General features: G+C 48.2%; 1 protein-coding gene and 2 long non-coding RNA genes across 12 annotated transcripts; all 3 read right to left on the reverse strand.

The window, feature by feature from the left end:
• Positions 1-22,698: 22,698 nt before the first annotated feature.
• Agap1 (ArfGAP with GTPase domain, ankyrin repeat and PH domain 1) lies at positions 22,699-475,008 on the reverse strand. 10 transcript variants are annotated; one of them, XM_040753059.1, is made up of 20 exons: positions 474,446-475,008; positions 321,055-321,113; positions 315,612-315,699; positions 314,907-314,918; positions 296,794-296,879; positions 293,545-293,686; positions 289,812-289,946; positions 261,103-261,230; positions 259,342-259,497; positions 253,292-253,384; positions 192,830-192,934; positions 174,989-175,157; positions 153,156-153,314; positions 127,083-127,244; positions 98,434-98,511; positions 87,653-87,807; positions 84,721-84,811; positions 78,859-79,081; positions 32,157-32,412; positions 22,699-29,050 (listed from the first exon to the last, which is right to left on the reverse strand). In XM_040753059.1, the coding sequence occupies exons 1-20, from the start codon at positions 474,606-474,608 to the stop codon at positions 28,847-28,849; spliced, it is 2,664 nt and encodes an 887-aa protein (XP_040608993.1). In that variant the 5' UTR covers positions 474,609-475,008; the 3' UTR covers positions 22,699-28,846. The 10 variants fall into 10 exon arrangements, with proteins under 10 accessions (XP_040608993.1, XP_040608989.1, XP_040608994.1 ...); XM_040753055.1 differs by lacking the exon at positions 474,446-475,008 and adding an exon at positions 343,755-345,181; XM_040753060.1 differs by lacking the exon at positions 314,907-314,918 and having other exon boundaries at positions 474,446-475,007.
• On the reverse strand, positions 422,678-427,582 carry LOC110343130. The gene is made up of 3 exons (XR_002385323.2): positions 426,155-427,582; positions 423,981-424,057; positions 422,678-423,306 (listed from the first exon to the last, which is right to left on the reverse strand). It is a non-coding gene; the product is annotated as an uncharacterized LOC110343130 (long non-coding RNA).
• A 30,908-nt stretch (positions 475,009-505,916) lies between the features above and the next one.
• LOC121142613 lies at positions 505,917-507,606 on the reverse strand. The gene is made up of 3 exons (XR_005879637.1): positions 507,473-507,606; positions 507,038-507,168; positions 505,917-506,470 (listed from the first exon to the last, which is right to left on the reverse strand). It is a non-coding gene; the product is annotated as an uncharacterized LOC121142613 (long non-coding RNA).
• Positions 507,607-576,716: the final 69,110 nt, after the last annotated feature.

Raw genomic sequence — 576,716 nt, forward strand, 5'->3', positions numbered from 1 at the left:
CATGATGTGTAAAGTCAAGTGTTACCATCCCAGCTGAGCCACCTAGCAGCCTGCTTGGGACCCAGGTTCTCAGACCCCTCCTTGGGCAGCTAACCCTCAGAGCCTCAGGTCTCCATTAGCACCCGCTGGACTGATGCAAGCAAGAGTGAGCAGAAGGGACGTATGGTGAGGTTTGCCAGCAATGGGCAGTGCTTCTACGTTATCTTCACAAGGACTGGAGACGGAGAAGAAACCAGAGCGTGATGGGACATTTCTCCCTGGCCACTTCCTGCCCCCCCCAATTCTGTCCCTTGTGGAGATGAACTGGCTGGTCCTCTTCACTCACCTGGTGGCAGATCTCAGGTCCTGTCCCTGATACTTTAATAGGTGGGATGGTGACTTACCTCTTCAACCCACAAAATCACCTCAGCTTGGGCTTTCCTTGTAAAACAAGCTCATTTGCCCACACATTCTGTCTCACCCATTCTGTATAGACAGTCTGAACTCATTTAGGGGTCCCTGAAGCCAACAAGGTATGGGGACGGGAGCTAGTCTGTTGGCAGCTCTCAGCAAACGTGTAACTCCAGTGTGTGAGATAGAGACCTCATCTCAGAAAAGCCTCATCACACCTAATGTTTGCACAATTCCACAGACTTTCTTGTCTCCCTGCAGAGCTGTCTGGTGGGTTACTGAGAGAGCCGGCAGGAACCCAAGCATGGTGAAAATGAAGATAGGAACTTAAACCTTGTGCTGTCACCATCTTCAGTCACAGAGTCTTCAAATCAGGCAAAATCCAGGCAGTCAAATCATTTGTTTTTTTTTTTTTCCAGTGCCACTAGAGCACTGTGCCACTTAGATCAGTATGTCCACACATTTGTGTGTGCAATGGTTATATTTGCATTTCAGGTGCTGGGCCATTTCAAACGTTTATAAATGTGTTATAGATAATAGATTTCCATTTTTCATGACTATGGCTAGAACTTCTCCCAAATATTTTCATATTTCATAATACTGAAGGCTATAAATTTCCAGAAAAGAGAGACTGATAACTGCCCATCTTTAAATGAGAAATTGTTAAGTTGGGGTTTATAAAGGGCCTTCCTCAATGGGCAGCTGTGGTGATAGATTTGCCTTCCTGCCTCATTTTGTACAGTCACATTTTGATAGTCAGGGGAGTTCTACGAGGGGGCAGAGGTTGCCCTGGGACCAGGTTGATACACTGTGGTAACACCCTTGTCTTCTGGGATTGGGAGGATGGTGGCTTTTCTGGAAGCTCTGTTCTGATTATGCTAGTGCCAACAACATGCAGACTTTTTCTACCTGAGTTGATGATCTTGGGGACAGGACAGATTTTATGGCATAGGAATGTTCATTCATGCCAGAAATATACTGCAGTCATGTGACAGGTCAAAGTGTCCCCAGCAGGGCAAACATCTACTACTGACATCAGAGACCTACCAGTGCCCAGAAAAGGCAGTGAATAATGAATTCTAGTGTTTGAGGAGTAGTATGGCCTACGGTCTGTGGAAAGATTCTCCATGTCCTCAATGTTTGGAAACTAGTGTTGCCTAAGTCCCATGGAAAGACCCTCCATGTCCCCAACCAGTAAGAGCAAGCAGCATGAATTGCAGGTCTGCTCTGAATAAGGCCAAGGATGAGCAGCATTAATCCCACCAAGCACAAAGCCTTTTCCATCAGTTTCCATGGAAGACTGGCAGAAGTGGCTCCACAACCCTGTGGCTTTAGGTCAATACAGCAAGGTGTGTATCCAGTCTCCACTCACTCAGATAGAGGCTCAGTGCCTCTGACCACTGGCATCCTGCCCTCAGGGGTTCACAGCTTCCCCTACAAACTGCTCCCCATACCCCTCACCCTGTTAGCCATGGGAACAATCTCATTACCTCAGCAATCACACTCCACTAGAGAGATGCCTTGAGGAGGGTCCAGACCCTGGAGTGTGCCCATGCTTCAGTGTTGACCCTGGACATGGGGCAGTTCCTTGGGGCCAAGTCTGCCTCGGTCCATTTCAGGGGCACCCTTCTTTTCCTGGGTCACTCCCCCTGCAAAGGCTAGGAATTTTACAAGTGGTTCAAGGTCTCAAAGCCTTGGGTTTATGGCCTCTGGCCTTCCTAGGAGTAGGGTGCTTCCCTGGTGGCAGCTAGAACTTTTGAGGAGTCTGGGCTGGCCAAGATTTCCAGCTGTCCTTTTAAACTTAGGAAGATCTTCTCAAAAGAAATGAATGAGCCATTGGGATTGATTATTGTTGTTCCCTCTCCAACATATACATATTCCCAGGCCCTAGTCACATGACGGCTAGGAGAGGGAGGGGCCTTCCAGTCCAACTTGGAGATTAGCACTGTGCAGGTATTTCAGTCCATTGAGCCTGCCAGTGCCCTCTCGATTCCACTCCAACAGCATCAGGAATTCACTTTCTGAATATTTCCTCCCTGGGTTGACTTCTGTTTGCAGGGCTGTCTGTGTCCTGAGACATGATTTAGTAGGGGCAGCCCCTTGCTCCTGGGTCCCACCCTCTTGGCACAAGCTGGGATCTGTTCCTCCTCCTCATTCTCCCTCACAAGCCGACTAACCCAACTGTGCTGGGTCCTCGGAGGAGGCTGTTGGCAAAGAGAACTCAAGTGTGCTTGACTGGGACAATGAACATGTCGGAATTCCAGTGACCCTCTGAGACTTGACTGAACAGATCGAAAGTCCACCAGGAAGAAGCAGAGATGACAGGACCGGGAGAGTTTTTAGAAAGGAGGCACTCACTTTCACAGAGCAAATGTTGACCTGAGGGTAACAGCCACTCTCCTGGACACTTGACACTTAACTAATTAATGGAATCGTAACACAAGCTTAAGAGGGGGTATTACATTTAACAACCCAAAGTTAATGTTTTTGATGATTTGGGGCCCTATAATATTATAGTTGTGAGCCCGCATGATGGCTCCGCAGGTAGAGGCGCTTGCTTCGAAGGCTGAAGACCTGAGTTAAAATCCCAGAGTCCACAGGATAGAATGAGAAAACTGACTCCCACAAGTTGTCCTCTGACTTCACACACATGTGCTGTGGCATAGGCACACCTACCCTCACACACACACAAAATAAATAAATAATACGTGTAAGAAATAAAATAGCATTTTCACATCTTATTTGTATCGTATGGGGTTGGCCATTGGTAGACCTATGATTTAAATCTAGTCAGGCCAAGGACCAGGAAGACTCCCATCTTTAATCCCAGTGCTCGGGAGGCAGAGGCAGGTAGATCCCAGTTAGTTTGAGGCCAGCCTTGTCTATGTAACAGAGTTCAGGCCAGCCAGAGATACACAGTCAGACATGCCTCAATCTGTCCGTCCATCCATCCATCCATCCATCCATCCATCCATCCATCCATCCATCCATCCACCCATCTAGTCAAATTGAAAGCTGCAGAGCCTATGCCTTGAGACTGAAATCCATAGCTGACCCCTACATTACTCAGTAGCAATCTCTCACCTATATGAAAGTGACATCTATGACACCTTGTGGAAAAGGAAGAAATCTGTGGTTTGGAAAACTGACTAATTGGGAGAAGGACAGAAAAGATCACCCTCCTCTGCCTGCCAAATATCAATTACAGATGGATTAAAGAGTTCAGTGGTATAAAATGCACGCCCAGGATTAGCTTAGTCATTATCCACCGGTTGGGGGCACCGGAAAAGATGAGGTGAAAAGCTGTCCACCTGGAAACTGAAGCTTCTGGTCATTAAAAATTCATAAGAATAACTGGGGAAACACTTGTTGGGGTCATCAGTGGATGCACTAGTATTCATTTATAGAGACCATAAAGAAAAACAAAAGAATGCCCGGGAAAAGAGGTGGACAGGGGACTCACGGGGCACTTAATACCTGACAGACATTGCTGTGGTCTTGGGGATGAACCAGGCCCTATGTAGATGGAGCAAGAATGGCATAAACAGATGAGCAAATAAATGACATGTGTCATTTGGCCACTGAGTGATAGGAAGGACAATAAGGCAGAGGGAAGAGGGAGTGTGAGTTGTGACCCTCTCTTGCAGGAGGAGAGGGTATAAGAAGTTCACAGATCTGGGGGAAGATTTCCCATCCTAAGTATGGGCAAGAAGAGTGGGACCAAGGGTTCACAGAGACAGCCAGGCACTCAACCTTGGAGAGGAGGGCTGTGAATTTAGTTTCAAATGATACAGGAAGCCAGGAGAGACTTAGGGCAGTTGAGTGAATTTTTTATTGCCAATAAATAAGTAAAGCATTCAGACTAAAGAGGTACAAAATGAAAACGAAGTAAATTTGGAGAGCCACATAGACACTAATGAGGTTCAGGTAGATGGACACAAGCAAACATAGCTGGAAAGTTTACCTCCTCAATGAAGATCCTCAGGGCAACAACCACTAGCCAGACTATCTTTGAGATACTAGAGGCAGCAGTGAGGGAAGGACAGAGGGATCCGTGCATGGAGAAGTACAATAAATATTTGTTTATCAGCTTGTTGTATATTTGTTAAACAAGAGCTGTAAATTGTACTATCAAAAACAAGAACAGGAAAAGCAACATCAGCACTGCAATTAAAGACTCAGCAGTAAGACAGGAAAAATAAATACGTAAAAGGCATAATGATGAAGAGGGTCAACATCAAACTGTCAGCCTTGAAAGCACACACATATGCAACATGACATGGATGGAGTAGGCTGTATTTAGGAATGTGTGTGTATACACACATATATGCATGTAACAACAATTAATGAAAAAAGGGGCTGTGAACTTGAAAGGGAGCAAAGAGAGCTATATGAGAGGGCTTGACGAGGGGAAAGAAAAGGGGGAAATGATGTAATTGTATATTAATCTTAAAAATAAAAGAAATGCTTTTTTTAAAGAAGAAAGATGCATTAAAAGCAAAGCTATGCAGCTAGAAAGATGGCACTTGCTCTTTCAGAGGACCCAGTAACTGCAGTTCCAGGGGAACTGCCGGCCTCTGCATGCACCAGGCAGGCACATGGTTCACAGATGCACACGAAGCGGTCAAAACTCTCAGACACATAACATAAATTTGAAAGGAAAGTTTTGCAAAAATTCTGTATGACTCTAATCAATATGTCGTCATGGTATTTGATAATTGGGGTTAGAACTGTCTTTGACATAGGTGAAGAGGGAGTGACAGGAAGGACCAGCATATCCTATAGATATATAGGAGCGATCCTATAGATCAGCCTTGTAAGTTCTCAAACTAAAGGGCACCGAACAATGAAGTAAAAGGAAACCGAGGACAACACCATTAGACATGGACACCTGCTATATGACAGAAACTTGGGTTCCCTTTCCAGAGAAAACAGAGAAGAACTATATATCGCCTCCACACACACCACAACACAAATGTAAAGGCAAATAAATTAATAAATTACAAATATTAATAAATAATTGACACATAAATTACAAATATTAATATAAACATTTTAAAAGAACTTTGCAAGAAAATGTGGATGAATATATTTTCCAGGGCAAACGACTTCTTTCTTTCATTTATGTCTTTTTGAGGTCTCTCTATTGTGCACCTTTGGCTGACTTAGAACTCTCTATGTAGACCAGGCTGGCCTTGAACTTACAGAGATCCACCTGCCTCAGCCTCCCGAGTTCTGTGATTAATGGCGTTTGCCACCACATCTGGCTCTGGGCCAAGGACTTCATTACGTATCATCCTAGGATAGATAGGAAGCAAAGGAAGGATGAGGAGAAGTGTGAGTGAACAAGTCTAGCCCTCCAAGGACACACCCTCTGACCAACTACCTCCAATAAGACACTAGCTTCTAAAGCTTCCGGAACATCCCCAAAGCAGTCCAAGGACCTAGAGACCAAACTGAAAACATGTGAACCAGGGAATATTTTATATTGCAACCTTAGTGGGTAGGTATTCCACACAGTGGGTACCAACACAAGTGTATGTGATGTCTTTCTGAGGAGTTTTGAGAAGGTGTCTGTCCCTCTGCTGAATTTCTCCAACCTCTTCCTGTTCACAAGTCTCTTTATCCTCTTCTCCCTTCCCCACATGAAGCCTTTTTATTGACACATCACACAGGATGTAGAAAGTCCAGGCTGACCCACACAGACACAATAGGATACCAACCTGAAGGTGGAAGAGTGTATGGCTGGCCGTTGCCTCATAAATCAGCAAGTTGAGCAGTTTCCAATGGCACCGAATAACTAACTGATGAAGTTATCATTAGGCCGGTCATTAAAAACAATTTTAGGATTTAGAGAAATGAGGACACAGGAAGTTAAGATAAATTAAAAAATCATACCGGACACATTTTCCATTGCAGAGAACTATAGCCAGGTGATCAATGAATGGTTCTCACTTGTCTTAAAATTCTTTGATGGTTCTGTGCATGCATGTGCATTATTTTCACCTCCCAGTGCCCTCTCTCATCGCCCTGCCATGCCTGCTGAACTCTTCCTCCTCAGCAAGAACCCTTCCTACTTTATGTCTTTATTTGGATTGGTTTTGTAACCCACTGAACTTGGTCATAGTAGCTTTTATGAGCAAGGGTAGGTAGTTTACTGGAACGCAGGCAACTATTATTGGCTATACTACTGAAGAAAATAACTACCCCACCCCCACACACATACAACTATTAACTGCCAGCAGCTCCTAAGCAGGGGTGGGGTCTCCCAATCCCCTCCCCCATGCTTAAATGGGAAGTTGACTGGTCCCGTCCTGTGCAGATGGCCACAGCTGCTGTGAGTTCATGAGTGCCATGGCTGTGCATACCCAGAGAGTAGCATTTCTCAGCTCTCTTCCCCCATCCTCTAGCCTTTAGATTCTTCCTACTCTCTCTCTTCCATAAAGTTCCCTGAGCTTTGAGGGGGTGACAGAGATGTCCCATTTAGGACTGAGCGTGCAATGAACCCTCATTCTCAGCACTTTTACCAGTTCTAAGTCTCTGCACTAACCCTGCGACAGAAGCCTCTTTGGCTAGCACTATTATGCTTGATGATGACTATGACGATGATGACGATGATGATGAATTTGGCTGATGATGATGATGGTGATGATGGTGACGATGATGATGATGGTGATGATGGTGACGATGATGATGATGGTGATGATTTGACTGTCTTGTGTTCCTCGTCTGCTGCTGGGAGTTCCTAATTGGCTTATTTTTGGTTTCAGTAAGGTTCTTTTTGTTTGCTTACTATTTTAGACACCTAGATTGGTCTTGAAGTTGCTGCACAGCTAAGCCTCTCTGACTCTACCTCCCAAGTACTGGGATTGCAGTACACAGGCAGCTCCATGCCTGGATATGTGGATAAAATGTGGGGAGGAGGGAACGAAAGGACAAGCTCAAGGGGAAATGGGTGCTGAATGACACCAGGGATGTCAGGATCTTATGTGGGTCTGATGTTGTTGCATTACCACTCTGAACATCTCTTTTTGTGGGGGGGTTGTTTGTTTGGCTCTTCTTTTGTTTTTTTTGAGAGAGGTTAACAGTCCTGACTGTCCTAGAATTTGCTTTGTAGACCAGGCTGGTCTTAAACTCACAGAGCCTGTGCTGGGATTAAAGGTGTGTGCTGCCACAGCCACCACCCAGTCGTTGAAAGTCTTAAAGGGAAACATTCATCTTTTTGTTGTTTGTTTTTGTTTTGATTGGTTGGTTTTTGTTTGTTTGTTTAGAGACAGGTTTTCTCTGTAACTTTGGAGCCTGTCCTGGAACTCGCTCTGTGGATTCATCTTGACTCTGGGTTTCAAGGTTTACATCTGTGGACAACCTGTTTGGATGTCGTGGGATTGGTTTGCCCCTGGAGTCCAGGAAGCAGGGCTGGGAAGGTGCTGGGATCTAAGTATGATCCCAATGAACACATTGTATGACAGGCTTTCCTTGAGGAGATACAACACATGCTTACCCCAGATAGAAAGCCCAAGACAGACAAAAAGAAAAAGATACCACCAAAGTCCCATTTGATGAACCAATGAGTCTTAATGGGGTTACATACAGGGATATGGGCAAGGGGTTATTTACAGAAGCAGAAATGACTCAAAGACAGCTGTGTCTCTAAATCCCACCCCATCATGGGTGACAGATCACAAAAACTGAGGACCTGGAATACATTGTACAACCCACAGGCAGCTCAACAGGTTGGAGAGTGTCCTTTCCCAGTGATTCGGTTGGTGTAAACCTCTTTTAGGAAGCTTGGTTGGTCTCTGTCTCTTCCAGGCAGCTTGCTGGTCTCAGTCTTCTTCGAATTGTGGCTTGTCTGAGAGGGGCTGGTGGCATTCTCTACTGTTTATATAGTCTCATGGCTGGGGGGGATGACGACAACGACACACACACACACACACACATACACGCACACACACAGGGACAGGAGGGACCTAGAGAATCTGGTCAGTTTCAGGGGCTTCTTGAAACCGGTTTGAGTTGTTTGGCTTATAGAGCATCCTGCAGGATGGAATATTTAATCAAGGAGACAACTACTGCAGTTGTGACAGAAACAGTGACAGCGGTGGCCAGTGACTTGTTTCCTTCAGCTGAGCCCACCCGCTGAGTAGTGAAACACTTACCTAACATGTTCAGGACCTTATTGCCTCAAATATGTGTGTGTATGTGTGTGCATGATAAGCACATACATGTATATATAAAGACACATACTTATTTGCTACTAACCATTAGATTCAATTATACTTTACATACTTGACAACATTGCCTGCTTGGTATCCCTTATAAACTGGAAGGAACACATGGAACACAGTGAAATGAAATCTCAACAAAGGAAACCTACAACATGCCATTATTTTACTTTTCAGTGCTCATGTTTACAGTGTGTCAGAATTACATCCTGTCTACTTACTGAACTTACAAGATAAAAAACTTCAACTTGGTTTTGTATACATTGAATCCATTAATTACTGTGTGTGTGTTTGTTGCACACACGTGCACACCGTGGCCGGGACGTGGAGGTCAGAGGACGGCTTGTGGAAGTTGGTCCTCTCCTCGCAATGTGTGGGATCCAGGGCTCCATCCAGGTTGTCAGGCTTGGCAGCAGGCACCTCCCATGAATGTTCAACTTTAAAGTATGCAAGGGGATCCGGGTTTCCCCCGCTCTTCTAGGGAACACAAGAGGAAAAGGCTCAAGCCCGGGGAAGCTTTTACACAGTGTAGAAATGGGGGAGGAGTTTCTTCTCGATTCCTCTTTTTCTTGTTGTTGTTTGGTTTCTCTGTGTAGCCCTGGCTGTCCTGGAACTTGCTTTATAGACCACGCTGGCCTTGAACTCAGAGATCTGCTTCTCTCTGCCTCCTGAGTGTTGGGATAACAGGCGTGCGGTACCACTGCTACCACCACCCAGCTAGGTGAGAAGTTTAATCGCAGCCTGATGATAGCAAAGAGGGGGACTGGGAGAGGAGAACAGATTAATTGTGGTCCATTCCAGAGCCAAGTAAATGAGTGGACCCTGGTAGCATGATGTGGACAAGTCTTAGGAAAATCTGTTGCGAGGAGAAAAGATGACTTCAGTTTTAGAAAGTTCAGAAGCAAGCAAACCTGTTATGCAACTGGACTTGTTGAGGTGGGGCAGGTCTGGGCAGGATCAAACCGTCAAACTCACTATGTAGTTGAGAATGATCTTGAACTTCTGATCCTGAGTTGCTGAGCTAACAACTGTGTGTGTCACCTGGTCCAGTTTGTGTGGTGCAGGGGATCAAGCCCCGTGCATGTTAGGCCACACCCTCAGCCCTGTAACTATTTTTTGGGGTGGGGAGGGGGTAAAATAAATTGCAACAATTACCCCTGAGGGACAGTTACTCTGGGATGTTGGTGATTTCTGGCTCAGAATTGGCCTGGTGACTAGTTCACCAGTCACAATTACAGCCTACACAGGTACAGGTTGCATTGCATCCTGCCCAGTCCAACCTAGTCCCAATTTCTTACTTAGAAACATTTCAAGGTCCTAGAAAAGTTAAAACCACAGCAAATGAACCTTCTCTGCCTACATTTTTTAGCTCTTAATACCAGGTCTCATTGTTGGTCATATACCTGTGTGCATTTATTTTATTTTATTTATTCTTTGTCTGTGTGCACATGTGGGTGAGGGCACACATGCGGAGGTCACAGTGCAACTCCATGTAGTCAGTTGTCTCCTTCTGCCTTTATGTGGGGACCTCTCCAGTCCCAGGGCTTCGGCAGAAGGGGTTTGTCTGCACCCACTGAGCCGTCTAGCAGGCCTGTGTCTGTGTATTTTGAGGCTAAAGCCAGTAGACTTTATTATTTTGTGACTGTTATCTACCTAAGAGAATAAACGGTTATTCTGAAACAGATTTCATATTCAGGCTACATTACAGAATTTCCACATTTATCCCAAATTTTTACAGTTTCAGAAAATGCCAGCATTCAATCGAGGTTCATGAGTTGTCTCTTGGCGATGATGAATGTCTAGAACAATGACCCTTTCATGACATTGACTTTCTGGAGGCTGGGCATCACTGTTCATGCTTGCTCTGTGGAGCTGGGGTGGGACTCGGAGCCTTTTGCATTGCCACAGAATTGGGTGCTGGCCTCCCATCTGTGGTCTTGCAAATGGCCTCCCGACCACACAGAGCAGCTCTCTCTGCTTCCACCTTCCCGTGTCCTGCTGGCGATGCCAGGCTTGATCTCTTGATTAAAGTGCTGAGGGGGAAACAGCCTGTGAGGGAAGACAAGTGATGCATTTTATTGTGTAATTTTTATGGAGTTGAATCTGTCCATTTTTCTAAGCTTTTGATTTTTATGTCTTGATGAGGTAAGCTTTTTTCTGTCCATTATTATAAAAATATTCATTGATTCCTAATACCTTTCTTCTTTTTGTTTTACATTGTGTTTTAATTTGTTGGGGTTTATTTTAATCTATATAGGTTTGTTCTAGTTTCTTCTCTCTTGGTGTGGTAAAAAAAAAAAACACCTTTAAAAAAGCACATAGCTCAGGACTACCAGCCTAGGAATGGCACCACCCACAGTGGGCGTGGCTCTCTTACAATTAATAAGACAGTATCCACAGACATGCCTTCAGGCCAACTTGACCTGGGCAATCCCTCAGTTGAGACTGCCTTCTCAGATGACACTAGGCTGTGTCAAGTTGACAGTTAAAACTAAGTAGAGTTGGTTAATGGTGGTGCACTCCTTTAATTTCAGCACTAAGGAGGCAGAGGCAGAGGCAGAGGCAGAGGCAGAGGCAGAGGCAGAGGCAATAGGGACACTTCATCACAGACTGAAGCCTTTAAAACAGTAATTCAAAATAAACCCTTTCTCTTTATCAGCTAACCTTCTTGGGCAATACCTTTGAATAAATGGCAAACATGGGGGACTTCTTTTTGCTTTTTAATCTATAGTCACCTTGGGTTTAAGTCTACAACTCTATACACAGACATGTCCCCAAGCCAAGGCTTGACACTCTCCTGGGGGCAGCTAATAATATCCTAAAGTGTGTTCAGACCTAGACTAAAATCCAAATTTTGCCTTTATAAGGTTGTCTAGCCTCGGGAAGTTTCCCCACCTGTCAAGGGCTTACCCAGCTGTTCTGCAGGAGATAGGGGCACGAGCCTTTCCACGAGGAGAGCTCTAAGAGCAGCAGGCGTGTCTGTGCTGTGCCTCTGCCTCATCTTTACGGGGCACGTGCTGAGCTTGAGAGCATCGCCCCCTCCCGGAGCGTGGGAAAGGAGACCAGTTCACTAAAGGACTAGCTGCTGCAGTCATAACATGTTGGCTTTCCAGGCTCCACTCATGGCTCAACTGTGCCTGATGGTGAACTCTCTTGTTCCTGAGACCCAGGGTCCTGGACAAAGCTGCCGGATCCCCAGTCCATTGTCACAGTGCATGCTTGAAGAGGAACTCAATACATTGCTAAGGTGACTCACTGAGGAGGCTTCTGTATACATATGTTACCACAAGGCCTTGTGGGATGAAGGCTACATGGAGCGGGTGTGTTGAGAAGGGCTTAAAGGTGGAAAAATGCTGATTTGTGGTGTGTGCCAATTTATGTCTTCCTTCGTTTCTTTTTCAGAGTCTTATGTCCCAGGCTAGCCTCAAACTTGTTATGTAGTTGAGGATGACCTTGAACTCCTGATCCTCCTGACTTTACCTCCCAGGTGCGGGGATTTCAGGCATGCATCACCATGACTGGTGTGCTTAGAAGCATCCATGGCATCAATATGCAACTCATGGCCATCTTTCAGGCAATACAGTTGACCTAGCACCAGGGAGACTCTTGGGATCCTTTCTGTCCCCAGCTTGTGACTGCTCAGGTAACCGAAGTCTCACTGTGTACAGTACAGGCTACAGGATCGTGTTTCCCTCTGTTGGTATATATAAAGGGATACACGACATGTTAGCTATGTGCTATGTTTTACACTGGCAAAATGATACCATTCTCCACCCCGACTTGGTGTAGTTAATATCTTCTTGGTCTCTCTCTATCATCAGATCCCATGGAAAGGCTTGTGTTGTGTGGACAGCTGTCACGGTTATTATGCTGGGGGATTGTCTGCCTGGTCCAGGTGATTTTTAACCAGTTCCCTGCTGTTGTATGTTGTAGTGATTTCCAGCCTGGACTAACCAGGCCCGTAGGAAATAACTTTGCTCTCTCCGGATTCCTTCTGAAGACTCACTCAAGGTGGTAGGCTCCTCCCTCTTGCTCTTCTACCAAGGACATCTGCAGTGAGGCTGTGGATGAACTTTCTCTGGGTGTTAATGCAGAGTAATGAGCTGCAAGGTGCCCTATGCTGAGCCATTGGTGCTGCCACCCTCCCTCCCATCCCCCACCCCCCACCCCCCGGCACACACCTTCTGTGAGACCCAAGTGCTGCCAAGATGCCATCCACAGCTGGTCCCCAGGAACAACAGCGTGGACCTTCCCAGAGGATCCATGCTTGGAGGAAGGAGGGCAAGAGAGTGGGAATGAGGGCTGGGGTCTTCTACAAAGCTATGATACAGAGGAGGATGCCCATGACTTCCCTTGACTGTCATACAGGAGGGAAATGACAGGTGAGCAGGATAGGTGTGGGTACAGCAGGCGCAAGTGTAGTACCAGCCTTTTCAACCCCCCTTGATTTGGTTTGTTGAGTGAACAAATGATGGACAGCAAACCAGTGTTCCCGAGTAGATAGATACAGGCATGGAAATGTGGTATCCTGAACTTGGAAAGGATGTGATGGTAGAATCCACCAAGGTCCCCAGGATCTACCTTTCCAGGATCAAACTGCTTAGTTAAGAGAAAGACTGCAGGCAAGAGTGTGACCACACAACCAGCCTCCTTTGCGGGCAGGCTCTAAACAGTTTAAGGTTACTGGTGTGTCTTGCAGAGTCTGGGGACCCCGCAACTTTTGCCTCTTCTTCATCTCTTATTCCTCAGTTTGCTGTGCATTAGTCCCCAAGAATAAGGGTCACACTCTCCTGATGGGGACACTAGGTCTAAAGGCACTTGGAGTCTTGAGGCTGGTCCAGGATGGCTGGGCTCTGGATTCCTAACATGTGTCACATGATATATAATAAAAGCTGCATCTAAATTCCATTCGGGTGGTGGTTTTCTTCCCATTTCTGCATCCTATCTGAAACTTAACGAAGAAGCCCGCGAAGGATCCTGTTTCTCCCTGTGTTAAGAGAAGCTTTTTCTTTGCTAGCCGCTTTGGTTTATCCCCCGCCAGCCGCCTGGGCTCTGCCACATTGTAGTCCCCAAATAAACACACAAGAGGCTATATTAATTATGAAGCTGTTGGCCATGCTTGTTTCTTACTGGCTAGCTCTGACTTAAGTAGTTACCCCATAATTGTTGTTAATCTAAGTATGTCTCTTACTGGAGAGGTTTCCGGGCTTCCTACCCCAATGGCGTTACATCTCGAACTCTCTTCGTGTTTCTCTTTCCCAGAATCCTCCTGGACTCCTAGTCCCACCTATCTAGATTTCTATTGGCTCAACAGTACTTTATTGACAAATAACAGGCAAATAACAGGACTTCCCCAACATCCCTGCACCCGGCTGCACAGGGAAAAAAACCATGAACATTATCAAGGATCCTCTGGAAACCACAAAATAGGAATATTAGGAATGGGCCCTGCATTGGATTCCTCCAAAGGCTCCCCTGTGAATGCAGTGGGCAGCTGCAGTTGGGAATGAGCTGTCTGTAGAAGCAGGTTCTTGGGATAGCAGGCCATACTGGGAGAGAGATCTCTGCTTGGGAAAGACACCCTTGAGATGGCTTTAGACACCAGGGCTTTGAGGCCTGAGCACCCTGACACCAGCCCTCAGCCTTCTTTTTCCTTTCCACCCACAGCACGGAGGCTGGAAGAGATGGACGCTTGCTTCTACAGACTCCTGTGGGTAATTCGCCCACAGGACCAAGTCACCGGGTTAAAGTGTGCTTGAGAGTGGCAGAAAAAGTTGCTTGAATTTATATAATCTATATAAATATTGTAATTATTGATATTAAAATGCTCACACACGTGTGCAGGACACACACACACACACACACACACACCACATACCATGCTGTATGTGGAAGTCAGAGGATAACTTTTGGGAATTGGTTCTCTGCTTTCACTGTGTGGGCTCTGAGGTTCAAGAGGGCTGGGGGAGGGCGGGGCAGGACTTGGTGGCAAGTGCCTTTACCTTCTGCACCTGTCTTGATGGCTCCGTCTACAGTCCTCTCATAGGAAGAAAGGCTAGGCCAATGCTGGGCTGTTATCCCACAATTCATGTCTAGGGTAGGAATTCACTGTCTGGAGGTGAGGCAGTCCCTCTTTAGACTTTGAGGTGACAGAACTGCTTGTTAATGACAGTGGAGCAATATGAAGTTCTTGAAAGCATTAGCACTAGTGACTCATGGACCAGCTCTGGACTGCAGCCTATTAAATACATTGTTATGTGTCAGATGGTGGTGACGCACACCTTTAATCCCAATACTTGGGAGGCAGGGCAAGACAGATCTCTGAGTTCGAGGCCAGCCTGGTCTACGGAGTGAGTCCCAGGACAGGCTCCAAAGCTACACATAGAAACCCTGTCTCAGAAAAACATAAGCAGAACAAACAAAAACCAAAAAACACCCCCAAAACAACAACTTAAAAACGTGTTATGTGATATAATTACAGTGTTTTTTGTTTGTTTGTTTGTTTTTGAGACAGGGTTTCTCTGTACTGTTTTGGAGGCTGTCCTGGAACTCACTCTGTAGACCAGGCTGGCCTCAAACTCACAGAGATTCGCCTGCCTCTGCTTCCCAAGTGCTGGGAGTAAGGGCGTGTGCCACCAACGCCTAGCTATAATTATGTTTTTAAAGACAGATTCTGTATTCTGTTGTTCGCAACTTGAAGCATTCCTACTGCACGGCAATACCTACTTTTGTGGATTTGAGAGTGTAGAATACAGCGAGGCCTAAGGCAAGAAACATGACTGGGGAAGTCAAAGGCTAATGCGGAAATCCTTGTGAGCTGAGTTTACCCACCAAAACCTGCGCACAGGAGAGACAGTAGGGGGACTGAGTCCTCGGATGGGTGCAGCGAGTCAAACGAGGAAGAATGGTCGGAAGGGGCTGGAGGGGACAGCAGAACGTGCTGTGTCTGTGTCTGAGTATGCAGCCTGTGATGTGGGGATCGTGGATGGTATGTGTACAGGCTTTTCTGTAACTTGAACTTTCTACTTAACAGTGTATGGCAGATATCTTCCTGGACCAGCACACATGACAGGTCACACGATCCTTCTTAATGAAAACTACTAGTCTGTTGTCTGGGACAGTCTATAATTGATGGGTGACACATTGAAACATGCTTCTGGGCCAGATGCAGTGGCACGCACCTTTAATCCTAGGAGGGAGGCAGAGGCTGGTGGATCTCTGAGTCAAAGGTCATCCTGGTCTACAGAGTGAGTTCCAGGAAAGTCAGGACTACACTAACCTGTCTCCCCTCCCTCCCCCAAAAAAGAATAGAGAGAAAAGAGAAAAGGAAGAAAGAAAAGAAAAGTGCTTCTGGAGCTGGAGGGATGGCTCGAAGGTCAACTGGCTGCTTTCGAAAAGGACTTGCGTTTTGTCCTCAGCACCCACTTGGTGCCTCACAACTGAAACCCCAGTTCCAGTGAGATCTGACGCCCTCTTCTGGCCACTGTGGCGCCAGGCACACATGTAGTATGCAGATATATATATATATATATATATGCAGTCAAAACATACATGAGCTTTAAAGAGAAAGGAAATCACTTTCAGTAGGAATGAGAATGCCCACCATAGGCTCATATACTTGACTATCTGATGCCCAGCTGGTCAGACTGCTTGGGAAGGATTAGCAGATGTGACTCTGTTGGAGGAGGTGTGGCACTGGGGGTAGGCTTGGAGGTTTCAAAAGACTCCTGACATTTCTAGTTAGTGTATCTCAGCCCCATGGTTGCTGTTTCAAGATGTCAGCTCTCAGCTACTGCCTCAGTGCCATGCCTGCTGTCGTACTCATCATCATTACGGCCATGAACTCTGACCCTCTGGAAACGTGAGCCCCAAATTAGACACTTTCTTTTATAAGTTGCCTTGGACATGATGGCTCATGAAAGCAATAGAAAAGTAACCAAGACACTACTTATTGTTCTTCTGGTGCAATTAGCTATTTAGAAAATAAACGGACAAGGATTGAAGGCTATAACAAAGTACCCAGAAATGACAGAAGACAGAAGTGCCCTAGAGAAACTTATTTTGCACAATCTTGGAAAAGAAGAACATTTGAGGCTTGTCAGTGAAGGCAAGAGCCAGGTGGACAGAGACTTATTAAGCACAAGCCGGGCTGTGGTTAAGTGGAGGAACTCAGCATGAACAAAGCCCTGTGTTCAACCCCACTAATGGAAAGAAAGAAAGAAAGAGGGAGGGAGGGAGGGAGGGAGGGAGGGAGAGAGGGAGGGAGGGAGGGAGAGAGAGAGAGAGAGAGAGAGAGAGAGAGAGAGAGAGAGAGAGAGAGAGAGAGATTGACTTGAGGACAAAGGGCAAGAAAGAATGGATTGAAAAAGGAGAGATGGCTAAGAAGTCAAGAGAATACACTGTTTTTGCAGAGGCCTAGAGTTCAGTTTCCAGCATGAATCAGGCTATCCACATCTCCATCAGGGGATCTGTCGCCCTCTTCTGGCTGGCTTCACACACACACACACACACACACACACACACACACACACACACACACACACACTAGTTTAAAAAATAAAAATAAAAAAATAAAGTAGAGTTACCAGTGGTGGTGCATGCCTTTAATCAAAGCACTTGGGAGGCAGAGGCAGGCCGATCTCTGTGAGTTCAAGGTCAGCCTGGTCTATAGAGTGAGTGCCAGGACAGGCTCCAAAGCTACACAGAGAAACCCTGTCTCGAAAAACCAAAAAAGAAAAACAAGGTAGATCTTAAAAAAGAAATACTAGCAGGTTCAGAGGAAAGGGAAGCATGGAACAAGGCTCACAGCACATTGTGACTCGGAAGGGTAACTGCCATCTGAGTTATACACCCGTAAGAACAAGGAAGAAAGCCCAGAAGAATAGTGAGTGAGGAGTCAATACACTCCAGGCTGCCTTTGACTGAACCATTGCAAAAATCAGAATCTGCTCCCTGCGGATGAGTGTTCAGTTAGCTTTGTTGTCACTTGTCATGTTTGTGGGGGCCAGAAAGATGGGCCAGTGGCTAAGAGCACTTGCTGCTCTTGAAGAAGTTTAGATCCCAGCCCCATCAGATGGCTTGCAACCATGGGAGTCAACAAAGCATGGCATATAAAGTTGAGGCAGGACTAAGCTCCTCCCCCTTGCATCAAGGCTGGGCAAGGCATCCCAACACAGGAATAGGTTCCTAAGAGCCAGCTCACGAGTCAGGCACAGGTCCTGGTCCCACTGCTAGGGACCCCACAGAAGACCAAGCTACACAACTGTCATCCGGATACAGAAGGCCTATGTGGGTCCCATGCTGGCTCCCAAGCTGTCCATGAGCTCCCATAAACTCAGGTCAGCTGTCTGGGTGGGTTTCTCCATCATTATCCTGACTCCTCCCTCCTCTGTTCCTATAATCCCTTCTCCCTCTCTTCACCTGGACTCCGCCCAGTGCTTGGCTGTGGATCTCTGCATCTTCTTCCATCAGTTACTGGAATGTTCTGCAGATGGGACAAGGAGTTATGGTCTGAGAGGCAGCTTGTCAAGGCCAAGGTGTTATATTTTCCAGCCCACATCACACACGGGCTGCCATCTGGGCAACTCTGTCTTCCCAGCTACTTCTGCATCCTGAGAACAGACTGACCATTGCAGGGGCCTGTGCAGTCACGACGTTGAGAGGCAAGCTTGGGAGGGCCCTGTTCACAAGTCGAGTCACTGGCTCCCTTGGCCAGTCCCATTGTGCCGGCTAGTATGCACTCTTGTGTACGTGTGATGGCAGTCCGTTTCCGGTGCAGCAAATGAGGGTTTTCTTCCCCCTCCAGGGTTTAAAATAAACAGATCTTGTGAGCTAGTTGCCAAGATCGGTCAATACCATATGCAAATAAATAAATGCTAATTGCCGGCAGTGTCTTTGGGTGTCAGGTGCGGTTACTGGACCACATTTATGGGCCAATTAGGCGCCTTACTGGACTTCAGTGGTGATAAATTGTGGCTCAGCGGCTGCTTGGAACGTGCTGCAGACAGCGGGCTGAGTGTAACTCTTTCCACTCTTGTTGGTTCAAACTGTGAAGCTTTCGTCTAGGGGCAACTGTGCAGTGATCTGTGAGGCTACAGGGCACACCAGACAGGGCAGGCTGGGTGTGGGTGACAGCGGGACCCTGGGGGGGCAGACACCCATGTGGATGGGTAGATGAGACCCAGGAGTCTTGTATATCAACAATGCTGACTTGGCATGGTTGGTAGGCTGAAGAGCTGAGGGTCACGGGGTAGGGAGTAGTGGGAATGGCGGCAGAATTCTCCTGGGTCCAGGGCAGCAGGCTCTTGTCGTCATCTTGAGGGGCTGCCTCCAGACCAGTTTCCTTCTCAGTCCTGCCAGTCACACTGAAGGTGGGGTTCCTGAAATGACCTACATGGAGGTGTGTCTGTGACTGGAAGCTCACCATGACCATGTTGCAAGGGAGACAGACCCCATGTTTGGCTCTGCACTCATTCACATGGAGACAGGATGGGCCCTGGTTCCCAGAATGACCCTGACAGACTGGCTTCCTGGAGCTCACAGGAGGTGCCACAGGGGACTTAAGTCCTTGTGCGGACCTGCAGTGGCAGCTCCAGAGCTCCGTGGAGCTCAGATCACTAAATGTGACCTTTGAGGAAGAGCCATTTTATCTGACACCCCCCCCCCCCACACACACACACAGAGAAAGGTAAGGAACTGGCTGGTAACAGTGGGGCCTTCCAGGGTAGAGGAAATGGTGGGCAAAGTGTCCTAAGAGCAGAGACAGGGTGTGGGGGGGCGTGGCAGGGAGAGGAGGCAGCTCTGAGCAGGTGGGTGGAGCTTGCAGTGTCGAGACTTTCAGACAGAATCCTTGAATAACGGAACCATGAAGGAGTTTCAAATAAGGAGAAACCAGGTTACATGCTCAGGACAAGAGGCATTAGTTATGGAGTAGAGGCTATGAGGGACAAGGGTGGGCCAGGGCAGAGCATTCAGAGCCAGCCTTGGGTGCTGAGGGAGACGAGGAGCTGGAGTAGGGAAACATATCCGTGCACTTCTTCCAGGCCCAGGGATTAAGGAGGTCTCCAGCAGGCCCATGGGGCCTAGATGGTTCTGGCCACAAGCTGAGGGCACTGTGGAGGCCAGATGGAGTCTCAGCCCTTGGGGCTCTCTGTTAAGCTTTGCCCCTTATTACCCTAATGCCTCCTAATTCCTAATCAATTTGTTTCTGTAACAAAAGGAACTTATTAATCAATTAGCCAATTGGTTCACCAACCTCAGCGTGAGTGAACAATATATTAATAAATAGCTCAAACCGCTTTCTCATTGCCAGGGGGAACCAAGAGCTTTGGCCTTTAAAGGAAAGGATACAGGAAAGAACCCAGATTCAGAACTCCATCAGCATCTGGAATCTCCTAATACAGTAAAAGATTACTTACGGAGGTCAGTCTTAAATTATTTGAGTGACAAATACATTTCAAAACAGGATCCCATGTAGCTCAAGTGGGCTTCAAGCTTGAATGTGGCTTAAGATGATCTTGAACTTCATCTCTCTCTCTCTCTCTCTTGCACGTGTGCATGCGCTCTCCCTTTTTTTTTTTTTTTTTTTTTTTTTTGGTTTCTTGAGACAGGGTTTCTCTGTACTGTTTTGGAGGCTGTCCTGGAACTCGCTCTGTAGACCAGGCTGGCCTAGAACTCACAGAGATCCGCCTGCCTCTGCCTCCCGAGTGCAGGGATTAAAGGCATGCGCCACCAACGCCCTGCCTTCATCTCTCTTCTATTCATCTCTGGAGTGCATGGGATTACTGGAATTTGACACCTATAACTGGGGTTCAAACCCAGGGCCTCATGCATGCTAAGCAAGCGATCTATAGACCGAGTTACACCTTCAGCCCCAAGTGCTCTAATTACTGTCTCTCTCTCCTTTCCCTATTTTTTGGGGGGGGGTGGTAGGTGGCGGTGGCACTAGGATTGAATCCAGGGTCTCATTCACACTAGGCAAGCATTGTACATCTATATCCCAGGCTCCCAGCCCCTAGTAACAGGGTCATCACCATCCCTCCCTTTGTATGTTGGCCTGAGATTTTTTTCCAGTTTTGTTGTAAAGAGCACAGTGATGGGCATCACTCACCCAGGATTCCCAAGTGGTAGATTTTCTCAGCTCTTCTGCATGCTCTCATCTGGATGCACAGTGACAAACTGTGTCACCTGGATCTTCAGTTAAGGGGAGAGCTGGGGTACTGTCACATTCTCCACAGAGTCTCTCTCTATTTGTACAGTTGTTTGCACAAGGGCATGTCACCCTGGCCAGCACTGAGCAATCACACTGAAAACCTTCAGTGCCAGCCAGATACCAGGAACCCAAGAAAAAAACCCATGGAGGTGGTGATCGGCCTCTGTAGTCCCAGCTCCTGCTGTAAGACAGAGATGGGGCATTGCTTGGAAGCTCTCAGTTAGCCTGGATCAGATCTTTGTGCACTAGGGGCAAGAAACAAGAGGGGTCATGACTCAGCAAGGTGGATGGAGAGAAGGACCTCCAGTATTCCCACACACCCTACGGAATGAGGGTCTCAATGTACAGATAGGCTGGGCCGTGACTCATAGTCCAGCACTTGCCTAGCATGTGTGGGGCTCAGGACCTGATCCCTACAACAAAATAACAAACAAACAGAAACGGCTTGCCTCAAGATCTAAACACTAAGTTTGTTTCCAACCCAAGAGTTACTTCCCAGAGCACTGTACTGGAAACAGGATTCAGGGCCCACCTGTGGGGCCCTGGAGAAGCTGAGTCCTCCTGGGAAGGAGACCTCTCTAAGGCTGACCTAGAACTCTAGAGACAATAGGGACAAAGCCACTGGGGACAGACAGGTGGGAGAGCTGGGAGCTGGTGCCTGCTCACATGGCCTCTTTTTTTTTTGTTTTTTGTTTTTGTTTTTTTACGAGACAGGGTTTCTCTGTATTGTTTTGGAGGCTGTCGGTCCAGCCCAGCCTCGAACTCACAGAGATCTGCCTGCCTCTGCCTCCCGAGTGCTGGGATTAAAGGCATGTGTCACCACCGCCCGGCCACGTGGCCTCTCTAGAAGTGTACTGTTCCAACCACGGGGGTGTGTGTGTGCTGGCCGAGACCATGGGCTGCTGCTTCCCGCACTCTCTAGACTCTACCAAGCACACACCGTACCCTCTGTGTGGTCCTGAGTGACCAGTGGTATGAACACAGCCACGAGGGAATGGTTTCCATTGTCTCTCCCCCCACCATCCTTCCATCTGGAATGCACCCAGGAGGACAGCAGTTTAGACACTGGGGTAACAGTACCAAATGTTTGGGGGAGACCAGGCCCAGAGCACACCTGAACTGTCTTACCTGTGAGGAAGAGTTTATTCACACTGCTTTGTAAATCCCTCACAAAAGAAAACCCCAGCACGTGCTGGAACACCTCCTGAATGTCTCTTTAACTGTCTTCCAGAGGACACGCTGCCTGGGTATGTATGTGGTCAGTTGTGCTGAGTGACATGTGGCCCTCGGTATGGAGTCACACTCTTATGGCTGTGATGGTCCACGTAGAACGTGCACACTGCGGGCAATTAAATTGCACCATGGGAAAGGGTCCAAAGATAGGATTCTCACGGGAGCACCTGTGGGCATTCCTTACCTGGAACACTGTGCCAATGGGCGGGGTGGGTGTGTCAGGGGTGGTATAATGTATGTATTTGTTCGAGAAAGCTGTAATAATATTTTTGACAGTAGCCACATTGACAGCGCAGGTCCGGTGAGTTTCATCTTTAGCTGTCCACTGCATCCCTGTCAGTCACGTGGGGAAGGGCAATACTGAGACACAAAAAGCACCAGGAACTGCCAAATCCACCCTCTTGAGCATCCCATACCTGCGACTGATGGAGGAGACATCTATCCAGCTTCCTGGGTCCCAACTGCCTGGGTCTCTGCTGCAGGCTGAGGGGGTTGGTTCCCTCACATATGGGTGGCCTGTCTCTAGGACAAGCTTCCCTTGGGCAGTCAAAGCCCCTCTTGTCTGATTTACCTTCCTGGGAGTGGAAACCAATTAATTGTGACAAATTGCTATCAAGAAGACACTCCACAGAAGCCGTATATACATATTTTCATTTATTAGAAAGAGGTCTCTACACTATAGCCACCTCTCTCCATTACTTTACACACTTTTCCTTTTCTTTTCCCCTTAGAATACTGTACACCTGACACAAAATCCCAAGGCAGGAAAATACAAACCAGCATATTTAACCCGAACAAGGTCGCATGAACGAACAAGCAAAGCGAAATATCTGTGGATGGTTTAATTACAGGACAAACAGCATAAATAAAGCATCAGCCGTTGGGAAACACAAAGTTATGGAATGAGGTAATATCAAAATGCCCCAGACGGACCACCCACCTCTGGAGAAGCCCCTGTGCTTCTACCTTCTATGTGTCTAGGCGGTTGACATGGCATTCTTTGCCCCGCCCGGAAACCTGCCAGCTGCACCCCTACTTTGCCCTGGGTTTCCTTTGCAAAGAAGCGCCTATGGCAAGATGAGGACTCAGTGTGGAGCTGGAGACGAGGATGAGAAGCTGGCAAGAGAGGATTCTGGGGGCTCCGTCCCCTGCGGGTCCAGGCTCAGCCACTGTAAGGGGCCAGCTACCTCCTGTGCCTTCCTGGGGCTCAACACCCTTTCACTTCCTGGGGCTCAGAGCTGGAGGACCGGTTCTCATCTTGAGAACAGATGTATTTTAGAAGAAAACTACCACCCCCTCAAAAAAATAAAGACATAAAACCCCACAACGTGGGGAGGAAGGGAACAGGTTTACATAGAAGAGAAGGGTGATTTCTAACAGGAAGGTGCAGATGTCTGTCCTCTCTGGTCACAGAGACCACTTGAAGGTGTCTTTTGCCTGTCCACCACACAGGAGCCCTGGGTACCCTCAGTACCACCCTGGTAGGAAAACCGCACGGTCTGGAAGGTGAGCAAAATGGGCATGCAAGAGCAGGAACCGGAAGCCACATTTGGACTGCACAGCACCCTGGGTCCCTTTTCTGCCTGCCCTGATGAGCCAGGCAGGTCAGGTAGCTTTGGAGTCCCTCAGCTATGGATAGAGGGCTGTTTACAATTCTGTTTTGGGCTACATAGGTCTTTCTACTCAAAGCCCTCAGACAGTCCACACTAAGTTCTTTTTGCAAGCATTTGAAAACCCTCTCTAACATCCACACTAGTATCTGGGCTCCTGTGGATGCAGTCCTGAACCTGGACATTGGGGCACAATGGCAGCAGTGTGCCAAGGGTCTCTCCTCTGGGCCTAATCCCAGCCCCCACCCATTCACACCTCTTAGTTCCTTCATTTCACCCGAAACAAGACAAAGGCTATGTAATTCCCTGCACACAGAACTCCAGATCAATCCTCCCTTATGGTGGGAGAGTCCATCATATGGCTTGATTCATGACCCCCAGGGGTCCCCTGCAGATGCCAGGCGCCCACCAAAATGAAGACAAGCCCTGAGCTGATCCCTCTCTCACTCACCAAGGCCACTTACTTGGACCCAGCAGCTGCCAGTGCTGGGTGCCCACACCTACCTGAGGCTCACTATGGGAGAGGCCTCAGTTAAAAACGCTTTGACCAGTCAGGAGCAAACCCCAGAACTAAATACTGCTCTTCTATAGGAAAATTGGCCTCTTGAAGATGAGGGACAGGAGGCCAGCTTCTCCATGGACCCTCGCTGTGCACTGCCTTGGGCAGGGAGTCGCCTGGCTAATGGCACGTAAACACACCTGACCCGGGTCTGTGAAAACGGAAGGATACAAAGCTTTGTCGGCTGTCTAGACTCATCTACGATGAAAGGTTTTCCCTCTTCAACTCTGACCCAGGGTGCAAAGCAATGCTGAAAAAGTAGCCGAAACTAAACAGAAATCTTAGCCTCTGAGAAAGCTAGGAGCAGGGAGAGACTCTGTGTCCTGAAACACTAAGGCCTCAGATGGTCAGCCATCTCTTTGAGGAAAGAGACGAGCCCTGACTTTGGGCACTGGCTGCTCTAAGCTGAGGAGGCTGCTGCTTGGTGCCAGAGTGAGAATAAAACCCTGAGGACCAAGTGTGTGTGTGCACCAGGAGAGTAGCTGGCCCCTTCTCCTGCCCTTCTCTCCTCTCATGAAGGAATATTACATTTTGGCTAAAAACCCATTCACATCAGCTGTTTTAAAGAGAAGGCCTCCAAATAGGCCAGACACAGATAGCTGGGTCATGTGGCTTTCCTGGTCCTACTGTGTGCTAGCCAGGGCTGGCAGGGGTGGGGCTGTTTAGAATCCAAGAGACAGTGGAAGAGAAGATTGCACATGGGACACCAATGGCCCTGACAGCTTTCATGTGAGTGACAGGAGCGAAATCACCTCCAGCTGTGCCTTCACAACAGAAGCCGTGGGGGATAAATTCTGTTTTGTTATTTTTTTTTTTTTTAAGGAAAGATGTTCATTGGTGTCACATTTCTTCAAATTCTTTCCTGACTGCTTTTCAATTTGTTTGCTTCAAAGTCATAAATACAGCCCTGACACAGCTCTAGCAAACCCTCAGGAACCTTGGAGGGTGTGAATGATGGAGATAGGAGACCTGAGGAGAGCCCACCAGAAGGCATGGCCTTGCTTCTCAAAAACCTCAGCCTCCTGGTAGCGTGGGAGGCCCTGATCACACTCCTCCTAGCTGTGCTGTTGTGTCCCCAGGAGGGCTAGAGACTGCCCATCTCGGCCAGAAAATAGGGAAGAATGGTGGCCACCTTGGCAACTCAGAGCACAACTTAGGCTCAGGGCCTGCAGGTCCCTGGTTCACCGGGATCCGACACAGACTCAGTGTGGGTCTTCACAGAAGGGAGATACCAGCTGCAGGGTGCTCTGACCAGGCTCTTCTGGGGTAACCGGGGCAGTGGAGCCCAAGGCCTGGGTGTTGTGACCCTCAAAGCTAATGGGAGCAGGGCAAGGACAGCCTGCATGTACTGTGCCCCAGCAGCCACACCGGAGATTTGATGAGCCAAGAGCAGAGGCCCAAGGCTGGAGGAGGGGCGTCATCTTAGCCTTCAGGGACACTTGGGGATGGTAGGAGAGCAGTGCTTAGCTCCTCTCTGTAAGCCTTCCCAGCAGTGGGGACAATAAGGAGGGCGTGGCTTTCCACCCAACACCGACACTGTTCACCTGAGGACAACAGGAGCTCAGCACAGGTAGCTGCAGGCTAGACTGCCCCCTCACCCCACCCCAGGACACTTGATGGACAAGTCACAGGCCGGCCTCAGCTGCCTGCTTCTCAGTAAGAGAGGAAAATGCACCTGAACACAAAGTCTGCACGGGCTTGCAGTGGGCTGGCTCGCACATCTGTCACCTGGGCCCTGACGGAACCGTGGTCTCTGAACTTACATGCCACTTCCCGGCTAACCTGCTTCTCTGACTTTCCCCACTTCCCTTCTTGACTTCAGTAAGTCCACGCCCCACTATCTTATTCTGACACGCTCCTTACAGATGTGGGCCACACTAAAGGGAGTGCTTAGTGTGCGAGAGTTCTCCATCAAACCCCAACGCCCTTCCCTACAACCCTGGTCCTGGTTTCACTCTTCCTTGGCGTCAGCTTGAACAAAGAGGAGAAAGCAGGTTGTCGCTGAGGGGAGGACTCGGCCCTGAAGGTGAAATGTAAGCACAGGTGAGGCTGCTTCTCGCCCTTGTCTGCATAGAAAACCCACTGGCACCATTCCATCTGTTGCCAAAACTCAAGGAAAAGTGGGCTACCCCTTGGACAGTTCCAGCAAAGCGAAAATTGGTAGGGGAGGGGGCCATGTGTTTTGAGGAAGAATTGGTGATGTCAGAGTGCCCTAGAGAGGGAGGGAGGGAGGGAGGGAGTCAGAGCGAGCAACTGAGCATTCAGGCAGTGGAGGGCGATGTGAAACAAGGAGTCATTCGGGAAAATATTCTATTATAAACACATAGTTCTATGTACACACTCATATACACCCCAAAGAGAGGCCTTGCAAGGGATCCCACTTCCTCTCTGAAGCAGGCTCCCCTATGATAAAAGCACTCCTCTAGTGGGAATTAACCACACGGAAATAATTTAACAATTTAATCTGTGTTCTCTATAGAAGTCTATGGTAAAGGCTACGTGGAGGCGAACGCGGGTTGCAGGGCTGGGTGCTAATGCATTCTTCAAAAATAGGCCATGACAGCTTGTTTTCTCTATTCACATTTAAAGTGACGACACAGGGATGGACAGCAGGATGAACAACCCAGCCTGGGGTTTGTGGCACTGAGCGCAGCAGTCTCAAACTGGCTTTCGCACCTGTGACATTTCTGGACACTGGTCGGCCCCAGCTGTGTTGAGACTGGAGATCTCCACGAGCACTCACCCACATATAAACGCTGTCTAAAGCTCGACTTTTGTTCCCATCTACTTTAGATTTTTTTTTTAAAAAGTGAAAGAAGAGGAAAAAACTCTTACAAAATATAAAGTTCAATATATGAGAGCAAGGAGCTTCTCCACAGGATGCCGGGTGGTGGCTTTGCCCAGTGTCCTGTCTTCCAGTGTGATGGCCTTCTCCCTGCCACAATGACACAAGGGCCCTCTCTGGCAAGGCTGCCCCTCATTTTGTTTTAACTAAACAGTGTCACGGTTTAGTGTTCTTGACCACCGTGCTGAAGTCTGATGCACCCTGTGGCCCATGATGGCAAATCAGTCTAACAGACAGGATGGACAGTACACAGTCTAGGGGCTCCCAGGAGCCAGCTGTGCCAGGACGGTTAGCAGCTGCTCACAGGGTGCCTTTGTGGGTCTGGCGTTCTGAAAATCACCCCTTCTCGCCATGGCCCCTGGTTTTTGGTTGGCAAGAGTGGCCTGGGCTCTACATCTTGCTTTTGGGATGATGACTCCCAGGCTCCTTCCTCCTCTCTACTTCCCTCCTTCCCTTCCCCCCACCCCTTCCTGGTTTTAATAAGCAAATTGTACCACCATCTTATTCTGATATGCACCTTTTAAAAAGCTGTTTATCACATTAATGGAAGTGTTTACTGCTGGGAGTACTTCCCATGTACAATGATCTGTAACCCTCTGATCTCAACTAGTTGCACGTTATTAGTTCCCATCCAGCTCAATTTATAAATTAACAGAGGTGCCATTTGTCTGCACAAAAATCAATGCATATTTATGAACTTCTTTTATTCAAATAGATTTTCACACATCTTCTCTACGACAGAAACCTGGGTAACTCAGACCTTGTGGATTAGGAGTGACTGAGGCCTGACACATCCATTGTGGCCACAGGACAGAAAAATCTCTCTTAGGAAAAAAATAGCATTTTACGTATTTACTTAATTTTGGAGCATAGTTGAGAAGCTATTTTTCAGCTGGATTCATGATTTCTTTCTGAATTTCCAAGCTATTCTTATTTATTTTTTTCCATTTTGTTTTTGCACCAAGGAAGGAGATTGCAGTCAAATAATACCCGGCAACTGGTTTCCTCTCTTTGGACTGAAAAATTAAACAGATACTAAATTATGACAGTGAATTTAGAAAGGAGGGCTCCAAGGGCTGGAGAGACATGTCTGGGATAATATGATGCTTCTAAGCGCACTGCAATCACATCGTGGCAATCACCGGAGCGTGCCGTGTAACTACCTCCTCGGCTAATATGCCTTCTTCCCGGTGATGACTAATCACGTTCTATTAAACAGCGGTAATGCTGGAGGAACTCGACTATACAAGTGTAATGAAGCCAGTATTCTCCCTGGACAGATTAGCTACAAATGATTTGACACCTACCATCATAGGGGCTTCAGACCTGACAAACTGTGCTCGCTTCTGATTTATGCCGTCAAGCTCCCCAGAGAAGACGTGGAATCCAAGCCTCCTTTTGGTCGAGGTGAAATGTACTGATGTGCTTAACTGCCAGTTAGGGGAAGATGCCCCTTCTCCTCGCTACCCCTCCCCCCGTGCTCCAGGTCATTGGAACAGGGGTCCCCGTCGATCGTGTGCTATCCTCAAAGCCGGGAGGTTGTCGGTCCCTCCTGCGTGGCTTCCGGAGTGTGGGAAAAAGAGTTCGGTTCTGTGGCCTCCAGTCTCCTCTTCTCCCCTTGAGGGTGTCCAGGTTTGGAGATTTCTTGTGGAGTGTGTGAGTGGTAGGTGGGTGAAGTGACCCCCAGGAAGAGGGAGGGAGCTGAGGGACTCACGTGCTGTGGCTTCTGGAGGGAGCAGGTGGGCGTGGCCCCAGGTGCAGAGTTGGCCGACCTCAGATGATGCTGGGCGCCCTCCCGCTACTGTTGTTCCTGCTGTTGCTCTTCCTGGACAGGTTGGGGGTCGCCATGAGCACAAAGCGCTCATCGGGGCAGCCATACTGCAGCAGCACATCAATACACTCCTGGCTGGAGGCCTGCCGGGCATAGGCCAGTGCTGTGTTCCCGTGGGCGTCTCGAGCCATGACGTCCACCCCGTACTGTAGAAGCAACGGAGAGCAAGTTAGTGTCCACGAGGACCCGAGGGCAGACCGTTGAGGTCACACCCTCAACTCCTACAGGTGGACTGAGCTGAGATGGAGACCCCCGAGACCCAGGGACCGCAAACCCAGCGTTCTTCTGTTGTTTAGAGCAGGCTCTGTAACTGCTCTGTTAGGGAAGGCAACCCGACAAACAGGTCAAAGAGGGCTTCAACTCTGATCTTCGTTTTTACCTTTCCAGTTGTATACACACGGGGAAGGGCAGAAGGACCGCTCGGAGGGCAAGGGTCCTTGTCAAGACTGAGATCTGAGTTTGATCCACCGAACTTACATTGTGGAGAATCCACTTCTGCAAGCTGCCCTCTGTGCCACACACGTACACACATACACACACACACACACAGACACACACACGCACACACACAAGATAAAGGCAAGTATTTTAAAAAGTAATGTTTAAAAAAATCCCAGCGGTATCTCAGTTTCTTTGTAGAAAATATGTAAGAAACACATCTGAGCACAAGAGAAAAAAATTGCTGCCAAGAGTCTGTTGTTTCTGTGTGTTTCCCCTCCTTAGTACTGGAGGCCGAAGGCTTGGCACGTGCTAAGTGAGGATATACCACTAAGCTACGCTCCTAGACTTTTCTAATGAGTCTTCTTTGACTCAAACAGAGATAGAACCAAATAGTTTGCTGAACTAGACTTTGAGCATTTTCTTACATTATCAAAACTTATTCAAAAGCCTGGCTCCTAACAGCCGTGTACCATCAAAACACAAAACCCTATTTCAGTTACTCCGCCCTTGGCTATAGCATATTTTGTTCAGAAGTTGTCACTGGCAGAGCTAGTGACGGAGGAGAGGTTTATCTTTATGTAGTCTTTCTCAGGAGCCCAGGGAAGCCCATGCTCACACTGAAGATTAGCCGGGGATAGTACACTTAGCCCTATAGTACACAATATGGGGCTCAGGGCTGTAGTCCTAGCCCACTATTCACAAGCTGTGGGTTCCATCCTCACTTTGCAGAAATAAACCAACGGACTGGAGAGATGACACAGTGGTTAAGAGTTGCTGCTCTTGTACAGAACCTGAGCTGAGTTCCTGGCACTCACGCTGGGTGGCTTACAACTGTAACTCAAGCTCCAGGGAATCTGGTACCCATTTCTGGCCCTTATAGGTACCTGAACACACCTAAAAACAAAATAAAGTAACTTCTGAAGAGATGGCTCAGCAGTCAAGAGCATCTACTGCTGCTCCAGAGGTGTGAATTTGGACCCTGGCACTCAGGCTGGATGGCTCAACACCTACCTGTCGCTACAGCTATAGGGAACCTGGCACCCATTTATTTCAGGTCCTCAGGGGACACTGGCAGATACCTACATATATATGAATGGAAAAAGGGAATAAATCCTGAAAAAGTTAAAAAACAACCTGTAAGCACATCACACACGCACGCGCACAGGCAAACGCACTCACATACTTTTAAGTTTCTTGCTCGTGATAAGGGATGGCTCACACATGCTTGTGTAACTCAGTGTATGGGGCGGTTTCAGACACTCGAGTAACATGGAACACTGCAATGGGGAGCTCTGGCCCGCGTCAGAAGGAAATGTGTGCAGACAGGTTATGTCCCTCAAATTACAATGCTCAAGTCTTAAATGGCCCCCGGTACTTTAGACCGGAACTCCATCTGCTGGAGCTGAGCAGTCCGGTGTCCTGAAGGAACGAGACACTGGGAGACACCGGGATGCATGCTCACAGAAGTGACCACCTGGGGCCACAGCAAGGTCCTATCTGCTAGCCGAGGAGCACAGCCTTGTGGCAAAGGAGCCCCTTTAGCTTCCAGAGCTGTGAGAGCACAGTATTTGTGCTCTGTAGTTTTGTTACTGTGGCCCAAGCAAACCAAACACAACTGTCATTTAATGACCAGAGAGGGGGAGGATGAACCGTGAATTACCCTGACTTAGCATCTGCATCTAACCAAATTCTCCCATTGTGTTCTTCAAAGTGAATTAAAACCATGAAGAAACTGGGGCAAGATATCTCAGTCAGTAAAATGGTTCATCTCCCAATTTAGAGAACTTGAGTTTGATTCCTTAGAACCATATTGAAAAGAACGATCTGAGTGTGGTGGTGCAGGCTAGTAATCCCAATTGCTGGGAAGGCAGAGACAGGTGGGTCCTGTCTACTAGACCAGCCTAGTCTACTTGGACTGCTCTAGGCAATGAGATATGCTGTCTCAACAAGTGAACACCAACAAAACAATCTAAAGTGGGTAACAAAGAACAACACTTGAGGTAGTTTTCTGATAAGTGTGCATGCATTCGTGTACATACACACACACACACACACACACACACACACACACACACACACACACAGAGAAATACATTAGTTTTCAGCTGTGTTGGATCCCTGTCACCAGAAGAGAGGCTGAGAAGAGGCCCCAGGGTATGTATAAGTGGCAGATGTCCCTGAGTGATGTTTAGGAAGTCGCCTGGGGACATGGTATTACAGCATCTCAGCTCAGCCCACACAGGCAGGGCCTCTCTAAGCAACCACTTTATCCAATTTCAGTTTCTTACGAAGTTCAAATTCAAATTTCAATGAATAGCATTTTCCCCCCTGAGTAGAAAGTCATTAAAACAGTACAAGAGAGGCTTGGTGACAAACTCACACCTATCAGACCTCGGTGCCTAGGGCCAGTACTTTTGTGTTATGAGAATAAAATTCACAGGTTTGGCAAGGGGACTCCTAGGAGCCATTCAAGTTATTCACACCCCTACCCTCACCCGCAAAGAGGATGACATTGAGAAACACGTCCCAACCTCTCCCTGCAGGATGCTTGATGGAGAGGTCATCAGAAAGACACCGAAACTAGCAAGTGAGCTCCTGTCTCACTCCGGCTCTGTACCCAGAGGTCCTCTGTGTTCTAAACCCTCATGCAGGTAAGTCCAGATATAAACCTCAAATCCCATTATGGTCAGCTCTCAGGCACAGTGGCCTTCTCTGTGAAATGAAACAGGAGAAGCCAATAGGGTAACACACTCTGACCCCGCAGTGGCCCCTCCCTCCACTGGGCGTGTGGTGGGCACCCAAGCCACCTACCCAGATTAGCAGCTGAGCCAGGACCACGTTGCCCTTGCGGCAGGCCAGATGTAGTGCTGTGCGGCCGTCTCCTTCCCCACAGGTCTCATTCACCTCGTCCCGGGACCCGTGCGCCAGGAGCAGGATGACGGTCCGCAGGTCTTCCTCGGCGGTGGCACGCAGCAGTTGCTGGCCCAGGGAGAACTCTGCACATGGCAGTGGGGCCAGGAAGAGTTTCTGTTCATACTTGGCCCGGATCCATCGTTCCTTTTCTTCCCTACAAAAGTCACCAGACAGGCACAGTCAGGACTGGACTTTAGAACTGAGGCCGGAAGCCCTGCTCAGGCAGCCACCATGGTTAGGAGGCACGGGAACGAAACAGAATAGTCTCCTTTTGGGATAAAGCCCCCTTGGGGGGTGCTCTGTTCATAGTTCCGGAAGTGCTGTCCTTGTGTCTGCAGGATCCACTGATTTCAGAGTCATAACCTCTGGGGTATGTGTTGCAGGCCACTGCTGGGACCCTGAGACCTCTGAGATGTAAGAACAGTCCATGGCCTGGGGGCCTGCATTAGTGCAAGACAAACATGGGCTCCATAGTTCAAAGGCTTGTGCTTTCCGTGAGCAAGGAAGGAGGGGCCCCCACCCCCAGCAAGATGTGCTTATATTGACCTAAAAGAAAGGCCCCAGGTGAGCTGCTCCTATGCTCTAGGGCTGGCAAGTGTCAGGAGACTAGAGCTGGGACAGCAGAGTCATCATCTGAGGGGAGTAGGCTCTCTGCTCTTAACTCCCCCCAACCCCCCACCCCCGGATGAGGACACGTGTGAGTCCCCAAGGGTCTCCTGACACTTCCAGCTGAAGGAAACACTGAAGATTCACACAGGAATCTGTCATGTCTTTGGAAACTTGTGAAAGGTTTAAGGAGGGGGCGCAGGGTGTTGATTTCTGGGGCAAAGTGTCCCAGGGCCCAGCCTCAGGGAGAAAAAGTGGGGCATTTCTGAGGCAACAGCAAAGCTAGGGACAGAGGGCAGGGTAAAACTGGAAGGATTTGGGCTCTGCAGTGTGGCAAGCTCTGAGGATGTGATGGAAACAAAGGGGTCTTGTCCGTAACTCCCAGCACAACTGGAGTCCAGGAGATTCAGGGACATGGCTCCCACTCCCAGGGTCCATCACCTGGGGGGCACTATAGAGATAAGGAGGGAGGAAAGAAAACCTCCTAGATGCTGAGTTTATACTGATCAAGAAGGAGGGTTGTTGGGCATGGTGGTGCAAGCCTTTAATTCCAGCATGCAGGAATCAGAGGCAGGTGGATCTGTGAGTTCAAGGCCGGCCTCCTGGTCAACATACCCAGTTCCAGACCAGTCACAGATAGGTACCCAGTGAGAGGCTCCCATCTGGCTGCTTTTAAGAGTGAGCTGCTCTGGGATAGTGAGACATGGATGCTGGTTTCTCAAAACCAAAACAAGACAAAAACCAAAAACACTAGAGAGGAAGGATGAGACATCGAATTCCACAGTCTTTCTGACTCAGCTCATTGCTAGGAAAAGGGCAGGGTGTGTGTGTGTGTGTGTGTGTGTGTGTGTGTGTGTGTGTGTGTGTGTGTGTGTTTGTGTGTGTGTGTGAAAGAGGATCTGAGATTTCATGAGTAGTCCTCAGAATTTTCCCAGCAGCCTGTGGTGTGTTCCTGAGGCCCGAGTATGGCGTTTTCATGAGGATGATGAAGAGAGCAAACCCTACACAGAGAGACTGTAATTATTTCAGATTCGGTAAGGCACTGACTCACAATGCCTTCTAAAACCCAGAGCCTCTCACTGCAATAATCAGAGCACACAGCTAGCAGCCGCGTGGAGGAATCAAGGGCCTTCCCCAACCCTCCAAAAGAAAACTCATTACATTTCTGCTTCCAGGGCCCAGAAGAAAGGCCTCGTTTACACCTCCACACAGTGTTTACATTGCGCCTGGTGACCTAGTGTCAGGTTAGCCCTAATCTGTTTTTAAATACTTAGGCAAACAGATTCTTCCAGGACTAAATCTGGATTAGTTTTGCTTCACTTCCTGGTACATGTGAGTGACCCCCAAGTGACCCCTGACTCTTCATTCAGAGATTTCCAGGACAAACACTTGGCTTCAGGCGAGAAGAACTGGCTCCCAGAACCGCAGCAAGGGGCCCCCATCCTTACTTAGGCAGAGAGGTGGGGGATGCCCAGGATATGCAAGACCCAAACCCCCGTGGTTCTGAGTCTACTTGAGAAGCTTGTTTGTAATATGTTACACGTTTGTTGATGTAGTTCATAAATCACGAAGGAGAAGGAGCAAGACGTGAATTAAATGAGAAGGGCTAATGGTGTAGGAGACGTCCAGACCTCTAGTTTCCAATCTGCTAACTCTCATTTTTGGGTAGGCATTAAAATCAGACTGTCTTATTCTGCTCCAGTTGGTTTTAAAAGTCATTGCCAGATCATCCAGGGGTAACGGGGGAACTTCACATCAGAACTCTGGTCTTAACTGCAATGATTAAAATTTCATTTTAATATTCAAATACCCAGCCAAAGACGGAGCACAGATGCCTGCCTCCACCAAGGACAAGCCCTAGACCAGCTCTTGGTGTGGTTTTTAGCATCAGATGGAAACAGCTCTTTACCGGATCTTCGTACTTCTAAAACACAGAAGCCTGCAATGCCTACTGGGGACCCCTGGCTTTGAACTCAACAGAAATCTAGGTGAGGCTGCACCAGATTCTTTTTTTTTCCCTGAAATCCATTTAGTATAGAAACAGGGCCTGGCTCAGGGCAATGGAGGTTTATGGGTGTGAATTCAGTTGTTCCCATCAACTCCCAAGTTCTCCGTGCTGTTCAGAATCTGTCTTCTGTGGCCTCTGCCTACCTAACAAGAGCACCCCAACATGGGCTTGGTAAGCTTTTCCAATGGCTACAGGGAGGGAGGGTAAAGGAACCCCATGGACACTGGGCTGTGAGGCTGCGTTCTCACCTTCGCAGAGAGCTTAGGGTCTCAGCACCCGCTCTTCTCATCTTCCCCTCCTTGGGCACTGTCATCTGTAAAATGGTCCTGGCGACACTTATTGAAGTCAGGGATGTCCAGACCTAAGATCACGTATGTGGTCTACTCACTGACCACAGCCACCCTTTTGCAGCAGCAAACTGGAGAAAACCTATCTTTAACCACTCAGGCTCAGTTACGGTCAGACCCATAGCATGCACCAGTGTGCTGTCACGTGATGGATAAACAAAGATGCCTGTGGTGTGTTGGGGGTTTCTAGTCTATGGCTGCCTGTCACTGTGAGAGCCCCAGAACTCACCATGTGGAACATAGGGATGTGAGCAGCTCTTGTCCAGGGGTTTAGTGAGTCCCTTGAGGGTATGGAGGCCCTGGACATCAAGGGCAAAGGGTCTTGGCTAGTTCAAACGATTCCATGGTTGTCAGTGTTGCAGGGGCTAAGTATGGAGCGTGTGTATGCACGGGCCTAAGAGGCCTAAGTCGTCTTCTTGTCATGGGCCAAACTGGTTGACTTCAAGTTCACGTGTTGAAGTTTTATCCACCAGTGTGGCTTTACTGGGAGGCAAGGTGTTCAGGGAGTAGATCATGTTAAATGGGGCCCTTGAGATGGATCTCCAACCCACTACAGCTGGGGCCCATAAAAAGCAAGAGTTGCTAGCCACCCCGCTTCTCCCTCCATGCACAGCAGAAGGGATATGCGAGCCAGGAAGGCAGGCCTCCCAAGACAACCACAGTACGTTGATCTTGTACCACACGCTTCCAGTCCCTGAAGCCTGCATATGATACTTTGCCGTCCTTCTCCACAGCTCTCTCTAGTGCAGAGAGAGGACACTGATAATAGTTTCTGTTCCATTCTGTCAACATCGCCACCCTTAGGAGACCACAGTGCCAAGGCACAGTGACTCCAGTTATTATTCTCAGATCCCCTGGCCATGCGCTTCATTGTCCCCAAGGAAGGCCAGTTCAAGAGCAGCGGAGCTGGCAGTAGATCACCTCGCCTCATTCCAATGCCCTGGAGGATCACTGCTCACAGTCTCTGTTAGCTAATGAGCTAAAAAATGAATTATTGGCACGGCTGCCATCAGCAGGGAGGAGGGGCCAGCTCCTCATCAGGTCTTGGTGCTGACACACCTTTAAATAAATCAACTGCAGAGAGGGAAGGAGGGGGCAGTAATCTGTCAGAAGACAGACAGTGACCCCATCCCTAAAAACACAAAGAACATACGTTTTCCGGAGATGCCTTCTCCTCCCTGAAATGGAGCCTGTTGGGAGTGGTCTCTGCTTCCCTCTGGATATGACCATGAATTGCCTGGTGTTCAACCCATAGGCTAGCAGTGACTAAACAAACCTAGAGAATGGGTAGGATTGAGTGGCAGAGCTGGAAGCCCTGCACATATCTCAGTGTCTGCTGACCTTAGCCCAGGATGCTCTGATACTATAGCTTGACGGATGGACACAGCTACTCCTGATCTTAAGGAGTGATGACCTGACTAAATGCCCAGCTGCCTAGTGTCCTGGCTAGTTTTATGACAACTTGACACAAGCTAAAGCCATCAGAGAGGGAGCCTCATGAAAACATGTCTACATAAGATGGGCTATAGGGTATTTTCTTAACCAGTGATTGACACGGAGTGGGGGAGGGGCTCAGCCTATTGTGGGTGGAGCCACTCCTGGGCTGGTGGTCCTGGGTTCTATAAGAAAGCAGGTTAAGCAAGCCATGTGAGAAAGCCAGTACGTCGCATCTCTTCAAGCCCTCTGCATCAACTCCAGCCTCCAGGTTACTGCCCTGTTTGAGATCTTGCCATGGCTTCCTTCAATGACGGACTATAATGTTGAAGTATAAGCCAAATAAGCCCTTTCCTCCCCACGCTGCTTTGGTCACAGTGTTTCATCATAACAATAGTAACCCTGACTAATACACCTGGGTCATGTCTTACTTGAGGTCTGTCAGTCAAAATTGGCAGCTGCTAACATGGAAAGGCAAGCGATTCCCAAGTTAAAAGGGGTGGGGTGGGGTGGAGGAGATAATATGTGTGACTTCATGGACCACAGCCTTCTGTGAGTAGAAGTCAGAGGTCATGTAGATATAGGTCCACTGACCCTGCGGCACCAGAACTGAGGTGAAATCCATCAGATCTCAGGATGGGGACTGAGACGGATAGAATCACCGCCATGTGTGTGGGAAGTCACACCATGTAGAGCACTTCACCGCTTCTGTGGAGGCCTGGGCCAGGGGCTCCTCAGTGTGTGCAGGGTGCACCATGCTCCATGCTGGACCCTTGGGGTCTAGTCTTCCCATGAGTCCCCTGTGGTTAGAGCTGGAAGACCCCAGCAGGAGCATTCACAGCAGGACTTCTTACCAGGGCAAAGGCAGCCAAGTGACGACACCACTGACGGCTAGGATGGTAATGACCGTGACTTATCTGTCCTCAAGTGATTGAAGGTATGTCCAGGGATGCACATACTCCCAGAATTTCCAGCGGCCCAACACCGGTATTTCAGTTTTATTGCCTTCTCAGCAAGTGGAAACTTGATAGCAGCTTCCTTTTGTGAGCTCACCAGGACACTGTCTCAACAACGCTATGTGACCAGTATGCCCTATGAGTACATGTCTTGAACCCATGGACTCCTTGGTTGAAGCCTCAAGCCCCGAGACAATGGCCTTATGGTTGGGTTTTGGGGAGGTGTCTAAGTTTGAGGGCAGATGATTGGTGTCTTATCTAAGATGCCCCAAGGAGCTGGCTTCCTCCTTCCATTGTGTGAGGACACAGAACCGAGAATCATCTTGAACCTGAACTTCTCATCTTCTAACCCTGTACATTTCTAATGTTTTACAAATTGTTCAGTCCAGCTAGGAGTATAATTTGATAGCTAGAATGTGGGAGACCCTGGGCCTTGCCCCCAGTCGCCACACTCCCCTCCCCAAATAAATTCCTCAGTCTAAGGTATTTGTGACAACCATCTACTAAGACTAAGGCCTAACCCTCTGTATCATCTCCTCACTTTATTTATAACTGAATGAGCCAAGTGGTGGGGATGGGTCATCAGTACATGGACGGATGTTGGAACCAGATGACAGAGGGTCTCAGGACCGGGTGGGGTGGAGTGTGACTATGATCACCATAGGTGTACTCTGTTAGACAGCCTAGGCACAGGGTAGGAAGGCCTCTAACCAGCCCACATGGAGGACACCACAGATCTAGAGCGTCTCTGTCACTGCAGAGGACAATCAGCTCAGAAATTATTTCACAATAATTAAGAACAATGATTTGCAGGAAAGGTATAAAGAGAACAGAAACTACAGCTGTGTGGGGGGTGGGGAGGATGGAGGCCATGAAGTCACTGTCTGGGACTGAAATCCAATGAGTGCTCAGATAGAAGTTTCCATGCAAGGACTGTCATTTGAGCACTGGCAACTCCTTGGCCCCAGAGAAGAGAAATGTGTAGGGTGAGACCCTGGGTGGGGGAAGAGGGAGGTCTGGGAGAGGCAGAGGTCATACTGTGCATGGGACACCTTACTTACAGAAGGGGTCCTTTCTGTCTTCAGTTTTTGCCAGACCGAGGTTCATGTAGCCCAAGTTAGCTTGACTCCCTGAGTGCTGGGATGACAGGTGTGCACCACCACGTTTGGTTTTATGTAGTTCCAGGGGGCGGAACCCAGAGCATCATGGATGCAAGGCAAACGCTGTAATAAGCGAGTTTCACCCCCAGCCTGAGAGTCTTAATGCAATGGCCTCTCTCCACTCCTGCTGAAGATGCCCCCTCTCAGTCCCTACCACAGAGACTGGAGCCCTGCTAACTGTCGCCAGCTGTGTTTTGGGTCTGGCGGGGAGGGCTCAGCACACTGCCAAAGGGTAAGAAGGTTAATGGGTTGATTCCCAGAAAGAAAAAGTTCTTTGCGGAGCTTCTGACTGGCTTTCAGCACTGTCCTGTGGATGTCTAGGAGATGCATCACTAAAACACAGACATGGGGGTGGGTGGCCAGACAACCCTTGGTCCTCCAGGGAGCCTGCTGTCCTGGCTGGTGATAGTGATATTGGACTGGTGTGATGACTGTCTCTCAGCAGTACAGTCCTCAGCTGTCAGACCTCAAAAGCAGAGGTTTCAGAGCACCCAGGGCTTTTCCCAGAAGTCTCCTCACGGTGACATCCTAGGAGCTTGTGCTTATTTGAGACTTCCCCACCCCACGGACGGTAAAGGAGCAAGAAGTCATTTTGCATGTGCACACACGTCACTTATTGCATTGCTCCTTCTGGAAACATCTTTTCTTCCTAAAGCAAGCAAGGGGATTTTTCAGCAGTGATTTTTATAGGCCAACCTGGAGGAATGAGTGCCCTTGGGGTGGCGACGTGAAACTGGAGGACTCACACATGGCCCTGACCTGGTGACAGATGAGGAGAGCAGGGACAGAGAGGGAGAAGAGAAAAGAAAGGGCTAGCAGCAAGGAATTTGCAAAGTGCTTCCTGCCTCAAGCCAAACAGGAACTGGGAGAGGAGGCATGGAAGACAGGGCTGGAACAATATGTTTGGGGGAAGAGGGGGGCTCCCTCCCTGCGGGGCAAGCCCAGGCCCAGTGCTAGCTGCTCACATGCATGCCTTCTCCGGAGCTATGGAGCTGCGTTGCTAGGGGGTCAGGCCACAGCCCCGAGGATGGCCAACAAAGACGATGGATATTTATTCCTTAATTACTGAAAGCTTTTAAAAAAGTGGCCACTGTAAATCCCACATGCGGGGAGCAGAAGACAACAGACAGGAATTTATACTCAAGGAGCGAAGACAAAATAAATATCTGGCCTGACTTCCGATCAATATTATGAGTGTTTTTTGCCAACCTGCAGGGTATTTTATGAGCATGGGGGAACAGAACAGGGTCATTATTAATTAAATAAAGTCAACCGTATTAGGCTTATTACTTCAGCGAGTCACAGTTAACTGCGCTGGGCCACGGGGCTGGGCAGATCTGCAGGCGGGTGCAGGTCCAGGCATTGCAAGGTGCTAACTGCCCGCCCCGTATTTGAGGAGGTCATCAGTATTACACTGCCTGGTACAGCCCATGTCGCCCAGAGGGTACCCAGAGGGCTGAGTATGGTCTCAGCCTGTGCTCTGGTCTAGGATAAGGCAGACACCTTGAGCCCCTCACAGTCATGCTGTCCTGAGTGCCAGGCTCCTGTCCACATTTGCCCCTTAGTAGCCTGCTGGAGCTGCTGCAATTTAATACTAGCAAAGGCCCAAAGAAGTCTCCAGGTCATGGTTTAGAAGGCAGACAGGCAGACAGGCAGGCAGGCAGGCAGGCAGGCAGGCAGGCAGGCAGACAGGCAGACAGACAGACAGACAGACAGACATTTCTGGAGTTTCCTTGTAAGCTGCCAGACCTAAGACCCTTCTGCAGCTCCAGTCACGGTGATCACCAGTATGTGTTTCACCACTGGAAAGCAGGCAGTGGGCAGCCTGTGAGCAGCAGGAAAACAGCAGCCTGTGCCCAGCACACAGGGGGCTGGGGAGAAGCAGGGGCAGCTACAGTGGGAAGTACAGACATGGGGGTGGGTACGCTGCATCCTCCTCAGATTCCACCATGAAGCCCTAGCTCTGAAAATGCACATTTCAGGAGGGGTTCTTGGGGACTGAAAGGGTCAGGAAGGTGGCGTGAGACAGAGGGACACATCAGAGACAACTGACCTCCCAGACAGCATACAGCAAGAAGCTGTGTAGAAGCTGGGAACAGCCCCATTCCCAAAGCCAGTGCCATCTGGATTCCGTCAGATTTCTGAAGCACAGGGGATGTATTTTCACAGCATAAACCTACCTGGCCCAGCAGCAGCAATGGACAAAGATAAGGAGCAATGCCATCACTGAGCCCACCTGCTGTCCTTGGTCATCCCTGCCCCATCCCTCTTGTCCCTCCTTCCCCTTGAGACAGGGTTTCTCTGTGTAGCTTTGGAGCCTTTCCTGGAACTCACTCAGTAGAACCGGCTGGCCTCGAACTCACAGAGCACCTGTCTCTGGCTCCTCAATGCTGAGATAAAGGCACGCGCCACCACCCCCTAGCCTGATTCTTCTTTTAATCCCTATCTGGTTATATTGTTTAAACTGATGTTAGTTCAAGAACACTTGCATTCTTAAAATCGGGGAGAGCCTGGATGTGTGGGTCATGTCTATAATCCCTACACTCAGGAAGCAGATGCTATGGGTTTGAGAATGGGCCGTGTTACACAGTGAATTCTAGGCTGACTGACAGACTTCAGAGTGTGTGCTGAGCATATGCTGTCTGCTCCGCAAGTCTCCAGACACAATGGCTGTCACTGTTGCTTACTTGAAGGAGGGCCCTAAGTCTAGCAGTTTACAAGGAAACCCCAGCCAGGGCTGCAGAGTGAGACCTCTCTCCCAAAATCACAACAACCAAAAAACCAGGGAGGTATGATGTGTTCTATCTCTCCATTCCGAGGAATTGGTCACTCTGAATCTAAGTGCTTTCCTTAGCGGTGGCCTTGGTGGAGGATGCTCTCCTGCTGGCCCCGGGCTGGGTAGGTCAGCCATGTCTTCCCTTGTGAAGCCAGCAGAGCACATCCATCTGGATGCAAAGATGAACCGAGATTGCTAGACCTGAGCAGAGCAGCAAGGACAGGGTAAGAGGGCGGGACCTCCTGGCCGGCTCTGCTTCTAACCAAGGCAACTCCACTGCAGTACATCAGGCTTTGTCACTGAGTCCTATGCATTAAGTGGCCAAGTACTGCCATTTCAGATGAGGTGAGGCCTGTCTCCCTAGGCACCAGAGAAGGACACAGTGTCTACGAGTGTGAGAGGCAGATGCTCTGGGTACTGGCTTAGGAAGAACCTCCTAGGAGGCTGCAGGAATGAGGTCTCTGTCCGGGAACTCAGCTTGGTTCCTCTGAGTCCTGACCCCAGGAGTTATGTCTGGATCCAGTCCCTTGACAGACAGCCTTTTTTCTAAGTCCTGGGCACAGGACCCCTGGAGCAGACTAGCAGCTGAAGGTCTTAGATTTCCTCAGTCCTGGGTTTGAATTCTCTCTTAGACTCTGTAGAGTGGTATCAGGTTCCTTTACCTGAAGAAATGGGATACAAACCTCCATACTGTGAAAATGGAGAGGTTATGTATAGTGTGTGTGGTGGGGTACAGAGGCAGAGACTGGGTGGTAGGGCATCTGGTGAGGAAAGAGAGGAGACTAGCTGAGGCCAGGGAAGCTCCAGCAGGAAGAGGCAGACAAGACTGACCCTGTCTCAGGTGACAGGAAGGAGATGATGCCGAGCACGGAGGACATGCTTACTTAGGGCTGACAGGCACTGCACTAGGAGTTCAGGGTAACTGATAGGTAGCTGGGACACACTATGGAATTTGGCACTTGGGGCAAAAGGGCAGTAAGTGGCTGCTGTGGATGACATTTGTCCTTTTTTTGGGAGGCCATGGGGAGCCAGGAACAGGAAATGACAGAATCCCCATTGGAGCTAAAGAAGAGGAATCCCTCCATAAAGATGGGACAAAAGAGGCACACGGGACGGGACATGGACACGGGACACCACATCAAAAACCATTTAGAAAACTAATTTCCAAGCAAAGGCCTTGAGAAGCTGCCACGCTGTTAGAGGAAGGAAAAACCCATTTTGTCCCAGAATCAGCCAAGATATAAGATCACCATTTCCTCTGTTTTCTATCCTACTGTAAAATAACATAACAAAACACAAAGCATTTAAAGGACTCCAACCACAGTTCCACCTGTTTAAGCACAATTTCTCTAGGTGTCTCTCAGTCCCTGTGTGTTTACATAGGACGGGCTCTCAGCTAAACCAGCCACACGCACAGCAGATGCATCTGAGCCTTGACACTGGTAAGAAATGAAAATGTTTTAAGGGATAAATCCAGGAAATCTGTGCCAGACGAGAGCGAGCCTGGGCAAGTGGAGCGCGGCAGATCTAGATTCCGTGTAATGTGGCATGAAACGCGGCTAGACCTCGGTGGCCCTCCCGGCTGCCCTGGCGGTGGAGCTCCCATCACAGCGAATTAAGTCCGCCATAACAGTGGCTGATGTGATGGGCTCTGGAATATACCGCATCATAAACAGATAAGGAAAGAGAAATGGCCCTTTTCCTCCACCCGGGAAAATGTGAGATGGATGCCATCCCTCCCCTGGCGTGCACCATTGCCCTTTAAACACCAGGGAGAGGGAAGCCCAAGGCCCCATTCCGCAGGGAAAAGCCAGAAGCAAGAGCCACAAAAGAACCACAAAGCAGGGGCTCCACCCACGGCTTCTGGAAGTGGCCCTCAAAACAGGGAAGGTCCCAGGTTGCTAAGCTGCAGCCCATTTAGCAAAGCCATAGGAAGTCCTGACCAATTTTCTGCCATAAACTGCCAACTGCCTTTAAGAACATAACCCTCAGTAACACTATTTTAAAAAGACGTAAGACTATTGATTGTGAACAATACAGTATCTTCTTAGTGTAGCTTTTTTTTCTTTGAATCTAAGGGTGGGAGGAGACTCCATAGTCACAGCTACCAACCATAACAATAGGACACAGGCTTTCCAGGAGGGGAGGCATTGAGAGTATGCAAATGCCTAGACACTTAAGGGTAATTTGCATTTTAACTTTTTCCAAAGTAGGGAAACTTGGAAAGGGCTGAGGACATGAATTGGATTGGTTGTCTGGGACCTGCTGGTTCCAGTGGGGACCACTGACATGGTCCCTAGTGACCTTTGAGCAGCCATTCCCACTAGCGGTGATGGGCTCTATTCCAATTTACAACAATCAAAATGTTCTGGGGACCAGATAATGCATTTTAGAGGAAACCTTACAAATGAACAACCGCCGGTTTTTCTTCCTCAACTAATGGACTGATGTTATAAACACAAGGTTCGTGGCTGGGGAGACAGCTCAGGTAGTAGGACTGTAAGACAAGAAGACACGTTTGGGCTCCCAGCACCTACACAAAACACCAGCAGTGCATGCCTATAATTTCAGCACTGGGGTGGCAGAGACAGGAGGATCCCTGAGGCTTGCTGGTTACATGCATGCACCCGTGTACGTACACTCAAATCCATATATCCACTAGGCAATTTTCCCCAAATGTAGCTCTGTTGGAGTGGACCTGGCCACAGAACAAATCATCTTAAGGTTATCTCTATGCAGAAAAAAAACATTACGATTCAATAAGGGTCAGTGAACCTTTTTCATTAAAGCCACCAAATCTCTAACTAATGGAATCAGGAGGCAGAAACTGGTCAGATATTTTATTTTCCACAATGGTGGAATCTAACCTACCACTGGAATTTACCTGTATGTCACTGACTCTGGGGGCTGCGGCAGCTCCTGGCACTGGGCATGGCAAGGTGGCACAGGGAAGCCTGGCATCAGGAGAGCCATCACTTTGTTAAGACTTTGCTGTCCCTGCCAGAATTTGACAGCTACTGCTCAGGGTCCCAGGGGTGCTCCAGACAGTCCTGAACAGTTCAGCTGATTGAGTATTGGCTGGTGGTGGCAGAGCTGTGGCCAGTCGACCGAGAAACAGCAAAGTTTAAACCAGAAGATGAAGACTTTGTAAGCAGATTCTGAACCCACTCACCCCACCCTCTCTCTGCAGAGAAGTCCCTAACTGAGACATATAATTGCTGAGTGCTGAGCTGGTCACAGCCTGTTTCTGCTGGAGCCAGGGTCCATCTTCATTGAAAGCCTTTTATAAAGGCTTCTAGGAAAAAAAAAATCATTGAGACAGTTAATGTCAGAAATCCAAAATCTGCCATCCAGAAACAGTATGGCAGTTGTCTGAATGGTTAAAAACAGAATTACTATGTGCCCCAGCCTGTGGGTACTTGCAAGAACCGCCACGAGGGACTGGAACAGATCTGTGGATATCCTGGCCCATGGAGGCATTACTCACATGAGGAAGCAGTTTAAGGGTTCCTTTTGAGATGCACGGGTGAAGAAGTTATACCAAATATATCCAGTGGAATGCTACTCACTGCTATTAGAAAGGAAGGAGATATGGACATGAACTACAATGTAGATAAACTCTGAGGACAATACTCTACATGAAATGAGCCAAACACAAAGGATAAGGCTTTGACTCTATGTACAGGAGGGCCCCAGGAGTCAGGTTCACAGGAAGAGACTACAGGCGCCTGGTTGCCAGAGGCTAGGTGGGGAGGGAGGAACTTGTATTAAGAGATAGTTTTAGAGACTGCAGACATGGCTCAGCACTGACTGCTCTTTCAGAGGACCTGGGTTCAATTCCCAGCACCGATTAAGTCAAGCTGCAGGGTATCTAACACCCTCCTCTAGCCTCTGTAAGCACCAAGCATGGGTGTGGCTCACAGATATAAACATGCAGGCAAAACATCCATATACATGAAATAATGATAAAACAATAGTGATGATGATGACAAAAGACAGTCTCTCCAATAAAACGTGCCTATGGCTGTATAGCCATACTTGGTGCTAATAATGTGAACTTTAAAAGAGTTAAGATGGTACATTCTGGATTATGTATATTTATACCACACCCCCCACCACCTAAGACAGAGCCTCACACAGCCCATGCTGGCCTTGGATTTCTTATATAGCCAAGGATGACCTTGAACTTCTCATCCTCCTGCTTCCATTACAGGTGCCATCATGCCCGTTTTACATGGTGCTAGAGACTGGACCCATGGCTTCAGGCATGCTAGGCAAAGACTCTATCAACTGAGCCATCCCTTAGTGTTTTCAGTTTGAGTTACTGTCTTAAGTTACTTGTCTATTGCTGTGGCTGAGGGAACTTATAAAAGCAAGGGTTTAATTGGGGCTGCAGCTTCAGAGAGTTAGAGTCCAAGATGGAACAGCTGAGAACTTACACTCTGTCTATACACAGGAAGCAGAGAGAGAACATTGGGAATGGAGCAGGTCTTCTGCAACCTCAAAGCCCGTCCCTTAGGAACATACTTCCTCCAAGGCCACACCTCCTAATCCTTGTCACACAGTTCCACCAACTGGGGCCCAAGTATTGAACACATGAGCCTATGGGGCCATTCTCACTCACACCATGCAGTTATTGTGAGTGAAGCTGTCATGAAAGTTTTATGCATTTTTTTGTGTGTCTAATTTTTAATTTTCTAGCCAAAATGTCCAAGAGTAGTAAGTATTAAGTCATATAGAAAATATAAGTCACAGAGGAAATATGAACATATCCATCAGACTGTTCTCCGGACTAGAAATGATTAGCACAATTTTTAAAGTACCATTTGATAAGAACCAAACACTAAGATGATAAAGACATATGTTTTAGAGGAAGTGGCATCCCTGTATCAGTGTGCTATACACTCAGTCCAAGGTGGCCGCCACCAAGTCCCTCCAGAAGGCAGAACTCTCACAGCCACAGTTATGCCAAAGTATTTTAGAAAAAAACAAAAAGCGAAAAACAAAAACACCAAAAAAACCCAAAAAACCCTAATAAAACCCCCAAGCAAAAATACTACCAAAGGAGAAGATGACATGTAGGTGTTAGGTGACATACTTGTAAATATGTTTAAAGGATTTGTAAATGAGCTTAGGGGGATCAAATTTATAAGGTTTTCAATAACAAGTGTGAGACACCGATATCTGCTGACTTTCAGCAGAAAAAGGCCTATAAGAAAGGCAAAGATCTGAGCCATTGGAAGTGTCCAAGACAGGGCAGGGCCTCAGTACCGCCAAGGTCCCGGCCACTGGGCGGCTCAGTCAACTGCCTGCTTTCCCAAGCTTTTCTCCGGTCTCTTTGTAGTCTCCTTGGGGCACATTTGGAAATTATTGAAAACGATAAAATGACTCTAATCTGTTACCAATTAGAAGAAACTCGAATATTATTTTCTAATTTGTGACTCTTGAGTGTATGTCTTAGAACCCCAAGAGAAGTAACTGGAATAACCACACCCACTGCTGAGTATTTCTATTATGCTCTTGAAATGAGAGGGTGACTCTGTTCTTTCAGAGTCATGTGTCTGGGGGTTGAAGGTATTTATAAGACATCAAGCCCTGGCTGGGAGTCACCATTGCTATCCAGGCTGTGTGGTGGGCCCTGTGCAGCTGGCATCCTGCTCTGGGCAGGGGGCAGGGGCAGGAGCTGGGCGAGAGGAGCCGTAATCTCTGGAAAAGACAGGCTCCTCCCTGCGATGCCACCCACCCCAAACTTCCCCACCCTGGGGACTCATTTGTAGCTGGAAAACCTCTGTCTAGGCATGAGCCTGATTTATGAGAGGAGAATGTGGTCCTCCCGCTTCCAAACCTAGTTATCCTGCGACTTGAGTGACTACCCCCTGAAAACGGATAATTTCTTGGTACTCAACAGTAGCGGGTCCACCAATGAGGAGTGTGGCATGCTAATAAATTTATAGGGCGCTATAGCCAATTAGAGCGCACCAGCCATTCGACGCCAATCAACTTACCATTCCGCAAACGCACTCTTTATGGCCCGCTCTTGCGGTTCCATCCCTCATTTATATGTTTGAAAAGCAGCACATTAATGCTGACGGTACAGGAATCAGGAATTTGTAGCAGGCCTTCTGGGGAAGCAACCTCCGTTCTCCTCAGGGCAAACTTCTCTTTGTTCTTTGGTGGAAGGTTGGACTTTGAAATGGGTAAGGCATCTATATGGGATGACAGTCACTCAAGACTGGGTATTACCCACGAGAGTGGGCCATTTGGGGGCCTTCCTGCTGATGTCAGGGAGGTTTCACTGGGCAGAGACGCAGAGTGAACTGGAAATGGACAGGCTGGGGAAGTCACCGGGAATGATGGGGAAACAGGAAGTATGTAAGTCCAGTTTTTGCATAAGGCTTTGACTGGGATGTTTTATTATTTCTCTGAGAGGGTGTGGGGGTAGGGTGTGGGGGGGCGGGGAGCTGTCCCTATGGATTTGTGCCCAATGGCTTGGGTACTGCTGCCGATGTGAGCAGTCTGGCTCGACCTTTCCCTTTGGACACTGCGGGTGTCCCTTCTTCCTCTGAGTTGTGACACCGATGTTTTCAGGGAGAGCCTTCCTTCCTCTCTGCAGCAATGAGCTCTCTGACTTGCACCGTCTGTCTTTCTAGTGCTTACCCATGTTGTCCATGTTGCTTAAAGGATACCAGCTGGACACTCTCAGCCTTGTGTGAGGCTCTGGAACAAGTGGATGGAGGCAGGCAGAGAGACAAACGTGTCGTGATAAGAGTAACATTGATGACAACAAGGACTGTGATTTGTGGGAGTAAATCCAATCAGGAGAATCCGTGTTCTCTTAGTTTCTAATATTCAGATTGCCTGGAATTAATTTACAAACTAAAACCCAGGTCAAGAATTAACACTGCTCCCTTCAGCTTAGGAAGATAAGAGACACCAGCAACAATCAGGACATCGGCACACTGACCCAGGCCACCAACACACACTGGTGCTCACGGAGGTTCCCTCTGTGTACCCAGCCTTTACCAGCCAAACACTCAGTAAAGTGTTTCTTAATTCACCACAGTAGCCTGCAGAGTGGCAGCCAACAGTGAACCCCAAGATTCCTTATTTTCTATCAGAGCTGGGGTTGCATTACTCTCCTTTGGGATACAGATGAACCCCTTAACCTTTGCTCATTTCCAAATAAAAACATACCGATGGCTTCTCTCAGCAAGCACCGGGGGTTACTCTCTGACTAGGCCATGACAGGGAGGAGCAAGGCCAGGTGCCTGAGGTCTGGCTGGTTACTTCAAAGTGAAATGCACACCAGCAAAGGCCTTTGCGTTTTTGGAAATGAACTTTATGAAGAACGAGGGTCTTTGTTGCTCCAGAGTGGGTCTTGTCCAGAGTGTATGTTAATATACTGGCCCTTCCCCCTAGGGTTGGGGATTCTGAGCCGGCTTTACCGGGTGTCTCTGTTGGAGCTGTGCTGGAGGCTGCTGTTAACCCAACCAGCCTGGCCTTCACCGTCTCCATGCTTCCAAGTCGACACAGAGAGAGAACAGTGGGAGCCCCCTTTGCCACCCAAACATCTTTGGACTGTCATTTCCCACCAGGACCCACCCTAGAGCCTCATGGTAGGAGTTAGTGAATTAAGTTTCAAAGACATCAACTTCTTCCTTGATGGGCAGAGAAAGCATCCAGTTGCCATCTGGCAGAAGTCACAATACCACATCTAAATACAGAAAGCTAGCGGAGGACCCGGTCATGACGCCCGTAGGACTGTGCTCTCAGCACCACAGGTGGGAAGATTCTACCACCTCCTTCCTATGCTGCACCCATCATTTCAGCAGGGGCTGTGGGTCAGGGACAGGCATGTCATGGCAGGGTCACGACAAATGGATGGTCATAATATGCGAGGCAAATGGCCCTGGGAGAGCAGTGGCTCCTCTATAGGAAGGGGTTGGGGGACTCTTTCAGGAGTGAACACAGAGCACACAGAATGCCGTCCCCACCCCTACCCCCACCCGGAGCTTCAGCTTCCTCTCATTCCCATCTCACCCCCTAAACAGCACTGGAATGCCCTGTCCCCTGATGGGATCCATAATGAGAAGTACTGTCAATCACAGCTCCATTAGCCTGGACAGACTTTCAGTTCCTGAAACAATTTATTGGATTCCCAGAAGCAAATGGGCCTTCTTCCTTTTCAGCTCTGTTTTTAGGGAGCTATTCAGAGGGAGTGTGTGTCCCTTCTGTCCCTGCTGGGCCGCCTTTGTTCCCTCCATCTACTCATGAAAACAGTTTCCTGAGTCTACCTTCCTCCTCTGTCCTGGGTTTCCCCAGTGTTTGCCAAAGCGTCTTCCCTCCACTGTTCAGCTGCCACACAAACCCACCAGCTGTTTCCAGCTACTGAACCAGGGAGGCAGCAGTGAATTCTGTTTGCAGATTTTTGGAGGGAACCAGAGCAGGGGGGGTGGGGGAAGGGAAGAGGCATCCATGTGAAATTAAACTGATGCACAGAAAGAACAAGATAATGAGTGAATGGGAGAGGGCTCCCATCTTGACCATAGTTCCTAGCTCCCTACCCTGCCTTTCCCCACCAGGAATTTAACAAACTCCATAAAGAATAGGTAAAGATGCAGCTGCCAACACTTTATCCCACAAGCATATAATTTTCCTAGCCTTGAGACAGGATGTACTGCTACTATGTAGTAGCCCAGGCTGGCCTCAAAACTCTTGATCACAGCCTCCAGGGTACTGGGATTACATGCACATACCATGGTGCCTGGCTAGTAATGCTCGATGCTCACAACATTTTTAAGATCTATGTTGATGATGGTTAAAGTCATGGTCTGATAAAAATTTTCAAGTACTTAAAAAAATTCAATTCAGTAACCTATACTTAAGGTTGCCATACCTTTTGGCTTCTGAATAGAAGAGGAGGATAGAGAATTGCATATGATAACATTTCTCTTCCCTGCTCTTCTTGAAGAATGACACACACTGTGTCACTGCACCTGAGCAGGAAGGAGCTGCCTCTTAGGTATAAATCACTTTAACTTTTAGCCTGGGAAAACAGGCTGCAGAAGCAGAGGGCTATGTCTTGCCTTCCGAGCTCTCAAGTCAATAGTAAATTGGGGGCTACCATTGTGCCACGAAGATCCAATCAGGATAAAATTATGCAGTCATGTACGAAATAATATCTATTAGGCTAATTTAATCACCGAATACTTTACAGATGAATTAGAATTTAGAATCCAATTATTTCCAACATTCGGACTGTCAGAGCCTGCTTCTAGGCAGAAGGAAGAAAAAGAAAAAAGAGGGAGAGGATGGTTAGGGCAGCTTTTAAAAATGTAGCCAGCAAGGCTGGGATAGCAAGGAGGAGTGTTGGATCTGATCAGGTTTTGCCATCACACCACCCTGCCCCACCCTGCTGGGCCCAGGACACACAGATTCGGTTAGCACTGATGGACATCCTTTGTCCTGACCAGGAACCATACAATCCCCAAGGGAGCCCTCCTCCTCAGGGCTGGCACTTCTCAAAGGCAGCTGGCTGGGCCATATCCTGGGGTAGCCAATGCTGCAGACCAGGCAATACTGGGCCTGGGAGTCTGCAGTATGCCCCAGGGGCCACCGTAGGAGCCATGGTCACCTCCTGGCGACCCTGCCTACCTGCTCCCAAGCCCCACCCTCTCTAGGACTGCATTGCCCTTCATGGTAGTAAGGTTGTCTGGAGTCTGGGAGAAACTGAGAACACAGAAGAGACCAGGGGCCTTAGAACCTCTAGGATGGGAGCTTGTTATGACACATGAGAGGCTGTTTACTCCCCTGTGGGGGAAACTGAGGCCTATGGAGTGGTTGGCACTAGGGACTAGGCTTATCTTTAAAAAATTAAAACTGACTCAACATTCTTTATTCATGTTTATTCATTCTTTATTCATGAGAGGTGTGTGGAGGGCAGACGAAAACTGGCAGGAGTCAGGTCTCTCCTACCTGTGAGTTCTGGGGCTTGAACTCAGGTCTTCAGGCTTGGCAACAAGCACCTTAAACTTCTGAGCCATCTTGCTAGCCCAGCTGGGTGCTCATCACTGCAAGAACGAAACTAACCTGGAGACTGTCCCTCATCCCAACAGAGAACATACTGATGTGGGAGTTGATGTTGAGACTGCCTGTTACTTCAGAAAGCACCAAGGTGGTGGCTTTTCTTCCTGTTTTTTTTTTTTTAATATTTACTAAATTTATTTTATGTGTGTTGGTGTGAAGGTGTCAGATCTCCTGGAACTCGAGTTACAGACAGTTGTGAGCTGCCATGTGGGTGCTGGGAATTGAACCAGGGTCCTCTGGAAGAACAGCCAGTGCTCTTAACTCCTGAGCTAAGTCTCCAGCCCTTGTCTTCCTATTTTTATATGTTAGTTCAGGCAGCAACTATTTAAAAAACTCAACACTTGAGTTAATACTTGAGTTATAAATAGGAATATTTATTTCATGGTTTCAATTACTTAAATCCCAACAGAAAGAAAATGTCTGAAGCACAAATTTTTTTAATGCTACATTTTCTTTGGGGAGCAGAAGTATGCAGAGGCCTCTGCATCCTGGCTATTTTGCAATTCACAGGAATCTCCCACATTTCCAACAGTGGAGCAGGAATGTTAGGGAAAACCCGCCACTTAATAACTCCTTCCAGAATGATCCTTACAGCCTGAAATGGACAAACGCACTATATATTCAGATTTTAACATGCCAGCAGGTTATGGGACTATTGTAAGACCGAATACATTTGTTTACGTTTAAGGTGGCCATGGAGACCCTTCTTTAGGAAGGCACAGACACAGCCTCCTTGCCAAAGCCACTGTCCAAGGGCCTCCCCCGCCCACTGGAAGGGGGTGGGTCCTTGATGTCTGCTGGCCTCAGGGGGTTTATGATGGGGGCTTCCTGCCTGGCTGAACAGAAAGCCTGACCCTATAGACTTTGTGGGTCCTCCTGCTCATTCTCTTCCTCCTGGCACAAAAGGTGTCCTTATTATCCCTTTAATTACTGAGCTGGGTACTCTGCTGGGCTCTGCCCCCTGTCCTCAGGGACTTTTGTGTGTGTTCCTGGGTGGGTGCACGTGTGTTCACATCTGCCTCTTTATTCATGTGATTGAGGGCAAGGCTCTGGGTGGGATCTCTGAGGAGGCAGGCCTTGTTTTAGGACGGTTTATTGCACCTTTTAATAACACCCGTCCAGGGGCTGGAGAGTTGGCTCAGCCGTTAAAAGCACTGGCTGTTCTTGCAGAGGACCTGGGTTCATTTCCCAGCACCTACATGGAGGCTCACAACCATCCCAAATTCCAGTTCCAGGGGATCCAATGCCTCCTTCTGACCTTTGTGGACACCAGGCATGCAAGTGGTGCATAGGCATCCACACATGCAAAAAACTCACACTCACAATGTGTACAAAAAGGAATCTCAAAACAAAAAACACTTGTCAGTTTATCCTCTCAGAAGTAAAAATCAAACTTTGTGTTCAGTTTCCTAACATTTTTTCTTATGTAATTATTAAGAAAGAGCCTAGGCATGTAGCTCAATGGCAGAGTGCTTTCTAAGCATGCACAGGGTCCTGAGTTCAAACCCCAGCATGGCAACTACAAACCTACCAAGCAACAAAACAAAAACAAAAAAGAAAAACCTCATTCTTGTAACAATAGAAACTTGGCTGGATGTGGTGGCACATGCCTTTAATCCAGCACTTAGAGGCAGAAGCAGAGGGCGCTCTAATAGTCGGAGGCCAGCCTGGTCTACAAAGAGGAGCTCCAGGCTAGCCAGGGCTACATAGTGAGATTCTTTGACTAGAAGTAAACTCTACTTAGAATAATTTTAAAGGGACAGTGAGACAGTTGACTGGATAAAGGCATTTGCCACTGAGTCTGATTATGTAAGCTTAACTCCTGGGACCTATGAGGAAGATGGGGGGAGTTGACTCCTGCACACCCCATAGTGTACCTGCACCTCCACAACAATTAAATGTAATAAAAAATTTAAAAAGAATATTCATATAAGATCTGTCCCAATTTTGGGTTGGATCCCCTGAATCTAGAGGTGCATTGCATTCTGTGGATTTCTGATGAAGGTCCTTTAGCCGCTGGGTAGTAAGAAGAGGTGGTGATTGCCTGAGAAGTAAAATGGCCATCATTTTACTTAAAGTCTGTGTAGGGAGGGGGACTGCATGCAGCATTTCAATATCAGTTCAGACAAAAACCAAACCAAGCCACAACAAAACGCCGCTTCCTTATGGCAAAAGGAAAAAAAATACTTCTTCTTTCCTTTGGAAAGTTACATGGTCAGCCTTCCATGAGGCCTTGAGGAAGATGGCTCCTGAGTATCAGACACTGACCTAGGTACTGGCTGTGCCGCACACGTGACATGCTCACCTGAAAATCCCAAGACCAAAGCTGAGGTGAGCCACACTACTACCTCTTTGGCAAGCTCACCCAACCAATTTAAGTGGACATTGAAGCCTCTTTAACTAGTGAGCTTCACAAGCTGGCTGCCTCTGCAGGTAGGGTGTTTGCTCCTCAGTAGCCTTTAGGGCCACACCTTTCTCTCTGGAGTGACAGAGGAGTGGCCCTGTCTCCCTGTGACCCAGTGGGCAGCAGACGCTTGGCAGGACCTGGTCCTCAGCTCCCACCACATGCCTAATTAATGACCCTGCTGGTCGCAGCTGGAAGAGCCGAGCTGGGGGTGATTAATTAAATTAGCTGGCAGAGGAAATTACAGTGGAAAAGCCAAAGTTTGATTGCTCCATAATTAACCGCAGTGCAAATAATATCTGCATCTATAACTTCCAGCCATGAGATCAGAAGCCGGCTGAATCTGGCGCTGATTGAAGCTGTAAATATCCTGCGGTGAGAAATGATAGGTTTGTTCTAGAGGGAAAACTCACAGGAATGGACTGCTAGCAAATGGGATCGGGGAGGAAAGGGCAGCGGAGGAAGCCGCAGGGAGGAAGCCTCACCTTTCATACTGCCTTTGGACAACATTAAAACAAGTCTTTTCATATTTCCTTTGGATTGGTGGCAAGGCACGCCAGCCTACATGCCCCAGCTTCACGCTTCCGATCTGACTTCCCACATGCGGAACCTATGCTGGGGTTCCATCCCCACCTTCATTCTAGGGATTAAAACCCAATTCTAAAATAATTTCATAGGCTAATAGAAGGGAATACTTTCATCTCCCCAAGAAGAAGAGAGTGCTGTATTTGGGCCACCAAATGTGCACACCGTGGCTGCTCTTCTAGGTAATGGCAATTCGTCTTTGCGGCAATTTCACGTCCAAAATATGGTTTCATTAGCAATAGGATTCTACTTAAAAGAAAAAAAAAGTGTTTCATACAGATAATTGCCTTGGGAGGAAAAAAAACCCCACAGAACTTTTACCAGACAAAAGCGTTACTTTTTTGACCGCCCATGTATTTGCACCAGCAAATCATTTCAAGGCTAAAGTAACCGAATCAAGGAGGCTCTCAAAGTGATGATGGGTGGCTCTAGGCCATGAATTCTGGCTTCTGCCTGCTCAAGAACAATTGCCCCAATACTGATGCCCAAGAAGCACTCCATCCAGTGGAAGAAAACGCCATGGTCAGTAAAATGGAATGCTGTTCCCATGATTCCCACACAGCACACACATGTCTGGGTGTCTCACCACAGAGCTTCACAACCAGCAGTGGGCAGATCTCTCTGACCCTCATGAAAGCTGAGGCTCTGGGTATGAATGACATGGCAGGAAAGGGCCCAGTATCCTCAAGTCAGCCCAGACATTCCTCTGGGTACCATACAGTATTGCTTACAAGTGAGGGCTGCTCCTTCCGCACTTTCCTCTGAGATGGCCCATAAGGACGATGAATCTGGATGCAAAGAAGTTGACTGGACAGAGGCCCAACCTCTGTGTGTGTGTGTGTGTGTGGGGTGGTGGTGCTGGGGGGGGGGGTTTGAAGACATGGCCTAGGCCCATAGATGATGGCATGAGCCAGTTTCCAGAGGAGACAGAACAATGTAGCAGACCCAACAGTGGCTCCCAAAGATGTCTAAGTCCTAATTTTCAGAACTTGTAAGTATGTGAAGGGACATCACCACTTAATGGAGATGTGACAAGGTCAAGGTCCTGAGGAAGAGTTGTATGAGAATATTTAGGTGGTCCACATAGTCACAAGGGTTCACGTGACAGGGAGGCAAGAGGATCAAAATGATGAGGTCAGGGTCCAAAGTAAGTGTGCACCTCTAGAAGCCGGGAAGGCGGGAATGGCAAGGTTCCCAGAGGGCTACATCGACTTTGGACTTCTCATCTCCAGGACCATGAGAGGGTAAACCTATATTGAACACAGGTAGATGACACACTTTGGACTTCTCATCTCCACGAACATGAGAGAGTAAACCTATGTGCCTTCTAAACACAAATGTGTGGCCATCTCCTCTGTGTCACATATCCACTGTGTCCCGAGCAAAGGACTGAGAAGGTAAAAGCTGAAGTGGGCAGAATATCTGATGCGGCAAGGGCTGACTTTGGTGGCATCCACCAGACTCAACACCTGGCAGCATCAGCCCTTCTTGCTCTCTGTGCAATCCCTACCCTTGGCACTGAAATCACAAAGACCTCCACACTTGCCAGGCCACAAGCCCAAGACAGCTTGAGGAGGGCTGTGGAGGCTAGACACTGCTTCTGTGAGACAATGCCTGGTCCTTGTCCTTACCCTCATGGAGGGGCTGCTCTCCGGGGACTCTTCGTTGTTTCCAGACCCTTCCAGCACGGGCTATGAATGCTGTGTTCTTAACATCCTTCCAAGCATAGGCACAGCGGCACAGCTTTCTCCATGGCTCAGGGCAGCAGTGAAAGCCGTGGGAGATGGTTGGGCTGCTAACGTGCTGGATTTGCACACATGGGGACTCTAGCTCAACCCCCAGAACTATGTAAAAGAAGCCTGAGGGTGATGGCATATGAGTGTTCGTAATCCCCGTGCTGGAAAGGAAGGGAGAGGAAGACTCCTGGGCCTCCCTGGTCTGTTAGACTAGCCTTCATGGAAAGTTCCAGGCCAGTGTGAAACCATGTCTTAATAATAAATGTGGCCAGCCCCTGAGGAATGATACCAGACGCTGCCCTTTGGTTGGCATGTGTGCCTGTACACTCATGCACACCTTTATACACACGTAATGAAAACTTTGGCCCCTGGACCAGGCTCCTCTTTTACCACGGGACCTACTGGCCCCTGGACTCATCTCAATGAGGGGACAGGGACTGACTTTCTGGCCACTGCTTTTGTCTGACATATTTGCCTTCATTCCCCAGGAGGGGCGTGTGCCAAGCAGCCAACATCGACAGTGGGGTACAATTTCACACTTTCTCCCTCCCTTCCAATCTCACCCGGAGGAGTAGTCTATAGCGGCAGTGAAACGCACCTGGCTGAGCTGGGCTAGGGCCATCTCTGTATGGCTGTCCCACTGTCTGGGCTCCTGGGTGACTTTCACAGCTTCCTTCGTTCCACTCCAGCCCCCTGCTCCTCTACCTCGCCACACTGCAGTGTTTGCACGGGCCATTCTATTCAGTGATTCTCCTGGCGTACATCTCTTTCTCTTTCCAGGCCTTCCTGAGTGCAGGTCACACACAGGACTGAGGCCGGCCAGAGAGATTCTGCTGCAGTTTGTGTAGACACAGCCTAAGAAGGGGCTTACGTTCTTAGCTTACGGCCTGGCTGAGGTCAGGGCTGCGCTTACTGCATAGGTCCTTCTACTGGGGTGAAGGGCAGAGCTGGACATGAGAAAGCAAGAAGGCAGTAGGTGTGACCACGCAAGTACCAAGAGGGGGTGGGAGACTGGAGAGTTAGTCTAGGACCAGCTTAGGGTTTCCTAAAAGGAAAGGAACTATCAAGCCACCTGCTCAGAAGTGTGTGTGTGTGTGTGTGTGTGTGTGTGTGTGTGTGTGTGTGTGTGTGTGGTTGGTCACACCTGTCTAGGAAGGAAACTCTTTGAATGGCAGAGCTCTCAACAGGGTCTGCTAGAATGGGGTTCTCTGGATGGTTGAAACCACCGTGGGTGAGAGGGTCAATCTCACAAGTCCATGTGGCCAGGCGTTAGGTAGCTGTGAGGCATGCCACCTGGGCCGTAGAGTTCAAGCGAAGGCTATGGCTTTAATAACAACGGGGGTTGGGGGTTGGGGGTTGGGGGTGGGCTCACCAAGTCAGCTGAGGGTTCTAAGGACACGCTGAAGTCCTGGCTCAGCCTATTGCATTAACTCCATCCCGTGGTCTGCCCTCCCCTTCTCTCCTCTCCTTGGTCTGTCCTCTGGAGCAGGGGTGGGGTAGGGGGAGTGGCACAGGACCCAGTAGGTCAAAGCGTCAAAATCAGAAGCCTGTGTGATCTGGGATGGGCTCTAAGGACAAACAGATGTGGGGATGCTGGAGCCATGCTGATCAAAGACCCCGCAGCCCTCACCCTCTGACGACTAGCTGGCCTCTTCTTAGGAACCTATCTTTACAAAACAATTAGCAGGCCCACAAGGTGTACACACAGGCCTGCCCATCCCAGCACTGCCAAATCTCAATCTCACCAATTCAAAGTGTTCGACGCACAGAGGTGAGTGATTAGACACCCCCCCCAAGTTATGACGCCACTGAAAAGAACAGTGCCGGCGCTCAAACCCACAGCCTCGTACACACTGGGCAAGCGCTTCAGGCCGAGTTACAGCAGCAGCCTTCACTGCAGGGTCTCGGAAGACATCTACAGTGATGACACAGATGATCTCAGGAGCTTGAGAAAGACAAATCTCAAAAAAGAGATTATTGTTTTGTTTTGCCTGTACGGAGGTGTGTGTACCAACGTGTGCCTGGTACCTGAGGAGGTCAGAAGAGGGTGCCAGATGTCCCAAACTGTAATTACAGGCAGATGTGAATTACCATATGATTACTGGGAACGGAACCTGGATCCTCTGAAAGAGCAGGAAGTGCTCTTAGCAGCCGAGTCAACTCTCCAGTCCTCTCAACATTTTTATTAGTTACAGTTTTTGAGGGACAGACTTTATACAGTCTAAGGTGGCCTAGAACTTACTAGGTAGCCCTAGAGTGGCCTTGAACTTGAGATCCTGATACCTCAGCTTCTCTACTGGAGGAAATGTGCATCCCGAGGCTCAAATCTCACAATTGTTTTAAAAATCAGTGTTTAAGCCGGGTGGTGGTGGCGCATGCCTTTAATCCCAGCACTCGGGAGGCAGAGGCAGGCGAATCTCTGTGAGTTCGAGGCCAGGTTGGACCGACAGCCTCCAAAACAATACAGAGAAACCCTGTCTCGTAAAACCAAAAAAAAAAAAATCAGTGTTTAAGAGAAATCCCTGGCAGAATCACTCCCCCATACACACAGTCGCCCTCATTGGTCACAAGTAGCCCTTAGGAAGGGTCTTCTCCTTTGCTAAATCTGTCTGGGAAAGGTTGCCAGGCTGCTGTACTCAGCAGTAGGGTTGCCCTTGACCACCCAGAAGCTACACATGCCAGAAAGGTCCCTCTTTCCTTTATTGCCCTCTCAATTTCTAGAAATGTCTATTACCACTGGCTGGGACTAAAATTCACAGGGATGTATTTTGGTTCTGGAAACCCTATCTTGTGCTGGGCATCCTGGTTCATGTGCTGACATGATCAAGATGGCTTCAGGAGTTGGGGAATCTGTCTTCCAACCAAGTTCATCTCCAGACTCCAGCTGTCTGGGAAGTCCGCATTCTACGAAGGGCCCTGCAGGCAAGGATGGCCATGGCAAGGATCAGAGTTGCCTGTTGGCTCAGGTCTGGGCTCACAGGCTTCTGGTCCCTCTAGAGCACACTTCTTTTGAGATCAACCTCAGATCCAAGCCACTTTCTTGAACACAGGTTTCAGACCTAGAATTGACGGTGGTGGGCCTGGTGTGTGTGTGTGTGTGTGTGTGTGTGTGTGTGTGTGTGTGTGTGTGTGTGAGAGAGAGAGAGAGAGAGAGAGAGAGAGAGAGAGACTCTCCTATAGAACAGGCAGGGCATATGGGAAGGAACGGAAGCTTCCCACAGGAGGACACCCCTTACCATCCACTAAATACTTGCCAAGCATCCTCTGATATTTCCAGGATTGAAGTCCAGAAGACTTTGAAACACTAGGAAACCAGGGCTGGGGCCAGAAGCCCTGTCCTCTGCGACTGGCCTTCAGCTCACCATTATGGTGACAAGGGGCCGAGTGGGCCCTTTGTGCCCCCACCCTTGTGCTGCTGTTTTGTTTTGCCCTTTTTTTGGCTCTCTTAGTAAACTGCCACTGGGGGTGGCAAGGCTGAGTCTTTTTCTTCCCCAACAGCTGTATTGAGGTATAATTTATACACCATAAAATTCACCTGTTTTGGATATACAATACAGCGTTTTTTGTTTTTGTTTTTTATTTTTATTAAGTCCACAGGGCTGTGCAAGCATCTCCCGAATATGATCCTAGCTTGTTCCTATCATTCCAGAGGATTCCTTGCATCAGCTGGGACTACTGATCCCACACTAGGCAGCTCCTGGGTTGTCTGTACAGATCTGCCTTCTTTGGCTATCCCACATGGGGGAACCACACAGTACACGCGTGAGCCTTCTGTGTTCAGCTCCATCGCCATGCTCAGCCTTAACATTCAGCACATACACGGCAAATAAAGGAAAAAGGGAACTGGAAATAAAAACCCATCTTCAAGTGCTTTGCCAAGAAGGAGCTTCTGGTGCCTGTTAAGTCACTTCTGTGAATGGCTTATGGGAACTTACACTTCTATTTAGGTTTGGCGTGGATCAGAAACACCTGCTATGTTAGGTGCTAGGTTTTATGTGGACCATTATTTACTAAGTCTTTAGTAAGAATAAACTAGAAATTGATGAACTTAAACCTAGGAGAATTGAGAGCCTGTGCCAGGCCAGATAAAAAGAGCATTAACTTGCAGGCACTGTAGCATGCTCCCACCCAGCTTCTCTGTTGGGCGGCTGAGGCAGCCCTCCCATTCTAGAGATGCTGGTGGACAGAAAGCAGGAGACGGTCCCCTTAGGCAACTTTTCATCTGCATCCAGCCTAACTCATACCAAAGACGCGTCTACACCTTCCATAACTGGTTATGTGGTCTGTGGCAGTGTCAATGAAGGAACGTGCAGGCTGCTACAAGGTTTCCCACACTTGAAGGGGCTCCTGGTTTTCTTGAATGACCTAAGTGGCCTAGAAGTCAAAAAATGTCACTGGGGCTATTTGTGAAGTGGCGCCCTCCGGTGGCTGGGATGCACAATGTAGGCCTGGAGAGGCCTTTGGGAAAACTCCAAGAAGAAACCAGTGGTTGTTTTTTCTTAATTTTAATTTTTTAATGAGGGGCCTGCTATTATACAGGGCCGTCTGGAAGTCAGAAGTCCTGGGCTATGTTCCTGGAAGCCATCCCCTGGAAGCTATCCCCTCATCTTCTGCCCTTTCAGCAGCCGCTCTGACTTCTGTAGAAGTGAATACGCTTTCTGCAACACACGTGCTCTGGAATAAAGGGCCTGGAGACCAAGGCAGCCCTGGGAAATTTATGTATACGGCTCCAGGGCTGCCTTATAGAACCGGGCCTGGATAATAGGCTTGGGGACACCAAGCTGGTGGCTGCAGGTGGCACAATAAAAAAGGTTTCAATGGCCACACACAGGCCTGGTACTGCAGCTTCACTGACACAAAAGGTCTCAGGATAGACTTTGACACTGGTCATGTCCAAAGTTGAGGGTCAAAGATGACATATCTGAAGAGCAGCTGGCAGGTCTGGGGGAAAAATCCAGGGCTTGAAGAAGCAGGACCCAAGGTACGGGAAAGGCGATCAAGGCATAATCCATTTGCTGCAGTCTGGATGAAGACTGTTCCCTAAAGAGGTCTGACTTTCAGGGGGTGACACAGGGTCATGAGGCATGGCCCTTCTGGATGAGCTCACATATTTCTCTCCAGACTGGATTAGCTATTGCCAGACTGGGCTATTATGAGGGGGGTGATACAAACATGTCCTAATGGGATACTCTAATCCCACAGCTCTACTGCAAGTTGGCTGGGCAAGTGGTATTGTCATGACACAGTGCTCAGACCCATGATGTCCAAATGCTAGTGTTTACTGGACACCTGAAGTGCAGCTAGTTCCACTTAAGATAGACATGTATCTAAATATAAATATAACATATATAAATATAAAGTATATAAATACAACAAACATATTGTTAACAGAGACTCAGTTCAAAAGTTCAAAAGAATTTAAAGGGCTCACCAATACTTTAAGTTTGTCTATTTACTATTTATTGTGCACCACGGCATGTGTGGGGAGCTCCAGCCAGTGCAGGGACAAGTGTGTGCGCCCTTGGGTGCTACTCACCTGCTCACATTTGGTGAGAGGCACAGGCATATCACTCATGTTGGAGATGGCCCCTGTCCCTCTAAGACTTTTATCTCACGTACATCTTATACAAATATAATGCCAATTAACAATTTACAGTACATTTCAATTTATAAGAACTTTTGACTTTGTATACTGTGGCCATCTGTCTGTTACTAAATTTCTAGTACCACTGTATATAATGGCTAAAATGACATACTGTTTATGCTAAAGCATTATCATATGGAAATAATTCATGTGTTATGTGCTAAAATGTATGACTAAGTAATTGCAAGTATTACAATATACTATGTGAATACATGGCATCTATGCATTATATACATAACTATGTACAACAACTACACTTAGATATGCCATTTCATAGAATGGGGCACATACAATATTTGACACGAAATTATGATATATACAGGTCTGGTAAGGTAGTCCAGTGGGTAAAGGCACCTGAGTTTGACCCCTAGGACCCACGTGGTGGAAGAAGAGGACTTTGGAACGTTGTCCTCTAACCTCCAAGTGTGCTCTGACATGTTCCCCCAACTCCTGTCAAATAAATACATGCAAAAAATTAAAGCAAGATAATGCATATACTTCCGTTTACCTATTTTGGATTTTTGCTTTCTTTAAAAGCTTGGACTTGCAAATGCAGTACCGCAGCAGGATGTCCCTGCAGATGTCTTCCTGCGCAAATCTCTCAGTGCTCCGGGGAAGCGTTAGAAGGCTCCCTGGGTCAGAAGCCACGTCACCGCAAAGGCTGTGGATTACATTGCCAAGCTTCTTCCAGGAAGGCTCTCAGTTTCTACTTTTACCATCAGTGTTGGGAAAGGCAGACTGGGATATGGGCACGTTTCCATGAAACCTTGGCCACACTAGGGATCTCTGCTTTGTTTTTTAAATGAAAGCATGCTTGTCCACTGGATGGTCACACTGGACTGCAGCTAATCATCTGATATCAGTGAGCGTCCTTCTTGTTACAGGAATGCAAGACTCGCCTTCCTCCTGCCCACTGAGATGGGTGCAGGACCTGTGGGGTGGTCTTGAAAGTCCACAAGAGCTGTCCCTTGGGAAATGGTTAGAGTACACCATGGGGAACAGTCACTGATCCCAAGTTTCCTTGAGTCACACGAGAACCACTTGCCACGGCTGGGTCTCACACCCTATAGACCCAATAGGCTGGCCGAGAGGCCGTATTTCTATTTAGAATGAGGAAACAAACCCTCTTTCATTACTTCAGGAACAGGTAACCCTTGGTCTCAGCCCACAGTTCAGAGCGTATACTATTTCACACTATTCATTGACAAAGTTATTAGCTTCTCCCTCCCAAAGGGATTGGCTCAATATTAGCTGTTGCTGTGGACAGTGATGAAGTGTGCTGATCATTTGATGTAGGGAAGCGTAGTAAAGGAGACATAGTCACATGACCACTTTCCCCCTATTCTGATTATTTATTAGTTTGATGTGCATGGTGCTTTGTCTGCATATATGTTTGTGCGGCACACGCATGCAGTGCCTGAGGTCCAGAGGAGGGAGTTGGGTGTCTGTGACAGGGGTTACGGGTGGTTTTAAGTTGTCTTGCAGATGCTGGGAATCAAAGAGAGGTCCTCTGGAAGAGCAGTCAGTGCTCTCAACAGGTCAGCCTTCTCTCTAGCCCTTTCTCGGAGATTTCTGGGTAACAGTCACCTATCGTGGGTATGTGCTCTACTACTGAAATACAACACCATCATCCTCACTGAAACACCTTCCCAACATGCCCTGCACTGTATCTTTAAGCTATGTCTCTGGACTTTCCCCAAAGTATCTGACTCTTAAAAGCCCCCACCCCCTTTAAAAAGCATCTTGATTTTTCTTTGAAAACAGACTAGTTACATTGAATTTATAGCTTCATTTGGAAAATTAGTTATAGCAACAAGTTGCATACGCTGTTAATTTAATTCTGAGCATCATTCTAGCAATGATGGCAGTAGACAAGGCCTGAATTTTACAGAGCGGGGCAGTGAGTCACAGAAAGGTCAAACAGCCAGCCTATTCCAGTACGTCATAGTGGTAAGCATGAGAGTCAACCCTTTTGGCCTGAGCTGAGGTGGAACAATTTACCACGACTTTAGAACCAGACCTACACTGGGCTTTGGGATGGTGAATGGCTAGATACTGGACACTCCCGTGCACTCCTTTGTAAGAATATACAAAATGCACCTCTTGCAGATGCACACTCCAACTATACTTTAAAAAACATAATTCTTTATTGTTTCTTGGGAAATTTCATGTCATGCACCCAATCCTGCTCACCACCCAGTCCCTCCATATCTGCCCCTCACCCCTGCAGCATGTCCCACCAAATTAAAAACAAACATACGAACAACAACAACAAAAAAAACCTCGCTGGGCGGTGGTGGCGCACGCCTTTAATCCCAGCACTCAGGAGGCAGAGGCAGGCAGATCTCTGTGAGGTCGAGGCTGGGCTGGACCGATAGCCTCCAAGACAATACAGAGAAACCCTGCCTTGTAAAAACAAAACAAAACAAAAAACAAAACAAAACAAAAAAAACTCATCTCACTCCTCCATCATGCCAACACTTCATTCACTGCAGTGGCATTGGGAACTGCAGTGTCTTATGCAGTATACCCTCTTTTTCCAATCAGTCCCACCAGTAAAATGTTCACTGCAGTGAGTCACTGGTCTGGCTCAAGGCCTCTGGCACACCATCATCACTAGGACCTCATCAAAACTCCTCTCCAATATTCTGTCCAGCTATCCTCTTTAAGTTATGGAAGCCAGGCACAGAAATACTGCTATTCCTGATTGACAGCTTGGATGAAGAAATGTCTTGGGGCTGGGCTGGGATGATAGCTCAGAGGATAAAGTACTTGCTATGCAAGCATGAGGACTTGAGTTTGGCTCCTCAGTATCCATGCAAAAAGTTGGGCAGGGCAGCATGTGTTTGTAACTCCTGAGCTGGGGAGGAATTTTCAGAAGGATCCTTGGAGCTTGCTGGTGAGCCAGTCTAGACAAACTGGTGAGTTCCAGGGTCAGTGAGAGACCTTGTTTCAAAAATAAGGTGGAAGTTGGTGAGATGCTCAGAGGTTAGGAGCACCTTCAGAGGACCCAAGTTCCATTCCCAGCACCCAGGTCTCGTGGCCCTCAACTGCCTGGAAGTCCAGCTCCAGGTAATCTGGTGTCTCCAGCCTTGTCAGGGACTTGCACAAATGCGTATATACTAACACACAGATAGGTGTGCACACATAATTAAAAGTAAAACAATTCTTTAAAAAGGAGAGCAACTCAGGAAGACATGAGGTGTTGACCCCAGGCTTCCACAAGCACACGTGACACACACATTGCATATAAAACATTTAGGGGTGTCTAACCCATGGGCTGCATACAACCCAGGACGGCTCTCCGTGCTACAATATTACACAAACCAAAGCTATGTATGGTTTTGCAAACTGTGAATAACAGGTTGGACACCCCTGCATTTGATGTGTGGTTCAAGATAATTCATCTTCATCCAATGTGGTCCCTCTAGAGGAGCAAAAATACGGGACACCCCAGAGCCTAGGGCACCAGTGAGGCATGCTTCCAGAGAGTGTGAGTGGAAGATCTGTCCTAAATTTAGTTGGCATCACCCATGGGCTGAGGTCCTCAAGTAAATCAAACTGGAAGGGAAGACAGAGCCAAGCACTGGTCCTCCAGTCTGTTTGCTAATCTGCTGAGATGCGAGCAGGAAGCTTCTGCATGCTGCCACTGCCAGGGTGCCCAACGCCAGCCATGTCTTCCCTGCCATGACGGACAGTGTTCCTTCAAACTGTAAGCTAAAGAAGCCCTCCCCTTCTTAAGTTCTTCCATCATATCAAGAAGAAAACAATGCATGCCACATGATTTCATTTATAGGAATTTTTTAAAATAAGAAACCAAACTAACCTGTGCTAATAAACATCAGATCTGAAGCTGCCATGAACAAGGAGGGCAAGGAGAAGGAAACTTCTGGGGGGGGGGTGATGGAACTACCACAAATAGGTACATGAATGCAGTTGTCCAAACTGACTTGGTAACACACCTAAGCTGTGTGCAATGCACATGCAAAGCTGACCAAATTTTTAAATTTCTAGCATGTTTATGTGGGTCTATGTGTGGGTATGTACATATGTGAGTACAGGTGTCTATGCAGTCCACGAGAGGACATGGGACCCCACAGGGCTGGATTTATAGGAGAGGACATTGGACCCCACAGGGCTGGATTTATAGGAGAGGACATGGGACCCCACAGGGCTGGATTTATAGGAGAGGACATTGGACCCCACAGGGCTGGATTTATAGGAGAGGACATGGGACCCCACAGGGCTGGATTTATAGGTAGTTGTGAGACACCCGAAGTACGTGCTGGGAACTGAACTACAGTCCTCCCTTAAGAGCAGCATGCTCTCTTAACTACTGAGCTACTTTTTCAGCCCCCACAATGTAACTTTTTATAAGATCAATACAGCCAGGCACAGTGACGCATACATGTCTTAAATCCCAGCAATCAGGAAGCAGAAGCAGGTGGGTCTCTTCTCTGTGAGTTTGAGGCCAGCTCGGTCTACACAGAGTTCCAAGATAGCCAGGACCACATAGAAAAATCCTATCTTAAACACAAACAAACAAACAAACAAACAAAAACAGCAGAGACAAAACTAACAGAATGTTCTAGCTGCCCTCAGTCATCCAGTTGTTCACAACTCATTTCAACAACAAGGGTGGCATTCTATTTGGATATTTCAAGTAAGGCATTTATATTTCAGGTAATCTTGGCATATCCACTCCAGCTGGCTGGTCAGTGAGCCATGTTTTAACAAGCAGAACTGTGTGGGGGATCAACTGGGCTAAGGATATGTTCTGACGAGATGTGGCAACCTAGGCTCCTATGCCTATCCTACACTGTTAGCACATCCTACAGGGTTAACAATGGACCTAATGCTACAGACACATGCTGGCCACCATGGAGACACTTCCTGAAATCACAGATGAAACTCTGAGGGGAAAGCCACACTTATTGTAAACTTATTATTTCCCCAAAAGACGAGGAATGCGATGCATTGTGGGATTTCAAGGGTGGGGCATTCCTCCTCCGCCTTTCATGTAGAAAGCAGAGGTCTGTAACTCTATGTGAGGCAATCAACAAAGAGCCCTGTTTTTAAATGGACGGTTCCAGCCAACAAGTGGACCCTTCATCCTTGCCTTTGAAAACAGGATTTCACTGTTACTATGGGTGGAAAAGCACTGCTCCTCCTCCTAGGCGTTCTTAGCCCGAGCCCACCTCCTCATTGACCGTGGCCTGGCTAAACGCAGGTCATTGATGGAAGTCAAACGAAGAATTGTGCTCCTTGTGTGTGGCACCTACCTCCCCTGGGATGATTGTGTTGAAACTGCAAATGGGAACGTTGTTTACAGGGACTGTGCGGCGTAGTCCTGAAGCTGGTGGCTTCCGTACGCTGTCGTGGAGTAGGAATGGCGGCTTCTGGCCTGTGAGGGTTGTGTCTGCACCTGCCTTACCTGCACCACAGGGCAAGAAGGGGATGTGTGTGTGTGTGTGTGGGGGGGACTGGGCTTTTTACTGTCTCTCTATGCTGCTAACCAGGTTCTTCATGCTCTTTGAAGGCTGTTGGAATCAACACAGCTGTTTTCCTATGTGGGCCCTCTGTGATGGACTCGTGTGGAGGGTGCCGGGTGACGATACCAGCCATAGTGTCTGGGGGGACCTGGGTTCAGGAACTGATTCCAGAAAGCCAGTTAAGGGTGGACGCCAACAAAGTGACCACACCTGCTCTGTCAATGGCTGCAATCTGTAGCTGTTCCCGGAAGGAAGCTCGGAGTCCAGGCAGAAGATGTCTGGATTGATGTAGCTCTGTGCAGGCCTCTGGCCACAGCATGAGGCTTTCTGCTGGACTGTGAGGGAGTTCTAGAGGAGAAAGTTAGGGACCTCAGAGGCGTCTTGGCAGTGTGGTTCCTGTTACGGTGTGGCTGATGCCCAAGAAGGCAGATGGAAGATAGAAAACGTGCAGGCAAAGAGCAACTTTGCCTTCCTGAGGTCTCCCTTTGGTCCAGCTTCATCCACACCAGTACCATGGGCTCCTCTCCGGCTCTCCTGGTTACTGTGGAGTGGGACTCTCCTCCCCTGGGCCTCCTGGCATTCCCCAGACCCTAAATGCAGTTTAAATCACCTGATGTGGATGTTGGGAACTAGAAGAGGATCGGGTGCTCCTGACGGCTGAGCCATCCCCCTGGCCCACCTAAAGCCCTTTAAACAAGCTCTGGGTTACAAGGCAGGAAGCAGCTTGTGCAGGTGCTGATGGCCTGTTCTGGGATTCACCATATTCTAAACAGTCTTCTGCAAGACAGATAGTTTGTAGAACCACTTAGGGGTCACCTTAACCACGTGTCATGGTCCAAATTTAGTTTGTGTTTTTGGGGGGCAGAATTCCAATACAGAGTAACATAATCTCTCAGCTACTAGGTAGGCATTTATCATGTTCTTCTAGAATGCTATAGAATGTGTGCCTACTTTTGACTTCATTTACCATTATTTAGGGAGTTATACTTTAGCAATTTATAGTACAAATATACTTATCTTTCTCAGTTCATTCATTCCACACCTGCCTAGAAGAGTTACAATGTTCCTACAGGGCCTTGGGAAAACTATCTGAAGGACACTATGGTGGTTTTAATGAGAAATGCCTCCCGTAGTACTGGGTATTTGAACACTAGGTCCCAGTTGGTACTATTTAGGGAGGTTTAGGAGATGTAGCTTTGCTGGAGGAAACATCACTGGTGGTGGGCTTTGAGGTTAAAAGCCTAGTTTCATTTTCAGTTTGTTCTCTTTGAGTATGTGTGTAAGAATGTGAACTGTAAGCTTCTTCACCTGGCCACCATGTCTGCTGCTATGCTACTCTTACCCCTTCCGGAACTATAAGCTCCAATCAATTCTTTCTACTATAAGTTGCTGCTGGTCATAGTGTTTTATCATAGCCATAGGAAAGTAACTAATGTAGAGTCAACCATCTTCAGAGAGGTAGACTCTAGATGGCTCTACAGCCACTCAGGTTAGTTTTCTTGTGGGCTCCTTCTATGGCCCGTAATAAGGGCTCCAAAGCCATTTCTTACTGTTTAGAACTGCCCAGGGCCTCAGCAGTGTCTGTTGACAACTGATGGAGTTCAGTAGCACAAGCATTTGTAATTCCAGATGTGTGAGGAATACATTTAGACTGTCTGAGGACCCTCTGGTGGTTTAAGTCTGCAAGCTAACTTAGGACTGCTCCAAATTATGAGTTAGGTTACAGGCAACTCAATTTCCCCATCAGGGTATTCATCACCCGATTTTCAACAGATATGTGCACGTTCAGTAAGATAACACAAAGCAGTATGTGAACACTGTGGCTCCCCTTGGCGGCCCTTGAGAGACTCCAGGCCAGCGTGATGGCAATGCATTCATCAGTAGGGGTCACCAGCATTCATCAGGGAGGCTTCAGATGCTTTTGGACCACTGGGCCTCTAAGAGTGAGTGACACGTACTGGTCTTTTGGATTCCAGAATAACACTGTTTTTGTAAGATCATCTATTTGGTCAGTTTTACAGTCTCTCACATTTCTAGATCAGTTATATTTCTCTATCAACTTGTCCATTTTTTGTTTTGATGAAAAGATAAAAAAGGCAGCTATGACTGTGGGAAGGACGTGTTGGATTCATACATCAATTTGGGGGATCTGCCAACCAAACAATATTAATGTTCCAAACCACAGCCTGTCTCCTGACAGTTAGCTCTCCTCTGACCTCTAACAATTACACTTTGTAGTTTTCTATGCACAGCTTCAGTCTTTTTAAATGTGTTTTATTCGTAAATGGAATTGTTTCCTTACTTTTATTTTGGTTATTTACTGCTAGTTTGAAAAAATACGATGTAGTTCTGTACAATGATCTCTTGTCCTTCAATCTTGCTAACCCTGTTTGTTACTTGTCAGGGTCTTGTGATGATTCTCTAGGATTTTCAACATAAACATTAAGTCATGCATGCAGGTAGAGCTGTCTTACTTTTTCTTTCCTCATCTGGATGCATCTGGTTTCTTTCTCCTGACAAATTCCCTGGCTTGAACTTCAAGTACAATGTTGAAAAGAAGCGGGGATATTTCTGTCTTATTCTTAAGTTTAGATAAAAGTTGCCAGTACTGCTGGCGAAGGTTGAGCACGCTTTTAATCCTTGCACTTGGGAGGCAGAAGCAGGTGGAGCTCAGTGTGTTTGAAAACAGACTGGTCTACAAAACGAGTTCCAGGACAGCCAGGACTATTATACAGAGAAAACCTGTCTTGAAAAAATGAAAAACAACAACACAAAAGTTGCTAGTACCTTACCGTCTAAGAATGAGAAGACCTTGTGGTTTTTCATAGATGACCTTAATCAGACATTTCCCTTTTGCTCTTTTTATAAAGGCTGCTGGGTACTGGGATCACAAAAAGGTATTGTCAGAAGTATTTGCTGTATTTGCTGAGATGATTATTGTGGTATATTATGCAGGTGTGTGAGTACACTTGCGTTTGTTGAACCAACCTTGCATTCCTGGGGAAATGCCACTTGAACATAGTATGTGAATCCTGTTCTAGGGGGCAAAGGGATGCTCTGTGGCTGTAACTCTTGCTGGGATGACATTCTGGACACACCAGGCAAGACAGATGTGGCAAAGGCTGACAGCTGGCTTGGGTCTCAAGGACCATAGAAGGCTGTCTGGAGGCCTGTGCTGAGACAGAAGTCCATAGGCGGCATTACCGATGTTCTGATTATGGAAACAAAAGCTTCCTGGACTCCAGCATGTTTTAGAATCGCATCACAGCACTTTACCCCTGGGATGCCAGTTGCTGAGGTTTGGGGTGGGTCTTGAGGATGTATGATTTTAAGTGGTACCAATGCTGCATACAGATACAGAGAACAAACACTGACAACATTTCCCATGCACTCAGGGGAGAGTGCATAGGCCACCTGTCCCTCTTACTGGCAGCACGCAGGGCCCAGGAACAAAGTGAGGGTACTTTCTAGATAAGAAGGGGCCGAGGAAATTTCATAAATATTATTTTCTTTTAGCATTAACTCCACATGATTAAGTGGGTAGGTATAACGACTAGTTTCATTTTACAAAGGATCAAACGCCCTTGCTTTGAAAACCAGAATCACAGAAGGTGCTGAACTACCGATCCTGTGGCCTGGCCCCACATTTCATCACGCAGACACAAAGTGACAGGCAAAGCACAGCTTCAACCTTTTCTTTTGGCAAACGGAAGTGGGGAGTTGGGTCGGGGACACAAGCGGAGCCAGGCCAGGTCAGGAATAGGGTGCAGGGGTGTGTAAAGCCTGGCCGCCAGCACCTGGTTGGCTGATCAATTGTTCAAGGTTCTCAGTGCCATTTTCCATGTGAGTACTTAATATCAGCACCAGCTGCAGAGAATGAGACTCTTTACTCCTGAGCAGAGTATGAGCAGGCCACACGAAAGCTAACAGAAACAAAGGGTACCTCACTGTCCTTTCAGCCTTCACCTAGTGAGGCTTCAACAGCTTACTAGTGAGAAGACACCATGGACATAATCCTATATACAAAGAGCTTACACTAATGCCCACACCCAGACATAGGGCGGATAAGGACAGAGAGACTGAGTACAAGCTGGGCTGGCCACTGCCAACATCGCAGTTTCTCCTGCTGTTGTGCGGATGTGATCTTTCCTGAGCTACACAGCCAAGAAGGAACGGTACACCAGGAGCAATGACGATGTCAGGAGTCAGATTCCAGTTCAGGCGATCAGTGTGAGCCCAAGCAGAAGATGCCATGCCTGCCTTTCCTCATTTTCAAAACACAGATAATCTCTCCATGCTCAGGAAAAGCACACAGGGCACTGAGGACCCCAGGCATATTTATCCTCCTTCCCTTTCATGATGGGGACAGAGAGGGGAACATTTCTCATATGGAACCCCAAAACTGCGAAAGACAAAAGCCTCTGGAAGATGTCACAAGAATCAAGAGAAAGCATTTGTTGGCTCGTGCTATAATTCAAGCCTAAAACAGTTCACAAGCTCTCCCCAATGGACAGAGGCTCACCTGGCTGAGGAGCCTGAGAGACATCCTTTGGGCATGATGAGAAATCTGAGCATCCACAAGCTCTTCAACTGTCTCCATGGATACATTTCAGAGAGTCGACAACAGTTCCACCCGTGGATTGTTTTCTGGCAGGGAGAAAGGCTTCCAGCTCACATTGGCTTCCTACAGCCATCAGATAAATAACCAGGCTCCTGGGTAGCAGGCGTCATGAGAAACCCTGCACACCATCCTGTGCCCAGGCAAACGCAAGTACAGGCATCCTTTGCAAACCGAGGGCCTTTATGGTTAAGCTTAGGAAGATTCTTCTTCAAACCACCCTTCTCATGACGAGAGCCCGTCTGTTAGGGCTTAATTTGAAGCTCCCTGCCTGAGCACAGATTCCCACCAAGCTCCCTGGCCTCGGCTTATGTGAGGAAGTGCTCTGTTTCTTGTCGCTGTAATCTATAGTATTATTTTTAAAGCAGTGCTAATGTACTCCTCATCTGTACATTTTCCTAATTGGCTTAATATTTATAGTAGAATATTTGGGATCTGGGCCCAGCGCTCTAGTAAACTCAAGCGTATTTAGCAATGTGCTAATGAGGCCCATCCAGACAGGAAGGGCTGCACGTGAGTTATGGCACTCTGGGTCAGATTCTAACTCGGCTGCTAAGAGAAGTTGCTAAATATCTTAAGTAAAAGCGGAGGTCCCCAAGCAGCTGTTGGGTTTGTAGAGCCGTGGATGTATAAACTTTATTGGCAGTAAATGTCACTCCTGCAAGTAGACAGCGCGCCCGCAAAGCCTTGGTTTCTCAGGAGTTTGCCACTGCCGGGCTTGTGCTGGACACAGAGGGGCCGGGGAGGGTGGCCTTACTCTGTGGCTGTGGCTGGGGCATGGCCGCCGATAGGCATGCCATGGTGACAGAAATTCACTTTGAGTTGCAATTAGTGGCACTGTCATTTTTGGGGGGCTCCTGCCAATTAATTAAGGCTGTCAAACAGGAAAACCACAGCGTTCACATGGTAATTTATATTGGAAGAGACAGGCCTCAGAAGCACAGCGGCTTCCTCTGCAAACAGCTTTCTCCCTCAGAGCGCTGGAATAAACACGGCAAAATAAGCGAGATAAAAGCTTTGCGTGTGTGCACGCGTGTGAGGGGGTCTGCGTGGGCCAAGAAGAAAAGTTAAACTGCCCTTGTTATAACTGTTAACTCTGGTCGCCAGAGAAGAAGACAGGCTGATTAAAACTCCAAACGAGCCCCCAGCTCCCTGAACCCTCTGCGTCCAGGATGATAGAATCAGAAGAGTTTATTCATGCCATTAAGCCCCAGAGAACTTAATTGAAAGAAGAGCACAGCCCGGACCTTGACAAGCGGGAGGTCACAGTAATTGCTGCCGGACATATTTAACATTAAGATAATCAGGCCATTAATTACCCTTCGGATCATTAAATCAGCCAGTTGCAAAATGAAATTTCTGCCTCTATTACTCACTTGAGAGACCACAGGGGTGGCCTTTAATTTATCAGGGAGCTTGAGCTACAAAGGCTGGGGCTGGGGGAGGGCAGCCGGGGAGGGGGCCTCCCCCACACGAATGCTGTGGCGGCAGTGGCCGGGCAGGCATCAATCCGCCATGCTTGGTGATCGTGGCAAATTAACTAGGTAAGATAACCTCCTCGTGCAAAGGCAGAAGCTGGGGGTATGTAAATAGATGAGGGCAGACAGGGAGCTCAGAGTGTGCACACCACTTAGCAAGATAATAAAGGGAATCATCCTTGATTATCAGTGCTAATTTGGACACTGCCGGTAGCTTGTTATGCGTGTTCTGAGTAGCATTTAATTAATTCAATTGCTTGTTAATGAGGGAAGTGACATGTGGGGAGCAGATGCCACCCAACTGCAGATGGACTCTGGTCAGCCCGGCAAAGGCCCTTTTTTCTGTCTCCTACTTCTCCCCCTCCCCATTTTTTTTTTTTAAGGAAGAGAATAGAGAAAGGTGTCCAGCATAGAAAACACTCAAAAGACACAAAACATTGACCCCAGCAGGCCAAGAACTGTTGAAAAATAATCAGAGGAGACAATCCCGGGGCCGTGTGGGCAGTCATGTCCCTGAGGCCACATTTAGAACAGCGCATCTTTATGCCAGAAATTTGAGCCTGAGATTACTATATTGTGATCTTATGATCAAACCTAACAAGACAAAGACATGGCCAAGTGGGGCTGCTTTTAATATCTCAGAGTCAGCTGCGGGGATCCAATTATTTTCAGTTTGGATACATTTCCCCTTTATCAATATCTCCGTGTGCATAAATAAGATGAAAGCGGCCCTGCAGAATCAAAGAGAAGGGGCACTCCTCTTGCCGGGCAGACTGGTTGGGTCTGGAAGTGTGTGTCCAGTCTTCTCCCACGCAGCTTTCTGATGTGGCCAGAGACAAGAAGGGAGTTTAGGCAGGGAGATGAAGTTACAAATAGTGAAAGAGGGGTAGGGAGGGAGGATGCCCAAAACAGGAAGAGGGTGTGTATCAAACCCGCCAATGTTCCCTTCCAAGCGGCATCAAAGTGCTAATAGGTGATTTTGCCTGTGCTCAGAGTTTCTCTCATGAGCTGTTGCTGGAATTGAAAACACAGTTTGGCGTTCCAGCTTCCTTTGATTTCCCAGCCCAAGCCACCAGGTGCCAAGCACTGCATAAATAGGCTACCTGCATTAAAACGTAAATAGCATGGTCCCCACTGACCCTCCCAGGCCAGATGCCATCAGGGAGGCAAGTGGGGACAGCTACACCACCAAGCTTCCCCCCCCCCACCGCATCTGCCCAGAGGGCTCTCTGCCTTGCTCCAATAGGAAGTCACCTTCACCGAAGGGGGACAGGTCAGTATGGTGCAGACAGGCCCGGGGACAGGAGCCACGGGGGCTTGCTGCACCAGCCTTGCTGTACTGCAGACTCCCAAGTCTTACTTCATTAATGGGAGGAGCCAGGTGGTGTGGATGCAACACCTGACACCTGGGTGCCAGGTGACCCTGCTGTGTGTTGTGCATGGCATAAGCAGTCACCTGACTCATAACGTCTTTACACTAAAGGCTATTTTCCTTTCATCACAAAGGGTCACCGATGATCTTGGCACTCCCTCCAGCGACAGTTAATTAGTCTCTTCGCATTGGAACCCAGAGCCCCGAGCACCTGGTGGCTCCAGACTCAGCTGTTCCAACTGTTTACTACAAAGCGTGACACACTCTCTCTCTCTCTCTCTCTCTCTCTCTCTGAGGGTCATAAAGCACCCAATTCCAGATAACTGTCCCCCATCGCTGCCTCTACGAACACCCCGACATCGCCATTTACAGTCAATATTTTAAGTGTGTCCTTAAATGGTATCAATAGCAACGTGCAGCGGGGCGGGGTCCTGATTCCAGCCCAGATGTAGTTAATTGTTGCCACATCGATCTCCCCTCTAACATGATTCTTTCTCCAAATCAAACCCCCATTATAGAGAGGTGGAGGGCATCTTCTCCCCTCCTGCAACAATAAATTTAATATCGAATATACTGGGAAAAAAATGGCAGCTGTTGCAGAATCCATCCAAAAAGATTTTTTTTTGCTTCCTGGGAGTAATTAAAAGATGCTTTCCCTGACTAATGATCCCCCTGTTTAGGAACGGGAAGTCAATACCGCTTCAGCTGTCGTCAGCTCCGATTGATCACGATGCTGCTCAAGTTTGAACGGCAGTTCTCAGGGTGGCTGAGGATCGCTGGAACCAATTATAGGCCATCCAGAGCTGCCCTAATAGGGGTGTGGGGACAACAGGCAGAAGGCCAGCCAGCTGTGCCAGGCGCCTGTTCTCCCAACCTGCCTGCAGTCCTGGATGATGCCAATGCATGGTTGTTTCAGGGGACTGGCTGTTTCTTTGCAGAAAGATATGCTGTGTGTGTGTGTGTGTGTGTGCGTGTGTGTGTGTCTGAGAACGAGAGTGTGTGCATGCAAGCATGTCTATGCACATGTGTGTATATGTGTTTGTGTGTTGAAATGTGTTTATGTGTACAAGTGTGTGTATATGTATATATATGTGTGTGTGTTGGGATGTATATACATATGTATATGTGTTTATGTGTTGGTGTGTGTGTGTATGTATATACATGTCTGTATACGAGCAGAACATTTTTAATTACATTCTGTAGTCAGAATGACTCTGAATCACGCTGAAACCGACCCAAGTTCCCTGGGAAAACATTTGGGCCCTTGTTTCTAAGAGTAACATTTGGTTTTTCCTTGAACTAACATCACAATTTATGGAACTATTTTTTTAAGGATTAGTTTCAGGCCCCTAAATGCTTCTACTAACTGCCCTCAATTCCTCATGGAGAAGGGAGGAAACCTGGGTTGGGGTGGGGGAGAGATAGGGCAGCTTGGACAGGCAGTACCTAGACCAGGTATCAACTCTCTTGGGGTGAGTTCCAGACTGATTCTAGTCCAGACTTCCAGGCTTTTGTTTCTGTTTGGGGAAAGGGTGGGGGGGGCGATGAAAGTGGAAGGTGGTAAGATCTCTACTATGGATGGGCTTTGGTACTTCTCATTTATGCTGGTGTCTCTAAGGCTGGCAACCTTCTAGGTGGCCTTTGGCTTGGTCTGTCTTGGTCCTTTCCAATGACCCTGCTGTTGACTTCAGTGTTCCCAGGAACAGATGGAATGCGGTCAAACAAACACAATCATAGACCATTCATGCTACCCAAATACCTCTGGTATCAGCCACTCCAGCTCAAGAGCTTTCCAGAGAAAACTCATCCTTGCTTCTTGTTCTGAGGAGGCCCAGCCCTGCAGGAGGCATGCTGCTGGACATGCACATTGCAGGCAGAACCTGCCTGCCTCTGCTTAGGCTGCCCCATCCTCCCATACCTCTCTCCTGCAAACCAGCCATGGCTGTGAACTTCTGGGACCTGGCTTCCTCAGCTCATCCCAAGAGGGTCCACCTGTCACAAGAATCACCCTTTGCTCACCCTTCCCTCTCTTCTTCTGAGTGTTTGGTAAATATTTACTGAATTTAACCAGACAGAAAACTTCCTGGGATAATTTTACCAGAGACAAGTAAGCCCCCCAAGTCTCATGCCTGTCTGAAAATTCAGAAATTCCAAGGTCACTTTGGGAGATGCCATGGTCATCACGCCACATCACTGCCTCAGAGGGGCTCTTGAGAATATCCACGGTGACCAGAGGCGAGAGGTTCAACCACGGTCACCGTGCCTGTGGGGGGACGGCTCCTCCCACCTGTGTCTAAGCTGTAAAGGGTGACATGTGAAGTGCTGGGCAGAGCTGAAAGCTACAGTCCCAGAGCTCAGCGCAAAGAGCCGCCACTCACTGCTGGGTGCGTTAAGACAACCACACACCCACTTCTAGTTGCTCTACATTCTAAGGGAGCAGCAAGCACTCTTAATTCATGGCATTAAACATAGTCCATATGTTGCTTTTAAACCTAAATGGTCAAGATGCACAAAGTTAATTTTTTTCTAACTCATTTCAATGTTTTTCTTCATAGATCAAACAATGTAACTTCCAATCACCTTTTCATTTTCAGATTGATATTCAACCGCTCTATGAAAAAAAAATAGATACTACAGAACAAATGACTGTTTTATAATAGAGTGAAGAGCCCAGCTGACTTCCATGTTGAGTGTTATGTCAGGAAAGACAATAGTTTCTCAAAGGGTAGTGTATCTTCAATTTGTGACAAAACCACCCCTAACTGTATTGCACAGACTAACTCATACCAGGAGGAGTTGCCACAGCAAACCTACAGGTTTTAACGAGCACTTTAAGCACCTTGCTGGCCTCCCTTCCTAGTTCCCTCCCACCCTGACTAACACAAACAGGACTGATGTATGCCATCTTGTTCTTGATGCCCATCAGAGGGGGTGCCAAGCGTTCTGCAGTTAGTGAAATAAACCCAGCCAGCAGGTCTCAGGAGATCACTGGCCAGGATCCTGGAGGTGCAGCCTAACCTCTGGTTTATAGTCACTCGGGCTCTGACTGTATCATCACCAGCAAAACAAACAAACTTCAGATGCTGAGCACAACAAATTCCCCTTCCTCCTGTTACCCTGAGAAGGGCAGCAGAAGCAGCTTCAAGCCCGTGTCAGGGGGAGGGGCAGTGGGGACATAGAACACCCAGCACCTGAGTACCTTGGATGTCCGTGGTTAGATCAACCAGATGAGCTGATCTCTCTGCTACTATGGAATGGGACTTCTTTGAAAATGGGCCATTACAGCCACCTCTTGGGGGAATTAAATATGAATGCATATCCTCAAAAGTGGTTTATAAGCGCTGTAAATGAAAAATGAGAAACTAAATGGCCTCAAAATAAATGCGTTTTTATCCTGGGTAACAATTAGCATTAATGAGGAGTCTCCATACATTATGCTTAACTGTACTTAATTAAATGTGTTAGAAGTATATTTTAGTAAATAAAACACATTTTTTAAATAATAGACTCACTTGTTGGCAGGGGCAGGTGAGGGGGTTGGTTACCCACAAGAGGCTTACCAAGGGTGTACAAAAGAATACAAAACCAAAAAATCAAAAATGTATAATTAGTGTTAGCACAGCTTGTGCCTATTAGAAATATATTAATTAAAGTAATATATTCATAAGACTAGAAGCCTAATACATTTCCAAGAGGGTAGAGGAATCCCCAAGGCCTAAAAATAAACATAAAAAATTAAGGAGTTTGAATCATCCAGTCTGCTCCAGACCTATTTCAAATATGATGCTTTCAGACTAGGCTGATCGATGTTCCTATAGGTTAGCAGGGCCACCACTGCAGCTTTCTCTGGGGTTATGCCCGGTGTGTAGCTGCTGGCGGAGCACCTGCACATTCCTACCTTGTGGAGTCCAATGAGGGCTTTGTCCGTCCCTGGCTGCTTTCTTCCCACACGCTGTTGGCCAACTCATTCCCGATGGATGACATCACTTTGATCAGCTCCATGGGCCAGTCATCAAGATCTAGAGACCTGACCCGAGAGAGATGCGTGCCAAGATTCCGGTGGATCCCTGAGCACTCGATGCACATGAGGGCTCCCAAGTTCAAACTGGCCCAGTTAGGGTCTATAGGAAGAGAAAGAGGAGTTAATTTCAGTCAGACCGCCACCATTCATTCTCAATGCTCCTGGACTCTCAGGGACACCTGACCAGGCAGTCAGTCCCCACAGTCACATGACTTAGGCTTGGTCTTGGTGTCAGGGAAAACATGGTGTGCTGCTGGCAGCTGGTGCAAACCCACAGTTTCCCTCAACTGCTGTCCATTTGGACAGAGATACCTCTTCTAATACTTCAGCAGCATCGTTCAGAGCTGGTGCACATCAGAAAAAGAAGTTATGTGTGATGAGATGTCCACTGTGGCCCACTGATGATGGAGCGAGGTGCACCAAGGACCTGGTCATGCCTGGAGGCTGCATTGGCCTCATAACCCCCTCTGCTAGTGTTAGAGCGGCTTGGTTGGGTTAGCAAATTTCAGAGATGCAAGAGGCACACTCCTTTGAGAAGGTATGGTCTTACTTAAGGGCACCCATTGCAGCAACCCACTGGGTTCCACTGGCTACTGACAGGTGAGTGGGCAGGTAATACAGTTACATCAGGACCCAGTTCCCTCGACCCCTTGACTGTGGGTTGAGCAGCGTATGTTTTAAGCTGGGCTAACAGGACAAGGATACAGTTCTGTGTGATGATGGGTTTGTGTAGAGAATGGCTTTGGGGGCCCTGGGACACCTGTCATTGTGTGATGATATGATCAGAAGATCCGGAACTTGGTGCCAAGGCTGGCTTTGAGTTTACAATCTCTAGGTGTTTTGCAAAGGCAGGCCAACCTTGATGAGCACGACTTCTCATGGCTCTCAGAAAGAGAGGCTAAATTTACACAGCTAGAACGGGAACTGGCATCTATTCAAGTCTACCAGAAGAGCCAGATAAAACTGAGCTGACCCACTGGGGAGATTTCCTGGCCTCTCCAAAGGGCAAACGACCATTGCAGGTTGCATGATGGCTAATCAGATGTCAGCAGGTCACTTATTACAACTCAAGAAGGAGGCTGATTGATATCCCAGAGGAGGCCCTGGAAGACAGGCTTGTGATCTCAGAGATGTTCTGATGGGGTAGGTAAAACATGGGCCTCAAACAGAAGCACAGAACAGGATGCAGAAATCTACAGTCTCCATGTGAAGACAAGAAAGGATTACGTTAGGCAGCAGAAGGTGACCGTGTTTGGATGTGAAATGTCTCCCTCAGGCTCACATGCTTGAACACTTGGTCTCTGCCAGGTGGAGCTGCTTTGGGTGGATGTGAAACCTTCCGTAGGCGGGGCCAAGGAGGAAGAAGTGTATCTCTAGTGGGACAAGCTTTGAGGTTTGGAGCTTAGCCCTATTTCCTGTTGTCTGTGTATCCTGGTTCATGGAGACATGAACAAACAGTTGGCCCAGCAGAGGACCCCCACCCCCATCACATGACAGAGTGTAACTCCTCAAACTAAAGTCACAATGGACCTCCTTCCTACAGTTGCTTCTTTTCAGGTGTCTAGTGGTCCCAGAGATGACAAAAGCAATGAGTGGGGACAGCCAGGAAGGCAGCATGGACGCAGGCTGGACTCAGCCCGTGAAGAGCTCATGTACTCTCTTCAGCAAGGCTCTCACCTGGTGTCGGCAACTCTCAGAGCTTGGCTGCTGCTCTGCTGCCCCAATCAGCCCCGTCCACTAGACAGGGCTGTCATAGCTGCTGGCCACCTCCATGGCTACAACCATTCAGCCCATTGCTGACCTCTTGTCCATTGCCCATTTCCTGATGCTGAACGCAGAGTGGTTGAAAACATCTCTTTGGGATTTTCTTCCTGGTTTTAGCCTTTTCTCCAGCATTTGCCCCTTGTATTGGCCCTCACCTTGGCTCCTGTAATCTCTTCTCTTCTGATGTCATTCTCTCTTCCTGGCAAACCCAGGGAGAGACCCTGGCTTTTGTGACAACCAAACTATAACAACTGTCAACAGCTCTTACTCTTCCTTGCTTACCAGCTGGAACATTTTGTACAGACCTCCCTGACATCAGTTGCCCGGATGATGGTTTCTTCTATCAGGGTTCTTACTATCTCTCAACATCACCAATGTTCTCCCGGGACCTGGGGAGTCAACTTCATTTTTTCATCGTACCCGTAGATAACTCTCTCCAATTCAACCCTGTCTTCTTGATCTGAGGCCTCATTCCTGTCCTTACTATCTCCACACACCATGGTGGGACTGACGAAGCTCAAGTCTGTATGTTCACATCCCGATCCTAGTAGGACACCGCCCAGCAGCAGCCATGAAAGGTGGCAGGCCCAATCATGTAACCTGGGGACTCAAAACCTGCTACGGCTACCCCCTGCCTCTGGGATCAAGTCCACAGTCTTTGCAGACAGGATTAGAACTGAGCCCCACCCACCTGTGTACAACACTTCCAGCTCTGCCTGGAATGCTCTTTCCTTTCGGTCTCAGCTGGAATTACCTTCCCGAGGACAGTTCCCATGGCCACCTACCTGCCCCACCCCCAGTGTAGTAAGGTGGCATCACAGAACCTATTCTCTGCTTTGAGCAGAGGTTGGTGTGTCCACGCTTCCTGTCGGCTATGGTCAGTAGAGGCTGTGATAACATATTACATCTGGGTGAATACAGAGCAGCCTCACCGTAGCAGAGTCTGTATCTAAGGGACTGAGGGATGGTAGAAGGCAAGGCGGGTGGGTAAGACAAGATCTACTAGGAACCAACAGGGCTCTAGCCTGATTCTATGGGCAGCCCTGGCAATGACAGAGCTTCAGGAACCAGGAATCAGAGGCTGCTGGGCTGCTTCTCACTTGTGTGTTGGAACATCTGTCATACTGCCGAGGACTGTGCATGGATACATGCATGTGTGCATGGGTGCGTGCGATCGTGCATGGGTGTGTCCAACCTCTGGGATTCCCTAGGTCCTTTTCTGGGTAACTAACAGGTAACCCTAACAGAGATTTCAACTGTCAGTGGATTCTTGAAAGAGCTGGGCTGGGCAAGGCTGCAAGCTCCCTCTAGGGCAAAATTCTCATATAGTGATGGGCCTTGACCTCAGAGGTGAACACCACTGACTTTTCCAAATTCACTGGACTACAGCCAAGGTGGCCCTGTGTCCTCTTTGGGAACTATGTCCTGGGATGGGCTGAATGTGCAGAGGAGACACTTGGTGACCTGCAGCAATTGTGGCCTCAGATTCCACATTGTACTAAAGTCCACAGGCCATATCCTCAAGCCCCACAGAGTGAGCACATGTAGTGGTGGGCCAGTGAGACTCTCTAGGTGGGGTTTTGTTGGGGAAGTTCTGTTATTTGTTATTTGTCAATAAAGTACTGTTGAGCCAATAGAAATCTAGATGGGAGGAACTAGGAGTCCAGGAGGATTCTGGGAAGGAGAAACACTGGAGAGTCAACATGTAACGCCATTGGGGTAGGAGCCCGGAACTATTCTCCGGTAAGAGACATACTTAGATTAACAATTATGGGGTAATTACTTAAAGCAGAGCTAGCCAGTAAGAGACAAGCAAGGCCAACAGCTTCATAGTTAATACAGCGTCTTGTGTGTTATTTGGTGACTACATCGCGGCAGAGCCCAGGTGACTGGCGGGAGATAAACCGAAGCTGCTGGCAAGGAAAAGCTGCCCTTTACAGGGTTTTATCTGGAGTCACGCTGTCTGTTGCTCCACCAATAGACGTCACCGGTATCTCCCTTTAGGTGTGGGGTGGCTCTGATTTTAGTCCACAGTCCTGGAGTGGGTCATCTTTAAAGCTGGTGTCTGTGCCTTTCCTGCCCAGACCTCCTTCCTTCCCACTGGGATCTTTCCTAAGGGGAACTGCTACATTCAGAGGTACATGGCCATCACAGGCGCTTACTCACACTGCCTTAGCACGCTGTGACCACGCTCACATCTCACTGACAGGGTGGGCCACGTGAATCTGCTTCCTGGCATTTGCACCCAAACTGGATGTTTATACTTAAAATTCCTCCCTGCTCCCTCATGCACTTCACATCAGTCTCCAAGCATATTAAGGCCTCCCAGGAAGCGACAGGTCGGTGACGTGTGTGGGTTGAATCACACAATAGTGCTTGCTACCTCTGTAACCTGGACAAACTGCTGTGGTCCCCGACTCTTCCTTCCCTGTCCTGTCAATGGGCCCATGACAATACTAACTGTCACTCTTGGTAATTCAAGAAGACAACCCATGTGTGGACTGGATACAGCATACTTGGTGAATGGCCTCCAAACCCCCTTTTCTGAAGCTTCCAGTTCTGCTTTACCATCCCCGCCCCATCTGCTCCTGTGGCTTTGTCTGGTCTCACGGCCTCCCCCTCCTGCCCACCCCCAGCATGCATATGCCCACCTCCTCTCAAAAAGGACCTGTGACCTCCAATTTGCCACATGCCACAATTCCTGTAAAGCCATAGACTGGTTCCCTTTTGAGGAATCCCTAGGTGCATGCTGGAAACAATTACAGACATCAATCTCTCGATTTAAAAAAAAAAACATGTCTCAGGTTTTATGCTTAAAAAAAAGTCTGCTTTAAGGAAAGTTTTGGATAAAAAAACACACTTCAAATACATGTTCTTTTTTCCCCATCTCACGTTTTGAAAGTAAAATGTAAAAATGCAAACAAAGAGAGAGACTTTAAAGCAGTGCCCAGCGGAGTCAGCGGAAGAGCTTGCCCTTCTTGCCCAGAGGACGGGATCCTGCTGGGCTATGGTCATCCAGGACGCCTGGACAACCTGCTGGCCAGGGCCCTCCGTGTCTCCTGAGGTGATGCTCACGATCCACCTGCAGGTCTTTGACCCACTCCGCTGTTCTCTTCTTAGATAGTTGGTGCGGTCAGGCAGTCCTCCCCCACAAAACATCTCAGAGTCTGTGCCTGCTGTGAGATGTGGGCAGTTCACCCCCACCCCCCAGATGCATAAAGACCTCACCCCCGCAAGTATCTCCATCAACTCCATCCAGTTCCAGCCTGAGCTGCCACTCACTTTCTCGGCTCCCCTGGGGGGGCCTCCCCTGAGGCTGCAGCTTCCAGTCACATCACTTCCTCACCCTCCACTCTTCCTCAGAGCCCTTCTGACAAGTCAACTCAGGAGGGAAGCTTGCTTTGAGGCTGAAGATGGCAAAGACCCAGGTACCTTTGCTCCTTCCCCAATGCTGGAGACCATGTGTCACGGGTGGGGCTTATGCCTTGCCCACTGGGCTGTGACCAATAACACAGGTGTGTTCAGTTCCCAGATATCCCTCACCTGAGACAGCAGCTCCCGTTTGAACTGCATTCCCCCACTCCCTTCAATACCCTGTGTAACAATATAAATGGGCAAGGTTTACACAACATAGCCTCTGAGGGTGCAGACTGACAGTAAGACTTTACCCTACCCCCCAGATACAAGAAGGAAACTTCACTCTCAAGGGGAATATTACCTTTTACACAGAGAAAGTGTGACATGTTGGGGTAACTCCAAGGGAGGCAGTAATTACAGTTTCAGTCCTTCACCCATTGTGATGCCTGGGGCTTAAGCAGGGCACACAGCAGTCCAGTGTGTAAGAAATGGCACACCTCCACCAGTGAGGCTGTGTGAAGGACACCATGTTCAAACAAAACTCAAACTCAGATATGTCAGGCTCTCAGTGCCATAGCCGATACAGCTCTAGGGGCACGGCCAGCCCCGTGTACTTACTTTGGACGTCACAGTCCACACAGTGGGAGTTTCCTCTCATGTTACGGATGGACTGAAGTGCCATGGCCTCGCTCTGGCTGGTTAGTCGGGACTAGGCACAAAGAAGACAGAAAATTCAAGATATGAGCAGCCAGGAGAAATCTACACATCTAACGATGTCAGAGAAAAACCAAACAGATTATGCACAGGTGCAGCTGTGTGCAATTTCCAAACAATGGCTCCCTTTCTGATGTCTTAGGCAAGTTCGTGAGGGAGAGTGACAGATCGTATGTCAGGATTATTGGCTGAGACGAACTCTGCCCAAAATGAGTCAAGTGGTCAGACCTCCATCATTTGTGAATGAACCAGAGACTGCTCCTCAGAGAATGTCACTGGCTAATACACCTTCATGGGCATATAGCTACTTGGTATGAAGATTAAAGAGTGAGAAAAAATAATCTGTGTATCAGCCAAGGGTCAGGCCTTAATCAGCATACACAGGGCTGCCTCCTGGTTCTTCATCAGAAAACCCCAACCACACCACACATCACAGCCAGCAGAATCTCTCCCTCATGTGAGGGTCCCTCAGTTGCTACATAATCAGTCACTCACTGGAAACAGGCAGGGGCATTCATTCTTAAGCATACTTTATGGTCCTCAGAAGAGATTTTTTTTAAAGGTTACCTATTGCAGCAATGTTAGAACATATGGGAAAAGACATGAACATTTATAAACTAGGATTTGGTCACTCAGAGACCCTCTGGCTGTTTTTCTGTGCACATCTGTACACACAGGCACTGCAGGAAGATATATACTGCCTTGGAGCTTGCCTTCCCTGCCTAGTAATATCATTATGTCAACAGAGCCTCCAACTTCATCATTTAAGTGCATGCATAGAAGTTCCCTTAGTGAGTACATAGCAAGTTCCTTAGCTATGTATTTGGACTGCTCTAGGCGTCCTCAACCCTGGACAGTGCTGCAAAGAACATGTTTCCTGTATGTCTCTACACACATTCCTGACTATGTAGCAAGGATGAAATCCCAGAAGCAAAGGAAAGGATATTCGTGTTTCAAAAGGTTTATTTATTCAACAAGCATTTGATATTACAGTTAAAGCAAAAGTTGATCAGTTTCAGAACTTAGAAAAATTTCTGTTTTGTGTTCAAATTCTTTACAAATTGAGGTATCTCACACTCAATAGATGGATGTGAAGCAATTTATTGACTGCTACTTTATAATAGTAAGTTATCATTTATTTATTGCTATTGTTTAATCGGCATTATGTACTACTGTGTTTTTATTTCCTTTAGGAATCAGAAAACACTTAAGAACTTGAGCTGGCGTCTGGGGGTGTCACTGGCGTCTGGGGGTGTCACACACACACACACAGAGGTCTAACTATCTCCCCGTTTCTTTCCTCATATATCTGTACAGGTCTGGGGCTCCTTCTATGTCTTTCTGGGTCAGCTCTGAGTTATCCAACAGGAACTGAAATACTAGCTACTTCTCTAACAGCAGCTGCCCAGGTGTGTGTCCGGTGTCCTTTAGTTGCTCAAGGGAATCTCCTTCCAGGGGAAGTCATGACCACGAGTGTGTTTGCCCATGAATACAGAGGACAGCTTTGGTGGGCTGGCATTGGCCTATGGTCCATGACATCTTACTGTCTGGATTCAGAGTAATAAACAGGAACGAGGCTCTCAAGGAGAAGCCAACATTGGCCAGAGCTTCTGGAATAAAGAAGGGGTGTGGCTTCAGTTGGGGTGTGTGAGACTAATTTCTCCATAAATACCAGGTATGTGCTTGTCTGGCCAGCAGCATGTGTCCCCTTCCCTGTTCTGAAATTAGAATTCCAAGCCTGTGGATGGCAGGTGTCATTGTGCCCATGGGTGAGGTGGGGAGACACATCATGGCTGGACAGGGATATGACCTGAGAACCCAGGGAGCTCAGAATAAAAGACAGTGGTTCTTCCCAGTTGGGTATCAGCTGTCTTCCAAGAGAGAAGCAAATTGCATAATAATAATAATGGCTGTGGTCTGGCTTACCCTGGCTCAAGAGGGTAATAAAATAACACACCCCGTCTCTCTGAAAAACAGACTCCCTTCTTAATGACAAAGCTGGCCACACATCACGGGCAGAGCTTTCTTTAAATGCTTATAAATGAAACTGCAGGTGATGGCAATGTCTTTCTTCGGTTTCCAGCCGATCACAGTTTGAAAAATCAAAATGCTCACCAAGAATCTCAATGGGTCAGCAAAGGGCTCTGCGTATCTAAGGGTTCAAAGACTGAGATGGACAGAACCCGGCTGGGAAAGACAGGGCCAGCATAAGGAAGATCGCCGAGCAGTGGCCCAGAAAATGCACTGAACACACTTTTATTTCTGGCCAAACAACTGCTGGAGAACTCTTTTTAATTACTGAATGAAACATACGCCAGACTTTAAAAAAAACAGAAAATCTACCTTGCCCAAACTCCCTCTATCTCCTTTGCGTTTCGTTTGTATCCCTGTGACATTTGAGACATTTATGAGGGCAGAATAGGGCATCTTTTAAGTCTGTGTGTCTTTTTCTGATTCATTCTGCCTCAAACAATAACAACAAAAAATAAGTATGGACGCATAAGCAGGCAGAGTCCAAAAGGCTCCATCACCTACAGAGAGAGGCGAAAGCTTCCCACGTAGCACTGGCTGCCACAGCAAAGGCTTCATGTTGTACAGCCTGCCACACACAGACGGCCAAGCCAGGACACCAACACATGCATGGTGTTTGTAGATACAAAGTGGTTTTATCTTTTCAATTACTTAGTTTTTTTCTCCTCACAAAGCATACCTGGGTCTTGTCATCCACACAAGCCATCTGATGTCCCTGTCCCCCCACCTGGGGCTCCACTTGGGCCTTCTTTTCCATTTAATGATCGGCAGCCTTGATTTTGGGGCAGCCTGCTGAGGGCCTTACCTTATTCTTGCTGCTCTCGCAGGACTGGAGGCTGGCTAGGATCTGGCTCTCGATGGCTTGGACCCATGCGTCTCGTTCCTCGTATGTGGTGGCTTCAAAGTGCCATGTCTGGCCAGTGAGGGACACAATGATAAACTCAAAGTTTTCTTCTTGCTCTGGAACAGAGAGAGAGGTGGGATGAAGAGCTCACTTTCATGAGACAGCAGCGCCCGAGCCCATCCTGTCACAAGTGCCTCTGGATTCAATGGCACCGGCATGGGGCTGACAGCAGACACAGGATGGAAACGCTGAGATCTGATCCACACCCCCGCCAACACTCAAGACTGGCTTCGAAAAGCCAGCAGCGGTAACTAGGTTCCAATCAGTGCTTAGGGGGACAGGGAGAAAGGAGAGACAGCGTGGGATGTTAGGGTCTCTGTGTGGGTGCAGACCAAGCAACTTAGGAAAATAAGTTTGCAACTTACTGCTGGCCCTTGGATCTGCGGGAGAAAAATGGAGTTAGTTCTGTTAGGCGTGAAACCAGACTATGGAAGCATTAAGTATGGGTCTGGGTGAACAGCACTGGGGACACCAAGGTGGACGTCCTTCCAGGGCCGAGCAAACAGCAACGGGAGCTTTAATTCTCATGGTGCTAAGACTTGGGCAACTTGACTCCAGGCAACTCAGAGGGCTTTAGTGCACACGGGCCTGACTGTGGACACAGGGAGATACCTGTTTTGAAAGGGAAAGGGAAGAGAGGTTTGCCCACACCCTGTGAGACTACTTGCCTTTAGCTAAGTTCTATTCCCAAGGCTCATTTCGTCCCCTGTGGATTGGGCACAGGCAGTTTCTACTGAGTTTATCAGCTCTTTATTAGATCATTCAGGTATTTTAAGACAGGCAGAGTAACACAGTTTCACAAAGTCAAACAAATGCAACATAAAAGAATGCAGCACATCTTTGTATCATTTACCGAAGCACAAGCAAGTGTAACACATCGTTTTTGGACTCTTAGTACTCAAGAACCACAGAGATCATGAAAGAACTCTGGAAACCCACAGGCCCAGTGTTAAGCAAGCTAACAGCTTCCCTGGGCCACCTGCATGTCCTGTTGAGCTCAGGCCCTGACACAAGCTCAACGTCAGTGCAGACACCCACAAGGGCTGACATGCCAGAGCCATGTCTGTTAAGTCCCGGCCTGGCCCCACTCGCTGAACCGCCAATAGCGAGGCAGGAGAAAGGATAGGTGGGGCTGGCAGGCAGAGAGGATAAATAGAAGGAGAAATCTTGGAAAAAGAAGAGGGGCAAGGAGCAAGAAAAGGAGGAGAGGAAGACACCAGGGGCCAGCCATGGAGTAAGAAAACAAGAAAGAGATATGGAATAAAGGAAGGTAGAAAGCCCAGAGAAAAAACATAGTTAAAGAGAAATGGGATAATTTAAGTTAGAAGAGTTGGCTAGAAAAAAGCCAAGCTAAGGTCGGGCATTCTTTTTTTTTTTTTTTTTAAGACAGTTTCTCTGTGGCTTTGGAGCCTGTCCTGGAACTAGGTCTTGTAGATCAGGCTGGTCTAGAACTCACAGAGATCTGCCTGCCTCTGCCTCCCAAGTGCTGGGATTAAAGGTGTGCACCACCACCACCTGGCTTTTTTTTTGTTTTTGTTTGTTTGTTTTGGTTTTTACGAGACAGGGTTTCTCTGTATTGTTTTGGAGGCTGTCGGTCCAGCCCGGCCTCGAACTCAGAGATCCGCCTGCCTCTGCCTCCCGAGTGCTGGGATTAAAGGCGTGTGCCACCACTGCCCGGCTTTTGTTTGTTTTTAAGGCCGGGCATTCTTAAGTAAGAATAAGTCTCTGTGTATTTATTTGGGAGTTTGGTAGCAGATCCCCAAAGAGGAAAAAGAAAAAAATAACCAAACCAAACCAAACCAACAAAAAACCCCAAACCAACTACAGGTGCTGGCCAGGTATGGTACTCAAATGAGACCCACATTTGTGTAGAAGCAGAACAAGTCCACCTACTGTGTGGAGGGTGGCTGAGGAGGAAGCCCTAAGGTCTTTGCACATGGGGACTAGTTGAGTTTTTCATTAAAATAAAATAAGACTACATAGCAACTTCAGACAGGTTTCTTCACAGCTAGCCTGCAACCACACCCTGCAATTACCAGTAGAGCAGCGGCATCTATGGGCTTGAAAAGACCCGTTCTCTTGATCCATGAGCTTCTATGTTATACTCTTCATTACACCTTTTACCGCACAGAGGTCTGCGCCACAGCACCCGATTTAGTGCCTAAAATTCCCAGTGAAGGGAGAGGTAGGGCAGGGACAGGGTATGTAATTCATGGGTGGAACTCAAGGACACTTGGTCATTCTTGGGTGGATGTGAATACTGTTCCTTACATCTGTGAAACTCAAGGATGGTAAGCCATTGCCTGGACAAGGACAGTGTTCCGCCCCCTCCCCCCACTGATACTGAGATGCCATCATGTCCAGCGAAGAAATGACCACCATGAGCCTCAGTTAGACCTCTGTACACTGTTCTCAGAGGATTTCTGCCCACGTTTCTAGCCTGAATAATGAGCTGCAGTGTGAGCTAAAAGGCAAAACACGATCTGGCTTGACTGAGGTGCGGGCTTGGTGTCCCAGGGCTCTAGGTTACCTCCTTCAAGTCTTGGGGGTCTGCGGAGGCAGAGGGTGGTCTTTGAAGGATCCCACTTAGCAGGGACATGCACAGCCACACATGTGGATGACAGAACACAAAATGATAAAAATGGCTGGGTATCCAGGTCAAATGCTACAAGGATGTATCACCAAGCTTTTGGCCCCATTTTGATGCCAGCTTGAGTAGCTGTGCTGTTCAGATGAAGCTGTGGAGGTGCAGTCTGGCTCTGTCTTGTCCTGGGAGCCATGCGCCTCTCTCTGCATAAGTACCTGAAGGGGCAGAATTCACAGGAACACCAGGGTTCCGTCACGTTGTCACAGTTTTCTTTCCAATGGACAGGCTCCCCTCTGCAGCTTGTGTGTGGTTAGACCTTCCTCCTTCCTTTCTGTTCCTGATGTCTTCCGGTTACATTTCTCTGCTTTCCTTATGGCTACCTCTCCTATCTTCCTGGGGACCTAGATTTTGTCAGGATTTCCTCACTCTATTCAAAGCTCCAAGAGTCTCTCTCTAATGTGCTGACCTACCATGTAGGGTGTCTGTCCTGCAGACAGACACCTTTCCACTCCACATAGTGTGCCGCCTCACACTTGATGGCACAGCCTGCAGAGCAGCCATCTTTGTGCTCAGCCCTCTGCTCACTCCCTCAGGAACATGACTGTTGTCTTCCCTCTGATGCCTTACTTCCAAGCCTGTGAATGAGAGCCCGGTCAGGCCGTGGCTCTTGTCAGTCTTCTTTCCCCTCAACCCCATCTCTCCGGAACAGCCGGCACTATCCAACACATGTACTGGCTTCTGAGTGTTCTGCTATGCTGAATGCACTCGGATGGGAGGAAGGTGTGTGACTGGGTGAGTAAAAGGGAGCCTAGACAAGTTACACTGAGTATGACTCGCTGGAGGCTTCCTCGGAGCATACCTCCAGTTCTTAAAGCCGGAAGCCGCCTGAGGGGCCACCCCGGCAGCCTGTATCATTGTTTTGCCTGCCTGTGTTTTTATTGGGATCTTGAGTGAAGCCTGCTCATTGCATTTAGAAAAAGAGGAGTTTTGGGGAGGACAGCAAAGGTCAGAGTTAATGTACTGTGTGAGGCCATGAAGCAATCTGAAAACTCAAGAGCAAAACTGTTCTGAAACCCAAAACTTTCTGAGTCTTGAAGTAACACTCACATGCTTAATTCCAGAAAGAAACAGATGTTAACCCACAAAACCTAAGCATGCTGCATATCCAAGGGGTGTGGTCCTGCCCTCTCCTCTGGGGAGGTCACTGAGTGCCACCACCAAAACTGTGCCAAGAAGCAGAGCACCTTCCAGGGCCCAAGCCCAGACGCTCCTCTAGTCAGCTGCTCTCCCTGCCCCACAGCTGGTTATGTGGGGGTGTTTTACTGTCTTTATGGCCTTCCCCCTTTAAAAGGGCTTCTGTCACTTGCAACACGTTCTGATAAAGCCCATGTAAGGGTACTGGCAGGGCCTGCCAGACGACAGTCAGTGCTTACTGACGGCCCCTCGGAGGCCTCCTGACTTGATCCACGCTAGCACTTGGACAGTGTGACAGCCACTGAGACAACAGGCAACCCAATGCAACACGCTCCTTTCTCTTAACACTCAGACATGTCACTAGGTGACATCGCGCCATCAATTTCCCAATGGTTAGAAGGCTGTGCTACTTTATAAAGTGACAGCTGACGACACTAGAGTTTTCTAGCAAACAGATTTAAAAACAAACCAAACAAAACTGGCAGTCAGAAAGTGGGCACATCTGCAATCCTCTATTTACTAGACATTGGGTCTCACTGTGTAGCCCTGACTGGTCTCAAACACATGATCTCCTGCCTCACCTTTGCCTCCCAAGCCAAGAGATGGCAGCTGCCCCCCCCCCCGCCCCCAAATGACAAATGCTTAAATAGTGCGAGGGGCCAGTTTTGGTGTTTTATTCTCTGGTGTCATTTGCAGATACAAACCAGCTTACTAGTGACAGGCATAGTAGGTTACTCAGAGTTCACTAAGAGACTCAGGCTGTAGAAGACACTGATAGCATATACATTAGAAGCACATCTCAGTTCCAGACAGACACACAAGCACAGAGTTATTCCCCACCCTGAGGGGAAGCCACCTCACCCCAGCCGGAAGCTCCAGGCTATACACAGTCCTGGTCCCCAGCTCACTACCACAGTGATTGGGCTCCCGAGGGCTTAAACAGTTTTCTGTGTTTAACGGTTGGCTGTGGAAAGGTCCACTATAATAGTATTTTAGAGCCATGAACCTGTCGAAACCAACCTGCCCAATTATTCCCAATGACATTAATAACACCGGATATCGCACTAATTGTGTCCAGTTTCTATGCAGACGAGGCCCCGGGGGGGCTAATTTTGCCTCCTCAGGGGCGAGCATCTCAGCCATCAGACTGACTTCACAGGGAATCCCTCCTCATTACACAAGTCTGGGCTGTCAAACTTTTTTTCCCTTAAAGGTTAATGGGCCAATCAGTCATCAATTATTTTTGTGGAATTGTAGCAGACAAAGGGTTAAAGGGCTACAGACAGCTGAAAATAGTTCAAACATGTGGCGGCTGTTTTTTAACAGGAGACACCTGATGAAGATGAATACGGGGGGGGGGGATGGAGGGAAGAGCTGGACACTTGCAGATACTGGCCTCACAGAGGGGATGGGAAAGAGGGATTCCACCAAGGCCAAGACCAAGGCCGTTGAATCATTGTCCTCAAGGCTGCGCGCCACAGTGGTGTGACCAGCAGAGCAAGGGTGCTGAGTGGGTTTGTTTTCCAAGTTATAAGGACGAATGGGCTGCAGGGGTCACTTCCATCAGCTCCTCCCTGGCCACATGTGAAGCCCATCCTGGAGGGAGAAGGTGGTCTCCCAGGCTTCCTGGAACCCAGGCTCCTGACCTGAGGTTCACCCAGGATTCAGCCCGCTTCCTGCCACACTGACTGACTGACACTTGCCAAGAGTGACATGTGCTTTTGGCGTTGCTCAGAGAGGACTGTTCAGATGGAGACTGTTAGTATCCACATAGGTATGGCTGACGTCAATGCTGAGTCGAGTGAGCCCAGAGGTATACAGACGGGCGCCACTGAGCACGGTTGAAGATAAAACAGCCAAGGCCTCCAGGGAGGAGGGTGCCCTGTCCTTAGCTTCTGTCACAGAAGGATGGGTCTTTGGTAGGGCACACCATACCTCTGTTCAACACACAGACATGGACTATGCCTGCAGCTATGCCTTTATTCATCAGTCTTAGCAAGGGGGTTTCTCAAATGGGGCATCTACTTGATGGAGAGTGGTTTGTCTTACGCCATGTTTAATGGGTGCCTGCGAGCAGGTCACTCCACTTTTTTACGACTGGTGCCTGTGAGTGCGGGCACTCAGAGAGACCAGAAGGAAATTCTGTATTGCCTGGAGCTGGAGGTACAGAGAGCTAGGAGCTGTATAATGTGGGTGCTGGGAACCGAACTTGGGTCCTCTGCAAGAGCAACATGTATTCAAAATTTACCCACCGAGCCATCATCTCTCCACCTTTTTGTTCTTCAGCACATGAGCGCTAGCTGACTAGGTATCACCACAGCATGCTGTCCCCACCTTCCTTTGCAAGGGAAGACATCCCCGTGATCTAAAGAGGCCAGTGCCCACTGTCCTTGATGTGAATTGTGAACAAATGGAGAATGTTCACAGTGTCAATTTCCAGGTCTCCCTGGCCTAAGGGACCATGTGAGGCAATGTTATACTCAGCCTCAGGCTTCCATGTTAATTTTTTTGAGCAGTGCATTTTGTAAAATGTTTCAGTGTGTCTCTTTTAGAAGCAACTGGCATGCGGTTTAGGTATTTTACCTGATGGTGGGAAACACGTGTTTCAGATGTCTGCTCAAATCTACTGTAGCATAAAGGTGAGCTTCATGCTCACACTTCCTCCCTTTTTAAGGGAAAAGATGGATGTGACAAATTTGATGGTCACGCAGGGCTCTGCATATTTACTGTTGGGGTGTTGTCTATGTTGTCAATATCCAGAGCCCCCTGGGCTCCCAGCTGTAGGAAAAAATGACTTAGCTGTGCTGGGAGGTCCAGGTCTGTCCATGACTATCAACAGACCTTTCTGTTTGTCTGGGCGTGCCAAGTTGCCCACCATGGCCAGCTTTCCTTATCTCTCCATGAAGCCAATTGTGGGACCAATCTCACTTTAGCTCCTATGGTGGTGTTAATGAGAATGGCCCCCATAAGTTCATATGTTTGAACAGGTGGAACTATTTGGGAAGGATTAGAAGGTGTGGCCTCACTGGAGGAAGGTGTGTCACTGGGGGTGGGCTTTGAGGTTCCAAAAAGCCCACACCATTCCCAGCTAGCTCTTGCTGCCGCTCTCTGCCTCATGCTTGTGTCTCAAGATGAGAGCTGTCAGCTACTGCTCCAGCACCAGCCTGCCCCCTCCCCCCCTCCCGCTGCCATGCTTCCCACCATAATGGTCATGGACTCACCCTCTGAAATTGTCAGCCCCATAGCCTCTTTCTTCTATAAGCTGGCTTGGGCATGGTGTCTTGTCACAGCAGTAGTTAGGACAGCTGCATTAACACACTTAGTAGTTACGCACGTTTCCTTCTGCCAATTTGTCCCTCTACTGACAAGTGACTTTTCCGTGGAGTCTTTAGGTTGAATTTTAGTGACTGAATCAGAACTCCGCAGACCAGATTCTGCTTGAGAGGCCTATGGGACACAGTGATGACCCACTGTGGGTTTCCTCTGCCTGTCTCTAGATAGGTTCCAAACCCAAAGAAATAGACCATTGCAGACAAGAGTAGGATTCCGGGCCACTTCTGAGTCTGGCCAACCCTTGGGTACAAGGGTTACCTGCAGTGAGAGGTGGGCTATATTCAGGTACTCTGTTGACTGTGACAGAGTGGGTAGGCTCTGCACACAAAGCAGTGCTCTTTGCTCCCAACCCCTCTTCCCTTTACCACACCCCTTTATCCACACATCAGAAGTTCTTCTCTACGTCATAAAGCTGCCAGCTGCCAGAGCATCCCTCTGCTCTCTCAACTGGTGAGTTCACCACACTAACATGGAAGGATACTGTCACGCAGGACCTGTGTTGTTGTTTTTCCTAAGTTTCCTGGCTCCTAGGCACTTTCTCAGAAACAACTGCTACAGAGCCAAACACTGGAGGTGAGCTCCACTTGCTTGACATCCAGACCTTTTCTACTTGGGCTAGAAAATGGTCTGGCTGGAGAATCACACCACTAACAGGCCCTGGCCCCTGCTCCACAGGGTTCTGAGAAGCTGAAGATGCCATTCCTGCTGAAAGGCATTCACTTTTAGCATCCCTGGGCCAGCATTTAATTGTGAAAAAGCTTTAACCCCTGGTGTTACAGGATGTCCAAGGGTCTACCTGGCTTTAAGGGTAAGCAGCCATGATGGGCAAGGGACCCACCTGTGTTTCCTCTCCAACCCCATGCCTGTTCTTTTAATAATCCATTTTCACACAGTCTGGGCTCATCCACCATTGCCCCTCCCATATGATCTCTGAGTGGAGGTCCTGGAGCAGACAGCTCAACACATGGTCTGTGGAACTTATCACAGCCTCAATTTTCTGAGTGTAACACAATACCTACCCGGCAGGGGCACCGTGAGGCTCAAATGAGACAATGTCGTCCAGGGGCCAGAAAAGCACGTGTGCCAAAGAAAGGAGCTGCAGGGATGTCACTGGGCTTCAGGCACAGCCTAGTCTGTCTTACAATGTGTGTCCCCAGGAGGGTCCCACAACTTCTGAGCCATACTCAGGTTCCTACCAAAAACTGGATTTATTCATTGGTCCCCCTTCCAATTAATAACCTAATTTTTGTGTCTGGTGCCAACTTTGTTTTGGTTATTTTCTGGGAATCCTGAATAAACCTGTGAAGAGGGGCATTTTAAGAAACACTCCATTTCAAGATGGATACCTTTCAAATTATCTGACAAAAGATTGAGTCTTTAGCATACACATTTTCATGAAGGGCCAGTTTACAGCCAGTGGTCATGCAATAATATCATACATTAAAAGCCTGGCATCAGAAAAATATTTTGATAATTTATGGAATGATATGAATTCTGTAACAAATCATTGAAAGTTGTATGGAATGAGTTGTATGTATACACACATTAGTGAGGAAGACCATGTTGCTCAACTGAAATAAATGTAGCCATACATTGAACAGCTTACTGTGGCTAGAAATATGGGAGAAACCGAAGTGTGTTCACTGCTGCACCCAAACCCTTATGGCTACCGTGTCTCAATCCCCAAGGCTGCCTGCACCCCAACCTCCACGGCTACCTCACTCATGTGCAGGGACCCCAAGCTACTGAGGCCTCAGAGAGGAGTGGACTTCATCGGGTCATATTATGCCCTCTATCACCCCTAAGTGGCCTCCTGTTCTGAAGCTCTGACTGCCTTGGATGTCAAGTCCCGTTACCTAAGCAGAGAAGACTGAGAAGCCAGCCTTCCCGGGACTCCTTAAACATATAGTGTCACGCCAGCCCACCAATGTCTCCTGGGAGCCCCTCTAGCAGGTGGTGGGTAGGAAGGTTTTAGCCTCGAGGCTAATAAGAGAACTGTATGCCTTCTCATTGCTCTCCAATTTTGTATTCAATAACATTTAAAACCAATGTCACAGTTTTCTTTAGTTTTTAAGGCAAGAAGTCATCAATAAACCTATAAACTACACCATATAAAAGAAAGACACCCTTGGTAGAGACACAGGGCAGAGAGAGGATATGTACCCCAAAGAGAAAAAAGAAAAAAAACCCAACATCTAAAAAACAGTGAGGGAGCACTCAACAGAAAATCTTAGCTGATGAGATGATTCCTTGAGTACCCGCTCTGCCCTCTCTCATTTCCCTTTTCTGAATGCTTTGAAGGGAGATGTGGCCAGGCCAGGATACACCAGGATCTGGACCAGTAGCCTCCTCTCAAAGAGCACAAACAACACTGTGATTACAGAGTGGCTCTTTAACAAGCTGATGTGCCCGTGTGGCTTTGGTTTCTGCAGTCATTCCTGCTTGAGAGAGGGCTTTTGGTGGTGAAGCAGGAGTAATTGTGAAGGGATGAGAGAGAGGACGGGGATATAAATCAGGAAAGGTTAATGACTGGGATGTGAAGAAGGGACTTGTTTACAGAAATAGTGTGCAATTTAAAATTTACAGGAGATTTAATGCCACTACTTGGCAATCGCTAAAATCAACAGCCCAGAAAACAGTGACATTAAGAAAAATATTACAGTTATAATCATCCCCAAATAAGTCAATTAGTGTTAGGGCGCGAGCTCGCCATTACTTGACCCATTGGGCTTGCACTTAAGTGAAAAAGAAATCCCCCCTATTATACCAAGCTCGCTGGGTTGTGACCTGCTTTGCATCATGTATTACCCGCCAGCCTCCTTTCGTATACCTGGGTGGATGGCGCTGGTTTTCCCTTGCCTGGCATCAAAATAATTCTGACCCTTGACATTTGTAATCATAAAAAAAAGGCAATTTATAATTGTGTTGTTCAAATGAAAGCGTGGGGGGGAATTCAATCTGCTATTATACAAAAGCAATGACGGCTGTCTTCGGTGAAAAAAGCAACCCAAGTCAATTTGTGAACTTTGGCACCAGACGACCTTTAGAAACAAAACAATATACGGAATTTACAAGCAATAGCAGCCCATGCAAATGGCCCGGGCCTGCCTGCCTCTGGATTAGAGCTGCAGAGAGCATTATGGAGAATGCTTCCACAAAACAAATTAAGACTGTTACTTAAATGTCACGGCACACTATTGTATTTGGCTACAGATCATTACACCTGATACTAACACTTTTAAAAACTGTAATAACTTGGGAAATATTACATTGAGTGCCCACATGTATAAAGGAATAGGGGGGAAAAGAGGAGAAAATAGGTTTCCAAAGTAATTTAAACATCACTACCCTACGACGGAAGGGAAAGGTCAAAATTTAAGTAAGCTGAAAGGAACATGAATGGTAAAATAGAACATACAAACAAAAGGATGGAAAGACCACAGGGCCGAGCGCAAACACAACACAGGGGCATGCAGCTGCGGGCGGGCGGGTGCATTTCCATGTCTGCATGGGGAGAAAGGCAGGGAGGCAGGGAGGCAGGAGCCGGGTGCAGGCGGGGTGCAGTTACCTTCAGTGTTGGTGCTGCTGCTGCTGTATATGTTTCGCAGGCTACCAACACGGTTTAGTTTCCATGCTTTGCGTTTGGCTGCATCCCGAGAGCAGAGAGGGCAGGGGGGAAAAGAGACAACAAAAAGGAAAAGAAAACAAATGAAAAAGGGAGAAAAGAAATGTCAAAGTAGCGTGTGAAGTCACCTCTGAGTGCGCAGCAGGTGCGTAGCACCAAGGGGCTCCTCCGCTGGCCCTCTGCTCCCCCCAGGACAGCACAGAGGTGAGAAGGATAGAGGTGAGCCAGCATCGTTAGTGGAGTGCTCCCAAAGTCAAAGACATTCCCAAGCAAACGTGCGACACCCTTGGCTGAGGCCAAGGCTACTTGCTGGCAAATGCTGGCCTTTGCACTGTTGTGGGCTATGGTCCAGAAGCTAGTCCAAGTGACCCTGGTGGTAAGCAGGTTAGGCCTGTATGTTTCAGAGGCAGGCCTTTAAAAACCAGAGCATTTTTGTCAACTCTTCCTCAACCCCATTTGTGAGATGTACACTGGTCTACAGAATCAGAACCCTAGGACCAGGTGGGCTCCCCCACAATAGATGCCTCCTCCAACAAGTTAGAAAGGACAGACACCAAGTCGCTGCTGGTGGAATGCTGCAGTAAGGAGTAAAATTCTGAGCCAAGTGGACACAGCGCAGCTGTATACGCTGTCCCGTAGGCATGTGGTGAGACACTCCAGGGACACGGAGTTGACAAGATGGCTCCTGGGAGCCCGAGACACAGCCATGTCTGTCTTAGCTAGGCCTGCCACTATAGGCAGATAGCAAAATATTCAGCAGGGGTTGAAAGTTGCCATGTTCCTGAAGAAGGGCACCATGGGCCATCTGTTTCTCAACTCCACAGTCAGGAAGAGAACCTGCTGGAAGGTTCCATTAGGTGATGTGGCACAGGTGAAAGGCCAGGCTGATGGTCTGACTCCGAAGGCATGTGCTGGATAATGGTCAGCTCTGATGCTGAGGCATCCGGGACTCAGGATACGTTAACCATTCCCATCTGCTCTGGAGTTCACTCAGCTGTAGACAGTGTGGGGTCAGGCCCCGGGTAGGCTGTGTGAACACTGGATCTCTGATGGGCAGAGAGTGACCTCGGGAGATACCTAGGCGAGTTCAGTTGCTGGTCACTCTAGTTGCCCTTCTATGTAAAGATCACCAAAATACACGTGTAGAATCTGAGTTGTCAAGGAAGCTAAGCCAGTTCTGAAATATAGCCTTACATATTTAGAATGCAAAGCTTAGTCACGTGGACAAACATCTGAGTTCCCTGTCTACTGATTTCAAATGATTTTAGCTCTACAATGAAACACCTGGGGCTCACTTTGTAGTGTTACCAACAAGTAATTTGGTAAGAAATGTAATCCCTAACCAGTAAATACCGGAGTCTTCTGCCTATTGTATATGGATAGCAATTTAACTCTTCACAGTGTGTGTGTGTGTGTGTGTGTGTGTGTGTGGTGGGGGGGAAGGTGAAGAGGTTTTGCTCATCTCTGTATCTTTAAGGTCTTATGTTGTTCATCCCAGGAAACAATGCACTTGGAAGGGTTGTTCAGATACTAGCCAGTACTGGTGTCAGCTATGAGCAGTGAAGGAAATCCAACCGTTCACAGTTTTCAAGAACGGTCAAAGGATTGGTGCCCCACTCCCAGCACACACAAGTTACACTGTGCTCTTACAACTGGACATGTGCTTCATTTTTTACTAGTGGATGCTCCCAGAGTCTTGGGGCATATTTCACAAGTTCCGGAAAGAAATGGTTACTACAAAGCTTCCTGGGGAAGTCGACCTCCTTCTCGAACATTTACATATAAATAGGCAGACTCCAGGCTGAGCTAGCAGAAGGGGTAAAGCTCAGCCTGGAAACCTCTTCCTGGTTGCTTTGCACTCTGCATTTTTCATGCTCTGTTCTCCCATTACGGTTGGGATGTATAACCAGGAAGTGAACTTACAGCCCGGATTTCTATTAACCTATTGATGAAATAATCAATTTCAACGTATAAAGTGTCATGGCTTTTTCTTCCTTGTAAACAAATGGCTGTTTTCTGGCTGATACCAAGGTCCCGATTTGAGCATTTGTCTCTTGGGGCATTGATTACTTAAGTCGCCCTGTTTAGGCACTTTTCAACAAGAACTACAATCAGGACCCTGGGTAACGTTTCAGGGGAAACAGCCACATGGTACCAAATGGAGACCCCAGTACTCCAGCCCAATGTGGTGGGCTGACCATTACCTACTATACCATCCCCTGGTCTCAGACCTGGCAAGGGGCATAATAGGCCACCATGCTCAAGAGATGATGTTTTCTGTGCAACCCTTATCTATTCTTCCTGAGAGGGTCATACCATACCCAGGCAGGTCTCAAACCCCTCCCACCTCAGTGTCAGGCCACAGACGTGCAACATTATACCCCACTTGGGCAGTATCTAAAATTTGAGGGTCATGTGGGAAGTCCCACATGCTGCAAATATGTGTTGCTTTTATTGGTTGATGCATAAAGCTGTTTATTTGGGTGTTCATGGACTTTGTTTAACCCACCCACATTAGAGTTTTCAAAAACTTTATTTTTTTTTGAAACACAGGCTAACATTTAGATTTTTTTGCTACTAATGTCACGTGTCATAATTTCATGTACACTTAGACAAAAGGCTTCGTGGGGAAAGCATGTGGTGGTTCTTTCCACCCTATGTCTCTGCTTATGGGATAAGCCCAGGTTTTCATTTGGATTAGAGCAGGTACCCAATGAGGCTGCAGCATGGTCTCCCATGTCAGACATCTGCATGGCCATGACATCCCAGAAGATACGATGTCCCGGGTGTGATCTCTCCCTTCCCATTTCACTTTACAAATGAACCTAAGTGTAACACACAGCTGTGAGTACAAAGGACCACGGTCACCCTCATAGCAACAACCAACATGCACAGTGGCCTCAGTTACACAGGGCCTTGCTATGGGACAGCAAAAGCAAGGGGTCAAAGAAGCAAACAAGGTTGACGGCTAAGCACAGTATCTAGGGGGAGGGTTAAACGGATCATCACTGCATTGGACAGTCAATACCTTTCTTATTGCTGTGGCGAAATATCTGGAGTACAATGTAATGAAGGGGTTCTTTTGGCTTACAGTTGGAGGGCACAGTTCATCACGACGGGGAAGACATCGGGGCAGGCACTTGAGGCAGCTGGCCATGTCATATTCAGTCAGGAAGCAGAGAGGATGGATGCTGGTGCTGCACTCCCTTCCTCCTCTTTACCCAGCGCTGGACCAACCGCAGTCCATGACTGGTGCTACCCACAGCCAGGGAGTGTCCTCCTTCCTCAGCTAAGCATGTCCTGAAACCACTACAGATGCCCCCAGCTGTCTGTCTCCAGGGCGATTCTATATCACATCAAGTTGATGATCAAGATCACCCGAGACAAGGTCCACTGGCTGCAAAGGTTTTCTTCTGAGAATTAAAAGAACTGAAAATTTCAAAAACTCAGGCTAAAAGTGTAGAGACACAGTTGGCGACCATGTGATCCAACAATGATACCATTGATTTTTCTTTTAAATATACACTGCTTATGAACACTAAGCTAGATTGCTAGGGTGATTCTTGGGGACTAGGAGATGCCCCACTGGGAATCTGGGGAAGTCAAAACATCAGAAAGGGTGAGAGTACTGACACCCACGCTCAGCTGTTGAGTCATTTCTATACAGTAGTGGCCACCAGGTTGGCAATGGGGTGGATGTCACGCGGCACATTCAGATCTATAGAGCCACATGTCTGAGTCAGGCTGCTAGCATGAATGACAGGCATAAGCCCCCCCCCCATCACAGTGCGTTTGTAAAGTGCCTGCGAATGGAGAGCTCGGGGTCCACATGAGCAAATGAGGTATGGCATATTACTCTTGACTCTTGGTAATCACTAACAGACAGCTTCGGTCTTTTCAAAGACAGAGACGAGAAAAATGTGTAAATGATGGCTTTCTATGAAGTTAGAGTGACTGGAATCACTTAGCATCCACAATTCTCGGTTGTTACACACCACTGTATTCTTGGAAGCTAGTTTTCATATGGACTTTTATGACCCCGAGGGACTCAGAACTTCATTTGAAAGTTTCTATTATTCTGTTTTTCTGAGTAAAACAATCACTTCATTTTATCATAGCATGAAAAAGAAACAGAAAGCAGATTTCTGGTACTGAGACTTCTAACCAGCTCTTTATAAATAGAATAAAAATACTCCTTAGTCTGCTGGCATACTCAAGTCACCAAGGTTTTACCTGAAACTTCCTCCATCTCTGCACCAGGAAAACAGACTTATTAATACCAACTCTGCTCTGCTTCCGACAGTTGTCTTTGTTGATTAGATAACTATTCCCCAGACAGCTGACTAAAACATGACATAGCCACGAAGAGGTTGTGTCCAGGCTTGTAGGCCATGCTGGATGTTCCGGTGTACATGAATTACATCCTGGGCACATGCAGAATGGTCGATGGGATGAGGCTCTGCAGCCCTCAGAGTCAATTATGAGAACTAGCGGGGTCTTTGTACTTACAGGGAGGAGGGGGTTGGGACACTCACTTCTAACAATGTCTCATCTCAGAAGGAAATGAATAGCCCTCTTGCTTATACAAGGGAGTGTAAACTTATGTCTTTAAGAGAACTCCCGCCATCACCTTGTCAGACAGAGTAATTTCTTGTCTACATTGGACATGTATAAATCTAAAGATGGTATCGGTATAAATCCCATCAGTGCAGAGGACAGCACCTTTGCTCCTTAGTCTGTGGGCTGATTGTGTCACCAGGGCCTTTATGTGACGATCATCTATCTCCCAGGGGCCTCTGCAGGCAGCAAGTAGATGACACTGTGGTTTTCTGTCACTTCCAGTGTCGTCTGACCCATATCCCATGATTTTTTTTTTGTCTGTGTCAATTGTGTCTGGACATTAGGGGTGAATCAAAATAAATTAGGAATATCTTTTGTCAGACTGGGTGATTGATCATTCACTTGCTCAGTCAGATTGTGTAAATATTTACTTCTTTTATAAACAAGACAGTGACTCCCCTCACAGAATGCAACCCAGAAGATTCTTAGATTAGGAACTCTGCACAATGGCTGCTTCCCAGACAAGTCTTGCTGAAACACTACTTAAAAGGGACTTTGAGAGGACTAAACAAAATCCAAGGCCAAGCAGACGGATGCAGCAGGTCCATGTTTAGGAGACAAAATACCTTCAGTGCTGGCAGCATCCAGTGAGACCCAGTCACTTCCCAACTCCAAACCACAGGCAATACAATACTCCCCCACAAAGGAAATTGCTGGAACAAGCCATAGATCCTTAATTAGATAGTTTCAATTTAATTTCTAATAACTAAGAATGCTTTCTTTACCACAGATACAATTTTATCTAGAGCACACTGGGCTTGAAAACTGCCAAGGGCTTTTACACAGTGGGCTGGTGCAGGTACTCTGGGAAATGTCACTAAACCTGGCAGAAAGCGAGAATAAGATCAATGCAAAAATCCCTTGATTTACTAGAAAACTGGGAGCTCCCAGGAAGGAGAGGTGGGACTCTTTCTGGTCCAGGGATGTGTTGAGCTGCAGAGAAAGAGCTCAAAGGGAGCTATAATCATCGGGCATCCTTAGTCTCAGGCTAGAGTACAATTGTGATCTGGGATACCTGTTAGACGCAAGCATAAACAAGCATTGTCTCCATGATGTATTTACAATGTAGATTTTATGGCGTGGCCCATTCTCAGACAAACTGTCAACTCAAGGGAAGAAACCAAAACTGGGAGTCCCATGGCCTCTTGGCTTCCGTGCTCACCTGGTAGCCTGGAAAGAGTGGGAGACAGGAGCCTGGAACTGTGATGAACTTTGCCAAAGTTGTGCCACTGCATACTGAAGGGCTGACACCTGGTATGCAGCCTGTGACATACACTGTTACACATGTGCACACACATGCCATGCACACATGCACAAAGAGCAAACTCACTTCTCAGTTGATGAGGGCTTACCAGTTTCCAGACCTGAACGGGGTGTGGAAAGAAACCCTATAGGCAGTAGCAGGGCCTGAGAGCGGTCAAAGACCCCTGTCTTATTTAACTTCGCCCTCAGAACGACTGTCTTACCATTCTGTGGAGTCAGACAAGATGGGGGCTAAGGAGTGGGATATGGTACTGGGGGGCTTCAGTGCTTCCAAGTACGATGGAGGCAAAATGGGAAACAGCCATTTTCCCACCCCTTCCCTTTCTTCTCATCTTGTCCCCTCTTCTGTTTCTTTCTTTTCTTTCTCAATTTCCTCCAACAAAAATATATTGCTGATTTTTTTTCTTAAACACAAAATCTTTTTAGACAATTCCAGGCAAAATTGTTTTTTAATAAAACTCCAAATTGTGTTATCATATTTCAAAGCAATGACCAGTTAAAGTCACTAATCAAAGGCATAATTATTTAATGACTACTGCTCATGCTTGCACAGGGCTGTAATTGAGTGACTGTGATCACTGGACCACCAGCCTCAATGGCAGCAAACAAGGGCCCCTCTGCATTTGATCTGCTATTTCTGTGGCCGCGTTCTGAGGGTGGGGTGAAACACTCCACTCTGGGACTCCCTCACATGTGGCATATGAACCTGAGAAGACTTGCTATCAGATCAAGCAGAGACAGGTTTGCTGTTTCCATTTGGGGCCAGCTGCAGAAACCTCCAAGACTGTGCAGATATGTGGTTTCAGAAACTTCAGAATCCAGAAGACACACGTGCAAGTCAGTGTGAAAAGACCAGAGAGGAAGAAAAGTGTAAACTCATTCTTCCTGCTCGTACAGACATTTATTTCTTTACACACTAACAATTTCTTCCCATAAAACTGCTCTGACCATAACATCAGGGCTTCTTTAGCATGCTCCTTAGTCAATTGTGAATGATCAAACAAGGTCATTACCATCCAAGGAAGGCCTGGGAGAAGTGCCGCAGTGCTGAGCCATCAGAAGAATAAAACGTCTGCTTTCTTTCATTAGAAGTTAAACACACCAATCTCATCCAGGTTTAACCAAGAATGCCACTTTTCCTTTAGAGGGACTCCTGTTGGAAGTGCTGTGCTGATGTAGGTATTAGTGCCTTTCAAACAAAAGGTGCTGGATAAGGCAGCTACTCAAGCATCCCTTTATCATACAGACCATTTCTAAGGCCTTGGGTTCATTTTCTAGGACCACCAAGGAGGGAGAGGGGGAAGGAAAATGAAGGGGAAGTAGGTAGGTGGGTCAATGTTATAATGTTCCCTCTTCTATGCTATGTATGTACCGTAGTTTATTTCATATAGAAACATGGGATCACATATTGAAACATTTACGATGCTGAGTTTACCCAGTACACTGGCCACAGATACACTTCTTTTTGCCTTGCTGCAAAGACATCCAGTAGCAAGAAGCGATCGCAGACAGACGTCAGTTTCTTACGCCGTTTTCATATAGAAGGAACCAGTAATAGAGAAATGGCTGGCTCTCAGATGTGCTGGAAAACTACAAGGTGAGCCTGGATATCTTATGGTGCCAGAATTTGGTGAAAAAAGCATAAAAACAGAACACTCCACCCCCACTACTGATAGGGCTGCATTCCAAAGGTCACAGAGTCATTGTTAGGGCCTCTGACTATCACAGCTGGGATGCTTCAAGGAGCCAGGTTGGGTTACAAACTAAAATATCAAATAATCATGGTTTCCATACATGATAAATGATTGAATATATTAATAGTAATGAGTTAGGAAGAGATGAATATTATCTGTAGAAGGATTACAAATATTTCTGTAGATACTCTGCCCTCAGTGTAGCGTGGGCATAGTGACTTCCCTCCAAGCAGTTCAGGATGGAGGTAAGGACAGAACAATTCAGACTGGGGACCTAGTGTGACATCCACAGGTCCCAAGAACAAGGACAATGTTGGCCTCAGCAGACAGAAGCCACACAGACAGTATAGGGGATGCATGGCAATGGTGCTTCATCTGGGGCCTCCTCTGCATCAGGCTTAAAGGCCTGCTGGTCTGAGAAAAACACCAAATAAATTCCAGTAGTGGCCTCCATCAGAATCCCCCTGTGACTGACAGCTTCCCTATAGGTAAAGCTCATTAACAAGGAAGTCAGAAAAAATGTCCCAAGCAAGAGAAGTCTAAGGCAATTTGGATCCTGGAACAGAAAAATGCACTAGATAAAAACAAAGAGATCTCAATAGACTATGGACTTCAGTCACAAGGTATCAGCACAGGTTCTTCAGCTATAACAAATGTCATGTTAATGAAAGGCTTAGAGAGGAAACCGTGTGTGTGTGTGTGTGTGTGTGTGTGTGTGTGTGTGTACGAGCACATGGAATTGTCTCTATTTCATCTTTTTTTATTTTTAAAAACAATCTTTTTATTTCATATCAATCCCAGTTCCCCCACCTTCCCTCCGTTTCATCTTTTTCAACAGGGTATTTGTATGGTTCATTTTTTGAACAAAATCATTTTACTATAATCACACAGCTAGTATAAGAAGTCACTTGAGGAAAAAGCTCTGTCCACTTCCCTTCTTCTGATGTTTCTCCGAGGAGGCAGTTCTACCTGTCCCCGCCTCTGTCTCTCCTTTTCTCTCTTTTCTTCTCTTATTTTCTTACCTCTCTCCCAATAAACTTTCAATATAAAAAAAAGAAGCTGCCTGAACATGTGCCCATTCCTAAGTTCTTGTACATCTCATTAAACTTCTACATAGTAACAAAGTTTATGACTAAAACTTTTTTTCTAGAAAATAAGATCTATTAAAATACTCTGATGAGCATATTGGATAGGTACATGATATTTCTTTCTCCCACATATACTGGTTCTACAGAACAAAATGTTGATGGTAATGCTGCTAAATTCAAGGCTAGCAATACCTATGGTTTCAAATATACACAACATTCCATTTCTTCTATTCACCAAATTTTGCAAATTGAAGTCAACTTTATATCTCACTGTGGTATATGCAATAGTGTCACTGAACCAATGGGATGATGCTGTAGGTCTGGGCAGCCATGTCACACATCTGCACATGTGCATTACTGGGAGGTCCTCATGTATTCTTTCTTCACTGTAAAGTGTTTTTATAGAAAGCTTAGGTCTGCAAGCTTCCGAGAGAAGGGAGCAGGGTAGCAATACGTGAGGCCCAGAGACCTGAGGGTGGGCAGGTGAGTTTCCCATTGGGAAAAACGACCACCTTGGATCAGCGTGGTGGGGTCTATGACATCTACTATGGGAGTTGTCACAAGTCTGTATTATTTTATAATTGGAAAGATAAAAATAAGAATGTAACATGTGGCTGTCCAATGATCCAGAGACAAAGACTAGCCCAGAGGGATGTGTACCCTGACAGATGCTGTAAATCTACAGCTGTAAACAAACTTTGGAAGGGTGCAGCAAGCAGGAAGACACTGACAATTGGCCTTAAGGTCTTACTTCTGACAGTAATTATGATCAGGATCGATTGGCTGTTAGACTACTGCTAATTTACGGCTATAAAGCTCCATTGTTGGTGTAGAAGGTATACATTTGGGTACCCCAAAATGATTAAGTCATTACATATAGCTTAGACCCCCCCCCCACTACACACACATTTAAGGAAGAACAAAGGTACAGACTCTAGACAACCTCGGCTCTCTAACTACTTATCACCAGCCACCGATGTCATAATGACAACAGACCATGATGGCTGCTGTGAAACCGACAGCATTCCTGCCACCAGGGTCATAACCACTTCTGCTATCATTGCCTCCATGGTCACCGTCAAAGCCACCGGTGACTACAGCTCTCATCACCACTTCCATCTCTATCATCACCATCATCATCACCACCCACACCACCATCCTTCCAACATCACCATCAGCAGCAACAGTAACGTCCTTACCTCCACCACCCTCCTCACAATCATCACCATCATCACTAACTTGTGCTAAGCTGAGCACAATGCTGAGAACTTACTACAGCTGCCTCTCAGTCGATCTCCACAGTGAAGCGGTCTCCTATCCTCCAGGGTTGAAAGAACCAGCTGAAGCCCCCCAGCTCACCTATAGTGATGTGGCTCAGCCAGACTCCAGAGATACGGCTCAGCTCCTCTATGCCCGTGTCCTCACTACTCAGGAGATGTCTACAGGGCCTGAGACAGTCTCCAGCCCGCCCCCGCCCCCCCCCCCCCGTCTCTCCATGCACTTCCTAAGCCCTCATCCCAAATGAAGCTCTACCATCCACATCAGAGGGCTGTGACTCGAGGCAGTGCAAGTTATCAGCTTTATTAGCCAGAGCGGCTGTTCTTTCTCTCCTGACTGAGCTGGCAGTCTCTTCTAAAGAAATGAAGGTGATGGACGGTGGCTGTGATAGGTCACACTAAACTTCCCTGTCTGGCCTATCATAGGCCAGTCCTCCAACCTGTCAACACTCAGTTCCTGAGACTGAACCTGGGTGCTCTCTTTGCAGGTACAATTCCTCCATGAGAGGCTGAGATAGAATTAAATTCTATTTGAGATGACTTCGAGTTTTGCAGTCACCAATAGTATAGATTTGTTACCATATCTGGAAATTGTATGTCCTGGGGTGTTTAGGTGGCTTGGAAGCTATGAAGATCATCTTTTCTTAAATAGTAAAGCTGATGCCTTAACAGAGGTTGGCCTAATAATAATAAGCCAGTTACCACACACTTGATCTTCAGGAACCAACAGCCAGAGACACAGGCAGAGCCCTCAGAGTGTCAACCAAGCTGAAGAGATCCTGAAGACACATCTGAGGGCAGCATATAGATGTCTTTGGAAGTATTAGAAACACAATTCATAGTAATTTTAAAAACTGTGTCATGCTATTTCACAATCTACACATTATAGTAAAGACAGTAGCTTTCTCTCCCTTTGGGGGCTGCATTCAAGGACATGTCAATGATAATAAACTGTGTATGTATGTGCTGCTTCTTCCTGTACACAAACACAAATGATAAAGATGAATTTTTTTTTTTGGGTTTTTTGAGACAGGGTTTCTCTGTATTGTTTTGGAGGCTGTCCTGGAACTCGCTTTGTAGACCTGGCTGGCCTGGAACTCACAGAGATCCGCCTGCCTCTGCCTCCCAAGTGCTGGGATTAAAGGCATGCGCCACCAACGCCCGGCTGATAAAGATGAATTTGTGAATGAAACAATGCTAACACTAGTAATAAACTAAATGCACTGTAATAGAACGGTGGTAATCACCACTCCTGTATTTGAGGCTACTACTACAAAAAACAAAGGCGATGCGGACACAAAGCACCCGGACCTGGTGGCAATGTATGTGACAACTGCAACAGCCTTCGAGTGACTACAGGGCAGGCAGCATGTGGGATGAGGATCTGCTGTGCACAGAGTCATGCATGTTCGGGTGGATGAAAGAGGGTTTTAATCATGCTGCTAGAAAAGGGGCGTAACTTAAAACTTGTAAGCTCATTACACACGTTCCATTTCAGTATTTTCAATATGAAAAGAGATCAGATATAGGACACCTTAACACAAACACACATTCATTTCAAAATGATCCAGGCCTCCGCTATTCCTTCTCATCTCCCATCTTCAGTTAGCAGCAGCATTTTTTTTCATCAACTACAATTTCTTTTTGAAAAGGCAAAAGTTAACAACCAGCGACTCAGTAGTTCCAAATAAAAAAATGCAGATGTCCAGTGATGGCCACATTTCAGTAACAGTCAGTCTGAAATGACTGCTTCCTGGTGAATCAGTGTATGAACATATGCTTACTTCCAGCTACACTAAGGAATCCTGGACTAGTCTTACTCTGCTTTTGTTGCTGTGATAAAACACCATAACTAAAAGCGATGCGGAGAGGAAAGGGTTAATTTGCTTTTCACTTCCACATCGCAGTTCATCATTGAGCTAAGTCAAGGCGGGAACTCAAGCAGGAACCTCAAGTCCACAGCTGATGCAGAGGTCATGGAGGAACTCTTCTTACTGGCCTGCTTTCCTTTATCGTCTAGGCCCATGGACTCAGTGGCATTGCCCCAGTGGGCTGGACCTTCTGACATCAACCTTCATCAAGAAAATGACCAATAGACTCACCCACAGGCAATTTGATGAAAGCTTTTTCTCAACAGAGTTTCTTCTTCCTAGATAACTCTAACTTAGCCAAGTTGACAAACAGACAAACAAAACCTAGCTAGGACATCTCTGGAGGTCTACCACTTGTAGGGGAGCCCTATTATTGTCCTCCTTCATCCTTCAGACGCAAAGGGCTCCGTGAGGAACAGCAGGGCCTGGCCACCACCAGCTGATGCTGACGCCGATGCTAGGATCAAGAGTGGACATCTCCAGTCAAGATGGTTGGCATTTAAATCAAAGGGCAAAAATGTTAGGCGGTCCAAGGAGATACATGAAAACTTCCCACCCATTTGTTCTTCTCAGAGCTAGAGCAGAGTGAGCTAGGTGTGGTGGTGCTCACATGTAACCCCATCACTCAGGAGGCTGAGGCAGGAGGATAGTGAGTTGGAGGACAATCTGCATGACACAGTGAGACCCTGGCTCAAAACATCACACACACCAACTACAGCAGCAACCAACTATGTCAGAGCCAACTTTAAGGACTCAAAACATGCCTGTTAATCCCTCACTCTGGTCTGCAGTGCTAGTGGCAGCAGGTGGTGAGGTCAGACGGTTCTGTGGGAGAGGAGGGCAGAGGCCACTGCAGCTCATGTTCAGGTGCGATGCACCACCCAGCCATCAGCAGCACACAACTGTTAACCATGGATGACTAAGTGGAAATGCTCCTACTAATCATTTATTGAATAATGAAAACGACACAACCGATAAAAGGTTTCAATTTTGAGAAAAATGATTTATCATCTTTCCAGTTTACTGGCATGGCTATTTGTGTGACAAACGGCTGGAGAGCCCCCAGTTAATCTCTGTGCATCTCCAAGCCCGCTGCGGAGACTTCGGTGCGTACAACCAAACAATCAGGAATGGCTAATGATACCGCTCTGAGGCTGGGAGGGCTGAAGCTGGTCTTTCATCAAGGCTGATCTCCAAATCAATTTGCACAATGGATTTTTGGGGACCGGGTTGAGAGAAAAGAGAAGGAGCCACAGCCCCAAAGGCAGAGAAACAGAAGCATCGTTAGAATCAGAGTGGAGGTGACTTCCGGTCTGTTCTGTCGGGCTCACCCATCTCTGTGGTAAAATCCGACCGGCAGTGTCAAAGTGACTGTTAGTGCTGTCTGTCCCAATGGAAGGCAGAACTGCTGGGCACTGTAAAATGCCGTCACAACCCCTTTTCTTATTATGGTAAGGTGACGGTCTACTTTAACGGAAGGCTTAAATGGCTAACAATACTCCAAACACCACACTTCTTATACTGTGCATGATACATCTTGTTCTAGTGTTAGAAAAAAGAATACATTCATCATGATCTTCTGAGAAATTCATGGGACATGAACTTCTTGCTCTCTTGCCTCTGTGTGGTGCCTGAATATCACGATGAGAGAAGATGGGACTCAGTGGGGGCAATGTCAGGACATGGTCAAGTGCTGGCTAGCCAGAGAGAAAACTCATTGTACAGTGCCTTCAACGGCGATGAGGAAGAGCAGGTTTCTGTCTACATATATCATGTCACTCAGGTGTCACTCACGAGAACCAGCACCAAAGGCTTCACCTACATGACAAGAATGAATCCCAAGGTATGCGTTACAAACCACACATGATCTCAACGTGCTGCATAAGGATAGCAGGGAACACCCATGTGTGTTGCCAACTTGAAGGAATGCAGGAAAACACATTGAGTATGATAGACTCCAACCAAAGCAGACTTGGGCACACTAGGAATGTGTTGTCTTGTTGAAAGAAGGAAATAAAACCACATGGTTATTTCAAAGAACATAAGTGGAAGCATGTTTTGTAACTTGGTGTGACAGATAAAAGAAGCTTGAGCCCAGAGTCTTAGTAGAGCAGAAGGTGGGGGCACAGCCAGCTGGTGTGCTGCAGAGGTCTACTGTGTCCCACTGTGCTCTCTAGTGCTGTGATAAACACCAGGGCCAAGAACAACCTGGGAGGAAGGGTTTATTTATTTCAGCTTACAGTCCATTGTGAAGGGAAGTCAGGGCAGGAACTCAAGTCAGAAACCTGGAGGCAGGAACTGAAGCAGAGAAGGCCATGGAGGACTGCTGCTTACTGACTTGCTGCTCCCCATGGCCTGCACAGCCATCTTTCTTATATAACCTGGGACAATCTGCCAAGGGATAGTAATGCCCATGGTGGGCTGGCTCTTCTTCTCATATCAGTCATTAATCAAGAAAAAGAATGCCCAGAAAGATTTGCCTATAGGCCAATCTGAAGGCATTTCTCAATTGAAGTTGCCTCTTCCCAGATGACTCTAGGCTTGTGTCAGGTTGACAAGGACTAACCAGGACACAGGGGAGACACAAGGTCTTCACAGCATCCCAATATCAGAAAGTGGCTCACCAGCCATCCCACATGGGAAATGAGGTCTCCACCCCTCCCCCATGCTGTGGGACTAAGCAACAGAAAGTGTAGTCTTCAGCTGCCCCAGCATTTCTTAAGTGTGTCTCAGCACCCAGCTCCTGGGGACTGAAGGAACCAGAATGGAGACCATGGCCTCTTAATAGGGCTTAAGTCTGATGACTTAAGATTTCAAAAGGTAAACAGACTATTATTCCCTGAGAAAACTTTTTATTTCAAGTCTTGCTGGATTTTGTGTTTGACTTATGTCACTGAAATCCTTATTATAGAGAAGAAATATGTTAGAAATCAATTAAGCTTCTTGGGGAGGACCTGGGGAGCTGCCCTTCTTCCTCTAAGAGCTGGCATTTGCCAAGAATGCCAAGAAGCACAAGGCTAGTCTGTTTCTTCAGCTTATCTTTCCCTTCTTTCTTTTTTAAAAATGGTGTTTGAATCAAGCTCTCATGCAGCATGGGCTGCCTTGAGCTTCCTACGTAGCTGCGGATGACCCTGAACTCCTGGTTCCCTCCACCTCTCTCCCCAAGTGCTAGGAATACACATCGTATCACTATCTCTGGCTATTTTCAGCGTTTCAGTTTCATAAACGGATGAGACTGACTGCCACATACACAACACAAGGCTGTCCCCACAGAGTGACTGTCACCCATACTGTGCGGTCCAATGTGAGACTCAGAGAAGATTGCTGTGCCGGGTATTAACTAACCATATGCCTGCTGACTGTGGGTGTCCTTTATAACTCTCAGGTGCCTTTTAGTGATTGCACTCCCTGTATTTGAACATGCTTCGCGGCTAAACTTATTTTCAGGCTATACATACTGGGAGGAGGCGCTTTAGAGGGAAGAGCCACCTCTTCAGGGAAACAGCCACATTTTTTGTCTCCTGTGTCACGGGTATCTGGCCTCAGGCTGGGACACTGTGGGGAATGTGTGAGGTGTCCTAAAAAGTATCAGCCGATGCTATTGTAGTGTATGCTAACCCACAAACCTTTCTTGGCCAGTAAGATCTGCGTGCATACTTGGAGAAACCTGGCCAGCGACCTCTCCAGGCAGTGGAGCAGGGCTCCTGACTGAGACTCCCAGCCACCCCCTGAAAACATCCAAGTCATTGTTGCCGTTGCCCTGATCTTATATGGCTACCTGCCTGTTTACATAGGCTGGATCCTCTAGGAAAAGAGTACAGCTGCTGAGCAGACTCAATGGTACCTAAAGGATAACAGAAAAATCTGGATACTTCCCAATGCTGGCTGATTTACAGTTCAAAGCTGACATTACCGGAGACATCCAGAGGCCAAGCATTTTCCAAAGCCAGGGCAAAGGGAAAAGATAAAAACCTGTACAGGACATAGAGTAGCAAAAGAGAAATTTCTTCTTCAGCAGCCTAAGGGATTGCAGACTGTGATGTCTTAATTGCCCAGGAAACAAGATAACCTTGTGTAATGGTAGGTTTCATCTTCCTAGTACTGAGATAGACAATGACCGGCAGAAGATGTTCCCTACTTTTCCAATTGTTGGAAGACTCTGACCTCATTTCCCAAGCTCCAAACACTAGTCCATGTGCAATAAAATTGCTGAAAAACTTTTCTGCACTGTCTTCTTTATCTGAAACTCTCCGAGCGAGACCATGTACTCCTTGGGCAACCCTGTGCACAGGGTTCTTTGCATCACTTTCTTAAAACTACATGACCTTCCGTCTTCTCATGCTGTTGGGACATCATAAATCCCAAGTGAGTAGCAGCATGTAGCTGAAGATCATGAAGGAGGCAGAGGGTACTGAAAATGTTTTTATGCTGCCCCCCCCTTAAATAAGGATGGAGAAATAAGAAAGGCACACATTCTTTAAAAACATGTTACCAAAAAATAAAAATGAAAACAGAAACATGCTTCCTGTTACATCCCCAGAGGATGCTCACAACATTGACGTGTGATTAACCTTAACCTTGGCTGTCAACCTATGGAGTTAGAACCACTCAGGACATACATCTTCTTTGTGAGTCTATGAGGATGTTTCTGGTAGGTGCTTCTAGGGTGCTAGTTTTTTTTTTTTTTTTTTTTTTGTCTATTGGACACAGCTAGAGTTATCTGAGAAGAGGGACCCTCAACTGAGGAAAATGCCTCCCTCAGATTGGCCCACAGGCAAGGCTATGGGTGCATTTTCTTGATTAATGATTGACGTGGGGAACTCAGACCACTGTGGGCAGTGTCACCCCTAGGCAGGCGGTCCTAGGTGGTACAAGAAAAGGAGTTGAACAAGCCTTGGGGAAGAACCTAGGAAGGTGGTAGTCCTCCATGGCCTCTGCTTTAATCCTGCCTCTATGTTCCTGTTCTGACTTCCTTGGATGATGGACTGTAAGATATAAACTGAAAAAAAAAAAACCTCTCTCTCCGTAAGTTGTTTTTGGTCATGGTTTTTATCACAGCAACAGAAACCTACCTAGGACAGGCGAGGCAACGAACCCTGACTGTGCTGGGACCACTGCACGAGCTGAAATCAAAGGGCACAACGATGGCTTAGGGGTTAAGAGCACTAGCTAGTATCGCAGAAGACCAAACTTTGGTTTCCAGTGTCCACTCACAGAGAGAGGAGGAAGAGGGGACGGGAAAGGAGGGAGGGGAGGCTTTGACTACAAACACCTGGGAGTTTGCTTCTGGCCTGTTGTTACCTGGGGTCAGGGTGTGGTACATTTGTTACATATTTAAGACATGAATGTTTGCAATTCATAGGAAGCCTGCTCTCAAGAGCGTCTGCAGTTCCACACTACAGATAATAAATAAACAAACAAATAAAATAAAGCCAGACTGATATCAAGAACAGAAAGAATTGGGCAGTCCCTCAAAAACTAAACAGAATTACCACGTGACTTGCCAGTTCTGCTCCTAGGTATTCAGTTGTAAACCCTGAAACCAGTGACTCACAGGTGTCTGTCCAGGGCGCTCACCACGGCATCACATACAACAGCCAAAGGTGGGAGCAAGCTGAGGATCCGTCAAAGGTGAGAAATGGACGCAACACACTCCTGAAACCGAATCCAGCTCAGATGTTCGAAGACGGAACTGTGGAAAAGAGGCTCTAAAGAGGGTGTGTGTGTGGGAACAAGTGACCGGAATACATCACACACATCTATGACACCGTCAATCAATAAAAAGAAAAGAAAAGGCACTCACATGTGATAATATCAAACACACTATGGTATGAGTCCGCTCTCAGGAAACACCTAAAGCAGGCGAATCCCCCAAAGCAATGGGTAAGAAGGGGCTGTCCCAGCTGGAGGGGGTAAGGCAGTGAGTGAGGAGCCAAGGCTCAGGGCTCCATGGTTTCTTCCAGGCCAATGAGGCACAGTGACACCACAGTACTGTGAATGGGACCAGCATCAGGGAGCTGCACACGGTGACTAGCCTCAGTGGCACTCTGTGGAACTGCACACTCCACACTTTGCCATGAGCCACAGGCTTGTAAAGGAAAAGCACTGCACGTGGGGAACATGGGGTCAGCTCCAAACAGGATGCTGGACTCAAATGCTGGAGTCAGAGGATGTAGCCAGCCATGTGTCTTCGAGTCTGAGCCTACCCGACAGAGGCCCTGCTGGTGCTGCCTAGTGATGGAGTTTCTCTCCAGCTGTGGAGGGCCGGCCCTCACACTAAGCCCTCCCCTTTTCCTACCCAGAACCTCCTCTTCCCCAGGGGCTCCTCCCAACACCAGCATCCTGGATGGTTTCCTATGATCTGGCTAATCACTACAGTAGTCTGTCTCTGTCCCTCAGCTAACAGTGTCTCTGCAGACCTTGGAAGGGGTACAGAAAGTAACCTCCAGTAAGGTTCTACAACGCATTCATGGGTTCTGATAGGGAGGAGAAATCAAAGTATTTTTCCTAGTACTTTGAAATAAAAGCAGGAATTAGATCTGGCCTAAAAATTCATGCCTTTCAACTTGTCTTCAACTCTTCTGACAGAAGAGCCTGGAAGAGGCCCCGCCCGGAGCAAACTCACAGATACAGTAACTGTCACTCCCATGTTGGAAGAAACCTAGTTACCCGTTAAAGACAGACTGGAGCCAATCATGAGGAGATGGCTCCTGTCACATGATGGTGGGGTTGGCTGTTTTTTCCCTTCCAAGAACTAGGATGAATATTCCATGCCATTTCCTGACAAACATGGGTAAACAAACTCCGTGTCCCATCGCTGAGCCTGGGATAGCAAGAGAAGAAAGAAGCTGGGCACATCTATCTTCAGTCCTCCCCACCCACCAGCAAGGACAGCCAAACACATGCAGGCATTCAGGAAAACCGATGGCCACCAGACTGCAGTGGGGACTTCCTGCAACCCATGTGCAAGGCCAGGCTTCCCGCAGCCAGGCGTGTCCTTTACACAAGTCTTCCAGCTCAGATCACATCACGAGTAGTCCCTGAAAGACTCACACAACGCTAAGAGGGGCCAAGAAAATAGCTACCAGATCTCAAACCATGTGACTTGGGTCACGGGAATTCTGAGATTGTTGTAAGCTGTTCGGCACTCACTCAGTAACCTGTTCCCTAGGGTCTACCAGTTCTAATTCACTTTAGTTCTGGGAAACTGGATTCACCCACTGAGGTCAAATAACCCACATTTTGTCCATCTGCTGATACACAGTCACTGGTCAAATTACATTTTTGAGAGGTTGGCTATTAACTTATTAAAATGGAGGAGAAACATCCTTTTGATCATCCTTTCACTGGTATGAACTGAATCCACAGGAGTGTTAGGTAAGGCAAGATCTGAAGGGAAGGGGCAAACGTGGCCTTCCCAAGAAGGGGAGGTCACCGTGGAGGCAGCTGGAAGTGGTAAGCAGCAGAGCACTGGTGCGTTCGGCATGTGGTCCCACGTGGATCTGAGGGGCCGCTTGCTATGTCTGTGGCCTTGAGCAAGTTAGTTAAAGTTTACGACCCTCAGTTTCCTCAGCTATAAAAACAGGCATAAAGGCACCTACCTCGAAGGCTCCCAGGGATTATGACAGGATACACGGTACTTATTTAACAGCGGTGCCTGGCACACAGCAAAGCAACTATCTGCAACCCTACCACTAACAGACTGTCAACAGACTTCTCATTTTGTCACTTCTTTTCTCTGTTAAAGGGGCATCAGCAAATTGAAATTCTGATAGGACATTATTTTACTTTTTCTGGTGGTTTCTTTCAGGGCAGGCTTGGGAGCTGTGCCTAGAGTACACCATGGCTTTTGTGGTGCTGACTGAGGAGGAAAGCAATTCTCACCTGCAGATATCATAAAAGACCCAAATGAAAATCAAGTAAAAGAACAAAGCTGCCAATTTATCTCATTAGGAAGAGTCAAATCAAGTTATTGAAATACCCAGTGGAGCAAGCCAGGGCTCTGAGTTCACACATCAGCTTGGTGACTGGAGGCTCCCAGACACCATGCTTTTGGTGACTTCAAAATATTTTCCAGAATAAGCTACACTGATCACTTACTCAGTGGTCACACACACACACACACACAAACATTAAAAGTAACTTTGAAATTCTCTTGCCTGACAGTTCTAGAATTATCCATAAGCCAAGAATCAGATGTAAGAATCTGACAGGAGGACATAAAATTCTTGGCTTCTGAGTCTCCTAGATGTGTGATTTGTGTTAGTTGCATGGTCTTCACACCAGGCAACATAGTGTACTTGTAGGAAAACATTCCAAGCTTTCAAACACTCCTGGACCCTGAGATGAAGCCAGATAGACCACAATCCTTTAGGGCAAGAAGCAGCAAAACACATCTCAAACGAGAAATAACAACATCTTCTTTTGCCATCCCCCAAAGGGTAGACAACCCCAGCAAGGAGAATTTACTCCCACTTTCCCACAGTCAAAAGCATTTTTGGGTTACTTGTAGAAGGCAGACACTGGTCCACAGATCACCTCAAAGCTGAGATCTGTCTGAAGGCCTGAGAGAGGTGGCCATGTGATCAATCCTATCCAGCATGCTCAACACGCATGCTTGGAGGCAAACACGGCGAGGTGTCCCACATATTAGCAAACATGACATCATTAAGCAGAAATTAGATGGAAACGAAGGGAGCCTAAAAATTGACTAGGAGTTCGGAATCTCTAAATGGCTAATATGGCCATTTTTCACCTGAAGCCCTCTCCAAATGCAGTTTTGCTATTAAGCAAAACCCAAAGAAAGGTAATCAATTCCAACTAAAAAGCACTTATCCTGAAGACGGGGTGTGCAAGGCACTTCAAACTCCTGGCTGCCTGCCAAAGCCAGACAACAGCCATCAATGTTCCTGCCTATCCGAGGAGCACAGGGGCCATGCATAATTGACTAGAAGATGGGCTAAAACTGTGCCCAATCAGTGTGTGATCAAAAACGCGTGGAATATTCAGCACCACTTGATTACACGAGCCTCCGTCCTTTCACTCTCCTCGCGAAATCTCTTCAAGGTCCACAGTGCTGTAATAAGATCATTACTGTCAAGCGGTACGAATCGTGGGCAATGAGTCTTGGGATGGGGAGTCATACTTCACAAGCTCCCCTGGTTTCTCTCTCTCTCTCTTTTTGTATTTTACTGCATGCAGAGGCAGCAGGGCGACGAGGTGGCAGATAATGATCACATCACTGTGTGGTAACTAGAAAGGCACTTTTAAGAAGAAGCAGAGAGAAATCAGCTTAAGAGAAACTAAAACATTTCCCTTTGCTTTTTCCCCCCTTAAAAAATTAAATAGAATTAAACTGTGTGCAGTAGGCGCTCTTCATGAACTCTGATATAAAGTCATTGAATGTAACCATTTGATAGATTTTCATATTGCACAAAGCCCATTACCCCACAGACAAATGGCCAATTTTCTCCGTATCCTGCATACTGAAGAAGCCCCAGTTAAGCTGTGTGTGTGTGCATGGCAATGCCTACTGCTGAAGTTTTGACTGTCCTCCCTTCTTTCACGGGAGATACACCTATGGCATCATACCTGGTGCTTATTGTTTGAGAAAAGAGAGTAGTGAGTTGAAAGGCAGGAAAATAGTTGCAAAGTGTGCCAAACTAACTTATGGCTCACTCTGAACCATGCTTTCTCTAAAGCACAAGTAAGACATCTCAATGAAACAGGAGGAGGTCATCATGATCAGACGTGGAGTAGGGCACCCAGGTCTCTGATAAATACCTGAATCAGCAAAGCAAGACTCCTATGAATGGCAGAGGGCCCAAACAATCACTCCCTGCCTTCTGCTAACTTCCAATTGACCTTGAAATGCTCACTCCCTTCACCCAAAACAACAAAAAGAACAAGGATTATCCCGAACACAAAAACTGGTTTTGTTTCCGAAGAAACTGCAAGAGAGAATACCCCCATAAGTCAGTTGGTGTCTAATCCTGTAGGTTCTAACTGCCTGCAAAGTAGCTGGGCAGTGAACTGGGCCTTTACTTTGACCATATCTGAGAGGGCAAACACATATGAGAAAGAGAAATGTTTGCACACAAGCCAGGAAGAGACCCATTTCCTAGTCGCAAGAGCAAGTCAAGAGCAGAGAGGGTAGGGCCCTACTGAGCTTGGCTGTGCTGCCAAGAAACCCAAGCAGATAGGATGGTGGGGTGGTGGGGTGGGGGTGTACCTCTAGGGCAGAGGTTCTCAACCTATGGGTTGCTAACCCCTTTGGGGTTCAAATGACACTTTCACAGGGGTTGCCTAAGACCTCAGATATTTACATTACACAAATAATTACATTGATTCATAACAGCAAAATTACAGTTACGAAAATAATTTATGGTTGGGGGTCACTACAACATGACCAACTGTATTTTGCAGCATTAGGAAGGTTGAGAACCACTACTCTAAGGTCTATGCCCAAATGAATAACCAGGTACAAAGCCAACCATAGCCTATCCTGATCCAGGGACCTAACAGAGCCTCGGACACAGCCTCCATTTGTGTCTGAGGCTCATCACTGCGGTACTGAACCTCTGTCTGCATCTGTAGAACAGAAGGACCCCCTCATCCCTGACTACCCACAGAGATGATATGGCTCAGGGCAGCAGTAGCCCTTCTGTGGCTTTGTTGGTATCTGAGGATGTATCTTGACAAAAAGTCCCATGACTTGGGAAGGGGCCATCACGAACTGTTCAAACATCGCTGACCTGGGCGAAGAGCTTATGAAGCAGGGCAAGATGCGGTGCAGAAAGTAGGTGACAAATTAGACTAGGGAGAAAGTGGTAAGCAGAGGGGTACCATCATGGGGACCAGCACTGCTTCTCCCCTCGATGTGACCATGGTCACTGAATGAAGTGACAGCCACAGCACTTGAGGACTGTGGAATGTCAGCAGACCCAGGGGCACCCAGCTGGGCAGAGGAAAATGTATTATCACTGGTTCTTTAGACGGATGTGGGGCTGTCTCTCAGAGAGGAAGAGCACTTCCAAGTACAGGCAACGGCTAGGTGTGGAGGTCTGTTGTATATCTGGATTCCAAAGTGGAGTCTTGCAACTTGTGTTTGTCAAGGATGAGTTTATTCTTTTGTACAGCTGGGACAGGGAGCTTGAACTGACCACTTGCCCTGTCATACTGCAGTCTTCCGAGGACACTGGAAGGGCTCTAAGCCACCTCACCATAGGACTGGTCTCATTTTCACTTAATAGAATTCCCCTACATTTACGCCTTAGGAGAGCAGACATTCCATACTCCATCAAAGGCGATGGGGATACTGTGTCCCTTTGGAGTCTCCCAGGCAACCAGGATGTTTGGGTATCAGTAGCACAGCAGCCCTTGCCTTCTACTGTCTCCATCACTGTTCCCCTCATCTCGTTTCCCGTTCAGTATCAAGCACAGCACTTGGCATCCAGTAGGTGCTCAATGCACTTTCATGGTCCTGAAGCTAACCCTGTTAGTTTGTGCGGACTTACAAAAGGACCAAAAAACCCCTTTCCTATTGGCAGGTTTGTCATGGTGGGAATCCTCTATTCTGGCTTCCCCTGCTGTAATCGATTCATCATTGTTTACTTCCAACCTGCTGACTTCCACAAAGGATCTGAGAGCACTTACAGCTTGTGTGTGTTTGTGATGGCCAGACTGTACCCCGCAGGATGGCTTTTGAGTCAACTGTGTCCAATGTCCAATGTCAATGTCTAGAGCAAGCTCAGCCCTACTCAGTTTCAGCGGTTTGTTCTCTGGGAAGCTGGAGTGACTGCCAGAGGACTCTTTGAAAAGCCAGTCCTGTGTGTGGGTATCAAGTCCGTCAGGGCCCTTGGTCTCTCCTAGAACCCACAGCTTAAGAGTGGTGAGACTCTGGCACCTTCTGGCAGCCTTGGGCAGAGAGTCAAAACCACTATACTTCTTTCTGTGTTATCTTTGGGAGGATGGGATCCTTGGTTTTTGACATTTTCTGTACAACTCAATGACTCAGGATCTGACCTTCTGCCTCATCTCCACAATAGGGAAAGTTCTGGGTTCCAGGCAAGAAAATGACTGCTGATTATGCGATCTCCACGCTGTTGATGATGCTGACATCACAATCTCTTTCCTTTCAGGCATGCTGCCAAAATTAGAACAAGTAGACATACAGAGGGCTGGTGAAGTGTTCACAAGGGTCAGAGAAAGGAAACTGAGTGACAAATGACAGCATGCAAGACCTGCATGGTCACCTCTCATGAATACCCCTACCCTCTCCCCTCCTGGCACTTTTAAATGACCAAAATTAAGTATGAAAGCATAGGGAGAGAGGGATGACGTCATATGCACAAGAGACCCTGAGTCCTGACTGCTGTCAGTCATGTGTGTGTCATGCACATCACTGTAATAAGACATCCACAAGCTTGTTACACTCTCATAACACAAGTGACTACCTGATCATGATAGGTAGGACCGCCAGCTTACCCCTGACTCCCAGAGCATGGCAATCACCACAGTCAAAATGGCCAGAGACTACCTAAGAGCTGTCCTGTGCCTAAAGGCTACTTGCTGATAATCATAAAGAGGGAAGGCAACCGCATACCATCCATGCTCTCTGCAAAGCGCCTTCTAAAGCTCCAAGATGACCAAGCTGAAGTATGTAGGAAGGAGTGGTTTCTTTCCAAGCTCTATTAACAGCCATAGTGTACTAAATCCAACACTAAGTTCTACATAGGCCAAGTGAGCTTTCCTTCACACTTAACCTAGGCATGTGGCTATGCCTCTAACTGTCCACACCATTCCTGAGCGTTGCTCTGCCACCCTAGGGACGTGCCATTTATAGTACATGTTTGTGATATACTAAGTTTCTGAACTCCTGGGGGAGAAAGCAGACCTGGGTTTTAATTCGCAGTGTTTCTAATGGTGCCAAATTCATTGTATTTCCCCATAGTGGTGGCTTAATACTTGATGGGGGATAAAAGAGACATGATTCATAATTTCAGGGACTTCTCTGAGTGAATGAAGGAAAACCAAGCTGAAGGTGACTTTTGCAACTTTAGAGTTAATGGGATTTGTCAACATCTTGGGCCTCACCTGCTTGCTTGGTGAGAAGCAGCTGGGATGAGCAATTCATTTCCTACTGTAGCAGAGAGGCCTGTGAGTGACTTACCTTGTCTAGGATAATCCTTTAGTAGCCACTCAAGATCAACCACTCAGTGGTTCAGTAAAGACCCAGAAGGCATGGAAGGAACGAGATGAGAAGGATGAAATAAATCCTTGGTCACACAAAGCACTGTGAACTTGGGGGAGGTTGTGGGGGCAACACCAGGAATTCTGCAGACCCTCTTGTATAATAAGATTGGGTACATTGAGACGGGTCCTGCATTTTTTAAAAAAGATCTTTGCCACACAACTTCTAGATGTTCAGACCTATATGAAAGCCAGTGTCTTTCTGGGGGAATTGGAGAAATTCAAGGAGGCTTTTCAGTATGCTCCACTCCTAGATTCAAAAGCTGTTTCACATACCTCAAAGCCTTGCTTTCCGCCTGGTGGAAAGAGTCTAAGGCAGAGAATCAAGAGACAGTTCTGTCAGCTACCAGCCATCTGACCCTAGACAAGAGAGCCACTTAACCTCTCTACTTCAGCCTCTTCGCTGGGGAAACAGGGAAATTAGCACTTAATGCAAACGTGCACCAGCGTTGTAAAACTAAGGAGAACACCAGACTTGGGGCCACAAAGCAGGGCTCCCGGGCTGCGGCTCCCTTTCATCGGGGATACATGATCTCCCCGTTTGTTGGACGTCAGTTAGGAAGGAATCCAGAAGGTGTCGAAATTCAAAGACAATGCCCATGGTTAAGTGGCTAGAGACCTAGAGAATCCACAGTGCCCCAAGCTTTCCCAGATACACACCTGTGTCTGGGAACAGTACTAGCACTCTTTCAGAAACCATAGTCCTTAACTGTGGCCTGACCAACCCTGCGCCTCACTGCAGTGTCTTCCGTCTCTTAGCTTCCTTCTAACTCAAAGTCATCTCCTTGAGGATTCCATGCACTGACACTGTCTCTACTAGTCAGGGCCACCTAGCACTAGTCCTCCTCCATCAACTGTGCATGCCCTATTCCTATTCTCTAGGTTACCAGGGGTCCATGGCAAGGTTCAGTTCCATTCCCACCCTTCTAGGCTCCTCATTGGTCCACGAATACCAGATCTAAATGATACAACCAATTTTCTCAGTGCAGTCCTTGCCAACAAGGTGATGATCTAGACCACCACTGGTGTCTGGAGTTGGTGTTGGTGCTGGTGCAGGTGCAGAGAATGAAGCCATGTGAACTTGAGTGGGAAGTTGAGTGTTAAGGAGAAAGGATGGTGGCTTCGATTGTGCTACCTACGGCAAATGTCCTTTTACCCAATGCTTTAGTCAACATAAATAATTTTAAAAAAATCTCTAAGTGGTTTTGAACAAGAAACCGTAAGAAACAGTCACCACAAAAGACCCTGCCTGTATTTCCTCCTGACAGGATGCTAACTTTCTGAGGAAGAGTATCTAAGATTTGTGAGTGAGTATGTGTGTGTGTGTGTGTGTGAGAGAGAGAGAGAGAGAGAGAGAGAGAGAGAGAGAGAGAGAGAGAGAGAGAGAGAGAGAGAGAGAGAGAGAGAGAGAGAGAGGGGTTTACAGGAGCCATGTAGGTGACAAGAACAAATCCAAGCTGTGGGAGATTCCTGACATGTGGATGCTGTCCAAGCCCAATGGCAGCACTTACGCTCCTGGGCTCCTGTCTGCTGGAGTGGCCATGCCAGGTAGGCTCAGGTCTAGGGTATAGAGACATTTGGATATGTGCTCACCATTCTCAGGGACATGTGTTAAAGGAATCGGCACTCGATGGGACAGGATGAGTCCATTGTCTGGACTTTGGACAAGTCTTCACAGAGCAGGGTGGGGGATGGGGAGGGTACTACATAATCTCCATACTTTAGGATTACTTTGATGTCCATAGGTACTCCAGAGCCTAGGGAGGGGATTCCTCTCCCAAAATCCACTGTTAATCCCTAGATACGATTGCCAAATTACCATGCTGGAGCCCCAAATACAAATATATTTTTTTAAAGTTACAGTTGCTGCTTCTGTAGTTTATTATACTTATTTGATTAATTTCATTATTGAATTTTAGGTTGCCATACAATCAACAGGTTTCAACACAGCATCTGCACACGCATGTGTCAGTATTAAATTCATAACAGCTGTTTTACTTAGGCATGGCAAGGCATCTTCTGTCGCGTGGTGTAGACTGCACTGGTGTTCATCCCCAAGGAAGACAAGCCCAAGGGAGCCAGCGTGGTTGTTTCTGCCACACTAAGCTGTCATTCAGGCACTATTTCTGAAGCTGAAGCAATGCAAACACTGACACAGACTTTCAGTCTGCATTTCGGATTGCAGAAATTGCAGAGGGAAACATCCCAGGAAGTTTACAGAGCAGCTCTTGTCATGGCATCCAGAGAGTCCTGGGGCTCAATTCATATGGACAACCTATCCCTTAGCTCTCCGAGGCTTCTGGTTTGTGGCACTTGTGACAGAGGACTATGGGCTGCCTTCTTCAGGGCTGTGCAAGAGGCCCCTAGAGCAGACATGCAAGGTCAGCAGCTCTGGGGCTCAGTACACTTATACTGAGGACAGGGTGGAGGAGATGAGGAGGGTAAGGGACTCCCTTGACTTCTGGCTACCATGGTTGAACTAACACCTGTCCCTCTAGGATTTATGCAAAGTGGCATTCCCAGCTCTGATGATAATAAAAATCAAAATATCTATGAAGTCTGAAAAATGCTAAAGATGCTCTGTGTCTTGTGGTATCTGACACCCAGACAAGATTTAATTCCTTACAAAAATAGAGAAGCATCTATCCCATGGGCATGCAGATATGCTCTTGTCTCCTAAAAATGCGTGTGTGTGTGTGTGTGTGTGTGTGTGTGTGTGTACATGCTATGCATATGCAGTGCCCTTGGAGGCCAGAAGAGGGCACTGGAGTCCTTGGAGCTGGTGTGGCAGGTGGTTGTTAGTCATCTAACATGGGTGTTGGGAACAGAACTCTGGTCCTCAGAGCAGCAAGTGCTAAGAGCAACTAAGCCATCACTCCAGCCCCACTTCTGTCTTTAATAAATGGTGAAAAATATACGTATGCAAAAGAAGTTTTTAAATATACTATCATTTACTATTTATAGATCTGAATATTCTATATATCTTTATACATGGAGCCTCCTCACAAATGTTGGGACACCTTACTGAGCCCCACTGGTCCTCGTTGCTTCTATGTGCTGTGGGTTCACAAATTCTTTCTCTATTGGGAGTTAGCACCTTGCAATCCACAGTTGTGGACAAACCAGGAGAATGTTCAAAAAAAAGCTTGGCAGACGAGGAAAGAGAAAGCAGTTGAAGAACAGGGCAGTCTCTGGGAGTGGAAACATCTGCTCCAGAGAGAACTCTGCTATCTCACTAACAAAACTTGGTGTTAATACAACAGTGTTTGAAGTTTTGGTTTTGAGATTTCTGAAGTTTAGCTGCATACCTCCCATATTGTGTGTGTGTGTGTGTGTGCTCGCACGCGCGCGCATATGTGTATGTATGCACATATCTCCACATGCATGAATGGAATAAAAACATCTACATTTAATTGCAGGAGCCACTTCAGAAAGTCCACATCTGGCCATCAGGCAAACAGCGGACTTGGAAAAGCAAGGCCATTTCCACAGTATAGACACTCACCCTGGGAGCCTGGGGACCCTTACCTTCAGCAGTGCCCGAGAGCCCGTCAGCCTTGAAGTTGCTGGTACTTTTCTTCCTCCGGTGCTTCTTTCTGTTGGCGTGGGGGGAGGGGGGTGGGTCAAGCTTGGGGCTGGTGCTGCTGGAGATACTTGGGCTGGAACACACCGAGTCACCCAGCCCCGTGTCTGCAACCGAACCAGAAAAGGCAAAAGAAAGCAAAGGTGAGCTCACAGCACAGAGCACTGAAAAGGAGGCAAAGCCCACTCAAACAATGTCCTCCAGCAGTGACACATGAGATCATCCCGCCATCTTTCCCGAGACGCCTGTGCACAAGGCGGCTGGGTACGAGGCCCAGGGCTTCGCCAGGGAACAGATCTAGGCACATTTGCCATGTGCACCTCCCAGCCCACAGCAGGCGCTGGAAGTCCTCTGTTTCCAGCTCTTAGAGCCTCAGGCTCACACACATGACATCAGGGATAGCAGGATAGTGAACTTTAGATCCTGGAGGTCCCCTTTTATTCCCTTACTGACCCTGATGTACCAGGGACAAGATACTGACACGTACAAACCACAAGGAAAGACTTGTTCTGAGTGGGTGTGAAGCTGCACACGGAGGGTGAACGCTCCCTGACCACCTTCTCCTGGCAGTGCTCCACAGGGCTGTGACTTCACCTGGGATCGGCCAGAGGTGGTAGGTACAACAGGCCACAACTCTCAGCAGCAGCCTGCAGGAGTGTCTCCAGTCAATACGGTATAGCAGCAGGCTGACGAGTCCCTCAGGCTCTGCAGAGAGGCTTCAGGGCCAATAGACAGTGTTTTGCTTTAAATAAAACTCAATTGATTATTTCCTTTGTCTTCAACAAAAAGACTGGGAAGAATCAGATTAGTACACTGTGCGGGGGACAGAGGAGCATGGGTGGTGCACCTCCCCACTCCCTGAGTTTTTAGAGTCCCTTTGTCGTGAATCGGGAGTCTTGTAATTGACTCGTATCTGCGTGGCTCCTGCTTTCCGAATACTGCCACCCCAAAAGCTGGGGATCCGTCATGGGCAAACCACCCTGAGATCCGTGCTGACGACGGGTACCCACCACCTTCTGTCCATCACTTCTCCCAGGCTCCAGGATTTCCAGCTCATGCAGCTGATTACTCTCCCAAGGGGATCGGTACCACAGGGAGAGCCAGCAGCCCTGAGTCCCACTCCAGCTTGTGGTTTGGCAGGCTGGCTCCAGGGGTGGTGGTGAGGGTAATGGTTTAAATGAAAACAGTGGTCCCTGGCTGGGCACAGTGGCACACACTATTATCCCAGCACTTAGGAGGCAGAGGTAGGAGTATCTGAGAGTTCTAGAACTACATAGTAAGACCCAGTCTTGCTAAAACAACAAAACCCAACCAACCACCCAACCACCCAACCAACAAAACATCACCACCAAAACCAAGAAACCAACAAAACAAAACAAGACAACTCTTAAACAGTCTGTTTCCCCAAAGTCCTCATCTAGTCTAGACGGGTACCAGACTCCAAGATGGTCATCATCCTGGAGTTTCCCTTCTGAATGCTATCTAGTGCTGACGGTGAGCACTTTTGCTCTTAAGTATTTCAAGTCCAGATTTCAAATGATGTACCCTGCCCCTGCCCAGTGCCAGGCCCACTGACAGTGGCCCATGACTGCCCTGTCCTCCACTGGAGTGCTCACTCATCAGACAGGGAGGCAAAGCCACCCACTGAACCTACTTGACCACATTCCCGGGCAATAAGCCTGAGTGTCCCACTGTCCTGCTGCTCCAGTTCTATGGCCTCTGTGACTGTGTCAGGAATCCTTTTTCCTAAGCTTCCAAGGCAATCTCCACTCCGGGGTCTGACACGGGACACTCTTCACTAGGCTGTTAGTGGTATAACGCTAACTACAGCTTCTTCAGGGCAGTTGTGGCTTCTCTCCCCCAGTGCCCTGTAATGCTCAATGGGGGTGTGTGTGGGAATTGTTATTAAACTACTCTCTACCACCCAACATATGCCAGCATCTGTCTGAGACACTTACAGCACATGCATGAACTACACAGAGAATGGGACAGACTTCCACACATGTGTATCGACCTCATCATCCTCTCTTGTCTGTGCGTTCTCAGCACACAGACCATCTTGAGTGCTGTCTGTGGATCTGGAAGCTTCCCTCGTTGTTGTTATTTACAACTTTCTTACAGGTCTACGTTGTTTGGAACACAAACCTCTATGTCCACAGCTGAGTTGATGAAAATGGTTCTGAGCAGGGTGGGGTTGGGACAGAGGTTCATGTGGTCACTGTCACCTGTCCACACATGGAGGCCTTTAAGAAACAACACTGAACTCAGGCAAGGCATTTACCTCTGTAGACTAGCCACAGGCTGTAAGGAATAATGGAACAGTTGTACGAACAATTGTCCTGCAACTTTGAACTTGCCAAGGAGCAAGGGGAGCAAGGTGACATACACCTACAATTCCAGAACCCAGGAGGCTGCGGCAGGAGGAACACTGAGTTTAGGTCACCCTAGGCCAGACAGCTGTTACCAGGCTAGTGAAGCCTACCTCATAAGACACAGCCTCAGAAATGAAACAAAACGAAATGGAAACGAAGACAATAAACTATTTTTCCAGGTAACACCTCAAAGGCCAGAGGTACCCAACTTACAGTTTTGATAATCAAGAAAAACTAAAGGGGCACAAAATTCAGTTTTTCTTTTTAGTGAACTGTCCCTATTCAAATAACTCACTGTTTTCTGTGTGCATGCAAATACCTTTTTGAAAATCTTCCCATTCTACTTGGGCAGGCCTCGAACTCACTGGCATATGGGTCAGGATTCACCTTTCTTGGGATGACAATCCAATGTATCTGTCTCCAGGAAACTCCTTCCCTTCCTACCACAGACAGCCTTTTCTAAACTAACAGGAGGGAGCACACCATCTCATCTCCAGGTGTCTCAGTGTCTACGGACTGCCATTATTCTGGCAGAAACTCTTGACTTTCATGGAGAAGTGGCAAGTGACAATCTTGAGAGGGTGACAATACTGGCAAGAAATGCCACTCACCTTCTTCCCCTGAGAGCCCAGTAGGCCAGGGCACTGATTTGCCCTGCACCGTCCCTCTCCCCAGCATCCTTCAGGATGGTGCTTCTGTTCTGTTTCTAGAATCTCTGCTGGCCTATCTAGTTCCTTCTCAATCAGAAGTACTTCCCAGGCCCACGTGACAATGACTGGAGACAGATGTGAATACCACAGCAAGCAGGGTTGTGGTCCTACAGATACCCAACATCCAGATATTGGGAAGTGGCCTATAAGCCCAGGGCACCCCAACTCATGGGACCCTCGTCAGTTCTGTCCCTCTTCCTTTGGACATCCTGTCTTACAGGGCACCATCTTCTTGGAAAGCTCATTCCACTCTGTGCACCCTGGAAGCCAGCTCTCTTGGAGATATACCTACCATGCTACTGGGTTCTGACTCCCACCCTTCACACTCCAACAAAAGTTGAGGCTCCTTTTTTATCCTGGCCCCTTGGAAGCTATGCCGTTGCAGAATATTCTGCTCTACAGATCCTGGGTCAGGGATTTTCCATTTCCACAACAGCTCTTCTGTCTTCTTGTTAAGTCACTCCACCAGGTGAAGTCTGGTCCCCATTCCTCCCCCTGCCAGACCTTTTCTTTCCTGATGCCTCAGCAGCCTTCATTCCCTGGTGTCTTCAGGGTCTTGCAAGCTACTCCTCCCCCCCAACTCCCTCCACTCCAGGAGCTCATCCAGCGATCTCTCACCTTCAAGGTCCAATCTTTGCTGCAGGTCCAAACATTGTTAACTACTGGAAACATCTTTGAAAACTCAATTTCCCAAGTTTCCCTCCATCTTTCCTCACAGGAAGCCTAACTTCATCTAATTTTCTTTTAAGGTCATGGAGGCAGCATCATGATGACTCTGCCTGGGTCCCTTATGTACCAGAACCCCTGCTGCCCTGAGCTTCTCACACTTCAGTTAGAAGTCTATTCACCACTCTCCTAGATGTTCATCAATGGCTCCTCCTGTCACCCCCCACCTCCCGGCATCCCTCACCTCACTCCAATCCCCACCATCTAACTGACTGAACCAACACACACACTCTCTCAGACACAAGAACCCCACTACTCCCTGAGGCCTGGCAGGCTCTGGCACTCCTCACCCTGTGAGGTGGGTCCCACTCTAGCCTAGACAGTGACTTTGGTCCCAGAATTTCACCCTTCCTCTTACCAAGCGCCTCCCTTGCCCACTCTCCCTTGTTACGACTTGACTTCTGTTGCTCTCTGAAGCAAAGTTCACTAAAGCATTCCTCCTCACTGCTGGCCACAGCTGTCTACACCAGTGCCCCTGACAGGGACCACTTCAGTGCACAGGCCTCCAGGGGCAGCATCTGTTTCTCCTGCCTCTGCTGTGGCTTGTCCCTCCATGGGAAGCCACAGTGAGGTCTGCATGGGAAGGCAGGGAGGAAACCACACAGCAAAGGAGGGTGCCTGTGAGAGGCGGCCCACAGTCTGCACAAACCACTGTCCCTCCCTGCCTCACTGACTTGGCTCTCTCCACATGGTGACAAGTGTCTGTCACAGGAGCATCACTGGCTGGCTCTGATCTGTGTTCTCCCTCTTCACCAGGATGACAGCTATGGGTGAATGCTACCTGCACTTGCCAGTTTTACTGAAGAACCGACTGCCTGAGGTGCGGGCCCAGGTGGGAGGGGACGTGTGGTCTCTGGTGGAACAGCAGAGTGCAAACAACTCTGCCATGTCCTTAAAAACTCACCACAAGCATGCTTTTGTGCCCACCACTGCCCTGCAAGTTTCCAACCGTCCGGAAGCTATTTTTAGGTGAACGACTACAGCCATGAATGGAATCTATTGACAGTGAGAGTCTCCCTTACACTCAGCCTATACTTATTGAGCATGCTCTCTGAGCTAGCAGCTGTCAAAGAATAAAGGGCAGAACCCCTGTCCCCATGGAGCCGATTTCTAAAGCCTGGAAAGAATGCCTATCTAATTTCTTGCTTGATGCCTTCAATAGAAGACTGTTTTCCTTGGGCCTTGCCAATGGAGCACAGAATGCTGAAGGGGCCCCCATCTGCAGCAGGCATGCCTACCCCACAGATAAACAGACAGAGGAGTAAGAGAGGACTCATCCACAGATAGACTGTGATTCTGTGGCCTGTGGAGGGGGCCTTCAGGGCCCAGGGATTGAGACTAATGGGAAGACAGGGGGGCCGCTGTGTCATGGGGAGAAACGTGTAAGAGTTGTCTCATACTATGGAAGACATGGAAGCGTTTCCGGGTCTAACCAGTGAGGCAGAAAGGAACCTGGACATTTTCTTTATGTTCACTCTTGCTGTGTGCCCTAGGATGCACAGGGCACAAGACCCCAAGGGGAGAGAACATTCTTGCTCATGTAGAGACCGAGGCAGGAGATAACTCTGGCTACAGGAGAGGACCAGGTCCTACCATCTTTCCATCTGCATCTTCCACATATGCCAATGTCCAAACACACCATGGCTCAGGGAAATGGAATCTACCCGCATCGAGCTTTCCTTTCCTACCAGTGGGGCAGGCATGGATGTGGTACCCTCTAGGAGTCTGGCCTCTTCACCAGGCTAAGGGGAGAGTAAGACACACAGATACTGGAGGGACCAAATGCTAGGCCAGGCGTTCTGGGGCAGAAAACAGACCTGCAGCTGCCAGGCGTCAGCATACGACTGTGGCCTATGTGAGACTTACACAAGGCTGATGTAATCAGGCACTGGGAAGATGACAGTGATGGGCATCAAAAGGGGGCAAATCCCTTGGTCACAGGAGACAGGAGGAGGAAGGGAAAGTGACCTTGGCTTGAGATCTGAGTGGGCTAGACAGGCAGCCGCCTCAGACATGGTGATGGCTTTCCAGTTTCTAGGCACCTGCAATATAAGTATTTATGCCCTGACTCCCAGATCTTGAGAATCCCCAGGAACTGTTTTAATATCCCCCTGCCCCCAATCTAAAATACGAGCAGTCATAGTGTGTGAGGCTTCCACACTGAGCTACCTCACTCTCCATTGCTCCTCCAGCCTGACAAGATGTCCCTCAGCCCCACCCTCAGGGTCCACCACTCCTCCTGACTGCCTATGAGGAATGCATTTCATTCTGTATCAATTACCAGGCAGTAAGACAAGAGACTACTGTCCGTGGCATTAAATACAGGAGAGGAGCAAGGTGAAGCAGGCAATCAAATTAAGAAAAAAGTCCAGTACTACTTCATTACTCCATGTTTGAATCTGCTTTGGTGTAGGGATCCCCCAGATATGGGTTGTTGAACCAGGAAGGGCTGTCCCATCCTATGCGTTCAATGTTGGCTATTAGTTCTTCCCAATCGGGCATCAATGTTCAACACATACCCCCCAAAATATATAACATGAGCAATAATGATCACAATCTGCAGTCTCTCCGAGCTCCGGCATGTGAAGTATGAGTCAAAGAAGCAGTTTCACTTTTCACTCGGGGAGCTGACAAGCATGACCAGAGGGAGAATAAAATAACATTCCACTCGCATAAATATCAAGCAGCCTGCTCGAGACTGATGGGCCAGGAATGTATTCTTAGCTATCATTCCGGCAGACAGGCCCAAGGACACTCATAACTTATTTTACAATCATTTAGTTTCAGCTCAAGTGGAAAACGTGACAACTTATCTCTGCCGACAAGATGCTATATCGAACCTCACAATTAACTCTCCTCCGATTATCTGCCCAGCCAATCATTAGCTGAGCCCATCTCAATGGACTGTTGTGGGGGGCTCATCTCAGGAAGTGCCTCTGCCAGGTATACAGAGGGTTTCTAATATCCAGGGGCATTTCCATAGACAGGGCATTTCTACAGACAGCTCCTCAATCCTATAGCCCGTTGCTTCTGTGGGCAGGGAGCCAGGATGTGTCTTCGGGAACACCTCAACTCAAGAATCACACTTGCCACTTTCTCAAGTATTGAGTCCCAGGTCATACCCTGGGTCTTCCAAAGCCCTGGAAGTTGACATTTCAGACAGTATGGGGGATATGGAGGGCTTCCTGAGGGATTTCTCTACCTACTATTCCTCAGGGTGTGGTTGGGAGACAGGATGATGCAAACTTGCTCCCAAGAGCCACTATAATGCAGATGAGCGGTTGGCGAGATGGCTGGCCATCACCCACAAGTACACAATTGCTTTAAACCATGTGTGCCTAAGAACCACATGTTTCCACGGACAGAAAAGAAAACCACAGACAAGAGGAGAGAAAGGACCAAGGGTGTCACATACACGGCAGGTGCTGACAGCGCTCTGGGGTCCACAGGTACCCTCACTCACTTCCATGGCTGCGTTAGGTGCAACACATCACCAAAAGCTTTTTTCCCCCTCCCTGTATTAAAAGAATTCAGAATTTTCAAAGACAGAGCCATTTGGCACTGCCAGGGGGAAATCTGCCGAGGGCTAAGGCCTTCCATAAACTCAACAGCAAGTCATTGTGGGAAGTAGAAAATTAAAGGCCACTTGCTTTGATCCAGGGTCAACGATGGGAGACTCATTTGGATCTTTAATAGGGCTTCTGTCCCTTCTGAGGCTCAGAGGGATGTGTCGGCTGGTAAATAAAGAAGCCGCCACCTTTGCCATTGGAGGAAATCACAACATCCCGGGTCCCTGTGAAAAGGTGAGTGTGAAGTTCAAACCCTCGCCCGGAGCTTTGACGGAGCTTTCAGCAGGAGGAGGCTGACTTCACTCCCATCTCTGAAGATGTTTCAGAGACTGCCATTATTGTGTGCTTCCTTTGGCAGCGCACGCAGGGGTACACAATGTCAGAAGGGGCAGCGGGACACGGCGGGGGGCGAGGAAGATGACAGGTGTTGGGGGAAAGCAAAAGACAACACAGTGTCAGATGGAGTTACAAAAACGGGGAGGGAAGGCGCACAATAGGAGGCGCCAGCGCGGAGAGAGGGTCCAGGGGAGAAGAATTCCTTCCCCGGCCACTTTCAATTACACCTCGGGTTCTGCAGAGGACGTGGGATTTAAGAGCGCTGATGGCCAGCTAGACGAAGCTCTCTCTACAAATATGTTTATAAAGCCTCTTAAAAGAGCACAAAGCGGCTTCACTATTTAGGGTCCAGGGTTTCTCTTCTCAGGTAATGAAAATGTCCTGCAGTTGACCTGGGAACGGTTACAGAGATCTGTGGTGGTGTTAGGAACTATTAAGTTATACTTCAAATGAGGCAAGTAAGTTATATGAATTTCACCTACAAAGAAGAGAAAAGGGAAAGGCCATTGTGCTAAACACTACAAAGGAATTAAGTAAGAAATGCAAACAAAAAAAAATCTACTTTGCAGTCTAGGGAGATGGGGGAAGACATGTGTGCTGGGAGTCCCCAAGTGGTCTGGGGGCCCTTAGGAACAGAAGGCAAAGTACAGCACCAAACTTGGGTCTTAAGTCTGGGTTTAGGTAGAGAGGGAAGTAGCTGCCCCGTCTGGGACCACGTGCCACAGATGAGGCAGACGGATGAGTATTTCTGCTGGTGCAGCCAGCGTGAGTTCCTTCAGTCCCCGGCTTCCCTGTGTCACATACAGCTTCACCAGACCTCACTGTTTCCTTGCACACTGTGGGTTCCTAGGTTTCTCTGGGTTCTTGTTCATAACCAGAAGCTTTGGGGAATGCACCCTCAAGACGAGGATGTATGGGCACCAAACAACATTCCCCGATTTCAGAGGACCATACAGTGATCATGGAGGCAGAAGGCCAGAGGAAGCTGGGGTAAGTCTGTTCCATGGAGGAAAGCAATTGGCTATGCCAGTCAGGATTTGATATTTAAGGGTCAAAAATCAAACTGTTCTCTAGTTGATTTTTAGCTGAATGCAAGCTGCACAAAGTTTAAATTAATCTAGTGTACTTGGGAAGACGTAAAGGCAGGCTGAGCAGGGCTGGGAGGTGGAAATGAAATCATTTCAAGAGATTCCCATTCCCTTCCAGCCTCATCTCTTTTTACATAATCAGCCACAACCATTTTTCAAGTTTGGTGCTTACAGCTGCTAAATTACAAAGAGTCTGTTTCCCATGGAGGACTGCCCTGGCTGAATAGGCTGGGGAGAGACCCGGCATGTCTACTAGGAGAAAACCCCATAAGTTAATTAGATGTATGATTGCTCTTTGATAGCATGATTCCGCTCCCTTTCTGAAACTTAGCTGTTTTTGTAAAAGTTACCAGGAATAAAGAAATGATGCCCCAGCTGCTACTGAAGGCAGCCTGCTTTCAGCTGGCCAGAACCCGAATGTCTCTGTCCAGGGTCCTGAAGATGTCCAGTTTCTAGTACAGTGCAGAATTCACAAGTAATTTGCAGAAGACGCAAATAGGTCGAAGTAGGTGATTCCTTGGAAGCCTGCCTCTTCACCTGCCACCTTCTGATGGTGCGATCTGATATGCAGAAACCCAGGTTTGAAAAGGAGTAAAACTGGTTTTGACATTTCATCCCAACAATTCAGGGTTAAATGTCATAAACCTGTAAGCGATCAGATTCATTCTCTATTTTTCAGAACATAAGGCCTTGGTTGGCATGATTATTTCCCACTGCTTGGATGGGCTTCAGACAGTTTTTTTTAAGTCATGATTCAACACTTTTGTATATTTAAACATCAGGGCAGTCTTTAAGACATGAGTCCAAGAAAATACAGGGCATTGGATGCACACCACTAAACTGTTTCTTGAAGTTGAGAGCTTTTCCAACCAGCGATCTTTAGGGACAGTTAGGCTGTTACATGACATGGTTCCAAAATAAGGGCAGTAAGAGGAGGTTCAAAACCAGCCTGGACCCTGGCTATGCTGCTGTGGTTACAACACACAGTTTAATTTCTTCCCATGTGAAACAGGTGATCCTCAACTCTGCTCTGGACCTGCCTCACTGCCACCTGTTCAATTTCCGCTGGGGCCAGGACCCCTGCCTGCACACAAGTAGTAACACATGAACCTTCCGCCATGTGACCAGTGAGGTACCAGATGGATGGATGGATGGATGAGCAGACAGACTCACTCTCTCACCAGTCAGTCTCTGCAAGAGGCTGTATCATCCATAGCAAATACAATAAGAGCTCTAACCTGCAGTCCAGATGTTCTGCAGAGTGGTTTAATCCATACACTTAGAGCCTACATTAGAGGGATAGCAATGACTGCTGAAGCTTGGGGTTGGGGAGACCTGGGGTGGGTGGTTAGGAGTGACAACAGTACAGTGCAGCCCCCCTTAGTCCTGAAGGCTATGACTGCTTTCCCCAACCATCGCCACCCTGCATAGTTAACTTCGAGATGTCCCAACCAGAGCTGTAACAAAAACAAGACATTTCTTGTGCTAAAGAGCGACTATTTCATAGGGAAAGTTTTGGCAACCACTAGAGAGGTTTTTGAGTAATTTAATTTTAGAACTGTCACAATTAAAGCTGTGTGAACCACAGTGAGACCACAGGCAGCCTCTCAGTTCCGGTAGCCATGGGGTTGGGAGGCACTCTCCTTCAATTCTGCCTTGGTCTCAGTCTTCTGTTGCTGTCTTATGTATTGGTGCTTCCCTGCCCTCGTTATGTATTCATATCAATATATGTGTATGCGTGTTTTATCTGTATGTGTGCCCGGTGCCAGAGAAGGTCAAAAAAAGAGCATCAGATTCCCTGGAGCAGGAGTTATAGTTGGCTGTGAGTTGCCATGTGGGTGCTGGGAACTGAGCCTGTATTCTCTGGAAGAGCAACCAGTGCTCTTAACCACTGAGCGATTACTTCAGATGCCCTCCTTTTACTTTAAAACTTCTTTTAATGTGACATGTGGTACAGAAGGCATTCAGCACCAAACAGGTGTTTAATAGAAAAATAAGAAAGAAACAAAATACCAGGAGCTGTTGAGATGACTCAATCAATAAAGTATCTGCCTTGCAAGCACGAGGACCTGAGTTCAGATCCCCAAACCCATGCAAGCTGAGTGTGACGGTACATGTCTATAACCTCAGCACTGTTCAGAGACAGGAGGATTACAAGAGCTCATGGGCCAGCCAGTTGATCCAAATTGGCCAGCTCCAGGGCCAGTGAGAGACCTTGTCTTGAAATATAAAAAAGAGAATGATGAAGGAACCCAACTTTGATCCCTGGCCTTCACATGTGTGCATACACACACACACACACACACACACACACACACACACACACACACACACACACTGCAAAACAGCAGTGTAAAGAATGAAATCAAGTCTTTGAATTGCAGGAGAAACAATGATACTCAGTACGCCTATGCAGTAGACTCACAGGTGAACATAAGACCATAAAACCCAGGGCTTCTAACTACCAGTTGATAAATCTTCATGTCTTCATAACCAGAGAAATGTGGAGAATAAACTGCCAACATATTATGATGATTAATTAGAATTTATTTCCCCTTGGGGGTTACATGTAAACTTTTGTTATGTTTAAAGCTAAGTGTGGAAAACACCATGGTAGTTTTTCTTTTTTAAATGAAATCAAATGCTACTTGTCCGTACTCAAGAAGGAAATATCACCTTGCCAGTACTCAAGGAAATATCACCTTGTAAACATCTATGATGTGGTCTGAAAATCTCCTGTGTCATTCTTAAACAGGAAGGAAGTGGGTGGGTCATGAAGAGGGAGCCACATGGTGTTCCCTAGCCTTTGTTGAGTGGCATACTGCAGCTAGAGAAGACAGAGATAACATCATGGTGTCCAGTGCCTCAAAAGGAAGGTCTGGTCACTTGAAAGAGAGCCTCCACTCCCCAGCCTGTCTGCCACACCTGGGCTTTGACAATTGCCCCAGTCAAGGGCTGGAGGCTGCCCAGTGGGACCGGATACCCCTGCCCTTCAATCTCTGCTCGTGGGGAATGCTTTGAAGGCTTTGCTTCCTCTGAGAATTCATCTACAGTGACCCTGAACAGACAGCCCTATAGCTGCAGAAACAGGGGTGGGTGATGGGTCGGGGACAAGGCAGGTGAGGCTCCGCTTGGAGGACCACAGTATCAATGACACCCAGGAAGGACACGTGTGGGAACAACAGAGAAAAGCTGACACAGCAGGGACAACCCTGTGTTACCCCTTCCCCCAGTGTGTGAGCACACACATGTGCAGGGCAGCTCCATCTCGGGACTGGCAAAGCTAGTGGAACAAATCCAAATGACATTACAGGTTACATACAAAAACAAAACAAGAAACTGGATGGGCTGGCATGCGCCTGCAATCTCCATACGCTGGAAGCTGAGTCAGGAGGATGGTGAGTTCCAGCCTGGGCCACAGCGAGACCCAGTCTACACAAATAAATGAAGTACTCTGTAATGTTAAGCCCTCACAGTCTAACACAATCCCACTTTTCACTGTGACGGACGGATGCTCTTTAAAGGATCCTTGTTTAAGTAGGTTGGGGAGTGGTTGGTGATGCACGCGTTTAATCCCAGCACTCGGGAGGCAGACGCAGGTGGATCTCTGTGAGTTCGAGGCCAGCCTGGTCTACAGATCGAGTTCCAGGACAGGCTCCAAAGCTACACAGAGAAACCCTGTCTCAAAAAACAAAAACAAAACAAAGTATCGTTGCTTATGTCACTTGTCAAGGTACCCGCTTTCAACATGTACGATCTTTGGATGGCCTAAACAGTTTTTTTTTTTTATTCTTGAGGGATATTTTATTTTTGTCAACATTCAGTACTGGTAAACACTTAGAAGCACAGTGTTTTATTTCAAATATAGCATGTACACATCTAATCAATTAGAATTTCTTTTTTTTTTAAATTTTATTTTCCAGTTTAAATTTAGATAAGAAACAAGGTTGCTTCACAAGTCAGTTCCAGGTCCCTCTCCCATTCCCTCCCTTCCTCCCGTGCCCCCCCCCGTTATCCCCTCATTTCTCCAGGGAGGGTGAGGCCCTCCATGGGGGTGTGCATAGTGTGTCATTTCATATAGGGCAGGGCCTAGACCCTTCCCCAAGAGTTCAGGGTGAGTGTGCACCTCACATTGTTCTATGGGAGTCCAAAGTCCGTGTGTATACTTGGGATGGGTACTGATCTGCTGCCCAAGGCTCAATAGATTCCCTAGGCCTCTTCACTGACACCCAGATTCAGGGGGTCTTGATCAGTCCCATGCTGGCTTCCCAGGCTAATGCCTGGGATTCAAGAGTTAACCTTTGTCTGGTCAGCTGTTTCTGGGGGTTAAACCAGCCCAGTCTTAATCCCTTTGATCATCAGTCCTCCCTCTCTGTTACTGGCTTTCTTGAGTTCAGCTCAGTACTTAACCAAGGGAGTCTGCCTCTTCTTCGATCAGCCACTAAATAAAGTTTCTGTTTCCCAGACTCTCTGGCCATAGGATTGTAGGCTGGCACTCCCAGCCTAAACAGTTTTGATAAAGATATACTTCAAACACCCCATTTACAGTTTGAGGATCTGTTCTATGAAATTGAGGAAAGAGTAGGTAGACTTCTGCAATGACCACTGAACTCCCTGTTCTTAGTTAGAATTTTGCTAGTCTGCTAATGACTGTTTATTATATACAGGTAGGTGCCAAGGCTGGAGTCTAAGGAGCAGCCAGGTCTGCCCACCCCGGCTTTGACTCTGATGCTGCAGTAGCACGTTCAGTTGAATAAAGAGACAGGGACACGAAGGTCATTGTGTACAGACAATTTGGTGTGCTGGTCTGCTTACACCAAACACAACCCAATGTGGAACCCAAGAGAAGATGAGCGTCCTCCATCTCTGAGTGGCTGGATGAAGCACGATCTTTGGAAATGACTGCAACACTAGACCAATGTGTCCTATTGTCTTTCCCACCCAGCAGTAAGAAAGGAGGACGGTTCAGCAGTTCAGAGCACTCCCTGTTCTCCCAGCGGACCTGGGTTGGGTTCCTAGTACCCACATGGGGCAATTCATAACTACCCGGAACCCCACCTCTAAGGGATGTGATGCTCTCTTCTGGCCTTCATGGGCTCTTGATGCCACATGAAGCATACCCTCACACAGATACACATAAAAAATAAAAATAAGTCTAAAAATGAATCAGGAGACAGACCCTAAGTTCAACACTAACATTTAATGGCCAGGACTGTGGTGGGATGTAGCCCAGCGGTAGAGGGCTTACCTGCATGTGCAGTAATTTGGTTTCAACTACTTTTCTATAGCAAAGAAAACTAAGGTTAATATCACTCTTGGCAAAGAACAATGAGCAATTTAGTATTCATGTCAGATCACTCAGAAGAAAAAAAAAAGGATGGACTTCATTTGTTCTACTCAACTTCATCACGTTATTCCTAACACTGATTTTAGAATTTGGGTTTTGTTTTAGGAAGGAAAGAAGGAAGGAAGGAAAGGAGGGAGGGACGAGGGAGAGAGGGAGGGAGGGAAGAAGGCAGGGAGGGAGAGGGGTTGGCTCCATCAAAGTGTTCTAAGAATCAGGGTCAGATTTCTTGGGGTTTAAAGCATTTTCTTCATCATGGTTAAAATTTTGTCAATACATTTCAGTCAGACCTGATGGCTGATCTTTGGGAAAATTGCTTTAAAAAAATCAAACAAAAAGATAAGATTGTGTTCCAAAACATAATAACTGACATTTCCTTCTTTTCCCTTAAGCAAAGGACCAGCCTGCTGTGACTGGCAGCGGGGTCAAGAGGGGTGCAGCAGAGGTGGGCTCTGGGACGGCTACCCATCAAAGCACACCTCATTCCCACTCCTCTTCCCTACGGCTGCCTTTGATCCCCCGGGGTGAGGTTGAAAGCAGCGACTACCTGAAGCCTCCCCAGCCGAGGAAGACCCCCTCTCCACCTGCCTGCACACACTGCACCCTGTTTCTGACGGTTGCCCTATTCCCAGGATACACCAGCCTCCTCTGCTCCCAGTTCTGCACAAGGCCCATTTTCTCTTACTATTCATACCTGCCTACACACAGGGACACCTTGTAGCTGGGCCCTCCCAAGATCCTGCTGATTGACAGCTGGAAGGGGTCTTGATGAGCAGGAGGAACCTCAGCTACCATCAGGTGAGAGAGTTTTCCCCAGGTCAGTAACCAGGGCCAGGTGCCAGGAGTTTCTTACTCCAGATTAACCCACAGCACTAGGGCTACAAACTGGACCAGATACAGATATGTCCACCATATCTTCCAAGTTCTCAAACTCCAGCAGAGACCTTCACCGTGATGGTTAATATTGTCAAGTTGACACAACTGAGGATCACCCAGGATACAGACTCCTGGACATGTCTGTAAGTCTGTAATACTGTTTCTACATCAGGAAGAGGTGGGAAGAGACATTCTAAATGTGGATGGCTTCGTCCCATGAGTTGAGGGTCTTGGACTGAGCCTGAAGTGACCAAGCAGCAGTCATCTGTCTCTGCTTCCTCACTGCAGGTACAATGTGGCCAGCTGTCTCCACTCCCATCCACATGTCTTTCCCCCATGAAGGCGACATACCCCGTAACCATGAGCCAAAACAAACCCCCTCTTCCTTAAGTTGCCTTTGTCACGTATTTGATCACAGCAGAGAGAGAAGAAACTGATGTAACCAAACTGTCAGGTAGACCCTTACTAGCGAAATACCTCATTTTCCCAGGGAGCGGCTTCATGGCTATTTTTAGTGTCTCCTCATTTGGATCATAGCTACACAAAAGGACGCAATAGGAGTACATCTTCTCATCCAATTCCTCACCGTCTGCGGCAGTGGGGACTGAACCCAGGGCCCCACCCACAAGAGGCAAGCAGTCTCACTGAGCTACAGCCTCAGCTCTTCAAGTGGGCTTTCTAGTTCCAGACCCCAGGACATCTTCTTCTGGGAAAAGACATCATTAACTTTTCTCTTTCCCAGCAGAACTTTGCAGTCTTCAGAAACAGAGACTCTGAACCCTAATGCTGTGGCCATCAAGGAACTCAATGAATAATCCATACACTAGGGGCAGGCAGCGGCCAGTTTTTGCTGGTTTTGGAGGGCTGCTCACAGGCTTTATATGGAAAGTGGGCACTTAAGTGCAACCCACTGGGCATGCTCAGTCTCGAATGCTTGGGGGATTCCAGTTGCATTTGCTCAACTGTCAACAATAGGATCTGGGAGATAGATACGGGGTGCAGCTGGAGATGAGGCACGGTTGAACATTCCACTGTATGCCGAACTTGGTCAGTGTCTGTGACTACCCACTCTGCTGTGCTATGACTACACTTCTTATAGATTATTCCTGGGGAAAATACCAAGGACACCATTTATGTAAGTATAAGCTTGCTTATAATTGAGGATACATCTGATCACTTGTAGAAATAAATGGATTCCAGCTAGCATGCTGGAGAAGGTCCTGGGGCTGCTGCCCTAGCTTGAGGAGTCAAGTTGAAACTAAGGGTGTGGCTAGGGGAGGGGCGATGCTTATTTCACTTGTTGCCATAACACAGAGCTTGCTGTCAAATGAAGGGCCAACAGCTGGTTTAAAGTTGAGTTTCCAGTCTTGAGAAATTAAGCCTAACTTTTTGATGCTTATAAAGGAATTTGACTTTCAAGTGCTACACTTACCTCAGGTATGTGCAGAATCGAAAAAGGATCCAGAAACAGTAAAAAAATAAATAAAAATAAAAAATAAAAATAGCAAGCCCATCTAGAAAAGATAAGCCAGACCACTTTTAACATGATAAATGCTTTGGATAGCTGGTCACACATCGGTGCCGAATTCTTGGGACTATAAACAGCTGTGAAAATCATGGGGATATGTTTTTATTAAGCCTTCTTCTACTCTGTCTTTGAAATGGCATTATGGTTATTTTTCTGCAAGGAAGTACATGCGTTAAGAGATTGAAAAAGACATAGAAACACTTCCCTGCAACCGCAATAAGACTTTAAAAACCCCACTGTAGAAATAATGTATCAATTAAAATAGCATTTATAACTAAATATGTTTAAATGCTTCTTCATAAAAGGCTAAAACTTAACTCATTTTAAATAACCATCTGCTTCTGCTATATAAAATTTTTAGTATCATTGTGTAATTAATATTAATAACACTTTGTTAATAATCTTATCTGTCAGATAACCAGGCAGAGATTTCACATAAAATCTGAAGTTTAAGGATCCAAAGCTACCGGATATAAACACGAATGGAGAAATGTGCTGTGAACCCGAGGCTGGCTCCAGGCAGACACACAGCTGTCCTCTGCCGAGCTCTGTGAATCTGTGTCCTCCCAGCCATCTTATGAGGCCTTTCTACCTGCTCTTTTCGGGGCTCACTTCTATTCATTCTTCTTCATGCCTCATTTTTTAAATGTTCTTTAGTCTCTACACATTTACAACTTCTTACACAGGAAGCAAGGAAAGGCTAAAAATTATCCGATTTTTCCAAGGGCTGTAATGATAGCTCAATTGGTACCAGTGTTGCTATGCACGCATGCACGTATGCACATATGCACGCATGACCTGAGTGCAATTCTCTGAACACACGTTAAAAACAAAACAAAACAAAGTGTGGTGGTGTGCACTTGAAATTCTAGAATTCAGGGCTGGAGAGATGGCTCAGTAGTTAAGAGCACTAGCCAATCTTCCAGAGGACACAGGTTCAATTCCCAGCAGCCACATGACAACTCACAACTGTCTTTAATTCCAATCCCAAGGGATCCAAACAACCTCCTCTGGCCTCTGTGGGTACCAGGCAAACACATGGTGTACAGACATACACTCAAGACAAAACATCCACAAACATTAAAACACACACACACACACACACACACACACAAAACCCCAAAACTTCTAGCACTGGGGAGTATGGTGGTTTGAGTAAGATGTCCCCCATGTCTTAGGAATTTGAATACTTGGTCTCCAATTGTTGTTGGCTCTGTTTACGGAGACTTAGGAGATATGGAGTTGCTGGACGAAGTATGTCACTGGGGGTGGGCTCTGAGATTTCAAAAAGACACGGACAGGCACGGACAGGCCATTCCCAGTAAACACTCCACAATTCAGAGATGCGAGCTCTCAGCAGCTGCTCCCACCATCTGCTACCCCCGCCCTGCCATCATGGACGGTTACCACTCCAGATCTGTAAGCCAAATAAACCTCTTCTTCTGTAAGCTGCCTTGCGGTGTTTTATCTCAGCAATAAAAGAGGAACCAAGACAGAAAGTAGAGACAGGCTTGCTGGCCAGCCTAGCCAAACTGGCACATTCCAAGCAAAAGTTAGAGACTCCACTCCACACTACAATGGGGAAGGTGTCCTGAGGGACGACACTCAAGGCTGACCCCTGGCCTCCACACACAACATATGTATGTATCTACACACATGAAAGCATGAGCACTAACTTTACACCAACAGCTGATGATGTAGGGGATGGTAGGATTGCAGCTTTTCACATTGCTGGATTCCCAGACTGAGTTTCTGACCAAACCACAGAAATTCCAAGTGAGTATTTTCCAGGCCCAAGAGTGGCAACCGACTAGGGGACAAAGTCTCACCAGGTGTGCATGGACGATCGTCCAGTCTTCCCTGAAGTTGACAAAATACCACATGCGCTCAGCATGTCTTTTATGCTTTCCCGCCAAACTATAATGGAGGCTGATGCATTCTACCTTAAACTAAAGTCAAACAAAACCCAAAAAATTGTGATGGAAAATGTAAGGGCCCGCAACAACAAAAAACAACCCAGCTAAACGATTTCATAAAGTTTTCGAGTTAGGCCTTAAGAATAGAAGCAACTAAAATACAGTTCTGTGTTAGGGCAGTGTTGAAAAACTTTGTGTCAACTTGGACACAAGTTAGAGTCACCTGAGTAGAGGGAGCTTTAACTGAGAACATGCCTCCTCAAGACCAGGTTAAATGCAAGCCTGTAGAGCATTTTCTTAGTGGTTGATATGGGTGGGCACAGCCCACTGTGGTGGTATCATCATGGGCTGGGGGTTCTGGGTTCTACAAGAAAGCAGGCTGAGCAAGCCATGAGGAGCAAGCCAGTCAGTAGCATCCCTCCATGGCTTCTGCATCAGCTCCTACCTCCAGGTTCCTGCCTTGCTCGAGTTCAGGTCCTGACTTCCTTTGATGATGAACAGTGATGAAGAAGTATAAGTCAAATAAAACCTTTTAGACCCAAGTTGCTTTGGTCATAGTGTTTGTTTCAGTGCAAGATAGCTCCTAATGCAGGGACCGAGGGACACCACAAGTTATGTGACAGTGGTACTGGACCTGCAGTCCTAGGAAGATGATGGCAGACGAGACAAACTGCTCTGCTGTTCTTGCCCTGGTCCATCACTCTTCATATGGTAACTCATGTGGATTCTGACCAACTTAAAAATCCCAGCACTGTGTCCCTGGGAGCCATATGGACACATTGCTGTCATGTCAGGACCTTGTTTCCGAGCCTTCCTGTGCCTCACCTCTACCTGCTGTCCTGATGTCCACCTACTGAGCTCCAAGGATGCCTTGTGCTGTGTCTCAGCACCACACGCCTCCTTATGTGTATATGACACATGCTGTCAGCCTGAAGAGGTCTTAACAGCACCAAGATCCACGTGGACATCTCTCTCTTCTTGGGAACCACGACCAATGTGTGCCAGAGCCCCACTGCGCACGATGAGGTGCTTACTGCTGTAATCTTCCCTTGGCATCTGGAAGGGGTTGGTGCCAGGATACTCTGAGATACCAAAAAACAGTGAACGCTCAAGTCCCTCATATGGGAAGAACATATACACATTCTTGCACATCTCTGAAGCCCTCTCCAGACCATAATAACCAACACAGCACAGATGCAGAGTACATGGTGCTGTGCTCTGGGAACAATGACATGTCTGCACCTGCTTAGTACACAGACACTGTTTCCCCTAAATATGCTGGCCTAGTATAGGAGTTAAGCAAAGGCACCAGTCGGAGGGCAATCTGGATCTGCTGAGTGAATGAATGCTGTGTCTGTGGCGGGGAAAGCATGCTTGGTAAGTGGCACATGAAAGCGTGCAGGATGGCCCGGCTGTGAAGATGTCTCTTATACCCCTCTCACTTGCCTCCACTTGACAAATACATTTCAATTTGTTTCTTCATCGACTATCTGTCACTCTCCATCCTGGAGAGATTCTGGAATTGTGTGGCTCCTACTCCACTTCCAGACCCAGGGTGGTGGGACAGAACAGGGAACAATCAGCAAGCACTTGTGGGACAAATGGTATTAGCTACTAAGGTGGCGAAATACAAGTCATCTAGACAGATCTCCACCGAACTGGCCTCTGATTTTCCCCATGACTCTGTGTATTTGTCTCTTTTCCCATTGCTGTGGTAAAATATTCTGACAAAGCACCTCGGGGGAGAAAGGTTGATTCAGTTCATCGATGGAAGGAAGTCACAGCTGCAGGATGGAGACGGATGGGATGGTCACACTGCAGCCTCAGTCAGGGAGTATAGAGCAGAGCAAATGCTCAGCTGACGTTCTCACAGCCACCGAGGCTATGCAAGTGGCTACATCTTTGAAACCACAGGGGACAATGGATCTATCTCAACCCACATGAATCCCATCTCCAATTGTCCCAGAAACTGCTATTAATGTATGATACAGCTTCACTTTGTGGTCCAGGCTGGCCTGGAACTCACTATGTAGCCCACGTTGGCCTTAAACTCTTGGCAATCTGCCTGTCTCTGCCTTCCAAATCCTCCATAACAGACATGACCCAGAGACTTAGGTGTTTTTAAGTGGCATGCAAGAGGCCAGTGTGCAGGTAGACTGAGAGCCCTTTTGTAGAAGAGGAAGGTTGGAGCTCCTGACGCAAGGGTGAGGAGAGAGTGGCAGCCTCCATCTTCTGTCAGCAGATGATAGTTTCTGAATCTATCCTGCCTCTGCCATCTGCTGTCTGTTCTCAATACATCCCAACTTGCCACAATCTTCCTGGAAATATAACAGCACAAAGGAGTCCAGTGGGCCTGGGGTCACCCTGCAGACCCCTGCTCCTGACTGGCAGTGCTTGCAGTCCCCTTTCAGCTGTTTGTACAGGAGGCTTGTTGAACCTGAACCCAGGCCTTTAGCGCTACCTTCTGACCCATTTTCAGTTCAAGTCTGGAAACTGAGGATTGGGGAATAGCCAAGGCCCATCCCCTCTGCTCTTTGCAATGGTACCAACAGTCACAGACTGCCCAAGCCATCACTCTGGGTCCTTCCAACCGTTGATACAGTGGTTTCCCCACCGCATATAGCATCCTTGGTGCGGACAAGCTAAAGGAACAGCCGAGGGATGATTAACACAGCATCTCTGAATCCAGCCTGATATACTGGTTAGGCTAGAAGCTCTCTACATGCATGGCTGCCTCTTCCAAGAGGTCTACACCAGTCCTCCTCTACATCAGCTCCGGCCTCCAAGTGCGCACCCTGCCTGAGTTCCTGCCTTGGCTTCCCATAATGGACTCAGGATACATAAGCCAAGCAAACCCTTTGCTCCCCAAGTTGCTTTCGGTCATGGGTGTTTAATCACAGCAGTAGTAACCCTGACTATGACAAGTCTTGTCAAGTAGTAACTATTTAGTGTATGTCAAGCTATGCTCCCACCCCCAACCCCGGCAGTGGCAACTGGATTGCCACTGAGGTCCTGGTGCCATCATTTCTGCTGGGGTAGCAGTGGGAAAAGCTGCATAGAACTCAGACTGTGGACAAGCCCCTGTAGTAACTCTCTTAAAGGAAGTTGGGTTCCATTTCCTTGGAAGAATTCTCACTGGCTCCCGGGCTATGTGGTAGTAGCAGCTGGAAGGAAACACAGACCCAAAGACTGTTTGCTGTTCAGGAGACCAGGCCTAGCCACTACTGCTCTGCGGTCTCAGCTAACCCTGGCTCATGCAGCTCTTCTGTGGGCTGGGTAGTTACCTCCATCCCTAGTTATTACCCATCAGATCCCCTTCTTGAACCACGATTACTATCAAGAATGTCTCCAAGTATCAGTGACTATTCCCTAGGGGACTAAAATCCCCCCTGGCAGAGAGCCAGTGGTCTAGAAGATTCTGAGCATGGAGGGCTATAAGGACCCATGGCACTGGCTATCTGTTTCAAACATCCCTAGACTTTTGCCTGGTGGTGTAAAGGGGCCTGCTGGCCTTCAGGAAGGAAAGTCACTGCTCTCTGTCCTGGTAAGTAGGGTGGCATGTGGCTGTCCTACTTCTAACAGGTCAGCAGCTACTGCTGGAAATAGCTGATAGCCAGGAACCAAGGAGGCAGAGTACAAAGTCATATCCACTCTGATCAGGAGGGAGAGGAATCCACCTTTCCCCTGTGGCTGTCTACCCAGGAAGCTCCTGCTTTCTCTCAGACCACATGCTGAGAAGGGAGCCTGGGTCATTCTTCTAATGAGGCTGCCTAACATGGCTATGGAGCAGACCCCTGCCCTGCAGGGGGCCGAGACAGGAGTGTCAGGCTTTGAGATGTAAGAGCATAGGGGCTGAAGGTGGATTAGCCAGGGGATGGTTCTCCAGCACAGGAAGCTTTGGGAGTGACTGACAGAGGGGCGTTTGGGATCCATGGCAGAAGAGAAAACACCCAGCTCTTCCATCATATGGCTACCTAAAAAAGCAAGCATTATAAAAAAAAAGTAATTTTTATGCTGCCTTAATTCTCCACCAGAGTCCTGCTTTAGAAAACAAACAAAACCACAGAAGGAAAAGAATGTAACAAAGACCTTTGTGAATGTGGATACTTGTTAAGGGTATGCTCTTAGCATGTCACGGTTCTCAGGGTATGAGGCATGAAACATGTTCTACTCCCTCCCCCAATTAAACTTGCATAAGTTAACAACTTGATCAATGCCAAGCAGTGTCACACTACTGCCACCTTCTGGTCAGGTCCTAGAATTGCCAGTATAATATCCATAGACAAAACAAGTAACAACCTGCCACCCCCCCCAAACGAATATCCAAACCATCAAATTAAAACAAAACAAAGACACTGAAGAAGTTATGGTCCTTATCTACAGGGACAGCATGATTGCTGGAGCCCTTCTATTCTTAAATTCAGGGCTGCTGACCTTTCTTGGATGGGGTATAGCAGAAGCCGTAACAACAAAACAAAGTACAGAGAATTACCAGAGCTATGGCACATTAAAATAGTCATGCAAAACATTTCCACAATGGGAAAAATACTTGAAAATTACAAAACTCAAACACTTCCATATCAGGACCCACTGACTACTAACCATAGATGCTAGCAGTAAGACATAAATTGACTGGAACCCCCCCCCCACACACACCATCACGTAGGTACAAGTATAGGCACACAGACAGATACAACAACTGCCCTGTAGAAACATAAAAAAACCAAATGGTGTTTGTGCCAAAGCTGTATGAACCCGGGAGACTGCAGAGTGCCGAAAAGTCATATGAAGAAATGCATTTGCCGTGGCAGCCAGTCACTGAGGCCGAAGATAAACTGTGGGACTGAAGCAATCTGTGGAAGGGTGGAGCTCTCCGAACAACCTTGCAGTCGGGAGGAGGGGTGAGGGTGCTGCCGCCACAGCAACGGCCATTAGCCAAGCCTGGCGCTTACAAGGGGTGGCGTGGGTATGGGTATTTGTGGTGGTGGTGTGGGGGGCGGGGAGTGGCAGACTGAACCAGACACTCCAGAACACCAGAAGACTGATGCATAAGGGGCCTTGACATTGCTTCTTGCCCTTGGCACCGAGGTGATGCATCTAAAACAAACATCTTGCCTTGAAGTGTGCTATGACAACCAAGTTTGCTATAGATAGTCCTCCAGGGCCCCCTACTCGAAGCAGGAATGCTCACTCCTGACTAACACTTCCAGAGAAAATTACTCGTAAGAAGATGATTAATAAAAAATGAAAAAAATTACGGGCTTCCAGTAAGGGCTGAGGAAACCCTCAGCCAATAGTTGCTGCAGAGATAATTGTTCTGAATCTATCAATAATGCTAAGCTCCTCTTCATTGACTGCAAACACCAATTTCTTTCAGCCAGGATTATAAGTTGGTGTTCCAGGGCTCACTACTGCCATTACGGTGATAAACAGTTGAGACCACAACAGGATCTGACATGTAGATCAATTCTGGGTCCATAAAGAATCTACACAAGAGGTTCCAGGACAGGAATTTACAGCCACCAGTTTTTTATTCTCTCTTGCTGCAAAAATTACTTCTGTCAAACACTTAGGAGAGTGAGGAAAAATGTAAAAAAATTAATTTTTCATGTACTACTGGCACAGCCTTTTTCAGTGCAGAAGTGCAAGACGAATATACTCGGCGTTTAAAAAATTACACGGCGCAGCATGTGGTACTTAGTGGAAGAGGGATCCAATCCCCGGTGTTGCTCGCAAGCCAGCAGACAGCAATTTGAAACCCTGAACAGAGCTGTCTGGGTTTTCTCTGAGGGCAGATGCCGGGCTCACGTTAGCAATGCCAAATTATATTAGACGTTTAATTTTAAACCTCAGGTATTTAAATGTAAAGCCCTACAACAGCAACAGTCATAAAACGGTGGGGCATTCCATCTCACAGAATGGGTTCCTCTTGCCTTCTCCTCTTAATTTAGCCAGCGCCTCCTTCCTCCAGTTCTAGCCACTACACAGTCATCTATCTAATTAGGAGTTGCTCGCAGCTGCTCAGAGGCAGAAGCCCCAGGGGCACCTGTGTGTCAAAGGCGAAATATTGAAAAGTTCTCTGAAGCTGAAATCTTAATTCAGGGTGGACGAGAGGGCAGAGAAAACGACTTCTAGTGCTGGGCCACAAGACAAGTCCTTCACTATGCTGTGGAGGCCAACCTAGTGCTTCTGGGCTCTGCCGGCACTGCCGTGTGACAAGCTGCAGGTCACCCTGACATACAGACCAGAGACCGGTGGTGTGTGTGTGTGGGGGGGGGTGAGGTGAGGTGATGGGTAAAGTGATTATAAAAAGAAGGGTCTTGTATCAACTAAGTAAAAAGGAAAACATGATGGAAAGCCTCCCCCGCTTGTCTCCTTGGTTACTGCATGAAGCACGGAGGGGGAGTGTTTGACGATGAGCGGTCTTATAACACGTACACATTTTACTTAAATTCCCATAGGATTCTGTGCTCCTGTCTTCCTTAAAAATGGTGGAGGTTGGGGCTGTGCATCAGAGGCGGGATGGCACTAACCAGAGGTGGTACATGGTACCCTAGTGTTTGGGGACAGCCTGGGCTCCTGCCTTCTAGACAACTCCTGGGATCTGCTTGTCAGAAACCCCTTGGTTCAGGTCACCTTTCCTGACCCCACTTGTAGCTTGCTTCTGGGCAGTCTCCCTCCATTTGTCTCCATTTGCTTGGTCTGCTGGAGCGTTGTGGAACCACCCGAAGTAAGATGGTGCGTACCCAAAGCAAGCATCCTGCTGCAGCAGCTGGTGGGTCCACAGGGAAGACCTGACGTGGAATCTTTTAATTAGAACAAATTATGCTAAAATGACTCTCAAACCCTGCCTGATAGATTGCATACAACAGTGGGAATTCCCTTAAATACCGGTGAACAGGCCACAGACAGAATGCCACGAGCAAAGCAAGCTGCACCAGCCCGCGCACGGGGCACACTGCATAATTCATGTTGTCACACATACGTCCAAAGGCAGTTTCCAGGGGGCCACATCTGTCCCCCAAGAAGCAGGCCACACTTGCCAACAACTATGGAAATCTAGGAGAGATGATTGCAGAGGGGATTCCCCAGAACTTCGAAGCTTACACCAGGAACCCTGGAAGACTAAGATAGAATGAAATGACTAGACAGGAAGTGCAAACTGTGTGTAAATGGTGAGATGCTAGCGATCCACAAAGGGCAGAAGGCTGGCACGAAACATCTGACCCCCCTTTGCAACTTCACTGCATCCCTGCTGAACAACCGCAGTAAGACACTCGTCCCATCCACAGCCTCAACTTCCAAAGCTGACCAGTGAAGAGGATTCAAGGTCTGCATCCAGACCAGGAGAGAACAGATGAACGATGGGATGTGGATGAAACAGGAGATCAAGGACAAAGTGCTTACAGATGACTGGTGAGACATGTGTGCCACTGTCACAGCAGCCCCATGGCACCATGCTCCCCGTGGAGCATGGGTGCCCTGGGCATTGAGCCCAGCCCCTGGCTTTCACAGAGGACCTGGAGATGGCCGCGGTCTGTGCCCCCTCTTACCACTGCTGATGGCTGAGTTTGCAATGACTGTAGCGTCACTCCACTGGTCGGCACTGGAGACTGAGTAGGAGCGCTGGTGCATGCCATCGGGTCGGCTGTTGAAGGAGACCAGGCTGATGCCGCTTGCCATCTGAGACCCAGACGCACTAGTGACATTCCCTAGGAATAAACAAGTCAGGTGAACACCACGACGGACTGCAGACCACAGAAGCCAGCACGACCTCGTCTATGGGGCTTCACACTGTCACACGTACCTGACCTTTGTGCTCTGCTGTCATCCTGCTTACGTGGCAAATCAAAGGACGCATCATACTGCACAAAATCACGAGGAAGAAAAGGGTGCTGTGGACCCCAGAGGGGCCCCACTGAGCAACAGTGAAGGAAGGCTGTGGATAACTGTCCACGAAACTGTTACAAAGATGAGTGGCCCTACTGCAACCTCTAAAGACAATGAGTCCAGAAAAAGAGCCACCACAGGACAAAAAGGATACCACTGGAGGCTGGTGGCACACAGGCTCACCCACCGGGAGTCAACTGTCTGGTGCCAGGGGATGTTGTTCATAGGGCTGCTATCCCTAATGATCAACATGTACTAAATCTCCAGAGGCCCCACGGTGGAGGTGGAAGCCTGACTCCTGACCTTGTAAAGATTCTGCAGAACAAAAAAGTCACCCCAGTGGCTTCAGAGCTCACACAGACAGCAAAGAAAGATAGTTCTGTTGTAGGCTTAATGACTTGAGTCAGTTGCTCCACACCAACTTTGGACTCAAAAATATAATTAGGTGCTTTTTTGCCCCTAAGGCCCAGCCAATCATGACCAAGCTTGTGAATGGGTCTGTGAGATAGACATGTGGATCTCTGGAGATAATGGCTTCTTTTCTTTTTTTTCAAAGACAGTGTCTGTCTACATAGGAACTCACTATGTAGACAAGCTGGCCTCAAACTCACAGAGAAGGCATGCACCACCATGCCCAGCTACTGGTTTCATAATTCTTAATTTTTCTAGTAGTTTTGGTTCAGAACTCAGTATGCTCTAAACTGTTTTAGTGGGCGGGTTTTCATGGGGTGGGACTGTTAAGTGAGTAGCTCATTAGTAGTTTCTAAGTCTGGCCAACTCTCAGATATTCTTATGGAAAATCAGGCTTTAAAAAAATCAGGCTTCTGATTTTGGTGGATGAGGGATAGGGCTGGAAGAATGCGCATTCTTGTGAACTTGGATAGTCATGTGAACACACACACACACACACACACACACACACACACACACACACACACGCACGTGCGCACAGAGGGGCGGGGCAAGTTAGAGTCCTTTCCTAGAGGCAGTCTGGAAAAGAACACCAAAACATGCTAAGTGAAGTATATACTGGTTATTTTTCTCAGCACTATGACTAAACACCTGAGGAAAGTCACTGAAGGGTAGAAGTTCCTGCTTGGCTCACAGTTTGAGGGTACAGTCCATTGGTCACATTGTAACTACAGCTATGAAGTCCAGCGCCACAAGCCAGGAAGTCCAGCGCCGTAAGCGCTAGTACTCAACTGAGTCCTCCAGATTGATGCCGTCTGTGGCTACAGCTCAGGGAATAGTGCCACTCACATTTATGGTCAACTCTTTTCACCTCAACTAAACCTAGTCACAGACACATCTCCCTGGTGATTCTGTGACCATTCCAGTTGACAGTCCGTATTAACCAACACAAGGATGCCTCTACATTAAAAGCAGAACCAGAACAGAACACCTATTCTTTGCTGTTGTCTCAACTGAGTATGGTTTGAATGTCATAGGGGAAATCACCATGCCAGTGCAGACCCAAATCCGCAAGTGACAACAAAGGGAAAGAACTCAAGGTCACAGACCTCCCTGCTCACAGTGAGGTCCAGGGGCCAGAGAAGCAGGCCTGAGAGTGTCCAAAATGCAGAGTCCCAGGCCACCTGGTCCCCCCATGTCTAGATATCCAGATTATGTGAGTGAGTGGACCTTGAAGGGCTCTAAACACAAACCAAGGACACAACCACAACTGCAAGCAGAGCTCTTCATCCCCACAGATGTGTAGGCCGGGTGCGTGAGTGTGTGTGCCTGTATGTAAGTGTGTGCGCGTGTGTAAGTGTGTGAGTGTTGGTATGTGGGGAACGTGGGTGGTGGGGCTCTGGTCAAAGCCTCAGGGCCAGCATCCCCCAGTCGTTATGTTCTGAAGGCGCAGGAATGTCTTAACACCCTGGAAAGGAACAGGAATATTCTGAGGCCACGAATAACAAGACCCCCGCTCTTGCCCCCACTCCTCCTAGCAGCTGGGGAGGGGCCGCTGTTACCAAGGAGACACTATGCACAGCTGCTGGGGTTCTTCTCCTGCCTCCCGCAGTACAGAGGCAGCATCCTCCAGGTAAGCGAGGGCCTCCCTGCACAAGGAACATAGCCGGGGCTCTGGTAGTCTGTGCCAGCCATGCTCCTGACGTAACCCCTCTGCCAGGCTGTTCTCCTGGGTCCACTGCTTCTAGAGTCTCAAGAGCCAGACTCAATTAAGAAGAGCAGGGCAGGGGCGTGAAAGAGGGAGGGCAATGAGCCTCGAGTTCCAGTTGTGAGTCTGTCCCCTGGGCCCTGCTTCTCTGCTGGCACCATTCCCACCAGCTCTGGTGCTCACACATCTTTCTTCCTGGGCACCCTGACGCCACACATAAACCCATCTAGAGTGTATTTACTGAAGAGCCAGCACACGCTACCCCAGGTCTCCCCATGGGGTCCCTGGAGACAGAAGCTGCGGAACACAGCTAACAGGACGGAAAGAGAGCAGTGCCAAGGGTGTCGGGTGTGGTGGGGCACACTGAGAACCACAGTACTGGAGGGTTAGAGACAGGAAGACAGGAAGCTAGCTCCAGCCCAGCCTGGGCTAGCGGATCCTTCTCAGAACAATAAAATAAAAACAAAAATAGATTCTATGCATCAGGGAGTGAGGGGAGAGGTTCCTCCTTGGTTTTCCAGGCCCTCTGGCCCTATCCAGCCTATAGAGATGCCTGCCAATTAGCAACATGTCAAGATCATTCTGCCTACATGCCTTTTATGCCAGCTTTAGGCCCACAAGGCCCAAACATCTAAGAAACTCAAAATGAACTTGTCCATCTTTGGTCCATGTTGACAATGCTCAACACCACAGCCAATGTTTCCTCTGTCCACTCTTTAGGAGGGTGCTGTCTGTGATGGTCAGCTTTCCAATCATCAATTTGACACACTTTAGAATCACCTCGGAAGGTAGTCTCAGTGAACGGTGGCCTGCGGTACATCTGTGGGGCACCGTCTTAATCAACTCAGGAAGGGTCACCCTGAAGAGGGTGGCTCCATTCCCTGGGTTTGGGCCCTGCGCTGTGTGGTAAGACGACGGGGAGTGTGCCAGACAGGCAGGACCGGCATGCGCATCTCTGCTCTCGACTGGGGATATGACGTGACATGACGTGACTAGCTGCTTCAAGTCCCTGTCTTGGCTTCCCTGCATCGATGGGCTGCAACCTGGAGTTGTGAGCTGAAATAAACCCTCTCTCCTTGAAGTTGCTTTTCATCAGGGCATTTTATCACAGCAACAGAAATGAAACTAACAGATGCTCAAATTTTTGGTGTTGTCACCTACAAAGTTTGCACTTGAGAATGGGGACATCACATTACAAGAAATAAGCACAACTGCAAAAAACAAAACAAAACAAAAAAACAAAAACAAAGAAACAAAAATCCCCAAAACAAAAACAGCAACAACAACAAAAAACCAGGCTTAAGTAATTTTGTGTTTGGCCGCATTCACAGCTCTCTCCAGCTCCATCTGACCTGGTTGGTGGTCAGACCTCCTTGCTGGAGGGTGGGTCTACATTTTGTAGACCTATAACTCCTAATGAGGCTTTCCTGAAGGATTCCCAAGTCTTTATCAACGCCCATGGAAACAGGCCTTGGAGAGAAACTTGGATTGCCTAGGGAGCAGGTCCATCTGAACTCACAGGGGCAGCACAGAGCATTCAGCTAGAGATGTCTGAAGGACTGGCTTAGGGCTGCCAGGGCTCTGTCTGCTGGTTGGCTGTCAGACTGCTGGAAAACGAGGGCGGAGTTTCTCAAGGTGTACATGCTATGGAGAGTACAGGCCAAGGCTGCTGACACATTCCTGGCTGCTCCTCTCAACTGCTAACCTGCTGTTTGTCAAATGAAATCTAAGCACAATCTAGATGTAGGAAGATGCTGGTGAGGCATTCTGGGGCTTGGCACAGAGCTCACCTGCTGAGCAGGAGGGAGTCCCCAGGGAACCAAACAAAACCTTAGGAGGCCAAGGACCCTCTAGCCATCCTGGCTGCTCTGAGAAAGCAGATACTCAGAAGCCCTCATTTCCCCAGACACCCCAGATCCCAACTGGGACACTAAACTGGAACACAATTTAAGGCACATGTATGACCACAGTCGAAAGTCGAATTCTGAGCTGGGCGTCTATTCCTTGTGGCCTGGTGTCATGCTCAGGAAGTGCTCACAGGTAACATTTTTGCTTAGGTACTCTTATTTTATTCTCTAAGTAGAGTCAAATTTTGGAGATTTCATCTCAAAATGACAATAACAATCAAATGGCCCATGGTTTGGGCTAGCAAAGGATTCAGCAGATAAAGGCATCTACTGTCTCTGATGGCCTGAGCTTTATCCCCTGGGACACAGGCAGAGGGGGGAGAGAACTGACCATCTTAAGTCCTCCGATCATAAAATGCCCAATACATAAAAAATTAAAATGTGGCTTCTGAATTACTTGACCAATGCGAATGTCTGGCAGCTGTGGTCCTGGCTTTGCTCCTGGATACAATAAGCCAGTACCGGCTGACTGACTTGACTGCACTGCCCTGCTCTCTACTCAACACCCACTGGTTTCTACTCTCTCATGACTCAAAATTCAAGAGCTTACAAATGCAGAGGGAAACATGTTAGGAAGTTAACAATTCTATAAAACTCTTTCTATATGTACTAATTTATTCATTTTAATGATAGTTAAGACTTGTACTGATTGTGACACAATAAACGAAAAATGTTGTCTCTGTCAGGTGTGGTAACACACTCCTATAGTACCAGCACACAGGAGCCAAAGGCAACAGGATGGCTGCAGGTTTGATGCCAACCTTGTCTCCATAGTGAGCTCCAATTTATATAATGAGACCTCGTTTCAAAACAATAACAACACACACACACACACACACACACACACACACACGATACCCTCAGGGATGACACAGCAATGTATTTGTCAAACCTAAAATAAGAAAAATATGAACATTAGGAAATGATGTTTCTACATCTAATACACAGTTCAGAAGTCTACAAGCAAGTATTATTTTTAAGCATAAATATATAAGGAGAAAAGATGGGGGATGTCCTTTTGAATGCTGTGAATATATGTTTCTTTTATTGGTTGATGAATAAAGCAACCATTGATTCAATCAATGGACAGGCAGGATGTAGCCAGGCTGGAAGTATCAGCGGGGCTACCAGACTAGGAGAATTCTGAGCGAGGAGGCAGAGAGTGAGTCCTGGGAGAGATGCCATGTAGCTACCGAGGAAGCAACAGGCCCAGGCATCGCGGGTAAGCCAAGACCACATGGAGATACACAGATTAATAGAAACGGGCTAATAAGAGAGAGCGAGCCAATAAGAAGCCTGAGCCATTGGTCAAACAGTTTGTAATTAATATAAGCCTCTGTATGCTTATTTGGGACTAAGCAGCAGCTGGACCAGTCAGGACAGAAACTTCTGTCTACAGAGAAATGTTAACTGGATGCAAACCACTGTCTAGAGTTGTGTGTAACACATGGAAGTGGTGAATTGGCCCATCAGGGCCAGGAAGCATTTCCAATGTACACATTTTTGGCCAGTGGCCACACTTTGAAGCATTTCTATGCCTTCAGTAAGTCTGCCAGGCAAAGGAACCAACCCTACAATGTTTACTGAGTATTTTTTTGTACCTACACCCATTTCTAATTATATCAGTGCACAATTTCTATTCACATTCTTTTCCTATTGCTATAATAAAAACACACCAACCAGAAAAAGCAGCTTAGTGGAGGAAATTCTTGATTTAGCTGATAATTCCAGGTCACAGTCCATCAGTGAGAGAAGTCAGGACCAGAACTCAGGCAAGAGCTTGAAGTAGACACTCTGGAGGAACACTGCTTATTGGCTCACGGATACATGCTTGGTTAGCTTTCTTATGCTTCCTAAGGGATGGTGCTGCCCACAGTGGGCTGGGCTCTCTTATATCAAACAATAATCAAGACATACCCCACAGACATTCCCACAGGCCAATACGGTCTGGGTAATCCATCATCTGAGGCTATCTTCTCAGGTGGCTCTTGTCTGACAGAAAAGAACACTAGGGCAGCACCTAATGCTCCTCCTTTTTAAAAATACACCCATGAACAGGTAACACATAGTCCATTTCGGTTCCCAAGTGAACATCACTAATTGGCCAAATATTACTGTCTCCACGTCCAGTGTTCACAGGGGAGTACCTGGCAGGACCTGCCTGTGACAACACATAAGGAGTTCACATTTCTGCAAACACCTACACACACAAGGAGTGGCCACACTTAACCATACTCTTATTCTCCAAGCACTCGAGGGCTAGGGCTCTCATTGGATGGCAATTCATTTCATGTTGGCGAGTTATTAATTAGGCCAAGAAGCAAGAGTCCTTATCTGTGAAGGACGCTGATGACTTTGACTGTCTGAGAGCTAAGGACCTTGACCTCAAGACCACTTAAGACAGAAGTGTGTACAAGCACTGTCTCAGACACCTTCAAGGCCATGCTGAAGCATGCCAGTGGTGCTGGGGCTGGCTTTGCTCCCTGTCATTAAGCTGAAGGGCTGGAGGCCCTGTACTTACATGGTGCTGATGTTGTTACATAGTTAGTGAAACCTACACCTACATCAGCTATGATCAGGGCATGTCCTGAGATCTTGCTACCCAGTGTTAGGAGTGCAAGATGGTCAACGGGACTGACTACAAACTAAGTATGCCAGGAGACGTACAACACAATCCCAACCTGAGCTGGAGCTGCTGGCTACACGCTGAGCATGTGCATGGCCTGCAGAGAGCCATGCCAACCCACAGCCCAGGAATGCCCAGCAGAAAAGTCTGGGTGGCTCTCTATTCAGTAGGCAATCTCTTAAAAGATGATACGCATGCCATGCCATAGAGCATTTTGTTGGCATGCCTGGGAAGGTGACATAAGAAGCTGGGGTCTTTGGGATGTGGTGGTGTTTGCAGCCCCACAGCTGGCAGCCATTCAAAGTCATATTACAGTCCTCTTTCCTGGAAGGAGGAGGAACTTGTGATGGCTTCTGATGCACAAAGCTCAAGCCAGTCACCGACAAGGACCTTAAAAAGAGCTTATACTCCCCAAGGCCACTTATCTCCTCAGGGTTGAGTTCGCTGGATTAAGGACATCTGCCTCTTTCCCTCTTATACCCCGACACTCCTGTGGTCTTACCTCACTTCCAAGCCCCGCCATTGACCGTGAACAGGCAGCGCTATATGGACCTTGGTTTTCCTCACATCTTTGGGGGTATAGCTACCAGTGCCTTCTTGTTTTATGTCATATTTTTCCAAGGGTGTATGCAGAGCAAAGTGGTGACAGGGGCAGTGTATTCTCCAGAGAAGGGCAGAATTTTCTACCACTTGTAATAATGGCGTCACTTTCTATTGCAAAAGTGGGGATGGCCGGCTTATACCCCACTATAAAAGATTGGACCATGCCTAGTTTAGGGTTCTATACTGTAACAATATGCTATGCACTGTGTCTCCTTGTGAGAACTGGGCCTGGGGTGGTGACAGTACTGATCTTTTGGCTACTGCTATTTCTGGGATGAGCTGTCATTTGCTCTGGCCCTTAAGTCTTGTCAGTCATGCAATTGGTTGGAGCACATGGAGGTGAACTTGATTCCTGTATTGTTCTTGTCCCTGATTCCTGGTACTGACCCTCTTCTTAGATACCTTGATCTCATCACACTCAGTCCCTCTGCACCAGGCATGGACGTCCTTAGGAAACCTGTAATCTAATTTATCTGTTGGAATCACATAATCACAGGCCCTCATTCACAGCAAAGCCACAGAAGCCTTCAGAGGGTATCAGGGGCAGAGAGCTCCCCCTGCTGGAAGGTCCCAGAAAGCCTCCATGGAACACTGCTAAGAGTTTAGGAGTCACTATCTCTAGCTAGATGATGAATGAAGACTGCAGAGGACACACTGTGCTCTCTCAGGGCAACCTGACTGCCCACAGGGTGTTCTAGTCCAGTTCACTTATCTTAAAAATTTGCCTCTCCTTTCACCCCCCCCCTCCCCCGTCCCTTACCAAGTCACATGCCCAAACAGATTCAAACACATCTACACAGAAGCACAGAGTTGCTCACTGTAGTTGCTCTTCACAGTCTTACATTGGATGTACACCGCTGTGCTCACTTTCCAGGGGCATACCACAGCATCTATATTCCACCAAGACTGGAGAAGCCACTGACCAACGGTAGGAGGATGAATGAGTGGCAGACAGATCGATTATAGGGCAGGTGACAGCAAGAAGGACTCAGGTCATCAGGGCTGGGTTCAAGAGGCATGTCCTATCCATGACATGCTAAGCCAGAGGGGGTCGTGCGTGTGCGTGTGTGTGCGTGCGTGTGTGTGTGTGTGTGTGTGTGTGTGTGTGTTGGAAGCAGTGACAGGAGGGGTCCTGGGGCTGCAAGCAATGGTCACCTGCACATTCAGACATTCAGCTGTAGTTCAGAATATTTCAATTTCTTCAAATATTTTTAATTAATTAAAGAACTAATTTTGCTTGTGCGCATATGTGTGGGTGCATCCTTACCATCACTGTGTACGTGTGAAGGTCAAAGAATGATTTTTTGAACTGGTCCTCTTCTTTCACCATATGGGTTCCAGGAACCGAATTCAGGTTGTTAGTCATGTGACAGGTGCTTTTATCTGACGAGCCATCTCACCAGCTTGCGTTTTGCTCTTTTTACACAAATACTGCATCAGTCATATTTACCCTCTTCCCAAAGTTACAAAACAAAAACTACTGCCCTGCCACTGCAGATGTCTCTTAGCCAGAAGCCCAAGCAAGAACGGAGTCAGGGAGTTTGCCAGCAGTGAGTCTGAGGGCACCACCCTGCTCTGACAGCTTGGGATATTGTCATCCCAACACAGTCCCTGAAGCACCTGCTTTGGCTTTTCATCTGGGAACTTCCTCCCAAATATTCCCAAGAAATCCAGGGGTTACTCGCTACCTGGCCAGCTCTGGGCTCCGGGAGGGAGGGAGTTTCCTGGAAAGCCCCCTTCTGGGATCAGCTGGTGCTGGCCTGATTAGCAGGGGGCAGAAACATTACCATGCTAATCCACGTCCCCCAGCGTCTCTTCCTTGATATGGATATGTGCTGTTCGTGTGCTTAGCCACCCGCCTTGATGAGCACAAGCTTCCCGAGTCAAAAGCCCGCTTCTCTCCAAAGAATAATTTCCCTTGTACTCACCTCCCTAAAGTGTAAGAGTTGATTTGAAAAGATACTTACCTCCACCATATGCTATTTTTCTTTAAACAATTTGCATTTCAAAGTGAATATGGCATTTATATCTGAATGAGCATCAGTATGTTGCCCGAACTGATCTCAAACGAGCGTGAAAAAGATGCCGCTTTTCTATTGAATGAGGGTGTTTTCATCCCCCAAATGACATCAAAGGCAGACTTCCTCTTTTAAGCTATAGGCTTAGTACATTAAAAATAGCCTGCTCTGATTAAAAAAAACATACATACCCTGAGAAGATGGCTTTCCACAGCGTTCAAGTACACATTCATCAACAGTCATCCCTTTAAAATACATTTTCATCACCTATTCAATTTCTGTCTATCTTCACAAACAGGATGTAACTTTATAAAACTTTACCAGAGAGTTTAACTGGGGGGGGGAGAGGACAATCTTTGGCTTTGCCTTTATTGATTAGATAAGAATGAAGCAATTAATTGCTTTAGTTATTAGAGAGAGATGGTCATGAACTTCCAGCATGCCAGGTGAGGAGAAGCCTGAAAAGTCCCTACGAGCACCAAGTCGGACACTGACACAGTAGAATTCTAACTTTAAAAACCAAAAACTCAAACAGTAAGCATCAATCAGAACCTAGTGGGGAAGAGCCCATTTCTCTACTGGGGCCTTCACTCTACAAACAACCAGAGAACATGTCTCAGGTCCAGGCTTTCAGAGCTGACAGGGGGTCACAACAATCACTGTGGGACGACAGAGGCTATTCCAACGGTCACATCACTTCAAGCTAGGCCTTCGCCATCTGTTCCGTCCTCTAATTACAAGCCTGAAAAGAATATAATTCACAACACTACCATAAAAAGTGAGCTACAAATGATTTACGTGCCTGTGAGAGGGGCTGTTCACTCCAGTATTTGCATTGGACGGCTGCCCTCCTTTTGGCAACCAGGATTTCAGTCTAAGAGGATTTGTTTTTTCCAAGGATTTTCCAGCATGCTTTCTTCAGGTGCATGCTATGTATAGCTCCTGTTCTGTAGACAGGTGCAATTCAACACGTTCCTTACTAGACATGACATGGGGATTATTTTGCTGCAGGGTACATCTTTTTGTTACTACACTTCCTATATTGTGTTTCTCAGAGAAGGAAAAACCATTCCAGACCTCAGTGCAGTGAAATATATTTGATTACCAAATTCTCAGGATGGCTATACTCACAGTTCAAAAAGCCTAGAACTAGAAAGTTGAGTTATTCCCTAAAATCTGCAAGTAGTCATTCCTAGTCTAAGTTCTCTTTAGTTATGATGACAAAGGAAACAAACAAAACAAAACAAAAATCTACTTTATCGAATAAATGCCTTAAAACCCATTTTGCCAGGTGAGTACCGAGTGTTAAGTCTGTCAACATCACACCAACTAGGACAGCATTGTATTGAACACATGCAGATATTTTCCTTAGCTATCACCATAGAAAAGATATTTTATGTTACACATCTTTTACAGAAAATTATTGTGTGGCATCTTTTAAAAAATTATTGTGTGGGCACAGTGTGAATGAAGGTTGCAAAACAATCTGTTGGGATCAGTTTCCCACTCTTAGCATGGGTCCCAGGAGCTGACCGCAGGTCACCAGGACTGGCGGTCGGCACCTTGGCCCGCCGAGCCATCTTGCTGGCTCTGTGTTGTACATGTCAATAGGAACTGTCTTCCCGCATGTCACACACTCATCACTGTATTTTCAGATCTGTAACTTCAGCTGGTCGATCCAATGTAGGCAACCGACACTACAGCATGCCTGCTTCTAGGTAGTTCTGGCTCTTTCCTCAGTTTCCCATGGTTCACAACAAGGCTTCAAAGGATACTGTAGTTTGGGGCTTTCCTAGGCTAACTCCTCAGAGGGTTAGGGCTGGAGTGCATGGTAGAAATCTCTGATCTATGTTTTGGATAGACTTTTTTAAGGATAGACTTTTAAGTGCCTCAAAGAGGACTGGACAATATTAGAACAATGCAGTCCACATTTTACAAAACAGATAAAGGACGTGATAACAATGGCAAGATCATTCTCGAGGACAATAAAATGATCAAATTATGCAAAATAACCTGTTACCAGACAAGCCTCTGAAGACCTTATCAGTTAGGAGGTTCGTCAACAGTGGGTTTTCCCTTCTCCTATAGTTTATTTACTGACTTTTTAGTTTACAGTTTTAAAATGGTGACACAGCTAATTCTTCAAGACCTAGAGGATGTGTGTGCTCCTTGTTCGTCTGGTGACAGAATGTCATAGTCCCATCTGGTGCCCATGTTTGCTTTGAGGTTGCAGTTGGCTTCACTTCTCGTGAGCTCGCTAACTCACCTGATGATGTCACTGAACACATTGGCCAGTGAGGTACTCAGCACTGGGGACAACTCATTGACAGACTCACTATCAAGATGCCAGTGGTTTGGTGATCTGCTGTGCTAATGTGGCCCAAGGTGCAATTTATAAAAGGGGAGTAGAGAGGGAAGAGGTAACAGGAGCAGAGAGGACTTCACGCAGCGGGTGACAGTGAGTGGCAGAGCAGGCATCCCACTGGTCGTCTTCGGGATGGCTGGCTATAACAGAGATTGGCACAACTCAAGAGCCAGTGCTGAGCATCTCAGAAGGTGAGTCCCCTCCAAGAGCTGTCATTTAGAAATAGCATTGGCACAACTCAAGAGCCAGTGCTGAGCATCTCAGAAGGTGAGCCCCTCCAAGAGCTGTCATTTAGAAATAAATTTAAACATGCACTTCTAAGGCAAAGCCTTTTCCCCCTCTGGCCACACCACTCAGAGGTTCAGCATTACAAACCCTTCCTTCTTCATTTTGCCGGTTTCCATCTGCTTATAGAGCACTTGCTGGGAAAATCCTGAGGGTGTTTAAGGAAAACCATCACAAACCTCACTTGGCTCCAAACCATTTCTCATGCAAGTAACATGAGCAAAGGGACATGCAGAGATGGAACCATTATATGAAACGATACTAAAACCTGGGCTTTTTGTATAAATGAACATCATATAGTTGTGTATTCAGATAATTAGTTTTAAAAAAATGCCCAGGGTATTCATATCTGGCCCTTCTTAACTGGCTCAACTTCCAAAGAACCAAATGTTCAGTCTCATTTGCCATGATGTGTTCTTTTTTTAAAAATATTTTTTAAATGTATAAGTGTTTTGATTGCATGTATGTGCATTACATGTATGTAGTGCCTGCAGTAGCCAGAAGAGGGTGCTATAACCCCTGGAACTGGAGTTACAGATGATTGCTGTCACGCGGGGGTGCTGGGAACCCAAACCTGGGTCCTCTGCAATAGCAGTAAGTTTTCTTAACTCCTGACCCATCTCTCCAGCACCTTTGGAGTATTCTTTCTCCTTTATGCACACACAACAGGTGTCTAATGCACAAAATATACTTTGATTTCACAGAACTGTGTTGAAGGGAGTTGGCTCTTTTCCCTCCCAGAGAGGAGGCCATGGTGGCTCTGTGGCGTTACCCTCAGAGGTGTTTTATATACTCCCCTCCCATCCCTCCCCCAGCTCTTGGAGAGAACATCTCACACCTAAACAGAATGATGTCACAGAGCAATAAGCAATACTTGGAGTTAGCATAAGCACAGGAATTAGGGCATTTGCGCTTTCTCCATGGTCTAGATGTATTTCAGAAAGACAAAACTGTCTGTATGATGGGTCAATACAGAGCAACCAGCCAGGAGGTTGGGAGGTGGCAAAATGTCAGGATGACTTTGAGAGGCTATTCTGTGCCAGTGTGGGAAGGTAGAGAGACTGAAGACTCAACTCCAGCCCAGTTTCATTTCTCCCTAGCTGATGATGAGGTCTGTTCTTTTTAAGGCTGCTGGGGCAGCAGCAGGGATCATGGCTCTGTCTGCCCCAGGCTTGTCTCACTGGCAAGTCCTACGGTTTCACCAGAGGAAGCACCCAACCCATACTTTTAAGGTGAAAAAGTTTCAAGAGCTGCTCTTATTTACTGGCAGGCTCACAGGTTACCATAGAAACATAGCTCAGGGCCCACAACATTCCCAGTACACCTTGCATGGAAATCCCATAGAATCTGTTTGCTTTGTCAGAATTTACACAAAATAACACTTTACTGATAGTTCAAGTTTCCAGGAAAGGGTTCCCTAAATTGGAAGCATATACTCATTTCCTTTCGAATCGCACCCCACTGGTCTTTAGCAGAGGGTATGTCATTCAGAAGAAACCAAAGAAAGAATTCCTTCCTCAATACTTACCACTTGTTTCTCCCATCACACAAAAGCAACCGGAGGACGACGGGAGAACAGAAAGCAGCAGTCTTTGCTCCCAAGGGTCAATTTGCCTGAAGCTCAGCGCCCCGCCTCCAGTTTCAGACTTCACTGAGGCCTGGAAACTTCCATCTGAGAATCCTCACTAAACAATAATTATTAAATAGACACCACAACTTATTGTAATAAATCTGGTTCCCAGAAGCGAGTATAATATGATAATTCATATTTTTTAAAAGGAAAGTAGTATCTTTGGGTGACTAGTGTTCTTCCTTGTTTCTGAAGGGTGTTTAGCAGAATTTCTGTATCAGAGGGTAGAGGACTTTGTTGCAACCGAAGTCCAATACATGGGGAATTCTGGGTAAGCAAGGAGAGCCAGGAGAGGCCAGGCTGGAGAACCTGGGGCCTAGTGCCATTCTACAAATCGGCAGGAGACCCGAGGACCCGGGCTGCCCACCCATACACTGGAGTTATTAAAATGTTTTCTAGACCATTTGAAACTAAACAAAGAAAAACTTTGTCTCTGTGACACAACAACGGATCTCATTTGGACGCTGTGTTATTATTTTTTTTCTTTAATAGCTATTACCACTGTAACAGCAGCTTAGCGATTCCTCGTCTGCAGTGTGAGCAGTTTTGATAAACAGCCTCTGCGGGCCACACAACGGGGATAATGTATCCTTAAGTACCGCCAATGAGCTGCCATTCTGCACAGCCAATTACTTCTGTGCGTCTGTCACTCAAAGGAAAAATGACTGAGCCCATTAGATCAAACCTTTGTCACTGTTCCTAATGCACTCTTAGGCCTCATTAATCTCCGGGAGCAGCAACAGAGCCGCCGGTGCCTCGCTGCCTCCCCCGAACAGGCCCACGTGAAGCCTCTCATGTCTCCCCCAAGTGCGCGCGTTAATCAAGCTCTCCTTATTGCCCCGGTCCCTGTCACGGCGGAGAGCGCTCCCTCTTAAATGCTCTCATTATGACCCATCCTTAGAGCCGGCTAAGTGGAAAAAAAGAGAGAGGGAGCGAGGGAGGAAGAGGACAGGAGAGAAAGAGGAGAGCGCAAGTCCAATTCCATTAATATTCATGACAATAATTAGTATTCTAGGTCACTGAATATTCATGCTATTAGTTTGGTTTTTTATGGGTTTGCTGGATGTCCTGATTGCTGAAGTGTGGAGAAAACAGCATGGTTGAGACTGCAGATGTCAACGGCAGTTCAATACTCAAAACACATTCCCTGTCCACCCTCCCCCACCGTCCTCAGAGCATCAGCTCAGCCCTCCTGCGGGCTGGCCTGCCTCCAACTGCTGGGGACCACAAGTGGGGGAGGCGGAGGAAAGGGGTAAGGGTCTCTCTTGCTGGGGTTGAGGTGCCAACCTGGGTAGGATGAAAAAAAATAATTGCAGAAACCCAACAAAGACACATGCTATGGGGGACAAGAAGATAAGCTGCGGTCCCAGAACAAGGATGTCGCAGTCAGAAGTCACCGACAAACTGATGACAGGGCACAGAACAGGGGAGAGGCCTCCATGGGGACCATCAAGGTCCCAAAGAACATTTCCCGGGTCACCCGACACTGCCCGTCAGGAAGGTGTTTAGGGGACACAAGGATCCAGATATGCCATCTGTCCCCTAGCAAGCATTTGAAGTGCCATCCAGCCATTCCCTTTCCCATCCTAACTGTTGTCAGGAACCAATGAGAAGACTCTGGAAGTCACAGAGGCCAAGAGCACAGAGGTCAGAGTCAGGGGACCTGAGGTCCTGGTCAGTTCTGGATCTCTGAATCCAGAGAGGCTACACTCAGCCAGAAGCTCCCCTACGGCTGATAGGGTTCTGTCATGGTCAAACCACGTTGTGGCTAAAAACACATGAAGGAAAACACACAAGGACACTTCAACTCTTTCTTTGCAAGGATTTTGGGAATTAAATTCGGGGAAACTCTCAAAATGCAGCTTCCTGAAAATCCTATTACCATGGCAACCCAGGGACTCTCCCACAAGGTCTTTGCTGAAGAAACGAAGCCCCTGCAGGGCATCCAGAGAGAAGCCACCTCAGAAGAGGGAGAGATGTGCCATGGAAGGGATTTCAGTCAGGCTGGAATAATTGTTTTTTTTTCCTGGATGCTTCCATTTTATCATCTATTTTTACTGGAGCAGATCCTTAAGTAATTATTTCAAAAACCTATCCAGACAGAAGTATCCATACATCTATATGTAGCCAACCAACGTCTTTGTTACTATTATACTATTATTTCTTTTCTTACTGGCTGGCAACAATCAGACTTGCAGTAGGTTTCTGGGGGTCAGGATGATCTGTTCTGAGAAGGGGACACTCACATAGCCCTCCAGCACCTTGCACTCTGCATTGCTGTCACAGGGCTACAACCCCGAGGCTCTCTTTGGTCAGGGCTGCTCTCCTATCTCAGCATTAGGTTTGTGTTTGCAAAGTTTTCTCTTCCACCTAACTCAGGGTTTGTCTTTCAGATGGCCCTGCTCAATGGGGGTAACTGTCTCCTGTAATGTCTTTATCAAAATTGCCTTTAGTCAGACTTATTTCTACTCGTTAATTTTTTAACTATTTTTTTTGTTTAACTATTTATTTGTTGTGTGTGGAGATCAGAGGACAACTTGTGGAAGTTGGTTCTCCCCTTCCACCATGTGCATCCTAGGGATAGAGTTCAGGTCAACAGGCTTAATGGCAAATGTGCCACCACATCAGTCCTATTACTTATTTGAGATGTTTTTTCTTAATTTTTTTTTGAAGGGGGGGTTTGAGACAGGGTTTCTCTGTGGCTTTGGAGCCTGTCCTGGAACTAACTCTTGTAGACCAGGCTGGTCTCAAACTCACAGAGATTCTCCTGCCTCTGCCTCCCAAGTGCTGGGATTAAAGGCGTGCGCCACCACCACCCGGCTGAGATGAGGTTTCTTGTATTTCAGCATGTTCTCAAGGGTGCTATGTAGTCAAGGATGACCTTGAACTTCTGATTCTCCTGCCTCTACCTCTCAAGTACTGGGATTATAGGTGTGCTCCACCAAATCCAGCTTATGTGGTATTGGAGATCAATCTTTGGGTACCATGTATTAGGCAAGCATACTACTAGCTGAGTTACAACCCCAGAAGTACACAAGGAACCCAAGAAACATGAGGTACACGGGCTTCACTAGGTAGCTACAAGGACAATGTGTTCTTCCTCTTTACCAATGCCATGGCCAAAATGGACCTTAAGATTATAACATTTCCAGCATTTTCAATGTGTGACAAGCAGTCAACATTTCCACAGGAAAAAGGAAAAAAATGCCCTATGAATTCAAAGCTACAAAATGAATAAATGTAAACAACAAACTAGCATTATATCTGAGAAACATAATACACTGATATCCCAACTACACAAGGAAACACAACCGTGTCCAGGTGTGGTGGTACGTGACTTTAATCCCACAACTTGGGAGGCAAAGGCAGGAGGGCTCTCTGTGAGTTTGATGACAACCTGGTCTACACAGTGAGTGCCAGGACAACCTGGACTAAAGAGACACACACTGTCTCAGACAACCAATCAATCAAACAACATCAACAAAACCCTAACCCTGCCAACAGCTGATGGACCAGTCTGTTTGTCCCCTCAGCACCAAGGGGGAGTTGTACTGACCTAGGCTATGTGCTTATCTCCCGAGTCTTCCGTTCCACTGAGTGGTGAGTTCTGGAGGGATGGCCTTGATGGCTACCCTCACCCCATCTCTAACCCCATCTCTACAGCATTTATCAGGCCTAGGCACATAACAGACCAATTAACCATGGAAGACGAAAGATAATGTGTCTAAGTCAGAAACTGGATGGTAGAAATTAAGTCAGCCCAGAGTAGAGTTAGGCATTGTGCCACTGGAACTGGGGGAAACAGTCTCATGAGATGTGTCCTGTAGCTAATCCAAAAAATAAAAATTAGGTGTTTCTTCTATGGTACCACCGAGATCATGTAACAGAACTCCCCCCAAAAAGATCAGCACAATGAGCCAAAGATTTGAAGATGAGGATTAACAAATCCTATTGAAGCTGAATGAAGAAAACCACTGGCCAATCTGAGGGTGTAAAATCAGACTGAACAGATCCAGGAAGAGCAACGCAGCCTGTCCCTTGCAATTCAAACTAACACCCGGACCCGGGATGAGGCTCAGAGCAGAGAAAGCCTGTCTGCCTAGCATGCACAACGCCCTGGGTTCTACGCCCACTGCTATTACATAAAAACCAGGGCTAGTGGGTGACACATTCCTACATTTTCAGTACTTGAGAGGCAGAGGCAGGAGGACTGGCAGTCCAAGGTCATGCTCAGCTATGTACTGAGTTCCAGGCTAGTCTAGGCTACACGAGACCCTGTCTCAAAAGAAAGAAATGAATAGATAAATGGCAGTCAAGATTATTTGGTGCTGTGTGGGGGGTTCCAGTTGTTATGAAGTCTATGTGAAAAATAACAGAAACGAATAGCAACAGATGGGAAGAACGGGAGGAAAAGGCGGGATGCTCAGGCGTTGCACTGCTATTCATAACTGAATCCTGACCTAGCACAATGTGGCAAGGCTGGAGCACAAGACATCCCACAGGGGACAGTGTATGGAACGGATTTGAGCACCCAGACATCATTTCGTTATATGACTCAGCTGCACACAGAGGAGACACAGAATTAATGAAGACCACTCAACAGAAAGGACAGGTGGTATTTCCAATCACATATAATGAATCTAAACAAATCGCAGGTGGATTAGAAGTTAATGATATTTTTTAAAGAGAGAGGATTTAATAAAACAATAATAAAACTTGGGAAATAAATGTTTATCAGGTGCGAACAGACTCCAGAGACCATTAAAGCATCTTTGAACTTCTTAATAGAGCAACAACAGACATGAGTCACGATTTGAATACAGAGGAAAAAAGAAAAAAAAACTCTATGTGTAAATAAGACCACAAAGCAAAAGTAAACTATTTTATATTAAGTGTTACACATATTTTAAAATACCAATATCCTCAATATATAAAGAGCTTTTCCATATCAACAAGAAAAGGACCTACTAAAATGCATGCAAACAAAACATGTAAAGCAACTAAAATAAGAGATATACACAGGCAATAAGGCCATGAGGTGCTCAGATTCACAACTGGTGGAAAGAAACTAAACACACATAACATGGGGCACTTTCACCCTGTTGATTCTGAAAAACGCAGTTAAAAGCTAAGCACCATGTGGGTATTTTATAGCGAACATTTCTAGAGGTTATTTTGGAAATATTCACCAAGAAGCTGACAGAAGATTCACCGGCTGAGCCACACCATACATACTATTGGCTGCAGGAGAGTAAGCGGAGTGAAGAGACTCAGGTATGTACACACCCCAGGTCAGCAGATGGACAGTTAACCTCAGAGGAGGAAAACCAAATCACAAAGAAATCACCAAGGGAGCCAGACACCCCAGCTACCATAGTCTCCAAAACACCCACACAGCAGAATCAAGAGTCCAGAGAGTCCTCAATTATCATGTTCAATTGTTTGGAAATAGCTTCAAATAACTATTTTTAGCTTAATCCATCACACCAACAGAGCATCAGCCCAGTTGCCCATGCTGCCATTCCTCACCCTAATTTTATGAATAACAACTTCAAACACAGGGAACTCAACTTTCAGACTATGATTTAGAGGATAAGAACTCAACCCAGAAAATGTGTTGATTTTTTAAGTGAAAAGCAATGTGTCATTTTAAATTAATGTCCAGGTGTAAGATGTCAGTAAGAATTAAAGTTTTACAACATTTTGGTGACACAGCTGTCTCTTACAGTACTGGACCCATAGTCTGGCCTCAGGACCCAAGGACTAGACTGGCAAACACTTGGGGGTGTGTTCCAGAGGTCTTATCAATTCTTTCTGGAAGCAGACAACGACATCATCTGTATGCCATCTGAGGGGACCATTCTGCCCAAGTATGACTGTGACCCTGAGACACCACGACTAATGTCACATCCCTACTTCCCTGTCCCAGCTACAGAGCACAGAACATCAACCAGATGCCCTCGCAGATTAATGGTGTAGAGTGCTGGTAAGATCCCTTGCCAGAAACCTGAGGGTCGTGAACATGCTAACAGGTCTGACTCACACCTCAGAGCCTGCCCAACAGCAAGGCTTTTCCTGTGAGTGAACCTGAGGTAAGGACACAAACCCAGTGTGAGCTCTGGTGCATATGACCTTCGGTATTTTCCACTTGGGGAGGAACATTTCTTAGGACTAATGTCATGCAGCAGCCGAGAAATCAAGTCTCAAGACTCAGAGGTCCTAAATCTTAATTCTATTCACTGTATCTTGCACTCACCATTAGTGTGTCCTTATGTAGGTTTCCAGCAGGTTCCTTTCTCCCACTTCCTGGAATACTTCCCTCTGCCCTAAGCCCCACCCCTTCTTCCTGTCAGCCATCTCAGTCCTTCCACAGCTGCTGCCTTGGACTTCCTGTCTCCCTCCTCAACCAGAGTGAAAGTCTCTAGGACAAGTGCTAGGCTTTATAGTCTATGGCCCTGGGTTCAGGAGGGTGGGGACACTACAGAGTCGGTAAATGACTGTAATTTTTGTCAATTTAAAAATAACTTTCAAAATATTACAGTTCCTTAACATTTATTGAGCGGATGCTCTGGATCTTTTTGGGAAACTCCACATAAAGGTTTATTAGAAGGGGACATAAGCAAATGCTTGCTGTTATGAATTCAGTGGTGGTAAGATACAGTGTGACAAGTTACCTGGCAGGTGACTGCCATGTACAGGTATTCTGGAGGTCAGAGACTCCAAAGCCACAGTCCCTTAACTTTTTAGAACAAAACTGGCTGACGATAAATATTCATGACTAAATGAAGAGACGATTAATAAAGTATGGAGACTAATTTTCTCCCCACTCTAATAGAGTTTTTCTTCCTAGGACACCACTATCCTTCCTTCCCACCTGATGTGGAAACCTTATCATGGTCCTGAGAATGAGGGGAACCGGTCAGAGAAGTCATCAACCTCACCTTTCTGGAAGGTGGCAAATTTTAGTTTCATGACTAACCTCTTGCAATGGCGTTGGCTTTGCCCTTCCTTCTCTTCTGTTTGTAGGCAGGCAGCATGGTAAAGACTGGCTGATTGATTTGCCCAACACCACAAGATACCAAAAGGCAGTGTCCTGGGGGAGCCCATATTCGGACTCTCTTGTGTCATTCCACTTTTGTCAACCAGTGCCATTCACGGCCCCGTGGAGTTCGGCACCCTGTCTTTAAAATCACCCAGCATTTCAGAAGTGAGAGAACATTATTCTAGGAAGCCGATACACATGTTAACGTCTCCCGTAGAGCAAACCCGAGAGACTGGGCCCAGTGGGAGAAGGGGCTTTGTTAGCGGAAACAAGGACCTTCCTGAGGAGCTTCTACATGCCGACAGAGATGATTCCAGCTCTTTACCTGCCTTCTCTGAGAAGCAATCACATGAAGGCGCAAAGCATTGTCAATCACCTACAAAGACACTTGGGGCAGAACGAACATAACGCCAGGTGCTGTGACTGCTTGGAGGCTGAGAGTTTCCAAACACACCTAATTTTTGCAAAACAAGACTTTCTCTAATCATGAATGAAAAACCAAACCAACCAAGCAAACAAACCAACGCTCTTGGAATGAGAATAAAGAACAAAGTTGCTTTAACGAATGACGGGTGCTAGTGAAGACAGCAACGGACAGCTCAGGTCTGTGTATCGTGCTCTGTACTGTATGTGCAGTGACAGGCACTCTAGCTTTACAACCGATTCCCCTGCCTCTGAACAACCTTAGCTATCTGATCCACATATGAAACTGCTCTCAACACCCAGCCTGGGAACACCTCCGACACTCAGGTTTGTACACCTGTAGCTTGCACATGGCCATTCACAGAACAAATGCATAGAAGAGACAGCCTCAGGGACGCGGCTTCAAGCCTGCCTGAGGTTACACCGTCTACCCGCGGCAGGACTTGCCTCCTCAGGTGCACCTGAGGTGTGAGCTTACCTGAATTTGGTGAGATGTGTAAACTGCTCATGTCCTTGGACAGGCCATTGGTTTTGGGACTGGAGATGGGTGCGCAGGCCGACGTGGCTCGGGGTGGCCTCTTCCCCGGCACTTTCACAGTGGTTCTCAGGAGGTCAATCTCTTTGCCGTGGACATTCTGCATGTAATCCTGTGTGAATGTTAAACACCCAAGAGAGATTAAAGAGAGGATGGGCTACAGTGTGGGACACAAGACCTATTGATGTGATGAGTTCTAACCCTGTGACTGCCATTTTCATCTGCAGGATGAGGGGGATATCATCCTCATTTAAGCTCAAGCTTGGCATCTATGTCCTGGCCTAACCTAAGTCTGGGAATGGGGAGGACAAATCATCAGCACAAAATCCTAGCTCTCTGAACTCTTGCTTTCTAGATGCAGTCTAGGAACCCGGGCTTGTGCTGTGACTTCTGAGTAATAACCAATGGGGATAGGAGGAAAACTCATGAAAGCAGTGTGTCCAAAATTTAAGAATGTAACTAAGGTGTACTGGGCAGTTTCATGTCAACTTGACACAAGCTAGAGTCATCTCAAAGAGGGAACCTCAATTGAGAAAATGCTTCCATTAGATCCTTAATTAGTGTTCAGTGGGGGAGGGCACACACCATTGTAGATGGTTCCATCCCTGGGCTGGTGGTTCTGGGCTCTATAAGACAGCAGGCTGAGGAAGCCATGGAGAGCAAACCAGGAAGCAGCACCCTTCCATGGCCTCTGCACCAACTTCTGCCTCCAGGTTCTTGCCCTGTTTGAGTTCCTGTCCTGACTTCCTTCAATGATGAACAGTGATATGCAAAGTGTAAGCCAAACAAACCCTTTCCTCCCCAACTTACTTGTGGTTATGATGTCTTAGCGCAGCAATAAAAACCCTACCCAAGATAGAAGGAGGAACCAGCAGCAAGGTATTAACAACAACAACAACAACAAAAACGCATTCACAAGTGAACACTAAGAACAATGCGCATGTTCTCCTTTAGCATTGGAAGCAACACCCATAAAGTCTCAGCAACACGGTTGCTTTACTTCGAGTTGAACAAGAATGACACCAACAAACATTCTAGACTGCATGGGTAAAATCCTATGTGCTCTCAACCCTACACAAAGAACTATAGGGAACTGAGAAAAAGCCGGGGGCAGCAGACGGAGGAGCACCAGGGAAGAGCACGCCAAATTGGTTGTCTAACGCTAAGTGGCAAGCCCTGGAAAACATACATACAAGTAACATTATATGAACTTAAAAGGTTTCATTTGGGAATATTTGTGTATGTACAAATACATATCTGCATGCAAAACCAACTGATTAAAGAAGAGCCCATGAAATCGAAGGGGCGGGCTAAATGAAAGGGAGGATTTGGAGCGAGGAGAGGGAAAGGAGAAAAGTTATTTTTAAAATATAATCTCAAGAATAAGCAAAACTATGCATGCTGGGGCTTCCATGTGAAATGCCCCCACAGGCTCATGCGTTTGAATAACTGGTTTCCGGCTAGAGGTGTCAACTGGGAAGGTTGTGGGGCCTTTAGGAAGTGAAGGCTTGTGGGAGGAAGTGAGTCACCAAGGACAGGCTTTAAGACTGAAAAGCCTGGCCTCACTTCCTGTTCATCTGAGTACAGACACAATGTGACCAGTAGTCTCCTGCTCCTGCCACCAAGCCTCCCTGCTCTGATGACCTGTATCCCATTGGAGCTGTAAGCCCATCATTCCAAAACTGCTTCTTTCCAGGCCTTTGGTCACACTTAGAAAGGAAACAAAGAAAAACAAATAAAAAATGAGAAACAAATCCACCAGACCGCTGGGCCTTGTGTCGGAAGCCAGTGACTATCAGAGGGTAGCCTGGGCTGAGTCACTTAACAACCCATCATACAGTGGAACCAACACTACACCTGGGGACAGCCGAAGGAAAGGGATGCAGGCAGAGTCTGGGTGACCATCCTTGTAAATGGACCACGTGCCAAAACCTCAGCTGTTGGTTTCTGGTGCTTCTGGGAGGTGCTGACACTTTAATAAGAGGTGGGACCTGGTCAAGTTATGTCACCAGGTGTGCTCTTAAAAGGGACACTAGGAGGCCAGCCTGCCTTCAATCCCCTGCCCTTCCCTCCCTGATTCCAGCTGCTGTGAGTTGAGCAGGTGTCCCTGGCCATCTACAGACTCAAAGCAACAGGGTGAAGTGATTGTGGACAAAAGTCCCCGAAACTACAAGCCAAAATAAAACCTTCTACCATAGAAGTTGATTATCTGAGGAATATTTTGTCACAGTGATTAAAAACCAAGGAGTACAACAACTGAGCCAGGGTGCAGGGGCTGCTAGGAACATGGTCTTCCACCATCACCATCACCATCATCATCATCATCATCATCATCATCATCATCATCATCACCACCACCACCACCACCACCACCACCACCTTCTCAATGAGGCCACTTGTCTACAGACACAGCATTTTACATATCCTGGATAAGTTATCCCATCACATATTCGAGAAGGATATATCCTGAATTACTCTTAGAAAATGTTTTGAGTATTTTAGCAGGAAGTAGGACTAGAAAGGAAGCAGGAAAGAGGCTTCTGGGTAGACACAGAAATCTGTGTTTGTTCCCAGTGAGGTGGAAAAGTGAGCCGGTTGTTTCAAGCACCTAAGTGTGCAGGGAACAGGTGCAGGCAGACAGCCCATACAATCAAAGTGGGAAGGTCAGGGACCTTAGTCTGCTGGAGAACAGCAGGCAATGCACACTGATGCAGTTGTGTGGGCTTAGAGTAGCATGCAAGTCTTGAGAAATCTCCCAAGCCATCTAACTTCATTGTGAAAGTGGCCTAGCAGATGGAGTACTGGGAGGACACCTATGATGGTTAGCCTTCACTGACACCTTGGCTATGCAGAGAAGTGTCTAGGACAGGGATGAACTGGGCCTCAAGGTATGCTGTCAGGAAGGCTTGGAGTGTTAGCTGAGGTGGGGTGCCAGGGATATGGGTAGCATTATGTCACATGGATAAAGCCATTGCAGCATTTACTCTCTGGTTCTTGGCCACCATGATGTGAGCTGTATTTTCCAGGCCCCACCCCCACAATGGAAAGATGTGGGTCAACGATGGAGGGCGTAACCGTCATCCGGTCAGTCTGAAGGATAGGGTGGGTCCTGATGGGAGAAGCTTGGCCCTCGGGACAGCAAACGGATGTCCATCAGGAAAGAACAGGACGTCAGCTAGGGCAAGCCATTAGAAAATAAGGCTGCTCTCATCTCTAATGCCTGCCATGAACACCCGCCCAGTTGCAAGCCCAAGTTTCCAAACAGTTATGCTTGCAAACAACGAATTCCTTCTTGCACAGTTACTCCTTTAAAATACCAACTTGCTGTAACTTTCTCTTTAATGCCGATTCTTAACAAATTAAAATACAATAACAGGAGTGTAATTGAGCATTTATTGCTTATGAGTTCTAAAATGAGGCTAATCAGAGAGTGACTAAGCCCCAGCGTGGGCTCTTTTAATAGGCATGTTTTAACATACAATAACCAGGATATTTTACTTAAAATTAGTATAGAAATGTAGAGTCTGCTTTCCGGATCTGAACATGCCAAGGGAAGACATTTATCTTCAGCTCAGCATGGGCTGGCCGATCTGTTTTCTTGCCTGTGGTTGGCACTGGAAGATTCAGAACTGGCTCGAAGGAACTTGAGCATCAGAGGGCTGGGACGGTGGCTCAATCGGTAACGTGCTTGCTGGGCCTGAGTTTGACCTCCAGCGTGGCTGCCTCTGATCTCATTGCTGGGGGAGAGGGGCAAGAGCACCCCTGGGCTAGCTGCCCAGCTGTTCTAGCTGTGTTCCAGGTGGGGAAAAACCTGAAGCAGGGCTGGAGAGATGGTCAGTGGTTAAGAGCACAGGCTGCTCTTCTAGAGGACCCAGGTTCAATTCCCAACATCCACATAGCAGCACACAACTGCCTGTAACTCTAGTTGCAGGAGACCTGACATCCTCGCACAGAATATATACAGGCAAAACACCAGTGCACATTAAATAAATAAAACAGAGGCAGATTCTCAACACTGAACTGTTAGCCTCTGCAGGTTCGTGTGCACACACATACGCACCAACCAACAGACATGCGCTTGGCAATTCCTGTGTTTCTGTTCCGCCTAGTTTCTTCTCCCAAGAGAAAAACTGCCCTGAGTTTGATCCTGCTTCTGCAAGAACGGGGCCTTTTCATCTCTCCCCAGCTTGGTACTTGAGGAATTAAAGCTGCAACCACTAAACAATGTGGTGTCTTCAGAAGCAGGAAGGACAGTGCAGACCCTGGGTGAGCATGAGGTAGGGACCTCGCTGGGTAAAATAAAGACAGCAAGCTTATTTTGATATGCAAATACTTCTCAGCTACCCTTCTTCGTGTTAGCTGCAGAAAATGCTGATCGAAGATAAAAGAGGGGAAAAACCCTTTAACAAGGCATGAGGGTAATCCAAAGGCAAGTACTTTTAAACAGCACTTAACAAGTCCCTGGGGCCCACTCAAGAGCCAGGCCCCCCAGACGTGCCATCTCCTGCCCCTCAACAGCTTGAAAAAGTAGTAATTGCAAACCTATTTGCATTTTTCTCCTCAACTTGTCCACGCTTATCATGTGGGTTCGTTTTTTTTTCCCTCCAAGCAGGCACCAGAGCAAAGGGACTGTTCCCGAACACGCCAACAGCTCGGTGACCACGCCTTGCTGTCCCCTGTACCCCGCGCCTGCACCTTTGCCTTCCCGTTTTTCACATTTTGCTCCTAATTATGTTGCATCTATTGCAGTACACTTAATTAGCTGCATTAATGTGATTTCTTTTCACATAGTCAAGCAATTAAGAGCTATGATTGAGTTTCATTCAATTAGCCTCAACAAACATGCTAATTGATGTCCCAGATGCAAATGAGGTGCAATGAGAGAGACCTGCTTCGCAATTGAGAGCCACGTCAGAGACCCAGAGCTTCCAGCTTGCTGACAGAAGCACAGCTTAACGTGGCTCCCGCCTTCTGTGGGGTGGCCTTAGGAGAAAGACGAGGGGCCATTAGCGCCTCCGGTTCCAGATCATTCTGGATACTGAGAATTCACTGTTTGGCTGGCTGCTGTACAATGTGGTCTCACACTTCACAGACAGGCGTCCCTGAACTGGAAGGCGATCAGCTGGGTAACATTTGGCTGCCGCAAACAGACTGCGCTGCACAATCCCCATCAGCAGATAGTTACGAGGCTGTCAAGAAATTTCCCCCCAAGAACCTCAAAAGCAATCCCAGCCATCCCCGAGCCCTCTGTGTGCGTGATGGCCTAGATCGCATTCAGTAAAGGGGAAGTTCATCTTCGTCACCTCTGGGGCATTTGGCACTTGAGTTAAGCACAAAATACAGCGATCCATCAATAGTCCCTAAAAATATTCTTGGCAGATCGATTCTGGCTGCCTTGCATCTGGAGGTTACTTTCAGCTGTCTGTGAAGGATGGTTTGCTGATGCACTCACGGGGTTAGCCAAGGCAGTTAACATCATCTTGGAGCCGAAGTGAAATGCACAAACTATGACCCGCACCCCCAAACTACATCTACCACAGACACAAGGCCTGCGGAACACGGCAGCAGCTTTACCTGCTGCCAGTCCAGTTAAGAGAATCAATGGGTGCCATTTTTTTTTAAACAGACACTTTTTTAAAAGAGGATTACAGTGCTTAAAGTCAAATGGCAGACAAAGTAAAGGAAATCTTTCTTTGTTGTAATGAGATTTTCCCAATATGCTCTGGCTCCCCAGTATAACATGTTGATAAAGTCGATGCTTTATGCCACAAAATATACTTTTGAGTCAGGTAACTTTTTCAGACATGCTGAGATTTGTTTTCTTTTAAAATTATACTCGTTATCTTTATTTACTCTGCCTCCCCTTAACCTCCCCAGTATGAGCACAGAGATCAGAGGAAAACAGAATGCATCAGGCTTGGCAGCACAAGTCTTTGCCTGGTGAACATCTCTACTTGACTATTTCTGGGCACAGTCAATCTAACTGATCTTAGCCTCATCTCTATAATTTAACTTAGCAGTCTTCAAAGTGTGACCCTCCAGGCCTGCTAGAGGTTTCAGAGGTCAGTGGACAGCTCAAAATGGCTCCAGGAAGTAATTTGATTTTTTTCAAATAGGATAGGAATTTGTTCTGATGTTGCAAGAGTGACAGAGCACTTTACCTACAACAAAAAGACACTTTTCACTTTGTGAATTCCAAACATTGAATACACACCTTGTTTTCTGAGTGCTGTCACAGGCAGGGTTCAGGTCTGACAGTTACTGGGTGCTTCTTTTGAAATTGCCAGCTAAACTAGCCACTTTTAAACAATATTTTCACCTAATGTAACAATTGTCGCACACAGGCTATAGTTACTCTTTGGAAATTAATTACAGGTATTTTCATGAAAAAAAAGAACAAAATGAGACCTTCAAGGAAAATATCTGATAGTATTGGTGACTAATGATGAAACCTGAGCTTCCTTACAAAAATAAATAAATAAATAAATAAATAAATAAATAAATAAAACCTTGTTTCTTCTTACCATGAGCCTGGCATGTTTCAAATACTTAACATTTTCTGAAAAGATTGGTGAAGGAATTAATGTGGTATCTGAACATTATGAATTGAAGGGACGTGTCATTGTTTGGGAAATCTTCACTCTTCAATTCAAAAACATCCCTGTATTGAAGTGACTGCTGCATGACGCCATGTGTATGGATGCATGTGGCAGGCATGTCTGGATAAAATGCACAAAGGTAATTCAGGGAGTACAGTGCAATGGGTTTTAATGCAGCAGAGAAGGCCATGATTTGAGATCCCACAGTGCATTCCCAAGCTCTAAGATGCACACTGTGTTTCGGTGTATCATCAAAGAGCAACACTCAGGGTGAGCTGCAATGGTGCTTAACGTACTTCTCCCTCTCTTTGTAAGTGGACACCTTTGTCCTACACTTGAACAAGACTTGTCAGGTCTTAAAGAGGCTTGGAAAAATGGAGAAGAACAGTGCTACTTCATGGCTTTCTTTTGGTAACTACTCTCCTTTTGTCTTATTTTAGTTATCTCTATTTATCTGTGTGTGGGGGCACTTATGTGGCCACTAGACAACTTCTGTAGCTTCCTCTAGCCTTCTACCATGTGGCTTGCAGGGATCCAACTCAGGTGGTCAGGCCATCGCAATGGCTCATAAAATATATTTTCATAAAACTATTATCTACATGAACACAGAATGCGTGGTCCTTATTAAAATGAACTTCAATGTTTAAAAAATTATTTGAGTGCTTGATATAAAGAAAAGAGACTGATTTCTTATTTTTACTATACTTTGAAAATGTTCAGGTTCAAAAAGGTAGCCTTAGTTCATTAACTTCTATTAAAAAATCTCACATAAAAAGTGTAAGAGAAGCCATTGTTAGATATACTGCTATTCCCAAACTCCATTTAGTATTTTTTCAAAGGAAACTAATCCATAAAGACAGATATAGCACCAGCCATTCACAGAGATCAAGCACATATGAGAGTCCCACATGTATGAATGATAAACAATGGCCTCATGCATAGTCACGGGCGAGGAGAGACGCGCGCCTAAAAATACCTCGGAAATGCTCAAGGACTATGAAGAATCTTCTGGCCACATCCTTTCAGATCATGGAACTCAAAGACGACAATTTCTCCTTCTCTCCAAAGGGTCTTGGTCACAAAAGCAAGGTAGGAGGCAGCTTCAAAGCCACAAAATTTCTATGAGGAATAATTTTGTTTCCCAAGACAGCTGACAGAATTCCACTGCTAAGGGCCTTCCTGAAGGCCACCTGTCACCACACATGCACCCAACCCTGGGCCGTTGTGGGAAGAAGGCAGCTGGTGAATCAGAAACTAACGGTGACTGGAGCCAAGGTATCAGTCAGGAGACTGTGTTTTCTCTGATCAATGCCTCACTGGGTCTGGGTAATTATGCCACTCGTGGTGGCTGGTGGAACGAGGCTGGGGTTCAGTGGTAGCATACTTTTCCTACAATAGTACAATGGCGGGCTCACTGCTACACTCTGGCAGGGCAAGCCTCTCCATTCTGTGGACTATTGCAGCCAGCATCCAACCATGGTGGGCAAAAGTCCAACATCAGCCCAGGGGGATAGGTTATTGTAATATAAATCAAAATGGCAGAAAAATCCCACAGTGAATTATGAATATACCTTTGGCCCCTTGATTGTATCCGTCTTGATTGACTTACTCTACTGAGCTTCTCATTTTAGGTTCAATTGAATATTACCCAGCTGTAACCCAGGCGTGCTCAAACTTAGCCTGTGCTAGACAAATGCTTCCGCTATGTGTAAGACTGACTGTCTGTGTCTTCGAGAGCTGCAGGCATCTCCGAGGGCAGGGCAAATTCTGGCACGGCAAATTGCAAGGGTAGGGTAGTATCTTTTGCTAGTGGAGGACTTTTAATATTTAAATACTCGCAGAGCAGTGGGTGATCTTAGCGTCTGTGAGATCTGCAGAAATGTTCACCCCACTGGTGTCTGACTAGCCTGGTCGTCTTGAAGACTTCAGACCGCTATGGGGTAAACTGGCTAGAAGAGACGCCCCGAAAGGAAGAACGGACTTAGGAACAGAGGCTTTTACTGGGGAGGGTGCCAAGTCTTACCTCTGTTACTTGGCCTAAGGGGTCACTCGGAAGTCTCCCCAAAGGAGTCACTTTTTGCCCACCATGGATTTGAAGTACTTCTCATTTGCAAGCGTCCACACAGGCCTGCTTAGAAGGATCTGTTTACATAGCTTTCTAGAAGCCACTTTCTCAGAAGCCCCTCCGCTTCTCTCCTGCCCACAAGGTAGTTGACAGCGCCCTGTACAGATCCAACCTGCACGAGGGACAGTGACTCATGATTTCCAGCATCTCGTCTCCCACACTGAACTCTGTTAGGGAGACAGCATGGCTTGTCCCGATTAGAGGACAGGTCTCCACCAAGAAGGCGGAGTAACAGGGACCATCACCAGTTCCTTGTTTGCTGTGCGCGTGGGGCTGGTTGCTTCGGGATCCGGTTTGGTGTCCACACTTTTCCTGCCGTGTGGCATTGCTGTCAGGATTAGCTAAGATGAAAGTGTTGCAGCTCTTAATAAATAATGCTCTCACTACACTTGCCCAGGAAAAACACTGACTCTCCCTCTTCCACTTTATACAGCTATTTCTCGAGCTTAAGGTGTTATTCCCAACCTCAGACAGCAGTTCTGACGTGAGAAGCCATTAGGGGTGACTGTGAATCAATTTTTCACTTTGCAGTATAGGGGAAAATTTTTCCTTGAAATGCTGACATTTTCTACCTTGTCTCCCCTCCTCTTTTTGGTGGGGGAGGCATGTATCTGGCAGTCAGACATTTTTATTGCAAAATGCTGTCTGGAAAAGATGCAAAGTAAAACCTGCTAAAATGCAAGGGCAGAAACCCCCCACAAAACTAAGGGGGGAAAAACAAAAGGCCCCTTCCCTTTGCTTATTGAGTTCAGAGGCATAACAGGCTGCACCCTGCAGCAACCGGGAAGCAACACTAATTTTAAAGCCATAAAACGCTATCAAGTGCCCTGCGGGGCAGGAGACTCTGAAGCTAGTGGCACCTAAATAAGACATGGTTCATTTACTTCGCAGCTTAGCCTAATGTAATCATCAGTGGTTTCTTAGCCTAGAGTTGTTAACAGGCAAGTAGCCGGCGAAGAGACGGCCCTCCCAGCCACTGAGGGGGCCGAAGCTAGATTGCTGTTGATTAGAAAAATTTTTCAGTTTTGACAAGCACTTAATGAACATAAATCGCACCTTGATTGGTTTCCTTTTGGGGCCACGGGCACACCTGAGCGGAAGGGAAGGGGCCTCACCAGTACCACCCAGCCCTACCTTGTGAGACCCTAGCAACACGCGGCAATCAGGTTATGAGCCATAGAAGAAAATATTTATAAAATAGAATAATGAATTTCAATTTCTCAGAAGAAGAGGGAGAGCATTTGCTACCCCCCTCCGCCAACCTCTCCCACTGAGACCTCGGTGGTGACTGTCACCACAGGAAAACATAGAGTTTTGATTTATCTGCCTTTCTGGGGACTTTCTGGCCACAATTTGTAACACTAAAAGGCCAAAAGAAAAAAAAAAGAGAGAGAGAGGAAAGAGAGGGAGAAAGAGAAACAAAATGATACAAATTGGGTACCAGGCATGGCCGTGGCCATGTAAACTGTCATTTGGTATACTGATAAGGCACTGTCCCCTGGAGTCTTCTAGAAGCTTAAAGACCCAGACCCATGAGCCACACGGTGCAGTCTGTGTACACACACGCATGTATGCTTGCACATGCTTACATCCTCTACTTTGTTTTACTAAAACAAGCAAGACACTTTCCATCTCAAGAAACAGCTCAGCTGGCGTCTAGGACATCTGAGGGTTAGTTTTGACATAGCTGCCCCGTCTGCCACACTCACAATCGCCCTCCATCAACATCAATATAGCTGCACATTGTTTTGGCCATTTACCTTTACCTAATGTGGCATGTGCCTGATGTGTGCCTGTGCCCATGTGAACGTGGGCCCATACATGCCATGGTATGCATGTGGAGGTCAGGGTTGGTTAACCTCAGGTAGACCCCATCCTCCACTTTGAGAAGCTCTTGTTCTCCATGGTGTCTCATCAGGTTAATGGCTCAGGTGCCTTGGGGAAGATGCCCGTCTTTGCCTTCAGTGCATGGTAAAAGCGCTGGACTGCAGATGCCGGCTACTGGTTTTACTTGAGTTCTGAGGATTTGGACTCAAGTCTTCACACTGCATCCAAAGTGCTTTACCCACCGGGCCAGCAACTCTGCCTCACCTTTTTTTTTTCTTTCAGATCTTGCTGTCCAAGACCCGGGGTAGCATAAAATAAATTCCTTGGACAAAGTGAAGCTGTGACAAGAATCTAACTGTGCACAAAGGGGCTTGGGCCTCCCAGGGCTCCTGGTTCCCAGTCAAAGTTGCAGATATCCCCCCTGAAACCACTGACACTCACAGTCAAGTCATTCCATGGGTGTGGCATAGACTAAATGCTTTTTACAAGTAATTTGGATGAATGACAGAAATATTTGCCAGACCACCCAAAGCACAGGTGGGAGGACTCCCCTGTCCCGGGGTAGACCGTGTGACCATGAGGCAACTGAGTATCTCCATCTCCAAGGAGTCATTTGCAAGCTTCTCCCCTGTGGTTTCACAACAGTTTCCCCAGAGGATGGAGCATTAACTCAACATGCTCTGACCCTACCACGGAGCATCAGTCAGCCTTGGAAAAGAAAGACATTCCATCTCATGCTACAACAAGTATGAACTTGAGGATATCATGATGTCAAGTGACTCCACTTATGAGGTCCTAGAATAGTCAAGTGTGGACACAGAATAATCTAAGAAGGGGCCTAGGGAAGAGGTGATAGAGAAAGTTCTGGAGATGGGTTACTAAACAGTGAGTGACAACACTGCTCAGGCGCTTTTTTCTCTTCTTGGTGATACGAGGACCAACTTGACACCTTGGACACGCCAGCTAAGCAGTCCACCACTGAGTGCCTTAACAGTGGTCGGGATGGCACAGTTGTTATGTGTATTTCACTACAATCAAAAAAGCAAAGTCAGAGCCGGGCGGTGGTGGCGCACGTCTTTAATCCCAGCACTCGGGAGGCAGAGGCAGGCGGATCTCTGTGAGTTCCAGGCTGGGCTGGACTGACAGCCTCGAAAACAATACAGAGAAACCCTGTCTCGTAAAAACAAAACAAACAAACAAACAAACAAACAAACCAAAAAAAAAAAAAAAAAAAAGCAAACCCAGGCACCCTCCAGCTCTTCTCCATCAATCACATCCATACTTCACAGAACAGAGTCTGGATGAGGCTATGCCGTTTTCCTGTGGCTTAAAAGCATCACTGGGTGGATTCTTTTCCTATGGCCTCAGGAACTCTAGTCCTGCAGATTTAAAGGAAGGCCAAGCATGTGGGTGCACCCTGTGCCCACGCATCCATCCTCACCCCCACCATGCTCATTCCGCCATCCATTCCTCCACCATCCGCTCACCTCTACCTACCAGTCTACACATCCACACGCACACTAATCCATGTCCTTTCCCCTTACCTGCCCCCTACCCATTTATCCATCCCACCCTACCCACCTACCACTTTATCTACTCCATCCATTCCCTCTATGCACCCACCCATCCATCACCCGACAGACACCAGAGATATGCTGGCGGTGTTATCTACAAGGCTTCTGACCACAAGGTGCTCCCAGTCCTGTGCAAGAATTTGGTTTCGAAAAAGCCAAGAGAACAGAGAAACAAGCCCACGAAGCAGGATGAGGGCATGCCCGGAAGGGGGGCATTCCAACATGTCTGATGGAGGGCATGTCCAAGAGCTAGGGACAGAAGTCGATCCTAGCAGAGAGAACTTGTCCCTGAAGATGTGGAGGCAGAAGGACATGGTAGGGTAAGAAGCCGAGAGAAAGCTCAGAGGTGCCAGAGATAGGAGAAACCATATTTAGGAGCTGCCTCAAGGCAGTGAAGAGCCTGTGTGGTGTGGTGATGTCTGAAGGAACGACATGGAGGGAAACAGTAAAACAATGAGGATTCGTGGCGCGAGGAAAAAGCCAACACAGAAACGATGCTGTCCTCTGGATAGCTGACAGGCTGCAGACAAGCTTACAGCGGGCAGCTACTCTAAGCAGAGGGGCGATAAATGTGGACACTTCCTTGTCCCATGCAGCAAGGGCCACTGCATGGCTCTGGGAAGCAGAGAGAGAAACGGAAGGGACTAGGCCCAGGGTCTGACCCCAGAGATCTAGCTTAAAACAAAAAACAAACAAAAAACCAAAACAGGCCTCACCCCTTAGCAGCTCCACCTCTTCCCAATGGAGTCCCAGGACTGGAAACTACTCCCCTACAATGGCTTTTAGGGGACACTCAGCAGAGCATCAAATGTCACCTGTGGTGACAACATTCACATGTCAAGGACCTCGGACTCAGTCAGGCCATCACCAGGACACCAAAAGGCACGTGTTGCACAGAAAACACAGGTTTCTGCCATGTAACAATGAGTCCCTCCCAACACACAGGAAGTCCAGAAAAGCCATATGCTCCTTCTGCTTGCTGCCATGTACAGAAACACAAAAGAAGTATCAATCATGACATGGTCTGTCACTTAGAAACCCATTTGTGTCCCAAAATAGGTGGCTCAGACCGGATCACTACCAACTGCTGGCAGTAAGATTCCAACCTTCGATCTTCCATATCTGTAACATAACATTCTAATCAAACCGTGGTGGGCTCTTTGTATTGCAACAGTATTGAGACACTGCTGTGGTGTGTGTGTGTGTGTGTGTGTGTGTGTGTGTGTGTGTGTGTGTGTGTGTGACACTGCGTGTACACATTGTGGTCAAAGATCCGCATGGTGAGGTCTGGCACCCAGGCCGTCTTGGAGCCGGGACCCCACAAAGCCACACAACCCTGATATCCACACTCTGGGCAATGCTGCCCTGAACTGAGTGAAGCTTGTGAAAGCACAGGCCAGACAGATGGTGGTGAACAGCGCAGAGTCACTAGGTTCTTACTCATGGGAAGCCAGACGAAAAGTCACCAATCAAAAACTAAGTGACGCAAACTGAAGCAGTGTGTCACCAACATGACTCACTGACTATGCTCATGTCAGAGACACAGGAAGGCTAGCCATTTCCTGTAAAATGGCTTTCCACGTGGGAACAAGAGGAAGGTCTTCTGAACATGGGAACTTGCTATTGGGGCAGGAGCTTTTCTGATTTTTGCGTGGCGCTGGGACCACCGTGGAAGGGCTTGGAATGTAACTGCACCTCTGGCAGTGCGAGGTCCATGCTGGCAGATGTGAGATGCTGCAGGCAGGCCTCCTCCAACCCCACGTCTCCATGAGATGAATGGCCAGCATGCACCGCCTGTAGGGGGCGCTGTGAAAGGAGGTTCTTCCTAACACAGGTTTCTTCCCTGGGAAGACACCGTTCAGCAGCCCTACTTTTAGGAATCATATCAGATCACTTCCTGATGTGTCAGCCAAGTGGCTTCCAGTCAGATAGTGGAATCTGGAGCTATTAAAATCTGCGTTCTCATGACAATTTCCAGTGTCACTGACCACCGACTCAGAAAACACTGAACTCAAGGTTCACGGTACACGTAGCCATTCTTTCTACAACCTGAGAGCCTCAGCCACCCAATCGCTAATGGAGCTACAGAGTAAGAGAGGTCCATTCCAATTTTGTTTATCATGGAGAAAAAAGAGGATATACAAGGCTGACCTGGTTTCAAGAGGGAAAGAGGAGAAATGAATCTGAAAACGGGGAAAGCAAGTCATACACACCAGGCCCACCTGGTGCATAGAGAGGGCCGAGTGCAGCTGCCAGGCCCCTTACAAGGAAGACCGAGCTGGGCCTGACTGCTGTGTACTTTCTCACACAGAGCCCCACAATGTGATGCCCATGGTTTGCAGGGTTCATTCTTCCAGGCCCACTTAGGGAGCCCACCAGACAGAGCCGACTCCAAGAGCACAATCGCCAGCCATGCAAGCGGCTCTTCCCCCGACACAGAAGATGAATAGGTGGCCGTGCTGCGCTGCACAGCCCTGGGGCAGAGGTTCTTTCTCATTATCCCTCTGTTTTTTCCATCATGGTGCTCCCTACGGCTCACATCTAAGTCCACAGAGAGGGGACCTAAGGATCTCACATCACACTGCCCCGCGCCCACCCCAACAGGGCCAGCAATGAGCCTTAAATCCATGAGACCCTCAAATCAATCAATCTATCTATCTATCTATCTATCTATCTATCTATCTATCTATCTATCTATCTATCTATGTGTCTACCTACCTACCTACCTACCTACCTACCCCTCATGGCAGTTAAGTGCTCCAGACCTTGGGGGTCCTAGAGATGAGTGATTTAAATTTTTTTTAATTATTTCATTTCATGTGTATAGGTGTTTTGCTTGCATGTGTGTCTGTGTACCACAAATCCAAGGAAACCAAAAGAAGATTCTGGACCCCTAAACTGGAGTTAGAGATGGTTGTGAGCCACTTTGTGGGTGCTGGGAAATGAGTGAGGTCCTCTGGAAGAACAGCCAGTGCTCTTAAAGCTGAGCAATTTCCCAGCCCCAAGATGGGCATTATTATTACTACACGTAGAAACAGAGACTATAAAAGAGCCAGCCATTGTTTCAACAGCCCAGGGGCCAGCAGGGTTTAGAGTCAACAATCCATGGTGCCATCGGGCTCTCTCTTGGTTGCTTTAGTTTAAATGACTGGAGTTGTCAGGTCACAATCTCCAGTGCAGATAAAGCAGAGATCTAGCTTTGGGAACCACAAGAGTTAAAGTTCACCATCACTCCCTTCTGTGCCTCCGCCTTGCCTTCTGTCTCCATTTACAAAATAAGGAGGATCAGGGACTGCACCACCCAGGGCTGGGTCAGCTCCCAAGCCTTGGGGAAAACTAGGGGAGGTAGCAGAAAGAAGGGGCGGGCTACAGCTAAGATATCACGGGACAGGAGTAATTTCCTTCCATATATTCCATGGGGACAGAGGCAATATGGTGGGTATAGCCTGGGTTAAATATCGGCAGAAAGAAGGTGAACCACCAGTCAGATTTTACTTGTTACTGGTCACCAAGTCCCAGCTCTATTCTTTGAGGCATGTGAAGCACCAGCTGATGAGGCCTTTGGTCTGTGACAGGATTCGAGGAAGACAAGACCCAAGGCAGGGAGGGCAGCCTTCCTTGTAGGTTGGGCTGCTCTGGGATACGGAGGGCCTGGGAAGGCTCAGGGATGGAGTCTGAGAGGGAAAGAGCTGCAGAAACTCGAAGCCCTCAGCAGGGACATTCTGGAAAAGGCATGTGCCCTGTCACAGGTGGGTCTCCAGGAGCAGGCATTCTATCCTGCCATCAAGGACACTTGGAGAACCAAATGCATTCCCAAGATAAGCTAGACATAGAGCCACATAGTGTTTCGTCCAACAAAGGACATCTATCTACATCTGAATACAGCTAAACCTTTAAGAACATATGAAGACATCTCTCATATGTACCTTGTAAACACAGATGAGCTTGTGAGACAGACACACTCTCTCTCTCTCTCTCTCTCTCTCTCTCTCTCTCTCTCTCTCTCTCTCTCTCACACACACACACACCCTCAGGATGGGGTTACATATCAATATACCCACTGCCACACTAAAGACACCATAGGTTGGGGGGGGACTCACTCCATCACAGAATGTCCCTCTTAGTGTGACCCATCTCAGTCCTGTGCAGGACCTGCTTGCACCAGCCTGCACTTGGGCACATTCATCTAAGACAGGGTGTGTTTCACAGCCACATGTTGAGTACCTTCATCTCTCTGCTGACTATGGTAGTGGAAGTGACAGGGTGGCTGTGGGGGCTCTCATCCTGCTGCCCAGTAAGAACATCCTGCGTGGGACCACCGTAAGTCAGACGCTGCCTGTATACAGTCAGGTGTGGCAGGCACTGTCATTAGCACCGGAAGCTAGCCAGTGACGGGGACTGAAGCAGACGCTTTCTGGTGTGGTTCTGAAAGGTACAGCTTCTGCTCTAAGCCGAGGGGGAAGGGGGAGGATCACACCAGCAACAAACCACAGGAGGTACCATGTGTCACCAAGCCTGCCAGGGAAAAAAGGTGAGTGTCCTTGAGTGTGCAGGGGAAAGGCCCCTTGCCAAATGGTATTTGGGGAGAAAAATGTGCATATGGGTCCTAGAAATCTGACGATGGATGCTTAAGCGAGTAACGTCATGTAGACCCTACAGCCTGCCTGGGAGTCTGTCTTAGGGAGGCAGATAAGGACACAGATATCAGGAGAAAGTCCGCTCAGAGTTACTTATAATAATGGGGGAGGGAGTGTCAAAATTTCTGCCAAACGTCTTGTTTTTATTTTGTCCTGAGATGCTGTTGAAGTACTCAGACTACATCCATGCAGTGGGATAGTGGGATACTATATAAACATCAAAACCAGTACCATGCATTTGCAGTCAGGGAAAACTGCATGTGACCTATCATCAGCGAGGCGAGCAGGCTGTGGGATGTATTTGTGTCTGAGGAAGCACCAAATTCATGTGCACGGAGACACAGACATCCACACTGCCGGCATTCTCTGTCATGTGGAGCGCTTCCAACTTCCACTTGGCATGCTTATTTTTAACTCTTTGTTAATAACTGCAAGCTTGGTGGAGTGGCAAAATCCAGTGACTAATGGTGTAAGTTTAAACTCTCAGCCTCTGCAGGAGATCATGGAAGCACAATGAACAGTCCACCTTAGAAGCGCTTACTGGAGACAGAATGACCCGATTCCTGCCGAAACAAGACCGGGTCTGCTGTCACAGTCATAAGGAGACCATGAAGGCGACATCCTACAGAGAAGCAGCTTTCCCGCCTTCTGAGTTGGTGCCTGTGCTTGACCTCAGCATGAAACTGTGGCAAATGACATCTAGCCTGGCTTTACTCTTAGCCGCTCAGCGCTGGGATCAAATTCAGCTGTTGTAGCTTAGATTTTCACAGACACTCTCTTGGCTCGCACGGCTTACCCCACCTTGCTACTCTCCTTTCCAACTCTACTTTATATGCAACTGGCATTGTGATCCACTATGGACTTGAGAGCCCTAAATTAACAGATGGAGGGGGTGGGGAGCCTGAGGGACAGACTGCATTATATACAGCTCAGGGCAGTCTAATACCCCTGTCCTCTTCACACGGAGGCAGAGCGCTGGCCTTGACTCTGTCACAGCCTCTGCCCCATGGAGCTGTACTCACATGTAAACTGGGGTGGTAGGTCAGCACGCCGTTGTCGCACAGGGTGACATACTTCTTCTTCCACTCTTTGTTAAGTGACTTGCCACTTCTCTTCAGCAGCATGCCCTGTGGGGGAAGAGGGGACAGATGTAAGCAGAGAAATGGGTAGAAGACACAAAGGCATTCAGGAAAATAGAAACTTTCTTTTGGGTTTGCATTTTCAGAGAACATTATCCTTGTTTTTAGATTTAATTTGTTTTTTTTTTTTTTTGTTTTGCTTTTTCGTGTTCAACATTACATAGGTGACTTGGAAGTTGAACTTCACTATAGACTCTGAAGATCCACCATTATCAGCAGCTGCAGTGGACATCCTGGCTGTCTACCAAACTACTCAGAACTGAGCCACAGCCAGTAGAAGATGCCTAATGGAGAGACGCTTTAACTCTTTGCTTTTGTGGCACTGGGAACTGAATCATGGGCCTTACACATTTGAGGAAAGTATCCTATCAGCGAGCCCCCACCCCAGCCCTGGCCCCAGGGATAACAAATTAAAGACAGACCCCCCAGATCAATGATCTCACCTTATTTCTATAAACATGACAATTTCATGTTATAATTTCGTAACAGCATTTTAATTTATTCAAAGTGAAATTCAGTTCGCAAACTTTAGTAACAGCGTTAGGTGGGTGAGCTGTAATCCACGTCAATCGATTTTTAATGAAGTCCCATTAAGATCTCTGGAAAAGCTTTCAGAATTGGAAAACATATTCTGAAAGTCACATGTGGCCTTGCCTTCCCTGGATGGCTGCTTCGGATGTGTTCCTGATCTAAGTGCCAGTTCCCAGCAAACCTAGCATCTGTTCTCAAGCTTTCCTGGGCAAGGACAATGGATAGGCAATCCTGAGTAGGGGTCAGGCCAACACTCCAGCAGCCTTGCCTCCCCCCGCCCCAGTTGCAACTTTCATGCCAGGCTTGTCTACTCCTGTGCATTCCAATTCTGTCTATGTGCAGTAAGGAAACCTCTTGTCCATCAATAAATTGCCACAATTGTAATAATGGCTGAGAAGGTATGTACCTAACACTAGCTAATTCAGCCAGACTTAGGAAGCAGGAAGTCCCAAGTTCTCAACTACACCCTGTCTGCTTGGGGACACAGAGGCAACCTCCCTCCCCCGCCTCCCTGATCCTGCCCTCCTCCAGAGATCTCAGTATGGGAGAAAATCAGGTCAGTCTGCACACGACAGGAAGGAGCTCACATGTCAATCACCAACACTGCGAAAATACAGCTGTGTTTACTCGGAAGCAAGCTTCAAACCCCGGCGTGGGGATCTGGTCCATTGGTACTTGTTACTGGGAGATCCAAACCCACAAAGGAACCTTTGGAAGGCCACTGCTCTGCATGGTTTTATCATGTAAAAAAGCATGGGACCACAATTGACATGGGAAAATGTTTACACTGCACACCAAAGCAACAGAAGCTTCCCTGCTTGGTACAAATGGACATGTGATAGTGAGTCACCCCCACAGACACAATAATGAACCACATCCTTCAAGCCCTCACATCCCCTCCCCAAGGATGGCTACCATTCTTAACCCAGCAACACAAAGCCACACCCAAGTTCTCCAGTGGGCTCACATTTTCCCATCATCCACTTCAGATGGAATTTCAACAATACAGAGGGGTTGGGGGTCACAGCAATGTCACTAGAAGGTTAGGGCGGCTGCAGGCTTCAGAAGGCCGTGTCCCTTCCTGCTCAGGCAAGCGCCCGCAGATGGCTAACATGACTCCTTTGGGAGGCTCGTGGGCACTTTCATGAGCCAACCCTACACTCCTAATTATCCTTCCACCAGGGAAGGCTACAGAGAAAGAGGAGAAACTGGCCAGACTGGAGGCATGTGGAGAGGCACTCACAGTTATCTTGGGAACTAAAAAGGTGATCCATTTTTTAAAAAGACTATTTTTTGTTTAACATTCATTTATTTATTGTGTGCATGTACGCCACAAGGTGTAAATGTGTGTGTGTGTGTGTCTGAAGGATCAGAGGACGCTTGTGTGAGCATGTATGTGTGTGTCTGAAGGGTCAGAGGACAATTTGCAAGAACCAGTCCTGGATCTGGGGATTGCCTCGGGTCATCAGGCTTGGCAGCAAGAGCCTTTATTTGCTGAGCCATCTTGCTGGTTCCAGGCTAATCTATTTTGATGCTCTGGAAATAATATTACCAGGAAGGAAAACATGAATGTTGACAATCATGAATAAATTCTACTGCTCCTTGGCAGACACTCAGTTGGATTACCAAAACACAGTAAGAGTAGGTCAGCCTGAAGAACACCCACCTGTCCCAAGGCTACCTCTTTAAGCATGCCTGCCTTTGACTCCACTGACGTAATTATGTGTCTTTCCACCTCCGCCCTTCAATGTTATAAAAGCCTTCCTGTGGCCAGCAAGACCTTGAAGGTCTTCTTCTGTGGCCTAAGCACTGCCCAGCACCTGTCTTCCCTGAGCATTGACTCTCTTGCTCACCATCAACAACAGGCCAGAGACAGCAAAGCCAAGAAACACAAGGCTCCCTTGTAGACAAGACTCTGGGCCACACAGGCAAAGGCACGTGGAACCACAGTGAAGCCGCAGGCCTCCTATTCCTGCTGCCACACAGGACTGTGAATTCTGCAGTTCTCAGCTATAGTGAACAACCTGCATTCACCGCAAGAATCCTGAGCATCTCAGCCACAGCCTGAAACCACTGGTCTCCCCTTTCGGAAGCACAAACAAGGGCTGGTACCTGTGTTTACAGTGGGCACCTGTGAGAGGGGCTCCCTCCAGAGCAACATAAGATTACACACTGCAAACAAGGCACCAATTTCACAGCACTCCACACTTTACAGACTTTCTTCAGCTACCAAGAAATCCAAGCTTAGCCAAGGGACAGGACTGGGTAGAGCTTCCTTTTCAGGTTGGCCTGGGGAACACTGTCTGACACTCAAATTTCTACAGAATACAATGCATTCAAATTGGGCATCAGCAGAGGCCTATAATCTCACCACTAGGGTGGGAGAAGCAGCCAGATGTCTATGAGCTTGAGGCCAGCCTGGTATACATAGTGAGTTCTATGACAAGATTGTCTCAAAACCAAAACAAAACCAAAACAAAATAATCCCCCCCCCCCCAAAACCAAACCAAACCAAACCATGTGTTCAGAGTGAAAAAAAGCATGGCCCCAGTCTGACACCTACTATGTGGCTGGCCATCCGGGGGGCACCCCTGTGGCCACATCCTGACCCACACAGGGCTGTCACTCAAAGGTCTCACATACACGAGCCATTTGTGTTTTGAGTGTCCCTTGTCCTGGGGATTCTAAAATGTGAAATGGGTATGGGGAGTGTTTCCTAGGAGACACAGAAGCAGGGCAAGGTACAGTGAGGCCAGAAGTAGCCCAAATTACAAAACAGCCTGTAAACAAAGAGTGATCTCCTTAGCAGCTACATACAGAGGCTGGAGGAAGGCATGGGGTGGCTCCTTCTGCCTCAGGACCAAAATGCACCCCAGTCCAGGATTCTCTTGCAAAGCTCCAGTTTTCAACAAGTCCCTGTTTACCTTTTAGGTCCATGTAAATGACAGATATTCTCCTAAACTGTTTCCACTTTATAAAGCCATGTTCATTTGATGGGGTATAATTAGAGTCACCGATGAACCCTAAGGGAAGGCACCTAGCCATTACGTGATTAAAACATGTTTCTTTTTCTTGAGTCGTACACAGTGATAAACAGTCAGAAGTTAAACCATAAAGCTCTATATGTACTAGAAGGGTGTGGTGTGTCGTCCCCACTTGTGGTCTTCCAGGCTCTACTACGACATGGACTGGTCAGGGAGTCCTGTGACAGACAGAGCCTGTGGTGGGACAGACAACTCCATGCTCTGCCAGCCTGAATTCTCACCCATCCCCAACACCCAAGAAAACGGGAAACCATACAAACAGTTCATTTTAAACTTTCAGAGGACACAAAGCCACAGTCCCGACAGCCAGGAGATGACAGAGGCCAGAAGGCTCCTGGCTGTCTAGACATAGGCGGGCGGCTCCCGTCAGCGCGTGCAAATGGCCCTTATGATTCTAAGTCTCTTTGAATGGCTGTAACCTAGGGCAAAACTGCACGGCAGAATGTCAAGATGCATCCTTCGTCCATCTTTCAGATGCCAATCTGGTGCACGTGAAGACAACCCTTGCTTTAGACAGTCGTTGCCGGTCAGTACAGTCATCCATTTGGGAATGCTTCATTTCACACTCAGGGGGCTGCAGCATTTGTTTGGATGCTTAAGTTTCAGGGCAATACTGGGCTTCACTCAAAAGACAAGTTTGTTCACTGCATGTGTGACCATTAGTCTACGGAAAGCCAGAACAGGCAACCATTCGCCTGCAGAGAGCGAGTGAGCATTTGTACATTGTGTAAGTCCATCATCGCACACTGACTCTGTGCTCACTGAGACTTGCTTCAACCCACGGCACCCAAGGAACAGACACTGTCCCTGGAGATTTAACACTTGCCATTAAAGCCAGAGAGGGGGCTGGAGAGATGGCTCAGTAGTTAAGAGCAATTGCGTATTTTCCAGAGGACTCAAATTTAGCTCCAAGGGCCCACATGGGATGGCTCACAGTCTCCATAACTCTAACTCTGGAGGATCTGACCGCCTCTTCCGGCTTTTGTCAGCTCCTGTACTTGCATGCACATACCCATATATACATTCATGCATGGGCGTGCGTGTGTCCCCCCCCACTTTTTTCTTAAAGAATAAACCTTAATAATAATAATAATAATAATAATAATAATAATAAAGGACAGGGCAGCTCTAGCACTGGTGAGCTCTGTGTGACTCTGTCTTGTCCTCAACCATGATGTCATAAGAAATGACAAAATGACCTCTCTCTCAGATCAGTCCATTCCAGGGTAGATAATGTAAATTGGCATCTCATACCCTGTGTTTGGGAAACAAATACCTCATGGCACTGGTGTGGACCCAGTCGGCTGGGAAGTCAGCAGGACTCAGGAATGCTAGCAGAGCCTTGAGGAGAAGGACACAGCATTGGCTGAGGCTGGGCAACGGGGGGCAGGCCACAGGCCAGCCGAACCTTCAGTAAACGCACAGACCAAATGCCATGTAAAATTCCATGGCAATAAGATTTCCACACTGAATGCTGAAAGCACTGCCGGCCCCCACTATGGGGAGAAGAAAGGGGCCAAGTGACTTTCCAAGCAGAAGTAGGAAAGATATCCCTAAGTCCAGATACCAGTGTACCCATCACATAACAGTTCTTTGGAGCCAGGTCCTCCTGTAAGTGGAAACTTCTGGAGGAAGCCCTGGCCTCAGGGCTTGAATCAATGCAGACAAGGATGGGAGGTAAGACTGGCAATGAGTGAGGGTCTTCTGTAAGATGTAGCAGTCTGACCCTTTCTTGAGAACTTAGGAAAAATTTCAACACCCAGTCAGTTGCCATTTGTGTAGAGCTGAGACTAGACATGGCGGACAGGTTTCTGTGCCTTGGAATGGCCTATACCTTGATACAACAAAGGCTAACAAGAGGAAAAAAAAGATTGTACAATCTTGAACTGAAATGCTAGAAGGCTCAACATGAAGCCAGGTGTCTGGACACTGATTCCCAGGCACAGCAGGAAAGATGCCAGGTGAGATGGCCACACAGCAACTAGTACAGGACACTTCTTGAACAAGAGAAGAAACAAGGACCCTGGACTCCCTGTTCCCAGGGCAGGGTACATTAGAAGCAGTACCTAGTTGAGCCTTCAGAACTCCTGTGGGCCAGTTACTGCCATGTGTCTCTTGCTCTATTCCACCTGTTTAGGATGTAGGGATCTGTGGCAATTCTGTCTTTGCATTACTGCTACATCACATGGTCTATGGGTGTAATATTGCCCATCGCCCGAATCCCCTGCCTTAGACAGTGAGGACCACGGACTTCACCCAGCTGTGTCTGTGTAGAGGGGCACATCATGAACTTCCAGTCTGAAGCCCCAAAGACTTGAGACTCTGAGGATCCTGGGATAGGCTGTGGGAGGGTAGGCTGAAGCCAGAAAACGTCAAAGAAGACCTATAAACTCCATTCCCGGTGGTGTTCATCCCCCATATGATCCCTGGTTCAGTTTACCTAGTGGAATGTGGTGGGGAGCAATTGTGCTAGCTCTAACCTCAGCTTGCAAAAGCAGAAGAGCTCTAGTCTTCATGCCCCATGGGAGCCAAGACTGTCTTGCTACGGGCAGTGGGAAGGCGAGGCCCTGAGCCTCTGCTCCCTCCTTTGCTGATACTCTGCACATGTGAGTGAAGGACTTTGGCATTCCAGCCCCAGAGATACCTGTGGTGCACAGGACAGCCGCTGTCCCCAGAAACCAAGAATACCGATAACTAACAAGGATTTGGTTTCATTACCTAGCACCAGATAGCCAAAACGCCAGGCAGTGACAGAACTTGGCATCTGGGGTTTCCCCCATGGTACAGAGGCTTTGTTGCCTTCCTGGGAACCACTTCCCCATTAGACCACTTGTAAGGTTCCCACGGTTTCTATGTGTGTTTAGGAACTTTAAGGACGCTGTGACAGCTCGTATTATTCCTTGGAAGTGGCCAGTGTTGGTCTAATTGCTACACCTGATTCACTGATGCATCACAGAGACTGTGATTAAAATGATCTGCAACCAAGACATCAGGGTCCCAGGAAGGGGTGTCTTGCTCTTTGCTCAGGTACCCTCGGCTGCACAGGCGCAAAAGGCAGGGCTGCCTGCCACACTGCACTCGCTTTATTCGTCATGCGTATGTTTCTAGTCCCAAGAGGTCATTGAAAGCCAAAAGCAATGCTAAGTGTACAAGCTTTAAATAACTTACTAAGTTAATGTAATGAATGTAAGTGCGATCTGAAATCCATCACTCACTACTTGCTGCAGCCCCAAGCTGTGGTAAAACACCACTCATAAATTTATATTAAAACTCTGCTCGATAGCAATTATTTACCAACAAAGATTTATTGACTGCATTAGAGTCTGGGGGTCTTTCCCAGTCAAATCAGTCTTTGGGTCTCAGGGGCTGCATGGTGTTGGTCTCCGCTCAGAGAAGGACTGTTGAGACAAGTGGAACAGTTGATGGTTAGTCTCCGCTGAGGAGTAGAGCACCAGCCGAGACATGGCCACCCACGTGAAGATGGGATGATCAGACAGCTTGACCAGCTCCCGTCCCTTCCCTCCTGGTAACATGCCCTACCTGATTTAACATGTCTGGGCCACTGTGTGTCTGGTTTAAGAAAAACACATGTGAGACTTAGCAGGGACAGAAAGTGAGCTGCCCTGTATCTGAGAGAGCGCTGACATACTGTCCCCTAATCAAGTGTAAAAGGTAATTGTTTTCCAGAAATGTGGGCGCTTTCTACTTATTCAAAACAAGTGAGGTTTATTAGATGTGCTTACTATAGACCCAGTTGCTCAAAAGATTGGAGAGAGTGTCAAGGTGACACATGAGTCCCTGGGGCACACAATGGACTCTCAGAAAGAAATCAAAACCCAAACAAAGAGTGTGGTCTGTGTTCTGTGTGGTTCTAAAGCAAGCATGTGCCCTGTGTGAACTATTTTAGGAAAGTCTCATCACAGGCGCTACAGGTTCCTATCATTTTCTTCAATGTCTCGGAGAAGAGTGAGTTTCTTCAACAGACATCCTGAAGATCCGGCTGCCAATCACTAAAACTGTTGAGTTTACAATAGATCTTTTTATTCTAATTAAGATTTCCCTTAAACATTGTCAGTCAGCTTGCTATCACTATGACACATGAGGAATCAGTTAGTGAGGAGTGTTTATTTTAGCTTCTGGTTGCATGAATTTCATTCCAGGGTCTTTTGGCTCCACTGCTCGGAGCCTGAGGCAGTACAGCTCATCATAATGAGAGTTCACAGTAGCCTGTTCACCTCACGATGGCCAGGAAGCAAAGAAACACACAGGAATGAGTGGATGACTAGCTCTCACTCCAGGACATATAACCCAATGACCTAACTTACTCCATGTTTGTTTTTCTCACGGTTTCACCATCTCCTTATAGTGCCACAGGCTGGTGACCAAGCCTTCCAAACATGGGACTTGTGGAACACTTACACAACTTTGCTGTCAAAACAGCGACAAGTGGTGGGTGGATGGCATCCCATTGCTTGAAACCTAGCCAGCACAGGGGCTATGTTGAGGAGCATCGTATAACACGTTTAACTTGACCCTGCATCCGGACCAGAAGTGGGTCCACCCTATTTTACCTTCTCAATGTGTGAAGTCGACTCATGTGGTGACAGTATCTAAGTGTCCTATGCAAGGCATAGGAAATGAAGGTGCTCCACCTCTGGGGCGGGCTGAGGGGGCATAGGCATCACTTCTGTCAGCTAATCACTCTGGCACAGCTGGAGTCAGGGCTGATCTGAGCACTATGGAGTACTTTCATCCCGACCCAGATCAACCATAAGGCTTTCATAGCCCTTATCTGTTTGCATAGTAAGAAATTTAAGGGCTCTGTAACACCTCAAATTATCCCTCTTGTCTTACTGAGAAATGGCCAGGGTTGATCTAATTGGTGCACTTGAGTTACTGATGCATCAGGGAGACTGTGATTGTAATGATCCCCAACTAAACCCATCAGGGTCCCAGGCAGATGCTTGAATTTCGTTCAAGGACTGTCTTTGGTACAGTAGGGAACAGCAGTGCCTGTCACCGCAGTGTCATATGGGATCCTAAGTCTTGAATATTTTTGCATATGGGTATTTCATTTGCGTGTGTGTGTGTATATGATGAGTGTGCCTGGTGCCGCAGAAAGTCGGAAGAGGACACTGGATTCCCTAGAACTGGAGTTATGGTTATAAGCTACCATGTGGGGGTGGGGAGTCGAACTTGGGTCCTCTGTGAGAGCAACAAGTACTCTTAGCCACTGAGCTATCTCTCCAGTGCCCCATACAAAGTCATCTTAGCAGTGTCTCCCCCAACACACCACATTCTCACAAAGGGTACTGATGCTAATACTCTATAGGGCCATGGCTGTGACACGTCAGTCAGCGGACCCTATCTGACCTTTCGACTCTGCTTGTGAATACAGTTTAGTCAGAGCACAGTCCAACTCGCTATATCCTGTACAGAAGAGAGAAGCAATTCAGAATTGATATTTGTCTTTGTGTGTTGAGATAAAACTCTTACCAAAACCATCTCCGGAAAGGAGAGGATTTACTCCAGCTTTCAGGCTACGGCCAGTCCACCATCGAGGGAAGCCAGGGCAGAAACTCAGGCCTGAGTCTAGTGGCAGGAACTGAAGTAGAGACCATGGAGGAAGGCTGCTTACCGGCTTGCTCAGTTTTCTTTCTTAACCCCAGGACCACATGTTCAGGGAAGGTATTGCCCACTGTGGGCTGGGACCTCCTCCATCAAACATCAATCAAAGAGATGTTCCGCAGACTTGCCTACATGACAATCTGAAGGAAGCAGGTTTGGTTTTGTTTTCTTGTATTTTTGGTTGTGAGCCATCTCTCCAGCCTAGGAAGCATTTTCTCAATCCAAGTTCCCTTTCCCCAGAAATGTCTCAGTTTGTGTCAAATTAACAAGCACTGAACCAGCACAGCCCCACAAGCTGTGGTGCCTAACTCCCTTTCTGCTCTTTTCCAGAGAGGGCTGGCTGAGACCTGCTACAGGACAGCAAAGGATGGAAAGAGACCAGCAGCTAGCAAGTTCATAACTGAAAAACTCCGCCATTTCTCTTCTCACCTCTTCTCCGACTCCTAGCATCCTATCCGTCCCTTGGCTTCTACCTGGGGATGTGGGGGTCACAGGCTCTGGGCTTCACAGTTTCTGCTTAACACAAGCACAGACATGCCTTTAGCAGCAGCATCCACAGGGTTAGCTCTACCAACCTCCCAGTCTAGATGTGGGGGTCCTAACCCTCAGGTCCCCAGAATGCAAGTGCCAACAGGATCTCTGCACATGCAATGCTATCAAAGCAAGGCCACCATTTTGGGGAGGGGCTCTAACAAATATGACAAATGCCCCTATGAGAAGAGGGATGTGGGACATGAAGATGGCCACCTACAGACCAAGGGAGAGGCCTCAGGAGAAACCAGCATTTCCTATACCGTGACACCTGACCTTCAGCCTCCAGAACAGTCAGGAACATTTATGTAAGCCTAAGCCTGGGGGACCTCTAGATCTGCCTTCCAATGATCAGCACACAGTTACACACAGGCTGTGTGCAGTGCTCCAAGGCAGAAGACACGGTCAGCACCAGACATGGGAGGTGGCACACGTCTCTCACCACACACAACATACAGGCTGCATGTCCCTCCCACAGGAGCCACACTTGATGGTCTGCCTCAGGCGTAGCACTCCAGCCCACTCGACAAGACACATAGTATGTCTCCTTGTGGACTGGTGCTGCTTCCGGATCCCCATTTCAGATCCTCACAGGGTTAGGGTCAGACACACAGGGTGCAGGGAGAAGAGACATGTGGTACAGATGCCAGGACTACGGATTCACCATGGATCAAGACAGTTTGTCATCCAAAGTGTAACTGCTCTGAACCGGCCGAAGTCAGTCAATAACAGAGAAATCATTAGCTGTGTGCAGGAAAACAATCCCAATTACCTGGCATTTCCACATCCCCTGAGAGAAGAACTTTCAGAAGATCATTTACAAGGTGCTCGGGTGTACCTTTTGGTGGATGATGTCCAGCTGACATAAGCTCCACCCCCTTCTAAGTCAGTTCAACTTCCATCTAGTCTAGAGTGTTTCCATAGAAACAGCAGGGATGCCTCCAAAACTGTGCTCTCTCCCTTCCCTCTTTAAAGCAGGACCTGACATTGCACTAGCAGAGGCCTCTTCCCCAGCCTGCCCTGTACAGGGCCCAGGTGGGGGAGGGGATGCAGGGATTATTCTAGATCTTTAACTGGCTCCCTGGTGACCCCCTCCCTGTTCTGGTTAGTAATATTTCTGTCATTCTGCCAGGTTGTCGGGTACAAAGGGTTACACTTTAATTGAGCTGTCAGCATCTCCAACCATCCTGTAAAGCCCCGATTATGCACGGCGGGGTTAGTGACACACTGGTTATTGTGGATGCCCTATTTGCGAAACCCAAACCTGCACCACACACAGGTCAGATCACCCGCACGACCTTCCTGTCATTAGCCGCGTCTATTCCTACCTCACTGCTGAGAAAATCACACGGCATGGGCTTCAAAGCGCAGGCTGGGACTGGATTCGACCAGGAGCTAATCACCCACAAATCCAGCTCAAATGGCAACAATTGGCTAAACTGCTCCCCTCTCCAGAGCTCAGCAGTAATTTGGGATCATAAAGAAAAGAATTATTCAGCTAACTGCCCCGAAATGTGTGCTTTGTGACCGACACACTTCACATTTTAATAATGATGGACAGAGAATCCAATTTAGTACAGTCACCCAAATAACGAGACCAGGGACCAGGACCGCAGAGATGGGGTGGGGGTTGCTGTGCCCTCTCTCCTGAGAGAAAAAAACAAGCTGACCATCAGCCTTGTGGTATCAGGCTAGTTCACCTCAAATGTGGATGACAGGAGGGAGAGGGAGAGGGAGAGGGAGAGTGAGAGGGAGAGGGAATGAATCACCAGCAGAGAAACTATTATACAGTACAATGTAAAAGCCAGACCCTTAAGGAACCCCAAACCATGTCATCAGGAAGCTGCCCTTCCCCACCAGGCCTGGGATCCCTAACTTGGGCAGTAATGTTGCTGTTGGTTGTGTTGTTTTCCTCCCTTGTTCCACTGGTCCCCGATGGAATTTTCAGCGCCATGGATGCTGGCTTCTGCACTGGTTGTTGGGGGACATCCCTATGTGTTGCTCTTCTGTGTAAAGTGGCACAGGGGTACCAGGAACCCTTTATCACCTCCCTGCCTACCCACTCCTCTGGCCCTGACCACCCTGGAGGCCAGATCTACAAGCACAACCAGAGGCTCTTATGTTAGTCTGCAGATGCCCCCCCCCCATGCTACAGAAAATTACATTTAGTGCTCCTGTCCTGTTGGCCTAGGAAGCATGTGAATGCACCGGCCAGTCACGCACAAGGCTAGGGAGGGAGAGGCAAGCCCCTGGCTGGATGGCAGGAGTTTTGCAAAGATGCTAACGACGTAGCAACTGCAATGGCCGTGGCACAGCAGAGAGGAAGCCTGTGAAACCAACAACAAAATCCTGCTGCTGCTTTATTCCAGCCATGACCCCCGAACACCAGCAGCCCTGCAGGCATCACAGGCGCACAGCGACCGCCTATCGATTCCCGTGGGAACGGCTGAGTCTGCGAGCTTGGGCCCTACCTGTTAGGAGTCAAAAGCTAATGTGTCAGGTACGTCATGGAGTTGATTTTTATATCTGCATAATGCACTTAGTGTCTGCTACACAGGAGATGCGTCCTTTGTGCACAGCTCATGCTTTTAAATGTGTAATATTCTGAGAATACACCCTATGGGAGCCTTCTCTTTGTCTCTGCTCTAGTTCTGGGAATGTTGTCTGCCTGACCCTGGGGTGCTGCCACTCATGTCTTAGAGCCCATTGCTGTTCACAGCACACTCACCCCACAGGAGAGTCAACCTCCGCCACACTGTGTGTCTCACTGTGCTGGCCCAGAGGCAGTCCCTCGTCCCCTGCCCTGACGTAGGCTTTGCCTGAGCATGGCTGCGGAGTCTGTAGGGGAGTCTTAGGGACCTTCTCTGCTGCTGTGATAAAATACCCCGGGAAAAGCACCTCACAGGAAATGAAGGGTTTAGTCTGGCTCACAATTCAAGGTGCTGGTGTAACTGTTGGAAGTGACGGTGGTGGGAGTATGAGGCAAATGTCCACACTGCTGCCACAACCAGGAAGCAGAGAGTGATGATGGGGAGCTGCTGCTCAGCCCCCAATCTCCACTTGTATGGCCCAGGATCCCAGCCAAGGGAATGGTGCCACCCATAGTGGACAGACCTTCCCGCCTCAACAACCCTTCAACATTGTCCCCCAAAGGCATACCCGGAGTGTCATCTCCTGCCTCCCAGGTGATGCTAACATCCCTCAATCTGACAATAAACATTAACTATCATTCAAGTACTTGCAATACTCCTGAGCTGAGAGAGGGACCGCTCACTCCCTCCCAGACTGTCTCAGCTTAAAAACTCTTTACTGAAGATATCATACACTGCAATAATAGGGACGGAGCTGTGTGTTGGACTATACCAGACTGCAGAGGCTTAGCAGGACAAAGGTAACTGTACATATCAACTCCCGTGTTAGATGACATACCATCAGCATTAACTTCATTTCTTATTTTTTCTACTATAAAATCCCCATTAAGACCAGGTGGACTGTACACTTCTCTCCTCCATGCTGCTGTTCAAACAGCACCAGCCCAGTGGTTTGGCCTTCATTTCTAAGTCACTGGCTTTCTGGACAAGCCCATTCATACCCTGACAATTCTGTATACTTAAAGCCTTGCAAATAAATATTAAGTGCTTAATGAATGACTGAAGACTTACAAACACTGCCATGAGTGGGGGACCAAACAATGAGGTCGGGGTATAAGAGCAGTGGGAAAGAAAGGTCCAACTCACCCTGTCTGTGGGCTCCACACACTACAGCAATAAACACATGAACTCACACCCATGTGCACACACACCCCTCCCTGGAACTCAGGCAAAGTAGAGAAGTGCCAGCACACATACATCCTGCAAATCACACATGTGAGGGTACAGCCTACAGCTAATCCAGGGAAACTTGCAGGGGCCTCATCTCTACCAAGCATCACTATGAGAACCTGGATGTCCTGTCTAGAAGGCTGTCATACAACAAATTGATATTGCTGTGGGCATGGAACATGGTTCCTTATGAAGAAACAAACTTCCATGGTGCCTGAAACACCTAAATGATGGAGACACATCTGGACGAAACAGCCAGAAGCCATCCAAAATACACATGGAAGAAGACACAGGCTTAGATTTCACTCCAAGTCCTCAGATGCCCACCAATGGTCAAGAAGGAGGGTGAGGTCACACCAAACAAGTCCCTGGCACATCACACTTTTTAAAATGGACTGGAATGGCCCTTCTTGAGAAGACGATTGTTAATCAGGGCTGCATGATGAACAATTGCAAACCTTGCGTCAGCAAGTTAAAAATGGCCTTATTGTTTCTGTGTGAGCATCACTTAGTACATGCTATATGTAGAGACTGCATTTCACGCCCCATTTGATGTAACATATTAGTGGATTCAGTCATCAAGGAGCAAGCGTCCCCTCGCCCAGCTCAGATATTGTGAGGGCGTGGGAGGGGCTCCTGGGTGGAAAAAGAGCAGAGCTTGGTGGGTCCCTGGCTGTGCACGAGCAGATATTTGGGCCTCCTCACTCTGTGGGCCTGTCAACAGTGTTAAGTAATTGCATGTCAACACTGCTGCAGCAAGTCTCAGCAAATCCTGATTCTGCAAACATACTTACTAATTGAACCATTATTTGGTGTGTTGTTCTTCATCTAATTTATTTGAGATCGCTCAAAATGGACCACTGCATAGCACAGCCTTCTTGCAATTATTTGACTTAGTTCACTTCGGCATGAGAAATGTCAGAAATCTTTATCAGGAGAAACGGAGTATACAAGGCCACAGGTCTCTACCATGAATCACAGTCTGCTAAGCGCTGGGCTGAGGAGGAGACAAAAGAGCAGACCATTTCCCTGGCAATATCCTGTTTGACTTAATGGTATTATCCTATATACTATTACCAGAGTGTCTACCTGGACCTGGGACCAGAAGATTCAAAGGAAAAAAGGTGTTAGAGACCTGTATGGCTACAGGAATGCAGCCTACACATCATGGATGCACAACCCACCTGATAAGACAGTTACTTAACAACTCCTGACGTCAACTCATTCAGGAAGAAGCGGGAGAGAAACAGAGGTACTCCGAGAATAACCTATTGAGGGAGCTTGCAATTCTGTTTTCCTTTTGACCTTGACTGACAGGATGCTCAGCTGAGCCACACTTTAAATGACCAGGTGTGGATATTCTGGTATAATGCCCTTTCAGTTATTTAATACTGTTTTAATAAGAATCTGAGTGCCTTTCTGGGGGGGGGGAGCAGGAAGATGAAGGTGCAGACCTAAGGACTGCTTTATCACTGCTGAGGACCTAAGCTAGGCAGGCAGGTGGTGTGGGAGGGGAGGGGACTGTGGGTTGTTGAGCCCAGCCTGGTGCCTTCTCAGGAGACCTGCATATAAGTGGCAGGCCAGTGGAGGGTACAGCATCAGGCAAGGACTGGGCTGTCCCAGAACCCAAGCCACTGCTCCTCGGTATCACAAGGCGCTGGTCTGAGCATCATGTCACGTGGCATCGGTCTTTTGAATCGCGTGTGGTGCTGGGAAGGGTGGGTGGTAGCTCCTCAGACAATAGCTCAGAACTTATTCACCAAAGCTTGCTATTTTTTTGTTCCTTCAAAGGTTGAAGTTTGTTCTGCAGATAAAAGCAATGCCTTTGGGGAAATAACTCTAAGGTTTTCCTTCTTGACAAATGGAAGTGGCTCTGAGAATCAAGTCACCATTGTGTGGGGTTCGGTCAACTGTGGAAATAACAGGAAGGCAGGGGAAAGACAGAACTTTTTAAAGAAACAGCTCGTGAGAGAAAAAAAAGAGAGGGAAACCAAAAAACAGGCAGTTAAGACAGCCGATGCCAATTAGTCCTCCCTATCTGGACACGGATAGACCCAAAATAGTAGCCAGTTTGCAGAGGTGAGGTGTCTCCGCTCTGGACAGGGTGGGAACAAAGACAAGGTCTGCACATTTTAGGCCATGGCTCCAATGTGGCTGGGAAGAGTTCTTTTCTCCAGCCACAGACCTGTTCTTTGGCCTCAGCAAACACTTCCTCCTATTTCGCTTCTTTTAAAACTTCCCATGGGTGGAGAGAAAGTTAATAAAAGAAACAATATGTATTTAAGGGAGAGAGAGAGAGAGAGAGAAAAAAAAGCTAGGTGCCCAGAGTACGGCTAATGGAATTTGATGCTGGCTTTAATTTTAATGAAGAAAGTTGCCAGTAGCAACAGAACTGTCAACCGCCGCCGAGCGCCATTAATAAAGATCCAGACAACATTAGTGCCCGGCTCCAGTACAAAAGGTTCCCCTCGCTTCATGCTGTGCTAAATTGGCTGCCCAATTTTTCTTAAGTGTCCATTCTATTTAGAAGACAATTTATTAATTTTTGCCATTCATTGTCAGTTGACAGGCCATCATTTTGTAGCCCGAATTTTAGATGAAAACTAATTGAAAAGACTGGCAGTATTTATGAGGGGTATTATTTGTCAATTACAGCTGCAAATACTCCTTGCTCCCACCAACTTTGATGCCCCTGTCCTCTGGATGAGGGCACTGTGACTGCTGGCATTAAAATATGAGCTGGTCTCGCCCAGCTCATCAATTTCATAGGCGTGGAGGAAGAGCACCTTTTCTGTTCTGGGGAGGCTTCACGTTGGAAGGAGACACTGAATCTGTGACAGAGTGAGTCTACATTACGTAACAGTGATAACCAGGCATAAAACCACATTCCCTGTGAACCGATTCACACCCGCTGCTGTCTTCATTCCCGCACTGCTGTCAGAGTAGCCCCTCAAGATGTCTGTAGCCCAAACTATGTAGTTCTGGAATGATTTCTGCCCTCAACTCCTGTCTTAAATAAACTCAAGCAGGGATGCACACAGGTGCACTTAGATATATATCTTCCTGCACACTCGGGGCTGTATGCGTCAACCCGCCAAGATGAAACCGTGATGCCTTGTATAAGAACAATATGCCTTACCTTTTCAGAGGAAAGCATTTCTCATCAGTAAAAAGTCCTCAGAACATTCCGACTACAGGATTTAACACGTTTATTTCCTCAGAAAATGTTAAGGGGCTAGTGAGACGGCTTAGTAAGTATGGGTATTTGCAGCTCAAGGCTGATGACCTGAGTTTGAGCTCTAGAGCCCACATAATGGTAGAAGCAAAAAAAAAAAAAAAAAAAAAAAAAAAGGAACAAACCCCCCACAAGTCTGCATCTCTCTCTCTCTTCCTCCCCACCCCCTCACACACAAAATAATACTAACTGAAAAATAAAAATGTTATAGTGTACTTTTTTATATTTTTTAATGAGTGCTACTATAACCCCAATAAATGCAACATCATTATCAACCAAAGAAAGATCTAATGCATTGCAATCATATGTGAACAACTTAACTTCCCTTCCCTGCCATTGATGAGATCTGGTAAGGATTGCTATGCAGCCTGCATGATGTTCAATTTTCATTTACACAAAGTTAAAGGTCACAGCTATTAAGAAGCATGTTTCCCAAAGGAGAAAAAGAAGCCGAGTGAGGGACGGTTGCTCCACCACCAGGCCGGAGGCAGAGGATGAAATTCCCTAAGGTCATTAGGGCAGTGGTGTTGAATGTAGCTACAGGCACCCAATGTAGCTGGCTGGTCTCAGAGGAACCCTCCCCCCACTCCTACCCTGCGCTTTGTCCCTGCTCACCACTTTCAGGGACTCAAAGCTGCTTTCCTTACTTGACTTGACCTTGAATGTTGAAAAAACACACCAAGGTGTGCTGCTGTGTCACTTATGTTGGTCATGCACATGGAGAAATGGGTGGTGTGTGTGTGTGTGTGTGTGTGTGCACGCGCGTGAGCGTGCGTGCGTGTGCACACCATCCTTCAATCCCCTACTGACGTCAGTGGAGATGCTCGGGCCTCCAAGTTTTTTCAGAAGTGTGGGAAGAGAATGAAACAGGAGCAGATGTGCATTTACAGCATAAGAATTCAAAGTAGAGGGCCACAAGTCCATGGGGAAAACGACTGATATGTTCTTTATATTTCCAACTCTATTTCACATTTAAAACAACTCATCTTTTATGACTTGGAAGCATGCCGATAGTTCTAGAACTGTGATCTGAAAAATGACAAACCTGTATTTGAACAACTATGTTGAAATAATTGTGGTGGTATTTAAATGTAGTATAGCAACTGGAACTTAAAACTTTACTTGGTATTTAGTCCTGCACACATCTGACAGTGATTGGTTTTGAACTGCTATACACTAAAGTCTCTGGACAACTGATACTGAGCGACCCTGCTTCTCTGCTGCTGGCCACCAGGGGCAGTAGATCCCCCATCAGCAGCACATTGCTCAACACCTACTGTTAGTGTCTTCCAAGTCAAGCGACCACTGTCTCTGGAAGTTCAGTTGTGCCCACCCGTGCAACAAGCTGTTTGCTGATGGTTTACACTCCTTCGTAGACAGACAGAGTAGGGGAGGAGATTCTCACTGCTCACTACCACCTGGCACTTTGCACTTAGCCTGAGAGAGAGGCTGGAGTGTGGGGAGGCCTATGACTGGAGAGGAGAGCCCACACCCCTATTGGCAACCCCTTACTTACTCTCTGTGAGGAAGCTCAGTGAACTCATTGGTTGTGTGGAGTGAACTTGGTGGAACTGTGCCTCAGCTTGTGACTCACCCCACTCCGGGAGGAAATTTTAATATCAGTTATCACATTAACAAAACGATCATCTTCTAGTTTTCCTTTGTCTTTGCAAAAGGGTTGACCAGTACTTTCTATTATGAAATGATGTGGACGTTACTTTGGAAGTGACCAGGGTAGAGAGCAGAGGTCCCTCTGAAGTGTCCTGCCTCTGTGACCACAGTGAAAGGGAGAATGACCATATGTCTGTGCCATGTCAGTGGAAGCTACTGAGACTGTCCAGGGTGCTTGGCAGGACACCGCTCTGTGAAGCATGATGTAAGGAACGCTTCCTGGAGTTTCCTCCATTGACTCAGATAGGAGAATCAGGGATGGGAGGACCCAGGGGAGATCAGGGAGGACCCGACAGTTCAGCACTGTACCTGTGATGGTTTGTTAACATGACTGGATCTTGCCTCACCTGAGAAACAAGCTTCTGAGCCAGTCTGTGTGGGGCGTTCCTGAAAGGCTTACCTAAAGGGCAAGCTTCCCCCAGAGTAGGTCACTCCATCCCCTGCAACGGCCTGGATGAAAGACGACAAGGGAAACAGCGCTGCCTGCCCCTATCTCTCGCTGGTGGGACTCACTGCTGCCCTGCAGTCAAGCCTTTACTGATACAAGAATCCAGCTTCTTTGGCCTTCAAACATGGACTGCAACCAGAGACTCTCCAGGAACCCTCTAGGTCTCCAGTGTCAGCGCAGGACCATAGAGGCATCCCGCCTCATGGACTGGAACCAGAGACTCTCCAGGAACCCTCTAGGTCTCCAGTGCCAGCGCAGGACCATAGAGGCATCCCGCCTCATGGACTGGAACCAGAGACTCTCCAGGAACCCTCTAGGTCTCCAGTGCCAGCGCAGGACCATAGAGGCATCCCGCCTCATGGACTGGAACCAGAGACTCTCCAGGAACCCTCTAGGTCTCCAGTGCCAGCGCAGGACCATAGAGGCATCCCACCTCATGGACTGGAACCAGAGACTCTCCAGGAACCCTCTAGGTCTCCAGTGCCAGCGCAGGACCATAGAGGCATCCCGCCTCATGGACTGGAACCAGAGACTCTCCAGGAACCCTCTAGGTCTCCAGTGTCAGCGCAGGACCATAGAGACATCCCGCCTCATGGACTGGAACCAGAGACTCTCCAGGAACCCTCTAGGTCTCCAGTGCCAGCGCAGGACCATAGAGGCATCCCGCCTCATGGACTGGAACCAGAGACTCTCCAGGAACCCTCTAGGTCTCCAGTGCCAGCGCAGGACCATAGAGGCATCCCGCCTCATGGACTGGAACCAGAGACTCTCCAGGAACCCTCTAGGTCTCCAGTGCCAGCGCAGGACCATAGAGGCATCCCGCCTCATGGACTGGAACCAGAGACTCTCCAGGAACCCTCTAGGTCTCCAGTGTCAGCGCAGGACCATAGAGACATCCCGCCTCATGGACTGGAACCAGAGACTCTCCAGGAACCCTCTAGGTCTCCAGTGCCAGCGCAGGACCATAGAGGCATCCCGCCTCATGGACTGGAACCAGAGACTCTCCAGGAACCCTCTAGGTCTCCAGTGCCAGCGCAGGACCATAGAGGCATCCCGCCTCATGGACTGGAACCAGAGACTCTCCAGGAACCCTCTAGGTCTCCAGTGCCAGCGCAGGACCATAGAGGCATCCCGCCTCATGGACTGGAACCAGAGACTCTCCAGGAACCCTCTAGGTCTCCAGTGCCAGCGCAGGACCATAGAGGCATCCCGCCTCATGGACTGGAACCAGAGACTCTCCAGGAACCCTCTAGGTCTCCAGTGCCAGCGCAGGACCATAGAGGCATCCCACCTCATGGACTGGAACCAGAGACTCTCCAGGAACCCTCTAGGTCTCCAGTGCCAGCGCAGGACCATAGAGGCATCCCGCCTCATGGACTGGAACCAGAGACTCTCCAGGAACCCTCTAGGTCTCCAGTGTCAGCGCAGGACCATAGAGACATCCCGCCTCATGGACTGGAACCAGAGACTCTCCAGGAACCCTCTAGGTCTCCAGTGTCAGCGCAGGACCATAGAGGCATCCCGCCTCATGGACTGGGCAGCCACTGGGTTCTCTAGCCTGCCGACAGCCATTGCTAGACAACTCAGCCCTCTCTGTATGGGCCAGTCTAGGTTCTCTTTGTTCTGTTTATTGGTTTTGTTCTAGAGTATTCGACTAATACAACACCCCACCTGTGTGAAGCCAATGACAAGAGGCTTGGCGAGAATAAGAGACATCCTGGAGTCCACAGTCACTGAGTGGGAGGACCTGGCAACAGGCTGCATTCAAAGCCTCCAGTGTCCTGCCCCCAGGTCCCAAGCTGACACCCATCTAACATGGTAGGTGCCCTATTTCCCCTTCCTCTTGGAGCTACAATACAAAAGTCAGAATGAGACTCAGCCTGGCCAGGCATCTTTGAGACGGTAAAACAACCAGGTGAGAAGTAGCCTGTGAGTGGCTCTTGTGACACTACTTATATACATTTCTCTTGGGAACGGGGACGGGGAGGAAGAGGGAGCCAGATCCCAGGTCCTGTGGTCAGGTGACAGGAACAGGACAGGCTCTAACTGGAATCAGAGGAGGGGCTGTGGTCTCTTGCAGGCAGCATTTTCTGTGTGACCTTGAATGAGAAACTGGGCCTAAATTTTCTCTGACAGGAGCTGATGAGACCTGATCCTGGGGGCTTTCAGACTGGGTTTTCTGGAGGTGACCCTTGAACTCAGGAAAAGGGGAAGGTTAAGTAGGTGGAACTTGTGCCCTAACACCAGACACCTGGCTTCTATACCCAGATCTCACTCATTCTGTGAGCCTGTGCATCTGATTCCTTTCCCTACATGCCAAGCAAGCTCTGGATGGACTTATTTCCAGTTACCTGCTTCATTAAAAACTTAAGAGTCATTAGGTATGGCTCAATTACAGCATCTAGTGTTTCTATATTGGATGCTAATGAAGATGGTCTACATTTATTAGTACTTCCCGCTAAAGCCAGTACTCCAATTAATTCTGTGCACAGCCTACCCTGACTCCAGCATCCGTCCTTCCCCACCAGAGCCCGTCGGGCCAGCCGCGGGTTCCTCATCCTACTCCTTCAGGAAGTGAACTAGTATGTAGGGTATTTTTCAGTCCTTTCAAGCCAGGACCATCCTTCACTGCTACAATGGGGCTGAAGAACATACTCATCTGATTAAATTTTCATTAGCATTTGAAATCAGCACCCAACCACATTATCTTATCAAGCATTCTAGCTTTTCAGCACCCCAGAGAGACACCACAGGGTCTCAAAAAGTGACAACTGGTTGCACCAACAAAGGAAAAAAACCCTGTCCTTTATGATGCCTGGATCAGAGAGCCACTGCAGGAGATGGGAGGAAAGGCTGGCTATGGCTGCCACATCCCAGCATTGAGAGGAGGGGGTGGGGTATCTCACCTGCCTGGAGGCTCATTAGAAAGAACCACAGGGCATAGGCATGGCTAGGTCAGAATTTGCTTAATTCAGTATCGCAAGCAGAGAGCTGCAGCCTGGCTCCTAGGAACGGGTCCTCTCTATGTTGGTAACAACTGGGTTTACATCTTGAAAGGCAGAAGGGGTGGTCAGAGTCTCAAGCTGCCTCTGATTTCAAAGCCTCATTTTGAGCAGCGATTGTCTCCAAAACATGCAATGCACCCAATAAATGAGATTTTCCTCTTTTTTTCTCTCTTTTAAAGAAGTTTCCTCAAAGAGAGTGTAATCTCATTGACTCTATCTTTTGTTAAGAGATCGTCTGCCAGAGAAATTAAGGGTCTTTTGTGAGTTGCCCAACTTCTGGAGGAAAGGAGTCATCTCCAGGCTCTCTCTCCTCTAACCTCTTTGTTGCAAAGTGTCAAAGGGTCCATCAGAGATGCGCTGAAGTCAGGACAAACCGAGTGACCTGCCAGCTATCGGCCGGCGGATCTGCAGTCCACCCCTGTGTTAACTCCCACTGCTAATTCATCATGGCCTGGACAGCTGCACTGATTGCGGAGCCTCCCCGTACAATGTGGGGCTTGGCTGACCATCCCTTGGCCCTGGCCAGGGGGAGGGCTGATGGGCATGGGCTCCGGAGGCCCGAGATAAGTGCTGGCTGTCAGGGCAAGGACAAAGAAGGGCAGGCCCTGGGGAGAGAAAGGAGATGAAAAAAATCCTCCACAACTGCTTTATCTGATGAGGGTTATGGCTAATTAATTATAAACTCAATTACCTACCCCTTACTTCAGCAGTCTCTATTCATTAAGAGATAAAACTTGACTGGCAGCTAACTTTCTCTAGCACACATTCGACGTGCTGGCTTCAATTTGTACTCACTGACACCAATTCCTAAAAAGATCAACAAAGACACCCATACCTGTCAGGCACTTGTCAACACACAGCCTTTCTTGGGGTTCCCCCGCCATTCTCTCCTAAACTCTCTGTGACATCCCAGGAGGGCCCGGTCCCATGCTGAGCCCTGGCATCAGAGAGCAAACCCGGAACTAGACAATAGACTTTATGCACTCCTGTGTCCTGTGGTGCTTCTGTGCACCCCTATGTTACATTTTAAGACAGTCTTTAAACCTGGGTGCAACTGACTACAGAACCACTTCTCCTCTCCCCAACTGGAAAAGAGAAGAAGCGAGTGCTCAGGCATCTATTATTTTAAATACAAATTTCCACCGTCCCTAACTCCGGACGGGCCTGACCTCCCGCGTCAGCTCCCGCACCTGGTTTCAGAGGCAGCAGCCACAGGCCCGCTTCATCAATAGGCTCTATTCAGTGGAGGTTGTTAATCTCTCTCACCCTCTCTCCGCTTTGCCCACTTTAATGTATTTTCATGTCTATAAGTTCTTTTAATAAGCTGGGAGGGTCTGGGAGAGAAATACTTCAGGTTTCCTTCCTTACTGCTCGTCGCCAAAATTACCTCTGGCGGACTGCGGATGAGATGTGCTAGCCGTGCGTCAGAACACTTGGGTTTATTTCTCGTGCTGATGGAGGTACCCAGACCCCCAGGTTTTGTGTCAACTCAATTATTCTTATGGAGGGGACTCAGAAGCCTCCCTGCCACCCTGTTCTTCCTGTTCATAAGCTCCAGGCTGACCCTTGTGTTTCTAGGAGCTGTCCTGGGTGGCTGTCCTCTGGCTGCAAACACTCGAATGTGGGGGCCATGTGGGGATACAGGCAGATGATGACTGATTGCTAGACCACACAATATGCTTTCCTTAAAAAAAATTCCAAAAGCCAGGATCATCCCCATGCCTCTGCCTGCCACCATGACACACTGGCTAAAGGGTAGGGGTAGAGGGAAGTGGCAGATGACAGAGACTGGATGTAGGAGCTCAGGACAAACTGCTTCTGGGCTCCCAGGAACTGACCTTGCACAGAGGCCTTCAGGCCAAACTCTGTAGTTGTGGGGGGCTATTTTGGTGCCCTGGATCAGGGAAGAGTACCAGGCAGACAGACATACAGTGGGCTAGGAGAACTCAGACCCAAGGCTGGACAGCTGGGGGTGTCCATTGTATGCTAATCTAACTAGCAAGCGGCCTGGGAGCTAGCTCTGAAGGCTGCACAGGCAAGCTGCTTGCAGTAGGGAGCCCCTGGTGCAAGGCCTGGCGCTGGCATTCCCTTGCTAGAGTACTTCCAGGATGAGTCAGCTGACCCGATGCACAGGAGGCCACAGTTCTGGAGGCCACTGGAACTTGGACCTAAGGACGCACTGATCTGGAATGGGTGGGCTGTGGGTGAGGCATGGGGCCCTCAGACTCTAGTGCAGTGGTTCCCAACCTGGAGGACAATGACCTTTCCCAGGGGACGCCTAAGACCATCAGAAAACTCAGATATTTACATTATGATTCTTAATGGGTTTTTTTTGGGGGGGCAACACAACACGAGGAACTGTATTAAAGGGCCAAAGCATTAGGAAGGTTGAGAACCACTGCTATAGTCCAATCCTTATATGGAACATAGAAGTCATCACCCCAGTGTGTGGGGCAGCAAGAAAATGACCAGGGACACAAGTGTTCCTGGCAAAGCAGCTACACCCACCTGTTCCAAAGTGCTTCTTGGCAAAGTCCTAACTCTCTACAGCCTCAAGAGTCATGGGTTCCATGTTCCAATGTGGCCTCCTAAACCTTCCAGGGTCACATGAAATAACAACTTGGCTAGCAATTGCAGACACCACCAACAGGCACAGCAGAACCACTTGGCTGACACACTACGTGAAGCCGGTGACTCACAAGTGCCCGTACCCAAGGAAACCAGGTCAGGGGTTGCCTCTGGAAGGTGACTATTTTAGCACTTGAGAGCTTCCCTTAATCTGCAAGGGCAGATTAGTAAGAGAGGGCAGCACTCAGGGAACTTAACATTTCTATCAGACTCACTCTTTAGAAAACAGAGACCACCTCCCACTGATGAGGTGTTCTTTCTGTGCGGGGTAAGAACACGCACACCTCCTAGGCACCCCGAGTTTCCTTGCAATTATCACACCACGGTTTTCTTGTCTACTGTGAACTGTAGCAGCCTGGTTGAGGACATAGAGGGAGGCAGAAGGGACAGGTACATCCATAAGCCATAGGTGACCACTGGGCTAGCCCATCTCAGGGGACACGGGACACTGGCCCTGCTCATGCTCTTTCTCTGACACCCCACCACCACCAGAGGGACAAAGGCAACGAAGAGGCTGTGGGAAGGAGTGAGAAAATGGGACCAGGAGAGTGTCACACTGACGGAGAAGGAGTCGAGGTCTTCCTTTGTCCAGGTGGTCCCCATCTTCTCCCATCAGAAGCTGGGTGGGGAGAAGGAGGTGAAGCAGAGATCTGCTCTGGAAAAGGCAGGTTGGCCTGGTGAGGCCGGAAGCTCCAATACCTGCAGTTGGGCAGTTCTCTCTCAGAAGACACAGGCTGAGGGCTGGATACATGACAAAGGAAACTAGGTTTCCATTCGCCCAGGACACCTTCCACAGCCACACACAGAAGAGCTACGGGCACACTCAGACCAACCCTATAGGCCACCACGGAAGAGCAGCAGAGGGCACGCCCACGTTGGCCTGATGACATCAGCACCACTGGTGTGTGTGGGGGGGGGGCAGCTTCCACTGAGTGGAGACACATTCAGAAACAAACCAGTTAATTATAGTCCCAGGTGCATCCATGATGGGCCCTTGTCGGCCAATAGAGGGAAGTAGTTTGCAACTTTCCTTAGGAAATTATATTCTGAATCCTTCACGAGGTGGACCTCGTCCTTTTCTGAGAAAACGATGGCGGTCTTTAGTATTCACTGGCGTAATTAGGACTGCAGTTAATTTCATTAAATTCTCTTGCTGCTAAATGAAGCAGATTATGAGACATCTTTTATTGCAAGGCGTGAAATTACAGCCTGTCAGCTGCCAATGGTGGGGTGAAACTAATGAATTACAGGGTAAATAACACCAGAATTAACCAGCCAATTTAACACAGCACCATGGAACAAAGTCATTTTTACTTGGGAACTTCAAGGGACAACATGGCCAGGATACCTCTAGGATACATGGATGAACAGGAAGTGGGGGGGAACAGCCAGGATACCTCTAGACTACATGGATGAACAGGAAGTGGGGGGCATAGTCAGGATACCTCTAGACTACATGGATGAACAGGAAGTGGGGGGGCAGTCAGGATACCTCTAGACTACATGGATGAACAGGAAGTGGGGGGAACAGTCAGGATACCTCTAGAATACATGGATGAACAGGAAGTGGGTGCAGAGAGATGGGGACAGGGGGGAGGAGAGGGAAAGGAAGCAGCAGTGCCTGCAACCCCGAATACCCTCTGACACTGCAGACATACACAGAGCCCCAGTGAGAAAGGGGCTCCAGGCACTTACAGGCTGGGGAACAAAGTTAAAGAACTGTGTAATCTAGGGGAAGCTGGGTTCTCTCTTTTCTTGCTCAAGCCTCAAGGGAAACCTTCTCTGGGTGTTGGGTGCAAACTGCATCGGAACGGACATTACCAGTGGGATTCGGACAAGGCAAAAGCAGCATTGAACATGGTACCTTCCACATGAACCAAACGACCTGTATTCTTTAGGGACAAGGTCTCATCAGAGGCTTCACAGTCAGTGGGCGGTAAGCTTCAAGGTGAATTATTTCCCCCTTTGGGTGAACCCAAACTCTTGTGATGAGTCAATTTGCCTGTCCCGTCCCACCCCACTTCTGACACTGCACAGACTCTATCTACGCCACGGTGAGAAGCTATCCGCTTCTGAGTGTGAGACTTGCCACTCACCTGGCCAGAGACCATCATGCTACTGTGCTGGGCAGGAGAGACACAGGATGGAGATGATGCTGGCCATTCCCTAAAGAGGTTGACGATGGAGGACAATCTAAAAGATCCACACACGTGTGGCTTACTGGTACATGGGATGCTGGAGGCACCAAACCACAGTCCTTGGCTCACGGTGGGGACGGCTGACCCAAGCTGCATGGGAGGACCCCGTGGCAGGATGGAAAGTAACCCTGTTTGTGAAGCAGGTCCAGTACAACACTATCACCACACCGAGGGTCTGCGCCTGCAGCATGCCCTTGTAGGGTTGTCTACAATACACTTTAATATGTTCCTACCTTACTGACCAGCACTGTGAAGATACAAAAAACGACCAGCCCTTGAAGGGGAAGTGACATGACAAGTCTGTCTTCTACAATGAATGCCGGGGACAAGACCAGCTGGTGAGGTGTCTGTACCCTCAGAGCATAACTCAGGCGTGTGTCCACAGAGTCACTATCAGAGTGGACACATGTAGGGAGACATGGGTTTCGGCATCTACAGGCAGAAACAAGGGCAGACATTAGCTCTCCCAGAGCAACAGCAGCTGAATTACACTTGAGTGATGAAGACTCAAAATATTGAGAATTTTTCTTGTTTGATAAAATGACACAGATTAAATTACTCTGGCTGAAACAGTTTTACGATAAACTTGATTCATTTTAACCCTGTCATATCTTTTCAAAGATGTAATTTTCTATACAAAATGAACTTGGGGCTAAATAATTTATGAAGTGGTTCACATTACTTATGAATCCAATAGAGAGTGTGTGTACACTGCAGCAGCATCATTTTCATTGGGAATCATTTTTCTCCGGGACCAAAACTGAAAGCAAGAGCCATGTGGAGGCGGGAGTGTTCCGTGTTTTGGGACGGCCTGGAGAGTAGACGAGCCACGTGCCACACAGAACTACTCAGCTGGCATCTAAAGCCCCACTTTCTTTTCTAAAGCAGGTTCTCTCCCAAGCCCTACCACCTTTCTTTCCTCTTCCATTCACAGCCTCTCAGGATGCTGCATCATTAAACCTCTGCTCAGACAGAGTGTCCCATTCCCTATGTGTGCTCCCATGCTGCACCTGCAGGGGGCCTCAGCACTCTGCTCCACACAGTCAGCTGTGAAGCGCTCACCAGGCTGGTTGGCAGCCTCCTGGTGTGGGAGAAGAAGGCCCTTTTCAAGACTGAGAAATCACATACAAACTCCTGTGCTCCAGGTTGGGGTCCAAGGAATCTCTACTGCATCATAGACAAAGGTATGGTTTATAAACAGCTTGCTTCCAAATTGCCTTCATCTTCCCAGTCCTTGATTTAAGTTCCCTACAAACCAGACAACTGCCGGGGATGCTTCCTTTAAGCTTGATGGCTTTGGAAAGACTGTGAACTGACCAGCAGCCCTCCCTCCCTCACCCGAGGAAGGAGAAATTGTCCTTTAAGTTGGTGTTCCTGACCCACAGTCAAGTAAATAGCTCAAAAATACTAAACACAAAGTTGGAAAACAAGCCGTTTTTAAGGTTCGCATTATACATTCTAAACCGTGTGAGAAAACGGTACCCTGCCTCCTCCATACTGGAATGTCAGCCTTGTCTCTTGCTGCAGAGTATCCAGGCTGTATGTGCTGCTCACCCCTCAGCTGCTTCTCTACCTTGGTCACTGGATCAGTTGTTACAGTGTCAGAGTATTTTACGTTTTTATGACTAGTCCCCAGTCACAAGGGCACTGACAGAAAAGAGGCACCACACAGACAGCGGGATAACTCTGCTGCAAAGTGGCATCACTGCAGGGTGACAGCAAGAAGGAATATACAATCTACAGCTTCAGGAATCCACTATGGGTCTTGAAACACATCCTTGCTAGATAAAGATGAGCCACCTTATAAACAATCGCAATGAACTGTGGTAAATATTAAAGCAAGAAGGTGTTAGGGGTAGTTCCAGATAATCTTCTAGAAAAGTCATGTGTTGTAGAATATTACTTTAAGGTGCATTATGTTTGTTCATGCTCTGGAGAGGTTGTTTAAGGATGTAAAGATGTGCTGCTTTTTTTATGCTGCATTTGTTTAACTCTGTGAAGCTGTGGTTCTTTGCCTGTCTAAAACACCTGATGGTCTTACAAAGAGCTGAATGGTCAATAGCAAGGCAGAGCAAGGATAGGCGGGGCAGCAGGCAGAGGGAATATATATATATATATATATATATATATATATATATATATAGGACAAAGAGACAAGAAACTAGAGAGCAAGGAGAGGAGGATGCTAGGGGCCAGCCGCCCATGGAGTAAAAGTGAAAGTGAGATAAACAGAAGTAAGAAAAAGAAAAAACCCAGAAGTAAAAGGTAAGGAGGACAAGTTATGAAAAGCTGGCCTGAAATAAGACAAGCTAAGGCCAGGCATTTATAAATAATAAGTCTGTGTGTGTGAGTTATTTGGGAGCTGGGTGGTGGGCCCCTCAAAAGGGCAAACGGTCAAAAGAGTAGAAAACCAACAACAGTCATGCCTTTTTTCTTTACTAGAGATGGAATGCTTGAGGTCTTGCAAAGTATCACTATGCTGACAGTTCACAAGAAGGACTTGCCAGGATCCCGACGGCTACTGTTATACAACCCAAGGACACAGCACAGCAGCAAGCAGGAGCCAGAGCATCACAGCAGCCTCAGGCACAGGCTTCTGGGGCCTCTGGAGGTGAGTCACACAGGACAGGTTTCTCTAGAAGCCAATGGCACCAGCAAAGCTGTCCACCAGGGAAGCTCATTATATCTGGAGGCCTGGTGTGTTACTGGGTTTGTTACATACACAGGTACCCTGTGGCCAGAACATAACTAGCTTTCAGACTACCAAAGGCACAGCAAGATTATTCTCAGTGCAGGGAATGGTGAGATACTTCTTGGCCACTAAACCTAGTTCCCAGAGGCTGTTCAGGGGCAACTTGCAAGCAAGCACTTCCTAAGAACAGCACTTTCTGGAATGAGAGAGGCAAGTGGGCATCACACAAGAGCATTCCAGCGGCGGAAGCAAAGGTGGGTGCTGTATTTCACAGGGCCCAGAAACACTGAGGGTACCAGAGACAGGGAAGAAAAGAGCAGTAGCTGGATGTGGGTTTTTAGCTTCATCCGCAGGTCACAGAGAATCTGGTACAGGTTTCATCTCCATAGTTGCAAACAGAAAGGCCACTATGAAGCAGGAAGGAGCTATCTGAGCAGACCAAAGGCTTTGTACAGCTAGGAGGCCTCAACACATCCAGGCAGAGGTGGGGGGGGGCTGAGCTGGTGTATGAAGCAGCTTCTTGAAGAGGCACAATGGGATGGGGCCGAGAATAGAAAAAAGGATGGAGGAGGAGAATGCCATGTGATTAAGGCTGGTCGCAGACTGACTAGGATAGTCTATTGAGAATACTTAGCCGAAGAAGCAAAAAAGAGGCCAAGGAGCCTCCCTGGAGACTTGGGACCACTCTCACATCCACAGCCTGTAGAAACACTATCAGAATGGTTGAAACATCTACCATCAGCTGCCAATATTCCAAGGTGTTCTAGTTTTATCTCTTGACAGAAGATAGTCAGCTGAGAGGGAATCTCAATTGGCAAAATGCTTCCATAAGATAGGTCTGTGGGCATGCCTGGAGGGCATTTTCTTCATTACTGATTGATGGGAGAGGGGCCCAGCCCATTATGGGTGAGGCCACCTCTGGGCAGGTGGTCCTGGATTGTGTGAGAAAGGAGGCTGGGTAAGCCTTGGGAGCAAGCCAGCAAGCAGCACTCCTCCATGGCTTTGGCATCAGCTCTAGCCTCCAAATTCCCACCTGGTTTGAGTTCCTGCCTTCAGTGAACTGTGATTCAGGATATGTAAGCCAAATAAACCCGTTCCTACCCAAGTTGCTTTTGGTCAGGGTACTTCACTGCATCAATAGAAACCCTAGCTAAGACACACAAGGATTACATATTGTTTGCAAATTCAGGTTCACAGCTTTTCTTTATAAATTTGAATCACCCATGGAAGCAGTGGCCACTGGACAGGAAATGGAAGTGACAGGGTACTTCAGGGAAGTTAAGGCTTGTCTCTATGTTGGCCACAGCTCTGTCCTCCTTACTAATTAAAAGTCCATGTGTAGTCCTCCCCTCCTCACGAATCTGTATTTACAAGCTCTGCATTGAAGTGAGCATTACTACTAACTTTTTAAACTCCCAAAGATAGGCTGGAGTTCAAAGTAAAAAACGGAACAGCCCGGGCACAGGGAGGTAGGTGTAGGGCTTTTAGAAGCTGCAGCCGCGGTCTGTCACATACAGACAACGGAAAACTATGAGAGAGGATCTCAAACAGAGGAGACTTCACAATAGTAAAGAGAATAGACCCAACAGGCCACCCCATTTGTGGTTCATGGTCAAGTTCTAGGAGAGGGTGTTCCAAGCTCAGACCTGGGGCAGTAGGCAAGACTAAAGAGGTCCCATCGGCTTCTTCCGACCTAAACAGCACAAGGATGAGCCTCAAGTAATTCTGTCCCTTCATCAGCTCCCACCAGAGCTGGGGCCTGGAAAGTGACCCTGGGTCAAATGTGGGTACAAAGGGAAGAGGAAAGGCTGCCAGAAGTCTCCCTGCTGCCCCAGTGCTGCCTGTGGACATGGTTGGGCTCAGGGCCCTGCAGGAACCTCTACTTCCTGGATAATCATCCCAAGGGGCTCCAGGTCTGAAGAGGACAGGCTTCTGATTCAGGGCGGAGAGGAGTCCTCAGGTAGACAGCCTGAGCTAGAGCGTGCAGACGGTGAGGACGACCGTGCAGCAGCGCCACACGCTCTGCAGGAGAGCGCTCCAGGGACCTCCAGGGTGCCTCATGTCCTCAGCCTCAGAGCTCAGATGGCTGCAGCATGATGCTAAAGGCACCCTTTTGAAAGCAAGATGGCAGTGACTGACCCAAGAAAGTACAATTCTACAATGCAAGCCTGTGACTTTGATGGTAGGGTACAGGGTTGCTGGGGCAGAGCTCGAAACTGTGCCCCCTCACAGAAAGGCAAGTATGTGCGGGGGCAGTGCAGGCCAGCAAGGACAGAAAAGGAACCTTCCAGCAGGAAAAGGGGTCAGCAAGGGCAGAGTAAGCAACTCAAGTTTATCTTCCCTAGACCTGCCTTCCAACAGGAAGGGGCTGAGGTGGGCTGGGAGCACCGATGGAGGGAAACACTGAGGTGGCATCGAGAAGCCCAAGGCACTTGGACTTGATGGATGCTGAAGTGACAAACCAAGGAGTGGCACCATGGCCATAAGTATTTCTATTTAGTTTTAACATCTATATCCTTGATTTTAATTAGCATTTTGTCAGAGCATGAAAACGTGTCCAGTTTACAGACGCAACCAACCAGGAAGCTAGCCCACAGGGAGGCTACATGGTGTGTGGTCTTTCTTCATCCTTCCCAGAAGAATGTTTCATGTTGAAAGTCAGTGGATTACAAAAGAACCAACTACATTGAGACCCACTCCTTAAAATATAAGAAACTGCCATGGGAGAGGAACAGAGGCTTCTTTACTAGGGCATGCGGAGATAATCGAGTGTATTTAGTTCCTATCAGACCACCGGATGATAAACGAATCCCTCCTTTACAACACAACTATAGGATGATGGGAAATGGCTAGGATTCCAGGGGTGGCCAGGCCACAGGTTCTGCTAAGCTTATTTGAAGGTACTGTTGAATTTCTGGCAGATCAATTTCCCCAAGTTATTGATGACTCCCTACATTCCAGGGCCAGAGTCTTGCCTAAGAGTGCCCAATCCGAGCAACCACTCCAGTCCAAACTATCTGCTGCAGCAACAGCAGAATATAAGCTGTCCATGACCTCAGTACCCTTGAATACCTGGGCTAGCCTCTGAAACTAAGAGAGAGAAGAGGAAATCTCCAAACTAGGATACTGGGAGGGGGAAACCACAGAGAGAGGGAGAGAGTTTCCTATGACAAGGTGAGGTCTTCCATTAAGTGGCACTTCACATCAGTAAACAGTGACCCAAGCACTGAGGTGTGTGTGATCACGAGGTATCGGTGTGCAAACGTTTCAATGTCAGAGCTCCACAACCCTGCTGTGTGTGTGTGTGGGGGGGGACCTGGGGAGCTGGTAAGGAGGGGAGAGAGCAGTGGGTAACAGGCATCATGAAGAGATGATCCGTGGGTGAGGCTCCAGGAAAGCTTAACATCCTTTCTTCTTTGTTAGAAGGTGGCAGAACCTGAGGAGGAACCAGATCTTGGTGGAAATCAAAGAATGCCTGACAGGCTGAGAGTCCTAGATGGGTGCTGGGGATTCTTATAAATCGCTAATGACAAGCCAGTTAGTAGTCTTAAAATAAATGTGTCCTGCTGAAGGGAACTGTTTGGTCATGGTACCATTTATTGTCTGTTAACTAGCAGCTCCTGGTCCTGCATCCCCCCTTTTCATCTGGGCTGGACTTCTCAGTATTGTTGTCTTGTCTTGTTCCCTGTCTGTCACCAACTTCCTCTCCATTGCTCTAGTGACACAGATGGATGCTTTTAGTTCCTTTCCTGTTTGATCTCTCTCTCTCTGCATTTTTTCTTCTCCTATAGTATCAATCTCTCCAGTTTTCTCCTGCTTCCCCAGGCAGGGATTTCAAATTTCTTATCCTCGACTGTATGTATTTGTGTTCACTTGTGTATGTGTGCATGTATGTGTCATGTAAGCGGAAGTCAGAGGTCAATCCTGGGTGTCTGTCTCAAATGCTCTCTGCTTTATTTAAAAAGCTTATTTTATAATGTGTGTGCACATGCATGTTCCACAGTATACATATGGAGGCCAAAGGACAATTAATTGGAGTCAGTTTTCTCCTTCCTTTACAAGGGTTTCAGGGACTAAACTCAGGTTCATCAGGCTTGTGTGAAAAGCACTATACAGTCTAAGTCAACTCGCTGGTCCAGTCAAGCAGACTGCTTTTTCAGACAGTCTTCCCTGAACCTGGCATTTGGCAATTCAGCTACAGTAACTAAGTGAGCCTTGGGTGTCCTCCTGCCTCTGTCTCCCTCTCTAGTGCTGGATTACAGGAGGGCACCACTGCGCCAGCTTTTTCTTCTGGGCACTGGGGATGGAACTCGTGTCTTCATGCTTGTGTAGGCGGCACCTGACTGATGGAGCCATCTCACCACCTCTGCCTCTGTGGTGTTTCTTCACACGGCCTTTCCTGGTGTCTGGCTCATGCCATGGAGTGCCATGACTGTACACACGTCTCGTCTCTCCCTGGGATGTTGCTCCTCTGATGGGATCCTTCCCCTCTGACCCAGCCTCCCTGGCAAGGAGACCGAGAAACAAGATGGGCTAGGGAGTGGCAGTTTCCACCTGGTTCTGGAGCACAGTGGAAAGGACATGAGGTACCCCAGGGACTCTCCAGCCTGCACCGCAGTGCCCGTCAGTCTTGTCTTCTGAACAGTCACGGCAATGATCAAATCCACTAGACTGCTGCTGGACAGCCCTTGTTCACTGTCCCGACGCCCGGCGAGGCTTCAGGGAGGCCTTGAACTGCCCCAATCACAATAAGGGCTGATTATAAACACACTTCTCAAATGTTTTGAGTATGAAGCTAATACACTCTTAGCTGGAGAATTATTTTGCCCATAAATTATTTCAGATTTTAATTTTCCCCCTTTCTGGTTATGCTGCCTCCCTTCACTGACTTTCTCATTTCACGAGAAGTTCATAATTCTTTCTAAGTTTCTCTCACCCTGTGTTGGTGACATCTATTTCTGGGTTGAAATCAAGCTACAGAAATGTCTTTCAATGATAATAATCTGAAAATAAGGAACCATTTCACATTGCAAAATGGCAGAGACCTCTCCCTTCCTTAAAATTCCCAGAAAAGAAGCAGCAGCAGCAGCCCCCGATTAAACATCTGTCTAGAGGAGGGGCTCTCCCTGGGAGGTGGGTCAAGAGCAGGGGCTCTCATGGGTGGGGCACACTCAGAGCATAGGTTCTTATGGGAGAGAGAGACTTAGAGCAGAGGTCTCATGGGAAAAGCCAGGCTCAGACTAGGATGTGTGTGTGTGTGTGTGTGTGTGTGTGTGTGTGTGTGTGTGTGTGTGTGTGTGTGTGTGTGTGGTCAAGCATGCCAGTGTATATGTGTAGGTCAAAGGGTAACTTTTGAGAACTTACTTTCCACTTACATGGACTCTAGGGAATCAAACGCAGGTCATCAGGTTGGGTGGCAAGCACCCTTAACCTATTAAGGCACCTCAGTTGCTCTTAGAACAGGAGTTTTATGCATGTATTCGTGCCTGTGTTAGATTCATCTCCTAGTGGGAGGTGGCAGTCTGACCAAGGGGTCTCACGGGAGGTTGGCAATCCAACCTCAGGAGGTTGCAGACTCACTAGGAACCTCCCACAGAGCCTGTGGCAGGCTTTTCTGGGTCTGTTTCTCAGGTGCTCTGTGGTCATCTTTGAGAAACATCAGAGGAATCCCAAGCCACTCACCAGGATGGGTAATCCTCAAATGCACCCTATCTTATAAGCATGTACACACACATCCTAAGGTTGAAAACTGCAGAACCAAGGTTTTGCAGCCCATGTGAAATGTTTACATGGAAAAGTAAATTTTTTATTTCAAACATGCTGTTATTAAGCTTGTTCCCATCAAAAAATGCTTCCAAGGAAACACAGACTAGGCTCCTGGGAACAGGAACACCAATGGCACGTCTTCTGATTTCTCGAGTTGAATACAAAACAGGGCTGATTTTTAAATACGGAGACACCTACAAGTTGTCTCTTGAATAAATTACACATTCATCCCAGTTGGCTGAGGAAAAAAAAGCTTCATGTTTCAAAGTAAGTTCCTAAGGGGCAACATTTAAACCAGAGTCTTAGAAAGTGGACTGTCACCTAAAGCCCCAAATCAAAGTGTTCAAGCTTAACCCTGAATCAGTTGAGTCCAAGAGGAAAGCTTTGGTTTCCTACAAGTCATCTTTGAAAAACAACCAAACCCAGAGATGGAGGACATAAACACAGCACCAGAGGGAATGTCCCCTTCGGGTTCCCTGGGCACTTCTTCCCAGGTTGTAGGTTCTTAGAGGTGTGACAGACTCTCTCTCAGACCTGTTTCCTCTTTGCACCCCGGGAAGGTAGCCAACACACCAGAAAAAGCAGGCTTTGTGGGTCTGAAGTTAACAACTCTACTATATTTAGGAGCAAACCACATTGATGCCACTAAATTTTTCAAACACTTTCTCCTGGGGAGGAACAGATACTTCAGAGACTGGCTTCCATCCATCCTGTTGCATGGAATGTTCTGGTACATGACTTTAAAAACATCCAGAATGCAAATATTTACAAGACCCGACTGTCTTCAATCAACAGTATCATTAATTATATTCATCAGATGGCTCAGCTGTCAAACATTCCCATACACACTTTCTTTGTGCCTACATTCTGTGGTATATTACTTTATGTGTGTTTAATCTTTTCAAATCTATCTGGGATTTAGAGGAATACATTTACTGATGAGAAAGGAGGCATCCCCTATGTACAGTCACTATGATCTACAAAGGTAAAATAGGGTGCTAACTCAGTGGCTGCTACCTAAATATAGGGTTAGTACAGAATGGCAGTGTGGTTTCCTGACTCAGGTGTCATGGACTATCTTCATGCATCAGACAAACCTAGAGATGAAGGCCTAGCTATCACTATTTTCCTATGAGATCTGACAGTCTATGAAAGGGTCACAGCTATGAAATCTCAATCCAAAGCTCCAGCTGGTCTTTATACCCAGCATCTTTGACCTTCCAAGCAACTGTAGGGTCAAGGCTCTTGCCAATGCCATGTATTTTGACCTTATAGTAAGGAACTCACCTCTGGACACAGGAATGCTTTGCTGAGCTCAACAACTCTTCTGCCTACTGAACTTGAGTCATTCTCAAAATTCTTTGGCTACTCTCTGGCCTGCCCGCTGTCGGAGGATCCACCAGGACTGAAGCTTTCACCAGTTCCTCCATGCATGAACATCCTTGCTTTGTGCAAGCGGAGAAGAGAGCTCTAGGGGCAGCTGAGGTTAGATGCTGGGGGCTGCTGGATGCAAATGGCATCACCTGTGAGGAGGGTGCGCTCAGGGAGGGTGTTCAGGTGAGGTAGATCATCTGAAATCCTGCATCTGAATGAGTTTTGGCAAAGATTTGTCCTTAAGGGGGAAGCCCCACACCAGCAGAGCCCCAGAGGAGACAGGGTGCCACTCACTAGAGCTCTTATTTCTGGTCAAGTGCTTGCAGCATGCAGGTTGAGTCACTCAATGGCATTAAAGGCACACCAGAACTCCAGTGACAGAAAGTGACCCAACATGCTGCTTCTGTGCTCTCTGAAAGAGGTTTTCCTTAGGAACTAGGAATGCTTCCCACGGGACTGTGTTTTGGAGGTTGTATCCCACCGGCTCCATGATGCCAACCTGCCTGTGCTCCTCGTTACCCCCCCCACCTGTCTAATCTGCCTAGTGCTCAGTCTATACTGCTTTCAACCACTGGGCCTCCACTGAAGAGTTAAGGTAAAGGAAAATGTGTACCAATATCTACAGTGTCAAAAGTTTGCTTCATTCAGAAAGCGGCTAAAGGGCTTTAGATGCTTGCTGTTCAGTTTACTCTTCTGATTGCTTTGCCGCTATGTAAATCAATTTGTTAATGTTCCTTACAAAATGCATGAGCCAGTTATACTGACAAACACACAAAGCTCATTCGTAATTAGCAGTTAATTAGTAAGAAGGAACAGATGCTGCCGGAGATTCAGCAGGCGAACAGGTTCTGTAAACAATGCTTATAAATCTAAATGAATTTATTAACCACAATACGACTGTCAACATTTTTTTGGCAACCATACAAAATATGGCGGAATCCCCAAAATGTCTTTACAACGTATTAATAATCGCGGTGACAGCCGAGCCACTCCAGTCAGTGGTGAGCTGTTCTCCACCGCCTTCTTCGCCTCACCGAGAGCAGCAGCTCCATTACTTCCCACCTTCATCCACACATGCTGATTAACACACGGCATGAACGGCATTTAACACGACGTGAGCTCTCTGCGACGGAGGCAAGATCTTTTCAAGTGTGCAGAACATGTAACAGGAGTTGAGTACTCTTGAAACCCATTGTCTCAGGAGAGCCAAAGGTGAGCCCTTCCCCTGAAGATATCACCTGGGGTAACAAGTCGACACGGTGCTAAGCACCAGCCATGGGCGGGGGATAGTCTTGCCTGATGGAAACCAGAAAGGTTTCAAGGCAGAGAGAGCTAGGAAGAACATCTCCAAAGTGAGAAGTTTATAAGACAGATAATAGGTGGTTTCTGTAAGTCTAGAAATCAACCCATGGCAGCTGTCACATGGCGTGTCAGGAAATGCCATAGGGCACATGGGAAGTCATGTCTAGAGCAAGGGGAGGTGAGGGTGAGACTCCAGGGGGTCAGGACACTTTAGGGCCAGCAGTGGCAACTATTGAAAGATTGAAAGGTCTACATTAGTTGTGACCAGACCCTACTAAGGTTTCTGGAAGCTCCCTGTGATGGCTAATGTTGTCCACAAGATTTACTCCTGGAGAGGATCTGTAAGGGCGTTTCTTTTTAACAATTTATTATCATTGAGTACGAGACATGTCTATGGCTGCAAGTGCTACAAGACGTGTGTGGAGGTCAGAGGACACCTTAGTGGCAGTGGATCTTTCTATCTTTCTGTAGGTTCCAGGGATCAAGAAGTCATGCGTGCAAGTCAAGTGCTTTTACCTGCTGGGCCACCTCCTTGGGACCCTTTGAGGGATATTCTAGAAAACTGAAGTGGGAAGATGGCCCTAACTGTGGGCACCAACCCATGTGCTGTGGTCCTGAGATGAATAAAAAGGAGAAAGCCAACTGAGCCAACATTCATCTGTCTCTGCTTTCAGACTGTGGGTGCAATGTGACCAGCCACTCGTTCCCTGACAAATGAACTGTACCCTCACACCATAAGCCAGAACAGACCCTTCCTTTCTACGTTCCTTTCATCTGAGATTTTGTCACTGCAGTGGGAGAAGTGACATAGTGCCCTTGGCTCCGTGTGGGTGCTGCTCAGAGGAGAGCATGCTGGAGGGCCTGCGGCCCCCCCCGTCCCCCCACTCCCCCCCCGCGAGCCTGCGGTGTGATTAGTGACAGCGGGAGGAGTGAGCAGGAAGGGAGGGGTGTGCCCACAGCAGGAGCAGGGGCCCACAAGGTTACAGGTGAGTCGTCCTAATCTCATCCTTGAGAGTCACCCGTGTCTACTGCAGTTTATGGATTGGATGCCCTCCCTCATGATGCTACAGGGATGAGTCTGGAATTTTCCCCCGACCGAGTCTGTTCCGCTTGCTTAGAGTTCTAAGAAGGGCTGCGTTGTCCCTGCGGCCCAGAGCTGTGTCCTCAGCAATGGCAGCAAGGCCTATTCTCTGAACACGTTCCCAGGAGGCAAGAGGCTTCCTGCCACAACCGGCTTGCTCTCCAGCTGCCTGTCTCATTTCAGAGCCTCTCCTCCTTGGGTGACCTTTTATTTAAATGGCATTTTCCTACCCTCTCATGGGGACCTCCTTCATAATAGTCTGCTAAATGAATACTAGACAAAAAATGGATGCGAACTCCAGCGTAAGGTGCCCCAAATATGACATTCCAGATAAAATATTTTCTCAAGGCAGACTTGAATGTGGGAATTAAGAGTGATAATTACGAGTCAGACTGCAGAGTATGGGGGAATTCTGCCCTCCCAACACACCACGACTTGGTATTCTGGCAAGGTTAGGCAGCCCTGCCATTTTACACACAGTCCGGGAAGGCAGGCAGTTACTGTGCAGGCTGGAGGATGCTGGGTACAGAAGAGCAGGGAGGTGTATTAGGAAGCCTGGGGTGGTAATCTACCCCACTCTCTGTCTTAGGAACTAAAGTCTTGAACCACGTACTAGACAGGACAGAACAGCTCGCTGTACCTGTGTGTGCGAGTGAAGGTGACCTGGGACCGACCTCTCTGCCACAGTGCTCCAAGATGGGAACCTAACTGACTGCAGTGATCCCAGCCAGTACAGCTGCGTCACCGAGAGTGGATCTGGTCCTTATGCCCCATGCCACACTCAACCAGACCTGATTCTAGCCGGAAGGAGAGCTGATATATAAACGACCATGTTAACAGAGTCAATGGGACTTTCAAAACATGATCCCCAGAAAACAAGCAGGTCAGACAATCACCACAGTGGCTGCAAGTAGCACTTACATTAAAAAAGCAGGGCAGATGAGTGAGGACAGGGTACAGTGTACTAGAACACAAGTAGAGAAATGGGCATGGGATGTAACTAGTGTATCCCGCTGGGTGGGCCCCCACCTGCAAAGTACATTTAGACACATACTACTCTTTGCCCATTGTTTCAAGAGCCAATATTTCATGCCTGTGTAGAAGCCAGAGGATGGGGGAGCAGCCTGAGTGGCAGCAGGAAGTGCTCTGAGGAAGATCTAGGTTTGAGGAAGAATGCATAGACCCATAGTGTTGTTCCCTCAGTGCTGGTACACTGGTCACCCCGGCACTCAGAAGCCTGCTTACTGACTCCACTCTGCCAGAGACTATGCCAAAGTCTCCTACTTTGAGACTGCCCAGTCATTCCTGTGACCCACCTTGCCCATCAACTGCTACAGGTCTCAACTCTTGGTCATGCGATCTCAGAGCCAAGTCCCTGATCCTGGTTGCATTATGGGGTTAGAGGGGGTATTATTGCCAGAAGTGGCTATCTCCTATGCCCAAGAAAGCAGGGGACAGATACCTTCTCCTACCATCTCTTCTCTCTCTTCCTGCTCATAATACCCACCCTCCCATGGTATTTTTGCTGATGCCCACCTGCTTTCCCAGTCATGGGCTGCGCCCCTCGCCCAGGCTCAGCAGAGCCTAGTGTGCACATGGTCACTCCAGCTAGCAAAAACAGAGGTGAGCATACTCTGTTCACTGCAGATCACAGGACGTGGGGACACGGTCATACATGAGACTGGTGCTGCACATTCCTGAATGCATATAAACTAGAATTAAATATAAACACCTGCAATATGTAACTTATGTGTCACCCATCCTGACGCCCTAGCCAATTAAATCATCAAGATACGAGGAAACACTCATACGGTTTTAAAGCACTGTAAAAATGGCTGGCACTGATTCTCGACAGGAGAATGAGCTCAGCAGCCACTGACTGGGGCAGGTGTTTACAAATGACACAAGTCACAGGCACGCATCACCCACAGCATACCACGGACACTGAGAATCAGTAACAAGATGAATGACTGAAGTTCCATGTGGGCAGCAGACGGGAGCAGAGGCGCCCCCAAAGACAACGCAAAGGTGGGGAAGCAGGCCGAGGCACTCTACGCCCTCGGGCCCTGCAAACTTAAGGAGACCCGCTGTTCAACTGGTGGGCTTGCCAAGGTCTGAAACCAATGGCAGCAAGTGCTGGGGCGTGCGTGGGACAACAGGAAGTCTGTGCCTTTGGTGGTAAAGACGCAGCCACTCTGAAAGACAGTTTGACAGTTTCTTACTAAGCTAAAAAGTCTTCCCATACAACCTGGCAGTCATGTTCCTTGGTATTTGCACAAATGTGTGGAGAACGTAGGTAAAAAAAAAAAAAAAAAAAAAAAACCTTGGACACAAACGCAGGTAACAGCCTTCATCATCACCACCCAAACTTGGCAGAATTCAAGAGGCCTTTCCAAGAGGCACACACAGACAGACCTGGTGGCAGACAGTGCATAACGAAGCACTAAGAAGAAAAAGAAATGAACTCTCCAAGCATGGGAAAGGTTGGAAGAACCTCTAAATGTATGTGAGTGGCATGACTGCCAGTTTCATTTCTGAGGCCATGACAAAATGCTCTGAGAAAAAAAAGCAACTCAGGAGAGAATGGGTTTATTTCAGCTCTCAATTCCAGGTCACAGACCATCACTGTGGGGAAGTCAAGACAGGACTTGGAGCAGCTCATCACATCGTATCCAGAGAGAGAAATGAATGCATTCACACCTGCTTAAGTGTGTGCCTCCAGCTCTGTGTTTTCACTCTCACAAAGTTCAGGGCTGCCTGCCTAGGGGATGGTGCCATCCACAATGGGCAGTCTTCCACATCAGCTAACTTAAGACAATCCCCCATAGAAGTGCCCACAGGCCAACCCAATGACTATGATCCCTCCCTGAAACTCTTCCCAGGTGCCTTCAGGTTGTCGCAGTTGAAAATGAAAGCGAACTAGCATACCATACTAAAGATTCCAACTATATGGTGTTACATTTTGCAAAAGACACAATTATGCAGACTAAAATGATCAGTGGTGCCTGGGAATGGCGGAAGGAAGAACTAAGATGTAGGAAGACTCCAGAACCTTCAAGGCACACATTGTAGTTACTTGGAATGATAACATAGTTGTAGTGTATATATTTGATATATATTGTCCAAACCTATAGAATGCACAATACTGGGAGTGAGCCCTCACATGAAGCATGGAGTCTCTGCAATGGTGTGTCTAATGTGACCACACTTGGTGTAAAATGGATCCTCAAGTGATACCAGTGATGGGAACCCTGTGGAAATATTCTCTGCATCTTCCCACTCTTAGGCACATCTGGGAGCCGTCACTAGGACAATGAAGACAGACATGGGACTGGACCTTCCTGGGCTTGCCCAAAATGCCAGCCTCCTCCATGATCACTTCTCTCAGGGGAATCCCACACTGGAATCCTGCATTCACAACAGCTTCTGTCCTTCAGAAACTATTGTGTAATAACCCCAGGACAGGACACACTTTATCTGTAGCTTTTCTGGGTTACCAGACAGCTAGCAGAATGATGTTTTGAAAGGCAAACTGTGCACCGATCAGTTCTAAGCCTTCCTCTGCCAGGTTTGCTCTGACCCAGGGCGTGGCAGTGCCACTGGTGACAGACAGGGAAAGACTCTTGGAGATTACCACAGAGCAAAGAAAACCTCAGCCTGGGAAATACTCAAGTGGCCCTTCCCATGGAACTGACTTACTAGGGCACCAGCCCACCAAGGGTGATTCAGGTCAGTTCACCTGCTGTCATGGAGACTCCTAGAGAGAGTCAAGTCCTTCCTTGTCCACGTTCTGCGACCCTAACCCAACACTCTTGCAGATGGTCCCCAACTTACAATGGCTCAAATCAAGATATTCAACTCTATGTTAGTATAAACATGATGCATGATCAGTAAACTAGCACCTTGAGAGCCTGTTTATTGAACTTGCAGCAAGGAGGCATGGGTCATAGTTATTGGTAAGCACTTGACAGAAGAAGGGCCTTAAGGAAACGGTCCTCTTTAATCTAGCATGCAGTTTGGGAAGAACACACATAGTATTGAAGGATCAAAGAGACACAAACCCTAGACAAATCAATCCTGGCCATCATGGGGTGACAGGCACTGTGGTCAGAGAGCCCTCACATTGAGATCAGTACTTTCAGTTTTGAATTTGGCAAGGGCTAGGGATGTGGATCAGTGGTCCCACCTGTCTTGAGACACTGGGCAACACCAGCAAGTGAAGCCCCCATCAGACCCACAGATCATAGTGGCAGCCACCCCCAGTCTGCCATGTACTGTACAGGGTTCCCTTTGGCTAGAGGCATTAAGTGCACTTCTAACTCACAGTATTTTCAACATACAACTGCCATCAAGCCTCAATGTGAAGTAGGGAGCCCTCTGCAGCCCAGGAAGACTCGTTGTTCTCATTCTTGAGCTTGGCTAATGTGCCATGGAACGTCTATCCTGAAGACACGCTTGCGCTTGCAGAAGGGACCGTGCTGCCCACCATATGCGGGAGAGCGAAGATGGACTAACTGTGGTATCTGCAGAAAATGAATGTTCACCACCAGACGCTGGGCTGACTGTGGAGTCCAGTAGCTGTGGCAGCACAGGCTCACCACAGTACACACAAGGGCTAAAAGGTCTGGCGGTATACCCACCCCCAACCAACCAGAGCTTGGCTGCAGAAAAGCTCCAGGAATGTAAGAGGACTTGGCCACTGATCAACCTCTGTGCCTGGCATGACGGCACAGTGTAAAGTAATGACACCTGATCCTCAACACCGAGGATCAGAACTCTGACGAGAGGGGGCTCAGTATCCTGCAGAAAGTCAGCCTCACCTCTGTGGGAACTAGGGACACCAGAGACAGAAACCAACTCACCTGTCTCAGAATGCAGCCTTTCTGGACACCCATTCCAGGCATTTTCTGCAAACCTTCCAGAACACACAGAACTTGGTCTTCCCACTGAGAGCTTAAGGGCTACAGCACTGCCAATTCCAACTGCCAAGACTACAGCTGACCTTCTCTGAGCACTTTATTAGGGAAGGCATTAATCCTTATCTTCAAACGGTGGTTGTGAGAACAGAGGTTCCCCAAGTAAGTACTTCCTGCGGGCTACTCTGGGTGCTTTGAACATACTAGTTACCAAATGGATTAATACTGAATTCTCGACCCTGTGGTCTGTATACCAGACCAGCTGGCATGACCCCCCCCCCCCCGGCAACAGATCAGCTTCTGCTTTGTTGTGGAAGAGAATATTTAACTATGTAAAGATGTATTGCACTTGCTTGTGTTACAGAATAATTGTTTAACTATGTAAAGATGGGTTGCTGTTTTACTTTGCTTGCCTAAGGCACCTGACTGGTCTAACAAAAAGCTGAATGGCCAATAGCCAGATAGAGGAGGGATAGACGGGGCTGGCGGAGCAGAGAGAAAAGGGGAGTCAGCCTGACACAGAGGAAGCAGGAAAGCAGGACAGACAGTATGTAGATGAGGTAAACACGCCTTGGGGCAGCACACAGATTAACGGAAATGGGTAAATTTAAGCTAAAAAAAAGCAGCTAACTATAAACAAGTCTGAGCATTCATAATTAATAAGTCTCCATGTCATGATTTGGGGGCTATCGGTCCAAGAAAGCCGGCTACATTGCTTTGCTGTTCTTGGAACTCTATCACCACCTGTGCTGAAGAAACACCCATTTCCCAGAAACCAGAGAACAGCTAGCAAACGCCCATCACCGGGAACCTGAAAGTCAAGATCACTACCCACACTCACCTTCCTTTGGGAGGTTTCTAGTAATTATATCAAACCACTTTTCTGCCTGACGGTGCCATTTTAGCAGGTTTTTCAGTGGCCTGAATAAGCCTTCTAGAAAGTTCACTGCCATACAGCAACCCTGCCAGGTTTGCTTCTCTGTACCTCAGAAGTTCCCATCAGCGGGTTCTTCCTTTGTGATAAACCTTGAAGTGGAACTCAGGGCACAGGACATGTTCCAGTACAATACCCATCACATACTGCTAAGAGCATATGCAGGCAGGAGTCCCTGTTCATACCCTCTCCTCTCTTTCAGGGACCATAACAACTTTTAAAAGTCATTGATAAGGTTCATTAATGTATCAAAATGTCACCTACTCAATGTGAGCCATTAAAAATTATTAGTTCCAGCATTAGAAAAAATAGTCACTAGAGTGCCGAAATACCCTGAGAAATACCAAGCACACACAGCCATCACCTTGGAGGTAGGTGCCCTGCCAGTCCTTGTCTCTTGTACCAGACCCTCAGCCAAAGCCCTGAACCCCAGCATACACATGATGGGTATTGGTGGAAAACCAAATTCACAAAAAGCCTAGAAGAAAAATAATCACCAATCCCCTAGGAAATACTAGAAATTATCTTCAAACATGAGCTGCTTGGAGAAGGAGGAGGTCTTATTTGTCACATCTGATGTTCACAATCCTGTCCTCCCAATTTGAAAGGCAATGCATTTCCTCTCCTCTGCAATTTGGGAAGAAGCACAAGCCACGGTTATCAGCAACCCAGGGTTGTACATATCCCTTGCTTTTTGCATCCCTCAGCCCAAGTGGGACTTCCTGTTGAATTCTCTAGAAAGTGGGGCGCCTTCTGTGTTATCTGAAAATTAAAGGCAGGTTGATCAAACATATAAGGCCAGTGGAACCAGGGAGGAAGATAATCAAGCCATAGCTTTGGGGGATGACATCCAAATCCTGACCTTTTATAATCTGGTAAAAGCAAAGGGATGGACTTGGGTACCTATGCAGCAACTTCTGGCAAGTGCTCTACAGATGGTTCTGTGGAGAAATGATGATGACGACATCTAAAACCACCCGGGGAATGGAACAATAAGGACAATAAGGACAGAGCAAGGTAACAAATCTAAACTCAAGGTCGCGAGCTCACCTTTCCTTGACGACAGACACCAAGATATCAGCACCTCTGACTGACAAAGGCCATATGCTGTAGGACCTTAACAGGCTACACCAGTGAGAAACATTCCAGCAACCAGGGTGGGCGCCACGTGAAGCTAACTCATCAGGCTACCTCTATCCCTGGGTCAAACTACTACAGGGAAGGTGTTGAGATTAAGTACTGCATTTTCTTGTTTATACTGACCAAGGTACAAATATATCTACCAGATGAACATGAGAATGCCAATCTGATAAAGGAGTAATTTATCCCTGATACAGCCCTATACCAAAAAAGAAATTGTTAAATGCAAATATTTTCTGTTCTTCTTAACTGCAACTGAAATATCATCTGGGCTGGAGATGTATGTAGATCAATAACAGAGTGCTTGTCTATCAGGCATGAGAACCTAGGTTCAATCCCCAGTACTGTGACAAGTATTACCTATTTGAAAAAGCAGGTCCTAAGATGGAGTATGCTGGGTGCCATAGTTAAGTGGATGGTATTTACATACACAGATGGCAAAGGACAGTAGGATACACAACTGGGTAGTGTAAAACCAGTGGGATCACATTTTCCCAACACTTCTCCATACCTCTTACTGGGTCACGAGTGCAGCCCACAAGATGCTAAGAATGCCTACAAACAGTTCTGTCTTTCACAGAAGCGGCCCCAATGCAGGAAGCCATTTCTGACCAGCCCAGCTTTCCTGGGTGCAGGAAGCCATTTCTGACCAGCCCAGCTTTCCTGGGTGCAGGAAGCCATTTCTGACCAGCCCAGCTTTCCTGGGTGCAGCTTTTATGCACACTCAATTTCAGCGTAGGTAAACGGGCCTCATTGTCTTCAGAATTCATTTCCGTAGCAATTTGCACTTTCCTACAAATGGTCTTGTGTTTATTCTTGCCGAATTGCAAGTGGTAAGAGTTGTATGAATCAAGTCTACGGAATTTTCCCTACTGTTGGTAAAAAGGAGGGATTCCATTAGGGAGGAGGTGGGAGAGCGTCTGTAAGACAAGACATAAAAAACACGCTGTCCTTCTGCAGGAATCATTCTGTCCCACGAAGGCTGTGGCCAGTTTGACAGGGACATAAAACCACAACCAGCCTGGCAAGGCAAACTGCAGTTGAGGCAGGTGCTTTTTGGTGTTGCAGATATAAACGGAAGCGGCGTGATGGAAGGGCATTATCTAATCTAAGTGTGAAAAATATTTTTATTGCTCTGGGAATAGTCACTGTTAACTGAATGCAACAACAAAAAGGGGGGAAAGAGCATGCGGGCCCGAGGGGATTACCAAATCAATTAACAAGTAATTCAGGAACTAATTTCTATATTGCCTCTTAGCACAAAATTGTATCTTTAATTTCTCCTGCAATAAGCATCCCTGTGATGGTCCTAACACACACTGCCGCTGTAAATGAGTTTACAAGTATCTCTTTTTGATTGGCTATACAGCATTATTTCTTCACAGTTCAATGCTACTGCAGCCAAGTGCTCTGAAATATTTAATTACGCTGGTAGCTACCGGTTACCAATTTGCAAGACCCACAGTGAGTACAGTACATTTTCGAAAACTAGTAATCAGCTAATTAAAACCACAGCGAATTCCAGCTACTCCAATTACCAACAACGGCTGTTGGATACACTGAGAGGGTTTTGCTTTAGGGGAAGGAGGTCTTTGGGACTAGCTTTACCCTGGAACATGGATGCCATGCAACCAAGACTGTTCCTTACAAGCTCTATCCAGAGAATCTTCCCAGAGCTGCTCTGGGTACCATCCTGCGCCACCAGCTTTATGTGACCAGTGAAGTTACAGAGGTGGTTTGGCAGGTTTGGGGAGTGAGTCTTGCAAGGTGAAATCTGGGTTTCTCATCTGTTCAGTCTATTGGCTTTCTTATCTGTTAAATGGATGAATGTTGCTTCAGGGCTGCTGCCGGGACTGAGAAGCTGGCTAGATAAACAATGTGCGCTAGGTTCTGCTGTAAGAACCCGGTCTTCTCAAGGCCCAAGCTTCTCATTTATTTCCTTCTTCAACCAGCAGGAGGTTGTTCAAAGACGATGGCCAGCCACAATGCAACAAAATCTGGCTTGTGGCAGGTAATATAACTTACCTATGTCCTTAGATGAACACAAGAATAAGCTAGAAAAGCCCCTGGGAGGTTGGGTCCTAATCTGTCCACCTATGAAAGCTTGGGTCAGTTTATCCTTCCTGGAACTCAGTTTCCCTGTATGTAAAACGTGTAACTTCTCAAGTTTACAAGCAGTTCTTTTACCATGCTAGGATACTGATTCCGAGGAGGTCACTTGGGTATTGGGGAAAAAGTGTAAGACAGCATGTGAAGGTGAGTAGGTGGGGATCTTATGGTTAATATTTATTACTGTTGATTACCATGTATCAATTTAGCTAATATGCTTTAAACATGTGCATATAAATACATACACATTCTTACTCACTGAGAGATATTACCTTGGAAAAATTGGTCAAATCCTGAGTAGTAGAAGTTTTCATTTCAATGGGGGAAAAATCACATGATTAACTCTGGGACAGATTTGGCCTGTGGGAACCTTAGAGGAGATATTTAACAGTTTGACCTCAGTGGGGGTAGTACCACAGTGGTGTTCAAGTCATATCTGCAGTGTGACAGACAGGAGAATGTTCCAAATAACAGGAAACCTTGGCTTAGTGTAGACCTATCCACCATGTACTATCCCTGAGGCCTCTGGTCACCATTTTGAAAGTCCACTCCCTCCAGATCTACCTGGGAGGTCCCTTCCTACTGGCTCCTCTGGTGTCTCCTTCACTCCATGACTCGCCAGGCTGCACTCTACTATGGAAAGAGTCAAGGAAATAGTGAATTAAAAAAAAGTCCACTATAACAACTGAACTCTGAAATACTTGAGTTGCAATACAACTTAAAAGTCTGGTTGATACTAGAAAAAATAGCTTATGCACTAACACCCTTGAAATCCTTGTATAAGAGCTGGGAGATAAGTTCTGCTCTACCTACAAACACACACACACACACACACACACACACACACACACACACCACAAACACAGATACATCTACACAGATACACTTATGCATACACATAAACACAAAACACACATACATACACATACAAATGCATGGTCATGCACACACGTAAACAAACACATGGTACACAGGGTATTTTACACTATGAGAACATTTCAGAAGGAAACAACCTCAAACTAATGTGTGACTGAATACAATTTATGAAACAGCTTTACAGACTATGGCCACAGCATTCGAGTAGCCACTCAGGGTCCTCACCATTACCTTCACCAAGGGGAAACTTAACTGTGACTCCCCATGAAGAAAGTGGCAGCCCTTGCCTTCTGCAAATGGCAGCAGCTAAGGCCACAGACTACAGAGGGTGAACCAGGTGCTTCCTCCTACACACCCCACAGAGCAGGTGCTCTGTGTCCTCCCCACACTCAGGAGCTATTCCAGAGACATCTGATGGTCCAAGACGGCTGAGCAATGAGCCTAACAAAGGCTCAAGGTTGAGAGTGGCAAGAAGGACTGGGAACTGTGTCCAAGTGCAGGCGGTGAGGTGCACACACAGTCCATTGCTCCCCTTGCCCGGCAGTTTTCAATAGCAGGAGTGACTGTTGAGACCGTTCCTACCCTTCTCCCTGGGAACTATTCTCTTGGAATGTGTTCTAGATGAGAGATTACAGGGCCAAAATTAGTCAGGTGTTTTTCTAAGATATTTTTGCTAAGGTGTCCTCTAAGGGACCTTCAGTAGCAGAGTAGCACAGTCCTAACACGTTGCTTCTCCTGATTTGCTTGATTATTAGTGGTTAAACCTGAGTATGAAACCATTACCCAACGGCTCAAATCTCCATTGCTTGAGACAGGGGTCCCGCACCTACTCAAGACCAGCTACGTCCTGTTCTTCTCTTCCAAGTCATTCCTCGAGAGAGTGTTGGAGCATGGATAACATCTCATTAAGGGAAACTGATCAAGAGAACAGACTCTCTGGCTTGGCTTGGGTGGAGGCACAATACCCCAGATGTGTGGGACCAACCAGAAGCCAAGGGACCACGGGAGGAAGGCAAGCTCACCATAAGCCATGCTAAAGATACAGGTGGGAACACTTAGTCCTTCAATGAGGTACCTTACTTTTCCTTCCCAGAATTCCCACCCATAGTGCAGCTTATAAGGCATGTGACCTCGTAAGTCTACCTATTTCTCTAAAGAACTGAAAGAGGATAACTTTCCCTTCTCTTCTTCCACCCCTGCTGTAAGCTCACTTTCCCCAACACTCTGTGTTTCCTTACTTTTCTCAGAAATCCCCCTCCCTCCCCGCCACGCGGTTGTTTGTCCTCCAAGCTACCTCAAGCAGCGCAGGTTTTTCTTCTTTTCTCCATCTTCTTTGGGCAGCTGCTGAGATCTACAGCTTGCTTCCCTGGGGTTTATTAAAAATGTCCTCATGTACTGTCTGAGTCCATTCTTAAATTCTTTTGTTAGTGAGACTAACAACTCCAAGAGGGGACCCCTGATTTCCTTGGCATCATCTGGTGACCCAGATGGAACTCCCCAAATTCCGGTAACAATATCAGAAGCATCTTGGGTTGTGTGTTTTTATGTAGTTGCCATGGCACTTACAAACTTAAAATAATTTTCTATAAAACAACGAAGTGGTTGATGGAGACTGAATATTTGGATAACATTAAAGCAATGAAGCCAAAGGGTAGTGTCATTAAAATCTGTGGGTTTAACATTGAAAAATTCCTAAGTAAAATGATGAACAAAGACATTTAGAGATAATTTTTCCAAATGAGTTCTAAGAAGTAGAAAAGGCTGAAAGAAATCACTAGTCTGAGGTGATTTCTGGGCCACTGACAAAGGCTTTTATTTTTTGAAGAATAGACAGAGAATGGCCACTTGTGTAATCCAAATATAGCATCTTATATACATGAAACAGAGTTAAATATAGAGGATGATGGGTTAAAAATTATACAGTTTCTAAAGAGTAACAATGTACCGCACAGCTTCTTCAATGTTATCCAATTCTTTTAGAAGAAATAAAATTCATTTGAGGGAAGAAAAAATGTTCACACCACCAACTCACATGCTTATCACCACTACTGCCACCACTGTCACCTCTACCACCTCCACCACCATCACCATCATCATCAATGCCACCGCCACCATCACTGTAGCCATCATCAATGCCACTGTCACCACCATCACTATAGCCATCATCAATGCCACTGTCACCATCACCATAGCCATCATCAATGCCACCACTGTCACCACCATCACTATAGCCATCATCAATGCCACCACTGTCACCACCATCACTATAGCCATCATCAATGCCACCACCACCATCACTATAGCCATCATCAATGCCACTGTCACCACCATCACTATAACTAGCATCAATGCCACTGTCATCACCATCACTATAGCCATCATCAATGCCACTGTCACCACCATCACTATAGCCATCATCAATGCCACTGTCACCACCATCACTGTAGTCATCATCAATGCCACTGTCACCATCTTCACTATAGTCATCATCAATGCCACTGTCATCACCATCACTATAGCCATCATCAATGCCACTGTCACCACCATCACTATAGCCATCATCAATGCCACTGTCACCACCATCACTGTAGCCATCATCAATGCCACTGTCACCACCATCACTATAGCCATCATCAATGCCACCACCACCATCACTATAGCCATCATCAATGCCACTGTCACCACCATCACTATAGCCATCATCAATGCCACTGTCACCACCATCACTATAGTCATCATCAATGCCACTGTCATCACCATCACTATAGCCATCATCAATGCCACTGTCACCACCATCACTATAGCCATCATCAATGCCACTGTCACCACCATCACTGTAGTCATCATCAATGCCACTGTCACCATCTTCACTGTAGCCATCATCAATGCCACCACTGTCACCACCATCACTATAGCCATCATCAATGCCACTGGCACCACCATCACTATAGCCATCATCAATGCCACTGTCACCATCACCATAGCCATCATCAATGCCACTGTCACCATCTTCACTATAGCCATCATCAATGCCACTGTCACCACCATCACTATAGCCATCATCAATGCCACTGTCACCACCATCACTGTAGTCATCATCAATGCCACTGTCACCATCTTCACTATAGCCATCATCAATGCCACTGTCACCACCATCACTATAACTAGCATCAATGCCACTGTCATCACCATCACTATAGCCATCATCAATGCCACTGTCACCACCATCACTATAGCCATCATCAATGCCACTGTCACCACCATCACTGTAGTCATCATCAATGCCACTGTCACCATCTTCACTATAGTCATCATCAATGCCACTGTCATCACCATCACTATAGCCATCATCAATGCCACTGTCACCACCATCACTATAGCCATCATCAATGCCACTGTCACCACCATCACTGTAGCCATCATCAATGCCACTGTCACCACCATCACTATAGCCATCATCAATGCCACTGTCACCACCATCACTATAGCCATCATCAATGCCACTGTCACCACCATCACTATAGTCATCATCAATGCCACTGTCATCACCATCACTATAGCCATCATCAATGCCACTGTCACCACCATCACTATAGCCATCATCAATGCCACTGTCACCACCATCACTATAGCCATCATCAATGCCACTGTCACCACCATCACTGTAGTCATCATCAATGCCACTGTCACCATCTTCACTGTAGCCATCATCAATGCCACCACTGTCACCACCATCACTATAGCCATCATCAATGCCACTGGCACCACCATCACTATAGCCATCATCAATGCCACTGTCACCATCACCATAGCCATCATCAATGCCACTGTCACCATCTTCACTATAGCCATCATCAATGCCACTGTCACCACCATCACTATAGCCATCATCAATGCCACTGTCACCACCATCACTGTAGTCATCATCAATGCCACTGTCACCATCTTCACTATAGCCATCATCAATGCCACTGTCACCACCATCACTATAACTAGCATCAATGCCACTGTCACCACCATCACTATAGCCATCATCAATGCCACTGTCACCACCATCACTGAACCATCATCAATGCCACTGTCACCACCATCACCGTAGCCATCATCAATGCCACCGCCACCACCATCACTACAGCCATCAACACCATTACTACATCTTCACTAATACCACATCCATCACCACTACTACTACCTCTACCAGCACCATCACAATCATTACCAAACTCAGGACTACCATTTCCCCCACCATCACTACCATTTCCTCCACTGGCTTCTACTTCTACCATCACCACCCTCACCTCTACCACCGTGTCCTCCTCCTCTCCACCCCCCCCCGCCCTTCAGATACCACCGAGACAGCATCCCATCACGAGTACACACACAGGGGGAAGCAGAAAGACTCCAATTTTCAACAAGGCGTTGGTGGGAGAACAAGGAAGATCCCACATCTCATCAGATTGACCTTGAGCCTCCAAGGTGAGAAGTCCCAAGAGACCCCACATGCCTAGATGAGGGAAACTCAAAGTATGGACCCTGGGCCTGCATCATTAGCAGCGGCGGTGGCAGCATCACCTGGCCAACATATGCTCAATTTACATACTCAACCTTGCAACCCTGACTTGTATCATCCATCTCAGGGTAATACCACAAGACCTTATTTGGTCCACGTCCTCATCCCACTGGTACCCCGAGAAGAGTCCACTGTGACAAACAGTTGGGAAGACTTGCTGAAGGCTGCTATAGAGTTCCTCCACTTGTCAGTGCTGCAACCCTGGACCCCAGAGCTGCAGACTCCTCGTGTGTAACAGGGCCCAGGCAGGTGAAATTTCAGCAGGGTTCTGATCTAAAGCAGTAAGCTGTCCTCTCACATGTACAGGGAGCACAGAGCTCATCACTGCCAGCATCCCACGACAGAGCCCTGGGCCGAAGCTAACGCTGCCCCACAGGCAGAGAGACAGGGATCAGCATGGCGGGTGAGGGTCTGTTTCCATTTTCCCCAGTCTACAAACAAGTTTGCCATTAGGTACTTCTATGGAAATGAAGAAACCCATGAAAATATTTCCCAAGCACTCCCACGTCTACATTAAATTTCATTAAGCTTCCATATATTTAATTATAGTGGTGAGTGTTGGTATCAAGGGAAAACAGTATACTTGGCTCTAAAACTTGGCTTCAGTGACTCAGTTAAAAATAAATTCTCTTCCTGAGATGAAGGAAAGGGAAATGTACTTTTGCTGCGACCTGATAAAAATGTCACTGTGTGAGGTCTTTCTTGAAAAACCTAGGATGGACACCAGGGAAGACTTCTTCAGATGTCCCCTTCTCAGTGGAGCAGGTCCACAGGGGAATCCGCCGTCAGAGGTGAGCATGGCTGAGTCTGGCAGGGACACGCAACTGCAGACCACATGTGGGAGCACTGTGGTCAGGGATGCTGTTGCTCTAAGTAGAGAAAGGCGGGAGTCAGGGTTGTGGGGCGGGAGGGGTCTGGTGTAAGCCCAACACTGTTGAGTGTTTTCATTTACAGCAGTCTACAAACACAACTCTGGTACTAGGTATGTGCAGAATCTGATATCAACATTCCCCGAACTATTCTGTGTTGCAAACGAGGAAGTAGCAGAGTACACTACAGACACCCTAACCATCTTTTGTGGTGTCCAGTCTGAGAGCCAGGCCACATACCCCAGGGTGCTCACTGTTGCCATTTCCAAACAAGAAGTTTTTGAGACAGCTCAGGGGGACCCATTCTTCCATGAGACACAGGGACAGCTCAGCAGGGTTGGGCAATGCCAGATACTATACATGCTGTTAAATACTATTAGAATGGAAAATTACAACAAAATGAAAACGCTATAATGAAACCTTTTGTATGGCTTGAAAATTAAAATGTTGAATTTAGTGCGGAACTTTTGCTAAGGCTTTATTGTGAGCACTCAAAATGTTTTCTGTGTGTAATTCACATCTAACAGGCTATTCCCATACCCTGGCAGCCTTGAGTAGGTAGCTGCCAGCCGGGCAGCCCCTTCACTGGTCAAGTGTCCTTGTAGCAGCCTTGCTGTCTGAGAAATCTCTCCGTCTCAGGACACCCCAACACCAACCCTACAGGGACAGTTGAAGGCACACTCCAGTCATGATCACCTACCTCAGAATGACTCTGCTTGCCCTCTGCTATTCTCGTGCTGGCCAGAGGGGGAGCACTTCCACTGATGGCCCAGAAGGGGGTCCTAGACACACCCATGTCCTAGCTAGGTAACCAGGCTATTCATCCCATACTCTCTCCTTCCCAGGAAAAGCAGTGAAATACTATGCCCCCAAAAGCAGCTTCTCCCATACAATCTTCCCCTGCACTGGCAAGTAACAGTGACATCAGTGCAAAGACGGGACACAGCATCTGCCATGCAGTAACAGCAAGCAGCCTGGGAAGGTGTGTGATGCTGAATCTTCACTGTCAACCAGCCAGAGACATACCCCTGGGCATGTGTGTCTGTGAGGGCATTTCTAGGGAGTCATCCCACTGGAAAGAAAACCCCACTGAATGTGGCCGACATCACCTGAGGGCCGGGATTGCAGATGTTATAAAACGAGAAGAAGGGAAGACAAGAACTGAGAACCAGCCCTTGTCTCTCTCTGCTTGCCCCACACTCCTGCTGCCACGATGGACCACATTCTGGAGCTATGCAGAATCAACAACACTTCCTTCCCTTAGGCTCTTCTGAGGGGTATTTTGTCACCCCACAGTACTCTGACAGATCACAGCACAACATCACTCAAGCCCCCTGGGCAGAGGAGGACGTTGGAGGGGTTACTATGCTATTAGGACTAGGGTAGCGTAACCTGCTCTGACCGTGAAGGCCTCCGGGACTTGAGGCCCCCACCCCCACTTTAGGACACTGAAGTAGTGCCACAAGATAGGGTCTTTCTCCACAATTGCAGAGACGTGTCTCCTGAGCCACAGCAGAGGAGGATGAAGATTCAAAGACCTGGAAACTGCTCGGAGGAACCCCAAGGATGTGGGCAGAGGACCCAGCACCCTCCTGCCGCAGGGCTCAGGTTCTCTACCCACACCTCCTTGGGGTCCTTTGGTGAAGTCTAGAGTCTCTCAAAATTTCAAAACCATGGATCCAGTATCAAGCCCAGGGCTTCCAAAAGCAGAAGCAGAAGCAGTGTTTTGCAGGGCTTTGTAAAACCTCCCCCAAGCGAGGACACCCCAGGCAAAGCTGAGACTGGCCTGTGGCTCTGACAAGATGGAGTCTTCACCGGGGCCTGATCTCAACAGCAGGGCCACTGTGGGTATGGCAGGCTCATGGGATAGGACTCTGAGCTGATCTACCTGCAGCTGGCTTGCATGAAGAAGGAAGATCCCCAAACAGAAGTCAGTTAAGCAGAAACAGTAATTTCATGTTTGGAATCGCTGAGACTTGTGCGCAGGCTTGTTTTCGTTTGTCCCCACCGACCGAAATCTAAATTCAATTGTGGAAGTGTGACGAGCTAAAGTGACCTCACGCCTACTAGAGTGCACGCGGGCATGTATGAGGCATGCTCCTGCCACCCCCGTCTCTCAGCATGACCATTAGGCCCTGGCTGGGAGTCCACGGGAGAGGAGGAGGCTTAGGGCTGTGTATCTGCACTCAAATATAGAGATTAAAAAATGCTAAAGAGAAAGAAGAAAGGAGAGTACACAGCTGCCGTCCCCCAAACAGACCTCCCATCTGCCACCCACGATTTGCATGTCACCTTCTCCGGGCTCATTTGTACTTCATTAACTGCCATTGACTTAACAAGATTTATGCAAATGACACCATAGGAGCTCCCTAACTCCCACTGCAATCAAGTGATTATGTATGTACAACTTGCCACAGCGATGAAAAATTAATACGTGACAAGCCCACTGGCCGCTGAGCTGGGCCGCTGGCTTTTATTTTTCTTGCTTTGCTTTTTCATTTTTACTCGAATAGACCTTTATTCTATTAGTAAGAAGAGAAAAGGATTCTGCAAATCCATCCACCCTGGGTACCCAGACAGGACAAAAGAAGAGTTGGGCCCAGATCCTGAAGAAATGAAGTTATAGCCTAGAAACAATTCCTTACTCTTGAGGAACCTGTGATTGGGGGGAAGAGAGAAATGAAGTCACTGGTAAGGGTGACTTGGCCAGCTATCAGTCAAAGTTAAACAAGGGGAAGGCAACCCATGCAACCATGAGGGAGGTGTCAGGGCATGCAGACTGCTCCACTCAATTCCTAAGCACTGGCAAAATTCCTGTGGAGGGGCAGAAGAAGAGTCTGATGACCACAACACCAAGTGTTCAAGGACAGGGGCTTCTGAAGTGGTTCCTCTCTGCCGTGAGGCCAAGGTCCAGCAGCTGGGTAGAACTCTGACAAGTCTCAACCAGGATTCATTGAAGACCAAGGACTCTGTTGTGTGTCAGAGAGACAGAGGGGCAGTTGCAAATGAACAGCAGTGCTTCCCTGAGGACAGAAGCACATTCCTGCAGCATCCCAGGAAAAACATACCGCTACAGGGATAGCCTCAGCTGTTTCTTCTTCACAACACAAGATATAAGTGTAAGGTGAGAGTTCCCATGTTTGATTTAACACCTACAACATGGGGCTGAAGAGATGGTGGTTAAGACCACCCAAGGCTTTTACAAAGGACCCAAGTTTGGTTTGTAGCACCCACATGTGGTAGCCACAACCACCTGTAACTCCAGTTCCAGGGGATCCAATGCCACCTTCTGGCCTCTGCAAGTACCTGCACGCACATAGCACACACAAAATTAACACAGGCACACACACATACACACATACAGAAAACACTAATCTTTAAACTGTAACTTTGCTTTGGAGGCTTCTTGTCACTGTGGAGTGGAAAGAACACAGATGTGAGGTTCCCACCTTCCCAGCTACCTAGTCCTGAATGTTAAACCCATTTAACTTAAGATCGAAATGATCTAATGTCTCCACTCTACAATGGCAGGGGTTAAGTGGGACTCCATGTTAAAAAACAAAACAAAACAAAAAAAAACCACACATGGCTAACAAGCTCTCACTTAGATGTTCACTTATTTAAGAAATCCACCTATGCACTTTCTAGAATATTCTAAGGCAGGAACTGCCCCTTCAGGCTCTGTCCTGTCAACCCTCTTGTTTCCATACAGAGGTCACCACAGCAGGGTGAGGGCAGGGAGGAGTGCAGCTACTCTCAAATGATCCATGTGCCTTGAAAAATGAGAGCGCACACGGCATGCAGAGTCAGATCACTGTAACTACCCGGACCACCTATAGCTTCCATCTTATTCCAGGGAGTGTTCGGGAAGGCTCTGACTCGGGTACCCGGAACATCACAGACGGAAAACTGCAGTCTGGCTGCAGAATGTCAAGGTGTGAGAGTTTGCACATGAAGGGTATAAGGCCTGAGCATCGACTACAGTGGGACCACGTAACGTTGGGAGCAGATCCTGGTGGGAGTCAGTCCACGGCTCTTCACTGTGGGTGCTGAATGGGTGACGAGTCACAAGGAAACCGTGACTTTTAGATTTCAAGGAGAATGTATCAGTGCCCAAGAGCGAAAAGCTTCCCCAGGAATGCAGAGCCCTCGCTTTACCCTAGACTGTCACCTTCAGTCTTTGCAAACTGAAAGTCCGGCTTGAGGAGCCGGCCCTGTTCAAAGATGAGCAGGGAACACATCAAGTGATACTCCATCACCCAGGAGTTTCCTGCGGAGAAAGTGAGCCCCCACCACCGCCCCAAGCCAGTCATGTACAGGAATCTGGGAGATGTCCATTAAGTAGCAATCTTCTTCAGTGTCCCAGCACCAGATTCTCAAGTGAGTAAGAGCTCAATAATGTTTACAACTCTACAGGAAATAGCACTGCACAGAAATCATACGTTAAAATAGCTTTATGTAGAGTTAGATTACAATTAAACAAGCATCGTGAGTGAACAACTATGTACACGGGCCTCAGAAGTAATAAACCTGTTTACGAGGAAAACACAACTCAGCACCAGGAAGGCTTCTAGCGTCTTGTATGTAAACACGTGGAAGGTGAAAATTTTTCTTCGGCATGCTGCAAGCTGGCCCCTAAATCTGTCACCCAGTACAAAAAGGGTGGTCCTACACAGAGGCACAGTGGCCTTGGCTAATGTCTGTAGGCTGCCCTCCCCTGGGTTAAAGGCTCACACTGCCCTGTGGGCAGAGGGCATGTGTGACACACAGGCCACTCTGGCCTACAGCTGGAGGGTCGGACTACAGGAGTCTCGGTTTCTCAGAAATCCCCTGCAACTCTTTAACTCCCACGTCTCCAGTTTGAAATGGTCCCGCTTCTCACAAGGGCTTCAGCCCTTAGCTGCAAACAGCCAAAACCTGTACTGCTGAGGAGAGCCCGCTGTATCTGCATGAATACGCTTCCCCACCCCCAGAGACCATGCGCACAGGCCAAGGGAAGCTGGGTGGTAGCTATGGAAAGGGCGACAGATGCCCTAGATCATCCAGAGCTAAGAATGGGCCACCAGTGCCATCCATGGAAGGCAGAGCTATTTCCTGCACACAGATTTCCTGCCCCCACCCCAACAGAAAAAACACACTCTAAATCAATAGGCTTTCTTTATCAACCAAAAAAGATGACATTTCCAGAGCTGCTGAGCAGGCCTGAACTCTTTATTCTTAGTTTCGGAAATGAAGCAGCAAAAGACGTCACACCGAATTCCAGTGTGTCTTGCTAGAGACGTGAAGCAATTTAGGACCCGGTTTCCGGGCTAATGAAAACCCATTTCAGGCTAGCAACATTGGCCAAAACAAATGCTTGAATTCAAGTCCTGTTGTGTAATGGGGAAGTTTAATTAAGGCCCCACATTACAGCTGTAAATGTTCCTGTGTATAATAAGGTCTAAATGAAACTGAACCTAATCAAAGTTACAATCCCTTCATTAGCAAATTACAAACAAGAGCGCACAGCTGACACGCCAGCTATGATTATTACAACTAATTGCCTCGTTGTTACAGACCAGCCTGAAACAGTGTTCAGATGTCCGTCTGCAAGAGCAAATTAGGGCCACGTCAGGCTATTCCTGTGATCACAAGGGGTTCTTCTACAGTGATCTGATTTACCCCTGTTGCCTGGCGGCCAGCGGCCCAATCAAAGCCACGCTACAAAGGCAGCCTTTGAAGCCAGTGCAGCATGGAAACACACTCCATATGCAGGCGGGCAGACCGCACTTCATTAGAGCTGTTGTCGCATCTCCCTCTTCTTATTCTAATGATCCCATTTTAATACACACAGGAACCCCTTCTAATTGATGTCAAGTGAGTGACTTCTACATTCATCAACAGAGCACATCAAACAAACCCTGGTGCCCGAGCCAGCCCCATCTCAGGCTGCACCGAGGTGTGTCTGCAGCGAGGCGGGGAAGGGGACAAGTGTACCTGTTTAATTGGGATGGCTCGCCCGCTCCCGATGCTGTCCGCACGGCTCTCCAGGCCTTTCTTCTCTTTGTCTGGGTCGCTCCCTTTCCTAGACTGCAAGCAAAAGTAAAGTTAGCATTTGGGCAAGGGTTGTGGCTGCCAGACGGGTCTCGCCCCTACATCCAGAGCTCCGGACAACAGGGTGCTGAGTCGTTTGTCGGCACTGACTCATCATTCCAAAAGAATTTTCTAAACTTTCCCCCTGACTTTTCTACTGCGAAATTATCTTTTAATTCTTTTTTAAAGAGTTCAAAATGCAATTACTAGAAACCAATGGACCATCCAGGAAAGCAACGCCCAGCGAGAAAACACATTCTAGAGCTGCGGTTAGCATAGCTGAGCAGAGAGGGGCCCTCAAAGGTTATCTGGAAGCCCAACTACAGAAATGTATGGATTAAATTAATGTCAAGATGATTTAAAAAGTCTATTAACCACTCAGCAGTGTGACTTACTGGTATACCCCCGGTGAGCTGTTTCAAGGGGCAAGCAATGTTTCCTCTTATTGCTTCTGGACGGTTAGGAAACAGCAATTCAAAGTTAAGGCAGTCTACTGTGCAACAAAAAGATAACGGAGGCAAGAACTGAAAATCTCTTTTTGACAAAATGTCAATATTCGGGGTGCAATGAGCAACTGTTTGCTTGCCAGGTTCTCGAGCCAATTATCTTGGACGGATCTGTTGATGCTATGAGAACTGCCCAGTAGCTGGCAGGGGTATGGAGGAGGGCACTTGGGGGAAGCTGCAGGAGCGCCAGCCACCGTCCATGTCCCGTCTCCTGCTGGCATGAGCAAGTGTAAGCATGGTGATTGTCTGACAGATTTATTTTATTATGAGAGAAAGATCTGAGACTCGTCCTCCTTAATAACAGTGCTGACAAGTGACAACTTCACTCCATTACTTTTCAATGGGAACATTACTCACGCAATATTGAAAATGGAGAAACATTTTCCTGTGCTTTTCAAATCTGAGATGATATATGAAACGAAGAGACTCGGTAGTGTCCGGTGCTGCTGGGAGCAGCTAATGAAATTCAGATTCAAAAGGATGTGGGATGGAGCAGGCGATGCTTCTAAAACAGTGTCCAAAAAGGCAAGGCCCTGAGGTGTAATACAAGCGAGGGCTGACGGGACAGACAGACTCCAGGACAGGATACTGCCAGAGACCCAGAGAAAGGTGCCTGTGATAGCAATTCAGTGTGGGCACTCCAAAGGTGGTGACTTTGCCACGTGGCCATGCACGTGAGAAGGCTCGCTCTTAGCTGGTTACAGGGGCTTTTGCATTTATCAAATGCCTCCTGGGTCCCCATGCTGTGTGCCATCACCATGACCCTCAGCTATGCCATAGAAACTCCTTCAGTCTCTACTCATCAGTTAGCAACGCAGAGCAAGACTTGACGTCAGTTGGTGGGAATGTGAGCACAGGAGGTTTCCAACTGGAAAATTAAGGTCCTAAGCTCATAGCTGACGATATTTCAGAAATTCTGAACCAATGGAGAGCATTAAGGGCATTTGGGGAACTGTAGCAGTTCTAAATACCTAAATTCGAAAATCCATCTTCATTATTCTCCATTAAGCAGAATAATTAACAAAACAAACATTTTTTAAAAATGAACATTTTCCTGGAGGCGGCGCATCTGTCCCCAGCCGCTGTTCTAAGAGCAGACTTCCTGATTCCACAGAACTGAGGAGGCAGCAGCCAGTCGCTGCACGCAGTTCCAAATCCGTAAAGAAGCAGGAGCCATGCTCAGCACACTCACAGGCTCAGAGACCAAGGAGACAAAGTCAGGGTACACATTGGGAAAAAAAGGAATCCATCAATGCCGGTGCCATGTTTGTGGAAAGTGTCATAAAACTAAAGAAAGGAGCTCCCACAAGCTAAGCTGTTGGGCAGAGGGTCTGCCGTCTGCAGCAGGCTGACTCAAGGACACTGGAATCTACCAACCAAACCACAACAAATCCACTAGATATGAAACCCTGCACCTCTGAATTCCACGGGAGGACTCCTTGCTCTCCTCTTCAGAGAGACTCCAGTGGTACGTTTTCTCCCCTCCCTGCCAAAATTGCCCATTAGATGCTGTTGGCAGCCCTTGGTACCCGTTGCTCTAGGCAGCCTGCCGCATTCTTCAGAACCAGAGTGTAACACACCCATTGCACATCTGGACACTTAAAGCCACCAGAATGACTGCTGAGCCCTAGACACCGAAGACAGAGGGAAGGGAATCATCTACTTCATTTCAAAAACGTGTACTCCCTATACGTAATAAACAAAGTTCCTTGCACACTGGGCAGAGAATCGTGGCTGGCAATGCTGCCCATCAAACAGCCTGCTTTCTCAGCTCCAACCAGGAGCAGATGGAACACACCATGCCAGGCTTCAAGGCTCCTGTTCTCCGCAAGACACCAAGTGTCAAATCTTTTATATTAAGGATCTCATTGTCCTTTTTTCTCTCCAGTCAGCTTCTCTGAGTAGGTCTAGGTTCTTTGCAATCTTTGGATACTGGTGTGCTTAGCTGTTTAATGGTATCAGCATCACGCAGCAAGTTTTTAAAACACCGGGGAAAAACACAATTCTTTAAAAGCTTGAAAAAACATGGAGCATTGCCATTCAGAACTTAAGGAGCCTTGCCAGCTTCACACCCACAAAAGCAGTCAACACACGGATACCAACTCAGGTGAGTGGCAAGCCCTGGAACAGAGGCAGGGGATGGATGGGGAGGCGTGGGCTTTCACTGAGGATGTGTGTTCTTCATGACACAGTGGCTGCAACCTGATCAATCTCATGATTATTACAGAGAACACACGTACGGTTTTTATTTTTGTAATTCTTATATATTTCATAGTGTTATTCAATAAAATATTCTAACTACATGTCCATCGGGCTACTAAATGAATTGTTCTAAGAAAATTCTGTTATTTCTAAAGCAGGCATCCAATGGGTCATCTTTTGACGTTTCATTTCTCAAGACAATGGCCTTACATAAAACATGATACAATTTAAATTCCCACTGGCAAGGCATACATAATTGCCACTGCAAAGTAATGCGTAACACGCTACAACTGGAGTGCTGAGTTTATATAATTTCATGTAAAATACATGGGATGTATTTTTTTAAACCTGTATGTTTGTAAACAAAACATCTGAGAGCTGAAAATGTTACCCCCGTGTGGCACAGAACCATCTTAAAAGACAAGTGAGGGCAGGATGAGAACTGAGTGACCTCCAGCCTTTATAGAATGTGCTATAGGCAAGTGGACAGTGCCCACCAGCTAGCTGCGCATCTCCACACGGGACTACGGAACAGCAGGATGAGAGCTGTGTGCACACGGGTGACCTCCAGCCTTTATAGAATTGCTATAGGCAAGTGGACAGTGCCCACCAGCCAGCTGCGCGTCTCCACTCTGGGCTAGGGAACGTAACTAAGATGGTCTGTATATGGCACAGCTGTTGACAGGTCTAAACGCATACACACTTTGACAATGCTGGTCAAAAGTCACCCATAGCGACAGAGATGAAGACGCTGCAAGACTGGACATATTTAAAGATAGAAGCAGGCTGTTACCGATTGAAATCTGGATTCTTAATTGCTCAGATTTCAGAATTAATTCACCTTCTTTCCATTCCTTGTATGACACTGACATCTAGTGGAGTCGACGTTTCCAAGTCCTTCAACTCAAAATGCTCACCTCCACCTCCACTGCCATTCTGCCCAATGGCAGAGCCAAACCTTGGACCAACACATATGCTGGCTCTTTCCAGGAATTTCAGCATGCTGATCCTTAAATGCCACAACACAAACCTGTTGCATTACTAGATTCTCACAGGACCCCAAATTTCTGTTCCATGAATATTAGTTGGGAAGCTAGATTCAACTTTTTTTTTTAAATGCTTTATTCTCAAACTGTCTCCTGACATTACAGAGGAAGGAAGAGAACAAATACATTGCACACATGCAGCAGAGGCATTCTAAGATATGTCGATTGTGATGCAACTGATTGGGATCCTCCATCACTCGCCTTAGACAGCTTGTGTAAGACCTGTAGCTCTGTGGCTTCCTGGCCTTTGTTTCTCTTTTAGTGTGGCTAGCTCTGGCCATGAGCATACCTCCTAGACACTGAACATGGCCAGGGCTCTGAAGAACAGCTTTAGCCAATCATTTTTTCCCTTTTCTTCAGGTTCTCAGCAGGTCATGTGAGTTGTGTCAATCATCCAGGCCCAAAGACCTTTTTGGGTAGAGGGACAGGATCTCCTCACAAATGGTTCTGTTTAAAACAGTATTTCCTGGTTGTCTTATTTCTTTCAGATGGCAGAAACCAAAGTTACTGCGCACTGAATGGTGCGAGGCAGGAACCAGTGGCTGGGCCTCCATGACTACTCCCTACAGTGTAGAGTAGGGATACAGAAACTTCTCAAGCAGCACTCCAGGACTAGTACATCCTGAAGCCCAACGCCTCTGGCGCCAACTGAGGCTTCTGCTATTGGGTGTTTGGACCCACTGAGTCACAAGTAGATGAGTACCCTTTTTATCTAACAGTCCTGCTCTGGGTATCCAGTTAGAAACCCACTGTTCATGTGGCTGCTCATGTTGTATGTCTAAGAAACTTTACAATGCACCATCTTACATCTGGGCACTACTGTAGCCCATGAGACACTCGACTGTGCTGTCATCAGACACTCACCTGTACTATAATCAGACACTTGCCTGCACCTTGTAGAAGCCAAAACAACCCCTCCACACCTACTGAGCAGTCAGTCTAACTACTTCTGCTGAGCATCACTGATTTCAATAGCAATGGAAACAGAACCCACAAATGATACCACTAAGACTCCTCTGCCCCTCTGGGGAGCGCTCCCAACTGACGGCCCCACTGCAGAGTAGCTACTGCTCCCAGATCAGAGAGGTTCAGTGATTTGTCTAAGGTCAAACAACAGCCAGCAGTGTCTGTCAGAGCTGCAGGATACAGGCCGGCAAAGGAAAGGAAAGAGTGGCTCAAAGGGGACCTTATGTCATCAGTAGACCTGAGCATGAAGAATCTAACCAAGGAGACAGTCACGAAAATGGCGGGAAAGAGTGAGGCACCCAAAGATCTGTCAGATACCCACAGCATCATGTGACCATCTTCAATTGAAAGCATCAAGTCAGAAAATGAACTTCTAGCTACTTCTGGGAGATCTACTTCAGGTCAAGGCGGGACTAAGAAACTTCTTTGTGACCGAGTCAGTCTGGCCCAACCAAAACCAGAGGCCAATGATTTGCAGAGGCTTTAAGTGCAGACACTGCACAGAGAGGGACAAGGAGAGAAAGACTCAACTGCAAAGCCATCCATGATTGATTGGCGATGTCTGCTGGGCATAAGAGGCGGGAAACAGTATGTGTCCACCTCTTCTGCCATTCAGGCAGTATCTGCACCCATGAGCCCAAAGAGCTTGTAAAAGTATCCATGCCTGGCCCCATCCTGCACTTGGGGTTTCCAAAACAAAGTGCAGATTTCAATCCAGGACACTCCCTGGAGTACTCTGAGGAAAGATCAAGAGAAGCCTATGGCAGGGAGTCCCTAGAAGTTCCAGAGATAGGGGTGGGGGTTGCAATATTAAAGGAAGGGCAAGTTCTAGCCTTATGTCCATCTCTGGGGACAGTTCTCAGACCCCAACAGGTAAACAGGTCTGATGGCTAAGGCCTCTCTGCGATTGGTCAGATGCAAATGGGAATCCCCTATGATCTTCACCATCTCTCTGTGTCTAACACAAGGCTTTAGTGTGAGACCATGGAAGTCCTGGGAGGGTAAAGGTTGAGCACAAACTCCTCAGGATTCACGCTAAGTCCCCGTCAGGTAATTCCCATCTGCTCAGGACCCAAATCTTCTTCTCACAACTTCCTCACACTCCAGAGCCATTGGGATTCTCATTAAATTTAGCTTGGATTCTGCAAACATCACTGGACCCTGGGACAGACATGCTACTGCAATTAAGATGCCAGGTGACACAGAGAGGTTGGTCCCAAGGACTGTCACTCACTGTGAATAGGTTGGACCTGCGCTTGGACTGCTTCCGGACAGGTGTCGGGGTGTTGGCAGTGGGAGGGACGTCGATCCGCAGCTCCTTCTGGCTGGTGCTTGGGGTCGAAGGGACTGAGGAGGAGTAGTCACTCAGACTCCCGCCTCCATTACTTGTCTGTAAAAATTAAGAAAACAAACAAAAATATCAATGCTCTGTGAACTTAACAGCACAAAAACACCGGAGCAGGGTCACAGCAAGAAGAAATAGCAAGCGGAAACAAAGAAGCATCTGGGAGACAAGGTGTCAGCCCCCATATCTGGCCAGTTTTCCTAGCACCAAGGGCTGCTGGAAGCAAGTGTTGCTTTATCTGAGAAAAAGGACCTCAGAGGGACCCACAGTGGAGCTTGAAGATTTCTTTCTGCTTCTTGAGACAGAGTCTCATTCTGTAGCCTGGGCTGACCTAAAGCTCTTTCTGGACATGAATTAAAGCAATCCTCCTGTCTCAACCTCAAGACTATTGAGACTTTAGTTGTGAGTTACCACATGCAGCAAACTTTGAAAAAGTGGGGAAAAAATAATCATTCTTCCTCTGAAAAGCAAAACTGCAGTTAAAAAATGGCCCCATGGGTGTTTCCCTGCCCCTGTTCTTCCTGGGATAAAGAAGGAATGGTCACTCAGAACACCAAGCAACCACTCTTAAATGACATCTCACAAATCAGAGTAGTATCCTAAAACATTTTTACATCACTCAAAACCTGAAGACACCAATCATGAAGGGATTCAGGTGTGTGGTTAGACCATCTTAGGCGCCGGTGGTATAAGTACCAAGGCAATGGCTTCTCAGGGCAAATTGAGCCCTTTCAAGAAACTCTGCTCACTGTGACATTTGGAAAAGGCAGCATTGGGACACTCACCCAAGGGGGGCTGATCACAGAACAAAGACCAGCAAGTCACCAGCTCCTTAATGAGGTCCTGGGTGGATCCCTGCGACAAGTACCTTGCTTCCAAATCAATAATTTAGCAAAATGTTGTTAGGGAAGGCCTTCTACGGGGCCTAAAGGAGATAGTAGTTATAACCAACTTCCAGATCTAAGCATAAGTGCATTCCTTAGCCAGTAAGACTTATTCACAACTGTTCGACCTACAAATTAATCAAGAGCAAAGCCAGTGATTTCAACCCACAGCAAAGATGGCAGCATATACCTGCTATGGGGTATTTGTATACTGTGGGAAGATATATTGTTGTGACTGGCTTAATAAAGAGCTGAATGTCCAATAGCCAGGCAGGAAGAGGTCAGACAGGACTTGTGGGAACAGAGAGCACTCTGGGGAGAAGAAAGGCGAAGACGCCAGGAGACATGGAGATGGAAGAGAGGTAACGCCATGTGGCAGAATGTAGATGAATATAAATGGGTTAATTTAAGTTATGAGAGCTAGTTAGGAACAAGCCTAAGCCAGAGGCCAGGCTTTCACAATTAGTAAGAAGTCTCAGTGTCATTATCTGGGAGCTGGCTGGTGAAACAGAGAAAGACTGTTCTGTTACATAGACCTGGTGCCATCCCATGTCAGCAAACCTCATAAAGCAGGCAGTGTGCAAAGAGAACATTAAAGATTTGACTCCCATAGAGCCCACCTGGCCACAGCAACTTCTGAAGGCAATGGGAAGTCAATCATAAACATGCTGTAATTTGCAAAGTTGGCACGGGCTGTGAACACTTGCTGCCCAGAGCCCTCCTTGGCGCTCACTGGCTGCCTCTCCTTCCGCACCATTGGTCTTACCTGGCTGATGTGCACGGCTGACACCTGGGCAGAACACACAGAGGAGTGGCTTGGTGAGTTGGGCAAGGACTTGCAGGGTCCTATGGACAGCTGCTGCTTCTTCCTCGTGGCAACGATCTTCTGGGCAACTAGTGGACACAGAGACAGGAGACCCCAGTGTGAGGCTCGCGGCTGGATATGAGGTGAACAGGGGCCTCTGGTGATCCCTGGCTCCTGCCATTTCTACATCACCAGCAAGTTTCATTAGGATACCTGACGACCAGGATAAACAGGACATTTCTCCAGCTTCCGAATCCCATACCCCAGCTGACTACATGGCCCATAAGCAAGCTCTGGCCAATGGGACTGGAGCACAAGCAAGCCCTGAGCACTGGAATGAGAGCATACATGAAGCCTGGCCAATGTGACGAGGGCACAACGCCCATGTGGCTTCCAGGACCCGTCTTCAGGTGAGAGCTGCTCTTTGCCCCCTTTCTTCTTTGTCTTTTTGTTTAATCTCTCTGAAACCTACAGATGTGACTTTGGTGCCAGGAGCCACCCAGGACCATCAGTGACACAGGGATGGAAGCCACAGCAGTGAGATAGGAGGCCAAACAGACCAGCGCTAACTCCCGAGGGCTTCAGTCAGCCTGCCTGGACCACCTCAGGGGACTCAGATGTACAAGAACACATTCCTGTCTCATAAAATAGTATTTACCACTTATTTAAAAGTGATCCCAAATAAGGAAATTAAGCAAAATCCCTTTGATTTTAGTTATTTATTTGCTTGTTTGTTTATTTTTTTCATTGCCTGAAGAATGACGAGTAAACTCTACAGGCTGTGTACAACTATACTCAAGCAAGAGTAATTATAACAAGGACCTTTTTTAAACAAAAATTCAAACATATGACCAGTTTATCTTAATCAACACAAATCTAAATTCAACCAGCCATAACTTCTCTCAGCAAACAGGCTTACTGATAAAGCATGTGGAATTTAACTGCACAGGAAGTCAACGATTAGAGAACCATTCTTACACAAATAGGTGTCATTGCAAGAGTGGCTGCAGCTTGTACCTGAATGGAGGTAAGTCTTGGGGGGGGCACTGGAGTTAAGCCTGGAGACCCCCCACCCTCGCCTGGGCACACACTGCTGCTTTGAGACACTCTGCCTCTCCAGACCAACAGTTACAGGAGACAGAGGCCACAAGGTGCTCACAGATAATTTCACTTCCAAATGAACACAACTTTAAGCAGGAACTGATGTTTCCACAGCTCATGGCTTTTGTGCAAATGAGTGATAGTGCTAAATATGACTAAGTGGAAATGCAATCTATAAAAAATGGTTCCCAGAGACGAAGCAGCCACTTCATCAGTCACGGCCCACCTCCAAAAGGCTTCTCATCACCCTGAAAGGATGATATCAATTAATTTATCTCCCCTCCATGTATTGATCATAACCTTCATCAGCTAATCATGTTTAAATTACAGAGGAATATCGTGGTACTCTGTCATTTCAAAGCCATTGGTATATTGATCAGGGACTGTTGAAAATGTGTATTAGACTATCTTTAAAAAATCATTATGTGAATTCAAAAATAAAATCTAAGGTCAGTGTCTAAGGACTGCAAAGTAACTGTCACAGGAGGTTCTGATATTTCAAGACACAAATTAACTGCCTGGGTGCTGTGGTTTCGATGTGAAAGGTGCCCTCAAGATCATTTGCTTGAAATTTTGCCCCCAGCTGGTGCTGTTCAGGGAGGTTTCGGTAATGTTAAGAGGTGGAGTCCTGCTGGAGGAAACCTGTCACTGTGGTGGCCTTGAAGTTTTTAAAGCCTGGTCCCACTTCCTGTTTTCACTCTTCCTGCTTCCTGTATGCTAATGAATAGATCAGTCAGCTTCCTGACTGCCAGTCTGTCTTATGCTCCTGTTACTATCTATGCCTCCCCTGCTATGATGGGTCATATCCCCTCTGGAACTGTCAGTCAAAACCAACTGTTCCCCCCTCTAAATTTTCTTTTTTTTGGGGGGGGGTGTTTGTGTCAGGATTTCTGCATCAGCAGAATATATGTTTAAAGTGTTACGCATCAAACATACAAACAGCCAAGCACCAAAGAATCATTTTTTTTGTTTTGTTTTTCTATTTAATATTCCCTCTCACTTGGTGGGATTCTGAACACTATGTGCTGTGTTCCATCTAGAAGTGTCACTTAGGAAGACAGGGTCACTGCCCTTTTACCACAGCGGCCACCAACTCCTCTCTTCTCCATGGTGTTGCTTGGGATCGCTTTAGAGTCACTTCCTTTACAATTCAGCTTTTTGTTTGTACTTGTGTAGGAAGCAAACACAAAACAAACCCCTCCCTTTAGCCAGTCCTTCAGGCCTACTGATGAATTTAATTGCACAAGGCTCATACAGCAAGCAGACAAGCTCAGGCAGAGGAGCAACGTCAGAATGGCGCCACCTTATGGAAGAAGTGGGTTAATGCCTAGGAGTGTGACAAAGGTCTTCTCCAGGTTGGAAAAGCTCTGCCTAATCTGGGTTAATGGATGACATCCTTAAACTGAAACATATATCCATGTACATAGCTCCATTCTTCAATTAGGAAAATTTACAGACCTTGACAACTAAAGCTGACATGAACAAACTTGCTTTCCCCATAAACTGTACATTTTCTACTGAACAAGAAAGCTCTGCTCAACCCTGATCAAACACCCCTTGTCTTCTTCCATGGCATTTCGGGTCATCCACATAAAAAGCAAGGCATGGTGACCACACACATATAAGTACTTTGCCCTGTGTCTGCTGCCTGAAGGCTGAGCATGGTGGGAGATCTATGACCTCACTCCATCCAGCAGATAAAGTGGACTCAGTGAGAGCCAGGTGTCATAGCTCACTGGTCTTGCAGAACCTGAAAGACTGAGGGAGGAGGCCAGCCTGGACCACCCGGAGATAGAGCTAATTTCAAACAAGCAAACTACACCCCTAACTATCACAAGTAAACAAGAAACAGACCAGAGAGATGAGGACAGTCGCTCAGACAATGCCTGGAGGGCTCCAGCCCAGCCTGCACTGTCCCAGGACAGAAGCTGGGGAACCCCTTGCTCCACACCACTTCCTCCATTTCTAAGGGTACCTCCATAAGGGACTGTGGTGGCTTAAATGCATTTGAATGCTTTGGCCCCCAGATGGTGGCACTGTGTGGGAGAGGTTCAGAGGGTGTGACCTTGTGGAAGTGTGTTACTCAAGGCAGACCTTGATAGTTTCAAAGGCTCCTGCTGCTTTTAGTTCTTTCTGCTTTGCGCTTGCACAAGAGCTCTCAGCTTGCTGTTCTGGTCAGCATGCCGTCTGCTTCCTTGTCATGAAAACCCAAATAAATTCTTTTATGACCAATACAGTGACAGAGAAGGAAGCTTGTCATCAGGACAATGGTGTGTCAACTATGCAGAGGCATGGGCTCCTCTCTAGCAGCCTTCCTGCAAGTCTGTGTCCGTGGCCTAGGCTACCTCCCCAGTTTCTGACCCCCACACCTCAGGAGTTGGTCTGTCTCTGTGCCCTTGTGTGGTACTCAGGGTCCCTGGCAGCTGCCTGGAGGTCAGATCATGTGTTCCTTCACCAGTCCTGGGCAGTTTCTGCCGCAGCTGACCATCCCACCCACTCCTTTCTTTTCTAGACATCTAGAACACACCAAGCCCTTGGGCTCACCCTCTGCCTGGAACTCCTCAAGCTCCTTTGTTCTGGTCCTCAGCCCTCTCCAAGCTCCAGATTCGCTCCTGGAGAGGCATCTGCACATGCATTCTTTAGTAACCATGCAATGCTGATGGCTGTCTACAGGGAGCCATCCCGAGGCCCTCCTATAATCCAAAACTCCGTGAGCATGGCCAGCCCAGCACCTGACTGTATTGTGCTGGGGCATTTCAGAGTCCACACTGCTCAGTCCATGCTTCCACCGTTTCCTCTGTGACCTTAGCTCTGTGTGTGGTAGACCCTGGCTCCTGACTCCAGGCATGGGGTCTCTGCCCAGAGAAGACAGCAGACCAGTCAAGCCACCAGTTGATCTCAAACTCATCTTCATTGTCAGTGCCCTGACCAAGCCCTCAACCTCCCACAGCTGATTACAGACAGATTACAAAGGACCCTTAACTGCAGCCTGAGGCCCCAGCACACCGCAGGGTCATCTTCTCCAAGGTGAATCTGACTGTGACATTGTTCTGCTTAGATCTGCAATGGATTTGGTCACACAAACCTTATGTGGTGGGTTCTACACTACGCTAGCACAGCTATGTAAGTCTTACCGTCTCTGCTAGAACACTCAGAGATCTCAGATAAGTTCCCACAAGGTTCGAGAACAGTGATTCTCAAACTGTGGACAGACACCCCTTTGGCAAACTTCTATCTCCAAAAATATTTACAGTAGGATTCATAAAAGTAGAAAAATTAGTTATGAATAGCAACCAAAATAATGTTATGGTTGGGGGTCACCACACCATGAGGAGCTGTATTAAAGGTCACAGCGTTAGGAGCTGTACTAAAGGTCACAGCGTTAGGAGCTGTATTAAAGGTCACAGTGTTAGAAGCTGTATTAAAGGTCACAGCGTTAGGAGCTGTATTAAAGGTCACAGCGTTAGGAGCTGTACTAAAGGTCACAGCGTTAGGAGCTGTACTAAAGGTCACAGCGTTAGGAGCTGTATTAAAGGTCACAGTGTTAGAAGCTGTATTAAAGGTCACAGTGTTAGGAGCTGTATTAAAGGGTCACAGTGTTAGGAGCTGTATTAAAGGGTCACAGTGTTAGGAGCTGTATTAAAGGTCACAGTGTTAGAAGCTGTATTAAAGGTCACAGTGTTAGGAGCTGTATTAAAGGTCACAGTGTTAGGAGCTGTATTAAAGGTCACAGTGTTAGGAGCTGTATTAAAGGTCACAGCGTTAGGAGCTGTACTAAAGGTCACAGTGTTAGGAACTGTATTAAAGGTCACAGTGTTAGGAACTGTATTAAAGGGTCACAGTGTTAGAAGCTGTATTAAAGGTCACAGTGTTAGGAGCTGTATTAAAGGTCACAGTGTTAGGAGCTGTATTAAAGGTCACAGTGTTAGGAGCTGTATTAAAGGGTCACACCATGAGGAGCTGTATTAAAGGTCACAGTGTTAGGAGCTGTATTAAAGGTCACAGTGTTAGGAACTGTATTAAAGGGTCACAGTGTTAGAAGCTGTATTAAAGGTCACAGTGTTAGGAGCTGTATTAAAGGTCACAGTGTTAGGAGCTGTACTAAAGGTCACAGTGTTAGGAGCTGTATTAAAGGTCACAGTGTTAGGAGCTGTATTAAAGGTCACAGTGTTAGGAGCTGTATTAAAGGTCACAGTGTTAGGAGCTGTATTAAAGGTCACAGTGTTAGGAGCTGTATTAAAGGGTCACAGTGTTAGGAGCTGTATTAAAGGTCACAGCGTTAGGAGCTGTATTAAAGGGACACAGCGTTAGGAGCAGTATTAAAGGATCACAGCGTTAGGAGCTGTATTAAAGGTCACAGTGTTAGGAGCTGTATTAAAGGTCACAGCGTTAGGAGCTGTATTAAAGGTCACAGTGTTAGGAGCTGTATTAAAGGTCACAGCGTTAGGAGCTGTATTAAAGGTCACAGTGTTAGGAGCTGTATTAAAGGTCACAGTGTTAGGAGCTGTATTAAAGGTCACAGTGTTAGGAGCTGTATTAAAGGGTCACAGCGTTAGGAGCTGTATTAAAGGATCACAGTGTTAGGAGCTGTATTAAAGGTCACAGTGTTAGGAGCTGTATTAAAGGGTCACAGTGTTAGGAGCTGTACTAAAGGGTCACAGAATCAGGAAGGCTGAGAACACTGCTCTGTAAGGGGCAGGCAACATCTATGGTGGAGGAAGAGCAGGGGGCTATGAGCCCAGGGTGGCACACAGCCCTGTCATCTAAGGCACACAGATCTGACCGCTCAAGACTCAAGTGAGGACAGGCTGTAAAAAGGACTCTGCTGCTGGGAAAAAGTGTAGCACACTGCTAAGCTAGAGCTGGTCCATTCTTGGGATACTATTTTAATTAATTACGTATACTAATATTATATAAAATAATAGTAGTATTTTCAGTATTTGTAACAGATGTACTTACAAAGGCCAGCAAGCGCATGGCCGGACATGAGTTGCACTGCTCAGTGAGTGCTGGAGAGTCTTGCTGGACAGCCCAGGCTGGCGTCTTATCAGAGGTCCTCCTGTCTACACCTCCCAAGTGCTGGGTTATAGTGTGTCAATCCACTTCACTCCAAAATATTCCAAAAGCCTGCTTTTGGTGGACAGTAACCACTGTATGATGTGTGACTCTCTGTTGCACTTTAACCCCTAAACAGGGCCTATTATATCGTTCACCAGAGACCCCGATGGAGAACCGTGAGGGGCTCACCTGGGGAATACATAAATAACAAAACTCACTGCAGACCCTGAATCTTCCACTAGTGCCTCCACTTTCAATTAGAGGAGGATGATCGTTAAAGTAGCTTATTAATTAAGGAGAAATTAATTACCAAGTTACCTACATAGCTCTGAATGCATGACTTAGAAGTGAAAAGAATAAACTAAAGTGGAATATTTCTCACCATGGAAACGGCAGTCAGTACACGTTAGAGGAGGCATGTTCTGTCTGCCAGCTGTGTTTCTATGTTACCGAAGTTTTGAGTAAGGACGAAGCTATGGATGCCGGAAAAAAACGAGAAAACTGGAGCGAGGCCGGGGCACAGCTTGGTTAGAACAGGGCAGGAAGCCCTAGGCTCCACCCCAGCGTGCCATAAACGGGGCTAGATGGTACACCTGCAGTCCTGGCAGGAGTTCAAGATCATCCCTGGCTACATGGTGAGCTAAAGGCCAGCCTGGGCTACCATGAGACACTACTTCAAAACCAAAGCAGCAATGATCCCGGAGCAGAAGCAGGAAAGGAAACAAGAGTGAGAGGACCGGAAAGCAGAGACATCGGATGTTCTGGAAACTGAGAATTTCTAGTATCCTCCTCGAGGACAATCCCCAAGCTGGGGAACAGCACAGTCCTGAACACCTGCTGAGATGCAGTTAATGCTTGCATGTGCCCGCAGCGAGTCCAACAGTCACCCTGAACCCAGGGAGATGCAGGAAGGGATGACCAACAGAGGGATAGGGCAGAAACGTCAGAAATGAGTAAGGGAAGAGGAGCTCTGAAGGGCGGTTAGAGACCCACTTTTCAGGCTAGAGGCCCACTTTTCAGGCTTCGATATGCAAAGACTGTGGTTGCCAGCCCGAAGGCATCAAGGAACCGTCCCAGCGGTTCTAGAATACAACAACAAGCCTCGCATTTTGGAAAGAAAACTAGTGTGGCTTGCGAGATGCAGGCCATTCTCACCTGGACACTGGAGAAGGGGAGCGTGAGAGCCGTGGGCGGGACAAGGTGGGCGCTGGGCTCCAGAGACTGGCTGGCAGGCACTCTGATTAGCCACTCTCATATCTACTGTCACTTTACCCTTCGGTTGTGTGATGCTCCCCTGGCTGACTGCGCATCAAAGCTGCTAGAAACTCTGCTAAGGGGTCACGGGGCCTATCTATGGGCACATGACTCTGTAAGGGAAATCTCATTATCATATACCCAGAACACGCCTCACCTGCCTACTGGTCACCCTTAAAGCCAGCTCTCAGCTCTTAAGTCTAGTCCCTTCCAACCACCCCATGTGGTCACCAACGCTGCTCATTCACAAACACAGTTGGGGCCCTACCGCATGCATTCACATATCCTAGAAAAATATCATTTAGTCATCAGAACAATTTTTCAACTAGAACCAATACTAAGAAGGTGAGATTTCCTGCAACTGAACACTGAATACTGAACAGGTCTTGGCAACCTTTGGGACTTTGCTTTTTATAGCCTAGCCAATAAAAGCCCAATGAAAGGCTCTGGTCAGAGATCCATAGCTGCAGTCCCCATGCCACCAGCAAATCAAGAGAGGATTGGCAGCCATGGTGGATTGAGACACTGTGGTAACTTACCTTCATTATAACTGAGACAGATTAAGGCTATTTATGTCTGGATGTAAAATATGCATATGCTTATCTCTCCATCCACCAATGTATGAGTCAATCAAAAAACCAGTATGTGTGTGTGTGTGTGTGTGTGTGTGTAGACACATACACTGTCTACTGTCTCTCAATCAAGCAGGTTTTATTTTCTTGATTTTCAGTGCCAAGATAAGACCCGAATTCTTGTACATGCTAGGTAAGTGCCCTACTGCTGAGCTAGTCCCCAGTCTCTATAATGTTTCTATTACACGCTTTAAAATAAAAAGCCCTCTAATCTAAGAGAGGCCATGTTTTACAAAGCCACACTGCAATTTCTTCTGGTGAGGCCTTTGAGTTTTTCCTGAAGTAATGAAGTCGGAATTCTTAATCTGAGATTCAGCTCTTATCTGTATTCTTTTTATCTCGTTGTATTAAAACAAATTTATCTTCATTTATGTCGCAATTACCTATTAGGGTTGTTAATTTGCTGGAAATGAAGCTATTGTTTAATTGCTCCTATTAATCGGGGATTTAAATGCCGGCTGTAATAAACAGTTACCTTCAGGACTGAGCAAAGTCAAGGCTGCTGACATTAATTCCAGGATTTTAGAACGAGGGGGAATCTCTGCATTCAGGGACACTGGATGTAAAAGAATACTGAATACCCACAAGAGAAACTCAACTGAACAAATACAGTCTGTTAGCCCTTTTGTACACATATAACAGACTGTAGTGTAAAACAATCCATGGTGGCAAAGGGACAGGAAACCACGCTGCAGGAAACACACCCATCCCCCTTTCATAGCGCCACACACAAGACCCCTTAAAATTTAACCTCAAAGCAGGTAGCTGAAAGTGGGCAAGTTTAGTTCGGGTGGCACCCTAAGCTCTGGGCCAGTGGGGACAGTGCTGCAGATAACTCAGCCGGGTGCCAGCCTAGCAGGGACAATGTAAACATTCACTGCTCTAAAAAATGACCCTCACCGCTCACCAGCTGGGGACTGCCTTTGGCTGGTTGTCTGCTGGCAGGGCAGACATGGGGCTTCGGTGGGCAGGGCTCTGCACCACACACTTCTCCCAAAGCTTGCTGGGGAAAAGTGTGCCTGTCAAAGCCAACACCCTCTCCTGGGTGTCCTTCGGGGTCACATCTCAGGGCCCAGCCTGTCCCCCCAGCTCTCCCGCACGACCTTTCTCCACGTCACAACTCACATCCACATCTTCTTGGTTTCTCACACAACCTCGGCCGTCATCCACCCCTGCATCAGCACGAGTCCCCTTTTGTCAGGATTCTTTCCCAGCGCCAGACTTTCAGTCTCCCACGTGCCCTGCTCTCTTTAGCTCCCTCATCTCAGTGAACCTTGGCCTCGGTCGGTCTGAAAGCTGCATCTCTAGCTTGAAGCCCAGCAGGGCCCCGGATGGTGCTCTGCTTCCCTGGGCTTACTGGTCTAAACTCTAGGTGTGAGTACATCCTCAGGACCAGGCTGGGATGACAGGTGATGCCTGCATGACTAGCATGACTCAGAGCATAGAGACCCATGCCAATTCCCAGGGAGGTTCCAGGAGGTTCTTAGTCACATGGACACTCTTGGTGATGCTACTGTTCTCAGCATACTTTTCGGTTCAGTTATGTTCTTGATTATGTTGTTGGCTCCAGAATTCTCTTAGAAACACAGTTGGTCCTAGAATACATTTAGTTATGATGCTGACCCCAAAACACCCTTGTATGTTCTTGATTGGTGGTTCAACAGAGTTAAGCAAGTTGATGTCCATTCCATGTTTAACATACAGGGAGTTGGCCTCTGCACCAGGCTGGACAGCATCCCTCACTCACTGTACCATACACTGACCACTGAGACGGCACACATATTGTGGGGTTTACCTAGGGACAGCGGAGACCACCAAACTCAGACAGACCTGCCAGCAGCACTGGCTGGCCACCAGCATGCTAATAAATATACTTTATTAACCTTCCAGCCAGCCCAAGCAGCCCACAGAAGAAACCAGACCTTCTGTGTAATTCCTCAGGACTCTGTTTCCTTGACTATCAGGAATCGGCACTCAGAGATCATGAGTCTCTGCTTCTCTGTGTGCACAAGGGATAGAGTTCTGTAGAGTAGGAGGAGGCAGGGATTGTGTGCACAGGTGATAAACATGCTATAGAGCAGAAAGAGGCAGGGATTGTGAGCACAAGGGAAATACCGAGAGGTTATAAATACCGCAGAGTAAACTACGATAAGCAGGAAACATTTAGGCAGATCATGAAATGCAAGGGACATGCCAGACCCACGGAGGGGGAAAATGAACCTGTCACTTTTCCTCAACTCATCAATGAAGAAAGTTTGGATGTCATGCAGAGCTGCTGTGCATGGCTGCAGCTGCACCAACAATGGCCACTGCAGTCCCCATGAGCCCAATTCTCACAGTCAGGGTCAGTGGCTGACCACTGCTCCCAAGGTCTGGAGTCACATGAGCAGCTCAGCTCTATATCACTGAAGCCTGTGTACAGGCAACTAGGGCCTGACCCCCAGTTAAGTGTCCAGACCCTGGGAGGGGCCATTAGCTTCCTCAAAGATGCTTACTGTAGACAAAACCAGTGCATGCTGGGAGAGGCCATTCGAGAGACCCAGGAGGACTGACAAGTGTGGAGCTTGTCAAGCTCCTGAAGGAACCGAGACTGTCCAATGCACAAGAGAGGAGAGACGCTTCCTCTTACTGTAGACTGGCCTTGCTCACAGACAGGCGTGCCCATCAGCCCCTCAGCTTGGCTCTTCTTCACTGAGTGCTCTAAGGACAGAAGGCTGACGGCTGCTTCACTCACCGCCTGGTGAGCATTCATCACCACCACACATAACCGTCAGAACACGTGGACAGCTGAGCACACACCACAATCCTGCACTCAGGAGGCTGAGGCAGGACGAGAGCTGAACAACGATACCTTGTGGGGTGAGGGAGGAGGAGGAGGAGGAAGGAAAGAGAGGGGGAAAGAATGAGTGAGAAAGAACAGGCAGATCTCCAAGCAGCTCACACAGCTCGAACTGACCTGACGCGGAGGAAGACGCACCGGGACCATGAACTGAAGGTCCTCGGGAGAGACTGCTTCGTGGACTGCGCATCCTATAAGCACCGATGCGGGGTGTCAGGGAGTGGCACACCCACACTGACTAGAAAACATGTAACATTTCACACGCCACACTTAAGCACCGGGAAAGAATCCGTCCAAAAGCCCGGGGGATGATTAACCTCCCCTCTCTCACGTGTCCTCAAGTCAGATGCAAATCAGTGCCTGCCTTCCGAGCCCAGGCAAGTGAATATCCCGATAAATTGGCAATACAACTCGGATGGCAGGCAAAGAGCTAAAAGATAAATGACTTAAACAAAGAGGGGGAAAATGAACCTGTCACTTTTCCTCAACTCATCAAGCTGTCTCGCACAGAAGCGATGATCCTGGAGCAGAGCCGCTTCTGACACCCCCAAGCAGAGGCTCCCCCGGGAATTCTTCAAACTGCAGACTCCTAGCTCACCAGCCACAAGTACAGACCTCGCAAAAGACCGAACTGGTCACAAAATACAACAACACACCTTTATCCGTTACATCAAAGAAAGCTGGGAGGAAAATATGAAGAGCTATGCCGCCATGAGCAGTCTGCTAGAGATCAGAAAGCCAGTCAGGACTTACACACACGCACGCGCACACACACATATGGCATGCAGACGACCAGGTAAACTACTCAAGCCAAGGCAACAGCTCAAAAATTTACAGAGAAACTGATGAGGAAATCAAGGTCAATGGTGCTCAGGTGACAGGCAGAGCCCTAAATAAGGGCATGACACAAAGGCCAGCAGTTGACGTCACCTCAAGAACCCTGAAACAGATAAAGTTCAGTGCAACCATCAGCGTTCCCTTCAGTGAGTTAATACCCTTTGACTACTATTGTCCTAACTGAAGTCCAAGCTGTGGTCTTTGAAGATATCCATGGTAAGGGAAAGCTAACGCACTCAGACCTGCCTCCAACCTCTGCACCAACCCCACTTAGCTTTAAACTCTCAGGGAAAACACAGGCAAGTGACATGGTTCAGCAGGTTAAGCCCTCGCTGCCAAGCCTGGCAATGGAGTTGGATCCCAGGTCGCACCCCGTGAAGGAGATAGTGGACTGACACATTTCTGTCCTTTGGCCTCTGCAGGCACGTATTCACTTGAGGACACAAGGCCTCTCCTCCCAGCTCTGCTGAGTCTGGGGACAAGTGACAGTGACACACAGGTTATATTATACAATGCATTGTGATCTGATTACAAAGAAGGATGAGGTGACAAAACAGATTTCTACTTGGGCTTCAGCATGGCTTTGTGCATTAAGTCACCGCAGCCCCCCCACACACACTTATCATTAGTCAGCCAGCACCACCCAGAGCCCTGCCCTTCCTAATGCCTCACACAGCATTCCTGATGGGGCAGGCCCGTCTTCTGGGACAGCACTGTATGCTGGCCACGTGAATGAGATGAGGTCAAGACTGGTAGGACTGTTCAGTGCATGAAGACACTCGGTGCCAAGCCTGAAGACCTGAGCTCAGTCCAGAAACCACATGGTACAAGGACAGAACTGACTCCTGCAACTTGTCCTCTGAGCAAGAGTACATGGTACACATGTGCGTGCACGCACACACACACACACACACACGCACACACACACACACTGCAATAATCTTAAAAGTGACGAGGCTTCTGGAGAATTTAAAGAGCCCAATAAAATAAAGGATGTAAACTTCTACAGAATTAACATGAAAGCCTCAACATTTCTCTTGAATGGACTGCAGCTGCCAAAGAGTTAAGCTACATAGTGGACAGAAACTTTCTAACATTTCTCTCCTTTAATGAGAAATTAAGTTTATCAACTGCCATTGTAATTACACACAGCACCTCGGGTAATTAAAAGGGATCTAAATCTAATTTTATTTACATTTAGAATACCTGAGGTCATCTCCAATCAAGACTTCACATTTGTGACTAATAATACTTGAGTGTTAATTAGAGTTCAGCAGAGAATGCTGATTGACTTTGAATCTGTAATCCGCAGTGATTTAGCAACGCCCAGAGTCCAAGGAGTTCTTCCTGAAACACAGCAGTTCATACAATTGACAGGTGTCCTCCAGAGTCACCGGGACGTCTAACTCAGGAAAGTCTCAGAAAGAAGTGGGAACTCTAATTATATTTTGTGCATTTCTACTTGCGAGAAAATATCTCATATTAAATACAAATGAATCTGTCTTTGTATGGGATGGCTATGATAGTATTTTAAATACACTGCTGTGGTGAACTGTCCCCATAATGTTTATAATACAAGTTTTTAGAGTGCAATGAGCATGCACTCTGTCCTCAGTAGACTTGATGATGGCAACGTGTTACTATGTCTACTTTATTACATACTCACACATCCATCCTTCATCCCTCCATCCTTCATCCCTCCATCCTTCATCCCTCCATCCTTCTAGCCATCGCCCTCACTCCACCCATTCAGGCTTCAGTTCATTCCAGAACACACTTCACTGCAGCCACAAACAAAGGTTACAAAGGCTCTCCAACCAAAAGGCCAACCCATCTCTTCTCATGTTAATCTGGCCTAAGGAAATATCCTTTATCAACAAAAACAAAACAATGAACTACTGTACCTTGTGACAATGGGGAAATAGAGAATTAAGGGTCTGTGGTGGTAGAGACCAGCTCTGAAGACTTACAGGCCACATCACCACACTGCAACACCAACACAAACACATGTCCAAGAACACACACTTGTAGGTCACAAAGCATACCACCATCTCCTTCCTAGTTCAAAGCTCTGAAAGCTAAAAGTAAACAATCTGCTGACTACAACTGCAGAGAGCTGCCCTGGGTGACGCTTACGCCATTTCCCAACACAAGCACACACACAGGCTTCAACACATCTCTAGGCTGGCCCAGTGCTGAACACTGAAGATCAGCCATGTCGGTGTGCTGTTCTCTGCCATTTTGGGGTCTCATTTACAAAGCAAAGAGTACTTTTATGAAGTGATTCAAAGAAAGCAGGTTTGTTCTCTTTGGGGGCTGGAATCCTTCCGTTCATTCAGTCGAACGTAACAATTTACGGAAATATTTTAAATTGTTTGTTTTTAATTCCATACGTATGCTAGTGTGTCTTTATGGGAACATGCATGTGAATATGCTCGGAGTCCAGAGAAAAGCGTTGGATCCCTTGGAGTCAGGCGGTCTCACCTGACAGGGGTGCTGGGGACAGCACCTGCTTGTAATTGTTGAACCATTACTGCAGCTCCACGGCATTTCACAGACTAACAAATTCTTCACACGCCAGCTTCTGAGACTTCATCACCGTAAATAGAAGTGAATCAGGAGAGCTTGCCTGTGCTGGTTATTACCCTACCCCTTAATGCCGCCTTAGACTCCGATAATGCGACAGGAAAGTAATGCTCTCCCTTCATGGGGGTAACTCAAAAAACCGTCCGTGGATGAGACACGCCAAGCAGAAGGCAAATTACAGCTGGGAAATGTAATGTGGTCAACGAGCACACGGTCAAACCAAGCTCAGGGTATTGGGCAGTCAGTGGGTTTTTTCTTGCCTTCCTCAAAGATGCATGGAGAAAAGATGAAAAAGGTACAGTGTGCTCGGGTTTCTAAAACAGATTTCTTTTTTTCATGAAAAAGTATTAAAAGGGGGGTTACAGACATGTAGGCTATCCCACCCCGCCCCCCTTCAGATACACTGAAATATTCAGTCACGCCCTGAACCATGCAGGGAGCCACTCTGTCCTCGCAACTCCTCTGGAGGAATGTGCTCTGAAAGGCCAGAGCCACAACAGCAAAGGGGAGCAGTCCAAAGAGCAGCCCAGCAGCACGGGCCTTAGTAAAAGGCCATGGCCAAGGAGGGCAGGCATTTCTTTAAGCCTCCTGGAGCCACAAAAACAAGTCAGAACTTCTCACCAACTGTAGACAATCCACTCGAGGAGAAGGCTTATTCTCACAGAACAAATTGCTAGGGGGGATGAAACTGCTACCTGGGTATTTTTAACTTGCTTCTACCGACTGTGAAATGTGAGGGCCTTACCCTCTCCAGGCCACAGAAGCGACGGGCAGCATCTAAAGCCTCCAGATGCTTAAGACAAAGCCAACTGGGGAGGAAGAAGCATCCAATGAAACTAGGGCTTCGTTTGGGAAGCATGGCTCAGCATCCAATAGAGGCTCAAGTCTTCCTGCGTGCCTTTCTGGCCTTCATAAGCATCTAACTGTCATAACATCTATAATTCAGCATAGAAAAAGGCACCGTAGAGCATTCATTATCAATCTCACAAAACATATAAGGCTCCTCTGCACCTCAATCATTTGCTAACAGTTACAATAAGATTGTATTAAAAATTTAAACTGCCCTACTTAAGCAATTTACCTTCAAACGTCCATTTCCAGGGAATGAGTCCGAGGGACATGAATGTCGAACCCTTGCTCAGATTTATTGCGCAGGAGAATATTTCTCCTGATAACGCTCTGACGAGTGAAGTCTAATGACTTTAGTTTTATTACTTTTTAAGCACTTAATGGGAAAATTTAGACATTTTCACAAGACTGAGCTTCAACACGAATGGTACCTTTAAAAAATGACAGGCAGAGGCAGGTCTGTGAGATTACTACAGACACGGCCAGGCTAGTGCATTCGAGAGATTTTAAGGCAGTGACTAATACTACAGGCTTGCCTCTGCCGTTACATTATCAGTTTGAGTACCCCCTTCCCGCTTTTGTTTTAAACTATCTCAAATAATAGCCCGGAGAATATTTAGCAAAGACTAGCTGTGGAGAATTTTATCATTATACATGTAAAAATTTAAAGCCATTAAAAAAGCCCACAGTATTTAATCTTTTCCCCTGCACTTATAAACCACCTTCCGTGGGGATGTTACAGGGCAAACACCATAATTATCTCAGTGTCATTACCCAAGCCCTGGTCAGTACTGGCTGCTTCTACCACCAACCATCCTGACAGCAGGAAAACCACCTTTGAAACATGGAGAAACAAATATGAAAGTTTCCCCTCGCTCCAAGTCATTTTCCCTCAACTTCAGCCACAGCTGCGATCACTGGCTTCAATTAAAGCAGAGGCAGGAATCCTATCAATCATGAAGGGCGATAAATTTCTTATCTTTCTCATTAGCTACCCCGTCGCACAGCTTAAATATAAACATACCTTGCAACAGGACTGTAAATTACCCAGCCCTTGGTGGCTCTACCAGCTTCGGGAGAGGCAGGAGTGATTTCAGCAGAATCGGAGACACGATCACCACACTAAAGCTGATTTACATGCCTCGGAAAAATAAAAAGCCTCCAAGAATCACAGTGACAGCAGATCTCTTTCAGTTTGTTTATTTGGCTTAAAACTGGTAATGACCTGTCTTTATTAGTATGACTAAGTTTTATGTGCAAAATCCAATTTTCTGTAGAAATATTTTTGCTGCATCTGCCAATAATATCTCTTGCAGTTACCTGTAGCTATTAATTTTTGAAAAGCTAAATTCCTCAACATTTTTTAAAGCTTCAGGGGAAAAGGGTAGAAGACGAACAAACTTTCTCCCCCTAGAGATAAAACGAACACAGTCGGACCCAGAGATGGCAGAAACGGCTGTGGGAGGGGCCATCGCAGAGGCTATTACTCAGAGCCGTCTGAGCAGGTTTCACGGATTTTCTCCAATCCTGTAATAAGATGTGGATGTGGGTGTGCTTCTCTCAAGTGTGAACCTGCCTCAGAACACAGTACTCTGCTGTCTTACTGCTGAGTAGCTGTCACTGACGGTAAAGCCACCTGCGCCTCGGGCGTGAGCTTCCAGGTTCCTAGCTCGGGTGCCCAGATTAACTAACTGTGTCTCTCAAATTAAAACAGAGGTAGTACAGGAACTTGCCACCACCTTCAGCCCACAAGGCAGCCCAGGTTTGTTTCTTTCTTTCTTCCTTTCTTTCTAAGACTTATTTATTATACAGTGTTCTGTCTGCATATGTCCCTGAAGGTCAGAAGAGGGCACCAGATCTCATTACAGATGGTTGTGAGCCATCATATGGTTGCTGGGAATTGAACTCAGGACCTCTGGAAGAGCAGCCAGTGCCCTTAACCTCTGAGTCATGTCTGCAGCCCGGCAGCCCAGGTTTCTGCTGATCACACCTGAACCCATGCAAGGCAGGAAACTCAAGGCTAAGCAAAGGGCAGCCCTGGCTGTGACAGCACTGCCACCTAGTGGCCTGCACTTGACTCATCTGGAATAACCAAGGAGCAACTAGGGCTGTTTTGACAGCCCCAGAGGACACACTACAAGGAACAAGCCGAGATAAAGCAGCAGAAGCCAGGTGAGGCCAAGACAAGCCCCAAACCAAATGCTACCACCTTGCTGGAGCTGACTGTGTAACCAATGGCTTGAGACAGCTGTCATTTGAAATCCACAGCAGAATGGCAACCAACCATCCTCAAGAAGCCGTGATTTCTCCAGCTACTGACTCTCTTCTGACTAATGGACTATTCGGTGAATACATAACTTATACATGGCCTAACAACAGAGGCCAGTGCGATGGAGAATCCTGGAGCCAGACGTGTCAGTGAGGCAATTTATGACAGTGTGAACTCTGGCAGGTACCTGACCTTCCAATGCCTCGCAGGAGCACACAGTATGGGCGTCAGCTGGTAGACATGAGACAGCCCGGCAGAGACGACGTGGGATGGCATGCAGAATAACTGTGGTCCCTGCATACACACCGGGCAGGCACCTGCCACCACCCCCTCCCCGCACCAGGCTTCGGCAAGTGCTGAAACAAGTACACTATGGCCTCCAAAGTAAGAGCTTGGACCCTGTCCAGCTCAGCAGTCCTGGCTCCAGAAGTGAGACCTGAGACGGGGGAAACTCGGAAGACACTTCCGTAGACACTAGTACACCGCTGGGACCTGCCGGGGACAGAGAAGATTCAGAAGACGAAGCATGGCCTCCCCGGGCGTGCTGGAGCAGTGAGATGTGGGACTAGAGCATGCAGACTCTCGGGACTGAAGGCTGGCCTCCGCCCAGGAGGTGGCCTCCGACTACAGCTGTATCACAAAGCCCTCTGGATGAGTGGGAAGAAGGTGTTGAAATGAAATGTGAATCCACACAGGGTGGATGAAGTGGGCACGGGGGTGGGGGATGGGGGGGTGGGCATCAAATGGAGACAGGGCTGCCTAGTGGTCTAACTTAGCTATCAGAACAGGGAGCTACCATCTCTAGGGGGCCAAGGTACCCAGAGTCACTGAGACACCCAAGCCCTGGCCTAGCATACAAGTCTGAGTTGGAAGAACCCTGAGAGCCCTGGTGAACCATGGTGGGAGGCAGAGGGCATCCACAAACCCACCGCCCATATGTAACAAATGCAAATGTTCCCCTGCTGTCCAGCTCTGCACGTGTCCAGGGAATCCATCGGGCCTCGGCACCTCTGCCTTGGGCATGAGGGTAAAAACCCTTCCCAAGAACGTGTCGCGCATGACCACTAGGTCACACTCAGAAAAGGTGTGAAAAGGTGTATGTGTCCCAGTCTGTGAGGCCAAGGCCACCAGTGGTTAGGACAGGGTCTCACAGGGCAGGAGGTGGGTACAGGTGTCGCATTCTCCCCTGCAGACGCTGCTGAAGCAGGCACCGGTGCAGGGCGCTGCAGCCTGCTGATGGGTGTTGAGTGTGCTTCTCATCTGAACACAAGCTGCCCTGTCCTACAAGGGGGCGGCGATTGTGGACAGGGAGAGAGGGAGCCAGGAAGGACTCTCACGGCTGCACACTGCTTCTCTGTGGTGGCTCTCGCCTGCTATTCTAGGGCCTCGGCAGCTGTTACGCTCACTTCCCTGCCAGCCCCGGACCATCTGCAGCGGGGCCACTGGCGTAAATGTGCTGAGAGCAGGCGCTGCCAGCTGGGCTAAGATGACCACAGCCCAATCTTTTCTCTTTGCTGCTTCCGATGGTGGAGAAAGCAGAAGTGGATCTGGGCAGCGGAAAGGCTGGTGGAGCAGGACTCTGGAAGGAGGCTCCGAGCTGGAGCTGGCACCTGCTATAGGCAGGGCTTGGCCAGCTGCACCAGGACTCCGGGATAGAGGAAGTCATGGCAGTTTCATGCAAATGAGCACCAAGTGTAATCCTGGAAGGGAGGTGGCTGTGCCCAGATAGGGAGAGGTGTCTTGGCGCCAGGGACGGCCTTCTCTAAAGAGGATCACAGAGACTGAAGAAAGTCCATCCAGGGGCGGCGGTAAACCATCAGTGTCGGTGTTGGGCACTGGCCTCCGGTCCCCTGAAAGAGCATAGTGCTCCTAACTGGTGCCATGTCTCCAGCACCAAGTGCAGTCATCATAAAATGTTAGGCTAGGACCGTAGCTCGGGTTTTAAAGTGCTTGCCTGGCATACACAAGGCGCTGGCTTCCAACCCAGAACCACATGAGCCAGGTGCGGTGGCACATGTAACCCTAACGCTCAGGAGGCAGAGGCAGGAGGATGAAAGGTTCAAGGACAGCCATATATAGAGCTGAGGCCAGTCTGGAGACAGGAGAACCTCTCTCAAATAAACTAAAAGTATTATGTCTAGTGGTGGGTTCAGAAACCATTTTTATTGGTGTTTTTATTATTTTTCCTAACGTATTTTAGTTGGAAAAGTGCCACAATATTTCAAAGCAGATACAAAATACACACCAATCTACTGAAATCTAGTTTTACTAGAAATAAACGTGAATTTTGGCTTTGAAAGATGTAAGGACATCAGCAGAGAGTAAAGTCTTCTTGCCTCCTGGGGCCAAAGAGTCATTCATGTGCCAATCAGTCCGCCTCTGCCGGCATTGCCCAGCGACCAATGGCACAGTGTGGGGTGGCACGTGGCTCAGGGGCTATTCACACAGTAGGCTTTTAAAACCGACCCCCATTCTGCAAGTGGTGTTTTGCAGCGGCTGCATTGGCTGCCTGCTGAAGGGCTGCCTTTATAAATCACTTCATTCCTCAATACTTCCCAACAGCCCCGACCTTGCACCGCGGCACCAACTGAAACGACAGTTTGGAGGACGGAAGATGAGTCAGCGAGGCTCTGCGATCTCTCCTGCTTGAGTGTGACTTTAAACGAAAGTTTTAAACTCTATTATCGTAGCACGTGCTTGTGTGTATGCATGATGTGGGCTGGGTGAGTCTGCATGTATGACAGACAGCACCTGTGTGGAGGCCAGGGGGCAACTCTGCAGACTGTCCCCTTCTTCCTTTAGGTGGGCTCCAGGGATCGAACTCAGGATCATCAGGTCGAGTTTGTGCAGCAAGCCCCTTTCCTCAGCAAGCCATCTCTCCAGCCCCTAAAGCCCAACTTTTAAAAACATGTCAGTATTCTCCACCATGACAGCAAAAGAGAATCCAGACTGAGAATATTCTATGTAAGTGCTTCTGGCACCCCTAGTGGCAGCTCACTAGATTACAAAGGCACTGGATCCTGCCTGCACTCCTTGAAGATTTTGTGAATAAACTGCCTGTGTAGGTAGGTGGAAACAGTCTGCATGCTGGCTATAGCCAGTTAGTTCAAGAACTCAGGGTGTTAAAATATTCCGATTATATGAAACACAAAGAACTTGAAGCATTTTGGTTCACTACCAGGTAAGATCTTAACAACAGTGGGTTAAGGACATGGTTCTGGTAATGGGCTTGCCTAGCTTGTCAGAGGACCTGGGCTTGAGCCCAGCACTGCAAAAGGTGAGTAACTGAATACATAGCCAAGAGCCAAGGTAACACTAAAGCCACAATACAGAGTTGAAAGCGCCTGTTCTGCCACTGAGCACGCACGCCCATGGCGCCACCTGCTCACCTAAGGAGGAGGGGAAGCCAAACAGGACCTTGGGTCTCTCTACCTCTGAAAGCCACCCACCCATTCTGTAAGTCAGGCAAGAAGGGAATTCATACAGTAAGACTGTGATTTTGAAATGACAAAATCTTGGTGCAAAGATGGGGGTGTTTCCCAGTATGGTAGCAGTGGCATTTGTATTTTCTTACTATTGACATGATTTTAAATATAAGGGGATGTCTGAGATTTGAGACCGGAAACTCACAATCTGCACTTGGACACAGCTGACACCGAAGACGGACGTGATGTGACACAGTGCGGGGCTGCGGGCATCCCTCACGGTGCGATGACAGGACGTGAGTTTCACCACCGTCTCTGCTATGCCCTGGCTCGGGGCTGAAAATGCCTCGGAGAGCCTGGACATCTCCCATTGGGCAAAGCCCAGGTCTGAACTAAGGTACACCAGCCACCTGCGCTTGGTGAAAGGGGCCAGCACACAAGGGAGCTGTGATTGAGACAGGGCTGGCACCTGGAAAAGCCAGGTGCAAGCGAGGCCTCATCCATGTGCACTCCTTGCTGTACCCTTCTGGGAAGTGAGCCCCCAGCTGGCCGTGGAGTGAGTTTTTTTCTCCTGGGTTGTCAAGATGACTCCGCACAGAAAAGCAGTTGCTGAATGACAACCTGAATTTGGTTCCCAGATCCCATGGAAAGCTGTCCTCTGACCTCCATATGTATCTCAGCATTTGTCTCCTGACCTCCCCCTCCCCAAATAACAATATAAGCAATTTTTAGGTCTTTGCTCTTCACTGCAATGACATGCTGGAGACGGATGTCCCAAACATGGAAGAGCAAGGTCTAACTGGATGCTTCCAGTGTGGTGGGGAGATGCTTTAGTGTCTGAGGAACACTGCTGTGGGCAAAGGAGGAGGGGGTGAAGCCATGGTCACTGTCACAGCCACAGTGCTAAGACAGCTGTGCTAGGGGCTCTGGCTGAGACGGACCTAGCCCTTCTCTGGCTAGCTGTGTGTATGGAAAGGAAGCGGTTCCAGGGCTGCTGGAGTCAACACCAGGGACAACACGGGGAGCACTGTCTCTGAGGCTGTCCCTCTTACCTCCTCCAGGGACAGCTGGAGGCAGCACACCACTTCTGGGCGCGCAGGTGAACTCCAAAGCTCCCAGCTATAAGCAGGCTTGGGGACCAGGCCTGGACACACTCTGGGCAACCTCTTTAGGAGCAGGAGGTCGACGTGTGCCAAACACACCTTTCCCACCTAAGCCACTGACTGCTGCCTCTTATAAGCACAACTGGTGGTGGGAAATTAACTGATTTTCCTATTAAGGAAAGACTTATGTAAAACAGTACTTGAATTATCTTTTTGTCTATAAGCCATATGAAGACAAACAATGTGGACAGACACACAGAAAGACAGCTGCAGGAGGAAACCTAGATGTGCACAAGCTCCAAGAAGGCTGTTGGATACCAAGGATTAGTGGCTCAAGCCTGTGATCCCAATGCTCAGAGCCCTGAAATAGAAAGGATGAAGTTCAAAGCCAGCCTGGACTAGAGAGTGAGACCAAAGCCAGCCCAGACTACAGATGAGCACATGAGATAGGGAGGCCCGATCTCAAGAAAACAAAACAAGGCTTAAATTTGCAAGTCTATAATTCAACAAGTCCCCAGTTCTCACTTCTGGCGGGGGGGGGAAGGTAGGGGGCAGCGGGGTGGGGAGCTATGGTGGGAGGTGAGCCTTCTGGGAAAGAGTGCCACACACCAAAACCACTGATTCTGCAAAGAGATGAGCAGAGCAGGAAAACAACAGCATGTAGGAGGAGACCATAGGTGTCCTACTGTAGGGAGAGATCACGTACTCACAGCACTGACCACCAAAGCAAAGACTAGCAATCACTGCCTCTGTCAAGCAGGTGACAGGCGCCTGCATACACACCCTGCCTTAGAAGGAATTGCCGCTGAGTGTTCACACCCATGACGAGGTTTTCATTCCCATGGCTCATATCTCACACACCTTGTGGTTTCTAACTTGGGGGACAATGAACCATATCTCCCTACGCTCCTGTTCAGAGCTTTACGGTATACTTCTCTTTGGGACAAATGAGTGTGGTTTGCTTTGCTTGAATCAGGGAACAATGGAATAGCTGTTTGCACACCGTGCCAATGGTTCTACCCTAAATAGTCACACTCACCCCAGAATCCAGAGCTCACCTTTTGGGGATACCAGTCATCTACTCCAAGCACCCCAACTCTTGGAATCAACACCTGGCCAGGATCACTCTGTGTCACAGAAGAAACCGTCGTTTTAAACACTTCCCAGCTTAGGTGGTCAGCATGAGGGTCACAGTTACTCCTCCTCTGTGAACTGGGCAAGCAGAGCGCTGCCCATCAAGCATTTGTAGACTGTGCCTTAATGAACGAAGAGCATTCAGAACACAAGGGAAGAAGACTGTACCAATCACAAGACTTCAAACGAGTGGGACGCATCAGCTACAGATTGTGACGGCTCCTGACTGTCCTAGTTAAGTGACATTTCCTTATTCTTTTGATCATCACCTCCATGGAGGGCTAAATAGGTCAAAAAGCACATCACTGTTCAATCATTTTAAAAACATTAGGAAGAGCAGAGCGCCACAGCATTATGAACAGATTATGAACAAAAATAAAAGCCATTTGTATGCATTAATGATACATCAAGCTAATTCAAGCTGGCGAAAGTCATTAGGGGAAAATCCTGGGGCAAAACATGGTACTGATGCCAAGGCACAGACTTGGATTAAAATAACCATTTTCTATGTCATTGATAAAATTAATTCTATGAGCCTGGGATGAGTCTTAACATGAAAATCAAAACAGAGAGCAGTCGCTAATAGTGTGCTTAATGATCTAATTCTGGCAGCGTGAGAGTTGACACAGACATTTCTGCAGATACAAGCATCCGTGTACAGAGCTTTTCCCAGAAGAGGCACAGCATGAAGAATTCCAGACAAGTGTATGAAACTGTCAGGACAGACCATGGCCTCCATTTCTATATAGCCCTCCATGCAATCAAACAAAAAGGTGCATTTGTCTTTGTTTGCCTGCAACAGGACTCTCTGTCTTCCTACTGTGTGCCACTGCAGCACATGCTGGGGATGGTGAGCTTGCTAGGAGGAAAGGTTGATGTGGGCCCACGGTCTCAGAGCTGTACCCATGGTTAACTGGGCTTGTTGCTCTACCCTCAGACGAGGCTGGCACATACCTCTGGGAGCAGGTACTGAGCCACGTGACTAGAACGGGAATGAAAGCAGAAGGTACCATTGTCTCCTCACCTTCCCTTCCTGAAGCCCTCTTACCAGGCCCCAGCCCCAAAGGTTCCATTTCCCCAGCAGTAAAACTGAAGGCCAAGGTGTTAACACAGGGCCACCTCCGGGACACTTCAGATCCAAAGACAGACAGAAAATACCTTTCCTCAAGAGAGACCCAAGACAAGATGTGAGGCTCACAAGCATGTGACAGCCAGAGGAGGTTACACAGTAAGATCTGGGTTGATGCCCAGAATCACACAGAGGAGGCATAGTGGCTCGCGCCTGTAATTCCAGCATTTGAGAGGTGGCGGGAACAGGAGTTAAAGTTCACCCTCAGTTACACAGTCCACTCAAAGGCGGCCCTGACTACATGAGACCCTATCTCCAAAAGGAAGAAAAGAAACATGGGGTTTCAGACCTGACCTAAATCATTAAGGCAGCAGCTGTGGTCTGGACCACAGACATTAGCAATCATTACAACAAGACCCACCGAAACATGTCCATTTGCATGGCCGACTTTAGACAAACCAGCTAATAAGCTAAGGAATGAATTCTTTTTTTTTTGGTTTTTTCGAGACAGGGTTTCTCTGTATTATTTTTGGAGGCTGTCCTGAAACTCGCTCTATAGACCAGGCAAATCCTCCTGCCTCTGCCTCCTGAGTGCTGGGATTAAAGACATGTGCCACCAACGCCTGGCAGGAGTGAATTCTTTAAAAGGCGGTTCTCTGAGCCCACGGAACAATCCAATGGACCAGAGATAAAAACGGCAGGTCTGATAAAAATGGCCATATTCATGACTGAAATAACTTGGCCTGCTCAAGAATAATCATCTCAAACAAACCCCAACTCACCCTGGAAAAGTTCAGTGTCACTTGAACTAATTTCATCTTAACATAAGCCTATTTACAGAGTGCATCAGAAGCTCCACCAAATGTGTGGCTCGTCCAAGGGCATGAGCTTGATTAGAGCACACCATGGATGTGGAGATTTTGGAATAATCCCCCCCCAAAACTATTCAAGGTTTTTTCCCCCTTTTCATTTTTGAAGTCTCTGAATATCTGTTTTATACACAAAAGCTAATGTTTTAGTGTTGGTACTAATTATTCAGTCTGTGGTTGAACCCTCTGATATAAGGCTACTCTAGGCTGGGGAATTTACTGTCTGATAAAAACGGTCACTATAAAACATGTATGTATGGAAGGGCTGGAGAGGTGGCTCAGTGGATAAGAACACTGGCCTCTGAACCCATGTTTAATCCTCGTTACCTATGTGGTAGCACATAGCCATCTGTAACTATAGTTCAAGTGGATCTGAAACCTTCCTTTGGTCCCTGCAGACCAGGCATGGAAACGGCACACAGACATACAATACCCACACAGAGAACATTAAAAATTAATTAAATCACATATGCACAAGCTGCAGCAGAGAGAGAAGAGAGGGCCACCTGACCTATTAAGCTTTCTCCCACCAGACATGAGCAGGAGACCTTTCCATCTGAGGAGGGCTCCTGAGCCCATGGGACTGCCTGGAGACAGCCTGCTGATTCTCATTTCTGTCAGATTGTACTGTATGAGGTGCCATGACAACAGCCAGAGAAACTGTTGGCAGTGACAACAGGTGGCCACCACTCATCTTAGGAAGCATCTGAGCAGGCTGCCTGGCTAACTCTAGAGCTGAAACATGCTTTCTCTGGCTCTCTGCCCACTCCAGCCGTGTACAGCAGCATTGAGCCTCACTCTTGCGCAGTTCTGAGACCCCTTTAACCAAGTGTCACTGGAACATCAGACCTACCCCGTCCTGCCCCACCACAAAGTCAATCCTTACTGTTGTTTAGGAGACTGCAGGTCCAGCTATGACAAGTCCAAGAGTCTTTAACAAGTTTCAACACTTGTTAAAGGATCAGTGATCATCGTGGGGGGCAGGAGAACTAGGGGTAACATGGAAAAGTGCAAGCAGGTGCCAGAAGTACCAGCTTTGTGGGACGCCAGAGGCATCATGTGACACTGGGAGCAGATGCCTTTGTGTGAGGAACAGGTCTGCCCTCCTTCACCAGAACCAAAGAGAGTATGTTAACAGGGCCGGGCTCATTCGTTCCCCTTTCCAATTATATTCAATGTCTCAAACACTTCCAGATAATCTATGGCTGGCTGGCTGCCTTGCTTCCAAAGATGAAAAATATTACTTGAATGTATGCTTTTGCCAAAACATTTAGTTTTTCATAAACAAAGGAGAAAACCAACAGTAACAGAAATAACTAAGTAATAACCCCTCTGCCTCCCAAATGAGGATGCAGCTGACTACAAGAAAGGATTATGCAGCGTGAGTGACAGTTCTGAAACAGTGCTAACAAAGGCCTATGGCACCAGTGTAACAAAATGGCCGGATTTTGTCTCAGGCCCAGACAAGAACCTGCACTGATGCTCCAACCCGTGTCATCACAACACAGCTGCCCTGCTCTGGGAGCCTCAGCAACCAGGACAGGGAGGCTGCAGATGTGTGATAGGAGCCTGTGTGTACCAGGATCTCAAGTTTGCGCGAGCAATAGATGTAAGGTAAGCTGAGGCCTCCTACGTACCCCACAACCAGGAAGAGGCAGGTGAGCTCTCTCAACCAGTATTTTCATATAGGTGAGCTGTCACCAGGCAGGGACAGAGGTAACAGAACGACTAAGCACCGCTTTCCCAAACAGTGACTGAAGCATAAATGAAACCTTGCTAGGATGGCGGAGTTAAATTAGAGAACTGTCGCACACTTTCCCAGAATAAGGACACGCTGATAGATGCTTGTCAGCCACCAGGAATGACAGGTATCAGCCCGCAAAGGAAGCCCTGGCAAGTGAGAGTCAGGACCCTACCAACGGTGTCCAGAACCTTCTGATCTATAGAAGCAGGCAGTCAGATAGGTCTGCCTGTGACCCTGTCAGGGCTTTCCAGTCCTTCAGTCAACGTGGTCAGCTCACACAGGCGCCTGGGCCACGCCGACAGTGAATGTGAACTCTCATGTCAGAGTTCACGCCTTGGAAAGACCACAAGTGTTTACTTGCTTCATCTTTCCAGCTCTCTGGTTACTGAGGAACAGCCTAGCCCAGTGCAGCTCATGCCATGAGGGGGACAGCAGGGCGGCTGCAAGCACGTGCTGCAGACAGAGGTGCCTGAGGAGGCCCAGGATGCATGGGAATGGGGAAGGAAAGGCAGGGCCCAGAGGCGCCATGCTGGTTCTCAGGGCATCTTCGGCTTCTGTGGATCTGGCCCCAGGAAGGACAAAAGGCAGAGTGAGACAGAAGGAACGGAACAGGACCGTGTGCCAGAAAAGAGGTCACTGTCTGTGAGGCAGAGACTGCAAAGTTCTGGAAGAGCCTGGCTGCCGCAGGAGGGGGCAGAATACAAACACGGAAATGTGGCATGCTGCTCAAATCTTTTACAATAGAAAGAGATGGTCTCCACAATCTCAGCTGGAGAGTCCATGGGATATCCCAGGTCATCTGGTCAAATATCCCAAAATTATAGTTTCTGCTTTCTGACTGGGTATCATGTGGCCTAGGCTAGCCTCAAACTTGAAATATAGCTAAATTCCTGGTCCCCCTGTCTCTACCTCCAAGTGCTGAAGTTACAATGACATGCCGCCATACCTAGTTTATGTAGTGCTGGGGGTTGATCTTAGGACCTTCAAGCATGTTACACAGGCATTCTGCTGGGTAAACTAAACTCGTGGCCCCAGCTCCCGGACCATACCACGGGCAGCGAGTTTTCTTCAGGGCTTTTGATATTTATGCTTCTGTAAGGATCCAAGCCTACCCCAGTCTGCTCCCTGCCAACCTCCAACAAGGGGACAGAAGTGGCTTACCACATGTAGATTTAGACCAAAGGGCTTCAAACTGACTCCTGCCAACAGCTGCCAGGGCTAGGAACTTTCCTGGAGTCCCCGCCTAAGACCTCAACTCTAAGCCCACTTTTTCTCCAGAACTTCTAGTCCCTGAGGCTAGAGGTCATCCTTTCCTTCTGTCCTGTTTTACAGACAGGTTTTTCATAACCTACAGTTGGCATCACCATGAGTGACATGAATATGCCCCCCCTTCCCCCCGTGGTAGGGCCAGAAGCTCCTGCGGGAGCATTAGCCCCACCCCGGATTCCACTTTCCTAGAGGTGGGCAGGCAGTAACAATCCAGTAAGATAAGGCAGCTCCTCAGGCTGGCTGTGCTCTTAGTCCCCGGTTTTAACTTTACTTTCCCAGGTTCAAAGTTTACTCTTTCAGTTTAATTTCCCCTGGGCCAAGTGTCAAATGCTTAACCTTCAAGACAGAGCCTGAGTAAGAACAAGCAGTTACAGCCATGACTCTGCATACGGTGGGGTTGCGGAGCCCTTAGGAGCTCCTCATCTGTGCAGAGCAGACTGCACAGTGTGACCCACCCGCATATGCTCTGAAAGGGCAACTAGGAACTGCCCCAGGCCCCAACACCGGTGCCTCCGCACTGCATGGTGGGCTTCTGTCTCCCCACCCGCGAATGACGATTCGTCCAGAGCGGGGGACTCTGTGTGTCACTCTGTATGTCTCAGAGTCCTTGCAGTCACAAGCTGGGCATTTACCGTCCTGGAAGACCCGCTCCACGTTGAGCCCATAGGTGGCGCATGTCTCGTAGTACGTGCAGCGCTTCAGGTCGTTGGAGAGCTTCCGTGCCCTGGCATCATCGATGACCCTCGGGTTAGTGGAACTTATGGCATCTGCGACAGACAAGGGCAGGGAGCTCGTCAGTGGCTGCTTCCCACAATTCAAGAGCCCATGTGGCTCAGACCTGCCCCACAGCCGGTTGCTTTCTGCAGTTCTGGGGTTCCCTGCAACTCAAAGCCCATTACAGCCCCTGCAGATTACATTTCTCCCAAAAACTGAAATTCTGAAAATAGTTCACCCCAAAATAATAAGCTAGGTATAGAATGGTGGGAGCAAGAAGGCCCATACTTGTCCTGACGTTTGGGAGGATTGAATTCAAGACCAGCCTAGAGACCCACAAACCTATCCTTTAGGCTCACTTCTTGTTGTGTCTCAAAAAAAAAAAAAAAACAATAATAACAAAAAAAACCAAACAACAAAAAAACAAAAACAATGTGTGATTTTGGACATGCAGTGTCCATGTGACAATACTGTCCCCAACAGAGATCCCTTAGATACAGTCCACGTGAGAATACTTCATCGGTCTTGCAGGACAAGTAAGTGTACCAACATTTAACTTACAAGGAGGGAAAGCGGTCCCTTATAAAGGTCTAAACATTCCTTTAAGAAACAGAAAGGAAAACCATTAGAAACCACCATTTCTCAAAGCCTGTGTCTAATTTGGGAAGCACAGGCCATGGGGGCCCCACCTCATTCACATTCTATCCAGCCTGGGACCCCAACAATCCTGCAGCGGCTGCACCCACAGATGGATGTGTGTCACAGAGGTGCCTCTGGGCCTGCAGCTCGGCTCAGCTCTACCTGGCCCCATCTCGCACCCACTTTAACTTGGCAATTTTCCTAACCTGCTTCTCCTTCCATTTGCAAGTCTTTGGGGGTAGAGCTGGCCTAATGAGCACTGAGGGGAGGGACCCCTCGCTCGCCATGTGTCCCTGCTGTGAACAGGCATAGCATCCATCCCTGTCTTAGAAGGTACAGTGAGCTCAGCAGGCCTCCCAGCACTGGCCTCCTGCAGGCTAGGTGCCCCTAAGGGTGAACTGCTCTTCAGTCCTTTCTTACACCTTAACAACCTCTGGCCTCTAAAACCCCATCCCCCAGCCAGCAGAAAAGAAACCTCAGATACCTTCTCATGTCACCTGAGCAGCCTCACTGCCTATGTCCCTAGTGGTGGCACAGATGTCTCGGGAGCCCTGTGTGCACGCAGCACACGGGTACTGACAGCAAATCACAGGGAAGCCACTCACAGTCAAGCTTCCTGGCATAGGTGCCCTGTGTCTCTTAGCCCATCACTAGCAAGGTCTAAGCAGGGCCTGAGAACAACTGGTCCCACATTGACATATCAGAGGTAAAAAGAACCCTCAATCAAGGTCAGGTCCTGTGTCCACAGACTGACCCTTGACACATGACTACATGCCTTCAACCCATTCCTCACTCTACCCTCCCATGCCTGGGCTCATACTCCACTTCTTCACCAACGGAAACAAACACTAGTGTGCAGAGAAAATGCAGCAATCAGATCTGTTCTTTCCAGCCCAGCTGTGAGCAGGAGTCACTGAGAGTCCACTGGGGAAAGCATCGTCTCAGATGCAGATGAGAGTCCACTGGGGAAAGCGTCGTCTCAGATGCAGATGAGAGTCCACTGGGGAAAGCATCGTCTCAGATGCAGATGAGAGTCCACTGGGAAAGCGTCGTCTCAGATGCAGATGAGAGTCCACTGGGGAAAGCATCGTCTCAGATGCAGATGAGAGTCCACTGGGGAAAGCGTCGTCTCAGATGCAGGTCCACAAGGTCCTTAAGACACCAGACCAGCTGCTGGGAATTGCTGGGCCAGCCAAGGAGAAGCACTCATTCAGAATTCCTCTCTCCTGCTCCAAGCCAGCTGTGGGGAAATCCTGCCTGGGAGATGACTGGCCATTTGAAGACCTCCAGAGCAGGAACCTGAGCCATGCCGCACAATGCCATCTTCCTTAGGTACACAAACGCACAGACGTTCCAGTCCCTTCCATGGGATGGTACGATTCTTGAATAGGACCTGGATTATCTGTCTGCATACTTCTCTGGGTTACTTGAGATGTATGTATGGTCTCGTGCACTGTGTACAACACAAGTTCAGTGTTGTTGACTTCTTAAAAATCACTTTCTTCCCCACCCCCAACGCACTCTTCAGATAGGGTCTCACTGTGTATCCCTAGCTGGCCTGGAAGTTGCTACAAAGACCTTGAACTTATGAGATCCACCACAGTGCCTCTATTAGAGGCATGGGCCTCCACACCAGGGGTTGCAAATTTGAGACAGTTTAATTCTGTAGCCCTGTCTAGCCTTTCATGGCTATTGGTCTTTTTCAACCTCCCTAGTGCCAGGATTACAGGTGTGCACCACCACACACATTTTAAACCTCTGTGGCTGGGCCTCATGAAAACAGAAGGGCTGACTTCTCTACAGTAAGAACCAAGGCACTACCTCCAGGTGACCAGCAGAGGGAGCTAAAGGAACAAAGATGTCTTCTTTTTGCTTTTAGGTTGGGTTGAGCTGCAGGTTTCAGAAGCAAGTCACTGCATGCACCAAAACAGAAATAGTGTTCTCCATGAAAATATAACGCTATTATTTAACAAGTAGCAAACGGAGGACATACAGTCTGTCCATTAATACACTGCTTCTCAAACTCTGCCCAGAGTCTTGACTGCACTTAACTGGTAAACACCAGATTTACCAGTTCTAAGAGTAATGGAATATGCCATTCTGTAAATCTGTCTCTTATTGGTTGTTGAATAAAGCACTGTTGGCCAATAGGGAAGCAAGACAGGTAGGTACTAGGAGTGGAGAAAGATTCTGGGAAAGAGACACAGAGAGTGATGATGTAGATCGCCAGAGTAAGAGGTCCGGACCCTTTGCTCCGGTAAGAGAAATACTCAGATTAACAATTATGGGGTAAATACTTAAGTCAGAGCTAGCCAGTAAGAAACAAGTAAGGCCAACAGCTTCATAATTAATATAGCATCCTGTGTGTTATTTGGGGGTTCAGGCAGCTCAGCAGGGCCCAGGTGACTGGCAAGGAAGACTATACACAAGAGAAATAACAAAAGCAGTTAAAAATTAAGAAAAACCAAAAAGGATACTACACTTTTGCTTACAATCTTGGCTGGACTCCAGTGGCCGGCTTATGAGAGCAAGTCTTTGACCAGGAGTGAGAGCTGTGTGACAAGCACCTTATTAAGGAGCCATGTTTCAAGTGACACTGAAGACCATCAAAAGTAGAGCCCCAGCTTCCCCGTACTGTGAATGAGCTACTGGGTAGAGGAGAGACCACGAGGACACGGGAAACAGAAAGGGCGAGGCAAAGCTCAGCTGTGTGTCAGCGCTAGTACTAACTGAAAAGGGTACTGAAGGTCACAATATATCAGATATTTAATAAAAATAATCAAGATTAAAAGGTGTCTACTGCAAAAGGCAACTAAAGCATTATAATGTAGAAAGCACAGGAGAGTAGGTCTTCCTAAAGCCCCTGGGCTGTTGTGTGGGACTGGGCAGATTTCTGTCTGAGGTTGACTGGCTTCTCCATTGAACCAATCAGGAAACGCCTCAGTCACCAGTTCCAGCTTTAAGGCCATTTCCCAACCCCTTCGAAATCACCGGTGCAGGACTGGCACTCACCCTGGGTCCCCACCAGCACCAGTGGAATCTCGCTGGTGTTCCTGTAGTTGGCCATTCGGCTGTAGTAATGGTAGACAGTCTGGAAACTGATCTCATCCTCCAGGCTGAAGACAAAGATGACCGCATCCACCCACATGGCGAACTGCAGAGAGAAGAATGGAGAGGGAGCAGCTGAGGGGGGCTCAGGAGGAGGAGTGAGGCCACACCTCTGTGAGTGCCAGGGGTCCCCTAGGCTGTGTCTGCTGCCTGACCTCTGCTGCTATGCACTGTGGCTAGGTCCCTGAAGTCTTCCATATGTACATGGGAATGGAGCATCCTGCTCCCCATGTTTCCCCCAGGGCCCTTCCCTTTCTGAGACCCCAGTCCTGTTGTCTCCCTGTGGTCACTGTGATCCCAAGTGTCCACCCTCTGTCCTGACTGATCCTGCAGACAGAAGGCTCCCCATCTGGGGACCGGCATGGGGGGTGGGGCAGTTCCACCCAGCCTCCTCAGAACCTAAGAAAGACTTAGTGGACTGGAGGCTGTGGTCGCACAGTCTGCTTAAAACTGTCCCGGTGCCCACACTGTCCACCACAGAGACAGACGTGCCTTTTCCAGTGAGTTCCTGGTACAGCAGAGGTTGAGCTGCCACGAAACTCATTCAGCTCCCTGCTGGGAAATTACTATTTATTTTTAGCAAAGTTAAGAGGGGAGCTGTAAGGTTCATCTATACCCAGTTCTCCTATGTCAGCTCCCTAGGGAGGGTGAAGCCCAAGGAGTGGGGCTCCCTGCAGGGCCCAGCGCCCACTCTCACAGAAGCTGGCGTGACAGCTTCAAGATACTGTCTGAGTCTGGTACTAAACACCCTTCTTTACACGTGTAAACAGACAAGAGAGCCCCTTCTCCAGAAGAAGCTTATCCTAGGTAAGTACTTATGGCAAGGCAGGGCTCCCAATTCATCATTGTGCACAAGTGTGTGTGTGTGTGTGTGTGTGTGTGTGTGTGTGAGAGAGAGAGAGAGAGAGAGAAACAACAAGCCATATTTATTTAAATGTGGAATATTTACACAAAAGCCTTAAACCCTCATGTCGAATGCTGCATACACAAGTTCAAATGACCTCAGGGCAAAGCTTTCTTGAGGCAGACCTGCAGACACATCCCAGTCCCGTGTACAGGGCAGGGCGGTGGACGCATAGGAAGCCTGGGGTCCATCTGACAGGGTGCCTTTCTCTTCTCCCTGCCAGGAGGGGAGCCTTTACCTCGGTGATGGTAATGTCAACAGCCCACTTGACAAACCTATGATCTCCTAGGACACCGGCCTCTGACCTATGGGGACTCTGTTGATCACAACTGAGATGGAAGCCATACCCACTCTGGGCAGAATCACTCCCTACGTGTAGGTCCCAGACCGTTTAAAACGGAGTGCATCAGCTCCCTGCTTCCTGCCCTTGACTGTGGATGCCATGTGACTCCCTCTTTCAAGTTCCCTGCTGCCCTGACTTTGCCTGAAATAATGGACTACACCCTGGAATCCTGGTCTAGATAAACCCTCGCTCTACTAAGTTACATTGTCAGTGAATTTTATCACAACAGGAAAAGCAACTAAGACACAGTCTCCTTCCCGAAGTGGAAAATGGAAGGCCTTGCCCTGAACAGCAGCACAGGAGGAGGGCTAAGCTGCCCCAGGGGAGATGGCAGCCCCTCACTTGAAATCTGGAACAAGTGCACCTCTATGCAGAGGAGAACAAGTCCTCTCCCTCTGTGCACTCACGCTGGCACGCTCTCCCTCTTTCTCTCTCTCTCTGCTCCCCTCATCATTTTTCCTCTTTTCTAAAGGCTTCTGCATCAGAAAATTGCAATTTTGGAAAGCAAGAAACAGCAAAGGACAATAGAATAGCAGTTTCTGCATGACCCTAAGTTAATAGTAGTAACAATTAAAAAACAAAACAATAAAAAAACCACCTTATCAATTTCTTTTATGAGGCCACTGCCTTCAGGTTGTCTATTTAAGGATGTATAACAATGCAAAGAACTCTACCCATGGCTCTGCCATGATGTTCCATGGAGAAGAAGCCTTTAACCAGGAGAAGTGTGGGCTAAATTCCATCTAAGAAGAGTCGACACTAGGAGCAAGAGGTGTGTCCCTTCTCAGGGAACCCACATTGAGAACCCTTCTTATAGCAGAACACACTCCTCATATGCCAAGCCAAGGGAAGAGGAGAGATTTTGCCTTTGGGTGGCACTGGTCAGAAGCCAAAGGGGGCTGTGGTCCAGCAGCAGGTGGTAAGTGTAGGGGGAGCATGTCATCTAACCGCTATGCAACCAACATTTCCCCTCTCAATGTGCCTTCATGATTCTTTTTTTCTTACAATCAAGTCTACATGTGATGGTTCACGTCAATTTGACAGAATCTGGAATCATGTGGGAGATGGTCTCTGGCCGTATCTGTCGGTGATTACCTTGTCTGAGTTGAGGCGTGAAGACACGCCCACTGTGGGCAGCACCATTCCCTGGCTGAGATCCTGGACTGGACAAGTGGAGAAAGGGGCCTGAGCAGCGCCCCCCCCCCCATCATCACTCTCCGCTTCCCGAAGGTGGATGGAGCGTGACCAGCTGCTTCAGCCTCCTGCCATCTGGACTTCTGGTCATGATGGACTGACTGCTCTTCAACTGTGAGCTAAAATTAACCCTTTCTCTCTTAAGTTGCTTTTCACAGGGCATTTTATCACAGCATCAGCAAAAGAAGCTACTGTATCAATCATATTAAAGGGAGATAATTCCATCTCAGTATCTCTGACTGCTCCTCTAAGTGCTTTTCATCGCTTCACTGGGAGCACTGTCCAAGGCGCTGCTGTTACAGTGCTGGGAATGCAGCGACTCACAGCGTTTCCAATGGGTACTCGGGTCTTCAGTAACATCTGCCTCAGTCACCACTGCGTGTAATCCAACTTTTACCAGGACAGATGTTCAAGACAGAAATGAGGTCTGCGCTAGCTGGGTGTGAGCTGTCCTTAGGTCTCAGCTCTTTTCACGAACTAGAAGATCTTGGTGTCAGGAAAACAATAAGCCAGACAAAAGTCGTGTCTTATCTTCCTAGATATTTTCCAAGGGAATCACAGTACACTGCAAACCAGTGTTCAGCGGGGACTGACATGGGCCAAGAAGACTCAAACATCATGAGTTTCTAAATCCCCTTATTCTAACACTTGACGTTTCTAGTTCATCAAAGAGCAAAAGACAGTCTGGATTGGATGTGCATGCAGTACTCACCTGTGCCTCCGGGGGACCCCCTTCATCCCTAATCAGCAGCAGATAACTCTGTCCGTCAACCACAATCTCCTTCTTGAACCTGCCACCTGCCACACACAAAACACACGGTTACAGAAGGAATCAGAGGGCGGGGGGCAGACAGACACGGGCTTCTCTTGCGGAAAAATACACTCTAGGCCAGGTGGCCACTGGGGGCTAGCTGGCTGGGAGAACGGAGTGGATTTTAGATGTCTCCCACAAGCGCTGCATTTTTAGAACTGAAGTCTGATTGAACATTTGTTTAAGAACACATGCTCCCTTCTGGTTAGAAGGCTCGGCCTCCAGTTGCAATGCCAGGAACCCTGGCTGAGGAGCACAGACTTTTCATGCAGAACTTAATGCATGAATGGACAGATTCTCACCCACTGTCAATGGGCGAGGGCGGGCTCTCAAAACCCAGAAATGCTTTTTCATGCTTAGCAGCACCTGAGAACCTGCATTCTCCTCAAGGGAAACCCAGTGCTTGGGAGGAAAACATAGAACAACATGAGGATGGTGTCTCCGGAGTCACAGGTCACAGTTAGGGAAGGATGCCCGACTACTACACACGTTAGACAAAGCTACCAATGGAACTGCACAGTCGAGACAGCGGTGCAGCCAACTGACAAGCAGGTTAGAGACCACACGGGGTTAGCGAGAAGCCGCCTGGGGCCCTGCAGGGATGTCGGGACAAAGGGAAGAAAGACTGGCAGAGGGAGGCCCGAAAGTGGCCCCAAACACACCCAGGACGGGACCCTGAGGTCTGCACAGTGGAGACATGGAACCTCCCAAGACAAACTGCTCCGAGTCCCCTCTGGTCACTCTCACAAGGGCTTCTGTCTTACTGTGGGGTATGCATCGGCTCCTGGTCCTCTATGTAGATGCTTCACAGGAACCCCAACGAACCCACTGAACTCCAAGCAAATCTGCAAGAACCTTCCAGAACCACTTCTGCCCTAACCTCGGGTCTGGGTCACTTCATCTCCCATAAAACTGCATAATTACATTTCCACACCAAGTCAAAGTATCCAAGACCTTCATTAAATAAGTAGTTACTGAGGCCAAGGGGGACTGGCTGTCCTTCCCACACAAGCATACAAATTGTGAACACACACATACACACACACACACACACACACACACACACACACACACACACACACCAGCCCTCTCTCCTTTTGTGTGCACCTAACCCAACTGACTTAACAAGGGATTCTGCTTGCCTTTGCTGACTTCCAACTCATTCAATGACAGAACACAATGAACCCTTCCAACACAGCAGCACACAGACACACACTCGCGCTGGGATCTCCCATCCTGAAAAGCAAAGCAGAATCCCAGCAAAGGGTCAGGTGGAGATGTACTGTGTAAGCAGGGACAAAACAGCTGCCCCCTAACAAGCTTTCAAACGTGCTCCATGGGCATGTCAAAGTCACAGGAGAACTCTGCGACTTCAGGTACCCAAATCAGATTCTTCAGCTAGAAGAGAGACGGCATCCCCTTCTCAGAAGGACTTCTGTCATAGCTGACACAGAGCAGACACCCCAAGTACAACGGCTGAAAGCTCAGCTGTACCCACACTCTACCACCATTGCCGAATCTGTCTAAACCGGGGCTCCCTCCACCTGAGTGACCCCAGCAAGAAAATGGCAAGGACGCCATAGCGGTGGGAAAAAGTAGAGTGTCACCAAAAGTGGTGTGGGCGCCACTGGCTGGCACGGCTACTGCTAATATTCACAACTTCAGCCAGGGGTCAGTCCGCACATGCCTTGAGAGGACATACCAAACAGTCAAAACTTGCTCACAGAGAAGAATGCACACAAACTGAGGTAGCTGTCCGTGTTACTTCCTTGATTTTACTTTTGAAATAAGATATAGGGGATCTGATGTTTCTTGATGAAACAGATGAAGTCAAACTTCAAAGGAAAAAGTGATGTTTGCAAAGCAACTTGCTATTCTTGGGAAAACCTCTTCCTTCCTACCCTGGACCTAGAGATCAGGCTTGGCACACTCACCAGGGCCTGGGGAAAGCAGAATTTGTGTGGAGATTTAAAAATCTTCCCCACGATCCTCTGAGTCTAGCTTTAAAGATACCTGAGTGCTGTATAGCCCAATTGCCCGAGAAACCATCTCTGTGGGTCACGGTAGCTAGTGGGCAAGCCTGAGACACGCTCTTAAGGCGTTGTACTCACAAGAGGAGGTGTGCATGTGGGGTGACCTAAGTGTCTCCAAGTAGGACACAGGATGCTTCTTTCTGGGTTTGGCTGGGACAGTGGTCCCTCCAGGGGTGGGGCTGGCCTCGTGGGACTTTGCCTATGTCCTATCCTCACCCCAGAAGTGCCACCCAGTCATCCCAGCAGCCCCTGCCCCGTGCCCATGGAGGTAAACTTCAGGGCTGGATCTACGTGAAGCTTCCCTGTCTGGACTCATGCTCCTGTCCCCATTAGGACATTGTCTCCACAGCAAGAGGCAAAGAATGGGACCTGAGAGGCTCCACCTCTCCAGACATAAGCACAGACTCTCTCCAGTGACCCTCCCTCCAGCAGATACCCCACACAGCGCCCTGTCTGCTCCCTTGGACCCTGCCATGAGAGAAGCCTCTAGATGGCTGAAATGCACAGAACCCTCCCAGGGCTCCCCCTGCTTTACAGAAGGCTGGCTTCACAGGTGTCAGGAGACCAAGTGAAGGACTTTCAGAAACACCCCACCACTTCCAAGATACGACACACAAAATCCCTATTTCAATGCTCACCCAAGAACACCCATGGGAGCACACTTGTGTGAAGGCTCCAGAATTTCAGCAAACTCAGGAAACACAAGCCAACTATAGGGAACTGGCCCGAACCCAGAAGTTTAACAATGAGGTAATCCATCCAGGGACCTGGGAATGAAGACTCTGAGAAAGCAGTCCATGATTAAACGGGACACTCCCACCACTTGGTGACTCTGCTGAACAGACGCACCTGCGTCCAATGAAACCAGGCCTAGTAAACTACCAAAACAACACAGGACACTGTCCTCTACCATTTCCTAAAGAGGGAAGTGTCATCAGCCAGAGGCTTGGGCCTGGCTGGCATCTCTGCTCTAAGGCTGAATCCCAAGTGGGAAATGCTACAAACGGAGTTCCAGAGATAACAACAGCTGGAGTTGGGAACTATTTGCCCAGGCTCCATCAGCAGAGCACCCTTGATCTGAATATCTGACGTTTTTCTGAGAATTAGAAGTATTGTAGATCCTGGGATACTTTGGATTTTTGGTTTCATTGTTCACTTCCAAAAATTTCAGGATATTACCAAATTCCAATTTCACTTTTAACATCAATTTGTTTTTAATAGAATCTAAATGCTATCTTTGCCCAGGGGTCATGCAAATCTTCTCAGCTTTGCCAACTTTAGTGTATGTGCTGCCAACATACATGCAAGTACTTTATATAGATTTAAAGTGTCTGTCTGATATCTAAATTCCAAATTATTCTCTTACAGGTCTACTTTGTCCAACCACACTTTGCTAGCACCATGGCTGGCCTATGAAGCTGTCCCAAGAATGACTACCGACTTTCTCTGACTATTGGTTATGATCACCTAACATGACATTGTACCAAGGTCGTGCATTTTAAAAGGAGTCACCACCTCCACCCTCTCTGGCACCCTACGTCACCCCATCTGTGTGTGCAGGCCCACCCTGAAACTCAGAGCCCCACACAGTTGCCTCTCAGGCTGGGAGCTGAGATGATGGTGCAGCCATGTTCTCTGGCATTACAGCACACTTTTAAAGGTCTGATTAGGGGTGTTTCTCGCCACCCAACCTCAGCCAATTTCAAGGTGACTATTCTGAGACTTTCACTGCAGGAACCGGCTCCAAATCTGGGGCATCACATGCCAGATAACTGGGTTCCTCCTGTTTCAGCACACACTGGGAGGGGCTGCCACGGTTTATTCCTCTCGCATGCTGGGCCAGGGTCCCATCTCTGTCCAGTCCTGCTTTAAGGGGTAAAAATAAGAGTAAGTGGAATTTTCCAATTCCAAAAAAGGAGCTGCCTGGAGTACGCACAGATGTCTGCCGTCCCTGTTTCAGCAGTCTCAATATTTGGGCCGAAAGCTATTACAGTATCTCAACAGCTCTCCAAGCCACGAAGAGTGAGGACGATGACAAGTGCCTTCTCAAACTGACATCGCCAAGTATCACAACAGTTATTCCCCACAACTGTCTTGTGACACATTCATCAAAGGCAAGCCCAGGGCCTCTTAGGAGCCATTTCCACACTAAGGTACAGAGAGACCTTCCCTCAGGCAGCCTGCAGGAAAGCCAGAGCTTTGGATTCCCCAACCGTCCACTCGTGCGCGTGAACACCAAGTTCCACGTGACCCTAACGTGATCCTGGCTGCAATCGGGTCAGGAGCCTGCGTGCCATTCTCCTTACTCTTGGGCTGATGTGGAATTGCAGGGAGCTGAGGCAGCCTGTGCCCACTCCACACCCAGTGGTTCCAGCTCAAAACCACACCTGCGCCTCAGAGAGCAGAGGACAGACCCCTCAGAAACCATCAGCTCTTATTGGTGCTGACCGTCTGATTCTGTGTACACACTAAGGGCCTTTGTGGGGCCACTGGGAGGGTGCATTCTCACAGCTGAGCCTAACCCAGTGACCCCTGCAGCAGGTGCCAGCTGGCTCAGAGCCTTGATCCTGACAAGGGAGAAAGAACAGGAATAGATGGTGCTAGGTCTCCTCCTGCCTCCATTTAGAAGAACCGCTTCTAAGAAGATAACTTTCTTTTCCCCTCAGCTTCATGATAAAGCAGGAAACATCCCTGCGAGCATCGTAGTCTCCTTGTTATCATCTAAGCAAAGGGGACTGAGAGGCGCTGAGGGCTGCAGGCCTCTGGGTCCTCCCTAAGGGAGCATGAAACAAACTGAAGCACAGATGTGCCAAACTCCATTAAAAACGAATGCGGCTTTTAAAAACTACGTTGTCGGGACTTTATGAGATTGGGGCTTTGGAAAAGTTTAGTACTGTGATATTTAAAAGGAATTTTTGACCACATAGTATTTTTACAGTGGGAACACAGGTTATTGGTAACACACTAATTTATAAAACTTAACCAAAACAGATTTCCTCTGCCATGCTTTTAAAGCTTACGGTGGGAAATGAAAAATGACAACGGGCGATTGTGAGTGAATGAGGCACTAACCAGGGAGCCTGCTCAGGGTCTCTGTGGGTGGGACGCCGCGGGAGGAGGCTGGTCTAAGGGGACTTCACTTAAGTTCATGTCAGAGGAAAAAAGGACGGGGAAGGAGAGGGGCGTCTCAGTCCAAGCCGGGCTGGCTCATCGGGACTCCATGGGGAATGAACTGACTCCTCCGTTCCTGGAAGGGGCGAGGAAGGAAGGGGCAGCATGAGAAGGACCAGCAGGCCAGCAGGGGCAAAGCTGTGGGAATGACCAGAGGGCCCACTGAAGAAATAGAGCCCTCTCCCACACTGGCTCCTAGAAGTGAACCTAACAAAGGCTGCCACTTGCATACATAATGCCTATTCCCCCAGCTCTCTGAGGAAAAGGCGGTGACCCTCCACGCCCAGAAACACGTGATGGATGCTGGGAGAGGGCCGTCAGCAAATGCACAGGGGTAGCAGGCCTCTGGTCCCTAACAAAGAGAGAGCTACCTTCCTGGGGAGGCAAATAGAGAGGCAGACAAGACACTTGCACCAATCTGACCCTGTGATTATCAAGGCTGGTGGCAGTTAGCCCACAGTGAAGCTCCCCAAAGGGCCAGAGCCCTCCTCCCCTGCAGCTGAAGAGACACACGATAGGTCTACAAAAGGACACTTCAGAGGAACGGGTACTATGGTCCTGGAGCCCTAGTCATTGGGCATAACCCTGACTGGTACAGATAGACCCCCAAAAAAGCCAATACAGCCCCAGTCTCCATCAAGAAAATGACTAGGCAGACAAGGGGAGCAGCAATTAAGGGCAAGTTGTTGGGCAAAGATCCCACCGGGAGAAGGGAGGAGGTGGTAAAGCAACCTCAGAAGAAGAGAAAATTAACCCAAGCTGTAGAAGGAAGCCACACACCCACCGATGCTTTACACTCCAACGTGACATAGCCAACAGCCACGTATCCCCAAGAACAGAGAACCCAACAATAGCACCTGGGGGCCAATGTCTAAAACTTGGCAGAGAAGAACAACTTGGGAGCCAAGACAGGGCTCGCCAGGGGCAGCAGGAGCTACAGCCAGGAACCCCAGATTATATACACTGGTGACGCCGTTACTCTCCTAGGCTGTGTTAAGACATCTGGTGATGTCCACATGGTGATGACATGGCCTAGAGACCCATTTCTCAGATGGTCCCTGTCACTGAGCTGTACCTGACTGTGCCGTAGAAGCTATTTTCATAAAAGACCAGAAAGGAAGTATTTTAGGCTCTGCCAGTGTCTATTTTTATTTCTTTGTAAAAACCTCTTCTTAGCTCACAGGCAGTAGCAATTCTGGTCCAGGTGATCCCTGCTGGAGGTGTCTCATGAGTGCCCCTCCCCCATGCCAGAGACTGAACCCAGGGCTTCAGCCAGCCAAACCCCCACGCCCATCACCGAGCTCAGGCCGGTCTGTACCCTGAATATTCCTTTGTAGATGCACGTACTTAGTGTTCTGAAGGTCACATCCCATTCTGTCCCAGGTCTCTGGGACATATTTCTGTTGTGATCCTATACCACGTGTTTACTCACGGGAATGCAGTGTGCTTTGCCGCCAGGCTTCTGCTCCTCCTAGAAGGGACTCATCACTGAGAAGATGGAGCAGTACCTCAGGCTGGGGAGCGCCTGTCACCACACCAGTTTCCCATCTGGAGCTGGCAAGACATCCTTGTGCCCTCCCTCTTCCTAGGGCTGGAGCTACTGGCCCTAAGGCTCAGCCCAAGCCTAACAGAGCTTGCTTCCTCCAAGACAAACATCTCCAAGTAAGGTCTACATGCCAGCAACATGCCGATGCTGGTGTGCTCACCCCAAGCTGGCATGTGGTGAGGAAGCTGAGCATCCTGACGGAACACAAGAGTTGAGTGCAGAGGGCTCTGGGGTGTTGGGCTCCAACAGATCACCTAGAGGTGGACTGCGAATGTCTGTCTACCTCCACAGTCCCCCCAAAACATGCACTGTATCACCGTCACTTCTACTTGATGACGGCTGTGACAATTCTTCAGAGGTCCTGTGCTGAATAGCATCGGCCTTTACTTTGTGCAACCCATCTTCCTGGCGGTGTGCAAAGGGCAAGCTCAGACCGTGTAGGCTGGTTCTGTCGCTCGGCCCCCTCGCCTCCCCAGTGGCCGTACACATTGTTCTTTCAACACAGCTGGTTCACTCGTTTGGCCCTCACGGAACAACCACTGTGTTTCATTATTTCTTCTCCTTCTGTTTGTCATGGTGTTAACTTTTAAATTATGGGTATCACAAAGCAGTAAGGTTCGAAAGACAGAAACTGCTGGTCACATGTGCTGACGTCATGGTCACAGGGGTGAGGCCGGCCCAGGAACAGGAGCAGTTGTACATCACACACCGCAAGTGCCTCTGCCTAGACCCCACCTCAGAATCCTGCACGGTGCACCCTGGAAACCTCTATGGACAGAGGCAGGACAGCACTACCAGTCGTATCTGGTTTCCGTTCCTGGTTTGTGCCAATCGCAGACACAATTACACAAACGCATTACGGTCACAAGAAGCTCTTGTCATTCACGGGCTGCTGTTGGTATGAGGCTCCATCTGTGCTGGGATTACATACACACAGTGTTGGGCCCAGTCCTCCTTGGGTCTTGTGATCTGTACCCACAGTAGTTATGACAAGCACATACATCCTTGTACGGACCAGGAGGGAAATATTCCCAGCAAAGAACAGAACACTATTGGCTTGGTGGAGCCAGAGAAGTCAAGGAGACACCTGTGTGAGACAGGTCTGGGGAGAATGTACACAGTGTTTTCAGACCTGTGTTTGCACTATGCAAGCTGACTGACAGGAAGAGGGGAGGTACTGTGTAGGTCACTGGAAGAGGGGAGGTACTGTGTAGGTCCGCTGGTCAAAATGTCAAAGAACACTTGCCACTCTGTAGACATGACACAGGGCTCGGATCTGTCTCCATACTCAACAGTTCAGGAGCCAACAGTGAGGCAGACCTCACTGTTATACTCCAAGAGACCATGTGATCAGAACATTTCCTTATGCCCAGACATACTGATTGGTTCAAAGAAAGGCATGTGACATTAGCAAAGCTCATCAGAACAGTCTCTGAATATTTTTGCTGGAAAGAGAAAAATCTAAGAACTTAATAGCAAAGAGAAAAACAACTTTTTCTCTTTACCAGGTATGAGCACCATGGTCACACAGGCATCAACAAAATGCTTGGACCATGTGGTAAGAGCTAACCAGCTAGCTAGTTGAGTATTAAGACCTGGGCATGCAAGAGAAGGGAGAGGGAGGTACACTAAGAATCCAAGTGTACCTAGGTCCAAATATGCCCCTTAGGTGCTGCGGGAACACAAGTCAAGAAGCCTACCCTTCCTATTGGTGCCACTTTGAATGGTCACCTATCCCTTGCCCCTGACCTGGGTGCAAACTGACACAGTGAACCCAGTCTTGAGGCAGCCAGATCTCAGCAGGCTGTCACCAGGAAGCACTTTAAAAGTGGAAGTGGGCAGCCCACTGGAGGTCAAAGCCACAGACAAATGACACAGCAGACACAAGTACTGGATGTAAGATCCAGGAATAACAGATTCCTAAATTAATGACTGAAGGTAAAAGTGATGGACTTGCAATGTAAGAAACACCTACGGAGGTAAAATCTCTGGGAAAATAATTCGTTACTGTCCATGTGAAACTGTCTATACGTGCTATGCTTTTCCTGCTAAGAATGTGTTGCTGGACTGGGGACACAGTTTGGTTGGCAGTGTTTGTCTAGCATGCATGAGGCCCTGGTTCTATCTGCAGCATGCATAGCTAGGCATGTGGTGCACACCTGCAATCCCAGCATTGGAGAAGGTAAGGCAAGAGGATAAGAAGCTCGAGTCATCTCCAGCTACAGTCAAGTCAAAGCCCATTTCGGACATGCCAAACTCTGTTCCAAAAATAGCAATAAATAAAAAATAAATAATGGTATGTTCAACTCTTGAGGTTCCCGGGTCAGCAACAGCTGTGTGGAAAATCAGCCTGGCTGCTTCCGATGCTGAAGCCCAACGGCATCCAAGTGCACCCGGAGGGACCATGAGGGCTGGACCCTTCCCCACACATGCCAGCCTGTCCACCCTGGCTAGAGAGCTGGGAGACCTGCACCTGGCCAGGTGTGAGCTACTTCCGTGTAACCATCCAGGAAACAACTTCTTCCTGGATGCACACACCAACCTCAGGCGCGGGACCAGCTTTAAGTGCGTCTTCGGCTTCCTGCTGAAATAATAATAATAACACAGACAGTCCATGAGTTCCTGCCAACCAACTGAAAAGCACATTTTGTTCTGCCAGACTCACGGGTGCCAGAGACATGACAACCTCTTCCTCCTGGCTTTGTCACCTTTGCCCTGTTTGCAGCACATGCTTCTCATTTTCCTTCTAAGTCTAGTAACAACTCAGTGTCCTTCACCTGTCTCACGCAGCATCGTATGCAGGTTCTACATCTCTGGGTGGCAGAATGGCAGACCGCCACTCACAGAAGACCATGGGGAAAGGAAGGTAGGTGACGGCCCCATTAGGGACAAGGTTAGCACCTCAAATCACCCAGAAGAGCAGCTAAACTGACATGGAATCAACCAACCAGTGGAACCATAGACCTCAAGACTCACAGAGGGTCCTAAGCAGTTGCTTTTGCTAAAAACAAAAACAACAAAAAACAAAAAACAAACCACCTTTGGTTGCAAGCCACATGGTAAAATTCACATTAAAAACCATAAACGGGGAGATTTCTAAAGCACTCCAGTTTTATTAGGGTTGTAAGGATTTTTGTTCCACTCCAAGAACAGTTTGAAAAGAAGCCTAACATCTGCACAGTGATCATGGCTGACTAGAGTTTTTAAAGTTTCCTGGGTTTGGGAAAGATCCTAGGAGCTGACAGCTTAAATGTGTTTCAGCGCCTTGAGAAATCAGGCTGGGTGTTTACCACCGCGTTTGTTTCTAGGAGACAAAGTAAACATCCATTAACAAAATATTTCAGATCCACATGCTTCTGAGAACACACTCACTAGCCTGACACTAGCCAGACACATCTGTTAGGAGGCCATTCCAGGCAGGCTCTTTGGGGGAATATCAAGACTGAGGCAAGGGACAGCAGCTTTCCGGCAACTGCTGGATGTACGTTACCACCAGGAACCTGCTACAGCAAGTGACATCAGCAATTCAAGAAAAAGAGAAAGCAACTCAAAAAAAGCCCACACAGGAAACCCGGTGTCCTGATTTCTCCTGCACACAACACCCATGATGCCATACCCACATCTCCATGACGACAGCAAAGACCCTAGAGCTTCCAAGCCCAGGAGAGGGTATCAGCCACTCTGCATCCTGTTCTCTGGTCTAGGCTCCTGTTTGCAAGCTGTGGTCCCTGGTGACATATAGGCTGTGCCTTTATTGGTCTCGTCTCCACTGGGGGAGGGAGGGATCTGGAGGCCTGGGATGCCCTGAAGGTATCTGATGGTCCCCAGAACAGTGAAGGGTCCCCAAGCAGAAGACAGCACTGGTGGCTGAGGTCATACCTCTAAGAACACCAGTGGGAGCTGAGCCTGCCAGAGTTGAGGATCCCAAAGGAGCAGAGGTGGAGCCTTAAGGCACCCACCTATGACAGCCCCATATGACAAGCCCACACAGGAAGAGGCCACCCATGACTCTGCAGAGACAGGGCTGTCATTATACAAAGGCTGAGCTTTTCTGAGTACTCTACACGAATAACTGTCTTCATCGCATGCTGAGTGTCGTAAGACCACTAGATGGCGGAGAAGAGCTGGGAACCCTGTCTATTCACCAGCCCCGGCCGTCAAGGTTGCTACCAACAGGAGTAGTTAGGACAGATGCGTGTCAACTCTGAACTGCATTCTTGAATGCTGTCAGGTTATGGGGTGCACTTGGTTCCCCTCCTGTCAGCACCCCTGCTCCCTTCCTAGAACCTCCCCCAGCAGACATACATCTTAGTTGAATATACATATCTCAACTTGTCTTTCTCCCATTATGTAGACTGGACTCTTTGGACTGCACTCTTTCCTACAAATGAGCCAAATTTTCACCATACCACTTAGTTGGGGGCTAATGGATCACACTATGAACCTGCGTTTGCATTTGTGTTGATTAAATAAAATTAACCTTGGGTCAGGAGGCTGGGTTAGCAACTAGTTGGCAGAAAGTTATCATAGAGCATCAGAGGGCACCGGGGAGAGATAGAGAGACACAGGAAGTAGTAGGGTGGGGTTTGGAGAGGCACGGCCGGACAGAAGCAGGGGCCTTTTGAGACACCAGCAAGAAGAAAAGGTTAGCTAATTGTTACTCTCTGAGCTCGCGTGTTTTCACCCCAGCCTCTGAATCTCGAGTCTTATTTATAAATAGAACCACAGAGATTTCGTTAAAGCTACCTTTAGTGGCAGTGACAGGGCCAGTGCCTGTGGGAACAGAATTCCAGCCAGGCTGAAGCCTGAGTGGCCAGACCACTGTTAGAGAAGAAGGCCTGTCACTGCAGAGTTGCAATTGCTGACTAAAATAGAATTAGGTGAAGGAGCAGTCACTGTACCAAAATTAAAACACCACCATTCCATCAAATGTAAACCGACAGCACACGTGTAAACTCTGAGTTTCTCTCAGAAACCAAGAGTGGTGACCCAGCGTCCTCTGCATGCTCGCTTGCTGGCTGGGTATAACCAAGAGCGCTGTCAGATTTCTGGTGATCGTGCTCACAGAACCTAGTTTCCTGGTGTGAGTCATGAGACTGCGGCATTGTGCTGTCCTCTGAGAAAACAAAGCCATCTTTATCAGATCAGCTGTGCCTTCCTCCAAGAGTCACCATGGTGGGCCTGTGGACGGACTGCCAGACACTCTCTCAAAGGAACGTCTGGTCCAGCCACACCTCCCAGCCATTTGTTTATAACTGGCTCTAACTGCACGTGGCCTCAGGGTCTCAGGAGGTGCTAGCGTGTGTGTGTGTGTGTGTGTGTGTGTGTGTGTGTGTGTGTGTGTGTGTGTGTGTGTGTGTGTGTGTGTGTGTGGTTTAGGAAGGTTAATGACAGGGGCTCCATCTACAGGGCAAGGGGGAAGCCATCACCCACGTGGGTAAAGATTTTCCAGTATAGCTACTTTGGGGTCATCACTCCTGCCAGGAAGCCCTTTCCCCATGTCCTCTCTGTAAAAGAGTCCAAAAATCTCATTGGTTCTTCGGGGTGACCTGTGGTGGAATCATACTCGGTGGGGGGTTTTCACTGGACATTCATGAGGAATGGGTGGCTGATGGGGGAAGTCCTATGTATATGTCAATAAAGTACTGTTGGGCCAATAGGAATCTAGATAGGAGGGACTAGGAGTCCAGGAGGACTCTGGGAAGGAGAAACACGAGAGTCGAAATGTAATGCCATGCAGTAGGAAGCCCGGAAACCTCTCTGATTCTTAGATTAACAATTATGGGATAAATACTTAAGTCAGAGCTAGCCAGTAAGAAACAAGCAAGGCCAACAGCTTCATAATTAATATAGCCTCCTGTGTGTTTATTTGGGACTGATGTGGCTCTGGAATCAGGCTGGTGGGAAGGCTTCTCTCAAGAAAAAGGGCTTCCCTTTACAGGTGACATCATGTAGGGCTCCCCAGGGCAACAATCACAACAGAGACTTTTCTGACTCAGTTCACTAGGGTCTCTCTCAGAATCAACCTTCCATACCCACTGCTACACACCCATAGACCCAGCCAACCCGGGTCAAAACACCCACCCAAAATAAATCATACCCACTGAGCATGGACAGACATTTCCTCATGCCATCATTACCAAAGCAATATAAAACTGCAACACATGCAGCACTTGCCCTGTGGCCCAAGTCATGCAGGGCATTTCTGATACACAGAGGCTATGCACAAGCCACACACAAGGACCATGGGATCTAAAATGAAAGAGCTGAGCCTCTGCAGGTTGGGGACCTGAATGAGTCCTAGATGTGCCCCACCCAGGGACACCCAGTGAACTGCACTCACCTGGTGCTCACTTGGGGTTATGACTCAGCATCACACATCGACAGCTTTTCCTAACAGGCAGAAGGTGAAGGTTCTTCCACCGCCCTCAAACATGGCAGTCTCCCTTCGTGCGGGGATAATGCCCAGATTCCTCTTCCATGTGGGAAAGACACTGCCATCGCCCTACTTGTGTCTCCCTCATGATAGATTTGCCTTGAATTCTCTGCCTGGACTCTGGCTTTCTTGGGTAACTCTGTGCCAAAACGGGTGGCTCATGCCAGACTTGTGATTAGTATTTCCTAATTCTCAGGGAGAGGAAACCTGATGTAGGGATCTCCAGGCTGCTGTATGTGCACCTTCAACTGTATGTGGTTGAGGGCACTGTGCACGAGGCCACTGTGTGTAATCCCTTCTGAGACAGTCAGGAGAGCACAGGAATAGGGCTGGGGCAGAAAGGTGGAGCCAACACAGGGCTCCTGAAGGTGTCCCCATCACCCAGCTCCTGGACATTCACCTACTGGCTATCAGCCTAGACAGATCCAGGGCAACCACAGTCTTGAAGCTTTTTGCCTCCAAATTTGAACTGGCTAAGAGGCAACGGGCAATGAAAAAGTCAGTGGCAAAAGAAACGAGTCTCACAACCCCTGTGGATTGGAACAGCGGGCCCATGAGCTTCCATGCCACACCCATCTTAACAGCCTTTCCCACAGCTGTAGCAAGTGACAGTCACTCAGAGTGAGCCTACTGTGCCTTGCTGCCCTACCTCTTCAGGCAGTGTGAGTCTGTAACAGGTGGGCCTTAGCTTCCATACACTATAATTTTTACCCAGATGTGGGTTTGTTTATTCTGATCTGGGTAAAAGAAGGGGGTTTGCCAGCAACACGACTTAAACCCACAATTTTAACCCTGTCCCATCAGCAGGTTGTGGTCAAAAAGTTATCAGCAATCAAAGCTCTCACTGCAGGAAGGCAGTCTATGACCATTCTCAGGTTTGCTACCTTTAACACTAACACCTACTCAATCCATCCCTACACCGCCCCCCCCACACACACCGCTGTGTGCCCCAATGAGGCCACTGGAACTTTGAGATTCCATGGTCTCTGTGTTCTTCCGTCTGTATAGCCCTTAGGGACCACAATCCACAAATACGGAGAAGTAAGACCCAGGGAGGCTGTCCAGGGCCCATGGCCTATCATCCCCGGAGGAGACAAAGGTATGTGTCTGGGATGAGATGTAATTCCCAACACCTCCCTCATGCAGCTAACAAGTTGTTTACTTTTCCTCTCTCCCATGGAGAGTTAAGATTCCCATAAAACACAAGTGTTCAGTACGTACACAGTGCATGCTAAGCACCTAACACATGAGGGGGAAACTGAAATTACAGACACTGCTCACAACTCTAACTAGCAGCTATTAATAGGGCCTTGAAAGGGAGGTGTGAAGGCCACACCTAGGCTGGCCCTGTCCTGTGGGACTCGAATGCCAGCCACACTAATCAACCCATGCGCAGGAGAGGAGGAGGAGCGGAGCCCTCCTCCAGTGCTCTGGGTATGGTGCCTGGTTAAACACCATACATATGGGTAGGGCTGTGTCCCCACAAAGATTCATCCTAACCATCACCATTAAGCCAACTGCAGGGGCTCTCAGCTGTAACTCCAACTCTCGGGAGGCTGCCCGGGATGACGGATAGAGTTAAAGACTAATCTGGATGGCATGGTGAGTCTCCACAAACAAACCAAATAAATAAACACATCAACAGCCAAACCCCATGGCGGGTACCTGACGGGACCTTATTTGGAAACAGCCCACAGTTATAGAACCCAAATGAAGACACACTAGACAGGCTGGACCATAAATCAAGCCACTGGTGTTCTCCTGGGATAAAGGAAATGCCAACATGAAGAAGCGAGCTGTGACAACAGCAACGAGATTAGAAGAGGATGTCAATAGCCATGGACGCCTAGACCGTCTGGAGCCAGCCAAAGGTGGGAGACAGCAGAGAGCAGACACCACCAGTCAACACTATCACCACCGAGAGCTTCCTTGTCTCCTAAAGGAACCAAACTTGCCAACTCTGGTGTCAATCATAAATCACAAACACACACATTTACAAACGCACTCACTCATGAAAAAGACCACCTATACACGAATGACACTCTATGAGCTCCGTCCACAGATCACAGAATCCCTGCTGAGATGAACCAGATTGCCCTAAGTCATTAACTAAAAGTAGCATCAAGCATAATGCATAAAAGTGTTTTCTCTGGACTACATCTCCAAGGCTTTCAAGTCAACCTTCTTGTCTCATAGAATAAAACGTCACCTTGTGAGGGGACGCTGAGAAGCATCTGAAGAAAACATTCTGGGATTACTGCCCCAGGAATGTTCAAGAGCGGAGTTCTGTTTTATCCCTCCCGATACCCAAATGTCCCAGGAGCAAGTCAGGATTACAGCAAAGGATATTTACATATGCATTGGACCAGAGGAACAACACACACCACCGTGAACAAGAATGGGGAGGACCCAGTGAGCTGCACAGACTGACAGACACACAGCATGAGGGTGGAAGAGAGGGGGAGCTGCCCAGCAGATTGCTCTAGCATCGGGGCATTTCTGTGGCTAGGACATGGTTTGAGTGTGTCTACAGAGGTTTGTATACAGGAAGCCTGCTTCCCAACCACGGAAGGTGTAGAATCCTTTGACAGGTGGGGAATACTACTCATTAGGGATGCTCCCCTCAGAAGCGATTAATGTAGGCCTGGAAGGATCATGGTTCGTTCCCAGTAAGAAGGGCTGTTGTAAAGAGCAACACTGGCCCCATCCCACTCTCTAGCTTCCTGTCTCACCATGTCCCTGTCATGCACACTCTCTCTGGCTGTGATGCCACCATGAGGCCCTCACCAGACCCCAAACATGGAGCTGGCCAATTGTGGGCATTCAGCCTCTCCAACTGTGAGCTAAAACAAAACCCTGGGGATTTGTTATGGTGACAGAAAATAAAGTGCCACAAAGGACAAATCAAAAGGAACAGCAACACAAAGAAATTGGAGGGTCACACAGCTCACTCCAAACCCAAAGTTTCAGCCAGGTACCATCCACACCCCTCTTCCCATGAGCTGCGCCCTCCCTCCTGGGTGCCAATGAAGGGGAGCTGGAGCTGTCCCTGAAAACTCCCATGACCCACATCACCCAAGACGCTCCACACTCCTGGATAAATACAATGAATCGGATGCCAATCCTACAGCACTGTCCACGCAGCTTCTCAGTTCCAGTTAGCATCGGTAACTGGTTACAGTAACTAATGGGGGAAAGACTGAGACCATCCCCAGCTCTAAGTTCCCTGATGACCTCACAGAAGAATCTTGGGATTGCAGGGCTCATGGCACATTCTTTTGCCTCCTGCTGCTGGTCCAGGACCCATGGATGTGGGGACAGGAAATAGAAAGCAGCTGTCAGATGTTGAGAAGCACAAAGACAATAGCTCTACCTGCTATGTTCAGACAGGAACACATGGGCAGCTCCAGGGAAACAGACCTGCCCAGGCCAAGGGGCTTCCAGGCACACAGAGACCTCCTCATTCACCACAGATGCAGCTGTACACTATTGGGTACACTTGGGCATGATTCTGCTCTAAGCTCCTCCATCACACAGAACAACCTCCCCAGGTCCAGGGTCCACAGCAAGAGGAACAAGTGGGCAGGGTGAGGATGTATGATAGACAGAAAGAGACCCTGAATTCTGTCTCCCAGATCCAGGAGTCCCCAGCTGTGTGTCTGCCAGTGGGATGATATACTCCCACTCTGCAGATGAGAGGAGGGAGGTGTTAGCAGTCAGTGAGGTCATCTCACAAGGTACAGTTTTTACTTCTGATGTGTGAACATTTGAGAAACACTGCTGTGTTGATCAAACAGAAGGTCATATTCTACACTGCAAATAAATCAAGTGGAACACAGGTGTGTTAGGACAGACTGAATGTCCAATGGGAAAATGACAGACATCACAATAATGACCAAATGTAGATGTGGTCCTCCTCTTTCTTTAGAATCATTAACTTCAGCACAATCTACCTTTAAATCCATAGATCCACCCTGAGCCACAGAGTCACAGCAAGAAAACCAGGGGGGGGCTGGCCTGGAACTTACAGCAATCCTCCACCAAAATGCAGGTGTTGGAAGACATTCAAAACAGGGTTGCCTGAAAAGGACATATGCTTGCCTTGCAGTTGGGTTAGCTGCAAACCTTGGTAGCTGGGTTTTACCAACTGCACGACACTGAGTCCTACCACACGGAAGGCCCGAGACAGAAGCACTACAGACTCTAAGTCTACCTAGTCATGCTGGCTGTGGTGACCATTCACACTCAGGCACGGAGAAGAAAGCCTTTGCACAGCCCTGGCCAGGTCTTGGGGTTATGGATACTATCTTCCTCCCTCCTCCACGCTCTGAATTCTGAGTCCCTGGGTCTGTAGTCCCAAGGTCAAGCCTTTGTCCATTTGGTCTCAGGCATAATAAACCTTTGCTTGGTTCCTGTCCTCTTCCCCAATCATCAATCCATGGGGAGAATTTGATGGTGGGTATTTCCCTGATGCGGCAGCCGTGATGCTTACAAAACACGGTTGGAAAATATTGCCGAATGGTGGCAGAGCCCCAAGCAAGCCCCTCAGAATTCTGTTCTTTCTAGATGGTTCCACGGTCTTTAGGACAAGAGTTAAAGGGCTAAAACATGTGTTACAGGGGACACGCGGAGCTACTTAGGACTACTACTCGAAAGACAGCTAAGGGACAAAACAGGGTGAAATGTTGAACTTAAAAGGAAAAGGTGAAATGAAACGAAATAGGATGAGACACAGAACGAGGTGGGAAGGGAACGCTACAGTACGAGGTTGTGCCTCTCCTCTCTCCAGAGCGAGACAAGCACTGCCATGAAGAAAATGTATAGTTACCTGCGTCCATATCTGCAAAGAATGGAACAGCCAGTAAGAAAAAGAAGGAACCAGAAATTCAGTGTCTCAGAGTTGGATTTCAAAAGGTTACATGGGGAGAAAATATAGTTTAGAAAACGGCTTGTGGGCTACACTCTGATTAAGGGAACTATGGGACTTCCTATTACCACTGTCATAATCTTAAAGTAAAAAAAAGAAAGAAAGAAAGAAACAGAACCACAGTAAGACATGGATATGTCAACGGAAGAATCAAAATGTCTAATGGCAAAAGGAATGCCTAACTAACATGCAAAATGATTATTACATGTTTGTAATACAATATAAAGGGAAACATACTCAAACACATAGTGGGGTGTGATCTGGACTGGGTTTAGAAATGCTGGTGTCTGTGACTAAACAGCATTACAAGGTCAGTGTCCAGATCAGAGAGATGTGAGACCCACACTCAAAGGAGCAGCTTTGGACTAAGGTGCAAGAGGACATTCTAAACAGTGGAAATGCACTCAAGGGCATCTCGTGGTTAATGCTCCAAGGGCTGGAGTGCACCAAGGCCCCTATAGGAGGGAACGCATACCTAAGTTTCTTTGCTGCTAGGTGGCTTTCTTATGGCCTTGTCATGGGTCGTCAATGACTTAGAATATGCTAAAGAAACAATGTAAGCCCCAAACTCTAATCTGGTAATGAACCACCTGCTGAACAACATACCTTCTGGAGACTCCTCCTGCACATATGTGCCTGTGAGGTACCGGTGCACCAGCGCAGACTTGCCACTGGCCAAATTACCCACAATTCCCTGCAGGGAAAAAAAGACAACAGTTAGTGATGGTTCAATCATTTATTTAGTTCTTTGCACACAGCAGTTAAAATACATGGTAACCCCACACAGGGTTAGGGTGTCATCATGGCTGGCATTCTTCTGGAAACATCCATGCTGGCTTTTATATGGCACATGTATACCAGATCCACAGGATTAGGAGCCTCCCCAAATACTAAGATGGAAACGTTTCATGGGACACAGTGCCACACAGGGTCATTTGCAGACAGGGCCATATGGTGCCTTCCACCCTAAGAAAGTGAACTTGGGGAAGCTGGAAGCAGGAGTACCTGGGATGGGTAAGGGCACATAGACAGACAGCAAGCCTGCCTCTCGGAAATACATAACCACGAGAAAAGCAAAAGTCAGACTGTGGCAGGGACAGCCAAGGTGATCAGAGCTGTGGGAAGTAACAGGAGAGGGAAGGGTGGCGTGAGTGCCGCTGTCCAGCAGCAGCCAGGGAGGCAAGACTGACACCTGTGCTCTGCTGAGGGGACACCTGGCCTGTGCTGGGGCCCTGCACTTCTCCCTCCCTCCAGCAACCTTGTCTATTCTAATCTTTGCTCGGCGACCATGCATCAATCCCACGTTCTTCCCTGAGGTCCTAGCTGCCCCGGCCCATTGGTCTGTGCGACTATCCCCAAACCCAAAGGCTGCCCCTGCCCTCTAACCAAGCTTGCAGCCCTCTGCCATCCAGCCTCCTACTTCCTGGCTTTGTCTCCTATGTTCACAAGCTACCAATCTCATCTCTACAGGCTTTGCTGTCTCCAGGTGACCAGAACTTTCCACGCTGATCAATCAGAGCCCCAAATCCTACTCCAGCTCAGGACTGGTAGCCAGTTCAGACATCACAACCTCTGAGGACCAATTCTATTAGTTTCTGATTAGTGTCCCCCAGGCCCCAGGAGATGCATTGGGGGTGGGACCTCTGAGAGGAGGCAGGTGACCTGGACACTATCCATACAGCAATCAGCATACATTTGAGTGTGGCCCAGTAGGCAGGAGAGGGGAGAGAACATCCCACCTGTCATCTATAGGGCAGATAACCCCTAGATCCTCAGCAGTCACCAAATCTCAGGAGACTTCCAAGAGCTACAGAGATTTGACTGTTCCCAAGCCACCATGCCATCTCTTGTCACAGCAGCCTGGATGGAGGAGGACACTTTCATGTCACAGCCTCACCTGGGACCAGCAAGACGCCCTGCTGCTACACTACAGCACAGCACAGCCTTTAATGTGACTCGCCTCTCCTCATAGGAAGGGACTGTGTCCTGCTCATCTTGTTCTCTGCCCTGCCAAGGCATCCAGCTCAAGGGAGAGGCACAGCCCCCATGGCATCAGCGTGTGAATGGCTGAGGAATGACTAACACCAGAATATAAATGAGCTCTTCTACCACTGAGAGCTGGGCTGAGGGCCAGAGCATGTGGACGACTCCTGCACAAAGCTGACCCCCTCCAAGTCCAACCTGCACCTTCCTACCTTGAGCCCCCACAGTTTGGAGAATCTGCCTATTAATTATTCTCTTGCTCAAGGGCACCTGCTGTTTGCCAGCCTCAGGCTGAGAAAATCCAAGCCAGTGTGCCACAGAAATGAAATGTTTAATTAAGATCACTTTCTCTTCCTGGAGGAAGAAACCCAGCACTGTGCAGCTGGGCTTTCTCTGTCTGGCAACACCAGCTACTCTTTTCTGCAACAAGGGAGAAAGGTATCCCTGATCAGGACACGCCCTACTCTGGGCTGGGGACGGAGGTTGCTTGGCTTGGATACCCATCTCCCAGATTGTGAGCGCCGTTGTTTTAACTTGAAACACTGGCAGAAACTACTGTCTGTTAGGATGTGGCCCTCCTGTGAAACTGGCAACTGCTCCTTCCTGAATGTCACCTGCAGAGGAGGAAATAACTCGGCCTGAGCCAAAGGGCTTCATGGGCAGAAAGGAGGCGCCCTGATAATGACAGCTGGGTACATCAGATAGGCGCTATCACCCCGCCTCACCTGTGCAAGCATCAGTTAGGGCTGTGCCCCATCTGTCTACCAGAAGACGCTAAGCACAGCACCTGGGTAACCTCAATTCACTAACGCCCTGTGTTTTCCACTCAACCACCAAACACAGATCTACTGCAAAACAAATGGAGCCCTCTGCAGCTCAGGGGCTGCAGAGACGGCTCAGTGGTTAAGCGCACGGGCTGCTCTTCCAGAGGACCCAGATTCAATTCCTAGCATCCACACGGCAGCTCACAACTGTCCATGACTCAGGTTCCAGGTTATCTGACACCATCACACAGACATACATACAGGCAAAACATTAATGTACACAAAATACAAATAAAGACATTACTAAAAAGAAAACCCAGCTGAGAGTATAAGCGAAATAGATAGTGGCACCTCTGCAGGCAATGTTTGTCCACTGCTTCCACCCAGGCAGAGGCACGGCACCTACGCAGCCTGGCATGAATCTGCAGTGCTGAAAGCAACTACAGCCCAGCTTCCAAGAGCCCCAGGCAGAGGCCCACCACTCTCAAAAGGAGCAACAGTGAACTATATGTCCTGGCAATTCAAAAAAACTCGCTGAAAACCACTCCATAAAAGGTCTATTGGGAGACTCAGTGACATCATTCCATGGCTACATTTCCAAGCAGGGCTGAGGGTCCCAAGGCGATGACCTAAAGGGCCACCAGTCTCGGGTGCTGCATGGGGCCAAAAACAATAACTGCCCTGTGGGCATGGGAAGGGAAATGCTTCACACAACAAAGGGGTGTTTCTCCAGACCTGGGCATCCTCATCACACAAGGACAGGCTGAGGCGCCTTTGACAACGAGGTGTCTGCTGATGCCACCACGAGAGGGCGCACATGACGGCAGAGCTCATGGCCCCTCTCAAATCGCAGAGGAGCCCGACTACAAAACAAGTCAAGGCAGTGAGCTCAGGGCAACCGGGCTTTACAAGAACCCTACACTGTCTCTTTAAATGTCAATACCTGCTAGACGTGCCAAATGCTTATGGCAGAAAGTCACATAGCGGAAAAGTTTTTGGGAGTGCTCATCCTCATTACTGACTGATAAGAATACGTGGACCAGACCAGGCATACTGGAACAAGCCTGTTTAATTCTAGTACTTGGGAGTCTGAGCCAGGAAGACAGTAAATTAAAAGCCAGCCTGGACAACATAGTGTGTTCCACAGCAGCCAAGTACATAAGTAAGATGCTGTCTGAAAAAGCCCAAACCAGCCAAACAAAAACCACTCAGGCCCTGAAACCTGCAACACCTCTAAGTGCAGGCAGGCTCTTGGGAAGATAATCCCCGATAACACCTGGTTCCCAGCCATCTATTGTGCTGCCAGGAGGTTGAAGCACCCCACCCCACCCCGGTGCTGTACTGACTTAAATGGACACCTGGAGGCAGAAGCTATGGCAACAGAGGGGACAGATACGCAGACGGCTCCCCAAAGCGGTGCTGGTTTCGAATCCCAGCTCTACCCTACTAGAGATGACTTCTCGGGAAGCTCTTCATCTGTGACACAAGTTGACAACAGGACCTGCCCCTCCTGAGTAATTAGCAGGACTGAAGGCAGTAATTATACGGAACCCGCAGGCAGAGCCCGCCCAGGAGTGCATGTTTCATAAGCATCTTGTGGAAACACCCTGGCCTTGCTGTTTGTCACTGACTGTGGAACCAGAGGGGTTAGCACCTAGGTTTCCTACCAGGAGTATCTAGAACTCACCAATCTTTATGAAAAGGCCCGGTTCATGGCATTGGTGCCCTCTGCCATTCAGTCATCAGGTATTTCTAGAACACTCTAATACTGTACAAAGTTATGGTAGCTATGAAACAGAAGACAGACAAGGCAGCTATTTCAGGACTAGTGTTGCAGGACCCCAGAGGCTAGGAGCAGGGCTGTCTCTCATAAATGAACAACCCCAAGAGTTGGCGCTGCTGAGACACACCAGTGTCTCACTCAGGTGTGAGACATAAAAGTCCTTATCCCGGGGCTGGAGAGATGGCTCAGTGGTTAAGAGCACTGACTGTTCTTCCAAAGGTCCTGAGTTCAATTCCCAGCAACCACATGGTGGCTCACAACCACCTTGAACGAGCTCTGATGCCCTCTGCTGGCATGCAGGCAGAAGATTGTATACATAATAAATAAATAAAATATTGAAATGCCAGAAATCCCCCCTCCTTTAAAATGAAAGTCCTTATCCCATCCTCTCTGTATCACTGAGGCTGGGGCAACAGGAAGGAGGAATGGGGCGGGGCTGGAGGTTCAGGCCGATCAGGGGTGTAGGAGAAAGAGTGAACAAAATGGGAAGATGCACAGTGAGTGGGCAGCACACAATAGGTCCTCCACCACCTGAAGCTTGCTAAGGGCAGGGGCTCATCTGTGTTCAAGCAGGAAAGTTATAGAGGAGGGAGGGAGGGGGGACGGAAGGAGGGAGGGAGGGAGGGAGGGAGGGGGAGGGAAAGCCAAGAGCCCCACATCTCATGATGAAGAACACATGTAAAATGTGTGCTTGTCCCTTCCTTCCATGCTAATATCGGAGGCTGGGCCCTAAAAGGTGACTGCAATGGACAACATTCACGGAAGTCATCCATAAGCTTTAACTCTGCTGAGGGTTGCTTATATTAAAAGCCAAACTCTTGACTTATGCCAAGAGCTCATAATTGTATAAACTGTCATTACTTTATGACAAAAAATATGAGTATGGATGGCTTGTTACAAAAGTAGTCACAACACCCAGCAAGGGACAGGTTAAGAACACAGTGGCACATGTATACAAGTGTACATGTGATGCAGGCACAGAACAGCACAGAGCAGGGTGGGGGAAATACACAGCCTTAGTCCTGTGCACAGAAACCACCTGCTAGATGGCAATTCTGGCTCTTCCAGGCACTCAAAATCGTAGCTTCCCTATTGCCAGTGATAGTCTTGCCCAGGTGCACACCCCCCAGACACAGCATGCCCGCGCTGCAGGCCCCAGACACAGCATGCCCGCGCTGCAGGCCCCAGACACAGCATGTCCACACTGCAGGCCCCAGACACAGAATGCCCACACTGCAGGCCCTGGAAACAGCATGCCCACACTGCAGGCCCCGGAAACAGCATGCCCACACTGCAGGCCCCGGAAACAGCATGCCCACGCTGCAGGCCCCGGAAACAGCATGCCCGCGCTGCAGGCCCCAGACACAGCATGCCCGCGCTGCAGGCCCCAGACACAGCATGCCCGCGCTGCAGGCCCCAGACACAGCATGCCCGCGCTGCAGGCCCCAGACACAGAATGCACACTCACACCCTGCTCACTCTAGCCTCCTCCACCCCACATGCCATAGGCGTCACTCACCACTTTGAGCTCCGGTACAGATCGGCTGAGTGTCCATTCCTGGCTGTTCACAAAAGCATCTGTAATAGAAGATGGAAAATGTGATGTGACATGCCACAACTCAAAGCCATCAAAACACCCCACATATGTCATTTTGGTGGGGAGGGAAGCGGTACTACAGACTGGTCATACCAGCCCCCTACACTACTCCTACGCTGGAGGCCACAACCCGCCCAAGTTCACACACTCTGGTCTCAAGACTGGGGTGTGTGATGCACACCCCAGCGATGCTGTAGCCTCTCAGGCTGTCCGTTCCTCTCCTGTTCAAGCTCTAGGCCTCCGTCATGTCCACAGCGGAGCTGATGCTGTTCATGGTTCTTGGCGCAATGGGGATACAGTGTGGCAGGAAGGAGCATGGCCTGCCTGGACCTGACCTTGTAGCAGGGCAGCTTTTCATCTTTTAAAATTATTTTACTACAAAAGTTACTTTTCTGAACACACACACACACACACACACACACACACACACACACACGATAGATGATAACTAGAACCAGTTGCGAGACTGCAGGGTACCAAGAGTCTCTTCTGGCTATTAGGATCCTCAGAGAGAAACTAGAGAGGTGATTCAGCGACGGTGGTTAGGGGAACGTCACAAAGACAAGGAGTCTCTCGGTCCCAGTCTGCCTCACACCTTAGATCCCAGCAGCCACTATCCATGGCTTTGCTCACATGACTGTCACTCTCCCAGTGTGCCATTCCCTGTCATAAATGACAGCCTGCAGGAGTTCCTACCACAATGCAGCCACAGGTTGCACGTCTCTTTCCAATGCAATGCACCATTGAGAGTGTTTCTCAGATGACTTCTGCTACATCTTAAGTTGCCCAAAATGCAAAGTCCCTGCCTGACAACACATCCAAAGTAAAACTGGTCATCGTTCTTGGGAGGGTGCATGGAACTTAGACCCAGCAGGTGTCAGGGCAGGAAGCAATGGCCTGCTGCTCCCCTGTAGATTGCTGGACAGGGTGGGGCATGTTCAGGTGAAAATACAGTCCACCTAACACCAAAGAGGCTACTGCTAATACTGGCCATATGCCACTGGTCCCGTAGTGACAGAGAAACCCTCATGTCTAAGGAGATGAGTCACCCAGAGGGAGGCCTCTGCTAAGGGAAACTAAATCAGGAAGAGCTGGGTGAACTTTCAGGGGCTACAGAAAATAAGACACATCCGTACAAAAGCACTGTGGCATTGTGTGGCATCTTTTTATTTGCAAATATATCCTCGCTCAAGTGTTATGTTCATTTTTGTGGCAGCTAGGTTAGTAAAATAATCGACTGAACTGGTGGGGAAAAAGAAAAACTATTAACAGCTTTCATTAATATATCTTTCTTTAAAAATGTCTGCCCAGTCTAGAGGGAAGGTTGCCACGCTGAAGACCAAAAGAAAAGTAATAGGTGCTTTAGTGAAAGACATTTGCACAGCAATCTTCTGCCACCTTCCTCTGTGTGGCTTTTCAGTGGCTGAGTCTTGTGCCGCAGAGAGCAATGAAAATGCAGGCTATGCAGCACCTACCTAGAAATTTCCTCAACCCAGCAGGGAGAGGGGACCTGGAGCGGACCATATCTCTGTCATACTCAGTATCTCCAGAGCAGCTACCTACTTCAAGGAACAACTCTGGCATGTCTGCACACTTCCCAGCCAAATGTCACAGATGTCTCTGGGCTTGGTTATTAGCATAGACTAGGCCGAAGACTCAGACCTCTAAAAGGAATAAAACTAGATGTGATGCATGCCCATAATCTCCATACTAGAGAGGTAGAACCGTAAAGATCGGAAGTTCAAGGTTATCCTAGGCTACACAGTGAATACAAAGCCAAACCTGGACCATACTGTCTCAATATTCATTAAAACAATGTCCAGAAGAAACTGGTATGCCCCACTCAACACTCCAATCCCTGAAATACAGGTTACATGAAGAAAACGCATTCACAGGCATCGGTTTAGATGAAGTGCCACTGGGCTGGAATTTAACAGTAGGCAGAGATTACCAGTGATGTGGGTTTCATTCCACTGAGCCTGACGGGTGTGGGCCAGGCTGCCTGGCTCCTGCTTGATACCACAGGTGTTCTCCACTGTGGTTAAGGACAAGAACCTATTTCATCATTCCTCACCATTAACCTACTACTAGACTTCAATTACTCCCCCCTCACCTTTTGAAGTTCAGTGTGTCCAATCCAGGGCCTCCTGCATGCTAGGCAAGGGCTCCAACACCAGGCTACATTCCCAGGACTTAACAGTCTTTATTCATTTCAACAAAAGAAAGTGGGGGCTGTGTCCTGGCCTCCCCCTTATAGTGACAGACTACTGGGACTCCAGGTTAGGCATGTAAAATGTGACATGAAGTTCCTTCACTGGAAAGGACCCACAATGGGCTCCAAAATTCATAAGGACACACCGTAACTGTAGCCTGAGCAGGCAAATGAGAAGCAGGAAGGCCACAGACTAGGCTTGAGGGGCTGAGCAGCTGGAAGGGCAGCTGTTGCCCCATGGAGGGCCGGTTTCAGCTTAGAGCACCGTGCAACCCCATGGGGGCCACCCACTTGAGAACCACCACAGTGCCATCGACCCCACAAATGCAGACAACAGCGTCCCTGGGCCTCTGCCTGGACCTCCTCCCCTAACCTCAGATACTGCTGGCTACCACATCAACTCCTAGAAAACTGAGGGGTGCGGAGGCCGAAGACACCCTGACACTTCCTTTACCACCGAGGCTGAGGATGCTAAGCTGGGTGTGACCAAAGCCATGACACAGGAAGATGATTTCCCAGTTCAGGCAGCCCCTGCCCCCATACAGCCCTGACCTACCCTACACCATGCCAGGCCAGGTGCAACTTCCTAGCCTGCCTGAAACATGGGCACAGCTTCCAGGATTCTGGAAGCTCACTCCCGCCTATCACTCACTCCCACACACCACCTGCCTACTCCAAAATTCCTATCTTCCTTTCAGGAGGCCTTGGGCTCATTCAGAGCAAAACCCCATTCCCTACTCTAAGGACCAGGACACCAGCAACTAGAGAAGGCAGAGCAGGAACAGGGCCACTAGTAGGCTGTGTCTCTGATGACACAAACTGGAAGCGCAGATCGGAAGAGCTTGAGCAATGACAATTTCGCTTGGTTCAACCCACAGCACGCAAGCATGGGCACACAGGAAAAAAAATCCCTGTGATCACAAGTATCTCAAAACAATCAAACATCCTCTGGTGAGCTGACCTCAACACCATGCTTAGGCAAAGCCCGGTGGAGAACAAGCAAGATGACTGACCGATGGATGAACTTGAACCCAGGCAGCCAGGACCCATGGAGCCCTCATCTATAGCCTGGAGGAACCTGGCTACAAATGGCTTGTTTCTAGGGAAGCCTTCAACTCCACAGCTCCACTGGGTGCCTTCCTGGGGTCTCCGAATCTTGAGCTAATGTCTTACCAACGTTCTTTATCACCCCCGAGTCCAAACTGCATCATTGGCTGGTGGACACAAGCCCAGCATAGCTAAGGCCCCAGGTGAGGTAATAGACTGCAGTCTGCAGGACCACAGTGGCTTCATGCTCCCTACCCCACCTTGTTTGGCTCCAGCCACAACTCACCAAGCTGCCACCAGGGTAAAAAAGGAAACTGAAATTGTAGGTAAGAGAAAAAACAAAACACTGTCTCAGGGACAGGAATGCTCTTAGAATCTTAAATTCCACAAAGATTTTCAGAAATGCACTCTGTTTAGCAACAGACATGAATTTTTTTTCAAACCTGAGAACATTTGCAAAGCGCTGAAATAGGAAAAGCAATAACAGAAAAGAGAACAAGTCTACCCAGAGACGGGGGGGGGGGGGGGCAGATCCCCGCCCTACCTAAGTCTTGCTGAGGAAGGATACAACATACTCTACAGAGGCGTAGAGCTCTGTGGCACAGTGCTTCGCACTCAAGGTAGCAATGTCTTACAAACCTGTGCGCAATAGCAAGACAGTTTCTTATCAAAACCCTCTGTTGCCAGTTGAGTAATCATGAATAAACTCGGTTCTCAGGGGCACTAGATGATTGCCAGGTTCCAGTTGCTCCTCATCGGCCCTAAAGATTCACAACCAAGACGGCTCCCTCCCCCACATCCCTGACACTCACCTCCCCCATTCATGAGACCTTTCCTTTGAAGAGCAACAAATGTCATGTCACCAAGACACCACCATGCCCACCTAACCCTACAGGTATGGCCACACCACAGCCTCAATCCTAAGCATCTTTCCCCTGAACCCTGATGTAGCTCAAAATTCCTCTCAGTAGAGACTGCATGCAAGAGTCCCCTTCTCTTCTCTTTGGAACAGTCTACAAGTCAAAAGGCACCAGCTGAAGCGGGATCTCAAGGACTCAATGAGGTGACTCAAGGGACACATGATTCCCTTTAGTGCGTTTTTCCCCATGGCGCCCTCGCTTACAAAGAACGGTGTTCTAGGAGCAGGACTGCCTAACGCCGCACGCATATCAGCAGTGGCTGGAGAACACAAGTCTGACAAGGAGAGTAGAAAATGTGAGGATGTGACATTGGAAAGGAGGAAAGAGCACTCTAAATGTGAACGCAGAAGCCAGAGCTCACAAGCTGAGAGGAGCCAGGGACAGCAACTACAGCTCCTGTGTGCTCGATACACCCATACTCCAATTTCCTTGAGAAAGACATGTGCCGGGTGAGAAGCTAAAGCCTGTGCCCTCATTCCATCAAATTTTCATCCGCTGCCATCACGCAGGTGATGAAGGCATTTACTGTGAGCATCTTCTCCAAGGCAGGCTACAAGATCCTCAGGGAGAAAAGACTACAGCTCCAGAAAGAACAAAGGACATCTCCATGCCCTCAAGGCCACCTGAGAGCTGGGATGTCTTATAACTGACCATCCCCAGGCCTCCTAAAGACCTGTTGCTACCCAGACACCTCTGACAAAAAGGACACCTCCCTGTTGCCCTGCTGTACACAGGCCTCATTTCCAGCCTTTGTTCCAAACCTGAACAGCATACAGGGATGCAAGGTATTTGAACACCTCATCCTAGTTGATGGTGCTCTTCTGGGGAGTTTATGGGGAAATAACATCCCATTTCCATTTTGCTTTCTGTTCCATGTTCACAGTTAAAGATGTGATCTCTCAGCATCCTGCCTGCAGCTTGCTATGGTGTCTTCCCCCTGCCAACAGATTCTGACCCCTCTGAAACCATAAGCCAAAAATAAACTCTGTCTTCCATAAACTGATTCTGGTCGTGGCCTTCCATCACAGCAACAGAAAAGCAGCACAGGAAGTCATTGTGCTCAGCTCAACTTAGCAATCCCCAGGCTCTGTGCTCAAGCGATCCAATACAGCCACAGGGTCTCTGTAATACTGATACCCTGTCACCTTTTGCCACTTCCACACAGCAAGGTACACCAACTGCACCAGACCCATGCCCTGGGCGGCTATATCTAAGTGGCATAGCACAAGCTATGCTGTGACCATCATACATGCTTGGACATTGGCCTGGCCCTGGCAAATCAGGCTTCTCCCAGATAAGGTTCTAAAATAAACTTGGCTTAACATATGGAGCACAAAAACTAGGTCACAGACATGTGCAGTCGGCGCTCAGTCTGTCTACCCAGTAATTAACCAGGCAGAGTGTGAACAACACAGAGGAAGGGGTGAATAGCCAAAGCCCCGGTGGCTGCCTGAGAGGCAAAGCTTGAAGGACTTGAGGCAAGGCTTGAAGGACTCGTGTCTTCCCAGTTACTGACCTTTCCCGACTTCAGTCTTGTCTGAGTTCAGCGGCATTCACTACTGTTCTAAGAAAGGGCAATAAAGATATTTTACAGACAAGGGAGGGTCCCTCCTATGCCTAGAGGATCACAAAGGTTCCACCGGTGGCCAAGGCTGCAAACCCTGAAGCCTATGAAGGTCGGTCTTGTGTGGAAAATGCAGAAAAGCATAATCATAAAGAAAATGTATGGGAAAGTTCTCGTTATTTCTCTACTTCTCATTCCATACACCACAAGGGTCAAAGATTCTTCCCTGTCTTTAAAGATCTTTTCAACAGAAAAATTAACAGAAGACTACTTAATGTACACATCACCAGCTCTGGGGAGGGGCTCAGCTTCTCCCACCCATCACTGAGAACTTGAATCCACCCAGTGCTACAGCTAAAGATCCTAGCAGGGACCGTGATAAGCCAGGAAGGGAAACTCAGTACTATGTGCTCTGGTACCCACCTAACCCTGGTCATGGATGCTCACAGTCTGGGACAGGTTTGCCTTTTACTCATATGTCACTTATCAGGAGAGAAGATGAGCACACCCCATCTAAACACAAACAAGGTGAGATTCCCAGTGTCAAGAGAAGATGCCCGAGCAAGATGATGCAAATGACCCCGGGAAGCACAAGGTACCCAGAAGACCACCCCAGTGTTGACCATATCCTTCTCTCTGACTGACCTGAGGACCGAAACACACACAAATATAGCCTCCCAACTCAGGTCTGTAACATGCTTCCAAAACTAAAAAAAAAAAAAAAAAAAAAACAAAAAACAAAAACATTGAATATGCCATGATTCCCCATTAGAAAAGCCACAAACTACCAAGGAACCAACTCATATGATCTGCATTTTTGCCAGAACAATCAAGTCCACTTGGGGCATGATGTGGCTTTCTGTGTGTGGATAAGAACAGTTTAAATTCATCTGCAATTACTATCCCACTGGATGTATTCAGCCTCTCCTGAACTAACAAGTACCACTATGCCAGGCTCTTCAAAGCCAGTTTAGACAACACAGTCAGACTACTGTGGTAGGCACTGGTCCCTATGATGCCCTTCACAGCCCAAGTCCTTCAAGTGCCTGGCTGCAGATGTGTTGGCTGACTGAGGCTGAGCCCTCCTTTCTAGACTGTCCTTGGCTAGAGTGGGTGGAGCTCAAGGCACGAGCCTGGGAGGGTCCAACCTGAGATTATTGAGTATAAAGTCCTGGTGCCTGACCTTAACTGAAGCTCAACCATCTCCACTCCTCAGTCCATCCCCACGGACTCCAGAACCCTTGGAGGGGACCAAACTGTACCTGAGAGCAGCCTTCTTCCAAGGTCTGTAGCTAAACTAACCCTGGGGTGGAGAGGTCGAAAGAGTGCCTCAGAGAATGTCCTGCAGGACACTCTCCTCCAGAGCCCGCCTCCTAAGGAAGTAGCCTTCTCTGTGGTAACTGCTGCAGGGCATTTACAGAGACAGGAACCCCACCACCAGGAGGCATGAGCATTTTGGGACCCTCACAGAGCTTAGAGGCACGTAAGCATCAAGAAGGCTTCTCTCCCTTACTCACAGCACCTGACAACTCCACTAGTACCCTAAATGGTTCTAGAACCAAGCACTGCACTCCATATTATTAGTTATACCCCCAGCCAACACCAGGCCTGTGGCTGCCTGTGAGAAGCCTGGGTCTAAGATGTGCCGTGCCACACAGTGCTAAAGCTGCTGTGAAGAAAACAAGTCCGGCAGATGAGAGGGAGGCCAGCTGTGAGGGGTGCTGGTCAGGGTGGTCTCTGAAGTACTGACACTGAGACACTCTGGAGGGAGGGGGCTGGGCGCTGAGGCTAAGGTGGGAAAGGAGGCCCAGAAGGCGAGGCGGTGGGGCAGCATGAAGAACACGGTGCAGTGTAGGGACAGCTTACGTGGAGTGACCTGGGGACTCTGAAGGGTGTGAAGATGGGACAGGAGTCACATCCTACTCTCCAAGGGACAGACACGTGACGTGAACCTGGGCTGCGGTGACAGTGGACATGTGCAGCTCTGAAGAAGAGAAGCCCTGAGAATCACGGGCGAGCCCAGAGTGGGCAGAGACCAGGTGCCGGCTGGGGCAAAGCTCTCATGGGGGCAAAGGCAGGGGGCAGGCTGGAGGGCTGGGAGTGTAATCCCGCACAGAGGCTCCCACGAGGGAGCACCCTAAGTTCTAAAGGCAGGGGGCAGGCTGGAGGGCTGGGAGTGGAACCCCACATAGAGGCTCCCCACGAGGGCTATAGATATAGAAAACAAAAGTCCCATTGGTTACACAGTCAAAACCAAGCTTAGCATTCACACTTGGGGTCTGGGATTATTCTGTTTCAGCGCTTCAGTCTTTTGAGAAATCTTTGTAGTCTCTGGTAACGCACACCACCCTGCAACTCACTGGCCAGCCTCTGGGAGCTTATTTCTTTGCTAAAACTCACAATACATTGAATGCCTGAGCGCACTGAGGAATTTCATCTCTAGTCCTGTCCCACCGGCCACTAGTCACTATCTGCAAGCTGCCGCACCCAGTGATTCCTCCTCCTGAGTAGAATGAAGGGTGGGGTGGGGGGGTAGCAGCCCATGCAGTGAAGGTCACACTCAGGAGAGAGGAGCATGGGAAGGAGAAACCAGGGTCCCCGGATTCCTCTGCAAGGTTCTCTGCAGATGAGATGAAACCAGAGCAGTAAGAACCTACTGAGACCTCCTGGGCATCTACAGTCCAGTAGCTGTCACATGTGACCCTGTTATGGTCACATGCTCCTAGACAGTCATCTCATCCTTGTACACCTGATGTGGAAATGAAAGAAGAGAATAAAAACAATCAAGGTTTCCACAGAGCTGGTTAGGTGAGGGTACACCCAAGTGACTGACTCTAGCATAGGTCTGTAGCAGGATACCCACCTCTGTGACTGCATGCTATAGATCTCTTAGTACCTCTACATATGTGTCTCTAAGACAGTAATCCCATTGCTCAGCAGAGTAACAACCATTGCACAGGGCTGCCAGTACAGTCAGTACACAGCTGACTGCCGTGTTCTTCCAATATAGACAGCTCAGCCACAGAACTTTAAAAGGATCCCTTTTTAACCCCAGAATAACAAACAGTAACAGTGGTGTCTACAGGTAGAAAGGCAGGCCTGTCCCTGGATTTGACAGCTCCATAGCAAGCCTAACTTTGGACCTCACTACACCAAGGCTGGACAGACTCGGGGGGGGGGGGGGGCCCGAGCTGGACTCTCACCAGAGGGACCTAGACCTCAGAACCATATGGTCAGATTTTCTGTGGTTACAGATCTTCTTGTGAACCCTCCCTCAGTGCTCCCAGCACCCCCATCTGAGCAGGCTGAGATCCCAAGCTCACAGCCTAAATGGAGAAGAGCCCACAGTGAACAACTTCCAAAAGGGTTTCTGGCATATTTAAAATAGCATCCTCAATTCTGTGCCAAACCCTCAGTCCAGGCCTGAAGTGTTCATGGGGCTGAATTTAGAACTCTGAGTATAAAGCCATCAATTTCAACTTCTTGAAACCAAGAGTAGAACCAGACTGGAGAAACAAACCACGAAACAGCAGCAGGAGGATGCCAGCAGAAGACAGCAAAAAAGCAACCATTCAAGACCCCCCCCCCCCACTCAGGCCAGGTCTACACTTTAGCCAGGTGTGGACAGCCCAACACACTGCGTACCCAGAGCAGGCGGTGCTGTGCCTGGCTCCTCAAATCACTGCTCTACTAGGGACCCGATAAGCACGCATACTGCACAGAATCCACTCGCGTGTGGAGACCCAGCCCTTCCCATCACTCCTGACCTAGTCCTAATTGTGTCCAGTCCCAGGAATTCTCAAGAAGTGCTACTGGAATACAGAAGGGTGGGGGCTGAGAACAGGAGTCCTTGGGTGGCTGCAGACTCATTTCCCAAGCCTAGTCAGCTCTCCATACCTCTATATACATATCTCCATAGACAGTGATTCTATTACTCAGCGGGGTAATACTCCACTCTACAGGGCAGCCAGTGTAGTCAGTACACTGCTGTCAACCACATGCTTTCACTATACCCAGCCTGGCCAACGGAGCAGAGAATGTGCTGGCTGCTGCTGAGACCGCTTATTGTGACACAGCAACAAAGCCAGTCTAGGAATCAGGTCAGTTCCTTGCGTGACAGAGTGAGTGAGTGACAGGAGTACGAGACTAGGGATGAGAGGCTGGGTCCAGCCCAGCCATGCTTCCCTGCATGTCTCTTAGCACTCCAAAGCCTTTCTCCTCTGAGGCTGATGAAAGGGAGAGTGGCTTCTACTCATCCGTGGTCACTGCCCTGTCAAAGTCCCAACAGTTGCTCACAGTCAGACAAAATCTCAACAAGCGGGAAAAATTCTAACTCCTACTTCTCCTCTCATGTGAAAGTGAACATGGACATGGGCTGCTAGCAGAACTTGGCCCTTGATGTGGTGGAATCTGGGCATTTCTGAAAGCCACTTCTGCTGCTTCAGTGAGAAAGTTCCAGAAGCGTGCTGGAATCGATGTGGGAGCATACCAAAGGCAAATAAGCTGATAGGTCTCCTGCCGGTTCCAAAGAGCAAAGTCCAGTGCTGGCCAAGAACAGTGGGGGAACGGAACTGAGCCCAAGTACTCAGCCCCAGATATGCAGGACCCTGGACACCAGAGAGGGAAAATGAGAGATGGGATACACAGACCAAAGGCAACAACCCAGGATGCAGAAGAAGGTTCTGACTCAACTGCCCATGTCAAGAGCAGTCATTAAGAAAAGATTCTATGAAGACCTGGCAGCTCAGACTCACTGAAAGAGGTGCCTTCCCTTAGAAGAGACACTAAGTGAAGTCCTTCCTGGTCTTGCTAATTATCTCAAAGGAAGCCTCCAGCAATGTCCTGTGTGTGGCTAACTCTGACCTGAGTAAATATGGCTTCCTCAGGTGGTAATCCCAGCACACAGGAGGCAGAGGCAGGTGGATCTCTGAGTTTGAGGCTAGCCTGGTCTATAGATTGAGTTCCAGGACAGCCAGGGCTACACAGAGAAACCCTGTCTCAAAAACAAAACAAACAAACGCTTCCTATTTACGCTGGAAACACAGAGAATAAAAAGACAGGCTATGTAGGCATAGGTCTTAAAAACTGTCACTTCACACCATAAAACTCAATTTTATCTTCAAGCTTTGTGAAGATAGACACCAAGACAAGGTTCTGCATAGCTCAGGCTGGCCTCAAACTTGCTACATAGATGAGGGTAGCTACTACCTCTGTCTCCCAAGTACTAGGATTACAGACAGACAGACAGACAGACAGACAGACAGACAGACAGACAGACAGACAGACAGAGACACACACACCCCTACCTGCCTCTGTCTCCCAAGAGCTAGGATTACAGAGACAGACAGACAGACAGACAGACAGACACACACACACACACACACACACACACGGACACACAGACACACACACACTCTTCATTGGGCAGTGTTTGAGATACAATCCAGACCTTGTGTATTCCATTCAAGCACTCTGCAAATGATCTAAGCCCTCAGCTCCTAACACAGATCTCAAACTAATATTTAAGATGAATGATCTCTGTGTGACTCACTTGGCCTTATATATCCAAAGCAAACTGTCCCTGCCACAGGCTCATCTAGGACAAATGAAAAAGTCATATCTGAGAAGTTCACATGGAGCTGAAATTCTGCACTGGTCAACACTGGCCACCTGGAAAACAGACACTGAATGGCTGGGCCTCAGGGAACCTGTGCACTTTGCCTGCAGGGATCAATGCTATCTCAGTCAAGAAATACGACTCAAAACTCTCATGCAGTGTAGAGATCAGCTGTCTTTGAAATGTGCGCCCTTGTGCCGGCACAAGCCTACATCATGCCAGCACACAACACGAAGAATGTGTTTGCTTTCAAGGAAGAGGACATTTCACTGTAAACATAAGAAAACAGGCCAACAGGTTGCTCTCAGCCCCTCCAGATCACCTCCTGTCTGCACTCCACTAGGCATTCTAGCAAGTAGTGAAGCCACCAGATTCCTGGGGACCAAGATGGGGGAGCAGCAGGTCAGCAGATAGACGATGAAGCCCCTGAATTCTCAGAACCAGATCTTGGAGAGATCATTTACATTTGACAGTGCTATGACCAGGCTCACATACCTGGACCTAACTCCACGTGCACAATTTAGTCCTCCTGTTATGGCATGGGTGACATCTGAAATTTTATCCTGGGAAGCCAATATTTTACAATACCAAAACTCCACCTTCCTTATAAGCCACAGAGAGAATTCCTGAGTAAACTCTATCATAAACCACACTGTTAAGGAATGGAATGGCTTCATCGCCTGTCGCCTGACCTGTACACACTTTAAGCACCTCCTCCTCTTTCCCACCTGGTGCCCAGACTGGTGTAAGCTCTGTCAGCTCAGCCAATCAGAGGCTCCTGCTTCACTGCACTGGACACTTTACATTCCTAAAAAGCACTCTGGTGTTAAATATTTTTATTTCTCAAGTTCAAATGGTGCTAGCAATACATTAGAAGTGGGTTCAGTTGTCTCTACATGGGAAGCACTGATGGTACTACTGCCACTGTCACCCTTACTGGTCAGACCTGGTGGTTAGTGTTATCAACTACACAGTATCTAGAAACACCTAGGAGACAGGTTTCTTGGTTCTACTAACAGTGCAGGGAAGACCCACCCACTAAAGGGCAGCAACAATCCCTCACTAGAATCCTGGACCATACTATATCCCTGGGAAGGGAGCTGAACAGTAGCATGCATTCACAGCTCTCTGCCTTCTGATTATGGGTATGCTGTGACCAGCTGCTTCAAATTTCTGCTGCCTTGATTTCCCAGCCATAATAAATCATATCCTTGAACTATGACCCAGAATAAACCCCTTTTCTGGATCCATTCCCCTTGCTGGCTGTCCAGAATGAGACCTACCTCCCTGCCTTTGTCAGAGAGCTTTATCAAGGCACATGAATGTAACTAAGACATGAGGCTGGAGGGGAGCACCTCAGCCACTCAAGGAGTCGCTGGAAGCTAGGAGCAGAGCAAAGACCACTCAAGCCATAAAGGTCCACATGCTTCCCCATAAGAGACAGTGGGAGCATGCTAGGCCTGTGACAGCAGCATAGGAGAGCTGTTCCAGAGAGAGAACCCCTCTAGGCTGAATGTCAGAAATAAGCCAAGTTCTACTAAACATCTACAGGATGCTTGAGCATTTGACTGAAAGAATGGGTAGGCAAAGAGATGAAAGCCTGTCCCGGAGCAAGGCAGGCAGTAACCAAGGACCAGAAGGCCAGATCCTCGCCCAGGCACCAGCTCCCCAGCAGTAGGCACCACACCCCTCACCACCATGATTTTACAACTGACTCTCCACTCTCAGTGAATCCACAGAACCTGACCAGCCCAACAGTCACACCCCTTGGGACTCTGACAATCCCGAACATAGAGGACCACCAGCCTTACCAGGGTCACACAGTCCCCAAGCCTTGATGATGGTTACAAGTGATCATACACCACCCCAGTGACCTTGGCAAATACTGCATGATCCCAATGGCCCAGGGGAATGCTCTAGATGACTGTTAGGTGGCCCCAATTCTTCAGCTCTACAGGATCCTCTACCATGGAGATGTGACACCCATAAGCACTAAACTGGTATAACTTGGAAATACAAGCAGAAACTCATGTCAGCTTCATCAGAGGTGAAAACACCTCGTGGTTCCTCTGCCTGCATTTCCTCTACCAGCATCGTCCTACCCATGTCCAGAAAGAATGTTTTCCAGGCTTGCTTCTAAGACATACATGCTAATACCCGAAGCTGAACCTGACATACTAACAGGACATGCTAGCACCAGAGCTGAACCTGACATGCTAATAGGACATGCTAACGTGGCATGCTGACACCTGAGCTGAACCTGACATGCTAACGTGACATGCTGACACCTGAGCTGAACCTGACATGCTAACGTGACATGCTGACACCTGAGCTGAACCAGACACACTAACAACCCAAGTCTCTGGTTCTCCAAAAGAGGCTGCAGATGAGCCGCATCCCTAAAATGAGACTTGAGAATTAACAAGCAAGGGTTGGGTGCAGTTCAGTAGCTAGATTGGCATGTTGGGCAACCTGGGTTTCATTCCTCACACAAGAGAAACAACCAGAATTAACATGTACTACCTGTGCCATAGGCAATGATTATGCCTAGCTGACAGCCAATCCCAGGCCAAAAAGGGCAGGGAAAGGTCCTCAATGCATGCACCCTCAACCTCAGAGTTTCTCCCCTTAAGAGTCTCTTTCAAATCGTAAATGTTAACAGATTTGTAAATGCTAAATACTAAGCTTGTTTGGTCATCTATAAATTCCATAGATTTATAACATGTGTAGGTACTCAGTGCAATACATATCAAATGAAATCAGAAGAAAGCTTCTCTCAGGCTCTCAGACTAGTGTGGTTTGAGGGCAATGACTCCCTCATCCATTCATCCATGCATCCACCCATCCCATCCAATCTCCTCCCTCTCTCCCTCCCTCCCTCCCTTCCACAGTCTATCTGCCTGTTCATCTTCCAGTACACAGAGGATCAAGGAAGGTTATGTGAAGATTCGGCTGCTCTCAGGCTGAGTTCTGGAAAAACCCTGATCAGGCTTGTAAGAAGGAAGTGACTCTGCCTGGTACAGAGCAACAGTCCTTCTCCATCATAGGGACGAATGGGGGAGGGGCACTGAAGCCGGCTTCTGTCTGCTCATAATCACAAGGTATGCTGGCTAATCATTTTAAAAGCAGCAGCTACATGAAGGTTGTGGGAAAATATAAACAAGTAGGAGAAAGAGAATCCAAGGCTAGCTTACACTCTGGAGTGTCAGGAGCGAGAACCCTCCCCACCACATGTGGATCCTGACCACAAGCCCAAGCATACTCATTTGCTCTATGTTTTACCCATAGGTCCTTTGCACAAACGTATCACAGGCAAATTCAGTGAAGCCTTGATACTAACTGCACAGGTTCAAACCTGCTGTCACGCCTCCTTCTGAACCTTCACAGGAACCGAGGGAACAGGGAAACAGCTACTTAAGTGCATGAGCAGGCTGGGCTCAGGGTGGCTTTGAGGCCTGTCTGGGCTGCCAGGTTAACCACACACTTTTACAGCCGAAACAGAACCCGGTGGCCTTTCTCCAAGTGGCAACTGAGATGTATCCTACAGCCATCAAAAGGTGCCTCCCTTCCCCGTTTCTGGCCCGGTGGTACACATTTCAGACCAGCTTTCTGAGAAAACAAGGAGGAAACCTGTGGGGTCAGCGACAGGCTTGGCCACTGCCCATCACCTGGACTCCAAAAGAATCAGGGGCTTTGAAGGGCCCAGAAAACACTGCGAGTGGGAGCCCTGCTGGGTAGAAAGAGGAGGGCCAAAGGGTTATTGTTGCCAGAATGCCTGCCTGCTGGTGTCCAGGGTGGACACTAAACCTCCAACAAGCCAAGAGAAGCCAGCGGAAAACAGAAGTGAGACGGAAGACGGAAGTGCAGACCTAACAGGCCTCCCCACCTAGACATGGTCAGGACAAGCACACCCTTTCTTCACACGGGAGAGGACCAGAAAGAGATATCACCAGAATCATGTGCCATGATCGATGTTGTCATTTACAGCTTATACTTGAGAATGGCACAGTCCAGTCATCAAAAGAAAAATGAACCTCCTAATAACCTTAGGTTAACAAGTTTGTGGTAAGCCGCATTCAGAACCATCCTTGGCTATATGTGGGCAGCAGGCTGAAGATTCCCATGACCCAGCACACGCAGGGAGACGCTGGAGGGCCAGCACCTTCAAACCTCAAAAAACACCAATCTCTGGCATGAGTGTCCCAGCAATGGGAACGTCACACCCTTTCAGGAGGCCTACTACAGTGGGATGGACAGAGTCACAAGTCTCCTCTCCAGGAGTTCAGCTAAACCCTTGTGAATCTGTGCCACGGCTCCAAGAAGAAACCAGCAGGCTCCCAGTCTTCCAAATTACAAACTCTCAGAATCTCCAGTGAATGTGGTTGGGGGCCCCCACAGATTCTCAAAAGACCCAAGTTCTGGTGAAAGACCTAAAATTGCCAAAAGAAGGGACTGTCCACCCACCCCGGAGCTCTGGGTTGAAATGTGAAGCACCGGGCGGAAAGAACAAGACTGTGGTACCCACATGCACTGTGGGTAACTGTCCTGCGTCTTAGACAGCAGGACTCAGACTGCGGGACACGATTACTATCCTTTTCCTTTGAGACGGGCTCATGTAGCCCAGGCCGGCCTCAGATGAGGATAACTTTAAACTTTTGATCCTCCTGACTACACCTCCTCATTAGGATTATTGGGGTACATCGTCATATCTGGTTTACGTGGTGCTGGGGATGGAACTCACCATTTCATGCACACTGGGCATGAAATGCCTACCGAGCTGCATCCCCTGAAAGTTAGATTTTTTTATTAAGGAGCTTACTGGAGCAACGAGGTAAACACCTCTCTCTCACCCCAGCAGAAGCAGCATCAGTCATTCTGCCCTGTAGAAGGACTAATGAGTGAGGGAGGGCAGGGGTCTCAAAGGGAAGGCTGCTGTCACTGTTTATGGAGTCAATTCTCAAGTGCCTGGCAGGCAGCAGGCCGGCTTGCGATGACAGGCACCGAGGGCAAGAGGGGACACAGGATTCCCTTTGACAACCGTCTCCAACCAAAGGACACCCACTCTCCTCACTTGAGCCCCACTGTTCTGCACCAGCATGCACTGAACAAAGAGAGCCTTCCTGCATGCTGACCACACCAGCTGGCATGCCACGCCATGCAAAACCTCACATGGAGCATTGTCTCGAAAGAGACGCAAGGCTTCTCCCGGGCAAGGGTGGAGTGAGAATGCAACCCTCTTTTCCCCTTTCACTCCCATGGACAGAATGAGCCTCGTAAAATTATCTTCACACGCTAGATAAGGAACAGCCAAAGGAATCCTGCCCAACGGCCGCCCTGGTGCGCCCTGGTACTGACAGCGAGGACTGAGCTTTCCCGTCTTCTGGTCAGAGGAGCTTTTGCGTGCTAAGCTTTCTGGGAGTGCTATACCTGCTGGTGACACCAGGATGGGAAACAAGAGAAGTGGACAAAAAGGAAAAATAAGCACAAGGAAAAAGGGGGGGGGGATCTAGAACCCATTTTTAAATTAAAAGCAGCCAAGTGAAAGGCATGCAGCCCCATTCTTCTCAACGGCAGGGTATTTAAAGCAATGTCTAAATATGGCCAGGAGGAGAACAAGCAAAGCCAGGTGAGCCCCTGCCACCCCAGGGGCCATGGTGAGAGGTGGAAGCCCAGAGGCGTTACCCAGACAAGCAGAAACTCAACGAACCGCCATGGGCAGATGGTCCTTCTCTCAAAATAATGAAAAGATGATAATCTCCCCTCTTTTCTGCTAATCTGCTGACCTTAATACCAATTCTGCCCTTAATCATGTGGAGCAGCCACACGGCTGTAGTCAGCCCCAGCAGTGAGGCTACTTGGATAAGAGAGCATTTCTCTCTCCTTCATTATCTTACTCACAGTGACATTCCAAATTAATATAGCTGTTCCAAATCATTGCATTGGAAAAAGAAACTTTTATGCCAGGAGCATAAATATTACTTTAGAAGATCATACAATTTCCTTTTCTCTGCTTCATGTTGGTGTATTAATCACCAACATGTATTAGGCCTGGGGGTAGGGTGGGGTGCTTAGAAGCTCCCTAAAGAAATCCTACCCAACTTGTTGGTGGGGAGTTCTTTCCTCGTATAGCAAACTCCTGATGATCCCGCAAGGCCCAGTTCATTTTACCCCCATGCAGCCACCAGCCAACTTCTTCCCTGGCTTAAGGACACATGCTCCATCATTTGTGTCCCCCTAGCTCTCTCCTCCATCCTTCCCACAAACATTTAACAAGGGTCTATGTGTTGCCATACTCCTGCGCTCCACAGCTCATAGAGGGCTGATGCCAGCATTGGCCCAGGAAGAACTCTCTGTGGAGGCTTACAGGTGTCTGTCTACACGATGCTGTGGTAGCACACTGGCATGAGAAAGCCAGTGTTGGTGACACTGGAGAAACAGCCCCAGCTTGCCAAGCACTCTGTAGGCTCACTGTAACTTCTCCTCTCTGCAGACTAGAACTATGCCTCCATTAGCTCTCAGATGCCCCACGGATGTGTCAGTGCACCAGAGAAACAAGACGAGCAAATATCAAAACAACAGCGCTTCCAAACAAAGAGTGGCCATTAGTAATTGACTAGCCAAACAGGTTGCTGCAATGGGGTGTATCGGCATACTCTAGTAGCAGGCTATGCCAAGCCCAGATTTTTTTTGGGGGGGAGAGGGGATGTAAGCTGGTATGACCTATGCTGAACTGAAGCTCCCAGAGGACAGACAGACCTAGAGAAACAAAGCACAAAGATTCCTGTTGCCCAAAGATTCCCAGGCTGACCCTCAAGCCCACTCTTCTGAGCATACCCAGTGCAGCCGTCGAGTCTCCAGAAGAGAGCTGTTCCCTGCCCATCCCTCCAAACAACAAAAACCACAGACTGAGCTCTTATCCTGAACATTCAGATGCCATCAAAGACTGAGTAGAAAATCATTCAAAACGTTTTAAATAAGAGCCTTTGAATGAAAGTTTCATTCTAAACTATTTACTCTGTCCAGTGGCAAATTAAGTTGAAAACAATGTGCCAAGTTGTTTCAGCAATTTTCTTTCATTTAATTGCTATTTCCTTCTTCTGGCCACTAAAGGATCTTGTTGTTTGTTTGCTATTCTAACAGTCTTCCACCCTATAGTAACTAAAAGATACAGAAGCAAGGGAATCAGAAACTAAGGGACACGGCTACTGATGAAACGTACTCTCAAAATCTGTTGTAAATTACTATTTTAAAAAGCTGGCCTTAGTCACAGCTATCAAGGAATCACTTTATTGTAGCAATCAATACTCCCACACAGTAAAACACCCTGCATGTATCTCTAGCCTGGTGGCTAGCTCCCTGGAGTGGCAAGTTAGTCTGATGGCACCTGTCAGACACAGAGTAGGCTCCAGAGAATGACATCCATCGGTGCTATTAATCACTTATAATTTGATCTTTCCTTGTACTGAATCATACTTGTGTCAACAGACTGTCTTAATACACGTGTGTCACATAACACAAAACTGCCCATGATCTGACAGGTCTTTCTGAAAACTGTGTCTAACCCACATAAACCCTGGGACTCCAAACGTCAGTGAGAAGAGCCTGCACAGGCTAAGAAAACCCAGTGAAGCATCCTGGGAAGATGGGCTTTTTCTATCCTTTATCCCTAAAGCTCCTAAGTTAGGAATCCAGGAAGACCAACTACACATTTATCCAGAGACTGTGTGTGTGTCTTAGAACAAGATTTTAACCATTTTGCTTCTGCCTGTGCTAACAGACACATCTCATTTAAGCCCAGCCATGTATTCTAGGACATAAAAATTGTTTACCGATTTAAAGTAACTTTTCTGACAGCCAACTCAAAATCTAATAGCTGTTAGACAGAAAGGGTCTCTCGGAGTCTGCACCTCAAATTTCTTTTGTAACCATAAACTCCAAGCCATTATGGCCTAGATTTAAAGGAAATCATCAAGGTGTCAGGTGATGCTGATGGTGTTTCCGGTCTGCAGAGGCTTCCACCTGGGAGGGGGGAAGGGGGAAACAGCTTGGAACTGGCACAGGCCTGGATTTTGCCACTATTTAGCCAAGCTCAGGCTCTGCTCTCCCAGCACAGCATCCAACCACAACTTCAGGGCATGGATTTTCACATAACACTGAAAATTCAGAACAACTGATAATCTTTAAGAGCTGCTTTATTAATTATGTTTATTTGTGTCTTGTATGAGTGCCTGCATGAGTGCAGGGGCCCATGGGCAGAGGCATCGGATCTCCCTGGTGCTGGTGCTCCAGGACAGTGTGAACGGAATGATGTGGATGCCAAGAGCTGGGTCCTCTGCGAGAACAGTTATATACTCTTTACCACCTCTCCCCCCACCTCTGCGCCAACAACTGACACTCTAAGAAACAAGCACACAAAAAAGCAAACAAAACCGCACAGGGTCCTAATAAAATGGGTAGCCTGAGAGCTGGGCCTCTGTAACACTGGCTGCAACAGTCACAGAACTGGCTGTTCCCAAGTGCTGAGGACACTGACCTGATACTTCTGACATTTTCACCAACGGCAAAGACTTTATCTAAATGAAAAGTGTAGTGCTTTATATACGCATGCATACAAACACACGTGATCTGGAACTTTAGAATAAAAGTGAGGCCCCAGAGTTCTGTGCATATGTGTATGCTATGACTCAGTAGTTTTTTTTAAATACTATTTTCAATGTAGTTTTGTTTTGTTTGTTTGTTTTGAGACAAGATTTCTCTATGAAACAGTTCCAGCTGCCCTGGAACTCAATGTATACCGGGCTGGTCTCGAACTCACAGAGATCCACCTGCCTCTAGCCTACTGGGCACTGGGATTAAAGGTGCATGCCACATACACTTAGTAGTGTGACAATTACCCATTCATACCCAGTCTTTCCACTCCAGGTGATATACAGAAACCAAATCCATGTTTTGTGATTTTAAGAGACTTCTGACCCTAAAACGTTATCTTACTGGTATCCACCCCAACTTGTTTTGTTTTTTTCCCCCTTTTTTGAAACAGGGTCTGATGTTGCCCAGGCCTCAAACGTGATATATATATATTCAAAGGCCAATTTTCCTAACTGTACTTCCTAAGTGCTGGGATTAAAAACACATTCCATCACACCCAGCTTGTGGATTTTCCACATGACCCTTAAAGTTTGTGGTGAAGGTCTGCCCAGAGACAAGCAATAAGATCATTACTACGTAGTTACTGTTAAAAACTTGCACCCCTAGAGGGCAAACTTCCAACACACTTAACACCTTTACTAATGCAAGCCTGCTTTCAAGTGTTTGTCCCAAAGGACGAATCAAAACCTCAAAAGCTTTTAACTTGTGTCCAGGTACAGCTGAAGCACACTCATGTCAATCACATCTGGGCTTCTCCCCATCTCTGTAAGACAGGTACTTATCTGGAACCCAGGCAACTAATTCTGTTTTCTACCAAGTCCACAAAACCAGAGATGCAGCCTGCTGCTAGAGTAAACAGGGACCTTCCAATTCTCACTTCCTCTGTGTAAGTGACAACAGCCACTCGTGCACACCGACTCTTCCTAAACAGGGACCTTCCAATTCTCACTTCCTCTGTGTAAGTGACAACAGCCACTCGTGCACACAGACTCTTCCTAGAGTAAACAGGGACCTTCCAATTCTCACTTCCTCTGTGTAAGTGACAACAGCCACTCGTGCACACCGACTCTTCCTAGAGTAAACAGGGACCTTCCAATTCTCACTTCCTCTGTGTAAGTGACAACAGCCACTCGTGCACACCGACTCTTTTCTTCCTTCCTCTTTATTTATTCCATGGATGAGCTTGTCAGTTGGCACTGTGATACACGTGGAGAGGTCTGGGAGTTAGTTCTCTCCTTTCACTGTGTGGGCTGTGGGGATCACACTTGATCACCAGTTTGGTGGCAAATGCCTTACCTGCCATTTTCTAACACTTTAAAAACATGTTGGGAGGGAGAGAAAGTGAGAGGAATTAATGATTGGAGTGGAGCAGAGTGTGCCAAAGCGCTGGGAGGCATGTTAAAACTAGACAGTAAGGCAACTCAACCAACCATGTCTGGTGACAGGTAACTTCATAGCAAAACAAATAAAACAAGCAGGAAAGCAGGCTGTGGCAGGGTTTGGCTCCAACCCTTCTCTTCCTAGTACATTCCTAGGCAGCAATATGAGAATAGTTTGTCTTCCATGGGTCCTCTGCCAAGGTTGGTTTTAATGTGATCCTGGACCTAGGGCAGTCGGCTAGCCTGGAATAAACTCTTTCCAGGATGGTGGGAGACAGCTGATGATGTAGGAACCACTATACTCCACGGCTTCTGCCTCCGTGGCCATCAGCCCACCTTTTTGTAATCAGAAACTTGATTAAGGAGTCCTCTACTGAAATGCCCCCACACACACAGTAGTAGTAGTATAACAATTACTCATTCAGGTGATATACAGAAACCAGATCCATGTTTTGTGGTTTCAAGAGACCTCTGACCCCCAAATGCTATAGATCATATGGCTAATTCACTACCGCTTTCAATATCTACCCCCAGAAACTTCTCCACAAGGCCCCAGTAGGCACGTGAGAAACAAGAGACCCCTGAAGTTTCAGGATGGGCTGCAGGACTGGCCCCTCATTCCCTAGCTTGCTTTCCCCGGTGACATGTGTCGAGAGGGGGCCTGGGTGCCTGTCATCAGCTCTCCACTGCTATGAGCTGACTCTACCCAAAGCTCCATAGGTAGGACAGCCATCACTTCACTCAGATGGTGAAACCAACACAGCATGCTGCGCTGAAGACAGGAGGCAAGATCAATTCAAAAGGAATGTGAGCTCCTCATTGCTGGCCAGGAGCTGCACCTGCATAACACAGTCCAGGACCAAGGCTGCTATGCCACCCCCCCATCCTCATCTGGGCAAAGGTGCGCTCTAGATCCATCATATAGATGGAGAGGGCTGAACCAGCAAGAGGGGCAGCAAATGACCAGGTAATCTTACCCTAGGCAAGCTCACTAAGGCCAGGTGACAGGCCCAGAACTGTTAAAGCACATAAAGCCTGGGGTGACAGCCATTCAGGACCACCCAGGCTGCTGCAGTGAGCAGCAGCAAAGTTCACACCCTCACAACCACCGGCAGGCTGGACACTAGGGAAGACAGGTGTCCTCTAGGGGCCCCAGGCTGCTTGAGCACAGGCCCAGCCCCCACCGCTCTCAGGCCTGTCCAAGAGCATCTCCACCATCCCCCGGGCTGCCCACCTCTGCGCGGAGAACCCTCGATGCTCTCTGCGCTAGACGAATGAGTGTCGGCCGGAGCCCGCCGCAAACTGAAGTAACCGCGGGAGCGCAGGGCACCGCTGCGGGGTGAGGGCCCACCGTCCCTGCGCGCGAAGATTCCGCTGAAGAAGCGCAGCAGCCGGTGCTCCGAGGCTGCCCCGGGGCCGGCGGCCGCGGCCCGCGCGCGCTCTAGCCGCTGCAGGTCGCTGTTGTCCAGCGTGCGGTTCTTGCTCTTGCTGCGCTCCCAGCGCTCCAGGTCCGAAAGCGCATCGTTCTTGCTGAGCACCTCGCCTACATCCAAGGTGTTGCGCTTCTCCACCACCGGCTGCGCTCCGGTCACCAGCTCCGGGCCGACCTCAGCCTCGACCTCGTCGTCGGGCACCCATGCCAGGCTCCCGGAGCTGCTGTGGCGCCTCCCGCTGCTCAGCGCAGGGCTCCGCGGCGCCTCGGGCTCGCTCCAGTGCCTGAAGCTGAGACTCCGCCGCAGGGGCGCGGCCCGAGGCTCTTCCCCATCAGGGCTGCTGGGCCCCTCGGCCGAGGGGCTGCCTATCAGGTCAGTGGGCTCCACGCCGCGGGTGCATGGCCTCAGCCGCCCGAGCTCCAGCTGCCCGGTGCTGCGTGTGCGGAAGGCGCGGAAGTCCCAGGCGCGCGGCCCGGCCTCAGGATCCTCAGCCGCCGCATCCTCGGCCTCCTCTTCCAGCAGCCCGGGCGCGTCCGGGGACCGCGCGGACCGGAGACGCCGAGTGGGGAGCGGAGCTGGAGTGGCCAGCTGCTCCTTCCTGACCATGGTCACCGAGATGCGGTAGACAGTCTTCCTGGGGGGCGTCCCGCGCGGCATCGCGTCCGCCGGCGGCGACGCGGGCTCGCCGCTGCCGTCCAGCAGGTACATATCCCCAGGGGCCGCGGCCTCCGCGCCGCCCTCCGAGGCTCGACTGCATCCAGCGCCGCCGGTCGTCGGGACGCGCGCCGCGGGCGCAGAGCCGGCCAGGTGCACAACCTGGGCCGACAGGGAGCGGCGCCCACGCCCCCCGCGCGCAACGAGGCCCGCGCTTAGGCTGCGGGAATAGCGCCCCTGGAGTCCGCCTGCCTGCGAGCCACGCGGCCCGAGTGCCGGGGTCCGCACCCGGGGAGCCGAGCCATGGGGGGCTGGGGGGGGCGCTCAGGCGCGGAACGCGCCTCGCCGGCAGGTGCGGCCTGGGCGCGCAGGACCCACTGCAGGCGGCGGCGCCCGGGGCTTCATTGTCTAGGGCGCGGGGCCCAAGCGCATCCCACGGCCTTTTCCTGCACAGCTCGGCGGTCCCGCAGCCTCCGCCTATCCCGGGGATGGAGGCCTGCGGGTAGCTGCGCCCGCCGCGGTCCGTCGAGGGGCGGGCGGTCGGGCGGGCAGCGGTTTAAAATGGAAATGCGCGCCGGGGCGGGGCGGGCGGGCGGAGGCCGACGTGCGGAGACTGCGGGCCGCGCGCCCAGCGGGGCCTGCGGGTCCCGGGAGCGCGGAGGCGGCGGCGAGCGCGGCGAAGGGAAGGCCCAAGAGCTGGGCTGGATTCTTGCCGCGCGAACCGGATCAACCGGGCGCAGTAAACCTATACCATTTACTGCAGGGTCATCTGAGGCCTTTGCTAGCGGTGCACTTAGAAACTCAAATGACTTGCTGAAAAAGCACTTCCAGGGCTGAGGCAGAAGGATCGTAAGTTTGAGACCAGTAATTCAGGCCACCCACCAACAAGGATCTCAACAATAACAACTATTTTTTTTATAACCAGTAACCTCTAATGGTTAATTCAGTTCCTAGAAAACAGAGGAGCTGGATGGCTCAGCAGTTAGGAGCACTGACTGCTCCTAGAAGATGACATTAGCTTCCCACAACCCACACAAGGGATTACAACCATCTGTAACTCCAGATCCACAGGAGCTGAGGCCCGCTTGTGACCTCCAAGGATGCCTGGTGTAAATAAAAAAATAATTTTAAAAGATAACAACAAAAAAGTTGTTCCTTGAGGTACTGGGCCAGCATGTCTCTAAGATAATGTATAGGGCATTTTCCAAAATAGAAATCTGCTACCTGAGCAGCAGGCTTTGAACCAGGAAGAGCAACTTACCAGGCTCCTCTCCTTCCTAACCATCTAGGTTCTCCGACTTTAGGATGGAAATAACAGTTCTCTAGCTTAGATTAGCACTTTGGGGGCAACTGGAACGGGTTAAAACACCATGAGTGTCTAAAAGCTGTATTTCCTTCCCTTCATCTTCATGCCCCCTACTTCCTGGCCCTCACCTCCCACAAACGCTCACCTGTGGCCCTACCCCGTGTAATACAGGATTTATATGCAATCATCAGGCCAGTTCTTCAGACCATCCTGAACACAGATGCGCTGCTTCAGTCATCCTGTTTACTGGATCCAGGAGGGAAATGCAACACACACCCTCCCCGCCTCTCTCCAGGTGCAGATGGGGGTCTTCTCCTGGCCTGAAAGGCCACAGTTCCCTGGAGGGTACATCTAGGCAAGGTGCAGGTGGCTGTGAAGGTCTCTCCAGCTACTCACTCTAATCTCACCACAAAATTTCAGGGGTATTTGTTGTGTTCATGTCAGTGAAAGTGGTATAAGAATGAATGACTGCGGTGTAAGAAACCAAGATTTCAAAGAAAAGAGTATCAGAAAAGTTTCTATGTGACTCATTCACTTGTTGCCTACTTGTGGCAAAAGTGTGGTGTGTGTGTGAGAGAGAGTGAGTGTGTTTGAGTGTGAGTGTATATGTGTGAGTGTGTGAGATTGGGGGGGAGAGAACAGGGGTTGATGTCATTATTCTTCCTCAATCAACTTCATTTTATAAACAAAGGCAGGGTCTCTCACTTGAACCCAGAACTTGATTTGGCTAGTGTAGCTAGAAGCTTGTTCCAGGGATCTCCCAATCTCTGTCTCCCAAGGGCTGGCATATCCACCTGACATTTAAGTGGGTACAGGGGTCCAAAGTCCTGTCCTGGTGGATTAGTATGGTAACCACTTCTCCCACTGAATCACCTCTCTAACCTCCATTAAAAAAAATGCTTGAAAACATAGCTAACCACCAGTGGCTTCTACCGCAATCACATGACTTCAATCCCATCAGCTACAGGTCAAGTATACCTTCTGTTTGAAACTCCTGGTTCCTGTATTGGTTCTTCAGACACATCATTCAAAGGTCAAGGCCATCTTGTTCTCTGTTTCAAAAGGCATGAAATGCATACTAAAATGTCCAGACTCACCCCCATCCCGTCGGTCGGGAGGATGCTGAGGCTCAGAGAGAGTGGGGACACGTCCCAACACTACCCACCCAGCACCTGGGTCAGAGTGGAACTTTGCCCAGACTCTCAGTGCCCATACCTGCACTAATGTCCTTTGTTTCAGCAGCTTTAGATGCAATGAAGAGCAAACAAAATGTGAACATTACTGGCCTAGTCTCCATTAAAAATTAAACAAAACATATTTGTTTTTCTATTGGTTCATCAAACTCTCTCTCTCTCTCTCTCTGTCTGTCTCCCTCTCTGTCTCTCTCTCTCTCTCTCTGTGTGTGTGTGTGTGTGTGTGTGTGTGTGTGTGTGTGTGTGTGTGTGTCACATACAAAAACCAAGGTGGGGTCTCTTGCCTCAGAGAATCCACAGACTTATAAAAGTGATGTTTGTAATTTTAGGACTCAGTGTCAGAGATGACAATAGTAACCAGCACACTGTCCTCTACTAAATTAGTACCACCAGGACCTGGCAACAGTCTAACCTTGCAGCTGAGTCTGTACAAATGCTCAGGTCACCAGGTCTGTGGGCTGAGAAACAGGAGCTGCACACTGTGGAAGGACAGAAAGAGGGGCAAAGGCAGGGACTCAATGCAGGCTCCCTGGTGAGCTCCCTCTAGGTGTACATGGATACACGGATGTGGCCTCCTTCAAAGGCCCATGTGAAACTAGTAATGTCTACTGCATAGTGAGGACAGGGAAATACACTTTTCTTATTACCTGAGGCATACTTAGAGCAAAACTGGGGTGTTGGGGCTGGGGCGCTGGGGGGGTGCCAGGCCATTATTCTTTCTTGGTATGGAATCCATGAATCCATCCCGGGTTTTGTGCTTTTCCATACTAGGAAGCAGGCTGCAGAGTAGAAGAATCCATTCCATCCACCTCAGATAACACACAGTCTCCCAGGAAGACTCAGAGCACCCAGCCAGCCAAGCTGCAGCTCTCTCTCAGCACTCTCTCCCCAAGAGGAAGCACAGGCTCCACACACTAGTCCTAAACACTCCCCAGAAGACCTGGATATCCTGGTCCCAGCGCATGGCCTCTCCCCACAGCCCAGGAGACTTGGGCTCTCCCAGTCTCAGAAGACTCAGGATCCTGAGCCTGTCACTCCAAAACCTAAATCCCCTGCACAAAGCCAGACCTGCCTCTGGTAAAAGAAAATGCTTCCCATGCATGCTGAGTGTCCCTGGGGTGTTTTGTTGGGTGTTCTTAAATGGATCCTACCAGACCACATCTAGGATCTTCCATACCACACCCCCATGGAGTTGGGGGGAGGGAGGGAGAGAGAGGGGGAGAGAGAGAGAGAGAGAGAGAGGGGGAGAGAGAGAGAGAGAGAGAGAGAGAGAGAGAGAGAGAGAGAGAGAGAGAGAGAGAGAGAGAGAGAGAGAGAGAGAGAGAGAGAGAGAGAGAGAGAATATGTCCTTGATCCCTTTGCTCCATCCTTCAAAAGCACATGGGCAGGGCCTGAGCACTGCAGGGAGAGGCTCAGCTGCCTAATAAGAAAGCCCTAGAGGGTCCAAAGAGCCCTTCCAAAGCCCTAACCCTCATAGGAGCCTTTGGCCACCCTCCATGACCTGTACCCAGAGCCATTTCTATCAGGCCATCAATTACGCCTCCTTCATGAGCATTAGATTTTGCAGGTGTTGGTTAGGAGAGCCTAAAAGCCTTACTTTAAAGGAGCCTCTCTGCCAGTCAGCGGAGCAGCCATCTGCTTCACAGGCCGACTTTCCAAAAAACACAACTTGATAGCTGGTAATCAGGCTCACTGTCTTTTAGATTCATGTCTGCTGGCAGAAACCACCAAGCATGGTCCTACCCTGGCCTGGGCACAGACACCAGAGCCACAAAGAACGACTTACTGGGTCTCAGCAAAGAGAAAGACACATGACACTTTCAGATCTGGGCATGAACCTTGATTCCATCATGAAGGCTTCCAAAGGATTTCTGATTTGAGATTTACTGTGATGTTTTAGATGGCCTGGGTACTGTCCCCACCTAGGATGCTGCAGCCTGTGGGGTCCCAAGTTTTTCATATTTTATAAGCTGAATGTTACAAATAGAATTATGTCAGACCTGTTATCCCAGCTACCTGGGAGGCTAAGACAGGAGGGGCTGCAAATTTGAGGCCTGCCTGAGCCACAGAGGGCATTCAAATTCCTCTGAGCAACTTAGCAAGGCCCTGTCTGGTACCATAAATGCAGATATGGCGCTGTAGCTCAGCAGTCTAGCAGGTGTAAGGCCCTGAGCTCAGTACCCATACCCATGTCCCCCAGAGAAAAAGGTGGAAAGGTAAAGGAAGTGTATCTGATCCACGGAGCTAGCAGGAAGGGAAAGTGCTCTTCTTCCGGACAGGGACACGCTGACTGTGCAGAGGGAGGAGCATGGGTCCTCTTAACACATCGCCCTTCCTGTGCTGTTCCTTACGGAGCAGCCACAAAAGCAAAGGCTGTCAACAGGCCAGAGACATGGCTGAGGATGGCCAGAAAACCTGCAGGCAGTGTGCCTCTGTGAGCTTTTCAATTGTGACTGGAGGTTCCTGGCTGTCACCTCGGTGACAATGCCACCATGTTTTAGACATTAACAAGGAAGGAAATTTGGTCAGGGCAGCTTTGGCTTGACTCCAGCAAGATGGACTTTTGGCCTCTACTTCCTGCCAGAAGGTAGCATGGTAAGGATGAGTAGGAACTCCCCAATATGAGGGGAAGGGCAGTGCAGGACAAGGGACAAGTATCTGTGTCTCCAGTAATATAGAGTACAGCTCAGTATCCTGCCAGCCAAGGCCTTTCCAGGAATTCCTAGATGTCAGGAAAGCACCACAGGAGGTGACAGCCACACCTGCATGATGCCATGGGCAGGGCACGTGCCCTCTATCTGCAGAGGACTCAGCCACCAAGCAAGAGAGATCAATCTGTCAGCCCTACAGATAGACAAACTTCGAGCAAAGGCCACTTGTGTTCACCCGCTGCTACTGGTGGCATGTGTGTGGAGGCCTAAATGAGCACACGGGCTAGCCCAGGGCTTGCTAAAGTAGGCAGAAGAGGACTGGCAGGGCAGAAGGCCACAGAGATGGGAAGCTGTTGGCTGAGGCTGAAGCAAGTATGAAGTGGGTGGTGGCCATGGTGCAGGCCAGGGTGACACTGAGAGGACAGGGGCTCCAGGCCAGGCATCCTCAAAGCTGTGACACTGAGCTGGCCAGTCCTTTGTTACACGGCATTATTCAGGTTTGGAGCAGCAGGCCTTAATACCTCTATGCACTTAATACCCTTCCCAGTGATATCAGTAAAAATAAAAGTCTCCAAGTATTGTCAAATGTCCCCTGAGGACAAGACTGTCATGGATGGAGAACACCCAAAGGTACAACACTGAGTAGACAGACACTAAACAGCACTTCCCAGCCACACCTTCCCACCCCTGCATAGGGTAACAGTAGGGAGCAACTCTAGGTCAGTTTTCTATAAGAGAAACTACATTCCTTCCAGGAACCAGCCAAACAGAACAGCCACAGTGAGAGGCAGGCCACCAAACCACCCATCGTCCTGTGAGGGCAAGTATCTGAATGAACAAGAATCATGGCCATGAATAAAATAATGGGGAGTGAGAGGGATTTGTAGAAGTCTACACCTAAGCAACAATACACTCATCTATAGCCCAAGTTAGGCGTATAGAATCAGAAAAGGCCAGCACTGACCAGCTTCTCCAAAGCCTTGGGATCCTGCGCTGTCACTCTCCTAGTGGCACACTGGAAACCACCAAGGAACAGAAGATAACTGAGTCTCCTGGGGGAGGGCCTTGGAGGACCCCAGCCACAGCTTCTCCACACAGCCTGGACCAATGTACCCAGAGGATAATTCCAAACCCAGCTGACTCTGCATCTCCACCTACACAGGCCAGTGAGATGCTGTGGTTTCCTGTCACCCTCTACAGAGCTATCACTGTGAGTAGGCTCACCACCACACATGGAAAAGTTCCCATGCCAGGGAAGAAGACTTCAGACATTAAGTCAGATCTATGAGCCATCACTTCACAGCAATGAATTCAGGCAACACTTAGCACAGCTCCCGCTTAGAGTGACTCCCCAGGGGCTAGGCATGGCCACAAACAGAGCATACCAAAGGATTCCCACCACATGTTCCTTCCCGCCAGCCTTCCACATACCAGCTCCTTGTACATGCAGCCAAGGGAAAGGGACTGCGAGGCATCAACAAAGGGGACATACCCTTGAAGGCTGCGACGTATACCTGGTGTTTTGGGAACTCTTCCTAGAGAGCTGTTCTTTAGAGCACTGAAGACAAAATACTGTTCCACTGGTGAGTTGGTCAGGTTTTCAGAGCATGGGTGAGGGGTTATTCATAGGAATGCAAGTAGCCCCAATGCAGCTGGCACCACCTAGACATCTCACCCCAGCATGGAAGATGACCGCGCCATAGATGCAGAGTAGGGTCCCCTTTCTGGGAGCCTTTCACAGTCTACAGACTCCAGCACTTGCCGAGACCCCAAGACCACGTGCAACTGCAACAGAATTCCATGCATCTGGCTGAGATGCGGGGAGAATCTAGAGGCTCTCCTCTATGAGAGGGACTCTTCTAAGAGGGACCACCGATACTTACAGAGGCCTGACCTTGAGGGTCTCATGCAAGCAAGTGCAGGGTGATGAAGACAATGGCAGCTGGGCAGAGAGGAAGGCACTACTCAGAGGGCGTTACGAGAAAGCTAAGAAAGAATCCTTACAAGCCACCCGGCCTTCCTACATTGGGAGGATTGATGGGTATTTACATGAGATCAAAAGCAAAGTCCCAAATGATGCCAGGGTCTGTGCAGGTGCACCAGGAACCAGGCTTCCAGGGTCTGTGCAGGTGCACCAGGAACCAGGCTTCTAGGGTCTGTGCAGGTGCACCCGGAACCAGGCTTCCAGGGTCTGTGCAGGTGCACCCGGAACCAGGCTTCCAGGGTCTGTGCAGGTGCACCCGGAACCAGGTTTCCAGGAGTGTATTTGACAGTTACCACTTGTGCACTTTGGTAGTTACTACTCCTAGGTTGGGTTCTCCCTGGAATTCTATGACCAGAGACTTCGAGAGAGGATCCATACTCTCCAGCTAAATGTCAAAGAATATCTAAGCTGCCTATTTAAATCTCAATACCCTCTCCTGGCGGCAGACATACTATCATCACTCCCCTGCCCCTGTCAACCAGTGGAATCATTCTGGTGGTCCTCGGGCTCCAAGGATAAACAAACTCAGGCAGTAGACAGCAACCACTCCCTTGGAGGTTACAATTTGTATTTGAGCTCCTTGAAAGAGAAGGACAGGTCCCCATGGCCGACGATAACAGAGAAGAAAATATCCATGGTGTCTTATCTACCAGCTTCACGCCTGCTCCCAGGGGTCCTACACAGACATCAGCAGGGCATGGAGTCGGGGTGGAGGGGATGAAGACACAGGGCTCCGTCAGAAGCTCAGCCCCACACCACAACCACTAAGCTTGTTGCCATGCTCTGATGCTAAGCTAGCTACCTGTGACTCCTTCCTAACTTGCCACCAGCTCCAAAACTCCCACAAAGAAAGACAAACTGAAGGAGAACGGAGAGCTGGGAAGCAGCGGAGGGGACCCATGGCCGTTACCGTCCTCCTACCAACTCTGCACGGCGCTTCTAGGAGTGATGGTGAACATGGAGAACTAGCTGGCCGCAGACAAAAATAAAACTTCCAGGATCTCGGAACAGAATCCCTGGCCCTGGGCACTGTTGGGCAGCCCCCTCTGAAGGGGAAATCCCGAGACGCGGCAGCGTGTCCGGCAGAAAGGAACATACAAAGCAGGAGGTGACCCTTTCACCCTACTCCCCACCTCGAGACCAGCCTACCACAAAGGCACCCAGGGGTCTCAGATCGCACCTGCCACCTCACCTTCCCTTCACCCCAGGCTCCCTCCCAGAAGCCATACAGGTGACACACCTCGACCTGACACTACCCTGCAGTCCTGGCCTTCTTCTCACTATCGAGCAGCGAGCAGGGGACTTTACAGTCCACAGCAGACACTGTTCTGCCTGCCCTGGTTACTCCACAATACCACACCTGGTCACGGCCCAAAGGAGATTCTTTCAAGGGCCAATTCAGACATGGCCTGTGGATCTGCACACTGGTATCACCTGGAAACACGTCCCACCCCCCTCTTCATCCCTGGGAGGGACACTCCAGGTCATGTGCAGCAGCAAACTGTGTCACCAACAGGAACGGGGCCCTCACGGCAGCCCTAGCCAGGACATCCCCACTCTGGTGATTGCAAGCTGCCTGTCCCCTCTGAGGATGACCTCAGGTCACACATTAGAGGAGGCAGCGGACCCTGTGTTGTTCATTACCATCCTCTTCTCCATCCGACTCAGTTATGGCCACAAGATGAAAGCCCTCTTCACCTGCAGGCCTTCCAGCCAGCACATCTCCTGGACTCTAGTGGGAACTAACGCCTTCCTCTCAAGGGGATTCCCCGTTCCCTCATCCATTCCACACAGAAGGATTGCCAAGCCCAGCCCAGCCTGCCCCTGCCTACGCTCAGCTCCCTTCCCAGAAACACGCCTCAGCCTTGCTGTCAAGCTTCACGGTACAATTCTGCTTAGTAACTAAGTCCGCCTGCGGGGTAAAATGCACAGTCTTCAAGTGGCAGCATCCTGCAGAACCTGGGGCCAGGTCCCATGACTTGAATGACACAGACCCCTGTGACCAAGCAAAGAGGCCCTGAGGCTGTGAGAGCACAGCAGAGCTGTGACAGTCGGATGCAGAAAGATGCTCTGCTGTGCGGTGTTGATCCGGTGTCTGCCTGGCTTCCTCGATGGCACACCTTTACCTAGTTTCTCTTTCCTAACCATGTCATATGCAGTCACCCCACTGACCAGCAAAATGGACCCAAGTCCAACCCAATACCAGGGCCTGATTGAGCCCCCCCCCGGCCTTGGTCATGCCCTCCCTGAAGAACAGACTCTCTCCTCTGTCTCTGCCCTGGGAACTTAGCAACCTCCTACCTCAGTTGACAGCAGCCTCACCCCTCCCTGCCAGTTTCCTGCTAGACTAATCCTGCTGGCAGGTGGCTCAGGGTCACTTCTACAGAGCGGCAGTCCTGCCCCACTCATGTCGCAAACCAGATCAGCTGACTTGCACTGCACCCCCCTACAATGCCCGTTTTGGACCCTTCTCCCATAATGCACTTCATCACTGCACGGAAGTTTACCCATACGGTCTCCAGCGGTTAGGGATAGACTCAGGGACGGAAACATGGTGAGTCACTTCTTCCCTAACCACAAAAATCCTCAGGCACAGCTGACCCTGGGTGGCCGCCCTCTGCGATAGCCTGTTCCTCCGTCAGTGGAAACCATGAAAACATGCCTAACTGCATATCCTGGGGGAAAGGGTTTCTCAAAATTCGACAGCCAATGGAGAGCCCAGGCCTTGCTTCAGCTCAGTGAATGGAGTGCTCGGCATAAGGGTGGGGCGCAGAGGCTCCAGAGAGCCCTTGATGTTCAGATCCTAGTTGGGCACACAGTTGGTAGGACCCATACCAGGCCCATCCTTGGCATTCCTGGGATTGGAAGTGGCTGTCTGGTCCACCAAGAGCTGACATTCAAAGGATCTACAGAAATCCAGGCCCAGGGCTCAGAAGAACCAGAGAAAAAGACCTGGAACAACCTGGAGCTGCTTCATAGGAGGCTGGCAGAGGCCCTTTTGGTGAAGCCGAATACCCTCGCTCTACACGCTTCCTCACAACCACTGCTGTCACTTCTCCAGGGCATAGCAGGGTGGGTGACGGGTGGATACAGGGATCCCACACAGGCTCCCAGAGGAAGAATTTCCAGAGAAGCAACAGCCATTGTGGGAAATTTCAGGCAAGAAAGGGAGGCAGAGAGAGGGAGAGCACAATGTCCTCCTGGGGACTTTTCTCAGGAAGATGCTGGAGAACGGGGTTTATATGCAGGGGGAACTAGAGCATAATGCAGCCATCCCCGAGCAGCAGTGTGGCGATCATACTGTGCCCAGGACAGCAAGCTTCTATAACTGCAGCATTCCCAGGCTGTCATCAACAGCAACACAAGCAGATAAACGTAGGGTTCACAGCACTGCCCGTCCCCCTGGCCCACACTCCTGCCATCTTAGCTAAGGACTGACCCAAGGAGGAGGTAGTGTGTAAGGAGTGCATGGGGCCCTTGCAAGCTGATCTGACTGAAATAAGGTACAAGAAAAGACAACACGGACTCACAAGGCCCCAAAAAGTATGCCACATGGCTCTCTCAGCAAAACATCTCATCTCTGTAAAGTAAGACGACTGCCAACCCAGCGCCATCACAATGCTGGCAGCCCGGCTCCCAGCTCTCCCAGTCTCTCTGCAGCTAAGCTCCCTGCATTAGGACTCAGCTTGCCCTTCCTGGGTGGCAGGCCAGTATTTGAGAAGCACATTCAAGGGCAGGTGTGGCTGCTATCATCCCTGGTTCATGTACAGGGAAAGCCTCCTGGATCCCACAGGAGATGATGGAAACTCGTTCAGGCCCAACGACCCATGGAAATAGTTTTTCAACTATTTGCTGGGTCATTCTACCACGACATCAAACTCAAAGACACTCCAATTCCTTATTTGAAAGAAAGTACTGAGTGTTACGTGGTTGTATCTCTAGAACTCATAGCAGCACTAATGCCGAAGGAAAGGGGTTAACCCATGCTTGTTACGGCTGCAACTTTGTTACCAATGTGTCTGATGAGCGGTCAGCTGAAGCTGATGCAGAAAGCCCTGAAAGGGGGTGATTCTTCTGGCCTAAGTGTAAGCAGGAAGGAAGAGGAAGACGAAAATGGTGGAGGGGGAGGATACGGAGGAACCGAGAGAAACGGAGGGGAGCAGCATGGGGAAAGAAATTGCAGAATAAGCAGACAGAAATGGTAACTGAAGGAAAACATGAAAACCAGGTGGCCGAGGACCAGAGCTGAGGAGGGGAGGAGACCAGGGTCAAGACCTAAGGTTAAGATGAGCTCCTAGAGTGCAACCAACCAGGCTCTTGTTGGCTTTGCACTGGCTTTTGCCTTAATCCCTCATGTACCCCCCTTCCCACAGCCCCCACGCCAAGCCCACACTGCCAGGGTATCTGCTGTCCTGCCCACCCCACAGTGGGGACACAGGCTATACTGGGCTGGGCTCTCGCATTCATGCTCCTATGCTCAGCCCCCCAGCCTGGAAGGCCTCCCAATTGCCAACTTCCTTTCCCTAAATCGGAAACATTCACTTATAAAGCCATAAATTCTTTTCCACAGAGGCATTCCAGATATAATTGGAGCCCTACCCAGATCTGGGCACAAGAGAAATTGCTTGTTCCTCTGAAGACATACAGACCCTTGCAGGTGCCAGGAGCAGACACTCCATCACTTTTGCTAGTGTAGCATTTCTCAACTTGAAGGTCAAGCAACCCTTTTCATAGGAGTTGCCCAAGACCATCAGAAAACACAGATACTTTTTACAACTCATAACAGTATCAAAATTAGTTATAAAGTAGCAATAGAAATAATTTTAGGATGAGGGTCACTGCAAACATGAGGGACTGTATGAGAGAGTCACAGCATTGGGAAGATTAAGAACCACTGTGCAGGCGCCTGGTGGTGCACACCTTTAATCCCAGCACTCGGAGACTGAGACAGGCGGATCTCTGTGAGATCGAGGCCAGCCTGGTCTACACAGCAAGTTCCAGGTAACTCCAAAACAATACAGAGAAATCCTACCTCGAAAAAATCAAAGAACTATTGTGGGAGTGGAAGCACTTGTACAACAGAAAAAGATGCACACACTCTGCAGGCAGGGAAGGAACATCCGATGGAGCTGCTCACCAATATCTTAAAGGCTCCCCCTGAGGGCTGCCATGATGAAGTCTCCCAGGCTGAGGCTTCAGTGGCAGGCAGAAGATGTTCGTGGCTCTGCAGGGTAGAGTCCAAGACCAAGATGTAGGCAGAATCAGGATCCCCCTTAGTTAGCAGATGTTGCAGGCTACCTATGTGTCACATGCCCCCCACTGTCCATGTGTTACATGGCCTCCCTGTGTCTATCATATTCTGGTTTCCTTAGAGCCATCAGTCCTACCAGACAAGGGCCCATGTGAACCACCTTGTTAAAGTTATCTCTAAATGCAGTCATTCTGAGGAACTGGAAGCTAGGACAGCAGCATGTAACCTCTGGGATAGACACATGCTGCCCACAGTCACCATCTGTCTTAGTTATTTTTCCTGTTATGAAATAATTGACAGACATACCCTAAGGAAAGTTTATTGGGGCTCAAAGCTTAGGCTATGGGACCATCATGTCAGGAAGAGTGGGATGCAACTGGTCACACCACATCTGTAGTTCTTTTTCAATTCAGCTGGAACCTCAGCATAGGGAATGACACTCTCCACATTTTGGGTGAGTCTTCTCACCTTTATTAATCCATCTAGAAAAATCACTCATAGCCATGCTGATTCGAGATGCTGGCAAGTGGATGGTGCTAACCACTCCTGCCCAATGTCTGAAGAACACTAAGGGCTTCTTCCCAGTAAAAACTCAGGACCACCGCAGCATAAACAGGACCCAGTGTGCAGCTAGAATCTGTTCTCCCAGCAACTTGCAATTGGAGGTCACCTTGAGATATTGGGGAGACCTCTAGTCTCTCATGATGAAGCCCCACCTTTCTGCTTGGAAGAAGCAGAGGCCCTCACAGCTCAGAGTCACTGTCACGCACTTGGGAAGCTGGGAAAGCAACTGCACCCAGGTGAGATAGACCAGCTTATCTAGACTCTCATCACCACCTCCTGATGAAAAAAGCGTGAGATCTGTTTCAAGCCAGGCGTGTCTTGCTCAAATGCTGTAATTGTGTTAGCAATGCCAACTATAGAATCCTTGTGCAAAGCTTCTCCCTTGCTTTGAAAGCTGTGGAGTGGCTGCAATGAATTCATGTGAATCCAGTCTGAGGCTGGAATCCAAACACAAGCATTCTGGGCCTGCCCGGCACAGCAGCTGCATCTTCCTGGATCCAGGTATCTGCCCCCACTAGGGCACAAGGAACCAAGACAGATGGTGGCAATATTCACTCCCTACATGTGGCCTCATTAGCCAGCAGCAGCCGATGCAGCCCTAGAGGCATCAGAATGGGGGGTTGCAGGCTGCAGGAAAGGACAATTCTAGGAGCCTGGAAGGGAAAGACTGTGCAATTGTCTGCCTATTCCAGACATGACATTTCCATGCCTTTCTTGGTTGAGCTGTGTTGCCGAGATAGTTATTTAGTTGGTAGAAACAAAGCTCTAATCACTGCCTGCCCCCTTCCATTTCTGTAATTCCATCATTAATCACCCCAAGACATTCATAACAGCACCACCGGTACCTCTACTTATGGGGGGTGGGGCAGAAACACAGACACACAGAGAGAAGGGGGAAAACAGACACACCCACCCAAAGGCCTTTAAGTCTCCACTGAACACATGCATGCCAGTGAATCCTGCTCTGGGAAATGTGTTAGAAATGTGTGCCTGGCACTAAAGACTCCTTCCTCAGCAGATAAGGGACCCTGCTCCAATACGCCCTGCAGAGAAGCATACTGAGCCAAGATCCTGCCCCTGCCTGACTCACACACAACCTTGCCAGAGAAGCCTCACAACCGGCCTTAACTGATGAGTTGAGAGCACTCAGCATGGTCTGATAACCCAGCCACCTTCACTTTGGAGAGTGGGTGGGGCTGGAGAGAGCAACTGTGAACACATGCAGGGCAAAGACTCCCACGAACGAACGTGTGCTGGCCGCTGAGCTGGGCTTTCAAAGTTGTCGCTGAACTCCACTGATCCTGAAGGCACCTATGACCACAGGCAGGACCTCACTTGGGAGTCTGTTATCACATTCACCTGCCCAGTCTGGTGATGCACAAATGGAGCATAGCAAGCGCTGGCCTCCCACTGGAACAAAGCTCTTCCAAGAACAAAAGCAGAAGCCTGGGCCTGCCTGTCTCCCGGCACCTGCACCTCGGTGACTCCCGTTCTCAGTCCCAGGGTGAATTCCGTTTCTAAGCTCACGTCTGCTTTTAAATCTACCCTGACCTTGGACTTGTAGATGAACACACAACTCGGAGAGGGGAGGGGGCTGCTCTGGATACAGCGGTAATTAGTATTCTTTCTTCATGGGAGACATTTGTTTGAAATGATAGGATTCTATCAGGAAGTCATTTTCCTTCCAAGTTCATGAATGCAAACAGTGGCGACAAAGACAAGACAGACTGAACCCATACCATTTTCTCCTTGCAATTGTTAGTCTTTGGCCTAGACCCAGCTAGGAGGAACGACTCAGATCCCAATAGACTATTTTGGATATTTTTATTCTAATTTGGAAACCATTTTTGCCTATGTGAAAATAAAGCAGAGGTCCAGGGCAGGGAGCTTTCTGAACGAATTATAATCAAGCGATTATATGGGAGGGGAAAGGAGTAGGCTTAAAAATCCTGAGGGCTCAATAAGAAGCCTGTCAACATGTGTGGCTGGGGCACCACTGACTACTAATAACTACTAGTATCTAGTGCACGTCACTTCAGATGTGTCATCATCGTGGGATCACTCATCTGCAGTTACATCCACACAGGGATCTCTGAGGACGACCTTCACCTTGGCTAACCCTCCTCTCCACTTTGGTGTCTGTGTGACCACAGTGGTGTGCCTAGGAAGGTCTTTCCTATCATCGAGTCATCTACGGCAGGCACAACAAAGAACACAGAGCCTTCTTTCACTAGTGACTGCACAGCAAACATTCAAATGAAAACGTCTCCTTCATCTATTGAATTGCAGACCCCAGCTGTATGGAAAGCTATGGCGGTAATACACCGCTCAAGGAATATGGGGCTCTTGCCCCAGATTCCCATGATGCAAAGGAACTGGGGAGAGGACACCCCCATGGCTGTAAATATAGAGCTGTAAACAGAACCCCCCATAGTCTTTCTTCACCCGCTGACACCTATGCTGAACTGGGCATCCAACAGACCGCAGGGGCTGGCCTCTACCCTGGGTAAGGTAAAGGCTACTCTTGTGTTGTCCGTCTTATTTTGAGACAGGGTAGTGGGGAATGGCCTTGAATTTCTGGCTCCTTTCTCCAGTTCCTGAGCGCTGATACTACAGACGTACAGCAAACACGCTCAGCTTTAAGTGGCGCTGGGGATCAACTCAGGGCTCTGCACACATGAGGCGAGTGCTCCACTGAGCTACACCCCCGGCCCGCACAAAAGCTATCTGCAGCTTTAAGAACTGGATGTAGACTGGCTTTCCTTTCAACAATTGTGTTTATGCTCTGAGCAAAAACATGAATAGCTTTTAAAAACTATCTTTCCATCTTGCTCTGTGGTTTGCTCATGCCAACCATTTTTAAATCTATCTGGAAAAGCTTCCCCTCTGTTTAACCCATCTATGCGGGGGTTGGAGGACCGAGTTGAAGACAGCAAGTGCCAGGCAGTGCTCACACCCTATCCTTTCACGTCACGGAAGCAAGGCTTATGTGCTCTCAGCAACCAGGGCCACTTCCTTCTCATGGAAGGGAAACCAACTTTGAGGGGCTTGTGACTCACCCGTGGCCAGGCAGCTAACTCAGAACTGAAGACAGATCCAAAGACATCCCCACACCCCCCATACATCCGCACTCCCCTCACCCCCCCAGCCCACCCCCTGCAGCACTCTGCTAGGCCTTCACAACACTCATTACTGACAGAGCACTCATTACAGTTTTTTGCTAAGCTTTTTGTTAAACTAGTCATAAGCTCTCTTCCCATGAAGTTTTGGGGTAACAGACACCCTACCCCTCAAAATCTTGCCCTCCTAACACAATAGTACTGTCACCCTACTGACAGTTGACTAGGTAACCTGCTTAGGCCTATTCATCCAGGCTGACAAACCAAAAACAAAGTGTTCAGAGGAAACAAGAGGGCTTTGGGTGGGATACTGGGACCAGGCCAGGGTGGTGTTTACTGATAAATATGGAAGTCAGGGCCCCACCACAGGTCACAGGAGCCAGCTGGGCTGCACCTGAAGAGGCACTGTGCCCTTGATCAAGCTGAGAGCCTGTCAAGAAACGCACTGCAGATACATCTATGCCATCCAGAACGCTCATTGGCTAGACCAGGTAGCCTTTAAATAAATGCAAATAAGTTGACCCCCAACTTCACTGTCATCTATAGTTACTAGCCCTGGTCTTCCTGTCCCCATTAGGCAACCGTTAGAAAACATTTCAGGACATGGGTGGCATGAGGCTGAGAAGCTGTCCTCATGGGTAGGTAGTACTTTACCTTGATGGACCTGTCTATCCCGCCGGGTGGGTTCATGTCATTTGTACAAGAAGCCAGGGCAGGAATCAATGGGGATCAACCCATAGTCATAGCAAAAAATCTAATTACTTTCAGTTTCAGCAAACAATCCTGGGTCAGACCCTGTGACTCTTTTCCATGACCCATTCCCAAACTTGGGAGGGGCCGTTGGGCTGCCCATAAAAGTCTCTTTATCCCTGCATCTCCACCTGGGCCTGCACCCCACCTCTGTCCCTGTTTTCCTACAGCCTGCGACACCTGGTATTTATTCTCAGGAAGTCTCCTATCCATGCTCTAACTAGCCAAGCCAGACCCTGATCAGCTTCCAAGATCAGACATGAGCGGTGGGGGGGAGGGCTGCAGTTTCCAACCTTACTTCTGCATCACGCACTGGCCCTTTCCAGGGCACTGTCCTAGAATACATCCTTCTGAACTTTTCACTCACTTGAAGCTGAGCTCAGAGCTTTGTAATCTGTGAAACCGCACTTTTCCTATTCAGAAAATTAGTAGTTCTTTTCATTTCTTTTTCCTGTGCCCTATCTGCCAAGGAACCCTCAGCGGAGCAGGAAGGAGAGTAAGTGAGTTTATAAGCCTCCTCCCGGGGTCATGAAGGCTCTCAGGCCACAGTGAGAGCCCACCCTACGCCCTGCCTAGAACCAACATAGAGAATATATTCAACTAATATGTGCCACGGGAGAAAGGGGTGGGTGGTGTGTGAGTGGAATGGATGAAACCACGACAAACTCCCGGCGTAGCAATGGACTACTCTGCAATCTCCTTCTGCCAATCCTTACGTCAGCCTTTACAATCCAGAGATCACCCTATAATCCAAAACTTATTTCTTAGCTAGATGTGAGGGCTCAAGCCAACGTTCCAAAGGCTGAGCCAGGAGAAGTGCTATAAATTCAAGGCCAGCCCGGGCTTTTCCGAGAACTGCCATATATTCAAGGCCAGCCTGGGCTATACAGCCAATACTAGGCCAACCAGGGATACACAGAAAGACACTGCCTCCCCTTTCTCAAAGGAAACACAAGTACATATCTCTCTGATGACACAGTGCAGCGCTCCAGTTTCTTTTACTGAAACCTGTCCCTTGCAAATATGGTAACCCAAGCTGTACACTAAAAGTCACTCTTTGCAAGTACCAGGCCCTCCTCAGCTGAAAACCAGAAGGCATCCATGCCTGATGGCAGGGGCAGATACAATCCACCTGATTTCATGTTCTAGGCACCTCCAGAGCTGTGCATCAGGGAATCCCAGCAAGTCTGAAACTGCCTCGTGCAGACTAGACTCTGAAGGGAAGGATGGAGGCTGGAGTGGCCCTGGGTGAGGCCTGGAGGAGGGAAGAGGTGGACACTGTCGGTTCCAAGGCCCTGAAGATCCCTAAGACAAAGAAAACCCCGAGGTTTTACTAGCAGGTCAGAAGTGGTACACAGTGAGGTGGGCGGACCTAAACAGGGCAGGAGACAGAGCAGACACATGCTCACTTTCAGTGGTGCTGAGCTCTCCCACAGTTAAAGCCAGGGACTTTTCAATGCTAATTCACAGCTGCCTGGATTCTGTGAGGTTTAACAAGGATAGCAGTGGAGGGGAACAAGACACTAAATCCAGATCAGGGAGGTGAGCTCACCCACACTCCTGGCCTCCTTCCTCCTTCACTGATGAAGGAAAAGAACTAACTCTACCTCAGCCTGAGGGGAAAAGGCATGGCCATATGAGCTAGCAAGGATGAAAACTGAGGGACCTCCAGACTCCCTCCCAGATTCCCATGCATGAGCCAGGCTTGAGCCTAGATAACAGAAAAGTGATATGATTAGAAATAAGGTCATAGCTGGGGGGGGAGGGTTAGAGAGCTACAGGGGGTACAGTGTTTGGTATTACACTGCAAGCTCTGAGTGCCCACCTCCACACTGCAATTAAAAAAAAAAGCAGGTAAAGACACTTGTGGAACTAGCCCTGACAACCTGAGTTTGATTGTTGGAAGCCATGTAAAGGTCAAATCCTGCGGCATACATCTGTAACCCCAGAACTCCTACAATGAGAGGACCAAACAGAGACAGGAGAATCACCCAGGAGCTCATGAGCCAGGTACCCTAGAGCACAAAGCCTGGTAGAGGCTAGAGATCTCCTCATAGGAGAGAAATGACAGGAGTTCCCTGACCCCCACATGTGCATGTGGTTAACTGCAAGCTCAACTGTCTCTCTCTCTCTCTCTCTCTCTCTCTCTCTCTCTCTCTCTCTCTCTCTCTCTCTCTCTCTCTCTCTCTCTCTCACACACACACACACACACTTTTTAATGCTAAAATGAGACTAGAACAATTTGCTCACTCGTGGGCACCCAAAATTGAAACTGAGCCACAAAAGCTCCCTGCCCACGCCCCCCTGTGATCCTAGAACTGAAAACCTCTGAAGAGCAAGCTCAAAGGGACTGTGGGACCTGAGACCCTCACATCACTTGGGGACCCTCGGGTAAATGGCTCTGCAGATCATTTGAATACCTTAATGGTAGGGTGGAAACTGCCTAATTACCAGCAGATAATTACACAACCCACTTACATGCAGCTGTGATCAGACGTCACAGTGAAAGCCACCAGCCACCCTAGTGCTGCTGGGAAGTGCTTACTGCCAGGAACCCTGCCTTCCATGGCAATGGTTCCCTCTTGTCACAGTCACCCTGGAGGCCAACCCCTGGCTTTTACGGAACATGAGCCCCATGAGCTGCTCCCCAACTAAGACTCCAGCACTGACCATTCCCCTATGAAAGGGGCACGAAGGTGGAGATCAGGGTGCATAAGAAAGCTGCAAGGCAAGGTGTAACAACCCTTCACCCCCCAGACACAGGACAGGCAAGTCCGCTTGTCAGACCTCAGCTTCGACAACCCAGCTCATGGGAATGCCCACCTCCCCAAAATGAAGAGCAATAACCGATCAGCAAGGAGCAGTGGCGTCTTATCTGGTGGCAGTCAATAAAACTATTCCTCAGGCACACCTGACAGTCACTGTCAACCTCCTGCATCTTGGGCTCTCGTAACAAGGCCTGGATGGCACGGCTGGGGGTGCATCCATCTTGCATGGATTGTATTCACGGGTTAGGGGCGCATCCACCTTGCATGGATTGCATTCACGGACTGGGGGCGCATCCCCTTGCATGGACTGTGCTCAGGTTCTAAGAGCTTCTATCTGCGAGTAATGAATATGGTCATATTGTGAAGGTTCCTTTCCTGGTGGTGTAACACGACACCTTCCACTTCCTCAATCCAGGATCTTGCCACCACTTGAAATTATAGCCATGAAGGGACAGCTGTTAGGGACACACAGTAAATTTCAGGTGAGAACCTCACTCAAGAAGTATAACCGCTCTCAGAGCCAGGGGAAAGTCACCTTCCAGAAGGACGTAGCTTGGTGGGAAGGTGCTTGCCCAGCATGCACAGTGCTGGGTTCCATCTGAGCCCTGCAAGAAAAAGCTTACCATCCTCAGAATGCTTGACAGAGTAGGAACAAAACAGATGGGCAAGCTGCTCCCACACCAGCAGCCTCCCAGACAGATACCTGGACTGTCTCCCTCCTTCTCTGCAGACCTAGGTGGTCACTTGATGAGTTCTGATGGATGGAATGTGGGTGAACACACCGTGCACCCATCTAGACCCCTCCAATACACACTGCCCGTGTCCCCAGAGTTCTTCCTCCTTCACCTAAGGTCGGACAAGTGCATCCCTGCAACACGGGCATCTCTTTGAACTTCAATGGAGGACAATGAGCTTGCACTTGGTTAGGCCACTGGGGTGTGGAGGTTTCTGGTCCAACTGAATAACAGAGCTGCAAAGGCCACTGCGGACAACCACCTCTGCCTGGATTGAGGCTACCTTTGTGAGCAACGGTAAAGCCACTGTGTCAGCCCATCTATTGTTTCAAGTACAGGTCTTCTATGTGAATTCCACACTGCCTTAAGACAAGGCGCAGGTCTGAGGCTAGGGTCTGCTAATGCTGTCCTACTACACTGGAACCTGTTTTGCATGTGTGGAATCTGTGAAGGAAGCAAAGGTGAGCAGAGATTTGCAATGCAGAGGGGACAGGCAGCCTGACAGGAGCACAGTGCAGAGAGACAGGCTGAGCAGCCATCTCAAGTGCCGAGAACCAACTTGCTAAGGAGACTGTGTATCTCAAGGCAATGATGATGATGGGCTGCTAGGGGATAAACTGGGGTGCACCCAGGGCATCGAGGTGTAGACTCCTTGAAAACGCTTGTGCAAACACCAGGATATCCAGGGGATAAACATCAGGCATGGACTCTCAGAGAAATCCCCATAGACACACACACATCCGCCAACCCGTCACATGATGGATATCAGGAGGGGGCGGTATTGGCACAGTGCTCTCTTTCCTCCTTCCCAATCTCCCTCATATTATCTAAGCAGGAAGACATCCAACTGCTCTTCCGGGCTCATCCCATCCTCTCCTCCAGCCTCCAAGGATTACATCCTACATTTCCCTAGCAGCACCTGCAGCCGGAGCTTCTGGAACCATCCTATGTCATCTTCAGGGCTAGCACTGTGGCTCCCAACAGTCCCTCAGTGTAGAGCAAGAACCATTTAGCAGTACAGTGCCCACCGCAACAAGAAAGCCAGGGAACCATCTTTCTGCTCACTCAGACCGCCTCTGTGACACGGTCAATGAACACGAGCGGTGCATATCACAGACTCCGTCCTCTACTGCCTCTAACTGGGTAACCTGTTTTTTCTTCGGGGGTTGATCAGAGCACAGAGCAGAGTGTGTGGACTCAGGGACCAGGGTCTCCATTAGGAGATAACAGGGTGGCAAGGTGAGTGGTTTCTACAAGGCATTTTTCTAGGCTATGTGTCAACAGCGTGTTGCTCAGTTTCTGACCCCCAATCAAAGAAAAGCCACAGGGCCATGCAAGATGATGTTACCACGCAGGGCCTCTATGAGGGGGCCGATATTCCCAGTGACCTTCCTAGTGACATGCTTGCAGCCTTACTCGGCAATAATAAACAGTGGCAGCTATTCCTTTATATCACATCATGAGTGTCTTCCAGTTTCCTTTATCTCCCCAAAGCCATTGTAACTCTTGGCAAACACTGCTGCAGTCTAGTAGTACAGCACATGCTCAGCAACCCCCAAAGCCCTGGGTTCAGTTCCTAATGCCAAACAATGATAGCGCAGGGGAAATCTGGTTTTGGTTTGTGTATGTGTAAGTGTGGGCGTGTGTGTGTGAGAGAGAGAGAGAGAGAGAGAGAGAGAGAGAGAGAGAGAGAGAGAGAGAGAGAGAGAGAGAGAGAGAGAGAGAGAGCGTGTGCGCGCGCGCGTTTTGCTAGAAGACTGTAAACAACCCCTGTAGTCATGGTCACTTGCCCTTCTTCAGCCTCAGTCATCTCCTCTTTAGTGGGGAGAACTCTTTCTGAAATCGGATCCACTGTCTCTCCACTTCCTTCTGCAGTTGACCCCTATTTTGAGTGTCCCTCCTCCATACAGAGCTTCACCAGGTCCCCACTGTGTCTTGTCCAACAGAAACCGGAGTTGGGGTCCCAAGAGATGCACTCAAGCCCAGCAGCTTAGGACCCTCCTGCTGTTTATGAAGCTAGACCATCTTACCCCGACACAGCCAAGTCTCTCAGAGAGCTACATGCCTGTCTAGGGATCCTGCCTCTCGTATCCATCCACGTTCTGTGTTGTCACCTACCTCCCTCCTCCTTCTGAATGCAGACCGTGGCTGTGCTCATCTCTGGGACAGAGTCCTCTTCTGCCAGTGCAACTTCTGGGAGCACAAAGACATGGGAGGCAGAGGCCAGACACCCACTGAGCCAGAACCAATAAAAGACCAGACTAGGACCCACTGTCCCTTGGTTGGGGCTCCACAAAGCCAAGAACCGGAGCCTGCTGAAGAACTCTCCTGGACCTGCAAAGACAGTCCTTCTAGGCAGAAGCCTCACCATGTCCCCGAAGTTAGGGCTGCCTCAGTTGCAAAACTCCCTTCCAGTCATGTCAGTAGTCACAGCCTGAAGGTTCAACGGTGCGGGAGGGATACAGAAGGCCTGACCCCCTGGACTCCTGTGTACATCCTTCCCAGGAAAGGTACCAGACCCTTCTGTGACACACCAACAAGACACACAAGGCAAATCCCTAAAGCCAGGCAGACTGCGTGTTGGCCGAGCAGGCAGTTTATTGGATGAGCCTCTGAGAATGAGTTTGCATAGTGCAGCAGCCAGGAACTGCAGCCGATACTCTTTGCTGGGTAAAAAGATGTAGGAAGGTATCTACAGAAATGGACAGCCTACACCAAGCAGCACAGACAGTCCCCAAGGTTGTGGAGACAGGCAGGTGACAGGACACCTGCTTCAAGGCTCATCGCTGCCAGGACAAAGTAGCATAGAAACATGAATGGCAACTTCCAAGAAGCCCTTAATGCCGCTACACATGGAGGAAAATAAGGTTGGGGGGAAGAATAACACATAAAGCTCTCTGTTGGGAATTAGATTGGGGATCAGTTTAGAACCGTGCAATGACACACAGCACTGTGAGTGTCTCTGAAATAAAATATGTATTTTTTAAGTTTAGGAGGCACTGTCCCTGAAAATATTCCAGAGGCAAAGTAAATTTTTGGAGAAAGACAGAAGCCCAGGGCCAGGAAAACAGCTGGCAGGCACAGGCAGACTGACACACACCGGCCTGAACCTCCAACTTTTTGACATTTACCAAAGTGCTGCTTGAATTATGCCCAGGAATGCTGGGAAGGCATTCTACCCAAAAACGGAGGCGGGGTTGGTGGAGACATTTACTTTCTAACCCCAATTTTCCCTAAAACACAATCACAGCACATTAAGAAAAGGAATTCCACATTATGGGAGTCTGCATCGACTTCTGCTCAGATCTGGGTCCCTGAATTTGTAAAATTGGAGAATATGCCATACAGTATTCTAAACTATCATCATACCTCCCTTCAGAGGATTCACAGGGTGTGTGTGTGTGTATGTGTGTGTGTGTATGTGTGCGTGTGTGTGCATGCATGCACGCACACCCACAAGCGTGTGTGTCTGTAGATGGTGAGCAGAGCAGGCACTTCAGGTGGCTTGTGAGAGACCTCCAATCTTAACCAGAATGTTTCTGAAGAAAAGGGGCTCTTGCAGGCAAATGCAGGTGGCAGGGCTGCAGAAACAGGCCATATCAGTTGTTCCTAACCTGGAGGACACTCCTCAGTGGAGCCTACCTCACCCCACCTAAACAGCCTGGGACTACAGGGTCCCAATTCAAAGATTCCCACCCACAGCCATCCACCACTTCTCCAATCAGTAAGAGAGAAACCTGCATCCCGGACTCCACGAGGCGGGCCTCTGAGAGAAGTTCAAAGGGTCTGCTTGACACTAGGCTTCAGAATTTGCTCCAGGTCACTCTTAACAAGACTGTAGGAGAATAAGAAGGATGGCAGGTAACAGGAACAGACAAACGGGCGAAAGAAAAGAGGCCAGCCTGTCCCACGCATGTTTTCCCCTGCAGTCCCTCCCAACCAGACGCCTTAATTACAGACTCGGCTTTCTGCAATGCCCTGCGGTAAACAACCAGGAAATGCAACTCTGACTTACTCTCTAATTAAGCCAGCCCAGTGATGGGGAAAATGGTATTTTGAACTTTAGGATTTCCTTGTTCCTGAGTTCTGAGATGGGAGTTTAGGAACTAGGAGGTGAGGCAGAGTTCAGTCCTTTTCTGGAACACTCCTTCTATGTCCAGTTAGACACAGAATTGAGGGGTGTGTGGGATGGCACCTTCCCTTGAGGCCTGGAGCCATCATGACCATTAGTGATCATTTGTCTTCTGACTGTGTGGTAGAGAGCCAGGAGGGTGTAGGGAGCTGGGCCAATGCGAGTCAGAGCAGGAGCTCCTAATACCTCAGGCTTGTCCAACATACTGTAACCTCTATCTGGGAGCTAGTCTTCACACAGCAGCAGTGTGAGGTCACGGTGGAGACGTGGCTCGCTCAATTGTCCCCCTCAGTCAAGGACTGAGAGCATCCGTGATGGACCGTTTTCTGTCCATGGAAAAGGAAGGAGGTTAAGAGCCTGTAAACAAAGCACTACAATGAGTGTGTCCTGGAGGCTGGCAACCCCCTCCTAACCCAGACTCACAGGAGTCTAGACTTCTAGGTGCACCCAGTGTGGGTCTCAGAATCCCACATGGACAAATCACACTATGAAGAGGGAAGCTGTCTGCTCTTGAAGGCACTATCAATTCTCCGCCCCCCACCCCAGGGTCTTGTAAATAACCCAAGGACGAAGATCTAGGGCAGCTGAACCTTTCCATATGTTTTGCTCTCAGCCCGAGAGGCAAAATGTGACATCCGGCTCACAGAACCAAGTGTGCTGAGTCTGGCTGACAGAATGAAGTGCAGCAAGGCAGGCAGGCACTTTTTGAGAACCATTCCCTGTGGTTCAAGCCAGGCCAGTATACCTCTTGTACATACCCAGAGGCAATAAAGGTGCAGGGGGAGAAGCCCTCCAGGAGGTCACCCACCCAGGCTTCTACATCTGGTCCCGAACATCTTCCTCCTCCTACCTCCTTGGCCAGAGTTGCCGAGCAACAGCAACCAAGAGAAACAAACTCCCTTTCTTGACTCCTCTTCCTCTGGAAAGACTGGGATTCCCCAGGTTCTATCCCAGGTCACCAAGTCTCTGGCCACACAACCGCCACGGATGACTTCATCCAGCCCCATGGCTTCCTCCCAATCTCCACCAACTTCAAGAGGACGGAGTGCTCAGGGCTAGGCTGGAGGGCGTTTACCCGGCTACCTCCTACATATCTGCAGAAGGCTGTCTGTCAAATCACAGCCAGCTGGGCCTTTTGCAGCCCTGTCCTCCAGTACACAAACGGCGGCCATCCCTAACCCCACATCCAAGCTGGCCCCACCCTTCAGTCCTGTCTCCCACAGGCCTGACTGAAAGCTCCCCAGGAGTGTTCTCCATTCCCCAGCGGTTCTCAACACATAACGCCCCACGGAGGATATCTTGTCTGGATTGCCCTTAGGGTCGGAAGGGTGATGGTGACATGCAGAGCACAGAGGATGCTAACAAACACACTGCAACAGAGAGTGGCCTGGAGCAGAGTGCCAACTGCACCAAAGCTGAAAACCGCTGAGGCCAGTGTTGTCCCTCAGTTCACTGCCAGCTTCCTTTTCTCCTCTGCCAGCCTGTTTCCCAACCTGCCATCTACTGAGAAAACCGAGCGATCACTGGACCCCATCACTGTGTTCCTCGTCCCCGGTCCTGAAAAGCAAAGCCCATGACTAAGAATGTCCTCACCCGCTAATCCTGTGCTCTCCCCTCCCCTTTCCTGGACGGCTGTATAATTTGGAAGAGTCTGAGGTTTCTTTTTAATATTGTATGCATGAGATATTCACTCTGTCTCTTAATGTGTCTTTTTTAAATTTTCATGTGTGTGCGTGTTCATGTGTGTGCTCTGTGGTGTGTGTGTGTGTGTGTGTGTGTTCGTGCATTCGCATTTGCACGTGTCACAACACACTTGCTAAGGACAGAAGGCAACTCTGTGGAGCCAGCTCTCCCTCCACTTGTACATGGGCTCAGCTGACTGAACTCGGGCCAGCAGGTTTGCAGAGTAAGCATCTTTACCCACTGAGCCATCTTACTAGCAGACCTTAATAAAAATAAACTAACATTTTCTACCAAGTTTTTGATATTACTTTCTGACTCTTGGTCCTTGGCACAGCCCTCACTTCCTCAGCAACAGCAGCAGCCTCTTTCCCTGGCCCCCATTCCACCTAGCTTCTCCTTGCTATTGTACACAGTCTAGCTCCTCACACTCAGTCCATGTCTCATCTTTCATGTGCTTCATGTGTGGACTTCTGCTTACCTCTGTGACAGCCTTTCTAAGCCCCCCACCCCCACCACGCCCACCCCCACTCCCCACCCCACCCCCAGAAATTCAGGATTCCCTGTGATCTGGCAACATTGTCATCATCATACACTGTGTCATTTATTTACATTTGGAAGAAAACAGTTTCCGCGTGTTTATTTGCAGGGGCGACGAACCCTGATAATGCCAGTCTCCAAGGCCTGTGGATTTTCCTTCAGCTTACTGCCTGGGCATCACTGGCGGATTTGCATAGGAAGGAGTGTCACTATGGACCTGTCAAAATATTTTTTGACAGGCTAAAGGCACATTTTACGACAGGATTCACAGTTAGCAGAGGGTGTTTGCCAATATGTTTCTGCAATCTGCCCACCACGCAGAGGCAGCTCATTGTTTCCATCAGGCTGTGGCTCGCTGTCACTCGGCGTTCATACATTATGCAGACCCCAAACAGTGGGGCCAGCACACAGACCTCGCTCAAATAATTAGGAGGAGGCTGAGGGCTGAGCGTTGCCATGGCACCACGAGGAATGATGGTCGCATTCAGGGGACAGAGGCGATGAGAGAGCAGCAGAGGACAGCCGTAAATGAGCAGTTACCTTCCATGAGACCTGCAGCAGGAATCACCCCCTGCTCCCCAAACCTACCCCCTGATTCCACATCCGATATGATTTACGGACAGCATGGGTTTCTAGGACACACTGTGGGAAAATGCTTATGCAGTGAGGCTAAAGAACCCTATCTTGAACATCTTTTTAAATGATGTACATACAGAGACATGTTGGGGAGGAATCCCACCAGAAAAAAATACAAGGGATGTGTGATAAGCCTCCGGGCTTCTAAAACATAACTTTTCCTCCAACACTTGTTTTATTTGGCACACAAGTATTTTCCGCGGAACTGTATTTTGAAGTCTCCAGCTCATGTCGTTTCCATATGGTTGGAAAGATAAACTATAAAGAGGTCACTAACATCAAATGATGTGACTGTTGTCTCTGATATGGCATAAAATTCACTCGAGAAAGGGTCGTTTCTTACCTTCCATGAAGTTGACCCATGTCAGATGACCAGTGGTCATTTTTTTATTCTTAAAAGCCCCTACAAGGTCCCCACATAAACCCTTTTAGACTCCCAGATTGGTCACTCGGGCCTCGGGCTGGACACTAGGGCTCCGAGCTAGATACTCGATCCTCCATCGGGTCCCTCCCTCCTCACACTAGACATGGGCATCGGCTGCCAACCTGTGTGCTTCTTCTGCCCTGCTCCCCTCCCTTGATCAAGAACATCCTAACTACCACCGTCCTCATTCCCCACACACCTTGTCATGTTGCATCTAACTCAAGAGACAGGCCAAGGTTCCCCATCCTCCCAGGTCATCCAAGGACCCATCCATCCGTCCTTTCACCTTACACATTCCTCCCTGGGAAACACCACCCTCTTGCTCCTCCGTGCGCCCTTCCACCCGGCTTCCCTTCTGCCAGTCAGTTCCCTGGAAGCGACCAGGTTCCTCCTTTCATCTCACACATGTGAGACACTTTCTGAGGACAGCAGGCACATGCCCATGGCAGTGACTAGTGTGGTGCTCTCTGCTCTTACAGAAGCTCCCTGCTGATCCTGAGAAGAACCACAGACATGGGCACAGTTCCAACATGGTGGCTGACCCGCATATGCTGGTCACCAGATCTGTCTTCTCTCCACTCACTGACTGTGGTGGTTTGAATGTAACTAGCCCCCATAATCTCATAGAGAGGGGCACTATTAGGAGGTGTGGCTTTGTTGGAGGAAGTGTGTCACTGTGGGGTGGGCTTTGAGGTTCCCTATGCTCAAGATACCGCCCAGTGTCAGACACTTCCTATTGCCTTCTGATCAAGACAGATGTAGCCAGTGCCATGACTGCCTGCAGGCTGCAGTGCTCCCCATCATGATGATAATTGACTGAACCTCTGAAACTTTAAGTGAGCTGCCCCAATTAGATGTGTTTCTTATAAGAGTTGCTGTGGTCATGGTGCCTCTCTCTTCACAGCAATACCCTAATGAAGACACTGACCAACTGAAGCACTGTGGGGTCTTTGCTCCTTTCCCTGGACCTGGACCCGCCCTGCCCTATAAAGAATGTGCCCAGTAAGGGGCAGAGGGTCAGGGCACTCTCCTTTGCTCCCGCTATAGGCACTACCCCATCCATCATCTCCTCCCTTCTTCCAACCACATACGCCACTTCCTTTCCCCAGTGATCCTCTCCCTCCCTCCAGTGGAGAAGATTCCAGGACATATTTTTCTCATTCTGACCTGGCCCCTGTCTCTCCTTGGCCAAAACTCAAAAATAACATTCAAATCACTGAGAAAAATTATCATGTGTAACTATTTCCGGTCATAGTAATAAATGAGTTATAATCAAGTCATTTCAAATGGGAAAGCTCACAGTAGACTGAAGGACTGGAGGTGTGTGTGTGTGTGTGTGTGTGTGCTGTATAGAACACACACACACACACACACACACGCACACGCACGCACGCACGCACCCCAAGGCATCTGTTGGACCCTAGGTGCAGAACTGCCACCTGGTTACCAGGTCAGAGGGAGTACACCTGGGAACATGGCCTTTCTTTCTTTTTCCTCCCCTTAGCAGCTATCAGTGGTTGGTCCCCAGATGGCTCACAGACATGTGATGTGACCTAACATGATTGTGACAGCGTAGATAGGACTGCTTTGAAATATAAACAGAACAACCTCATTAAATACAACCTTCTGAGATTTTACATATGCATATGTGTATATATGTGAGGGGTGTGTGTGTGTGTGTGTGTGTGTTCTATAAATACTGAAAACACCAAAATGCTAAGAAAATCTGACTGGAAACTAATGACAGGACGACTGGAGGCAGAGACGAACTCTCCACTCAGAAAACATAAAAAAATCAAGGCGGTCAAAGCTCCAAAGGGAAGCCAAACACAGCAGCTTTATCCCACACTCTACATTCTCAGTCCTGCCTGGTTCCACCAGCAGTAGCAGCTGGCCAGAGAGACACCTTGGGAGGACCCAGCAACAGGGACAGACTAGGTAGTGAACGTGTGTCCTTGGACTAGCCAAGCTGGCTCATGTCATCCTCAAACCCTGAGGCAGCAGAGGCAGCAGCCGCTCAGTGCAGAACAAGCAATCTAACAACCCGCCATTTCCCAATTAACTAATTTTCCATCCCCAAAATGTTTTGCTAATGTTTGCACAGTGAAGCAGCGCGACTCTCCATGTGCAAGCTGACGCCCGGAGATGGCTTTGTTGTTCCCAACAGGCTCCATCAACAGGCAGAGAGGTCAGCCTGCAGGAAGGGCCCAAACCCCTAGGGCAGCGCACCAGCTCTGGTGTTCAGAGGCACTGTTTCTGCAGCTGTGCCGATGATTCCAAGGGAGAGGAAAAGCACATTTATTCAAAAATGTTATAACCGGAGCGGCTGGAGAACACAAGGTAACTGACAGGAAGGAGCTACCAGTGTGCCCTCACCAAGGGATGTTCAGCTGGCTTCTAACATCTTCCAAATAACCAAATTCAGCAGTGGCCACCGTGATGTGACTGTATTCCTCTCCCATGTTCCTCTGGATGTGAGTGAAGAGGCTAGAAGCAGACCTTGTGCTCTATGCCCCTTCTCTCAAGCAAGCTGACACCAGAGATGGAGCTCCTACAGTGATCACCAGGGCATGAGCAGACTGTCCTCCCAGGGACCCTAGCTGCACAGCAGGGCTGGGAAAACAGGCTGGTGCTTGGGCTCTGCACACAGCAGGGCTCAACCAGACTCAGCTGCCATGCACCAGCTGATGAGAAGACGCTACTAGCTGTGGATCTGCCTGCTTCTGCCGGAGTGATGGATTTCCCAAACTGATGTTGCCAGGGAGCCAGAGTGGATACGGTGAGTCCCACCACAGGAGTCACTGGGCCACTGAGCTTAGCTAAAGAGACCAAGAGACCCACACTATCCTCCTCCATGGCTGCTTCAAAACCAAAGGGCCTTTCGGCAGAATGGGCACAGCTCACTCATCAACTCACAAGTAAAGAAGGCACCTGTAGGGAAGCTAAGAGGCTGCTAAAAGACCACTGGCTGGCCCGACTTAGAGATGATGAGCCTAGTCCTTGACTTAATTCAAACCTAAACCACCCTGAACCCCACACAAGCAGTCAGAGAGCTGGGGCTGGCAGATGACCACTACCCTTGAGAAGTAAAGGAACATCAGCTCTCAACCAAGCTGTTTCAAATAAATTTAGTGTGTGACAGCCTTGGATGACTTCCCGTGTGTCACCCAACACAGCACAGCAGGAACAGTCTCAATCTAACATCTAACAGGTAAGCAGGGTCCTACATTAGACAGTGAGTAGCAAGCTCACTGCCAGCCAGATAGGTGGATCTTCAATTGCGCTCCATTATCTGAAAGAAAGGAGACGGAGTCTCGAAGAGTGACAGGTAATGTTCATGAAGGACAACATTAAGACAGTTCGCTGGGTTAAAAGGTGCTTGCCACCAAGCTTGGGGACCTGAGTTCACTCCCTGAACTCACATGATCCAAAAAGAAAACTGACTTCTGCAAGATGTCTCTGAATTCCACAAGCATATGAATATATATGTATATATATTAAAGTGGGGTGTGTGTGTGTGTGTGTATGTGTGTCAGAAGAGACAATGGAAACAAAGGGAAGGAAAAGGAGAAGGAAGAAAAGCAATCCAGTGCACTGCAAACCCTCCTGGGGGCTGCTCCGCACATGTGGGGTACACTGCCAGGACCATGGTCACGAATCTTCAGTGTTCTGAGCCATGAGATATAAACCCAGGGCAGGGATCAACACCCAGCTGCCAGCACACTAACAAACAAAAGATACAAGGCATGACTCACCCTCACTGAGGAGAGACAGGAGGGTCACTGGCATGCAGAGATGCCTCCAAATGACCAGTGTCCAGAGGGACGCATGGTCATCAGAGCCAGAAGAGCTGGAGTAGGGACGGGAGAGGACACTGGGGAATTGTGTGGGTGTAGTTACCCAAATATCACCATGCAGAAGTCCAGGAGGACTACTCACCCAAAAGATGCTGACCATCACAGCCAACTGTGGTTTTCACCAGTTCAGGGTCACTGGGATAATCCTCCCAGCCACTCCAGGGCATGGGTTCTATTACCACTGCCAGTTTATTAGATCAGATGACAAAATGACACAGAGACGCAAGGGATTTCTCAAAGTCACTCAGCACTTTCAGAGTCCAACAGGCATACCTGCCCCTGTAGTCAGTTCTCCAGCAGAGTGAGGTAGGCGACAACCTGCTACACCACACTGAAGACCTAAAAGCTCAGGAGTCATTTACCTGACAGGAAAAATCTGAACACAGCCAAGGTTATCCCTGAGGAACACTGGTGGGGTACCCACTGTTGGCTGGTCTCTGGTCTAGGAACATGTGACAAGCACCCCTGCCACATGAGTCTTCTCCCTCGTTGGGCAGGATGGGAGGAGGTGCCTGAGCAGTTAGTTCTGTGGAGAAACAGAGTGGGAAAGAGAGAGGAGCTGTGCCAGGGAGTCCTGCTGGGCTTCAGTAGGCCTCACTGATGCCTCTGGAGCCAAAGCTGAAGTGACAATTCGGCCGTGAGGATACTGGGGAGATTGTGCAGGAATGGGAGCACATCCTGGGCCCACAGAAATGTGAGCAGGGGAGGATGGTGGCTAGGGGGCCTCTGGAGCAGAGCTCCATATGGTACCCTGATGGCTAAGGGAGGCTGGCTGGGCTGGAAGTACCCCTGGCTGCTCCTGCAGCAAACTGTCAGGGTGAGAAGAAGCGTTTGAAAGAATGCTACAATGGTGACAGTCCCAGCTGGGGAATGCAGGGCAGAGGGGGGCAAGAAGCCACCACTGGATATGGATACATTTGCTTATGACCCATGCACATCTTCCTGTGTGCTCTGAACCACCTCTGGATGACTCTGGATGCCTCACACATGTAAACACGGGACCACGGGACTCAGGGAGTGATCAGGAGAGCAGATGATCTGCACATGTTGAGTGCAAATGCAGGGGAAAGGGTTTGCAGCCTGAGACTAAAATTCATGGCTGGAACCAGTGGACAGGGTGTCTCCCACACCCAGCCAGCTGGCAGCAGATTCCGAGAAGGGACAGAGGGTGGGAGAACCTGCAAAAGACTGGTGACAAGCCTCCAGCACAGCAGAGCTCCGTGGTGACATGAAGGTCCCAAGGCTAAGGACAAGAGCCATCAAGGCCCAGGAGACACAAGCCACCATGGAGAGTGGTCACTGGCTACAAAAGTCAGGGCACACACAGGCTCAGGAAACCTCAGTCATTCTATCCAAAGCCTACAGGGAATGCACAAAAGCCCTTGTTGCAACCTAGAGAGAATGGTCTGTGTGTCTAAACTCTGACCCAAAGTGAACACCTGAGGCCTGTGACAATGCGCAGTATCCCAGGGGCAGCACAGGCACCAGGGCACTGTGAAGTCTCAAAGCTGACAGGTAAAAGCACCTCATCTACACTGAGCCTGCGGGAAAGAGCTGAGTGTGAACTCCACTCTGGGTCCACGGCTGAACTCATCGCTGGCTGCTCCCATGAGAGGTCGCCCGAGTACTACTGGGGCCACCTGCCTATGACTACCTGGGTCCTACTGCTGCACTGACAAGACTGTCTGCTGCAGGCTCAGTGGCTTGATGGCATGCATCATGCTTTAAATCCAAAGCCAGTGTCCCTAACATCAGTGTGGCTTCTGGTCAGCGATGCACTACCGTGATGAGCTGCTTCCTCTTCTTGCCCCTGTTCCTTGGATGACAGCCCCACTGTCCAGCCTCGGCCTCCATGGCCTCAGCCGTCTTAGTCTCTGACCCAGAGCCTGGTCCTCCATGCTGCCCTTTACAAAGCCTCCTCCGATGCCACTGGGCCCACAAGACAACTCGGGAACACGGCCCATCTCACGCCCTGTCATTAGCCCTTCTGCAGAAGGAAGTAACCTCACCAAGGCACCAGGGGTCTGCATAGAGCAGCCTCTGGGTCATCTTCTATGTACCAACTTGATGATTCCTTCCAGAAACTTTGTTTCTGGGTTAAGGATTAAATGAGATAATATATGTTTTTTTGGAAAAATACCACTTACTGAAGAGTCACTATTAAAATTAAAGTCTCCTAATTTCAAGTGTTTACAGTATATGACCTTATACTTACACCTAAGTATAAGCTTGATATTGGCTCTTATTAATGAGAAGAAAGATGAAACAGTAAGTCTACTTTGTCGATACATCCTTAACTTGAAGCTTCATACACACACTGGGCCTGAAGACTATTCACCAATGAAAAGACGGGTCTGTAGCAATGTAAAGTTTAGGGAAAGGACAGCCCAGAGGAAGCTAGTCAGGAAGGTCACATCAGAAATCCCAAATCCAAAGACTGATAATAACCCAGCTGTAGATGTACACCGCCCCCAGAGCCTATCCATAGCAGCAGGCAGCAGATGGGCTGAGCCCACAAAGGCCAACTGTGCCCTCAAATCACCCACAAACCTGCTAGACTACCTTCATATCAACAACAACGATACAGAAATACTAGACAAAAATACCCCTCTCTGGGTCCCAAGCAGAACAGGGTTCAAACGACTGCAGTGACTGGGACACAGTAGACTAGACAGAAGCTCCCAGCCACGGTGACAGTGTGCACCCATGCAAAGATTATACAACCCTCCAAGAAACACATGGGTGACACGAGCCTTCCCAATGCTGACGTCGTGAAACCGGTAACACCCCACCCTCTTGGTGGATTCCTCAAGAGATACTGTTTATAATTCACCACCACCCCCCAACTCATCCCATACAAATGAGACTCGGACTCCCAAGTGTTGTAGAACGCTATTTTAACTAGGCAAAGATGTGTTTTTGTTTATGCTGCAGAAGATTACTTTAGCTGTGTAAAGGTGTGTTGCTTTGGTTTGTGCTGCATTTGTTTAATTATGTAAAGCTGTGTTGCATCTGTTTCACCTTACCTGCCTTAAGGCACCTGATTGGTATAATGAAAAGCTGAACAGCCAGTAACTAGCTAGGCAGAGAAAGGATAGGTGGGGCTAGAAGGCAGAGAGAATAAATAGGAGGAGAAATCTAGGCTCAGAAAGAAGAGAACTAGAGGAAGAGGAGAGAACAAAGGAGATACCTGGGACAAGAAGCCACCACCAGGCAGAAAACAGAAGCAGTGAAAGTTAGACAGACAGAGGGAGGGAGGAAGGGAGGGAGGGAGGGAGGGAGGGAGGGAGGGAGGGAGGGAGGGAGGGAGGGAGAAAAGCCCCAAGGCAAAAGGTAGATAAGAGAAACAGGTTAAGTTTAAAAAGCTAGCCAGAAATGTGCCTAAGCTAGGCTGAGCATTCAAAACTAGTAATAGTGTCATGATTTGGGAGTTGGTTGGTGGCTCTAAAAAGGAAAAAAAAAAAAAGCCTGCTATACTCAAGCTAAGTATTTGAAAATAAAAGAGTATGTGGGCTGGGGGGCGGCTTGCATATGAAGAGCGCTGGCTGCTCTTGCAGGAGACTGGGGTTCTCAGCACCCACGTGGCGGCTCACAACCACCTGTAACTCCAGTTCCAGGAGATCCAATGTCACCTTCTCACTTCCTCTGACTCCTACACACACGGAACACAGACATACACATAAATACTTTTTAGAAAATAAGAGCACACAGCATACTCAACAATGAATAGTCTGATCTCCAAGGGTTTCAGAGCCAGCGCTGAGGTCACACAGGTCACGGGAGCAGAAGGCTCCTGACCACTGCTCATCCGATCACACAAAAGCAGGCATATGCACGCGCTCACAAGCACACGCAAATCTATTTCAGGGATCTGATTTCCTGTATCATAATCAAACCTTAAGGGGGGAGATGAAAAAGAAATCACAACCCCATGGTCGGGTCGCGTCAGTGCCAAAAACAAGGCAGCGTTTCTCTCCTCTCTGCAAACTCATTAGATGGGAGCCCTGCCCAATCTCCAGAGAGCTGCTGAGACTCTGAGTTTACTATTCAGTCAAACTTACGAAAATCAAAGATTCCCATTTGTTCATTTCTGAGCATCTCTGGGGATGTTAATAATGGCACTGGGCATTACACAACACCCCTCAGCCCCGCCTGCCCCGTGGTGATGCAATGACAGGATATCTTCCCAGAGTTTCATTAGGCTACGAGTGAACTTCCAAATTACCCTCAGGATTCCTTCCTGACTATTCATTTTTCCCACATCTGTTTGGGGCAAAAACAAAACAGTCTAAGTTAGGCAGGAGTAGTGTTGAATGCTTGTAACCCAAGGAAAAAGAAGATTCAAGACCAAACTGGTTTATAGAAATAAAAAAAAATTTTTAAACCCATGAATTAAGAAAAGTAAGTCCACAGATGGGGTTGAAGCATCAGACTGTGGCAGTCTCTCTATAGTCACATAGATGTCCTATTGGAAGGCTGTATTAAATCTGGGGTGAGATTAATCCAGAAATGCAATTTCCAGGTAGAAATTTACAAACATTTTTAAGGTTTTTACTAGTCTGATATATTCTTCTCTATAGTTAGCTCACTTTTCTCTCCTTATGCCAGTGTAAAAAGAAAACATTTCCATGAACTGGTTCCATGAACTGAGATGACTCGAGAGTCTTAATACTGAAACATCAGCCCATCATTTTAATTGTTCTCTAACAGAGCTGAATATATTTACATCTTATTTGCCCATGCATTTCTTCTTTCAAGGGTTCTGTGCCCATTTTCTTCTGTTGTGAAATTTTTTTTCTCATTGTTTCATAAAAACTGTTTACATGTGAAAGACCGTCCTTTGTCATACGATGCAAATATTTCATACTTGATCTTTAATTTTGCTTAAAGTGTTTGTAAGGGAAAAATATCCAATCATTTCAATACTGTCAAAGCATAAGACGTTTTTATACTGCTTTTGATGTCCATCCCAAGAACATAGGGAGGCTCTTTTTTTTTGATGAAAGGATTCTGTCTTTGGAATAGACCAAGGCAAAACAAAGAAAAGCAATGATTTGACCTAGTTTTAAAACAGCCCAGCTCCCCAGAGGCAGACCACATAGTTGTCCTGTGAAGTAGTAAGCAGTAAGACAGCTGACCCACTGTCTGAACTTTCTCTTGACTTTAAAAAAGGGGGGGGGGGCAACAATAGTCCAGCAATGAGAACATCACCGAGCACACATTGGATTCATGTCCACAGACAGATGTGGGCATATGCCACAGACCCTGGACCAGTCACATTAGAGGATGCGGCTTGGGAAAACACCTTTCCTGGTATGTGAAAAGATGTGGTCATTCTGCCTGGCCACCATCAAAGACCATCCCAACATGAACAGTGCTGGCACGCTGCTGGACAGACACTGTCCAGGCAGAGGGGACAGAGTTGGAGGCTGGGTACTGTGCCCTAGGAGACCAGGGTCTCCTACTGCCAACCTGTGACCATGAATGACTCAACCATAGCTATGGACACCAGGGGAAGTTATAAGACTCAAGTCTACAAGTCCTTCTGTCCATCAGAAAGGAGGGCGGCAAAGCTGTTATGGTTTGCTCTTCATTAGTAGCAGGGAAACACAACTGACTATTCTCCACTCACCTCTGACCTGAAGAGAGTCACTTGGACAGGCCCATCTGGAAGTTGGGTTTGGAATTACTGAAGCCAAGTGAACAGAATCTGTGCTGGAATACACAGACACACACAGACACACACACACACACACACACACACACACACCAGGGCTTTGTGCACTAATGCAGGAGGCCTCCAAGGTGACTGATAACCAGGGAAACACACTTATTGGCCCCACCCTCCACCCTGAAGTATAAGGGGGAGGGGGTGATCCTGTCCGTCTTTACACTAAAGAACTGTGATATGCCATTTAGCAGGCAGCCTTCTTCCCTGACACTGTGAGAGGTGTGTTCCCTAAAGTAGGCCATGCTCCAATTCCCAAGCTAATCTGCATTGGGGTGGGGGAGGGGCAACCTGAACTCCTGCAGAGACCTCCTGGTGCAGTGGGTACAAACCAAAGGGAAACCTGAACGTTGCATGGATGGTCCACTGAGGTAGGCTAAACATTAAAGCCCCGCCCCTTCACAGCTTCTATCCTCTCTGAGCTACCACAGCCTTCTTCCTGTTCCCCAGATACACCCCTCCCACAACAGGACCTTGGCTGGCACTGCCCTCTGTAGTGTCACATTCTTGCTCCCACTGAGGCCTGAGCAAGCAGTGGCTGCCTAGAGAATGTCCACCTTCCAGCAAAGACCAAAGGACCCCAGGACACTTACTAGACTCCAGTCACACCGCTCAAGTGATGGCCACCAGGGTGGCCCTGATTACCACCTATGCTTCTAATGTGGCCATGTCAATGACCTCCCTTTCAGTACCCAGGGCCTGGCACACTTGCTCAGTGAACATCCAGTAAACACGTAGTGGGACTAAGAGGTACTTTATCTGGCAGAAGAGAGACGCAGGCGCACACTCCAAAGACCCATCATATTCTGGCTGACAATGAATTCTGCTACCCGGGTGTCATGCCGGCACCACTGGCTTGCACCCCAGCAGCAGATGGGTAAGGACCCAGGCAGGGATCCAGCATAGCTGTATGCTAACTCATTGTTAATTGCAAAGGACCAGGGCCCTATAGGGAAGGCTGCACCAATTAGGCCACTCACAGAGGAATACATGAGTAATTATGAGTTTTTTCCAAGCCTCCCTTTAACCTATCAGTCCACACCTGGAGGAAGTGGTGGTGATGGGTCTACTTAGTGATGTATGCAGCTGTTTCTCTTTTCATTCTCTCCAGCCAATTGTCAGCCTTATTTAGGGAGAACAGGAAGGAACGGGGTGTTTAGGGGAAAGAATGTCTGAGGATTTAGTTGAGTATTTTCCCCTGGCTTACAACTCTTTGAGAGGAAGGGGGTATTCTGACCCTTTGTGAACGCACTGTCTCTACTCATTAGGGATCTGGGGGGTCTGGTGAGGGCAGCGGGGAGGTGCTGCACACGCACGCATAATGAGCACACAAGTATAGGTTACATGGCAGAACCCACTCATGAAAATCAGCTGCCAAATTAGAAGGCCCTAAAGTCTCCACGGCTGTCTGCTTCGAAGCACTCAGAAAGGGGTTGGATAAACGGCTCAGTTGTTAGGAGCATTGGCTGCTCTTCCAGAGGACCTGGGTTCAATTCCCAGCACCCGCATGGTGGCTCACAACCATCCATAATTCCAGTTCCAGGGGATCTGAAGCCCTGGCCTGGCCTCCTCTAGCACCTGGCAAGCAAGTGGCGCACAGACATGCATACAAGCAAAAAAAAAAAAACACTCACACACATAAAACACATATCTTTCCTAAGTACTAAGCACATATCTTATTTGTTTATTTGTTGCAATCTATTAACTGGCTACTCCTGCCTTGGGAAACCAACTCTGTCTTACCACCAAAAGATGGGAGGCTATGATCAGATACAGAGGGTTAAAGGTTACAGAGAGGGCTGGTGTGTGTGTGTGTGTGTGTGTGTGTGTGTGTGTGTGTGTGTGTGTGTGTGTGTGTGTGTGTGTCATGAAGGAAATACTGAGATTTTGAGCTGTCGGACTGTGCATGTGCACTGCCCGCTGGAAGGGTAACTGAGAGGAACTGGGAGTTGGGTGTGTACCCCAGAAAATGTATCATCCTGGACAGGACTCGTGGCACAGGTTGCCGGGCTGTAGATACACGGTTGGGAACTATCCACCCAGACCTCAACCCTTCTCACACAGGATCCGCGCCTCTGTAAGTGCTCAAGGGCGGAGGGAAATCGCCTCCCCACAGCACACATATCCCTTAGCACCTGAGCACCATCCGTTCTCAAGCGCTTATTTGTCAGTCTGAATAAGCACAAAGGCAAAGAGCAATTCATAGATCATCAGAGGGGCCCAGGCATGCCGGGCGCTGCCCCTGAGAGCTCATTACCAGCGGCATCAATTATTTACACAGGCCCGGCCCGCTGTACATATGCATTACACGCTGTGAAGGGGCACCTGGGCCCGTTTTAGCTGGGCCACCAACCAGAAGCTCTGCCTTGCTCCCCTACCCCGAGAGAGGGTCACTCAATCAGGAGACCTGCAGGGATGAGAGGATCTGCCACCCTCACGGAGGACCTCCCTCCCAGCACAACTCACACCCACCTAGCTGTGAGATGCAGCCCACAGGAAACAAAGGGCAACTTAGGAAACAAAGTCTCGAAACTGTACTTGACAGCAATTAGGAAAGCAAGCCTCTCCGATCATTCTCCAGGGACACGGTAGGCTGCAGGCCAGAATGACTTTTACATAAATATTAACTTCAGTACTGAGGGACAGCTGCCCATCAGGTAGCCTGCAGCCTGGGGTGCGGCACTGGCCCTGTGAAGTTGTGCCCAAAGGGCATCAGCTACCTTCTGCCACAGAACACCAGCCAGACACTCTCAATCTGGGGAAGCCAGGAAGGTTTCTTCGTGTCATGAGTACACATATTTATGTAAACATCCCACAAAGGTAAGAAACTGAGGTCCTACATCTAACTCATTTTTCTCAAAGAAATGAAAGCATTTGCCCCAAATCTAAACACCAGAGGGAGCTCAGGGTCCTAGTTCTCACTCCAGCTGTGATGGACACAGCTGTCCTCCATACCTGGCTTGGTCTCCTGGGAGACAGCGCCCTGTGCATCCTTGCTGAGAGAGCACACAGTCTTCAATTACACCTGCATGCGACTCAGCCAGCCCCAGCGAGGAGCTAAGTGTACAAGTGCCATAAATGGCAGCCTGAAGGGCATCAGAACCGCCTGCCCCCACCCCAGGTGACAGGGTGAGGGCACACAGCTGCAGGCAAACCCCTCCTGAGAGCGACCACTCATTGTGACAGTGCTGAGGATGGCATGACCCAGAAATACTGCCCGTGCCCCCACTTCCTGCTCATCCCTCACAATGACTTCACACGGTTTGTCGTCTCACAGTGAACGTCTGTCTCCAGAGGGCCGCGTCACGTGGGCACCAACACCAGCCTGGGAAGAAGGTGAGGTGCTAGGTGTGAAACTCTCAGGTGACAAAATGACAAGGGGGGCTGAGGTCAAAGGACAGAGTCCGTGCCCAGGAGCTGTGGCAGATCAAGGCCCTAAGCCTAGAGGAAACCCGATTGGGGGGGGGAGGGAGCTACAAGGGCCAGGAGTGAGGATGACTCCCAGAGGAGACAGCTAAAAGGACAAGAATGAGGACATGGGAAGGAAGGACTCCACAGAGGTGGCAGGGGACATCAGCAGTCCTACTGTGTGTACCTCTTCTCGTAGACTCCGCCAAGGAGGAGAGTCTAGGGGAGCTCACTGCGTTCAAAAGCATTAAGCCACTCAGAATAAAAGGGGGAAGATGCTTTGGCTGGAGTGATCTAGCTAAAACATGTAAAATGAGGTTTTTAGGAGGCCATAAAGATGCCCCCACACACACACACCAGAATTAGTGTCTGTGACACACACAGACCTGTCAAGTGCAGCCCCGGCTCACTCGCCTGTGCGTCGCCCGCTCCTTCCTTGCCTTCCTCCCATGTGCCGACACAGCAAGAAGACATCTAGAAATTTGGAGGGGGTTCTCCCCAGATCCCTCCCATGCTGCCTTCCCTGGATTCCGGGAAGACAGACTTCAGTGGCTGAAGCCTCTGAGTTTTCATTCTGCCACCCAGTACACAGCTGGTGCGCAGCTGTCCCTGGGGAAGGAGATGCTCGTTGCTCTAAGGTGGCCAGGTAAACAGTCATCACCCATGCCCAAGCAGGTGGCTCAACTTCTTGTGGCTCACAAGCCAGCTTCTACTTTCCTGCCTCTACACGAAGCCAGGAGTAATGTCTTCAATCTCTCTACACAGGTTCCCACCCATCTCTGTACTCCCTGGATGCTGTGGAGTCCCAGGAGACCACTCGGCAGGCCAGGCCTGTGATTCGGACCCCGCACGACCCATTCCAGCTGTGGACAGACAGCTGTTCTCCGCACCTGGCTCAGTCTCCTACTTGCCAGAGATACACTCTTAACTCTTAAAGGATGCAACTTCTCAGGAGATTGTGTGAACACAAACACACAACCCTCAAGTTTCCCCTGACCAAATGAAAACCGGTATGAGACAGGCCACTCCAACAGACTGAGGGGCATGTCCTCGGCTATTGTGGTAGAAGGCTTGATCCCCAGCTGCTGCCCTGTTGGAGAAGACTGGGGGAAGTCTTGCTTGGAGGAAGTACATCACTAGGGAAAGGCTTTGAGGAGTGAAGCCCCTACCACATCGTTGGCTCTCTGCCTCTGCTTCATGTGGGAGACAGAACAATAGACTTTTACACCCAATCCCTTGGTCATGGGGTTTCACCACAGCAACAGAGAAGTAACCAACACAGCTACCTCCTCCCCTGGTGGGGATGGGATAACAAGGTCGGAACCAGAACTGGGCAGTCACTGTTGAGTGTTAGGTGAGTGTCCTCCCCCATGCCCGTCAACTGCTGTCACTTCACTGCCTGGTGTACCCGCAGCCAGGATCAACCTCCACTCCTATAAACCATCGGACACAGGCTGCCTGGCTGTGTCTACACCTGTTGCTGACACTTCCTGCTATTCATCAGCTCCCCATCCTTTCACCTCAGGCTCGCCCTGCCACGGGACATGACGTCACCATGCTACCCGGCAAAGCTGCTGGTCGCTTCACCTTCAACCTCTTCTCTCTGAGTTCTCAGTGGCCACCTGAACACCATAAGCAGTGACCAAACACTCAGCCCCCTCACGAAGTCTCCCCACCTAGCAAGAAAGCAAGCTGCCTGCAGAAAGAGAGAGGAATCTTCTAAGGTGGCAAAACCCTACCCCGCAGAGCTCATCACTCCCCTCCAGGCACTGTGCGCTTCTGTGATTACTATGACTGCTCGTGCTGCTGCTGTCCCTGTTACTGTCATGTGCAGCTTGGGCTAAGGGGACACAGGGACAGCAGAGAGAAGGTAATAGGTTAGGACGAGAGCTTTGCAGCACTGCAAACCTCAGTCTTCATCACCCAGACAGACTTCAGGACCTCTCAGGAGTTAGGGATCCTAGGAAACTGTTCCTCTCTCCCATCAAAAGCACTGGCAGATGCTTTAAGAGTATCCGGGGAGTGGGAGAGAGATGACTCAGTTGACAAAGCCACATGTGCTGCTTCGTTTCTGTCAACTGACACAAAAACCTAGATCTATGTGAACAGAGGGACTCACGATTGAGACATTGCCTCCGTCAGACTGGCCTGGCACCTTCTTGATTGATGATTAATGTGGGAAGGCCCGGCTCACTGTGGGGATGCAAAGCCTGCTAAGCGGTTGTACCAGAGAGCAAGCTGAGCAGTCTGTGAGGAACAAGACAGTAAGAAGCACTCCTCTGTGGCCTCTGCATCGATTCCTGTCTTGAGTTCCTGCCTCGACTTCCTTGGATGATGGACAAGCTTAAGATAAAATAAACACTTTGCTCCCCAAGTTGTGTTTGGTTATGGTGTTTCACCACAGCAATAGAATCCATAACTAAGACACCACAGTGGCATGAAGACCTGGTATATTCTTCTAATCCCAGAACTGGAGGTGTAGAAACAGGAATTTTCCTAGAGTTTCCTGACCAGCCACTCCGGCAACTGGTGAGCTCCAGATTCAGCCAGAGACCCTTTCTCAAAAAGGAAAGCATTTGTGGAGACTTCCAGCCTCTACACCCTATACAGACACACAAGTGACAGCTTTGAATGAGAAATGTACCCCCTCCCCAAAGTCTCAGACATTTAAAGGCTTGGTTCCAGTTGGTGGCACTGTTTGGGGAGGTCTGGGAGGTTCAGCCTTGATGGTGAAAGTGCATCACTAGATATGTATGGGCTTAGAGAGTACATAACCTCCCCTCCTTCCAGTTGGTCCTCTCTGCTTCCTGGGAGCTCTCTGCTTCCTGATCCCACAGCCATGCCTGATGACTGCCATCATGGACTCTTATCTCTCCAGAACCTTAAGCCAGAATAAACTTTCTTCTAGAATATTCCTTAGTCATGGTGTTCCATCACAGCAATAGAAAACAAAAAATATAACACACTCATCACATATACCACATATCCAGAGAATAATCTTTTGGGCAGACACCAAGGAAAAACATGACATCGAGGAGTCAGGGGCCCGTTCAGCCCTGGCTGTACTGTTTCCCAGTACATGGGACATTGGACAAATCACTTGACCATGTTACTTCTCTAAGTATCATCACCTCCCAGCATCCTCTTCGTCCCCCAGAAAGCAAGGCTAGCCACATAGACAGAGGCAAACAATCACCTCAGCCCAGTGTCAAGAAGGGCAGATCACTGTCTCCGCCTCTACCATGGACTCAGGGTCTAGCCACCAGCCCCCTTGGGCAAACCCCAGTCTCCCGCCTGGACAGCTCTACCTGCTGAGAGCCCCACCCATAGAATCTCCACCAAGTCCTTGTTGGTCATAGTAATTGGCAGGCCTCCTCGCCCCAACCCCAGCACCAGATTACAACAGGGGGGCAGTGGTGGAGGCAGGGGGTATGACACAATGGAACTTCATACAGAACCTGGCCATGAATCCAGCTGGCTCCAACAGCCAGCCTGCAGCACTGCCTGCCAAGCCCCTTTCCCTGGGACAGTAAGAAAAGACCAGAGATGTACCAGGGAGGCGCCCAACAGAAAGACTCAGCAAGACTAAGAACTCCACAGTCCTCCAGACAGGGTGTGGACTCCTTCACTTGAACAGAGCGCCCTGCACCACACAGCGGCCTGCACTGGAGGGATCCATGAAGCTGGGCAGGGTGCAAACACGCCTACATCTCCTCACTGTGATGCACAAACTGAGAAGAGCTAGGTAGTTTCTGTCCTGACTCATGTTTAGAGTGGTGATGTCTGTCTGCAACAAATACAATGTGTAACTATCATCTCCCTTTGAAAGTCTAAAATACTAATAAAACCCCTCGGGAACACAGGGCCTGGGAGGCCTCACTCTCACCCCTGCCAGCGCTCCTGAGACTGTCCTTGGGGTGCCCTTCAGCTTTCCACACAGAGAGAAATCACTACTTATCTGACCCCCGGCACCCCTCGGCAGTGTGCCAGTCAAAGTGAGCCCCAAAAAGTCCAGGGTTCAGACCCCTCTGGTGCACATGAGGCAGAAGCTAACCGAAGGCCTAAGAACTCTCCATCCTGACGTGAACAGCCAGGCCCCAGGCTCCAGGTGTCAAGTCCCACACTCCAGCAGTCCTGCCCTACTCTGGACCCCATGTGGTCACTCATTGTGGTTCGTACACTCACAGGGACAAACAGGACTCCAGATCAGTAGCTGTGTCTCCTGGTCAGACAGCACCCACCAAAACCATGCCCCACACTTTAGTATAATGCCCATGTCTAGGGCTGTCCTTTGTATAAGCTGGGGGGGGGCCCCAGTACGGGGGGGGGGGGGTGCTTTGTCCCCGTTCATGAAAAGCTGCAGGCCAGCGCTCTGCAGAAGGCAGGGCAGTGGAGGAGGAGGAATACTGTGCCGAGAAGGCCTGGGTTCCCAGGGCCCACAATCCTCTGTGGGAATGTTCTTTGAGGTTTTATTGGTATTTTAGACTTCTTTCAAGGGAAGATAACATCTGCATGCGGCTTCTCTCAAATGCACTCTGCTGTGCACAGGCCCAGGAAACCTCTCTCCCCGTGCCACCCAGTCCTTTTCATCATGGGAAGCAAGAGTTCTGGGTTCAGTCCCACTCCTGCCAGCCTTCTCAGCCAGGCGAAGTCAGCCGTGTAGCCAAGTCTACTTCAAGGCAGTAAATGCTGCTTTTTGCTTTGAAATTCTAGGTTGCTTCAAAAGACTTCTGTTAGGACTGACTTTAGATCCCATCATAAGGTGTAAGGCTCATTTGGATGCGCAAGGTACACTGTCTCCCTCTCTTTTAGACATGAGAACCAGACTTCCAACACAGTGCAGCTCACACTCTAGGGCAGTGGTTCTCAACCTTCCTAATGCTGCAACCCTTCAACACAGTTAGTTCTTCATGCTGTGGTGGCCCTCAACCATGAAACTGTTTTCATTGCCACTTCATAACTGCCATTTTGCTACTGTTAGGAATCATAATGTAAATATCTCTGTTTTCTGATGGTCTTAGGTCACCCCCGTGAAAGGGTCATTGGACAACCCCAGGGGGTCCTGACCCACAGGTTGAGAAATGTTATTCTAGTGGATGAGGTCTCAGAGATTCTGCCTGTCCTATGCAAGTAGGTTCCAGTCCTGCAGCTGCCAGCACATCTGGACAGCTACAGCCAGAGTTCTGAACTGATGTGTGCCAAGTGCTGTCAAAGCAGGAGTGACAGCAAATGGCCAGCAGGGGTAACTGGTGAACAACTGTCAGAGTTTCCACAGACCTCTGCAGACACAGCACTGCTTATAATCTAGAAAGCCCTTCCAAGCAAGAAAGAACACACCATAGTCCCACCCGGTACCGCGTCTAAATGACTGTGGGTGCCCAGACCAGAGGCTGTGGACCCGGGATGTATCCCCCACCCCCACCCCATCCCATCCCACCTTCCCCCCCCCCCCCCGCCATGGCCATCTGTGTCCCACAGTGACTAGCTGGGCAGGTCTGAAGAGACTTTCCACAGAGAACTGCACAGACTTCCTTGCCTCTCCCAATAAGTACATGGGAAACCATGGGGGTGGGGGTGGGGTTGCATGGTGTGTATTTGTGTTTCTGGATGCTGCTTTCTTGTTCTCTTTTAAGGGAGAGGATCTGAGGTACTGACTGTTACATGCCCACACTTCACCTGGCAACAAAGCCAAAGGAAAACAAGAGACATGATGACGCAGATGACCCCATGCAGATGAGGCCATGTTGAGCCATATGGCAGTAGGCCTTGGGAAGGGCACTGTAGGGCTCAGCTCTGCCAGGAACCGGCTGTGCACACCGGGACAACTGCAGACCCCTCAAGCAGGACTGTCCTCCTGCAAAGTGAGCATAAAAACATTCCTGAGGATGACACAAATTGTGTGGCATTGCATAAGGACACCAGAAAGCTTCCATCGGTGTCAGCCCTACTTAAGCATTAAATATTAGCTCCAGGGGACTGGAGCGATGGCTCAGTGGTGAAGAGCACTAGCTGCTCTTGCAGAGGACCCAGGTTCAGTTCCCAGCACCCACTGCACGTGGCCCACTACCTCCTGTAACTCCAGTTCCAGAGAATCTGGTGCCATTTTCTGGCCTCACCTTGGTGGACACCTATACATGTGTGGTGCACATATAAACACTCAGGCACGTACATATACATACAAACACTCAGGTACATATATGTAAAGTAATCATCTGTGAGAAGTATGAATATGATACCTAAGAAATGGCACCAGGAGCAAATGAGAGCCATATTCCCTTCCAGCACCCACCAGGGAAGGAAGAATAAATGTTGGTTAAAATGCTTCTCCAAAGGTATCCCTGGGCCACCTTCTGAAAACTGCCTTCCAAATCTAATCCTAATGCCACCTTCTGGAAACTGCATCCATTCCAAGTGCAATGATTATATTTATCTGATGGGGGAAAAAACAAAATGAAGAAACAAACAAATTGCACAGCTAGAGGGTGTCTGACGGGATTCAGCTGCTACGGACATTTTTTCCATCTGCATTCTTAGATTAGGGATCTATTAATAGCAAACGTTCCCAAAACAACAGTGAGCTAGCATGGGAGGAGCACTTCAAGAAGGCCCTCACACCACAGACACCAGCAAAGACAGCCAACGTGCCACTCCATTAGGTGCTCACGCACTCGGTGAGAATGACACTGTCTCAGGTGAGTGCTCCGATTGGAGAGACTCCAGAGCCAGAGCAGGGGCAGGCAAATCTTCACAGGCAGAAAAGGAAAACAGTATGCAGAGAGACGCTCGGTGTCTCTGAGTGAACAGGGCAGGCAGGGCAGCACTGAGGGCTGACTGGGAAGAAGGAGAAAAACAAATGACATACCATGTGTGTCCCAAGGGTGAGAGAACTGGAACATGCGCGATGTATAGAAATGATGCGGGTTTACGATGGTGAAAACGCTGCCTGCTTCAGTATGGCCATCACACATCACACACATGATCAAAACAGCACAGTGTGCCCCATAAATACGTACAACGACACATGTCACTCTGGGAGCTGGAGAGATGGCTTGGTGGGTAAGAGTGCCGGCTGAACAAGCACGAGGAGCTGCTCTAGATTGCTCCGTATTGATGTGATGAACACCCTGATTAAAAGCAACTTGGGAAGGAAAGGATCTATTTCAACCCACACAGCTTACAGCTCACCACGAAGGAAGTCAGGGCAGGAGCTGAAGCAGGAACCTGGGGGCAGGAGCTGAAGCCGAGACCGTGGAGCAGTGCTGCTTACTGGCTTGCTCCCTGTGTTTGCTAATCCACACAAGCTTTCTCACACAGGCAGAACCACCTCCCCGGGGCTCCACACAGAATGAGTTCATTCGAGTGCGCACACACACTCGCTCGTGCACACACACACATACACACGCGCGCACACACACATGCACACGCATGCACACACACACGCGCGTGCGCACTTTATCTTTTCAATGACAATGAAGCCAAGAAGTGCTGCTCTCCTAGGGACATCAGATCCCATGGGCTCTTCTGCCCCTTCCCACCTTCCAAGGTCTCTGGGTGAACCACTTTGACCACAGAGAATATAAAATGAAGTAACGGCCAGTGTGACACTCGGTGGCCCCTGAGGGACAGACCCATTTCCTCAGTGTGCACCGGTTTTGAAAATTACACTGTGACTCTGGAAAAGCTCCCAAGCATTTACATTGTATCATTATTTATTCTACATTAAGTCCTTCAACAACACAACCTAAAAGCTCCCAAGCCAGTTCCAACTGCCATGTCTCCACATCAGTGCTTCGGGGACCTTACAGGCCGGAGGGGGGGCGGGCAAAAACCAACCCTCAGAGGGTCAGATGCCAGACTGCAGAGAGATCTGAGGACAAACACACAAACGCACAGGAGCCCGTGTTCTATCCACAGAACCCACAACTTTAAGAAAGCCAGGCATGGTGGTGAGACGGTTCAGCAGGTAAAGGGTACTTGCAATAAGCCAGACAACCTGAGTTCGATCCACAGGACCCATATGATGGAAGGGAAGAAACAACTCCTTCAAGTTGTCCTCTGAGTGGCACACCTGTGCCCTGGCAAGTGTACACACACGTAAGACAAACACAATGCAACTTAAAAGAAACACAGTAAGCCAGGCACAGCTAGGTGAGTGGGTACTTGGGGCAGGGAGTACAGGAAGAACAGAGATCCTGAGGTCTGTGGGAGGGTGAGTGGCCAGGGGAGGAGTCTAGGAAAGGGAGCTTGGCAGGGGTGGAGGCTGGAGTAGAAGGCAGGAGGCTGAGCAAGAGATTGGCAAACTTCTGTCAAGGACCAGGGCATAAACAGTTTAGGCTTTGTAAGCCAAGAGACACAACCAAGGAGTTAGTATGTCTCTCTGTCTCAACTATGTAACTACACCAACCCCTTGTGAAAGAAGCCAGACAACACGAGACACCAGGCATGATGTGGTTCTGTAAAATGGTGTCCAGGGACTGGGATCCACATCCTGTCTAACTTCTGTGCATCACAAAACTGTCCTAAGAAACTTTGCTTAGGAATCCACAGACATGGTCCTGAGCTGGAGGGACACACACACACGGACACACGGACACACACACACACACACACACACACACACACACACACACACAGACACACACACAGGTCAGGGCAGGCTGGCCCATGAGATCAAGGCTGCAGACCCTGCTCTTCCGCCTTGTAGGTTAAGACAGGGGCTGGGTCTTCATTGTGTGCCAAAGGAGTCATCACAGAAGCGGCTCAGAGGAAGGCCACGAACTTGGCTTTCATGAGTAGCTCTAGGGAAACTGGCTGGCGTTCTGGGTTGTGGGGAAAGAGAGCAGGGACGCACAGAAGAGACTACCGCAGCATCCCAGGTAGGCTGTGCCAATGTCAGGGGTTGAATCATGCCGATCCACTCCTCTGATGTGACTGCTGGGGAGCTGTCCTTCAGAAGGTAATTACAATTCATTACATGAGGTCACAGGGTCGGCCCTGATCAGATGCACCCCGGTGCTCCTTATGGGAATGTGTAGAGGAGAGGGGGACATTGGATCTTATCCCCTACCCTCAGGTCAGTGCTGAGCAGAAAGACCAAGGGAAGACCCAAGGGGGTGTGGTCTGAGAGCAAGGAGAGATCTCACCACAAAAACCACCTTGACATTGGCCACTGGCTTCCAGGACCCTGGGGAAATGGGCTGCTTTTTTTTTTTTAAGCATCCTCCAGGGCCTGCTGTGGACACATATGGCAGCTATTTGACAGATTATGCTCTCAGGAACCTGTCCTATTCACTGAAGGACCTATCTCTGAAGTCATGAAGAAAGGGTCCATAAAGAAGTCTAAGGAACAGAGCAACAGAGAAGTCAGCTGGGAAAACAAAGTGTCTAGGTGAACTGGGGGAATCAGGACGTGATGCCCTGAGCACGACCTGCCACTGTAGAGCTTATATGAAGATGCACAACATCAATGCGAAGCCCCTCCCACCTCCCATCTATGTCCTTATTGGCACTACAGGGATAGGTCACACCTGCACTAGCAGGGGTCATGAAAAGACCAAACGCCACCACCCCAGACAATGTCAGTCTGACTCTGCTGCAGAATGAGATCCAGAATCCTGCCTCTCAAATTCTGGATCAGGGATGTAAACCTGCATTTGGGAGTCGGGAACAACCTGGAAGCCACTCAAGTGGATGCTGATAAATTGGGGGTCACAGTAGCTACAGTTTGCTCCCCACAGCTTCTTTAAGTTTGTCAGACAAAACTACCTACTAAACCCACTGATACTTCCTCCCCAGTGAGCAACACAGAAGTGTGGGCCAAACTCATGGGAACAGCCGCTGTTTCAGTCAAGACTAACCCAGACGCCTCGAGCTGGGCAATACTCAGCTTTCAGCCTTAACTCAGGCACAAAGGGGTCCAGTGAGAAACCCACAGGAGCTTGAGGGTCACAGCCACAGGTGAACCCAGCTCCCACAAGGTGATGAGTGGGAGGAGTGTCACTGTTGAGGGGGGCACGTTGTGACATCTATTCTGGAGGCCTTTTCTGCGTTTATTGTTGGGGTCATGGCTGAGACCCACACAACTCTGTAGCACTTTCCACGCCACATCTCACACCCGCCATGCCCAGGTGTCCAAACGCATCCTCCTGAATTGTTCACCAGCACAGACCACAGCCCTGCCCTTCCCGTCTGTGGGGTACCTGGGTGAGAACATGTCCCCAGCCCCCCTGGACATCCTCGTCTGTGGGGTACCAGGGTGAGAACATGTCCCCAGCCCCCCTGGACATCCTCGGTTCTGTCCTCTAGTTCCTCCTGGGCATGACTGGGTTAAGGAGAAATGCACAAACAGGAACACTCGTGCAGATAGTCACACACACACACACACACACACACACAGATGCATACTTACACAAGCTATGCACGCACATACACACACTGGAACACACTCTACATCCCTGCTGACTAGATCTAAACACACATCTGCATGTGAGCCCTCAGCACACTCAAAAGCAACTGGCCTCGGCACACGCAGGTGCCCCCTACACACATCAGAAAGCTTCCGTGCTGGCTTCAAACATGACTGTCACAGGTGAAACACAGAAGCCAAGAGTCAACCGACTCACGTGAGCACACAGAGTAATCGCATTTTCATCTGTTCCAGGAAAAACGAGCTCATGGGCACACACTGGACATTACACTGGGAGGCAGTCCCGCCCCCGCCCCCTCAGTCAGCCAAATACACAAAACAGCTGAGCCCAGTCACAGCCCTAAATATTTACACCAATGAGTGACCAACTCTTTCTCCCTGTGCTTTTAAAATAGCTCCATGACTGCACACACAGCCAGAAAGAGGAATGTGGGGGGATCAAGCGCACTCCATCTCTCTGGGTCTGTCTATAAACAAACATAATCACCCCACCACCCTCATCCCTGGGGATTCAAGGTTTATCCAAGGATAGCAGCTCTCTGCAGCTTGCCCGTAATGGACCCACGATGTGACTTGCTCATCTCCCCGGGACCTCGTCTTCCGGGGCACACATGTTGGGGACGATCCTGCTCTTCTGAAGGGAGGAAACAACTCTGAACTCCTCCCAGGAAACAGTTCCAATTCCTCAGGCTGTGCTGAGCCTTCCCTCCAGCACAGCCCGACTGCACCTGGTCACAACCCCACCCCCACCCCCACCCCCACGGGGGCATCTAAGTGTGATGGTCACTGTATGTGCTTTACATCATCTGCCGGGGCTTCGTGGTTCCTGCTGTCCAGATTCAAGGTCTCTGATCAGCACACCCAAGCTCCCTGTAACCTAGCATTTTATGCCTATCCTTTGTTCTTCATGGGCCACGCATGGAAAGCAAACCTAACCAATTAATTTATATCTAGGGAAGCATCGGGGGAAGAGTGCCCAAAGGGACACCCTGCCAGCCACTCTCAACATTAGGTGGGAGGAGTCTTTCATCTTTCATTTTATTTAAAAATGCCTCTAAAAACAACATTACAAAATAAAGCCAAAGATGCTGCCGCTTGAGCCTAATAGAAGCAGCATGCTATCAAGACATCCACCTCAGGCCAGCTGCCTGAGCCACCACAGCCAGTCACACCTAGGGGAGCACCACACAAACCCGCCAGAGTTCTAGTAAGCAGCGACCCTTGAGCCACTGCACCTCGTCTGGCAAGCTAAGCTGACGACCCCGCTGCAGTGAGAGAGCGCAAACGGAGACATTTGGTGCACTGATGGAGCACACCCACGGGCCACTTCCCCAGCAGCATGCAAAAGCCACTCAGAGCGGGACACAATGCACCGGCCTTCAATTCTCCCGGAGACGAGGGTCAGAGCACAGGATGGTCTCTAAGGATGGCCACTGCAGGGTGGTCTGAAGGGCTCCTCTGTGTGTGGCCAGGGCTCAGGCCCTGAACATGACTGTCTTGAACAGGACATGCTAGGTCCAGATCTCTGGAAACTGCACATGGAGAGATGAGAGCCGAGGCCCAGGACTGCCCAGAAGAAGCCCTTGTTAGGGCCAAGGTGCATTCCATGCACAATGCCTCAGACAGGGTCTGCTCGTCTCATTCCCTGCCCCACGAGCTGACTCAGTCTGCTTGGGCTGCCATGGACTGAGTGACCTGAGCATGCACAGGCGTTCTGAGAGTCTAAGTCCAAGGTCATGTGCCAGCCAGGACACCCTAGATGCCCTCATTATGCCTCTAGCCAGAGCAGGGGACACTTGTCTTGCTTTGCTGGTTTTGTTTTGGGGGAGAAAAAGAAGTACCACTATGCTGCCCAGGCTTCCCTCAAACTCCAAAGCTCAAAAGATCCTCCTGTCTCAGCTTCTCAAGTGTCAACACTACAGACACTGGCCAACCTGCCCCAGCTTCCTGACCTAATCCCTAAAGCCTCCACTCTACCATGATGGCGAGCATCGCAACTCCATCAGCATCACCAGTTACCTCTTCTCCAGGACTGAGGTCTGAGAAAGGAGGGGGAGCTGTCTCTAAGGTTCCTTCTCTATGAAACTCTGCATTCGGAGTCAGTGAAACCCCAGCATGTCCTTCTCCAGCCTGTCCATACACCTGGATCTCAGAGGGTACCCCAGCTTATCCTGCATGCATCCAGACCAAGAAGCAATGCAAAGCACTGCCTGGAGCTTAGCAGCGACAGATTCTAGGCGCCCCATGCCTGCAGGCCTCAACTCTGCATAGAAGGAGGTTCTCCGGGATTCAGTGCATGGAGTAGAACAGCCTAAACCAGATACTCTTCCTGAAAGAACTCCTATCCCAAAGGTCCAGAGGACTACAGTCTGAGCCACAGACCCTCTCCAGGGACTCCACCGGGCTTAACCTCCTATGTCTGCCCAGATCTTACCTCCCAGGATAAGCAAGCGTTGGCTGAGAACACAGGGGAAAACAGGAAATGGTCTGCCACCCCACATGCGCTAGCTGGTCCCTCAGCATCCATGGCCAACGTGTGCCACATCACTGATGTGAAATCAGATCAGGACAATGCTTAAGGGTGACCCCCTGAATGTACGGCATCCCTTCAGGAGTGCAGTGGTCCACTGCAAGCCTGGCTGTCGCCAACCACGTCCAACGCACAACCAGGTAAGCAGGAGAAGTGCCTGCCATCACTGCACTAATTAATATGCATGACAGTACACCATCAACCTCGTGGTCCTCCACCACATCCCTCCAGCCCGCTCTGGCTGCTGCTGCCTTACCAGTAAATGGGTGTCTACAAAACAATGGAATGTGTACATTTTCCTTAAATTTTCAAAGATGACTAAAACTTTCATAAACAGCCTTTGACACTTCATATTGCTACCAACAGTTAATTCCCACTGATCTCTTTCAGCTATAAGCAGGCAGCCACGCAGCAAGGGCTGTATTAACACACAGCATTAGGGATGAACTTCCACAGACACCGGAAGTGGGAGCAGCACTCTTTGCTGGCTCGATGTCTCACTCCCTCCATCTACTGGTGACTAATGAAAAGGAGTCAACCAAAAACCCAACCTCAAATTTAAAACAACTGATAGGATCACATGACCCAGTCACACCTGGGACTCTACCAAAGGACCTGAGCATATCACAGACACCTAGTCACCTGCGCCTACCGCAGCTCTGTTCACCACAGCCCAGGTATGGAAACAGCCCAGGTGCCTGGCACAGGATGAATGGATAAAATGTAATACATAAACACACAGGGGTTTTATTTAGCCATAAAAAGGAAATAAAATATCCTACTGGCAAGAAAACAGAATCAGAGACTGCCACGTTAAATAAAGTAAACCAGACACAGGAAAACAAATACTAGGTATTTTCTGCCATATGCAGAACAAGGGTGTTGTACACACCACACCTCCTCACTCGCCATGAAAAAGGGGGAGGAACTACCTGGAAAGAGGAGGTACCAAAGCAGGGAAAGACAGGAGGAAGTAAAAGAAAAGAGTATGATAAAACACATGCATTGGACAAACATAAAATTTTTAAAAAGCAGCACTAACAAACGTCCACGGCATCATTTTGGTGACAAATAAGAACTGAATAATGTAAAAGCATCACAATTAACAAAGTCAAAACGTAAGCAGACACATGAGTGCCGGGAGAAGCAGTGAGTGCTGGGAAAAGGCAGGTCCAGACCTCACTCCCTTCTGGGGATGTTTCTCTGCATCCTGGACCAGGATGCCAGGGGTCTCCATTGCCATTCCTCAGGAGCAGAAGCATCCTGTGCCCAGGATGCCTGCTATTCTGCAGTCAATCTGCAGCTGCGTTATGCAGAAGTCAGCACCTCAGCCAAACAGACTCCCCCATCAACTCTTGACCCCCTCCACTTCTACACGCTTTCTGGAGGAATCTGAGCTGTCTCATCTGGGATCCCTCCTTCCTGTCAGCTGACTGGGTCCTGACTCCAGTCATGGCTCCTGGATGGAGGAGGTGATGCCTCTTATCATCATGTTTCTATCTTTTAAAAGGAACTAGCTGGCTGGTATAGTGGTGCACACCTTTAATCCCAGCACTCAGACAGAGGCAGGAGGATCTCTGTGAGTTCAAGGCCAGCCTGGTCTTCATAGAGAGACCCTGCCTCAAAAATAAATAAATACATACATGCACACATAAATACATAAATAAACTAGCAGCTTACAAAAAGAAGAAAAGGAGACAGGAAAAGAAAAAAAGTAAAACTATGAAATAACTTCATAGGTGAGCTGAAGGGCAGAGGGAAGAAATGGCCAGAAAGGAAAAGATTATCATTTAAGAAGTCAGAAGAGAAGACCCGGAAGTCACGGCCACAGAAAGGGAAAGAGCACCTGTGGTGTGTATGCAAACAATGGAGAGCCAGCTTGCTGCTAAGCAGACCTCCTCAGCGCGAAGTCTAAAGTGGCCAGCAGGGGGCAGCATAGGCGAGAGAGAAGCTGATCTAAGAATCCACTCTCCACTTAAGACTTCTCAAGCTCCACTTCCTTCCTGCTGCTCGAATGGCCTTATTTGCTGACCGTGAGTTTACAATCACTCAGAACAAAAATTTTAATCTATGTGTACTCTAAAAATTCCCCTAAGAATGTGATTGTCTTTCTTTTAATACTACTTGAATAAAACAGGCCTGAAGGCCTCAAAGCCAAAATTCAAGTATACATACTTGAAAGTATGTCTGTTTGCAATGTCACTCGCTTAAATGAGGCAAAAATCTTGAAGGCTTTTATAAAGTTCATTAGAAATATCTAATATGTAAATCAAGCAGTAAACTGTGATTTAAAGCAAAAAAACTTATTAATATAACTATTTAACTAAGATTTGAAGCCATTGCTTTTGAAATTGGACGCTTAGATTTCTGGAGATCATCACCCACGCACCTACAAGCACATCAGTGACTCCCCTCACCACAAACCCAGAGGCTCAGGGACGGCTGCCCATGTGCACTCCTGCTTGGAAGCCTGGAGAAGTTCTGGCATCCACTACGGGTGAGGCGCACAGCTATCCTACAGGGCCACACACAGCTGCAGCCCACAACTGGCCTGTCCCTTCACACCTGGTCAGGTAAACAAGGAGTTGACAGCTGGAGGGAGGCAGGGTCTAGCAGCCTCGTGGGCCCTTGAGGCTGTCTCCCATGTGAGCACCACAGACAGCAGTCAGGAGACAAAGGTGTGCCTCCTGAGGGCACCAAGCAGTCTCTGTCCATCCTTCATCTGCTTCTGATTGGGCTTTTCTTTCACAGTCAAACAGCCCACCCAACACCCTCAGCCCGACGAGGGTGCTGCTTCCCCAGCCAGCAAATCCCCAGGCAACATCAGTAGCCAAGACCAGGCCTCGGCTCCCACCAAGACCACCTCTCAAGGAAAGGAGTGCTTGGAAAACCTGGCAGACTTTTTCCAAGGTCAGAAAACCAGATGTGAATTTTGGTAGGAAAAAAGCAGAAGAACAGTAGGCGATACCAAGTGCCGAGAAACCAAGAGGCCAGCAAGAACTCAGGAATGAGCCAGGAAAGCAAGCCCCCTGGGACTCGTCTCCACCGGAAGTCTGAGAAGTTCCCTCAGCCACAGCTGTTTCCCCAGCTCTGTGCAGCAGGGCGCAGCAGCGTCTGCAGGGCCAGGGTCAGCAGGCTGGCATCCGGGGCACAACGGATCCGTAACCTGGGCTGGCAATCCCACAGTAGAAGACAGCCTTAAAAGGAACTGGAAAGTAATTACTGGTCTCATGCTGTGCAATTAAGGAAATGCAGAGATTGGCCAAAAAGAAAATTCAGGAATCCCAAATCAATGAATATCACTTCCTCGCTGTGTGGCCTTCGGACATTCTACGAAAATCCAATGACTACTTCGTACCCTGATCTTGCTATTCAGAGAGGCCACTGGTCAGAGGCTGGGTGAAGGAGATGCATGGAGAGTGGAAGGGAGCCTGTGAGGGACCGGAGGCCAGGCACAGAGGCAGGTCTGAGGGGAGGAACCCAGTGTTCTCTGTTCTAGGGTAATCACCAAGAGTCACTCAGAAAAGTGACCCCGAAGTTCCCATTTTTGCCCTGTGCACAAAAAATTGCTGTTCCTCCTCTAGCAAACGGCTCTACTGCCATTCCTAAGACCAGCAGGGGAGGGGCAGCAGCACAGGACCCCAGCTGGCTCCACAGGGTTGCTCAAATACCCCCAGTCACAAGGGAACCAGCTCCCTGAGGAGACAGCTTCAGTCCCACCCCTAAAGGGCACCAACACCAAACCACACAGTAAGACCTCAATGAAGCCCAATGGGAACCAGTGAAAGCACAGGTGACCGGTTGCTTCCAGGAGCACGAGTAACTCTAAAGCAGCTGTCCCCCGGAAGCCTCACTCCATCATGAGGGCTCCCCCATAGCACAGGGGTCCTCCTCCCCAGTTAACATCCACTGTCTGTAGCACCTCCCCCAGACCACGAGGCCGTGAGGTTAGACAGAACTAACATAGAACGTACAACTGGCCAGGAGATGCAGAAGGGAGAGACTGAGGCCAGGTGAGGGCCCAATGAGCCCCGCCCCGTATCCCTTCTACTGTGAGGGAATGTCAACCATCAAGAAGCCCAGTCTCAAGGGTCTGTTGCAAGTAGCACAGCCTCTCAGATGACACGAGTGCTGTGCTCAGAGGACAGCCCCCTCGGCCAAGATTAAAAACAAAATGGGTGTCTTTCCATCCTTTCAAAGGATGCCAAGCACACACTGGAGGCGCGGCTCTGGCTGAGCTCGGAATGGCAACCCCGTACCTGCTGTTTTGCCTTGGCAGAAGCACAGCTCAACGACAGCTGTCTTTGGCTGCCTTTCACTCGTCAGCTGTCTGGAGCTCGAGACAAGAATCGCTTCCCTTCCACTGGACTCTCCTTTTCCCCCCAGGGGGCTTTGGGGGTAGACAGCAGATTAGCGAGCTCGGTGGACAAGGGGACTGAAGCGACTCGGTACCGCCACCGTGCTCGTATACGGGTAATAAGTTCCCTCAAAAAAAAATGGCTCAAAAATTATTCAATTCGGGTCCCTGGCTTTTGCAAGCAAGGGGGGATCTAGTGAGCATTTCCATTATCAGCAGCACAAAGGTCAAACACAGGCAGAGGTCAATCAGGTAAATGAAGTGTGGGGCTTGAACCTGGGCCCTGGGCTCTTCTCCGAGTCTAGCACGGGAGGTTTTCTCAAGCCATCCATCCATTCATGGGTGTGCTCTGTATGTGAATGACAACCCTCTAACAGCAGGAGTCCCAGAGAAAGCTCCCTCAACAGCTGAGACCGAATTCCTATCAGGGATCTGAGGACCTGTCCCTGGGGTGGGCCTGTGGTCTGACGAAAGAATGTGCCACACCCCAAAGTGGTGGGAGTGTGCTCACACGTCAAAGCTGTTCTCTGAGGAGTCCTGGCCAGCCTCCTGTTCACCACTCCCCAACCCAGCGGCACTGAACCAGTTGGTCACTGAAGTTCCACAATTTTCTTGGTTCACATCCTGCCTGAGCCAGGGTTACTACTGCTGTGATAAAACACCATGGCCAAAACTTGGGGAAGAAAGGGTTAATTTTTCTCACAGTTCAAAACAGGTCATCATTAAAAGCAGCGAGGACAGGAACGCAAACATGGCAGGAACCTGGAGACAGGAGCTGGTGCAGGGGCCATGGAGGGGTGCTGCTGACCGGCTTGCTCCTCATGGTTGGTTCAAACTGCTTTCTTACAGAACTCAGGACACCAGCCCAGGGACAGCACCACACACAATGGGCTGGGCCCTCTCTAAGAAAATGTCTTTCAGCCAGACCTTAGGAAGGCATTTTCTCAATTGAGGCCCTCCTCTCTGATGACTCTAGCTTGTGTCACGTTGACATAAAACTAGCCAGGACACACCCCATGCTTCATCTGTCAGAAACTTGTCTAAACATGCCTGAGTGACAGCTGCCACCCTGGAACACAGGGACAGGGCTGACTTTTACTGCACTTAACAAGCTCCTTAACAACTTCCCGCTGACCTCAGCTTTGTCCAGCAGACCCAGACAATGAACCCAGCCCGTCTTTCTTTCTGCTGTGTCTGTACAAAGGGAACAGGGCTAGAGGAAGACAATGATGGGCGTTGGAGATGGTGCAGGAAGGAGAACACACCTGAGACTGCATTCTACCTATGCACTTTAAGAAAGGAAAAAGACAATTAAGTGGGATGCACATGGTCAGACAACTACCCAGCACAGAGCCTGTGATAAAAATCACTTCCCACATGTAATTAGGTTAAAATTTTTAAGCTGGGGCTTTTTTTGATGACTCTGAGACATAGAGTGACCCCAAGTAGCCCTAAAGATCATTAGGAGAGGGAGGTGGCTGAGGGTCAGTGTTGAGAAATAATCTTTTTGTACACTGTGAAGATGTGTCTTTGCCAAGGTTCCTTCTGGTTGGTTTAATAAAGAGCTGAATGGCCAATGCTAGGCAGGAAGAGGCCAGGCAAGACTTACGGGCAGAGAGAGGGTAAGAGGAGATGCCAGATGACTCGAGAGGAAACAGGAGGTCCGAGATGGAAGAGAGGTAAAAAGTCATGAGGCAAAAACGTAGATTCACATAAATGGGTTCATTTACCTTATGTAAGAGCTAATGGGACAAGCCTAAACTACAGGCCGGGCTTTCGGAATTAGCAGTAAGTCTCCGTGTCATTATCTGGGAGCTGGTGGGACAGAGAAAGACTCGTTACAGGTCAGAGAGGGCTGCGTGGCTGTAGAGGCGGAGGTGGGGGAGTAGAGCTGTAAGGCAGGGCAGGAACAGCTGGGAGAGGCCAGTGCAAGCTCCCCTAGAGCCCTGAAGGACCACAGCCTCTGATACAGTCTTGTAAGAGGGAAGACGCATCTTATACTCCTGGCCCCCAGAACCCTAAGATAACAAACCTGTGTTGGCTGAGGCCACAAATGCATTCAAGTGACATCTGAATGACTAGGAAGTGTGACAACTCAACAGCAAAGTGGGAAAAAGGTCTCCAGAACTCACTCACTCCCAAGGTCACTGCTGGAGGAAATCCACAAAAGGCTTGGTGAGAGAGGCCACAGGAGGGGTAAGGAGAAGCTGGGGGCAAGAGGGGAAATGACCCACAGTGTCTTGTCTGCCCGGGGCTTCTTCAAGCCATGGCTGGGCCACGCCAGATCTCTAAGTACAAGACACCCAGCGGCCTCTGTAGATGCTCTGAGAAGTCTACGGAGGGAGCAGAAAAGAGAGCAGAGTCAGAAGCTGTAGGTGGCTGTGGATGGCTATGGGCAGATACGCACAGCTGCAAGTGGCTGCTGCGGTTTAGGCCGCCAGAAATGAACCAACCCAAGGGAAACAACGGCGATTTAGTCTCGCAGGCCTGGAGGCCAGGAAGTCCACCCTCAAGGAAAGTGGCCTTGCTCTTCAGGAAGGCTCTCACCTCTCCCCAGTTTCCCGGAGGCTGTCCACCCTGGGCTCTACTCCGTATCACTGCTACAGCTCTTCCTTGGCCCTTGCCTAGCAGCTTCCCCGTAGAGCAGAAGCCTGGGACAACAGTGCTGCCTGCGTGCTACCCGCGTGACTTTCACCATGGTGACTTTCCTTCCTCACTTTCTTGCCAAGTTGATTGGGGGGGGGGGGAGGGTCTCTGAACTTCCGCCAGTAATGATGGAACCCCAGGTTCTCCCCCAGATGTGGCCTATGCAAGATAGAGAGAAGAGAATACTCAAAATGATACCTCTGCTTCTACCAGCCGTTCTGGCAGGCAGAAGGTTGGGCACAAGTGGACACTACAGACCCCAGCCCCTGAAAGAAACGTGCTAGATAGAACATAAAAATGTACTTATGGTAAATACAACATAAACATAGAACTCAACCATCCTTACAATGTTTTTAAACATACAGTCCATTGACCATAACTACATTTATACTGAGTTGTGGGCACTACATTTTTTTTAACAATGTAGTATTTTTATTAATTCTTTGAGACTGACTGGGAGAGGGGGTGTTCGTCCACAACTGATACGTTTGATACAGTTTTTAAAGAGGCCCTCACACTACTGGCTTCTCCTCCAGCTCTTAGCCATGGGTGCTTGACACAGAAAATGCAGGTCTGTCTGATGATGCCTGAGGTCACAACTTCCACACCTATGCAGGTAAGCTTTAGCCTGCTTCCTCTGAGATTCTGTGCTATTACCTGGGTCCTTGGACCTCTAGTCAGAACAATACTGAGACCTGCTTCTAATGAAGGCTAATCTTGATGAATGTCACCCACATGGCTAGGTACCTGGGGCGACCTCTGGTGCAAGTCAAACCCCCCGGAACACAGTGTACTCTTCTCTGCTCCAGGAGCCTCTTACACACACACAAACACAGAGAGAGAGAGAGAGAGAGAGAGAGAGAGAGAGAGAGAGAGAGAGAGAGAGAGAGAGAGAGAGAGAGAGAGAGAGAGAGAGAGAGAGACAGAGAGAGAGACAGAGAGAGAGACAGAGAGAGAGACAGAGACAGAGAGACAGAGACAGAGAGAGAGACAGAGAGAGAGACAGAGAGACAGAGACAGAGAGACAGAGAGACAGAGACAGAGAGACAGAGAGAGACAGAGAGACAGAGAGAGACAGAGAGACAGAGGCAGAGACAGAGGCAGAGGCAGAGACAGAGGCAGAGCACCAGAGCCCCATCCAGGCCTTGCTTGTTTTGTCTTTCCATTCAGTACAAAGGCAATCTATTAGGTCCAAGCCCATAGACATGAGGCTTTTGTGCAGCACTGAAAGGGGGATCGAATGTCAGGAATAGCAAACCCACTCTCTCCTGGAGGAGGGCTGCAAACAAGGCTGCTGAATGCACTTTTTGTTCACTGGCTCAATTAGCAGAGGCAGCGAGGGGATGACGACACACTCTCTCCACTTGGCCATTGACGGGGATGCTCAGAGTCCATTGGCTAAAGAAAAGTCACAGGGGTAAGAAGGAACAGCGAAACTACCTGCTGGCCACCAGCCGCTCAGTCACATTCTGGGCAGCAGGGAAGTCTCAGACACCTCCAGCCTGCAAGCGGTCAGGGATGAGGGCAATGAGCACTTCAGGTGAGCAGGCAGCAGGCACCAGGATCTCTAGCAACCGCGGGGAGCTGAAGTTTGGATTGCCACCGCAGCCCGTTCAGCACCACAGCTGCCTGTGCCACAAGTAGCTAAGAGCGCCTGCAGCATGGCTGGCGGAGCTAAGGCTGAGGTGCGAAAGAGAGTGCACACGCCGCGCCGAGGGAATCCACTGGCTGCAACTGATGGCCATGTGTCAATCCATCGGAGGAGACAGTTGAGTCAAGTTCACACTTCTCTGCACTGTTCTTTCATGTGACTACAGAAAGGAGTAAATGACATCGGTGGCTTCATTCTATTTCCAAAACAGACTTCAGGCGAGCCCAAGCATTGTGGTCATGGAGATTCTGCTAGCCGCGGATGAAGAGGTGCGTTGCAGCGTGGGTGTTCATGGCTGAGTGGTAGGTGAGTGTCTGAGGGAAGATCAGGACCTGGGATGGACCTGAGATGAGGTAAATACGACGCAAGCCCATGCACAGTGTTACCTACATATACGAGCCCCAGATGCAGAGAGGGCCCAGGGAACTGTGGGAAGTTCAGCCTGGACTACACTCATCACTGTTCCGCATCCTCTTCTGTGAAGACACAAACAGGAAGATGGCTTCGTCCGATTTCGACAGGCCATTCAAAGAAGATGGACTTTCTTCCCTGTACTCGGGAGAGGGTTGGTCATTTTATAGAAAGTGGACCTTGTGACTGTCTAGAAGAAAGTCTAGATACACTGACTCAATAAAAAAGAAAAGCTAGATAGTGTCCTCCATGGCAACAACGATGGTTAAACATCACCATCTGCGCGTTATCTCGGGGCAGCTTTTCTCCAGGTCCCAGCGTGTGTGACTTCTGCATCACGATCATTAGCATTCATCCCTGCCTCAAGGGTAGCTGAGAATACCTTTCACTGCTCATTGGACTAGAGGAGGGGCACGGTAGGCCAACAACTTCATGGAGCACCACACTGCTTCTGAAGAGGCAGGCTTCAGTCTGGGTTCCCGGGCCCTGCCTGCCCAGCCTGGGTCACTCACACCACCTCAGTGACTTCAGCCACACGCAACACCATCTCTACTATCATCTGCTGATACCAGCAGTTAAGTCCCTCCCTCTCCATTCTTCTACATCTCCTGCCAGTAACCCAGGCTGCGGCCCTCAGTATCTTTCTAATGCAAACTAACACGTAAATAAATCACACTGAGTGCCGACTTCGGGATGTTCAGTTATAGCAAGTTACAAGCTACACAGCCTCTAAGCAGCTGGAAGAGGAACGGAGCCAAGCACCTCTTCCTCTGTTGGTCATTCACCTGCAGTATTTACCTGCAGTCCACATTAAACCAAAGACGAGACCCACACAATTAGGTGCCCAGCCAGATTAACCTTGTTCTCTCCTTTCTTCCCTCCTGTGTCTACCCTGCACATTTTTTTTTATGAGACAGCGTTTCTCTGTATTGTTTTGGAGGCTGTCGGTCCAGCCTGGCCTCGAACTCACAGAGATCCGCCTGCCTCTGCCTCCCGAGTGCTGGATTAAAGGCGTGCGCCACCACCGCCCGGCTACCCTGCACATTCTTGATCTCAAGTCCCTTCACTCTAAGCCTTTCCTCCAATGTCACGTGCCCTCCCACTCAGTATCCACCGAGTGGACATCGCTGAATGCAATTGAGAATTCTCAAGGTCAAGGAGCCAGCAGGGCTCAGTTGGCAGAGGAGAGTCACTAGGGACAGGCCTCTGAAGGCTATTAGTGTGGCTCCTCATTTTAGTCACACCCCATGCATCCTGATCTGTCAACAGGTGAACAGCCACTGACAAATACTCCCACTGAGTCACTCGGTCCATTTTCACTACAATGAACAGCAACTCTCAGAAACCGTGAGCTAAAATAAATGCCCCCAACACACACACACACACACACACACACACACACACACACACACACACACACACGCACGCACGCACGCACGCACGCACGCACGCACGCACGCACGCACACACGCACACAGTTTCTGTCTGGTAGCCCGATCACAGTAGCACAAAAGCAGCCAGCACAGCTGACTGTGACTACAGAAGCAGGTCCCGGACATAAGCACCCCTGCTCACAGCTGTGATTCACTTTATCAGATAATTCATGCAAACTTCATTTCATTAAACAGATTACGTATTTAGCAAAACAACAACATGCTTAACACACTATTAACTCAACCCACTTGCCCTATCCCATTAAGGGAAGGAACTTTTCTGTCCGGGTACCCTGCCTGATGTCAGAAGTGGGGTGGACATAATGGCTGTGGGATTTGTTTTGTTTTACAATTTGATTTTCCAGATTACTTTATATGTATGAAGGCTTTGTGTGTACACCTCGCACATGCCTGGTTCCCACAGAGGAACCATGTGGGTGCTAGGTCCTGTGCAAACGCAACAACAGAGCCAACTCTCCTGCTCCCTTAATGGCTGTTTCTGGAGTTAACATCTACATGGGTGGTCACCAGGAAAGTTTAAGAAGACTTAGAGGGTTGCGTTTCAGAGCACATTCACTGACTAAATTCCCAGTGTGGAATCATGCTGTGAACCAAGAGCAACTTTTAGAGACTTCTGACCAATCACCAGCTCCATGCTCTAAAACCCAGGGCACCCAGATGGGCAGGGAACCGGCAGGAGGGCCCTTGTCAATAGAGGGCCCTGCTACTAAGTGAAGAGGCTGTGTAGGCAGTGAGGAAAGCCAGACAGACTGCTAAAACCTCTGGAGCTGGCTCCAGTCCTAGGGCAGACTGACAACCTCACAGCCAGCAGGCTGCAGGGCTGGGCACTGGATGCAAATGGATTTTGGAAACGTCCACTGCACAGGGTAAACCACCTGCCCTATCATCCCGGATCTGAGTACCCACACATTGGCCAGCACTCTGGTCCTACCGTAGACTGGCCAATCTCACCTCTGAGGGAGTGGCTGGCTGCCTCACCCACATGCTTCCACACCCACCAAGGGACCTGGAACTTGAGACCAACAGTCTTGTTTCCAAACTTACGTTTCCTTCTAACAGTAATTACATCGTAATTAAGTATCACACCAACTGCTTAAATGAGTTTTAATAAGACTAACTGTAATTATATCATTTGACAAAACACTGCACACATGAACTAAATCACTTCAAAAACGGGTCTTCCTCTGAAAAGCAAAGCTTTGGAAAGCCACAGTGAAGACGGGCCCACACGGCACAGGTGCCCTGGGGAAGAGCGCCACGGACACTGAGGATCATCAACTCAGGACACGTAAAACAGCCCTGGGGGAGAGCAAACGGCACCGGGGACTCTGCAGCTGGGCTCCATAGGAGAAGCTTCAGGCCAGGGCTGCCCATAGGCCAAATGCCATTCCCAAAATAGGCTTAATGAAACCCTGCGTCATAAGGCTGCAGCTGGGTTCTAGCAGCTGGAACACAGTTGACACAGAGGGCAGGGGCAATGTCCCCTTATTCTCAGGAGCTGTGTTTCTTCACTGTAGCTGTCAACCAAAGCACACTCAAATTCAGTCACCAACTATGCCCCACTAATGCCAACAGCGCAGGTTTACACGCATGGAACTAGAACCTGTAATTGTCCAAGACAGGCGGACACTTTCCTTTCCCTGAATGATGAATGCATCCTAGAGCATGTAAACTAGACATCTCTGGATGAGAGGCCCTGGAAATGACTTCACAAAGGCCTAAGATGGCCTTTAGCAGGTGGTCTCCACTTGTAATTACAGCACTCAGGAGTCTAAGGACTAAGAACAAGACCTTGAAGTCCAGCACAAGACAAAAAAAATAAAATAAAGTACTAGAAACAGGTCAAGGTAAAAGAGTTAGCTATCCAGTGTATACAGTTAACATATCCAGTCTATACAGTTAACACATCCATAGCAGCACATGGCTGCTGAGCCCTCAAAATATGCATCAGGAAATAGTTTCTGGTTTGTTTTTCTTTTTTGGGGGGGGGTTCGAAACAGGGTTTCTCTGTATTGTTTTGGAACCTGTCCTGGCACTTGCTCTGTAGACCAGGCTGGCCTCGAACTCACAGAGATCCACCTGCCTCCGCCTCCCGAGTGCTGGGATTAAAGGTGTAGTTTGTTTCTTTTATGAGATAGGGTCCCACGTAGCCCAGGCTGGCTTCCAACTGGCTATACAGTTGGGATGACCCTGAACTTCCAGCCTTCTGGCTCTACCTTCGAGCGAGGCTAAGGGATTACAGGTGTGAGCCACCACGCCCAGGGCTTCATGCATGCCAAGCAAGCACTCACCACCTGAGCCGTGTCCCCAACACCTAAGAATGAATGGTTAATCAAATCGAAATAGTCAGAAGCAGCTATTACCTGCTACACTGCCTAAGATGTCTCCAGTAAGTGAACAGATGGAGCCAGAATAGTGGTGTGCACCTGTAATCCCAGCACTGAAGAAGCAGAGGCAGGGGGATTGCTGTAAGCTTCACACCAGTCAGGGATATATAGCAAGGTTTTGTCTCAAAAATATTTTTTTAAAGTTAGTAAAAGCTAGACGAAAAAGCAGACAGTATGCATGTAGCAGTTGAGTTTTAAATACATCCAAAAACTATGCCACATGGGGATGGGGATAGATAAGGGAGAGACTGGGGGCAGCCCAGGGCTGTACAAGCCTTTACAGTCCACATGAAAGCACTCACTGTAAAACCCTTGCCACTTCTCTGTGCATTTGAAATGTTCAAGAATAAAACGTGGTAGAAAAATAATAACTCAGTAGCCAGAGATCCTGTAAAGTTTTTTAATCTAAGTTACGTGAGGACATTTCCACACGAGTCAGGGAGAAGTGTCTTCACACGGCCACGTCCTACACACTTCTCTCCACCATCCCTTTCTGCGTCGCACTATTAATTATGCCTGAGACTGCTGGGTAAAATGCCGAGAAGCCAAAGCTAATGAGGTAAGTATCCCCTTTGCTCCCGAGAAAGACAACATGGAACTAAGTGCATCTCCCTGGTTTATGAATGCCACAGGGTCAGTGACATGTTCACACCTGGCCCTGGATGACAGTCCAGGCTCACACTTAGCCACACATCAGCTGCAGGTTAAATGGCTGAGGGGTCCAAGAACCTGAAGTCTGGGCACAACACACACTGCACAGCATACTAGAGCATCGGGCATCAGTCGTCACAGGAATAGAATCTGCAGAAAGCTGTCAGCTGGCCCCAAGTATTTGCTCTGAACAACTGGACTCTGATCCTCCACTGAGTGGTAGCACCTGAGGCCTCCCAGGCCTTTCTGGACGTCAGGCAGAATCAATGTCCATGAGAAATGATACTGAGTAATAGCAGTCACTTCCCCAGAGAGTCTGCCTGCTCAGAGCAAGCTGGAAGCTGACACTGCAATCCAGCTCACAGGCCTCATCACAGGCCTCACGCCTGATTGCTAGTAAATGGGCCTCTGTGAGATTCAATGGGCACAGGCTGGGGCTGTGGTCATAAACAGAGCTTCGGAGGTCGTGTAGGCTGAAAGAAATGGTACAAACAAGGAGGGCCCAGAGACCTCTCGGGAACCACATGCCGGGAACAGCACCATCCACTCACAATAAAGGCCCAGTAGAGACACCGAGACCCGGCTCTGGAATACAAGACCCATTCGTCATCACCTGGCTTCCTATCAAGAGCCAAGTGACAGTGACCCAGGGCAAGCTCCTTAACCTACCCAAACCTCACTTTTCTTATCTAGAGAGACAGTGACAATACCTACTTCACAAGGGTAGTGAGAGAGGTAAAGCAAACCGCACAATTAAGCCACGAACACAGCACCCAACAAAGAAGAAGCCCTGAAGTGCAAAGGCTGGCCTCTCTGTCTGTCTGTCTGTCCCATGTCTCCCCCCCCCCCGCCGTGTGTGTGTGTGTGTGTGTGTGTGTGTGTGTGTGTCTTTCTCTCTCCCCATCTCTCTGTCTCTGTCTGTGTCTGTCTGTCTGTCTCTCCCCCCCCCGTCTCTGTCTCTGTCTGCTCCTCCCTCCCTTCCTCTCCCCGACCCCCCATTCAGGTGCTCCTCCCTAAGCTATAATAAAGGGCATTACAATGAATATGGAGAAGTTACTCAGAAATCCAAACTTATCTTACCCAAAGAACAAGATGCCCTGCATTAAGAAGGAAAAGTCCCTGGGCTACAATCTATAAAAGCGAAGATCATAAAGCTATAAGGTCAGGCTGGAAAAACAGAGCAGTGTGTGTTGAGGACCCTGGATCCAATTACTCACTCACCTCACCCACAGAAGGGACCACAGTGCCTTAGTGTCGGCCACAGCAGGGCTGTAAACTAGAGAATCCAGAGCCCTTCCCAGCAGTGGAGTGAGGACAGCCACCGGTGCAGGCACTTCATGATGCTGAACTAACAAAAGAGACAGAACGGGAAGAAAGGGCAACAGGACAGAAACTGCTGAGGGTAGGGGGGCAGCAATGACCTAAGGGCAGAGGCTGCCAAACCTCCAGCCTCAACCCTCACCCTGTGGCAGAGTGAATGCATGCCCTGGCCTAGGCATGGTGTGAGGTGAAAACTGCAGTCGTGTCAGAAAGCGAGCAGTTGTGCTGTTACAGCACAGAAGGGCAATGCAGCCCCCCCGCCCCCGCCGCCACGCCACCCAAGAGAAGCAGAGCAAGGGCTACAGGGTGCAGACTCCTGAAGATGACCTCGTGGTTTCACCACGCGAAGGGCTGGCAAGAGGAGGGCAGCAACAGACTTGAGGGGGTGGGCTGGACTGAGGGAGAAAGACAGAACACACCCCTCACACACACATCATGTTCAAGGACATGCGCTGTCCTTACCACTCAAGAATGGCTCGCTCTCTGCTGCAAACTGCATGGAGGGGCTGTCTGCAGAGAACTTAACAATAGAAGGCCTGTATCCCATCCCGCTCCCACCCACAGCAGTGAGAAGGATCCCCACACACTGTAATCACTTGATTACAGTCATAATACGTTCTGATTTGACTACACAGCTTGCTTATTATGGCATGAGAAAATAGAGGAACAGTCTCAATTACACTTCATGTTAGAGATGAATAAAAGGAGTAGCTTTCAATAGTGGCGAATGGGTGTGAAAGTTCATTAAGCACTGACTCCTGTAAGTCAGGCTTGAGATGATCCTCTACAAGGCAAAATTTTAATGCGTCCTTACCCCGATCTCCAAGCTCAAATATTTTGTCTCCATTTATGGAGATTAGCATTTTTATTCACCTCAACAAAGCTGTGATATTAGCTCGTTTGCTTGGATAAAAACCCCAAGCTCATCCACGGAAGTTAAAACTAAAAGTCTCCATCCTGTCAAACAGGACAAAAATCCAACTTGGGAGGGCTAAAAGAAGTCACATTCCAGCCAGACTAGAAGCCAGTAACCTTCCTCTGCAAATAGGACGGGCTCAGCTCAAATCCATCAACAGCTTTTAAATCAAAGGCCTCTGCTTCTGTCTTAAATGCTAGGTCAATTAGAATTCTAATCCGAAAATGGTACTTAATGGGCCCTCATTAAAGTTCACAGATACTTGCTGCTTAATCCTCCCCACGTCCTTACCAGAGAAGCTGCTGAGCCACAGCCTAAGAGCACTGGCCAGGCCCAGGCTATCTAGGAAAAGGCTTCAACCTGAGACATGAGCCTGGCTCTCCTCCTCCCAGCTACCCTCCAGCTCAGGCGCAAAAGAAGGAAGTAGGAGAGATCATGGATATCTGTCACTAGTACACACAGGTGCCAACTGCAGGACTGTGCGCTCCTATAAAGCTGGGTGTGGTGGTGCACATGTGTACTCCCAGTGCTGGGGATGCTGACAGGTGGATTCCTAGAGCCTGCTGGAAGGTTAGCCAGCTTAGCCTAGCGGGTGAGCTCCAGGCCAACGAGAACCCTGTCTTTCTGGTGCAGTCTGAGCTCTGTCCAGGTGGGGAAGTCACAGCAGTGTGAGCTTGAGGCAGCTGGTCATTTTGCATCCACAGTGAAGAAAGATTAAGGAATGCTGGTTAAGTAGCTCACTTCCTCCTTTTGATACAGACCACAACTGTGGGAACACCAGACCTTGAGCAGAGACCCACTTCCCCTTCTGCCTGGGAGTAGGCAGCTGTAAGACAATGTTTACTAAAAACAATACAATGCCTGGGGGCATTAAGTTCCTGGAAAAGGCCTGCCCGAGAAACCACCCTGACCTCGACCTTGTCCAAAGACTAACCACCTCTTCTGCCACGCCCAGATCAGTATCTGGGGTCAGAAAAGAACCAGCCAGGGTAGAGAGGAGAGCAGAAGCTTCTCTGGTGGGAGCCTTTCTTGGGAAGTTTTCTTGAACCTTTTTGGAGCCTGCTTAAAGTTTTCTTTACATCGTTGAACGAGTCTCTGTGTTGTCAATCCCCGACACCCTCCGCACGTTCTCGGACACAGGCCGCGCAGCAGACGCGACAATTGGAGGTCCCACCGAGATCATGACAGCGAGGTAAGTGGACGGGGTGGTCCCTTTTGCCATCCAGGGACAGATGGAGGAAAATAGGAAAAGAAACAATGGGAGATAGTCCCTGGAAGTTTAAATTACAGTATCACGTAAAAAAGTTGCTTGAAGAACAGGGGACTACAACCATGGCAGGCTTTTTAAAATGGATTGAACGAGGGAGCCCATGGTTCATTACTGGGGAAGGCTTAAATGTCCCAGATTGGGAGGATGTTTGCTATGATATTCAGAGAGCCAGGTGTTGGTGGCATATGCCTTTAATCCCAACACTCGGGAGGCAGAGATAGGAAGGAATGAGGCCATCCTGGTCTATAGAGCAAGTTCCAGGACAGCCTCCAAAAGGATAGAGAGAAACCCAGTCAAAAAAAAAAAAAAAAAAAAAGAAAGAAAGAAAGAAAAGAAAAAAAAAGAAATGAAAAAAAAAGGGTAAAATAAGAAATAAAATAAAAAATCTCCAGTCTTTTACCTGATCCACTGAGGTCAGGAAAGTAAAGGGGAACTGAGAGATCTAAAAGGCTAGCCAGTAAGGCTATGTGGATGTGTTAAAAAGGGGTACCAAGCTAGGGGTACCGGATGAAATCTCCAGGCCTTCGCCTGACAAAGGTCAGGAAAGTAAGGGGACCCTGAGAGATTGCCCTCAGTTGGGGGGTGGATTGGATTAAATCTCCAGGCCTTCGCCTGACAAAGGTCAGGAAAGTAAGGGGACCCTGAGAGATTGCCCTCAGTTGGAGGGGGTATTGGATTAAATCTCTAGGCCTTAGCCTGACACTAAGGTTGGGAAAAAGGGGAACCCAGAGATTGCCCTCAATTGGAGGGTGGATTGTGTAAATCTTAAGGCTTTTTGCATGAGGGAACATCCTGGGTTGAAAGTTGGATTGAAAATGGGCGAATAGCCGGGCGTTGGCGGCACACGCCTTTAATCCCAGTACTCGGGAGACACAGGCAGGCAGATCTCTTGAGTTCAAGGCCAGCCTGGTTTACAGAGCAAGTTCCAAGACAGCCTCCAAATAATACAGAAAAAAAAATTGGTAACAAGCTGGGCGGTGGTGGCACACGCCTTTAATCCCAGCACTTGGGGAGGCAGAGGCAGGCGTATCTCTGTGAGTTCGAGGCCAGGCTGGACTGACAGCCTCAAACAATACAGAGAAACCCTGATTTAAAAAAAAAATGGGTGAAACAAAAAATTTGTAACAGTAAATAGGTACTGGTATTAAGAAAAAGAAAAAGACAAAGGTATATACAATGGAAAAATTTTGTTTACATTTAAGTTCTATTTTGTGAGTCATCTCTAAAAACTTTTGGCCAAAAGCTTGGCCTCTCTACCTTGCATCTACAGTTACAAGGAGTAGGTACAGCTGTACCCCATGACTGTAGCTCAAATGGAGGAATGATAAAGAACATACAGGACTTTTTAACCTTTTAGTTCAAGGATTGGCTGGAGTTGTTCTTTTACATAGATTTCAATTAAGGTAGCTTCATTGCAACAGACTAATCATGACCTAGGGAAAAAGGATGACTGAAAGATGCATGTATGTTCTGAATGTATGGTGTGGCCACACCGGTATGTATGAAATGTGATTGTGAATGCGTGAGTGTGAACTGCTTATATGATTAAAAGGATACTTAAATCCCTTCAAAAATAGTTAAGAAGCTACCTAGATTGCTTGAAATATAGACAAAAGGAACATCCAGCCAGTCTGTTAATGTTTTAACAGAAAAATTTAAGATACAAATGAGGCCTTGTCAGCTAGTGAGAGCTCTACAGGTTAGATTGGGAAAGACTGCTCACAGACTTCAAATAATTTTCAAAAGTTATTTGGACACAGTATAGTTTACAATCTTTGAGTGATTTTCAGAAGTTTTTGGGAAATATTTAATGGATATGTCCTTTTTAATGGGCATCTACAAATAATCTAAGTAGTAATCCCAATTTACCTAGATAGTTAACCAAGGAGGGTAGACAAATCCTTCTACTGTTATGGTTCAGCTTCAACAGTTCAAAAAAGAAAATTTTTTTAGAAAATAAAAAGGGGGGAATAATGTCCCCAGTCCCCACATGACTCATCAAATAATACACTCCTCATTTAAAAATTTTATAATGTGAATGCCAGGGAGCTTCAGACAGATTCTGGCATGATGGAACTTGAGCAACTATTGCTCAGGTCAAATGGAGACATCCATGCACTAAACAGTGGAGAAGACCCTAATTTGGGGTCGAGGGCATGTTTGTGTTTTCTTGTAGGAAAAGAATAAAAGCTTCGGCATGGAGCAGAGAAAAACTGGACCTGAGACCATGGGAGCCTACCTAAGCCAGTTTGAGTGAGATCTCCTAAATCAGTGTTCCTGACCCTTGCTGTCATCGAATCTAGAGCCCAAGAAAGAAAGAAAACAGTCGGTTCGAGATTTCCAGTTTCTCAACAGACCTGCTGCATCAACCTTCCAGACCCATGAGTTTTCATTGTGAAGCCAACAGAAAAAAAAGGACCCATTTAAAACATTTGGACATTGGTATGGACTGTGATGAGGGGCTAAAGCCTCTTTTCAGTAATTGAACAGGACATGGTCACTTGAAATATCAGACTTGATGGTTCCTGTTTCTGGAATCACGACTAGGCCAGTGTATTTTTCTAGAGAGGTGCAACTTGTCCTAATGCGACAAAAAGGAGACTTTGACTCAAGTCGCATAATCAGCTGACGTTAAATCAACAAACTGCATCACCACAGGAACAAATTGGTGCTCTGTGGATAGTGCAACAAGCCTATTGTTCATATTTTTTATAATGCTACATGTGTAACATCAATGATTGTACCTAATGTATCTGTGCAAGTGCACTTTCTAAATGCTTTCCTGAGCAGATCTTGGAACAATTGTAAACTTCATCAAATTGTAAATGTAAATCACATGCGGGTTACCCTTGTAACAGAATGTAAATCACATGCGGGTTACCCTTGTAACAGACGAAGGCTGGTAGAATGTTATGGCCCAGATCTGGTGATGGGTACGGTGATGGAGAGGCGCTATGTCAATGGGGGTCCTGGAAATGGTGGCAGTGGCGGTAGGCATTCTGGCTTTATGCCGGGCTCAAACGTGCCTTGTCCCAGAGGCAAGAGATCCGTAACCAAGTATTGCTTAGCCTAGCCCATGGCAATCCCGATAGCCATGAAGGTTGGTTACAGATGATTTAAAGTTGGGGTGCTCTGATGACGGGCCACCTGTGGGGAAGACCCCTCCCGCCTAAGACAGGGGTTCAAGGTCCCCCAATGACGGGAAAGGGAGGGTGACCCTACTTGACCTAAGCCAGGAGTGCCTCATTTAAAAATAAAAAGGGGTGAATTGTGGGAACACCAGACCTTGAGCAGAGACCCACTTCCCCTTCTGCCTGGGAGTAGGCAGCTGTAAGACAATGTTTACTAAAAACAATACAATGCCTGGGGGCATTAAGTTCCTGGAAAAGGCCTGCCCGAGAAACCACCCTGACCTCGACCTTGTCCAAAGACTAACCACCTCTTCTGCCACGCCCAGATCAGTTTCTGGGGTCAGAAAAGAACCAGCCAGGGTAGAGAGGAGAGCAGAAGCTTCTCTGGTGGGAGCCTTTCTTGGGAAGTTTTCTTGAACCTTTTTGGAGCCTGCTTAAAGTTTTCTTTACATCGTTGAACGAGTCTCTGTGTTGTCAATCCCCGACACCCTCCGCACGTTCTCGGACACAGGCCGCGCAGCAGACGCGACACACAACCCCAACCTAGGAAAGGATTCATGCCACCCACAATGGCATTACCAGCAATCCCACCTCAAACTAGTCAAGATTCTCTCTGCTAGGCATGCCCAGAGGCTGATCTCCCAGGCGACTGATTCTACACACTATCAAATTGTCATGAGATAAACCATCACACTAAATCTCCTTACAACCAAAAATGTTAGTACATCCAAGAACACTACAAAGAACGTAAAAAGACATACCACAGAATAAGTAACTACATCCGTGATTCCAACCTGAGAAGGGATGGATACCCAGAATACATGAGGAACGTTTACCACTCAACAATAAACAGACAGACCATTTTAAACATGGACAAAGACCTTAAAAGGCAAGTCTCCTAAGAAGATACGCAGACAGACAAAAATCATAGGAAAAACTGCTATCAGTACTGGGGATGCCGATCAAAACACAATGAGACACCCCTCCCACCAGCTGAAGCAGCTGCAATAAGAGAGACACAGTAACAGTGTGCAGGGGCATAGAGAAACTACAACCCTCAAAATCTGCTGGTGGAAGCTAACACTAGTCAAAAGTCAGGCGTAATCCAGTGCCTATCCATGAACAAATGGATGAGGAAAAGCAGACACATGCGTACAATGTGCATGTCCCAAACCCACGTTTAAGAAAGTCTGATACATGCTATGACATGAGTGAGCCTTGAATGTATTATGCTAAGTAAAAAAAACGGCCAGTCAAAGGGGGTCATATATTACATGTTTCCATTTATATGCAACTGATAGAACAAGTAAATCCAGAGAAATCAAATGTTGCCAAGGTTACAAGAAAAAAAGAATCTGAGAGTAGCCACTAAGAGGTATAAGTTACTTGGAAATCACACATACACACACACACACACACAATACAGAACTGGATAGTACTCATAATTATGCAAATGCATAAAAATCTTTCAATTCAACGGTTTTATGAAAATTTTCTTTTTACTCTTGTAGAAGGGAGCACTTGAGTGCTATGGCCATAGAGGCTAGAAGAGGATAATGGACCCCCTAAATCTGGGGTTACAGGAGGTTGTAAGATGCCCAACATGGTTGCTAGGAACTGAACTCGGGTCCTCTGCAAGAACACTCTTAACTGCTGAGCCTTCTCTCCAGCTTCAGGCTGTACACTTTGAAGAGGACAGAGTCTAAATGGGTCATTGGGACGTACTCTAGAAAGATCCACCTTTTAGGCTACTCATTCCTCTTGCTCCCTCTGCTTCCAGCATGAGGTAGACATCTCTCTTCTGCCATGCCTTCCCCAGCATAATGCTTCGGCCTGGCCCCAGACCTGGAACAGTACAACCACCAGACTATACAAGTCTGAAACCATGGGCTAAAAGAAGTAGTTCTTCCCTAAGTAGCTGCTGCATTTTACCACAGCAAGAACAATCTAACGAAACCTAATGAGTGGTCTAGAAGTCCCTGGAGGTATATGCTTGAAGAGGCATGATCTAGCCTCACTCTTTTGTCCTGGTCATGGAATGAGCACGTCTCTCTTCTACACTCTCCTATCTTGGGCTGCCACAGGCCTCACAACTGAACCAACCAATCATGGATCAGTACCTCTAAAACTCTGAGCTGCTGTCAACAACAACAAAAAGTAGAAAAAAACAACAAAAACAAAAATACACAGCTCTCAAACTCAAATGTGTAAGAATTTATTCCAAAGCTAAATAAGAGTGACCACAGCCCAGGAACACAGGCCCGGGTTGCCCTGGACACTATAAGCAACCATTGCCCAGAACACAGGTTCAGGTTGCCCTGGATACTATGTTCCAAAGTGGTAACCCTTTCATGAAGAGCTCTTAGCAAAAGAATAAAGAAAGTCATAAATCAAGACACCTTTCAGCTGGGTGTTGGTGGCACACACCTTTAATCCCAGCACTCGAGAGGCAGAGGCAGGCGGATCTCTGTGAGTTCGAGGCCAGCCTGGTCTACAGAGCAAGTTCCGGGACAACATCCAAAGCAATACAGAGATACCCTGTCTTGAAAGAAAAAAAACAACAACAACAACAACAAAAAACAAAAAAGGACACCTTTCAAAAACAGTGGTGGAAACATCAGGTACAGCAGAGCAGAGGGATCTTTCCATAGAGTTAGATTCTGTCTAATGCCATGCTTAGCTTTGGGTGGTGGTAGCTATGGGTGTACATCCCAAAGGATTTGCCTACTCTTGCAGGAACTTAAGTTACAACGGGGGGGGGGGGGGCAAAATATCTGTTGAGACGAATGATGGCCCAAGCTCACTGGGCTCTGGACTTGCAACAATCCATCGTCTTACACTGTGATTTTTCTAATCAATCTTTTGTATCTGAAAAAAGTACCACCAGTAGCATCTGATGAGGCCTCATCATCAGCATGGAAGCTGAGACTCCCAAATAACCCCATTATCATTAGGTTGGTAACATTTTTAAAAATCTTTAATGAAATGTGCCGTGAACATTTCCTCATGAAAAACAGACATGTTCAGGGCTGCAGTGATCTCACAGGCTTGGATCTGTGTGTCCTACTTCTGCCCAAGCACCGTGGGGCTCCTTGTGAAACCAATTTATACTAAGCTCCGAGGCTGCCAGCATGGCCATGTTACTGTAAATTACAAGGGCTGTGGCAAGCGGGTGCATCTTTCGAATTCAGCATCCGGAAGCTGGGTCGTTGGTGAGGAATGTCAACCCCCTATTGTCAGAACACTGATCTTATGGGGAAGGCAGACAGGACTTCCTGGAACTCCATGGGAGGTAAAGTGGGAAAGCCTCTCTGGGGTCCTTTTATTGCTCCTGAAGGCAGGAAAGGGGGAAAGTTGGGGTAAAGCAGACAGGGAAAGGAAGTGGATGGAGACACAAGAACATTCTGGAAGGCCTTAGAGTATTTTCAAGAGCTCTTAAAGTCAAATTGCAAAACATTTGGTGTGTCTGGTCACACTTTATTCTTGCTATGGTAAAAGCTTTGCCCCAGCCCCTGGCATCCATAAATCCAAAGAGTTTGAAATGTTATGGTGGAGGTTCCACCCAAGCCCTCCTCCCCTATCTCCCTCCAAACCCTGCTGCATCTCAAAAAGCCCATCAAATAATGACCCCTTCCCCAGAGGTGCTCAAGAACACTTCCACAGGGTATTTAGCCTGCCATTCAGAAAACAGACTTGTGGTTTTCCGGTCTCTTTTTCCCATCTCCTCTCTGGGGGGCTAGAAAGCCAGCTAGGAGTGGCGTATCCATTACACATGGGCTTTTTCTAATTCTGTTTGATTTGGTCTGATACGGATTGCTGTATTGGTTGAGGGGCTTATCGGGGTATAGAAACTTCAATTCTTAGAATCAATTGTATGAATGAGATGTATGGGGCAAAGTGGGAACCCAGAACAAAGCAAGGACGTTACCAAGAGCAAACACCCAAACACCGGCAGCGAGAGATGGGTGAGAGTGCGGGGGCAGGAACGCTTTCACAGGTACGACGGGAATTTCAGAGAGCGATGGATCCGCAAAAATGCCCAGTGGGTGAAGCATTTGCTATGCAGGCCTCATGGCCTGACTTCGATGCCCAGAACCCATGTAAAGGGAGGACCGACTCCACAAAGTTAGTTGTCCTCCAACCTCCTCCACTCACAATGGCACACCCATACATATGCTCGGTAATTTTTAAAGTGGTTTTTGGGGGGGAGGTGATAACAGTTACTGGTATAAACATTAAAAGGTAACTAGTTAAATCAGTCATAAAATGGAGAAACAAGCGTGCACACACACACACACACACACACACACACACACGCACGCTGCTGCACACCAGACTCTTGAGAACTTTACTGTCCCCACACAGTGTCTGCAGACTACCACAGTATGCCTGTAGTATTCAGGGCTCTCTAAAGACAGCACAACAGTGGCCATCTGCAGACTGGAAGCCCAAGAATCCATAGTTGTTTCCGATACGGAACGGGATGTCTCAGTGTCCCAGTTTGGTGCTAGCGTCTTCAAAGATTCCTAGAAATCAGCTGGTCTGCAGTCAGTGCAGGGATCCTGGAGAAGCAGGGTCAGACACCAGGGAAGGCGTGTCCTCTCAGCAACAGGACAGATGAGCTTGCTGGTGAGAGTGAGGGCAAGCAGGGAAAACAGCAGAAGCGTCTTTCTTCCAAGTCCTTCTACATGGACTGCCACCAGGAGGGGTAGTCCAGACTTAAGGGCTAGTCTTCCCACCTCAAATTATCCAATCCAGCTGCTTGGGTTCTAGTTGATTCCAGATGTAGTCAAATTGACAATGGAGATTAGCCACCAAAATACCCTACACAGACAAGCACACAGTGAGGACTTCTTGACACCCCTCTGTCAGGTGAACTGTACTCTCCCACTGATAAACTAGATAAGAGCTCAACCCTGAGACCCCCTCCACCACTACCCCGTCCCCCACCCCCGGGAACAAGTGGGGTGATGCTAGGAGCCTGCCTGCCATATCTGCTTATCACTACCCAGCAGTCAATTCAAACCTATCATTTCAACAAACTCACTTCTCCAGAGCCACAAAGCCTCATGTACACAAGGACCCAGGGAGGCATCAAGAGGGGCCTGCACTGTTGTATGGGTGTCAACAGTTAGAACTACAGTCAACTACATCTACCTTCCCTGTAGATGTAAGACCTTCTCTTACTTGCTGCTTATGCAGACAACCCCCAGGAGCAGGCTGCTAACTCTGAGTGACAGGGCCAGCTTGGAAGACAAGTCTACCCTCCTGTTCTCATCTCCGATCTCTAAAAGATCCCAGGCAACAATGGCAGCTACTTGATGCTCCCTAGCCTGGGAAAATCACATAACACAACCCTCAGTACTTCACATTTCCAGTGAAGAATTACAAGACCATGCTAAAGGTTCCAGTCAAAATCAAACTCCAAATCACATCGCACAGGGCAGCAAAGCACCCATGGTAGATGAGGGCAAAGCCACTCGACAGTGGGTACATACCGCCGATTGTCTGTATAGTGGGGGAAAACTTCCATGTTCCTGTTGCGGTCTTGTAGGCTGTCCTAGTCAGTGTCCTACTGCAGTGAAGAGACACCATGATCAAGGCGAGTCTCATAAAAGAAAGCATTTAACTGGGGGCTCGCTTAGAGTTTTCAGGGGTTTAGTTCATTATCATCATGGCATGGTGGCATGCATGGTGCTGGAGCAATAGCTGAGAGCTGTATCCTGATGTGTGGGCAGAAAGAGACTCTGGGCCTGGCATGAGCTTTAAAAGCCCACCCCCAATGACACATTTCCTCCAAAAAGGCCACACCTTTTAGTCCTTCTAATCCTTTCAAACAGAGTCACTCCCTTGTAATTAAGCCTTCAAATACATGAGCATATGGGGGCCATTCTCATTCTGACCACCACACAGGGAAAAAGGTTATAACCAGATGACTGTGTTTCCTGGGGCACTTGGTAAGGTACTGCAGACATACTCACACTCATCAGCGCCTGTGATTTCTATGTTCAGCTCATTACTTACTCACACTGTGAGAAGCACACAAGCAGGGGAATCAGGACCAGCTCCCACCAAGCTAAGCAGGACTGTTCCTCCACAGCAGCCATCTGGGTGCTGTGTTGTTTTTTAAAAAGCAGAGGAAGTGGGGGGGGGAGACAGAGAGACAGAGACAGACAGAAACAGAAACAGACACCATACAACAGAGTTCAAGCGGAAGGGTGGTTTTTATTAAGGGAAAGGGATCATAAAAAGGGAAAGGGGAGGGGAGGGACTGGCCTCTGGGAACAGGAGCAGCAGAAAAGAGGAAAGAAAGGGAGAGGGGGGATGGGAGGTGGGCAGGGCCCTTTTAAAAGGAAACATAATACAGACAGACAGAGAGGGAGAGAGGGAGAGAAGAGATGGGAGGTTGGCAGGGTTCTTTTAAAGGAATATAATGAATATGCACAGGTGGTGCTCTTAATGGCTGCAGCTGACAGCGTATCCTATCAGAACCCCAAAGGCAGGCCAGTACAAATGCCTGAAGACTAACACTGGGGCCTATGTACCTGGTGGAGCAGGGCAAGGCCAGAGTTAACACTACTAGCGTCATTAGAAACCTTCTCTCTGGTTTGTGTCATCTGTCCCCACAAGACACGTGTAACAGGCCAGAATGCCACACCTCATCCTGAGCCTGGGTGAGGGTGCTGAGGAGGCCGGATGAACTTCGCTTTGACCTGGGGTCAACTTTCCTCTCTTCTGTAGAGACTGAAGCAGCAGCAGCTTCAACTTAGAATACAGAAGGCAGATGCAGGCCAAGGACAAAGTGACCAGGATTATCACAGGCCTGCAACTGGATCAGGACCTGATACATCATCAGTATTCTCATTGGAGGAGGCCCCGGTCATCAGCCAGGCTCACCAGGAGGCAGCTACAAGCAATGGCAAATCCAGAGCACCTACAAACACACCTTCCTTCCCTTGGGTCTCAATACACCTGCACCTCCTCATAGAGACTTCCAGAAAGCTTCAGGGTCTCTCCTCACTGCCCATGCTCTCCTGCACAGCATCCTCCCATCCCCCAATGCTCTCCTGCACAGCATCCTCCCATCCCCCAATGCTCTCCAGTGCTCTCCTGCACAGCATCCTCCCATCCCCCAATGCTCTCCTGCAAACATCTCATTCCAGTGACACAGAAATGGTGATTAACCCAACCATGGCTTCACCAGAACAAATCACTGCAGAAGTCCATGACTCTGATTCAGATCTACCTCCTCTGACGAAGACTCGGGACTGCACAGCTCCCACAAAGCCAGGCTTCCCTCAGGACTCTCTGGTGTTCACTTGGATATTTGGTGAGGAAAAGCACACTGCACCAGCATTCCTCGCTGGCACTGGTGAACTCTCCCATGAGGGCTTGCCCTGGGTGTGCCATTCCTAGGCTCCACCCACTCCACCTGTGCTTGCTCTCCGTGTCTACCTGCAGAGGCCAGGTTGCTGGCAGCCTTTATTTAGACACTCAAAATGGAGACTGCTATAACAGAGTGTGTGCAGAAGGTGAAAGCACACTGCATACAAACAAGCAGTTGGAGTCTTCAAGAAGAGCACTCTTCTCATGAGCCCAGATCCCTGAGGATGCCTCCATCTGCAGAACAAAATCAAGTTGATGCAACTCTGTCAGGTACTGTGATGCTCACCATGGATGATACCATCGCCGGATGACCTTCAGAGCCCTGCTTGGCTCTACAGCATCATACCCCAAGGCCCAGGGTCCAGGCAGCTGAGGAGACAACTTTGGGGGGGGGGTGCCTTGTTGTTGGTTTTGGGTTTTTGAGACAGGGTTTCTCTGTGTAGCCCTGGCTATCCTAGAACTTGCTTTGTAGACCAGGCTGGTCTCAGGCTCACAGAGCTCCAGCTGCTGGGATTAAAAGCATGTGCCACCACTAGCCAGGCTTAACACTGAAATTTGACTGGCCAAAGAAAAGGCATTTTATAGCAAACTCCAAAACACAATCCCAAAGGCCTCGAGACTTAGTGAGATACCTGGGACTTCTGACTGCAGGGCTCCTACAGAAAGGACACTCTTGCTTTTCTCTCTAGAGAATGGCTGAACAGACCCTGGACAGTGGCTGTGGATGGGAAGAGATCCTGGCTGAAGAGCTGTAACACAGCAGCTTGGGTGACTGTGACATTTCCTTCCCTTCCCAGGAATACTCCAAGTATACCCAGAATGCCCGGTGGATGGTGCCTGGTCCCACCCCATAGCTGCTGCAATCAAGAACTCAGACATCATATGACACAGAGATAGACCGAATTGCAGATGTCATTACGCCAGCCCCTGCAAACTTCCTACATAAACATCCTGAACAATCAGGCAGAGCTGCTGAGCAGCCTGAGTTGCCCAGCCTAAGCACGGCTCTAATTAAAACACAACGCTTGAGAGCACTTCCTAATTACTCGCAAATTAATGTACTGTCCCATGACTCCCTACCTTCAATACACCTTTCTATATCTGAAGATGGCTTCCCTTGGAGGGCTTCAGCAAGTCCCCTGCAGACATCTGGCATTCACTACAATTCCCCTTGAAACTTACATCCAGGTAGCTCCAAGAAGTGCCTCTGTCCACCCTAAAAGGGGGCCCAGGAAGGCTGACCCCAGGCCAAGTGGGGCCCAAAGTGACATGCTGATAGACCAGTCAAGGTTAACTGAGCCCCAGTAAATAGGAAATGTGACTTCAGCTGGGGGTGAGGAGCTGATCTGTGCTCATGGCTGTCCTACATGGCTCCTCTCCCTGAGGGATCTTTTCCCTGCGCTGCAACCAAATCCAAATCCTGGGAACGTCTCAATGATCCTACTGTGGCTCTGAATGGAAATTGCTAACTTGTGCCACCAATGACTAGACTCATATGCATAGGCCAACGCTTCCAAATGTCAACCAACAGGCTGGCAAAATGGCTCGGAAGGTTAATAAGGCTGACAACCTAAGCAGGAATATTAAAATGTGACTGCTATCTGCCAGGTGCTAAGATGTACACAGCATGGCATGGGGCTTTACTTCCTTTATTAGAGAGAGAGAGAGAGAGAGAGAGAGAGAGAGAGAGAGAGAGAGAGAGAGAGAGAGAGAGAGAGACAGAGAGACAGAGAGACAGAGAGACAGAGAGACAGAGAGACAGAGAGACAGAGACAGAGACAGAGACAGAGAGAGACAGAGACAGACAGAAAGAGAGACAGAGAGAGAGACAGAGAAACAAAGAGAGACAGACAGACAGAGACACAGAAAGACACACAGACAAAAGAAAGCACTCACAATAAACAGCCACTGACCGCAGGTTTACAGAAGATTAACCAGCGATCTAATTCCCCAGTGACACACCTTCCAGCGGGGTCAGGTCTGTATCTAAGAATGGGCTGGATGAGGAGGGCCACACGGGCTAATGAATACCCACATTTCCTCTGCATTTCCTCTGAACCTCGACCAGTACCCTCCTCCTAACAAAGAGATCCGCTCCAGGGACCTACACTCTCCCCTTAGGGAGACAGGGAGGACACCGATTTCATTGGACTATACATACAGGCTCCTCCCAGCCACCTCCCACCTTGGCATTACCAACTACCTAAGCCAACCTCTTCTAGCTCAAGCTGTTTACACACAAAAGGTCTACACAGTACTATTTGTGTAGCCCACCATTTCCAAAGAACTATACCCAAAAAAAGGAAGCCTCAATCAGTCACTGCATGAGCTCCCAGTGCCCCAAGACCGCCTCCTTCCCTGAAGACAGACAAGCCCTGCTTCAGGTGTTCCCAAGGCAGGCATTCGAGCAGTTTTTCTACAAAGGGTCAAATGCAATGCAGGCCAGCAGCCACAGGTAAAAGGTAAATAAGGGGCAGCGCCCAGTCTAATAACAAGGACCCGAAGGCTGCACGGTGCTGCCCCTCCCTCTAGGACCCCTATTTATCAACCACACTGGTATTTCTGTAGCAGACTGTGCACACCTTCATGTGCATGGCCACAAACTCCCCACCATACACCTCAGCCTAAGAGAGGAGCTTTATTCAGGACTTCCACATTCCAGAGCAGGGCCAGGGCCATGACAGAGTCAAGTAACAGACAAAGGTCAAAAAACCCTAAGGGAAAGAGGAGAGAGTAAGCTAGCTGGCCTCAGGGTGAGGCATCACGTCTCACACCACTGAGGTGGAAGGCCTAGGACCGGATGACACCCATGGATGACACCTGTGGGTACTACTCCACAAAGGGGAGCTAGTGGGCTGTGCACTTTGTGCCCCAAGGGCAGAACTTGGTTATTTCTGGAGTCTTCAGGGCTTCACAGCACTCCCCGTCCTCACAGAAATGCAGACAGGCATGGAATGCACCTGAGCTCGCCACTGCCTGAAGCACAGAGACCCCAGCATCTGCCGGTCAGCTCCACCACAAGCTTGCCCGCCCCTGTGAACCCGGTCCTCTCTGCATCATGAAAACAGGAGTGACTTGCATGGGGTGTCTCAGAGTTCACTATCGTACGGGTATATACAATTCCTGTCCAAAACAGATGTCACCACTGTGAGAAACGAAATATGACAATACCATAAGCATGGGGCTTCTGAATAGTAGGTGGCATGGGGTCCGCTGCCCCCATAATGACCACCTGTTTGTCTGGGCCTTAATTCCCACCACGTTTTTCTCAATGTAGGCAGCAGACTATCTGACTCACTGTATGCACTGAGGGGAAGATAATAAAATGTAGGTGATGAATAGGAAGGACTGTATGCACCTCCCTCAGAACCCAGCCAATGGCAAAGAGGAGGAAGTAGCTGCGATGAGGGATCTAAGAGGGACGCCTTCTCATGCACTGGGCTGCCATTTTTTATAGTTTGGCACCTGATCTCCTAAGACCACAAGATAAACTACCTCACTTTCACCACTCTTTGTCTCCAGCACTCGTTATCATGGTGTGGGGTCCCATTCCCCACACACTGTCATGCTACACAAAGGGGAGCAAGTCAGGGGGACACTCAGAAATGGGCATTTAAAGCCTGTTCCTCCAATCAGGGAATCCTCGTCTCTGTGTTACTACATCTGTAAGGCAACAGCAGGCTTTACCTGTGCAGGACTGAAAATCTGACCTCCCTCAGCCTGCTGCTGTCTTATGGCCTCTAATGTCCCAGGATGGCTTTTGTCAAAAACACTGGGATAACGTGACTGGCTTCCATATCTCTTTACAGATGTGTTCAGACACCCAGGATGGGGAAGCAGAGAGACCATCCAGGCACGTTCTCTACAGGAGCTGTGGGAGGCTAGAAAACAACCCAGACATCTTGAGAAACAAGGGACGCCTAGTCAAGCACCTTGGGTAGAGCAGTAAGGAGGACAGATCAGAGACTACAGCCTGGCAGAAAGAACTGTTTCTTGCCGACTGCTCATTATCCTAGGCCCAGCCTGTTCAGTTAATCCTCCTTTCCCCATACATACATATGCACATCCTGAGGCCAGACACATGCTACCAGAGATTCCGGAGACATTCTGCCCTCCCTCATCCGTCTGAGAACGCAGGCTGGCTCTCCTGGCTATGGAGACTGACACCTATGGCCAGCCCTGCACGCTAGGTTCTACCTGCCCCATTGTGCCAGGACCCTCCCCCACTCCTTGCCTTGGCAGTCAATCACAAGCTGATGCTCAGATGCTCTGCTGACAAATCAATGTGTGTTAAGAGGTAGTCAGGGCCTTTCAAGACCAAAAGAGCCCAAGCTAAGTCAGGCTTGGTCTATGATGGAGCATATCCCACAGAGAAAGACTGTCATTAGAAGATGAGACAGGATGGTGTCTAAAGGGAACACTGAAGCACCCATTTCCAGACTCGGGGTCAGAGGGAAAACCTTATCACTAGCAATGACACACAACTCTAGGGATATACATCGAGCAGCCTTGGGAAGCAATTGGCTTCAAGAACCTGATGAAGCCTGTCTAAAGGGGACAGTGTGCAGAAGAAAACACCCATCACCAATCCCCTGGTTCTACTTTTGCAGTGCCTAAAGGCCCACAGGATTCATCTCCTAGAGTCCACCTGTGCCCTAAGCAGACCTGCAGCTGATGCTTCCCACACTGGCCCTGGAGGACCACTAAGAACAGAATGGATGCACAGATGGAACCACACTGTGTGAAAGAATGAAGATGTGTGCTTCTCTCTGTCCCTCTCTATCTCTCTCTCTGTCTCTCTCTGTGTCTCTGTCTCTCTCTGTGTCTCTGTCTGTCTGTCTGTCTGTCTGTCTGTCTGTCTGTCTCTCTCTCTCTCTCTCTCTCTCTCTCTCTCTCTCTCTCTCTCTCTCTCTCTCTCTCTCTCTCTCTCTCCCCCCTGGTGTATATGTGGGCTCCTGTGTAGAGGTCCAAGAACTTCCATTAAGTTCCTCCACTGGCCTCTGCATATTGCCTAGAGACAGTGTAGGGTCTCTCACTGAACCAGCTCACCATTTCTGCGAGGTTGATTCAAGATCCACCTGTCTCCACATCACAATATTGAGGTTACAAGCTCATGAGGCTATGCCCAGCTTTTTGCTCAGCTGCCAGAGATTCAAACTCAGGTCCTCGTGCTGGGAGACCTCTTGCTTGCCCATCTCCCTAGCCCACCTGCACTATTCCAATATAATGAAGATGTGAGTGGAAATCGTTTTAACCAACACCATTACTCTTAAGAGCATTCTGAGCCTGATGCTTACTGAGTGGTTCTGGGAGAGCCCACAGCACACGTGACGGGTCATACTTCCACCCAACAGATTAGCATCTAACCCTCCAACGGGTAGTCACAGGATAAGAAAAGGCAGGCTTAGACAACAGGCTAACTAAGACGGAAGCAATACAGAGAAGACTGGCTTGTGCCCTGTGCACAGATGACACATGAAGGGGTGGTGAAGCAGTCCACACTAAAGATGGGGTGGGAGGAGCAAGCTGTCTGAACTGCGCAGGCACAATGCATGCATGTTAAAGGGCCAGCTTGGCTCCTTAACCACTACTTAACTTAGCCGATCTTAGTGACAATTATCATGAAAAACTTCTGCCCATGCGTACACTGCAACCAGAAATAACCAGAAGAAAAGCAGTTCTGAAATCTGAGACCAGAGACCAACAGTCTCCCTGGAATCCACATTCCAGCAGGGAGACAGATTCTCCTCTTAGGTGGACTGGAAATTCAAGTCAGACAGCTTGGCCAAGGAGGCCCTGCAAAAGAACTCCTGGATACAAAGAGAAGCTCAGGTTCAGGGACATCCATAATGGGAGACGGTAGTCCAGAGACCATGTCTGGTTCCACCAGGTACAGGACACACTGAACCCCAGTGGGCACAGACCAGATGTGAATAAGCCTGGGTGCACAAAATAAACCGAGGGAGGGGTTTGCAGGTTGGCCAAGCTGGACCCAAATCAGACTCCCCATCAGTAAGAACATTTCTCCCAACCTCTGGCTTGGGGAAAGATTATGTATGTTCAGTCCCAGAGACAACTGTCATAGCCATCCCATACACACCCACAAAAGTATCCTGTCCTCCTTCCTGGCCTGAGAAAAACTAAACAGAGACACTGTACAGAGAAGAAAAGCAGCATTGGTGGGACTCAGGCCGCCACAAGCCAGCCAGTGACTCCTGCACACACAGAGGCAGGGCCCACAGCTTGCTGTCTACACGTGGGGGTCCCACTCCATCCTGCCTGTGGTGGTCTCCACACAGCTTTGACAGCCTGGGAGGGGCAGATCCATCCTCCCAGGGAAACCACACATCCGAGGCTTCTGGTCATTCAGAAAGACAGGAGACCTCTTAAAACACACAAGTGCCGTTTCAACATCTAAGCATCTTCATCCTGAGCTTCACAGCATTATCTGTCACTCTATCACTTGGCACTCAAGCAGGCCATCTTGAAATAAAGATGAGTGACTTGGCAGTCAGCTCTGGAGGGACAGGGACAGACCAGGCCCAGCCCAATGTGGGGACATAATGGTGCCCCAGACAACAGACACATGAATCCCATGTGAGGCCAGATGCAGCTGTATGCCATCTTAGGGTGTGACAATCTCTAGTCTCTCTATGCATCTGGAGAATGCATGCAACCACTGAGCACGGCAAAGTCCACCTCCAAGGACCATGACAGATTTGGTGTGGCCCTCCCTCCACACCACCATCCCTATAAGAATGCAGGGGCAGAGGCAAGACTTCCCAACAGACCCGAATGGCATGGCAAAGACTGAGGTGGCAGACGTGACAAGGCAGCTCACTCATAGGCCAGCTCTTCATCCCTCTCTGCTATCAGAGCCTTGAGGCAAAGCTGCATGTTAGGGGGATCCCTAGACACCCCATGCCATGCAGCCAGGCAGGGCTGTAGCCCTCACCTGGATACTCTGACACATCCTGTCTTTGGGTTAAGACATGCGAGTGGGACCACTGTCAAATCCCTGCTCTGAGTTCAGCCTTCTCCATCACGGCATGCTCCCACAAAAAAAGTGAACCCCACTAGGGCTTTTTATTGAAACAAATGGCTGGCTGCATTTTAGCTGTGGTTATTTCTCACTGAAGCTTAACTTCCAGCTCCCTGGCCCAAGAAAGTCCCCATTCAGAACATGCTGCTGTGCTGGCATGGCAACGCGTCAGCCTTTCTTCAGGGAAGCCCTGGGGCACTACATCCTGGGGCAGGACCACACAATGTCCAGGGCCTACTGTGGCTCAACTGGCCCAACAGGTCTCAGACCGCCTGAACAGGAAATCCAACAGCAAGAACTCAGTGGGAGTGCCCGAGTCCTGAAACCACAGACAAAGTCATCGCTGCAGTCTGGAGGCCAGGGTCACACAGGTGAAAGTGGGATTGGGTGTCTCTTTCCAGAGCCAGTGGGACCACAGTTAGGGCAGCTGGGTGGGGGTGGGGAGCAGGAGAGAAAGTAACAATGGAATAACCCCCATCTGTATTAGGAGAGAGCCCCAGTCTGCAGTGCAGTGACGGTCATGGCGTCTACATGACTTTGGAGAGCTGGTTCAGGAAACATATATGTCACAGATGGATGGAAGTTGAGAATGTGACAATGTGGATCGGTGGATAAAAGAGCTTGCTATGCAAGCAAGAGGACCTGAGTTCAAATCCACAGAACCCAGATAAAGCCAAGTGCAGTAGTGTATGTTTATACTCCCAGGGCTCCTATTGCAAAGTGAGAGGCAGAGGCAGGAGAACGTCCAGCAGCTCAAGGGCCAGCTAGTCTGGGGTAAACAAGACAGCAGCAAACAGGAGTCAAACAAGGTGAAAGGTGAGGACCAGCACCTGGGACTGTCCTCTGACCTCACACATGCGGGTACACACACACACACACCAGCACCTGGGACTGTCCTCTGACCTCACACATGCGGGTACACACACACACACCAGCACCTGGGACTGTCCTCTGACCTCACACATGCGGGTACACATATACACACACACAGGCAATGATTCTTTAAAAGATCATGTTAAATCCTCTCAAGAGTAGCATACTTTTAAATGATTGCAAATGCTAGGTGCAGGGTTTATAAGCATCTTTAAACTCTGGATGTATGTATCGAACACGCATCATTTTCAGGTGGTTTGGAGGGGTTCCACACGGGCCTAGGGGTCTCCTGGTGCTGTCTGAAGAGGAGCAGCAGAAAGAACAAGAGCTTTTAGTGGGGTCAGCAGAGGCTGGGAGCTGATGGGCTCTTCAGATCTACTTCAGACAGAAGAGCCTGAAGCTGCAGGCTGACGGACGGCCCACCGATGGATGCCTCCTCTCATCTCGGACTCTGCTTCACTGGTCCACAGGAAGGGCTTTCTGAGGGCCAAGACCAAGCCCCCAAGCCCTGAGCCCTGTACTGAAGGCTTCAAACTGCAACACCTGCTCTGACAAAGTAGCCCCACGAGGCCCCCGCTGAACTGCACTTAGATCCTAGGTCCTGTTCTGAAGTCAAATACTATGAATGACAGAGAGAAACATAAAACACACCTACAGTCCTAGCCCTAACTGCAGCACCAAAAAGAGTATCAAGCCCTCGTTCTTCAGGTTAGGTGCTCCTTCTAAAATGTCACCTCTGACCCAACATTAACATTGTTGCCGCCATCATCACATTGTCGTCACCATTAGCATTGACATCAAAGTCTTCATGTGGCCATCATCATCATGCGGCCATTAAAAATAAGGCAGAACCACACTGGAATGTGCACTGTGGACCTCTAACATGGAACGCTACAGCAGTGAAAATGAAAAGTACAGACATCATAAATCGCCAATGAAGCTGCTCTTGTGTAAAGCTTATAGAATGGGCAAATGAAGCCAGGCGTTAGTGGCGCACACCTTTAATCCCAGCACTCGGGAGGCAGAGGCAAGTGAATCTCTGTGAGTTCGAGGCCATCCTGGTCTACAGAGTGAGTTCCAGGACAGCCTCCAAGACAATACAGAGAAACCCTGTCAGAAAAAAAAAAAAAAAAAGAATGGGCAAATGAGGGATACAGACAGAGGCGGGAGGTGGTAAAGTTCTGTGGGGAGGAGAGAACACCAATTCTGTGGATAGCAGGTACTTGAGACACCGGAAGGTTCTACAAAGCATGCAGCATGGCATCCCAAAAAGGACAAAACCTACAAGGCCAAAGGTTGGTGGCAGGAACTCAGGTGACCCGCCCCCGCCCCCATCACAGACAGGTCCAGTCAGTCACCCCCACTCCTCAAGCTGGGCTATGTGTTAAATCACCAACTCCCCAAGAGGTCATTTACCTGACACCACTGAGCAATCTTGTCTTTCCTTTTACATTGTTTGTGCAGTGCTGACAAGTAATGCTGTCTGGAGCAGAGTACCCAATGGGTTCCAGAAAGTTCTACCAGAGAAGGTGACATTCCTATAACACATTTCTTCTTCCCTAGCAGTGTCTGAATACTATATTGTTCACAGTGGAGAGCTGCATGTCAGCAGCTCTGAGGCTGCATGGAGGTTCCAGAAACAACCAGGACCACCATCTAAATTGAAAACTAGCAGCCACTGGGTTTCTGCTTCCATCTGAAAGCCTGTGTGTAGGAACACAGTACTTCCCAGCACAGTGCACCATAAATCTCTCCTCACTCTAAAAAGCCATCAATCAGACATGACCAGGCTATTCTCACTGCCTCCCACCAGGAAGAAAAGCAGGTTTCAGAAGCTATAATAAAGCAATAACTAGCTCAAAACCCATGTTCCACTAATGCAAAAAAAAGTTTTTTAAATGCTGCAATAAGCCAGGCGTTGGTGGCGCACGCCTTTAATCCCAGTACTCAGGAGGCAGAGGCAGGCGGATCTCTGTGAGTTCGAGACCAGCCTGGACTACCAAGTGAGTTCCAGGACAGCCTCCAAAGCCACAGAGAAACCCTGTCTCGAAAAACCAAAAAAAAAAAAAAAAATGCTGCAATAAACAATAAACAAGTTTCCAAAGTATCTATCCTCTGGTGTTTTTGTCTCCTTTAGGTGACCTGACTACCACACTGGGATTGTGTTAAGTCTTGCACAGGGCACTAAATGCTGTCTTGAACAACAGACTTCAAAAAGGTCCCTAAGAAAGAAGCCCCATCAAAAGAGGGAACTATGCTAGATGGAGGGGAGGGAGGGAGGGAGGGAGGGAGGGAGGGAGGGAGGGAGGGAGGGAGGGAGGGAGGGAGGGAGGGAGGGAAAGATGATCCTCAGATAAGCAAAGACAGTTCAGCCTGCAAAGAGGAGGGGTGTCCCCCAAAGGGACGACCCACCCATCATTTGCTTCCCACCCTCCACAATACAGGCAAGAGAGCAGCTCTGGCTCGGGTACCACCCCGCCCATCTCTGTATGAGGATACGCACAGACACACAATCACACGTGAATGGCTGAGGGTCCTCCAGAGCCAGGGAGAGACAACATATTCTGGCAGCATAATCTGGCAGCCTGGTAGAACAGAACTTCTCACAGAACAAAGCCAATCTTCCCTCACATAGGCACAGCATGCCTTGGCTACAAACAACTCTTGTCCTGCTCTGGAAATTGAGATTCCACACACAAGATCTGTAGAACCACAAACAGGCCCAAAACCTTACTGAATTCTCCATAGCACAATACAGACTATATTTTGTTATTTTTTTAGATACAGATTCTCGTGTAAGACAAGGTGGCCTCAAACTCAGTAGCTATTAGATGACCCTGAACCCCTGATCCTCCATCTCCAAAGTGGTGGAATTATAGGTGTTCAATGGTTTACAATTCATGCACTTTACTGGTTTAATTATAATTCTGGTTTAGATTGTATAAAGAGCCGGGCGTTGGTGGTGCACGCCTTTACTCCCAGCACTCAGGAGGCAGAGGCAGGCGGATCTCTGTGAGTTCGAGACCAGCCTGGTCTACAAGAGCGAGTGGAAAACCATAAAGAAACCCTGTCTCGGGGGGGGACTTAGAGGGGAAAGCACACACACACACACACACACACACACACATGCACGCACGCACACACAGACTGAGTGGTCATCGGTTACAGTCACACCGGACATTCACAGCTACAGAAACTATGAGTTACAATCAACAGGACACCACTCCATGTGGCTGGTATGCACTATTAGAAAAAGACTTCAAGCTTGCTATTTGAGGTTAAGTGTGCCTGTTTTTCTGATGACAGAGGCACAAACTCCTCCATGTGGATAAGTTGACTTAAAATTGCACAGAAGAAAACAAACCACGGGTGACAGCAGTGGGTCCCCCAGATCACTCAGTTACTTCAGCCCCAGAAGCCCCATGGCACACAGCTAGCTGGCAGAGTGCCAGGATAATGACTGGCTGGCTTCAGAGTCCAATGTTGCGGGAGGGGATGCTCCCACGAGCTCAGTGATGTGAGCACTAGTAACAACAATAGGGGAAGCAAAGTGACCCTCTTACAGGAGCTGCAAGGCCCTGAGAGCGCAACTGGCTGAGACAAAACTGAGCTGCAGCGTGGAGGACCCACAACGCTGCCCTGTTTCCATCCACCAGGATTGCAGCGTGGAGGACCCACAACGCTGCCCTGTCTCCATCACCAGGATTGCAGCGTGGAGGACCCACAACGCTGCCCTGTCTCCATCACCAGGATTGCAGCGTGGAGGACCCACGATGCTGCCCTGTCTCCATCCACCAGGGTCCAGCCCACCTCCCCCACCTCTATGTACTTGAGGCCTCACATCACCTGGCATTGTGGCATCCCTGAGCTCCTCCGTGAGTTTCCTTAAACCTTCTGCCTGGGAGTCCCAGCCACACATCATGGGACACGACTGTCCTCGGCGGCCATTGAGGAGTTCTAATCAGGCATCTTCATGAGAGCCGCTCAACAGGGAAGGAATGACTGAGTACACAGACAAGTGGATGGAAAAGGAATTATTACGCCTCCTACCTGCCTGCCACTGGCTCAGTGCCCTGTCAGTCTGTGGAGCGGGAAGGCTGAGGACAGATGAGATGTGGGATAAGATAAAGAGGAAGGTAGAGGCTACAACCTAGCAAAGATGGCACTTGAACTTGGAAACCATGCCATAAAGACACCTAGTTGTAAACTCAAAGGTCGGTCCAGATCTCTCTCACTGCAGGCTACAGCACTGACACCACAGCCTGCCCCATGGGGGGGGGGAGATGGGGGACGACTAGGAAGCATCTACAATCCCAAGGCAGCAGACTACACACCACACATAAACACAATACGTAGGTGTACTAAGTGGGTGCTTTCTTAGCCATGAGGGTCTCAAGCAAGGACGACACCCAACATCCCCACGAAAGAGACAAAAGCAAACAGCTTGTGTGGAGAATATTAACCTCGACCTGCCCCAGGGACTAAGGGAGACAGACATTATTCCAATTGGAGGTAAACTATCAAGAGCAAGAGAAACATTACGCAACCTACAAAGGTCAGCCTTACAAAGCAGGGCAGACTCAGGGGCCAGGGAGAGACAGTGATGGGAGCAGAGATGACCGCATCCTCTCCTGCAGGATAAGCTCGGAAGGTTTCTGAGACCAAACTCCACAGAGCCTCCAAGGCCAGGCTAGCTGAGGGGTTGAGCATGCCTCCCACTACCAGAAGGTTCTGGAAAGTGGATATGCAGAGACTTCCCAAGCCCATTGTGTGTCACTTATTAGGCATGAAAATAGAAGTTTTGCTCAAGGCGACAGAAAGGCTTTTCTCTAGAAAATGAAAGTAAGTGCCGGAATAGCGAAAGCCATGAAAGGGCTCAGCTCAGAGGAGATGCCGGCCGTGCACAGTCCGTCGGCCCCAGGGTCTTTGAGGGAACCTTCTGCCACCTCGCCACTCCTTACCACCTGCGGGGCAGAACAGAGAGAGGGAGGTACAGAGGACAAGGACTCCATTTCATGTCGTTTTCACATCCCAAATATGATCCTAAGATCAATTCCTCCTGCACCTCCATAGGGGGGACGGGCAGAAAAGTTCTAACTTCATTTAGCAGTGGTTGACATAACGAGGGTCAGACCCTGGCGACCTCCACACCCTCTTCAATGAATTTGTGAATTGGCGCAGTACTCGCTTTCTTGAACTCGGTTCCCCCTGGAAGCTCACGTGTTGAAAAACTGGCTCAGATGAAACAGGCCCCAGGCTGGTTCCAGCATCGTCTCTCCCGGCAAAGGGCAGAAGCCACCAAGGAAGGACCCAGGATCTGGGGAATGTGGTGGGGGAGTGACCTCTGCAGCTGGCACACACCTCCAAGCCCTTAGTGGCAGCATCTCAAACATACCTGCCTGACTCCTTCGAGGAAGATGGAAATTAGCAAAGGGCACATGCAGAAGAAAAAAGTCCCCGGGGATTGCTTCCCATGGCACTCACTTCGAACTGTGCAACAGGCTGCAGAAAGTATCAAAGCTGCGGCTGGTAGCTCACCCAGGGGTCCTGGACACGGAAGGAGACTAGAACACCAGAGCCAAATGCCGCTCCCTGTGTTGTATAAAACAGTATTTCCCTGGGCTTCCCTACTGCTTGGAAGAGGTACTATTGGTATCCCTGTACCATGGACAGAAGAAAGCACGACAGTCCATCCCCAAGAGGTGACAAAATAACATGCACTGGGCATATATTAGGATCAAACTAAACAATTTACACATGGATAGAAAAACCATCAGTCCCAAACACCATTAGAGAAAGTGCATGGCCTTGAAGGTGAAATGCCTTACAGAGACCAAGCTACCCAACCTAACGCTGAGCCACCCAAGATCTGTGGACACAGCAGACTTCCAGGCACTGGAGGCAGAGCCCATGCTTCTTAGGAAGTGCAATGGTTAGCCCAACAAGCCCTCACAGGGAGGCTGACCTGCAAATGATGGGAATGCCTTGCCAAAGCCCTGTTACCAAATGCAGCTCCCTGTCATCCAGCTCATCCGTGCCTCAGTGATGTGACAGCAAGCCCTCAGTTTCTTCCCTGTCATCACCTCATGCCCACAATTTGTTAGCTGTCTGTCTCATTTCGTAGAGAAGAACATGGCACACACATTAAACCCTTGGCCCAAGCCCTGTAGGCCAGCGAGGCCTGGAATCTGGAGACTGAGCACTACTCACAGGGAGATAGAAAACAATCAGGACACCACTTGCCCCAAGGTCCTACAGCATACACTGTGACAATACCAGGTGCTACAGAATGCTGCTCAGAGCTTTTCCCATCCCTTTCCCAGAGCCCACCTCCCTTCCCAAAGAAGCTATCTGCAGGAATTACTGGCTTGGTTTAGCACAGAAGAAGCCAACTTCATCAGAGCATAAACAACTAGCCCTGGCCCATCAGCACCCTCAAGCCAACAACTCAGCATCGTTTCCCCACTCCCAAAAAGGATGCTTTTAGCACCAAGATGTTGTGAGATATGACTTTAACTATGGGAAGCTGTGTTACATTTGTGTGTGTTGCATTTGTTTAATTAGTGTTGCATAAATTTCATCTTGTCTGCCTAAGGCACCTGATTGACCTAATAATAAAAACCTGAACAGCCAATAGCTAGGCAGGAAAAAGGATAGGCAGGGCTGGTGAGCAGAGAGAATAAGTAAGAAGAGAACTCTAGGTTTGAGAGAAGAATAAAACAGAGAGCAAGGGCCGGATGTTGATGGTGCACGCCTTTAATCCCAGCACTACAGAGGCTGAGGGAGGTGGATCTCTGTGAGTTCAAGGCCAGCTTGGCTTACAGAGCGAGTTCCAGGATAGCCTCCAAAACAATACAGAGAAACAGAGAGAGAGAGAGAGAGAGAGAGAGAGAGAGAGAGAGAGAGAGAGAGAGAGAGAGAGAGAGAGAGAGAAAACAGAGAAGGACATGCCTAGGGCCGGAAGTCAGGCAGCTGCCAGACAGACTGACACGAGAAGCAGTGAAAGTAAGATGTACAGAAGGAAAGAAAGGTAAAAAGCCCGAGGCAAACCGTAGATGAAGAGATCAGGTGAAGTTAAGACCTAGTGGGACAAGCATAAGAGAACGTCAAGTATTCATAACCAATAAGAAGTCTCCATGTCAGGATTTGGGAGCTGGTTAGTATCCCAAAAGAAAGGCTACTGCACCAAGGGGCAGATGAGGAGGGGATCTAACTCAACGAGGCCAGCTAGGAATGACCCAGAGGGTCAGTATATGTCAGCTCCTCAAAAGTGAGAAATCCCAACAAGGACTTCTCGCTGGCCTCCTACAGATTCCATAAGCATCTCTTCTCAGTAGAGATCAAGATCATCACACCGGAACAAGATTCATGCCTTGTGTTTCATCTCAGTCAGAGTAAAATTCTCCACATTTCAAGGAAAATTTTGGTTTTAGTGCTTAGCACAAATTCCACCTAGTTTCTAATTACCTAATGTACCTCTACACAGTATTAATTACACAAGGAGTAATGGCCAAACATGCTTCCCTAGAACTCTCTACTTCTCTGATTCAGAAAAAAAATTAGTCAGTCATAAAGCTTTCTTATGTTACCCCCTATTAAATTATGCCTGATTTCCTGACTGCCACAAACATGTAGATAGATCCTCATGAAATATAAAAAGCAGAAAGTCAAAGCCTCCCTCATCTAGAGGTGGCTGACTGAGGCTTTCAGTGAACTTGACCACTTTCAGGTTTTCCACAGACATGCAGACTAGAATGCTGCACACCCCTGATGCTCCAAACTTCACAAGGTCATAACTGTTGGCATCAACACATCTCCACAGGAAGTCATAGGTTGCAGAGAGAAGGTTTTGTTGGTTATTTGTTGGGTTTTATTTGTTTTTAATTGGCAGTGGTCTTTTTTCCCTTTCTAAAGATTGGTAATAATTTATTGATAGATATTCATTGATATTTTTCCCCTTTAAGTAAACTATCATGACTAGTCTGAAGCAGCAGTAACAACATGAAGCCAAGAAAACCCAAACTGCCAGCACTCGGGAGGCAGAGGCAGGCGGATCTCTGTGAGTTCCAGGCTAGCCTGGTCTACAGAGCGAGTTCTAGGACAGCCTCCAAAATAATACAGAGAAACCATGTCTGGAAAAACCAAAAAAAGAAAAGAAAAAAAAAAAAAGAAAAAGAAAACCCAAACTGATGGGGATGTTCTTCTGTATGCTGTGAATATAACATATATTAACAGAAAAGGGTTAATAATTGAGAGAGCTCCTCAATAAGAAACCTGAGCCATTGGCCAGTTTATAATAAATATAAGCCTATGTGTGTTTATTTGGGCCTAAACAGCTGTGGGACCAGGCGGGACAGACGCTCCATCTTCACCAAAGTTTCATCGATTGACTTTTAAAGGCGAGAGACTTTGCAGGGTTAACATTAAGAAGCAAGGCCTCAGCCTGGAGGTACCCCAATCCCTGAGCTCTGTATCACAGGATACAATATGGAAGGGCAAAAAAATATTAGTTTTCTTTTCTTCGCTTTCCTTTTATTTTAGGTGTATGGGTGTTTTGGTTATGTGTATGTCTGTGAACATGTGTGCCTATGTGGTCAAAAGAAAGTGTCAGATCCCCTGGAACTGGAGTTATGGAAGGTTGTGAGGTGCTGTGTGGGTGCTGGGAATGGAACCTGGGTCCTCTACAAGAACATGTGCTCTGACCACTGAGTCATGTATCATTTCCTCCCTTTCAAACCTTAATTTTTGTCAATTTTCACCAAAAGCATTCAAAACCTAGGATGAGTCCATCTCTACACATACACGTGACTAAATTATTAGGCAGTGATTTCTAAAGAAAACTAGTAATGAGAGTATTAGAAAATAGAAAGACATCATCTGTGGTTACAGAAAAGAAACCCAGTCACGGCATGTATATGAGACAGTCAAACCTCGCCAAACAGGACAGCGGGAAGCAGAAAGCACGCCGGACAGTAGAGCAGCAGCTCCAGCCAGCCGGGCGACAGCTGCATTCTTTATGAAGCCCCTGGTCCTCTACCAACATACAACACACACATCCCAATCCACAGGAAAGAACTTCCAAAAGTTCTTTTCATGATCTACTCTCCCCTTTCTCCCAGATTTTCTCTCCTCTTAAAAGTCTAAACATAAACAAGGCCCTGCCAAGAGTCCTGTCCACTTCTCACAGACTCGGGTTCCTGCTGACAAGGACAAAGTCAACGGAGAATCCCAAGTCTTCCAATTCCCAGTCCCAGTGTGGATGCTGCATGACAGTCTGAATCACTACAGAATCCCCGGGAAGAAGGTAGCAGGCAGCATTGTGGGGAGGGAGCTCAGGTCAGCACCCTGTGGCAGGTGATAATGAGCAGCAGCAGACAGCTGACAGGACAGACCAGCTGAGTCTGCCTGGCTGGGGTAAGCTAGACCTCTCCCTGCAGCTGAGTGACCAGCTGAGGGACCCACAAAGACCAGGGAAAGCCCCACCTCCACATCACACAGCAGAGCTCCCACGGGGAAAGAGAGCCTAGAGCAGCCCGCCCCGGGGAAGAGCACTGTGACTTCCAGTGTTGAGCCAAATGTGTGTACACAGAACTGTCCGTGTTTAGTCTCAGACTTGCTAACTGTACTCCCCAACTGAAGGGTAAGCCCACAGACATTAGCGTCCCCCTGCTTCTTGCTCCAGTGACAAGAGGGTAAACGGCCCCCATCTCTCACAGTGAGAAGAGTCACCGAGTGACTGAGAGGGCTGAAGCGCAGAGAGGCACAGTGCTCCAAAGGTGCCCCTGCCCAGCTCTGCAGATGCGCCATGGTTACAGAGTTGAAGGGAGAAATTCCTGCTGGAGAATCCACATGGGCAAAGCCACCGAGGGGAGGGGTATGAGGGGTGGGCAAGAGAGGGAGATGCTATGCTACTCTGCTGCCTGTGAGGATGGAGCTGCAGCTGCAGACAGCTTCAGGAAGCTTCCCAGGAGCCCTGCCAACACTGAGTGTAACCCTCCCAAACTGGAGTGCATTGTTTAAACCACAATGTCCAGGCAACTTGTAAGGGCGAAGGCGGCGACAGAACGCTGACCCAGGACAAAGGTCACTGGGGACTAGTGAGAGTCTGAGGAATCGCCATGTGTCTTAGGCCCAAAGCAGAGTCAGGTGACACAGGTATCTGCCCTGGGCTGGTCTGCAGTATACTCACTCCTCCTCCGGAGGTCAGAGGAACTAGACTGGGACTAACTGGTCTCAGGCAGCAGTGCTTCCAGACAGGTCACCAGCCTGGTGACAGTATCACCAGGACTGGGTTTTGCCTGCATCTTTGGAGTCCCCTCCCTTAAGCTCTGTGGGGCCAGCACTGGTCCAAGGCTTGCTGTGCTGTCTAGAGCTGTCCTGGGATTGCTTGTCTTAGATTCTTCAGGCCTCTTGCTTCCCAATCCCCACTAACCCAAATTCATCCGAGGCTTAAGGCAGAAAAGACTCCAACAAGCCTTATTTCAAACTCCTAGGCTCCAGAGGACAGGCATTTCATAAACTCTACCATCAGGTAAGGGTCTTACAGGCCCATCCATGACCCAGGTAGTAGTGGGCCCAACTCCAAAGGAGACAGGCCCGGGGCATAACCTTACAGTCCTTAGAGACATCATAGTGAGGATGCCATGAAGCAGAGTATACGGCTGCTTGCTCGAAGCTGGGCAGCTCAGATAGCAGAGAGTGGACCCTTCATTCAGCCACCCCTACGGGATGCTGCTGCCACATTCAGAGTGTGTCTCCTTTCTTCAGTTAAGCCTTCCCGGAAACACCCTCACAACTGCTCCCCAAGGTAAAGTTCACGGATGTCTAAGGTTTTCCAGAATCCAACCAAGCCGACAGTCAGAATTAACCTCACAGCTACCACCTGGATTCCTGCCAGCCCAATGGCACTCCTCCCTCCAGTACTCAAATGCTACTACCTTCTGTGGGCCTCCACAGCCTGCCTGACTCACCGATCAGGTTAAGGAGGTGAGGTGCATGCTGGTTCCTCCATGGGGACAGGAAAATGCAGTCATGAAATGACCTGATGTAGATACTCTGCTCGCTGAGCTTGGATCTGAGATGGACAGACCCTGCAGAGAGACAATCACTCACAGCACGCTCCCAGGACCACACACTACTCAGCTCCCAACCTGGTTCTCCAGGGTCCCCTGGAGTCTGGGCATTTCTCATGTCACTAATTTCAGGCTTAAGTCAGCAGAGCATCCACATACAATATTGTCATGAAACCTAAGAAATGTTTTTTTTTTTAATCTCTGAGATGAGGGTGATGGCCAGTGGAGGAGGCCAGAGTGTGCAGGTAGAGAGTGACCAGGCCAAGGGGCTACTGGTCAAAGAATGAAGGGCCTGGAACAGCCTGGAGCACCCCTCGGCTCATCAGCCTCCCCTCAAAACACAATGAGTCCCTTGGGAAGAGTGCTGAATGAGGCCTATTATCCTGGCTACAAAGTAACTGGTATTAATTTAGTAGCAATCCTTTATGTTTGTTGAGACACGTAGCTCAGGTTCATCCCAGCTCACGACTAGCTCTGGCTGTCCTCAAATTGGTCTCCTGGTGCTGGGACTATGGACATAAACGACCACACTAAATGGCTAAATGGTATGTTGTTTTTATTTTTTTAATTTAATAAAACTATTATCTACTAGGTCAATATTTAAAAGACAGTGGCAAATGCCTGTAATCTCAGCAATCAGAAGGAGGATCAATGAATTCAGAAAGACTGGTAATTATGAGAATGTTCTTTACTTCACTAAAAATTTAAACATCCAAAGTATGCTTAGAGGAGAAACATCTTTTCACCCAAAAGATGGCAGAGAAATTGGTACAGAAGCTGTATTTGCAGGGCAGGTATCACAGTGGCCTGTGTCCAGGGCGCAGCCCACAGAATCTGCAATGACATGCTCAGGCAGCACAGCACTGCGTGGGGAAATACTGGGCAAACTCAAGGTGCGGTAAAACGCTAGGTGATAGGTGTTTTTCCCCGGGTCTCTACTATGAATAATCATACAATGAACACAAATTATAGACATTCAAAACAACTGCGTGTTCAAAATAATAGGATGATTCGGGCAGACCACAGTAATTGAGGGCTATTGTTCACGGCATTTTGCCCGTTTATTAGTAACATCTTGATTGAGGTCAATTTCAATGCATTAACTAGCCACACCTCCACACTGAGAATCCCAGGACCGCCTGGCCGATGCACTCTGCATCCTCCTCCAATCACACTCCAGTTACCACTTCCGGCTTTTGAGGAATTTACCAATAGCTGGTCCCTCTTGATTTAGGACTTGACAAGAGTAATCCAAGTTTGACATGTTTCCATTTCAGAAGAAAAACAACTTTGCAGGCCTCTACCCCAAAGGCCATCAACGCCTCCTAAAGTGAGACACCTGCCCGTCTACTTGGTCCTTTGCCCCACTCACCAATGGGGGTGTCAGAACTTCCCAACCTAAGGAGGCAATAGTGCCCCCAATATCAACCGTCAGGCTGGCCCTCCCTGTTCCATGTCACCCCCTCACTCATGTCTTCATCTGCATTTCCCTGGGCCGCATTTAAAATAGTCATCTTTGTTCATTCCTATTGCTTGTAAGGTAAGGTGTTTTATCTCCTTCTTCGTCTACTGTTCACAGAAGGCTCATTAAGTCTTTGTATACACAGATTTTCAAGAGGGTTACACTTCTCCAAATAATTCCCTCGACTCAGAGAAACTGAATTCACAGACTCCAAGTTAGCAAGGATGAAGACAAGCAGACGCTTGAGCCTTGGCCTTCCCAGAGCAGGAGGGCCAACATACTCGAGGCACCCCCAAAGCCTCCCCACACCCTCCTTCCAGGGGAGTTGCAGGATGAAAGTGTGCATCTGGGCCCCTGGCTCAGCCCACCAAGAGAACCCAGCCATGCCCAGCTAGCTTTGGGGCAGCATCAGCTATATCGACTTCACCATCCGCCTCCTGTATCAGAGACATTTGCTCACAATCACACAAACACCTTGACTTTTCCAAACAGGCACTGACATAAATACAATTTTAATATTAAACCTTCACCACCACCACCACCACCACCACCACCCCGAGGGGGGGGAACAAATGAAAGTAATCAATCTCAATTTTCTTTGTCAAATTTTATACCTGTCTCATCTACTAGCTGTGAGAAATTTAACCCTGACATTTTAAGGTGACATTCACATTCTGCAAACTAAGAAAGATATTTTCTAATGAGAAAAAAATCCTATTTCACAATGAAGACATTTTACATACAAGGTTTCTCTAGAATTTAGTAACTACTTGGCCAGCAATATCCAAGAATCAGGATCAGTGAGTTGGCTCAGTGGGTAGCGCACCTGTTACACCAGCATGCAGACCACAATTCAGATCTCTGGTACCCAAAGCTGGGTAGATGCGGCAGTCCACCTGTAATTCTTGGTACATCTGTACCACAATAGGCCAGATGTTCCCTGGGGTATTGCTGGATTCTGGGTCTGCTGCTCTCACTGCAGACAACCAAGTTCAGTCAGATCAAGGGACAGTGGCACTGCCCACTAGCATTGATGATGCTGGCAGCACAAACCAATGACGCTCCTACAGTATGACTCACACCCTTTAACACTCACCCCAAGCTCAGAGAAAATAGCCATCCGCACTGTCACTGAGGAGAGGAGAATGAAGAGTAACCCGTGAACCCTGACCAGGTCACACAGTGCTCCGTAGACCATTCCTTTAATTCCAGGCTAAAGCTAGGTGTGGTGGTACAGCAATTCAGTACTTGGAAGGTGAAGACGGAAGTTCAAGGCCATCCCCAGCTACACAGTGAATTCAAAACAGCTTAGCCAGATCCTGTCTTTAAGTAAAAAACCCACTAGCCTGCCTGAACACTGATCACCTACAAGGGGCCTCTCTGAGGACAGTTCTTTACCCTGACCCCTAATCCTGTCTCGCAATTCCCAAGGGGTCCATCATGGTGAGGGTTACTGAGGGCTGGCAAGGAACAAGGGGACAGCTCCACCTTGCTGTGGGCAGCTTCCACCCATGGAGGGGGGATCTGTCTCGGGAACTCGTAATCGACCTGCTGGAAATTGTCCTGTCCCCCAAAACACTCCAACTATCTAAAGATGTTCGATGACCAGAACTGCACTGGAAGGCAAATAACCACCTGTGACACACTGGGGCACACTGAAGAGACACTGGATGGCTAATTCCACCCCATTACACCTGACTGCCCCTGCACACCCGGAGCCACAAGCTGAAGCCCTCCATGAGGCCATGGGCAGATGCCCATGGGAGGAACAAGGACCCACTTACTCTCTCTCTCCCTCCCCCAGCCACATAAAGACACAGCAAGGAGGCAAGGCCCGGAAAAGAGACTGCCCCAAGGGCTGCCTCTGCCAGTATCCTAACCTTTGACCTCCAAGTCTCTGGAAGGAGAAGTCACTGACCGCTAAGATACTGCCCCAGCAATCCAAGCAGATGACTACACCCACACTATGTCCATGCCAGCCACCAATCCTGAACACACGCAGAACGACCCACCCTTCCCCGCCCCCGCCCACCAGCTGCCTCGGGATGCAAGACAGTCTAGAGCAGCACCGGAGAGACTGCCTCAAATGCCAGTGCCAGGCCTTGCCTGCACCTCAGCACCACAAAGCAGGCTCAAATACCACAGCCTCCCATGCCCTCTATCTCTGCAATCTTAGGGTCCTGGGTGCACCAGGGACTCTCCAGCTCACTCTAAGCCCTGCCCCTCCTCATGACAGGTCTGCCTTCTCTCCCCGCTCAACTTCCTCAGCTTTGCCCTGTGGCTCTTTCAGCCTCCAAGTCCCCTCTCTCCCCCAACCACCTGCACAGTACATCCCCGACAGGGCACAGAGCTACACATGAAGGCAGAACCTAAGGTGCAATGGAGACCCCTGAATTTAAGTGGTACCATTGCATAGGCTGAGGTCCCCGACTGAATAAAAATGACAAAGGAAAACAAACGCAGCGTTTCCTCACTCTGTTCCTGACTGCGGATACAACGTGACCAGCGGGTTTGAGCTCCTACTGCCATGATGGACTGAATCCTGAAACCATGAGCCAAAATCAACCCTGCCTTCCTTAAGGTGCTTTTTCTCAGTCACTTTCTTATAAACAACAAGCAGATTAACCAGCATACGTGTATACACATGAGCACCAGTGCCTCTCTACATAAAACTGTGTATGTCCTACATCAGTCATTGCACCCAGAGGACATGAGATTAACCAACACTCAACCTCAGATTATGACATCTCAAAGTGGATAATGTTGTTTTTGGATTGTTGTGGGGGATTAAAACAATAAGGAGAACCAACTTTGTCACGCAGCATACAGTCTGCCAATGGAGGGTCCGTGTGAGTGAATAACGAAACCCACACAACTATTACACTTCAAATCCTCAAGAAGCACACACAGGCGACACGGGAGGCAGAAGGAGAGAAGGGCGTGTATAGATTAAATTGTGTCCCCCTCCAAAATCCCATATTGAAGTCCCAACACCAGAAAATGACGCTCACCAGAAATGAAAATAATGGCATTGACTGATGCCATGAGGGTGAGACCAATATGAGAGGGAGAGAAAGAGGGCGCCCATGTACATGCTTGCAGACAGAGAAATGCCCCCAGAGGACACAGTGACAAGCCAAGGAAAGGCCTGGAGAGAAGCTAGCCTGCCAGCACCCTGCTCTTGGACATTCAGCCTTAGAACATCCAGGGATGCTTTTGCATTACTGGGTCTCCTGGTGTGGTTTCTTGCTGCGGCCACCACGTGCACAGAGTCCTGAGCATCCCCCACCAATCTCTTTACCTCCGCCTGCCGTGTGCACCAGCATCTGCATGCTGACTGAGAACTGCCTGGTATGAAGGGCACTGACAGGAGAGCCCCACACTGTGCTCCCTGATGCCAGGCAGCTACCACACTACCTTCCAGAAAATTTAACACCTCCTAAGAAGTTGAGTGAGCCCACTCCCATATAGCCACCCATTTGTAACACCTAGTGTTTCTGGCTGTGACAAGAGGCTAGGGGTAAAGCTAAGAATAGACACCAACTTGGCCCTATTGTTGCCCACACACACACATAACCCCACCAGCCCAGTGGAGGCAAATGGCCTGGGACAGCATTGACTGTTCTCTCAGACACAGGGGACAATCACTCACACTCATTTCCTTTAGATTCAAGTTAAAGGGTCTGAGATGGGATACAGCCACACTGTCGCATTTATTTCTGTGGCTGGAAGGAGCAGTAGAATGTTCAGGAAACATTCATTCCACAAGCGCTTACTGCCAGACATGCATGGGAAAGGGATGCCAAGTGCCAGAAGGACGGGAAGACAGCAGACTGTGACCAAATGTCTGGGAGGGGAGAACAGGAACCCAGCCAAGAGGAGCCATGGGAGTGGAATGCCCACTTCCACAGCACCACAGCCCATAAGCAAGCGCCCATGCCTGAGCAGGGAAGTAGCCCACAGCCACCAGGATCCACAGAAGGACTCAGCCAGGAAGGACACACTCAGCCCACCCAAAAGTCCCCAGGTTACCCTCCCTGAAGGCTATCCATTAGGACCCCAACACCAACACCGCCCTTCAGTATTGCCCCGGCTCTCTCTGAAAGTCATCTCCAGGTTTTGTTCACAAGGAACACAAATGCTGGAAGCCGTGGGGGTCACAAGTCACCGATACAACATCCCTCTCTCCCGCCATAAGTGCTTTATTAAAGAGAAACCAACAGCAACCCAACAGAGTCATGCAGAAGTATCCAGTAACTCTGGACTTGTGGAGTGTGGGAGGAGCTTGCGGTGAGCATCCATCTCACTGCTGGAAGAAGAGCCGGATGAGGTAGGGGAGCCTACCATGAATGGGTCACGCTGCTCTGTAACCCTGGCCTTTGGAGCACTGCTGAATGTTTTCTTGAGGACCAGCCTGCTCTTCTCTCTGCTGCCATCCTGACAAAGCTGTTAACCAAATTCTCCTGCTCTGTCTTGCACTGTCCAACCAAGCACTGGCAGAATCCAGGGGAACAATTCACTCAAATAGTCCCCTGATGATACAAGGGACTTGGGCCTGTCCCTTAGATCCCAAGTTCAGTCCATCCCAATGGTTCTTCAGCCAAAATCAAATCTCTCCACCCCCATTTAAAACTCCAAGTTATTGTGCAGTATTCCAAATGGATTTCTTATACTTCCAGTCAAGCCCTGGCATTCTTAAAGCAAGAGGAGTATACTTACAAAAGAGATTTTTTTTTCTTTTTGAGCCAGGACCTCAAACTAGTTATGTAGCCAAGGCTGATTTTGAACTCTAATCCTCCCCTGTTTTGGCCTCCCAAATGCTGCGATCCAACTTAAGAGGATCTAAGCCAGGTTTTTGGCCTGGTATGCAAATACTCTCCAAGTAGGTGACTTCTCCAACCTGAGATTTCCTAAATTTAAGGACTTTACTTGGTACCATAAATTCTGATGCCAAGTTCCTAAACGGATCAGCCAATGACAGTCATGGTGACCTCAGCAACCTGAGCACACAGCCTTACCAGCAGGTCACTATGGCATGGCTCCTTCCTTATGGAGCCTCAGACCTTATTACCACATAGGTTCAAGTAGCCTCAAGGCCAGAAAGGGTGCCTCCCCTCCCTCACAGCCAGGATGCCCGGGGCAATCTCTGCAAGCCCAGTCCTGGCTAAGATGCTGGTTTTGTCACATGACCACAGTCCCTGAGCACTTTGAGCCCTTGCTGGGGAAATATGTGCAGCCACCCTTAAAACAAAGTGCACAGTCACATGAATCCCCAGGCCCAACCCTGGCACAGTCATCAGGAGCCATCTACATGGACTCAGGGAAGCAGTGACTTCAAGGCAGCTGTGACCTCAACCATCAGGCCACAGAGAATCAGGTCACAGATGACCCAAAGCCCAGGGTGGAGCCTAGGGCAGATAGGAGCCAGGAAGAATTGTAGGTGGCACCATGTTGTCTCCTGGAAATGAGTCCACAGGCAGCAGGCAAGACCAGGCTAGAGAGCAAACAGGCCCACTGCAAAGGCCCAGGGTGTTGAGCTAGGCGACTCCATTTTTGTTTCTTTCTTTGCTTCATGACTTATTCTCAAAAGCTTTCAGGGCGAGGCCAAGAATGCCATTTCATCATAGAAGCCCTAGTGGGCCTTTTAAAGGCTTGGGCAAAACAAGGCCTAGCTGGGCTTATGCTTTCAGATCTATTTATGGATTAAGTAGTTGGTTGGTCACACATGTCGCTCTCCAGGGCAGAGACATGTGTCTGTGCAAACCACACTGGCACAGAGAGGGGGGCTTACAGAGTCACCTGTGCTTGGTCACATAAACACAAATGCAAGGCTATGGAATATACATATGGAAGGCAAGAACATCCAGGCTGGGTAGGGAGGGTGGATCAACTGGTAAGGCACTTGCCTTGCAAGCATGAAGACCGAGTATGATCTCCAGAACCCAGGGGAAATCTGGGTGTGGTGCTGTGTACTTATAATTCCAGTGCTGGGGTGCAGGGATAAAGACAGGAGGATGCCTGGAGCTTGATGGGCAGTAAGTAGTCAGTCTAACCTAGCTGGTGAGTTCCAGTCCAGTCAAATCTCCAGTCTCAAAGGTGATAGACAGCCCTCCTAAGTCATGTCCCCCAAGACACACATGCATTTACCTGGACACACGTTCACATATACAGGCATATCTGTGTAAGGATCTGTGCACATGCATAAGGGTACCCACAAAGGCCAAAGACATAGGATCACTGGGAGTTTCAGTTCCAGGCAGCCATGAATCACCCAGCATGGGCGCTGGGAACCAAGCTTAGGTCTCCCATCTGAGCAGCAAATGCCCTTAACTGCCAATTCATCTCTCCAGCCTTAGTGGTCAAAGTGAAAACTTAAAAGCTACAAATTCATACCACTGGTGAGCAGTTCAACCTGGCCTCAAGAGAGGTGAATAATAGCAGGCATTGAGCCTTTAGGCTTTTCACTAAAAAGGTATGTCAAAGGATCCAGACACACACAAGGTCCACTATCACATAAGCAAGAAGAGGACAGGAATCACCCCTGTCCCCAGGCTGGGACCCTCCTCCTACTCCTCATACCATGGCAACTGGACGGGAGGTTCCCAAAGGGTAGCATCCAAACTAACAGTACCCTATCTGGGAACTGCCAAAAATCTATATACCCAAGTGCCACCCTGACCTCCCTGTCACCCCTCCAGGACTGAGGAACTGAACAGTGGTCCCTTGATACCACGGAACTGTTTCAAGCACTTCTGAGAATACCCAAAACCCAGTGGGTTCAAATCCTATCTGTACAATGAGCTGCATCTGCGTGATACTGTGTTTAGGGACTGGGGTGGGATTGGTACTTCTGAGTGTAGGTGCGGGGGCTGGAAAGATGGCTCAGAGATTAAGAACACTGAGTGTAGGTACAACTTTCACGAATATTTCAATCGACAGGTGGCTAAAACCAAAGTTGTAGAAGACGCTGATGGACAGGGTGACTGCACCTGACATGAACTCATGGGAAATGCGGTCGACGTGTACATGCAGGCACACCACAGTCAGAGTAGCCCTCCTGTACACGGAGTGGGCAGGGAAGTCTTCATTTTCATCATAGCCAGAGCCAGGAAGCCATGTCTGAATCAAGAGTGTGGGAGAAGCTGCTGGAACTGACATGAAGTTCTCTGAATAACCTTGATCAGACCAGGATGCCACTCCCAGAAGGGCTTCCCGGGCAGAGGTGCCATGCCCCCAGAGGCTCATGCTCTGATCAGAGGTGAAGAGGCACTTACTTGAAAGACTACTACTTTTAGTCACCTATTTTCATGATTTCCTGGACAGGGAGGCAAAGGCGGGCTCTCTGGCTGGTACAAAGGTTACACGCCAATAAGGACAAAGAAGTCACGAGGCAGTGACTACCAAGACAGAAGAACCAGGAAGTCCAGCATCTGCTTGGCAGTGGCACACAGCAAGGCAAGCCCTAGCAGGGAAGGCAGGCAGGCCGGGAGGAAGCGCAGGTGTGAGCTCTACCCTACAGTCCGCACAGCCCCTGGCATTACCTCCAATGGAATCCAGACCCTTGACAGCTTCCCAGTATTGCTGAAGCAGTGTCTGGTCAAGAAGGGCTCGAGGACACTGTCATGGATAGTGGCTGACCATACACTCCAAATAGGGGTGGGGGAGAAGCAGACAGAGAGAGAAGAGTCAGAGACAGACAGACAGACCTGGAGAGGCAGAAAATGATGGACAGACATACTGAGAAATACAGAGAGAAACAGATACACACACACCTAGAGAGAGAGATACAGAGTGAGACAGACAGACATGGAGAGATAGAAAAGGATGGACAGACTGGGAAACACACAGAGAGAGAAACTAACACACACATACAGAGAGAAAACAGATACAGAGAGACAGACAGACAGACAGACAGACAGAAAAGGATGGACAGACTGGGAAACACAAAGAGAGAGAAACTGACACACACATACAGAGAGAAAACAGATACAGAGAGAGAAAGAGAGAGAGACAGACAGACAGACAGGCAGGCAGGCAGACAGACAGACAGACAGACAGACAGACAGACAGACAGACATGGAGAGACAGAAAAGGATGGACAGACTGGGAAACACACAGAGAGAGAAACTGACACACACATACAGAGAGAAAACAGATACAGAGAGAGAGAGACAGAGACAGCGACAGACATGGAGAGACAGAAAAGAATGGACAGACATACTGGAAAACACAGACACAGACACACAGAAACACAGAGAGAGAGGGGGGGGAGAGAGATGAAGAGACAGAATGACACAGAGAGAGAGAGAAACACAGACATAATGAATCAGACACACAGTAGGAGAAATAGAGACATATGAACACAGATAGACACAACAACCAACAATACAGAACCCCCTCCAGGAACCTCCAGGAACCTCCAGGAACCAAAGTCCCCAGCTGTGGAAATCACATAGGTTTTTCTTCCCATGCTGTAAGTTCCAAAACCAAAGGCTCTACAATGCAAGTTGTTAAAAGGTTTACATGTGCAGGCTCCCAGGAGAGAACAAGCAGTGATCTGGCCAAGCAAAGGTTAATCATCAAAGCAGTTTGTTAAAGGCTTAAGAATGCCTACCAGTGCTGGGCGGTGGTGGCACACGCCTTTAATCCTAGCACTCCGGAGGCAGAGGCAAGAGGATCTCTGTGAGTTCGAGGCTGGGCTGGACTGACAGCCTCCAAAACAATACAGAGAAACCCTGTCTCGTAAAACCAAAAAAAAAAAAAAAAAAAAAAAAAAAAGAAAGAAAGAAAGAAAAGAAAAAAAAAAGAGTGCCTACCAGCACCAGGCATTGGTGGCGCATGTCTTTAATCCCAACACCAGGGAGACAGAGGCATCTCTGTGAGTTCGAGACCAGCCTGGTCTACAAGAGCTAGTTCCAACATAGCCTTCAAAGCCACAGAGAAACCCTGTCTCGAAAAACAAAAAACAAAGAATGCCTACCAGGTGTCAGTCACACAGAAGGGGGAAGGGGCAGTAGGGCATAGGTTCCTAGAAAAGTTAAGCTGCATGGCTCCATCTCTGGGCCTGGGGCGGGGCAGGCAGTCCCAGATGAAGAAGAACCAGGGATCACAGGCAGCCCTGGGTACACAGGAGGGCTGGGTCACTCCAGCACACAGGCATGCACGCCTCCTAGAAAACACCATCTCCCCCTGAAACAGGTGTGTAACCTTCCCTATGAAGAACTTTACACTGCAGACAAGAGCCAGGGGAGGGGAGTCCAAGGTTCCCAGCCTCAAACTTCTATAACTCTAGGCTCTCCTGGGCGCCAACATTATTTAGTAACAGTCCTACTCTCCACCTACAAGTTGCCAGTAACAACCCTCCCCTAAGGTTGTGTTAAAGCCAAAACAGAAAGAAAAAAAAAAAAAAAACCTCTACACACTGCCAGAGGGTTCCACAGAGAACAACATGGCTTATGTACCCACCACACCCTGCACCCCTAAAAGGAAAGAGATCTTAGTCAACACCTCAATTTATATGCAGGGCAACTGAACCACTAGGGAAGGGAGAGGCAAGCTGGCTCTTGTCTGGACTTTCCGACCTCTAAGGCAACCTTTTCCCCTCCTTGGGTCTCACCCCTACAGCCAGCCGCGCTCAGCCCATGCTCACAAGGCACAGCAGTAGATGCTCTCCGAGAGCAGGTGCTAACCTTGCCGAACTTAAACCCCGAGTGGAGAGTCGAGCACACAGCTGGTGGGAATGTGGGAGCCAATACGGGAAAATGATCTGGCAGCTTTCTTAAGAGTCAAACATACACCCACCACACCTCCCAGCCACTCTGTTCCTAGGTATCTACCCAAGAGCAACTAAAGTGCCTACAGCCAGCCAAAGACACACATACCTGCTCGTGGTAACTTTAGCTGTAAAAGACGCAAACTGAACACAATCAAACAACACCCTTACCACCCGCAGGGTACACAAAACCTTAGTCCAGCCGGTGGAATACTACCCTGCAATAAACAGTAAAGCAGCAGATGTGCAGAAGTCGATGCATCTTCAAAGCAGGCTGAGTAAAAGGGGCGTCTGCCGCATGAGCCCCTTCCTCTTTAATCCTGCAGAAGATAAAATGATCTGAGCTGACTGCAGGCGAACCCAAGCAAGCGGACAGTCAGATGGGAGGGCACGCTCACCGGAGAGTGGGGACGCATAGAGGGGCCATGGGGAAATCCTGCAGCCCACTGCGATTTCACAGAAATGTCAAAACCCAGAGAACTGCACCTGCAGGATGCAGGACATAGAGCACAGCCCTGGAGTCACAGAACTGACTGCACTCTGAAGGCACTGAAAGGGGAAAACGGCGCCACTCCCACCCTGCACCCTCGCCACCTTCCAGGAGAGTCCTGCTCCGAGCCGGGTAGAGACACCGCAGGCGGGGCCCTCCACTGTCGGGCACCAGCGAAGGGGGATAAGGTAGCATGGCTTCCTGTACCCCTCCCGCAAAGGCAGCAGGCCGGGGCACTCCACACAGCCATGTCCATCCTTTACCCCCCTCCTACAGCCTCGGGCTCGCCACTTTCATTCTGAGGGCATCGATTTCCATCAGTGTGCTATAATTACAGGTCTGCATTACACCCATTAAATATGACTTTAGGTGGTAACAGAGGTTGGTCTCAAGCATGAGGACCTGAGTTCTTTCTAGTCCCAGCAGCCACTGAAAAGGGACAGGTGGCCGGGCGTTGGTGGCGCACGCCTTTAATCCCAGCACTCGGGAGGCAGAGGCAGGCGGATCTCTGTGAGTTCGAGGCCAGCCTGGTCTACAGAGCAAGTTCCAGGACAGTCTCCAAAACAATACAGAGAAACCGTGTCTCTAAAAACATAAGGAAGGAAGGAAGGAAGGAAGGAAGGAAGGAAGGAAGGAAGGAAGGAAGGAAGGAAGGAAGGAGGGAAGGAGGGAAGGAGGGAAGGAGGGAAGGAGGGAAGGAGGGAAGGAGGGAAGGAGGGAAGGAGGGAAGGAGGGAAGGAGGGAAGGAGGGAGGGAGGGAGGGAGGGAGGGAGGGAGGGAGGGAGGGAGGGAAGGAGGGAAGGAGGGAAGGAGGGAAGGAGGGAAGGAGGGAAGGAGGGAAGGAGACAGGCATGGAGGTACACATCTAAACTTGTGGGGGGGGGCATATCCCCAGGGCTCACTGGCTAGTGAGAGACCATCTCAAAACACAAGGTGGACAGCGCCTGAGGAATGACATCCAAGGATGACCTCTGGCCACCACACGCACAGTGAACCGCTTGCTAGTGTCTTTATTACTAATGTCATGGAATGCATGTGGCTTGGGTTTGAAAGCTATCTTCCCAACTCCGGTGAGTTTCAGAGGCACCTTACACACACACACACACACACACACACACACACACACACACACACACACACACACCACCTGCAGAACCTGTCATCCCAAGCAGCCAGCTTGCCATGTGCCTCCTCCTCATGCAACTGAACCCTCAGTCACAGTTGTCAGCCGCCACCAAGGCTCTGGGGAAGGAGCCCTGCGCTGCCTCTGCACACCCTCCCAGCAGCGCAGCCCACAAATCACGGCGTGTGGGGCCCGGGAAGCAGCCCTCCGCAGACCCTCGGGCTGCCTTGTCTGCTTTTGTTTTCATTTGGCTTCATTAAGACATGATAGCTGTTCTGGTTGCTGTCAGTAGTCCTGGGTTCAGATCCTGCCTCAGTCACCGCCAAGAACATATGAGGGTTCAAATGGGGGTTCCACACCACTTCCATCACAGGATAAGCCCAGGTGACAAAGAAGACCCTGCCCTTGGCATGGGGTCCCACAGAGTGCTCAGCAGCAGTGGACAAAAGGATGATATGAGAGGAAAGTAAGTAGTACATGAAGGGTTTAACAGAAATTTCAGGAACCCAGAAGCAGGAGCAGCTGTCAGAGATGCCTGCAGGCGATGGTGTCATTTACAAGGCAAAACCAGTCCCTGCTGCTGGAGCAGAGTTGATCCTGGGAGCCGGTCCTGCCCACCCTGGCAGCTGGCCTCTCTCCCTAGCCCTGTTCTCTGCAAAGCTCACACTCTCTCTTCCTGAGAACTGCTCAGGGCTTAAGCCTGAATGGAAGCTCTGGGGAGGGGCAGGGGACAGCACCTAGAGCTGGTCACTGTCCACCTCTGCATGGCAAGACAGACTTGGGCCAGCTGCTTTCTGAAGAGCTCTGCAGACACATACAGTACGCTGCTGCAAATGAGCCCCCAGAAAAAGGAGACATGGGCCCTCCAAGCTCCACGGAGAACACCAGAGATCTTTAATTCACAGGGGGTCCCAGCTCTGAGAACTACAGCAGGGCTTCCATGTTCATCTCGGCTACCTACCCTAGCCCATCTTTCCAATACTCAGGAATAAGGAGCCAGAACCTGAACTAAAGGACACGAAACGTGCTCAGTGACCCTGAGTCCTGGCAGCCCCGCTACAGGCACACCTCTGCAGGCACCTGACCAAGAACAGTTCCGTGACATCACAGTCTGTAGCTTCTCAAATAAACTCAAACACCTAATTAAAACCTCTAGTTTTATGTTCAGAATAAATAAAGGATAGCTTAGACTTGTGGCTTAGGTCATATTTTATAAAAAATGAAACCTTCAGTTGAATCTGAATCTAACAGGAGTTATGTAACAAGAGCCAAGGTAACTGTAACCATGGAGAAGGGATCTTCTAGACACATTTCTGGAAAAGCTTGACAGGGTATCTTCCTACAGAACCTGAAGGCAGGTGCTGTTTCAAAAGTCACCATTTGGTTACAGGATGCAGAATGGTGCCCTCTGACCTGAGCCAAGCCAGCGCTCACCCCAGCAGACAGAGTTGTGTTAATTCATCCCATCTCGTCAGTACATACCTGCCAGACAAAGGGCCAGGCCCAGGATCCAACTGAAAACAAGACAGACACTTGCCCTTGCTCTCACAGAGAGAGAAGGGAGAGAGAGAGAGAGAAGGGAGGGAGAGAGGGAGAGAGAGAGAGAGAGAGAGAGAGAGAGAGAGAGAGAGAGAGAGAGAGAGAGAGAGAGAGAGCTTAAGTTTCCACACCTGATACAAACTCGGTGCTCCAGGTCTGGTGCAAACAGGAGTCACTATTTCTGGGGTGTCTCCCCAGCAGACCTTGTCCTGTGCACACACTCAGGTGTCCCAGCAAGATCTTGGGTGTGCACACTACACAGACACATGAGTCTCTACCAACCACATGCCACACACATGACAGGCACACACAGTGTGTGTTCTTCCTTTTTGGACATCACTCTGCTGAAAGCATCCCTCCCCGGGACTATGTTTGCCGTGGAGGGAGCCTATGGGTAACACCTGGCAAGATATACCAGAGCAGTCCTCTGACCTCTCTCGATTCCAACCACACCAGGTCAGTGTGGTCCTGAGTTTGGAAATAAAGGAGTAACAGGGGAGTCTTTTCAAGGTCTTTTCAAGCTGAAGCAAGGTGTGGTGGCTAACACAAGTAATCCCAGCACCACTGAGTCAGGAAGATCCAAAGTTCAAAGCCAGCCTAAGTGACTTAGCCAGGCACTCATCTCAAATAATAACTAACAGTAAGAGTACTACTGGGTGTGACACACACCTGTGTAACTAGCACTTGGGAGGTGGAAGCAGGAAGATCTGTGGTTTAACATCATCCTCAACCACATAGAGGCCAGCCTGGGATGCATGAGACTCTGCCTCAGGAAAATAAATACGAAAACAAAAAGGCTCAAGTCGACCCATGGGTCTCAGACACAGAAATGGAGGAACAGAGGAGTGAGCGATTTCCTCAAAGGCTCTCTGGCAACATGGTGGGGTAGAAGCCTATCCCAGACCTACAGATGGCCACCACTGTCCACAGAAGATCTAACAGCCATCGAGGCAGTGATCCTAAAGGCATCATCAGTTTGCTTTGAGAAATCAGTCACAGCATTACAGGGACACCACTGTGCTCTGTGACAGAACTACTGTCATAAAAGCAGTCCTAGGACACCCCTCATGCCACCAAGGTCCAAACGTGAGGCTGTCCTTCCAAGCACAGAGAGAGAGAGAGAGAGAGAGAGAGAGAGAGAGAGAGAGAGAGGGAGGGAGGGAGGGAGGGAGGGAGGGAGGGAGGGAGGGAGGGAGGGAGAGAGAGAGGGAGAGAGAGAGGGAGAGAGAGAGGGAGAGAGAGAGGGAGAGAGAGAGGGAGAGAGAGAGGGAGAGAGAGAGAGGTGTATGTGGTGTATGTAAGCTAGGCTGTTAACTTCAATCAGGCCACAGACTTCCCTCTGGGCTCATCCGTGAACTGTCCCACGGTTAACACAATTAAAAAAAAACAACTGTCCTCCCAAGTGAATGCTGTACCCATATCCCCAGAAAAAATGAGACACCCTCTCATTTCAATCCCCACTTAATGGACACCTTGTCTCTACTGTACCTACCCACACAAGTGGTGGACCCTTTGAACTCCAAGCCCCCACTGGATCTGTCTTGGCAACTTTAACCATGGACAAAAACAATGTCCACTGTCTGTCAGGCTGCCCTCCAGGCAGGAGGAAAGAGGAACACAGGGGGTGGCATGGAAAGCTCGCCCTCCAGCCATTTGTCTCCTCTGCATGCTTCCGGTTTTCATCTTAAAATGCTGAAGGAAAAGACTCCCCTAGGATGTACTGAGTTAGCTAGCAACTCACTCGGTTAAACACACACACAGCCATTTTCAAGTGAGATGTACTGTTCTCCGCTAGACAGGCCTCCAACCACATCCTCAATGTGGAAAGCAGTCCAATGCCTCCGGCCACAGGTGGAAGAGTACCCTAGCTTCCCACAAAAGTAATGCTCTAACTTGACTTTCTCTAGCTAGGGCACCTGCAACCCAAAAATTCTAAGCCTGCCAGGCACCTGCATCCCACTGGAAAAGAAGCCCGTTACATCAGCTCCAAGTGGGACTCTGAACCCTGTGTGACAGCTTTCCGAGCCTCAGGCTGAGGCTGAGACCTTGGTGCCTATCGACGCCCTCAGTTCCACCACGCCTTCTGTGGCCCCCTCAGTACTCCCCCAGCTCATTCACCGCAGGCCAGAAGCAAGCTCCAGCAGGACCCCTGTACCTCAAGCCCAGAACTCCACAGATCAAAGCCTTTATGTGACCACATACACACCTGGAGCTGACAGAAGCTGCGTCAAGCAGGCGCCACGTGGCATGTGTTTAGTGCATTTTACAGAAGTCTGATGGTTAGGAGACATCAGGGGTCATTCCAATCCCGGTGGACTGAAGAGCCTCAATAGTTTAAGCACTCCTGGGTCAATTCGGCCCAGAGATAGGCCACAGTAGCCACATTCACAAGAAACTCGTGTATACCTCAAAGACCTATTTAATAATCCACAGACAACAAGAGTCTACACTACTGTCCCTGCCTCCCCAGACCTGCAAGCTCATCCCTGCAGACAGAGACACTCTGCAAATCACACATATTCACCAAGTGATCAACACCTCCCTTCCACCCAAACCTCAGGGCACCTGCTCCCATTATACCAGAGGAAAAAAAACCTAGGCCTCCCCACTGCCTTCTCCTGTGGTCCGATTTTCACAGGCACCATTAGGCTACCCTCCGTCACATCTTCTAGAGTTGTCTGTTTCCCACCAACCCCAGACCCCTGACTGGTCTCCTGCCTCCCTTCATTCGAACCCCTTTCCACAGCCTACCACCTGAACAAGGCCAAACAGCCCCACCGTCTCTACCCTGAACAACCCCCTCATGCCCTCCTGCCTCCCAGGTTCCTTGACCCCCACCACACAGGAAGATCAATGCTCATCTGTCTGTCCTACCAGCCTCAGAGTCCAGCTCTGCTTGCTGCAAGGCCTGCATAAAATCTTTCTATTGCTCCCACATTAGCTTCTTCCTATCCCAAACAAAGTGAGGATAAGCGAGGCCCTCCCACCACCAGCCCTCAAAATAAATATTTGTCTTCGCAAAGCCACTGGAGAAATTCACACAGCCCTGATCCATGTCCCTGTGTCCTTCCTGGTTGGCCCAGTGCAGTCGGGGCTGTTTAGAGGGGGAGGGGCTGCTCCTGGGACAGAGCAGAGAGAACAAAGAAAACAACCCCTTGAGAATCCAGTTGGCAACACTTAGCTTTTCTTTCTTCCTTTGTGTCTTAGCTCTAATTGTACAAACAACAGCAACTGAATAGTGTTGATATGTTGTCATTAGGACCGCAGACAGCTGGGGCCAAGCTCCACAGCCAGTTGCCTTTGAAAGGCCAAGGAGAACGCAGTACTCAGCCCCAGGGCAGGGTGCAGGGGGTGAGGGGACTCCAGATGAACAGCTTGACCACATGCCCCAACTGCCCAACCTCCACCTCTGCCCTGGCAGAGGCCTTGGGGCCAAACTCCAGTCCCACCCACAGAACAGGGCTACTTCACTGCAGGACTGCACACACAGCTACAAACAAACAACGTGTTATTCAGTCAAGGAGAGACTGGTCATACATCGGGCAACCTAGAATTGAAAACTTGATGCCGAAGCCAGAGATAGATGAGTACTTACTAGCCACTCAGATCTTTAAACCTAACAGCCAACAACCAGCCCACCATCTGAGTGCACTAATGTGAACCCATTTTTGTTGAGCAGTGTCCTGACTGTGTGCAGAGTGGAGGGGGAAGCCAGAGGACCCCACTTCCCTTGCAGCCTCTTCCCAATAGACATGAGGGCACAAGTGGGCAGAAGGTCCATCTGGGAACAGCCCTGAAATGTCGGCACCCATGTGCCTGTCAGAGGAACTTCACACACGGCATAGCTGAGCCTTGACCCCGCCACCCATGTCTGGTCTACTTTAACTAGTATGCAAAACCTTCTTTCCTATAACTTGGGTGTCCTTGTTATGTATCAAAACAAGGGGTTCCCAAAAGTGAGGGAGGCTGGTTTTGTCAATCCCACCATTCCCAAGTCCCAGCAGTAATAACAATGACTTTTCTGAGCAGACACAGCAAGAGCAGGCAGGGTGCTGGCTCCCAGCAGCCCAGCGAGCAGGCTTCCAGAAGCCCACATCAGAGCTTTAAAACAACATATGCACGACAGTTAATACTGACCATCAACTGACAGGATCTAAATCCAGGAGATGAACCTTAGGTGGGTATGTCTGCAGGAGTTTCTAGATTGGATTAACTGAGGTGAGAAAACACCTGGTAAACAGAGGTGACACCATCCTATAGGCTGGGATCCCACACCAGATAAAAAGGGGAAAGCGAGCTGAACACCAGCGTTTATCTCTCTCTGCTTCCCGACAGTGGTTCAATGTGACAGCCGCCTCGCTCTCCTGCCACCATGCCTCCCTGCTGCAATGGACTGCACCCTTCAGCTGCGGGCACCACAACCCTGTCCTTCCTTAAGTTGCTCTTGTCAGGCATTTTGTCTCCGTAAGGACAAATGTAACCAATACAAGCCCCCATTGCTGAGAGGGGACCCTTATGAAAATAGAAATAACAATGCTAAGTTGTTTCCAAACATCCTCAGTTCATATGCCCATATTAAATAAAACTAAAATGCTTGCACTAAAACTAAACATTCCTGAAATGACCACTTCCCTTTTAGACTGTGACCCGAGACTACAGTGACGAGGGGTTTGGTGAGGCCTGCCCTCAGCCGTTTTCAGAGTGATCCTATTCTCTAGAGCCTGTTGAATACTGGCATGACTGGAGAGAAACGCCTGTGAGCATGGTCAGGAAGTATTTGGAATTCTTCCCCCAGAAGCAATGTCTCCCACCCGTGAAGCTCCTACCCATGATGCTAATGACAGGTGGCCAGCATGCGCAGCTTCAAGGCTGAGACAGTTGCTTGTATAGAAACACTGAACAAACACTCCAACACTGCAACCCGAAAAAGACAATCCCCACCAAACAGCGGGAGAAGTGTGAAGTGTGCAAATGAGCCTGCTTAAACAAAAACCCAATCTGCTCCCAAAGCTTGCAGGGTGGCCACCTGTTCAGGGCTGGTGGCGTCCTGATTACAGAGGAAGAAACAATACCAGGGAGATGACAGCCCCCTCTTGGGTCCTGGTCCCCACCCTCAAGCCTATATTTAGGCTGCTCTCTATGGAAAATGTCCCGACCCTGCACACAAACAAGCTATTTGGCCGGTTATTCAAAGGCTCCATTAACAACCTCTTCTAACCACGTGGTATTTGCTCTCCTCCCACCCTGGTCCCAGACAACCCCACTGCCCCTCTGGCCTCTGGCCTGGGCCAGCTGTGAGCAGACAGCACAGGAAGGTAATGAGATTGCACCTAAAAGACTATGCTGGCCCTGTCCATGGGCATCTCCATCTCAAGAAAGCACGCGTCTGGGTCCAGGTTCCAGAACACTAGACAAGGGGACCCTAAAGTCCCCCTTAAACCCTCAGATTCCCTGCAGCATCACACAAAGCCTTTCTTCTTCAATCCCAGAACAGAAATAACAGATGCTGCAAAGATTAAAGATTAACATCTGCAGAGTGCATTTTCTTTCTCAGAGAAAGGTACTTAACAAAGAGAAGGAATTATGTAGCTAAGCACCAGATCAGAACCCCAAACCTGGGCTTTAAAAATAACTAAGCCTCATCCGGCTTTTCCAGACTCAATCACTTAGGGGGGGATGCAAAAGTCTCCAGGGGTCAGGAGGGGGACACAGAGAGAACACGGTTCTGTGTTGAGTGCTGAATGAAACGAAACCAATAGAGAGGAGAGTAGCAGGTACAAGTGACCCCGTGGGGAAAACGGAAAGAAAGGCTCTAATTAGGAGGAGGAGGAAGGGAGGTAAGTAAAGAAGAGGAAGGGAGGGGGTAAAGTAACACTAAGGATGTCGGGAAACCTCACACTATCATCTGTCTAAAGGTACTTACAATATACACAAATCGGTGTATGAAGATACAAAGTTTAAATGAAATTTTCTCATCTGGGCTGACAATTTTCCCTCCAAAAGCCACAAACAAAAGCCAGCTAACAAAAACTTCAACTCTAGACAGGAGAACTGCTCCTTTGGGTTGTTGTTCAGGACTGTCCAAGGCACTGTCGAAACAGAATAGGCTACTGCTGTTGCCCTTGGTTAAATATCTGTTGTTGAAGACATCCATGCACTTGACATACAGGACTACGAGGACCTAAGCTGCACCTGACCCCAAAGGTTCCCCTTTAGGACTATATCTTACGGTACCAGAAGGTGCCATGCAAACTTCCAATGGAGGGAAGCAACCAAAAGTCCCACCCAGCCTTGGCACCTATGAACCACAATGGCCAGCATGGCACAGCACCCCTAAGTAGGGACACAGACAGTTTGCTGATAACCAACAGGTCTCCAACTGGCTCACTCAGCAAGAAGGGAAAAAAATGATCCAGGGCTAGAGAAGGAGGAGGAGAACTTACAACTACTACTTTGTTAAACCAGCATAAACCCTAACTAGTTATAAACATTTATGCTTATACCCACAGATAAGTTTAATCCTCACCCACCATCAAGGAATCTTCTCTTTGCAGTAAACAAGAGACCATTACAAAAAACAATAATAAAAATGCAGAGTTACAACCGACAGATCTACAACACAACTCCTGGGCAGAAGACTCAGTGCTCTGGGGGGGGGGGCACTCTAAGGGCCAGAAGAACACTAAGTTTGCTGTCTCCTAGACACATCAGAAAACCTATCCCCGAGGAATCCTGCCAACATGGCTCCCTGAACATGACTTGAACAAAGATGACACCAGCAGACATGCTAATGTGGAAGACGGAAAGTTCACGAGGCCTCAACCCTAGACAAAAAAAAAAAACTATAGGTAACTAAGGAATGCTGAGAGTATGAGAAATAGTCTCCCCAGTAAGTAGCCCCTAATGGGTTATCTAATAACAAATGACCAGTCTTGAAATCATATATATGTATGTATGTGTATATATATATATACAACACATATATTTGTGTGTGTGTGTGTGTGTATGTGTGTGTGTGTGTGTGTAACATACAGGCTAAGCAGGTTGTAGTTATGTATTCTGGAATATACACACACGAACACACAATAAAAGAGGTTATGAATTTGAAAGAGAGTGGGGGTAGGAGTAACATGGGAGGGTTTGGAGGGAAGAATGAGGGTGAGAAATGAAAAAATAGACATGATCTTGATTTTTATAATTATTTTAAGGAAATAAAAACAGTCTGGCAGTGGTAGGGAACACCTTTAATCCCAGCACTTGGGAGGCAGAGGCAGGTGGATTTCTGAATTAGAGGCCAGTTGGTCTACAGAGTGTTCCAGGTCAGCCAGGACTACACAGAGAAACCCTGCCTCAAAAACCAAACAAATATCCCGGGAGCTGCAACCGGGCAGTGAGACTTGTAAACTATAAAACCATGCAGGACATGCAAGGGAAGGCGTGATGAGAAGCACAACATCTGGCTGCAGCAGAAGAAAAGGCCTGGCGTGGGTAAAAACAGAGGCGGTGGTAATGTGTCCTGCAGCTGCAGGACCTGTCTCTGTCCTGAGTCTCTTCCTCCAGGCTCCTCTGTGGCCCTTGTGAGCTGTGGATAACAGGCAGCATCTCTCTTTCACAGATCCTCTCAACGGCTCGAAAATGGTGGTGATGAAATATATCATCCACCAAGTTACCATAAGAAGCAAAGACTGATGAACCCCATCTAAATAGGCATGAGGCTGCGCTCCAAAAGCAGAACCACAGCTGTGACTAAGGGGAAATGAGGCACCAAAGTGCTCCCCTCTCTACTGGACCCTTGTCTAGGCCTGCTGTCCCCCCATCCCCAGAACTCCACACTCTGAAAGTTCTCACTCCTATGGTCATCACGGAGACAAGGATAACTTGCACTTGACACTATTCAAACTGACCTCCAGTCTTTATCATTGTTCAAACTTTTTGACATTGCCAACTTCCTAAGAGAATGGTGACAACTTCACGGCTAGCTATGAACCCTGAAGGCCAGAACAAGTGTCCAGTCAGATAAAATGCCCTTCCTTTCCTCCTTTGTTCTCAAAATGGGGTTCCTGGACTAATGACCTTCTTAGAAACACAGGTTCCCTTGGCCACTCCAGCCCCACAGAACCAGGGAGTTGTCATCAGTTTCTGCAAGCCCCGGACATCATTTGCTTACACACTTAAATTTGAGAACCACTGCTGAGTGACACCCAGTGCTCCATGACATCAGTGGCACAGCCTGCCACTCACTGGTCCCTCTGGACCTCACTGATTCTCTGAATGTAACTAGTTCCTGTCAGACAATACCATCACCAACCTCTGCAGACCACTGATTCAGAAATGCTGCAGAAATTTATCAAGCTTTTCCTTCCCCAACCTGCAAACAGTTAAGAAAATTGCATGCTGTTTTGATCCCATGAAGCTAATGATCTATAGATCCAAAAGTTGTTCAGCCTCAACTTCTATACTCTGGATACAGGTTTCACTGCTGCAGGAGGATAACTCAGTTCACACCCCCAAAGAGGCAAAAAGGACCTGTGCCGGGAGGAACTGGCTGTCCGACACCGCGTCCGGGGCATTCTTCAAGTACAGACACTGGCCCAGCAAAGCACTGAGTGAGCAAGGCCTGAGTTCTGGACAGGAGCTGAGCCAAGGGCAGCTGGCACATGGAGCAGGAAGGCCTTAACTCCAGTGAGGCCAGGCCAGTTGAGGGTAGCCCTGACCTGTACCAGGCCTCAAGGCATCTCCAAGAAGGAGCCATACCTAAGCCACCAGATTGTTAGGATTTCCAGGGCTGGATGAGCTTGAGATTTCAACGGGAAGCAGCACCTGGCCCACAGAGCAGTTCCAAAGAAGGTGGTGAAACTGCCACCTCTGATTAGACCTGAACGGTTACCAGCACCACAGACAGAGCCCAAGGAAAAGGAGACCCATCCATGACAGTAGGAAGAAACTTTTTTCCCTAAACATACACACCTGCCGTAACCAGACTAAACAAACTCTTACCAGGTTTGCTGTATTAAGCAACTCTATGGAGAACAAGACGCTTGCTTACTTGGTGCATCCTCAGGCCTGTCTCTTCCTGGGTCAAAGGTACCCATCTCAAAGACTCAGAGAAATGGCTGTGGGAATTACACATAGCACGGGCTCTCCAGTTCTACCTCATGCAAGGAGGTTTGGCCCAGGCAGCTCATCTCTCCCCAGCAACTTTTCTACACTTCCTGGGTTGCAAAGGTGTGTTGTGAAAGTTTTCCTCTAAGACGGAAACATCCCATCCTGTGGGTAAACTCTCTAAACAGGAAAGGGAACAACTCAAACTAGCTCCAGGAAGTCCCCGAAATTGACCAGACTCACCAGGCCCCTCCCTCCCAGAGTCAGCAATAAAAGCTCAGAGTCTCTCCAGAACAGCTGCCTGGAACAAACAGAAAGCAATGGAGCTGACTGGGAGAGGGTTAGACCAACTGAGTCACTCAGAAAGGACACTCCCAACCTGCTGAGCTGCCTGCAGGCTGTGCAGTGTGCTCCAGGTTCCCAGTCTTTGTGAACTTCCACCCATACTACAGTGGGCTTCGGAGACACAGCTATCTTTGAGTCGTCTCTGCTCCTGGAAGTAACCCCTCACCCATATTCCTGTAAGTAAACCCAATAACACTTATTGGTTCACCAAGCTAGACTCTGGTCCTATCTGTACTTCGGTCTGTCATGAGATCCATGTCTGGGGCGAGTGTGTTGTGTCTCCCCAGGAAAAGTTTTGTCACACAGCAGGGTGATAGCCATGTTTGTCTGAGGATTACCATAGGATGAACTGGCATAACAAGGTTAACTTAAATACTCAGGACCCCACTGGAAACAAATGTCCAACAACACAGTTGCATCATGGGACTGAGCAGACTCCCTGCCATCTTCCAAATGCGACCCCACTGGAAACAAATGTCCAACAACACAGTTGCATCATGGGACTGAGCAGACTCCCTGCCATCTTCCAAATGCTCGGGATTAGATGCTACCAAAGAGCCATCAAACTTTCACATACGCATGTACACTTAAGAGGACCACGGAAGGCTCATGCCCTCCCTGGCCTAGTCCTCCTGTGGGGGATCAAGGTAGAACATAGGTGTCTTCAGATCAGCCACCTAGTACGGGCAGCAGCATGGACACTGGTTGAGGAGGTGGGTGTGTCAACTGCAGAGAGTGGCTGAAGTTCCCAGCAGTGCCTGGTAAGCTGGGAAGCCTACTGCTGGGCTGAATGAACAAGGACTAGGCAAGTACATAGGCCCTGGCTCTGCTGCTGGCAAGCTGAATTACAGTGTGTGACTGCTAATAGAGGCTTTAGCCTTGAAAGAAAGACGAGCTTTACTTAACAAGAGAGGCAGTTGGCTGGTGCACTTCAACCCATCCACCCCAGACAGTCTTTGATGAGCCAGAGGGGAAGCTTACACAGGAGGCTCACTTCTGGGTGTGGGATGGTACATGCTACATCCCACAGCGGGCCATGCCCCTGCCGAACACCCCAGAAATATGCTGGGCTCAATGTGAAACTAATCATTAGTTTTCCTTATATTCCAGAGATTTGGTAATCAATAAGATTCTTGAGTAAGAAATAATGACTAAGGAAAACAGTTTTAAAAACAAACAAAAAACATGGTAACATTTTTAAACAAAGTTGAGGGTGGAAATCACATGTATCCCAGGCCTACAGACAGTATCCTCAACACACTGTTATTTGGAAATTTCAGTGGGCTCTTGCAACGAAATAAAATATATCTTGTCCATCTTCAAGAGATTTTTCCACTGAGGCCAAAATCAACTCGCTGTGACATGAGCAGCAGCCAAAACATCCTCCTCTTTGCCAAGGTCGTTCCTCACCCCAAGAGCAAAAATTCATGATGATGCCAGAAAACTGGGAGGTTTTAAACACACTATGACAGAGTCAAATGCTGGTGTGCAATGTCAAGACAGAAACCGCATCTTCAAAAGTCCTTCTAAGCTGAAAAGGGTTCCTGTTACAACAATCCAAAGGCCACAGATGGGGGAAAGGTCTGACTAGATAGCTTTGGAAATGACAGGTTTGGTTTTGTGAGGCAAGTGATTTTTTAAATATTTATGACGATATGCATATCCTTTCCTGAGAGATCCACAGTTTGCTGTCTCTCGTGCTCATTCCTAGTCACATATCTGGGTCGGCCTCTGACAGGGATGGGGTTTCACATCAGTTACTGTGGTGTGTGTCCAGCACCAGTCATGGTTTCTCCAAACTTAAGCCATCTTGTACTCTCAAGGCAATACCTTCCCTCCCAGCTCATCAGTGAAGACACAGGTATCCAAATTTGGTTTTGCCTAACCTTTTTTTTAAAGATTTATTTTACTCTGTGTGTGTGTGTGTGTGTGTGTGTGTGTGTGTGTGTGTGTGTGTGTGTCTGTCTGTCTGTCTGTCTGTCTGTCTGTCTCTATGTCTATGCCTGTGTCTGCATAATGCTGCAGAGGCCAAAAGAGGGTATCAGATCCCCTTGGAGCCGGAATTAAAGGCAGCAACCTGACAAAGGTACTGGAGACTGAACTTGGACCTTATGGAAGAACAGCAGTGCTCTTCACCACTGACCCATTTCTTCACCCCCCCCAAGTGAGATCAGTGAGAAACCACAGATACCCCTGAAACAGAGCCTCTTCACAGGCTACTACCATCACTCTTAGTTAACTTCTAGAATTTGATGGTAAGACCCTGTTGCTGAAGACACCATGTATTTGAGTCGTGGGATATGAAAAAAAAACCAAGCTGGTGTTGACCTTGGAGTTGCATCCTCACTGGTAAGTATTTGACAAATTCAGACAGCTGTCAATCCCACAAGCTACAGCAATGACTGGCCTGGCAAGATTCATCCACTGGCATATAGCAAGACATGCATTAGTGGCACAAATGCTATAGGAGTAACCAGCCACTTTCTGGTTGGATTTAAATCCTCTAAGAGATACACTATACGCCTGGCATTGTTAACTGGGCCAAAAACTTGTGACCAGCTAGGTTATAGGCCCTAGGGAAGAACCAAATACTATTATTCTGCTAAATGGCCACAGCAATAAACTGCTCCCTAAATTATTCTGTGTACCCATAGATTTGTGCATCTCTCAACCTTCATCAGAAAAGCTTCTTTTTGCAGTAGATGGACATTAATAGAGACCTGCAATTGATCAATATGCAGAGAATACAAGACTGGGAGTGCTCAACTCCAAATGGAACCTACCGCCCTATGGCCCTACCGCCCTACCGCCCTACTGCCCTACTGCCCTCCCTCCCTCCCCATAAGGCTCAGGAACCACTGCAGAAGAGGGGTCAGAAATACTGGAGTGGATGTCTGCAGAAAAACAGTACTTGCTGGACATTTCAGCACTGTCACATGAACAAACAGCAGCCGGAACAGCACGCAGAACACCAAGCCTGCCAAACTCCCGGCATGGATGGGGAAGGGTTCATGAAGCCCCACCCTAGCTGGAGAGCCTTCTGTCAGAAGAGTCCATTTTCTTCAGGATGTGGCCCCTAAAAAGCAATCCATGCTCCGCTGTTTGGTCCTGCACCCGTGCTCATACAGACAGCACTAAATGGACTCTGTTTTTAAAAAGAGTAAGAAAGCACATGAGGTTCTGAGGGGAAATGGGAAGTGATAGGGAGGTAGAGTTGTTGAAAACGTTACACACGTGTGTGATATTCTCAATTTAAAAAAAGGATGTTCTCTTCTTATTCGAGCACATCATGCTACCACAACTCAGCGACCCTCTCCCCTTGCCAAATATCAAGGGAGCAATGTAAGACCTGCCCATATCTTAACATTGCCATGGAAAGACCATTCCATTATAACAAATGAACAGGGAGCTAATTACAAGAGGCAGGGTGACGTCCTGAAAGAGTGGTGCTTTGAGAAGCCAGAGACTCGGGGCCTAAACGACCCCTTAGTTCAGAGGTGCCTTTGAATGTTCCCCCAAATGTTCAGGGGTCACCACCCTCCTGTACCTCCACCTCCTCATCTCTAAGACAGAGCCATTGTGAATATCAAACCATCTGTGCTCCAGTGCTCCACAAATGAGCAGTATGCCACTGGAGATAACGGCAGGAAGAACAGAGGCAGATACAGAAGCGTCTCCAGTCTCACTGAATTTACTACAGTCCTGGCATCGTACAGGCATTCCTGGTTCTAACCGAAATAATAGCATTATCAAAGTCTCCAGGAGCGTCCATCCATCCGTTTAAGTTTTACTGAGAATGACAAAGGTTATAGCCAAAAGAGAGGCTTGATAACATCAGCTATCAAAAAGAAAGAAAGGAAGGAAGGAAGGAAGGAAGGAAGGAAGGAAGGAAGGAAGGAAGGAAGGAAGAAAGAAAGATCACTATGGAAGAACAATTTAAAAAAGAAATGCAACCAGGTCCTCCTGCTACAAGTCCAAGGCCCCAGAGTGCAGCTTTAAGAACGGGAAATGAGTCACACCCAGCTGGAGGCCTTCCTCTCTTTCCCAGCAAGGAGCTCCAGTCAGGTGCACTCCATCCCTGGCACCAGCTTTCAGAGGGTTTCATCATACTTCTGTATATGCAGACAGAGAGCTCAGCAGAGTCATCGGAGAGAAACAGGAGCACCTTTCAGACTTTACTCTCAGAGAACCCATCCGCTACATCTCCTCAGCATCAACTGGGAGGTAAAGTATGTATCCCTCCTCAACACCGCAAGACACTCCACATCCCACAGAAGCCGTGGCTCTTGATGGGTCTGGAAGCATCTGAAATCACCACAGGCAGCCATGAGCACTCAGGGGCCCAGATGCATTGAGAGTCAGTCCTCAGAAGGACAGAACTTGCTGGGACCCTCTCCCTGGAATTATAATATATCCTGTGAATCTTCAGTCTCCCAGCCTGCCAGGGATGTGGTTCAAGTACATGTGGCTGCCAAATGCCAAGGGGATCAGCAACACAGCGTTCACCTTCTCCACCCAGGCAGCCAAGTTTTAAACCCAAACACTTCAGGGTTAGAAGTTCAGACCGCACAGGAGCCAAGCTTGGCTGGAGGCTGAGGCCTTCTGTGGAGGAGAAGAGGGCAGCACCTGCACCTGTCCTGAACACACTCCTGCTGGACTTGGAAGGCTCCCATGCTCCTCAACAGAGGGCTCACCAGCCTTTGGCAGGCACAGTACTGTACTAGGACAAGCCACCTGCAGGCCTTTCACTGTCACTGGCCAGCAGTAACTCGAGAGGACAGGCTGCTAATCCACCGGCTGGACTATGAGACCACACTGCCCACTTACATACCACCTGCTCCCCCAGGTAAGTGATGGCAGGCCCAGAGAAACAAAGCAAGGAAACAGTTCAGGCACCTCGCAGCAGAGAGAGGGGAGCCAATAGTGGTCCAAAGAGAACACAATCCAGGGCCAAGCAGCCAGCTCCATCCTCTCCTGCAGGGATGCTGCCCTGCTTGGTACTGGGGGTCAGGACAGTGTTCTGCACGCACAGGCTTACAGGCAGCAGAGTCATCCACTTTTCCTCCTCCTCTTGGGTGACCCCCAAGTGGCAGGTGTATCAGAGTGTCTGTCCCCTTTAGCAAGAGAATGTGGAGGTGTTCTGCCTCCCTAGAAGGGTCATAATTTGACCTAAGACTTTGGTTCAAAACGACCAACGTTTATACGAGGGCAGGCAGACCTGCACTGGGACATGGTGCTGCCTGGGTCCCATTGGTTCCCTACATGCTCCAAGTCCAAATATCTCTCCAGTATCCGAGAGCTGGGAAAAAGGACAGCCATGAAGCAACTGAACAGGCTGGCCAGCACAGCACCCCCAGCAGCAGCGCTTCTCAAAACACATCTTCAACGTCCATGCAAGACGCTCAGGCCAGGCCTGATAACCTGTCACGGATCGAGTGGCGCCATCCCAAGCAGCTGCCCCCAGGCGTCGGCTGGGCCGGGACGGGGCATGCGGGCGGCCCAGGACGCAGCGGCACCGTGCCACTTTCTCACAGGAGAGACTCTATTGTCCATTACCAAATGAACAGTGACGATCCATCTTCCCTGGCAGACTGGCTGCACCGCCGGCCTTGCGGGACAAGAGGCACCGCAGTGCTCTCTCGGCCGGGCAACCGCGTGTGTACACACGCACGCACACACGCGCGCACACACCCCGCCGCGCCAGGGGCGCCCGCTCCCCCGCGCTTTCCAGAAGCCCCGGGGCGGTCTGGCCCTCACCTTCGATGGCGATGACGTGCTCCCGGATCTGGTTCTGCAGCACCGGCTCCTCCACGCGCTCCAGCAGCTCGTAGATGGAGTAGATGTTGGGGTGGACCGACTCGAAGCGCTGGATCTCGGCCCGGATGGCAGCCGAGTTGGCCAGCTGCTGCTGGTAGTTCATGGTGCAGGCACGGCGCCCAGAGCCGCGCGCCCCCCGTCGCCGCCGCCCGGCGCCCCGGAGCCCACGGGCTACCGAGACCCGGGGCGCCGCAGCCCCCGGGGATCACGGAGCCGAGGAGGCGCAGAAAGAAAGGCGAGGGTGAGGCAGTAGAGGGGCTCAGTTCATGGCCGGGAAGCGCGTCCCGGGTCAGCGGCCCGTCCGGGGAGACCGCGGCGCCATGGAGCGCGACCGGCCGCGGAGGAGGCTCGCTCAGGCGCCTTCCCGCGCCGCAGCCGCCTGCAGACCTACGCGCCGGCCGGCCGAGCAGCCATTAAAGCGCAGGGAGCAGCGCGGCGCTATGAGCGCCGGGGCCGAGGCCCCCGAGCACTGGCCGCTCTGCTCCCGGGCGCACCGCTGCGGCTGAATCCGCGCGCTTGTGAGTGTCGCGCTACCGCGCACGCCGGGGCCCTCGGCTACCCTGTGCCGTCCACCGAGCCGGGACCGAGCCGTGGGCGCCTTGCCAGCCGCGGAGACCGCTTCGAGCGCCGCCCGCCGCTGCCCGGCCAGCCCCCTCCCTGGCACGCAGGGCCCTGGCCCACGTCGGCCCCGCCCCCGCCCGCGCTCACCGCCCTCCGGCCGCCGCTGCGTCCTCCGCGGCGCTTCCCAGCGCGCCGGATCCCGGGGAATTGCGCCAGACCCCGCCCCGCGCTGCCTCTGGGCTTGCTGGGACTTGTAGTCCGTCATGCCAGCCGGCCCGCGCGCGTGGGGTGCGCTCTGCGCTCGCGTCGCAGCGCGCTGGGCGGGCCCCGCGGGGTGCTCGGACGCCACTCTTGCGGCCCTATCTGCGAGCTATTCTTGACCTCTTTGGGCCTTCTCGGTTGTCCCCACTGCCCGGTGCCAGCCCCTGCGTCTCGGAACCGGGAAGGTGGCGTGCGAGCCTGTCCGCCCGCGCTTTTGTTTGCCACCAGAGCGATTGAGGAACCTCTGCGACTCCCGGGATCTGTCAACTTTTCTGCCTCCTTTTCTGAACCCAGCAGGAGAGTTGATTCCCTTCCTGTGGCAAACACCGGGTCCACGCTTCGACAATAAACTGAAGTTGAGGCTGAGATGGTAGCGGGACGGGATTCCACGCGGGACTTCTAGGCAGTCTTTCCCACAAAAACGTTGCACAACTGAGTTGTAACCTCCAAGCTGCAGCCCCCCGAGCGTCGCCTGTTCTGTCCTCGCCCCTTGCAGGCTCAACTCACACTAACCGCACTTTAGCTCAGCCCAACAGCCCAAGAAGCTGGACCGCACTGCAGCTGAGAGCTCATCCCAACGTTTCCAAGTGAATAAGATATTGTAGATTTCCAACGATCCAGAGCAAGCCCGAGGCCCCGAAGGTCCTGGGTCTGTGCACTATGGCTGGGTCCCTGTTTCGCCATCCAGAGGTGTTTCATAAATAACCACACATCCCTGATTCAAGTATCCTGTGCCTTAACCGGTTCAATCTCTTGAGTTTCTCTTTCGAGTTTCAGTATTTTTTTCAGGCAGGTGTACTGACCCTTTGGATAATTCAGCCTTCCTTGTCCCTGACACTGCAGAGGCCCTGGCTTGTTCTGTACCTTACCTCTGACTTTGCCCTTAGCAATAACACTAATAGAGATGCGGGCCTGTGACTTTATGTACTGTTAGCAATTTGTCCCTACCCCATCTTGAAACCCCAACACTGTGAGAAATCGTCCCATGCATGCCCTGCCCTACATCTAGCTTCTCAATCTCTTTTGGGGTTCTCTTTACTTCCCTAACCTTAAATACGGATGGCCCTGGGACGTGTCCTTAGGCCTATTTTACTTGTTTATGTCAGGGCTTTGAATATCTAGAAGAGCTTGATGCTAACTTCTATCTCAAACCCAGATCTCACCCCTGAGCACCAAACATGTTCACCTGTCCCACCCCTTCTCACCCAACACCACCTTAGGTTGAATGTAGCTTATCTCACGTTGGGAAGCCTGTAGTCTCAGCACTCTTGAGACCAAATCAGGATAATTGCTGTGAGTTCAAGGCCAACCCGGACTGCAGATGAGACCCTGCCATTAAAAAGAAATAAGTGGGACATCTTCCCCATGCCTGTGAAGCTCTTCCCGTGCCAGTGCAAGCCAATACAGATCTTTCTTCAGCAGTCTGAAAATTCAGTGTGGCCTTTTTTGCCTCCTGTCCTCTTCCATCCTAGAATGTCAGCTCAGCCTTTGAAGCTTCAGGCTTCTCACTTTCCGTCACCCTGTGAAGGGTTGACTACCCAGCCCCTGAATTACTGATGGAGAAATAACCTAGGGATCTGCCTCCTTCCTGTTTTCTTGCTGACCATTCTCAAGAAGGTAGGTAGTCCTGGTGAGCTTTGTAAGCCTAAGCTGTGGCTCTCCTCTGCTATAAAACCTCCTCCAATTTCACCCATCCTCTCTGGTTCCCAGAGCCCTCCTGGTTTGCACTATAACCAAGAGCTGAGCACAGTCTCACTTTCCTCCTCTTGTTTTTGTTTTGTTTTCATTTTGAGACTCACATAGCCCAGGGTGGCCTCCGACTTGCTCTATAGCCAGGTTGACCTATAGTTCTGATCCTCCTGCCTCCATCTCTCAAAATGCTAAGGTCATAGGTATGTACCACCAACACCTACCTACTTTATGCTGTGCTGGAGATCAAACCCAAGGCTTTGGGCAAGCAGTCCATATCTGAACTACATCTCCAGTGAGCATTCTCCTACTAAGCTTGTAAGTTGGCCTATCACAATCCCAGGGACACAAGACTTTGTTGTTCATAGCAACAGCAGTGGACAGACTAGTGATGGTTTTATGTAATCATATGCTGAATTCCAAGCCGCACAGACTTGCATCGGGGGCCAGGTGATACTGGGTGTAAGAGTCCATGTCCTTCAGACATGGTATAGATGGGTATAGATGGCCCATGTTAGAAGAGGAACTCTGGACTTCAGGACCTACCTCCTCTGGAGCTCAAGCCACTAGGGCACAGCTCCACAGACTCCAACAGAAGATATCCAAGATCAAGGTGTCAGCAAGCTTGGAGTCTCCTGCAGGCCCTCCTCAACTTGAAGATAAAAGTCTTCTCCTTGTGTCCTTCCCCAATGTCCTTTGTGTCCTCATTCTGATCTCTTCATTGAGTGACATCAGTCGTATTGAGTTGGGGCCCGCCCTATTGGCCTGATCTCTACTTAACTGCCTCTTTAAAGAATCACTCTTTCACTATGTCCATCCTGAGGTCATGGAGATTAGAGCCCCAACATAGCATCTGAGGGGAAACAATTCAGCCAGAAGAGAACCTCTCTCGCTAGACCACCCCTTGCTCCCTCCACCCCATCCTAGCATCACCAACCTCCTTCCTGTCCTCTGAGGACACCAGTTGTCACCAGCCAGGAGCATCTCCCCTCAAAACCTTCCCCAGACACATGCACCTCCTACATGGATTCGCTCTAAAGCCGCTCTCGCAGCAGACCTTCCCTGACACCTTGGAGGACGTGGCATCCCTGGTCATCAGGACTAGTGTGTCACCTCCTTGCAGGTAGAAAGAACACTGCTTTCTAAGAATGTGACACTGGGACCCTGGAGCTGTCTGATCAGTTCTAGAGGGACCACAATCCTGTTAATCTGCTTTGGGCTTTTGACCTTTGGAACTATGGGATCATCAACTTCTCCTATTTAATGTCAAATTTGTGCTAGTGTTTCCCAGCAGTAAAGGGCACCAGTACACTTGCCTAATTTTGGTCTTGCCACTTATTGTACCTAACTCACCACCCCTCACTTGCTTACCTCAGATGGAATGTCCCTGAGGACTTACGACTCCATCTTTTTTATTCTGTATCCCATCCTCAGCCCCCGGAACAGCGCCTGATCGAGAGCAGAAATGGCTTCCCCATTAAATGTCAGTTGCCATGAAGACTGGGACCACATGTCTCTTGGGCCTTTGCAGTGCCTAATGGATAGGGCTGCCATAAGAGTCCATTCATGTTCAGCACATAGTAGGAGCTGGATAATGATTGGTCCAGTTAAAATGAAAGCTTTCCTATCTGTATTACCCGGGAGTATTCATCAGGCTGATACTACTGATTCCTCTCCTGTAACACAGCCAAGCCTTGTGTTTGTTCTTCACATGATGGTCCTTCTAGATGTTTAACATTGTGAGTGCCAGTCCTGTGATGAGAATGGGCCAATCTCAAAATAGTCACCAGAAGTATCCAAAGTTGGGGCTTGTGGGACTGAAGAGATGGCTCAGTAATTAAGAGCACGTACTGGGCTAGGTGGTGGTAGCACACACCTTTAATCCCGTCACTCGAGAGACAGAGACAGGTGGATCTCTATGAGTTTGCGGCCAGCCTGGTCCACAAATTGAGTTCCAGGACAGCCAGGACTGTTACACAGAGAAACCCTGTCTCAAAAAAAAAAAAAGAAAGAAAGAAAGAGAAAAGAAAGAAAGAAAAGAAAAAAACCCATATACTGCTTTGCAGAAGACCCAAGCTCAGTTTCCAGCATCCACATCAGACAACCCACAACTACCAGTAACTCCTGATCTGTGGCCTCTGATGCCATCTTCTGACCTCTGTGGGCTCCTATACCCACAAACATACAAATTTAAAATAATAAAAATGAATCTGGAGCTGGGCGTTGGTGGCACACGCCTTTAATCCCAGCACTCGGGAGGCAAAGGCAGGTGGATCTCTGTGAGTTCGAGGCCAGCCTGGTCTACAAAGCGAGTTCCAGGACAGCTTCCAAGACAATACAGAGAAACCCTCTCTCGAAAAAACAAAAAAAATAAAATAAAATGAATCTGGAACTTAGAAAAGCAAGCAAGGAAGGCAGAGAATGGGTTGTTCTGGGTTACAGTTCAAGGGTACTGCCCATCGTAGCAGGGCAGACATGGCAACAGAAGTATGAGCCAGCTGTTCCCATTGAGTCCACAGGAAGTAGGGGACTAGTATCCAAGATGGATTTCTTCTTTTTATTCAGTCTGGGACCCCTGCCCATGGAATGGTGCTACCTACATGTAGGGTGGGCCTTCCTCCCTCAATCCAATCTAGAGAACCCCTCATAAGCATGCCCAGATGTTTGTCTACTGAGTGATTCTAGGTCCTATAGAGTTGACATACCTATGTTGTCCAAAGCTCAGTTGTGTGAATTGTTGCCTCTATAAGGACACCTTCATAGCCACACTTTAAACACCAAAATGTTCCCTTGAACACAGCTCCATAGCCCTTCCTCCTTTACTGCCTGTGAGGAGCATTTAAGAAATGCAGGCAGCCTCTTGTGTCTGGGGACTTTGCTGTGCTATATCCGCTTCCCTTTCCCTGCACTTGACCTGGTTTTGTTCAACTCCTTTCCACGCTCAGCTGCAGAGTGCTGAGACTCGTATTAGACTGTGTGTGGCCATCATGTGTGCCTGCCATAGGTCTCGATGCCCAGTCATGGGAAGTGTCTTATAAAGGTTCCTGGTGGCCCTGGGGGAGAGGTCACAAGAGGAGAGGCAGGAGGAAGGAGAGTCCAGAAATCATTTCTTCTCAGGATTTAACCCCTGTCTCATGAAACCACACCATAGGGGAGAGCAGAACTCTCTACAGGCCCAGAAGTTTAGTGTTGACCAAGACTGTGTATTGGTACCAGATGCCACAAAACTGACACCCACAATTTCAGAAGCACTACACTGAACATTTGATTTGCTCAGACTTCCTTCTGGACCAGCAGATGTAGTGTGTTTAGGTCTTGTCCCATGAAGCATTCCCCAGAGCCATGGGTCTCTGGAGCCTTTGTTTCCTTCACTAGAAGGAAACAGACAGATCACAGCAACCACAACATTCAGTTATTACAGCAGAAATTGTGGTGGTCAGCATCCTGATGACAACTGACAGAGGCAGGGTTTGAATCCAGAACCGGTTTACTCCATACTTTGATAAGAGGCCACAGAGAGCTGGCGGCAGTGTTTCTATAACATCTCCAGCCATGGTGCACACTGAAAGCTTTGCTGTGAAATATGTGAGTTTGGAAACATTGATGCTCAGAGTCTCACACTCTCTTTCTCTATCCATCTGTCTCTGCTTCCTTCCACTCTCTCTTATTCTGTCTCCAGCTTGCCCTTGGCCACCAGAAAGAGCATGTGTGAATACAAACCTCTCTAGATGCTTCTGGCTGCTAAACTCCAACTCTTTCAGTTGATACCCACATGCTGTGATAACAAACCATCCTGTCTATGTCTCCTGTGAAATCCTGACCCACAGAAACTCATAGATAATAAATGCTGATCAGAGGCTAGCATTGCTTTAGAACCCTTTAGATGCTGCAATAATCTGATCTATTTTTTTTTATTGTTGTTGTTGAGAAATGGCTAGCTCCTCCCATTTCCACCTCCCAAGTCCTGGGATTGTGCATATACACCATTTTATACATGGAATATGCTCTAAGTTTAGACATACTCACAGGGTACCCAGAATGCCATCAAATGCAGAATTGTGCTATGTGTGTGACTATACTTGCAAATGTGTGCTGTCTACTTCTCCCATTTATTGAGATTTGCATGTTGTAAAGGTCACTGGGATGTCTCCTCCCTTGACCTCTGCTTGTCATCTCCAGGCAGCCCTTGTTTGGAGGTCATGGCTTACCTGGAACCTCATTGCCAGATTTCTCTTGCTTTCCCAACTCAGTGACATAAACACAGGGCATGTCTGTAGGTCAGAAGCATGACGCAGCTCTCAAAGTACAATCAACATGTCTCGGGGCTGCAGGTCCTTTTGAAGGTCCAGTGGGATCTTGGCTTTTAGAGGCTGTGCAGGACCTTGACTTGTAGCCTTCCTCCATCTGTTTGCAAGCTAGTAACGGTGAGAAAAGTCTTCCTTACATAGCCACTCTGACTGCTTCCTCTCCTCCATCTCCGGCTTCTTTGGGACCCTTAGGAAGGGACTGACCCCAGGAGGATAATTCAGGCTCATCGCTCCACTTAAAGGTCACCAGAATTAGCACCTTTAATTCCACCTGCCTCCTAGACTCTCCTTTGCCACATAAGGTAACACAAGACCAGACTTCAGAGGTGCTGGGCTAGGATGTCTGTGGAGAATGGCCCACTATTCTGTCCATGTCACATTAACAAACTCTCGCCGGGCATTGGTGGTGCACGCCTTTAATCCCAGCACTCGGGAGGCAGAGGCAGGTGAATCCCTGTGAGTTCGAGACCAGCCTGGTCTACCTATCGAGTTCCAGGACAGGCTCCAAAACAATACAGAGAAACCCTGCCTCGGAAAAAAAACAAAAAACAAAAAACAAAAAACAAACAAACAAAAAAAAAACCAAACTCTCCAGTCTGTCTGTTACGGATCTCGGATTTATCGATCATAGCTGGAGTTGCACTCAAACTTGCAAAAACACACAACCAGAAAAATATTCCAAAGAAACACTGGCTGCCAGATTGGTCATAGAGCCAGTCACAGTCATCTCTGTGGGGTCGCTTCGGCTTTGTGTGACCTGATGGGTCAGCACCACTAACTTGTTCAGAATCTCACTCTGGGATCTTGTGTCCCATCCAAAGCTGGTAGGACCAGAAGCATAGGTGGGCATAATTAGTGTTTGATGGTTCTGTGTCACTCTCATTTTATTTTAGTTATTGTTATTGTGTATGTGCATGGAGTGGGGTGAGGGGCACATGTGAGCCATAATGCAAACATGCCACAGCCAGAGGGTAGAGGTCAGAGGACAACTTTGTATGGTTTTGTTCTCTTTATGCCTCCTGTTTCCACCTTTATGTGGGTCCAGGTCTTGAACTCAGACTGCCAGGCTTGCACAGCAAGCACTTTGCTTGCAGAGCCATTTCACCAGCCCTGTCTTTATTTTAGTTTTAGTTTTCTGAGACCAGGTCTATCATGCGTCCTTGGCTGGTCTTGAGTTCACTGTGTAGCAAGCAGATGATGGCTTTGAACTTCTGATCCTCCTGCCCCAGACTCCAAGTGCTATGATTACAGGCATGTATCATGACTCCTAGCTTTTATGTTTTACCTCTTTTGCACTGATATTTTTAGGTCAGTACTTATTTTTCAGGACACAAAGACTGCCTTCCTACTATGTAAACAATAGGCAGCAATACTGTTTAGCGGAGGCTACTTCTTCAAAGACTTTCATGTTAATTGACTATCTGTAAGATTAATTTAATGGGTTCTGTTGAACATCCCAAAACTCCAAGGTGGAAACTCTCCAAAAGTCAAAGCTCTGCAAGCACCAAATTTTCTGTAAAATGACCTTTAATCCGTGTGAGGTTGTTGTGAAACGCTGTCTTCCAGGCACCACAATGATTACCCACAAGAGACCTTTACAAGATCCTGCTGTCCTTCCATCATAGAAGGAAAGAGTGGGATTGGTCATTAGACCCTCACCTCCAATTCCAGTGCCTCTCTCCCTTCTGCATGTAATCCTGCTGCAGTGGTCTTTGGATGAGCTGGAGTATACAGAGGGTCACTGAAGGGGGCTTCACCTATGCAGCTTCCTGGAGGTCATCACCCATGCTGAGATGAGATGGGTGTTTCAGTGATGTAGTTGTTTGCAGTCACGCACACTCCTTACGCCCTGGCCCAGTGTTCCTTTAAAATACATCCCGTAAACTCACCCATTCACCAAGCTAGACTTGGATGGACTCACTTCTGTCAATCACTGATACACTGTCTAGGGTGAAAGGACATTCTTTCATATCTCCAAGAAAAGGTAATGCAACAGAAAGGTATGTGAAGCGCAGGTGTGTTTTACACTTTACCTGTGGGTCCATCCTTCCGAGTTCTCATTATATCAGAACACAACTACTCTAGCTTCAGGAAAACCTCAAACACATCTGGGGTCACATCTGGATGAAAGATATTTAATCTACATGGTTTTATCAAGATTTTCAAATCTCATTGCAACTGCAGATGGCTCCCAGTTGAAATCCAAGTGTTATTCTTCCAAATGGCACTAACAATAAAGCTGTGTTTCTGAAGGACCCTTAGCTTTGTGGTGATAAGAGTGCCAGGTGGTTAGTTAGAGTCGGAAGGGATGGGTGTCAAGTGATGGCAGAACACTGGGCATTGTGTGGCTTGGAAATTCCCCAGTCCTGGCCATATACTCATGGTTATGTCCATAGCTGACCTTCACTCTCAGGACCCGGATCCTACTTTTTCCTTCCTACCCCCCCCCACAAGGCAGACACTCCCACCCAGACCTCTAAGGTTATCAGGAAGGAATTCGACCCAAGCCCCGGTATGTTATGATGAAGAGTGGAGGGGTAGCTCCATAGTTTTCCTAGATTAAAGAATCCTATTCAGAGATCATCAGGTGAGTCATGATTCTTTGCTAGGCAGGAAAACCATCTGTATCAGTTGGGGGAGGGAACCAGATGAGATAGGGCCAGGTAGGATCGGGGTGGGGTGGTCAGTGCATCTCAAGGGCTAAAGACAGCTTTGTCCAGGGATAGCGAGTGCTCTCTGGAAGATTGGCATTGTGTAAAGACAGGGAAACTCGGAGGCATCCTGCTTCTCAGGAGACAGACATAGACACAAAACCCCCACTGCCTTCTGCCAGACTCTGCTAAACATCTGTATTGTGGATTCTTCTAGTGTTACCTGCTTCCTGATGCTGCTGTAAGACATGCCCATAAACTGTGACATAAAGAAATGTGTACTGATGATATTGATGGTCTAAGGATGTCAGAAGTGGGACCCCTGGGCTGAAATCCAGGTGCCAGCAACACTACCATACTGTCCAGAGGCTCTAGAGAGTAGCTGCTTCTTCTGCTTCCAGCTTCGGGAGGTACCTACATCCCTTGGCATTTGGCCTGCCCACTATCTTCAGAGCATCACAGCATCTTCAGATGTCTCCCTACAACCCTTGTTCACTCAAAAGAACCCTGGCGAGTTACAGGGAAGACCCTCAGGAACACCCAGATAATCTCCCCATTGTAGAGTGTAGCCTTCCCCGCCATCCGCCCGTGCCCTGCCACAGTTGCAGTCCCCAAATAACACACAGGACGCTATATTAATTATGAAGCTGTTGGCCGTTTGCTTGTTTCTTACTGGCTATCTCTGACTTAAGTATTTAACTCATAATTGTTAATCTAAGTATTTCTCTTACCGGAGAAAAGGGTCCAGACCTCTTATTCCTATGGCCAGCTACATCATGACTGCCTGTGTCTCTCTTTCCCAGAATCCTCCTCAACTCCTAGTTCCACCTATCTTGCTTCCCTATTGGCCAACAGTGCTTTATTGACATATACACAGGACTTCCCCATTACCCCATCACAGGTGGGAGGATGTAACTCAGTTGGTAAAGGGCATGCCTAGTATGCATAAAGCTGTGGGCTTGTCGCCAGCACCGTATCAAACAGATGTGTGGTGTACACCTATACTTAGCACTCAGTTCAAGATCATCCTCAGCCATGTAATGAGTTCAAGACCAGACTGGGCTACTTGAGAACCTGTCTCAAAAAAAAAAGACACATTTTTGTAAGATTTATTTTTACTTTTTAAATTTTCATGTGTGTACCTGCATATATATATATATGATGTATGAATATGTATGCATGTTGTATATATGTTGTGTGTATGTATATGAGTGCAGGCATGCATGTAAAAGTTGGGACAACTACAGGTGTCGATCCTTACCTTCCACCTCATTTGAAACAGGGTCTCTTGTTCTCACCAGACTAGCTGGCCCAAGAGCTCTCAGGGACTCCTCTATCTCCATATCTTGTCCCACTTCTGTAAGACATGCACTACACTCCTGGCTTTCATGAAATCTGAGGATCTGAATTCAGGACCTTAACACTTGCATGACAAGTGCTTTATCCACCAAGTCCTCTCCCCCAGCCCACCCTCTTAACGGTTCTGTTTGGTCCTGTTAATGGTATTGCCCTTGCCACACATCCATCCCCCGACCTTCCCTCTAACTCCACTGCGTTAGACACTCCTGTTCTGTGATTCCTTGGCTCCTGACCTTCACCACTCTGCTTTCTGTCACTTCATGCAAGTGCAAGCAGAATTGCACAGCCTTGGACCTTCTGTGGCTGCCTTTCTTCATTTAGCACCGTGTCCCCTGGGGCTCCTTTGTGTTGCAGCATAGGGCAGAACACATTTGCAAGGCTGACTGATACTGTACTGTATGCAAATGCCATGCTGAAACAATTCATTTGTCTGTGCCAGGCAAAGGCATTGCCTCTGCCTTTTGGCTCTAGTGATACTGTTGCCATGAGCACAGACGTACAAACAACTCTTTCAGGTCCTGCACACAATCCTTTGGGGTATACATATTGAAGTGGCATTGTTGAGTAAGGTCAGGGTCACAGCTCCAAAGAGTCATACCTTAAAGAAGCTAGCTAGAGAGAATCATGGTGAGGATGCTGTGAGAAGGACCATAGCATCCATTTGTTTATTTGTTTTTCTTGCTGTGTAGCAGTCTGGCCTCAAAATCACAGCTATCTCCCTCTACCTCTGCCTCCAGAGTCCAAAGGTGTGCAACACCAAATCCAGCCTCTCAGCATCCTTTAAAAACAGCAGTGAGAAAAGCCAGGTGGTGGTGGCGCACGCCTTTAATCTCAGCACTCGGGAGGCAGAGGCAGGTGGATCTCTGTGAGTTCGAGGCCAGCCTGGTCTACAGAGCAAGTTCCAGGATAGGCTCCAAAGCAATACATAGAAACCCTGTCTTGAAAAAAAAAAAACAAAAAACAAAACCAAACAAACGAAAACCCAAAACCAGCAGTGAATACACTGAGGCCTTGAGGGTCTGGTGATACATCACTTTGCCACAATTCCTGGGGAGCAGACCAAGAACAGGCATGAGCCTGGGAAGGTCCCGACCACTGAGCCAGCCTGGATGGAAACTTGTGGTTCTGGATGACAGAGAGCAGAGGCAGTGGGTCTGTGAGTAAGAAGAGGGAGGGGCCACAAAAAGATTACAGTGCAGCTTGTCAGTGTTTTTTCTCTGGTTGGATAAGAACATAGCCACACCAGGTCTGTTTTCCCACAAAGTTTTCCTGAGTCAGCTGCTGGTTTGTTTTTTCCCCCTCTTTCCAAGTGAGTGTGCTAGGCCAAGACACCTCCTCAATCTGCTTTCTCTATGGGTCATAAAGACACGGGTCCCTGTTGCTTTCAGCTTCCTGGGATGGAGAGCCCCGCTTTCAAACCACACGCTCACACCCACCGAGGGTTTTCACCGGTGCATGTTTATAGCCGCACACACTCACAGAGTTGGGGGAATTCTTTTCTCTGTACATCAAGTGCAAAGTACATGAAGGCTTGCAGCTCCTGAATTCTTCTCCCATCAAATGGAAGATTAATTTGCTTGCACACATTCTGAGAGCTGATTAAAAAGCTGGTTTTATACATGTAGCTTTGGCTGACGAGCAAATTAGACATTGAGAAATCAGATGCAAATGAGCAGTTTACAGACACTTTTGAAATTATATAATCGCCTCCCAGATTGTGTGAAAACCAAAGAAACTGGTTTAGAATAGGCCTCTGGAATTGGTTAAAAGAGGGTTTCTATATGTTTATCAGATTTATTTTTTATTGCATTTGTCATATATATTACTTTCCTTTATTTATGTGTATATGTGTGTATTTCTAAATGTTTATCAGATTTATTTTTATTGCACTTGTCATATGTATTACATCCATTTGTTTGTGTGTGTGTGCATGTGCGTAGGGGATACATTACGGGAATATATTACGGAGAATATTATGGGAAGTCAAAAGGCAACTTTGGAGGGTTAGCTCTTTCCTTCCATCACATGAATTCTGGGTCTGCAGGCTTGGCAACAAGCCCCTTCATCCACTAAGCCATCTAATTGGCCTTTGTTACAGATGTTTAAAGTATTAGCCGGGCGTTGGTGGCGCACGCCTTTAATCCCAGCACTTGGGAGGCAGAAGCAGGCGGATCTCTGTGAGTTCGAGGCTGGGCTGGACCGACAGCCTCCAAAACAATACAGAGAAACCCTGTGTCGAAAAACCAAAAAAAAAAAAAAGTATTTTAGGAATTTCGTTTTTTTGGTGGGGGGTGTTTTCTTTTTAGATTACCTGCCACAATATCTTGGGGTCTCTTGTGATGTTTTAGGATTTAATGCAACCTGTGAATATCTCTTTCAATGGACCCTCTGAACAGAGAGTGTGCAAAACGACAACCGAAAAGATCTCTTTTCTATTCTTCGATCTTTCGCTGGAAAATATAAAGTCTAATATAAATTCAGTACAAATGTTTATGGAATGGTTGCTGAATGCTGTGTTGGTTGCCAGTCACCATCTGTGACATCCAGGGGAGGCTGCTGCCATCCACAGTGATCCAAAGCTCAAGGACAGGGAGAGAGTAAGTTGCTCTAGGCCACAGCCAGACAGGGATGGCACAGAACTTACAGCCCAGGTCTCCAGTGTGAGTCCAAGTGCCTTTTCCCGAAACAGGGGACTGCTCCTGATTTTATAAACACAAGGGATTTGTTGTCTGTGTGATGGCAGTAATGTTCAGAGAGCACGCTTGGTGGATGGGCCTGGCTCCTTCCGGCACTAGGTAGTGAGTATTTGCTTTGCTTTAGCCTCGCCTTCTCCCAAGGCAATGTCTTTTCACCAAGTTTTATGACCCATCCAGCTCAACCTTCCAGCTTAGGGCAGAATCCCTTCTGTGAGGCTGAGTGGGTATGACAGAGGACCCGCCAGCACCTGCCCACTGGGATCCTCACTATAGCATCCATGGAGGATTGGCTCCAGACTATCAAGGATACCAAGACTCACCATTGTTCACAATACTTAAACAAAAGCTTAAATAAAATGGTGGTGTGTTTGTGTGGGATGTGTTTACACCCTCCCATACACTGTTGATCATCTTTAGATGACATATGATACCTAACACAATGGGAAAGCTTTATAAATAGCTATTACAGGCCTCAGCAGACTAGAGACCCATCTGGGCTGCATAAGACCCTGTCTCAGAACAATGGCTGTCACTCTCTGTCGGTTAAGGAACAAAGAAAAGAAAGAAGTTTGCAGCATTTCACACACAATCACAAGCTAACTACACAGTCTACAGTGACTCCCAGAGAGGGAAGCTATTGCTGGTCCTGTCTGCACCACAGATTAACTATAGTGCTTCCTCAGCATGTAGAAAATTTAGATTTTGTTTTCTGGAATTTTTTCCTCTCTCTCTCTTTCTCTGTGCGTGCATTTGTGTGTGTGTGTGTGTGTGTGTGTGTGTGTGTGTGTGTGTGTGTTGAACTCACAGTACAGAATGCTGACTCTGGTGGCCCTGTCATCATCTTTTGTTGTCATCCACTTGGGACAGTTCTGTGAGACTAAGAGCCAGGGCTGACGTGGGCAGGGAGGTTGGTGAGGAAGACTCCTCTGTTTTCTCTTTCACTTCCTCCCTGTAATTCTATCCTTCTTTTCCTCCACTGGCTCCCTGCACAATGCAGCCTCCTGTCCAGGCCACACCCTTTCTTTCTGTTCTCTGTTCAGCAACGCTGCCCAGAGCCTTTAGTTTCTCTTCTGAAGGCAGCTCTAGAAGCTTCCCAGATAGCCCATCTTCTGTCCATCTCTGGGCTACAAGAAGAAGGAAGTCTTATAACAGTAGGGGGGAGCATTGGGTAAGTGCAAGGAGTGGTGATACATCCATGTGGGTTACTCTGGCCCCGCCCACTTCCCATCACCTGGATAAAGTACATTCTTTCTTAGGTTATCAGGACCACAGGCCCTGTAGGCCAGGCTGCTTGGACTTGGACAAGTCCCTGGAGCCTTGTGTTAAGTACAGGCTCTGACCACACAGGTCCGGGCAAGGGCCTGAGATCCTGCACTTTGCAATGGCAGGAGAAGTTATCTGGCCATTTGCTGCTCTCATGCTGAGCAAGGATCCATAGTGACTCTATCTGCTGGGATCTCTGTCAGACAGCATGGTATGGGTGCTGGTGCTGGAGCTTACACACATATAGCTGTCCCTAGGAACAGCCTTTCTTGCCCTAATGAATATTATTAAATTTCTCCATAGAGCCGATTTTGATGGCAAAGTCCCTTTGTAGCATGCAGGAGCCTTCAATCCCAAACACTGAACAAAATTAAAACAAAGTAACACCCCCCAAATAAAAAACAAACAAACAACAAAGACAAACAAAGAAAAGTCCCACAACTTAGAAAGAAAAAAGTTTTAGACAGGGTTGGACAGATGGCTCAGTGGTTAGGAGCACTTGCTGATCTTGCAGACCTGGAGTCTGTTCCCAACCTCCACATTACTTCTCACAACTCCAGTTCCAAGGGACCTGATGCTTCTTCTGGCCTCTGTGGGCTCCAGGCATGCACATAGTGCATAGACATAGATTCAGGCAAAATCCCTAAATATAAAAAATAAAACTTAAAAAAACCTTCAAGCCACAGTTCTCTATTCAAGGAAGCCAACTTGTGTGTGTGTGTGTTTCCTCAGTTTTATTGTTACTGTTCTATTTTGTTTTGAGACAGTGTCTCATGTAGTCCAGTCTAGCTTTAAATGTGGCTGGACTTGAGCTGACCCCCATCTTCCTGCCTTGACATCCAAGTGCTGGCTTTACACGCATGTGTTACCACACCCAAACACGACCCTAACCGTTGCTTAGGAATGAGTTCATTCCTGTTTCTTTCCCTTAAACATCACTTTCCTCATTTCTAAAGGTCTTAACTATGCCACCTCTGTTTACTGCTTACCTCATTTTAGAGGCAGGAAATTACTCTCAGATTTACAAGGTCAGGTGTTCCCAGCAGGGCCAGTGTGTGTGGTACCCCCAGACAGATGAAGAAATAAGAGGGAATGGTGGACGACCAGTGGGGGACCAGGGCTCTGTCTAAGAAATTACCTAGTCTAACCACAGACAGTACTACCTGTGTTAGCCTGTGTTAGCCCTATGATTCAGATTCGAGTTCAAATGCATTAGCTTTCTGTCTTGTGGGGGAGTTTTCCCTTGTTCACATTTTGGTTTCCCCATATGCAAAACAAAGCCTCTAAAATCCCAGTCCTATATAATACTATGATATTGCTGGGAATGGACCCCTCTCATGATCTCATCAGAACATTAGAAACTTAATTCCCACATGTGCAAATGGCCTTTTACATTTGTTATCATACTCCTAGAACGGCTAATGGAGTCTGGGGACACTCTTCTCTGCTATCTTATTTTCTTTTACACAGTAATGGTGTGTCTAGACTCACATGGGGTTAGCATAAACATGGAGTCCTAGGCTCACCTGGGCTTGTCATGGAGTCCTGAACTGTTTAACAGGTAGTCCTTGAAAAAAAGCTCTGTGTGATACAGTGCACTGGAAATTCAGGACACCATGGTAAAAGAAATGCAGTCACTTCCTTCTCCGAGCTGTCAGGGTGGGCAGAGAGCAAGTTAATACCTCCTCATCATTAATTAACTACCTTCAAGGTTGTACTCCGAGGACTTGAGGTAAGCCACGCTTTACCTTGGCTGTGGCGTCTGCAGCCCGAGGGTCTGGGCCACGTCTTCCTGTCTCCTTAGCTCCTGCATTTATTACCCCCCCAGTACTTAAGTTTTCCCTTGACCTTGACCTATATAAGCTGAACCCCAGAAGCACACTTTGAGGACCGGAAGTTGGTGAAGCCTTGGTAGGGCTTCTGTGTTTGTTCGGTGTGTGTGGGGTGAGGGGAAGCGAAGACTGATGAAGAATAGAGCTGAAAGCCTGGGACGGTAAAGCATGGACCTTTAATCTCCGACTGAAGAGACAGAGGGAGGAGAGATTAGTAATGGGCAGGCAGATCTAAAACTAGTAAGAAAAGCAGTGTGACTAATAGAAAAGTTTCATTAAATTTTATTGTATGGCACCCTTCACTCTGCATATAAAATCAGCAAAGCCCATTGCACGCACACGTGTTGGACCGGAGTGTGGAGTTTTGGGAGGGGGGCATGCTGCGTGGGTGGAAGAACTGTTGGCATCACTTGGAGATTCTACCTCCCGCAGCTGTGGGAGTAAAGACCGGATCCAAGGGGGGGGGGGGGTCCTGCCTCACTGTGTTGCCAGAGCCGCCTCTATGTGAACCCTAAGGAACCCCTGTACTAGAGTGTTGCTCCATCCTGGGCTGTCCAGGGCTACACAGAACAGCATGTGGGAGAGGGTCCAGAGACAAGCATGCTGTATTTTAACTTGAAGTAAAGACCCCATGATGGAAATAGATGGGCGGTGGTGGGGGGCTTGGGGGAGTGGAACCAATGATGCAAAGTGAACCAGCTTTATGGAGATGGCTCCTCTGGACTCTGTCTCCACCATTGTGTCACCTGCCTTCTGGGTAACTAGAGACATCAGAAGGCCAGTCACACTGCCATGAGATAGAGTCGCTAAAGCAAGCACCCCTCTCTTTGTTATTCCAGATCCTAAAGGTGGTGCAGGTCCATCTATGATCCAAACAGATAGATCAGAGAGGACAAGAACCCGAGTGATGGGTAATTGCCTCCTTTCTGACGTACCTTAGCTAAGCTCACAGTGGTGCTACAAAAAGGCGGGGTTGAATCAATCACCTGGTCTCAACAGGGTCTCCAGAATCGTCCTAAACTTTCCCCCATCTCTGTGAAGGTGCAGAGCTTTGGTCCCTCTGCATGTGTCACACAGGCTTCTCTGCAGAGCAGGGCCTGGTGTGAACCCTTGGACAGATCCTGGCTCAGATGTTCCTGGAGATTCCTTAGTGGAAGTCAGTAATGGTTGCCTGGATTTTATCCCTCTCCAGATTTACACATAGAAGCCCCAACTAATCCTCAGTGTGACTGTATTTGGATGCAGGACTTTGGGGAGGCACTTAAGGTTAAATGAGGTCACTTGAGGAAGGGACCTGAGATGAAGTGGGGTCCTCAATGAACTCATATGAGAGCCCATTCTTTCTATGGATGCATACATCAGGAAAAAGCCATATGAAGGCAGCAAGGATGCGGTGGTCTAGAAGCCAAAGTCATTAACAGGGCACAGCCCTGTTAGCACCTTCACTAAAGACTTCCAGGGACTAGAGAGAGAGAGCTCAGTGAGTAAAATCCTTCAGTTCAATCCCCAGAACCCACATAAAAGAAAATATGGGCAGAAGGCCAGACATAATGGTGTACGACTTTAATCCCAGCATTCCAGAAGGAGAAGACACACACACACACACACACACACACACACACACACACACACGCATGCACGCACGCACGCACGCACGCACGCATGCACACATGCATGGTGGTACAGGCTTGCAATCCCAGTGTGCTGGGGGGTAGAGACAGGTGTCTCCCTGGGGGCTACTGGCTAACCAGTTTAGCCTAATCTGCAAGCCCCAGAACAATGAGAGGACCCTGCTGTAAAAAAACAAAACAAAACAAGAACAAAAACCAGAAATAAAGTGAATGGTATCTGAGAAAGGACACCTGAGGTTGATCTCCAGACTCCACACTGGCATGCACGCATATGAATGTGCACACACATGTTCACACTAAGACTTCCAGCCTTCAGGAATATATAAAGTAAATTTCTGTTGTTATTTTTTTAAGCCATCCAATCTATGGTACTTTGTTATAGCTAGCTACTGGGGCAAGATGGCTTTCCTGGCTTCCTAGCTCCTATCCTCCTAGAAACTTATGGGCACTAAACACAACTATACCCTGGCTTGCAAGCAATGTGGTAACATGCTGGGAAAGTGTTTATAGTTTTGGCCTTGCAATTCCAGTTCTGAGCCTCTGTAGAGAGTCGTTTCAATGCAGGAAAGAACCTGAATGCCCAGGTTAGTCTTCCAGATTTTCCCAGCAGAGGGCTATGACAATCTGGAGCTTTACTACAACAGGGAACTGTGTCTGTGCAGTGACTATGGAATAGGGAAGCTATAACCATGAGGCTTGCATATCTATGCTGGTTATTGTTTATTGTATAAGTGATAGCGTCCTGGTTAGCTTTTTATTGTCAACTTGACACAATCTAGAGTCACCTTGGAACAGAGAACCTAAACTGAAGAATTTCCTCCATCAGATTGGCCTGTGAGCATGTCTCTGGGGGAATTTTCATGATTGTTAATTGATTCAGGGCCCAGCCCACTGTGCATGGCACCGTCCCTGGGTAGGTAGGTGCTCCCCAGCTGTATAAGAAAAAACAGGTGAGCATGGACCACGGAGAAGCCAGAATCAGCTTTTGTACATGTTTTCTGCTTCAGTTCCTGCCCTGACTTTCCTTAATGCTGGACCGAGACCTGGAAGTGTAAGCTGAAATACACCCTTTCCTCCCTAAGTTGGCTTTTGTCATGTTTATCTCAGCAAACTAGAACAGCATCAATGTGGGCAAAGTGTTGTATAGGTTTTTTTGTTGTTGTTGTTGTTTTGGTTTTTGGAGACAGGGTTTCTCTGTATTGTCTTGGAGGCTGTCCCAGAACTCTCTTTGTAGACCAGGCTGGTCTCGAATTCACGGAGATCCTCCTGCCTCTGCCTCCCAAGTGCTGGGATTAAAGGCATGCGCCACCAACGCCGGGCTCTGTTGTATAGGTTTTAAGAAGGAAAAAGTGCTACCTTTTTGTGAACATTTTTAACCAAATGTGTGAAAAGTATGTGCCCCTACAAACAACATAGAAAGAACGTGATGCTATACAATTTGCCCAGAGACATATTGGGGAACTTTCCACATGTCTACTGGCTTCCATCTTCAGCAGGATCTCTCTTCAAGCACACTTCCGGGAGTTTCTGGACCCACAAAGCCTTCTAGCCCTGGTCCCAGGGGCTCCGTTTTCCCACAGAAGAGTAACTCCTGTCCAGGTCCGTGACTTTCATGGCAGCGGAAACAGCCATCTTCATCTTCAGCACTGAGTCCTTAACTGCACACCTGGTTAATGAAAAGCCTCCGTCAAGACCAAGTGTGACTTTCCACAGTGCTGTACTGGCCAACCATTCTTCTAGCGGTGTCACATGACTGGCTCTTCATGACAAAATTCCCTGGAACCAGACCCCTCTGAGTCAGCGCTCGCTCCTCTGCGGCAGATCAGGTGACTGCAGTGAGCTGATGCCTTCCTGGCTGTTGACATCAGGACCCTTGTTTCTGCTTGCAGTGTGTGCTGGGTGCAGCGCCACCATACAGGCCAGGGTTCCCTTGTTACTGTATACACTTCTCAAGCACACACAGTCCTTTCAGGGCTACTTTTAGTCAGGCCATAACTGTTTTCTATTTGTATAGCACCTTCATTCACTTTTGAAAATGTTTTCTTTTTCATGTAAACAAATGAATGCAAATGATGAGAAGGGAAAAACAGAAAGCAATGTTCCTGCCCAGAAGCTTTACTCATCTAGAATAACTCTTCTTGAGTTCCTTTGTGTCTATCTTATTTGCATATAAGCAAATATATATGAATATTCTGTAGGTCTTGAAGACAAAAAAAGACCAAGTTAGGATTGTGCTGGGTACTGTTTATACATTTTTTTATGTCTATATTCTGAGAATCTTACATATTTGGAGAACTTTCCATATTAGCATGCTCTCTCTCCCTCCCTCCCTCCCTCCCTCCCTCCCTCCCTCCCTCCCTCCCTCCCTCCCTCCCTCCCTCCCTCCCTCTCTCTCTCTCTCTCTCTCTCTCTCTCTCTCTCTCTCTCGTTTCTTTGTTTTTTGGCAGATTCTTACTCTGTAACCCAAGCTTGCCTGGAACTCTCAATCTTCCTCAGCCTCAGAAGTCTAAGATCGGAGACATACACTACTACTGTGCCTGGCACACACCACACACACACACACACACACACACACACACACACACACACACACACATTTGTAATGGAAATATTGTACTTCAACTGTGTGGGTTGTTTTGTTTCATCATGCTTTGGCAGTGCTGGAATTGAACCTAGGACCTCAGGCATGCTAGGCAAGCACTCTAACCACTGAGCAACAACCTCAGCCCTAGTATTATTTATTTATTTTTGGTTTTACAAGATAGGGTTTCTCTGTATTGTTTTGGAGGCTGCAGGACCAGCCTGGCCTCGAACTCACAGAGATCTGCCTGCCTCTGCCTCCTGAGTGCTGGGATTAAAGGCGTGCGCCACCACCACCCGGCCAGCCCTAGTATTTTTAACCAAGACCTCATTATGTAGTCCAGGCTGGTCTATAACTCCTGGTCCTCCTACAGAGTGTTGTGGTTACAGGTGTGTACCACCACACCTGGCTGGTTGTGTTGTGACATAGGAGGTAACCATTCTGTGAATATGACTGTGTATGCATCTGTATTTGTAGCCTGCATTCCTTTTCTAAACAAATGATTAATTATTTTTTAAAAGAAGGGCTTACTTTGTAGCCCTGGCTGGCCTCAAACTCAAGGGCGATCCTCCTGCCTTGCTCTTCTGAGTGCTGGCTTTACAGGCATGCCCCACCATACCTGGCTTTACAATGTAGAACCCTTTTCCTAAAAGTAAATAAATAAAGGAATGAACAAACAAGCGAATAAATGAACACGTAAATAGAGCTTGTCATGGTGGCACACAGCTTTAATCCCAGTGCTTGAGAACAGGTGTAGGCCAGCCTACTCTACATATTGAGTTCCAGGACAGCCAAAATTGCATAGTGAGTCCCAATCTCAAACAAACAAGCAACCCCCATAATTTTTATTACATTTTAATTACTTATTTTTGTATGAATATTTGTGTACATGCACATGTGCATTCCACAGTGCACATCTGGAGGTCAGAGGACAACTTCAGTAATTTCTCTCCTTCTACCGTGTGGGCCCATGAAATCAAATTCCAGTTGAGGTCATTAGGTTTGATGGAAGGCACCTTAACCCCATGACCCCATAGAATGAATTCTTAATATTAGAAAAACTGGGTTCGGTACCCCGCATTTTAAAATGTGACTTCTGCAGGCGCTGCCCCCAGAGAGGTTACTGTAGTACACTGTACCAATGATGTGTGAACCTGCCAGGCTCCCCGCACTCCATCTAAGCACATACAGATCTTCGAAGAGTGACCTCATCCGTGACTTAATGACGGCACCATCATTATGTAATTTGCATTTCCCCAATTATGAGGGAAGTTAAGCACCATTTAATGTAATTATATATTTGTTGGCTGTTTACATCTGTCGCTCTGTGAAGGGCTTTGTCCTTTTCTAATTATTTTATTAAGGAAATTAGCTTCTTATCTGGTTATAGATTGTAAATCTACCCTTGGCTTCCCTTGTAAATATTCACTATTTGAAACTTTATTATTTTTTTACAATAAACATTTAAAACTATGTACCTATCAAGTTGGATGATTTTGCCCTGGTTTCTAGTTCTTCTGCTGTTTTTCTTAAGGAGAATTCTCCAGTCCGGAATTCTAAAGATCTGTGTTCCTTTCTCCTACTGTTTATTAAGTCCACTGTTAAAACCTTCTGAGAGTTGAACCATCTAGAGCCTAGGTGAATAGAAACATGGTGATGGACATGCTCTGCAGGGCCCAAGTTTGTAGCCACCAGCCACAGCCACACGTGGCCCTTAGACACTTGAACTTGGGCTGCCCTAACAGGGTTTTACCTTTGTTTAAGTTTAAGCATGTGACTATAGACTAATTTTAATTTTTACAAACATTTTACTTACTTTATATGTATGAGTGTTTTGCCTGTACATCACATGTATACCTGGTGTCCTTGGAGGCCAGAAGAGGCTGTTGGATCCCTATAAAAGGGTAATGAGCTGCCATACGGGTGCTAGGAATTGAACTTGTGTCCTCTGGAAGTACAGCTAGTGCTCTTAACAACTGCTCTATCTATTTTTATGTCACCTTGGCACAAGGAAGAGTTATCTGAAATAAGGGAAACTTGGTTGAGAAAATGCCTCCATAGATCTGGCTGTAAGGCATTTTCTTAATTAGTGATTGATGGGGGAGGGCCCAGCCCATTGTGGGCTGTGTCACCCCTTCCTGGTGGTCTTAGGTTGTATAAGAAAGCAGGCTGAACAATCCATGGGGAGTAAGCCTTAAGCAGCACCCCTCCATGGCCTCTGCATCAGCTCCTGACTCCAGGTTCTTACTCTGTTTGAGTTCCTGTCCTGACTTCCTTTCATGATGGATTACAATGAGGAAGTGTAAGCTCAATAAATCCTCTCTGCCCCAACTTGCTTTCTGTCATTGTGTTTCATCTCAGCAATAGAAACCCTAATTAAGACAATCTCTGAATCATCTCTCCAGCCCCTCCTCCTCCTCCTCTTCCTCCTCTTTCTCCTCCTCTTCCTCCTCCTCTGCCTCTTCCTCTTACTCCTCCTCCTCCTCCTCCTCCTCCTCCTCCTTTTTTAGACAGGGCCTCACTATGTAGCTCGGACTGACATGGAACTCACTCTGCAGAACAGGCTGAGCTTGAACTCACAAAGATCTATCTGCCTCTGCCTCCCAAACGTAAGAATTAAAGGCATGTGGTACCACACGCAGCTTTAATTTTTTAAATTACATTCCTTTTATTTATTGTGTGTGAATGGATGCGAGCGTGTGTACACACATGTGAGGGCCAGAGGACAACTTTCAGGAGTTGTTTCTCTCCTACCAATGGGTTCTGAGGCTCTAACTCAGGTAATCCGGCCTGGCAGCAACACATTTACCCACTGAGCCTTCCTGCTGGCCCAGTTCTCGCTTTTATTTAATGTTAATTTATGTTTAGATAGTTGTATATAACTACTGGTCACTTTCTAGCAAACCACATACATGTGTAGAATTCTTTTTTCCTTTCTCCTTTTTTTAAAAGTCTCTATAGCCCAAACTGACTTGGAGCTCACTTTGTAGTCCAGGATAACATTTCTTCACGGTTCTCGGTGGCTTTAGCCATGATAGATACCTCAGGTGTAGTCTCCACAATCTTGTTTGCGGGATCAGCTCTTGCTATTTTCTCTGCTGACTGAAATAGCATTCCCAAGCTCCTATCTCTTAGATCTGTCTACTCAGTGGCCTCCTGAAGCAGTAGTAAATCTGCCGTCATGGGATGCTCTCGGGGAGGGTTCCCTAACATGTATCCTAAAGTAATCTTTTAGTTTGCACTGCCCCTCAAAATTCAAACATCATGATGGGTGTGGTGCACACCTTGAATCTCAGCACCAAAAAGGGAGAGGCAGGCAGTGAGTTCTGGCCAGTAGGAGTTGCTTAGTAAGACAATGTCTTAACAGCACCTCTCCTCTCCCCCAAAAAGCCCACACCAAAATAAAACCCTCAAAAAGTACCTCCTTCCACTCAGAAAACAAAAAAATGTTGTTCAACCTTTCCTAAGTTCTCTTCCTTTCTCCTCTGTTCTTTTGACACAGTCTAGTTGCTTTCCAGAGCTCTTGAAATTCAGCACAAAATACTAGAACACCAGTCAGCTAAATCAAAAAGAGAATTTAAAGTTGGCAGGGCAGGTACAATCCACATTGAAATTCCTTCCCTGTGCTACTGGGAAGACTTTCCCACTTCCAGCAGAGGTGGCATCCATTTCATCTTCTTCTGGGAGCAGGGAGTGCTAGACAGTAGGAAATCCTACACCTGGCTTGGCAGTGTACTGCAGCTGGTCAGAGCCGAACTGTGCAATACAGGAGTAAGCATAGAGAAACCCAGATGATTGGTATGGTTATACAGCTCCTCGTGGGACTCAGTTAAAAATGATAAGAGGTATCTGATTAATGAGAAATTTAAAGAAGATCCAATCTGTGCTTCACAGCCAGCAGTCTTTTACAAATTCCCCAGACCAAGGCTATTGAGGGACCACATGATCACAATGGGCCTAATTGTCCATTATTGAAAGACAGTCCGGCTGTGGGATCCGGCTGTGGGAAGAAGGTAGCATCCAGTTCCAATGTCCGTTCTATTGTTGGGGTACAGAGAATTTTCCCTCACCAATGAAACACAAAGGGGTATTTACTTTGGTGCCAATACTAGCTTTGAAAGTCAGGCTGTGGAGGCCTCTGGTGTCATATTTAAGTGTGGGTCCCCTAAGCTGTAAATGGAGCCTGCCTGGCCACTCTGTAGTCAGCTCTCTGAATCTGCCTGCTTCAGCATTTTTTTCTTAAGTAGAGTAATTATTTTGGGGCTGCATTCCTGGAAAGGTCTGTTAACTGGTTCCTAAGTGAGCAGAGGAGGTGGTTGCAAAGGAGGGGAATGTGGGTTCTAACGCTGGGTCTGGAGTAAGTCTGGAGCTGTCCCTAACTAGACCATGGGCTTCCATGACAAAGTGCTACCAACTGGAAGCCTGAAATAGCAGAAAATTATTGTGACTGCACAAAAAACTCATGTGGACTCCAAATGACAGAATAATGACTATGAGCATTATTTTTGTATTTTTAGTGTATTTATGTGTATCTGTCTTAGTTATTTTTCTGTCGCTATGATGAAACACCTTTATCAAGGCAACTTACACAATAAAGAGTTTCTTTGGGATTACAGTTTCAGAGGGCTAGAATGCATAACCAACCATGAGGCAGAGACAGAGCCTGTAACGGGGAAGCGAGTCACACTAAGGATGCTGGGAAAAGGTAGTTAGATATTTATTAAGATAGATAGAAGTAACTTACATGAAAGCTGAGAACTGGGTCAGTGCTGTATGGTCTCCGAACCTTGGCTGAGCCAAGAGAGAGAACGCAGGAGCATCTGCAACTGACCACGCCCCTACAAATGCCAATTGGAAATAGCATAGGCTTTTGAAATCTGAAAGCTGGACTCCAGTGACACACCTCCTCCAACAAGGCCACACCTTCTAATCCTTCCCAAACAGTTCCACCCACTGGAGACCATTCAAACCATCACAGTATGCACAGGTACATGTGTGTGTCTGTGTGTGTAGAGGTCAGCAGCCAACTTGTGAGAGCCATTCATTCTCTCCTTCCATTGTGTGAGTCCCAAGGTCAAAGTTGGTAGCTAGACTTGCTGGCAAGCACCCTTTACTCACTGGGCCATCTTGCTGACCTATCAATGAAAGTTCTTTATTTGGTGAATCAAAACCCAAATTGATGTATTAAAAAAAAAGTGTAAAGCTGGACGGGTGTGGTGGTGCATGCCTGTGATCCAAGCTCTCGTGAGGCTTAATCAGAAGAATGAGGAATTCAAGGTCAGCCTGTGCTACATGGTGAGTCCCAGGCCAAGCTGAGTTACACGAGTTACAATTGTAGAGAGTCACAGTTAACACCTGAACTAATAAGATCTGCTGCCAACCCTTCTCTATATATTTCCTACTCTTTGTGATCACCAACCTTTGGAACAATTGAGACATGATTTCACTATGTCTGTTTTCTCCTGCAATCTGAAGTGAGAGCCCTGTCTTGAAGGCGTGCACTTGTCAAGCGTCTTCTGACTTCTGAGCTCTTTAATTGTAGTCCCTTGTCACCAACACCCATCCTGTTTCCTGTGCTTGCCCTTATCTCTGCTCCCTCCCAGCAGTGACTCCAAACTATGTCCCCAAAGGGCTGTGGATTCCACCAGCATTGATGGAACATTCCATCTATTCTGTCTTTCCAGTATACTCCCTTCAAGCTCAGCCTGAGAACGTCAGATGCTGATGCTGGTGATTGGGGTGTGGAAGAGTTTCCCACCGTCATCCCTTCTCTTTCCCTATCACCCTCACTTCCTCATCACCCCCTCATCCATTTCTTCTCTTCATGTCCCCACTTTACCCCCATGTTCCTCATCTTCTCCATCGTGTCTCCCTTCCCACCGTCATTCATCCTATATCCCCCATATCCCTCCTCTGTCCTCCACCATTCCCCATCTTTGTCCTGTTTTCCTCCGTCCCAACTTTCGTTCTATCTCTCTTTGGTCCTGCTGAATCTTTCCAGAGAAGAGCGCACCGCATTGTGCCTGGAGTTAAGGTCCTGCAGTCTGAGCTGAGGATTTGAAAGAGGATGGGGGAGGGGTTCAGAACCTGTAGAAAAACTTGGTTTAGCCTGTTGTCTTCTGGAGGGGCCTGCCCTGGACAGTACCTGACTGCCTGGACAATAGGGCCACTGTAGGCTTTGCAGGGATGCAAAGGTCTCCTTCCTTCCTTCCTCCCTCCCTGCCTCCCTCCCTCCCTCCCTGCCTCCCTCCCTCCCTTCCTTCCTTCCTTCCTTCCTCCTTTCCTTCCTTCATTTCCTTTCTTCCTTTAAAAATGTTAAAACAAGTTATTAGTGTGTGTGTGTGTGTGTGTGTGTGTGTAGGTGTATGCAGCATGACACTTATCATGGAGATCAAAGGAAAACCTGTTGGAGTCATTTCTCTTCTTCCACCTTTATCTGGGGCTCAGGAATAGAATTCAAGTCAGGTCTTCTTAGGCTTATGAAGGAAGTTCTTTGTCTACTGAGCCATCTCAACAGCCCCTCGTTTTCCTTTCCTTTTTGTGGGAATATGAATCAAACTTACACTGCAAGGAAAGCAATCTTTTTCTTCGTAGAGTGCAGGTTCAATGAACTCCTATCTAGTTCTTGATCAGTTCTGTATTTCCTGCCTGACACTTCCCTCACCAGTGTCTTGTGGTACAGATCCCTAGACTTTGAGAGAGGAGACACAGTCTTTGTAATGTCCACTTTTGGGATCTCAGCTCTGCTGGGTCTCTGTCACTCACTGGACAGCCTTCTAATTCCCAAATCCTAATGTTGCTGCTCAATCTTTTTTCTCTATGTAAATGCCTGTAAAAACTCCTTTCACTGTTGTCTGACATTATTATAATCAATTGACTCTTGTTTTTTATATTTAAATTTTTTGTATTATCATGTAGCTGCATTGAACAGATGCATACATATTTACAGAGATCTCTTCTTAGGAACAAGTAACATGAGAAAAATTGCTACATATAGGAGTATGCTATGCACATGCAAATTTACTGCCTATGACATATATCAAAAGGCCTATGAGCATATAAGCTCATATAATGTATGTTATAGACATACTGTATATGAGGCACATATACATTTCACAATGGAGAATGGCATGTGTGTGTGTGTGTGTGCACACGCACATGTGCACACATGCCCATGCGTATGCAAAATATGATAGCTATTGCTAAAAATGGCTCTGGTGCTGTTTAAAAAAGCATTTCTTTGATTATCTTCATGGTTTGGAGGTCAGGCGGCATGAGTTCAACTCTCAGCCCTAGCGCTAGCATTTGGCATTATATCCTTTCATCTCAGAGTGTGTTCCTGGTAAGAGGCTATGATAGATGGGTCCCTGGGGCAGTGATGAAGATTCCAGAGGGCTTGTGAGGTCCCTGGACCACAGCATGTAGCCCACACTTGGCTGGGGTCCCCAGTGCTGCCTTTCAGAGTCAGTAAATGGCATCCCTCCCTCTGGCTTCAGAACAAAGGCAAACAAAAGAAAAATCAGCAGATAGAACTCAAGGTCACCTTCAGAGCTACATTCTGGAGAATGGCCTTCTAGCTCTCTGTCTGTCATCTCGACCTGGCATTGGACTGAGGGAGAGCTGGGTTCACGCCCAGCAGCTGTACTTTGCCTTGGTCTGAGCAGGGGGAGAGGACAGTGGTGGGGTGGGGTGGGGTGGGGTGAGGAGGGGAGCCCCAGGGGAGAGCTGGCTCTGGGCTTCCAGCTTGAGGCAGAAGGCCTGGGGGTGTTCTGGGAAGTCTTCCTCTGGAGGGCCAGAAACTCATTGCCAGTTTCACATGAAACCTCCAAGTTCCAGGTACCAAACCTCTGTGAATTTCCTAGGGACCTTGATTGCTGGACTGGACAGATACTGTTCCCATCAAGTTGGCTGGTGACAATAAGGAAATGATGAACTCAAGGTCACCTTTCAGCAAGGTTGAATGCCTATTCCCTGTTGCCTTTCCTACCTCAAGCTCTGTCTGGCTGTGCTGTCTGTGATTGCTTCTCAGGGTGCTGTCCTGTGATGAGTAGCATACCAGGACTGCAACAAGAACAGACATGGAGAAGTCACCCCATATATTAACAAGTTCCAGGGAGAGCTGGGGAGATGGTTTAATTGGTAAAGGTCCCTGCTGCCAAGCCTGAAGACCTAGGTTCAATCTCTGGGTGGAGAAGAGAGCCTACCACCACAAGTTGTGCTCTGACTTCCGTATGTGTGCCGTGACATGTATGCAGGTGTACATATACACTGAATGAATGTAACAAAGGAGAAAGAACAACGCTCCTGGGGACAGAAGAAAACCAGAAGCCATGGCCGTTTGCCAGTCAGAGCTGAAAGTGTGACCAGCCAAAGAACCAAAACTGGAGTGACTTTTTTTTAAAGCCCTTGTGAATTAAAAGTCAAAGAAACGAAAGATGAACATCACCAATCAGGTTTCAAGTTCATCTCTGGCTCAGACAGAGGACTCCCCCCTCCTCTATCCTACTCTAGAAAATCATGGGAGAACCCCGGGGGAAGACACAGGACACAAGACAGAGAGAGGGCTGGGCGTAGGGATGAGCTGCTTACCGACAGCCACAGACATCTCATGACCCTCCTAGTGCTAATAGCCAAATGCCAGCCCAGGAGGTGACAGGCATTGTGCTCACTTTACAGGAAAAGAGGCTGTGTGAGGTCAGATAACGCACTCAAGGTCACATGGAGTAGCTGGTGGAGGCAGAACTCAAGCCAGTCCCATCTGCTGGTAGTGCTGATAGCCATAGTGTGACATCCCATCACCTCAGCTGTGTTCTGGTGTGTGGAGTCACAGTTCCTGCTTGCACTCATAGAGAGGGGGCCGCATGAAGGTGTGAGGTGTGGTAATGGGGGGCTGACATTATGTGGGTGCTTTAGAGTTTGTTCACCATGGCATCTCCTGGCAGTCAAGTCAGTTCTCAAGTAATGTTCAGAGGCTGATTTTCTTGACAGCAGCCCACTAAATATACAGAAACTCTCTCTCTTAAACCTTTGTTAAGAACAGAGGTCCCTGCCTTAAATATTCCTGTATATTCATATTTGAGCTCAGCATCCCATCCCCACACACTTGCTAGGAAAGAATATCCTTGGTGTTCCATGAAGAAACATATGAACAAACTGAAAGGAACCTGGCGACACACTTTCTCTTTGTAAAAATGGTATGCCATGACCAACAGAACACATGATGGTCAAGGTAGACTCTTGTCTTTTGTCCCCAATGCAAGGAGGAGCTTGGCTGGTCTTCATTGGCTGAGGTTCATCCTCACAGTCTACTCCAGACTGGATAATTTGAAAAGCAGTGTGAAGGAAATGAAGGGAAAGCGAAAGGGATATGGAGCATTCATTCCATAATATCAGTTCTGGGAATGTAGCAGGGGCTTTGTAGAAAGAAAAGTTTTTACCAGGTGGGGGAGGTTTGTGGGATCTTGTCCCTTGGCAGGCTAGTCACCTCTGATAGAAAAACATAATTTCTCACAGTAATGTGATGGTTTGAATGACAATTGTTCCACAGGATCATACATTTGAAAAATTGGTGGCTCTGTTTGGGAAGGATTAGGAGGCGTGGCCTTGTTAAAGGAGATATTTTGGGGTTGGCTTTCAGGTTTTAAAGCATAAGCTATTCCTAGTTAGTTCTCTCTCTCTCTCTCTCTCTCTCTCTCTCTCTCTCTCTCTCTCTCTCTCTCTCTCTCTCTCTGCCTCACGCTTGTGGGTCAAAATGTAAGCTCTCAGCTACTGCTTTTTCCCGCCTCCTTGCTGTCATGCCCCTTGACAGGATAGTCATAGACTCTAGCCCCCTTGAGCTGTGAGCCCCAAATTAAATGCTTTCTTGAATAAGTTACCTTGTAATTAAAAGAATAACTAAGACACTACTCAATAAAGAATAAAGCATTTGTGTAAAGGAATGAAACAGAACAAAGTTGAGTTGCTCTACAGGGTATCGACATAGCTGGCAAAAGTGGACTATTCCAGAAAACATCAGCGACTACTATGGAAATGAAGCATGTGCTGGATGGCAAAAGCAAACACAGTAGAAAAAAAAACATTTGCAATAGGAATATTTCATGTGTGTTGTCTGTGAGGCAGCCTCTGGGAACCACTGAGTCAACTTCAGGTGACTGAGCAGTACAGCACATGGACCAAGAGCAGAGGGCAGAATTCCAGCCATCCCCAGGAGGTCTCTACCACCTTCAGAATATCACTGGGGCAAAGAATTCCCAGTGTGTTAGTTCTTGTATTCACATATAGCATTATAAACGTCACCTACAGAGGGTGACCCATCGACCACAGTCAACACAGGCAATGGTTTCCCAGAAACCGTTTGTAATAGGCAATATTAAAAAAAGCCAGAAACTTTCCTCATTGGTAGAGTCCCATTCCTTTTTGGGGACTCCTGCTCTTGCCACCGATCCTTCACTTACATCAGATATTGACCATCTTCTGAGCAATGGACTTGGCATTGAAACCAATTGAGAGGCATCTGAGATTTCTCCATTTAGCTGGGTAAGACAACTGATACTCTATTCCATGTCTTATTCATGGCAATTTTTTATTTAAATGTAGAATGGAAGATGATCCAGAGTACAGGAGGTAGGAGATTGGAATGCAAGTGTAAACTTCCACACCACATCCAAAGGTCACACTTTGTCCCATCGCACTCTGCCTGAGTTTTCCCTTCCTGGGTCCCTTATTCTTCCCCATTCCTCTTCTCCCGGTGTTTATTTCTACTTTTCCCTCCAGACTCTGCTACCAGACTAGAGGTTCTGTGCACACTTGGAACAGCACAGGCAATGAGAATTCTTATTTAAATTATAGTAGCATGCTAAGGGTGGAATTACAGCATTTTGACCAGTACAAACTCATTTGCCCTCTAAGTATTTAAACTTGCTGGAAGGTCATGACTGTCACCAAAGCCGTCCAAGGTCACGTTGGAGGCGACTGATGCTGCTTGAATTTTCAGCTGCAAAGTTGTGACTTTGAAGGAATGCTCATCCAACTTTTCTCTGCTAAGTCTCAGGAAAGTGACAGTGGGTTTGGGGGACATTAGGCTTTTCTCTGTCTTGTTCCTTAGTGGAGAAAGTCTTCACCCTTGGGCCCAGTCCTGTAAAGTCAATAGCATGAGTGTTGCTCTTGGCACCTTCAGTTACTGTGGTCTTTCCCTTGGGCCCTTGCCAACAGGATTGTATGGGCATTTGGTGCCAAATGACCCAGAAACAGAGGCTGTGAGCTGAGCAGAGTGGAAAACTACCTTGTATCCACATTGCTGCCTGGGTAACTCCACCTGTGGGACCTACTTTATACATAAAGCAGAAATTTTTGGTTTTTGGTTTGTTTTGTATCTCGGGGTGTGGTGATTTGAATGAGAAATGTCCCCTGCAAGCTCACATATTTGAACACTTCATTCCAAGATGATGGCACAGTTTGGAGGGGATAGAAGGCATGGTCTTGTTGGAGGAAGTGTGTCACCGGAGGCGGGCTTAGAGAGATTTTTTTTCTAAATTCAGATTTACCTATTTCACTTTATAGAGTGTTTTGCCTGCATATCTGGTCCCCTGAACTGATATACTATGTGGGTGCTGGAAGCTGAACCTCAGTCTTCTGTAAGAGCAAGTGCTGCTAACTGCTGAGCTACCCTCCAGCCTTGGGTTTTGAGAATTTAAAGACTTACGCTGTTTCCATTGGTTCTCTCTGCTTTGAACTGCAGTTCAAGATGTGAACTTTTGGCATCTTGCTCCAGCCACCATGCCCGTGCCTTGTATCCATGCTTCCCCGCCATAACGGACTCTTATCCATCTGGAGCTGTAAATCCAAATAAACTCTTCTATAAGTTGCCTTGATCCTGGTATTTTATCACAGCCACATACAGGATCGCAAAACCCTGTGTGTAATAGCTCCAATTCCGGGCATCCTGTCTTCACATCACCACATTTAAAATAATGCCACATTATTAATCTTTTCTCTCCCACCCTCATTCCAAATTTTGCTTCATTTGTCCCTGTGGATTCTGTTTTGGGTAACTTATATGTCTTCTTCAGTTTTTCTGGATTTTTACATATGTGCTTTGGTGAATCCCACTCATTCCTTTATGTGTTTTGAAACTCACCTTTCTCAGCTGCCCTCTGACACTGTGAATTACATGCTTCTCAGGTTGGTACATAACTTTTCCCCCTCTTCACGTCTGGGGCCTCTGTTTGTACGGGTCGCACCTGAGCCAGGAGGCCTCCCTTTGTTCACAGTCCTCTCACGCCCTGGAGGCTTCTTTCTGCACTTCCTGCAGGCAGTGTCTCAGAATGACACCTTCCCCGCACATGACTCATCACTTCCGTCCACCACCAGGCACCTGCCAGCTTGCTTTCTCTTTGGCCGTGAGGTCCAGCTGCATGTCCTCCCAATCTGACCCCATCTTTCTGCTTGAAATCTACTTTCTTTCTGGGGACAGAAGAAGTCTCTGTGTTGGAAGGCATCCATGAATGGGCAAGCCCCACGCGCTGTCACTGAGAGCTTGAGCTGCAACAATGTATCCCTTCTGATTGTTCCTGACTCATAATTCCGGTGAGAAGTGTTTCCGAGCCTAGTGTTTTAATCCCTGGGAGACCCAGGTCATAGCTGCCGTGAAGGAGACTGGGAGACAAACCTCAGGGCTTGTCTGGGAGGGAGTCTTTAGACTGGGTTAATAGAAGTGACAAGACCCACCCTGAATGTGGGCAGCTCCATTCTAGGAGCTGGGATCCTGAACTGAATAAAAAGAGGAAAGCAGGTTGAGCGAAGCATTCCTCCTCTCTCTGCTTCATGAGTGGGAGTGCGATGTGACCAGCCATCTCACAGTCCTGGTGCCATGCCTTCCCCCACCATGATAAATCACAAACCACAAGCCAGCAAAAACTCTTCTCCCCTTAGGTCAGGCATTTGGACACAGAAGCAAAAGTAAATAATACAGCAACAAAAGAGCCCATTTAGGCAAACCCATACAGAAGGATTTAGAAATCCTTGTCTTCATCTTAGCTATGTGCCTGTGAGGTTTGCTTGACTGACTGATGACTGACAAGCCAGCATGAGAAAGAGGGAGGGATATGGGCATCAATGGTGTGGCAGGAACTACACAAAGAGAATTAACTGTGGTTGGTGGACAGTGAGGGCCAGGAGGAGCAGACTTGGTAGCCTTGTCCAATTTGAAGACCTGGCTTGGGTCCTGCTCCTGAGAAGCTGCAGACCCTAGGGAAAGGCCACAAGGTGGAGAAAGGCCTCAGGGTCCTGCAGCTCCATGGCTCCCGTGGGCTTGCAGCCTACTGCTTTCCTTCTCTTTTCTGGCTAGCATCTCATCTCTAGTCTTCAACTGAGCATGGATATCCAATTTCTTATTGGTGAGATTTCAGGGTTTTAAAGTACACCGGGTGAGCACACTAAGGATGTACTACTTTCAGGTCACAGGCCTCCGTTCTACCACGAGCAGTCACGGGGGAGATCCCACTGCCTCATGCTTGTTAAAGACAGTGGCTCGCACACTAACTTTTCCTGTTGGTAGAGATTGGGACGGCTGTCACCTTTCCTTTTTCAGGGCTGCATGCTCTCTGAGCTGTTCAGAGTGAATACGTAAGCAGGCTTCTCCATCAGCCCCACCCCCAGGACCTCCAACCACACCGGGTCTCCTACTTCAGGCAGCACCTGCTACCCAGGCCTGAGCTTGTGTGTGGTAAATCACCATGACCTTCAGTGGGTTATGAAATCAATAGAGAGTGTTAGAATTTGCATTTAAGAAAGGTAAAGTAGAAGAGGGAAGGCATGGGACTTACTGCCTTAAGAGTATCTCTTGTTGTACAGAGGTTGTGTGTGTGTACATGCTTGTATGTGTATTTGCATATGCACATATGTGTATTTATGTATGTGTGTATATATATGTACATGCATATATGTATATGTATGTGTGTATATGTGTACATGTGTGCGTGAATGTGAGTGTGGCCAGCATTTTTAGTTTTGATTGTGAGTCACTGACAGCTGATGATTGATAGTCAAGGTCTGAGAGAGACCCGATGCTCTCCCTTCCTCTGCAGCTGGGCTCCTTTCGGTGCAGATTGTGTTGTGGTCATGTTGTGAGCTGTCCAAGGGAGAGTTCTTGAATGTGCTCTGGTCTCCTGAGATGCCACAGCTGCTGTCCTCCCCCAGCACGTACACTTTTGCTCTTCCAGGACGTCACACTTCCCACACCTGGCTGACGCTTTGTTCAGCTGACTGCTGTGGACACTGAGTCTGCCTGGCTGGAGCTGCGATAGGAAGTTTTCAGGGTAAGTGTTTTAGGGGGTGAGCCCCTAGGCCAGATGGGGCAAGCAGGTGGCATCTCAAGTGGTATTACTTTGGGAGACGTGGAGGAACATGGGGGAAACACTAGGCGTTAGTTTATGGAGGAGGCAGGGAATGAACACAAGGTTGGAGTAACAGGACGTGCTGGGCACATCACCTCGGAAGATGGATTCTGTGAAGGGGAAGGTGCATCAGAGGTCCATTCAGTGTGGCGCTTGACACGATGGGTAGGGTAGAAGGAGGATCTAGTGAGAGCCCGGTAGACCAGTAAGCTGGCAGGCTACTGGACTGCTCCCGTGCTTTCTCCTCCCTTTTTTTCCAGGGTCCCAGTCAATGTTGCTGTGAGGTTCCATCTTCTGTCTTGGTTTTCGAAATGGAACACCTCAACTTAAGGTAGTGTTGTTGCTTGAACTCCACGTGATCCTCAGAGGCCCCTGTAGTGGTCTTTGGGCTTGTTATGTAAGTAGGGCTTCGGAAAGTCCCTATGTCTGATGTCAAAGATGCATCCCAAGTGAACAATATGGAAAACCAAGTAAATAGATAGAATCTTAACTGTGGCTGCTGGTGAAGAACCCAACCCTGTGTGCCTGGAATCTCAGCACCCTACTTGGTGGAAGTGGCCCTGAAGCAACAAAACTCTAGGAGGAGACTGTGCCCGAGCCTGGGGAGCCCTTGGGTCCTATGGTTCTGTGTGTCCTAGCCTCAGGAGCCCATCTCTACCCCATCCACCCTTCCTGACTGAAATTAGTAAGTAGCATAGCATAAACACACTCCATTTGTTTACACACGTTTTTCTTACCACAGACTACCTACCTGCTCCTTTGAAGCCAGCCATAATATAACCCCGTCTTCTATTTTCCCATCACAACTGGAGATTGTACACAGTGGGTGCTAATTAATCATTGCCATATTGAACTGGAAAGCCACCATGGAGTGTTCTCCTTTCTCACAACCAACTTATTCCTGTGCCTTTGAAGTCGCGCTCAAGAGCCTGGGTGATGGGATCTATGAATCACGAGCCTGAGTTAGCTGTGTTTCATCGTGCAGAGAAGGAGTTCTTTAAAATAGCTATGCCACCCATTCTCATGCTGGCTGCCTTCCTGGGAAGACAGCCCCAGTGTATGCCATATCCCTTGCTTGAAAGGTGGGTGGAGGCTGAGTGGAGCAGGGGAGGGAGGAGAGGAGGTGTTCAAACACCAGGGGAACAGGATGCGCTGAAGAAATTGAAGGGCCAGGGTGGCGGCTGTGTCTCCCCGTTCCATTAAACGACTAACGCAGATTAGCTAAATGGGACTTCCTGGAGAGGATGTCCTGGCCATCTGCAACTGTGAGCAGTGGGGCCTATAGGGCTGGCATCACACAGGCCAGGCCACACAGGGCCAGGGGCAGGTAGCACCTTGGGATCAGGGAGGGGACATTAGACTGAAGTTGGGGGTGGGCGCAGGATGCAGCCCTGGCTCAACCTTGAACTCACCAAAGACCATGGTCCGCCACTTCTCGCTTCTGCAAGTGAATGTCCTCACCTCCCCAGTGTTTGATCGGCGACCTCCGAGGAGCCTTTCATCAGACACTTTGACTCTTCCAGGCCCTGGCATTCTGTAACTTAGAGGGGTGGGCGGGGAGGGGACAAATAGAGATTCTGAAGCCCAGGGCACAGCATGGGGAAGCCCCAAGATGACACAGCCCTGCGGGAATCTCTAAAATAGTCTTGGAAATGCAAATGGAGGGCAAAAGGTCTCACAAGATTGGAGTAGCCAATTCTACTCCCTCACATCTTTCAATGACATAGCTATTGAGGATATTGATGGAAATCTGCTTTATATGTAAGTGGTGGATCAAGTATTTCACCTTGAGGTTGAGGGTTGTTCATCTTCACACACAAGTACGCTGTGGCATCCTGTGGTCTGACAAAGGGGCTTGCGATTAAGACAGGGCTGCATAATACGGTGCTGGATGTAGGCAGGCAATGTTCATATCCAAGCAATACGCGGTGCTGTGGGAAAGCGGCATTTTGCATAAATAGTGTGAAAGAAGGACCAGAATTTCCACCATCATCTCAGGTTCTACTTAATCATGCTTTCCTGGGAAAAGGTGAGATCAGAGCAGCCTTCTAAGACCTGCTGGACCGTAATAAGGCTCACATGGAAAGCACTCAAGGGACCTAGAAAGTTTATATCTTTAAAAAAAAAAGCATATCCCCAAATCACGCAATTAATATAGCCCCTTGGATACATGTTTGAAGTTGAAATTGTCATGATAAGGAACTGGAGAGATGACTTAGGGGTTAGGAGCATTTACTCTGTAGTCATGAGGACCAGAGTTTGGATTCTAGCACCTACATAAAAAGCCATGTATCTCTGCAAATACCTGTAACCCTGGACCTGAAGGGAGGGTTGCCACGGTGACAAAACATGGGTCTTTGGTTCAGTGAGAGGCCTTTTCAAAAGAAAAAGGCAGAGAATGATAGAGGACAGACCAAGGCCCTTTTTTTGACCACCACACTCATGCACAGACATGTGCACATACATAAACTATTAAATACAATACAATAGATCAATAAAAATGGCATGCTGAAACAATATTAAATGGTGAAATCTTCTTATAGATGGATACATTCAAGGGTGGAAATTCACACGGGAAAGAAGGTCAAAACAGTTGTTTCTAGGTGTTGAGCCCCTCAGTAACTTAGAAGCCCCAGAAGCCAAGAGCTATGCTGAGACTGTGTCCCCAAGCGACCATTTATTGCATGGCATGTATCTGCATTTCTTGGAAAGCAACTTAAATATTAATGGTTACTTTAAAAGCTGATGAACTATTTATAAAGAGAAACATTATTTTTGCACACCTATAATAGGTTACTTCAAGAGTTTTGGTAAGAAGTATCTGTGTGCATACTGATGGTCTCTGACAAATGACAGGATTATATCCCCAAAGACCCACTGTGACTTGCAAGTTTTGTAAGTCATAGACGCATCTAATACTTTTAACCCACAGAACCTTTTGGCTTAGTCTGATCCACTGTAAATGGGCTCAAAACACTCCCAGTAGCTGACAGCCGGGCAAAATTCATCTTCCAGGAGCCCATTCATAATAAAGTACAGAATAATACACACAGTGGGCTGCAAGCTGTGGCACCCCACTGCTGCCCGGCATTGCAAGAGAGTGCTGTAAATATTGCTAGCCTGGGGACAGATCAAAATTCAAATTTCAAAGTACACACACTACTGAATACACTTCACTTTCACACCATTGTAAAACCGAGAAATCCCTGTGGAGCTGCTGTGAATTGGATCATCTGTGCATATCTGTTACCTGGGGCACTTAACAAAAGTAACCACAGACTAGAGCGTTCAATAACAGACTTTTACACCTGCCAGCTCCAGAGGTCAAAGTCAAGGTTGGGCGAGCTAGGTAGGTTTCACTCCAAGGTCTCCCCCCTCTTGCTTGTGAGTGGCTGCCATCTCCCTGGGTGCTAGTGTGACCTCCTTTTAGTGTGTTCTTGGAGAGAGATGAAGCTCTCTCTTACAAGGGCACAAGTGCCACCATGAAGCCACTCCTGGGCCACCTCATCTGACTTTGATTATCCCCACAAGCTCCATCTGCAGATACCATTACCCTGGACGTCAGGGATTCCACACAGGACACCTGAGCAGATGCAAACATTGGCACATTAGCATTTTTGTTTGTTTGTTTTTGTTTTTCAAGACAGGTTTCTCTGTGTAACAGCCCTAGCTGTCTTGGAACTCACTCTGTAGAACAGGCTGGCCTAGGACTCACAGAGATCCACTGCCTCTGCCTCCCTAGTGCTGGGATTAAAGACGTACATTAGCACTGCCCAGCTTGTTGTTTTTTTTTTTGGTATAAAGATATATATTCTTGATATGTATTTGCTTAGGGATGAAACCTCTTTCAGGAGAACCTTGAAAGTCCATAGCATCAAAATCAGGGATACCTGTTTGGTACAGGGGCCACCAGGCATTTGAGAAGATGAGAATTGTGAAGAACTTCAAGATGCCTCCCGTCTGACTTGGCAGTGGGCATCAGTGCAACTGCAGGACCATCTTTGTGAGCCCTCCTGGACCCGCCCCCCTAGACTTCCTTAGCATACCCGAGATCAGCATATGCTTAAGCAAGTTGGGTGAACTCTAGAAGGCAACACTGGAACTTATATTCTGAAATGATGGCTCAGCTCCTGGCCCTGGGCAATATTTTCAAACCAAGGAATCATTCTCTTACTCCAGGCTCACAGAGTTCAACACCCACGGCTGTTCCCATGTCTTGACTCCATGCCAACGTGGCAAGCTAGCTCTCCAACTGTGCCATAAACTGTGCCTCTCCATGGTCCTCCTGCTGGCTGGGGGACTTAAAAGGATCACCCAGAACCTCCTTGTGTGTAAGACTGTAGTCTGGAGAGCTTGAGACAAGATGCATTTCTGGTCTTGGTCCTATGAGACTCCAAGATTCCAGTCCTCTGCTACCTCAAAAAGCCATCTGGTGGTGTTGCCCGCCTTCCTTCTTAGAGAGTTTCAGGGTAGCTTCCTAGTGGCTTTGGTGCTCCCCAGGGTGGTTCTGACCCCATTGTTTGCTGGCCTGTTGGACAGGGAGAGGAGAAACTAGGTTGGATCTGGAGTTCTAGCTCAGTAGCTTACAAAATGCTGCCTGGTGTCGAACAGAGCCAGAGAAGGTCCCAATCTCTGCTTGTAACCTGCTCACCATGAACTAAGTCTGGGAAGGCAAAAAGGTTCAGTTCAGAGTTAGACCAAGTCCAGCTGTAGGCTGACTGTGCCTGTGGAGGGGAGAATAGTGAAGTACATTCCTGGAACACCCATGTCCCTTCCTTTCTCCGCCTTCTTTCTGTGGCTCCCTTTCTCTGTCCCTTCTCCCATCCCTCACTGTAGCAGCCCCTGGTCCTCTGGCTCTTGTGGGTCCTTGGCAGAAGCCCAGGTCTTTTAGAATCTGTAGACCAAACTGTTCCTCAGGCAAATGGCCCTTCTCTAACTTCTAGAGCAACACCCAATGCCTTGATTCACTGGCCTGGGGGCTTCTGCTCTGTGGAAGAGTGAAGAGTGTCCCACAGAAGACCTCGTCTGAGAGATGTTCAAAGGGATGATATGAAGGAAAATGGGGGGGGAGGACAAAGGAAGGGGAGGAAAGGAACGAGTAGGGGGAAAAGAAGAAAGGGGCAGAAAAGGAGGGAGGGAAGGAAACAATGGACTGAGAGAAGAAGGTAGGAAGAGACTGTGGAAGGGAGGGACCAAGGGAGGAAGAAAGAAAAGAGAGAGGGAGGAAGGAAGGAAGGTAGGAATGAAAGAAGGAGGGGAGAGAAGGAGGAAGGAGGAGGGAAATAAAACACTATATATTCTTCTTGGTCTTCTTGGACCTCAGTCTCATTTTTGAGGGACTATGGTATTTTTATTTGGGAGCTGGGAGAAAACATTCAGACGGTGTAAAGCTTCTTGACCAGGCATCCCCTCCTTAGACTTCCTCTGCATGTTCTGGAAGTCCACTGTTAGGTCCCACATAAATTCAGCACTGAGCATAGAGATAAAGGAAGACACCCCATCTTTCTGGACACCGCCCTCAGAAGACAAGGCACCACCAGCACTTCTGTGACTTTCCCATGGATCCCCCACCCACTGGGGAAGTCCCACCAGGCTGTCACCATTGTAGAAAAGTCAACAGGGTACAGAGAGGGCACACTGTCTTGCATGGGGACTTCACAGCTCAATGGCCCTTCAGCAGCCCAGCTACTCAGACACACAGGCCTCTGCATTGTATCTTTTTTTTTCAAATTAGGTTGGATGAGTGCTTTGCCTCCATGTATGTCTGTTTGTCCTGGTGTATCCACAGGTCCAAAAGAAGGTGTCAGATTCCCTGGAACTGGAGTTACAGGTGGTTGTGAGCTACCATGTGGGAATTAAACTCAGGTCCTCTGGAAGAGCAGCTAGTGCTCTTAACCACTGAGCCATCTCTCCAGTTTCCCGCATGTTACTTTTAAACGTGTTAGACTGGGGTTGGTTAGTTGACCCAGCAGATGAAGGTCCCTGCTGCAAAGACTGAGAAACAAAGCTCAATCCCTGGGACCCAAGTGGCAGAAGGAGATAACTGAACTCCTGAAGTTATCCTCTGACCTCCACATACAATGTGATGCCCACGCATGAGCGCGCGCATGAGCACACACACACACACACACACACACACACACACACACACACACACACAGAGTAAAAAATTTAAAAATGTTAGCCTGGTCATTGAAAATCATGATGCAATTTTGGTGTGGTTAGGAGATGGGAATTGGAAAACACTCTCTTGGAATCACTTTAAAAAAAATCTGTACTCTGTCCTGCTGTATGCTAAACATGCATGGAGCATTTCTTCTCTAATCCCAAAGTCCCTGCATCACGTCTTAAGCACGGTGTCGGTGTTAGAAGTATTATTATCATCTGGGGGAAGAAGCCTACAATTTCAGAACTGTAATGCCGGCCTGAGGCAGTGGGATTGATTTTCTTGTTAGAATGATGCCCCATTCTGACCGTGCTTTGGGCAGACCATGGAATAAATAAGGTTTCCTCCGTGTCTTTCTCACAAAAATACATCTCATTTAAGTTGCGCTTCTAGGATTCAAAGCACTCAGCTCCCCTCCATACCCACCCTTCAGCTTCATTGGCTGAAGGTGACTTCTCCCACTTTGTAGTCCAGGCAGCGGAGGCCCAAAGAGATCCGGTGATCTTCCTGCTGTGAAAACAGAGTGCAGAACCACACATGAGCTATGTATTCTTTTCTGGCCTAGATTTGCAAATGCTACCAGTCCTGTATTTTATCTAGTTTTCAGGGATTTGTTTAATTTAGAAAGTGGTGTGGTGGTGGTGGTGGTGGTGGTGGTGGTGGTGTGTGTGTGTGTGTGTGTGTGTGTGTGCGCGCGCGTCTGTTTATATGGCCATGTGTATGTAAGTTCTTGTGCCTTCAGAGGCTAGAAGAGGGTGTCAGAGTCTCTGGAGCTGGAGTTACAGGGAGCTGCTTATCACCAACATGGGCTTTGGGAGCTGAACTTGGGTCCTTTACCAGAGCAGTATGACTCTTACCACGGAGCCATCTCTACAGCCCACTTTGGTGTATTTATGTGCCAGAATCTGTGCTTTGAGACTTTGTCAAAAAGCGTGGTGCACATCCTCTGTCCCTCTGCTCGGCTCCATCATGGCCTGTTGTCCTGTTGTCCTGTTGAGCCCTGACCTGTCTTTCCTAGGATGACATGTTAAAGGACTTCTTCCTCCCAAGGGTGTCTTTACTGTGAACTTTGCCAAACCCTGAACTACCTTACCCTGTCTCCACTCCGTTTTCAAGCTGCAAAGGAAACAGTCTAAATAGGGTAGGTGATACTTCAGGACAGAGGTTCAGGTCCTTGCTAGCCCAGAGAGTCACACTGCAGCCTGTTGTAGAATGGCATCCTCTGGGCATGACTTGACCACTGTCTTCTTGAACTCTTAGTAGCTATGGTTACCTACACAAGAACTGTGAAAAATGCATCACAGTTCTGAAATTGTAGGGCCTGTTAATGTTATCTTAGGGGGAGAGAGGCTCATGGGGCCCTGCCCTCTCTGAGGATACGTTGGCAATTAACAGATTACTGGGGTATAGACTATTTTCTTCAGTGATATAGCTGCCCATAAGTTGCCCATGTTCCTGCAAACATCTATAGTCAATCTTATTGGTTCACCAAGCTAGATAGGATTGTTTTTGTTTTTTCTTTTTGGTTTTTCAAGACAGGGTTTCTCTGTGGCTTTGGAGGCTGTCCTGGAACTCACTTTGTAGACCAGGTTGGCCTTGAACTCTCAGAAATCCACCTGCCTCTGCCTCCCGAGTGCTGGGATTAAAGACGTGCAGCACCAACGCCCGGCTGGATTGTTTGTTTTGTTTCTATCATTGGCGTCCTATATGGGGTGAGCAGACGTTTACTCACGGCTTTTCAGAAAAGACAGCACATCTTGGATTGTTTGTTTGTTTGTTTTGTTTCTATCATTGACATCCTATATGGGGTGAGCAGACGTTTACTCACGGCTTTTCAGAAAAGACAGCACATCTTGGATTGTTTGTTTGTTTGCTTGTTTTGTTTCTATCATTGGCGTCCTATATGGGGTGAGCAGACGTTTACTCACGGCTTTTCAGACAGCACATCTTGGATTGTTTGTTTGTTTGCTTGTTTTGTTTCTATCATTGACATCCTATATGGGGTGAGCAGATGTTTACTCACGGCTTTTCAGACAGCACAGCTTGGATTGTTTGTTTGTTTGTTTGTTTTGTTTCTATCATTGGCGTCCTATATGGGGTGAGCAGACGTTTACTCACGGCTTTTCAGACAGCACATCTTGGATTGTTTGTTTGTTTGTTTGTTTTGTTTCTATCATTGGCGTCCTATATGGGGTGAGCAGACGTTTACTCACGGCTTTTCAGACAGCACATCTTGGATTGTTTGTTTGTTTGTTTGTTTTGTTTCTATCATTGGCGTCCTATATGGGGTGAGCAGACGTTTACTCACGGCTTTTCAGACAGCACATCTTGGATTGTTTGTTTGTTTGCTTGTTTTGTTTCTATCATTGGCGTCCTATATGGGGTGAGCAGACGTTTACTCACGGCTTTTCAGACAGCACATCTTGGATTGTTTGTTTGTTTGTTTGTTTTGTTTCTATCATTGGCATCCTATATGGGGTGAGCAGACGTTTACTCACGGCTTTTCAGACAGCACATCTTGATGGTGCTCAGGCAGCTACCCATCTACTTCACATATATTCACTGAGGCCCTACTAAGTGATCCTATGTAACCAAACTTCCCTCTACCTAGTACCCAGTTGGATATAAGAACAGATTATGAACAGACTTGTAAGGTGAATATTTCATATCACTTCTCATGTTATGGTAATTTAAAATCTTGATTTTTCTCACAATAAATATTTTTAAGTCCCTATAGGCTTTGGGTGACCACTTTGCCTAGAACTGAGGTACTGCTGGCCTACAGGTACAGGACTGAGGAGGAGGCCAGTTGACCACAGTAGCCCAAGAATGAGACTCAGGCGCATGTGTCTTCATTCTTTTTTTTTTTTTTTTTGGTTTTACAAGACAGGGTTTCTCTGTATTGTTTTGGAGGCTGTCGGTCCAGCCTGGCCTCGAACTCACAGAAATCCGCCTGCCTCTGCCTCCCGAGTGCTGGGATTAAAGGCATGTACCACCACTGCTCGGCCATGTGCCTTCATTCTAAGAACCCAGTTCCATCGGTCCTCCTGAGAATTGGTTGATATTAGTTCATTGAGTTTGCCTTACCCTCAACACAGTGATGCCCATGAAAAGCAGCCAAGCCAAGCATACAACCCACAAAACGGCTTTAAAAGGGTTACTTGGATACGAAGTTGAGATAAATACTCTTTTCTGAGCATGTACATACTGTAGTGGGCTGAGTGTTTCTCTAAAGTCACGTCCACTGGGATCCGCCAGTATCATTCAGAAAAAAGATCTTTGCAGATGTGATCGGGATGAGGGTGACTGCATTAGTTATTTTTCTGTGGATGTGATAAAATATCCCAACAAAAGAAACTCAATGGAGAAAGAATTTATTTTGGCTTATAATTCTGGGGCCTACAATTCATCATTCCTGGAAGGCATGGTGTCAGGATCTGCCTGGTTGCATTGCATCCACACCCTAAAAGCAAAGTGTGAATGGGAAGAAACACTGGGCTATAAAACCTCAAGGCCCACCCCCCAGTGACTCACTTCCTCCAGTGAGGCTCCACCTCCTAAAGATTCTACAGCCTTCCCAAACAGTGCCATCCTCTGGGGGACTGAGTGTTGAAATCAGTAAGTATATGGGATCCTGAAATCAATATCACTACCATTCTTTTAGTAAGAGAGATTTGGACACAGGGATGGACAAATATGAGAGAAGACCTTGTGAAGACTCAACTAGAGACAGAGCTCAGGGAGGCAGAAGAGACAAGGATGGTTTCTCCTCAGAAGCCTTTGGTGAGTGCGTGCATGGTCCTCTGTGTTGGAATCCTCCTGAGCTGTGAGCCGATAGGCTGCTGCTCACTCCGTCTGTGGCAATTTGTTACAGCAGCTGCAGGAGACTAAGATACGCATAAAATTGTTCTCTCCTTTGCTTTTGAACATGTATTTATCTTTATAACCACACACACACACAATATTCCTTGATTAAGCACCTCTCCCATTCTCCTCTCTTATCCCCTTCCCCCTCTCACCCAAACCCTCCATCTTCTCAAGTCCTCCTCTTACTTTTGTGACTGTGTGTGTGTGTGTGTGTGTGTGTGTGTGTGTGTGTGTGTGTGTTCCCCTCTGCATTCACACAGGACTGCCCGAATGAGCATGGGCCAACAGTCATTTACCTGAGTAGAGGCAATGCAGCAGTGAGCATACCACTAAAGAATGTGGCTCCCTCTTAACCCCAGACTGATGGCTGGGAATCCAGTATGGGACTGATCCAGACCCCCTGAATGTGGGTGCCAGTGAGGAGGCCTAGGCAATCTATGGAGCCTTGGGTAGTAGATCAGTATTTATCCCTGGCATACAAATGGATTTTGGGTGCCCATCCCACAATGAGAGATGCTCTCTCAGCCTGGACTCTTGGGGGAGGGTCTAGGCCCTGCCCTGGATGAAATGACACACTATGGATGCCCCCCATGGAAGGCCTCACCCTCCCTGGGGAAAGGAGTGGGGATTGGGGGAGGGGGGATGGAGAGGTTGATGGGAGGGCATGGGAGGAGGGGAGGGAGAGGGACCTGGGATTGACATGTGAAACAATGTTATTTCTAATTTAAAATTTAAAAATAAATAAATAAAGCAAAAAAAGAAAAAGAAAGAAAGAAAGAAAGAAAGAAAGAAAGAAAGAAAGAAAGAAAGAAAGAAAAAGGAATGTGGTTCCCTTCCCCTTGCTCCTTTAGGAGGGCAGAGCTTTACGAAGCCCTCTGCCATTCTTGATGAAATGCTGATTTCCCAGTTTTATGCTGGTGGCCACTGCTGCTGTGAGTTTATGGGTACAGCAGTCATTTCATGTCCTGAAGATGGACTTTCACAGTACCCTTCCCTCCACCAGCTCGACCTTCTTTCTGCCTCTTCTTCCTCGATGTTCCCTGAGACTTCCCTTTATTACTGCCCTCACCACATGAACTTCTGATCCTCTTCGCACCACCTCCTGAGTTCTGGGCGAGAGGTGTGAGCCACCACTCCTGGTTCATGCGGTGCTGGGCATCAGTCTCAGAGTTTCCCATCTGCTGGGCAAGCCTCTGTCGGCTGAACACATTCCAGCCATCTTTTCTTCTTTTAAGTTACCATGTGGGCAATTTGCAGAGGAGTTTGTACTTCATGGGAAAATGTACCTTGATAAGTTTGCAGAGATTTTGTGTTTTAACTGTGTGGACACATTGAGTAAATGCCTGCTGCTTTTGTAACTTCGTTACACAGAGGTCACGGCCTGCATTTTGTGTTTGTTCGCTTGTCTTTTTTTTTTTTTACTCCTCTTTGAATATTCAAATCCCATGTCCTGAACAAGAATTTATTTTTAATAATATTTATTGACCAAATGAGTAGATGTAAGGTTGTGGGCTGACTCCCTCCCTCCCTCCCTCCCTCCCTCCCTCTCTCCCTCTCTCTCTCTCTCCCTCTCTCTCTCTCTCTCTCTCTATGTCCTTTGAGTTCATTCCTTTCAGTCACATTAGAGCAGGGCTTCTGGTGTTGGGAACTGAGTGGTTTTCTCACGATGCTTTAGTCTCTCATCATTCTTAGTGCTGCCCATTCTCATTAAGTAGAATTTCTGGAGGATGCTGTCTTGTTACTTTTCTACTGCTGTGAAGAGATGCTGTGACCTAGGCAACTGATAAAAGAAAGATTTAATTTGGGGCTCAGAGTTCTATGGGGTTAGAGTTCATGAACATCATAGTGGGGACTGTGGCGGCAGGCAGGCTGGCGTGGTGATGTTGTAGTAGCCAAGAGTTGACATGCGTGCAAACCACATACATGAGGCGAAAGAGCTAATTGGTAATGGCACAGGCTTTTGAAACCTCAAAGTCCAGCCGCATGATACACCTCTTCCAACAAGGCTATACCTCCTAATCCTTCCCAAACAGTTCTCCCAATTGAAGACCAAGCATTCAAACTTATGTGCCTATGGGGGCCATTCCCATTCAAGCCACAATTGCAAAGTTGGAATTCAGGATAAAGGAGCCATTTACGTCTATAAATGAAAGGAGACCAAGAAAGCAACCCATCCACCCGAAATTCAGGCAGATACAGGTAGTAACTGCCCTAGAAAGAAAGGGAAGGTGTTGCTGTTGTTTCAATTATTTATGGGGGGCATTTGTGTGAGGGCATGTGTGTGTGGAGGTCAGAGGAAATCTTTGTGGAATTGTTTCTCTTCTCTTTCTATGTGGGTCTCAGGAATCAAGCGCAGGTCTCCCAAGTTTGTAAGGCAAGTGCTTTGCTCATTGATCCAGCAATGTATTGCGAGGATTGCCCATGATTAAAACACATTCTATTTTAGGAATCCAAAAGCAAATGACTCCTCCCTCCAAATACCTTATTTGGCAGTGTTTATTGGGAGGGTTTCCCTGGGCTGGCGAGGGCTGTGCTGGGAGAGAGTACTGTCCATCAGGAGGGTTCACTTCCTGTATCTTTATTGCTCTGCTTTTCTGAAGCAAGTTTGTATTACTTTTGTGATCAGGAAAAGCAATAAAGAGAAATTATTTCCTTAGGGTAAAAAGGTTGAGAAGGAATAAAAGTCCTTCAGAAAACAATTTTTGGAAAGCCTTATAAAAAATTCAGGGAGGCTTCTGTTGCTAGGTGGTTGCCAAGGAACAGAAGTTTCTAATAGAATCTGCTGAGCAGTGATGGATGGGTGGAAGACAGTGCCATCCCCCTCAAAGGCCAAGAGAACTTTCTTTCCTTCTGATTGGAAACCATCCAGGAGGAAGGTTAGGGTTAGTGCTTCAGGACACTGCTTGGCCTTTTGGAAAGCCCATGCGAGGGGTCAGGCCATAGGAGTGGTAGATGCAGCAGAGACCCTGTGAAGCACCGTGGCATGGAGCACGGCCTAGTGCGGGCACTGACTGACAGGTTACATGTCACTAGGTCCTGCAAGGTGAGTACAGCAACAGAGAAAGGAAGAAGGAATAAAGGGAGCCAAGGATGACAAAGGGAGCCAAGGATGACTTATCTCCCCCAATCCTACTACTAACCACAGGTCTGGAATTCACAACCATGTGTGACCTCCCCCCCCAAAGATGGTGTGCTGGCAAGTTTTATGTCAACTTGACATAAGCTAGAGTCACTGGAAAGGAGAGAACCTCGATTGAGAAAATGCCTCCATAAGATCCAGTTGTAAGGTAGTCTTTAAACTAGTGATTGAGGGGGAGGGCTCAGCCCATTGTGGGTAAGGCTACCCTTGGGCTGGTGATCCTGAGTTCTGTAAGAAAGCAGGATGAGCAAACCAGAAAGAGCAAGCCAATAAACAGCACTCCTCCATGACCTCTTGTGGTAGTTTGAGTGTAACTGGCCCCCAAAAGCTCATAGGGAATGGCACTATTATGAGGTGTGGCTTTGTGGGAATAGGTATAGCCTTGTTGGAGGAAGTGTGTCACCGTGGGGGTGGGCTTTTGAGTCTCCTATGGTCAAGGTATGCCTAGTATCAGTTCACTTCCTGTTGCCTATAGATCAAGATGTAGGACCCCCAACTCCTTCTCCAGCACCATGTCTGCCTGCACACAGTCTTGTCCCACCATGATGGTAACGGACTAAACTTCTGAAACCGTAAGACACCCAGTTAAATGTTTTTCTTTAAGAGTTGCTGTGGTCATGTTGTCTCTTCACAGCAATAGAAATCCCAACTAAGACACCTTTGCATCAGTTCCTGTCTCCAGGTTCTTGCCCTGTTTGAGTTCCTGTCCTGACTTCCTGAAGTGACGAACAATGATCTGAAAGTACACATTAAGTAAACTCTTTCCTCCCCAAGTTGCTTTGGTCATGGTGTTTTTGTCATAGCAATAGAAACCCTGGCTAAAACATGGGAATCTTTCCACTGCAATAGCCTTGTTCTGAAAGAGAAATGGGTGTGAGATGGACAACTTCTGGTAATAGCTGAAAGGATTCAGTTATCAAAGTCACTCAAATCTTCACAGGCAGCATGCTGGCTGGTTTTATGTCAACTTGACACAAGCTTGACACAGGCAGGAATCTCAATTGGTAAAGTATCTCCATAAGCGTGAGCTATAGGCGAGTCTGCAAGGCAGTCTTAAAATTGGTGATTGATGGGGGCGGGCCTAGTTCACTGTGGGTGGAGCCATTCCTGGGCTGGTGGTCCTGCGTTCTATAAGAAACCAGATGAAGCAAGCCAGTAAACAGCACACTTCCATGGCCTCTGCATCAGTTCCTGCCTCCAGGTCCCTGTCCTGCTTGAGTGCCTGGCCTGACTTCCTTCAGTGATGAACAGCGATGTGGAAGTGTAAGCCATGTGTGTAAGACAGGTACCAGGCTTAACTTTTGCCATTAACTGGTTCTCATGTTACAGAGTCAGCTCTAGCCTTGGAACTTGAATTTGTGTCTACTCTTCTTGCTAGTGGTGCTTGTTGACTAGCTTAAAGACATTGTTGACCCCTTATCATGTAGTTCACAGTTTTTCCTGAAAACAGTGGGGTTTTCCCAATGTGCCCAGAGCCATAGGGGAATGTAGGTTGGTAGAGACGACAGCCTTCCAGGTGAAAGTGTGACATAAAGAGATGCAAAGTTCTGGCTGAGGGACTTTGGAGTAAACCACAAAGCTGAAAACAATTTGCCTCAAAGCCATTTGGAGAAAGCAAAGTGGCCAGTGGGACCATCTGGGAAACAACAGATTTGTCAATGGAAGTCCACCATCGTTCTTTGAAAATTATCAATTCTTGCACACCACAAAGATGGTTTTATAACAGGTTTTGAAGCATTTTTCCCACCCAATTATTTCCTTCATGCTATTTAGTTGACATTTCTCATTTGTATCCAGTGGATTTTCCTGAGTTCACTGGAGATGGAGGGAGATGGGGATGTTGAAGCAGAGAGGGTAGAGTCTAGATGTTGGAGTGAGAGCCAAACACAAGGGATTGAGTGGCAGCTCAGTATAGGTCAATGTGAGCTCGGGTCTGAGGGTCAAGTGGTCTGAACAGACTGTCTCAGCAACTGTGGCTTTTGAAACCCCTCTAGAGTCTGCCTCTTATGAGAACACCTGGCAATATCTAAACTTAAAGTCATTGCAGGCTTTAGCAAAGTCACTTCTGCTGTCTTTCTAGGGTTTAGAAGAAAGTGAGGGGCTGGCAGCAGGCCTGGGAACCGAATGGACCTGACTGTGAAATCCCATATAGATGGAAGCCCTGGCTGGACCACACTTTTTGCTGCCCGGTCCTTTCCTGCCAGAGACACACCCAGCCAGCTACACCTGCAGGGCTTTGTCCAGTCTGGATGCCATCAGCTGTCCCAGGCTATGTATGCAGTGTGTCCCACGGTTGGTACAGTGTGTAAACCTGGTACTGCCCTGTGCGTCACGCACCTCTTCCTGATGTGACATTTGTCTGTCTCGTCTTTCAAGAAGTTTCCAGTGTGTCAGGAGTAAGTCTGTCACCTCTGAGTGGGTTTTTTGTCACAGGCTTCCTTATTGTTGTTGAGACACCTGTCCACATAAAATCCCAGGGGAGTTTGAATACTGCTCCCCTTACTTCCCAGAGGCACCTGTTCCCACCAAATGCTAGAGCATGATGCTGTTTGCCGAACTTCCCTGTGGGTTGCGCAAGTCAGCTTCAAAAGATACATACGGAGGGACCCAGGCGTATTTATATGCAGGACCGTGTGTAAGCTGCATCTTCACAGTATTTCATGTGTTTACAGAAAACACACATATGGCTTGGTGCTATGTTGAATATATATGACACATCTCTGTTTCTATTCTGTGTCTTCATCTAAAACCTTAGATTACTGAAGTTGAAATAAGAGAGGGCATCTTTTAGCTAACAGATTTGAGTAAAGAAAGCAAAAACTCTGCAGGGGAAAAAATGTAAGAATAAACGGCTCATGGAAGTGAAGCTACTTTGGTGACACAGCCAGGCTGGAAGGTGTCAGGGCACTTGGTCCCAGCAGGATCCCTCCTCTCCCCTTCTCTGCCCCCTCTGTCCTTCAAGACAATCCTTGGAATCACATCTCCTAATGTATCCATTACTTTTATTCTTACAGTGACCAAAAGTTTGACAAGAAACAATTTAAGGGAGGAGGGGCTTAATTTGGGCTTACAGTTTGAAGAGATACATTTGTCACCATGGGGAAGACAGCACAGCAGCAGGCTGAGGCAGTTGGTCACCCTAGGGCTGCATCAAGAAACAGGGAGAGGACAGGAAGTGGAACTGTGCTTTAACACCTCAAGTCCCTTCCTCCCTACGGCCCACCTTCTGCAGCAAGACTGCACCCCCTAAGGTTCCACAGTTTTTCTGACTCTGTAACTTTTCTACTGCTGTGTCTGCGAAGAAACCATGACCAAGAGCAAGAAACCACGAGAAAGAGTTCATTAGGGGCTTACATTTCCAGAAGGTGACTCCATGACCATAATGCCAGTGGACATGGCATCAGGCAGGCAGGCAGGCATGGAACTGGGCTGAGAGCTTACATCATGGTCCACAAACAGAGAGAGAGAGAGAGAGAGAGAGAGAGAGAGAGAGAGCACCAACTGGGAATGGCATGGCTTTTGGCCTCTCAGCTCACCTGCAGTGACATGCCTCCTCCAACAAGGCCACACCTCTTAATCCTTCCCAAACAGTTCCACCAACTGGGGACCAAGTGTTCAAACCTATGAACTGATAAGCCATTTTCATTCACACAACCACACTTCCCTAACATCTCCCTCGTCTGGACACCAAGTGTTCAAACACGTGTGCCTGTGGGGGACATTTCACATTCAAACCATGACACTTGTCTCCATTGCAATTGGCATCAGGGTGGGCTTGGCAGCAGCCCAGAGGGCAGACAGGAGAAGGACTGGGGATATCTGGGACTTCCCATAGTTTCCCTGACCCTGTAGTGACAACATTCACTGGAATTGAATGTGCCTTGTGGATCCTCAGCATTTCCAAGGTGGGATCTGATGACTGCCTTGTTTGAACCCCATAGGTGGCACAATCCTCACTCAGGCTCTGCTTGGTAGACTTGACACTGTCTCTGCCTCTGTCTACTTTTACTATTATAGTAGCACCCTGCCCCCAGGCTGAGGACTGTAGCAAACACATTCATTTCTCATGGTTTTGGAGGCTGTATAGCCTTAAGAACTTGGTTTTGCCTTCTAGAGAGCACCTTTGTGCTGTGCCATCCCATGGCGGACGGTAAGAGAGTGTGTCCAAATTAGAGACCCACGAGAGTCACCCAGAAGTCCACTCTTGTCATAACTAACCCAATCCCTTGATAACTGTATTAATCTCTCCCTAATCACTTAATCACTACTTAACCAGCCCGGCTATTGCATGGGGCTTTGTTTCCAACAGCTGGATATTGGGCGACACATTCAAGCCCTAGCTGCTCCTGGTCATTTGCCTCACTGGCATGTAATATGGCCAGCATCCTAACTGGGGTGTGTGTGGTGGGGGAGGTGCTCTGTGCTTTACAGCAGAGGCACCACTATAGGCAGGAACATGTCGTCTTGTCTTGATGTGACAGTCGCTATAGGCCAGTGCAGCTGCCAGGAGACTCTCTGTCCCCACCAGACACCCTGTCACAATGGAGTTTGCACACTGGGGCTGAGGGGTCTAGGGAGGGCGTGCAAATCAGGGCTTTTCATTCTGGGTGGCTCACATCATGGTGGGAGAAAGGTCATCGCGTGGCCACACAGCTCGGGAGCCATTCAGAGGGCCGTGCGGGAACTCTACAGAGCGGAAATGAAATGTCCTGGCTCAGAGCTAGCAGGCCAGATGACATGCCCCACACAGTCACGACTTTATTTTTGAGGCCCAGAGTCATACAATGCATGTCCCGGGGCTGAAGCCCCATCGCCCAGGGAGACAGAGGCCTTTTCTCTCTCAGGCTGGTGACTTCATTATGCATTCCCCGGCTGTGGGCAGCACTGGTGAAAAACCTCTTCCGCCAGGCCCCGACAATTCTGGGAAAGTAGAGGAGGGAGAGGGTGCTGGACCAGACCTGGCAAGAAATGGGTGAGAGAGTTTTTGGTGAAAGATTGCCACGCTGGTCATGTGGAGCCTTGGGGCAGCCACAAAACACCCTCTTGTGTGCTGGAGTCAATAGGGTGGATTTCTGTCACAGCTCCCCAAAGGGATGAAATGTGGATAGAACAGCAATAAAGCTGGGTAGGGAGAGGCTGAATGAACACTGGCCAAGCATCTATAAGATACCTGTACTGGCTGGTTTTGTGTGTCAACTTGACGCAAGCTAGAGTCATCAGAGGAAGGAGCCTCAGCTGGGGAAATGCTTCCATGAGATGCATTTTCTCACTGAGTGATCAATGGGGGAGGACCCAGCCCATGGTGGGTGGGGTCATCCCTGGGCTAGTGGTCCTGTATTCTATAAGAAGGTGGACTGAGCAAGCAATGTTAAGCGAGCCAGTAAGCAGCACCCTTCTGTGGCCTCTGCATCAATTCCCGCCTCCAGGATCCTGACCTATTTGAGTCCCTGTCCTGACTTCTTTCAGTGGTGAACAGTGATGCTGAATTGTAAGCCAAACAAAGCCCTTTCCTCCCCAACTTGCCTTCTGGTCATAGTGTTTTGTTGCAGCAATAGAAACTTTAACTAAGACACTGCCCAACTGCAACTGCCATGTATACATTTTGGAAGCTCTGAGAATGTCCTCCTGTCTGAAAAAAGTGTCACACAGCCTACCTCACCTGATGGCCACAAGATCAAACTACATAAAGTATACGGCACCATGATGGAAATAAAAGTTAGGAGTCAGCCATGATCTAATCTGAGAGTATGCCACATAAGCAGGTATGTTTGAGTATCTGGTCCCCAGATGGTGGCATTGTTGTTTCGGGAGGGCTGGTTGTGGAGGTGGGTCACTGGGCCTTCCAGGGTGATAGCCTGGCCCTGCCGCAGGTCCTCAGTGGAGAAACTGCTGCCATCAAATTGGCCTGTAGGAAAGTTTGTAGGAGCATTTTCTGGATTAATGACTGATGTGAAAGGGGACCATCCCGCTGTGGCCGGTGGCATGTTTGACAGGTGGGCCTGGGGTGTCTAAGAAAACCTTGGGGGGCAAGCCAGTAAGTAGCACTCCCCTGTGGTCTCTGCTTCAGTTCCTGTGCAGACTCCTGCCCCTGTTCCCTCAGGGATGGTGTGTGGCCTGGGAGTTGTAAACTGGAAGTTGCCTTAGGTCCATGTTTTATCACAGCAAAAGGAAACCACAAAAGAGGGGCAGGCAGTGTCAAAGAACTGGCCCTACTGTCTCCCACTCTAAGGCTCATTAGGGTTTACTTCTCAGGATACAGCAGGGGCTGGGTTTCAGTTTCCCTTCCCACCCCATGCCCAGACAGCCAGTCTTTTCTGTCCTCTTTCAGAGAACCACATGATAGAAATCCCAGGCTATTCATCACTAAGACTTTGGACCTTTTTTGGGGGGGGGTAAAGACTAAGTCATACAATGGGCATTAGGACAGGGGTTGTCAGAGGGGACAGCAGACATGGCCCACAGAGAAGGACATAGGAGAGACTAAGTCATACAATGGTCACCAGGACAGGGGTTGTCAGAGGGGACAGCAGACATGGCCCACAGAGAAGGACGTAGGAGACAGTCATTTATGTAGTGTAACCCTCCATGTGATTTCTATGAGCCCAGAACTACAGGTCAACCAGATGGCTGACTCCACCAATGTGGATTAAGAGCCCTTCCTGGCACGGGAGCTGCCCACGCTGGGGCACATCAGGTATCTGTAAGTACGTACATGTGTATTGGTTACCTTTCTTGTTGCTGTGACAAGACACCAGACATGAAGCAATTTAGGAAGGGGAAGGTTTATTTTATTTGTATAAAGAATTGGGCAGGGAAGTCATGATGGCTGGGCTGTGAAGCAAGCAGCTGGTCACACTGCATCCAGCCGGGAAGCAGAGAGAGAATGAATGCTCAGCCAGCCTTTTCCTTTTATCGAGTACAGGACCCGAGCCCGAGGGATGGTGCCGCTCACATTGAGGGTGGGTCTTCCCACCTCAGTTAATCCAGTCTAGAGATTCCCTCACAGATGTGCATAGTGGTTTGTCTCTCAGATGCTTGTGCTGGTTACATATTAACTGACAGCTTGGCAGAATCTGGAGTCACCTAGGAGACGGGACTCTGGGCATGCTTGGGGGAAATTATTTTGCTTAGGTTAATTGACTGGCAAAGACTTGCCCATGGAGTGGGCACCATGCCCCGCTAGGATCTTGCACTGTATAAATGGGGAAAAGGAGCTGAGCACCAGTGTGCATGTATTTGTCACTGCCTTCTTTTGTCCACAGGTGTAATGTGACCAGCTACTCCACGCTCCTGCTGCCTTGACCTCCACACCCTGGCGGACTATGCCTTGAACTGTGAACTAAAATAACCCATTTTCCCTTATGTTGCTTTTGCCAGGGTATCTTGTCACAGTGACAATAAAAGAATCTGAGACAGTATTTCTGGATCCTGTTAGGTTGACAATATTGATGACTACTGAAGGATCTATCATCTATCATCTATCTATCTATCTATCTACCTACCTATTATTTATCTATTTATCTATCTAATATATACATATATATGTATCACCCTTATATTTAATCTAATAGAAGTAAAATTTCTACTCTGTATAAAAATAGCCTAATAACCATTCTTGCCTAGAAACTACAGGATTATATAGGAATAGAGTGAGCCAAGGTTTTACTTAAGTGTGATGAATTCTACTAGATTGTTAAAGCCCCTTCCTCTTCTCTTGGGAAGACAAATGCTTGCAAGAACCTGTCTTAAGAGTGATTACTGCAGAGCCTGTTTGCTAAGGAAGGGGTGTTTGCTAAGGAAGGGATGTTTGAATTGCTCCCTGCAATGTTTGTTCCTGCAATCATGTCTAACTGGGATGGAAAGGTTTCTGGGTGGGCATGTGACTAAAAGGTGGTCATGTAGGCTATAGAATTTCAACATTGTCAACCAACCTATAAAAGCTATAAAGAAACTGTGCATTGGCTCTGGGCTTAGGTGCCAGCCTTCAAGAGTAAAGTTAGGTTTCCCTGCCCTTCAAGTCCCTGCTTGATTCTTCACTGGTCAGTGTTGTGGGATGGTATTTTAACTAGGCAAAGATGTGTTATGTTTGGTTATGCTGCAGAATATTAATTTAACTGTGTAAAGGTGTGTTATTTTGTTATGCTGCATTTGTTTAATTACATAAACATGTGTTGCATTTATTTCACCTTGCTGCCTAAGACACCTGATTAGTCTAATAAAGAAGTGAACATTCAATAGCTAGGCAGAAGAGGGATAGGCAAGGCTGGCTGGCTAAGAGAATAAATAGGAAAAATCTAGGCTCTAGAGAAGAAAGAATGAGAGAAGAGAAAAACAGAGAACAAGGGAGATGTCCAGGGCAAGAAGCCAGGCAGCTGCCAGACAGGCATGAGAAGCAGTGTAAGTAAGATACACAGAAGGAAAGAAAAGTAAAAAACCTCTAGGCAAAAGGTAGATAAAGAGAAACAGGTTAAAAGAGCTAGCCAGAAATGAGCCAAAACTAGGCCAAGCATTCAAAACTAGTAATAAGTCTCTGTGTCATGATTTCGTTGTTGGTTGGTGGCCCCAAAAGAAAAAAACTTGGTACAGATCAGTATTTCCTTAACATAGCAGAGTGTGTTTGGGACATCTACATTCTCTCAACTGGTTATCATCTTTGGTGGATCATTGCCAATAATAATCTTACCTTGATCATTAGCAGGGCATACAGGAGCAAGCACCAAGGTGGGGGGGTCCATGCTCAGCACCATGGCTCATGCACACCTGCAGACATACATATACATACACACATACATATTCACACACTAGATATAAAATAATATAATAATAATATGTTAAATAAGTAAGAATCTATCCACATGAAAATTAAGCCTACTTTTTGTTTTGTGCTTTTAAATACTTGCACATGGAATGTTCCTATGGTCTTGTCTCTCTCTTTCACATTTTCTTTTTCAGTCTAAACTTATAGCTGCTTGCAGACCTAGTGCATTTCTTCTAATAGTCCACCCTGGTGACTGTTTATTTAATTCACCCCACACTTGTGGGCTTTAGTTTCCAGTTTCTGTTGTTGATGATGATTTCTTGTGGATGGTTTTGCACACATTTCAGCATTTTTCTGGGATCTAGAGATAAAATATAAATCACCACACTGCAAAGCATATGTATTGTTATAGATGCAACAAAAACATTCTCCAGAATGACTGAGATAATTTCCATTTCCAATAGTGATCTAAGAGAAGATAAACCCTGTCTAGTGAGGGGACTCCGCGAGTAAAGGTGTCTGCCACCAAACGTGACAACCTGAGTCCCAACCCTGTGCCACACATGGTGGAAGAGGAGAACTAACTCCTACAAGTTGTTCCCTGACCTCCTCACATACTCTATGACTTGCATATACAGAATAAACAAATGATGTAATCAAAATGGAAAAAAAGAGATCTTCCCTTCCATTCCAGCTTATACTATGTATATTTAATCTAATGTTTGATTCTGATTAGTGAAAGAGACACCCCACTGATGTTTTAATTTTCAGGGCTCACAGAGAATTGTCAAGACTGAAGAAAGATATGTTATGGGTTTGTAATAGATCTTAATGAGTAGCTTCCTCATCTAGGTATCAGGAAGAATTTGTAAGAGACAAATAGTTTTGACCTTAAAAAGCTTATTTTAATATAAAATTTAATATAAAATTAAAAAGAAGGAAATCTTGTGCTGGTGAGATGGCACCATTGGTAAAGGTGCATGCTGCCAAGACTCACACCGGAGTTTGGTCCTCAGGGTCTACGTGCTGGAAGGAAAGGACCAACTCTTACAAGCTGCCCTCTGACCCCCAACTCATGCCAAGGGGTGAGGTCCACAAAATAAATAAATACATAAAGAAATGAATGAAATCATTTTCCCCGAACCCACAGAACTTCCCTTAACAGTCCCTGTAACTGGGTGAACATGTGAGTTACCACCCAGGAAGGGGTCCTAGTAAGAATGACCGTCATGCATTTCAGGGCAAGGTAGAGCCAGGCTGTGCTGGGTGGCAGCCTCTGTGAGCACACTATGGCTGGCACGCATTTCCCTGAACGTCTCTGGTTGAGTTCCCAGACACCTGGTGATCCAAGAACCTCTTCCCAACAATTGGCTTCTTTTCACCCACCCCTTCACCTGGTTGTGCTAATTGTTGGATTTTATTGTATTTGGTCATGAGTTTCCTCCCTCCCTCTCTCTCCTTCTCCCCCTCCCTACATACATGCAAGTGCACACACACGTAATGATTAATATTGCAGACACATTTGGGATTGAACTTTAGAGGCAGGCTATATTTTATCACTGTTTCCATGTGTATCTTTGGAGAGCAAGGAACACTCACATGTGCAGAATGTAAATTATGCCAGCACACAACACCATCTCCTAACACAGTCCATGCTCTAATTCTATTGCTCTTTTCCCCAGTAAAGTTCCTAATTGCAATTTATTTTTCTGATGCAGGACCCTGCCCAGGCCACTCATTGTATACAGCTGCCATGCCTCTTTATTCTTCCATCTTGAACTGTTGGTCACTTCTCTATGTTTCATGACACCAACCCCTTTTAGGCAAGCAGCCAGTGGTTTTGTGCCCCTCAGCTTGAGCTCATCTGAACAGTTCCTAGGATGGCTCACTGTGCTGCTTAGTGTGTTCACTCCAGGAGGCTCTTGATGTCAGTGTCTGGACCTTGCTGCATGTAACCACGTCATGACCACTGCATTCCACGCTGGGGATGTAATGTAATTACTCCAACCCTGCCCTGTGGATAGGCAGGCACTCAGGTTATTCACAGTGTTTGGTTAATGAAAGCAAAGCTTGCAAGGAGCACTGTAAATGTCACAAGGGTGAGAGCCAATGTGGTCAGGGAAATAAGGGAGAAGAAAGAATGATGGGGGAGGGTATTTGAACCCCAAGCAGCCTCAGGTGCAAAGCTCAGGGAAGGGTGGCAGCTTCCACTAGAAACTGCATGTTGGAGGCATCACTTTGGCTGTCATAGGGGTTAACTGGAGGCAGAAAGACCACGCCAAAGGCTCCTCAAGAAGCTAGGGCAGGATAATGATGGTGGGCTGGGAATAGGGAGTGGGATGGAATTTAAATAATTTCAGAGAACCATTGAAAGTGCTGCAATACGGGTGTGCCTCAAAATCATTATGCCAAGTGTAAGAGGCCAGTTAAAAAACCCTACTCTGCATATTTTGTATATGACATATCTGTGATGAGACAGAAAATATAATGAGATCCCATTTTTACAGCAATAAACAGAACTGACAGAATAAAATAGCCAAGAATGAACTTCAGGAGTGTCTGCCGCTCACATGGAGAAAGTCACAAAACTCCCTTGCAAAACACAAAAGCAGAACCTCAGTAGATGGAAAAATAAAATAGATGGGAGCTGAGAGAAGATAACAATTCATTAATGTACACATCTAGCATAATCCCAATAAAAACACCCAAAGCTTCCTGCCACAGGGTAGAACTAATTAATTATAGGCTAGTTAGATAATAGAGATGATAAGTAGGCAGACAGGTAGATGATAGATAGAAGATAGATAGATAGATAATAGGTAGATAGATAGATAGATAAATAGATGATAGATCCTTCAGTAGTCATCAATATTGTCAACCTAACAGGATCCAGAAATACTGTCTCAGATTCTTTTATTGTCACTGTGACAAGATACCCTGGCAAAAGCAACATAAGGGAAAATGGGTTATTTTAGTTCACAGTTCAAGGCATAGTCCGCCAGGGTGTGGAGGTCAAGGCAGCAGGAGCGTGGAGTAGCTGGTCGCATTACACCTGTGGACAAAAGAAGGCAGTGACAAATACATGCACACTGGTGCTCAGCTCCTTTTCCCCATTTATACAGTGCAAGATCCTAGCGGGGCATGGTGCCCACTCCATGGACAAGTCTTTGCCAGTCAATTAACCTAAGCAAAATAATTTCCCCCAAGCATGCCCAGAGTCCCGTCTCCTAGGTGACTCCAGATTCTGCCAAGCTGTCAGTTAATATGTAACCAGCACAAGCATCTGAGAGACAAACCACTATGCACATCTGTGAGGGAATCTCTAGACTGGATTAACTGAGGTGGGAAGACCCACCCTCAATGAGCGGCACCATTCCTCGGGCTCGGGTCCTGTACTCGATAAAAAGGAAAAGGCTGGCTGAGCATTCATTCTCTCTCTGCTTCCCGGCTGGATGCAGGGTGACCAGCTGCTTGCTTCACAGCCCAGCCACCATGACTTCCCTATGGAGGAGGGTAGCTGTGGAGCAGCTACAGGTTTCACAGAGACAAGGGTTGGAAGAGGCTTCTGCAAGGAGGTGACGATGCCAAGTGGGTACGATCTTGACAGAAGGACAGAGCATTTATTTCATCTAGGGCTTTTGTCCGGAATCCACCTCTGACCAGCAGCCCTCTGGGGGGGGGGGTGAAATCTGAGTGTGTGAGACAGAGATACAAGTAACAACAGTAGAGATAATGACCGCATCTGGGTGACTTTCCTCCAAGATGTTGCCCTCTGGGTGATGCAGGTGGCCTCTGTGAGCTCACACAGCCCCTTATCTGCATTGACACATTGTGAAACTCTAGATGTCATGTCTTAGTTATCGTTCTGTGTCTGCCTCAACACAGTAAACACCCAGGGGAGGTGGACTGATGTAGATGACATCATTCCTCATCTTAAGGCTTGTGCCTGTGTCAGGCTCTGCTCTGAGTGCTTGGAATGACACACAGTGAATGAAACAGTCACATTATTTTGCATCACGTTTCTGAAGGTCCAAGGTCAGGGAGTCACATGTGGTGAAGGCCTTGTTCGCACAGTCCCCAGACAGTACCAGGTAACACATGGGGACAGACACAGACTGGCCTGGGGAGATGGCTCAGTTGGCAAAGTGTTTGTTTTGCAAGCATCAAGGACTTGTGTTTGAACCCCAGAACCAACAGAAAAGGGCGAGGCATCTTGGTGCATGCTTGCGATTCCAGGTCTGTAGAGCAGGACAAATCACCTGCCAGCTAGCCCAGCCTATTCAGCAGGATCCAGACCAGTGAGAGACCCTCAAAGACAGGGGGATGGAAGGTGGGTGTCATCCTGAGGAATGGCACCGGAAGTTGACCTGTGGTCTCTACCCCAACCCATGCACTCATATGAACATGCACACGTCCTAGCATGATGCATCCTATCATGACTCCTTTTTATGCAGTCTGGAACTCCTGCCCTTGGCATGGTACTGCCCACATTCAGGGGGAACCTTTCCTCTTCAGTTGAGCTTTCCTGGGACATGCTCACAGACAAGTCTAGAGGGTTGTCTCTATGGAGATTCCACTCCTGCCAGATTGACACTTCAGAGGGGTGGCTCTCAACCTCCCTAACACTGAAGTCCTTTAATACAGTTCCTCATGTTGTGGTGACCCTAACCATACGATTATTTCATAGCTGTAATCTTGCTACTGTTATGGATTGTAATGTAAATATTTGATATGCAGGATATCTATGACCCACAGTGGAGTCACATGTGGCCCACAGGTTGAGAACAGCGGCTTTCCATCAGCCATTACATCAGTTCGCCTACCTGGTCTCCAGTACAAAATACCGTAGTTGTTAGAAAGGACGCTTGGCGGAAGCCCATCTATAATGCAGGAACAAGTTGTACATGTTTGTAGCATAGTTGATTCCTTTGGGCAACAAGTGACAGAAATTAAGTAGTGATGAAAATTGTGATTCACCAACATGTCCTGTTAAGAATGGAATTAATCAATATTTAATTACAATATGCACTGATAGGACAGAAATATGGGCAGCATGCTACCAAGTATGAAATGCACAGCAGTTTAAAAATGTAACTTAGCAGTGATGTATTGCCAAGTGAGGCAGAAATCATAAAGCAAAACACTGACAGATTTTACAACATTAAAAAAAAACCTTCAGCATTCCAGAACATACTGTGTGCAAAAATAAAAGCCAAGCAACAAATTTCTGGAAAAAAATATCACATATGTGCAACAGGAAAGGGGTCAATATCTTTTTGTGGTTTCGTTTGTTTGTTTTGGCTTTTGAGGCAGGGTTTCACTGTGTAACTTTGGCTGGGTTTGATGCTGGTAATCCCCCTGCCTCAGTCTCTTGAGTGCTGGGATTATAGGAGTGCTCTGTCATACTTAGCTATGTAAACCCTGGGTCTCTAAATTAATGTGCACGGGAGGCAAGTTCTGCACCACTGAGCTTCAAACCCGCATGATTTCTTCATCCTAAATTGACCCCATGGGCTGGAGTGTTGCTCAGTGGTAGGAAACTTGCTGTGATGCTTTGAATGAGAATGCCCCCCCCCGGCTCATATATTTGAGTACTTGGTTCATGAAATTGTTTTGGAAAGGATTAGGAGGCGTGGCTTTGTTGGAGGAGATGTGTACTGGGCATGGGCTTGGAGGCTTCAAAAGCCCATAACAGGCCCAGTCTCCCTATGACCCCTACTTCAAACTTGCGGATCGAATGTAAACTCTCAGCTACTGCTTCACCACTGTGCCTGCCTGCCCGCTGCCATGCTCCCTGTTGTGATAGTCCTGGGCTTAGCCTCTGAAACCATAAGCAAGTGCCCAATTGTATGTTTTCTTTTGTAACTTGCCTTGGTCATAGCCTCTCTTCACAGCAATAGGAAAGTAAGACACTTGCCTAACATATACTAGGCCCTGGGTTCTAACCCCAGTACATTTAAAAAAATTAAAAAGTCCCTCAAAATCAGTAAGGAAAAACTAATGCTTCAATCAGTAAATGATCAGAAAATTAACAGGCTGGAGATACAGCATTGTTGGTAGGGTACTTGTGTGCATGGAAAGCCTGGGCTCAACCCCAGCATGACAACCTGGTGTGATAGCACATACCTGCTACTATCTAAGTCACTGGCAAGTAAAGCAGGAGATTTCAGAAGTTTAGGGTCATCTTTGGCTGTTTTGCCCTGCTCCCCTCTTGTGCTCTGGGGCTAGAAGGAGGGAGGACCTCATCTACCCTCATGGAGCTATGAGCAGTAGGAAGCTAACTGAAGTCTGGCTTGGAGTGTTGGTCATATATGGGGCAAGCAGGGCAAGGAGCGTGATCACAGCCAACACCTAAAGACCACTGCTGGAACTCACAGTGCAGTGGGGGCTACTTCCGTCTGCTGGAAAACAAATAATGCTGCATATGACACTTTTCGCTTTCCTTGGTTATTCTGCTCTAGAACCACGGGTTGACCCAGTCCAGTTGTGCCTGTTTGCTCTTATGAAGATGACTCTTCACTCCACACCCATTCCAGGGGTGGACTCTAGCTCATTCTAGGGAATTAGGAGGGTGTGGGTAAGTCTAGGGAATTAGGATGAATCTCCCTTCAAATAGTTCCACGAGCTGAGGTCAGGGTGATCCCAGAAGAATGGCTGTGCTATCTCTACTGGTGAGGGGCAGCATCTAGTTCTTTCCCTGGGGATAGCAGACCTGGGATGCTCAGAAGGTAGTCTTTAGAAGAATGAGATCTTTTGGCTGAACCAAGTGTAAGTTCTATACCATAATACCCTTCAAAGCTAAGACTGTGACCCTTTAATAAAGTCCCTTATGCTTTGGTGATCCCCCCAACCATAAAATTATTTCATTGCAATGTCATAACTAGAATTTGCTGCTGTTGTGAATCATAATGTAAATATCTGATATGCAAATGATCTTAGATGACCCTATGAAAGGGTTGTTTGACTCCCCAAAGGGGTCAAGACCCATAGGTTGAGAACCACTGCTTTAAGGGTTCTCTACCCTGGTTCACCCCTTCCTGAAGCATTCTCTCCTGCTCTTTCTTTCACCGTCTTCTATTGCTGGTCCCATCCATTCCTTCTCTCCTCTTCTTCCCTCCTTATCATCCTCACACCTCTCTTCTCCTCCCCTTCTCTCTCCAGTGTCTCATTATATGCCCCAGGGTGGCCTCATCCTTGCAATCCTCCTGCCTCAACTTCCTAAATGCTGGGCTTACTGGTGTCAGCCACTGTGCCATTCCCTCATATGACACAGCACCCAAGTCAGATGACCACTGTTTTCTTCAAGTGCTTTTTTTGTTGGTTTCTCTACCTCTGATGTTTGAAATTTCCAAGTCATGTTCAAATGCCACCTCCCTGTCCTGAGGTGAATGGAGCATTCCTTCATGAAGACTTGAGCCTTAGCCTACCTGTCTCTCTCCTCTCTCATCCGGAGAGGCAGAGCTTGTCTCTCTGGCTTCATTTCTGGACCTGATGAGCTCTCTGTCCTTATAGCCTTTGCCTCACTTTATTTATTTATATTTTTAGAGTTTGGGTCACTTCTGTGGTGGCAGGTTTACACTGCTTGGCACATGGCAGGGCTCTTGCCCAAGGCTTGTGGGAAAAAGAATCTGATTGATAAGTTGGGCAGTGTAGGAAGAGGAGGAGGGCTGCTTAGGGCATGGACTGGGGTAACAGTAGACATCTAATGGGAGCTTTGGAAAAACCTTAAAATTACATTTTCCATATTTATTTACTGTGTGAATGTGCAGGCATATAGAGGTCAGAAGATAATATGTGGGAATCAGTTCACTCCTACCATGTGAGTCTCCCAGGATCAAACCTAGGTGGTCAGGTTTGGCAGCAAGCACCTTTACCCACTGATCCATCGTGCTGACCCCTGGAAAAGTTCTGTCCTCTCTGCCCCCAGCATGGCCTCAGTGTGTTTTCCTTTTTGTCAACAGATCTTTGCCCAGAAGCAAATTGTCTCTTTCCTCTGCCTCCCCTTTGGTGTTGGTACTTGAAAAGAAATTCAACCATTTGCTTTTACTTTTATCTCACAGGGAAGTGGGCCACAGGTCTTTGACGTGGTGCTGGGGCTCCCTTGGGAATGTACTTCCTTGCTAGTGAAATGACAGGGACCTCAATTAGTCAAATGTGCCTCCTCCTGCTCAGTATACCCTCACTGATGGAGCTCACTGCTCCTTTTCACTGTAAAACCTGACTCTTGTAAGCGAGGTCTTAAGAAATGCTCTACTGCATTTCCCAGGGTCTCCATGGGAGTGAAGGATGCTCTTCCTTGCCACAGTCCCTCGATTTACCCAGGATATTTTCTTTGACGCATCATAAGGTGCATTTTCCTTTGTTATCCTTTCTTGTTCCAGATCTCCTCACAGACAGTACATGATTGACGACTCTAGTCTTCATCACCTGTCACCCCTCTTCATGTTGTAGGCTATATACCTTTGAGCCAACAGAGGGAATGGCAGCCAGACCTCATATATTTAAGGTCTTGGGTTTACATGCTGGAGACGTGATAAGAATACTGACGTGAGTATTTGTAGTTGGAAAAGGAGGTCTCTGCCATCTGTTGGACACTGGAAGAGGAGACCAGCCTCCAGACAAGCTGGGTATGTCCTTGGTGAGATACCCCAATTTTTTTTGTTGTTTGTTTGTTTGTTTTGCTTTTTAAAATAGGGTCTCAAGTGTTTCAGGCTGACCTTGAACACTCTGTAGCTGACAATGACCCTGAACACTTGCTTCTTCTGCTTCTACCCTCGAAGTGCTTGGATTACACATAGGCACCACAATGCCCAGGTTATGTGGTGCTGGGGCTCAACCCAGAACTTCTAACATTAGGTAAGCCCTCAGCCCACTGAGCTGTACTCCTGCCCCTTAGTGGCTTTTATACCAAATGAGTCCTCATAGGCCTCAATGTTTGACACAGTCTCATCAGTCTCATTGTTTCGCTGCCTTCTTTATAAACCCTAGAGCTTCTGGAGCAGGAGAGCAGCCTTGCAACAGCGTCTAGCTCATAAGTGTTTCTGGCTGACATGAAGCAAAGAGGGCCTGCCTCTCCAGGATGAGAAAACCAAGACTTGATAGTGCTGAGCCTGCAGGAAGGACCTGACTTAATCTGTCCACTGACTGCTGAGGACGGAGCAGGCTGGACTGGTACCCTGTTTTCGGAGAGGGTGGTGGCAGGCGGGATGAGAAGCAGGCAGATTCTGGACGTGTTCTGAAGGTAGCGCTCATGACACTATGAGGGGCTGGTTGCAAAGTGAAATGGGGAGGCAGCAAGGCCATCCCTGCTGTGGTTGGGCAAGTTGATGGTTGACTATATTCCTCATTGACATGGACTGTGCTGGGAAGCAGAGACGAGTGGCTAACCTAGGAGTCCACACACACACACACACACACACAGGGTGGGGCTGACAGGTTTAGATACTCAAAGGAATCTGAGGACTGGTGGGGGGCAGGCCGGTGCATCTCATTAAAGATCGTCTTTGAAGTCACTCCACATCGGATCTGTAACACAGAGGCTCTGGTGATCTTGATGGGGTTGCACTGGGTGGAGTGGAAGGGAGACCTTGATGCAGAAGGTGGGTATGTGGGATGTGGGCATGACAGAGAAGCCATCTAGAGTGCTGAGGAGGGAGCAGGAAATGGGCATGTCCAAAGATCTCAGCTCTTAGAACCTGGCTCCTGACTGCCCTGGAGCCCAGCATGGCTCCCAGCCAAAGGAACCTGGCCTGGGACAGGTGTTCATTTGTGCCACTGGCCTCATTAAAGCTGGCATATCCTGCCATAAGCATGCCTCAAATCATAAGACAACCCCCTGACTAAAAATAACACTACATAGATCTTACCTAGCACTTTGCCTGCTAATTAGCTCATTCATACCCTTGAATGACTACCTCTTCTTGAGGTGGGGAAGGCAGAGATCCTGAGTCATATACTGGATTACAAAGCCAGGCTCCTCACATACTGGTGGTTCATCAGCCTTCAGGAAGCCATGCCTTTTTCTGTCTGTCTGTCTGTCTGTCTGTCTGTCTGTCTGTCTGTCTGTCTATTGGGAAGCTTTCCTTGTAGGGAAACAAGAAGGCACCCGAGCAGCCAGGAGCAGAGGGTTTCAGGAGACACCTGGGGTCTGAGCTGGAGCAGTGGGGCTTCCCTGGTGAGAGGGATGGATAGGATCCCAGCATGGCAAGCAGGAGACTGTGAGCCGCTCACCTGGTCGGTCTCCAATTCTCACCAAAGAGAGCACTTTCTAATGAGGCTAACAGTCTTCATGGCAGCATGGTTTCTGTGTTGTTGCTGGTTTTTTTCTTTATAGATTCTATTTATTTGTTTATTTTAGTGTGTATGGGTTTTTGCCAGAAAAGATATTGGATCCCTTGGAACTGCATTACAAATGGTTGTGAGCCATCATGCAGTTGCTGGGAATCAAACTCGGATCCTTTGCAAGAGCATGCAGTGCTCTTGACTGCTGAGACCTCTCTCCAGCCCCTGGGTTTCTTTTTTTTTTTTCTTTTCTTTTTTTCTTTATTTTAGAAAATTAGGCATTTGGTTGTTCTTTCAGTTTCTTTAAAACAACAAAGCATTCTCTCCACTTTTCCTTTTGTTCAATCCTGGGATTTGAACCCAGGACCTCACATGTACTGGGCAATAAAACAAGGCCCCCTAAAGGAAGCTTGTGTATGGCTTCCCCATTGTTAGCAGTGAAGGGCCAGGTTTGGAGGACCTTATACCAGGGACACAGTAGTTAGGGATAGCCTGAAACCAGGGCAGGACTGGCTTTACTGAGCAGTCTGGCCAGTTTCCATGTCTCTCCTGGAGTTTTTGCCCTTTCCCTCCACTCCAGCAACTGAACTACAGTGAAGAAGAAAATACAGCTTACTTTGCTTGGCTAAGAGCTCTCTATTCTTCCTGGGCAAGCCAATGTTTGTGGGTAGAGAGGGGAGGGCACTGGGGACAGAAAGTGGGCACCGTTCCCTTCTGGGGAAAATGCCCTCTGAATAAAAGGGAGCGCCTAAGGACTGGTATTACTGGCTTGAATACCACATGGATGAAAACATAACAGAGCCCTACTTGCTGTGGAGGAAGAGTGGGTGAAATCCACCCACGACATGAAGAGACCTAGCCCTGTGCTCTCCAAGGAGCCCAGGCTTTCTCTGCTGAGCAGCTATCTGTGCTTCTAGAGAGCAAACATCTGGCTTGCGACATGGCATTTTCAAAGAACAGCAAGTAGTCATGAAGTTATTTAATGGAAAGCCAGAAGCTTCGAGACTAGAGGTTCTGTCTTCCAATAAGTGTGGTAAGGACACCAGCAATCCCAGCCAAACTCAGCCTGTGCATTGGAGTGTCCCCTACACCTTTATTCTTGGAAATCATATGCATCAGTGGGGACTCTACAGGGAATCAGAACCTGTGTGTGAGTGCGTGTGAGTGTGAGTGTGTGTGAGTGTGTGTGAGTGTGTGAGTGTGAGTGTGTGTGAGTGTGAGTGTATGTGAGTGTGTGTGAGTGTGAGTGCGTGTGAGTGTGTGAGTGTGCGTGAGTGTATGTGAGTGTGAGTGTGTGTGCGTGCGTGCGTGTGTGTGTGTGTGTGTGTGTGTGTGTGTGTGTGTGTGTAGATGCAGTTTAAGGTATTGGCTCGAATGGTTACAGTAGCTGGCATGCCCCAAATCTGCAGGGCTGTGGGGCAGTTCAAGACTAAAGGTTATCTGCTGCAGGATTTCTTCTAGCCTTAGTGAAGGTCTCACTCAGAACTTTCTTTGTTCTAGCCAGTCCTTCCAAGGGTGGAGGAGGACAGCCTACCTTAGGTACACTTATTCAAAGTCAATTTATTTGAATGTCAACATTATCCCGAGACAGCTGCACAGACACACCCAGAACAAAGTCTGAATGCACTATCAGGCAACCTGTGGTTCAGCAATGCTGATACATTAACTATTGCACCACACAAACTGTGGCATTATGGGAGGGGATTTTCAGATGGCATCTAATTTAGTCTCTTTGCATTTGAGGAAATGAAAAGCAGGACATTAAGGCTACTCTCCTTAACTGACATTTAAGACTAGTGTCCACCTCACCTGGAGGGTCCCTCGCATCACCAGCTCTCCCACAGCTTTGGAAAGCCTGCACATGGAGGCTCAACTGCTTTGCTTCTGAGGTGGCCAAGGAAGCCGTGGCAGAAGGAAGCTATTGGAAGCATTCTCCCACTCTCCAGAGGGTGTGACGTCAACAGAACACACACTTTCTTAGCTGTAAACACATTCCAATCTTAAGTCTTCGTTGTGAACTGGGGACTGCCTCCACTTCCCTGACAATGGATCCAGTCCACAGCAGTGAAATGCCTCGGTGTCAGAGGAACCATCAGCATCTTCTCCTAGAGCTGGACCACATCCTGGCCCAGCTGCCTTTGTCTGTCTGAGTTGGGGCAAATTCCTTAGCTTCCCAGTACCCCTGTCAGGTGCTGAGGAGGAGGAGGCGGTGTCTCCCAACACATGTGCCCAACCCCATGTCCACACTGAGTCTTACTTTCTGGTTTAAGGGGGCAGTGCTGGCTTGTGCTAAGGGCAGCTCCTGCAGGGGCAATGCTACTACTCGTCCTACTGGGCAGCTTTGTGACTTCCCCTTCACAGCTGTACCCCAGCTAGTATGTCTTCTCCTCCTCCAAGCTCCGTAGCTGTCACTGAGCTGCCTGACATCACAGGACCTGGCAGGAATTCATGCCTGGTGTTGGACACTCTAAGGATGGATCTGCCTTGTGGGATCTGCTCATGGAAGTCTAGAGGATGCTTCTGCCACTGATCAGACAGAAAGTACACAGGAGAGGGTCACTGGTATTTCTGAAAATGCCAGGAGGGTGGTCCTCTGCAGCTGGGGCGAATCAGGAGGGCACCTTTGGAACTGGGAGGGGTGGGTTTAAGAGCACCTACCCAGCAGGAACAGTGTGTAGAGCATGTATCTCAGGGGTGGTCCCTGGATCCCAGAGGCAAGCATAGTGCATAGGCCCTTGGGGACCTGTGTTGGCAGAGACTGAGCACCCCTAAACTGAAAACCTGACACCTTTTTGAACACTGTGATGTCATATGTAGAAAATGCCATACTCAGAAACTGTCTCATGCATAAAATTGTGAAAATTATACAAGTACATATGAAACAAATTAATTTCCTATTTAAGTTTGGGTTCTACCTGAAGAAATCAAGTATGTATGTGCTGTATAAACTATTTGGAGAAAAGAGCTGGAATGCTTCTGGACCCAACATTATCTGAACACTCAACCTGTGATGATTTGGTAAATAATAGTTTTCTTAGAAGTGAGAGATGGAGCAGATGTCAAAGTCTCCCTCCCTCCCTCCTTCCTCCTTCCCCCCCTCCCTCCCTTTCTCTCTCTCTCTGTCTCTGTCTCTCTATGTCTCTATCTCTGTGTCTCTGTCTCTGTCTCTCTGCCTCTCTCTCTCTGTCTCTGCAGGGTCTTTTATGTAGCCAAGGATGGCCTCAAACTCTGTGTACCTGAAGCTGACTGCTGACTGATAACCTTGCCTTCACCTCCCACATACTAGGATTATAGACATGCAACCCATTCATGCCTAGCTCATGTTAGTTGATTTCTGAGATAAAAAGTTGTGGCTTAGCCAGATATGTTAGCACAATTCTGTCATCCCAGCACTTAGGAACATTAGGAGTTTGAGGTCATTCTCAGCTTCATAGTGACTTTGAGGTCTCCCTAGCCTACAGAAAAAAAAAGTTGCTGCTTAAACCATGTCCTCTGAAACCACACGTGGAAACCCTTACTCTCTACTTGTTAATATGAACTTATCTGAAACAAGGTCTTTATAGGTGTGACCAAGTTAAGGCCAGGTCATCTTGTGTCAGGATGACCAGAAGTAGGTGATTATGGAAGGGGAGATTTGGATAGAGGCACAGAGAAAGCCACTCACTAGAAGAAGTCACATGACAAGAGGGACCAAGAGAGAGATATGGAGGGACCCTTCCTCGGAACCTTTAGGAAGTGTGTTCTGTAGAAACCCTGATTTTGAACATGAAACTTGCAGACCTTTGAAAGCATAGCTTGTTATGGTCAGGCCCATGAAACTCATAAACAACCAAGAACCAATGAGGAGGAGGATGCTGCCCACAGCTGGGATGGGAGAGTATGCCCATCACCCAGAAATCCAAATCTGGATCAGATCACAGCAGGGCTGGGATGGTGAGCACTTCTTAGTGCTAATTTTCCCCAATATGTAACTGGAATCAACATGCCTGGAAGCTGAAGAGACATCATCCTGGTGCCTGCAGAGAAAACCATGAGAGCAGGAATTGCTCTTGGAAGCCCTACAGTGACACCTGGACTCCAACGACATCCCTGCCCCTTGCATGACACATCTCCTGAGCTGCACCATGCACACACTCTGTAATGTGTCATGAAACATGGAATGAGTTTTTAGGGCTCAGCTTCTGGTCTGCTTTCCTTTCTGTTGCTGTAGTAAAAACAGTTTCATTCAAAGAAACATTGGAGGAAAGATGTTGTTTCACCTTACTGGTTATAGTCCTTCATCAAGGGAAGTGGGTGCCTAGAGGCACATCTGGTTGCTATCCCACACAGCATTGTCTCTGACCAAGGAACTCACTCAGGAACCAAGGAGGAATGCTGATTGCTAGCTGGTTCACACAGGTTCATGCTCAGCTAGCTTCTTTATACAGCCCAGGACCACATGACTAGGGAATGGTGCCTCCCACAGTGGACTGTGGCTTCTTTCATCAATTACCGATTAAGACAGTCCCACACAGACATGCCCATTGGCCAGTCTAATTTGGGAAATCCCTCATTTGAGATTCCATTCACAGATAGGTTGTATCAAGCTGACAGTTAAAGCTAACCAGGAAAGCCACCTTTTCCACCATGCTACCTTGTCAAGTGCATGCTGCCTACCACCTCTGAGTCTCATGATCCTAACTGAATAGGGTTGGCACATAACTGGCACTTTTGCAGTCCTTCCCATCCACTCAATCCCAGACAGGAAATACTTCGTTTCCCCTGTCGCTTCCCTTACCAACACACTCTTAGTTCTTTCAATGTGACAGAAAACAAAGAAATTTAAATAAATTTGTATTATGTATTTCTTACCAGAAAAACATTGATGCCTTGAATGTTCATCCATCCATATCACCCATGGCCATGGGGTGAGCTATCTACCTTCTCACCTTCTATGCCCTGCTGGATTTCCTGGCTTTCAGCAGACCTCCCTGGTTGAAGATAAAGTGGAAGGGGTTAATTATTCACTTGAGTCAGAACACAGTGCTCCAGCAGCTGACTGGATTACCTTGATGGGAGGTCTCATTCCCACCTGTACTTTGGTTCTGTTATACTCACCTGAATGGTGCTCAAGGTGACTCTTTTGGGGTTGTAGAGAAGTCATGCCCTGTGATAAGGCCATGTCCAGGGAAAGTGAGCTCTTTAAGTAAGTCCTACTGGAGTCACGGGACTTAGAACAATAATTCTTGCCTTTGTGCCTCTGTTTATGACATGTCTGTGGCTGGAAAGCTCAAAAGGCAAGACCAGACTCACACAATTCACTAACACAAAGCCCTTTCATACCCTGAGGTGTGTGTGCAACCCTCAGGCAAGAGGAGTAGCGACATTCTTCACAGCCAAGGCAGCTTTGGATCTTTCCCTGGGTGGTTTGAAGCTCTGCAGGGGCTTCACAAAGAGCCACTGCTGAACACAAAAGGCAGGTTCAATGTAAAATATACTCTGACCCTGTGTCTGTCTGTATTTAGATTTCCATTTATTGATTATGGAACTGTTTTGACAACTTGCTGTTTGGCTGTCTATATGATTTCTTCATCTACAGACAGGGTTTCTCTGTGTAGCCATGGCTGTCCTAGAACTCACTCTGTAGGCCAGGCTTACCTTGAACTCAGAGATCTGCCTGCCTCTGTCTCCCAAAGTACTGGGATTAAAAGTGTGTGCCACCACCACCTGGCTTATTACTTTCTTGTTGCTGCAACCAAAATATCTGACAGAAACAACATGAGGGACAGAAGGCCTGGCTCCTGGTTGCAGAGAATATAATCCAACATGGTGGCTTGCACGATGGTGAGCATGTGACAGAGGGCCATCCTATGGTGGGGAACCAGAAAGCAATTTGGAATGAGGGGTGTGTATATCGTCAAAGGTCCCCCAGTAACTTACTTCTGCCAGCTGAGCCTTATCTCCTAAAGGCTCTGCAATCTTAAATAGCACCCCAAATTGAGAGTTCAAAACATAAACATGTAGGGGGACACGTTTCAGATTCAAACCATGATGTTTCAGCCCTGTCTCCCAAAGGTTCAAGGCCATCCCATAATGCAAATTGCCCCCATAGTCTGAAGGGTTCCCCAAATTGTTTGGAAAGACCATGGTCTCTTCTGTGAGGCAAGGAAATCTTCTCTCTGTAAAATAAAAGAGAAAAACAATGGACTTTCAATACACAATAGCACAAAAGAAGCCGTCATTCTGAAAGACGGAAGCAGACAACAGCAAGGAAATATTGTCTCAAAGCAACTTTGAAGCCTAGCAAGGGAAAACAAAATGCCCGTCATTTGGGAACGTGATGTCAGCATCTAGGCTCCAACAGGTTGTCTATCTCTGCCTCTAGAGTGTAGCCATTTTTAGTATACACGGCCCCTCTCTAGGGCCTGCTCCACTCAGTTTTATTGCCTGTAGCTTTCTTCAGCAGACATTGCACATTCCTGGAAGCCCCAGCATTCAGTGGTCGCAATTACTACTTAGGTTTCTTCCTCACAGCTTCATAGCCCTCTATGACTTCCTTCAGGAACTTTGGTCCTGCTATTACATTATACACAGCCTGTATTATTATTATATGCAGGCTGGAATCCTGGTGCAAGTTATTAAAGGCTTTTTTCCTTTTAGTCCAATGCAAATGGGCTATGTACCTTTAACAACACCAACACCTTTGACATTTACAACTCTTTGTCTCCAATGACTTTGTCCATAACTCTAACACACTCGATGTTCCCAAATTCCATGTTTTCTGCTCCATTATTTGTTGCTCTCAAGTCTCACTATAAACATGACTAAAAGCAGCCAGCAGCAACCATGCTGCTTAACTATCTGAATGCTACGCTGTCTAGAAAACTCATTTGCAGATCAGTTTTCCCATCACTTTCGAATTTTGCCTCACTTAAAATTTTCAGGACACAGGCAAAGCGTACCTAGGGCTATTTCCGGAACTTAACACAAATGGGCTCTAGTCTGACTGTTGATGGAGTTCTCGTTTACATTTAGAATCCTGTCCATGTTTTCTATCAGCATTCTGGTTTGTAAACTCTCACCAGGATTTCTGCTTTTGGGGTCTTCTTTATCTTACATTGTCAAGCTCTTTTGTATTCCCTCTATAAGCAAGTTCTAAAAACCCAAGAACCACTTGACCAGTGTGATGGTTTGAAAGAAAATGGCCCCCAAAGGGAGTGGCACTATTAGAAGGTGTGGCCTTGTTGGAGGAGGTGTGCCCCTGTGGGAGCAGGTTTGAGGTCTCTTTTGCTTAAGTTTCCCTCAGTGTGACAGTCAGTCAACTTCCTGTTGCCTATGAGTCAATATGTAGGACTTCACATTTGCCTGCAAGCCGCCATACTCCCCGTCCTGACGATAATGGACTGGACCTCTGAAACTGTAAGTAAGCCACCTCAATTAAATGCCGTGGTTATGATGTCTCCTCACAGCAATAAAAAGCCCATTAAAGACAGCTAGATTTACTCATGGTATCCACTCTACTTCACTAATTCTTGATGGAAGCAATATAAAGCAGGATAGGTTTACTTTGGCTCATGGTTTTGGAGTCCCTCATGATGGGGGAAGGCATGACAGAGTTCCTGGTGGTTACAGTGTGTGATGGTGATGCTATACAAGAACCTGAGAGAGCAGGCTAGGAACCAGAGTGAGTATAACTCTCAAAGATCTGCCCCCTGTGGGCTACTCCTGCCACCGGAGCCCTACAGTCTTCAAATAACACTATAAGCTGTGAACTGGGTACCCAGATTGTGAGCCTATGGGAGAAAGTTCAAAGTCAGACTGTAACGATTCTTCAAGATGTGAGCCCATGGCTAACCTAGGCCTTTTGAGAATGCCACTGCTGACTCTCATGTCTCCTTCCTTGACAATACCCGTGTTGGGAAGAGCCTGTGTTATGGTAGCAGAATCTTTCCTGGCAGGCAACTGATGAGGAAGATTGTCTGAGTGCAGCTACACAGCTAGGAGTGGAGAGATGGCTGGTTGGGTAAGCGCTTGCTGTACAAGCATGTGGATTCTTAACCACCCAGGGGTGGTGTGCTTTCCTGTGATCCCAGTGGCAAGGAGACAGAAGCAAGAGGACCCCAGGGATTGCCAGCCAGCCAGCCAGTCTTGCTGTAACTGGCAAGCCAGGTTTACTCACATATGCCCATTTCCCATCTCATGGCTCCACCAGCAAGAAACACCATTACCAGAGGTGGTGCTTTGACCTGGGGCCAGACCCATGAGCCAAATGACACCAACCTATCCACCTGCAGCCACCAGATAACAGACTTGTGTACTCCACCTCATCTTTAAGGGAGGCTTGGGATCTGTGTGGAATCTCCCAAGAGAAGGCAGGAGCAGAGGAATGGGGATGGGACAAGCAAGGACAGGGTCATACCTGGTCTACAGCTTCCCAAGTGTTCCTGTCACATGGTGGTTGTTCAGACACCGCTCCAGGTACTGAGGCTGTGCAGAACTGGAGTGGTTTGCTCTAATCTAGAAGCGCTGGTGTCCCCGCTGGCCTCTCTGGATGTGCTCGCATTCTGTTTCCATGAGTAGAGAATGTTGAGAGCTTCCAATGTCCCAGGCAAAGCCCATCCTGCAAATATTCTGAGTTTTTGTCTGACTTGATAAAAGCCTGATGTCTTTTTTTTTATCACTTTCTGTCCCACTTGCTGATATTTTTGTTCTTTTTTACTATTAATCCTAACTGACAGGTTTCTTTCTTTGAGGTTTCCTTTTACAGCAGCAGTAATTGGCAGCTGACTGCCATGAAAACCCATCTGTTGCCAGAACACCAAGGGGCACCGTGTTGCACCCACAGCTCTGAGGACTGATCAGGGGTGCAGATTTAGACAGGAAGGGTGCAGTGGCCACTTGTGTAGCAGGGTGTTTAAAACTTTTCACAACATTTGTAATCAGTTTGGGGAAGCATGCTAGGATTCGGGTCAGAAGAGAATGCAAAGCAAGTCCCCAACACAACCTTGTATCCCTTTACGCATACTGTGCTGTGATTAAACATGGCCTATTCACATCACACAATGAGATTGATTCCAGTTAATGAGATTGGTGAGACCCTTCTAGAGGACAAGGCGCTCGATTTACATCTCCAGCTTCAGCCCGCTTCTGCCTTCCAGTGACTCCTTCCGGAAACTGTAGAGCCCAGGGCCTCTTTCACTTCTCTTTCTTTTTCCTCTCCTCCCCGTTTCCAAACTTTAGAACAGGTCCAGAAGTGGAGCAGTCCTCTCCAGTCCCTGCCGATTGCCCTGCTTGCCATTATTTTTTGTTCCCTGCATCCCTGAGCAGCCTCCCTTTCCCCACCCCAACCCCTGTCTCCTCCCTTCTTTCCTTAACACAGTAGAGAAATAATACAGGAATGTGGGGGTGTCTTTGAGAGTGATAGATTCTTTTTCAGGGGCCTAAGTTCCCCCAACCTTGGTAGCCACCAAAGCTCCCCCAAGACGGTGGATTTTGACTTCTTATCTTAAAAAAAATGGAGAAGAAAATTCATGGCCATAGAAAATGAGTTTTAGAGAGGGGTTATTACAGATTCATAGGCTGGGGCTTAAGAAGGATGGAAGAAGGGAGAGAAGGTATGCTAGCATGTCCATAGATTTCTGAATAGCAGGGGGGTCCCAGGAAACAAGGTAACACTGAGTTACTAGTGTGGGGGTCTCCTAAAAGGAGTTAGGTAGGGCAGAAACTGAGGAGAGGTTGAGTTGGCCCTACCCAAGAGTCTAGGTGTTACCTCTCAGTTTTAGTCACATGGGAACCACAGCCTGTAGGCAGAGGTGTTCACTTAGGGGAAACAAAGACAGAGGCACCAGAGCTCTTTTGAGATTCCTGGCCTCCCTCAAGGACATTGTCAGAAATGCTGCTTTGGGGTCCCTGGCATGCCAGATCAGTTTATCTCCTATTCTCCTCAAAACGATCTTTCAAATCTGAGATGACTTGGTTTATCCTCTGCTCAAAGCCACTGCTACGAGGATGACCTCTTTCTAGATTTTTAAAGCAGAGGTCCAACTCTCATTGTGGTGCCCAAGGACGGGCATGGAGCTCCTGCCCTCTGTGGCCTCCTGGTCCTGGTCAGCTGCCATTCCCCCTCATTTCCCGTCACCCGGTAGGTAGCTCACGTTCCCTGATGGGGCTGGGTGCTGTTCTGAGCCTCTGCCCCTGCTGCTCCCTCTGCCTGCAAGGCTCTTGCCTAGGTGTCCCCAGGCTCAGCTAGCTGTTACTGAAACAGCACCTTTGTTTGTTTGTTTGTTTAAAGAGTTTATTTTTTTTTACAACCTGGCCACAGTTTCCCCTCTTGTAGGAGGAAGTCTGATGCCGCCATTAAACATGTGACTTACTAAGTCTATGCCGCCATTAAACATGTGACTTACTAGAGGCACATACAGATGAGGTAATGAAAGGGCGGTTTACCACACCGCTAACCACACCCACTTTAGGCAGGACTAAAGACGTATACGGCTGGACGTAAAGACGTATACGTACGTAGGCAGAACTACGTCACTAGCCAGGCCCACTTTTGGGCATGGCTAGGGGGCGTTACGGGGGGAAGGCATAAAAGACAGCGCACAGGAAGTCTCGCTCTTTTTTTTCCTGGAGTTCGGCTTCCGGTCCAGTCGCTAGCTGAGATCTGCTGGGCTTCTCTGGGTTTGGTAACTTGTGAGTAATTTTCTACATAAAATACTTAGCGTTACTTTCAGTAATTGTGTGTCGTGTATCGTTACAGCGTCCGTTGAAGCCAACACCCTCTCTCCTCCCCTCTCTGCCCGCCCCCTCTGTCTCCACCTCCCAATCCACTCCTCCACTTCTGTTCTGAGTATCAACAAAACATGGCATATCACGTTGCAGTAAGACTAAGCACCTCCCTGTGTATTAAGGCTGGGCAAGGCGACCTAGTATGAGGAGCAGGGTCACAAGCAGGAGGACCCCTGAAGATGAGGAACTAGTCACACTAAGGATACTGGGAATGGGGGTAGTGCTACATTTGAGAGGGAGAAGTCCCTTAATGAGGATCTGAGGGCTGGGTCAGCGCTCTATGGTCTCCGAACCTCCGCCGGAATCCAAGAGAGCTGGGGCCCACTCCTGTACCTTCATTTATCCCTGATTTCTCCCACCTACCTGTGACCATGCCCTTGTCAGGGCTGCAGGTATATGATCTCTCCCTACAGACCAAGCTACACAACTGTCACATATAGGCAAAGCGCCTACATTAGTCCCATGCAGACTCCCTGTTGTTGGTTCAGTCTCTGTGAGTCCCTATGAGCCCAGATTAGTCGATTCTGTGCATTTTCTTATGATGTCCTTGACCTCCCTGGCTCCTACAGTACTTTATCATCCTCTTCTGCATGATTCCCTGACCTCCGCCTAATGTTTGGTTGTGGGTCTGCATCTGTTTCCATCAGTTGCTGGATGACGCCTCTCTGATGACAACTGGGCTAGGCACCAATCTGGTCACAGGAGATGGCCAGTTCAGGCTACGTCTCCACTATTGCTAGGACTCTTGGCTGGGATCATCCTTGTAGATTCCCTTGCGCCAGGCTTTTACCTGACCCTGAAATGCCTCCACTTTTCAGTAGTCCCTTTCAGTACTCCCCCCTACACCTCTCTCCTACCTGATCGCTTATCCCAACCAGCACTCATGAAATCTCTTATATTTTCCCTTCCCAGGGAGATGGAGATGTGGGTGTTCCTGCATTGACCCTTCTTGTTACCTAGTCTTTCTGGGTCTGTGGATTATAGCATAGTTGTCATTCATTTTACAGCTAATATCCACATACAAATGAGTAATATCATGTTTGTCTTTCTTGGTCTGGGTTACCTCACTCAGGATGACTTTTTCTAGTTGAATGAATTTGCCTTCAAATTTCCTGGTGTCATTGTTTTTAACAGCCGAGTAATAATCCATTGTGTAAATGTATCACATTTTCTTTATCCATTCCTCAGTTGAAGGACATAGAGGTTATTTCCAGGTTCTGGCTATTACAAATAAAACTGCTATGAACTTAGTTGAGCAAGTGTCCTCGAGGTACGATTGAGCATCTTTTGGGTGCCCAAGAGTGGTATAGCTGGGTCTTGTGGTAGATTGATTCCCAGTTTTCTCAGAACCCACCTCACTGACTTCCAAAGTGACTGTACAAGTTTGCACCCTCACCAGCAGTGGACGAGTGTTCCCCTGGCTCCACACCCTCTCCAGCATGAGCTGCCCCTTGTGATTTTATTCTTAGCCGTTCTGACAGGTGTAAGATGGAATCTCAGAGTCATTTTGATTTGCATTTTCTTGATGGCTAAGGATGTTGAACATCTAAACAGCATCTTCTTAATGTGGCCTGTGCTGTGGTTGCATCTTGAAGATCTCCTAGAGGGACATGTGTTGAAGGCGTGGTTCCACAGTGACGCTACTTGGAGGCCGTGGAGCCTTCAGTGGGAGAAAGCTGTTGGGAGAGTCTTGGTGGCATGCCCTCTGTGAGGACTGTGGGGACATCCCCTGACTCTTTGATTCCTGCCCAAGGAATAAGCGGTGTGCCCCGGCACGCTTTCATCATTACCGTCTCGCGTCCTCACCAGAACTCTGCCACGATTGCTGTGGCCGCCTGCTCTTGGAATAGGATGTCCAGAATCCCGAGTTTAAGAGTCCCTTTCTCTTTATAACTCACTGCCTCTGGCAGCTTGGGATAGTGATGGAAGCTGATAATAGAGCCTGTGCTTTTCACTGTACTTCCTTCAACCTGCCTCCCTCATCCCAGAGGCTCCTACCTCACTTCCTGTCTGACTTTTACCCTCTGTACCTTTCACACAGTAATCTCACCGTGGCCTAGGTTCTCCAGCAGGTTGGAGGACCCTCAGAAGAAAGGGTTTCTGCCCAGTGTGCTGCTGACGTCTCTCAGGACCCAACAGTCTGGTGCCCAGATGAATCTTTGTTCCCTGGATGACACGAGGAATACCTTGCTTCTCTGTCCACTCTCAACTCCCCTCTTCATGCTTCTGAAACTGTTCTCCCACCCACTCCTTCAGCTTCCTACATTCTTTCTGCCATCTACCATCCGGACCGTGAGGGTCCACTCGTCACCATTTTTTCAGGGATATGCCTTTTGATTTGTCGTAGCTCTTTTTGTAAAGGCAGCATGGAAGGCTGAAGAGATGACTTTGAGCTAACAGTAAGTATCTGACCTTTCCCATAAGACTGTCTCTCACACACAGTTCATACGCATAGGGCAACACTTGGTACAGGCCTTAGAAATATTTGTCAAATGAGTGGATGCCCAAGAGTCTGCTACAGGGCGTCCTTGACCTTGATATTCCTGGGGACTCTGTATGGAGGCCTTTGTGTGGCTTAGGTCTATAGTTATGACTTGAGGCTAAAGTTTGTGACACGTAGGTGTAGGTATCAGGTGTGTGACTAACTGTGCCACTGGATCACCTTGAACTTGTCCTTTGTAATGACAATTCTCTCACAGTTTTTGTGAAATGAGACATGCCAGGTGCCTAGCACAGTATCTGGCTTATAAGGTGTGCCCAATAAGTGACAACTGCTAAACTGTAGTCATCTTTTGCTCATACCCAAAAACAGAGTGCACTGAAGACAAGTGATTTCTCATCAGAATCCAGCCATGAAAAGAGCATGTGGTAGAGCCGAGATATTCTAAGTTCCCTCACCAACCAAGCAGTGTCTCCACTCACACAGTCTTTTTCCAAATGGCCAGTCACATCCCTTGACAGCTTGGGCCCCTGTGGTATAGGAATTGAGGGAATTACCTCAGGAACAGGCTAGGGACTGAGTGAGATGCCTTGCTAGGAAGAGTCCATTTTCCCATTCTCTCTCAGAACCCTCCAGGTGTGACCCACTGAACACATCCAGCATGGCCAAGTGTCTCCTGCCCGCTGTAATCTGCTCCTTGTGACCCACAGCGGGGCATCAGATGCTGAAGCTAACTATAGACATCTCTTTTTGCCTTTCTTTATCCATAGTGACTGAGACCCTGCTTCCCAGGTATGTCCTTTCTGCAAGAGAAAAATTGCTCTCCTAAGGCAAAGTGTTGTTTTATCAACAGTGTTACAAAAAATGATGGTGGGCTCCAGTCACCACAGTAAAGCTAGAGACCACTGCTATCAATATTATTCTCAGACATTATGTATGGCAGCACCATTCCTTCTGAAAGGAAAGATAGGTACTCTACATCAAATCTATAATTCTGCCTAGAATGGCAAAATGCTATTAGCAGAACTGATGACTCTCTGAACTCCCATGCAGTCTTCACCTCTTGTTTCCGAGCCAGCCTTCCGGGGCTGGCAGGAGCCAATGATGAAGCACTTCATCCTGCTTTGATATTATACGCTGTGTCTTCGGTGTCCTGGTAGATTCTAGACGATGGCTGTCATCACTTCAAGGCTTCCCAGAGGGGTCACAGGCCACGCAACATGGCAACCCATCACTCTCAAGGACACAGCTTGGAAACCGGGCACACGGCTCAGCTGGTAAAGTACCTGGGATGCAAGCATGAGGAACTGAGTTCAGGTTACCAGCACCCACGTTAAAAGCTGGGCATGGGGGCATGTGTTTTTAATCTCAGCATTGGGGTCTGGAGACAGGAGGGACCATGGGGCTTGATGGTTAGCTAGCCAATCTCGCTGAATCAGTGAGTTTCAGGCCAGTGAAGAGACCCTGTTCTCAAGAAACAAGAATGATTAAAGAAGGCATTCAACACAGACCCCTAACCTCTATGTGAACACGTAGATACACACACACACACACACACACACACACACACACACTCCAAATAACTACACAACTTGACCAAGTTTCTACATATTAAAAAAATTCGGAAAAGAAAGAAGGAAAGTAAGATTTGTAGAACACACACTGAACTGTGAGGAGAACGCTGAGGGTTAGTGAGCAGACCAGGAAAATGGAAGTCTGTCCTAAATGAGAGCATTCAGACTCTGGTCTCAGTTGGATCTGGGTTCACTTGTTAGGATACAGATGCTATGGAGACATGGAGTCCCCACACTCCTTGTAGCCCACGGCTCCAGCAGATGAGATGGAACCCCAGAGAGGGTTGAAATTTAAACAACACCCTGCGGGGCAACCAGTTTCACCAAAGCCAGGCGGGGCTATCGCAGCACTCTGGAAGGGGATGGTGAGTTTGGAATGCAGCAGTCCCCTCTTATATACATGGCTTCACTCTCCCTGACCTTAGTTAGTCATAGCCAGCCATGTTTCAAAATACTAAGTGGAAGAATCCCTGAAATAAGCATAACCTACAAAATGCGTGCTGTTCTGAATAGGGCAATAAGTCTCTTGGTGTCCTACTGTGTCCTATCCAGGGTATGAAGCATCACTGATGTCCTACTGTGTCCTATCCAGGGTTGAAGCATCACTGATGTCCTACTGTGTCCCACCCAGGGTGTGAAGCATCGCTGTGACCAGTGAATCCATGCTGTATATACTATCTGCCTGTTAAGTCACTTACTAAACATTTCCTGGGTACACTGTCTGTGACCATGCGACCTTCAATGGCCTGAAGCATTAAAAATAATGATGCTGGAAGCCAATGTGAGATACTTCGATTTCTCCACTAAGACAAAAAATGTTTGCAGAAGTGGCTAAGATGGGATAGAAAGTTTTAAGTTGAACCTCATAGGTGTGTGTGTGTGTGTTATAGGAGACAGTATAATATAGACAGGGTTTGATACAATCCCAGGTTCTACTGGGGTCTTAAATCATAACCCGAAAGCAGTGGTTCTCACCCTTCATAATGCTATGACCCTTTAATGCAGTTCCTCATGCTGTGTTAACCCCCAACCATAAAGTTATTTCATTGCTACTTCATAGCTTAATTTTGCTATTGTTATGAATCATAATATTAATATTTGATACATGATCCTTATGAAAAAGTCATCTGACCCTCAAAGGAGTCTTGACCCATAGGTTGAGAACCACTGGGGTAGAGGGTAGGAGTGGGGGCAACTGTACCTGCTGTCATCAGAACAAAGATTCCAAAGCCAAAGTCTTGAAGGAAGAGGATGTGGCGGGCGTCTGGGACAGCGCAGAAGGGAAGAGCTAGTTGAAGTTACTTGGCTTTGGAGTTGAAGTGAGATGAGTGATCTCAAAGAGTAGGAGGGCCCATAGACATAGCTGTGCCCCAGAAAATGGTTCAATAAGTCTTGGTGAAGTGTCCATTTGACAGTAGGAAACAGTGAGAGAGAATGTCTCTGTAAGCCCTGGATGCATTGGAGGGTCCTGCAATCTGCAGATGTGTTCTTAGGCTGGGCCCTTCAGTCTGATAAGGGGCAATTTATTAGGATGGGAAAAGGGTATGGGTGGTTATTTCCAGGATTAATGCCACTGGAAATGCTGCCACCTCTTTGCTATGGACTGAGTAATTGTCAGTTTTCTTGCTGATGGCTAACCCCCACAGTGGGGCTGAGGAGTTATAAAGGGTTAGTGCCTTGTAAAAGCCCCAGAAAGCTAGTTAATTTCTTCCTCCATGTGGGTACAAAAGCACTGCCTGTAAAGAAGCAGCCCCCAGCAGCCAAAGCCTCCTGACACCTTGATTTCTAGACTTCCAGCCTCCAGAACACAAGAAATAGCGTATATTGTTTACTAGGCACTCAGCCAATGTTGCAGCCCTTCAACTTATGATGGGGTAGTATTTCCATGGAACATGAGAAATACCCTGAAGAGAAAATATACTTCATGCACATGCATTGGGCGGGGCTTGCTAGGAGAATGGAGTCACTGGAGTATATGTATGTGTACTATCAAAGGAGATTTGCAGGCTCGCCTCACATGGCAGGGGCTAGGTAATTCACCCATGGCCATCTCCTGGAGAGGGAGAGAAGAAGGTTTGCAGTCCAGGAAGAAGGACACCTGAGCAGCCCCTGTTTGGTGCTTATCTTAGTTAGGGCTTCTATTGCTGTGAAGAGACATGTGGCCGTTGAAGCTCCTATAAAGGAAAGCATTTAGTTGGCGCTGGCTTACAGATCAGAGTTTTAGTCCATTGTCGTCATGGTGGGGAGCATGGCGGCGAGCAGGCAGACACGGTGCTGGAGAAGGAGCTGAGAGCTCTACATCTGGATGGGCAGGCAGCAGGAAGAGTTAGTGAGCCACCGGGCTTAGCTTGAGCTTCTGAAACCCCAAAGCCCACCCCTCAGTGACACACTTCTTCCAACAAAGCCACATCTACTGCAACAAGACCACACCTCCTAATAGTGCCACTTCCTATGGGCCTAAGGGGACCATTTTCATTCAAACCACTACAGTGCTAAAACCTTGGGTGCTCCCTGGAGCAGAGCTGGTATTGGGTCAGTGTTGAAAGGTTGAAGAACAGCAAAAGACCCAAATCCAGAATCTGAATAATTATAAAGTTTTTAAAAAAATGACAGATGATCATTATTTTTTCCTTACTGGCAACTGAACAGGTCGTTAACTGAGATCAGTAAGTGGGAGAGTGGTCAGCCAACGGAGGGTCCATTCAAGGGATCAGGGACCCATCTCCCTGGCTTCCTGCTTCTCCAGGGCTTTCATAGGCCACTCTGGAATCCAGAAGGTCAGAGATTGGCCAGATGTAGATGGTCAGTCAGAGGCTGTGAACTACCTGCTGGGCCATCATCAGCCTTTCTGCTCTTCTTCTTGGACATTTTGCCTAGAAACAGCCTTGATAGTTGTGGATCAATAGTAACCTGGTGGAGTATGCATTTTTCTGACCCCGCCATTGCCCAGAGGGAGCTGGTGTGGTGTGAAAAGAGAGGGAGGAGTGAAGAGGCGGCAGGCTGTCTCATGTCTCACATGAGTGATGACTGGTACCCTGCCTGCTCCGTGCTCCATGGTACTCTAACTGGACGCGCGTTCTAGTTTGCTTTTCTGTTGTGATAAACACCTTAACCAAAAGCAACTCATGGAGCAAAGATTAATGTCATCTTACAGCTTATAGTCTGCCACTGAAGGAAGCCAGGACAGGAACTCCAGGCAAGAAGCAGAGGCCATGGAGGAACACTGCTTACTGGCTTGCTTCCAGGCTCCTGTCTAGGTAGTCTTTTCATGCAGCTTGGGACCACCTGCCCCCTATAGTAGGGGATGGTGCCCCCTATAGTGGGCTATGCCATCCCATATCAACCATTAGTCAAGAAAACGCCCCACAGACTTGCTCACAGGCCAATCTGATGCATGCAATTCTTCAATTCAAGTTCCTTCTTTCCAGGTGTGTCAAACTGACAAAAAACTAACCAGGACAGTGCTCTCAACCAGAATTCTTTATAGAATATTGAGCACAGGGTCTTGGCGGAGACAGTTGACAAGGAAACCAATGTTCCTGGGGGAAAGAAGGCTCTGGATTGGTGCTGTTTGGGCATGCTGGGAGCTCTGCATGGGGAGGGCTCTGATGTTCAGATTGCCTTGCTGCCAGCCTGACTAAGAGATGCCCTCTCCGGCGAACAGAAGGTGCTTCCCTCAGAGGCAGGCAAGCTGTTTTGACATTTCACAATCTAATGTGTTGGTAGAAGTTGATGGGAAAATTTGAACTTTAATCTGCTCTTAAATTGAATTTGCTGATGTTGCTCAGAAGTCTATTGATTAGATAATTTCTATTTCCAGAAAAGAAATTCGCCGTTGGGTTAAGGCCAAGCTGCAAAAAGACAGTCTTAGAAAAACCTGGAAACAGGAAAAACCTGGGAAATTGGGGTTAGGGGGGCAATTATTCTTCCCAGAAACTTTGAACATTCTGGTTTTGGTATTATCCTGTTCATGTGCACATAGACACCACAACTATCACATAGGCCCAGAACACACCACATCCATCACACAGACACAGATACCCACCATACCCACCACACAGACACAGGCACAGCACACACACAGGTATCACTTGACCAAACACACACTTGGCCCATCATACCACTCAAACATATATCTCACTCATTATATATCAAACACACACCATACAATCACATATATCACACACATACTACATACAATAATACACATTGCAATCAGACACTATCACCTTCACGGACACACCATAAATAATATATATATGCATACAACATACATAAATACATATAATTTGTGAAATTTATAACACACATATACAAATTAACAAACACACACATACAAATTAACCCGTGAGGACACATACTTTTAACTTATCATACCACTCAAACACACCTCCCATCCCATAATCTGTGTCAATATACAAACCATATCACACAGGACAACCAGCCCCCAGCCCCCTCCCCCACAGCTCCACCAAACAGCCTGATGGGAACTAGATTGTCAAGTGGTCTTCTCCACAGCAGAAAAAGTAACTACAGAGAAGGCTGTACACGCAGCTACGAGTCAGCAATGTGTGCTGTCTTTGCACAGCCCCAGGTAGCCAGATAGTCTGTGCTGAGCCCAAATGAATGACATCTTTGCTGACACAGGAGCATCTTTGGCATTCTCTTCTTCCTGATGTTCCACAGTATGTGCGCGCTCTCTCTCTCTCTGTAGTGGGAACGTGTATCTGTGCAGTGTGTGGTTTGTGTTTCTGGTGAAAATGGGGGAGTGGGAGTGGAAGCTGTGAGTTTGTATATAAGTGTGTCTGGTGTGAATGTGGGGCTGGTGTGTATGAGTGTGTATGGAGCTGGTGTGCATGAGTGCGGGGTAGGATTTTGGGGCCGGTGAGCATAAGTGTGTGTGGCGCTGGTGTGTACAAATATGTGTGGAATGAGTTTGGGGCTAGCGTGCGTGAGTGTGTGGGGACCTGGTGTGTGCGGTGGGACCCTGGTGTGTGTGAGGGTGTGTGACATGAGTGTGGGTCTGCTGGTGTGGGCAGGGCTTACATATGGGAGCAGGGCCGGCTCAGCCCCTCCATAAAAACTGGAGTGACATTCCAGCTTCCTTGAACACAAGGAGGAAATACCAGTCATATTTCCAAACCAGCTCAGGGGCCCAGCTGCAGTGGGGCTTCACATGTCAGAGTCCGAGTCTCTCACAGCCCAGCTGCATTTACCCTTTCCTGTAGGCTGTCTGTAGGCTTCTGTGTTGGAGCATGAAGCTGCTGCCACAACACGTCATCTTGAGCGCAGGGCCATCTCGGCACCTGTTGAAACTTTCCAGCCCCCTCTGAGAGAGCAATCAATGGAAAGAGCAGATGGTCACTGTCACTGTCGCCTGCCCTCCTGTGAAGACCCCTCTGGGAAGCTCTCAGCATGTGGGTGTACAAGGAAGAAAGACTTAGCAGTGGGTGAAAAAAACAGGAAAGCCCTGATCCCCTGCCCTCCGCTAGCGTCTTTCTGTCCACGTTACAGGGTGCCACCATCAGTAGTGGGGTGCCCTGAAGACGAGAAAGATGAGCCCCACTTGGACAAGTAGAAGCCGCCTTCGGTCTTTGAGCTTATCTAAAACATGGACTGTGGTAATGCTTTCCGGCCGTGCTAGCTGAATTTCCAGACACAGGTCCTGGCACAGAGATTTCCAAGAAACTCCTCTAGGGGAGATGAGACAAGGAGGACATGTTCCTGAGGTTTCTCTGGGGTCCAGGGCAGCTCAGTGGGGAGACAAGTTGGGCTTAGAGACAGGAACTGGAAGGGAGCACTCTGTGAGCTTGTACTTTAGTCTTCAGGTCTCTCTGTGAGGTGCTCCCTCCAGCCCCTCTCCTCCCAGTCAGTCCTACCCATTCTGTAGGTCTCCATGGCCACGATCTCTGACCCTGCAGTCGGGGTCAGGTGTTTGGTCTATTGGGCCTATAGCAGTCAGGTGTTTTGTATGATAGTGTCTGACTTGCTGAGTTATTTGTTATTAGTCTCAGCCCTGGTTGTGAAGATGGTTAGCAGCAGTTCTCTGCCTGCGGGTCGCAGCCCCTTCGGCAAACCTCTATCTTCAGTAATGTTAACATTGCCATTCATAACGGTAGCAAAGTTCCAGTAATGAGGTAGCAATGAAAATTATTTTATGGTTGAGGGTCAGCACAGCATGAGGAACTGCACTAAAGGGTCACAGCATTAGGAAGGTTGAGGACCACTGGGTTAAAGTGATGAGAGCCAGCACAGAAGGCTGGAATGCAGTAAGGCAAAGTGAGAAAAAATAGTTTCCTTTATTTCAGTGTCACCTCAGTATGACATCATTGCAATACCCATCACTAAGAGACTGCCATAGTAGTACTGTGCGACTTGCTCCGCAGACTCAGTAGCTTATAGTTGTAGTCTATTCATCTACACTCGTAGTGGGCTGCAGTCTGACCTCAGACTCAGTAGCTTATAGTTGTAGTCTATTCATCTACACTCGTAGTGGGCTGCAGTCTGACCTCAGACTCAGTAGCTTATAGTTGTAGTCTATTCATCTACACTCGTAGTGGGCTGCAGTCTGACTCTAGACTCACGGTGGGCCTCAGCTTGACTTTACACTCACAGGTGGAATGTAGTTCGAACTTAACTCTAGTGGTGGCTCTTAGCCTGACCTAGCGGTGATGGAGGGATGCATTCTTATGCTCATAGGAGGTCTGCTGCCCAACCTTACACTTAGTGTGGGTTGTACTCCAATCTCACATTCTTGGGGAGCTGTAGCATGCTTAGACTATTGGCTTCAGATGGGAGCAAGGACGGGTCTGAGTGAGTAGATCACTGGAGATCAAAAGGTTCTGGAGACCAAGGCACTGAAAATGCACTGAGAACTTCCGTGTGGACCATGCCCATGACTGTTCCTTAACTAAGTTGTCCCAAAGTCAAGCTGGGAAGGACAGTGCACACACCACACAAACACAAACATAGGAACATGAACATATTTTCAACAGTTACTCAGACTGTCCAAGAACTTAATCCATCATCTTAACTTTTTCTTTTTTTAAACAAATGTATTTAAAATTTTATATTTTTAATTTATTTGTTGAGAATTTTATACGTGGATTTCAGTCATGCCCACTTCCCACCTCACCCCCTAACTCTTTCCCTCCTCCCAACTTCACAACCTCTTTTTTTTAATAACTCACTGAGCCTAATTAATGTTGTCATCACAGGTGTGGAGCATGGAGCAGTGGCATGGTCAGCACATGGTTAGCCTAGCAGTGACCTCATTCCTAAAGAAAATCACTCTCGGTTGATATGCAAAATAAGACAGTTTCAAAATTAAATAAAAATTTATAAAAAATTTAAAAAAAGAAAATCACTCTCCTTCCCCCAGAAGCCACCAATTGTCAATAGCTCCTTGGATATGAATGGGGGCTTCTGTGATCACCACACTCCGCACTGGAAATGTGACTGACTTGATCTTATACAGGTATTGTGCAGGCAACCACAGCTGCTATAAGTTCATGGGTACAATGTTTCTTTTATGTCCAGAGGACACTACCTTTCTGCCCCTTTTTCTGAAAGTTCCCCAAGTCTTGAGGGTAAGGTATGTGAGGTCTAGAGTTTCCCTTTGATGCCACAGTCATTTATTCTCTGAGCTTTGACCATTTACATCATTGTCATATTTTGATAATTTCCTGGTAACGAATGGCAACAGTAGCAATACTTAACATTTATTGAGTTCCACTTAAGTTGGCGCAGTGTAGTGTTGACATGATAGGCCTGTGTTCCAGGCACTTGTTATGTTCAAGCACAGCATGGAACATGGTTCAATAGTATCTTCTCCTTACTCTTATGAACCTGAGATTCACATAGTCCATTTAATCTTGGTGCAATTTACCTGAGAGAGGTTATGATAGAGAAGTCATTGCAAACAGGTGATGAGGTGAAGCCTGGGGAGCTGCCATGGATCTCACTGTTTTGTGTTGCTGTATTAGGATGTCTGAAGCCAGGCCATGCACAAAAAAAGAAGTCTATTGGCTTGACTCTGTTGGCTTTTAAGCCTGGATGTCATGGCATCAGCACTTGGTGAGGGTTATGTGGCTGCACCATGTGGTGGCTGGCATCCCCCAGTGGGCACACGTGCACACAGGCTAGAATGGTGAGAGAGGAAGCAAGACAGCAAGCTGAGGTAATTGGACTTGTTTGACAAGACCACTCACAGGCATCACCCCAGCCCTGTGAGGCCTAACACACCACCCGAAGACAGCCAATCAGTTCTTAGCAGGGATCATCTAGAGACCTAATCACCTACCTTAAAGGCTCTGTTCCTGTGTTAGTTACTTTTTTCATTGCTGTACCAAATACCCAACAAAAAGCGGCTTGGAGGAGAGTTTGTCTGGGCTTACAGTTCGAGGAGCTGTGGTCCATTGTGACGGAGGAGGCGAGGCTTCAAGAGGGGGAAACAGTTAGGCACATTGCATTGACACTCTGTAATTTAGAGAGTGAACAGGAGGTGGGTATACCTGGCTCTTCTGCCTCCAGGTCCTTCCAAGAGACCCATTTCTTCCGGAAGGACTCTTCATAAAGGCTCTACACCTTTCCCAAACAACACCACAAACTGGGCACCAAAACCCATTCAAACTGCAGCACCAAAGTGTAGCCGGGGTGGGGGGTGGGGCAGCCATGGCAGTTGGGGAGCACTTGGGGTAGTCAGGACATCTGGGGGGCACTCGGGGTAGTCAGGACATCTGGGGGACATTCGGGGTAGTCAGGACATCTGGGGGGCATTCGGGGTAGTCAGGACATCTGGGGGGCACTCGGGGTAGTCAGGACATCTGGGGGGCACTCGGGGTAGTCAGGACATCTGGGGGACACTCGGGGTAGTCAGGGCAGCTGGGGGACACTAGGGGTAGTCAGGGCAGCTGGGGGGCACTTGGGGTAGTCAGGGCAGCTGGGGGACACTAGGGGGCAGCCAGGGTAGCCAGGCAACTGGGGCAGCCAGGGGAGTTGGGGGACAGTCAAGGGTTAGCTGGGGCAGCTGGGACAGTCAGAGCAGCAGGGGGCAAGCTTTTCTGATTTCACTACCTTGCTTTGCAAGGACTCAGAATGAATACACAATTTCCCTAACAACTAATGGCCGATGATCAAAATTGTAAGATGTGACAGATGGCAGGTACTAATATTTAACTAATCCCAATTCCTCATTTTACATCCCAGGAACTGGAGCCTGAAGAAGGGGAAGTAGCCCACCCAGGACATATGGCTCCTTAATGGCAGACCAGGGTGAAATGCAGATTTGGACTTGAAGGCACAGAGCTCTGCTCCTGCTAGCTCAGTGGGACTCGTAGAGGTGGTGTTGGGTACCATTGTCCTTGGAGGGGCTTCTGGGTAGTGGACCCTGATGGAATGTCCCAGGTGTGCTCCAGGAGCAGCCAAAACGTTTGCAGAGTGGTGCCTGGTGGAGTGAGCAGACGGGAGCTTGCCCTTTACAGCTGGTGTTTGGCACCCTGCAGGCCCTGCCCCCTGGAGCTGTACTTAACACACTGCCATCTGGCATTGGAACAGACCTGCAAACTATCTGGTGGCATTGATGTAAATATTAACCAGTAGTTGATCTGCTTTATTTAAGAGTGAGTGGATGTGAAACTGAGTGACAGGCTGTGACAAATTTTTCTAAAAATAGTTTGTTGAAAATGTTTACATATGTATTTCTTCTTTTCAGTTACCCCTGTATATTATGAACAATGAGGTAGGTGGGTTGGATTTAATTATGGCTTTCAAAGTTGAGGAGGCTGTGATGGTTAATTGTCATTGTCAATCTGGATGGATTTAGAATCAGTTAATTCTAAATTAGGAGATTCAGAGACACATCCAGAGGTGTTCACGGGTGTTTCCAGAGAGGAGAGACCCACCCTCAACATGGACACTTCTGGAGAGTTTTGACCTAGTTGTTACTATAATGTCCTTCATGCTTGCCTTCCTGTGTGTTCTTTGCTTCCTTGATAAAGACTTGTTGACATACAGGGGCCTAGTCATCAGTGTGGTCTTCAGGCTACATACCTTGGAGCCTTCTATCTGCATGAGGAGTAGCATGGGTACCAAGGTTTGCCCCACAGACATAGCCAGGTCACCCACCAGCACAGGAAATCTTCTCTAATATTCTTGGGTCTGGGGTTTAAAGTCTTCCACTGCTTTTGGAAAATTCTCAGTCACCCTCTCTCCCAATATCTCTTCTGCGCCCTTACCTCTTTTATCCACCTCTGACTGTAGACTAATGATCATATCATCCCCAGCTATGCATTGTTGTCTTCTAGTACATCTCTTCAGATTTGTTTCCTCTCTCATTAGACATTTTAGCTCTGCTTAAGAGGAGTCTATCTGGAGAGGGGAGTCTGTCTCTGATGCTGTTGATTCGGCTTTTAACGTCTGGCATTTCCTTTCCGCTCCTGTAGCAATTGACCTTGTTTCTGCAATTCTCCATTGGTTCACACACTGCATACAGCCTGACTTCTTAATCATATCTGTTTCAAGTTTCATATCTGAGCATAGCAATAACTGGGTCACCGGAGTCTGGCTGTGTGGATTTCCTGGGCTCTTGGAGAATGACTACTGTGTCTTGCTTTCTCACATCTTGGGATTCCCATGTTGATGCCCATCGTTGTATGGAGATGGAGCTGAGGGCAATAATTTGTGAGTGGGCAATGTTTTTTTCCTTCAGTTAGTGTGGGCTTGAGTCACTCTGTGCAGGAGTGAGTTAAATTCTTGTTGCTAGGGCTGTTTTCCATCTACCACTCCCCCCCTGGATTCCTCCTGGGTCACTGTGCCCTTTGGGGCGCTGAACCTTGAAGAAAGCACTGAACCTTCTTCAAGGCTCCTGCTCCACATGCAGGATGGCATTCCTGTGTGCTGCTGCTGCAGGACAGCTTCCTCTGGCCCCTCCTCCTCAGTGTGCACCCTCGCTTCTTATTACTCAGTCACACAGACTGGTGATTGGGGACGACTATTGTTTTTGTTATTTTGACATTTCAAAGCAACCCAGTCCCAAGGTATGAAGAACAAACCCGGGGTACTTTAAAACAGGGTATGAAGAACAAACCCGGGGTACTTTAAAACAGAAGAAAAGACACAGACAGACCCAGCGTATTAGAAACCAATGATTAGGGATTCCCAGACACACACACACACACACACACACACACACACACACACACACACACACACACACGCACACAGTCGCATTATCTGGGAGCAAGAGCTGCAGTCGTCGCACTGGGTCTCTGGATTCTCAGCTGCCCTGAACCTGCAGGTCATTGCTGGGTCTCTGACTTACTTGCCTCCCTCTCACTGAGGCAGGGACAATGCTTTTCCTAGCTTTCCACATGCCTGACAGAAGTGGAGGGCCATATTTTTTTCCTCAACTCAATTTTCATCTTTCTTTGGAATTTTGTTCCTAATATTTCTGGAAAAATGTCTTGATTTCTCCCTAGGTTTGAGGTTTTTTTTTTTTCAATCCAGGAAAATCAAGCTGAGGCCAATAGAGTCAGCCAAGCAACTTAGTTCTGCAGGCTCCCTGGGTCACTGTACTGAAGAGAGAGGCTTCCAGCTGGGGCTACATTTAATTTAAAGAAATGTGCAGCACCTTGAACTTGTAATAAAGCACTCTAGGGTGATCCTACATTTCTTTTACTTAAAAAGTATGTGTGGTGTGCACATGTCTGTGTGGTGTGCATAATGTGAATGAGTGTACATGGCATGTGACTGTGTGAGGTGCTTGCATTTACATATGTTTTGTGTATATGGGGGTTATGTGCATGTGGGTGTTTGTGTGTGGCGTATGTGTAGTAAGTGTGCAGCATGTTTATGGTGTGTGTGTGGTATACGTTGTATGTATGTGTGCGGTGTGTGTATATGTGTGTGTGTGCATGTGCAAGTGTGTGTGTATGTATGTATGTTTAGGCACACAGTGCCCGGGTACTTGTAGAGATCAAAGGACAACTTCAAGCGATAATCCTTGCCGTCCACCTTGCTTGCGATGTCTTGTTTACTGTTGAGTACTCTGGTCCAGCTGGCCTGTGAGCTTCTGGGTTCTCTGCTCTCTCTGCCTCCATCTCACAATAGGAGCACTGGAATTACAGATGTGCGGTACTGTGAGTCCTGGGAATCCCTACTGAGGTAGTCATGCTTACAGGGCAAGTCCCTGTCCTTTCTCAGTGCCTTTGGAGACTCTGGGACTAGAAGCAAATAACATACAAGTGCAGCAAGTATGACTACAAGGTTTCCAGGGTCATCTTTCACCAAGATTGACTGTGGATCAAGGTGCTGGGGCACCTGACTTGATTTGCTGTGGCCTGGGTAGGAAGTTGTCATCTCTTACAAGCACCTAGATTAAGAGTAGCCATGCGCCGGGCGTTGGTGGTGCACGCCTTTAATCCCAGCACTCGGGAGGCAGAGGCAGGCGAATCTCTGTGAGTTCGAGGCCAGGCTGGACCAACAGCCTCCAAAACAGAGAAACCCTGTCTCGTAAAAACCAAAAAAAAAAAAAAAAAAAAAAAAAGAGTAGCCATGCTTCAGGAGTGCAGGCCTACAGCCTTGGGAAAAGAGGTAAGAGAATGGGGGAAATCAATTAGTAATCTCCCTAATGTGCCTAATATTCTAAAGTTAACCATAGCAAAAGCATGAACAATTCTAGCCTTGATTTTCATTTCCCCATGGCTTTGCAGAGAAGAGGTACTCTGAGCCATAGGTGTCTATCTCAGGACTTGGGGGTGCAGATGACTTTCCTCTAGCCACAACTTCAACTAATCTTGGAGTCACAGGATCTTCTTTTCCTTCCAAAGGCATTTAGTAAACCCTTGCTGTGACCCAAACTGGTCTAGGCACTGAATATTCAGCAATGAACAGATCAAAGGAAGTCTCTGTCCTGTGACTGGACTTCAGCACAGAGGAGGGAGGGAGGGAAGGAGGGAGAGAGGGAGGATAGAGGGAAACACACACACACACACACACAGAGAGAGAGAGAGAGAGAGAGAGAGAGAGAGAGAGAGAGAGGCTGTGCTGTGCAGAGTTAAGATGGAGAAGTAAAAACATCTTTGAATTGTAGATATTCCATCATTCCCACTGCTGCTTTCTAACCACAGGGTGCTGGATTTCTGTTGATGTTCATCTCAGACACCCTTTTCTGCCTCTTTAAAAATCAACTTTATTGTCTTGGGCTCTTGCATTTGACCTTTGTCTATGATGTATATTGAGGCTATGCATCCTTATGCCCTTGTCTGCTATAATTATTGACATTTGGACAGTTTGTTCTATTTTGCTCACCACTTCTTCAATCAAGCCTTCTTTAAAAGCTTTCCACTTTTTTCTTAATTATTGAAGACTGAACCGCCTCTACAACATCTCCAACGTTCTGTAGACAAAAACTTATCGCTGCTGCAGAGGCTCAGCCTGTGCCATCCTTGGGGAGCTGAGCCACATGGTGACTCCCCCAAGCCTCCTCCTCCAGATCACAGCTCCGTCAGCTGCAGCTCGCAGCTGTGTCGTCTCGCTGTGAAGACCAGGCTGAGCAATTAACCTGACCAGGCTTCATCTTGTTAGAGACAGTCCACTGTTCCCGCTGTGAGGACACTGCTGGACCTCTCCCAACATTGTGTCACCCACAAAAGTAGATGTTTTCTTTGCTCCAGTTAGCAATTTTTCCTGGCCCTGGTCCAATAAGATATATATATATATATATATATATATATATATATATATATATGTATATATCTTGTCTTTTTACAAAAAATATAGGCAAACCTGTGAACATTTTCTGGAGGGGATAGAAAAGTACCCCTCCAAAGAACCTGCAGCATGATTCCTCTCTTTCAGCTGTCACATGTGAGTGTGATTAGGCATCAGTGAAAACAAACTGACAAGGATGCTCATGTGTGGCCAACAAGTACGGGGATGCTCAGAAGACCAACCGAGAGAAACCTTAGGTAGGCACTTCTGCCTGCATGATTGGTATGGCATAAGCAGACACGGGCTCATACAGGAGCTAAGAGCGCCTGCTGCTTTTCCAATGGACTGGGGTTTGGTTCCCAGTAACCACATCAGGCAGCTCACAACCACCTCTAACTTGAGCTGAAGAAACTAGGATGGCCTCTTCTGGCTTCTCTGGGTATCTGTACCCTAGTGGCATTCACACACATCATGTAGCCCTATTGACAATGTGCACAAGACATCCGGACAACAAGGCTGTGTTCATTTCTTACAGCTGCTGTAACGAAGTGCCCCATGCTAGGTAGCATGAGAAAACAAACATCTGTCTTTGCCCACTTCTGGAGGCCAGGAGTCCAAAATCATCATCGTGTATTCCTCCTGGATGCTTTCAGGGAGGGTTTCTCAGACCTCTCCTAGTTTCTGAACTTTCCTGCAACCTTTGGCACCTGTTGGTTTTTATACATGCTACTCCAATCTCTTCCTCTATCTTCATGTGGCCTTCTTACCCTGGTGTGGTCATTAGATTTTGTCCCCACTCCTAGCCAGTAGGTGCTTATCTTAGCTAATTATAGTACTGAGCTGAACTCAAGAAAGCCAGTAACAGAGAGGGAGGACTGATGATCAAAGGGATTAAGACTGGGCTGGTTTAACCCCCAGAAACAGCTGACCAGACAAAGGTTAACTCTTGAATCCCAGGCATCAGCCTGGGAATCCAGCATGGGACTGATCATGACCCCCTGAATCTGGGTGTCAGTGAGGAGGCCTAGGGAATCTATTGAGCCTTGGGCAGCAGATCAGTACCCATCCCAAGTATACACACGGACTTTGGACTCCCATAGAACAATGTGAGGTGCACTCTCACCCTGAACTCTTGGGGAAGGGTCTAGGCCCTGCCCTATATGAAATGACCGACTATGGACACCCCCATGGAGGGTTCCAAAAGGAGCAGATGGGAGAAGGTTTTGGATGCCGGGTGGTGTTGGGTACCTTTCCATGATCTGGAGACCAAGGGGAATTGGGTTTCTGGCTGTCATTGTGAGTACTGGCGCTGATGACAGAGATGTCCACAGACCCCTTGTGATATCTCACTCAGCATCAACTTCATTCGGCTGTGAAGGACAGGGCTCATCCATTTTTCATATCAGACCAACACTGATGACTCTCAGAGCGTCCAGTGCCACAGCTGCCTACCTTCTGCTCTGGGGGAGATAACTGGGGATGCATTCTGTACTCTTGGAAGAATAAACTTCTATCTCCTGCTCTCATAAACTGGGGAGGCAGGGGGATTGCTTGCCCGATGCTATACAATGTAAAGAGTAGTTTCCAGAAATGGAAGTCTCCATTTGAAGGGACATACCCCAATATGGTGAACCCCAGAACTTCTTGGTAAGTGTTACAATTATATAGCCAGGTTCCAGGAGTGGCAGGGGAGGGAACTTGGTGGTGTTACCAGTTGATAGTACATGCTTGTGTTTGGGTAACTTTATCATATTTTCTGGATGCATCGCATTTATGTAGATCATTTTTTCAATGGGGCCAGTAATGAATACAGATGGGAGGCATACAGAGAAACCCTCTAGAAAACCATAGTTTTTCAAATGCTGATGTCTGTTCTTTCAGTTCCCTGTATCAAATAGGAGAGCTCTGGGGAAGGGTGGAATGCGTGTAGAGAAGCCTGCTGTCTCTAACTGTAGGTGGAGTTATTGTCACATTGCCTGTCAGCTTTGTCCCACCAGCCACTCCCAAATAACCACACTGAGACTTAGTTATAAATGCTTGGCTGATAGCTTAGGCTTGCTGCTAACTAGTTCTTAGAAGCACATGAAATAACAAATATGAGATCAGATTTACTTGTGTTATGGATGTGTGTGTGTTTTTTGTAGTCTACATATATTCTGCTTTTTAAAGGTTATTTATTTTATGTGTGTGAGCTTTTTTAACCCACATGCATATATGTTCACCACAAGTATGCCTCGTGTCCACAGGGTTCAGAAGAAGCTCATATCCCCTGGGGCTGGAGTTACAGATGGTTGTGACCTGCTATGGGGTCACTGGAAACCAAACCCAGATCTGGAAGAGCAGCCAGAGCTCTCGAACTCGGTCCCAAACATTGTGAGAAAGGGATATATCAAGACAGTAAATATAGGGCTGGAGAGATGGCTCAGAGGTTAAGAGCACTGGCTGCTCATCCAGAGGTTCTGAGTTCAATTCCCAGCAACCACATGGTAGCCCACAGCCATCTGAAATGAGATCTGATACCCTCTTCTGGCCTGCAGGGATACATGCAGGCAGAGCAGTGATACCTAAAAAGATACGTAAATACAAATAAAAAGTAAAAAAAAAAAAAAAAAAGATAGTAAATATATCACTGCCCAAGTCCTCACCGGCCTTCCTTTTTTTGTGTGTGTGTGTTTCAAGACAGGGTTTCTCTGTATTGTTTTGGAGGCTGCCCTGGAACTCTCTCTGTAGACCAGGCTGGCCTGGAACTCACAGAGATCTGCCTGCCTCTGCCTCCTGAGTGCTGGGATTAAAGGTGTGCACCACCAATGCCCCGCTATCCTCACCGATCTTAAGTGTTTTAACCATAGTCCCGTGGGAGGTAAAACCTAAACAAACAACAACCATCACCACAAAACAGCCAGGTGGTGGTGGTGGCGCATGCCTTTAATCACAATAGAGGCAGGTGGATCTCTGTGAGTTCAAGGCCAGCCTGCTCTGCAGAGAAAGTTCCAGGACAGCCAGGACTACACAGAGAAACTCTACCTTGAAAAACCAAAACCAAACCAAACAGCAGCAACAACAACAAAACCCCAAACGACAACAGCAAATCAATAAGAACCCAAGCAAACAATATTATGCAGCTGTACTGCTTTGCTACCTGGTTTTATTTCTATCATAAAGAGTGAGAACATTGCCTGTTGTCTGGGTTGTTAGAGAGTCGGCTCCTCGTGGGATGGAAGGGCTAAGAGGAAGAGCCTGGAGCCAAGCCAGCATGGATTTCAGTTCCCAGTGTGGCAGCAGTGCACCCCTGGCTACCCCGCTTGACCTCTCTGTGCTGGAAAAGGATGGTGTTAGGAGATACCCCAGGAAGACACTGCGGACATTAAATGAGATACAACTGCATGCCAGGTGCTCCTCAGTAAGCAATGCTTAATAAGCACCGACTCATTTTTCTCTTTTTTCTTTTTGTTTTCTCGAGAGATCCACCCGCCTCTGCCTCCCAAGGGCTGGAATTAAGTGTGGCAACTCCCAGGTTAATTTTTCCTTTTCATAGTTACTCACATGCATGTGGGTGTGTAGGCTGGAAGATTTAAGTTGTGTGTCCTCTTTCTCCATTCCCCCACCTTAGTCATGAGACAGGGTCTGCCACTGAACCTAGTGTTAACCAATTGCCTAGCTTCAGTGACCCGCTTGTCTCTACTCCCCAGGACTGGGTTGTAAGTGTCACCACTCCCAGCTTTTTACATCTATGGGGGAATCAGATGCAAGCCCACTGAGCAGTCTCCCCAGCCCCTAGTTTTTCCTTTTAATGAAAATTTTAATGGCTATATAATAATTCACTCAGTGGGTGCTATGGATTTACATATCTGTGAATTTTGTACTTCTATTTCTTTGCCATTATAGGAAAAAAAAACTAAAACCTTTCTACAAAATTCTAGACCTGGAATTTTGTGGGCAGACTTTTTCATGCCTTGAAGTCTGGATAAAATTTGAAATTATCAAGGGAGATGGGTGTTCTGGTGAAAGCCTCACCTCAGCCCCTGGCATCCATCTACCCAAAGAGTCTGAGATGCTATGGTGGAAGTTCCACCCAAGCCCCCTCCCCTATCTCTCTCCAAACCCTGCTGCATCTCACAAAACCCACCAAATGATGACCCCTCCCCCAGAGATGCTCAAGACCACTCCCACAAAGTATTTAAGCAGCACCCCCTCCCGAATAGGCTCTGGTCTCCCTTTCTGGTCTCCACTCTGGGGAGCAGGGACTGGAAGGCCACCTGGAAGCGCTGTATCCATTAAACACGGGCTTTTCTAATTCGGTTTGATTTGGTCTGATTTGGATTGCTGCATTGGCAGAGAGGCTTATTGGGGTGTAGAAACTTTTCAATGGGAGTTTTCATTTGATTGGACTGGTTCCTAGCACCCGTTAGGAACCCGTTCATCATTGTTAACCAATCAGGGCTTCACTGTGATAGCAATGGTCCCTTCTCTCTGTGACCTGGTGGAGAAGAGCTCCTTATTCTTACACATTAAAGCTTGGCTTTCAGAACTTATACAGTTCTGTCTCTGCACACACACACACACACACACTCACTCACTCACACACACACTCACTCACACACACTCACACACACTCTCACACACATACTCACTCACACACTCACACACTCACACACACTCACACACACTCACTCACTCACACACTCACACACTCATACTCACTCTCACACACTCACACACTCACACTCACACACACTCACACACTCACACTCACTCACACACTCATACTCACACACTCGCACACACTCACACACACTCACTCACACTCACACACACTCACACACATACTCACTCACACACTCACACACACTCACACACACTCACTCACACACACTCACACACTCACACACTCACACACACTCACTCACACTCACACACACTCACACACACTCACACACACACTCACACACATACTCACTCACACACTCACACACTCACTCACACACACTCACACACACACTCACTCACACACTCACACACTCACACACACACTCTCACACACACACACACACACATGCACACACACCGCTATAGTGGTTTGAATGAGAATGTCTCTCACAGCCTTGGGTTTGAACATTTGGTGCCCAGTTTGTGGCGCTGTTTAGAACGATTTATGAGGTGTGGCCTTACAGGAGGAAGTATGTCACTGGGGGGGCAGGCTTTGAGAGTTCAAAAGCTCACCCCACTTGCAGTTCGCACTCTCTGCCTGGTGCTGACAGTTGAAGAAGCTCTCAGCTTCCTGGTCCTGCTACCCACTGCTGTTATGGCTCCCCACTGTGAAGGACTCTTAGCTCTCAGGCACTGTAAGCCAAACTAAACCTCTAAGTTGCTCTTGGTGGTGTTTTATCGCAGCAACAGATGAGTAACTAATACACATGCTTGGCATGACTCCTCCCCCAGGTTTCCCAGGGCTCCCCTGCCCCCAGCCATATGTGGAGTCCTTTGTGGTCCCCTCTTCCCCACTCACATCAGGTCCCCCCCTTGCACCCCCAGCGTCACAAAGGGCTGGGAGCCATGAGACTTGCTCCCTTCCTGTTTCCATCCCCAGGTGGCCTTGACTCCATGCACCCACAACGGGCCTCGGCTGACCCTGTCTACGGCTGACTGCTCATCGCACCCACACAGTGTGAACACTTTAAAACGGGCTTCAGATTTTCACATTTGTATCCCCACATGAGGGCATGCCTGCAACCCAGAGCAAAGATTGGCCTGGGCTCTTTGTAGCCGCTTCCTGTTGCTTCTTGCCTAGCCAGGGGACGGAAGCTTGCGTGTGATCCGTGGCACCAATGAAGCAGCCTGTGTGGCCTGGTTCCTGTGTCCCTCCCCCCCCTCAGGGAAGTGTGGTTCTTGCCTCTGTCTGTCTGCAAGGAGTTGCCTCTCCGTACTTCTCTTTCTTGACCATTGTGTTTGCTCTCCCCTCTGCCTGGGGCTTCTTATCTCTCTTGACTCCGCTCCAGTGGTTTCTCTGTAGGGAAGCCCTCCCCGACCGACCGCCCGCTCTGCAGTCCAGCGAAGCCCAGTGTAATGTTAAGGAGGAACAGCCTGGCATGTCTTAGTTTCTCTTGGGCATCCCCAATGGGTGGCAGTCCCAGCAATGGCAGGAAGGCTGTGTGCACAGGGACTCCACACGAGAAGCCTGGTGACTGGGTGGCATGGAGGCAATGGTTCTTGTAGTCACACACAGCAAGTATGCCTTAGCCAAAACAATCCTAGCTCACAGGGATAAGGGCCAGAAGTCTGTAAATG

The sequence above is a fragment of the Mesocricetus auratus genome, unplaced genomic scaffold (genome assembly GCF_017639785.1).
Source record: "Mesocricetus auratus isolate SY011 unplaced genomic scaffold, BCM_Maur_2.0 Super-Scaffold_100010, whole genome shotgun sequence".
In the NCBI taxonomy this organism is placed as follows: domain Eukaryota; kingdom Metazoa; phylum Chordata; class Mammalia; order Rodentia; family Cricetidae; genus Mesocricetus; species Mesocricetus auratus.

Bases quoted from the DNA above. Each gene is read 5' to 3' on its own strand.
- Agap1 (XM_040753055.1), bottom strand. From the start codon at position 344,661: ATGTACCTGCTGGACGGCAGCGGCGAGCCCGCGTCGCCGCCGGCGGAC. The intron at 261,231-289,811 runs GTAAATGCCCAG...TGTGTCCACTAG, and splicing joins GGAGCGGGTCTTCCAGGACG to TTGCCCAGAAGATCGTTGCC. The intron at 253,385-259,341 runs GTGAGTGACAGT...TTTTGCTTGCAG, and splicing joins GCAGGTCCAACCTATTCACA to TCTAGGAAAGGGAGCGACCC.